Source organism: Amia ocellicauda, chromosome 5 (assembly GCF_036373705.1).
Source record: "Amia ocellicauda isolate fAmiCal2 chromosome 5, fAmiCal2.hap1, whole genome shotgun sequence".
NCBI classification, from domain to species: domain Eukaryota; kingdom Metazoa; phylum Chordata; class Actinopteri; order Amiiformes; family Amiidae; genus Amia; species Amia ocellicauda.
In genome coordinates, this window is record NC_089854.1 from 49,669,866 (window position 1) to 50,246,581 (window position 576,716).

General features: G+C 39.3%; 3 protein-coding genes and 1 long non-coding RNA gene across 22 annotated transcripts; 2 read left to right on the forward strand and 2 right to left on the reverse strand.

The window, feature by feature from the left end:
• Nucleotides 1-1,542: 1,542 nt before the first annotated feature.
• LOC136750612 (1-phosphatidylinositol 4,5-bisphosphate phosphodiesterase zeta-1-like) lies at nucleotides 1,543-52,245 on the reverse strand. The gene is made up of 11 exons (XM_066705738.1): nucleotides 52,156-52,245; nucleotides 50,653-50,894; nucleotides 46,863-47,064; nucleotides 39,104-39,248; nucleotides 36,552-36,704; nucleotides 21,537-21,693; nucleotides 18,557-18,673; nucleotides 15,428-15,600; nucleotides 9,497-9,623; nucleotides 4,879-5,022; nucleotides 1,543-1,894 (listed from the first exon to the last, which is right to left on the reverse strand). The coding sequence occupies exons 2-11, from the start codon at nucleotides 50,840-50,842 to the stop codon at nucleotides 1,812-1,814; spliced, it is 1,491 nt and encodes a 496-aa protein (XP_066561835.1). The 5' UTR covers nucleotides 50,843-50,894; nucleotides 52,156-52,245; the 3' UTR covers nucleotides 1,543-1,811.
• An 84,818-nt stretch (nucleotides 52,246-137,063) lies between these two features.
• On the reverse strand, nucleotides 137,064-141,606 carry LOC136750613 (uncharacterized). Its single transcript, XR_010816916.1, has 3 exons — nucleotides 141,312-141,606; nucleotides 141,099-141,191; nucleotides 137,064-138,171 (listed from the first exon to the last, which is right to left on the reverse strand). It is a non-coding gene; the product is annotated as an uncharacterized LOC136750613 (long non-coding RNA).
• Nucleotides 141,607-225,871: 84,265 nt separating this feature from the next.
• plekha5 (pleckstrin homology domain containing, family A member 5) lies at nucleotides 225,872-464,598 on the forward strand. Of its 9 annotated transcripts, XM_066705577.1 has the most exons (30): nucleotides 225,873-226,003; nucleotides 226,139-226,215; nucleotides 227,453-227,510; nucleotides 382,032-382,115; nucleotides 389,750-389,788; nucleotides 395,954-396,074; nucleotides 397,088-397,192; nucleotides 398,251-398,323; nucleotides 406,899-406,999; nucleotides 408,443-408,558; nucleotides 410,511-411,083; nucleotides 419,805-420,291; nucleotides 420,926-421,009; nucleotides 424,755-424,874; nucleotides 426,168-426,221; nucleotides 436,545-436,607; nucleotides 439,946-440,026; nucleotides 440,237-440,386; nucleotides 441,859-441,960; nucleotides 449,634-449,745; nucleotides 450,087-450,130; nucleotides 451,223-451,414; nucleotides 452,002-452,122; nucleotides 453,177-453,292; nucleotides 453,411-453,620; nucleotides 454,848-455,003; nucleotides 455,990-456,123; nucleotides 456,672-456,814; nucleotides 461,983-462,085; nucleotides 463,424-464,598. In XM_066705577.1, exons 1-29 carry the CDS (start codon nucleotides 225,912-225,914, stop codon nucleotides 462,072-462,074), a joined length of 3,900 nt encoding a protein of 1,299 aa, XP_066561674.1. In that variant the 5' UTR covers nucleotides 225,873-225,911; the 3' UTR covers nucleotides 462,075-462,085; nucleotides 463,424-464,598. The 9 variants fall into 9 exon arrangements, with proteins under 9 accessions (XP_066561676.1, XP_066561674.1, XP_066561675.1 ...); XM_066705579.1 differs by lacking the exon at nucleotides 461,983-462,085 and having other exon boundaries at nucleotides 225,872-226,003; XM_066705578.1 differs by lacking the exon at nucleotides 389,750-389,788 and having other exon boundaries at nucleotides 225,874-226,003.
• Nucleotides 464,599-477,693: 13,095 nt separating this feature from the next.
• Nucleotides 477,694-545,134, forward strand: aebp2 (AE binding protein 2). Of its 11 annotated transcripts, none has more exons than XM_066705590.1 (9): nucleotides 477,694-478,490; nucleotides 501,367-501,574; nucleotides 504,124-504,231; nucleotides 504,534-504,720; nucleotides 506,472-506,596; nucleotides 529,570-529,637; nucleotides 535,205-535,318; nucleotides 536,879-537,082; nucleotides 544,274-545,134. In XM_066705590.1, exons 1-8 carry the CDS (start codon nucleotides 477,874-477,876, stop codon nucleotides 537,060-537,062), a joined length of 1,611 nt encoding a protein of 536 aa, XP_066561687.1. In that variant the 5' UTR covers nucleotides 477,694-477,873; the 3' UTR covers nucleotides 537,063-537,082; nucleotides 544,274-545,134. The 11 variants fall into 11 exon arrangements, with proteins under 11 accessions (XP_066561687.1, XP_066561685.1, XP_066561686.1 ...); XM_066705588.1 differs by lacking the exon at nucleotides 544,274-545,134 and adding an exon at nucleotides 539,067-539,709; XM_066705589.1 differs by lacking the exon at nucleotides 544,274-545,134 and adding an exon at nucleotides 539,109-539,709.
• Nucleotides 545,135-576,716: the final 31,582 nt, after the last annotated feature.

The window sequence follows — 576,716 nt, forward strand, 5'->3', positions numbered from 1 at the left end:
CACCGGTCTACAGAGATGTGGAAAAAGTGATATGGTCAGATGAGTTATCCTTCACCATATTCTTGACAAATGGGCAAGTGCATATGTGGCGTAAACTAAGAGAATAGTACATGCCTGACTGCTTTACCCTTACAGTGAAGGGGTCTGGAGGCTCTGTTATGATGTAAAGGGCATTTTCCTGGAATGGCTTGGGTCCACTAGTCCCCTTAGAGGGAAGGGTCACTGCAAATCTTTACAAAGTCATTCTGTGATTACCTTTATCCTATGGTGAAACATTTCTATCCTGATGGGATTGGTCTCTTCCAGGATGACAATGCCCCATCCACAGGGCATGAGGTGTCACCGAATGGTGTGATGAGTATGAAAATGATGTGATTCATATGCTATGGCCTTCGCAGTCACCAGATCTCAACCCAGCTGAACACCTATGGGAGATTTTGTACTGACATGTTAGACAGCACTCTCCACCACCATCATCAAAACGCCAAATGAGGGAGTATCTTTTGGAAGAATGGTATTCCATCCCACCAGTACAGTGCCAGAGACTTGTAGAATCTGTGCCAAGGCGGACTGAAGACTTACCTCACTGTACCCTTAATGTTGATTTTTTTTTCTTCCTTTCCTTTAATTTGTCACCCATCTGTATTTATATTTGTAGAGAGGAAGAGTTCTTAGCTTATTGATTATTGCATTGACTTTGTGTTTATCCAAAGGCTTAAAGCACTTAAATGTTTAAATATAGAGGTCATATGATGCATTATATTTTACAATTGACCAATTCATATATATCCTATACATTTAATTTCTGTATGGGCCACAGGAGTAGAGCTTGGAAGCGGTGTGCCTGACATGACAGTGCAATGTCCTGTGTGTTGTCTGTAACCATCAGAACCACACGTCTCCAAATGCCAAACAAGAAAATAAGCCCACTTATCTCTTTTATTGATTAAAAACTTAAAAAATAGATATGCTAACCCCATTTTCCTGGAATTGTCTGATTCACTGTACTTTTCACTGCATTAATAACCCTGTTCAAAACACATGTATTAAGCCCTAATGCTATTCTTTATCACCTCCGCATACTCCTGTTCTGTGTTCCTTCCATTTATACCTGGTTTAAGCCACTTGTTTTCTTACTATATAAGGAATTTGGGATTTCTATCTGGGTGGTACAGTGGTGCGGTGGTTAGCGCTGCTGCCTCACAGCTCTGGGGTCCTGGGTTTGAGTACTGGCTTGTGGAGGCCTGTCTGTGTGGAGTTGCACAGTCTCCCTGTGTCTGTGTGGGTTTTCTCTGCGTGCTCTGATCTCCTCCCACCGTCCAAAGATATGTGGGTTAGGTTGATTGGTGAGTCTAAATTGCCCTGTGTGTTGCCCAGTGATGGACTGGGTCCTGTCCTGGGTGTATTCCTGCCTTGTGCCCTATGCCTGCTGGGATTGGCTCTGGCTTCCCCATGACCCTCTCCAGGGTGAGTGGTTTAGAGGATGGATGGTTGGGATTTACATGTGTATAAAGACTGTCATCCATCCTGGGTCCTAGGGAGGTTCCCAAATCAAGCACAACAAATACTTTTAAGCAAAACAGATGGGCAGAAATAGCTGTAATAAAAAAATAAAAAAACCTCACAGAAAGATATGGTTTCTTAAAAGGAGTGGACGTGCATGGCTTATTAAATTTTGTTTTATTTAATTGCCGCTGGGCATAAAGGGAGATGTTTAATTCCCTTCAGTTGTAAAAAGAAAAAAAGAAAAACACAATAGTTCTGGGTGAATCCCAGTGGCCAGGAGCTGAATGAGCTTGTGTTCAGATATACTAGCAGTACCAGATGTAAATAAAAAGGGATGCAGGGTCCAGGCTAAAGCCTTCCTTTGACAGCAGGGGAACCCAGCGGTATCCTGAGGGCACAAACACAATACAAAATAAAATTAATAAATAAATAAGCAAATAAAGCAATTTTAGAGAAGTGTGTACACAACAACTTAGCTTTTGAGTTGAGAGGAAATGCAAGCACAGCATTCCCAGGTTGTAGTTTGATTGTATCTTGGTTTTGACAAATATGAAAATGTTGTAGAAACACATTATCCTGACCACACAGTGTTGTTAACATTCTGTGAGAAATGCAGAGCAACACTGTATGCATATTTCATAGATCCATCTCTGGAATTGCAATACATTTCAAACCCAGTACAGTATTTCTTATGTTAATTTTTTTTATTCATTTGACTTCATTTGACTCTGCATTTGCTTATTTGTGGAAATAAAAATCACTGGAACATATTTATATAAATATAAAATGTATATAGGCAGCACTGTGGAGTAGTGGGTACCCTTGAGCAAGGTACTTCACTTAGATTGCTCCAGTAAAATGCCCAGCTGTACAAATGTAAGTCGCCCTAGATAAGAGTGTCTGCTAAATGACATGTAATGTAATATATGTTTTCTGCATCGTCTGGAATCGGCACATTTATTGTCTCACTTATTTGGTCAGCTGGGAAACATTCCAAAAGTAGATTTATAACAATTCCTACCTTCCCCCTTCATCCTTAATTAAACCTGACCATAACCAAAAACTATTTTCAAATGTGATATTTTCCAGGATCATATTTTCCAAAGACAAACATGATTTCTGTACACTTGGCAAGTCCTAGTGAGGAAAACCGGTTGTGTCTGTATACCCTCAGCAGAATAAAAATGCATTTGTGTTTCTGTCATCACTATATTTGGTAGGCTGTTCCTGTAGTGCACTGAAGTTCAGCATTAAATAATGCCTTGCTGTGCCTAGATCAAGGTGGATTGTATGAAGAGGACCCTTCTTTACTTTGCAGGTAAAAAAATGTATATACAGTACTGTTCAAAAGTTTTAGGCAGGTGTGAAAAAATGCTGTAAAGTAAGAATGCTTTCAAAAATAGACATGATAATAGATTTATCAATTAACAAAATGCAAAGTGAGTGAACAGAAGAAAAATCTCCATCAAATCAATATTTGGTGTGACCACCCTTTGCCTTCAGAACAGCATCAATTCTTCTAGGTACACTTGCACAAAGTCAGGGATTTTGTAGGCATATAGTCAGGTGTATGATTAAACAATTATACCAAACAGGTGCTAATGATCATCAATTCAATATGTAGGTTGAAACACAATCATTAACATCTTCACGTTTAAATATGGAGCTTTTTACGCTGCTTGCAACACGACAACATGACACTGAAGCGACGTGATTTAATAGAAAGTGTTTCCAAGTCTGTGATTTTGTTGTGCGACATTTAAGGAAGTGGCCAATTAAAAGCTTTGTGCTTCTCACAACAATAAAGTAAACAACGAAGAATAAAAGTAAAACAAGTGGCATGTCTACAGCACTTCACATGTTTCTTCCACTCTGTGGCAGACTGTAGAGATACCAACACAGTAGCTTAAGCAATAGAGGTGTAGGAGTCTCGAGACCGAAATCTGAAAGGTAACATTATTATTATTATTATTACACTGTTATGTTAATTTAAACTTGCATTAACAAATAATATTGTAGCTTTTCTGCGTGCTCTAGAACCAGCGGTAACATTGTACTTCGCTGCACTACTCTACAATATTAAATTGTTCTAGTAACCATCATGCATTAATGTAATGACCTGGGAACTCTATACACTGTAGGAATGTCCTATTAAGTGTTTACCTTATAAATGCTTTTTTATTTCTTTGATATGTTTATTAAAATGTTTTGCAATAAAAAAAAACATTTGCATACGTTTATATATCATATATTTCTGTATATACCCATATAGGATATTATACACTGCCTATCATGTAATTCAGAATATCATATAGCCAACATTAACTTAATTATCTTCGTGCAACAAATCACGTCATGTCCGCTGTGAATAGACCTTTAGAGCATGAAACGTAAACGCTTACATACAGTTGTTCATGATAATGACTTGTTGCAAATTTGACTGTTCATCATATTCAGAAGTGCTATATACAGTGATTGGAAAACAATTGGTAACACACTACACCGTGAAGGACTGAAATCCTGCAGCGCCCGCAAGGTCATCCTGCTCAAGAAAGCACATTTACAGGCCCGTCTGAAGTTTGCCAATTAACTTTTGAATGATTCAGAGGAGAACTGGGTGAAAGTGTTGTGGTCAGACCAAAATCGAGCTCTTTGGCATCAACTCAACTAGCCGTGTTTTGAGGAGGAGGTATGCTGCCTATGACCCCAAGAACACCATCCCCACCGTCAAACATGGAGGTGGAGACATTATGCTTTGGGGGTGTTTTTCTGCTAAGGGGACAGGACAGCTGCACCGCATCAAAGGGACGATGGACGGGGCCATGTACCGTCAAATATTGGGTGAGAACCTCCTTCCCTCAGCCAGGGCATTGAAAATGGGTCGTGGATGGGTATTCCAGCATGACAATGACCCAAATCACACAGCCAAGGCAACAAAGGAGTGGCTCAAGAAGAAGCACATTAAGGTCCTGGAGTGGCCTAGCCAGTCCCCAGACCTTAATCCCATAGAAAATCTGTGGAGGGAGCTGAAGGTTCGAGTTGCCATACGTCAGCCTCGAAACCTTAATGACTTGGAGAGGATCTGCAAAGAGGAGTGGGACAAAATCCCTCCTGAGATGTGTGCAAACCTGGTGGCCAACTACAAGAAACGTCTGACCTCTGTGATTGCCACCAAGTACTAAGTCGAAGGGGTCAAATACTTATTTCCCTCATTAACATGCAAATCAATGTATAACTTTTTTGAAATGCGTTTTTCTGGATTTTTTTGTTGTTATTCTGTCTCTCACTGTTAAAATTCAAGTAAGGTAAATACTAAAGCCCAGAGGGTCATGAAAATGCAGATTGTGTGACATGACGGTATGTTTATAGTACCTTTCTTCAAGCTGGTGAAAGGCAGTGTGTACTGACCGACGAAATCAGACCGGATGTGGTGGTCCTTGATCGTGAAACGAACCAAAGCCAGGTCTGGTACTTGAATTGTGAAGCTCAGGCTTTCATCCCAGCGAGGGTTTGCGTCTGAATGTAAACAAAACAAAAAAGGAGACAGAGCAGGACCTGAATAAGTGTTATTATTTTCGGCTAACTTGGGGCTAGACCAAATGAAAACTTTGACCTCACCATTAATCGCAAATTAAGAATTGGTACCCTATTGTATTTTGATTTATAAATAGTATAAAGTGGCTTTTAACCATAAATGGTCTTGCCCTTGGTCAAGTAGCATAAAAGACATCTGAAGAAACATACACCACCACCTCATTATATCACCCTTTGCTATACTGCTGATTCAGATGTATATAAAAACATGTGAATGTAAATTTAGATATATTTCAGGAACAAGCTGACAGATGCTTATATGCATACAGTATAGGTCAGTGATTACTGAAATATTTTCATAGACATTCATATATTTTAAAATCAATGTCTTTCTATTTCCAAAATGTATTTCAACATGTTGTCCATTTTGCATATTGAAATGTATTAATGCCAATAAATATATACATAGGTTATGTTTATTTACACATTTGTTTTGTAGTGGATTTCTACTATGAAACTCAGAATTGAGGTTGATTATTAGCTTCAGATATTTTATTCAATGCAGGCAAGGGAAAATCCACCGATCACTCATGAAGTAATAAAGCAACACTTAACGAGCAGTAGTACAGTGAAATATATTACAAGTAGTTTTTATATTAAACCGTGCACAGCTGTGGCTTGTGCCTATTGTGTCTAGTTGTTTAATACTTTGTTTTACTGATCTTAGCCGAATATTTTTTCACGTCACTGATGGAGCTTGCAAGCCGTGAATATAAGTGTTTTATAAACGATGCACAGTACTGAACAGTGCACAACAGAGGAGAAAAAAAAGAAAAAACATCTTTCTGCACTACCATTCACCTGAAATACACCATTGATAACCATGAAATGTCCATCAGCAACTTACTTTACCTTGAAACCCACAATACATTGACCAGTTATCTTGCACTTTAAATTGTGGTCATTTAAGGATGTATACAATGATCTCCTTAGCATTTGCATGTGAAATATGGATTTTTCATGTGGAAATGGGTGTGTTTTTTTCCTGTTTTTACATAATTTACTCAAGTACTTTGGATTGACCTTGTCCTTCTCTGTGGCTGTTTTTTTTTTTTTTGGCCACAAACCTGTTTCTCCCGAGTTTTCAGGACTAACATTCACACACATCATCACTTCATGAGTTTAAAACACTGCATGTAAATCTTCAGTGTATTACATCTCAGAGTATAAAGAGTCAATTATAAACAACACATCTGTTTAATATTCAGTTTGGGACTACAGTCATGATTTGATTATTTAAATTTACATACAATCAAACATGTTAGAAAAAACTTTGCCATTTTATCTGAGAAAGCAGTGATTGTACAAAATTTTAAAGTTATTGTTCCAGGATGAATCAATTGATTTACATACATGGAAGCCATTCATATTGAAATTACTCTAACAATTGCAAAGCATGACTGAGCAGATTAAGAAGGACACCTGATTTAGTGCTTTGTACCGATGGATAACTAAGGCTCTGTTCCATGAACTTTAGTAGCAGACAGTGTCTGTGTTTGGTCTGCAGATTCAGCTATACAAAACAAGGAAGTGAACTGATTGAAAGTTTGCATTTCCCAGTAAAGATCGCTGCTTCAAAATGGTGTAATGGAATGATTAATAGGAGTGAAGGACAGGGGTCAGGGGTGTTTCTGTTACCAGTGTGTCAATTATGACTGGTGTATAAGCAAAACCTATAAGATGCTTGTGTGTTTTCCTACATTTTATTTATTTCAAATCGATCTATTTCTGTTAAGCCACAAAGCACTTTTTTTTCTCAGAACTAGTTTACTATTTTTCAGATGTTCCCTGAATAGTGCAGATGCATTCATTTTCAAAGGGATGTTACTTGCTTGTTTTTTTTTTTTTAAAGACCTTGTACCCGATTTCAGGTTAGCCCCCAAGTTCTTGGCATGGTTTAGCTAGGGACTAGCATTGATTGGAATTGGCTGCTTTGGGATTGCTCATTCTTCTTGATACCACACTAAGCCTACAAACCTCCTACAAACCTCTGCCATCATTTAACCACGGCTTATGAATGACTGAAGGCTTAGGGGTGCCCACTAATATAACTGCATCTGCTAGTGTGACATGTGGTTTAGACTGACAGTCACTCCCACTTATGAACAGTCATGCAGGGCCTACACATTACATCATAATTAAACTTAATTAGCATCTCTACATCAGAGGGATGTCAAGGCTGGGCAGGTCACAAAGAATCGGCCCAGCTGTGGGATTTACATTCCCTATGTGTGCAGCCTTAGTTTTAATATGAAAACCGCTTTGGTTTTAATATATTCATTCCTATATGTGTGTATAGTATCATTGCTATTTTTAGTTTCTTCCCCAAGGCTATTTGTTCTGTTATTGAAGGGCAGATTTTAAGGAGACACCTTGCTCTAAGCGGAAAAAATTATATGAAACAAATTATGCATGGTTGCTTGACTGGGTTTTCCTTTTCTTCTTTAGAACTTGCAAGAGACTGCAACTCGGCAAGAAACAAAAAGAGCTTGGAATGATAATCACCTCCCAAAACATTTGGCTTAAAAGCATGTTTTTTGTGGAGGTTAGCAGGTCTGCATTTCTTTGAATGTTGGAGAATGATAGAATCCAATTTTTTTTGAAGAGCACCGTTATACCTTTCAGTTTTGAGGACTTCATGTACTGTACCTCACATGACTCATGCAAAATTATGACAGCAATGAAATTCTCCATTAGATTAATCCAAGGTTACATGGAAAATCTCCTGGCAGTCCTTTGTACAAATATAGATAAGATAGATAAATAAATCAGTGAAAACACAGAAAGAGCTAAATTAATCTGGATTTAAGTCGCATGCTGTGACAAAAGCTTTTGTTGGTACTCAAAAAACTACCCTTGTTAATATGACAAGGATTTATGTCTGCATAGTAGACACTATCATCCTGAGCAAAAAATGTCTAAGAACTGATACAGCTTTATGTTTCTATCATAAAACTTTCTTCTTGGCAGGTTATACTAAATCTTTGGGTTTTGAGAGCTGCAGTGTGCAATAAAAGGTCAAATTGAAAGATTTGATGTCATCATATCAACAATAACAAAAAGAAAACACTGGTACCCAGTACCTCTACAGACCCAGTATAATAAAGCTGAAGTAGCAGTCACAGATTACGCTTCAGACTCTTGGCTGATTTGTGATGGTTTGTTTGTTTTCTTTAGTTTTTCCCATGAACACTGCTGCATGGACAATTTGCACTGACATATTTGTAGATTGCCTTCACAAGTACCTCATCATCATTTGCTGAAGCAAGAATAGTAAGAATTATGTCAAGAGATATTTCCAGAATAATGCTCTATAATTAATATAATTGAAACTTTTCTGATACAAAATACTGCATTCCTGATCTTTTTGCTGTGCTTTTAGCCTGTACTGCTGTGTAAAGTCTGTGTCACTGTTTTCCTATCCGTTTGTACTTCAGACTCTACACACCACCATTCATTAATTAGATGAAACCCAAAGGACCATAAATTATGTTTACAGTGACTTTATAACTCATTCCATAAATATGTTGCTGGGGTCTAAAAGTAGCATTAAACCTTTATACCAGCTGTTCATTTAAACTTTTTTATATATATATAAGTATCTGCTTTACTGGATTGCTAGACTCTCTCCCTCTCGTTCACTCACATGTTGTGTGTCTCTGAGGTTCTCATTTTATCCTTGGATAGGACGGGTATATATCATCTACAACTTCTGCTTCTAAAAAAGCCAATGTTCTGACCCACAAGCTTTAGCGACTTTCTCCAGCTCCAGAAGCTCATTTACAGCATGAGACAATGTGAGACAGAGGGTATTCGCTAAGATATTTATTCTCTTCATCTAATAATAAAATAATAATTACTACCATGTCATTTACTACTTCTCTTCATACAAAGTGACAAAGATAGCACAAGCAGATTTGTGGTCTAGTGCAAATCAATTTCAAGTTCAATTCCAGACCTGGACGATCGTGGACTGTTGTGTTTTTGTTTCCTTTCTTTCTTTTTCTCAAAGCAAGTCTTCAGCCACCTCTCAATCAATTAAAAGCCTAACTAAACCATCAGGGACTGTGTTACCAGCTGATTGGCTTATTAATCATACTGACATGGTACTTTAGTCCCCAATAATCCCTGTGCTTATCCAATTAAGGTTAATATAATAATCTTAGACTGTCAATTATGGCTAACTGTAATTACTTATTCCGAGGTACACATAGCAGTTAATCTTTGAGGCCCCTTACTGTCTTTTTCGACGATGTCATCTTTGTGGATTAATTCCATAGATCTGTTATACAGTATAGTTCTGTTCTCTCTCTCTCTCTCTCTCTCTCTCTCTCTCTCTCTCTCTCTCTAATGCATTCTAATGTAAATACCCAAAATAGTATAAATTGCTACTCGCCAGTGCATTTCACAGTGTTCGTCTGCTTCCTGCAGCTGTCCGATGGAACTCCATGGATCTCCACTCGAACGTAGGGGTCAATGGTCTTTCTGGTCTTGGGCACAGGAATATTATCGCCACTTATAACCTGCACATTGACGAAAGGAATGATTTCACAAGGTGAAAACAACTTGTCTCCAATCACGATTATCAATTAAATTAAATTCAGTATTGTAGTGTTCTTGGAAGGAGGTACCCAGAGATTCTGTAAGTGTGCTTGAATAAATGGTTTATTATGACACCAGTAGCAATCAAAGCCAAAATTCAAGAATGTTGACCGTAATAACACAACTGAATACAGTCAAAGGACTTATTTATTAACTGCCCTTTTAACCTGCCCCTGTCTGCAAACCACAAGCATGCACTCCCCTGGCTTCAAAAGATGGTACAAATCTCTCTGCTATGGGAGCCAGAGTTCTGTTGTTGTTTGTACTGTTCAGTGCAGATGACCTGAGATCAAATCAAGTGGCTAAATGTATGTACTTCCCTGTATGTGTTAGATTACAATGAAACTCATTATGTAACCCAAAAAGGTGTGTTTAAAAGCAACCACTCTGCAACAGTAAAATCTGTGCATTCTGTCAATAGTGCAAACTAAGGTCTAGACTGGTAAACACATTAATGTCTTGTAGCTGATTCAGTTCTTTGTAATGTTCTTTCATTATATTCTCCAGTTTTTCATCCTAGCTAGTTTAATTTTTAATTTTGCAAAGCTAAAGTCCTTAATATTTTCATTCTTGTTTCAGGTAAACAGCTATATTGTGCTGAAATGCCATCTTCAGCAGCTGGCTATCCATGCATCTCATTGGGATACCCGATAAAGGTCAAGAACACTGTTAACAAAAAGTTATTTATATTGCCTTGTCATTCCCGTTGTTTGCTTTCACATTTGGTCTTGCTTGTGCATTCAACCCATGAAATGTAGACACACATATATATAATGTGTGTGTGTCTACATTTCATGTGTGTGTGTGTGTGTGTATGTATATATATATATATATATATATATATATATATATATATATATATATATATATATATATATATATATATATATACATACACACACACACACACACACACAATCAATCATGCCCTCCTCCAGTTTTCACTCTCTGACTTTTTTCTGTTTGCTGTGAACACATGAATAGGCTATTATAAGTGTAGGCTACACACCACATATGTACTGTGTATTAATGATGAGTATTATTAATACACACCACTTGATAGAATATTTTTATACTTCATCCGGACTTGTTGCCAGGTGTGCTTTCTACTGGGGTTGCAGCTGAAATGGTTAGAATGAAGTTATTCTTAACACAATAGCATTAAATTCATACAGGTAGCCCTACATCCTAGGTGCTTTAGTGAGTAGATCTTAATTAATTAACAGTGAGTAATGGGTCAATTTCAGAGATGTAGCCCATGTGTAGGCTATAATATAATCCTAATTGTTTTCAAATATTTAGACTATTTTACGTGTCCTTATATCTCAATCATATTACAAATTAAAGAAGAATCCTTAATACAAAATAAAGGACATATGACAAGAGCACTGTTCTTACGAATTTACTCTTTCGGCAATGCACTGCCAACAAGTCTCCTGGCTTTGTTGGCCGCCACGGTGTTACATTTAGCTGAACTTTTAGTTGCACTCTGCACTGTCTCTGTTGCCGGGAGATTTAGTCTCCAAGCGGATCCGCCCCCTGTCGCCGGGAGTCGCGGCTCTCATTGGAAAGGAATGGCGCTAGCGAGCGGCCAATGTGACCGCACCTTTACGTGAACACGCACAAACTCCAGTTAACACCAAGTCAACTAACCAACATCTTAACCACCGTCGTACTACCGTTTAACACCAGTTTAGGAAATCAGAGTTTGTCAATGCTGACTTTCCTTGATTAACCCCTTGATTAACTTGATTAAAGTTAAATCTGAGTAGGTTAAACTCCCTTTGTAGTACACCCCTCACGACATTGACCAGATTATTGTTGTTTTTGTTGTCTGTAAAAGCCATAATAAGTGGAAACAAATATATAAATATCTTATTTTTACCACTGGCTTGCTGTGAGCAGAGTACCACAGATGAGCCCTCGCTTATCTGCAACAGAACCACCAGAGTGACCCTCCTCAAAGACAAACCTGTATGGCATCACATGGTTGTTAGGCTAACAGAAAAAGCTTGAAAAACAAATAAAGAAATAACGAAATTGTGAATGAAACAGGCATCACAGAAGGGGTTAAAAGTATGCATTCTACTAGCTTGCAAACCAATATAAAACTGCATCTGTTCACCATGAGCCTATGAGTGTGAGAGTCTCAGGACTGGAGCCCAGGTTTGAATGGTTAATCAGCCCTTTTCAGAATGACTGTTTATGGGGAATTGAACTGCATTAGTGACTCCTGGGATTCATGACGTGGTGGGATTGCATTCACTTGGAAATATCCACAACTCAGCTGTTGAAAGGATGGGAAGCCCAGAGAGGAAAGCAACAGTACCTGGTAGTCAACCAGCAATTATCTGTGATTAATGCATAATAATAATAATAACAATCCACAATTCATTAACTGCATTTTGTAGCATATCATTATCTCTGGTGTTAGTGGTGGGTTCTGTAGACAGATGGTTGCCCTGAGTGATGGACAATACAAGGCAAGGACTTGGGTCAAAGGTGAGCCAGGAAGGAACACTCACCCAATCAGTTCAAAAGATTCAGTTTTTTAGGTAACAAAATCTTGATTTTACAGCCCAACTGGAAAAGTCTTCAGACATTTATTTTAATTTTTATGTTTTGTTCGTTTTTTACTTAAAACAATAAACTGAGAGAGAACCTTTTAACTGCTTGGGAGCACCAGCGTTTTGATCAGCATGCTGATTGACCCATCAAAGGCAATGGAAACAACCTTGTTAGTGAGATGTTAAGACTCCTAGCTCATATTTAGAGGTGAAAGCACTGGATTTAGTATTCAGTGTGTAAGGCTGCCTTCCAGACACCAAAAAAGGAATTTAAAAAGAAGCCAAAAGGAGGTTTACATCATATTTTAATGCCATAGCTTTTTATGCGTGCTATTGGAGGTTGTGATCTACTAAGTTTTGAACTATTTCACACAAAGCTTTTTACGAGTTTAAAGAGGCAGAGCTATCTAGAAATTACAAATAATCTGCCAAAATGAAATGTTCTAAGGAACTTTAAAAAAATAAAGAAAACCTGTACTATACTATTTATCTACAGCAATTGCTCAGTGTTGCCATTTATTCAGGACCGCTAGGTAGCAGTGTTTTACTCTGAAAGGGGGAGTGGTGGCACTATAGGTTTTGCCAACTCTTTAGCCAATACAGCAGCAGCCAAAGCAAGAGCAGGTGTAAATGAATGCAAACAATTTAACCCAATTACTGGACATACTTCTGATGGATTATGAGATATCTTGCTATTGGAACATACACATACAGACACACACACACTGACCTATGGGACCCACAGCTTCAAATTCAGCAACTCTCCTGTGCAAGTAAGAAACCCGGACTAATAATGAACTATAGTAAGTCAACAGAAGAAGTCAGTTACATCTACCTTGGCCAATACGTCAGTGCAGATAGAGATATTATGGAAGAAATCAAATTAGAAAAGTGGGATGTACATTTGGGAGAATGAGCAATGCATACTTGGTAAGACCTTCATCCAGAAGCATTAGATTTACAACTACTGACGATGATTGATATTTATATATAGTTACGTCCATAAATATTTGGACAGTGACACAACTATCATTTTGGCTCTGTATGCCACCTCAATGGATTTGAAAGGAAACAATCAAGATGTGCTTTAAGTATAGACTTTCATCTTTAATTTGAGGGTAGAGAGCCAAAATGATGACAATTATGTCGCTGTCCAAATATTTATGGACCTAATATATATATAAAGCTTCTACTTACCATAGTACCATTTGTTTCTTCAATTTGTAATGAGTATTGTCATTATTGTTATCTCTTTGTCTATCTTTAAACACATCATTCAGCTGTGAGAAATGCAAAACCTCGTGTAAGCCTCAGACACCTTGTGATTTCATTTAATACCATGCAACTTAAAGGTGAAGGTGAACATCTGATTCATACAACAGGTAATTACAGGAATACCTTGAGAATTAAAAAAAAAAAATGAACCATTCCATGTTTATTTGCTTTTTCTAAAGCCATTCAACTTTAGAGACTGATCTTGTTAGCTCTTAGAAACTAAATCAAAGCTATTAATGCTTCTAAAATGTCTAAAGCAGAATATTGATTCTGTAGCAGAAGGTTGTTTTGTTGAAAGAGAGCTTTAAATAAAGAGATTACCTACCTGGTGTTCTTTCTGGTGTTGCACACACATGCACACACACTGACTTACACACACACCGCTGTGTGGCTCTGAGAGCTAAGCAATCAGTCTGAAGGCACTGATATTACAGAATAGAATGTAAAAAGCTGGACTTTTCGTGTCTTGATTAAAATAAAAAAATATATAAGTTGAACAAGGTTGTGTTATGTAACCTCTGCTAACCTTAATATACATACACTCACCTAAAGGATTATTAGGAACACCATACTAATACTGTGTTTGACCCACTTTCGCCTTCAGAACTGCCTTAATTCTACGTGGCATTGATTCAACAAGGTGCTGAAAGCATTCTTTAGAAATGTTGGCCCATATTGATAGGATAGCATCTTGCAGTTGATGGAGATGTGTGAGATGTACATCCAGGGCACGAAGCTCCCGTTCCACCACATCCCAAAGATGCTCTATTGGGTTGAGATCTGGTGACTGTGGGGGCCAGTTTAGTACAGTGAACTCATTGTCATGTTCAAGAAACCAATTTGAAATGATTCGACCTTTGTGACATGGTGCATTATCCTGCTGGAAGTAGCCATCAGAGGATGGGTACATGGTGGTCATAAAGGGATGGACATGGTCAGAAACAATGCTCAGGGGCCTAAAGTGTGCCAAGAAAACATCCCCCACACCATTACATCACCACCACCAGCCTGCACAGTGGTAACAAGGCATGATGGATCCATGTTCTCATTCTGTTTACGCCAAATTCTGACTCTACCATCTGAATGTCTCAACAGAAATTGAGACTCATCAGACCAGGCAACATTTTTCCAGTCTTCAACTGTCCAATTTTGTTGAGCTTGTGCAAATTGTAGCCTCTTTTTCCTATTTATAGTGGAGATGAGTGGTACCCGGTGGGGTCTTCTGCTGTTGTAGCCCATCTGCCTCAAGGTTGTACGTGTTGTGGCTTCACAAATGCTTTGCTGCATACCTCGGTTGTAACGAGTGCTTATTTCAGTCAAAGTTGCTCTTCTATCAGCTTGAATCAGTCGGCCCATTCTCCTCTGACCTCTAGCATCAACAAGGCATTTTCGCCCACAGGACTGCCGCATACTGGATGTTTTTCCCTTTTCACACCATTCTTTGTAAACCCTAGAAATGGTTGTGTGTGAAAATCCCAGTAACTGAGCAGATTGTGAAATACTCAGACCGGCCCGTCTGGCACCAACAACCATGCCACGCTCAAAATTGCTTAAATCACCTTTCTTTCCCATTCAGACATTCAGTTTAGAGTTCAGGAGATTGTCTTGACCAGGACCACACCCCTAAATGCATTGAAGCAACTGCCATGTGATTGGTTGGTTAGATAATTGCATTAATGAGAAATTGAACAGGTGTTCCTAATAATCCTTTAGGTGAGTGTACATATTACAATATAATAATCAAACTCCAATAAAGTGTTTGCTTGAATGGATTATAATGGATAATGGAGTGAGAAATGCTTGCCTGCAGCAGGCAAGTGATGTGTCTGTAAGAGTGTGCACCTATGAAAAGACAAAAAACAACATTGTTTAAATGCAATTACCTTAACAAGGAGATGAACAGGCTTGAAATCATGCTGAAAAGAATTTGGATCAAAGCTCTTCTGATTAATCCTCATAAAGCTCGGCTTCAGAACATATCCACAACCTCCATTGTCCCGGAACTTTCCAGTATTCAAATCCATGGGCAGGCCCGTAGACTGGAAGTTCAATGCCACTGTAAAGAAGAAAAAAAAAAGAAAAAACATGGAGCTAAGTGCCTGTGAAGCATCTTAAAATTCAAGTTTTAAGGTAGTTGTTTTGGCAAACTCAAGTGGTCATTTATATCTTCAAGTGCACTAGCAGATTCAAATTTCAAAACAAGCATGGCACTTTTCCCTTGGGTTAAATAAATAAATACATATCACTTCTGTTCTGCATAAAAACGAGGGGATGGATTAACATACAGTTAATACTGTATACATGTATTTCAGACAGTAATGCTATTTACTTCATACTATCTTGGTTCAAGGTAAAATGTGCACACTAAAGCAAGTCTTCTTACAAATGTATTACCAAGTTTAGCTTGGCAGTTTTAATTGAAGTGACTGTGTACACAATTCCCCTTTATATCTGTCAGCACAAGCCATACACTGTCTATAGTTTACACTTTAAATTGGAAGGTAGTTCTGACATTTAATCCATTGCTGTGTGTCTGTATTTATTTAATGCCTGAAACAACAGTCACATTTGACGTGCCATGGACTGATTGTTTTTACTGTTTCTGAAAAGAGGTGCTCATCCTGTTAACATACACATGAGACATGAGAGATGTATGAGAAGTTGACATGTCCAGGGAATGCCCCTTGGCTAAAGAGAAATAAGCTCTGTTGTCTGTTTCTGCTCTTAGAAAGTTACTGTGTGATTACAAAACAAGTTTCATGATAATATACTTACTGATGCTCATAGAATTGAGTTCTGCAAGTAATGACGCATACAGTTAAGTGGCAGTTTCACATTTAGTTTTTGCCCTACTGATACACTTGAAGACATTTTCACTGCTTTTATGGAGAAGAAAACTGCAATGTCTCCCTCGCCCAGACAGTGACATTGTGTCCATCCCTGTTAGAAAATGCCAGCTGTATAATCTGCTGCAGACTGTTTTGCAACATTTCAGGTGGTATTTTAATCCTAACATGAAGGCCTGCCTTCAGTTAAATGAAGGGAAGAAAAATAATACCATCAACTTAAGATTGCCATTAGCGTCTCATTTAAGCAAATGTCTCTGAATGAAGACTGAAAAGCTGCTGTAGATTGGGAGTAAGGAACATGTCTCTATCCTGACTTAATTAGTTAATTAGTTGCAATTCTGTCTGATTTGAGGAATTCTCATGCCAGGCATTCTCAGTGCACTAGGCAAATCAGCCATTCCGACAAATGGGTTACAAACATCCTGCCATATAATGCCAAGCTAAGGCTATCTGTCTATTTCAGTCTTAAACTCAGATGCAGTCGACTTTTACCCTTTCCCAAGCAGACCATGTCCAAAGAATTCTTGCTCTCCATGGCTCCACCATAGTCTGCTGATCTGCCATAGTCAGCTGACGCAGAGACTGAGTGGTCAACACAGAGACCAACTGAATCACAGGCCATGGCAATTCAATGAGAAGCATCGCAGCTTCTTTGGCCCTCACTCAAGGCACACCTTTGTCTGAAGTTTGTGTGAAAGTAAGCTGGGCTACACTGCACACGTGCATGTGCTTTTACAGACTGAATACATTGATCTCTATTCTTTCTATTGGAGTCTTGGATTCCGCTGATTCATCGGATCCACTCTGAGGTGGCAAGGTTGCTCTACAGGCTGTGGACAATAGAGGAAGTGCAGCCCATATCCCATACCCACTTTTGGCAACTATTTAATTTCAGATAACCTAGGCATTTGTAAACCTGATGTTGATCTGTCTTAAAATCAGTTCAATAAGATTTGCAGGTGCCCCGCACTTTTCACTGCCTGGTCATGTCTGTTTTGTGAGAGGCAATTCTAATAAAGATTCATTTGACAAGTTATATGGCTTTATTTCGAAAACCGCCTTTAAAAAGGTTTCTTGACTCTGAGGCCAAATCCTTTTGGTCTGTTGCATTCCATGACATACTGTTCATTGGTATTAATCATTTATACCTAATTGATTTCACTCCTTTTACTTGCAGTGTAGCTAAGCCCCGTCCCTATATGTCAGATTTGCAATGAAGCATGAAAATGTATTCCGCACTTGTCTTCACCAGGGAAAAAGGCGAAGTGGACAGATAGTTGGATTGATGGACAGATAGAGATCCCATTACCCTGCTATACATGACTGTTTTAGTATAATTGATTTCGGTGATGGTAACAAAAAGCACAACACTATCCAAGACTCCCATTTATTTATGTCAGTCAGTAACACATCAGACCAAGTTTGGTGAAGCTAAGACCGAAACATTTTAGAAGTCCAATAATAGCATATGGCGTCCTTTTAGAGCACATGTACAATCACCTGCTGGCATTCATACCTGAACTTAATTTAGACAGTTCTCTTAAGCCGAATGACTGTGTTTGTGGTTGTTTTTTTTATTTTGACCTCAGATTCTTAGAACAAATCAGATCCATTGTGAAATCCTAAGGCAGCTTGCTTTGAATCTGAAGAACAATTAACCCTGTGGCCTAGAGCACAGTGCTGGCGGACTTCAGTGCAGGCCTTAAGCTGGACATCACCACCTAAAGCCCCAGAGTGAAAGGCATGACATGAATCCAAGAGCTTCAAAATAGAAAGAAAAGAAAAAGCAAGAAAAAGGGAAACTAACTGCTCCCAGGCTTTGATCGTCTCCAACAGATTAATAATAGATCACAAAGAAAAGATGGATCAGCTGGGCAATTATCCTGTACCCTTTGATGTTTAAGGCTGTTGTGACAAAATTAGTTCAAATATGCCAAGTGTGAGCCATGGCACTTGAGCAACTACAATTTGTGTTTTGAAATGCTTCCTTATAGGTGAAGAATCTCATTGATATTTCTTGGATCGTGATCTTTGTCTCTTTTGCTGGCATGACTTTTAATGATGCTGAAGAATGATTACAATGTACTACCAAACAAACAAATAAACAAACAAAAAAGCAAATGAGAGCAAATCAATAAATACACCATGCACTGAACAACCTACCCAGTTGAGAGCCAACGTTCCAGAACTCTTGGGGGTTGTAGTTGGAGGAGAATGCTCGAGTGCCAGCTGGGTAGATCCTGCTTATGAATCTCATGTTGTGAAGAACAAACTCTGTGCCTGCAGAGTACACAGCAGGAGGAGAGTCATTACCCTTAATTAATTCAATAGAATGAAGGACAGCTGGCACAAACCTCTGGAAAAGATTAATCAAATGATGAAACTGGAGAAGGATGAAACTCTGAGAACTGATAGCATACAGGTGACATGTGTTCTAGCTGTAGGATGTGAAAGATGTGAACCTAAAGCACCTACAGTTAAGTAATGATGCAATTATAAATGTGCTAATTATTAAGGTACACTGATCCTAAAGTGTATTTCAAAGATATAAAATGTGCAGCTTATTGTTAGTGAAATAATAATGATAAGAGTAAAGGATTTCCCCTTATACTTTATTTCGGAGATTTGTTGTTTCTGTTTTTCAGGTCACCCATCTGAATTGCATTGGGAATATATTTGGTGATCTTAGAATGGCATGAGGTACACTGAAGATGCAAGCATGAGAATCCACAACAAATGCTAAATTGTACATCCTGGGTTTTAAAGGACTGAAATATCATATCCCTCAATGGTTATCACACACTGTACAAGTTTAAACTTAGATGTCTTGGGGGACAGCTAAGCTCAGGTGTACTAGAGAGTGCAAATCATGTTTTTTTTCCTATAGTAGCATTGCCACTATGTGGAGTGCCTCTGTGCTCTCTTGAATCAGTATATATTTATTTATTTTTAACTGATAACAAATTGGACTGCTGGGCAGAACCCAATCAGGTAACCTTCTCTCTCTTAATTGTTTTCCCCCTCCCACAGCACAGACTGTAATGGATCTGTTGTTCAAAGGGACCAAATCACTGTAATCCTACAAAGTCAGAGGGTGTATAACAACCGCAGTGCAGTAAGCCAAGGGAAAGTACAGCGATTATCTCAAGATGCTGCTGTCAATGGGATGTTGCAGGTCAACGAATGTACTATAATGGTTGGGTGTTTCAGAAAACAGAAAGGTACTGATTCTCTAGCTTGTGGTTCTCAAACCTGTCCTGGAGTACCACCTACCCTGCTGGTTTTTGTTCCAACAGAGCACTCAATTATTTAATTGAACCCTTCATTGAAGTAATAATTTCCTAAATCAGAGCCATTTGTAACAGTAAGGGTTTTAAGTTGAGTATAAAATTGTATAAGGAAATTATGATCTTATTAAGGAACCAACGTTTCAGTTACATAATTAAAAAAGTCAAATGTAATCAAATTACTTAAACTAAGGGTTCAATTAAGTAATTGAGAGCTCGGTTGGAACAAAAACCAGCAGGGTAGGTGATACACCAGGACAGGTTTGAGAACCACTGCTCTAGCTGGTGAGGAAGGGCACTGGAATAGCCATACTTTTTCTCACTGGCTAGGCACAGACATATGCCAGGAACTCAACTGCACTTCAGGAGGGATCAGGAGCATACAATAGCAGAAGGAAGACAAACTGATAATCAATCCTGCATGAAGCTACACCAATAAGATGATAGTTGTATTCCAGGCTTGAGAGGAATAAGGGTAGAAAGTGAAAAACCCTACAATTGGGTCAATTATGTTATTGTCCCTATATACCCTCATATGATGTCAAGCAATAGTTGTGTGATACTATTAAATTAAATTTGGATGTAGAACACTATCAGAGCAAGAGGGACTGAACAGGATGTATCAGATTCAGAGATAGGATTCTAGAACTCTTTAACATTTTTACATCATAGTTTTGTTCATCATTATTTTTCTTCATTCCCCCTATTGTCTAACCCTAGTAGCAACAGAGTTATAATTATTTTAAGTTCAGGCCCCTCTTCAGTTCTGTAATAGATATCCAGCAAACATGAAGGCTATATTTGGGAGATATATTCAGGTATGTTTAAGATCAACATGATCGAAAGCATAAGGACAATGTGTTAACTACTGATTATATAATTGTGGGGCATGCATAAAGAGTTGCATCTCATTGATTAAGATGTCACACAAGCTTTCTTGTTTTACGATGACACCGAGCTATAATAACATCCACAATATATCATTAGATGGGATTAAAAAAACATAAAAGGTGACAGTGACGGTAAGGATTTTTGTTTTTCATTTGTATAGCAATTCTATAGCTGAAAATAAAATCTGAGTAGAATCTGAGTAAAATGAATGCATAGCTATTTCTAAACATTTAAACCATTAAATGATCTTATTTGCTGTATAGGCAAATTCCAACAGTTAACTTATTCATACCTTTAAAATGTCACAAGCTTTGAAAACAAATTAAATTAGATATTATTCATATTCCACATGAAGCGCAACACTTTCAGGTGGCAGTGTCTTAGATCCAAGATGTGGTGGAAACCTCTATCTCTTTTGGGCTCTAGGCACCTCACGGCCATTTTTACTGTCATCTATATGCCAAATTGATAATTACTATTACTTGCCCAGTGATGGACTGGCGTCTCGTCCTGGGTGTATTCCTGCCTTGCGCCCTATGCCTGCCGGGATCGGTTCCGGCTTCCCCTGTGACCCTCACCAGGATAAGCGGTTTTGAAAATGGATCGATGGATAGATAATTACTATTACTACATTTTTTCTCTCTCATTGTGAACTGCAATACAGGTGACCTACACCTACACTATTCAACACTTTCTGCCTAAACATTAGACAAACCATTACATAATTTGTCATTTAGCAGATGCTCAGACCCATTTATACAGCTGAGCATTTTACTGGAGCAATCTAAGTGAAGTACCTTGCTCAAGGGTACAACAGCACTGCCCACCTGGGATTTGAACCCTTACCACTACTACATAGTGCTGCCTTAGGAGGAGGCTAGCTTATTCGGCAACCCAACACAATGTTTGCAGAGGGTTGTGCCGACTGTCTCACTCATGCTTATACAAATAGTATCCATGTCTACCTGCATTCCTGACCAGTTTCCGTGCCTTGTTCTCCCCAATTGAGGTGTTCTCATAGCACTTCTGGTGTTCACTGGAGTGGCTGAAACTGATGAATTTCACTGACTTTGTGTAGATGACCAGATCAGACAGCTCCATGGCTACCACAATTTTTTTTTTCTGCTTGGGTAAAGGAGACAAAACAATGAAAAGAGAAACCAATGAAAAACACATGTGCATGTGCTGTTTCAACTGAATGGTAGGGACTGAGTTTAAAGTTAAGACATTGCCGTTAATTGATTTGGAAAGTCTCCAAAAATCTACTGTTACACTTTGCGGAATGCTTAAACAAGCTGACAAACAGGCTTTGCACAAACTGTTTAGTTTTTTTTTTTTTTTTTAGTGTATTGTTTTGTTAAACCAGATAGAACGTGCAAATTTAAATGTGAAAATTTGAGAAGAAAAAAATCCCAGCTACTGCTTGTACTAGGGAGGAAGGGAGGTGGAGGGAGGTACATTAATCATAATATTAAGCATGACAAATTAAAAAACAAAATCAAGCTGTAGTTGGAGGTGGAATTGTGGCTTTTGAGGAGAACAGCTATTGCATTTGAATGCTTTGCCTGTTGCACCCTGTCTGTCAGCTCTGTTCCAGACATAAATGTGTTGGTGTTGAAATTCTCCTCCTCAATAAAGCAGCCGCAGAAAGCCAGCTGGGGTGTCAATGCTGACATTTCCTTGTGGATTTTGCTGCCTGCATAGTCACTCTGATGTTTACTCTGTAAGGCGAATCAACTACACTTTTGCCTTTCTATATTCTGCTTTCCTTTAACTTTAACAGCCTGGATATAAAAAAAAACTATACACAATTAAAAGTACCATTCTCATTATTGTTACTACATCAATGCCACCTGGAGTTAAAACACATTCTTCTAATTTACAATACAGTACAGTATTGCACTGGGTGGTGTCAGAATAATGTAAAATTCACCAAGTGCATATGAGGCAAAGGTGAGAAATCCCACCTGAGTCAAACCTTGATGATATCAGACTGCATTTATTTTTTATAAATGTATATATATGTTTAATATATATATATGGGAGTTTGGCATGTGTGTCACCTCATATTTATACCCCAGTGAAACGAGAAGTAAGAGATGACCACTTCTGAGTAATTACCAATAATTGTGACACACATGTTTTTGTGAAGAATATTTATTATTGTATTAAGATTTTTTTTTTTAACACTTGTACCTCAATTAAAAGCTAGATTTATCTCATATTGTGAAAGATCAAGCTGAATAACAACAATGACATTTTGAGGGCACTGTATATATGTGTAACCCTGTTGTTACTTTCTGGCTTTAATTGTTAGGTTTGTAAACCGTTTTAACTGATGGAAATGTATAATGTATCTGATAATTGAATGTGAATGTGGTGATTTAAATTCTAAATTGAATTCAGTTGTTTTAAGGTTGGTTACTAACTGATTAATTGATTTATATAAAATGGAGGGTAAACGGTTATATGGGTTTGTTTGATTTTTTTAGTAATGTTTCCTAAATCACTACAGCATGAAATACCCTTATACTTGAGCAACTAACCAAGCTGTTTTTGCTATAGGAGTTCATTTGTAATGATTATGATTTATATGTATATTTTTTAGTTTTTCTTATTGTTTTGGATGAACTTGTTTGTTCCTTTTTTTTAACCTTTTTTTTTGGAATTCAAACCTTGTGAAATAAAAGCCTGATTGGAATTGTTTTTCTTTATTGATTGCATTTTTCTGGATTGTGGACTGCTGAGGAGCAATACTGTTTATTTCCTTTACCTGTCATCTCTTGGAAACTTAAAATGAAGACCAAGACATGGGTAGTTACATATATATGTCACAATCACCATCAGACTATATTGATCCCCTGCTGAATGAAGACCTCCTCAAGATGTCTCCACTTGCATTCTATCTATTCTACAGAATCTTTTTTCCATGTCACACCTACAAAGTGTATGATTTCATCTTCCCATCATCTATGTGATAATTTTCCAGGTCATTTTTCATCTCTTGGTATCCATTGAATAACTTATTTTGAACATCTTTGATGTTCTTCTCGCAATGTGTCCAGCCGATTGCCATTTTAACATTTTCACTCTTTCAATTTTATCACATTTTGGTTAGTTCTCAGATCCATTCATTCATTTTTTCATCTCTTGTTGTTCCAAGCAAATATCTACACATACCTACACAACTTGTAGACAACTGCAAAACAACAGTACTTCTAGGCATTTTGAGACTTTCATTTAAAAGAAAAAACATTGATATTATTACTAACAGTTAATTTGCCTCCTCTTGTTACACTCCAGTGTATTTCTTAAGAGGCCACATAATTAGATAGTCCTGATCCCTTGGTACTGCGCTTCCACTACAGTCACATTTGCTCTCACTTGCAAATGTAGCTGTTTCTCTAGGCAGAACCCTCAGAAGCCTTTGTCATACATCTGGTGCAGAATTTAAATAAACAAGGTGGTAAATGTGAGCACACAGCTGAAGTTTCGTCTTGTACTTTTTAAAATTTCTTTCCCTCGCTTCATTGTGGGTTAATTCCACCAAAAATCACATTTATTTAAATCATAACATGTCATACCAGTTCAGGACTCTGATAAAGCATGTCTTGAAATAAAACCTCCTTGTACTGCCCTCAGAAGGCTCCTGGACAAATCTCTAGACTCTAATGGATGGTGACTGCTGACACACGCATTGAATAGTGTAGGGAAGGTGCCTGGCATGGAGGCTATTGCTTTAGCTAGGCTCCTTATTCGTCAGATATGTTAGTAAACAAATGTATTGCTTTTTGTTTTGTTTTTGTTGTTGGAAATAGAGCTCCTAGTTGGAATCCAGATGGAGATCATTTAGTATTGAACTGGAGGTTGTTTTACAGGCCTGTGGGAGGGAGAGTATATAGGCTTAGGTGATGGTAAGAGGGCTGGGAGAAGAATAACTGCATGCATTTTGTTTCAACAGATAGCTACTCCGATTTACTGCTCAATCTGGCATCTGTATCTCAGCTCAGCTCTTGTACATGATTAACCAGTTCTGAAGGCACTTTCTACTGATGAAGCCGGTCTTCTCCAGCCAGGATCTGAACATATAGTTCTCTGGTTTACCATCCAGCTGAGCTGTGAGTACATTAATTGAACCCCTGGAGTAACACCACTTATTCGCTTAATTAAACCTTTTAATGTTTTTTCCAATCGTAAAAGGTGTATTTTCAAAGAGAAAAAAAGTTGCCAGCTGTTGAGACAAAAACATGTTTAAAAAGTCAAATTAAACAAATGCATTTGTGGTTCAATTAAGCATTTGAGGTCCCAATGAGAGTGAACACCAGAAACCCCTGGAGTACATTATCATGATGCACTGGTTCCAGAAAAAGAAGCACATCTGTTTGTGGAAGAATTTCTGCTCTTGCTTATGTGAGAGGCACAGTCAGTTGATGTCCTCTCTTAAAATTTTAATCCTCTGTTTTACCAGCACCCTCCAGGAATATCAGATGTTATTCTTGTACTGCACATTTAAAGTAAATATACAATAGTTGACTGCATCTTTGTGGGGCTCTGAATAAGAGGAATAGAGGGAGCAAAAAAAAAAACTAACCTTTTTTTTTGTTTGTTTGTTTGTTTTTTTGGGCCCACGTTGGCTTTAGAACAAAGCAGGGAAAACAAGCAAATTGTACATAATCATTCATTACAAACTGGACAGCCATTTAAAGTGGCTGGGCTGTTATGTTACAAACAAAACAAAATAAAACAAAAGCCATCTAGCACTGTAGAAAGAACAAAATATAAAAAATAAAATTATAATTTGGAAAAGTCCTAGAATGAGATGGAAACTAACCAAATGCACAACTGTCCAGTCATTCATTTGCACAGGAGATCTGCTTCTCTTGCAAATTAGTTCAAAATTGTGGAGGCAATTGTGCGTCCAGGTTTGTTGAAAGAAGCATTCTTCTGCGTTACATAACATCGGATAGGCATGCATGCCTTACAGGTTCAGGTACAATCAGTGCCAAATGAATCAGCTCAGTTCTGCAACACAAATGTCAGGCGCTGCATGCAGGATGGAAAAATGGAAACTTCCCAGGAATAATGCTAAAACGTGGTGGGCATTTTTGAAGTGTAAGTACTGAGTAATAACATGTACAATGTACCAATTTAGATAATGCGTAAATACCTATATGGTAAAGTTATTACACATCTGCGTGTATACTTACAAAACAGCATGCCTAATTACATATTGCCTATATTGTTTCTGTGAGTAACCACATAGCAAACACCCTGTAAGTACATAAGTAATTACTTACACCCAAAAAGTGCCTAATTAATGTAAACTGTTACTGCAATAAATCAAGATATTATGCTGTCAAGATACTATGCAAGTATTCATGTGAAATCTAGCCTAACTGTGAGTAAGATGCTTTCACAGAAGTATCTGAAAGAAGATTCTGAATTACATGTAATACATTTTGAAAACCTTATACATTCATATTATTCAACCAAGGTGTGTTTTTTAAATAATAATAATAATATGTTTGTATGAAATGTCTGATTTACAAGTCTTAATCATTTTCATGCCATAGAATAGGACAAAACTATACAATCTCTTGTCTCTGTCCCTCTGTTGCTCGCAGCTTGACTTACTTTCTTTTCTGCTCGCCTGCCTGATTTAGGGGAATGCTTTTTTTTCTTAGGCATTTCCTCCTCTGAGTCCTCATCCTCACTGTCCTCACACTCTATCACCTGTCCTTGCCTGCCTGTCCCTGTGCTTAGTAAAGTGTCCTGAAGCTGACCAGTTTTCTTGTTCTTTATCAGTATCTTATATTTCAGCTCCTGCAGACCAAATAAGAGAATTAATCAAGCAATCTAAGCCTTAGGCAACTCTTTGAATGCCACAGTTAATAAAATCTAGATTTTTTGTTTTGTTTTGGAAATAAATATTGTCCATGGTAAGGTAAAGTTTTGTGCATCTATACATAAAAAAAGTAAAATTAAACTGTTTTTGTATTGTAAACTAAGATTTTCTTTCTGTGGTAGAGATTTCATATAATCACTTATCAACAGATGATTGCATTGTTCCAAATAGATGCACTCAATGGCTTCCTCCAAGTTCACAGAGATATCCTGCACCTTCTCCTTTGAAACTGAATTGCACTGTGATATAAAACATATGCCTGGCAGTGGTCACCATTTTTCACAGCCAACAATTGTGCAGCTTGCTTGTTTGCTCTTTAATTGTTAGGCATCTGTTCGTGGTGATGGGGGTTCAAACAAGGCATAATGGCTGACAATTTCAATGGATACACCTCCAAAGAATCTCACTAGCTCACACACTGCCAATGGGTTGTGGCCGAAAGTTGGGAATTGAATCATGTATTTGACACTACGAGCAATTTCATTACAGGTGGGATTGCACAGTTCTGCCATTTACTGGCGCTGCGTAATAATAAAATTGAAAGAGAATGAATTCACTTACTGGAAACAAGAATGTGGAAAGATGGAAAATGGAAAGATGAGAAAAGCATGTGCTAATAAAAGGCAAGACTGTGTTCCTGCTTTTGCCACACAGCCCACACTCGGTTACTATGTCACATAAATTTAATACAGCTTATTATTTTTAAATAATAAAAGTGTATTTATTTATGCTTAACTATTTTATAAATACCCCCCACTCTCTCCCCCTCCACACATACACACACAACATGCACATCACCACCACAACATTCATTGAAACCTTCCCCGTTTACTGTTTACGGCTTGGTAGGGCTCTGAAGAGTTGTGTTGTGGGTGGAATAAATATGCTGAGTAAATAACAGGGTTTTCCTGCCAACTCACTTTCTAGTCTTGAGTGGGTTTTGCCCAGTATCTCAGCTAAGTACATTTGGCAGACTGCACTGAACACAGAATGCATATTAATGCAGTCATGTCCTACAGCCACACACAGTTTTAGACTAAAGCGAAGCTTATTTATTTATTTATTTATTTATGTCTTTCTTGAAATACTACACAATCCATATATCCATCTGCAAATAGTCTAAACATCATGGGCATACAAGCCAGGAGAGTGACAGATTCTGAGAAGCCGCAGATGTTTGCAAGGGAAGTTATCATTGTTATATCCTGTAGTGCTACAATCTCCTGCAAGTGGAATTCCTTTAGAAGAGACACTATTTCCTGTTAATCCCTTTACTTTAATCGAGTTCAGAAATTATAGTTGTCAGAATGGAATGAGAGACATTAGCGACGAGATGGCTTTCAATCAAATGTGCTCCCTGTTACTGAGAATACTGGCTTTGAAGGGCCATATTAATAACACTTTATACTGCAATGTCATGAGTATGTTTAATTCATTAGACACAATATATGAACAAAGCATTACGTTTAGTAAAACAGAGTATCATTTATACATATTGTGCTGGCAAAACCTTCTGTATTAAACTCTCATGTAAACTTTTTACCCATGTTACAAGATTAATTATCTTTTTAATGTAATTTTTTGCTACGTTTTATTATTGATACACACTGCTTTATTAATAGACTTCATGTAATTTATTAAACATCCATTAAATGTTTATGCATTAATAAATGACAAATATTTAAAAATATATATATTTTCACACAGCAGGCCTGCAAATTACTGGTTGAATGTTAATGACAAAAGCTTGATTACTATCATGGATAAACCCCTTGAAAGTGATTAATTGTATATAAGTAGTACATGTACATACATCAATGTAATAATAGTAGTGATTTGCCATAATATTTCTAATATATTCAAATTAAAACAAGGAGTGTTATGGATTGAAGATATTGTAGGTAGCTGACATTCTGTAATACCAACTGCCAGATAATATGTGGCAGGCACCTGTACCCCCATCCAATCCCCGCCCCCCCCCCAACCACATGACAAAACACAATTTTATTTTGAAATCTCACAAGAATTCACCTGCATTATTAATGTGTAGATAGGAGTTAACTCACATCAAGAAAAACAGCAAGTATTTTTTGAAAAGACAACACTTCACACTATGTCACTTTCGAGTCTGAAAAGGATGAAAGTCCTTGCAACACTCCTAATAGTGAGCAGCAATGCATTAAATGTAAGAGCAAGTTCTATTTTCTCTGTTTTAAGAGATCAACAGTTTAATCGTTCCCCACAGAGATGATTTACTTCCAAAGCTGAGATAAACTGGTTGGAGTAAAAAAAAATTATATCCTTTCAGATCTACCTCAGCCCCAGATGAATACAGTTTCTCAAAACCATTCAGATAGCTCTCACCATGAAAATAATAACCTTTCAAAACAGCAGTACAATTCTTCTTTTTTCTTCCTGTGATATGAAACCAAGTTATTAAAAGGCAAGATGACATTCCGCCTGTTGTACACTCACAGTTGTTATGCTCAGGATACTCAGGCAGCACCACACAACTACAAATATGTTTTAATGCCTTATTGGTGGGTATGGGTGGACACTGCAATCATTCTTTGGCTCAGATGAAGTCAAGAGATGAGAGCATGGTTATGAGGATGTGTGAATCATTATCCATTCTTTTACATGCTAAAAACCACATCAGAGACAGATCAGTGCATGGCCATCTTCAATGTGATCATTATCGGTTTTGCTTCTGTGGCCGTTCTGTGAAAAGCCACAGACTCCTTCAGCTCACTCGTATTTGCACCGGGCTCCGGCATTGTCAGTATGAACATTAAGGTTTGCTAAATACACTCACACACCAAGAGCATGGTTTGTAATGTTATTTATGTTGAAATGCACAGGATAGCACAGACAAGTGAACTGACAGATGTTTACTGATAGGCCTTGCTTGCCTGTCAGCTCCTTTGTCAGCACTTCAGTATTATCGCAGTGACTGTCACACAAATGGAGTACCGTTCCAAGTAACAGCATAGAAGTTTTTCTTCGCTTAGGTGCAGTACTTTGCATGTCAATACTGTACATCCTGCTTGCATTCAGTGAGGCTGTCATTTTGCATTCCTGATTATACCCCTCATGGCATCACTTTGAGCTTCCTCTTCCTGGGATGGATGGCATGAAATAGATTTAATGATGTGCACGATGACACAAAAAATATCTTCAAACAAGGATGAAAAACAAACAAAATAACCAAAGTAAAACTATTTTGCCCTCTGCACAGTTCATGCACACACTGAGTTTTCGGAGTGATTATGCACGGATTATGGATTCAATTAACTATGTAAACTGTGAAATTGTGGCTGGGATGTCATAGTAATGATTTTTCATCTGGTGTTGCTGCTCTAGCTTCTCTTTTTTTCTTTCAGAATGAGATAGATAGAGAGCTTGGAAGCACCTTACAGCAACTGGAAGAGCTGTAGAGAAAGAACCTGCATCTCCTCTGTAGCTGTGAATATCACAAGAGTCTTGCTATTAAGCCGTTGCCTTTTATTCACTGCTACTAAGCCGTTGCCTCCACGCTGTGTGAAGGGATCTTTGCTCAGCACTGCTCCCCTTCATAGCCATAGCTGTCTCCACTCACTTCCATGTTGGTGCTCATTGCTTGGCTGATGTTCGGTGTTCATTGGTATCTGGCACTTGCTGTCAGTGCTTTGGTGTGGATGTTCATCTGGCCACTACAATTCCTGAGGAGAATTTTTTCTTTTTCTTCCAACTTGAAGCAAAAGAGGGTAAGATTGGCATCCACCAGCATGAAAAACACTCCAGCCCAGATTCTCTTTTGGCCACTGGCTTCCCCCAGTGGATGCACATGAGCACTGTGTTCCATGTCTGGGTAGAGCTGCAAGACCACTCTTCTTGCCCAATCTGTGCTAAATTCCAGAAGAGAAACACTGCATGCATAGGGCCATGGGAATTACTTCACCAACCTCCAAGGGATCATGCAAAGGGTCCATTCCCTGCTTGGACAGAGTGCTGGCTTCATCCTTGGGCATTTTTAAGTTGTCTCTTCCAGCATTCAGCATGTAAACGGACCCATTCACCATCAGCTGACGCTGACCTCTCCCCTCTCGGAAAGATCTCACAGACATCAAAGCGAGATGTCCAAGACAGAGACCATGAATATGTTCATGAAGATCCTGATGGGACACCAAGCCATGATCACAACAGTCCTCCAGGCTCTGGTCCAATCAAGCCCCTCCTCAGTTCTGGATTGGTTGTCGGTGGACCATTCTCTCTAGGCTTCTCCATCCTGCATGCCCCCGGCCCCACTGTCCATGGCCTCAGCAGACTCCGGCCCAGGCAGGAACAGATGGCAGGATGATGCCATCATACTGGTGGCATGTGACAGGGAGGGTGGTCAGTGGGATGCAGGAGCCCCAGTAGCCAGCTCAACACCAGATGCAGGGGCAGACATCTAAACATCCCAGAGGGCCACACATGTCCATGTTGCCCTGTTGCAGCGAGTGACACTTCACCTGGGCATGGAGGGGCCTGTGCAAGAGGAGCCCTAGAGCTCCCTTTCTGAGTTCTATACCCTCTACCAATGAGCCGATGAAATTGCCCATCTTCCCTGACCAGGATCTGAGAATGTCTTGTCACGCCCTAGCTTCAGAGCCTAGTACCATCCATGGCACAGAGCAGTGTGCTGCTCTCAAAGGAGCATAGGAGGCAGGTATTGAGTGCTTCCTGCACATAGACTCAGCCATTGCGTCTTTAGGACAAGCTTGTCCCCTGTCGGCCCTGCTGTACGTCCTCTGTCTGGAGCCGTTCATGCAGGCGATCCGCCGGGACGTCCGGGACGACGTGGACGTGGTCTGCACGGACGCGCCGTCCATGGCCAGGGTTGAGGAACTGCTTGACGGCTTCTGCAGGGCGACGGGGGCCGCTGTCAATAGTGCCAAGAGCGAGGTCTACCTCCCCAGAGCATGGCCTGTCGGCCGGGGCCTGCCGACCGTGTTCCCTGTGAAGCCGTCCATCAAGGTTCTGGGGATCACGATCAACGGGACCAACACGGGCACCCGGAGCTGGGAGGAGGCCTTATCCAAGGTCCAAAGAAAGATCCACGGCTAGAGCACAAGGACCTTGACGATGGCCGGTAAGGTGCTGGTCGTAAAGGCCATCCTCTTCCCGATACTCCTCTACGTAGGAATGATCTTCCCCCCAGACAAGGTCGTCGCAAAACTAGTGACCAGAATTATATTTCAGTTTGTCTGGGGGAGCAAAATGGAGAGGCTGAAGAGAGTGCAAATGGTGAAGGGTACCCTGGATGGAGGCAGGGGGGTCCCGGACGTTGTGCGGCTGATAAAGGCGCAGGGGCTGGCCTACGTGGTCAAGAACATCCAGGCTGCTTTATGAACCGCTTTTATTTTGCCTGCAGCCTGAGACCATTCGGCCTCTACGCCATAGATAACACCAGGCCGTACTCATGGGATCCCCTGCCGTTCTACAGGGCGCTCCGAGCCTTTGCGCTCGAAGTAGGCCTCCATAAAGTCGTGCTGGCCTCCTGGGATTATAAGACCATCTGTAGCCAGATGAGATCTACCCAGGAGACCAGCCGGATAGAAGATTTCCCTCCCAAAACCTGCCGGTTTATCTGGGCTAACGCTACGCACGTTTGCCTCACAAATACGCAGAAAGATGTCTCCTGGATGGCTGTGAGTCGGTGTCTCGCCACCCGAGTGTTCATGCACAGAAGGGGCCTAGCCCCTTATGACATCTGCCCCTACAAGGGTTGCCTGGGGAAGGAGACGGAGGCTCATATCTTTAGGGATTGCCCCTCCGCCTACAGGGTCTGGCTCCTGTTTTCTCCGTTCCTCCACAGGTTTGCCGTTGCTGTGCGGGCGACCGCCCAGCAGATCTTATACGGTCCTGCCAGGGGACTAACATCTTCCACCCTGAGGTGCTGGTGGCGTGTCGTCTGCGCAGTGAAACAGGCCTTGTGGGAGGGACGGGACATCTGTCTATTCAATAAGCAGGAGCTGGACCCAATTGTCATCGTGCGGAGGGGCATGGTACTTATAAGGGACTATGTCAATCTGGAGGTCCATCAGAGGGGCAAGGAGGAAGCCTTTAAGAACTGGCAGATACAAGATCTGGCGGAGCTCAGGATCCCATGATGGGACCCACCTCCGGGGATGGTCATCTCCCCCTGCTGGAGCCCGAGTCCAAGATCTTTTAATCTTTTTATGAATGATTGCCTTTTAAAATGATTTTTAAAAATGAATTTTAACTGTTTTTAAAGATTTAGTTGTTTTTAAAGCACTAGTTGTTTGGTTTTTTTGGTTAGTTTTGTTCTATTTTTTGTCAAATACATTGACCGTTTGGATTTAATTTTAAATGCATTGGACCATTTTGGTTTGTTTTTTATTTTTACCTTTTTAATTGTTTTTTTATTTTGTCCGGTGCATTTTCAGTTATTTTCAATGTATTTGACTTTTTTTGTTGGTAGCAGTTTGCTTTAATCACGTTTGTTTTGTTGTTTTGTGCACTTGTTTATTTGAAGTTCATATATATTGTTTATGTTAAATCACAAAGATTTTAAAAATTTTAAGTGATTTTAAGAATTGATTTTAAAATTTTTAATCACGAGTATTAAAATTTGTTTGAATGTTTTTTATTTGAAATGTAAAATACTTCACCAAATAATTCAGATGCATCTGAAGAAGGTACACTCTGACAACCTGGTGTAGACCTTTGCCTCCTGTCCAGGTTGTGCCACAATCTCTGTGTCTTTCTCTGTCTCTTCTGTTCATCCCCTATGAAGGCAGCTCTCCCTCTCCTGCCCACAGCAACAACAACAGCAGCTGTACCACCAAGAAGCCTCCACCCAGAGGCACCATCAGCCTCAAAACAGCAAAGAGTCCTTCATCCATGCTTGCGGGGACCACCCCCTGGAATCCTCATGGCCTACAGACCCTGCTCCACAATAAACAATGCAATTGCAACTACCATGTAAAAAATACACCAGTTTCGAAGTGTGTGTTTTCCTGAGACTGTAAACTGCATAATGTGATTGGCATGCATGGGGTTACAGACGGTCCCTCGATGTCTGCATGCTCTACAGGTGGCCATACTTCCTTCCTTGTGACAGCTTAAATGAGAATATTTTGCAATGCAAAATGAAGCAAAAGAGGAAGTTATTCCTGGAGAGATCAGAGAAGAAGCAGGGAGAGGGGCGGGTCTTCTCAGACTCCTCAAATGAAAGCCTGTCAACAGCTTTGACATACAGTGCATCTCAGGTAACCTCTCAGGTAAGTGTGACACACAATCCTAATAATGATGATAGGGCTGCACAACAATGTTTTAGCATTGAGATGTTAAAAGACATAGCTCAGATGTTTTATGTATATATATTTTTATGAAATCTACTCTGATAGAAACTGAATCAAATTTATTGAAACTGAATCTGCAGTCACTTTTTGTTGTTCTGGAACAGAGAGCAGAGCACTGAAGATTTAATTGGATACTTAAAACTATAAAAAAATAAGTTCTGATGAAAAAATTGATGCTCTTAACTAATTACCATGTACTTATATGACACGCGTATGCAGGAAAACCCTGGAATCAAACCACATTCATAGGCACACCACAAAGTGCCTGATCCACAAAGATTGTAACACACTAAAAAACACGTCACTGCACTGCACTACACTACACTGTACACTTTACTGCACTATACACCACAAAAAAGACTGTTCCCCTGACACAGGGGGATTGTACAGATTATAGGATAGTGACATCACCTTTACTGGCTTATGCACACAATGAGCCCTGCTGCAGCTTGTGTCAAATCTGATCTACTTTGATCTTCATTTTAATTGGTGCCCCCTGACCTGGCATCCTTTAATGAAATTGCCTACCCCACTCTGCCGAGAGGAAGACTAGGAGCAGAAGGCCTTCCTTGACAATAAGAGTCAGCAGACAGAGACTGATGAGGGTCCTTGATCACATTAAGCAGCTCTTTTATGGACATTGATTTATCAGCAACATTCAAGAACCATCTTGAAAATAGCCACCATTAACACACAATAGGCAGACCTGCCCTCTCTCTCTTGCATCTTTCATGATAGTATTCTTTATTAAAGTTTCACAAAAGACAATTTATTGAGTACCATTACAGATTATTATTACTATAATCATTATTATTGTAGAATTTAGTCAAGGCATCTGACCTGCAGCACAGCTTGCACTGCAGTTCATTAGGCATACACTGTTTAGTGAAAGCTTTCACAAAGTTAGCTACTCTTTAGTGAAAGCTTTCTCAAAGTTAGCTACTGCCAAGCTGTGCTGCTGAATCTACAGACTTGAAAAGTGCTCTCTGAACAACAACAAAACAAGAAAATCAAAATTAAATGACTATCAGAGGAGGAATAAACAAAAGGTACTTAAGCACATAAGAGACTAGAAAAAAAGAGTCTTGAAACATTAGCAGTCTCATAATAAAATACTAAGATAACAACACAGTTAAGTGTTGGCATAGAACAGGCAAAAAACAAACAAAGCCAAAACAAAAGGGAAATCAGCAAATATCGCTTGAATATTGAAACCTTTTGGCTGGCCTTGTCAGAGTCTATAAGCAAGGGATCACTTGTGTTTACTCTTCCAAATGCAGTAATTTCAGATCTGAAATAAATACAGCATTTACTTCCTGGCCTTTCCTCAGATCAGTTGACCCTGTGGGGCTCTAAAGGAACAGTAAGTGAACAATAGTGCCTGCCGTTATTACTCCTCATTCCCAGGAACACTAGATTCAGGCCAGTTCAGTTCAGGCTCGCTCTCCTCCAGGAAAAATATAATTATCTGATGTTAAGTATGGAGAGCTATCACAATGGCTTTTAAAGACAACAATGGTTTTGTTTAAGAGAAGAAAATGATGATGATGATTATTATTATTATTATTATTATTATTATTATTATTATTATTAGTAGTAGTAGTAGTAGTAGTAGTAGTAGTAGTAGTAGTAGTATTAAATGTATCTTTTATGCGCAGAGATCTCTACCAAGTTTGACTTTCACAACACTCCCTGAAAGGATGGTATATGATGTGCCAGTGTCAGTGTTTTGACTGTGTGCACTTTTGACCAGCATGGGCAGCAGCAGAGGTTGATATCTCACAGCTAGCACAATAAGAACTGAGACAAAATGCCAGCAAAGGAAAAAGAGTTGCTCAGCCAGGAAGGGGGAAAGGAAGGGCTTGTGGGCGACATCACTGATGACTCATAGTCTTACTAAATTGTTTAATGCCTTTCTTGCACTCTCCCCCCATCCCCCTCTCATTTCAGTGGGTGCCATTGTGACCTTGTATTGCAATGACCAACTGCCATTGGCTGCTTTGGAGTAGTGGCAGGGGGAAGTGTGGTCACTCCAGAAGGTGGGGTTGGAAAGAGGAAGAACACATAAAAGACTATTGTATTCATTTTGTCTTTCTGTACCCAGTGTAATTGATACTGTGCGCTGTATTATTGAACTAAAATCAAATTTAACTGGAATTGACTAATTGTCTTAGAACCTTTACAGTAGTCACTTTACAGGTTAACATCTTATTAAAACTAAAAATCAATTATTATAAAAGTCAAAATGCGAAGAATACAGTATGCATTCACAAGAAAGTAAAGCCTGTGTTTTTATTGTATGTTTATTATTTCAATGTCTATACAATTTGTTCAATACTTTCAATTATATTCTTTTGTGCCTGTGTACATAGATTACATTAACAATGTAAATGTGATACATCTCCTGTCCAATTTGGAAGACAAATCTGAAGAAATTAAAGTAATAGTTTTCTAGATTTGTTTTTTTATTTCTAATGTTCTATTAATTTCTAGAATAACTGAATGGAATGTTGATATAATACAAATATGTGTGATATGTTTGCTGTCCAATAAAAAATAAGAATAATTAAATAGAGCAACATGCTGGAAAGGTGAAGTTAAAGGATATGAAAAACAAGATGTAGAAGGAGAAGAAGGTGAAGAAATAGATGGAGGAGCTACAGCCAGTGTAGCCAGTGAAGTGATGAAGAAGAAAAATGAAAATAAGCAGTTCTCCAGTGGCTTACCTGTGGGGAGGGCAGCTCTTTGGGGCAAGTGTTGTTGATGGTTGTGGACAGCAGCTTGTCTCCCAGAATGCTTCTGAGGTGTTGAGCCATGACTTCCTGCTGTGAATGGCTGCAGTGGTTCTCCAGTGAGAGGATAACAGGATAGGGAGAGACCTGCAGATTACACTGCCAATGAAACTGGGTAGCATTGGTATGAAGGCTCAAAACCCAAGGTGTAATTACATTGTATTTGCCATTAGCTTTTTATTACATATTAATAATATAATTTACATAGGACACAGACAATTTACAATACAATTTCCATATGGTGTGCATGTGCATTTCAGTTAGTTAGGATTCTCAATGTCATTCCATGAAGGATACCAGTAGTTTAGGTTCAATCAAGCCAGTGTGAAAGAAATCAAAGACTCTCATTTAGCCAGTCAGCTGTCATTATACCAGCTGGATTAGTGGAGATTGTGGATTGAATAAAATAACCAGCATCAAATCGTTCATTAATAGCTTGAGACAGTGGCTGAAAATGCACAATATAAAGGTGTTATTGATTTAGCTGGGATTCATATTTTAAAATGTTGGGTGAACATGTGACCTAAAAACTTATTTTCAATGCTTCAATTTACATACTGATGTCCAAGTTAACACATACTAATCAAAATGAATACATTAAAAAATAAAGTCTTCCCACTTCAGAGAAAACTCCTTAAAAATACATAATATGCTTTTACATATTAATAACTAAATTCATAACATATATTTGTAGTCCATTCAATTAAAAAAAAAAAATTAAGTAAATATCTAAGGGTTCTTAAGTTACACAACTTGTTACAGCTTGGAAATATCTACAAACTGCACCATTCTCAGGAACGCTTATTTTTCAGTCAAGTAAATCCATATTCTCTAATATGAATCTTCTGTTCCGGAGTGGCAGCTAGTAAAAGGATACATCTCCTAATTCCTGAAATCTAGCTTAGCTATTTCATACCAGCCTAAATGCAATCACGCCGCTGTGTCATTAAGGGGATACTGACAGATGACCACTCCACTGGAAAAATACCACAGGTTTCCACCGGTACCATCCCGGCACATGAATGTATATGAAAAGCAGGGTATACTGAATCAGGAAACCGAAGGCCTTCATTTATTTTATATAGTTTATAGTTGAACTGATTCAGCATAGAAATAAATACTCTACAGATTCCAGTTAATTGAATTAGCTTCTACACTAGGGGGTGTGTAAACCTCCGACAGCATTCCAAATAAATCTGCTGATTTGTGAGTCTAATGAGAAGCAGTGTGATCACATTATGAGAAGACTCTACTCCAATGTAATAACACCCCTTGTGCTGTACATTTAAAGCATTGTAAAGTGATTCTTATAAACAAATCTATGATATTTTAGGGATTATAAACTTTAAATAACCCTGTTATGTAACATGACAGTAGGGAAGACGAATCTGTTAAATATGTTCTCATATGATGACCATCGATGCAATGTTTATTTACATTAGCATAAGATCAAGTGATTAGTATCATCAGTACATTTTTTTAAGTAAATAAAACTATTACATTAATTTCCTTTTAATTATTAAGAATACAGTGCTTTGTATGATAATTGGGGAGTAATTACACATAAAAATAATGTAATAATTACTTGATTATTTATGCTCTGTATTTGTGTAGTGCTACTGAAGAAATGCTCCGAATGAAACACTTGAATCAATGGGATTATCTCAAAAAGCTCTTTGATTTCCAGCCATGGTGACATGTGGGCAATGTGCTTGATTTTCCCAGCTAGGCTCTAAATTACATTATTTTGCTTTTCTTTTATCCACTAGACATTTGAAACTTGCTTGTCTTGATCTCCCCATTTAACCTTTTTGTTTCCAGTGAGTAGAGTAGATGATTTGGAGATACGTATAAAACCTTTAATACTGAAGCCCTTGAGAGACAATCTATGACACTGTACTTCTGCTTTTCGATCGACAGATTCAGACCATGGCCTTTGGAAAAGGATGCTTTCTCATTGGTACTACTGTCTCAAAAGGGCCAAAGAGCCAAGAGAGCAGAAGGCATTGCAGTTTCTTGAGTAAAGCACATACTCTTTTTACATTTTTTCTAAAAAATTTACAAATGCATTCTTGAAAAATGCCATGCTACATTCTACATTTAGCATCTATCCTACTCCTCCTCCACACTGACACCCACACTGCTCTCATTTCCTTTTAAACCAATCCTACATTTGGCTTGATAGAAGACATGCAAAGAGAATGAGTCCCTTTACATTCTGTGCAAACATTATAGTGGTTTTCAGTGTACATCAGAAGAAACTTTATGAAAGAATACAAAATAAATCACATGCACTATCACTACCATCTACTATCAAAACACACAGAATACATTGAAATATTACACAAAAGAAATACAAGTAATACAAATCATCATTGCCCTTGCGGGGGATCTATTGGCGAACACCCAAGTGCATGTCAGACACCTGCTGTTAAATCGCTGTGATTCTCTTTCTGTTTACACTACAACACCAATCTGTCTCCTACCATGAAAGCATGATGCTCCACTGTTTCAATAACATCCTTGAAGAAGATCTTGCTGGTCAAAGTGTGGCCGTGGTAGACAATGGGCTCATGGTCTGGCCCATCCCAGCAATCAATCTCCAAACAACGACATCCCCTCCTCAAGGCACTAGACACAGAAACAATAGCATTTATTTAGGTTAACCAGGCTGCCAGTTATCTATAAATCACTGCACCTGAGCTGTGATTTCCTGCTATCTTAATGAGGGATGAAAAAAGGGTGGATTTCTGTTGGGTCTGTCATAATCATTCCTTATATTTGAAGTTTAACTGAATCTTTTGCCATTGTGCACCATAGATATGTTTTGTACATGTAGAAGAGAGTGGATCTGCCATCAGTTTGGGGTGCAATTCCTTAATATGAAATTTTACTTTGGATACACAAACTGGAGAATACCTGTAGTGCAGTGATTCCCAACCCTGTTCCTGGAGAACCCTCTACACTTCTGTTTTTTGTTCCAACCGAGCTCTCAATTACTTAATTGAACCCTTAATTGAACTAATAATGTCCTAAATCAGAGTCTTTTAATTATTTCAAACAGTAGGGGTTTTAAGTTAAGTATAGATTGTTACTTAAATCAAGGTTACACCAGGGGCTAAATATAAAAGACTTTAATGCATTGGTGAGCACCATATGTCTTTCCCTCCAGCGATGGAATTTGGCAAGGCACTGAACAGTGATGTGGCAGTAAACGACAGACAGATAATCCTGGAGGTTTCCTGGGGTCCAGTAAAAAGTAAATAAATAAAGGATTCTGATGAATTGGCTCTTTCTTGTTTAAGGGGCTTTCAAAATCCATTTTGGTCCTACCCAAAGGGTCACAGGTCAAAAAGCTCACAGGAATTATGATACAGCCTAATCTCCCTCCAGATGCATGACTCAAGCTAACCTCCAGATACCTTTAACCACCCACCTGCTCATTTAACCTTCTACATACCCCTGGTTTTAAAGTAAGCTTTTTTCCTGACTAAAGGGAAGTAAGCGATTAAACAGCCTCTTTGTGACACATTCCACACAGCTGGGGAGAACATTAGTGTAAAGCCAAAATCAAGTACATGACTATACAAATACAAATAAAAGACAGAAAAAAATAGACGAGTTACCAACTTATCTAGAAGCATGCAACCTGGTAGGATATTTCAAGTTGTAAGTAGAGTACATAATGACAGTGGCATCTGAAACACTACAGTGCATTTTTAAAAGATATAGTTTGACCTACTACAATCCAGGAAATAAATAGATCAGAAACAATAGCTTACTCATATATTGAAACTCATGAAAGGTTTGCCAACAAAGAGTAAGGGAAGAAATTAGAACCTGTATTTGAAGCTAAACACCCACTTTCTGCAGTGCTGATAGATAGCCTAATGCAGAGGTAATAAGCAAAAGATGGAAGAACATCAAAATACAAGATGTACTAATTCTAATAACTATTTAAAAGCATTTAAAAATAATGTGCTGTCCAAGAAAGCAGATAGTCCAAGTAATGAATGTTATTAAGTGTCTGATTACCCTCCCATTTTCAGACTTTAAGATGATTGCTTTGAACAGGGAATTAGATCACAGGAGGTGTATTGAAGTGTAAATTATGGTGGTTAATGCACTTGTGTTTGTGAAGTGCATTTTGCAGTCTGTGGAGAGTGAGGACAGTGGAAAACTCAACCGATCCTGCTCCCACTCTCTGTAGAGTCCAACTGGGGCACCCAAGTCTTTCTCTGCCTGGTAGGTTATCAATGCTTTCCATGACAATGATTGCCCATAGTTAAAACGGCTTTGGTACCTGGCCAAGACAATGTCAGCTTTCCCTCAGGAAGATCAGGGCAGAGGAGGGAGCCAAGCAAGCAGGCTGGGACTGTTCTTGACATTACCTGCCTATGCCTTTCATGACTCAGTTATATTTGTAATGAGGCCTATATGGAGAAGAACTTGATTTAGAGGTGCCCCTGTGAAAAGCAACCATGATACAACTGCTCAGTACATTAGTTCTTCACCTTGATACCTTTCTCTGTCTTTCCTCCTGTCTTGCTGTGTTTATTTATACTTTGGAGAACTTCTGTTTGGATTGAAAAATGCTGTATTGTGCAATATGTTTACCTGACCTGGATGGATGCAAATAAGCTGTACTCAATGGCCACCTAGCTAAAAGAGCCCCAGTTCCTCTAGTGGAGCAGATTAAATCTCCTAATATTTGTTCACATGAGGAGCAGCTCTCTGGGAATTTCTTAATCCTATTTTATAAGTAGTTTCACCCTTCTCTGTGTTACAGTATTGCCAAATGCTCACTACTCAAAGCCAGCCCTTCCTTCTGGGTTGTGAAACTTCGAAGCCAAGTGAAGGTTGTGATGAATGTCCCGGAGCTCTCGCTAATGCATATTTATGAATTGAAACTTTTCCCTTTCATTTTCCAGGTAATGTGACATTGATTTTCGCTGACTTTTACCTGATTGTGCTATCTCAATAAATAGTTGTTAGTTAGTCGACAAATCACTCCTTTTTATCATTGTTGAGCCTAAAAATTCAATTTTGCAAAACATTTCATAAAAATACAGAGCTGCCAAGGGACATCTATGGCTCTTCTAGATCCTACCCTCATTTGCATTTCAGTTGCAGTTGCCTTATTTAATCTTTAACAGCTAATGTCTGGTTATGCTTTTGTTATTGTAACAATTGGTGCCCTGAGAGAAATGTAAGTTTCTAACACCAAAAACAAGCATGTATGCAGTGCGAACACTAATCATAAGTCCATAATTTCCTATTTCTGTTACTTGCACAGAAAGCCCAATTAATACAGTACTTTGCAAAAGTAGTCATCCCCTTTGGCGTTTTTCCTATTTTGTTGCATTACAACCTGTAATTTAAATAGACTTTTATTTGGATTTCATTTAATGGACAATATAGTCCAAACTGGTGAAGTGAAATGAAAAAAATAACTTGTTTTAAAAAATTCTAAAAAATACAAAACGGAAAAGTGGTGCGTGCATATGTATTCACCCCCTTTGCTATGAAGCCCCTAAATAAGATCTGGTGCAACCAATTACCTTCAGAAGTCACATAATTAGTTAAATAAAGTCCACCTGTGTGCAATCTAAGTGTCACATGATCTCAGAATATATACACCTGTTCTGAAAGGCCCCAGAGTCTGCAACACCACTGAGCAAGGGGCACCACCAAGCAAGTGGCACCACGAAGACCAAGGAGCTCTCCAAACAGGTCAGGGACAAAGTTGTGGAGAAGTACAGATCAGGGTTGGATTATAAAAAATTATCCAAAACTTTGAACATCCCATGGAGCATCATTAAATCCATTATTAAAAAATGGAAAGAATATGGCACCACAACAAACCTACCAAGAGAGGGCCGCCACCAAAACTCACGGACCAGGCAAGGAGGTCATTCATCAGAGAGGCAACAAAGAGATCAAGGATAACCCAGAAGGAGCTGCAAAGCTCCACAGCAGAGATTGGAGTATCTGTCCATAGGACCACTTTAAGCCGTACACTCCACAGAGCTGGGCTTTAGGGAAGAGTGGCCAGAAAAAAGCCATTGCTTAAAGAAAAAAACAAGCAAACCCATTTACTGTTTGCCAAAAGGCATGTGGGAGACTCCCCAAACATATGGGAGAAGGTACTCTGGTCAGATGAGCCTAAAATTGAGCTTTTTGACCATCAAGGAAAACGCTATGTCTGGCACAAACCCAACACCTCTCATCACCCCGAGAACACCATCCCCACAGTGAAGCATGGTGGTGGCAGCATCATGCTGTGGGGATGTTCTTCATCGGCAGGGACTGGGAAACTGGTCAGAATTGATGGAATGATGGATGGTGCTCAATACAGGGAAATTCTTGAGGGAAACCTGTTTCAGGTTCACCTTCCAGTAGGACAATGACCCTAAGCATACTGCTAAAGCAACACTCGAGTGGTTTAAGGGGAAACATTTAAATGTCTTGGAATGGCCTAGTCAAAGCCCAGACCTCAATCCAATTGAGAATCTGTGGTTTGACTTAAAGATTGCTGTACATCAGCGGAACCCATCCAACTTGAAGGAGCTGGAGCAGTTTTGCCTTGAAGAATGGGCAAAAATCCCAGTGGATAGATGTGCCAAGCTTATAGAGATGTACCCCAAGAGACTTGCAGCTGTAATTGCTGTAAAAGTTGGCTCTACAAAGTATTCACTTTAGGGGGGTGTATAGTTATGCACGCTCAAGTTTTCTGTTTTTTTGTTGTTGTTGTATTATTTCTTGTTTGTTTCACAATAAAAAATATTTTGCATCTTCAAAGTGGTAGGCATGTTGTGTAAATCAAATGATTCAAACCCCCACAGAAATCCATTTTAATTCCAGGTTGTAAGGCAACAAAATAGGAAACATGCCAAGGGGGGTGAATACTTTTGCAAGGCACTGTATATTTATCATAAATAGGCTGCAGAGACAATTTAATGGCTATTGATTATCGATTAGAGATTACAGGGTGGAAGTGAGATGGAATATAAATACTGAAAGGTCCAACTGTTCTCCAGTTACAGTTGTTATTTCAAAGTGTTAAAGGAATTGTAGGTGTGGGATTTCAAATCTACTGTGATTTAATGAGTTGCTCAACTGATTTTTCTTTTATCAATCTATTTGGCTCTATCTTGTTTGTAGATTTTAATTGTGGAAATATTCTCAAACACTTTTTTGTTTTTTTGTTTTTGATTTTGTTTAAGTAAGACATAATTATCCTCAGTACTGCAATGTACTGCAATGGTGAATGCTATATTATACATTCAATTTAAGTTAATTAAGCAGTTTATTAGTTTAAGCAGAAAACTGAATTGGTGCTCTATAATGAGGGAAGACTGTACTTCTACATCTTTACAACTCCAACAAGCTGTTAAGATATCATTTAGCTTACCTACAAGTCATGTCTACTGTTTGCTAGACATATAATTATTGCATGGTTATCTTAGCACTGTTGGCATGAATGAATATCCCATAAAACACTGGCCTCCACACTCCATTTGCATAATTGTTTTCATAATTAGAGGAAAGAAAGACCGCACAACATTAGGTTGTAAAGTATCAGGATGTTCTAGGTGTTTCATCTTAACTTCAAAACATTGGATTTAGACTTAATTTGGTCCACTGCTTACTGCTGTTATTCTAAAAAATGTATTACGCCGTTATTGGTGCATGTAGCCAGAAAATGACATCACGTTGCACAGCCATTTGTGAAAGACCGGTGCAGAGCTGAGCATTCAGATTACTAAACAGTTAATGGAGCACTCATTTAACTAAGTAAACTGCTTTCGCCACCAGTATCAAGAGAGTTGTATATCATGAGTTAGGGTCCAAGGGCAATAAAACTCATTTTCTGCTACAATCAGCCTTTTCAGATTGTTCTTTTCAATTACGAAGCTCATTTTCAATCTGATTTGTTAACTTATGGCCGTAAAGATGTGATGGTGAGAGGGGAGGGGAGGGGGGATAAAAACCCTGAAGTACATTGCATTTATATTATATTAAAAAAATAGAATGATAATGCTTGCTCATAATTCACAGCTAATGCCATTAAACATGTTAAGACCCAACAACTTTATACTATTTATTATGGATTATTATAATAATATATATATATAATAATATAATATATATATATATATATATATATATATATATATATATATATATATAATAATTCTATCTTCATTGGGAAAGGCATATTTTCTATTCAATGTATTAATAGAGAACTCTTCTGGCAAAATTATTGCTTTTTTAATCTCTTAGCAGATTAATGCAAATGTTAACTGATCCTCAGATCAGTTAAACTAATAATAACTGTTCAGGTGAAACAAACCTTTTTAGTCACTAAACACAAAAATGTTACAGAAACAAATACAATGAAAATAAGTTGTTGGGTCTTATGCACTGTGACGGTGATGCTCTTTATAGGAGAGGTACTATTATTGTTGGCATGGTGTTGGCACTAGGCTGTATCTGTCAAGAGCACAGATTTTGTCTGCGTTGTAATATTCAGTGCGGTGATGGCACTTGATGGCACTTGCTGTATGTGGCATGCGCTGTTTTTGTCAGCACTGTAATAGTCGACACAGTTATGGCACTTTACTGTAAATGGCATTCGCTATTATTGTTTGTGCTATACTAGGATATGCAGTGATTTCTTCACAATAATTGTTTTGTTGTAATGTCGTGTAACCACATGTTCCACAAGACTGCATTATACCTATAAATAGTAAAACCAGAGCAACTGATAATTTTTTCCACAGCTGTATTGCTCAGCATGGTAGAACTACCCTGCCATTAATTACTTTATTGGCTGATGTCCTGTCTCCTTGATTGACTGATATGTTGGCATGATAATGCAGTGGAGTCCCAATTGTCATTGCTTGGGCAACCAGACAATCAAAGACGTCAAGTAGGGACTTCCAGCTATATAAAGCTGAGCATATTCTTCAAGTGCTGTCTTGAACTTGGCAGAGACTGTTCAATTGTAAGCCCAAGCTTTTCTTGGCTTTCTTTTTCCTTGTTCTAGAAATCTCCTTCATAGAGCTCCTTGATAGAAACTGATTTCCATTATGGCTACAATATGAAGTGTCTTGGCAGCTTCTTGTGAATTTGCCTTTATCTTTGTATGTATGGCAACTGGCTGCAATGGGCCAAGACAAACGTTTGTGACCCACCTGCCTGTTTCTATTGAAAAAGTTGTAATTCATGTAAATGTTGATGGTATTATCACTGAGGAATCATGGGTATTTGATGTGTGCAATGCAAAGGCAATCTCTTCTTGTCACCTGCAGTTGGTCAACTAAGTTAGGATGTAATGCATAAAATAAAACAATGTCAGAAAGAATGAAGGGAAATATGAATGTAAAAAAAAGTTGTCATTTGCAAAATGTATAAACAAATGATGTGTTATAAACTCTTCTCAACCTTTCTCCAATTCATTTGATGTGTTTACAAACTATGATACCTTAACAGTGAAAATACAGTACAGCTCAAAATTGAGATATATTGGTTGCCTTTTTTTCCACTGTATAACTCCAAACTGTTAGAGTGATGACTGATGACTTTCCCAATCTGTAATCCCAGTAGGTTATTCCTGAAGTGAAACAATCCTGTGGTTTTATGTTTCTTTAAATCCCCCAAACCTGCTAACAACCTGGAAACAATGTTTAATTCCTGCCATTTAACAAATGAATGATTCCATGAAGTCATTGAAAGCTTCCATTACTCTACCTGTATATTCTGGAGTTGTTCTGCTATTCTGTAGTAACTTTTTTCAAGCAGTTTCATCCTTAATATCACTCAATCTGCTAATACTTGCCATTTATCTTGGGTTTTGTCAAAAGTGGAAAAAGCATGACAGATTGGCAGAAAACGTCAGGCTACCTGCTCTTCAAAAATCCAAGCACATGACATTATGGCAATTTTATGCTTGACAGGGGCTTAAAAAAATGGAAAGCTCCCATCCAGCATCATACTTTAAATGTGTGAATTGGCAGATGGGATGAAGTTGTGATTTAATCTTGGTTTTGTTTGTTGGTACATAAAAATTATTTCACCTGCACTCTGGAGTATTTCTATAGAAACATTTCTTCTTATCAATTAATCATTTGATAAATAATTCCAGGTTTCACCTGGTTCCTTGGTTTAATACACACATATATATATATATATATATATATATATATATATATATATATATATATATATGCACAGACATACCTTACATAGGCAAACAGTTGGCTTTTGCCTATCAGCTGGTCTCCCATGAGGTAGGTGTTGTGTGAAGATGATATGAAGTAGTGGTTAAGAGGTTGCCCCATGTCCTGGTACACAGCCAAGTGGTCTCTGTTAAAGACACAGCAATCCTTGGACTCCATGTACCTGAGGAATCCTTCAAACGTCATGGATCTCTTCACTCGGGCTGCAGATTACATATTTAATAAGTGGGGCCATTAAAGTGATTAATTTATTTTAGAAAAGGAGATACATTATTTAAAATGCTTATAAAAATAATTAATTGTGGAAGATAACATTAAGCAGAAACAATATATTTAACCAATTAGACAGAGAGAAAAAAATAGTTTTTTTGTTTTTTTTTCACAAGATGGTTAATTTCCATGGGCATTTTGGCAGTTTTACCATGGTCTTCCTGTACAAATGACACTGATTTGCTATGCCGTCACCACATTCCCCCTCTCATTTTGCAAATCTACAGTACATTTTTAATAATATCACGATTAGCCATAGTGTTAATAAGGGCTTGTGCAATACTACAATTATAAAGGTTTAACTTGCATAAGCAGTAAAAGCTCCACAGTAATGAGCCGTGGAATTCAGTCTGTGCTTAATTGAAGACCCCAGTCTGTTATGTCAATGGAATTGACAAAGTAATTATAGCACTGCAAGTTTAATATATGATAAGAATGTTTGCCAAGTTGGTTGATGAGATATCTGCAACATTGTACTTCTATTAATGGTTTGTTTGTGTATTGGTTTGTTGTTGGAATGCTTTTGTGATCTGCACAACCTTTAACATTACTGACTTCACTTCCCCACATGCCCCCTCCTACCCTACGAAACTCAAGGATATTTTAACTGTGTTGCATTTCCCTGTAGATGAACATTTTCTTGTCCAAGAATCTCCAAGTCATTTGAGCTCTTTTCCCATTTTATAGCCATCGGAGTGACTGCACTGGAGCTCCTTTTACAAATGCAATCAGTTCTCGACTATTAAATAGGAAATTTGAAATCAGACTAAATGTGTACATCAGCCTGGTTTGTGTAACATCGCTCCCCTGAGATTCAAGAGTGTGCAAAACCTGCCAAAGCTCTGGGTCTTGTCTTTCTTGTTTGGTTTTGTGCTGTTACATTTGAGATATGTTGCCCATTTGTGCTGTGGGCATTGGCAGTCATAGCTATGCCGGTGAAGGATGACCAACATGGTTGTCACATATGGTTGTAAGTGCTGCTCAGTTTGCATCATACTTAACTCTCTGGCTGTATGTGTCCTGAATTGGACTTTTGCATTGCTCATGGTACACTAGTTAATTTTGGAAAGCACAGGGGGGTAAACATAGCATGTTGTTAGGAATATGGTCACAGGAGTCTGAATTTGAATTCTCATTTCTCATACTACAGAGGGATATTCAAATTATTCTGAGCTCCTTACGTTTAGAAGCTGTACGAATCTGCTGTTCCTTCTTTAACCCCTTGTTTGTTATCTCAAACCCTGTTGCAACCAGACCTACATAAAGAACTGGCTGTTTCTGCTCACACTCTGTTAGGAGATATTAATATTGATTACCTGACAGCGGACAAGCAATCAACTATCTCTTCATCCTTTAGTGCTGTTAAAAGCTCTAGCATAAAAGCTAATAGATTATTTTGCACAGAAAACTGAAAGGAACAGATACTAGGGGGAAAACATAATACAGTAGCTTCCTTTAACAATAATGTGTCACCTCAAGTTTACCTTTGTTCCCTGTAGCTTTACATTCTTATGGATCCAAAAAAGTGCAAGGTTAAAAATGGCTAAAAAAGTAGTGGGTAGTTGCCTGCTAGTAGTTCCAAAATCCTGCAAGGTAATAGATTGGGAGTGTCTAGTACAGGGATGTCAAACCTTTTTTGGCTGGAGTGCCCAAAGTCTGGTTTGTCATTTAAGTGCCAAGGGAGCCAATGATAAACTTGGGATGTAAAGGTTTATACAGGGGCTAAACAGCAAATGTTTAAACCAATATTTATATTTATTTTTGGTTGTAATTAACCCCCCACCACCCACATCCACTGCTAACCCCCATCTTGACCTCCATCACTCTATCGTCTGGAGAGTGTGTGAGACCCAGTCTGCTAATGGAACTTATGTTGCTCAATAAACAACATAAGTATAAAGTGATGCACCAAGACAATTCTGACCAAAAAAGAGTATACATATTAAAGTTATTTTTGTCCCTCATTCCAATTTTTTCTGACAGATATTTTACTCTAAATTTGCATATATATATATTATTACAATAGTAATAACACTTCACCAGCTCCATCATTTTTGGAATATGTCCCTTTTTATTTTGGACAATGAGAATATTTAATCATCATTCAAATAAGATCAATCAATTATGTCACTACATAAATTATAATAAGTGCATAATACAATTAATACATAATTTGAATGTTGCAGTATTGCTTATAGTGCAGTAAAATGCATGCATCACATTTCCTCACGTATTAAATTTGAAGATTATAATGCTAAAGTACAAAAATAGACAATCACAATCCCTCATACTGCAGTAGCGGGATCCACTGGTGACGTCACACACGTACACTCCTAATTTGCTTTCTATCACACAGCAAATGCAGTGGCCTGATTTGAGTCTGTTTGAGTCCAACACAATATCCCACAGATTGCCCCATTGCCCTGCCGTTGCAATTCAATAAGTATAATGTTGTTAATTAGGCTGCATCACTCATCCTTGAATTGTTTTGTTTGTGCTTGCACTCGCAATGTGTACCAGTGTACCTTTTTCTCAGTATATAATTAGCCTACTTACGAATATCTACTGCTTTTAGATTTTGTAGAATAACTAACACTGGTAGCAGATATACTTTGATGCTGTGGTACCATTAAATGCACACAAAAATCAAAGGCATACTTTATTTATTGACTGATAATTTACAGCTTGCTTTTTCCCACTTTATGAAGTAATTTTTTTTTGTGTTAAAGTGTTAAATATGAATGATTGTGGCCAATCTTACATTTGACACAGGAGACAACAGTAAGCAAAATGTTTTGTCCCCACGTGTTCAACAAATATGTCACAATAAATCACAGCAGGACATATTTACAGTTTTTTAATCTTCCTCCTGGTCCCAGAGTGCAGCACAGTAGCATAAAATGGCCATCAACATTAAGGTCCGTTCATGTGGCACAGATTTCTGCAGTTCTGTTCTGCTCCACAAATGGGATTGGTGGGATTCTGCACAACTGCAGAACTGCAAAAATCAGCGCAAAATGAACGCGACCTAAAATATACATTTTCAGAAAATAACGGAAAATAATGGAATTGACAAAATAAAAATGTCAATTCCATTGACATAACAGTCCGGGGTCTTCAATTAGGGGCGGTACCATCCTTGACAAACAAACTGTCTGTTTTCGACCCAATCAGTTCAGGCAACTGAGGTGCGACTGGCAAAAAAAACTAAAAAACAACGCAGCCGCTAACTTGGCTCGCACGCACGTGTGCCATTGATTCGCCATCACTGGTCTATTATTTCACTGTGTTTGGGTTGAAGTTTGAAGTTACTCTCAATCTGAATCTCTGCTTTGAAGGGGAATACCACTCACTTCCTCTGTACCACTTTCCTAATAAAGTAATATATGAATACCACAGGAGTAGCACATGGATATCTCATGCAATTCTGACTCATGAGTACGATAGTAAGGTCAAGGTTGAGGATCAGAGTTAAAGGCTTGGTTTTGGGGTTAAGGCTTATACATATACTCCAAGCTCACCTGTCTCATCAATCTCATACTTGTCAATCATTGCCACTACTGTCCCCTCAGTGACATGGGTTTCCATTTGCTCCTTATGAAGGAACTCCAGCAGGCTCTTCATTGTCATCCTCATACCTACAGGAGCGTAGCAGCAGTAGATGTGCAGGATCTCTGCACGCCTGGACGTGGGGGGCATACTGGGTAGCATGTTTCCCCCTCTCCCTTCTGCTATTTCTGTCACGTTCAGCCTTCGAATGATTCTAAGATCAACGATAGACACAATAGAATGTGTGTGTGTGTGCGTGTGTGTGTTTTTACTTTAAGACCTTCTCATAGTAAAGCTGTGGAGAGACAAATCTAATTTCAGACCCAATGAGTTGCCAGTGTCTTCTTAACCATCAGTAAACACAAACTGGCTGCATCAGCTAAGTCTGGCATGAGCTGCTTTTCATTCAGTGGGTGCTATCTTCAAGATCAGGTGTTTCATCTTGGGAAGTTTTCAAATCAATGCACTAAGAGGTCCTTGAGAACAAAAGTAAATTAAATATGACGTTGTATCTATACCTTGTAAAATACTTTATTTTTTAAAAGCCTGGCAGAAGAAATCCAATTTTGGATCTCAGCACTTGATCAATGTTGAACAATGTTTTTACCTGCCTACCAATTGCAAATGTACAAGACCAGTACTGACTGGGAAGAAGTATGAAAGTATGAAACCTCAGGAAAAGTATTATTATTATTATTATTATTATTATTATTATTATTATTATTATTATTATTATTATTATTATTATTATTGGCAGACATCCTTATCCAGAAATACAGAATCACCCAGTTATGTAATCTGCTACTGGTGGGCAAATAGGTAAAAGCTTTCATTTAATATGTGCTAAGGTCTGAATGGCCATAGAAATGTTGAACATACAGCTTTTAGTGAATGGCTGCTAATTGAAACCGTTTCCCATTTGCCACTGGGACCTGATGTGCTTGTCTATTAGTTATCAGAGACTAGAACGTTTCTTTTTGTTTTTGAATACGTTTTTTTTCCCTCTCCCTTTATTTATTTATTTATTTATTTATTTATGATTTGCCTGGCTTAGTCACAGGAGAAGAAAGTGGCATTGGAATGTTTGATTTTAGGAACACGCTTCTATTTTTTTCCTACTCTTCTACTGTTTGTTTCTGTCAGCCCCAATGAAAAGACAGCACTGATACATTTAGAGAAAGGGTAAAAACCTGCTGATGAGTTTGTTACTTTACTTTTTCAGGTCTGTCATTTCAACTTTGAGTTCAGAGGCTTGAGAAGTTCATGTGCTTGTACAGAACTTCACTAAATAAATGTGCCATAGCCTAAGTTGCAATTATTAAAAAATGATGCATTAGCAATTTTGTGGATTGTAAACAATATTTCTGAAAGTCTGTTTTTATTGTCAGGAAACCTTTACAGTTCCTTGTTTAACTTGAGTGGTTTTAGATAAATATTGAAAATAATAATATCATCTTACAACTTTGATAACATACCTGCAATCTGTAGAAAATGTGAAGCACTCACACACTTATGGGCAAATTTCACAAAATATCCAATGTCTTTTAATGAAAGAACACCCAGCAGCATTCAACCCATATGAATAATGGAGTAATCTGTGCACAGAAATGTTTATTTACACATAGAATGTCAGTTACACATAGAATGTCAAGATGATGTCACTGCCATTGTGATGTAAGCAGTACTGATGGAGCACAGTGGAGTAGTGAATGATGCTCCTATCACAAGTAGCCACAAACCTGATATATATATATATATATATACATACACACTCACCTAAAGGATTATTAGGAACACCATACTAATACTGTGTTTGACCCCCTTTCGCCTTCAGAACTGCCTTAATTCTACGTGGCATTGATTCAACAAGGTGCTGAAAGCATTCTTTAGAAATGTTGGCCCATATTGATAGGATAGCATCTTGCAGTTGATGGAGATTTGTGGGATGCACATCCAGGGCACGAAGCTCTCGTTCCACCACATCCCAAAGATGCTCTATTGGGTTGAGATCTGGTGACTGTGGGGGCCAGTTTAGTACAGTGAACTCATTGTCATGTTCAAGAAACCAATTTGAAACGATTCGACCTTTGTGACATGTTGCATTATCCTGCTGGAAGTAGCCATCAGAGGATGGGTACATGGTGGTCATAAAGGGATGGACATGGTCAGAAACAATGCTCAGGTAGGCCGTGGCATTTAAACGATGCCCAATTGGCACTAAGGGGCCTAAAGTGTGCCAAGAAAACATCCCCCACACCATTACACCACCACCACCAGCCTGCACAGTGGTAACAAGGCATGATGGATCCATGTTCTCATTCTGTTTACGCCAAATTCTGACTCTACCATCTGAATGTCTCAACAGAAATCGAGACTCATCAGACCAGGCAACATTTTTCCAGTCTTCAACTGTCCAATTTTGGTGAGCTTGTGCAAATTGTAGCCTCTTTTTCCTATTTGTAGTGGAGATGAGTGGTACCCGGTGGGGTCTTCTGCTGTTGTAGCCCATCCGACAAGGTTGTACGTGTTGTGGCTTCACAAATGCTTTGCTGCATACCTCGGTTGTAACGAGTGGTTATTTCAGTCAAAGTTGCTCTTCTATCAGCTTGAATCAGTCGGCCCATTCTCCTCTGACCTCTAGCATCAACAAGGCATTTTCGCCCACAGGACTGCCGCATACTGGATGTTTTTCCCTTTTCACACCATTCTTTGTAAACCCTAGAAATGGTTGTGCGTGAAAATCCCAATAACTGAGCAGATTGTGAAATACTCAGACCGCCCCCCCCGGCACCAACAACCATGCCACGCTCAAAATTGCTTAAATCACCTTTCTTTCCCATTCAGACATTCAGTTTGGAGTTCAGGAGATTGTCTTGACCAGGACCACACCCCTAAATGCATTGAAGCAACTGCCATGTGATTGGTTGATTAGATAATTGCATTAATGAGAAATTGAACAGGTGTTCCTAATAATCCTTTAGGTGAGTGTATATATATATATATATATATATATATATAAATTCTTAAACAAAAAACTAAAATATTTTGTGCACTGCAATGCTTGTTTGTTCACAAAGGGGCTGACCAATATAAGGCAATGTCTATTGAAAAAGGTAATGGTGTCTCCCAACCCACTTCAACACAGCTGGAAAGGTCCAACAGCATCTTATCCTTTAAAGAGATTGTGGAGAGACGTGGCCGCACACTTTGCATTTGTTGCCAATAATCCACACTACTTCAAAGTTACAAAAATTATAAATATGTATTTTTTTATGGAACAAACTTCACAACGTGTTTCAACACATTGTTTCCATCAGGTGGTGTGTGTTGTCAATTAGGGAACATCCTGTTTATACTTATGTTTATTGCATTACATTTTTCAAATTCAAATATATATATATATATATATATATATATATATATATATATATATATATATATATATATATATATATATATATATATATATTAGTTTAATGATGCAAGGAGAACCTGATATTTTTAATGCTGAGAATAAGCAAGGAAGCCCGCCAGAGTTCCTAATTTTTCCATACACTTAATGGTTCTATTACAGCTATCAAAATGAAACATAAATAGATCAGTTTATTCTTTATTAAAAATGCATTGGACAGAATGCATAAAACCTTTAACATAGTGCTGGTCTAGATTTGTTTTTAAAGAACAAGAAAGTAAGCTGCTATTTTTTATGCATCCAGTCTTAACCCTTGCAAATCCCATGTGCAACCGCTACTAAATTACAAAATAAATGCTAAACTACTACAAAATGTACAAATCAATTAATACATAAATACAATTATTTGAATATATGATTTTTCCAATTTCAAGTTGTCCATACCTGCAAAGGGGGAGAGAGAGAGAGAAAGAGAGATATTTAATAACTATTCCTGTGAATCAGAATTTGCTCTTGGTTGTGTTGTTATTAAAAATGTATCTTTTGCTGAGTATGAACAGCACGGTCAGATCATTCGAATGGAGCCTCAGTCAGCTGAGAGCCCTCTGTCCTGTCCGTACTCCCGGCTGCTGCAGTTTTCTTAATGCCTGGCTGCTCCCACCCATGCAGTCACAAACCCTGACTGTGTTGATGCTGAGGGTAAGGGAGCATTTTAAGAAACATCACTATTGGTGTCACATCTGGGAACAAGATGACAGCCTCATCCTCCAATTTTGTCTGAGCTGTTTTAGTAGACATGCCAATTTGTGTTTCCTTATTTCTTTAATGGTAGGGACACTGGCATACGATACTGAATCAAAATACACAGCCACTTCCCAATAACCTGTACACATCTGCTACACAATGATTCAGCATCATCATTCTGAAGAATGCCTTCTCACACTCACACAGTTATTTTTCTAAAAATGGCACACAAATAAAGCTAAAAGTGTTATGTATAATTCACTGAGAAATTGATTGTTTGTGTTTATGGTTGACATTTACAGTGTGGAGATCAAACACTACCCATTTTCTACTGGAGGTCATGAACCATTTATGTTGGGCCAATTATACAAAGCTTATCATCCAAGGTTTTACTTAATTATTGGCTTATTTTGGTATTTTCTTTAATCCATCTTTTTGTGTGTTTTGGTGCCTGTATTTAGGTTTTGAATTACATACTGGGGACATGTAAGTTATAGTGTATGGAAATTTCACAACTACAGTACTTCCTGACATGAGATATACAGTATCCCAAAGATGATCTAAGATTTATGGAGTGCAGCACTGTAGATGCATTGGTTTTGCAAAAGGTGTGAAAATATTTTGATTAGCACGTTCAGAAAGAAGAATGTTACCAATACAGGAAACTGTAGGTGTTTAACTGAAGGTGTTAAACATGCATGAAATGTATGATCATCATTATAAACATAAAGAAACTAGTTCTAAAATAAAGCATGATGCTCAACTGGAAGTAATGCATATTAGCAGATGAGCAGTGCACAGATTCCGGTGTATACATACACACACATCACAGGAATCTTGCCGGGAGACACTTTGTCTTTTTAGTTTGACATCTTGCTTATGTTTAAATATTGTATGTTATCACTCAGCCAGGCACAAACCCTAATTACACAGTGGTATACAATAATCTCTCACGAGTAACTTTCCTGTTTGCTGCTCACTGCATTATAAAGGCTACCAAACAGACACACACACACACACACACACACACACACATCCAGGGTGATTGAAAAGTCCCTGTGCACCTGCAATAATTAACAATACAGTTTATTTATCTCATTCTGCTTACAGAAAATGTTAGAAATGGTGTCCACAGTCCACAAACTTGCAGACATGTGCCACATGTACACAGCAAATTTAATTATTGCAGGTGCACAGGGACTTTTCAATCACCCTGTATTATATATATATATATATATATATATATATATATATATATTCAATAGGCATACAAGTAAACAACTTGAGAGTGAAGAGTCCTCATCTTAATGTGAACATGGGTGTACATAGCCACTTACTGCACTGAAAGAGTTTTATTTTACAATAGTTTAAAAGCTTCCATTAATCAGAGTGGTGGTGGTGTAGGGCATTGGTTCCCCTCACAAGTACTGAAATATTTCTATAAAAATATATAGCACTACTTGTAAATGTCAATGTTAAAGTAATTGCCTGTATTTTGTGTCATAGAAATCATAGAAATTCTGTAATTTGTTTAATCTCACAACTCACAATCATTTTCAAGATGTCAGCTTGCATATTATTATTATTATTATTTGTATTTCTTGGCAGACGCCCTTATTCAGGGTGACTTACAACATAAGTGACTTACAGCATAAGTTGCATAGGTTGCACTGTACAGGTCCCAGTTGATTCATCAACATTGGTCTGCCACTACATGGAAAAAAATGTTGGGTTTCTGAAAGCAGAAAACAGTTCCCAAAAAGATTATAGGACATCATCTTTCCACTTTTGAAAGCCTTAAAGCAAAGCTGTGGATAGGCCCCTGTGTGCTGTGACTTGCTTGGCCAGCCCCCTGCCACAGCCCAAGTTCACTGCACACAGACTATAGTATACGTCCCAGTCTAATAGGACTGCAGAGCAACCTCACAAAGTTGGGAACTGTTTTATTGTTTCAGATTACCAAGGGTGCACCCAACATTATCTTTCAATTCAAAAACATTTCCCAAAGGGATTATGGGATACTGTGTATTCACACTGTAATGAGGGACTACTATTATGAGAAGTGGATCGTTAATCAAAATATCATTTATCAATGGCATCATAAATCGAGGGACCACTGTATAAATAAATGGATAAATCACTTTTTACCACCGTACCCTGCACCTGTTTACTTAAACACCTGGTTGAGCCCTGGTAGGACATCATGTACATCCCCATGTGATGCCACACTTACAGTTATCGTTGGGCTGAATCAGTGCTAAAAATGAGAACTGAAAACATATTACTAAGATTGTTTAATGAACAATATTTACTAAATTAATCACAAAATAGCATTGAATACATTTGACTACAACTTTGTAATGTGCTTTGAAATAAACCAAATAAGCCAAATAAACTACAGTTTTTGTGTTCCCAAAACTTTACTTCCTGGGAAGTGAAAATATGTTGGGCTGGTTTGGCTTGTGTTTTTTCCAGATGTTTTTATTTTTGTTGGTTTTTGTTTTGTCTAGATTTAAACATTTACATTTGCTTTTAGGCCACAGTGGGCCAATTTTGCTCCAAAGGAAAAAGAGCTTTGAAAAATTCCCCTTTAGAATATCATCAGTCATATACGCTTCAGAATTATGATGAATACGATTATCTTTCTGCACTCACCACTGTCTGTACTGAGACATTTCTCTGCAGCAGTCATGAGGGTAGAGGGAATGCTTGGGGACATGTCCACAAAGTTTAGAATTTAGGTCAGAAAAGGTCAGTTCTAAAGACACGAGGGAAGTTTGTACTGCACTGATTGAACATATGCACTTTAACTAGGAAATTAAATATTCAGTATAACCTTCTTTAACTTATTCTTGCTTATTGTATTCAAAAATATGCCCCCAGTTTACAGTAGGTTATATTTGGACTAACTGTGGAGTGATTGACATTAATCAAAACCAGACAAACACTTTTGTTCTTTTTTTCTAACCTCCACAGCCAATTGTATGCACCCTATCAGTTGTCAATCAAGGCATCTTAGAATCTAGGCCACTGTCTTAGCTGACTGAGACCAGGGTTTCTCTTTGCGATAGTTTAATTGTTTTTACAGTTTTCATACTGATTTGCTGCACAGGACTACGGGATCATGCTATTATGTTTTACAATATACTCTGACAAATGTTTCAAAGAATTTTTTTAAACGGGACACCAAAGTGCAGTGTAATAAAGTATTTTGTAAGTCATCCTGGCCAATGGAATCTGTGGAGAAATAAAGCATACTAAAAGCATGTTTTGAAAGCGGAGGTGGGTGGGGGGGGGGGGGAAAGTACACCTTTGCCACAATAAAACCATGTAAAAATTAACAAATCCTAAGAAACTTGCATGAGTGAGTCTATAGTAATAAAAGTTTTAACTTAAATTTTTACCTGCCTTAGTTTGGTTGCTTTATGCTACAGTCTGGCATATTAAACACACATCCTCATTTGTTTTAAATTCTAGAACTTCCAAGAGCTCTCAGGAAATGCTATTTTAAAAGGAAACCCAGAAAACTTGTCAAATTGCAGACAATTCACTTTCTTGTGCAAAAAACTGCAATTTTTTTTTTTTTTTTTTTTTTTAAATCTGTGATCACTTGTATGCCAGAGCAAGTACAGGGTTTCTAATGAAATCAAGTTTAAAATATATATATATATATATATATATATATATATATATATATATATATATATATATATATATATATAAAACACACATTTTCAAATAAGCAGCCAATGCAAACTTCTGCCTCTACAGATCACCACTATGTTGTATTTATAATTGAGTTAGATACAGCATTTTTCAAAAACAGTTGCTGCTTATGAAGCAATTCAGTTTTCTACACAGTTGTAGTGAAATGAGACCACATTCACATGAAAAATTAATTCCAACTTGTATTCTGCCACAGATGAAGGGACACATGCAAAACCACCTGTGATTAGATCCTATTGTCACAGTTTTTAAACTAAATGTGACCATGACAAAGAGGGGAACAATTGCCACCATCACAACTATGCCACCCCTATTTTATTCAAGTGAGCAGGGGGTCTCACTATTCCTCTCCCCCTCCCCTCTCAGGACTTAGCAAGATCCCAATGTACACCACAGTCAATACTTGGAGTTGCAAAAGAGTTTATTACCAGTGGCTACCAGGCAGTGCATAAAGTCTGCCGGGCTGGAGGCCCTATTGCTAACAATAGAACCCCAACTAAAACTGCCTTTAATACCAGGTGAACACTAGCGGAGTCTAGGAGTCTAATCCACCAATGTCCATTTGAGGTTGTAGCAAGTGGAGATCTCCAAGGCTTGGCAGCACGGGATCCCCCTTACACTGTCGGCCTCTGGACCAGACTCTGCAGTGCCACCAATCCTGGGAAGGGAGAGAGAAGAGAAAATTCAGGAGGGACACATCGTTTGAGTCCAGGTATGTGAAAATCACACACTACAGACGTTATTCTCATACACGTCCCTCTGCTATCTTTTTCCCCAGTGTGTCTCCACAGGTGCAGCGGGAGACAATCTCTACCAGCCCTGGAAGACAAGTATAATTAGTAGGAAAATCAGTCCAGTGTCTATACTTAGACAATTTATTTTCCTCCAGATACTATATTCATATTAAGAGACAGCCAGCAAGTGTGCAGCAAACATCAAATAAAACGCCACGCCACGCCCTGCCCTGTGCACTGCTCTTTTAAAGCTCTTTTCATCATTATGGGTGAGGAGAAGATAAGTAAAACAGGTGTGCTAGCTGAAGGGGCGGGGGACACTGCCCAATCAGACGGGTGTGTCCTTAATTATTGCCTGGAGCTCATGAAAGGTGTTGCCTTCATGTGAGAATGTGATTAAAGTAAAGAAAAAACAAACAAATAGTGAAAATTAAAAGAAGTAGTAAAACTAATCAGTGTAAATATAAACCCACAACAAAACACTCCATAATAACATAACATAATAATAATAATAATAATAATAATAATAATAATAATAATAATAATAATAAATACACCAATTACTAAGCAACACAATCAACCCTCCTAGAACCTCTTGTAACACTTTTACATTTAATTTGCATCTGGAGAGGAGGTTAGAAACCAGCACTGAACAGTCCTCTTCTCTGTGAAGCCAGTGGTCTGAGAGTAGTAAGCAACATCAGTGTTACATCAGCTCTACACACTTCACCAGTTCACCTACAGAGGTCACCATCACCAGAATTCTAACCCTGTCTCTCTCTTTCCCCAGCACAACTATCAATCACCCAATTAACATTCCTCAGCACCATGTGTACATTCACCATCAACACTCAGCTCCCATTGGATCAGCACCACACATCCCTGTTCCCTGCCTTCCCCTGTTCTGTATTTAAACCCTCAGTTAGTTTCATTCTATGCTAAGTCTTATCAGTTATTCTTTATTTCTAAGTGACCCTCTAGTTTACAGATTGTATGTTTACGCCCCATGTATGACTTCTGGATTGCCCTCTTACTGTTTGTAAGCCTGATCGATTGATCGACCTACTGCCTGTGACCTCTACCACTGCTTTTGCCTTGCCCCTATTGCCTTGTTTGCCAGCTTTTTGACCTGGACTGTTATACACTTGCTTCTTCCCACACTTGAGTCCATCTCTGCTTTGGCAGTGTGCAGACTGTCATGACTATCAGCCATCATTGCAGATGCCAGATGTGTAAATGCTTTGTGAGAAGAATAAACAAAATCTTCTGCCAATAATCTCTCATCTTCCAAACAGCATACTCCACATTATTTACATATTTGTATCAATAGATACAGAATATGCCAGAGATATATCTGTAACCAAAGCCTGGATTAAATCAAAACTTTGACCCATCTGCTAATAGAAAACCACAGAACTGTACTTAGTTGTGGCTTCATTTTCAGTAAGATGACACTTTGTTCTAATCAGAAATGTAACTGCTATGATGTACAGGTTTGTAGTTTGCTATTAGTGGGTGGGTCAAAGTTTTGATTTAATGTGGCCCCAAGTTTCATGTTACATTATAAATTCCCCTCCATCACTAAGAGAAGATGGACATAGTTGTTTAAGCATCTGGTGCCCTTCATCTCAAATGTCTTTACTGTTATTTTTTGTTTGCTTGTTTATGTTTTGACCTGTTTGACATCTACCAATTCCCCTTAACCATCTCATCCTGGCTGTATAGCTCTCAATTCTCATAGCAGACTCCCATACTGTATATTTTCCCATAATTCTTCAGTATTTCAGACAATTTAAATGCAGGAAAATGTCATAACCCCATCCCAATGCCATAGAGTGTTGGATTTCAGAAACTGGGGGTGATGTAACATTCAGGGAGAAGCCAGGAGTCAAGGTTCAAGTAATGCATTAATGTAATGAGCACAGATTTGTTGGGTTTGCTAACTTACTTAATACTCAGGACACAACCCCCCCCTCCTCCCCTCTTTAAAAGTGTCTCAAATTTTGATCTCTCTTTGTTTACCGGTATGCCTTTCAGTTGCAGATTCACTCCAGGGAATGAAAGGCCTGCTGGGACTTCCTGGCAACAGGTATGCAGGTGATAATGCATGACCTTCAGGGGGGCAAAAAGAGGGAGCCTGAAACCCATCACCACCACACAGATCAGCTGACATATTCATCGTGTGAGGCAGCATCATGGTGCACAGTGTGCATCCTAATGTAAACCCAAACTGCAGAGCAAAGTTGTTTGCAGGTAGGAATGTATTAGTCATGTATGCAAATAAGTCTGTGTTTATGATATGCACGAATTCACTCGCTTATTACTTTAACCAGCCATTGTGTGTTTATTAAGTCTTCATCAAGGCAGTAAACAATAAATAAATAAATAAATAAATGTCCTTGCATGATTGAGCACTAACCAGTGTAATCCACAGAAAAAAAGAACAGAGAAAGCTTAAGGGAGTGAGGCTGGGCATGACAAAACAGCTTCTTTTTGGTCACTGAGCAGAATTACTCTCGTCTGCACTGAGACTTGCAATCCCAGCGGCAGCTGTTACGTCAGTGTAAAAATGCCGCAGCAGACCTTGAAGTTCATGTTTGTTTTCCCTTATGTTTCAGGGCCTACCTATCACACGTTCCTGTGAGTGCTGTATGCTCTTCTCTGCCTCACTCCAAGTACTACTGGCTAAGTATTGCAGCATAAGTAATTTCTCAAAGAAGGTACAAACTCAAAGGACTTTGCTGGGAATCAATTCACAAATTCAAATCATAATAAGAAGAAGCATACTTAAGAGACATAATTATATTTCTTCACATTACATAATCTCCACTTTAATAGGAACCCGCACAGTCCCTAAAATGATTGCTTTATATGTACTCATGTGTTAGTGTTCCATTCTATAATTTCATTAACGTTTAAATTGTAAAAGTATAACCATCACAATCATGGTTACTGTAAATACCTCAATAGAATATTCCAGGATGTGACATTTGACATTACACTTACCGGATAGCAGAAAAGTATAGGATTTGTCTTCCTCGCTGCAGCTCGGGTTATATCTACATTCAGTGGAAATGTGACACTTTGAGAGGGGATGGGATTTTAAAGTAACCTTTTAAAGGAAATACATTCATATTTTAATCAGGCATTATTACAGAGTCCTGTTGCACTGCAATAAATACGTTGAGTAAGACTCATAAAACATTGTTATTTGTCTTCTTTATTTGTTTGCCATTATTAATTCGATAATGTCACTGTTAATCTTAATTAATACATTATAATTATATATTTAATGTTGATAATTATGCCTGATCTACCCACTGCATGCATAATGAATATAATTCTGCTGTGTATTTTGTACTTGATTGATGTTAATGGTTACACTTAGGTCTCTTCCAAATTACAGTGTATTAACATAGTAGGTGTTAACTACATGTTAGTTAATCATAAGAACAGTGTCACTAGGCATATGGTAATATGTACTTATTGTGCAAAATGTGGGCCATGCCCAGCAGGGGCATAGGTTTCATTTCAGAACTGGAGCGGACACCGCCAATATTGGGGGGACGCTGTCAATATTTGGGGGATGTGTCCCCTATGCTTATGGAGGCAGGCATACAATGTTGGGGCGGACAATGTAAGGTTTTCTCAACACTGGGGGAGACATGTCCACCCTGACCCCCCCGAACCTACTCCTATGATGCTCGGTATAGCTCCAAAGGCATTCTTACTAGACAAATGTGTACTTACATATACCGTTCAATAATTTTTACACATTAAGTACATGTTAACAAATGCTTAATTACACTGTTCTTATGAGTAACTAACATATAGTTAATGAGTACCTACTATGTTAATAAACTATAATTTTGGAGGCCTATTGTAAAGTGTTACCATGTTTACTATATTGTATGTTGTCATACATTTTATTTTGTATTTGTATTGTACTTTTAAAAGCAATCATCAGATTACCCACACAATATAAACGAGTTCAACTGATTTAATCAAATAAAAAAATGTTTTTCATTGTCAACAGGTGCTTTTTATTTTTTATATGACAACCAAAATAGATGTCCATTTAGGAAAATAAATACATGAAAGTGTAAGGGTGACAAAATACATTTACAAAATACAGTAAAGTAAAATGAATGCAAAATACAATGTATAGCAATATACAGTATAGTTAATATGAGTTAAAAACAAGTACAAATTACAGTTCAGTGTTCTAACCATTGTGCATGCAGTGGGTAGATCAGGCATAATTATAAATATTATATTTACTGTTTATAATTATAATTGATTAATAATTAACAAAACCACAACATTATCATATTAATAATGGCAAACAAATTAAGAAGACAAATACAAATGTTTTATGAGTCACTGCATTTATCCAACGATGCAAATTATGCCCGTCACAACTGTCAGTGCAAACAGCCAGAGAAGTGGAGGACTCAAGTGTGGGAAGAAGCTGGTGTGTAACAGTCCAAGTCAAAGTGCCGGGAAACAAGGCAATAGAGGCAAGACAAAAGCAGTAGTTGGGGTTACAGGCAGTAGGTCGATTGATCAGGCATACAAACAGTCAGAGGACAATCCAGGAGTCAAAACACATGGACTAAACAAAGGTCAGGAACACATGAGGTCAGTAATCAGGAGGAACACTTGGAAATGCAGGTAAACTAACAAGACTTAGCATTGACTATAACTAACAGGGGGTTTAAATACAGATCAGAGGGAACAGGGGACATATGTAGTGCTGGTCCAATGGGAGTAGAGGGTTGATGGTGCATGTGCACATGGTGCTGAGGAATGTTAATTGGATAATAGCTCATTGTGCTGGGGAATGTGAGAGACAGGGTTAGAATTCACGTGATGATGACCTCTGTAGGCGAACTGGGGAAGTGTGGAGAGCAGATGTAACAGCCTGGTTAAAATGTTAATGTATTTTTTCAGTAGACATGTTTCTGAAGGCTATATTTTTCAGTTTCAAAAGATAAAATGGAACACAAAAATCACAGATACTCCTACTAACACATGGGTCCATATAAATCAATCATTTTAGGGACTGTGCTAGTTCCTCTTTAAATATAACAAATTATAACAGACCAAGTGTTGCTTTGGTTGATTTCTGTTTCCATCATTACAGAACAAATGTAACAATTCCCATTATCACAGTACAAATCCCAGTGTTCTTTAATTGGAAAGGCACTTATTGCATAAGTGGGCCTGTTACAATGACATCACATCTCTGAATTCTCAAGAGTGTTTTGATCCCCCTTGGTCAAGGAGCTTGCTTTGTGTAGCAGTTCAAATCCAGGGATCTGTACCAGTAAGCTGAGGCACGTTTATTTATTTATTTTTTAAGGGTTGACATTGACAGTGTCTTTGAAACCAGAACCTAAGGAATGTGAATAGCTTTCAAGAAGCAATTAATTCCAAACCACAAATGGCACCTAACCTTGTTGTAATGTCTAATTAGATGACTCAAGGCCAGCAGCAGCCACCGTACATTTCAAATGCTCAACATCACAAGCCAGACTGAGAAGCTCTCGAGTCGGAATGTGACAGAATGGCGCTTTTTCACATTTAATTATTATTATTTTTTCATAAGCAGTGCATGAGATAAATTGTTCTTTTGCCAGTGTCGTTCCTCCAAAAGCAATCCCTTTTGTTGTCTGCAGCTGTCAAAGAATCAGACTGTGTAGCTTCACTGCCTAAATTAACCAACAATGCTTGGAGCTCATTTCAACCCCAGTTACATAATGCAATGTCAGGACACAGCAGTAGCAGCTACTGAGCAGGACAGCAGGGAATGCTGGTACTGAGAGGATCCCCACCTCTCTCTGCAGCTGCAGCTTGGGTCTGGCTTACACAGACTCACACAGAGAAACGAATTGAGAAACCAACTGTTGACTGACAGCTTGGTTCACTAATTCACTGAACTATGCGAGTATCCTTGGGATAGAAGAAGTCCACAAAGAACAGAAACAAAAACAACACCACAAGGAAAAAAGTTTATAAATTTTACTTTGCTTTTGAAATTGAAACCAGACTACTGTGTCATATAATGGGCACACAGTTAGAAAGTTTACTTTTCAAAGGTTTGGCTCCAGAGCAACATTTGCTCCTGTATTTTCTTTAAAAAATATATCTATAAAACCTCTGTCTAAAATCTAAAGATGCTATGTAGCAAAATATATTTGGGGAAATTATCTTAATAGTCTAATTCCTTACTGAAGCTCTCAGGAGCATTGTAGAAGTGGCTCTGCTGAGTGACAAAGATGCTTAGGGTTTTTGTGAGAAAAGAAAAGTCACTGCTTCACCTTTACTGGGTATACTAAGTGTATACTAAAACCAAGTGTCCTGACATGTTTCTGACATGTATTTTGAGCCAAGCTGCCCACCTTAATCTACAGTAGCAGAGATGTATATTACAAATAACAACTAATGGAGCTGAAGCTAGAATTAACCAGACTCTTTATTTAAACCTAAAAACATTGTGGAGATTATCTTGTGTTGAGCAGACATAAATCTAAAAATACAATGCACAAACAAAATAAATTTAGAAAATCGAGGGGACTGTCAGAATGCAGGCAATTGCACAAAAGTGACTTGTTTGACAACATGCAGTTACCTTGTTATCATCTGAATTGGATGCCTGTTATTTTCTTCTGTGCATTATCATCCATAAAAAAGGCCCATTCATGCTAGGAAGGGAAACAGCTGAATCTTCCTGCTTATAATTGCATTTCTCTTGCAATTAAATTAGCATATTGGCTCAAAATCCATGAAAAGGCAGATAGATAATCAAAAAACAAAACCACGAAAGGTACTTGGTATGAATCAAACCTCATCACAACTAGGTGCTCCATGGGGACCATATAAAAATGGTAATTACATCACAGTTAATGTCCTATTACACTCAATATCTGGGCTAAAAGCAGGTGATTGCATCATAATTGCCTTTGACTGGTAATTAAAAATCTCTTTAGGGCTAGGTGTGTCTGTGTGCACAGCGGATCCCTCTCTGTGTTTAAAGCGCGCTACTGTGATACCTTATTAGCCATTCCCACTGCTTCTGTGGTTAACAACCTGAGACGGTCTCCTACTGCTGTGTAATATGTTTTATGGCAGATGTGAGAAAAGAGTCACTCTGTAATGCCTCTTATTCTCTCTCAGACACACACTGTAGAATAACCATAGCACCTACAGCCTGGGGCACCAGGAAAGTGTCCACCGTCCATTCGGTTTGCATGTCAGTACAGTATTATGTACTAAGGCTGGTTCATATTGGGCACACAGATGCTAAAATCAATAGTTAATTAGGATTGCAGTGCTCATCCACTATTGGTCAATCGAAATAGGTGTGTGGGGTGTAGTGCAGCGGCATCCAGTGGAATGGCGGATCTCTGGGCGCGCCGTAGCAGACCCAGAAGTCACGGCCGAATTGCACCCGCTGTCGGTGCCCAGACAGACGGGGCATAAGACTTCCCCACTCCAGGTGGGCAATGTGCACCGGCCGCAAGTGGCACAGTGGCAGGGGCGAGAGTAGCTCATCGCCGAGCTCACACTCGCGTGCACAGGGAAACGTGCAGCAGAGGCGCCGGTCAGTGTTTGCACCGGAGCACACAACAACTGAAACGCCTCTGCAACAAGTGGAGTGCCTAGAGGGCCCGCCGCTGTAAGTGCGCCTCCAGCCGGCAACGTTTATATACATGGGGGCGCTGCGACACCAACCACATGCAACCTTGCTGTTGCCGGACTGAACACTGTGTATACCAAGCACCAGGTGCTGGATACAAGCGCCACGTAGGCCAGTAGGCTCAACCACACCGTGTTTGCCGGGGTTTCCGGGGACACCGGGTGATGCGGAGTCCGGGGTCCGCGGGGGCCGAGGGTAGTAGACCACCGGCCATAGAGGGATCTAAAACTGAGGCCTGCATGCACGGACCGGGAGGGCTAGCAGTGCTCGTTCTCAGAGAACTGAGAGAGAGAGATCTACAACTGCAGCTATAGTGCGGGTGCAAGCCGGCGGAGGAGCACCTCACGTGGGTGAGATCTCTTACGACACATCGGATTTTAATGCCGTTGCTAGCACTCCTGCTGTGGAGGAAAAGGTCCTGTGGACAAAAAACCAACAAAGCAAACAGTCAGAATATATATAGCATTATATAAACACGACTATTATTTTTAAAAGGCTCTGAAAGCACAGCCGGACCTCTGGTGGGCGGACAGGACAGAATCAGGATTAGCTATCAATAATAACTAAACACACACAAGACAGAGACGATGTGTAGCGAAAACGGTGGTGAACAACATTATGAAGTGAACCAGCCTGTCGAAATATGCAGTTTGAATATTTATTACAAACACAGACACAGAGAGCTTACATTCCCGAGTCCAGCGAAATGGCAAAAGAGGATGAACCTGCGCTGACGTCACGTTTTATAGAACAGGAAGTGGAAGGGACCTGTTCTGGGTGATGTGCGCAGGGGCCAATGACAGCTTTGAAAGAGTGACGTTTCGATTGGGTTCCTACGGAAGTGCGCAGAAACCCCTCCCCCTTGGGAAGTGCTTCTGACTTGAAAGATAACTCTCTCACACACACACACATTGCAGCTATTTCACTATTTGTAGTGAGATAATAGTCCACACTAATAGCACATGACAAGTATTATAAGATTTCAGAACCAAATTTCAGGGCAACAGAGAATATGGAAGTGTGTTTATCTTTCCACATCAGTTCACAAAGGTTTTCTGAGTACCATGTGTCCTAGGTATATTTTATTTTATTCCTGTTCTTTTCTTAATGATTAATGTTTGTTGTTGATTTCTTCTTTTGTTTTTCTGGACAGCACAGAATGTACAAAACCATGTAATTTATAAAGATATGTGCTTCATATAAATAAAATGCTACAATCTCTTGTGATTTGACTTTCAAAAACCCAATATGGCTTAACGAAATTTAATCAAGTCACCATTTGTTTTAATTTCTCAGCCTTCTACCTAAATTGCTTATTTTGGACTTTCAGAAGATAAAAAATAGCAAATTCTGAACCACCCATGCATGCTATTACCAGCTCTGCATCCACACATGATTGGCTCAGTACAAACGCAGCACATTGTGGAATAATTATTACACATCAGCTGAACATTTCTCTCAGGACAAGGACAAGGACAGGCAACTACTGATTTTACATCACTGAAGGTGACAGCAGCTCCATTTTGTTTAATAGGGGGATAGATGGTCCAGTTATCAAGGAAAATCTGCTTACTACTTTAAAGCTGATGTTGTGTGCCTGCTACTAATTCACAATGTTTTATCCCTCAACAGATGACTGGCTCTTTGTCCTTTGAATGAGGTGTAAAACTATGAAAGCTGTAGTAATTGCAGAAGTAGTAGTTCGTTTTTCAGCCCCTAGTCTCTGTAAGTTTCTTTGGATAGATGCATTAACTACATGGTTTATTAGTAGTAGACAGGGTTTTTTCCCCCACTCCTAAAAATACTCCTTGAAGTGACCACAAACTGCAACTCAATTGTTTTCAATGTATTTTTTATTTATTACCTGCTATTTTCATTTTGAAATTTAGCAGGGAGTCCAGGAATGGAATAGAATGGTCATATGTAGAATACTGCTGGAATACAGATTCTGGATACTCAGCATTCAGAACACAACAACAGCAAGGCAGCTCTTGTATCATTTATCTAACTGTGCTCAATGAACGAGAGACATTTCATTCCATCAGCTGAAGCAGAAAGCTGTGAGCCAGAGGCCACCTGCATAAAACAAATAAAGTACAGGATTCCATTACTCTTAAGCAGTGAACAGTGCAGATTTTCCCTTCACTAATATATTGATTTCAAAGTGCTTAGGTCATTTATACAACATCCTTAAACACAGGGTACTTTATGCAACTACGATGATGAAGATGAGCAAGCAATTTAAAAATCATCCCAACACAGACTCCTGTTACCTGCCCCTATTGTAATTTGGCTTCCTTAGCAGAGACAGTTGTAATAGAGTTTTAATGGGCACCCCATTGATTTAGGATCAAGCTCCCAAAATTTAGAAATTTGCCTATTCAGCATTTCCTCTCTCCAAAGATCCCAAACTGAGTGATCTAAAGATACACAAAGTGTATAGTCAGAAAGTTCATAAGAGCAGGTTTTGTAGGCATCCTTATATAAAATCAATGCAACATGTTTTTCCTTGGTAACTATTTCCTACTGCTACAACTGCAAGTGTATTTTGATAATAATGTCATTAGTCATATTATGTTAAACTGAGTTTTTTCTTTCTTTATTCAAAGTGTTATATTTGACAGGTTTTCTTTTTTGAAAACAATCTACGAAATGTGTCCAGATATCTGAATAATACCAGTAGACTAAGCTGAAAATTTTATAATTACTCCTAGCAGTGTCAAAACCCACAGAATAATGAGTGTGAGTTCTAAGTTATAATTACATTTTAAATCTTGAAAGTACCAACACTGAAAGATTTCAATTTTTACATACTGCCTCGAGAGTCAGACATTTATTTATTTATTTATGCCCTCAAACATTTAAAAAAGGGGTCACAATAACATCTCCTAAATTCTATTAGTTTTTTGTTTTTTGTTGTGTTTTCATGTTACCACAGGTGCACTTTAACACACAATCGTTTTAGGAAAGTAATCAACATTATTTTTAACTGTGTTTAACATGATTAAAAAATATTACATTTCATAAATTAACAATTGTAAGGAAATTATAGAAAACTTGTCACATCTACAACACAGGGCAATAAGGACCCAAGTGCGGGACAAAGACAAAACCAGGGGAAAGGCAAGGGTGGAAATCCAGCAAACAAAGTCATAAGGAGAATCCAGGAATCGTGGTAGAAAAAGCAGGCAAGAGGTCAAGGGATCAGGCAAACAACACAGAGCAGGTAATCCAAAATTCAGTAAACATAGAAACTGGCAAGGGTCAAGAGCACAGGAAGTCAAAACAGAGCGTAAACTAGACTGCAGCACAATGGAGTAAAACTAAGGCTTCGCACTGAAAGTGGGGAAAAGAGGGGTATATAAACAGGAGGTTGATGAGCTTGGGATGAGTGTAGATACAGTAGGACAGAGGGCATTATAGTACCCCCCAATGGATGGCTCCAGCAGACACAGACTGACGACGGCGAGGACATCCACGAGACCGGGGAGCTGGATCGTCAGGGTGGTCTCAATGGAATTCAATGGATGTCCGAGGCAGGTATCCATGAACGTTCTTCCGGACCATACCCCTCCCAATCCACCAAGTACTAGATGCGTCCTCTGCAGCACCAGGAGCAGAGCAATGTCCGAACCGCATATGCGGGACCATCTTTCAACTCTAGGGGAGGAGGAGGATGTGAAGCAGATTCAATGGGAGGACAGTCGGAGTGTGTGGGATCTGGGATCATTGGTTTTAGCAGGGAGACATGAAATGTAGGGGAAATCCTGTAACCAGGGGGAAAATGCAAACGGTATGAGACAGGGTTGATTTGATCTTAAAAGGTCCTAATTACCGTGGACTTAATTTCTTGGACGGCAGTTTCAGTTTAATGTCCGGAGTTGAAAGCCAGACCTCCTATCCTGGAAGATATCAAAACTGGACTGGGCATAGGATGTCCAGGCAGAGACAAAATTGGTGACATCCTTGGACACGGTTGGCCACCAGAACTTTTTGCGAACCAGGGCAAGAGTTCGTTGAACTCCTGGGTGACCAGAAGTGGGATTTGAGTGGATCCATTGAAGAAGCCAGGGGTGTATGGAGGTTGGGACATAGGTGAGCGCAGCCAGACAGTTGGGTGGAGTGAAGTGTTGAATTAAATCCATGATATCCCATCTAATGGGAGCAACAATACAGGTGGGAGGTAAAACTGATTCTGTGGAGCGTGGTGCTAAGGAGGTGTCATACAGGCAAGACAAGAAGTCAGCTTTGGTATTCTTGGAACCGGGGCGGTAGGTTATGGTGAACCAGATGAAGAATAAAGCCCAGCGCACTTGTCTTGGGTTGAGCCTTTTTGTAGAGCTTATGTCTCCACTCTTCAAAGGCCAGTTTGATGGACAATAGTTCCCGATTCCCAATGTCATACTTCTGTTCAGCAGGCAAGAGTTTTTTGGAAAAGAAGGCACATGGGTGGAGTTTAGGTGGTTGACCATGACGTTGTGAAAGAACAGCCCTTACCCCAGATTTGGAGGCGTCAACATCCATAACAAATGGTAGAGAGGGATTGGGGTGCTTTAGGATGGGGGCAGTGGTAAACCGTGTCTTGAGTTGAGCAAAGGCATAGGTGGCAAAATCAGTCCAATGTAGTGTGTGGGCAGAACACTTGAGGGAAGTCAGTGGAGTGGCTATGGTGCTGAAATTTCTGATGAAGCGTCAATATAAAAAATTTGCAAAACCTAGAAATCTTTTTAATTCCTTGACAGTTTTGGGTTGAGGCCAATCAGTGACAGCTCGAACTTTGTCCTGGTTCATATGGGCTCCATTGGCATCAATGAAGTACACGAGGAAGTTAATGCATGTGCAGTGGAAGTGACATTTCTCTGTCTTCACGTAGATCCCATTCTTCAGCAGACAGCAGAGGACCTGTCAGATGTGGGAGACATGTATAGAGAGGGTAGGTAAGTAGATCAGGATGTCATCAATGTATATGATGATGAAACGATGTAGGAAATCTCACAGGACCTAATTGACAAAAGCTTGAAAAACCAAAGGGCATCACGAGGTATTCATAGTGACCGCTGTTGGTGACAAAAAAGAAGCTCCCTGCAGCGGGGATGTAGAAGGATGGATCAAGCCCAGTGCCAAAGCCTCCTGTATGTAATCTTCCATTGCCTTGGTTTCAGAAAGCGAGAGAGGATATATGCGACCACTTGGGGGAGAAGTTCCAGGAAGCAGGTCAATGGCACAGTCCCAGGGGCGATGTGGAGGAAGTCATGAGGCTTGTGTCTTGCTGAAGACTGCTGCCAAGTCCTTGTACTCAGAGGGGAACTCAGAGGGTGTAGAGAGGAGGGGACTCTCAATGTGAGTGGTGCGGCAAGGGAGTGGGAATGGGAAAAGCAGTGGGACCCCCAGGAAAGTATTTCACAAGCCGTCCAGGAGATGATAGGTTCATGGTGAGCTAGCCAGGAAAGACCCAGAACGATGTCAGTGCAATTGGAGTCAATCACGAGCAGTGAGAGTTGTTCTGAGTGCAATAGACCAGTATCGTCTGAGACTGGATCAGAGCCCATGGGCTGATTATTTATTGCTCAGACGCAAAGTGGTGGCACACAGAGAAACAGAGGAATGCCAAGTTGATTCACAGCAGCATGATGGATAAGAACATAAGAACATAAGAAAGTTTACAAACGAGAGGAGGCCATTCAACCCATCGTGCTCGTTTGGTGTCCATTAATAACTGAGTGATCCAAGGATCCTATCCAGCCTATTTTTAAATGTTCCCAAATTTTCAGCATCTACCATATTGTTGGGGAGTTTGTTCCAGATTGTGACTACTCTCTGTATAAAGAAGTGTCTCCTGTTTTCTGTTTTGAATGCCTTGAAACCTAATTTCCATTTGTGCCCCCGGGTGCGTGTGTCCCTGCTGATCTGGAAAAGCTCTTCTGGTTTGATGTGGTCGATGCCTTTCATGATTTTGAAGACTTGGATCAAGTCCCCACGTAGTCTCCTCTGTTCCAGGGTGAAAAGGTTCAGTTCCCTCAGTCTCTCCGAGTAGGACATTCCCTTCAGACCTGGAATAAGTTGCTCTCCTCTGAACTGCCTCTAGAGCAGCAATACCCTTCTTGAAGTGTGGTGCCCAGAAGTGTACACAGTATTCCAGATGAGGTCTAACTAGCGCATAAAGTTGCCTGCAGAACCTGAATCAACTAAAGCAGAAACAAACAGCTCGTGAGCCCCACAAGATTCTTGCTTTTATATGACATCGTGACTGGGTGAGGATGGGACATCATCCGGTAATTACGTGGACTTCTGAGGGACTCAATGGGTTACCGGGATAAACTGGGCAGGAGTTACAGAAGTGTCTGAAGTGATGGTAATAGAGACAGAGGCACTGCTGTATCCTCCTCTGTCTCTCTTCAGTGGTTAGATGGGTATGGCCAAGCTGCAGCGACTCTGGTCCTGAGGTTGTGCTGAGCTCTTGACTGGGTCTGATGGACTGGCGTGATGAATTGGAGATGGGATGATTCCTTCTGGTTTTCAGGAGTTGATCAAGGTGGACAGCCAATTGAATGAGCTGTTCAAGACTAAGAGCCTCATCATGACAGGCGAGTTCTGACTGGAGTTCTGAAGTTAAACCCTGTCTGAAAACTGTACGGAGAGCACATTCTTCCCAGCTGCTGCGGGCTGCCAGTGTGCGAAATTGGAGAGAAAAGTCAGTTCCGGATGAGGTGCCCTGCCTGAGAACCAGTAGCTGCTTGCCAGCATCCCTCCCCTCCGCAGGGTGATTAAACACATGCTTGAAGTTGGTGAGGAAAGTAGTTAGTGACTGTGTAATCTCACCCCGTTGTGACCAAACTGCTGATGGCCACTGTAGAGCCTTCCCAGCCAGGAGGGTTATGATAAACGCTATCCTGGCAGAGTCACTGGGAAAGGAGGCAGGCTGGTATGCAAAAAAGAGTGAGCATTGAAGTAAAAACGTTCGGGAGAGTCGTTATAATTATCTGGGACATCGAGATGGACTGATTGTGCTTCTGCTGCAGGTGCAGTTATAGATGTGGCCGAGGGTGAACACAGTTTAAGCTGCAACAGGAGTTTATCAATGGTGTCCCCTATCTGTTTTAACATGGTTTCATGTTTCCCCAAGGAGAGCACCCTGGTTTGAAATGGCTGTGTGAAGACTGGAAAGCTCCGCTGGGTCCATCATGAAGGTTATGGTGAAGCCTTCTGTCACGTCTACAACACAGGGGAATAAGGACCCAAGTGCGGGACGAAGACAAAACCAGGGAATGGGCAAGGGTGGAAATCCAGCAAACAGAGTAATAAGGAGAATCCAGGAATCGTGGTAGAAAAAGCAGGCAAGAGGTCAAACAACAGAGCAGGTAATCCAAAATTCAGTAAACAAAAAAAACTGGCAAGGCTCAAGAGCACAGGCAGTCAAAACAGACTGCAGCACAATGAAGCAAATTAAGGCTTCATACTGAAAGCAGGGAAAAGATGGGTATATAAATAGGAGGCTGATGAGATTGGGATGAGGAGCAGGTGTGATGATTACTAACTGAGGTGGAGATGATAATTCAATGATTAAGTGAGTGGAGACTGAGAGTTGAGGAAAAAGTCAGATAAAACTGTGGCTGGGGTGACCTCTGGTGGTGAATGTGGATATAGTAGGACAGGGGGCATTACAATATGATAACAATGGTAGCCAGGTAGCCAAGTACTGTACTGAGGGCTAGACCAAATCAAAGTAATTGTGTTGAAAAAGTTGATGCAAAAGCTTTCTCAGTACCAAATCAAAAGAAAAAAAGACCATTGTCAAAACATGGAAGGTGTATAGGGTTTCAGTTTGTGAACTCATGTGGTGGAGACAGCAAATATGTACTACAGTTTTGACAAAGCTGTGTGCCAAGGAGTATAATTGCTCCTTGCAATACACAGGAGTTTGTTAATTAATTAATCTGTGACGTCGAAACATCTGGTGGAAATATAATTTCTTGCAAACAATCTTCACAGCTGTTATAAAAGCAAAATAATATTCTAAACCACGGGTGGGCAATTAATTTTCCCAAGGGGCCACATGAGAAACCGGGACTGTTGTGGAGGGCCAGACCAATAGGCTGAAAACTCAATTCTGCTCAATATTATTTTATCTCTTTATAAAAAGCAGTAAATTGTATGGTTTTGATAAGCTGCGACTGGTAAGAGTAAATGTTATGAAATGGGGGATGAAAAAGTGAAGCAGATTAGTAAAAACACCAACATTATATCATTATTTAATCAACATTTAAAAACAATTGTGAACAAAACGTGCATGTTTTGCCATTTGCCAGATTTTATACAAAGTGCTATTAGTATTTGGTTTGTAGTCTAACTACCTCATTTGCTGTTTTCAGTTATTTTTGTCTTGTTCAGTGGGAGAAATTTAGTCTGTGTTGGTCTTGAGTGCACTGAAGTCAGGTTGAATGTCTGAGGTGGATATGCAAAGGACAGCTGACAGGTGATCATCAGTGAGAGAGGATCTGGTTCTGGATCCATAACTGAGAATGTTTGTTCACATATGTACAGTGAGGGAAAAAAGTATTTGATCCCCTGCTGATTTTGTACGTTTGCCCACTGACAAAGAAATGATCAGTCTATAATTTTAATGGTAGGTGTATTTTAACTGTGAGAGACAGAATAACAACAAAACAATCCAGAAAAACGCATTTCTAAAAAGTTATAAATTGATTTGTATGTTAATGAGTGAAATAAGTATTTGACCCCTTCGACTTATTACTTGGTGGCAAAACCCTCGTTGGAAATCACAGAGGTCAGACGTTTCTTGTAGTTGGCCACCAGGTTTGCACACATCTCAGGAGGGATTTTGTCCCACTCTTCTTTGCAGATCCTCTCCAAGTCATTAAGGTTTTGAGGCTGACGTTTGGCAACTTGAACCTTCAGCTCCCTCCACAGATTTTCTATGGGATTAAGGTCTGGAGACTGGCTAGGCCACTCCAGGACCTTAATGTGCTTCTTCTTGAGCCACTCCTTTGTTGCCTTGGCTGTGTGTTTTGGGTCATTGTCATGCTGGAATACCCATCCACGACCCATTTTCAATGCCCTGGCTGAGGGAAGGAGGTTCTCACCCAAGATTTGACGGTACATGGCCCCGTCCATCATCCCTTTGATGCGGTGCAGTTGTCCTGTCCCCTTAGCAGAAAAACACCCCCAAAGCATAATATTTACACCTCCATGTTTGACGGTGGGGATGGTGTTCTTGGGGTCATTCCTCTTCCTCCAAACACTGAGGGTTGAGTTGATGCCAAAGAGCTCGATTTTGATCTCATCTGACCACAACACTTTCACTCAGTTCTCCTCTGAATCATTCAGATGTTCATTGGCAAACTTCAGACGGGCCTGTACATGTGCTTTCTTGAGCAGGGGGACCTTGCGGGTGCTGCAGGATTTCAGTCCTTCACGGCGTAGTGTTACCAATTGTTTTCTTGGTGACTATGGTCCCAGCTGCCTTGAGATCATTAACAAGATCCTCCCGTGTAGTTCTGGGCTGATTCCTCACCGTTCTCATGATCATTGGAACTCCACGATGTGAGATCTTGCATGGAGCCCCAGACCGAGGGAGACTGACAGTTATTTTGTATTTCTTCCATTTGCGAATAATCGCACCAACTGTTGTCACCTTCTCACCAAGCTGCTTGGCGATGGTCTTGTAGCCCATTCCAGCCTTGTGTAGGTCTACAACTTGTCCCTGACATCCTTGGACAGCTCTTTGGTCTTGGCCATGGTGGAGAGTTTGGAATCTGATTGATTGATTGCTTCTGTGGACAGGTGTCTTTTATACAAGTAACGAGCTGAGATTAGGAGCACTCCCTAAGAGAGTGCTCCTAATCTCAGCTCGTTACCTGTATAAAAGACACCTGGGAGCCAGAAATCTTGCTGATTGATAGGGGATCAAATACTTATTTCACTCATTAACATGCAAATCAATTTATAACTTTTTTGAAATGCGTTTGTCTGGATTTTTTTGTTGTTATTCTGTCTCTCACTGTTAAAATACACCTACCATTAAAATTATAGACTGATCATTTCTTTGTCAGTGGGTAAGCGTACAAAATCAGCAGGGGATCAAATACTTTTTTCCCTCACTGTAGGTAGATCCAAAGAGAACGAACATCTTCTGAGCATGCCTCCTCATGTGTGGAAAGTTCTCCTCTTTGAGAGAATAGAAATCAAGCAGTGATACTGACTTAAAGTGCTCTGCCAGTACTGTATCAAATTGCAGGTCAATGAGTTCGAGCTGAATATCACTAGGTGCATTATCCACACTGCAAGTGAAGGGAGAAGAAATCATGTGCATTTCACCCTAAACTGTTTTGAAGTCTTGAAATCGCCTTGATCATGCAGTGCCCCTAACATGGATGAGTACCTGCGGAGGTGATCGGCTGATGGTGTGGCTTTTTTCAGGGTTTGCATGTGGGTGAGAATGTTACTCTCCAGTTGGCTTGAAAAAAACTGCAACTTTCTCATGAAAGCTTTCACCAGGCTGTACATTTCATGTGCAAATAGGCCCTTGCCTTGCAGTTTGGTATTTAGTTCATTTATTAGTGCAGTCACATCAACAGCAAATGCAAGATCTGCCATCCAGTCTCAATCTGAGAGCTCTGGGATGTCCTTGCCTTTCTTCTCACAAAACTCTTGAATCTCTGCTCTCAGGTCCCATACTCGTTTAAGCACTTTGCCCAGACTGAGCCATCTGACAGCTGTGTGGTAGCCTATGTCACCATGTTCAGTCTCATGCTCCTCCAAGAGTGAGACGAACTGTCGCCTGGAGAGGGGCACATTCTCGAATGCTTATTTTTTCTCAGGACATATTAGTGCAGCAGAGTCCACCAAACACTCTTTGACAAACTCCCCATCAAAGAATGGCTTACTGTTTTTTGCAATTTTGTGGGATATCACAAAGCTGGTCTTGGCTGCTGCATCCCTGGGTGTGCAAAGCTTGGTAAAAAGGCTTTGTTGCTTTTGCAGTTTAGCTAGCAAAGCTTCAGATGTTTGTGCCCGCTCTGCATTGGTCAAGTTTTTGTAATTCTTTGCGTGTTTAGTCTCGTAATGGCGGTTCAAATTATAATCCTTTAACACGGCGATCTGTTCTCCGCAAACAAAGCACACGGCTTTACCTTTGACTTCAGTAAATAAATATTCAGAAGTCCATGTTTTGTTAAAAACTCTGCACTCTGTATCAATCTTTCTTTTTTTAACATGAGCTGACATTTTTGAGGGCTAACAGCTAACACATCTCTCGTAAGCTCAGTTCACCAACACATTGCAGTGAAGCTGCATACACTTGCACACATTCATGGATTCATGGATATTCATGGATATTAACAAGGGAGTCGTCGTTACCGATGGTCGTCACTAATGGAGGATCTGTTATTTGATTTATTGAAATTCATCAACGAAAATGTCTGTTCACTTACATAGGTTGAACCAAACAGTTCAAGCATCTTTTGCAATGTTGGGAGGTGTGTGAAGGTCTTGCCTTCAATTTGCCGGGAAAAAAGTAGCAACTTTGCCATGAAGGGTTTGACAGGGGAGTACACAGTTCAGTTTAATCAGGAGACCCATGACATCAACGGCAAATGCAAAATGAGTACACCAATCCGCTCACGCAGTTGAGGGAAGTCTGCGCCTTTTCCATTCACTTGCAAAAACACATCGATCTCTGATTTCAGGTCCCGCGCTCTTCAGCACCTTCCCCACACTGAGCCATCGGACATTGTCCGGACAGTTGTGTTTCTCATTGACTGCACTGATGCAAGTTATTCAGTCAATGTAAAATCTGTAGCAATGCCTCGTATGAAAATCAACTGCTGGTCTTTAATGTCACAGCTCTCGTCAAGGGCCAGAGAAAAATAAGAAAAATTGTTTACCCTACCTTTCAACTGTTGTTCCAAGTTCTCAGAGATTTCTCCAACACATCGCGTCATAGTATACCTTGACAAGAAAAGCTTTTCAAGAAGTGCTTTCTTGTCAGGGCACAATATTGCAGCAGATTCAACAAACATTGCTTGATGAATTCTTGCTCTGAGAATGGCTTGCTGTTTCTTGCGATTTTGTGGTAATTCCATCTTGAGCTGAATAAAGTCTCGGGAAAAAGCTTAGTTCCTTTTGCATTCGTGAAACCATCCTGTGCGATTGTCTACCTTTCTCTTCTGAAGACATGTTCTCATATTTGGCTGCATGTTTCGTCTCAAAGTAACATTTCAAGTTGTACTCTTTGAATACTGCTACAATTTCATTACAGACTAAGCACACAGCTTTTCCTACGACATCAGAAAAAAAGTATTTTGATTATTTTTAAACACTCTGTGTTACGCGTCTATGTTTCTCTTTTTAGATAAACTCATTTTGCAATGAGTAAATGTACTGGTGAATGTGACGTCACTCCCCGCACTGAGCTGAACTATAGCCACACATCACAGCAACCAATCAGAGGTCTGTGTCAACTAAGCACATTAAAAGTCCCCTGAACTATGTGTGTTCACAATCAAAGTACATGCTAATGAATACTTAGAGGACTTTTACATTATTTTACTAAAGTTTTCACAGCTACGCAAGTGTATATTATTCAAAATGATGATTTAGTCTCGAGGTCATGAGTGAGGCAAGGAACGGGCCGGATCCAGCCCGTGGGCCGTATTTTGCCCAGGTCTGTTCTAAACCTTCTGTATAATTGTTTATTTTAATGGACTAGCTGTGTAAAATTATTTCAAAAGAAGTAACATTTGCTCAACTACTGCTAATGCTTTTTTTTTTTTCGGAATATGAATAATTTTGTTTATTCTTTTACTCTGCTGTTGCAGCAAACTTAATACATCTGAATTAATTTTCAATGTAATTTCCATTTTATCTTTCATTATAAGGAAGAAGGTATCATACAATATTCAATGTATCATATTGTTTTCTGTTTGTTTTGAGACACATACCTGAGCAAAGTATGAATGCCTCATAATGTAATCAAAATACCATCATTATTTTTAGTTGTGTGAAGCAAATTATAGTTTTCAAAGTAATTTCATGTATCTGCATAGTGTCTGTCATCAGGCCATACAAATGGCACACATACAGACGGGTGACAAATGAAAGGAAAAATCAACATAAAGTGTCTCAGTAAGGTGTTGGGCCACCATGAGCCACCAGAACAGCTTCAATATGCCTTGGCATATATGCTATGAGTCTCTGTAACTCTATTGGAGGGATGGAACACCATTCTTCCAAAAGATATTCCCTCATTTGGTGTTTTGATGATGATGGTGGAGAGCGCTGTCCAACACGTCAGTCCAAAATCTCCCATAGGTGTTCAACTGGGTTGAGATCTGGTGACTGCGAAGGCCATAGCATATGAGTCACATTATTTTCATACTCATCAAACCATTCAGTGACCCCTCGTGCCCTGTGGATGGGGGCATTGTCATCCTGGAAGAGAAGACTCCCATCAGGATAGAAATGTTTCACCATAAGATATAGGTGATCACTCAGAATTACTTTGTAATGATTTGCAGTGACCCTTCCAAGGGGACAAGTGGACCCAAACCATGCCAGGAAAATGCCCCCCACAGCATAACAGAGCCTCCGGACCCCCTCACTGTAGGGGTCAAGCAGTCAGGCCTGTACCGTTCTCTTGGTGTCGCCACACATGCACTCGTCCATTTATCGAGAATATGGTGAAGGATGTGACCAAGGATCTGACCATATCACTTTTTTCCACATCTTTGTAGACCAGTGCCTATGGTTTTTGCACCAATGAACTCTCAAATGTGCATTTGTCTTTGTAATGAGGGGTTTATGCACTGTAACCCTACTATAATATCCCTCTCTGTGTAGTTCTCGATGGACTGTTCTTGCTGACACAGTCTGATCACGTCCTGCATTGACATTCTCAGTCACCTGGGAAAGAGTTGCTCTTCTGTTTTTACTTACAAATTGCAGTAATGCACGAGCATCACGGTCATTGAATGTGCGCTTTCAACCACAATTTCCAACTCTATTTACTGATGTCTTTCCCATAGATCTCAATGCAGATGTAACTTTAGTTACTGTTCCTATTGAAACACTAGCCAGTTGCGCAGTCTTTGTGACTCTTTTGTGCCATTCGTGCCCCAATAATGAACCCTCTTTCAAAGTCACTCAAAAGTTAATCTGTATTTTTCTTCTGACTAATATCAGATATGTCTGTTTTGACATAAACTCACGTCACGAGAAAGATATGTCTCCATATCTTATTTACAAATGAATTTACATTTCTTTCATGCAATGCAATGTTTCTACTGCATGGATTATTTAAGTCATAGTATCTACCTTTGTTGCATATTATTGACTTGTATGAAAAAGTAAACATCAATTAACAGTGTTGTACTTCTGTGGTCAAACATCAGTCTTGCAGATCATACAAGTATTTCCACAAGGATATATTTAATCACCATAAAGATTAATTAAATCTGTAAATGATTAATGGAGTTTCAAAATAATGATTGCCGTACCAAATATCAAATGATAATCATGCTGGGAGTTTCATGGGCAAGAGCTATTATGGAAATCAACCCAGATTGTAATCAAGTACCTTGACTTTATTTTCATTCATGTAGTTCTGTACTTTCCTGTGTAATAGAAGTGTCTGTTTGCATTAACATTCATAAATAATTCTTACACCATCACAATTTTTGAATTGCATTGTTTTGACCAGTCCTTTAAAATATTTTATCCTTTGTCTTTGGCTTCTTTCTCTTGTTCTGTGGCCTCAATCCCTTCATTATGTGTTTTCCTTTGTTTTGTGAATAATGTTGAATTACAATCTGTCAGCACTGTTCTAGATTTTGCAGGCAGTGTGGATCATTTTATTTATGGACCCAAAACTGTTCCAGTTCCCCATTTCTAGTTGAACTACATTTGACAGCCTTAAAAATCAAACAATAATCACATATCCCCAAAACGTAGCAAAAAATTTGGAGACCACTGCATAATTATCAGTTTCTCTGGTTTTACTATTTATAGGTATGTGTTTGGGTAAAATGAACATTCTTGTTTTATTCTATAAACTACTGACAACATTTCTCCCAAATTCCAAAAATATGAATGGAATGGAATGGCTGCCATATATGTAGAGATGTTGATTTAAGAAAAAATTGCAGTGGTCTCTTAATTTTTTCCAGAGCTGTATTTTAGTGGGCATAAGTGCTTGAGGGTTAACCACTGTATTAAGGTGAGAGTGAAAAAACAAACTTGACCTGAACCTTCTGCCCCCTACCAGTTCAGCTTTATGTAGTGATATCACCATTTGTGCCACTGTACATTGCTTAAACAAAACAGGCACAGGTATTGTGGTTTCTGTAACAATTAAGAAATTGTATTTTTTGATGGACAGGGCACAGCAGTATAGATTATAATATTTGTTTTTGCAGCCTGTTTGGATTTAATTCTTAAGCCAAGGTGTAGATTTCACTTTACATTCACACCCTGCTCTGCTCACAAACTGAAAACCACAGTCTATTGGTTCAGTTAAATAAATTAAGTGGTTCAATTATGTAATGGAGAGTGTAGGTGGAATAAAAACTAGAAAACACTGCGGCCCCACCAGGATCACAGCTGCATCCCACCTACCTAAGGGGAATCCACTGAACAGCTTTGGGAAATACTGCTTTATGCCGTGTCCTATGCCACACCAGCTCTGCTGCTCTGAGCCTCACTGAAGTCTACGTTTGATAAGCATGATTGGGTTTCTATTTTCAAAGCCCTTCCTTTGGGAAACTCAACATAAATAAATACATACATATGTTGAATAATTAATGCCCAATGGCAACAAATCCATCAGGTGCATCGAAACAGTATGGGGCACCAAATGTAAAACAGTGCACACTTTTTTTTGAGTGTTTTTTTTCACACATTTAATGTAAATCTTGTGTTTTTTCCACATTTATAACTACTTAAATAAATGCTAAATCTTCGTTTTTTTAAAATAAATATTTATTGTTTGATTAAATATTTAGCTAAATCCTAAATATAGGCCTTGCAAACGAAACTGTGACAGGCCGCTGTCTGTCACGGCACGGCTGCTGCTGCCGCCGCTGATGAGGTGCTCATGTGCGCAGCTGTGTTGTCGCTCCCTCGCTAACAGGCTGCGGACTCACGGCTGCGGGCAATGATCACCGAGGCGACTGTGACGTCAGCGGCAGCTGTGCCTCGTCTATTTAATCCCTCTCCCTCGCCGACAGAGGAGAGCGCTAACCCTGGAGAAAGAGGACTCACGGCCTCATCTCCTGATTGCCCGGAGCTCCCCGTTTGTTGTGGACGTTGTGCTGTGTTGTATGCTCGTTTTGCCTTTTCCCCCTTTTTGTGTTTTTTTTGTCAAGCATGAACTATAATAAAGCCCGGACACTACCGAAACTCGTGACTCTCTCTCCACATGGTTTGTGTCCAGCTTTCACAGAAACATTTAACTTTGTAATAAATATTTAACACATTTAAATGAAAAATATGAATGTAAATCTTAAATATAAATGTAAAAGTTAAATCTAAATGTTAAAAATAAATGTTAAATATAAATGTTAAATGTGGAGTTTGCATAATAAATATATTGCTAACATGTAAGTATAGTCCCGCCCCTCTGGTGCCAGTCAGCCTCTCACAGCAGTGGGGGCAGGGCATGATCCCTTAAATGGCGGTGGCTGAAGTGTAGTGACAATATGTAATTTGTTCTGTTATTACGAAAAGAGAGATCCTGTTCGCCCACTATATTGAAAAGGAAACAAAGACAGAGAAAAATGCAGCAAACGTTTCAGCTTTCATCAGTGCTCAGGAAGCGAAGCATTCTAAATTAAACTTTGTCTGAATCTCACAATCTTTCCTATATTGAGTGTTTTATACAAGACTATCCCACAATGCATCTGATTACAGGCATGACCCGTCCACTATCACAGTGCACTGCAGAGTGGACCACTGATGATCAGGACTATGTGTTATTTATTATAAATCCACTATCCTGGTGTGATTGTGGGCCAGTGTCTCATAGGGGAAAATGATTCTCTGCAAGTTTATACTTCAAACCCTGGCTACTTGCCCCACTGGCCCCTCACTGTATATAAAGAACATAAGAATTTTAAGAAATGTGTAAATGAGAGGAGGTCAATCAATCCATTGTGCTCGTTTGGTGTTCATTAATATCTAAGTGATCCAAGTATCCTATCCAGTCTATTTTAAAATGTTCCCAAACTTTCAGCTTCAACCACATCACTGGGGAGTTTGTTCCAGATTGTGACAACTCTTGTGTAAAGAAGTGTCTCCTGTTTTCTGTTTTGAATGCCCTGAAGCCCAGTTTCCATTTGTGTCCCCAGGTGTGTGTGTCCCTGCTGCTCTGGAAAAGCTCCTCTGGTTTGATGTGGTCGATGCCCTTCATGATTTTGAAGACTTTAATCAAGTCCCCACATAGTCTCCTCTGTTTCAGGGTGAAAAGGTTCAGTTCCCTCAGTCTCTCCGAGTAGGACTTTCCCTTCAGACCTGGAATAAGTCTGGTTGCTCTCCTCTGAACTGCCTCTAGAGCAGCAATATCCTTCTTGAAGTGTGGAGCCCAGAATTGTCCACAGTATCCAGATGAGCTCTAACTAGTACATTGTACAGTCTTAACATTACTTCCCTTGTTTTAAATTCTACACTTTTTACAATATACCCTAACATTGTTTGCCTTTTTTATTGCTTCCCCACGTTGCTTGGATGGAGAAAGTGAGGAGTCCACATAGACTCCTAGGTCTTTCTCATGCGTTACTTCATCTAGTTCTATTCCTCCCATAGTGTAATTATAGTGGACATTTTTGTTACCTGCATGTAATACCTTGCACTTGTCCACATGGAATTTCATCTGCCAGGTGTCGGCCCACAACTGAATATTATCTAAGTCCCTTTGAATAGCCTGTGCTGCTGAAATTGTATCTGCTGAGCCACCTATTTTAGTATCATCTGCAAATTTGACACGTTTGCTAACTATCCCAGAGTTCAGATTATTAATATAGATTAGAGATAGCAAAGGCCCTAGTACTGATCTATGTGGAACTCCACTAACAACCTCACTCCAGTTAGAAGTGACTCCTCTAATCGATACCCTCTGTTTCCTATACATCAACCAGTTCATAATCCATCTACTTACATTACCCTGAATGCCTACAGCTTCCAATTTGAGGATCAGTCTTTGGTGTGGAACCTTATCAAAAGCTTTTTGAAAATCTAAGTATACCATATCATATGCTTTCATGTGTCTATAGCTGCAGTTGCATGTTAAAAAAACTCCAATAAATTTGTAAGACATGATCTGCCTCGTCTAAACCCATGTTGACTATCTCCAAGAATATGGTTTTCATTAAGATGCTCCTCGATTTTCTGTCTAATCATTTTTTTAAACATTTTACAGGTGATGCAGGTAAGACTGATTGGTCTGTAATTTCCTGGCTCAGTTTTGTCCCCTTTCTTGTGGATTGGTATGACATTTGCTGTGTTCTTTCCCTCATTTCTTTAAGTACTGTTGGAAATATACCATCTGGCCAAGGTGCATCTCTGCCGCATCTGTAGTTCGGTTAGTTTTTTATTGGGAGCCAGGACTCGGGTTCCTCTTCATTGCGGAGAAATCCTTGTCCAGCAGGGGGCAACAAACTGTTTTTCTATTTTGATAGTCTTTCTTCTGTTTGCAGGGAGCTGATCCACCAGGTCAGACCAGACCAGACGGGGGGATCATGATCAACGGGACCAACACGGGCATCCAGAAGTGGGAGGAAGCTTTATCAAAATTTCAAAGTAAGATCCACGGCTGGAGCACGAGGACCTTGACGATGACTGGTGAGGTGCTGGTTGTAAAGGCCATCCTCTTCCCCGATACTTCTCTTCGTGGACATGAAATGGGAGCAAAATGGAGAGGCTGAAAAGAGTGCGAATGGTGAAGGGCGCCCTGGATGGAGGTAGGGGGATCCCGGACGTTGTGCGGCTCATTAAGGCACAGGGGCTGGCGTATGTGGTTAAGAACATCAAGGCTGCTGGCAAGAAAGTGAGTTTTATGAACCCTCTTTCATGCTGCTTCAAACCCTTTTAAGAACATAATAAAGTTTACAAACGAGAGGGGGCCATTCGACCCATCGTGCTCGTTTGGTGTTCATTAATATCGAAGTGATCCAAGGATCCTATCCAGACTATTTTTAAATGTTCCCAAACTTTCAGCTTCAACTACATCGCTGGGTAGTTTATTCCAGATTGTGACTACTCTCTGTGTAAAGAAGTGTCTCCTGTTTTCCGTTTTGAATGCCTTGAAGACAATTTTTTTATTTAAAAGCTATGTATTTATTTTGTGACTCAGAGATTTAGGATTTAGTGAAATATTTAATCAAACAATAAATATTTATGTTTCAAAAATGGAGATTAAGCATTTATTTAAGTATTTATTTAAAAAAACTAAATCTTTATAAATGTGGAAAAAACGGCTGAAGTATTTACTAAAAGTGTGCGCTGTTTTACATTTGGTGCTCCATAAAACAGAGCCAGGGAATTTTAAGGATTGTCTACCAAGTGGGTGTGACATATTTGTATGTGGAGGAACTTACTTGCAACCCCCAGCAATCTGTTTTCAGGTTGATGCATTAAAAGCAGCCTCTGGATCACTTTAGACTTTAATAATTATGTCTTGCTCTTATAAATCAGTTCTTAATATTCTGCATATAATGGCACCCTCAAAACATTTTAACTATCTAATCAGGATAGAAGGAAGAAAAACAACAACAATAATTTCTGCTCTCATTTCAGAAATTCAGATGTTTTATGCTACAGGAACACAAGTAGTTCATGCATTTTCAAAAGTTATAATGACTTTTTTTAATATCTTATACTTGTAAATGTATCAAATGATGCCAAAATGATTAAACAATAGTAATTATGAATTACACAAAACTACATTAAACAAACAAGCATCCAGACGTCAAAATCAACAACATGTCAGAAATGGAAAGTAGGAGAAGGCTGGCTAGTAATAATTCATCCTTGGAGATGGAATCTCTGCATGTTTTATTTTATTTAATAGAAGAAAAACTTAAAAATAGAAATTCACTGTACTGCTACATAGTTGATGGAGAGCATCTGATATATTGAGAAACATGTCCTCTCACAGCTTTTATGTGCACATTAAGTGATGATTTCAGTGCACTGTCACACCCCTAACTCTCTCTCGGTGACTCCCTCCCAACCCCCCCTAATGGTGATGGGGACGGGGGGGTTGGGAGGGAGTCACCGAGAGAGAGAAATACATGCAGGGTTGTCATAAATGCCACTCAACACTGCTTGTGTCTTGAAAAAGTCCTCAATATATTTAGAACATAAGAAAGTTTACAAATGAGAGGAGGCCATTCAACCCATCGTGCTTGTTTGGTGTGATCCAAGGATCCTATCCAGTCTGTTTGTAAGTGTCACAGATGGTGACAGCTGGGTTTTTCACTATTCTATTACTTTTGTATTTATTTTACATTATTCACTTTTATATACATTATATACATATTTTGTTTCATTATGTATTTAACCAATTATTCACTTTACACTTGGTTTGCTTTGTTTAATTACTTTTCCGTGTGTTTTTGTTTATTACATCATTACCCAGCCAATCACCTGCCCTCCTTTGGACATACTGCACACGGTCTCTGGAATTCTTCAACTGCACCCTGACCCCCAGGTGGATAAAGGCTGGTTGGAGTCACAGACCCCGGGGTTGCATTGCCTTTGCTCTCTGGGCCTGCAGACCCCCATCTGAGAGAGCGTCGCCTCCAGTGGGCTGTAAAGTTGCCCCATGGAGTGGACTGGATCCAGGGCGAAGACAGCAGAGCACAGTGCATGGGACTGGGATGAGACGGGAGGTGACGGTGTGTGGCGGCGGTGGCAAAGACTTTCCCTGGCATAGTGGATGGCACACCCATGACCAGAAGATGGCAATTCCTGGTGCGGGTGGAGAATGGCTTGCGAGGACAGTGAACCCATGGTCAGAAGACGCCAATCCCTGACGCGTGGTGGAAGAAGCCATTGGGTTGGAGTATAAGGGGAGAGCCGCCACCGCCTGTGCCTCCCGTAGTTTCTCCCTGCTGCCTCCCCTTATGATTGCGTGTTTTGCACAAGAAAATAAACGGAATGTTTTGTTCCTGGCCATTAGATTGAACTGCCTCTAGAGCAGCGATATTCCAGATGAGGTCTAACGAGTGCATTATACAGTCTTAACATTACTTCCCTTGTTCTAAATTCTACACTTTTGACAATATACCCTAGCGTTATAGCATATACATTGTTTGGATGGAGAAAGTGAGGAGTGCATGTAGACTCCTAGGTCTTTCTCATCCGTTACTTCCTCTAGTTTTATTACTCCCATACTGTAAGTATAGTGGATATTTTTGTTACCTGCATGTAATACCTTGCACTTGTCCACATTGAATTTCATCTGCCAGGTGTCGGCCCACAACTGAATATTATCTAAGTCCCTTTGAATAGCCTGTGCTGCTGAAATTGTATCTGCTGAGCCACCTATTTTAGTATCATCTGCAAATTTGACAAGTTTGCTAACTGCTCCCCTGGTCCCTAGTTTAAAAGATTCTAAATTACTCTGCACATACGCTCTCCCAATGCATTAGCCCCCCTTCTGTTTAGATGTAGACCGTTCGGTTTGTACAGGTCCCCTCTATCCCAGAAGAAAGACCATAAACCTAAAACCCTCTTCTCTCCCTTACGAAAATAAAATATATTTAAAATATATTATTCTGAAATATATGTAATATATTTTAAGATATATTTTATTAATGTACTTAATTTATTTTATAATATATGTTCAAAATATACTTTTATATATCAATTATTGCCGCTTTAGTATATTTCATTTTATACTGAAATACATGGTAAAATATACTATATTATATAAGAAAAATATATTTAAACTTATATTATATATTTTGACATATATTGTCTAATATATCTTAAATATAATATTAAGTATATTATAGTATATTCAGAAATATATGTAAACTTATATTTTAATATATCTTTAATATACTATAATATATTTACACATATGTATTTTATTCTACTACATATATTAAAAATATATGCATAAATATATGTCCACTTATAATATGAATATATATTAATTATACTGCTCAATATATAACAGTATATTTCATAGTTTATGCATAGTATACTGTGAATATATTTAATTAGACTGCAAGAATATATCATGTTATATTCTAAATATACTGGTAAAATATATTTGGATAAACTTACAAACACATGTATACTTTCAATGGAAGTGTAACTTGAAACACTGGGATGCTTCAGCTTCAACACATTAATAGATTTCACTTAGATGAACTAAATAAAATGCAATGTACAAACCATGTTTTTTCTTAATTCATGTTTGACTTTAATGATCTAAAACAAACATCACTTTAAGCACAATACTGCTTATCATTTCAAAGTTACACTAAGAACCAACCAGTGCACAGAAACAACTCTGAAATGCGTGTAATAAAAGTCTTCTACACACTTTAAGGAGATTTGTATGCTGATCACTTATTGTTCTTTTAACAGTTCTATACAAAAAATAAGTCCACAACTATAATACCTATATTTCTTGTATTACAGATACAAATATTCATTCAAAAGGGTCTCATTTTAAATTTGAGGAAACACTATTTGCGAGTTACATTTGAGGGGTGTCATTTTACAAATAGCTGGGTTGCTCTGTGACACTTGTATCATTGTATTCATTTCTCATTCAGTGTTCTTCCAATTTCTGACCTTTTAGTTCCAGGGAGCAATGTCTGGGTAGCAACACTAAACCTCAACTTTGTGCTTATCCAAAGTCTCTGTCTTTTCAGCTCCCTTGTGTACCTTGTTTTCTCAAAGCACGACAGATTCAGGAAAAACATGTGCAGGATCTCTGAGACTTGCTAGTTGCCCATGCATTTTTGAAAACATAGATTTTGTTTCCTGTAACAATCTCGATCTGAAAAATACAATAACAAAAGATTTATCTTCAATTGTACTTGAAAGGAAAAAGTTTGTATATCTAAATTATGGAGACAAAGCTCTACATGGCTAAGGTAGGAATCTTAAATATACTTTTTTTTCACTTACTATTTATTTCTGAGCAGACACCCTTAACGAGGAGAATTTACAGTAATCACAAAATACACCTAACAGAATAAGAGCACACACAAAAAACAATAAGAATAGTAATTATACAATCAAGTTTTAACTTAATAATATTAATAATGTTATTCCCTGTGAATGCACCCTGTTTTGGTCAAATCTGTACTGAAGGAAAATAACAAATTTACAGAAACACTTTAAAATACTTACCATATCCATAGAATCAGAACTTAATGTCTGGAAATTAAAGGCATGTCCAGATTTAACATTCACATCAGATGTCTGATCCGTTGTGAATTATTGACTCTGCTGATTTCATTGCGGCTGCATTTTTTTTGCTTTATTCATCACTTTCTGTAATTATAGAAATATATATAATTAGCTGATATACTTGTAAAAGGTAAACTTGTAAAATGTGTATTAATGCTCCTATATCATTATATTCTATCACTCTACATATACTCTTTAGTTTAAGGGAATGTTAAGTTTATACATATATTAACTAAAACATATCACTCTTATTGTTTTAGTTAAGATTATATACAATACACTGTGTAAAAGTTACAATACACCAACTGAATATCTTGTCATAACTTGTACATTTGTTTCCTTCTTTGATTCTTTGATTCTTTGATTCATTTCTGGATCCTCGGAGATGTTTTCTTTGTGATTCTGTTCATATTGATGCCAGTTTCAGTTGCACGTGAGCATCAGAACTGGACAACGGAGCAATGGAAGAAGGTGGCCTGATGAATCATGAGTTCAAGGTGTTGACTTTGCCTCCAAATTCCCCAGATCTCAATCCAATCGAGCATCTGTGGGATGTGCTGGACAAACAAGTCCGATTCAATGGAGGCCCCACATCGCAAATTACAGGACTTAAAGGATCTGCTGCTAACGTCTTGGTGCCAGATACCACAGCACACCTTCAGAGGTCTAGTGGAGTCCATGCCTCGATGGGTCAGGGCTGTTTTGGCGGCAAAAGGGGGACCTACACAATATTAGGCAGGTGGTCATAATGTTATGGCTGATCGGTGTAAGTCTACAGAAAAAGTTTAAAAATACAATTTTCCATCACTAGCCAAAGATGATCTCACAAACAACCATGCCCTCGTTAAACCGTTATCGGTTTTTAATTACTTAAGCAGAAATGTGTCGTTATTGTTTGTGGTGTTGCCAGCAAATTCTCATATTGACGAATATATATTATAGCAACCTGCAGCCTCATTGAAGCCTCATTGGTGATGCGGTTGTTGCACCATGGCACCAGAGACTGCGGCTCCAATCTCACCCAGAGTCCAGATTATTAATATAAATTAGAAAAAGCAAAGGTCCCTAGTTTAAAAGATTCTAAATTACTCTGCCCATACGCTCTCCCAATGCATTAGCCCCCCTTCTGTTTAGATGTAGACTGTTCGGTTTGTACAGGTCCCATCTATCCCAGAAGAAACACCAATGCTCCATAAACCTAAAACCCTCTTCCCTACACCAAGATTTAAACCACGTGTTAAACTTTCTAATCTCTGCCTGTCTCCCTGGCCTGGCACGTGGTACCGGAAGCATTTCAGAGAAAACTACCGTGGAGGTTCTGCTCTTTAGTTTATTTCCTAACTTTAAATTTGTCTTGCAGAACTTCTGCCCTACCTTTTCCTATGTCATTGGTTCCAATGTGGACCATGACCAGTGGATTCCCCCCGGCTTTGGCCAGTAGCCGTCTACTAGTTTAGGGAGATCTGAAACCTGAGCACCAGGCAGGCAAGATACCATGCGGGTCTCCTTATCACTAGAGCACACTGTGTGATCTAGGCCTCTAAGAATTGAGTCTCCTACTATAACTACCTCCCTCTTCTGGGGGGGAGTGGGCACCATGGTGCTCTGGTGCTCAACTGCCCCCCCATCACCCTCTGAGCTATCATTGTCCAACTCGGTGTCGAGCAGTTGGAACCTGGGCATTTCTAGCTCTTGAGATGTCTCTAAGGGTGTCTCTAAGGGTTGTGTGCGACCTTTTTTGCAGTTACATCCTGCAGTTCTCTACGCTGTCCTGCTCTAAGGTCTCAATTCTCCTAGGTTTTGGCGTGCACACCATCTCTCTCATGGGCTGATTGACCAATTCTTCTATATCACTAATACAGCGCAGATCAACAAGCTGAGCCTCAAGATCATGGATCTTGATCTCTAGGACTTCAATATGCCAACAACTTTCATAAATGAAATCTTCTTGGATGAGTTCATCCAGGAAGGCAATCATTCTGCAAACCTGACACTGTAGTAGTGTAACACCACCCTTTCTCTGCCAATATTTATAAGTAAATCTATAATATGACACTAGGTGTGTTACTCTATTTCTCACTTTGTAACTAAATCCTATTATTTTGATTATTAGTTTCTTAATAATATTCCAAATGAAATAACAAACATTTATTTTGTTGGTGTGTGTTTGGGTCAGAGCAGATAGTCACAGGTTTACACTTTGTTTCATTCAGCGACAAATTAACACCATAACACCCCACTAACCTACTCAGTGCACTGATATCCCCAGTAGCTTAACATTGGAGGAGCAATTGAATTGAGACTTATTCGTTTATACTGTTTATAATTTGAAACTGCCCCATGTATTAGTTCTGGATTTAACTAAAGCTTCCCTCAAGCTGACATTCAATTACACCAGAAACTTAAACCAACACAGGCACTTCATTAACAGACAGTAGTTTAGAAAACACGGATGTATGTAAATACTAACATAACATAAATTAATCAGTTCAGTCTCTGTATTTCACTCCGTCCAGAATCGGCTTCCTCAGAGGTGGAGCGCATTCACAGTCACGGTCACTGAGCTCACTGAAACTTCAGTTAAGGCCTTTTAGAAAACAGCAAACGTCGTTTCCACTCAGATTATTACCGTTACCCGACTCCATAAGCGGTGACTCCTGGATCTCCCTGCCAGCTAGCACTGTCTCCAAACCTTTCCTCGCATCAGTCTGGGTGCATAATAATAATTATCTTTACCCGAGTTTAGCTGAGTTCGTCTGGCCTCTCTAACTGTCTTCCTACACTGCGCTGCGCTCTCTACCCTGCTCTGCTCCTCGACTCCCCAGCTCCGTTCAAGGCCAAGCGCCTAAAATCCCCAAACACCGTCTATTTCCTGAAAACAACCGATTCACCCTTGAACTCCCGAGGCAGAGCTAGGAGAATCCTAAGGCGCAGTCTCTTGTCTAAAACGTACCGTTACAGTAGCTTTTGTCTACCTGCCTCCACTTCACACCTAACTGGCTCTACCTGGCTCCACCTGGACCAGAATTCCTGCAAGTCCTTGACTAAATCATCTTTCTACAACCTATTTCCTTTCACCAACTCAGCAGCTGAACTGAATTGACTTCAATTAAGGCAAACTACAGATAAGATTAACTTCAATGAAGGCAAAGTTAAAACTAAATGAGGAATGCTAAGACTGGTCTGAAACTAGGAAAATAACAAGATGTCTGCCTTTGCCTCTGTGGCAAATTGTAAATACTTCTGTTTGTATGTAACATATTACATATTTGAAATTAAAGTATATAGCATTGCATCTCTCTCCCTATCCTGCACCCCCCCTCTCTCTCTCTCTCTCTCTCTCTCTCTCTCTCTCTCTCTATCTATCTATATCTATATCTATATCTATATCTATATATATATATATATATATATATATATATATATACAGACATACATACATAGAGCTCAGCACACACACAAATACATGTTCTGTTGTTTATTTTTGTAGTGACTAAATTTATACTGAAATGTCTGAAAGATTTGTACTTTTTTAAAGAGAAGCTCAGCTGCAGAAATCACCTCCCCCAAGATATCAATCTGTCAGCATTATTAAATGCATTTTGTTGCAGAGTTTGTGGTGTTCCCACCCTTTCCACAACCAACTAACTTATATAATACTGCAGAATGTGATTAATACTTTATTTTTGCATAAATTGTGATACACATTGTGATATCTGAAAGTAGATACACTTAACACAGTGGTAGTTAGTAAATACATAAACTCAGCAACTCATTAATCTAAAATATGAGCCATGGAAATACTTTCTACATCAGGGACTATTTGGCATAAAGCAACACTTGGTTTGGTTCATTAAAAGGTATGACATAACTAATGAATAAAATCAATCCTATTACAAAAGCTGTTCTCTTAACTTCTGGTTTTGAAAATTGATGATAAAAATGTTTGACATTAGTTTGTTGCAAAAAGTTGCAAATAGACTCTCCTTGAGAGGAAGTTATTGTAATGTGTTGTGGGGATGTGAAAGACTCGTATCTATATCGATTCCAATTGGACAGTGGGTCCAAAACAAGACAATTTAAAGAAAAACAGGGTTAAACTAATATTTTGAATGCAGTTCAAGAAAAAGCCATTCGCTTAATATGACACAAACCAATAGCTGAAATGAAGGAGTAGAATGTCACACATTATAAAACGAAACACGGCCCAACACATTCTGAATACACAGGCTTTGTTTGGTTATTTCACGTTTGTTCAGGGAGCTGGACATAATTATGACCCTCCTGCTGGAGTCTAACCAGGTAATTGGCCCTCCAAGCATTGAAGTTTGTGCCCTGCTCTGCATTATCATCGTCTACACTTAAGTCCATTCCTACCTTGACTTGCATAATTAATTAATCTTTAGCCATAACCAGGCTAAACCAGGCATAAAGGGTCTAAACCAGGCTCATCATTTTAGCTGTGCACTGCCACTGCAACCTGAAATGAGTTACAATTGATCTTCTGACATTTCCTAATCTACCCATTAGTTGTTTATGTTTGTTTAAAAATATAATCCTTATGCTTTTTTGAATATGATACATATCAAAATATATCTTACTACTGACACCCCTGCACACACCACACCACACAGAACAAGTAGTACCTCACAATGAAGATTAAACATCTCTTTGCAGATGAGAAGGCATTATATTTATCTTAGAGATCAGCCTGTAAATCTAAAAGCAGAAAAAGTACACACACACTATAAATCAATCAACCAATCAAATACAAGCCATTCTTCCTGGGTATTTAAAATTCATGACATTAACCATTTAACAATCAGCACTATAAACTTTAGATAGAAGAATGTTATTTAATTTAGTCTGTGATTCACACAACACAGGGAGAAAGTGTATGCTACTATTCACAAGATAACTCAAAATCAAAGAATTTGGCAATTTATGAACATTGTTTGCAAAAGCAGCCTTCAGCTGTGTTCACACACTTTCTCCTACACTGTGTTGTCCCGTCAGGATACAGACAAACCAACATTATACTACAGGAAGGAGTGCTGCAGTGTCCCACTAAAATGCATGTTTGTCCTGTTTGGTGCAAAAGTGCCTCAGATGTTTTTAAAGCTTTAAGGCTTTGTCCCAGAATTTGCCTGCTGTATAATCTTCATGTTAGGACTTCCGCCAAGCCCAGGACTGGCAATTAAATTTGGGCAGGAATTGTAAAGGGGAATGGTAGAGACAGCTATACACGGGTTCAAGAGGGAAAAGTTTTAATTAACAAGAATTCATCAAAACAAAACTAGAACACTGAAATTAGACCATCCTCCTCATGCACTGTATATAGGTCATGCCAACTCAGGACACAGTGCCCATCTTCCCACCACAGGCTTGGTGGCTATCAGCGTCAGGGACACCTGCACAGCCACTAACATATGCCCAGAGTACAGTCAATATGCAGAGGAATACTGTGTTGATCATGCCTCCAGACATAGTGCAGCCAGTGACTTTCAGGGCAAGGTCAGCACTCTCCACTGATAGATGAGGCTGACCTTCACACATCAGGGCTCGGGTGGCTTAGCACTCGGGTTGTTAACATGGCTCCTTAGATCCTTGGAAATTAACACTGAGGACGTTTTTTTTTTTTATTCTCAGGCTTATGACTCTAGTGGCAAAACGTTATACAAAAGCACAATGCTTGATTTGTGTGTTTTTAATGTTTTGTATGTTGATTTTTTGGATTTAAATTTTCATTCATGGTTTGCCTCAAAAGGCATGGCATACATAGGGAAGAAAGTGATATTATAGGCAGCTTCCACATGGACAGTAAGTGGCAGTCTTCTGTCTCATGCACATACACACTTCCTGCCTAATGAGCTTGTACTCATTTTGCCATTGGTATGCCATTTATCCTTTAATTTCTTCCTATTAACTAAAATTACATAATATCAGAAAACAAATACATCAATCAAAGTTGTTTTGCTTTCTTGCATGCATGCTTGTTTTGTTTTTGCCTTTCTAATCATGCGATTACTGAAAAAGATTCTTGGTTCTTCTTTCAGCTGCTACATGCTTCCCTCCTGTGGATGTGAATGCTAATGATACCACCTGAGGCTCCAGACGCCAGCTCACTAAACCTACAAATGGCAAACTCGCCAGACTGAGAAAAGACACACCTGTTTCACTATCACCATAACACCAGTATTAAGCAATGCAAAGTACATGTCTGAAACAGAGTTGTTGCATCCGTTCAAAATCATATTTTGCAAAGAGTGTAAACATTCCTTGAAAGAATTCTCATCTACTTCATGGCTGGGAGGTAGTTATCAGCAATGCCCTTGAATGCTTAACTGGTAAATAACGCCTAATTATTACAGAGCGGCTGAAAGCAAATGTTTTTTTGTTTTTTTTTAAAGGCCTGCTTTTTCCAGAATCCTGTCATCGTGATTTACAACAGATCATAAGTGTTTGTGTGTGAAGCAGTCAGACAGCAGTGTATCACAAGGAGTACATGAATGACAAACAATTTTTGCTCTTAGACTGTCATAAACCACATCTGCCCCTTCACCAGCACCAAGAACACCCGACTGAAGGCTTTCACAATAGAGCTGCACATGGGTGGTTGATTCTGCATGCAGTCTTCTGGGATGTATAGGTGTAATTTTAAATGGCTGACTCTTCAACAACTGGCAAACAGAGTAGTTTGACTTGTCAATTATGAACAACACAAATCAGCTGAGTTTTATTATTTATTTATTTATTTATTTATTTATTTCAGTTTTTTTGCTGAGCACAGCACTTGCCAGGAGTAGATGTCTCCCAAGCCTTGATTAATAGTTGGTCTGTAATGGAGTAAAGGAAGGTAAAGTAGAGAGCATCAGCTTGATTCGTACAGTTATGTAATACTTTTTAAGCACAGAAAAAAAAAAAAATGTAAAATGTAATTGTAATGTAAAAATACTGAATACCTAAAAACAATGTGATTGTTTCAGATATGCTTTTGTTCTGTAATGCGATTTTACTGTTAAAACTCAGCATTGTCAATGAGTTATTTGCCTCTCTATTGATTTCTGGAAGGCAGTGATAAGTGCGAAATCAATGGTCTTCGATTAGCGTGAAAGCATGACTGTCAACTTCAATTGCATCCGAAAGCTAGAGCCAGTTAAACAGGTCGGGCCTCTGTTGTCTTTTCAGCCCACAGCCTCAGTGTTCTGTATTAGTTCACATTAGCACACAGTCCACACATCGCTCCTCAAAAACATCAGTGGTAATAATACCACAGAGATCTACAGTTCTAAAGTTAAACAATCTTCAGAAGTACTTGAGACCCATGATTCACTCCTGGAGGATTTGTAGGTCTCCTTCAATCATCCCAAGTTCACACCTCAGTAGTCTTCTGGACCTCTTTTTTTTACTGGGTCCATAGAAGACATTTTTGACAACAACTCCACAGATCAGTTCTTCCTTTTAAGACTTCCTGCTTCTAAGGGCTTCTGAATTCCATGCCAAATTCCACAAATCCATCCAGACTGCTTAATTAATGCTAATGAACCATAGCCTTTACTGTTCTTCTTTTCATTTTTTTTAATAGTTAATGGCATTTAAAATGTATGTTCAAGGACACTCATCTGTAGATTCAGGATAGGAAGCCCTTGGATAACCCATTTTTCATCTTTATTTCTTAATTCAACTCACAACAGTTTTAACCTGCACACAGTCCATTTGTCAGCTATATTCCATCAATCTCTAAATAAATTAAAATAAGAAGTGCATGTTATTGGAAGAGAGGTTTGTAAAAAATATATAATTGACTCAACATTATACTGTTTCTCTCTGGCTTAATCAAATTGTGTCAATTTCACACATTTTGCATTTTATTGAACTGATGCAATCCTCTGTGTATTGACATATGATTCTGGTTGACATTTATTACTGTGTTAAATAAACAAGACAAATGACTCAACTCTGAGGGTGTGATAGATGAGGGCCATCCTCACCTGAGAGCGCTTTTGACTAAGTGTGTGTCAGTGAAGAGTAAATCAAAATGAATACTTTTACCAAAGTGGCCTCCACATTTCCACCCTCATTTTACAGTTACTCGTTTTACATTTGTCACAGTTAACCTTATTATTATTTTTAAATGACCCATTTAAAAAATGATGTGGTCCCAAAAGTAGCCTAACACTTGCCAGTTCCTCATAACTATTTGGTTTATACACAATTTTGAACTTGGTGCCGCATTGTTTAGACAAGTGACTTGGCATCAGTACCCCGACTATAAACTTCAAGTTATGTAACCTGTTCAGACTGAACTCTTCACACCCTATTTCACTATGCAAATAATTACAGCAGGGAAATGTCTCATTGACATCTAAGCAGCGGCAAATTAACAGAATGATTCACTTAGTATGAAACATCTCTGAAACTGTGAGAAGGAACAAAGCCAGCAACTAGAGAACTGGTCCTTCTGGCACTATAATCTTCCCTTTCCCTGCATAATCATAAAGCAATTAAAAATAAGCAAACATGTTATGTTTAAGAAACAAACAGGGCTTCAGTTCAAGAAGTCCAGAGATCCACTTAATCACTGTGATGAAACACTCCATTTAAAAAAAAAAAAAACAACAACTGCTTGACCCGTTTTTACCCCTGACATCCCTGGCGCTCAACTCCTCTGGGAGAGTAATAACACCAGCAAAGAGCAGAGTCCCGAGAAATGGTCAACTCCGAGAAATGGGGGCTAGTGCACTGCATGCTTGATTGAAGTGAATATGCTTGATTACGCTGCATTTAATTAGAAATGAACAGAACCACTTCTGCAAAAGTGTGTCTGAATGAAAATCAGACCGAAATGCCTGACTGCACATGGATGGGACTGTTTATCAAAGATGTGGAATAAAGGGTGATTAGAAATCTATATGCTATGCTGTAGACTTATTTTAAAACACCACCACATGGTGACCTTACTAAATTAATGTCACGGGTGGTGGCGGCACTACAAATAAAACCGGTCGACCTCGTGGACCTCGACCACCCCATATTCCCCGCACAGGCAGACACGTAACATTGCGCACTCGGCTCAGGAGGACAGCAGATACAATACACTTTATTTATGCAATAAATTAAAAGTATAACTCAACACTGATCCAAAAACCAAGTTCTAGGACGCCATTGCAGGTTGTCCGTTATAGTTCGGAATGGAAAGATGAATCCCGTTATGTCCCTCTGTAAGATCGCTGTCCACTCGTCACCACACACCTTGCTCTCATCTCTATTCCCTTCAAGGGCGAAATAGCACTCGGTGCTCAGTTGGGAACGGGATCCAGTCAAGGAAAGCAGCACTATAGGGCAAAATAATTAAATATAGCGGACTATAATTCCTACGAACAGCTGTGGATATTCTTTCTTTGTTTGAATTTAACAGAATTCTAATTACTGTAGCGAGTCACAGGGAGAGTTGAAATAGACGTCAGTACAATGAAGCTTTCTATCATGCTCTCTCTGCAGTAGTTACTCTCATCACATTGTCTTTGCCATTACAAGGCAATGCCAAGCAATACACTTTCATATGGCATGCGCGTGCCTCCTTGTCTTGTAGTTTCCTTTGATCAGCATCTCTCTCATGGCTGGCTGGCTGGTTACAATAAACAGTGGATATAAAGTGAAAACAAGGAAAATACATCAAAACAAAAGAAACCATAATAACAACCAATAAATCAATATAACAAATAATTAGTGATAATCAATTAAACAGTGATAAATTACATCCGTCCTCAGTCTGGAGGGGGCTGGGGCGAATAGAGAGGTGAAAAAAATAATCTGTGTCTGAGGGCACAGGCTACATAAATTCCTCCATTACAGTGAGGGAAAAAAGTATTTGATCCCCTGCTGATTTTGTACATTTTCCCACTGACAAAGAAATGATCAGTCTATAATTTTAATGGTAGGTGTATTTTAACAGTGAGATACAGAATAACAACAAAAAAATCCAGAAAAACGCATTTCAAAAAAGTTATACATTGATTTACATGTTAATGAGTGAAATAAGTATTTGATCCCCTATCAATCAGCAAGATTTCTGGATCCCAGGTGTCTTTTATACAGGTAATGAGCTGAGATTAGGAGCACTCTCTTAAAGGGAGTGCTCCTAATCTCAGCTCGTTACCTGTATAAAAGACACCTGTCCACAGAAGCAATCAATCAATCAGATTCCAAACTCTCCACCATGGCCAAGACCAAAGAGCTGTCCAAGGATGTCAGGGACAAGATTGTAGACCTACACAAGGCTGGAATGGGCTACAAGACCATCGCCAAGCAGCTTGGCTTGGTGACAACAGTTGGTGTGATTATTCGCAAATGGATGAAACACAAAATAACTGTCAGTCTCCCTCGGTCTGGGGCTCCATGCAAGATCTCACCTCGTGGAGTTCCAATGATCATGAGAACGGTGAGGAATCAGCCCAGAACTACACGGGAGGATCTTGTTAATGATCCCAAGGCAGCTGGGACCATAGTCACCAAGAAAAAAATTGGTAACACACTACGCCGTGAAGGACTGAAATCCTGCAGCACCCGCAAGGTCCCCCTGCTCAAGAAAGCACATGTACAGGCCCGTCTGAAGTTTGCCAATGAACATCTGAATGATTCAGAGGAGAACTGGGTGAAAGTGTTGTGGTCAGATGAGACCAAAATCGAGCTCTTTGGCATCAACTCAACTCGCCGTGTTTGGAGGAGGAGGAATGACCCCAAGAACACCATCCTCACCGTCAAACATGGAGGTGGAAACATTATGCTTTGGGGGTGTTTTTCTGCTAAGGGGACAGGACAACTGCACCGCATCAAAGGGATGATGGACGGGGCCATGTACCGTCAAATCTTGGGTGAGAACCTCCTTCCCTCAGGCAGGGCATTGAAAATGGGTTGTGGATGGGTATTCCAGCATGACAATGACCCAAAACACACAGCCAAGGCAACAAAGGAGTGGCTCAAGAAGAAGCACATTAAGGTCCTGGAGTGGCCTAGCCAGTCTCCAGACCTTAATCCCATAGAAAATCTGTGGAGGGAGCTGAAGGTTCGAGTTGCCAAATGTCAGCCTCGAAACCTTAATGACTTGGAGAGGATCTGCAAAGAGGAGTGGGACAAAATCCCTCCTGAGATGTCTGCAAACCTGGTGGCCAACTACAAGAAACATCTGACCTCTGTGATTGCCAACAAGGGTTTTGCCACCAAGTACTAAGTTGAAGGGGTCAAATACTTATTTCCCTCATTAACATGCAAATCAATGTATAACTTTTTAGAAATGTGTTTTTCTGGATTGTTTTGTTGTTATTCTGTCTCTCACTGTTAAAATACACCTACCATTAAAATTATAGACTGATCATTTCTTTGTCAGTGGGCAAACGTACAAAATCAGCAGGGGATCAAATACTTTTTTCCCTCACTGTATGTTAAGGGTCTGGTTGGGTTTTGTAGACTAGAACACTCCCAGAGACTTCTGCTGTTTATGGATGTCTTTCACACAATCAGCTGCACGCTTTTGTCTCGTGTGGCAATGGGATCCTAACTGCCTCAGACTTCTTTGATGCCCATTGTATTGAACTACATAATTATTATTATGATTTGGCTAAAGGAGCTGTATCAACGGTACCTGAAATACAATGAAGAGAAGAGTACATATTGGCATAAGGTGAAATGGGCATTCTGCTCTCATCGGCTTTCAAAAGTACCCATATAAAGAGTAAGCTTTACTTCCAACTAAAAAGTGTTTGTTGTTTGTGTTTTTGTTTTGGACAGCTCTGTATTAGCTGTACAAACGTCACTGTGTGGAGTACAAAGTGGAATTTGGAGATTGTGCTGCACGGGTGATACAGCCGTGCCCAGAGGAAAGAGCCACCAGTGAGAGCTGTTATTAGTCTTTGAGGATCTTTAGCGGACCTCCCTTTGAGGCTCCAATGCTCAGGGGCAGAATTGCTTCCATGATTAAAAATAGCAGCCCGCTGACAATGAGCAGCCTTCCTGCTCTGGTAAAACAAGCAAGTCTCTGCTCTGTGTTTGTCCCGTACTGTGGGTTGCATGACATGAATTTCAAATATAAATAAATAGCTTTGCCAATGTGTATTCCCCGGTCCCTGAAACTGCATTACATGTTTTGTGGCACCCATTTCAATGTAGAGAACCTTGCCAAATTCGTTTCATTTGTTGGGATCTTTGCCTAAGAAAAAACGCTACTTATAATGAAGGATTTTGCACTTTCAAGCAATTTTTTCAAAAGACAGTGGTCAGCACTGTCTTGGAGTATGAGCAGGTTTTAAATATATCTGGGGTAGTTTAGACTATTCAAAGCAATTTTATGTATTCAAATAATGTCACATGCTTGAAATTGCTTGTTGTATTCACATTATCTAAAAGCTACAATACAGTCCCATCTCCCTTAATTATATTTATGCTACACAATAAAAGCCTAGGGACCTACAGAACAAAATGTATCTCTATGTTTCCATAATAACAACCAATTAATCAATATAAAGAATAATTAGTAATAATCAATTAAACAGTGATAAATTACATAATTTAGCCTGTCATGTATGTGACACTGACAAATTCAATGTTCTTCTTCTACTACTTTTACTTCCATTTTTCTTTTCCTCTTGTTCTTTCTGAGTCCAAATACTGCAGCTGTAAACTTGAAAAACTTTGGTTTAAACATGCTAGAAGTAGGAACAAAGTAAGTGAACAGATAGAAAGAAAATAGAAAAAAACATACTTAAGCCTGTCGCTGTCAGATAAACTCTTAACTGAGATTCATTGGTACACCAGTCTAAAAGGTTGCAGTCCAGGGATTTGGTTAATAATTTGTAAATGATAGGTTGCGAATACAACCCTGGTTATCTGAAAAAGGAAGCACTGCCCAAGGGGGAGGGGTTTCTGCACACTTCCGTAGGAACTCGATCGAAAACGTACTCTATCAAAGCCATTGGCCCCTGCGCACGTCACTCAGAACAGGTCCCTTCCCACTTCCTGTTCTATAAAACGTGATGTCAGCGCAGGTTCGTCCTCTTTTGACGGGAGTTAGGACTCCCGCGTGACCTTGCAACCCTTGGGCAGTGCTTCCTTTTTCAGATAACTGGGACTGCATTCGCAACCTATCGCTATCTTTCAAGACGGAAGCACTGCCCAAGGGGGAGGGGTTACTTTATAACAAAACCATCGCAAGGGAGAAGGCAGCAAGCTGATAAGGGAGCCTGCCCTGAGGTGTACCGCTAGGGGGCCTCGGCAACACAACTCCAGACAGTAACCTCAGGGGGCCCCGTAGGGCTGCACCTGAGCCGCCCAAAGCATGGACCGCAGTCACGCTCTACTGGGAACTGTCTAGAATCAACATATACAAAGCGGGTCTACAGAGGTTAACTCTCACGCCCTCCGCTTACAATAGCAAGGCCGGCTGTTCTACTAGTGCAGCTAGGAGTGAGGCCATATCTACTTCAATATCTGGTGTGGGCAATCAAGCAACTTGTGCGGCCTCCGTGCATATCATGGCAGTGGACCCCTGATCCCTTAGGAACAGGGCCAAAGACCCAGTGAAAAACAACAGAATACATAGCCGCCTAGGCACAGAGTAGCCAAGCTGAACAACAATATACAATATGTACATATCGCGTGACAGCCTTCATGCTGTCTGCGCACAGCACAGGAGCATCCAACTCAACTGAATAGTACAGAGTGGAAGAGCTCCATTGTGCTGACAATTTAGATTTCATACAAATTAACTATATACACCACGGGGCACAGGAGCCAGCTCATGCACCACAATTGGGACATCAGAGCGGTGGCTGCTTGCTCCACTAGCATAGCTAAGAGCGAGGCCGAACCAGTTCCATAATGTCATCACAAACTAAACTATATAACTTGCAGGTTGCAGGAAACTTTTCATGCGCTTCACGCACAACCACAGAAGCGGTGACCGCCAGAGTCTTCTTGCATAGCTAGGAGCAAGGTCACACCAGCTCGACTGTGTCATGACAAACGAACTATATACATTGAGGGGCGCAGGAACCAGCTCATGCACCACACACGGAACACAGGAGCAGTTGACACCTGCCCAATAGCACAGCTAACGCAGGGCAACTACAGCTACAACTACATAAATTAACCATGTACACAGCGGGGCACTGGAGAGCTCAAGTTCCCTCCGCTGGGGGACAACAGCAACGGTCCCCTGCTCCATGGCGTAACACAGCCAGAGCGGGCCACAGACCTGCTGACCAAGGAACAACAGCTGGGAACAGTGGCAGTGAGCTCCATTCTAACCTTTCCCGAATGGAGCTACAGTCCTGCTGTTTAACACAAATTATATATACAGAGCGTGGTACAGGCCAGACACATGCACCACCGCAACACAATACATAATGAACAAACTATATACAGGGCAGCCTCGAAGGCAACGTACCTGGAGGCCGCATGACAGACCCTGGGAAAACATCGACATGGGATGTCAGTAAATCTGGGAGCAGCTTGCGTGGGTGCTCGACTGGAAGGCATAGTCCGGTGGAAGGGAAAAACACGGTTCAAATAGCTCCAATAGGATGCGCTAATAGGGGCAGACTGGGAGAGGAAAGGCAGGAGCCTGAGCCCATAGGCTACTTGGACTCTACTGCAGCCTACATGGAAGGGACCGGTCCCATCACGTCCAACCTGTAGAACCGGGCAAATGTAAGCGGTGAAGCCCAAGCTGTAGCCGCACAAATGTCTACCAAGGGGGCACCTTGAAAAAAGGCCCATGATGTGGCAACGCCTCAAGTCGAGTGGGCCACCAGGTATTCAGGCACCGGGGTCCCAGTGGACTCGTAGGCCATGGTAATGGTGTCCACAATCCAATGCGAGAGGCGCTGTTTTGAAAGCGCCTGGCCCTGTGTCCGCACTCCAAAAGACACAAACAATTGGTCTGAGCGCCGAATGTCCTTAGTGTGTTCCAAATAGCACCTGAGGGCCCGCACAGGGCAGAGCAGGTGAAGCCCACTCTCTTGCTCTGAAGTGAAGGGAGGAGGATGAAAAGCCATCAACTCAATAGGCCTGTTGACATGGAATGGAGACAGCACTTTCGGGAGGAACACAGGGTTAGGCCGTAACGTGACCCTGGAGCCATCTCCCGCAAAACGGACACACGATAGATGTACGGACAGGGCGTGTAACTCACTCACGTGTTTTGCAGAGGTGATTGCCAGCAAAAACGCAGTCTTAAGTGACACCAGCTTCAGCTCAGCTGAGTTCAGTGGCTCAAATAGGGCTTGGGAAAGTGAGTCCAACACTACATCAAGGCACCATGCGGCAGTGAAGGGGTGCAAGGAGGCCGCAACCATCAAGCTCCCTTTAGAAACTGCACAGCCATGAAATGAGACCCATGGGGTTCGCCATCAATCCGGACATGAAATGCGCCAGATACACTTTGAGCGTGGACGTGGACTTGCACTGATCCAACAGCTCCTGTAGAAATTGTAATATGACCCAGATGGGGCAATTAATTAGTTTAGTAACACTAAGAATAACACACACAATTAACAGCAAAATGGTCACTCAAAAGTTGTTTAAAACGTGATATAAACATAATTTTCTATATCTCAGAATGAGCCCTTGGTACCTCTTGTACCAGCCAATCCTGTGAGTGCAATTCATAGGTGCTTATTCTCCATCCAAATTTTAATAAGATAATTAGGTAGTTTCTGCAGGACAGCTTTATAAACAATCAATAACCAATGTCTGGCCCTTCTAGAAGATAAAGAATCCCAACCAACAGAAGTGTGTACAATGGTGTGTACAAAAGCTTGCACCAGTAATAAAACGTAATGCTGCGTGATAGACGGAGTCTAAACTTTTTAAAACAGATTCAAAAGCATGCATATAAAGTATATCACCATAGTTCGGTATAGACATAAAGGTAGCCTGCACAATTTCCCTTCTATGTCTAGATGACAGACATGCTTGGTTTCTTTAAAAAAAACAATTCTGAACTTCAATTATTTCAACAACTCAGTAATGTGGGGTTTAAAAGAGTTTGTCATCTAACCAAATGCCAAGATATTTATATGATTTATTTATATGAAGGGACACATTCTAAAACTGAATTATCCAGGGTTGTGATTTTAAAATTTTCCAAACTAATGCTTCTAGACCTTGAGAAAACCATATACTTTGTTTTGTTTCCATTAAAAACCAATCTAAGATCAATTAAAGAATTTTGTAAAATTTGGAAATCAGACTGCAAGTGCAAAAATGCTTGAGCAAAAGATGACGCTGCCGTATATAAAACTGTGTCATCAGCATAAAAATGGAATTTACAGTTTCTCACAGAATTACAAATATAATTTATATACAAGGTAAACAGTAAAGGCCACAAGATCGATACCTGGGGAACTCCTTTATGAACAGCAATAAACTTAAATTCACACCCATCCATTACTACAGCTTGAGTTCTTTCACTGAGGTAGTTTTTAAACCACACACATGTACTAATATCCATGCCCAATGAATTTTGTTTCATCAAAACAAAGTGATCAACAGTATCAAAGGCTTTAGATAGGTCAATGAATAGCACAACACAACTTAATTTCTCATCCAAGGCCTTTGCGATGTCGTCTATAACCAGCATGGTTGCTGTGATTGTACTATGTCCTGGTCTGAAACCAGATTGAAATTCATTCAATATACTATTTTCAGTTAAAAAAGAACACAGCTGTATATTTACTAATGACTCCAGTATTTTAGCAAGACAAGAAAGTTTAGAGATCGGTCGATAGTTATCAAGCACACTAGTATCCCCACCCTTATGTAGTGGTAACACATGTGCAGTTTTCCAAATCTTAGGAATGACCCCAGTAGTTAATGTTAGATTAAAAATATACAACAGTAAACCAGAGATAATTGGAGCTGCCTTCACCAGCAGGCATGGGTCCAGCTTGTCAGGCCCTATAGCTTTAACATTTACAGATATTAAAGCATCTAACAAATATTTTTCTGAGAAAGGTGGCATGTTTTTCAAAGAGATTGCCTGCTTTAATAAAATGGCTATTAAAGGCATCAGCAATCATAATAATTGCCAGTAGTAGGAACAGACTCCAAAACTAGTTGTTTTGGTAGAGTATTAACTATTCTTCAAAGTTTTTACTGTTTTCCAAAATTTTGCTGGATTCCCACTATAATCTACCAAAGTAGTTACATAGTAGTCAGCTTTAGCTTTTCTAATACGCTTTGTACATGTTTCTCAATTTTCTAAAAGTTAACCAATCAGAATTCAAAGCTGTTTTTCTAGCCTTAGCCCATGCCACATCTCTATTATAAATAATGTCTGATACATCAGACGTAAACCAGGGACTTGATCTATTCCGCACATGCACCTTTTTAAGTGGTGCATGCCTATCAGCAATAGAATTAAAAATAATAATAAAGTACTCTAGAGCCAGCTCCACTTCGGTAAAAGTATAAATACAATCAAAGTTGCTATTAGAAGATCTTGTAAAAAAGCTTGCTCATTAAAATGTCTATAATCTCTTTTAATAATGATAACATTAATAATACATGCTATAGGACAATGATCACTAACATCTAGTGGGAAAACACCACTAGCCATATACTTGTCTGGTACATTTGTTAATATGTAATCAATTAATGTAGACTTAGAGGGGACCTTAAGATTAGGCCTGGTAGGCTTTGTGATTAACTGTGTAAGATTTAGCTCAGTACAGAACTCTTTTATAATTTCTGAGTCATGTGACTCAATCACCAAGAATAACCACCACAGATTAAATAAAAGTGGCTAAAAGATCAGTTAACTGGTTAAGCATATTTTTCTTTGAGGCGGTGGACGATATACACCAATAATTGAAATATTACAATTACTTCCTAGAGAAAGTTGGAGAGCTAACAGCTCAAATTGCTTTGTAATGGAAATAGATTTTAACAAAAAAACTGATAGATGTGTCACACCCTAGTGGGTGTTTAGGGGCGACTACGCTCCATGACCACGCCACCTCCTTTTTTAAATGAGAGAGGACATCATTACCCAGGATTCTCTCCACAGGCAGGCTCGACAGAACCCCAAGACATTCCCAAACGGACAGGTAAAGAAAAATAACAATGTTTATTAAATGAAATTCTAGTCAGGGCATGAAGACTGTCCTGGATGTCACAAGTTGTACAGGATATATCAATTAAAATGTATAAAATGTATAAAACTAGCTAAACCGCCTTTAATCCCTGGGCGTATAAAACACTAATAACCCTACCCAAAAATATAACAAAGAAAAAGGAAACTAGTATTGTGAGGGCTACACCACTAATGCCTTCCAGCACGCCGGAGTGACTGTGATTCGGCATGCTTGATTGCAGCGAGGGTGCATCCTGAGAGACCTGAACCACCACTGCAGCAGCCTCAATTTTTAGGAGGCCAAATTTTTGGGGGTTCGACAGGGTTGTCCCGTCGGCCCTGCTGTACATCCTCTGTTTGGAGCCATTCTTGCAGACGATGCTCCGGGACGCCCAAGTGACAGGTTTCCATCTCCCGAGTGCAAATGGTTAAGGGGGCGTCCTGGATGGAGGTAGTGGGGTCCCGGATGTTGTGCAGCTCATTAAGGCACAGGGGCTGGTGTATGTGGTTAAGAACATCAAGGCAGCAGCCTGAGACCACTCGGCCTCTGCGCCATGGACAACACCAGGCCACACTCGTGGGATCCCCCGCTGTTCTACAGGGTGGTCTGAGCCTTTGCACTCAAAGTAGGCCTCCACAAAGCTGCAGAATAGAAGATTTTCCTCCCGAAACCTGCTGGAATATCTGGGCTAACGCTAAGCATGTTTGCCTCACAAATATGCAGAAAGATGTCTCCTGGATGGCCGTGAGTCGGTGTCTCCCCAACTGAGTGTTCATGTACAGAAGGGGCCTGACACCTGCCCCTACAAGGGCTGCCTGGGAAGTGAGACAGAGTCTCATATTTTTAGGGACTGCCCCTCCGCTTGCAGGGTCTGGCTCCTGTTTTCTCCATTTCAGGTTCACCGTTCCTGCGCTGAAGACCACCCAGCAGATCCTGTATGGACCCATGAACATCATCTACCCTGAGGTGCTGGTGGCGTGTTGTCTGCGTGGGAGGGACGGAATATCTGTCTTTTCAACAAGCAGGAGCTGGACCCGAAAGTCATCACGCAGAGGGGTATGGTCCTAGTGAGAGACCATATCAATCTGGAGATCCACCAGAGGGGCAAGGATGAAGCCTTCAAGAACTGGCACATTCAAGATCTGGGGGAGGTCAGGATCTTGTGATGGGACTCCACCTCCGTGGGACGGATACTCCCCCTGCTGGAGCCCGAGTCCAAGAACTTTTATTCTCTTATTGATAAATGATTGTTTTTTAAAAATGATTGTAATTGTTTTTAATGGAATTCATTGTTTTTAAAGACACTTGTTTTCTTGTTTTGATAGTTTGGTGGTTTTGTTATGTTCATTTGTTTATCACATTGACCATTCTTATTTTCTTTAAATGCACCAGATTGTCTTGATTTTGTTTCTTTTTGTTTTTTTATCTGATGCATTTCCCATTAATTTCAATGTATTAGACTGTTTTTCATAATTTTTTATTTTCTTTTGACAGTCTGCCATTTTAGCACACCTTGATTGCTTTAATGCATTTTGTTTTGATTCACTTTTGTATTTTAGTTAAAATCTAAGTTTTAAATGTTTTCAGTGTCCACTCAGTGGGTCAGTGCCCACAAGCTCCACTGACCGCATCACGAAAACACAATCAGACAATTTGATGCCCCGAAGATGCACCGAAACGCAGCTCCCATTACACGGGTTACTGAAGCCCCGCCCACTGCTGTGAGAGGCTGAACTGACCAGAGGGGCGGGACTGTATTTGCATGTTAGCTATATATTTATTTTGCAAACTCCACATTTAACATTTATATTTATATTTAACTTTTACATTTAACATTTATATTTATATTTATATTCAACATTTATATTTATAGTTAGCAGTTACATTTATATTAAACATTTATATCTAGACTAAATATTTATTTTAAAACTATACAGCTCTGGGAAAAATTAAGAGACCACTCCAAGTTCAGAAATCAATGTTAAGTTGTCTCTTAATTTTTTCCAGAGCTGTATATTTTGTGACTCAGAGATTTAGGATTTAGTTAAATATTTAATCAAACGATAAATATTTATTTTTTAAAAACTAAGCATTTATTTAAGTATTTATTTAAAAAAAAATGAAATCTTTATAAATGTGAAAAAAATGGCTTAAGTATTTACTAAATGTGGAAAAAAACAAGGTTTAAGATAAATGTGTGAAAAAAGACACGTTGTTTTACATTTGGCACCCAATATAATTGCAGTTATTAATATTTACATGAATAGGTAAAGCATGGAGACGTCTGGATGATATTTATGGAATATGTACAGGCATATTATATGGTTGCATAACTTGCAAGCCAGTACATCCAGTGTATGAGGGTTGTGCACTGCACATTGGGTGGATTAAATAAATAAATATATACATAAATAATCCATTAGGCAAGGCAAACTTGCACAATGTAGTGGATACATTTAGGCAGTGGCAGCTGGTGGGAATTTTTTTAGGTAGGGCTGTACCACATACAATTTCTGTTTTAAAAAGCAAGCACGGAAAGCAAAATAATGCATTAGCATAACCACACCCACATAGCCAGGCCTTTTTGGTGTATCAACTATGAGAGGAGCCTTGCGTGTACGGCTTCCCTTTTTCGCTAGCCTGTTGTCTGATTGTGAGGTCAAGTTGATCTGGGCCCAGCTCTTTCACCTTTAGTTTTTCTGCCAAAGTTCTCCTCTCAAACTGACCCCCCCAGGTATAACAGGTATTCAGTTTTGAAGAATTAACATATTCTTTCCCCTCTGAGACCTGTATATGTCAGAATGCTTCCCGTAAATGGAGGCTGGGCTTTAGCAATTGTTCTATCGTTGGCATCCTAGGTCACATGAATTGTACCAAACAAGTTATCGCCCTAACGAAAACATATTGCACTCCCAGAGGGAAACCTCCTATTCATCTGTCCCTGCCACTAATGGCACTTATTGGATTTGAAAAAAATAGAAAACATTGTGTTTAAGCTTAATCAGGAAGATAGTGAGGATTTCATAAGATAGGGAGTTGTCTCCTCCTTATTGGTTCAAACTCACCCTGTCCAGGATATCACAGTATGTATATAACACCCTGTAAGCTCTATGATTTTAGGGAAGTAAGGACAGAGACCTGCGTGTCTGTGTGTATTACTTTTCTCCAATCTGTTTGATTCAATTTACTCTACAGTCTGATTTGTGTTACAAGTAATTCTTCAGTTGGTGTCATGAACAGGATATCACTGGAAAACTGGGAATTCCCCACTGACCATCTCCAAATCAGTAGTGGGTTAATTTACCACCTATATAGATTAAGAGAGATGTAGTTGGGGAAGCCCTGAGATTCCGTACAGATGCAATATCAAAACAAAAACAAAACAACAGGCTGTTGGAGTGATTGTTTTATATAGAACTGGTTGTGATCTCAAGATATTGTGTTTTGTGTTTTGTGCGTTCGGTTTGGGCATTCCCCCGAGTGGGTCTGCGCAGCCTGATATTTGTGTTTTGCGTCCAGCCTGAGTGTCTGGTGCAGATATTTGTGTTTTGTGGTCCCTGGTCGAATTCTTACACTTGAAAGCGGAGTGAGTCTCTGCAGAAAGCGCTGGCTTAGCGCAGTGCATACTGGCTTAGACATTCGAAAGGACATAGTAGTGTTGGCTGTTCGGATTCATACATTCGGTTTCCCCAGGTGAGTATTTGCAGTAGATACTGACTTAGACATTCAAAGTGTGCGATTTCAAATCATGTTTGACGAAAGTGTGATTGAATTTCTGAGGGGAAAACATAAGAAGGTAGAGAAACAGATGTTAGACCATGGATGGACTAGAGACTGGTCTCCGCAGGACCATAGAGACTGGTGGAATCAAGGAAACACAAGACAAGTAATTAGAAGGGGATTCTTCAAGTTTGTTTTCCTGATTTCTGTAAATAAACAGCTAAACTGCGGATCGTTTGTCATTGCTTGTGTTCACCTAGAAACTACTATATCAGTGGCGGAAACAGATGATTTTCAGTGAAGACGCATATTTTATTATTATTATTTTTATTTTTTGGCAGACACCCTTATCCAGGGCGACTTACAATATAAGTGCAAGTTCTAGCAGGTGCACAAATCGAGAGTGCATCCTCACCCGTTCAATTTTAGAAACCCACTGATGTGTGATTGACAAGCACCATGCACAATGTTGGTTGATGTGTGATTTTTCACTGGTGATATGTGGATGTGAAGCAAAGATATGTTTGAGTCCAAGATTTTGAGCTATGGCTGAATCACACATTTCAGGTCTCCAATTGTCAAAATCTTATGGGGGAGGACACCCAGACCCCCCCACCCTCAATTACTCATTCACCGTGCCCTCATTTGTCAACATTAATTTTGTGCTGAGATAGACTTGAATCTAATAACACACAAAATGCTTGAAAAGTTTATATTATGTTTATCTATATGCATACAAAAATCTTTAACAAAATTATACAATACAATATATATACAATAATTAAAAGTCATCTGGAAACGTTTTAATACTAATATTTACATTTATATAAATGTTTTATTTTTGTACTTTGTCAAATTAATGTACTAAATATAAGCAACTAGGTATATTACTGATTCACAGAATTGTGTGTGTGATGGAAAGGGTCATTTGAAGGTGTGATTCCCCCCCTCTGATGTCTGGACCTTGAATATACCTTGACCAAGAAATTTGGACCCTGATACAAAATAATTGACTACCCCTGCTTTATCCTGTCCTGGTTCTACACCTTTTGTGTCAGCCTGTGGAAAGTGCATGGCATTGTGCCGTGAGTACTGACAGGAATGTAAAATGTGTAATAATGGTAAATTCGCTTCGCTCACAATATTTCTCTTCATGGGCTGAAACTTTGATAAGTTCAACAAGGTTATGATTATTAGATTTACAATGTTTTTTTTTTCTTTTACTCTGCTCTTTTCATATCTTAAAAAAATCTTCCTAAGTTTTAGACAACCCATAAAATCTGTAAAACGTTAAAAAATAAAAGTTTATGTTTGCCAGGGAAACTAATTCCAGAAGGGTGCCGAAACTGCTATAATTATTTTTAGAACGATGTTAATAGCTTCCTAATAACATCTGTCAAGTGTCATTATCTATTACCGTTTATCTTTTTTTGTCACAGTATAATGCATTTAAGGGGGTCTGCATCAGTATCTAAATACTGTGTAATCCTCTGTTTAAAGTCACTTTCAATTTGGCGAGGGATGGTTCTGTGCTGTGTGTGTGGCAATGCTGCAAGGAAGCTATTCTCCTGACACACTCACTGGAGCCTCCAGGAAACAGGCATACATTCAGGGCTTTTCATCAGCAGAAACCAGCCACTCTGAAAGGCTTAAATAAATAAAATGGCCAGATACTGCCAGCAATGGGCAAATAAATTGGCAGCACTTGAATGTTGTTGTTGAGTCACAGTGTGAAGTCTAAATGTTGGTGTTATGCAGGCCACATTCAGCAGCATTCAGATACCAGAGTGTTACTGGTCCTTTCAGTCCTGCACCAATGATCTTTATTGTCGGTATTAGTGTAAATTTTTTGAATTATTCTAATGTAGCGGGGTGAGACCACACCCTGCTAATTATTGCTTAATTAATTAAATATGTTTAAACAATGAGGGGTGTGTGTATGTAATCAGTCCTTGCAGCAGCCATTGACACAATGAACTGCTGTTTTTTTTGTTGGTCTCTTTGCGGCTATGGGAAAGGAGTATTGTGTCCTCCCCTGTGTGTGTGTGTGTGTGTGTGTGTGTGTGTGTGTGTGTGTGTGTGTGTGTGTGTGTGTGTTGATCTCCCCCTTTTTGCTTTTCTAAAGGTTTGTTTATTCTTTTTGTTACTGGTATTTGTAGGGTGAACGGATTGGAGTGACGGCTGATTTATTTTGTTGTGGTTCACCCAAGGTAATGTATGTTTTATTTTGTTGTATGGTTTTGGTATTGTTTGAATTATGTTGGTGGTCACGCTTGTTTTACTTTCTTTTATAACGCGTTGGCCACTGTTTTGTTTCCACTTTAGTTTTGAGCTTTATTCTTTTGTGCTGCTTGTTTTAATTGATAGATATCGCTTTGTGAATTGGAATAAGATCTACACTTGTGTATAACGTTTTGCATTTTTGCGATACGAATGTAATGTAACCTATAGCCCAAGTGTTAAGAATATATTCTCTGGTGTCACTGCCCCGTTCTTGGTGTGGTATTTTTGAAATATATTATCAAGTTAAGGATTATTACACTTCATATTTATTAAGTTAAAGTGTTTTTATACTTCATGTATTTTCTATGAAACACTTTAAATGTATTTGCATTTTGGTTTCTTTTAAGCACGTTTTATTTAGGAGCAGTGACGTTTATCTCTCTGGGTGCTATCGGGGAGTTTATTTCCATAGCGATTGGCAGATGTTAATTTTATGTTTTTAAGTAACCAGTAAATGTTTATTTGTTTTTATCTGTGTTTTATAATAAAGACCCATGCCTGTGATAGGGCAGAATATTCTCTATGCACATTCGTGTTTGAGTTATTCTCCCATTTAGTTGGGAAGGGATCTGAGTGGGGATTGTAAAGCAGTTGGATTCGGAGTTCCCTTTGCTCCTGGTATAATCAAAGGGTGGCATAGATCACTTCATTATATATAAACCCTGGAGGGTGGGCGCCACACTAATAAATTAAACAGTACATTATAAATATCTTTAAAGATGTTGGCTTTTTCTAATTCCAAATTATCCCCAGTACATTTTCCCAGAACATTGGAATTTTGCTTTGTATCTTTTACATAGCAAACAACATTTCTCTCCTGGCTTCTGAGTGTTTTACAGATAGTGTCTATTGAACTGGAGTTATTACAGTGTGACAGTCATTATATAGAGTAGTTATCAAAGCACAATAGCTCTTGATTCAGCCCAGGCCTGAAAGGCTATTCACACTACAGCATTGTTTTTTCTTGGTACTTTTGTTTTATTTTTCAATCAAACCAGTGGAACTTAATATAAGCTTTCCAACTGAGGCAAAATACTGCCAAAAACACAGACAGAAAATTGACAGTGAGAGGAAATAAATAGATGACCATGCTGCAATCCACGCCCTGTAATACATGTGTGTGAAACATTGAAAAACCAGCAGGCTGAAGTCTGGAAACACTGCTAGAATAGTTTTCTCCCTGAAGAAGAAAGGTAGAAGCAAAGAACAGACACTACTGGGTTGTAGTGATTGTAATCCGGAAGAGGAACTATTTTTCCCATAGCAGGCATAGTGCTGGGACTGATCATGATCAAGCTGACTGCTTGGCAGGTCCAGGAGTGGCACCTGTTTGTTAGATCCTGATTGAGCAATTGATCGGCAAGAGATTTTCAGGAATGTGTGTTCCAGTGCAGCTGTTCAATCAGCCTGTGACTCATCATGGCTGACTCCCTCTCCCCATCAAAAACTGTCTCAGTCCTCTTTCTGGAGGGGGCTGAGGCGAATAGAGAGAGAAAAAGAGAATCTGAGGCACATGCTACATAAGTTCCTCCATTATATTAAGGGTCTGGTTGGGTTTTGTAGACTAGAACACTCCCTGAGACTTCTGCTGTTGCAGGATGTCTTTCACACAATCGGCTGCAAGCTTTTGTCTCGTATGACAATGGGATCCTAAATGCCTCAGACTTCTTTGAAGCCCATTGTATTGAACTATATTATTATTATTATGATTTGGCTAAAGCAGTTGCATCAACGGTACCTGAAATACAATGAAGAGAAGAGTACATATTGGCATAAGATGGAATGGGCATTCTGCTCTCATCGGCTTTCAAAAGTACCCATATAAAGAGTAGGCTTTATTTCCAACTAAAAAGTGTTTGTTGTTTGTGTTTTTGTTTTGGACAGCTCTGTATTAGCTGTACAAACGTCACTGTGTGAAGTACAAAGTGGAATTTGGAGATTGTGCTGCACGGGTGATACAGCCGTGCCCAGAGGAAAGAGCCACCAGTGAGAGCTGTTATGAGTCTTTGAGGATCTTTAGCGGACCTCCCTTTGAGGCTCCAATGCTCAGGGGCAGAATTGCTTCCACGACTAATAATAGCAGCCCGCTGACAATGAGCAGCCTTCCTGCTCTGGTAAAACAAGCAAGTTTCTGCTCTGTGTTTGTCCCGTACTGTGGGTTGCATGACATGTTATTCTGCAAGCCTCTTCTGAAGTTTGTACTGCCTGTGATAGCATTTCCCTTTGGTCTCCTATGACTTGTCTGCCTCAGAGGAAGATATGTACATTTAATTGAATTTCAAATATAAATGAACAGCTTTGCCAATGTGTATTCCCCGGTCCCTGAAACTGCATTATATGTTTTGTGGCACCCATTTGTTTGGATCTTTGCCTAAGAAAAATGCTGCTTATAATGAAGGATTGTGCACTTTCAAGTAATTCTTTCAAAAGACAGTGGGCAGCACTTTCCTGGAGTATGAGCAGGTTTTAAATATATCTGGCGTACTTTAGACTATTCAGAGCAATTTTATGTATTCAAATAATGTCACATGCTTGAAATTGTGCTTGTTGTATTCCCATTATCTAAAAGCCACAATACAGTCCAATTTCCCTTAATTATATTTATGCTACACAGTAAAAGCCTAGGGACCTACAGAACAAAATGTCTTTCTATGTTTCCAGGGGCTGTTCAGCTTCTGCTGATATAGAATAGCTTGGAGGAGACACCTTTGAGGAGATAACAGATATTATTTTTTAAAGTCTTTTCGAAGCGCATTTATTCTCTACATGTTCAAGACAGCATGTTAAAGTTGGGGACATATCGAGAGAGCCAAGTCAGGGGATATTAATGTTTTAAATCACTGATATCATCTTCTGGCTACAGCTTCACATGAAAAGACTTTTCAAAGGTTAGTTTATAGTTAATATATCTGGAAGTAATGTTATTTGCTGAATAGCCCTCATATGGGTTGTTTGATTCAAGCTTCATAATGGAAGGGCGGGACCATGACATATACTCATGCATACAAGCTGGGCTTAAACCTTTGCCCTCAACTTTAACTGTCCTTTCTAGTGTTTGTTTAGAGTTTTACTGAAAACTGCAGTGTCTTTATTGCTGTACCAGCATTAACTTTTATGAAGCTGATGGTGAGTCTGAATAGGATCGAAACCTGTTCTGCCGTGAATGGCATCAGATGACTGTTCCATGTTTATCTACCACAGCTCTCATTGAAAGTCCACATGATTACTAAACCCATACTCAATTATACAGTGAGGGAAAAAAGTATTTGATCCCCTGCTGATTTTGTATGTTTGCCCACTGACAAAGAAATGATCAGTCTATAATTTTAATGGTAGGTGTATTTTAACTGTGAGAGACAGAATAACAACAAACAAATCCAGAAAAACGCATTTCAAAAAAGTTATAAATTGATTTGCATGTTAATGAGGGAAATAAGTATTTGACCCCTTCGACTTAGTACTTGGTGGCAAAACCCTTGTTGGCAATCACAGAGGTCAGACGTTTCTTGTAGTTGGCCACCAGGTTTGCACTCATCTCAGGAGGGATTTTGTCCCACTCCTCTTTGCAGATCCTCTCCAAGTCATTAAGGTTTCGAGGCTGACGTTTGGCAACTCGAACCTTCAGCTCCCTCCACAGATTTTCTATGGGATTAAGGTCTGGAGACTGGCTAGGCCACTCCAGGACCTTAATGTGCTTCTTCTTGAGCCACTCCTTTGTTGCCTTGGCTGTGTGTTTTGGGTCATTGTCATGCTGGAATACCCATCCACGACCCATTTTCAATGCCCTGCCTGAGGGAAGGAGGTTCTCACCCAAGATTTGACGGTACATGGCCCCGTCCATCATCCCTTTGATGCGGTGCAGTTGTCCTGTCCCCTTAGCAGAAAAACACCCCCAAAGCATAATGTTTCCACCTCCATGTTTGACGGTGGGGATGGTGTTCTTGGGGTCATTCCTCCTCCTCCAAACACGGCGAGTTGAGTTGATGCCAAAGAGCTCAATTTTGGTCTCATCTGACCACAACACTTTCACCCAGTTCTCCTCTGAATCATTCAGATGTTTATTGGCAAACTTCAGATGGGCCTGTACATGTGCTTTCTTGAGCAGGGGGACCTTGCGGGCGCTGCAGGATTTCAGTCCTTCACGGCGTAGTGTGTTACCAATTGTTTTCTTGGTTACTATGGTCCCAGCTGCCTTGAGATCATTAACAAGATCCTCCCATGTAGTTCTGGGCTGATTCCTCACCGTTCTCATGATCATTGAAACTCCACGAGGTGAGATCTTGCATGGAGCCCCAGACCGAGGGAGACTGACAGTTATTTTGTATTTCTTCCATTTGCGAATAATCACACCAACTGTTGTCACCTTCTCACCAAGCTGCTTGGCGATGGTCTTGTAGCCCATTCCAGCCTTGTGTAGGTCTACAATCTTGTCCCTGACATCCTTGGACAGCTCTTTGGTCTTGGCCATGGTGGAGAGTTTGGAATCTGATTGATTGATTGCTTCTGTGGACAGGTGTCATTTATACAGGTAACGAGCTGAGATCTCAGCTCGTTACCTGTATAAAAGACACCTGGGAGCAAGAAATCTTGCTGATTGATAGGGGATCAAATACTTATTTCCCTCATTAACATGTAAATCAATGTATAATGTTTTTGAAATTCGTTTTTCTGGATTTTTTTGTTGTTATTCTGTCTCTCACTGTTAAAATACACCTACCATTAAAATTATAGACTGATCATTTCTTTGTCAGAGGGCAAACGTACAAAATCAGCAGTGGATCAAATACTTTTTTCCCTCACTGTACAAGATGTACAGATGTAACTAAAATATGTGTAATTGTTCTTATAATTATGCTAATCAAAACACTGGACCAGCCTTCTCACATAAACATTTTGTTTAGCATGAATAATACATTATCTTGAATCTTGAGTCTTGATTGTTATTATTAAATAGGAAGGTGAAACCTATATCACTCTTCCCAGGATATTTCTGGATGGTTTAACATTATCAGTGGCTTATTTAGTGCTTATGTCTTTATTCCAAGAGTGCACTGGCATACCACACTGGTGCATGACAGAGAGTACATTAAATAGAAGAAAAAGACAGAAAGCTAGCTAACTTCCCTCAAACAAAGAAAAGCTGTACAGTGTATGTCACCCCATGTTAGATTGGAATTTTAAACTCTGGAAAGTCAGTGCCTAAAACCATTGAAGAGAAATTACTGGAACTGGCTCCCTTAGCGCTTATGGGAGAAACTGGAGTGACATGCTTAATAAACCAAAGTCCACAGCACCCTCCACATAGTGCCCGTGGCTGCATTGTTCCAGCTTTAAAAAGGGTCTGCTCTCCATAAAATGTAATCTGGATTACTGCCAGTCAGTGAGTTGTGTTTTATTCAGAACCATTCCATGAATAAACAAGGAGGAAAAACAGAAAATTAATTTAAAAACAAATGGAAAAAACAGTGCTGTCACTGTATAAACTGGCTAGGCATTTTGACCTTATTCAGAATCTGTTCAGAATATTTCCTGCAGTGAATCAGCCTGCCTGTGTTTTCCAGGTCTGCCCCAGTACTGTATATGCTGCAGTAGCCCTGAAGCCATTCTTGTCCACAGCCTTAATCTGATCCCCACTTCAAGCAGGCAACTGTAATCCATCTCCATCTTCGACACCTGCATGATTGCACAATCTCACCTTTCAGCCCCACAGCCAAGCCCAACATCCCTCTTCCCAGATTGACTAAGAAAAAATATGTTTAAAATGTCATAGTTAAAATATCATGCCATTCTAGCTTTCCCCATCAATCCAGGTCATCAGTCAGTGGTGTAGTAACATAGCTACTGAGAGTCAGATATGAGTGGTATTGTGGTTCTGTCAGACCCACGTGTATAGTTTAAGTTTAAAGTCATCCTATACTCATGGCAGAGTCAGCCAACCTGAATATAGATCACAAACTAGATCACTCTCAGTAGAGGCACCGTGGCTGAAATGTATTGAATGTTAGGGGAAGCTTCGTATCAAATGAGCAATACTTGGAATAGGCAAGTTAATGTACAACTCTTTTAATCCCAGAGTACAAAATAGCACTTTTCTGAATGAGGCACTCGTGGCAGGTCATATATGATGTGTTTTCAGTTTTGAGATTGATGTTGTGCCACGTGTATTATGTCTATGTCAGTGATGCTAATATTACTGTTAATTATCACCATGGGTTGTTATTTTGTATTATATATAATAATATATATGTGTGAGTGTATGTATAGCTTGAGGATGATTGGTTTTCAATGAGTTTAATGACTGTAGGATTTTTTATTTTATTTTATTTTTTATTGCTGGCATCCTGCATGACCCTTAAGGTTTAAAAAAGTTAATCTGCAAAATAATAATCAGGGCAGCATCCAGACCTGTAGGCTGATTGGTTCACTAACATCTGGCAGGTACATAAACTGTCCCTTGGGGGACTAGACAAAGCAACAGCAAACTGTTTTGCTCTATGTATATAATAGTTTAATGTAATACTTTAAATCCAATTAATGTAAATATTTTCACTGTCAATGGATTATACACTCACCTAAAAGATTATTAGGAACACAATACTAATACTGTGTTTGACCCCCTTTCGCCTTCAGAACTGCCTTAATTCTACGTGGCATTGATTCAACAAGGTGCTGAAAGCATTCTTTAGAAATGTTGGCCCATATTGATAGGATAGCATCTTGCAGTTGATGGAGATTTGTGGGATGCACATCCAGGGCACGAAGCTCCCGTTCCACCACATCCCAAAGATGCTCTATTGGGTTGAGATCTGGTGACTGTGGGGGCCAGTTTAGTACAGTGAACTCATTGTCATGTTCAAGAAACCAATTTGAAATGATTCCACCTTTGTGACATGGTGCATTATCCTGCTGGAAGTAGCCATCAGAGGATGGGTACATGGTGGTCATAAAGGGATGGACATGGTCAGAAACAATGCTCAGGTAGGCCGTGGCATTTAAACGATGCCCAATTGGCACTAAGGGGCCTAAAGTGTGCCAAGAAAACATCCCCCACACCATTACACCACCACCACCAGCCTGCACAGTGGTAACAAGGCATGATGGATCCATGTTCTCATTCTGTTTACGCCAAATTCTGACTCTACCATCTGAATGTCTCAACAGAAATCGAGACTCATCAGACCAGGCAACATTTTTCCAGTCTTCAACTGTCCATTTTTGGTGAGCTTGTGCAAATTGTAGCCTCTTTTTCCTATTTGTAGTGGAGATGAGTGGTACCCGGTGGGGTCTTCTGCTGTTGTAGCCCATCCGCCTCAAGGTTGTACGTGTTGTGGCTTCACAAATGCTTTGCTGCATACCTCGGTTGTAACGAGTGGTTATTTCAGTCAAAGTTGCTCTTCTATCAGCTTGAATCAGTCGGCCCATTCTCCTCTGACCTCTAGCATCAACAAGGCATTTTCGCCCACAGGACTGCCGCATACTGGATGTTTTTCCCTTTTCACACCATTCTTTGTAAACCCTAGAAATGGTTGTGCGTGAAAATCCCAGTAACTGAGCAGATTGTGAAATACTCAGACCGGCCCGTCTGGCACCAACAACCATGCCACGCTCAAAATTGCTTAAATCACCTTTCTCTCCCATTCAGACATTCAGTTTGGAGTTCAGGAGATTGTCTTGACCAGGACCACACCCCTAAATGCATTGAAGCAACTGCCATGTGATTGGTTGGTTAGATAATTGCATTAATGAGAAATTGAACAGGTGTTCCTAATAATCCTTTAGGTGAGTGTATAGTGGCGCATTAAACATCTGCTAGACAGGGACATTTCTTCTCTGTTTCGATTCTTCTTACCGGTACAGCACGTGTTAATACAAAACAGTTATAATAATAATAATAATAATAATAATAATAATAAAAACTGTTGTACCACTTCACCATCTAATGAAACTTTCTGCATCTGTTTGCATTGCTTTCCAATGTATTAAAATGTGAACAAACTTTATTATTCTTTAATGTTATACAAAATATTAGAGGGGGTGCCCTTGACGCCACCTCTCCTCAGAACTACCGCCCCGCCTCCCTACTCCCCTTCCTCTCAAAGACTCTCGAGCTGGCGGTCCACCGTCAGCTCTCTGACTTTCTATCCCAACACTCACTCCTTGATCCTCTGCAATCCGGCTTCCGCACAGCTCACTCCACTGAGACGGCTCTCCTGGCAGTCACTGACTCCCTCAGCTGTGCTCGGGCGGCCTCGCTCTCCTCAGTCCTCATCCTCCTTGACCTCTCCGCAGCATTTGACACCATTGATGATTACGCCATCCTCCTCTCCTGCCTCGCTGACCTTGGAATCTCTGGGACTGCTCTCACCTGGTTCTCCTCCTACCTCAGTGACCGGTCCTACCAAGTGACATGGCGAGGTTCCTCATCCACCCCCCAACCTCTCCTCACAGGCGTTCCCCAAGGCTTTGTCCTGGGCCTGCTCCTGTTCTCTCTCTACACTCGTTCCCTGGGCCCCCTCATCGCATCCCATGGTTTCTCCTACCACTTCTATGCTGATGATGCCCAGATCTTCCTGTCTTTTCCCTCTTCTGACCCTCTCATCCCCTCTCACATCTTTTCCTGCTTGTCTGCTATCTCCGCCCGGATGCACTCACACCACCTCAAGCTCAACCTCTCCAAATCGGATCTCCTGTTTTTCCCCCCACTCTTCCTCATCTTCTGCTGATCTCCCCATCTCGATCCCCTTGGAATCCACCACACTCTCTACTACTTCTTCTGCTAAAAATCTTGGAGTCACCCTCGATCCTGCGCTCTCCTACACCCAGCACAACACCACACTGACACGCACCTGTAGATTCTTCCTGAGCAACACATACGCCGAATCCGTCCCTTCCTCACCAACTACTCTACTCAGCTGCTTGTCCAGTCACTGGTCCTCTCCTACCTGGACTACTGCAACTCCCTCCTGGCCAGCCTGCCTGCAACTATTACCCGCCGCTCCAGCTCATCCAGAACTCTGCGGCTCATCTGGTATTCTCTCTGCCCTGATTCGCACACGCTACTCCACTGCTCCGCTCCCTGCACTGGCTCCCGATACCGGCATGCATTCAGATCAAGACACTGACCCTCACCTACTGCTGTCTCGACCACACTGCATCTCTCCATACATTCCCTACAGACCACTGCGCTCTTCCAGTGCCAGACGACTAACTCTACCTCCTCTCTGCTCCCCTTCCTCCAGAGCCCACTCCTTCTCATCCCTGGCCCCTAAATGGTGGAACGACCTTCCCACCAAAGTCAAAACAGCACAGTCCTTGACCTCATTCCGGCGCTTACTCAAGACACATCTTTACAGACAGTACTTATAATATTAGTCTTTTTAACCCCTGTTAGATAGCACTTCACAGATTGTTATTATGCTTCTTGCGTTTTTGTTTCCTCCTTGCTCCCTTTCCCGTAGCCCTTGACTGTGACCCTACATCTTGACAGCACTTAGCTTTTACCATCCAGGATGTAGGACCTCACTTACTGTATTTGCCTGTGTAAATTGTAAATTGTAAGTTGTAAAATGTATTATATTTTGAATTGCTATGTTTTTGTAAATTGAATTTGTAATGATTGATGCCTTTATTGAACTGTATTTTTGCACTTTTGTTTTGCGCTTATGTTGTAAGTTGCCCTGGATAAGGGCATCTGCCAACAAATAAAAATAATTATAATTATAATAATAATAACTTTCATAACACAAATGAAAAATGTATAATGTATGTATTTAAATATACCCTGGTTATCTGAAAAAGGAAGCACTGCCCAAGGGTTGCAAGGTTGTACGGGAGTCCTAGCTCCTAGCAAAAGCGGAAGATCCTGTGCTGACGTCACCTTTTATACAAACAGGAAGTGGGAATTGATGGGTGAATTTGACTGTTTGAGTGACGGGCACAGGGGCCAATGGCAGCTTTGATAGAATGACGTTTCAATCAGGTTCCTACGGAAGTGCACAGAACCCCCTCCCACTTGGCCAGTGCTTCCGACTTGAAAGATAACTTAACAATTACTTGGAGTTTAGGTTACGTTTGTGGTAAAGAAGTTTATCATTAAATAAATGTGTGCAATACATGACAAAAATATTCAAAATAATAAGCCTCAGTTTATCTTTTGCTGAGTATTGTGTGTTTCATACATGCAGGAGAGCTTGACTGCCTACTGTTTTATTTGTGTAAGAAAGCTTTTGCTATTTGATCTAAAAAAAAGCATAAAAGCTGGATGTGACTGGTCTCTTTACTTTGACTAATTTTCCAGCTGCCTCTCCTACTCCTTTATACTACAGTGAACACAATGCTTCAGGTCTATTGGTGTATTCTAGGACCCTTTTTGACAAATTGAAAAGGCCTGAGAAGCCTAGCTGTCAATTCAAACAACCCTTTAGGTGGTCTGTAATAGAACGGCTTGCCAAGCCAATGAGAGCACATAGCAATACAGGCAGGTCAGGAATGGAATGCAGCAATAAATCTATGCTAGTGCAGCACCCAATAGCTGAGTACACATCTGGAGTTCTGCATTCGCGTCATGTGCACATCCATTTAAAATGTCATTGGATAAGAAAAACTGTGTTTATGCACATAACAGCTGAATTAGGGTGGAACCTACTTTGCACTGAACCCCAGCCCATATCTGCTCATACTGTGCTGGACACGACAGTTCCCCCTTAGTGCAGGAACTGTTGTGCTGACACTTCCATGATAGAGAGGCCATGGCCCTATCATGTAGTGTGACAAGATGCTCTGCCTGGTTAGGTCTGTATTAACCACAGTTGACTTGTCACACCACCTACTGATCTGAGAAGACAGTAGTAAAATAACAGAGAAGAAGATCAAACAGAATAGAAACCTCTGCTAAGAATGCAGGCTGATACATATAGTCCAGACACTGCATGTCCAATCAGGACTGTGTCATAGCTAACTGAGACTGGGATTTCTGCACGGGCAATGTGAGACCACTGCCAGGAATAGTTGAATTGAGTTTCCTTAGCCATGCAACAGTGATTCTGGTAGCATTCTGGGCACTTACAGTGCTATCAATGATAATAAATCTTATGATGAAGTACAGCATAATACATCCCATGAGCTCTTCTGCAATGTTACCATTTAAATCAGCCTCAGGAGTTGGCTTGGTCCATATTTTTATTTGTTCCCACAGTACCCAACCACCCCTGGATGATCTGGATGTAAAAAACACTGAAGTTAATTTATAGATTAAACTGTTTGCTTGTTTCCAACCAAAGGAAATTCAATCCCAGTAAGAGATCTGACATTTGACATATGCATTTCCATGTGTGTGTATTGAACTATTGAACTCTTTGTTCAATATAAGAGAGGATGTCCTGTGCTCAAAGAGAAAACAGGCAAGAAACAGGCCCTGTGCTGGAGTCTGGGTCTGTCATGGTACGTAATACTAGATCCCTGACATGACAAGTAGCAGGGGCGGTTCTGAAGGGGGGCCGGAGCGGGGGGGCAGTGCCCCCATGACAGCATGCTTGGCCCTCCTTGTGTCCCCTCTAACTATCACTGCGAACAAAACATTGTCAACATCCCAAAAGCACCAATCAGGGGTAGGATATAAGAACATATCCAAAGCATTGAATATCCCCAGGAGCACAGTAAAGTCCTCAAAAACTGAGTATCCGGGTGAGAAGGGCACTAGTCAGGGAAGCCACCAAGAGTCCTATGGCAACTCTAAAGGAGTTACAGTCTTCCATGGCTGAGCTTGGAGATACTGTGCATACTGCAACAAAAGCCTGGGTGCTTCACAGAAGTGACCTTTATTGGATAAAGGCAAACAAAAGCCATTGTTGAAAGAAACTCACATCAAATCTCAGCTACAGTTTGCCAGAAGTCATGTGGGAGACTCTTGAGACTCTGAGAGAAGTGGAAGAACATGCTATGGTCTGATGAGTCCAAAATAGGGCTTTATGGCCTCAACCCTAAGCGCTATGTCTGGCACAAGCCTAACATCACACATCATCCTGAGAACACTATCCCTATTGTGAAGCATGGTGGTGGCAGCATCATGCTATGGGGATGCTTATCGGTGTCAGTGTCTGTGTCTGTGGCCTGGAAACCTTGTAAAGGTAGAGGGTAAATTGGATGCAGCAAAGTGCAGAGAAATCCTGAAAGAAAACCTGCTGAAGTCTGCAAGAGACCTGGGACTAGGGAGAAGATTAATCTTCCAGCAGGACAATGACCCCAAACATAAAGCCATGGGGTCATTGTCCTTCTGGAAGATTAATCTTCTCCCAAGTCCCAGGTCTCTTGCAGTGGCTAAAACTCCTGATTTTGATTTCATGTTGGTGTAACAGGTAAGCAGTTACTTAAAGTATCTGTAGCCGAACTAGGCCACCTTGGGTTTTAAAGAGGACAAGGACCACCAAAGATGGTTCCCCGCACAGTTCTTTTTTCGAAAGAAACCAAGGCACCATACACCATATTGTTAATTATGTATTATATCTAATTAAAACCCATAAACAATGCCACTGGTCTCAAGAAAAACAACTGGTTAAACAAGGTTTAACTTATACTAGTTATACTAATACTACACAAGTTTATAATGAAAAGCAAATATAGTTAAAACAAAAGACCACAGATCAGTTCCATAAAACAGTACCACTCATTATCAAGATATTACATCAATAAAGCCATTAAATTAACATTAGCTATAGCGGTACATAGCACAAAAATAACCCCAACTTCTTTTAGTTGGTTAATGTTACCAATTATAAGGTCAGAGAATAGAACCCCCACACATTGATTTAAAAAAATAATAAAACAGCTGCGTGCACATGCTATAAAACCCATAGGAGGTTCCCTGTTGCAGATGGATATCGGCCATCTTGGATGTCAGCCATCTTGGATATCAGCCATTTATAAGGTCAGCCATCTTGGATGTCAGCCATTTGTAAGGTCACAGGTCATCTGGTAAGATGGTAGCCATTTTGTTAGGATGACATCCATCATGGTGAGGGTCCAAGGGTGAGGGTCCAGGGGTCCAAGGGTCCCTCACCCTGCTGGTGTGGAGGTGTAATGTTTAATAGCATAAACTGTGTTTTTAAGGTTATGTTTTATGATACTGTGTTAATAAAATAAAAAATAAAAAATAAGAAAAATAAGTTTTAAATAGGTTATATTGTTTTATGATACTGTTTTAATAAATAAAAAAAGAAATTTTATATATATATATATATATATATATATATATATATATATATATATATTATTTTAAGTTATAATGTTTTGATACTGTTTTAGTAAATAAAAAGAGAATAACAAAATAAAGTTTTAACTAAATATAAAAAAATCATCCAGGGTGGGATTTGAACCCACGCGGACATACATCCATGTGTTTTATGATTAGGCTTAGGATGTTACTGTGGTAGCAAAATTAAAAAATAAGAAAAAATGTATTAAGAAATGTATAGACTTACTTATAATATATTACATCTCATTACATATATCAAATATATTTTTAAACAAACACACATAAACACATGTATAGATCTCATTGTTATATTTATCAATAGACACTACAGACACAAATGCACCACTTTTCTTGAGAGATAGTGACATATATAATTCTATACATGTATGTTTTGACCAGCTCTGTACTAATTATTTTTGTTAAATTTGTAAATGCTCAAATGTAGACTTAACATGGGTCATATTTTAGAATATATCACATTCCATTATATATGCAAGAAAACACAGATAAACACACATACATACCTGTATCTCTTTAGTTTATATTTATCAATACACACTAAAGACAAATACATCACTTTTCTTAGAGAACAACATTGAAATGTGTAGCGTAAGGTACACTTATAAATTTCAGTTAAAGGAGTGAATTTAAGTATCACCTTATCAAGAATCCTAGAATTTCTGCAATAATTGGACGCAGACACCAATTCCAAAGATATACATTCTCAAATGTATTAAAACAAAGATAAAATGTAGCACACTACACTAGTTATACAAAAAGGGAAAAACTAATTAAAATTCACTCAAGATCAACAAATCAAAGAAAAATAATTTCCGTGACCAAATCAAAGACCATGGAATCGCATATGATGACACACAAAACGTTACACAAAATTACAAACACATTGACTAAAATACCGGTTAGTAAGACGAACGTGAGTCTCTCATTAGTATTGTTGGTCGAACCGGCTCCATAGTTGTTGTACAACAAGCGGGTGGAGGCGCCATTCCGAGACTGGGGGGCCTCCCCGAGAGAGGAGGTCCGCCGCCGTGTTGGACAGGCCTGGGAGGTGAACTGCTCTGATGGAGCGGAACCGTGGTTGCGCCCACAGAAGCAGACAGCGTGCTAGACAGTACAGTCTGCGCGACTGGAGACCTCCTTGCCTGTTGATATAGGCAACCACCGCTGTGTTGTCTGTCCGGACCAGCACGTGTCTGTCCCGCAGGACTGGCAGGAAATGAGACAGTCCAAGGAGTACTGCTTGTAATTCCAGGATGTTGATATGGAGGGCCCGTGCTGGCTCCGTCCACCTGCCTTGGACTCCACGTCCGTCGCAGACTGCTCCCCAACCCTGCTTGGAGGCGTCTGTCGTCATGACTGCTCGGTGGTAAACTAGGCCCAGGGGCACACCGAGGGTCAAATTGTGAGGGCTCCGCCACCAACGGAGCGCCTTCCAGCATGCCGGAGTGACTGTGACTCGGCGTGCTCGATCGCGGCAAGGGTGCATCCCGAGAGACCTGAACCACCACTGCAACGGCCTCAACTGGAGGAGGCCGAGGGGGAGGGTCTGTGATGCAGCCGCTAGGAGGCCCAGCAGCCTCTGACAAAGGGACACCCTGACACGAGCTCTCAGTCGGAAGAGGGAGAGACACGTGTGTATTGAGGCAACTCTCTCTGGCGCCAGCGTGGCGATCATGGCAACGGAATCAAGGCGCAGTCCGAGGAACTGTGCCTGCTGAGTTGGCGTCAGGCGGCTCTTCTCTCTATTGACTCTATTTAATATAATGTATCTAACAGAAAGAGGAACAGTGAATATTGTGTATAAATATATCAGGTAAGACAAAACATAAGCAATGTGATAAGTGATACAGATAATAAAGACAGACACAAAAATAAAATTGTGTAAGGTATCATGACAAATGCACAGCCAGTTCAATCAGTTGAATCCAGACTGGATCCATGCATCAGATCAGGATCAAATGTCAGCAGCCCCAGGTGTCTTTGCATGCGCAGTAGTGCGTAAGTTCAAATGTAATTATATGTATCTATTAAATTTGTCCTTTACAACACAGATCTATATCTCATTATCATCAAATTATTCTAACAAGCAAAACCAACACCATGCATATTTTTTCTCTAGCCAACGCTTTTTAAATAAAAATAAAATTATTATATATTTTTTCCTAACATAATAAGGTAAGTTTTCTCTTATCTGCTCCACTGATGTGAAGGCTGTTTGTCTGTAGCTTGCCTTTAAAACAATCACTGGAACTTGAGCTGGTTGAGGCATCTCTGACACAGGTCTGAGGCCTGTGAGGGAACTGAAGCCAGTGGTTCTCAAACCTGTCCTGGAGTACCACCTACCCTGGTGTTTTTTGTTCCAACCAAGCTCTCAATTACTTAAAAGCCATGGTCTCAGTGTATTTGCACTGTCTCCTGTATGGAAAGAGCACTGCGAGTATGTGTTGTGTGTGTTCAGAAAAATGGCATAGAGATGTACACTCACCTAAAGGATTATTAGGAACACCATACTAATACTGTGTTTGACCACCTTTCGCCTTCAGAACTGCCTTAATTCTACGTGGCATTGATTCAACAAGGTGCTGAAAGCATTCTTTAGAAATGTTGGCCCATATTGATAGGATAGCATCTTGCAGTTGATGGAGATTTGTGGGATGCACATCCAGGGCACGAAGCTCCCGTTCCACCACATCCCAAAGATGCTCTGTTGGGTTGAGATCTGGTGACTGTGGGGGCCAGTTTAGTACAGTGAACTCATTGTCATGTTCAAGAAACCAATTTGAAATGATTCGACCTGCGTGACATGGTGCATTATCCTGCTGGAAGTAGCCATCAGAGGATGGGTACATGGTGGTCATAAAGGGATGGACATGGTCAGAAACAATTCTCAGGTAGGCCGTGGCATTTAAACGATGCCCAATTGGCACTAAGGGGCCTAAAGTGTGCCAAGAAAACATCCCCCACACCATTACACCACCACCACCAGCCTGCACAGTGGTAACAAGGCATGATGGATCCATGTTCTCATTCTGTTTACGCCAAATTCTGACTCTACCATCTGAATGTCTCAACAGAAATCGAGACTCATCAGACCAGGCAACATTTTTCCAGTCTTCAACTGTCCAATTTTGGTGAGCTTGTGCAAATTGTAGCCTCTTTTTCCTATTTGTAGTGGAGATGAGTGGTACCCGGTGGGGTCTTCTGCTGTTGTAGCTCATCCGCCTCAAGGTTGTACGTGTTGTGGCTTCACAAATGCTTTGCTGCATACCTCGGTTGTAACGAGTGGTTATTTCAGTCAAAGTTGCTCTTCTATCAGCTTGAATCAGTCGGCCCATTCTCCTCTGACCTCTAGCATCAACAAGGCATTTTCGCCCACAGGACTGCCGCATACTGGATGTTTTTCCTTTTTCACACCATTCTTTGTAAACCCTAGAAATGGTTGTGCGTGAAAATCCCAGTAACTGAGCAGATTGTGAAATACTCAGACCGGCCCCCCCGGCACCAACAACCATGCCACGCTCAAAATTGCTTAAATCACCTTTCTCTCCCATTCAGACATTCAGTTTGGAGTTCAGGAGATTGTCTTGACCAGGACCACACCCCTAAATGCATTGAAGCAACTGCCATGTGATTGGTTGGTTAGATAATTGCATTAATGAGAAATTGAACAGGTGTTCCTAATAATCCTTTAGGTGAGTGTATATTACCTGTGATTCCTCTTATGTCTGATGCAAGCAATTTTCTAAAATAAACTAAAAACATATCCTGATCTTGGGCAGGAAATATATGCATTACAGTTGAAATGACGAAAGACATGCATGTAATATCCATAGGGTATTTACACAGTATGTGCCAAAATGAATTTTTTGACTTGCTGTGATTTTGATGCCTCTGTATATGCTTCAAGTGCCTTCCAGCCCAAGGATAATCCCATTTTTTGTTCCTTTCTTGTGGTCCCCAACATTAAATAAATAATGCTACAACATATGCATTGCTATATCTACATATTCATTTAACTGTTAGATACATACAGATTTTTATTTGGGCTTTGACTCCCAGAGGAAGACTCACTGGGTCCAACAGCAGGGAAATCCACACTCAAACAGAATATCACACCATGGACCCAAGGGGGGGGGGTGTCTTCCTAACCTGTGGAGGCTTGGCAAGGCGGCGATGTACAGCAAAAGACAAAGCCTTGCAGGGACAGAGGAGGATTAGCACTGAGACTGGCATGCTGTCATCCAGCAAATCATCTGTTAGCACTCAAAAAAGCCTTTCACATTGACTGCGAGGGTGGAGCCTGTGATTCTGCTCTGACCCAATTTATAGAAAACCTCTTGATATTGGAGGGCTTTGCATAATATATGTATTAAAAGCAACACGCTTCTGCTCAAGGAACTTTTAAGGGAAATAATTAAGAGAATCTAAACTTATTCAGCCAGTTGTATTAAAACAACTTAATTTCAGTTATGCCTTCGTAGCGTAAGGTACACTTATAAATTTCAATTAAAGAAGTGAATTTATAGTATCACCTTATCACGAATCCTGGAATCTTGTAGAACTCAATTTCTGTAATAATTGGACACAGACACAAATTCCAAAGATATAAATTGTCAAATTTATTCAAAAACAAAGACTAAATGTAGCACTACACTAATTATACAAAAGGGAAAAACTAATTAAAATTCAACTCTAGATCAACAAATCAAAGACAAATCACTTCCGTGACCAAATCAAAGACCATGGGATCGCATATGATAACACACAAATCTTTAAACAAAAAAGGTTATAAACACTTTGACTACAATACCGGTTAGTAAGACGAAGGTGAGTCTCTCGTTAGTATTGTTAGTCAGACATTAAATAACTACGCAGGTTAGTAGTTATGTCAGGTAACTTCTCGTTATATACACTCACCTAAAGGATTATTAGGAACACCATACTAATACTGTGTTTGACCACCTTTCGCCTTCAGAACTGCCTTAATTCTACGTGGCATTGATTCAACAAGGTGCTGAAAGCATTCTTTAGAAATGTTGGCCCATATTGATAGGATAGCATCTTGCAGTTGATGGAGATTTGTGGGATGCACATCCAGGGCATGAAGCTCCCGTTCCACCACATCCCAAAGATGCTCTACTGGGTTGAGATCTGGTGACTGTGGGGGCCAGTTTAGTACAGTGAACTCATTGTCATGTTCAAGAAACCAATGATTTGACCTTTGTGACATGGTGCATTATCCTGCTGGAAGTAGCCATCAGAGGATGGGTACATGGTGGTCATAAAGGGATGGACATGGTCAGAAACAATGCTCAGGTAGGCCGTGGCATTTAAACGATGCCCAATTGGCACTAAGGGGCCTAAAGTGTGCCAAGAAAACATCCCCCACACCATTACACCACCACCAGCAGCCTGCACAGTGGTAACAAGGCATGATGGATCCATGTTTTCATTCTGTTTACGCCAAATTCTGGCTCTGAAATCGAGACTCATCAGACCAGGCAACATTTTTCCAGTCTTCAACTGTCCAATTTTGGTGAGCTTGTGCAAATTGTAGCCTCTTTTTCCTATTTGTAGTGGACATGAGTGGTACCCAGTGGTTATTTCAGTCAAAGTTGCTCTTCTATCAGCTTGAATCAGTCGGCCCATTCTCCTCTGACCTCTAGCATCAACAAGGCATTTTCGCCCACAGGACTGCCACATACTGGATGTTTTTCCCTTTTCACACCATTCTTTGTAAACCCTAGAAATGGTTGTGCGTGAAAATCCCAGTAACTGAGCAGATTGTGAAATACTCAGACCGGCCCCCCCGGCACCAACAACCATGCCACGCTCAAAATTGCTTAAATCACCTTTCTCTCCCATTCAGACATTCAGTTTGGAGTTCAGGAGATTGTCTTGACCAGGACCACACCCCTAAATGCATTGAAGCAACTGCCATATGATTGGTTGGTTAGATAATTGCATTAATGAGAAATTGAACAGGTGTTCCTAATAATCCTTTAGGTGAGTGTATGTGTTCATAAATAACATGAATATCAGCATGTAAATGTAAATAAATAAGAATTTCTCAAACTGAACTTTATAAATTGCATTCTTCTCTCTTCTGTGCACCTTGCTACCCCCAGCCAAGATTGCACCCCCTGGTCTGTTTCCTGGTTCCTTTTATAGGGGAAGTGGTGGGCGGGGGCCCTGCTGGCTTCTGGGGTTCGGAGTCTTGGAGAAGAGGTTTTGTAGTCTCCTCCACTGAAAGACCTGCCCTAACGCCAGCCTTGCCTCTCACACTGCCACACTATTGAAACACTAGCCAGTTGAGCAGTCTTTGTGACTGAATCTCCTGCCATTCGTGCCCCAATAATGACCTTTCTTTCAAAGTCACTTAGATCCTTTCCTTTTGCCACTTTGATGCAAAATCGAGGTCACCTGTTTGGAGGCATGTCCCTCCACTCATTTATTCAGGTTTTTTCTTTAATTTGTCACCCATCTGTATATACACAACTTGTCCCTAATTAATAATACCCAAGGATGGGTTTATCACAGGAAAAACTAAATAAGAATACGCTGCTTTATGTTATACCCTTGAAGTATCCTATCATTTTGAAGAAGTTGTATTTCCAGAGAATGTTGCTCCGGAGATCAAGATTCTGTGGAGTCAGTCATTGCCTCTTCAGATGATAACTGTATTTCTGAGGATCTAAAAAAAGGAAAGAAATTAATAGAATACCAATAGCCATAATTAGTTTGCTACTGGAAACAATTCCTGTGGGGTCCCAGCAGAATCCTGTGCACAGCAATACATCATCACAGCAGCACTGCCTTCTCCAGCACTAGTGTCTCCAGTGCCAGCTGACACTGTCAATACAGGGTCTAAGTATTGCATTACTTCCAGATTAGCCCCAAACAAGCATTATATCTAAATATGTATGTATTATTCCTTATGGCTCTTCAGGCACCTGGCATTCAACGTGCAGATCCCTTGGTCTTTGTCTAAACATATTTGCTTTGAAGGGAGAACTTGGTTTATATTTAAGTTGATTGATTAATCATTAATCAGTTGATTTACAGTGATGTGCAATGCATTAGTTATTTTTACATGAATTCAAACAACTGCTAACAGGGAACAGAACAATTTCTGTCATCCCCCCACCCCCCTGCAAAAACAAACAAACCAAAAAAACAAGCAATAGATGCCTATTCAAATGATAAGAGGTTATTATAGGGATTCTGTGAAATTTACAGTGGGGGAAAAAAGTATTTGATCCCCTGCTGATTTTGTATGTTTGCCCACTGACAAAGAAATGATCAGTCTATAATTTTAATGGTAGGTGAATTTTAACAGTGAGAGACAGAATAACAACAAACAAATCCAGAAAAACGCATTTCAAAAAAGTTATAAATTGATTTGCATGTTAATGAGGGAAATAAGTATTTGACCCCTTCGACTTAGTACTTGGTGGCAAAACCCTTGTTGGCAATCACAGAGGTCAGACGTTTCTTGTAGTTGGCCACCAGGTTTGCACACATCTCAGGAGGGATTTTGTCCCACTCCTCTTTGCAGATCCTCTCCAAGTCATTAAGGTTTTGAGGCTGACGTTTGGCAACTCGAACCTTCAGCTCCCTCCACAGATTTTCTATGGGATTAAGGTCTGGAGACTGGCTAAGCCACTCCAGGACCTTAATGTGCTTCTTCTTGAGCCACTCCTTTGTTGCCTTGGCTGTGTGTTTTGGGTTATTGTCATGCTGGAATACTCATCCACGACCCATTTTCAATGCCCTGGCTGAGGGAAGGAGGTTCTCACCCAAGATTTGACGGTACATGGCCCCGTCCATCGTCCCTTTGATGCGGTGCAGTTGTCCTGTCCCCTTAGCAGAAAAACACCCCCAAAGCATAATGTTTCCACCTCCATGTTTGACGGTGGGGATGGTGTTCTTGGGGTCATTCCTCCTCCTCCAAACACGGCGAGTTGAGTTAATGCCAAAGAGCTTGATTTTGGTCTCATCTGACCACAACACTTTCACCTAGTTCTCCTCTGAATCATTCAGATGTTGGCAAACTTCAGATGGGCCTGTACATGTGCTTTCTTGAGCAGGGGGACCTTGCGGGCGCTGCAGGATTTCAGTGCTTCACGGCATAGTGTGTAACCAATTGTTTTCTTGGTGACTATGGTCCCAGCTGCCTTGAGATCATTAACAAGATCCTCCCGTGTAGTTCTGGGCTGATTCCTCACCGTTCTCATGATCATTGAAACTCCACGAGGTGAGATCTTGCATGGAAACCCAGACCGAGGGAGACTGACAGTTATTTTGTGTTTCTTCCATTTGCAAATAATTGCACCAACTGTTGTCACCTTCTCACCAAGCTGCTTGGCGGTGGTCTTGTAGCCCATTCCAGCCTTGTGTAGGTCTACAATCTTGTCCCTGACATCCTTTGACAGCTCTTTGGTCTTGGCCATGGTGGAGAGTTTGGAATCTGATTGTTTGATTCCTTCTGTGGACAGGTGTCTCTTATACAGGTAACGAGCTGAGATTAGGAGCACTCCCTTTAAGAGAGTGCTCCTAATCTCAGCTCGTTACCTGTATAAAAGACACCTGGGAGCCAGAAATCTTGCTGATTGATAGGGGATCAAATACTTATTTCCCTCATTAACATGCAAATCAATGTATAACTTTTTTGAAATGCGTTTTTCTGGATTTTTTTGTTGTTATTCTGTCTCTCACTGTTAAAATACACCTACCATTAAAATTATAGACTGATCATTTCTTTGTCAGTGGGCAAACGGACAAAATCAGCAGGGGATCAAATACTTTTTTCCCTCACTGTATATATCAGGGATAGCGAAACTGTGGCACGCAGAGCCGTATAGGTTGGCACACCACACTCAAAAAAATATTTAGGCCTAATAAATAAGATTTATGTAATTTGATTGCATATACATTTTCCATCCATTTGGATTACGTATTTTTAACATAAACAAAGTAATAAACTTTATGTGATACATATGTGTAAGTCATATACAAATGAAACGAGTAAGCATGAGATTTATGTAAAAGTATCAATAAATCCAATTTGTTTTAAATGAATAAGAAACAGGATTATGTATTATTATGTAATAAACCCAATTTACTTAAAAACTTCATGTTTAAGTAATTTTTATTAATAACCCCAATGTGTTTTAGTCATATTTATACATTTGTATTTATTTATTCCTCCCCAATTTCCCCTCCCCAATCACAATATACAACTCACAAAAGAATGGTCAGACCACCTTGTTTCACATTTTATAAAAAACAAAATTAATGTTTCAAGGCTTAATACTTTCAATTTTTTTGTTGTTGTTGTTGCCACAATCAACCTCATTGCACAAATATATGCAAAAGACAGAACAGCTTAAAACAGCAAAACTTGAGGTAGACAGATAGATCAGCTCACATTTGATTCAATGATAACATGTTTACATTACACAAACATTTTCACAAATCTGTGACGTGCACTAATTTGGAACGATAGGGTGGTGGACACCAAAAAATGCAATAAGGCTCAGTGGTTTTGCACCACCACACTTAAAGCACGTTTACATGTTAGGAGTACAGGAGTACAAAAGGTTTTACAGCAAAACAATAAGATACATTTCCTCAAGAACTGTGCTTAAAAACTGCAAAACTTGAGGTAGACAGAAAAATCAGGTCACATCTAATTCAATGATAACACTAGTTTACAGTACTTAAACATTTTCACATATCTGTGACATGCAATAATTTGGAACACCAAAAAATGCCATAAGGCTCAGTGGTAGAGTGGTTTTGCACCACCACACTTTTCATGCATGTTTACATGTTAGGAGTACAGGAGTATAAAAGGTTCTACAGCAAAAAATATCTATAACAAACAATTATCTTAATTTTCAATTTTTACAAGTTTTGTTAAAGTTTAAAAGTTCATTCAAACGAGTAGAAAAAGTGCAACAAGTCAACCCACTTGCACTGAAGAGGAAAACTTCAGCGTATCTGTCAATTAATCACTGAAGCATCTTAATCTTCAGTGCTTGGACTTTTGGTGAAAGCTTGTTTGCATCCAGTTCCATCAGGATTTTCTGAAATGCTTCAAATGTACACTTGAGGTCCTTAGGGTAGTTGAGATTAAGGGCATACAAAGCATCACGCAGCCAATTGTGACACTTGGCAGGTTTTGCAGATCTTCAAGACCTTCCAGTACAACACCAACATCTAAAGGTTCTTCTCCAGGACCAGCACCCTCCGCCCGAATGACATAGATGCCCATTGTTGTCTGTGCTATCCCAGATTCAGCCTCTTCACTTTCACAGTCCTGGAAGATAAATAAAGAGTGAGTTGTGTCCCAAAGCCAGTCACAGTGTTATATTCAAAAATATTAAAGGCACATTGTTTTGCAAACTCTGACATTACAGATATGTACAGTGAGGGAAAAAAGTATTTGATCCCCTGCTGATTTTGTACGTTTGCCCACTGACAAAGAAATGATCAGTCTATACTTTTAATGGTAGGTGTATTTTAACAGTGAGAGACAGAATAACAGCAAAAAAATCCAGAAAAACGAATTTCAAAAAAGTTATAAATTGATTTGCATGTTAATGAGTGAAATAAGTATTTGATCCCATGTCAATCAGCAAGATTTCTGGCTCCCAGGTGTCTTTTATACAGGTAACGAGCTGAGATTAGGAGCACTCTCTTAAAGGGAGAGCTCCTAATCTCAGCTCGTTACCTGTATAAAAGACACCTGTCCACAGAAGCAATCAATCAATCAGATTCCAAACTCTCCACCATTGCCAAGACCAAAGAGCTGTCCAAGGATGTCAGGGACAAGATTGTAGACCTACACAAGGCTGGAATGGGCTACAAGACCATCGCCAAGCAGCTTGGTGAGAAGGTGACAACAGTTGGTGCAATTATTCGCAAATGGAAGAAACACAAAATAACTGTCAGTCTCCCTCGGTCTGGGGCTCCATGCAAGATCTCACCTCGTGGAGGTTCAATGATCATGAGAACGGTGAGGAATCAGCCCAGAACTACACGGGAGGATCTTGTTAATGATCTCAAGGCAGCTGGGACCATAGTCACCAAGAAAACAATTGGTAACACACTACGCCGTGAAGGACTGAAATCCTGCAGCGCCCGCAAGGTCCCCCTGCTCAAGAAAGCACATGTACAGGCCCGTCTGAAGTTTGCCAATGAACATCTGAATGATTCAGAGGAGAACTGGGTGAAAGTGTTGTGGTCAGATGAGACCAAAATCGAGCTCTTTGGCATCAACTCAACTCGCCGTGTTTGGAGGAGGAGAAATGCTGCCTATGACCCCAAGAACACCATCCCCACCATCAAACATGGAGGTGGAAACATTATGCTTTGGGGGTGTTTTTCTGCTAAGGGCACAGGACAACTGCACCGCATCAAAGGGACGATGGACGGGGCCATGTACCATCAAATCTTGGGTGAGAACCTCCTTCCCTCAGCCAGGGCATTGAAAATGGGTCGTGGATGGGTATTCCAGCATGACAATGACCCAAAACACACAGCCAAGGCAACAAAGGAGTGGCTCAAGAAGAAGCACATTAAGGTCCTGGAGTGGCCTAGCCAGTCTCCAGACCTTAATCCCATAGAAAATCTGTGGAGGGAGCTGAAGGTTCGAGTTGCCAAATGTCAGCCTCGAAACCTTAATGACTTGGAGAGGATCTGCAAAGAGGAGTGGGACAAAATCCCTCCTGAGATGTGTGCAAACCTGGTGGCCAACTACAAGAAACGTCTGACCTCTGTGATTGCCAACAAGGGTTTTGCCACCAAGTACTAAGTCGAAGGGGTAAAATACTTATTTCCTCATTAACATGCAAATCAATTTATAACTTTTTTGAAATGCGTTTTTCTGGATTTGTTTGTTGTTATTCTGTCTCTCACTGTTAAAATACACCTACCATTAAAATTATAAACTGATCATTTCTTTGTCCGTGGGCAAACGTACAAAATCAGCAGGGGATCAAATACTTTTTTCCCTCACTGTAGACTCAATCAAATGTATACATGTAAATTAAATGGAACACTTTTCAAAACTCACAAAAAAACAGAAAGACCAGAACACCGATCACCCATTTGTCTAACCATCCAGTTTGCAAAATTACTCATCACTTCAGAAAAAATATCCAGACGGCCAGCCCGCATGCCTAGTTGCACGGGTTTCATAAAATCAACTCACCATGAATGCCCTTAAGTTTGCCACCAAAATACTAGGCTACTTTTGTAAACCTGCAAGCCAACAAACCAAACCAAACTAAATGCATCACAGTCCTTAAAGTTACAAATTCTCCCCCACAGTCAGCTGTTAATTACTTTTAACAGACTATAATATTAAAAATAAAGCCAGTGCAATTTTAGGTTTTTGGACTGATTATGAACTCTACTACCCTAAGGAGAAGAAAATCCTGATGCAACTGGACACAACCAAGCTTAAAAATGCAAGCACTGGAAATTATGTTCCAGTGATTGTGAACAAGTGGCTTGATATCTGTCTTGATTTGCTAAAAAACAAAGTGGTTCAATTACTGCAAATTTCAATATGAGTTAAAGGGATAGTTCACCCAAAAATGAAAAAGGTCATCATTTACTCACCCTCATGTTGTTCCAAACCTGTATGAGTGTCTTTCTTCTGTTGAACACGAAGATAATTTGAAGAATGTTGGTAACCAAACAGTTGACGGTAGCCATTGACTTCCATAGTACTTTTTTTCCATACCGGTTTGGAACAACATGAGGGTGAAAATGATGACAACATTTTCACTTTTGGGTGAACTATCATGTTAAGCTTTTTTCAAAATTCTTCACATTTTATTTTGCAGCAGACGGTTTCTTTCCTATTGATTCAGTCATGTAATTGAAGTGATAATTGTACTGTGTTACTGTTTTGCCATGAATTACATATTAATTTCCCTATCTACACCAAATCTGAGATCAGCATAATTTTGTATAATGATTCTGATTTCATAATTTCCTTACTTTGTAATACCAACTGGATAATTTTTCCAGGTCATTTACAGTTGAAAAGCTTCTCATTTGTCTGGTATTGATCAATCATGCTCTGCACTGATTGTTGCATAGTTTAATCATTCACTGCACACTACACAATGGGCATAAGCTAGATATTGAAGCCAATGAGAAAATTAACATAACTATCAATGTAAATATATCCATAAGACATTAATAACAAAGAGAGTAGGTTGACACACTTACCACATATTATTTGAGGAGTGTCTCAATGTCTTCATTGAGGTAGACACTTAGGCACCTCACGATACAATCCCGCTTGATGTTTATGTCTTCATTCTCAAATAAGCATAAGATCCCAAAAAACATGACATTAGTCATTAACTTACAGTTTAAGTAAGGCTGAATTTTAAAAGGTTAGTTCACCCAAAGATGAAAATTCTGTCATCATTTACTCACCCTCATGTCGTTCCAAACCCCTAAGACTTTCATTCATCTTCGGAACACAAATGGAGATATTTTTAATGAAATCAAAGAGATTTCTGTTCCTCCATTGACAGTCCACACAACTACTTTTTGATGCTTCAAAAAGTTCATAAAGAGATCGTAAAACTAATCCATATGAATTGAGCAGTTTAGTCCAGATTTTCTAAAGAGACACGATCGCTTTATATGATGAACAGATTGAATGTAGGCTTTTATTCACATATAAACATTGATCAGCGAACATAAACAGAAGCTTAACCATACTTGCTTGACGCGCGAGAACAATCCTCATTGGTTCTTGCGGAAGCTCAAATGTGCTGCGTAACACGAGAATGAACCTCATTGGTTCTCACACTTCAAGTGAACATGCTCAAGCTTCTGTTTACCACAACTGATGTGTGAGTGGATGAATGATTAAATGTGATTAAAATCTTCAGAAAATTTGGCTTGATTCATATGTATTAGTTTTACGATCTCTTTTGAAGCGTCAAAGTGGTAGTTGCATAGCTTTCAATGGAGGGACAGCAATTTCTCAGATTAAATATCTTCATTTGTGTTTCGAAGATAAATGAAAGTCATGAGTCATTCAGGTTTGGAACGACATGAGGGTGAGTAAATTATGACAATTTTCATTTTAGGGTGAACTAACACTAAGTATAGACACACAATTATCTTAATTATTTAGCACCTTATTTTAACACCCGTTATATGAATAATGCTTTAACAATATTGTATTTAAACAATAATGCCAATAAAGTTTTTTTATTTGAATAGAGAGAAACAGAGAGAGAAAGATTGTGTGATGGACAAGTATGTATTTGTGTGAGAGAGATTATAAGTTCACTAATAAGTCAATAAACTATTTTTTTCTGTGTGAGAAAGATTCTGTCCCTGCATGTCAGAGAGAAAGTGTGTGTGTGTGTGTGTGTTTGAGCAAGCGAGCAAGAGAGCCAGAGAGAGAGAGGTTTCTGAAGTCCTGTCAAGACAAGAGTAACCAGTGGAATATATGATGCAATACATAAAAACACACTTACTTTAGCTGTCAGTGCCATTATGGTGCGGATTTTCTGTCCTGCACATCCTCCTTTGTGACAGAAAACCTTCATCAGGTGTATTTGTCCAGTTGACCAATGAATGTTGATATCAGTGGTATAGTTGTTATACGCATGAACTCCAAGTTGACCTGAAAAAATATGAAAAAGGACACAACAGAATATACTTCACTTTAAACAAGATGTGTTACTGTATGAATTTGCATTTCCATTTCAAACAAATGGAACAAACTACACTTACTTCTCCAATTTAAAACAGTGCTGGCCATCTGTTTCGGACCTCTGTAATCACTGGCTCCTGAAGAATTTCTTGTCGTCGGTATGAGAAGGTACGATGCATCTTTTCCTTGATCAAGATCTCGTTATATATTTTTTTACCTCGGTCAATAGAGCAACCCTTTCCACCTCCAGGCTGTCAGTGGTTTCACCTCTCGGATGGTTTGGACAGAAATTAACCTCTGCCCTCCGGGGCTTTTTTATGTTTGCAGCTGGTTTACTCTGGCCTTTCTGTTTGTTATTAAGTGAGTTGACAGTGAATTCTGGGTGTCCAGCTCGGCCACGCTTGGTGCGGAAGTTCATCATCTTGATCTTAATGTAGTGCTTCCATCCACAACATCCAGTCCGAGTTCCTTTCTCACGCAAACATGTATGGGTTTGTATCAAGGCCTTATCAACTTTTTCAAACTGATCATCCTTTGAATATGCTGTGTACTTAATAATTTCTTCTGCAAGGCCTTCAAGAATATCAGATCTGAGTTTCGGGATAAGAGATAGGAGAGTTACATTCACATTGAATTCATAATTTCCCTTCTGGAGCTGCATCTCGGCGCAATATGAAAAGCGTGGCACTAAAAAGGCTTTAGTCCAAGTGCAAGACCGGGAGTCAGGAGATGACAATGGTCACATGGTAAGTATACCACTTTCAAAGTACTGCGATCTTGAATGTCTGACAAGAGGTTCATAAATTCATTCCAAACTCTACATCTGTGTATTGAAGCCTAAACTGCTCTGCTACTCCAAAGAAGGTCTTAATTTCAAGAGCCAATTAATCCACAGAGGTCGGTATTCCGGATGTAATGGTTAGTTTTCTAGCATCATCTTCACCTCCAAAAAGGACTCTGAAGCTAACTGGTCCTGTCATCCTGCTTTGTTAATCTAGAATGCAGATCCAGACAGTATAGGAATCGACTTATCAATAAATAATATACTTTTAAAAGGCACTGGAAGTTATATAAATCACACCTTTGATGACGATGTGTCTCTTTAGGGTTACCATACGTTTGGAACCAACTGTATATGCCACAAGTGGATAGCAGTCTGTCAGTTCCTCAAACTGAACCAGGGCAACCTCTTTACCTGGCGAAGAAGTCAACTCAAAGGCTCTGAAGTGGTCTCGATACTAAGCACACAATAAACGAACAATGAAACTCAGCTCATCTCCCCTTATGCACATTTGTAGAATTTCTGCGAATTCAGGCATTCCAGCAGTTGAACCACATGCAACTAACATACCATTTTTGTAGTTAATTCCTCTAGTGGTGACACTTTTTGCGAGATGAATTTGACTGATATCTGGATACTTCTGCCTGAGACTCAACACAACTTCCTTGTCCAGAACATCAACCTGCACTGTGGAGACATTTGAAACTTCCAAATTAGATGTATTGAGTCTGGATAAATATATGTGGTAACTGATGAATTTCTGGTGTTTGGCTGCCAGTGTGAGTGCAATATTCCTGAAATTGTTTGTGTGTCGAGCAACTTGTTTAAAACAGCTATGTTTAGCTTCAAATCGCATCGTCCACACACCTACAAGAGGCCCAAAGCACCTAATCAGGTGCGGGTAATGCTCAAGATAGTGGTGTTTAGGTAAAAGCTTTACATCTGGGTTAAGCTCAAGTAGTTTCTGTCTGTGTTCAGACACTTTGACATCAAGATTGTCTCATCAGTGTGAACTGGTGCCACAGCTAATTCTACAAATTCCTTCAGGTCTAATATCACTTGCCAAGCAAGATCATCCTCTGGTATCAAGTCTCCTACTAGAAATGGAAACAATTGTATTAAATTCCAATTCTCATGGGCGTTACCACCTATTGTCTTCTTACATGAATAGCTGTTTGGTATGACTTGAGATCGATTTTTTTCGTCACTCCACTTATAAGGAAATTAGAGGATTTGTGTGTTAAGACATTCAAGACTGAAATACTTCTTAGAGATGAAACTGAAACATAGTGCTAGTTCATAAGGGACAATCCCCTCAAATAAATCATGCACTATATCTGGGGGATACCCTGTGTTAACGTGAAAATGGTGAAGATTTTCTGTTAAAACACACGCTCTCTTCACACCAAAGCAATTTGTGTCAGTTTCCTGTGCAGACTTCACATGTGCTTCATGTATTTCTTTTGTTCGAAGCAAAAAAGCAACTGACTGAACATCCTTTGATTGAATATTTACTTTCTGAGCAGTACAAAATCGACAAATATAGTGCACACAGAAGCTCTCAACAAAACCAGCCAATCCGTGGGCTCCCAAATTGTCAGCTACAACACTGTGGACGGTTCCTTTGACAAACTTCCCAAGTTTTGAAATGAACACACCATGCTCTTCGAAAGTACAAAGGTCTTGTAACAGTGGCTCTAATATTTTTCCATAGCCATATACCTTTACATCGTCACTCTTGCACAAAACCGTTAAATAAATTGAAGAGAGTGCTGAATGATATACTGGTGGCAAGTTATTCAGAATCCAGTACACACTACACAATTTGTGTTTTTTTTGCGATGTACCCAGGGGATTACATAGTTCAAAATCATCAATGTATAAAGTTAAACAAATTCGCAACTCATCAACTGACAGGAAAGTGTTGTCCTTAAAGTACACACCGTCTCTTACAGAGTGATACTGCTGGTTTTCCAAAACCAAGTTGAATAGTAGTTGATTACTTGTTGATCCACGTCGCAACTAGATTTCAACCACGGAACAACGTTGAAATTACGTCGAGTGCCTGCTGGGATCTGCGTTTTTTTTTCTTTAGTTTTTTTTCTCAATTGTCTTAACTGATTGGCACTTTAGAAGAGTGGTTCCCAAACTTTTGCGCCCCCCAGCTCGCGCAAACTTGTTTGCATTTCAATTTTCACAATTGTATTTGGCCATTTACATTAGAATCTCTCTATGCATGGACCTATTTCTTACTCCATCTAGTACGGATGAGCCTGAATCAACATAGTTACAGAAGATACAGTAATGCTCTCTTTACATTTTATAAAATTTTACTAGTTATTCAATATATATATATATATATATATATATATATATATATATATATATATATACACACTCACCTAAAGGATTATTAGGAACACCTGTTCAATTTCTCATTAATGCAATTATCTAACCAACCAATCACATGGCAGTTGCTTCAATGCATTTAGGGGTGTGGTCCTGGTCAAGACAATCTCCTGAACTCCAAACTGAATGTCTGAATGGGAAAGAAAGGTGATTTAAGCAATTTTGAGCGTGGCATGGTTGTTGGTGCCGGGGGGGCCGGTCTGAGTATTTCACAATCTGCTCAGTTACTGGGATTTTCACGCACAACCATTTCTAGGGTTTACAAAGAATGGTGTGAAAAGGGAAAAACATCCAGTATGCGGCAGTCCTGTGGGCGAAAATGCCTTGTTGATGCTAGAGGTCAGAGGAGAATGGGCCGACTGATTCAAGCTGATAGAAGAGCAACTTTGACTGAAATAACCACTCGTTACAACCGAGGTATGCAGCAAAGCATTTGTGAAGCCACAACACATACAACCTTGAGGCGGATGGGCTACAACAGCAGAAGACCCCACCGGGTACCACTCATCTCCACTACAAATAGGAAAAAGAGGCTACAATTTGCACAAGCTCACCAAAATTGGACAGTTGAAGACTGGAAAAATGTTGCCTGGTCTGATGAGTCTCGATTTCTGTTGAGACATTCAGATGGTAGAGTCAGAATTTGGCGTAAACAGAATGAGAACATGGATCCATCATGCCTTGTTACCACTGTGCAGGCTGGTGGTGGTGGTGTAATGGTGTGGGGGATGTTTTCTTGGCACACTTTAGGCCCCTTAGTGCCAATTGGGCATCGTTTAAATGCCACGGCCTACCTGAGCATTGTTTCTGACCATGTACATCCCTTTATGACCACCATGTACATATCCTCTGATGGCTACTTCCAGCAGGATAATGCACCATGTCACAAAGGTCGAATCATTTCAAATTGGTTTCTTGAACATGACAATGAGTTCACTGTACTAAACTGGCCCCCACAGTCACCAGATCTCAACCCAATAGAGCATCTTTGGGATGTGGTGTAACGGGAGCTTCGTGCCCTGGATGTGCATCCCACAAATCTCCATCAACTGCAAGATGCTATCCTATCAATATGGGCCAACATTTCTAAAGAATGCTTTCAGCACCTTGTTGAATCAATGCCACGTAGAATTAAGGCAGTTCTGAAGGCGAAAGGGGGTCAAACACAGTATTAGTATGGTGTTCCTAATAATCCTTTAGGTGAGTGTATATATATATATAAAAGATGAGACCGAATAGTCGAAAATTCAACTATTCGTTAAAGATGGCCACTAACAAAGTGAATCTAACATTCGATAGTTAAAATAATAATAATAATAATAATAATAATAATAATAATAATAATAATAATAATAATAATAATAATAATAATAATAATAATAATGCTTTAATTTTAAAGCCTGTACGGTTGATTGGCTCTCTATGTAGCTGTAATGAAGATTGACGTGATGGTGGGATTTGTTATTTCTTGTCTGTGATTGGCTGACAATGACAGTTCTGCGCGACTCCGCCAATGGGATCGGTGGAATTCTGCAGATCTGCGCAGATCTGCGGCGCTTCAAACGCGACCAATGGCTTCCTCTCAGAGAATTTCTGTGTGGAAATACTTTGACAAAGTAAATTAAAACACTGTTAAGTGTATAATATGTGCAGTGCAATTAATATTCCACTCGATTACATTTTTATTTTACCGTAATTATCACCTCATATAAACTGCTGTGTATGTTGATGTGAAACTACCAATCAGCGGCTCACAGACACTGCTGATTCTGATTGGCCAGGACTGGATATGGAAGAATCCAATAGCCGAGACCCGATTTCCATTCTTGTGAGTCGCGACAGTACAGTTTGTTTTTAATGTGTAAGTGTTGAAAAAGTCGTTTAACAGAGAGAGGTCGATGCAAAAGAGATCAGTTTATCCAATGCGATTTCAGCGGGGCGGCAATCAACAGTTGTCAGATGTCCTCGGGGATTTCTTGTGTCTCGTCTTGACTTTTTACCTGTTCAGCTCTTTCCCCGCGGCCCCCCTGCGGGGCGAGCCCCACAGTTTGGGAACCTCTGCTTTAGAAAACCAGTCAGTATCTCTGGCAGTGACGGCGCCGCCACAAGTAATTGAGCAGCGCTCACGTTATTTTCTGAATATTCATATTCTAGGTCGGGTTCTTGTGCGCAGATTATCGCTGTTATGCGCAGAACTGCAGAATCCTCCTCTCCCATTTGTGGAGCTGCGCAGATCCGCACATAACTGCGTAAATCTGCACTTCACAAACGAAATGTTAATGTTATGATGACTGGTTATGCTCCGGTGCGGCACTCTGGCAGCGGGAGGAAAATGACAAAAATTGTAAATCTATCCTGTTGTGATTAATTGTTGTCAGCAATGGATGTGTTTGTTGTACAAGCGGGGCAAAAGCATTTTGTTCACCGTTTTCTCCTGTATCAAATGGAAATGGCCACAATCATTAATATTTAACACTCCGACAATTTAAAAACTTCACATAGTTGGCAAACGAAAGCTGTAAATTCTCAAAAATAAATTATGCCTTTGATTGTAGAGTACATTTGTGCACACCCAAAATGAAGGTAGATTGATACCACTGCATTGTTTTTTTTCTTAAACCATAAGTGCCACACAATGTATATTAATATACCAGTTTTAATTATTTTATAAAATGTAAAAGCATTAGATATTAAATAAATATACGTTGAAAAAGGTGCATTGATAATGATTGAGTGCAAATGCAAACAAAACACAAAACAATATGGAAGGGTTACTAATGCAGCCAAATTAACAAACTTCTACTTCTTCTACCTCAACGGCATGGCAATGGAAGAATCTGTGGGACTTTGTTTTGGGGGTAGATTGTGATTTGAATGGGGTTTTTATATATACTTTAGCATTATAATCCTCAAACTTAATGCGTGATGAAATGTGATTCATGCATTTTACTGCACTGTAGCAATACTGCAACATTTAAATTATGTATTCGTGGTATGATGCACTTGGGTGGGATTGTTCTATCTGTCCATAGTTTTCAGATTTTTCAGTTTTGTGGTTTATTTTGTTGGCATGTTTGCTTAATAACTTAATAACAACAACAAAAAAATACATATAAATTTTGGTTAACAAAATGCCATTTAGCCCCTGTATAAACTTTTATATCCCTAATTTATGATTGGCAGCCTTTGGCACTTAGCAAAGTATACAAACCAGACTTTGGGCACTCCAGCCAAAAAAGGTTTGCCATCCCTGGTATATATATTTTAGCTGCGTCATTCAGCAGTTGGGTGCCCCCCCTCCCATTCCCAGTCTGTTTGGGAAATAGAAGTCCCCCATTATAACAGCCACATCCTTGCTACATGCAGTCCTCATTACATTGTATAATCACATTACTTTGCGATTGTTAATATGAGATTGCTTTATTTCACAATTTATGAATTAATACAAGATATTATTGCAAAATAACACTGATTGTAACTACTGTAACCCAGCAGTTCTCTACACTTTCCTTCTCTAAGGTCTCAATTCTAGGTTGTGGCGTGCACACCATCTCTCTTGTGGCCAATTCTTCCATATCACTGATACAGTGCAGATCAGCAAGTTCAGCCTCAAGATCATGGACCTTGATCTCTAGGACTTCAACATGCTGACAATGTTCATAAATAAGCTGTTCTTGGATGTTGATCCCCTAATTCAGCTGCCTCACTGCTGTTTCTCAGCAGCAGCTTAAATACCTTTGTGATAAGCTTCTTGCCACCGATTGACACCTCACTGACTCACTTACTCCACCTCCAATTTCCTAAACTAGGTCACCTTTCTTCAATCTGATTACTCTAACCAACAGCAGCTGGACTGAATAAATAACACTTAAGGCAAACTAGGAATAAGATTCACTTCAATTAAGGCAAAACTAAAGCAAGATTAGTAATGCTAAGACTGTATCAAAGTAGAAACACAACAAAATAGCTTTCTCTCTCACCTGTCCTGGGTCTGACTTGGGCAACTCCTAAACACTAAGAAGGAAATGGTCTTCAAATTATCACAGGTTCAAAATACTTGTCTTTGTGTCTTAACTAGCAGGAAACATACTAAGAAGTCAATTTATGAAGTAGTGATGTGATCTTTACCTAAGTTCATATGCAGTGCTTTCAGGGTGTTAAAGATAGTGTGTATGTGTGGGTTTTTGCATTGGCAGCATGTACCTTACCAATACTTTTCTGCTTCATTCTGCAATGTATACATTTAATATACTGGACATTATTTGATCTCATTAATTACTGGGGATCAGCAGAGTCATTCTGAAGCACTAACGGGGGTAGGCCTGTCTGTACATTTAAACCCATTGCATCAGCTTTGACTATTTGAGACCCAGTGTTGTAATCCCCACATAGTGCTTCTGGTACCAATGTTTTGCTTGAGTTCAGTGAAGAGAGAAGGTAATCTGAAATTAAAATATGGGTATCTTAAGTGTTCAAGTGCTGCAAAAGATGTCTCACTCCATTATCCTATGGTTCTGCATGGCATAAAAAAGAAACCCAGACATGCATTCCTCTTCTCTCATCTTCTTGTTCTTCTTTAGTTTTTTTTTAACAGACATGGATAAAGAACACAAAAAATTCTGCTGGCAATCCTGATAGATATACTCTATAATCTGGGTTCAGATGTACAGTACTGTGCAAACGTTTTAGGCAGGTGTGAAAAAATGATGCAAAGTAAGAATGATTTCAAAAATAGACATGTTAATAGATTATATTTATCAATTAACAAAATGCAAAGTGAGTGAACAGAAGAAAAGTCTAAATCATATCCATATTTAGTGTGACCACCCTTTGCCTTAAAACAGCATCAATTCTTCTAGGTACACTTGCACAAAGTCAGGGATTTTGTAGGCATATAGTCAGGTGTATGATTAAACAATTATACCAAACAGGTGCTAATGATCATCAATTCAATATGTAGGTTGAAACACAATCATTAACTGAAACATAAACAGCTGTGTAGGAGGAATAAAACTGGATAAGGAACAGCCAAATGCAGCTAACAAGGTGAGGTTGCGAAGACAGTTTACGGTCAAAACAAGACACAAGGTAGTTGTACTGCATTAGCAAGGTCTCTCCCAGGCACAAATTTCAAGGCAGACAGGGGTTTCCAGATGTGCTGTCTAAGCTCTTTTGAAGAAGCACAAAGAAACGGGCAATGTTGAGGACTGTAGATACAGTGGTCAGCCAAGGAAACTTTCTGCAGCAGATGAAAGACACATAATTCTTACTTTCCTTCGCAATCAGAAGATCTCCAGCAGTGCCATCAGCTCAGAATTGGCAGAAAACAGTGGGACCCTGGTACACCCATCTGTCTGGGATTACATGAAGAGAGAGAAGCAACTGAGGCTGCCTAAATCCACAGAAGAACTGTGGTTAGTTCTCAAAGATGTTTGCACCAACCTACCTTCCGAGTTCCTTCAAAAACTGTGTGCAAGTGTACCTAGAAGAATTGATGCTGTTTTGAAGGCAAAGGGTGGTCACACCAAATATTGATTTGATGTAGATTTTTCTTCTGTTCACTCACTTTGCATTTAGGTAATTGATAAATATAATATTAAAATGTCTATTTTAGAAAGCATTCTTAATTTACAGCATTTTCTCACACCTGCCTAAAACCTTTGCACAGTACTGTAGGTTTTCACCATGTGGATTTCTTGCCTAGTAATTGGCTCTTTTCCATGGATGTAAAGATGTAGAAAAATCCTGCAGTTCAAACCCATTGAGCAAATCCCATGTTTTATTCAGGGTGGAACAAACCACAGTTCTGGCAGAGTGGCCATCAGTGTATGCAATATGTTTTAAGTCCTTCGCATGGATTATTGGCTTGTAGAAATTGTGGATGGCTTATGGAGAGAAGAAAGAGTTGCAGGATAGTTGTTGATATGGGATGTATTTACCCAACTATCAGCTGCTGATCTTGAGACCTAAAAAATACATCTGAAAAGAAGTCATCATGTCAGACATTATTTTCTACATCGCTGGGGTTCAGTTATACATTACTTGGTTATCTGTCTCTTGTAGTTCTTCAGTATTGCTGGTGCCAGTATTAACTGTGATGGAAGGGGGAGGGGGATATGTGGCCACAGCTAAGTCATCACTCTTGAGTTTCTAGACAAAAATAAACATTGGACGTGACAGACACAACATTGCAGCCAAAGAACCCCTTAACACAATGTATTATTTCCAAAGCAATATTTGTTAGTAACATTTTAATTAACAGGCACAGAACTGGAAGGCTGTGTTTGGCTGTTTGTCACCATCAGCCTTTCCCTAAAGCTGTATAATGTGCCAAGAGCTCTGCCTTCTGTACTCTGCACCTCTTCATCAGTAATCAGTAGCTGTTTAGCCAGCCCTGCACTGAGGGGGGAGCAATCTATGTAACAACAACACATCTGCATTCATCTATAGTGACCCCTCACTAGTCCTTGTGGTATCGTTCATTATACAGTACCACTGCGATTGTGCATGGCCTTTGGGACTGTGTGGATCAGGTGCTTGGAGGTTTGCCTGAGACGGGGTTTCAAATCCAAATCTGACTGCACATGCTACAAGGCTTTTGCCATGGGATGCACTTATTTGTAAATATTAACTTCTTAATAGTCCTTTGATCACCTTTGTATTCTTTCTACAGTTTGCATCAATGAGCGGCATTGAAAGGGTTAATTTTATTTATGGTATATTTTGTCATATAAAACAACATTTTAATCAAGCAATACATAAATGACTAAATAAGAAATTGACCCCACTGATTTTGTGAACTTATGATTGTACCCCAGAAGCAATTGCACACATACAGCTCTGGAAAAAATTAAGAGACCACTGCAAAATTATCAGTTTCTCTGGTTTTACTATTAATAGGTATGTGTTTGGGTAAAATGAACATTTTTATTTTATTCTATAAACTACTGACAACATTTCTCCCAAATTCCAAATAAAAATATTGTCATTTTGAGCATTTATTTGCAGAAAATGACAACTGGTCAAAATTACAAAAAGGATACAGTGTTGTCAGACCTCGAATAATGCAAAGAAAATAAGTTAATATTCATTTTTAAACAACACAATACTAATGTTTTAACTTGTGAAGAGTTCAGAAATCAATATTAGGTGGAATAACCCTGATTTTCAATCACAGCTTTCATGCGTCTTGGCATGCTCTCCACCAGTCTTTCACATTGATATTTGGTGACTTTATGCGACTCCTGGCGCAATAATTCAAGCAGCTCGGCTTTGTTTAATGGCTTGTGACCATCCATCTTCCTCTTGATCACATTCCAAGGTTTTCAATGGGGTTCAGGTCTGGAGATTGGGCTGGCCATGACAGGATCTGGTGGTCCTCCATCCACACCTTGATTGACCTGGCTGTGTGGCATGGAGCATTGTCCTGCTGGAGAAAACAATCCTCAGAGTTGGGGAACATTGTCAGAGCAAAAGGAAGCAAGCTTTCTTCCAGGATAACCTTGTACATGGCTTGATTCATGCATCCTTCACAAAGACAAATCTGCCAGATTCCAGCCTTGCTGAAGCACCCCCAGATCATCACCGATCCTCCACCAAATTTCACAGTGGGTGCGAAACACTGTGGCTTGTAGGCCTCTCCAGGTCTCTGGCTAACCATCAGATGACCAGGTGTTGAGCAAAGCTGAAAATTGGACTCAGAGAAGATGACCTTACTCCAGTCCTCTATGGCCCAATGCTTATGGTCATTTGCAAACCTCCGCCTGGCTCTTCTTTGCTTCTCATTGATGAAGGGCTTTTTTCTAGCTTTGCACGACTTCAGTCCTGCCCCTAGGAGCCTGTTTTGAACGGTTCTCACCGTGCACTTCACCCCAACTGCCATTTGCCATTCTTTTTGTAGGTCACTTGATGTCATCCTACAGTTGTTGGGTGACATTCAAATGAGTTGCTGGTCATCCCGGTCAGTGGAGAGGCATTTTTGCCCTCTGCCAGTCTGTGGTTTTGTTGTCCCCAATGTCTGCTGCTTGACCTTGTACTTATGAACCGCCATCTTTTAAATTTTAAGGATGGAAGCAACCCAATGCTCACTGTATCCCTCTGCCAGTAAAGCCAGAATTGAACCCTTCATTTTCTCACTCAGAACTTTATTTTTCAACTCTTTTGGCATGGTCAATAGTTATTTTTTGATTCCAATTAATTTTTGGGTACTACTAGCACTGTTTTTGCCATCCAGCTGGTCCTATTGCAAAAGGATAGTGATGACCACAGCAGTGGTTTTTATACTTTTCCTCCACAAATAAGATTTGGTTCAGGTGATCACCTAATCAGTACATCATTCAGTAGAATTAGGCGAGCCTGTGTTGGAATTCAACAGACACTGGCTGAGATGCTGATTTAAGAAAAATCTGCAGTGGTCTTTTTTCCAGAGCTGTACATTTTACTGACAGCTACATAGCACAGATAAGAGTTTATAATTGTAGTGGATTAAAGACCAATTAGCCACAAGTAAATACTATTAATATTCAATTAGTATCAGTGTGGTGTATTTAATACAGAGCTCCTTATCTTTTTCATTAAACATGTAATTGCAACATCTCAGGATTGTATTGTTTCCTTATTTTAAATGCTTTTCATTTGATATGTAGCCTAAGAAAACAGAAAGATGCATAGTAAATCATGATCATTTCCTTCCCAAGTTCAACTAGCAACAATGGGGGTATTTACATGCAAGTTTAAATCACGCTATGAGCATGCATTCATGCCATGTCATGCACAAATGACACATGATTGTGCTTCTTCAAAAAGTGTGACTGAAGTGCCTTTATATATTGGTGAAAGACAAAAAAAGTGAGCGCTAATCGGCTTCATTTATGGAAGCTTATTAGTGCCACAGAGAAATAAAAAATTGTTGCATTAATACAAGATAACACATTTGCGAAGTAACACAATATAATATTATGTGAAAGCCGGACACAAATAACGGGGAGTGAGAGACAGTCTCCGGTTCCGGTTGTGTCCGGACTTTATTAAGTTCAGGTTTTGGGGGAACACAAAAACAAAAAAACAAAAGCAAAGCAAAACAAACACACACGCGTCCACCATCGGGGTACTCCGGGCAGACAGGGGTTATGGACTCGGTCCTCTTAAAAAGATAAAGCACGCTGACGTCACAGTCACCGTGAGTCCGCAGCCTGTTAGCGCTGGAGCGACAACACAGCTGCGCACATGAGCACCTCATCAGCGGCGTCAGGAGCGGCCTGTCACATATTAATATGAGATATTTCATTATTTGCAATATTTGTTTATTTAATACAACATAATATTACGATATTTTGCAATAATTATTGCTTTAATACGAGATATGTTGTCCTTTTTTGTGCAATCCCCCATACAGCACAGTGCCAGTATTTACATTAACTCACAAATGATGGTGTCCTTTTTTTAGAAATAACAAATTTCTTCTAAGAATGTAATTTAATAAAACCTTAATCTAGAATCTATTATGATAAGCCTTTTACACTTTTTATTGTGTCCCAGTAAACACAATTTTTCTTTGCTTTAAATACTGATTTGGACATGTTATGTTAACACACAGCCTAATTCTGAGTTCTAAGTTTTATCAAGTACCTTCCCTCCATGCTCCATTAACTGTCCATGCTTATATAGCATTTAATGGGAATTGCTACGCTGTTGGCTTTTAAAGACATACTGCTTCTACCGTTATTATAACAACTTATCATAACAATAATTGTAATAACATAATTAATGGTATTATTATGTTTTATTATTACTATCTTCTTCATGGCAGAATTAACAGTTTTACAACAGAATTAACAAGCTCTCTGCATCCTAGATGGGGGTAGCCTACTCATTCATCATCATTGTCCAGCTTAACACCCCATGTTAGCCCCTCTTCATTATTTTAACAATATCCTTTATATCACAACATTTCTTTTCAGCATCTTCCATAATACTTAAATAAGCTGACCCTTTATTTTATTATTAATGAGGTAATTTGCATTTGGAAGATTAAATCATTTCTAAAAAAAAACTCACATAGAAACTGGGATGCAGAACTAGCATGATCAAAAATGTGTAAATTATGCTTTGTCATCCTTTTTTATTTTTGCATACAATTTGCCCCAATATATGCATGCTCAATGTATTTATTTATGTATGTATTTTATGTAAGGGTGACAATAGTAAGTAAGGATTAGGAATCAATGGTATTTCATTCCCAGGCTAAAATGTTAAGAAGGCAATGTGGTCAATGCCTTTCATGATTTTGAAGACTTGAATCAAGTCCACACATAGTCTTCTCTGTTCCAGGATGAAAAGGTTCAGTTCCATCAGTCTGTTCCTGCAGCGCCCACAAGGTCCCCCTGCTCAAGAAAGCACATGTACAGGCCCATCTGAAGTTTGCCAATGAACATCTGAATGATTCAGAGGAGAACTGGGTGAAAGTGTTGTGGTCAGATGAGACCAAAATCGAGCTCGTTGGCATCAACTCAACTCGCCGTGTTTGGAGGAGGAGGAATGCTGCCTATGACCCCAAGAACACCATCCCCACCGTCAAACATGGAGGTGGAAACATTATGCTTTGGGGGTGTTTTTCTGCTAAGGGGACAGGACAACTGCACCGCATCAAAGGGACGATGGACGGGGCCATGTACCATCAAATCTTGGGTGAGAACCTCCTTCCCTCAGCCGGGGCATTGAAAATGGGTCGTGGATGGGTATTCCAGCATGACAATGACACAAAACACACAGCCAAGGCAACAAAGGAGTGGCTCAAGAAGAAGCACATTAAGGTCCTGGAGTGGCCTAGCCAGTCTCCAGACCTTAATCCCATAGAAAATCTGTGGAGGGAGCTGAAGGTTCGAGTTGCCAAACATCAGCCTCCAAACCTTAATGACTTGGAGAGGATCTGCAAAGAGGAGTGGGACAAAATCCCTCCTGAGATGTGCAAACCTGGTGGCCAACTACAAGAAACGTCTGACCTCTACGATTGCCAACAAGGGTTTTGCCACCAAGTACTAAGTCGAAGGGGTCAAATACTTATTTCCCTCATTAACATGCAAATCAATTTATAACTTTTTTGAAATGCGTTTTTCTGGATTTTTTTGTTGTTATTCTGTCTCTCACAGTTAAAATACACCTACCATTAAAATTATAGACTGATCATTTCTTTGTCAGTGGGCAAACGCTCAGATACTTTTTTCCCTCACTGTAATACCTTGCACTTTCATCTTCCAGGTGTCAACCCACAACTGAATAGTATCCAAGTCCCTTTGAATAACCTGTGCTTCCAATATTGTATCTCAGCCACCTATTTTAGTATCATCTGCAAATTTGACAAGTTTGCTAACTATCCCAGAGTCCAGATCATTAATATAGATTAGAAAAAGCAAAGCCCCTAGTAATGATCCCTGTGGAACTCCACTAACAACCTCAATCCAGTTAGAAGCAACTCCTCTAATCAACACCTTCGGTTTCCTATACATCAACCAGTTCATAATCCATCTACTTATATTACCCTGAATACTTACAGCTTCTAATTTTAGGATCAGTCTTTGGTGCAGAACCTCTGAAAATCTAAGTATATCATATCATATATGCTTTCACGTGATCTACAGCTTGCAGTTGCATGTTAAAAAAACTTGAATAAATTAGTAAGACATGGTCTGCCTGTCAGGGTTCCCTAGCCATTACCCTCTATCCCCACTAGTCGCTAATGTTATGTAATGCCTTTTCTTTCTCCCTTCACTGCTTTCATCTGTTACTCTTCCAATTAACATTCCTCCACACCCTTGTGCACTCTGCTCCCATTGGCCCTAAACCAATGTTGACTATCTCCAAGAATATGGTTTTCATTAAGATGCTCCTCCATTTACAACATTTTTACAAGTAATGCAGGTGAGACTGATTGGTCTGTAATTTCCTGGCTCAGTTTTGTCCCCTTTCTTGTGGATTGGTATGACATTTGCAGTTTTCCAATCAGTTGGCACATCCCCTGTTCTAAGTATCATATTTTAGTTAGTGGCCTATAAATAATTTCCCTCATTTCTATATGTACTGTTGGAAATATACAGACGTGCTAAAATTTGTTGATACCCCTCCACAAAAAATGAAGAATGCACAATTTCCCCTGAAATACCTTGAAACTGACAAAAGTAATTGACATCCACCATTGTTTATTCCATATTTAATAGAAATCAGACTTTGCTTTTGATTTTGTTTTTCAACATAATATTGTAAATAATAAAACAAATGAAAATGACATGGACAAAGATGATGGGACCCTGAACCTAATATTTTGTTGCACAACCTTTAGAGGCAATCACTGCAATGAAACATTTTCTGAAGCTCTCAATGATACTGCTGCACCTGTTAACAGGTAGTTTGGCCCACTCTTCCTGAGCAAACTGCTCCAGCTGTCTCAGGTTTGATGGGTGCCTTCTCCAGACCGCAAGTTTCAGCTCTTTCCATAGATGTTCGATAGGATTCAGATCAGGACTCATAGATGGCCACTTCAGAACAGTCCAATGTTTTTTTCTTATCCATTCTTGGGTGCTTATAGCTGTGTGTTTTGGGTCATTATCCTGTTGGAGGACCCATGACCTGCGACTGAGACAGAGCTTTCTGACACTGGGCAGTACGTTTAGCTCCAGAATGCCTTGATAGTCTTGAGATTTCATTGTGCCCTTCACAGATTCAAGGCACCCTGTGCCAGGCGCAGCAAAGCAGCCGCAAAACATAACCGAGCCTCCTCCATGTTTCACTGTAGGTATGGTGTTCTTTTCTTTGAAAGCTTCATTTTTTCGTCTGCGAACAAAGAGCAGATGTGACTTGCCAAAAAGCTCCAGTTTTGACTCATCTGTCCAAAGGACATTCTCCCAGAATGATTGTGGCTTGTCAATATGCATTTTAGCAAATTCCAGTCTGTCTTTATGTTTTTCTTTCAAAAGTGGAGTCCTCCTGGGTCTTCTTCCATGGATGCCACTTTTGCTTAAAAAGCAACAGAAGGTGTGATCAGAAACTGACATACCTTCACCTTGGAGTTCAGCTTGTGTCTCTTTTGCAGTTATCCTTGGTTCTTTTTCTGCCATTCACACTATCCTTCTGTTCAATCTGGGGTCGATTTTCCTCTTGCGGAGGACCCCAGGGAGGTTGGCTACAGTTTTATGGACCTTGACCTTCTTAATAATATTTGCAACTGTTGTAACAGGAACATCAAGCTGCTTGGAGATGGTCTTATAGCCTTTACCTTTACCATGCTTGTCTATTATTTTCTTTCTGATCTCCTCAGACAACTCTCTCCTTTGCTTTCTCTGGTCCATGTTCAGTGTGGTGCACACAATGATACCAAACGGCACAGTGCCTACTGTCCTCCATTTAAATAGGATGAATGACTGATTACAAGATTGGAGACGTGTGTGATACTAATTAAAGAAACTAATTAGTTTGGAATATCGCTATAATCCAATTATTTATTATCTTTTCTAAGCTGTAAGGGTACCAACAAAGTTGAGCACGTCTGTACCATCTGACCCAAGTGATTTGTTTGTTTTTAATACTGCTAATCTCTTTAGTACCTCCTCCTCATTTATCCTGATCTCTCTTAGGGTTTGACTGGACTGATTGTTAACCTATGGCAAGTTATGTTTTTTCTTTTGCAAAAACCTCTGTAAAATACTTGTCATGGACGGTGCGTGACAGGCAATTTATCACTTAATTGGTTAATTATTGTATTATTTCTTCACTTAATTATATTGTTGGGTGTGTTTATTCTTTGATCAGGTTGTTCTTTTCACTTATGAAGTATGTTTTTTTGCTTCTCTACTTTGTTGTATGCTTTTATTACTTGTATAATTGGTTCATTGGTTTTTTATTGCTTTATTGTTTGTCTTGCCAAGTGCATGCTACCAACCCACATTCTCACCTGGACTTACCTGCACGCTCTCTCCTAATCACTCTCACCTGCACCCCGGTTCTCTGTCTCAGTATTTAAGTTGGGAGAGATCATTCATTAGCAGAGAAAACAGAATGAGATACATCATGATGTGACCAGTAGCAGAACTGAGGAAGGAGAAGAAAAGCCAGCACTGGAGAGGGGAGCTGTGGAAACCATTGCGGCAACAGATGAACTTTTTAGTGGATTATAAACGGTGCATCCCGAACCCTGAGACAACGACAATACACCCCCAGGACTTGGCAGCAGAGCATTGACGGCATGAGCTTCAAGCAGCTAGGTCGATGGGTTTTTGATTGACTGTGTATGCAGGAGGGTTGTAGAAAAGTGAGAGTGCACTGAGCAGAATTGAAGAGACTTTGAATACAGAAATCAAGAGCCACAGGTAATTGCACTTTATGGAACTGACTTAATTTCGAACTTGGTCTGCGTTACAGCAAGGAGGCATAGATCTCTTGGTTATCTCCTCCCTCGGATATTCTCCGAATTGAACTGTATTTGGAGAAAGAAAGTATTAATGTGGACTATCTTTAGAGTTGCGGCGAGGAATTAACATTGAATGTTGACTGCTCTCATCTTACCTGAGGTTTCACTGCCTTTGGCGAATCGGAGAGTCTTTCAGGACATTTCAGGACCTTCCTACTAGCAGTTTCCCTTTTTTTTTTTTTTTTCTTTAGTAGAACATCTCCCATTGTCAGAGCTCCCTGGTCCCCTAGTTTAATTCTCAATTACTCTGCACATACACTCTCCCAATGCATTAGCCCCCCTTCTGTTTAGATGTAGGCCGTCCTGTTTGTACAGGTCCCATCTATCCCAGAAGAAAGACCAATGCACCAACATTTGCGCCATCAATCTGAAGCCTTCATCTCTACACCAGGATTTCAACAACTTGTTGAACTTTCTAATCTCTGCCTGTCTCCCTGGCCTGGCATGTGGTACCTGTAATATTTTGGAGAAAAATACCGTGGAGGTTTTGCTCTTTAACCCTTTGAGCAGTATGGATGTACTTGTACATTCTAAGTGAGGTGTGCCCCAGGGAATGGAAAGGTAATGCAGCACATATGAAACTATATAAAACTAGCTACAGCTAATTTTATAATTTGACAATCAAACGTTACTGTAATTAATTTAATTTGGTCTCTGTCTCGTTATTTTGAACCAGTGTTTTATACTAACTAAACTTTAAAAGTCAAGTCAGATAAAAACCTGCATACTGCATACAAGCTTCGTACATATAAGACACACACCCTGGTCTGATTTGTAATTTGTGATTTGCAGTCAAAGTGTTATTTAGTTTATTATAAAGTAAACTATTTGTCAGTGAGTGTCAATTTAAAAAAATCTGACTATTTACTACAGTAATACTGTATTCAGTGCAGTGAGTTCATACACACTGTGACAGGCTAGTTTTTGAAAGGAAAACAAAACCAGGAGTACAGATCAAAAGGTGCCTTCTGGCATTTTATTTTGGCTTTTCAGCAACACACAATAACAGAGAAATAAAACCAATATCCTCTTCACAGATATGCTCAAAAAATACACCTAAAACTAAAAGACTGAGTCACGGCACTTCCTGGTTGCAATAGAGTGTACCCATTACATGACCTAGTTTCAGGCCACTGCCATCTTGGTAGATAAGTACATCGAATCGATCGCACAGGTTCTGCCCTAACTGCAGAAAGTTAGAGCGCTTCAAAAGAAAAAGTGCTTCTACATCTGTGACCAATGCTAAGAAAAAAAAATAATCAGTGATAATAGTAAGTGATAATCAGACATGAAATCTACCGTGAAATTAATGTAATGGTGAATTTTTTTATCGAACTGAATAATAATATTAAAAAGTCATAGTTATATTAGGTTTACACTTAGCCATTTATTTCAAATAAATATAAAATATATTTTTTATTAAAGATTGCTTAAAGAATACCAGTTGTGAAAATGAAAATGTCTATCACGTAATAGTTACTGTTGCTTTCATTTTTATTATGTAAATAACAGTGACTAATCATTTTTATTTTATATTAGCTTGTCTGCAACTTGCCTTGAATTTGGATAGTTTGGATCAACACAGGTCAATATGATCAGAGTCATGTTCAATATGATAAAGTTTTCATTACTGAATAAACAAATTTGTTAACCATATTTTGTATTTATTTATATGAACTTCCTTTGATTGGAATTTTGATAATTTCAATGGTAATTTGGCAAGTTGATCAGGATCATGGCAGTACAGATGCATAAACTATCAAAGATTAGAGAACAGTGCACATCCTGATCAGAATGCATACATGTGCAGGCTGATTTGGATTTACACTGAATGCTTCACAAAATGTAAGCAATATTGATAATAATTATTAAAATTAGTTTAATAAATACTTTTTTATCGAATCAAGATTGGAACCTGACAGAATAGCACAATTCATGTTTTAAACTTATATGCATAATAAATACTGATGAGACATATATGATTTTTTTTTAACCAAAGAAACTTTAATTTGTAGATATGACCAGTTGATTGCAATAACTGACATGGTAAATTGCCACAAGCTTTTTCACAGAAATAAATATGAGTTTGAACACGTTTCAACTTTTACTTTCATATTTACATATAGAACTGTCTAGGACATGCACTGATTACATTGTTGAGCTGGTCGAAAGGCACAATAGAATCACACAAGTGCACAGCATACTAAGACCACTGACCTGTGAATCGCTTCGCTTGTCTACCAAGATGGTGGCAACAGGTTCTCGTGACGTCACGCGTCTTCGCTCTATATGCAGGAATTCCATTTCGTATTGCAAGATAAATATCTAAATAAGGAAATAATGTTCATCTATTTAATTTACATCCTATATAGATCTATAACATGGGGAAAAAAACACAAACAAAACACCAGCTAAAATGCATATTGTTAACTGATAATTTCCCATAGAAAAAAATCTGTACTCACTCTCACTGTCTCTGTCTCTCTCTCACACACACATTCAAACTTTGAAGTGCTTTATTTGAATGAAAAACAATGTGTTTCCAGTGCTATTATATAAATATTGATATAATTAAAAGTTAACTTTCTTGTCTTCATGGGTGAAACACTAAATTTACTGGTAATGATTAGAAATGTAAATAATAGTTATTTAACTGTAATAAACATTATTTTTTCCCTCAGTGTTCAATATTATATATTATTTAATATACGATGTTGATACTGTTTAACATGCAAAATAACTAACTGACTCGATTCAAATATTAAAAGTTATATACATCTATTTTCCCTTGTTTCCCTCTGTGATGAACAGAGATGCTTGTAAACACATTTGCGCTCCACTATGGCAGAAGAAAGACTTTATGTGCTAGCGTACCTGTACATAAATAAGGACTTCTAACAAATTAATGGAGATGTTATTGATTGAATTCAGGCGTCACAACAGGAGACTTGCAAACACCTACAAACTCCTTACAGAACTGCTTCAACTTTGACTAGGCCATTCTAAAATGCAGAATTTCTTCATTTGCAGCCATTCTTTTGTAGATCTGCTTGTATGTTTTGCATCATTGTATTGTTGCATGACCCCCTTTCATTTTAACTTCAGCTCATGGATGGATGACGTGACTTTCTCATCTAGAGTCGTCCAATGCAGAATTCAAGGTTGTGTCAATGATAGCAAGCCATCCAGGTTCTGAGGCAGCAAAGCAGCCCCAAACCTGCAAACCCCCACCACCATGCTTGACGGTTATGTTAGGTTCTTCTGTTTGAACACAGTGTGTGGTTTTCACCAAACATAATGTTGCTCAGTGAGGCCAAAAAGTTCTACCTTTTAGTAGTCTGTCTGGAACATTGTTCCAGAATTCCTGAGGATCATCTGTGTGAACTTCAGATGGGAAGCAAGTTATTTTTTTAGAGAACTTTGGTTTCCTCCTGGCTATCCTTCTATGAGCACCATTCTTGTCTTTTTCTGATAGTTGAGTCATGAACATTCACATTAGCAAGAAGTGAGAGTGACAGATCCTGTATGTCACTCTGGGTTTGTTTGTGACTTCCTGGATGATTTGCCAAGTTTGTTGTTTGGAGAGATTTTGGTAGGATGTCCTCTCCTGGGTAGAGTGACTGTGGTCTTGAACTTTCTCCATTTGTAGACTGTTTTTCTGAGGTCCTCAAAGACCTGTATTGTGAAAACTAAACTTACACAATTCTGATATTTCTGTAGGGTGGGGCCTCCCAAAGTCACCCCTAGAGAGCTCTCTCATTTTTAATTAAACACCTGATTCTAATGATCCCCTTTAATTGAGCTGATAAAACCATGGTTCACATACTTTTTCACATACCCAGACTTAATTACTAATTGTTTGTCTAATTCATTTGTTGATAAAGACAAGGAATTGGTTAATATAAACTCTATTGGATATATAATAAAGGACTTATTTTTTGATAGTTTTGATTCAAGAAGGCTATCATGGTAAAACTATGGACTTTCTGTAATTATGATTGGGGTTCACAATCTTTTTCTCACACCTATATGTACCTGTGTGTGATTCTTGCTGAGCAAAGCCTTGCCCTGAGGTCTCAAGGTCTTGTCTGGCAGACTTTTTATCAGTGGAGACAAAGCTATTTAGGCTATGGTAAGAAGGGAAGTATCCCTGCCTATAATGAACATTTCCTGAGTGTGTGTGTTGTACATGGAGTTGTCACTTCCTTGATTCATGCTGTTCCTTAATGTAAGGTCATGAGTTATGATGGTTGTGATGGAGGAGATAGGGTAGCAGGGATCCAGAAGATGCAACCAGGAATAATTCAAATGTTGCAGCTGTTAACTGGTCTGATGACACAAGAAATCCTATAAAGAGTGAAAATGTTAACTTTTACAAACCTGTATTGTCCTGTAATACTCATAAATAGGTTCTTTGCAACACGTTAGCTACTTCAAAAAATATATAAATCTTCCTTTGTGTGGTTGAAGTTTGCAGGCAGAAAGCGGATAAAATTATTAATTTAAGAAACAATTACCGAAGACACAGTATGAATTATGCGATTTGCTATGGATTTATCATCGTCAATAATGTCTGCTACAACTTGCTGAAAACTGATGGTTGTAGAACACTTCACTTAAAGCACAAGTTAAGGAATCTGTCTATTTTTTTACTTGTGTATAGTTTGGATAATGCTAGTAGGTACACTTCCTCTGTCTTTTAAAAATCAGTATCGATTTCTGATCTGTCTAGTACAAGGCAACTGGGCTCCAGATCAGAGCCCAGATCCTGGGTGAAATCTATTTAGTAAAAGAGACTAACTGCATGGGAGCAGGTACCAGTGGCTACCATAAGAAAAAAAAAATCTTTTAGCTTGTTCCTTTATTTATTTGGAAGTTAAAAGATCCATTGTATCCTGTATCCATTGTATATTGTATCCATGTAGACTTAATGCCCTACACTGATGTACCTTGATATACTGCAAAGAGAGAAATAAAGCAATATAGAAAATAGTACTTACCTTGTACCTTTAGTGTGTCCTATATCAATCCTATAGCTTGTGAGGGAAAACAGGAGGTTATGGAAAGTTGTGGTTCCTCCTTTCTGATGACATGGCAGAGTGTGGCTACAACAAAACTGAATAATTAGCACAAGTTTTCTTTAAAATGTTATAATGGGGTGGGCAGGGAAAGGTGGTTTCATGTACCACACCAAATTGTATGTTAAGCAAGTGTGTTTTATGGTTAAAAATAATCCTCTATAGCACATGAATGTCTGTATTTTGTCTGATTGAGATCATATCCCCTCTAATATAAGCCTGCATTAAATATTTTACAACATTGGACATGATATGTCCATCTGGGCTGTGGACTGCTCGAATCAGCTCCTCAAGTGATGTTATCTCGAGATTATCACACTGAAAATTTAATTCTACACGACTTTATCTGCAGTCATTGTCTGAGCATGCCGGAACTGACACAGTATTTCTGTAATTAATCTCCTGCTTCATTACTTAAAAAGAGCTGCCCAAGCTTTTGAAGTTAATGATGCCAGACTCAGGCCCTGTTTTAAGGGGCATAGCAATGATTGATACACATTAAGACCCACAACACATGGACAACCCAACAGTGGCACGCTTATTTTTTTGTTTTGTTTGTGTGTTTGCTTGCTTGTTTTCCTTTTTACTCTGGACGGGGCACAGGGGACTCCTCAACAGATACTAGTCTGGCCACAAGCAGATGCTCTCAGGTAATTGTCCTTTGGTGCAATAAGATTGTTTTTACTCCCAGAAGCCCGCAGGTAACACACTGTAACAAGCATTTGATTTAACTGTAAACAAAGTGCAGTATGTACTTACATAGGCATTTCTCCAACCTCTGACAGCCATTGGCATTTTTTTACCTCAGCATATGAAAATAACTCAGGTGTGTCAGTTCATCAACAGAGGGGATTATAAACTGAATCTTCTCTACGGTTTATTTTGAAATAAAACTCACTTGCATTGCATTGACCATGAAACAATATTGTTTACATTTTTAGGATGAATTAAGAATTAGGGATTAGGACACAATTCTGTCAAAGTTTTTCCTTCTAATACTACAGGAAATGTGTTTCATTCCAATGCAAATGTTATTCTTACAGTAAATTCTCAAAAGTGACATTAGAAAAATGGAAAATACAAGCACGTTTGTTTTATGATTTTTTATGGGTAGTGGCAGGGTTGTAACAGGGACAGACCCCAAATTCTTACCTGTGGGTTTCCAGACTTTAAAATGTGTAAAATACATCTGAATACTCCTAATTGTGCTTTGAAATTAAGTAAAGTTGGCAGTTCCTGCTGACCCCAACCTCTGCTGAATCGTTTAATTAATTATGGGCACCCATACCCTGAGGGACGGCCCCAGCACAGTGAAATTAATTAATAAAGACACTTGCCATGTCTACTGTGTCATTGAAGATTAAATCATTACTCCAGATATTCAGTCATATTTTAGCAATGTATGCAGATCCTAAGATTTTGTTAAAAAAAATTCTCTCTCTCAGCAACAGACACTTGGTATCCCCAAGAGGAGTTATAAATCACTACTTACAGCAGTATTTTAGTGGATTTTGGTAAAAAAAAAAAAAGTTTGTCTTCTCCATGTTTTAAGTTTTTTTTTTTTCAAGTAAAACGCCTGACATTGTTTTTTGCCAATAGTTAAGGGTAGTTCAAAAGACACAATTCACAAAATATTAGAAATGTTTTTTTTTTTATAGAAACTTCTGGAGAGAAGTAAGAACTTGCACAGTCCTTATGCTTTCCAACTTATCTCTGAAGTATTGTCAAAACACACATATTTATGCTTTTAATATATATATATACCAGCAGGTACTATATTGTGCCAATAAAAAAAAAAACTCCTTCCTAGGTGATTGTAACAGTTTGGTCAGGTCTTAATTTTACTTTTTCCTTAGGTGGACTGTCCAAGGCGTATGCTTCACGTCAAACAGGTTAATTCACTGTGTCTTGTTTACCAATGCATTTCTCACATATAAACCTTTCAATACATAATCTATCGCCATACAATAGTAAATATACAGATAGGTGACAAATTAAAGGAAAAGCCTGAATAAATTAGTGGAGGAACATAATAAATGCAGATGCCTCCAAACAGGTTTACTGCATGATACAATTAAGCAATTAACATCATATCATGCTCTGTGGCACGTATACAAATGCTGAGCAGGCCCAGATGACCTTGATTTTGGATCAATATGTCAAGAGGAAAGGATCTAAGTGACTTTGAAAGAGGGGTCATTATTGGGGCACGAATAGCAGGACTGCACAACTGACAGTGTTTCAATAGGAACATTGACTAAAGTTACATCTGCATTTAGACCAATGGGAAAGACATCAGTAAACAGGGTTGGAAATTGTGGTTGAAAGTGGACATTCAATGACCATGATGCTCAAGCATTACTGCAATTATGTAAGGAAAAACAGAAGAGCAACTCTTTCCCAGGTGACTGAGAATGTCGTCGAGAACTGCACAGAGAGGGATATTATAGTAGGGTTACAGTGCATAAACCTCTCATTACAAAGACAAATGCACATTTGAGACTTTAGTGGTGCAAATGAGTCATCCTTCACCATATTCTCAACAAGTGGGCGAGTGCATGAGTGGGACACCAAGAGAACGGTACAGGCCTGACTGCTTGACCCCTACAGTGAGGGGGTCCGGAGGCTCTGTTATGCTGTGGGGGGCATTTTCCTGGCATGGTTTGGGTCCACTTGTCCCCTTAGAGGGAAGGGTCACTGCAAATCATTATAAAGTTATTCCGAGTGATCACATATATCCTATGGTGAAACATTTCTATCTCGATGGGAGTGGTCTCTTCCAGGATTTCAATGCCCCCATCCACAGGGCACGAGGGGTCACTGAATGGTTTGATGAGTATGAAAATGATGTGAATCATATGCTATGGCCTTTGCAGTCACCAGATCTCAACCCAGTTGAACACCTATGGGAGATTTTGGTCCGACATGTTAGACAGCGCGCTCCACCATCATCATCAAAACACCAAATGAGGGAATATCTTTTGGAAGAATGGTGTTCCATCCCTCCAGTAGAGTTACAGAGACTTGTAGAATCTATGCCATGGTGCATTGAAGCTGTTCTGGCAGCTTGTGGTGGCCCAACACCTTACTGAGACACTTCATGTTGGTTTTTCCTTTAATTGAATTTCACTCACATTTGTTTTACAGTCATCTCTCATGTACTCATCAATCAGTCCTACTATTAAACATAAATGCCAAATCTCCAACCCTAACAAACAACCAAATTTGAAGCTAGACCCTATCCACAACTGCATATGTCTAAGTTGAATAGAAACACAGCTCTAACCTTAGTGGAAGCTAAAGTATATTGGGAATTCAAAATTTAAGCCTAGCCCAGCCCTTATACTCACTGTAATTTGGGCCTGACATTTTATTTTAAAGCCATAGTTTGCATTGTTTCTTTTTTACATCTATATTACTTCAGCAATGCTCTGTATGTACAAATGCATGAATTTTCATTTTTATAAAATAATAAATGTTAATAAATAAATAAAATGTTCCAATATGTTTGTCTTTATTGTATTGTGTAGAGCACAGTGCTTTTTAATAAAGACCAGCATCTTCATTTCTTTTCGGTGTTAAATAAAATGGAAAATCTTGGTCTGGTTACTGTCTTATTTTCATGAAGGAAAAATAAATACATTCAATGTTGTTAAAAAGAAGCTAAAATGACATTGTTATATACTTGTTACATACATACAAGTTGAGTATTTTCTCTGTGAGAATATTACAATAAGTTATATCATGTGACTGGAGTGACGCTGGGGGGAAGGTGAAGCAAAATTCGCCCTTCTAATTAGTGGTCTTAAGGTGTCTTTATGCTTTGCAGTATCTGGCTAAGAGTTTTCACTTTTATTTGAGGCCTGCACTGTTCAGTGAAGTCTAATTAATGTGGACAAGTGTGAGCAAACTCAGAGGTCTCTGTATTAAATTCATTTAAATGATGCCTTTTGAGAGCAAAGTCTTTGTTAATATGTATTAGAAAGTACTAGCAATTAAGTTACAGATATTAATAATGAAGAAACCAGTGGCATAGGTTTGGTTTCAGAATTGGGGGTACATGTCTCCTACGCCTATGGAGCCAGGCATACATTATTGGGGGGGACAATATAACATTATCTCAACACTGGGGGGACACATACACCCCGTCCCCCCTAAACCTACGCCTATGGAAGAAACACACAGCATGTGCACATTCCTAATTTCTAAATGGATTCTAGACCAGTCAGGAACTATAAGTTTTAATAAGCCTCCGTAGAAAATAAAAACATTATGTTCTGATTTTGCAGTACAAAATAGATATTAGCAGTAATTGTTGTGTAATGTGAAACATATCTAAGAATTAGAACGTTGGCTGCCAGGAATTGGCCCTTTTCCGAAAACTTAAATTTATTATGAAACTTTCTACTGTACAGCAGACTTGATTTTGTATTCACTTATATGCTGAAATACTGTAACCAATTAAAAATCATTAAAGAATTTAAACATACATCATCAAAACTCCAATTCAAACAATATATTGCTGTTTGCCACCCCCCCGAGTATTTTGAGAAAGAGCAATGTGGTTATTTTAATTGCCTGAAAGGGAATCTAAGGCATTCTTCTCAATTATCTTTCCTCAGACAGACCTAATAATTGGAGACCTTTTTTGCACCCAATTAGCTTCATTTTAATTGGGGGGTGTGGGGCAATTATATAGTCACCCTGGCTCTGCAAAGTCTAGGGAATGGAATACAAACCAGTGTACCCCAGAATAATACACAATTTATAATAGATCTTTAAGCCCAGATAGGATCCTGGGCTGTAATTTAAACCTAGGCTGCATGTCTCTTCTCACAATGAAGATTCTGTCATGTGTATTATCAGAACATCTTAGAATTGGAAAATGTTGTTTCCTGTGTGTCTGTGTAAACAAGGTCACTGTCTTACGGCCTTACTGTGCTCCGGTACTGTGCCATATTGCAACCCTGATACCCAGAGGAACAGAGTCTGATAAGAACCAGTTTTCTCCAGCAATTTGGGCTTGATACATCATACAAATCCCCTTATATTACACATTACGTATGCTATAATTCTCCCTGGTTTGACTATATATGGGTCTTCCTGAGCAGTTGTCAGGCAGAAACCAAACTTACGCTCATCACGGGACAGACATGTGGGCCTGTTATCTTTCTCTCCTGTCTGGTCTGCATAAAAGTGCCTGTAGTTTGTAACTTCTCCAAGACTGTTCTTGAGATCGCTCTTCCTTGCAGCTGCTTGTAATAAAAACCTTTGATTGGAAATATATCTCTCTCTCTGGACTGCTACAACTCTTCAGTTGGTAAGCAAGAACTATACACTCACCTAAAGGATTATTAGGAACACCATACTAATACTGTGTTTGACCCCCTTTCGCCTTCAGAACTGCCTTCATTCTACGTGGCATTGATTCAACAAGGTGCTGAAAGCATTCTTTAGAAATGTTGGCCCATATTGATAGGATAGCATCTTGCAGTTGATGGAGATTTGTGGGATGCACATCCAGGGCACGAAGCTCCCGTTCCACCACATCCCAAAGATGCTCTATTGGGTTGAGATCTGGTGACTGTGGGGGCCATTTTAGTACAGTGAACTCATTGTCATGTTCAAGAAACCAATTTGAAATGATTCGACCTTTGTGACATGGTGCATTATCCTGCTGGAAGTAGCCATCAGAGGATGGGTACATGGTGGTCATAAAGGGATGGACATGGTCAGAAACAATGCTCAGGTAGGCCGTGGCATTTAAACGATGCCCAATTGGCACTAAGGGGCCTAAAGTGTGCCAAGAAAACATCCCCCACACCATTACACCACCACCACCAGCCTGCACAGTGGTAACAAGGCATGATGGATCCATGTTCTCATTCTGTTTACGCCAAATTCTGACTCTACCATCTGAATGTCTCAACAGAAATCGAGACTCATCAGACCAGGCAACATTTTTCCAGTCTTCAACTGTCCAATTTTGGTGAGCTTGTGCAAATTGTAGCCTCTTTTTCCTATTTGTAGTGGAGATGAGTGGTACCCGGTGGGGTCTTCTGCTGTTGTAGCCCATCCGCCTCAAGGTTGTATGTGTTGTGACTTCACAAATGCTTTGCTGCATACCTCGGTTGTAACGAGTGGTTATTTCAGTCAAAGTTGCTCTTTTATCAGCTTGAATCAGTCGGCCCATTCTCCTCTGACCTCTAGCATCAACAAGGCATTTTCGCCCACAGGACTGCCGCATACTGGATGTTTTTCCCTTTTCACACCATTCTTTGTAAACCCTAGAAATGGTTGTGCGTGAAAATCCCAGTAACTGAGCAGATTGTGAAATACTCAGACCGGCCCGTCTGGCACCAACAACCATGCCACGCTCAAAATTGCTTAAATCACCTTTCTCTCCCATTCAGACATTCAGTTTGGAGTTCAGGAGATTGTCTTGACCAGGACCACACCCCTAAATGCATTGAAGCAACTGCCATGTGATTGGTTGGTTAGATAATTGCATTAATGAGAAATTGAACAGGTGTTCCTAATAATCCTTTAGGTGAGTGTATATATACACCAATCAGCCATAACATTATAACCACTGACAGGTAAAGGGAATAACACTGATAATCTTGTTATCACCTGTCAGTGGGTGGGATATATTAGGCAGCAAGTGAACATTTTGTCCTCAAAGTTGATGTGTTAGAAGCAGGAAAAATGGGCAAGCGTAAGGATCTGAGCGACTTTGACAAGGGCCAAATTGTGATGGCTAGACAACTGGGTCAGAGCATCTCCAAAACTGCAGCTCTTGTGGGGTGTTCCCGGTCTGCAGTGAAAAAATGAATGCTGTTTCTGATAGAAAGGTGTCAGAACACACAGTGCATCGCAGTTTGTTGCGTATGGGGCTGCGTAGCCGCAGACCAGTCAGGGTGCCCATGCTGACCCCTGATGGCATTGGCCTCTTTCAACAGGATAATGCCCCCTGCCACAAAGCAACAATGGTTCAGGAATGGTTTGAGGAACACATCAACGAGTTCAATGTGTTGACTTGGCTGGACCATGAAGCAATGGAAGAAGGTGGCCTGGTCTGATGAATCACAAGTTCATGGTGTTGACTTGGCCTCCAAATTCCCCAGATCTCAATCCAATCGAGCATCTGTGGGATGTGCTGGACAAGCAAGTCCAATCCATGGAGGCCCCACCTCGCAACTTACAGGACTTAAAGGATCTGCTGCTAACACCTTCAGAGGTCTAGTGGAGTCCATGCCTCAAAGGGTCAGGGCTGTTTTGGCAGCAAAAGGGGGACCTACACAATATTAGGCAGGTGGTCATAATTGTCAGCGTTCCCTAGCCCTGACCCTTTATCCCCACTAGAGGCCGCCACTGTTCCTCTGCCTTTTCTTTCTCTTCTCACTGCTTTCATCTGTCACTCTTCCCATTAACATTCTTCCACACCCATGTGCACGCTTGTTCCTTACCTCTTCTCCCATTGGCCCTGCAGTTTCTGCTACCCTTCTTAAACCCCTCACTGCCTTTACTCGGGGCGAAGTGTCGTCAGTTAATCCTGCTTCACCAAGCCTTCTACCGTGCTCCTTGTGCTCCTTGTGCTCCTTGTGCTCCTTGTGCTCCTCTCTCGCGCTCCCAGTCCTGTCTCTCTCTCGCTCTCTCGCTCCCAGTCCTGTGTCTCATTCAGCCTTCTTGATCTTGACCATTGCCAGTGACCTCGACCACGTCCTTGCCTAGCCCTTTTGTCCTGTCAGCCGCCTCTACGAGCGCTGCACCTGGTTCCTTAACTCCCGTGCCCTGCGGTCCTCCCTGAGAGACCATGACAATAATGTTATGGCTGATCGGTGTATATAGGCTATGTAATGATTTAATAGCACATATTTTGGACCGTTTCAGAGAAATAGAACACTTCAGAAAGTTATTTTTAAAATACCAATAATTATATGAATGCATAATTAAAACATTAAAATCAGCCAACAATTACATTTGTCAATAACTGTAACAAAGTAGTGCTCCACCACTGTTAGATTAACCCTTTACACCGTAGTAGAGGTTCTCTCTCTCAGTGTCTCGATGTAACGATACATGTCTATATATCTATATGACTATGTATGAATCTATTTCACCTCACCCAATTATATTATGTATGTATTAATGTAATGTTATTGATACAGGCTAGCAATATTGGAATAGCTGCAGGTGTCTGCATCTCTCGCTCTCCTTCAAAACATCACGTTTAAAATGTTTAAGATCAATTCGACTCTCCATGGGATCAAATGAAGCGACAAATGCAGCGCTGTATATTTAACTGAGAAAATAAGGCTAAAGCAAGTGAATATCGGCTTCTGGAAGCACAGAGCCAGTGGGCTAAAGCATGCCATTTGTGCACCTGGAAGCTGCGAGATGTAAGGCTGGCTGTAAACGGGGGGAGGGGTGCTGGGGGGAAGGGTGCTGAAGGTATTTCGTTCACACTGTGGGGGGGGGGGGCTTGGCGGTATTTCGTTTTCGCTAGCCAGGGGCCGCAGACGGCATTCATTGGGGTGGCCTGGGGGGGGGGGCGTGGCCGGGAACTCCGGGAGCTAAAGGGGCGCCCCCCCCCTCGCCTCGATTGCATAAAACAATTATTCTGCTGGGCGCTTCGATGCATGTAGAATCTCGAGGATCTGCTTTCAATACCATTATAGGAAGTCGCTGCCTTTTACAGTGAGGGAAAAAAGTATTTGATCCCCTGCTGATTTTGTACTTTTGCCCACTGACAAAGAAATGATCAGTCTATAATTTTAATGGTAGGTGTATTTTAACAGTGAGAGTTAGAATAACAACAAAAAAATCCAGAAAAAACGCATTTCAAAAAAGTTATAAATTGATTTGCATGTTAATGAGGGAAATACGTATTTGACCCCTTTGACTTAGTACTTGGTGGCAAAGCCCTTGTTGGCAATCACAGAGGTCAGACGTTTCTTGTAGTTGGCCACCAGGTTTGCACACATCTCAGGAGGGATTTTGTCCCACTCCTCTTTGCAGATCCTCTCCAAGTCATTAAGGTTTCGAGGCTGACATTTGGCAACTCGAACCTTCAGCTCCCTCCACAGATTTTTTATGGGATTAAGGTCTGGAGACTGGCTAGGCCACTCCAGGACCTTAATGTGCTTCTTCTTGAGCCACTCCTTTGTTGCCTTGGCTGTGTGTTTTGGGTCAATGTCATGCTGGAATACCCATCCATGACCCATTTTCAATGAGGGAAGGCAGTTCTCACCCAAGATTTGACGGTACATGGCCCCGTCCATCGTCCCTTTGATGTGGTGCAGTTGTCCTGTCCCCTTCTTGGGGTCATTCCTCCTCCTCCAAACATGGCGAGTTGAGTTGATGCCAAAGAGCTCGATTTTGGTCTCATCTGACCACAACACTTTCACCCAGGTCTCCTCTGAATCATTCAGATGTTCATTGGCAAACTTCAGACGGGCCTGTACATGTGCTTTCTTGAGCAGGGGGACCTTGCGGGCACTGCAGGATTTCAGTCCTTCACGGCGTAGTGTGTTACCAATTGTTTTCTTGGTGACTATGGTCCCAGCTGCCTTGAGATCATTAACAAGATCCTCCCGTGTAGTTCTGGGCTGATTCCTCACCGTTCTCATGATCAATGAAACTCCACGAGGTGAGATCTTGCATGGAGCCCCAGACCGAGGGAGACTGACAGTTATTTTGTGTTTCTTCCATTTGTGAATAATCGCACCAGCTGTTGTCACCTTCTCACCAAGCTGCTTGGCGATGGTCTTGTAGCCCATTCCAGCCTTGTGTAGGTCTACAATCTTGTCCCTGACATCCTTAGACAGCTCTTTGGTCTTGGCCATGGTGGAGAGTTTGGATTCTGATTGATTGATTGCTTCTGTGGACAGGTGTCTTTTATACAGGTAACGAGCTGAGATTAGGAGCACTCCCTTTAAGAGAGTGCTCCTAATCTCAGCTCGTTACCTGTATAAAAGACACCTGGGAGCCAGAAATCTTGCTGATTGATAGGGGATCAAATACTTATTTCCCTCATTAACATGCAAATCAATTTATAACTTTTTTGAAATGCATTTTTCTGGATTTTTGTGTTGTTATTCTGTCTCTCACTGTTAAAATACACCTACCATTAAAATTATAGACTGATCATTTCTTTGTCAGTGGGCAAACGTACAAAATCAGCAGGGGATCAAATACTTTTTTCCCTCACTGTACCTACCTTCACATCAGTCAGGAGTTTCTGTACACATCTCATAATACTTTCATACTGCCTCGTACAAGACAAGACCAAAACTTGTCTACCTGAACAAAAGTTTTTTACAGCAAAGAGTAAGCTCTATAAAGAGGAAGTGCATTTAAGACAGGGAATAGGAGGCACTTCTTTACAGAACAGTTTTGAGATGTCTGGAACAAGCTACCAAGCCACAGTGTTGATTCTCTGATATCCCTTTGAGAAACAGCTAGTTGATGCTATGATCTGTAACGTACCTTTCTTATGTTCCTAAGTTCTTACCCATAAGATGTACTGCAAAGGTCTGCTTTGAGCACTTCAACCATGAAAGATTTAGTCTGGTCATAGTATTTTTTTTTAATTATTTTTTATTTATTTATTGTATCCAAGCATCTGTATGTCTGGCTGCTGTGTGTTGTCTTATATATTTGTGAAATCACTTAGAGACAGGTGTTTTATCAACTGGAAATGAGGAGGAATATCTCTCAGTGTCCTCTGAGGAAGATGTGAACACATGGACTGCATGTACTGCAGCAGATGAAAGAGAAATTTGGCGTGAATTTAAGGTGAATTAAAAACAAACAACCAAATAACCTTTATTCTAAAAAAAAAATAAGTTTACTGGGGGGAAGTGATATGTTATGAGCAGGGCCGGCCCTGGATGTTCTGCCGCCCTAGGCAAAAAAAGAAAAAGCTGTCTCCCCCCCGCCCCCCTGACTGGTGCTGACGGAGTTTTGTCCGCGGTTCCAACGGTGGTGGGGGAGGGGGGGGGTGCTGATCCCCCCCCAGGATTAGGGGACCCCCCCATCAGCTAAACCAATTTGAACACTGCTTACACTCAAATAACAGAGCCAGCATTTATTTGTTCTCCATAAGCCCATTTGGGTCTACAAGAAAATGGTTAATACTGTGCTGAACAGAACAGTGTCAACGGAACTGGTTTAATTAAGCCTTGTTGGCAACACTGTGGACTACACTTGATTGGTAGTTCCAGATTGCCACATCAGCATGGGAACATTAAATCAAAACCACAACCCAACCCAGTCTGTCATCTGTAAGCCTGAATAATCACTTATCGTATTTTCACAATGAGGGCATTGAGTCAAATTGTGTCTGATTTAATTATTTGGGTGAGGTCTACAGTTAGTAATACTTTGGATTCATCATCAATCACAATAAGCATACGCCAAGGACAGGGACATGTTTGCCCCCCTACAAAAGAAAGAACTAGTCAGTATGCCTGTACAAAATATCTACCGTACACTGAAAAGTGTTGTTGGGATTAGACAGCTCCTCTGCAACCTGTGCCAAACAAACTGATCCTTTGTAGGACACTTTGATCCTGGCAGAGTGAGACTGGGTAACTGATTAACGATGTTCAGATTATTGCACCTTATTTTTCTTTATTTCATGTAAACCCTCACAACATGTCCTAATTGGTCTCTACACTCACCTAAAGGATTATTAGGAACACCTGTTCAATTTCTCATTAATGCAATTATCTAACCAACCAATCACATGGCAGTTGCTTCAATGCATTTAGGGGTGTGGTCCTGGTCAAGACAATCTCCTGAACTCCAAACTCCAAAGAAAGGTGATTTAAGCAATTTTGAGCGTGGCATGGTTGTTGGTGCCAGACGGGCCGGTCTGAGTATTTCACAATCTGCTCAGTTACTGGGATTTTCACGCACAACCATTTCTAGGGTTTACAAAGAATGGTGTGAAAAGGGAAAAACATCCAGTATGCGGCAGTCCTGTGGGCGAAAATGCCTTGTTGATGCTAGAGGTCAGAGGAGAATGGGCCGACTGATTCAAGCTGATAGAAGAGCAACTTTGACTGAAATAACCACTCGTTACAACCGAGGTATGCAGCAAAGCATTTGTGAAGCCACAACACGTACAACCTTGAGGCGGATGGGCTACAACAGCAGAAGACCCCACCGGGTACCACTCATCTCCACTACAAATAGGAAAAAGAGGCTACACTTTGCACAAGCTCACCAAAATTGGACAGTTGAAGACTGGAAAAATGTTGCCTGGTCTGATGAGTCTCGATTTCTGTTGAGACATTCAGATGGTAGAGTCAGAATTTGGCGTAAACAGAATGAGAACATGGATCCATCATGCCTTGTTACCACTGTGCAGGCTGGTGGTGGTGGTGTAATGGTGTGGGGGATGTTTTCTTGGCACACTTTATGCCCCTTAGTGCCAATTGGGCATCGTTTAAATGCCACGGCCTACCTGAGCATTGTTTCTGACCATGTCCATCCCTTTACGACCACCATGTACCCATCCTCTGATGGCTACTTCCAGCAGGATAATGCACCATGTCACAAAGGTCGAATCATTTCAAATTGGTTTCTTGAACATGACAATGAGTTCACTGTACTATACTGGCCCCCACAGTCACCAGATCTCAACCCAATAGAGCATCTTTGGGATGTGGTGGAACGGGAGCTTCGTGCTCTGGATGTGCATCCCACAAATCTCCATCAACTGCAAGATGCTATCCTATCAATATGGGCCAACATTTCTAAAGAATGCTTTCAGCACCTTGTTGAATCAATGCCACGTAGAATTAAGGCAGTTCTGAAGGCGAAAGGGGGTCAAACACAGTATTAGTATGGTGTTCCTAATAATCCTTTAGGTGAGTGTATATAGGTTATGTAGTGATTTAAATGGTAGTACATATTTCGGACCGTTTCAGAAAAATAGAACACCTCAGAAAGACAATAATTACATTTGTCAATAACTTTAACAAAGAAGTGCTCCCACACTGTTAGATCAACCCTTACATCGTAGTAGAAGTTCTCTCTCTCTCTCTCTAAATGTCTATATATCTATATGACTATGTATGTATCTATTTCACCTCACCCAATTATTTTATGTATGTATTAATGTAATGTTATTGATATAAGCTAGCAATATTGGAATAGCTGCAGGTATAAATAAATAGGATGTGACGTCATATATCTCTGACAGATACAGCCCAATCAAAGCACGAGGCTGTTCTGTGGTTCCGACCCAAAAACCAGGCCGCTGTCCTCGTGCGCATGGACGACGCAACTTGCTGTTGTCATGGAAACAGTGCCTGATGCTCAATCGGTGCAGAATAATCGACTTGCATAATTATAGCATTATTGATACACTTCTGTGAAAGACACGATAGGTGGTACAATTTGGATGGAAAACATGGACGTGCAGAGGGGAGGGCAGGGCCTGTTACTAGCCACTGTATTCGCCCGACAATTCATTCACAGCCTCGAACTATAGTCTACCCCCTCACCCTCGTTTGAGTCTCTGCACTGCCTTGTTATTGCGTGGTCCATTTTTGCCCTTGATAAAATCACATAAAATGCGAGAAATGGAGGCTGTAAGAGACTAAACTGAGACCAGTAAAGCTAAAGCAGTATGGGCTTCTGGAGGCACCAAGCTGGAGGGTTAAAACATGCAGTGTGCGGCACCTGAGAGCTGAGAGAAATAAGGCTGAAGCAGGTGTATTGAGTCTTCTCGAGGTGGTACCTAGTTTTCATAGAGTGCATGAACCTGTCCTCATTCTATTACCATGTCTTAAATACACTACATATACATACAGAAATAAATACACAAATGTATAAATCAGGCTAAAGCACGTGAATAGCGGCTTCTGGAAGTGTGGAGCCTGTGGGCTAAAGCTGAAGGCTGAAGCAAGTGAATGCCAGCTTCTCGGGGGCCGGGAAAGCATAGGTTAAAGTAGTGTTTTCATGCTTCTAGTGGGGATTTGCGATAGTTGTTCCATAGACTACAACGGGGGGCTAAATCGTGGAGGCTCAATGCATGTGCCTTTGTCTCTGGGAGCTACAGGGGCGGCCCCCTGAAAAAAATATTCTACTAGGCGCTTCGATGCAGGTAGAATCTCGAGAATCGGGTGCTATTGTTCTGTAATCACAGGGAAATTAAAAGTGATAAAAAAAGATAGCCCAAATGCTAGTCTGTCCAAATCTTGGAGAACCGAACCCACATGAATTTGAAAAGCTTTTTAATAATTGTTATTGTTTAGGAGTCTGACCATTTTCAAGACCAAAATGAATACGTATCAGGATGGTAAAATTACTATAGAATAGAATATATATAGAATATCATGAATCCACGATGTGGGGAAATACTGGCTCAAGGACTGGAGACCTGAGAGATTTGGGAGATACAGGATATTTGTTTTCTATGTGTTACAGCTGGCATCTGGAATGTATTGAAAGGACTTTCTATCACTTTCCATTTAAGCTGGATACTTTCAGAAGCCTAAATTAAATATCAAGATTCTCTCATATGGTGTACATTTGATTTTCTGACTCTCCTTCCTTGAAAAGCTTACTTCTATGCTTCAACAGTGGTTTAATTGAGCCAGAGTAGCTTCCTAATTTGGGAGACTTTGGGGAAACTTGCCATGACTAAACATTTAATACCTTTTAGAAACAAACAAACTTGACTACTTTTTCTAAAACACTATATACAATAATAATGATAAATTAACCTTTCTATTCTTGTGTGAGCTGTTTCTGGTATGTACACCATTAAAATAATATACTATTACTATTAAATTGGTGTTCTGGAGTGAAAATCATCTTTTAAATGATTTGAGTGTTTATAGATGCAACAGTGTGTGGGGATATTAAATGTTTCTGTAAAACCCAACACAATAAGCAATAATGAATGCAATAAGAAGTCTGTTTTCCTATATACCTCTACAGATGGTGGTTATTTTAACATCAGTCTCCATGAAGGACCATTTAAATGACAGAGAATTAAATCAACAGATGCATGTTGCAGTGAAAAGGGTAGTGCATTTATCATTGTAGTATTTCTAACAACGGGAATTAACACCGAACAGGTTAAATAAAAAATAAATACTCCATAGAAAGTGTCATGAGTTCTGATGTTAATGACATGTATAACAGGGTTAGGGTTGTTTTAAGGGTTCACGTAGTTCATGTGCTCATCATGCATGAGGTAATGATGTTTTAATTCTGTGGTATTCATATATTTATTCAAGAGGAATCAAACCACCTGATTTTATAGTGTTACCCTGGCAGCAAGGTAGGCAAGTGGTATTTCCTTTTACTGGAAATATGCAATATTCTTTTTCACCGGTCACCCTAGTATGGTACCTGCTTCAGTAACGTTTCCATACAGTTCTCAAGCTGCAATAAATAAATAAATACATACATACATAAATTAATTAACAAACAAACAAATAAATCCAGGCAGCTTACTGATTAACTGATTTGGTATTCTTGATAAGTAATTCTGTTAAGTGTAACTGCCTCGAAGCAGTTTCTTTGCGTGTTTATTAAAACCTGTACTCTGCTTTCTTCTTTAAAAAAATAATTAATGTTGCTTTAATAAAGTCCTTAAAGAGGTATAAACCTTTTCTTTCTGTTTCTGTGGTATTCCTATATTAATGAGGAATCACACCACCTGTGACCCATATGGGTAAACTCAAATTTCCCCTGCTATTGCCCCTTCCTAAATTGTTTTTCACATGCATTGATGTGCTGAGTGGTGGATGTGTGTATTTTGTGTCTGTTTGCTTAACCAGGGGGAGCTCTTGCATGTTGTGCCAGGCCAGATTCTGTCAAAGTGCTTTGTACCTTTAATATCCTGGCACTACTGCACAAGTTTGCCAGCATAATATGCTGTCTGTGTTTTGGAAATTGAGATCAAATGCTTGGAACAATCAGGGTGTGAACGGTCTATCCTCCCGTCTTAAAAAACAAACACACGACTGCTCCCAGGGGGACCGCAGCCTGGAGAGACCCAGCCTGTCTCTCTGCAACTCCCACTTCAAAGGTGTCCTGAAATGCTCCATTTGTACAGAATAAATTTTCGAATTGCGCTGCTGACATTATAACAGCACTACTGGATTGAAATTAAGTTTGAAAAACCAAAACTTGTTAGTCCACTTCCTCAAACAAGTTTTATATTTTTCCTAGGCACTACTTACTTTGTGAGGTGTAACTATTTTCCTTTCTTTTCTTTTTGGGATATATCCCCAGTATCTTAATTTGTTACGGCAATGAAACAATATTGCATAGAATAATAAAAATAATTTAAAAATGAGCAATTTGTGCCAGTGCCAACACTATTTGTCAAAATAGCAAACACGATGGCTGAACCTTCCCAAAAGATAATAGTACTGGCTATGGCTACAAAATATCTTTGGGCCTGGGCAGAATTGTCTCTGCCCCAAACCTGAACCCCAACCCTGTAACAATCATTTAATCAATAATTTCAATACACTTCTTCTTAATACACCCTGTCTGCTATAATTAATCCAACCTAAGTTATTTTCCTGAATAGAATGTCCTCAGAATGGGTTCCTGCACTGGGGGAGCTGGAATTGGCCTGGACCATATTTGTCCTCTCACAGGGTACCAAACAGCTTTGGCAGGAAAGCAACATTTTAATTATACATGCAGCACTGTCAGGGTGAATGTTGTTTTAGGGAGGAGGAAGGAAAGGGAAGAGTTGTGTCTGTTGTTTTGTTTTTCTCACTGGTCCCAAACTTGGGCCAAGCTCACAGTTGGCACGACGCAAGGAATTATACACCTGACAGAACATGCACAGACCCATTCACCGGGAGCATATTACAGGGCATCAGATGACAAACAGCTTAACCGGGAGAGGCACTCCAGCTGAGCAGGATGCAAAAAGGAAGGATTTTCTACTCTAATTAAATTATTGTTCTGTTTGGCAGGACAGCTCAGATTAATTTCCAGCTTCCTGGTGTTTTTTTTGTTTGTTTGTGCTGAGGTTGTTTGATTTTTTTTTTGTTTACCTGTTTTTCTTTCTTTCAGCCCTGCCTGTCGAGAGTGTGTTCTGGTCTGCTCTAAATGCATGTGGGTCTCGCTCTGTAAGTGCTGCGACGGAACAACAGAACATTGTGTCGGAGTCAGCAGCATACAAACTGAGAGCGCCTGGCAACATCACAGGCAGACAGAGCGATTAAATTAACAATGCTCACCTGCTGACAGCATCACCCGCCACTCCATTTACCCAATTTACTCTGAGCTCTTCCTCAAGCACAGCGACTCATGTCCAAACACACGTTGATCCAGGCGGATGGACCATGAACTTCAGACTAACACTGCAGTCACTATCCTGTCTCAAGGAAACCTGAAGCTGAAATGTTTGCTGAAGGGAATTTGAGCTTCATATTAAGTGCTTCATATTTTGTCCACTAGGAAATAAAGAGAGCTGACACATTTTACATCCTAATGAAGAAACTGGACAGAAGAAGAAGAAAGGAAACCATAAGAATGAATGTACAATTGACTACATTACCTGCCAAATTACATACTTCTACTACTACTACAACTACTACTACCATTACTACTAATAATATGAATGTACACATTAATGAAAAATATGGCTGACCAATGTATAGATGCAAAAATAAATAAAATGAAGATAGTTTACTTTCTTTAAAGGTCAAAAGGATCCCCTTGTGTGACAGGTTTATTGTTTCAGACCTTCCTGCTGACAAACTGCAGCATATAATTGAAGCAGAGAGCTGGGGGAAATAGCTGATGTTTTAATTACAGAGAAATGTAAAGATGTTGTTTAAGGCAGCAGTCTGGAGATCCCATAACAGTGCTTTGAGTTCCTCTGTGAAATTACAAACCTGTCAATTCAGTGTAAGCAGCAATCCCCTAGGTGAAAAATAACCCTGACAAGTGATTAAATGTCAAAATACTGTTATCACACAGGATTCGATTGTTTGTGTGTTTCTTTATTTCATGCTTTCCTTCTCTCTTCCTCAAAGCCTTGGCCCCATCAGAAATGTTCAGAGAAGAGAAAAGAACAGCAACCTGAATGTGAAGAATGCTTTTCACAACAGAAAAAACAAAACAACAACACAAAAAAAATTGAAACCATTTCAATACAGTAGATATCATATAACCCAGGTGAATCTTCTGTTTGCTTATTCTCTCTAGTGTTCCTCTCCAATTAAGTTAAGGAACCTACATACATTTCTCCCTGCCTCAACATCAGTTGGTCATAGCTTGATGAAATCACTCTAGTCACCCCTTGCTTTCCTTTGAGACCATAAAGAAACGTTAGAAATGAGAGGGTGTCATTCACTCCAATGGTAAGGCTTTAGATCAGGGACTGCAAATTGTATTTATATATGTTATTACATGACACATCAATAAAGCATTAATAGAGTGTTAATAAACCAGTGTTTATGATTATAATTATTATTAATCACATATATATATATATATATATATATATATATATATATATATATATATATATATTGTTCCCATATGGGAACTAAATTGTTACCAGCCCATTTACCTTGTTTTGCATTCATAGCTGCTAATCAAAGACAGAATTTCATTAAAGCTTCTCTTGAAGGAACCCAGAGATTCAGTCAACGTCCAATACAGCTTGTAGACCATCAACAGAGCCTCACAACTCTGTGCAAAGAAGTAAATTCAGTCCTGAATGCACACTAATCTTAATCTGATTCTGGTTTCAGTTTTGGTTCTGCAAGAGCCCTTGGAGTTTCCTTTATCCATGAAATTTAGGATTTTGATCATATCTCCACTGTCTGCAAACTTGAGACTAGGGATCTCAAAACTTTGAGACTAGGGATTACTCTAGCCGTTCCATTTTTAACACCAAAGGCCTACACCAAATCAAAACTGTATCTACCTGTAAATCAAAATGTACAAACGGTCTTCTGACACATTAAAGTTTGATGGGGTATGGGTTTCTACTTTCTACAGTTAGGTCCATAAATATTTGGACAGTGACACAATTGTCATCATTTTGGCTCTGTACACCACCACAATGGATTTGAAAAGAAACAATCAAGATGTGCTTTAAGTGTAGACTTTCATCTTTAATTCACATTCAAATTGGGTGAACGGTGTAGGAATTACACCCATTTTTATATGTGGTTCCCCCAATTTTAGGGGCTCAAAAGTATTTGGATAAACTAACATAATCATGAATTAAATTGTGAGTTTCAATACTTGGTTGCAAATCCTTTGCAGTCAACGATTGCCTGAAGTCTGGAACCCATAGACATCACCAGATGCTGGGTTTCTTCCCTGGTGATGCTCTGCCAGGCCTGTACTGCGGCTGTCTTTAGTTCCTGCTTGTTCTTGAGGCGTTTTGCCTTCAGCAAGTGAAATGCTGCTCAATTGGATTCAGGTCAGGTGATTGACTTGGCCATTGCAGAACGTTCCACTTCTTCGCCTTAAAGTCTTGGGTTGCTTTCACAGTATGCTTTGTGTCAGTGTCCATCTGTACCGTGAAGCGCCGTCCAATGAATTTTGAAGCATTTGGCTGAATCTGAGGAACCTTCCCTTGGCAGCAATACATGCCCATGCCATAACACTACCTCCACCATGCTTCACAGATGAGGTGGTATGCTCTGGATCATGAGCAGTTCCTTCCCTTCTCCATACTCTTCTCTTCCTATCATTCTGGTACAACTCTAATCTGGTCTTCCTGTTGTGAAGGGATTTTTCTTCACCAGGAAAATAATTTTTCTGTAATCCACCACAGTTGCTTTCCATGGTCTTCCGGGCCTTTTGGTGTTCCTGAGCTCACCAGTGCATTCTTTCTTTTAATAATGTACCAAATAGTTGATTTGGTCACACCTAATGTTTTTGCCATCTCTCCGATTGGTTTGTTTTGATTTCTTCAGGCAAAACTGAAGGCAAAACGCCCCAAGAACAAGCAGGAACTAAAGACAGCTGCAGTACAGGCCTGGCAAAGCATCATCATCATCAGAGGGTTCCAGACTTCAGGCAGTCATTGACTGCAAAGGATTTGCAACTAAGTATTGAAACTCACAATTTAATTAATGATTATATTAGTTTGTCCAATTACCTTTGTCCAATAATGACAATTGTGTCACTGTCCATATCAGGGGTGGCTAACCCTGGTCCAGGAGAGCCACAGGGTCTGCAGGTTTTTGTTTTATCCAGATCGTTAACTGCTTAATTGAACCAGCTATGGGTCTTAATTAGGCAAAATGTCCCTGTGTTCAAGATATCCATTGATTGGTAATTAAGAGAGACCTGGAAATCCTGCAGGATTGTGGCTCTCCAGGACCAGGGTTAGCCACCCCATGTCCATATATTTATGAACCTAACTGTACATGTGTGTGTTTTATATACAGTTTGCCTTCTGTGTAGCATTATTGAAACAACATGTTAATTAACTGTAATGCACCTTTATTTATTGTGTAACAATGCTATGATGTGTTCAAAGGGCAAGAACACAAAGAAGTAGAGGACATCGTTCAGTCCCCAGACATGATTTGCTTCTATATTCATCAATCAGCATCCAGTGATTTCTACACATGCTCTAATCAATCCCCCAGAGTGGCTTGGGACCCAGGATTGTACCACCTCTTTGCTTCAGAGATTCCTGTATCCTAACTGGTTAAAAATTAGTTTGTCATTAAATCTTTATTTCACATTCAAATTGGGTGAACGGTATAGGAATTACACCCATTTGTATATGTGGTCCCTCCAATTTTAGGGGATGAAAAGTAACTGTGGAACTCCACAAACAACCTCACTCCAGTTAGAAGCAACTCCTCTTATCGACACCCTCTGTTTCCTATACATCAACCAGTTCATAATCCATCTACTTATATTACACTGAAACCTACAGCTTCCAATTTGAGGATCAGTATTTGGTGTAGAACATTTTACAAGTAATGCAGGTGAGACTGATTGGTCTGTAATTTCCTGGCTCAGTTTTGTCCCCTTTCTTGTGGATTGGTATGACATTTGCCGTCTTCCAGTCAGTTGGCACATCCCCAAGTGTCACTTGGAATATTTTAGTTAGCAGCCTATAAATAATTTTCCTCATTTCCTTAAATACTGTTGGAAATTTACCATCTGGCTCAGGTGATTTTTTTGTTATTAATTCTGCTAGTCCCTTTAGTACCTCCTCCTCATTTATCCTGATCTCTCAAGCCAGTAGGTTGCACATATAAAATAAAATAAAATGCTGCAGAATATTTCAGAGGAGCTTTGATGCCTTCACACTGCTGTAGGCCCATGTAGAGGCCTGTTTCCTAATATTGTACATGAAGGAATATGTTATCGTGTTTTTTTGTGTTGAGACAAGTTGATTATTGTGGAGGTTCAAAATTGGGAGGACATAAATGAAAAATGTAAGTGGTTATACCAAGTAACAATAATAAAATAAATAATGTACTGAAACATTAACTTACACATATGTGATCACTCCAAAATGTTCAAAACATTCAGTGTGTATTCTTGACAATATTCTCCTGTGAAAGACAGCTCAGTTTGTTACTCTGAACATATTTTCTTTTATATGTAACATTGCTCAGCAGTATCAGGTTATTGGCAAACATTTATTCCTGTACCAATACCATGAAACACATACTCAACCAGGTTTGCAAAAATAAATGATGCAGAGAAATTAGTTGGTTAATTCTGTTTTTTGTATTGTTTTGTTTTTCTAGCAATGAGTATGACAGCTGATAGAGTTTAGAGAAGAACCGGAGGTGACGGCAAAGCTGCTTCTATTGAAATAGGATTTAAAATCTAAACCTAAGACACTCACAGCTAATGAGATCATTTTTCATCTGAGGCCTGTGAGCTTTTTATTTTGACATCTGCAAGTCATATTCTGCACATATATTTCCAGGGGAAAAAAAAGGGGAGAGACAAACTGATCCAATTGCTTTGTATGCATGAATCTAGAGATTTTAGCCTGGCTTCACTACAGTGTCTTTGGACATATGACTCATGATACTGATTATCTGAGAGTTTGCTTACAGAGTATTCCAGTAGTAACTGATTGAGCTTGACAACAATAACATTTATTATTATTATTATTATTATTATTATTAAATGCAAATCCACTTGAATATTTTTGAACTCTGGAAGCTTCAATAATCAAAAGTAATAGCATACAATGCAACCCCATAGAGAAAAGGATATCATAATATAGACCATTCTATTACCATAAAAACAATGCTTTTTATCTATCATCATTCATTGAACTGTCAAATGCACAACAATAATATATTTTTATTTATTTATTCACTGATCCATTCATTGGTTTGATAGATTTTTGCTTGTTTGTACTCATATGGAGCACCATGGCACATGAAAACAGTAAGAGTCTAAACAAGAGATTGAAGAAGCGAGATGTATTTTATCTACTGTATACAAGGGGTTGGGAGATAAAGAGAGCAGAAATCAATGAAAGGCCGATTCATTTGCAAAGCTAACAACAAGAACATGCAAAATGTTCTGGTTCTTCAGGGCAGGGAGGTTAAAAACACAAAAGAATGCAGTGTATCCATCAAACAAGACTATGGGATACATTGACAGCAGTGTTCTCTCCAAAGTATCATTACCTCCAATCAGAGAGAAATATAAATTCCCCAGGGAAGTCAATCACCTAAAAAGAAGAGAGAGAGATAACATAAACAACTCAGTATGTGCTTTTATGCATTTGTAAATGTGGTAGAGATAGAGAAATAATAATGATTAATGCAATTAAAACATAAATGTTTCTGGTCAGTCTCCCATTAGAAAATAAATGGAGATGTTTAGCTCAGAAAATTGTCTGAGCTATTAATATGAAAATTGCAAGAGGAAATGCCATCTGTGGTGGTATGAATAGGGGTGTTGGACCCCCTGTTGGACAGATGTCACTGTACAGGTGCATTTTATTAAATCTTTGTTACATATGTACAGTACTGTAATGGTTCCTAAGCCCGTACCCTCTATCACCACTAGAGGCCACTGTTTCCCTGCCTTTTCTCACTTCTCCATGCTTTCATCCTTCCAATCATCCCATTAACATTTTTCAACACCATGTGCACTCTTGTTCTCTCCCTCTGCTCCCATTCGGCCTGCACCTCACAACCTGGTTTCTTGTTACCTTCATAAACCCCTCACTGCCCTCATTCAGCGTGAATTGTTGTCAGCCCTGCCTGCAACTCCAAGCCCTTGGTCCCCTTTGTCCCCTTGGTCCCCTACTGTTACCTCAACAACATCTTTGCCTAGCCCTTTTCTGCCCTGTTCTGCCAGCACCTATCCACGCCTGTCCAACCATCACTACCTCTACTAGCGCTGCACCTGGGTCCCTAGTTCCCGTGCCCTGTGGACCAAACAGGTGCTAATGATCATCAATTCAATTGAAACAAAAGCATTAACTGAAACAGAAACAGCTGTGTAGGTGGAATACAACTGGGTGAGGAACAGCCAAATTCAGCTAACAAGGTGAGGTTGCTGATGACAGTCAAAAGTCATACACCATGGCAAGACTGAGCACAGCAATAAGACACAAGGTAGTTATACTGCATCAACAAGGTCTCTACCAGGCACAAATTTCAAGGCAGACAGGGGTTTCCAGATGTGCTGTCCAAGCTCTTTTGAAGAAGCACAAAGAAATGGGCAACGTTGAGGAACACAGATGCAGTGGTCGGCCAAGGAAACTTACTGCAGCAGATGAAAGGAACATCATGCTTACTTCCCTTCGCAATCAGAAGATGTTCAGCAGTGCCATTAGCTCAGAATTGGCAGAAAAACAGTGGGACCCTGGTACACCCATCTACTGTCCGATGAAGTCTGGTCAGAAGTGGCCTTCATGGTAGACTTGTGGCCAAAAAGCCATACCTCCGACATGGCAACAAGACCAAGCAACTCAACTATGCATGAAAACACAGGAACTGGGGTGCAGAAAAATGGCAGCAGGTGCTCTAGACTGATGAGTCAAAATTTGAAATATTTGATTGTAGCAGAAGGCAGTTTGTTTGCAGAAGGGCTGTAGAGCGGTACACGAATGAGTGTCTGCAGGCAACAGTGAAGCATGGTGGAGGTTCCTTGCAAGTTTGGGGCTGCATTTCTGCAAATGGAGTTGGGGATTTGGTCAGAATGAATGGTCTCGTTAATGTTGAGAAGTACAGGCAGATACTTCATCATGCAATACCATCATGGAGGCATCTGATTGGCCTCAAATCTATTCTGCAGCATGACAATGACCCCAAACATACAGCAAAAGTCATTAAGAACTATCTTCAGCGTAAAGAAAAACAAGGAGTCCTGGAAGTGATGGTATGGCCCCCACAGATCCCTGATCTCAACATCATCGAGTCTGTCTGGGATTACATGGTGTCGAAGAACAATCAGTCTTCTATCAGGTTGGAACGTTCGTTGCAATGCCTTTATTACACACAGCGTGGAGAGGAACAGTGAATCAAGACGATTCCAAAGTTACTCTGCTTTCATACAAAAAATCTAATATCTGGTTATAATTAGAAAGTCATGTTATTTTAAAGGCTAACTAAGCAGAACATATATCATTATAGAGTTCATAGGTCAACACATGGTTTTAGGGAACAGGCACTTAAGTCATACCATTTGACAGGTTCTCACCATAAATAACAAACAGAAATCAAACTACCTTCTGGCCTGACCTTATCTTTCTTAAGCATACAAGATAGAAAAACAGGTGTGAGAAAAGAATTTCTAACTTTCCTTCCACAATGGAGAGAGAAGCAACTGAATCCACAGAAGAACTGTGGTTAGTTCTCTAAGATGTTTGGGCCAGCCTACCTGCCAAGTTCCTTCAAAAACTATGTGCAAGTGTACCTAGAAGAACTGATGCTGTTTTGAAGGCAAAGGGTGGTCACACCAAATATTGATTTGATGTAGATTTGTCTTCTGTTCACTCACTTTGCATTTAGTTAATTGATAAATATAATCTATTAACATGTCTATTTTTGAAAGCATTCTTACGTTACAGCATTTTTTCAGACCTGCCTAAAACTTTTGCACGCTCTCATATACACTTTGCATTCCAGCACCTTTGGATTTACACATTACCCTTACAAAAAAGTACCATGGGATTACCACGGTTGTACAATGATACAGCGCATGGTACAGTACAGTACTCTGATGGTACATGCATGGTACAGTACAGTACTATGTAGTACATGCATGGTACATTATATTACATGGACAGTACATGCATGGTACAATACATTACATGGATGGTACATGCATGGTACAGTATAGTACTGTGTAGTACATGCATGGTACAGTATATTACATGGATGGTACATGCATGGTACAGTATATTACATGGATGGTACATGCATAGTACAGTATAGTACAGTGTAGTACATGGATGGTACCATGTATACATTATAGTACATGGTACATGCAAGGTACAGTGTACTACATGAATGGTAAATTAATAAAACATGGGTGGTACATTATAGAGTGTAGTACATGGATGGTACATGGATGGTAAATCATGTTCCCATGTTATTCATGTTACTTATAAGGATAACTAAGGGTTTTTAATTATATATATTTTTTATACATGTTCCATTGGATTGTTACAGATGTATGAGTTTAGACACACTTTAAGTTCTTCAGTATTTAGACGTTGCGTGCGTCACTGACCTCCGAGTGGTATGTTAAACATAATTACATTTTACATGTAGGTAAAGTTTCCCATTAATCTAATCGCAATCTTTTTTTTAAATAAAATCTTTCATTTTTCTTTCTAGGCAATGGTGTCGAAGTACGCGCTGTTTGACTTCTAATGACAAGCCCCACCCCACTGTGGGAACAGGCCTGTCTGAGTGGATAAAAAATCCAGGTTTCCAAATGTTTTTGATTTAACCAAAGAAGTTATTGTGTCATGGCCAGTAGGAGGACTTTCGCACAAAACAAAATGCAAAAGGACAGAATTATTAGATTTTCAGGTAGGCCTAATCTCTATTTTAGTTTTTCTTTCTATATACAGGTATATATTTAAAATATATTGTACATTAGGATTATTTATTAATTACAGATTGTATTACTATTATCATTATTATTAATGTGTATTTGACAGACGTATCTACATTTGTGCTTAGTTTTGTATATTTATAATATTTTTATTTGTGTTTAGAAATCAAAGCTGACCTTGAAGACCTACTTACCTACTTACTAAGAAAAAGAAGAGAAAACATCAAAAGAAAATATAAAAGAAAGGAAAAGAAAAGAAAAGCTATACCCCAATGGGGCAGACTCACATTCTGACACTGAGGTAATACAGTTGTATCTACAGCATAGGCGCCGAGTTTTTACATTCCCGGGGGGGCGAGTTATACTTACTAAGCCCTGGGTGCTGACGGGGTTTTCTCCGTAAAAGGGTGGGGGAGTGGTTTCTCCGGTAAGAGATGGTGGGGGGGGGGTTCTCCGATACGTAACTCAAAATTCCAGGGGGGGCTGAAGCCCCCGCGAAGTCGGCGCCTATGATCTACGGTATTATTGTGCAGATTTTGTTCAGAAATTGAATGATCCAGTTAATTTTATAGTTCAAGACTCTATTAACTGAGTTTAGAAATTAAGTACAATATTAATCTCATAGAAAAAAAAAATATCTGTACTGGTTAAAGATGAATAAGTGACATCTTTCACATATGTTATGGGTAATTCCTATTGTAAAACCTATACATTTTATTCCCCCACACTATTAATGATATTTGTTTTCCATATAATTTTCCAGAATGCAAGACTGCCACTAAAAAATTATAAAACAACGTGTGGCTGAGGAGAGAGTAAATCAGCTGCAGCAAATAATTTGGTCTCAAAATGTGGCATGCAGTTCATCCAGTGAAGATCTGGAAGAGGTAAGATTGTTGCTCTGTCAAACTGTAATTATACTGTTTTATTTTAAAAATGTGAAATTAGAAATAACACGTTAACAAAAAACAATGATCAAGATCAATATGTATTTCAAGTCGAATGGCAAGAGCTGGATAATCCCTGTATCTACCACTTCATAGAAACTTTAATTTGCATTATATTTCCTATACTTAGCCCCAAAACCTGTGAGTTTCAGTTCAAAAAAGAAAGCAATACTAAGTACAGGTTTATCATTTGTGTTTAGTAGGTATGTAAATGTTTTGATATAAATGTAACTCTTAAATCTATAAATTGTGTAATATATTTAGTTGGAAAACCTTATTAAATGGAGTATTATGTAATAATAACCTGAATTAATTACCCTTGTTACAGAGTGATTGTGATTTTCCTGGTCGAGTACGGAAAAAACAGTTACACAATAAAATTGACATCCTGAAACTTCAAAACTAAAAAAGGAAAACCGTGAAATACAAATCAAAGTAGCAAGTCTGACAAACTCAATTGCTCTAATGGAAAGTAAGTGCACAAATTCTTTAAACTTTGGTTTTAGATAAAAACAGTTAGTGTTCCTAACCTAATTGTACATTATTGTTGAAATATTTATGTATTACTATGTGTTTGTGTGTGTGTGGGGGGGGAGGGGGGGGGGGGCAGTTGTTATATCTAGTGATATAATACCATGATTGTCAAATTATAGCTATTCCAAAACTAAGTGAGAAAGAAGAAAGTGAAAACCTGTCAAATCTGAATTTTCTATGAAAATACCTATGTTGGTTTATTTATCTTTATGAATAGGTATTCCTCATCTGTTGCGTGAAATTAAACAATTACGAGAAAAAACTGTGGGAACAAGTCGTGTGCAGAAAACCCTTCAAAAGCCACCAACACTTGAACCACCCTGTTTAAGTTCTGCTTCGAGGGAGAGCAGGCAGCCTCAAGAAATGGTAAGCATGCATCATAAATAATAATACCCCACTGTACCATTCAAGAGTGTTTCTATTCTGCTTGATTTTTCTTTTAATTGTGTTTTCTACTTAAATTATATCACAATGTGTTCTCTAGTTAATGTTCCCTGGATAAGGACATCTGCCAATAAATATATAATAATAATGTTTATCCTTTGGTTACATGTTTATATTATGTTACCCAAATAATAGAAATGCATTTCAGTGTGAAGAACATAATATTGTTACATACTGTATGCACTTCAAAATTTTATAAGAACAATTAATAACAGCAACAATAGTATATTAAATATCTGGATGTTGCCAATATTTTATAATACATTATTTCTCATATTTCTGCAAATTTATATATTGTTTCAGGAAATGACACAACTTTCACCTGGCATTACTATACAAACCTCAAAATTACAAAGATGCTGCCACAAAACAATCAATAAGCTTGTGGCAGACCTGCTCACATCTCTGGTTCACCGGGAGGTTCTGGCAAGCTGTTCACTAACAGGAGCATCCAGCCATGCCGCCAAAGACAACAAACCCCAAAAAGAAAAACTCAGTGAAGAGGTCGTTGATGCCATTATTTGTGAGTTTCAGATCATATTTCTAATAAGTATCTATTTTGTTTATTCCCTTACCCCCACCCCCAATACATACACCTTGTTGTCAAATACACTAAACAATTAGCATACTTATTGCATAAATCACATGTTAAACTTTCATTAACTTCATCATATTCATCACCCTGTCATTAATGGAAAAACTTCCAAGAGGTCTTCGTATGGACTCATGCAGGAGGATGATGGAATATGTAGTTCTGAAAAAATACATTTGAGCCCATACGAAAACATATTGGAAACAGAACAAGAGGACACTGCAATATAGAAGTTTTAAAATAAATGTTTGAAATTAAAACCGACAAGTTTAAAGAAACAATTGGTGCAAGCTTCACCCAACCAATTTTACAACTGTGCTTATTTGCTTGATGCAGACCAAGTTTGTCCCAATTGCTTCTTCTAAGTGATTGGTTATGTATGTATATATAATTTCTAAGTAAAATCAGAAAGAGAGAGTATTGTCTTACTTTTACCACTGTTCTCTATTTTAAACATTCAATATATTTTTTAGCATATGTCACAAAGAAGATGAGTTGCCCAGAAGCCGAGGTGAAGAGGGCTAATAGGCAGGAATTAAGCAATGAGGAGAAGCTGATGCATCATTGTGAATCAAAAAACAAATAAAGATGCATAATTTAGATTTATAATACTGTTATGTACATTGACTGGATATAAGGGTTTAATTTAATTATTGTGAAAATATGTGAGAGGGGTTGTGGTATGTATATTATATATTATATATGTATATTTGACTATTATTTTGTATCCATTTATAATCTGTCTAGGTGTCTATCTATGTATCTATCTATAGTATGTATATAATCTATTGATTTCACCTAGTTTTCAATAATTTTAAAGAAGGTTATGAATTAACATGTTTAGAATGGTATAGATGTATTGACTGGATGTGTACAAAAAAATACAAAATAAAATGGTGTGTGTTAAATATTGTTCTTGATTGGTGTTGTTTTTGAGCCACATTGCTGAATAAAGATTATCAAGGTCCAACACTGTATTTATTTATATTGTACATTATGTTGTCTATATGGTCTAATATAACATGCCATCAAATGTTGAATCATGGTTGTTTTATAGTAATTTCATGGTACTATGTACCATGCTAGTCTCATTGTACACTGTACATTGTACTAATTGTATACCATGGAAATCCCAAATGTGTTTTGTACCATGGAGCTACCAATTGTACCATGGTATTTCACCAATTTACATTAGAAGTACCATGGTACTTCTAATGTAAATTGGACAGCTGAAATACCATAGTACTTCAACTGTACTTTGTACCATGGTACTTCAGCTGTCCAATTTACATTAGAAGTACCAAACATTTTTCATGGTTATCTCATGGTACTTTTTTGTAAGGGTAAGCACTGATTTTCTTCAAAAATTTCAGTCATTTTTTCAATTAATTTGTTGTTTCAGTAAGACTGTAGAAATGCGTTCTCATAAAATATTGAAGGAGCTAATTGTATAACATTATATTCATTATTAACAGAATGCTGAATTAAATTGAATTATCATGTAAACCTGATCTCCATTATTTCTAAGGAGTTTCCATTATACATTGTTCCCTTTTAACGCTGTAAATAATAAGCACAATTTACAGCATTATAAAGCTTCCAGAATGTATAATTATAAATACCTGAAGGTTCATGCAGCTTTTTCTATCCCTAACCCTAGCCAGCAGAAAAAAACAAAAAACAAACACACAAAATGGAATACAGCAAAACTATTATATGAAATCCAATGTCAAGTTTCCATTTTAATTAAGAAGTTCTCTCTAAAATGTGCAATTTACAAAAATATACCTGTGTGTGTGTGCGCGTCTGTCTCTGTGTCTATGTGTTTTCTAATCTCTAATTGAGCAAATGTTTCATTTGCCAATTTAAATGAGATAAAAAAAAACCATAATGAGCATAAATTCACCTGCCATTCTTAGAACACAAGAAATGGTAGCCATGGTGTTGCAGTACGGATTTAAACCAGGGTTCACAGAAATGTAGGTATGGGCTGTGTCTTCATTCATCTTATGAGTGAAGCTAAAAATCAGTCAAGAGTATATTATGATATTAGCCCAGATCAGATCCCAAACAAAATAAACATCATAAAAACAATGTTATAATGAACTAACAACCCATATTCCCACAGCACAGCATGGTGTGTACAGAAGATTGGCTCTAGTAGTATTTAATGCATTAAATACAATGCAATTTTTCTTCTTTTCTTTTTTCCTTTTTTTACTCCTCCATGAAATTATTTTGCTAACAAAAATGATGATATAAGAGTTTAATGGCATCCATTTCCAATGAGTAAACTTAAACACTGCCTCTGGGAATGTGTTGTCATTTTGACATGCATGCCAGAAATACACACCACTGCAATTTCACAATGTCCAGTGTTAGATTACAGAGGAACAGAAATGTGGTTTTCTGCATTACAAAATGCAACAATTTATTTTATGTTTAAAAACCATCAGGTATGAATTATAAGATTAAAGGTGAAGCTTTTACTAAACAACTATAACTTTGTTGTCTCACCTGTAAGATTTCCCTTTGCCCTTTCTTTTCATGTTATTTGTCCATTTCCTTATGTATCTTTACCTTTAGAATTGTGCACTTTTCATGTGGTTTTACCATAGTTTTTTAGTGATTTCTTTGGGTTCAACATTCAGGTTTCAATGGGTTTTACTACTGGTCAGTAGTGTGGTATAAAAGGGTAATTGTATCAAAAAGTATTGATATATTGTAACAATTGTGAGTCGCTGTCACAGTCTCACCTGCTATTCCTTCAGCTCACCACCAGAGGTCTCTCTCTCCCGAGTATTAATCCCTGTGCTTCTTTCTCTCAGTTCCTGGATCAATCAATCACATTACATTCCTTCTATTCACGTGCACTTGTTCTGTCTTTCCCCTCTCCTCATTGGTCTTTCACCCTTTACCCAGTCGTCCCATTCTCCCTAACACAGTATATAAACCCCTTTGTTCCATAGTATAATCGCTAAGTCTTGTATTCTCTCCTGAAACATTTCTGAGTGCTATTCCTTGTTTACCTACTGTGTTTAGACTCCTGTTTTCCTGTCCTTGACCACCTCTTTTGGATCTCCCAGTTTAACCTGTTTGCCTGATTGATCGACCCTGAACTGTTCTTGTTTGCCCTTCTGGATTTCCCCTCTTGGATTTCTGCTTTGCTACTAAAGAGCCTGCACTTGGATCTATACACCTTGCCTTTGAGAACGTTACAGAAGACTTAGCCATTACAATGGATCCAGCAGCTCTAACAGACGTAGCTGCAGCCCTGTCAGCACAAGGAACCTTGTTGGGTCAACACGATCAAATGCTGAAACAAATAGAAGCAACCTTGGATCAAGTCCTTAAGAAACTAAGTAAGCGATCTTCCGATCTCTCCACAGATGTTACCACAGAAGCCGTTCCATTTCCATCCGCTCCCGCTGTTTCAGATGGTTCTATTCAGATGGCAACACCGGATAAATACGATGGCTCTCCCGACCTGGCCGCCGTTTTCAGCAAAACCCGAGCCTCCTCCTTACCACCACATCGCCAATGGGACTGCGCCATTGATCTCCTTCAAGGCACTTCTCCTCCTAGGGGACGCATTTATCCTCTTTCTCTTCCAGAGTCGCAGGCCATGGAGGACTACATTCAAGAAGCCTTGGCTTAGGGCATAATCCGTCCTTCTACATCACCTGCCGTGGCTAGTTTATTTTTTGTCGCAAAGAAGGACGGGGTCTACGACCTTGTATAGATTACAGGGGGCTCAATGCCATAACTGATAAATATCGTTATCGTTTGCCTTTAGTACCGGCGACCCTGGAACAAGTCAGAGGAGCCCGTTATTTCACAAAACTGGATTTACGCAGTGCTTATAATTTAATCCGGATAAGAAAGGGGGACGAGTGGAAGACAGCATTCATTACTCATACTTGACATTACGAGTATTTAGTAATGCCTTTCGGCCTGGTTAATGCACCCTCGGTCTTCCAAGCTTTCGTCAATGAGGTATTACGACCTTATCTCCACCATTTTGTGATTGCGTATATTGATGATGTAGCGTAAGGTACACTTATAAATTTCAATTAAAGAAGTGAATTTATACTATCTTGTAGAACTCAATTTCTGTAATAATTGGACACAGACACCAATTCCAAAGATATAAATTGTCAAATTTATTCAAAAACAAAGACTAAATGTAGCACTACACTAATTATACAAAAGGGAAAAACTAATAAAATTCAACTCTAGATCAACAAATCAAAGACAAATCACTTCCGTGACCAAATCAAAGACCATGGGATCGCATATGATAACACACAAATCGTTAAACAAAATAAGGTTATAAACACATTGTCTACAATACCAGTTAGTAAAACGAAGGTGAGTCTCTCATTAGTATTGTTAGTCAGAAATTAAATAACTACACAGGTTAGTATTTATGTCAGGTAACTTCTCGTTATATATACACTCACCTAAAGGATTATTAGGAACACCATACTAATACTGTGTTTGACCCCCTTTCGCCTTCAGAACTGCCTTAATTCTACGTGGCATTGATTCAACAAGGTGCTGAAAGCATTCTTTAGAAATGTTGACCCATATTGATAGGATAGCATCTTGCAGTTGATGGAGATTTGTGGGATGCACATCCAGGGCACGAAGCTCCCGTTCCACCACATCACAAAGATGCTCTATTGGGTTGAGATCTGGTGACTGTGGGGGCCAGTTTAGTACAGTGAACTCATTGTCATGTTCAAGAAACCAATTTGAAATGATTCGACCTGCGTGACATGGTGCATTATCCTGCTGGAAGTAGCCATCAGAGGATGGGTACATGGTGGTCATAAAGGGATGGACATGGTCAGAAACAATGCTCAGGTAGGCCGTGAAATTTAAACGATGCCCAATTGGCACTAAGGAGCCTAAAGTGTGCCAAGAAAACATCCCCCACACCATTACACCACCACCACCAGCCTGCACAGTGGTAACAAGGCATGATGGATCCATGTTCTCATTCTGTTTACGCCAAATTCTGACTCTACCATCTGAATGTCTCAACAGAAATCGAGACTCATCAGACCAGGCAACATTTTTCCAGTCTTCAACTGTCCAATTTTGGTGAGCTTGTGCAAATTGTAGCCTCTTTTTCCTATTTGTAGTGGAGATGAGTGGTACCCGGTGGGGTCTTCTGCTGTTGTAGCCCATCCGCCTCAAGGTTGTATGTGTTGTGGCTTCACAAATGCTTTGCTGCATACCTCGGTTGTAACGAGTGGTTATTTCAGTCAAAGTTGCTCTTCTATCAGCTTGAATCAGTCGGCCCATTCTCCTCTGACCTCTAGCATCAACAAGGCATTTTCGCCCACAGGACTGCCGCATACTGGATGTTTTTCCCTTTTCACACCATTCTTTGTAAACCCTAGAAATGGTTTTGCGTGAAAATCCCAGTAACTGAGCAGATTGTGAAATACTCAGACCGGCCCGTCTGGCACCAACAACCATGCCACGCTCAAAATTGCTTAAATCACCTTTCTTTCCCATTCAGACATTCAGTTTGGAGTTCAGGAGATTGTCTTGACCAGGACCACACCCCTAAATGCATTGAAGCAACTGCCATGTGATTGGTTGGTTAGATAATTGCATTAATGAGAAATTGAACAGGTGTTCCTAATAATCCTTCAGGTGGGTGTATATCAGTCTCATTTACGTTTAGGTGCCGAGAAAGATCCTATCATTACTTGTTACCACAATTTCCTTTAACTGATTATTATTCAATGATTAAGGATAGGCAGGGCCACCTATAATCTGGTGTCTATTAACTTGTGTCAATTTCAGACTAAACAGTTAAACAGGAATGAGAAAATATTTCTCGGCGTTGACAGATTTTATTTCTAAAATTATCAACAAAACAGTTTAATGCAAAACATTTATTTTTAAGAAAACTAAATGATATTACACATTCTAGAGTTATGAATCACAGATTAACATTTCTAATTGATTTCTCAAATGTCATGAATGATGGACTCCAAACTTTTAAACTTATCTGAACTTCGTCTCAGAGAGGCCTCTCTGGCTTCAGGCTCAGATAACAGCACACGGCACGAGGTCCGTGTGGTTTGGAACAAAGGCAGTCCGGTTCGGCTTTGTCCAAGAACTTCCACTCAGTCGATGCACCTGGAAGTTGGGGTTTCGCGAATGTAGAGTCTTTTCCAAACAGATTTTCCACTGGTTTGAAGGCTCCAAGGTTGTGCACAAAATCTTCTTTGTAAGCAGGGTTCCACCATAGTTACTTGAAGACAAAGTCTTTGAGGAAAGCAGGGCCCTGTTTGTTCCAAGGGTCAAGTTTCTTAAGACTCAAATAGCTATTTAAATAACTGAACACTTTCGTATACAGTCGACTTAGTCAATTTTCCAGCTGTAAAACTCCACTGATCAGGTGGGCACAGGCGGGCATGTGGAGTCTGTAAAGTTCTTTATTTAATAAAGTCCTTTAAAAGAATTCTTTGTACGGCTCAATCTCCTTCTCCCAGTTTAACTCTTCTGTTGCCGGCAAAGACTTGGTTGGTTTCTGGTTCCGGTTCAGGCAACAGAGCTACAGGTTGAGCTGTGGCAGCGAGTTTCAGGTTCAGGTGAGAGAAAGAGAGAGAGAGAGAGAGAGAGAGAGAGAGAGAGACCGTGCGCTGTTCTTTATAGTCTGTCAGATCAATAGGTGATTGGTTCTTGAGTTTTTGAGATTGGATTTCGGTTTCAGCCCCCAGTGTCCTATTGGAGGGGGGCTTGATTTATGACTGATGTTAATCCATGCCATCTTTTGGAAATACCGGTTGGCCCGGGTTCGTAGCTCTATGTCGGGATTTCAGCTCTCGTCCACTTCAATGAGTTTTTTATTACCTACAGCCCCCTTTCTCCAGACATCTCATAGCAGGATTCCAAACTATTTGGCCTATTCTCGGTGCCATCCTCCCCAAAACTGTCACTTTGATGTAAACCAGTTCCAAGCTGATGAGTTAAGGAAATCTGATAACTTTGGGGGGGAGAGGTCTTCTTTAGATCAGTGCTTCAGCTCAGAGCTAAAATGCTCTTATCAAAATACACCCAACATAATGCTACAATGATATCCTGGTCTATTCCTCTTCTCTCTCCGAACATATCTCGCAGGTACGACTGGTGCTGCAATGTTTGTTGAGAAATGGACTTTATGTTAAAGCGGAGAAATGTGAATTTCATTGTCAATGAATGGCTTTCCTTGGGTACATCATTGATGCGAATGGAGTTCATATGGATCCAAAAAAGGTGAGAGGAGATACAGAATGGCCTCAAACTCGAACTGTAAAAGAGTTGCAACGTTTCTTGGGTTTCGCTAACTTCTACCGCTGTTTCATCCGTAACTTTAGTTCGGTTGTCTCTCCGTTAACCTCTTTATTGAAAGGATCTGCTCGAAGTTTATCTTGGTCAAAAGCCGCAGGAACTGCATTCAAGAAACTCATCTCAAGCGGAGAGGAACTACGACATTGGAAACCGAGAACTCTTGGCTGTGAAGTTGGCATTTGAGGCATGGAGTTGGAGTTGCATTGGTTGGAGGGTTCTAAAAGCCCCTTTTTGGTACTAACTGATCATCAAAATTTGGAATACATCCAGGCAGCCAAAAGACTCAATCCTCGTCAAGCATGCTGGGCTCTTTTTTACCCGTTTCCAATTCACCTTAACTTATTGTCCAGGATCAAAAAACAAAAAAGGCAGTTTGACTCTACACACGAATCCTCATCTTCGGATCCCATCTTGCCATCTTCCTGCATCGTTGCCCCAATACGATGGAATATCCTGGACCAAATTCAGAGGGAGCCCACTTCGGACCCTGCCCCCATCAATTTTCCATCTACCAAAATCTATGTACCGTCTTCCGTACGTCCTTCCCTCCTACAATGGCTTCACTCCACCCCTGCTTCAGGACATCCTGGAATCCATCGTACCATTACCTTGGTCCGGAAGAAGTTTTGGTGGCCCTGCTTGGTTCAAGACATCACCCAGTTTGTTAAGTCCTGCTCCACTTGTGCCCAATCCAAATCTTCCCGGCACCTCCCAACAGGTTTCCTGGAACCCCTGCCTATACCTCAGCGCCCCTGGTCTCACATCTCCATCGACTTTGTAACTGATCTTCCCAGTTCCCAAGGCTTTACCACTGTCTTAGTGGTTTTCCAAATCACGCCGGCTGATACCTCTGAAAGGCCATCCTACTGCAATCGAGACTGCTGAGGTTCTATTTCAATATGTTTTTCGCATCTATGGTTTACCCGAAGACATCGTTTCAGATCGGGGTCCTCAATTCACCTTGCGTGTATGGTCTGCATTCTTTTCAGCATTAAATGTAAATGTCAATTTAACCTCTGGTTATCACCCTCAGTCTAATGGACAAACTGAAAGTTTGAATCAAGAAATTACTCACTTCCTTAGATCATATTGCAGTACCAACCAAACTAAATGGAGCCGATTCTTACCTTGGGCAGAATATGCACAAAATTCCCTAACCAGTTCTTCCTCAGGCCTTACTCCCTTTCAGTGTGTCCTAGGATATCAGCCACCCGTTTCCATGGGACGAGGAATCCACCAACGTTCCAGCCGTCGACAATTGGTTCCGCCGCAGTACTACTGTCTGGAATGCAGCCCATGTCTGTCTCCACAGAGTGGTTCGTCAACAAAAGATCTTGGCTGACCGTCACAGACACGCCACTCCGCAATATCATCCTGGACAGATGGTTTGGTTATCAACACGGGATATCAAGCTGAAACTCCCATCTAGAAAGTTAAGTCCATGTTTCATTGGACCCTTTCCCATATTCCGCCAGATTAATCCTGTTACTTATCGCCTCCAGTTACCCCCTCATTACAGAATTGCCTCTTCTTTCCATGTCTCTCTCTTGAAACCCGTACATCCAGCTCCTGCCTCTGATTCTGCTCCATCCAGGGCCGATGCTCCTTCTCTTCCTCCTCCTCCTTTGGATCTCCATGATGGTCCTGCGTATGCAGTCCGGTCTCTGATAAGTTCCCATCGCCATAGGGGACGCTTACAGTATTTGGTTGATTGGGAAGGTTATGGTCCGGAAGAACAAAACAAAATCACGATCACGATTTTGACTATTCTAGGTAAATGTTTATAACTTATTTATTTTAGCGTTATAGCTACATAAACACACTCTTGGGTTGCTGCTCCTGACATCTTGGATCCATCCTTGATTGACGACTTCTACAGAACTAATTCTTCTGCTCCTGCTCCTCGGCCCCGTGGCCGTCCCCGCCGCCGTCTTCGTCACTCTGGTCTGGCCTGGGCCGATTCTAGGGAGAGGGGGTACTGTCACGGTCTCACCTGCTATTCCTTCAGCTCACCACCAGAGGTCTCTCTCTCCCAAGTATTAATCCCTGTGCTTCTTTCTCTCAGTTCCTGGATCAATCAGTCACATTACATTCCTTCTATTCACGTGCACTTGTTCTGTCTTTCCCCTCTCCCCATTGGTCTTTCACCCTTTACCCAGTCGTCCCATTCTCCCTAACACAGTATATAAACCCCTTTGTTCCATAGTATAATCACTAAGTCTTGTCTTCTTTCCTGAAACATATTCCTTGTTTCCTGTCCTTGACCACCTCTTTTGGATCTCCCAGTTTAACCTGTTTGCCTGATCGATTGACCCTGAACTGTTCTTGTTTGCCCTTCTGGATTTCCCCTCTTGGATTGTTTGCCTCTCTGCTTTGCTACTAAAGAGCCTGCACTTGGATCTATACACCTTGCCTTTGAGAACGTTACAGTCGCCCTGATTTGTCACTATTGATTGGTATTTAATGATTTACCATACCTGTATCTCCCCATGCTTTACTGTGATTTCTCTTTCCTACACTTTCCTGTGTTTTTTCTGTAGTAATACTCCAGCAAACCTCTATAAGCAAGGGTTGGGAGCTAATCTTGTGTTTTTATCAAGAGTACTATTGATACAATTGATACAAGCAGTGATATTGATACTATTACAAGCATCAAGATAAGACTGATTGCACTCCCCCAGACATTCATGTAATATCTGTGGAGAATTCAAGATATTAAATTACATGGTCAAAATTAAATTGTAAAGTTACAAGATAGCAGATCAGATGACAGATGGCTGCTGTTGTTTGGAGTCGGTATTGCACAGAGAATGTGTTTAGTATGAGTGTCATCATATGTAGCCTACAATATAAGGGAGAACAAGCACCACATGTTTCAAGGTATGGTGTTTTGTCACGTAAAAGTTTATTTGATGCTATTCTAAGTATCTCACCAATCAGTGGCTTTTTCACAGCGGTCCCAGAATTTTCTTTCTCATGATGATGATGGTGATGGTATTTTATTGCATTGCATGGTGTAACAGCAATCTGAGCAGAAAAGCAATTACCAGATCTGAACAACACGTTAATGAACAACAACCAAAATCAAATTCAGGTGATCTAAGCTGGTCCATTCATCACTTTTTTCAGTTTTTTATCCTGTCCTTCTCCTATAGTTGCCTCAAACTGAACTCAAAAGAGCCCAAACCAGAGCCACCTTAACCAGGATGTGAATGAGCACATTAGTGCTGGAGAGAGAACAAAGAGCTAAAACAGCTGTTTGATAATGTGCATCCATTAATTATATGTTTATGCCTCAAGTCCAGCCGGATGACATGATAAAAATGGCTTTGTGATCCCAGCCCTGTTACATAACTCCACTGTTCCTTGCCCACTGTTAACTGCTGCACTGACAACTTTGCAGAGTTCACTCACTTTATCTCTAAGACCAGGAGACATCTGTTTTCCTTTTAGTGCTCTTGATAGGGTTTATCTGTGTGCGATGCCCTATTTTTGGAGAGAGAGAGAGAGTGAGAGGGACATTTCATTGCTTTTTAAAAAGCACATATCAAAACACCACCTTTTCTGAATGCCCTGCAGATGACTGGGATAAGGGCTGACTAGGGAATTTCTATGGTGTCCGTGACTGAGCTGATCCATCCTGACTATTGATGCTGAAGAAAAATAAAACAGATGGTTATTTTTTGCTCTGTGAGCTATGCCATAATAATTCAGTGGCTTCTGTAAAAGCAGATCTGCTGTTCTGCGACCTCCACCCGATTCAGAATCCTTCTTATTTTTTATTTTCAATTAAATTGTCTGCCTGGAACTGTATGCTGCAAGCTGCTTTTTTTCCATTCAATAATTTGATCTGGCTTTGACAAAGTACATTTTGTACTCAATGACTGCAATCCAGTAATCTGAAGTGTAGGGCAGCTGTGTTGTAATTACAGTTAACCTCTGAAATTATCTTTGCATGGTGCAGTCCCTTCAGAATATGCCTTTTCTCTACATTTTACCCTATTATTACCTTGCTTTCCTAGTTTTTCAGCGTGCATTCACTGTGCAGTACCTCACTAAACCATGATATTGTCCTACATTAGCTAATGATTATAAGAGCTGTGTGATAGTACCCTTTCGCTAGTGATGGATTGTTGGTTGGTAGCTATTATACTGGTTTTTGATGTATAATGGTAGGGATTTTTTTTCATTGTTGTTGAGTCAGTGGGCTTCGGATTAAAAAGCTAGCAGCAATTATATTACGTAGTTTATTGACAAACGGTGTTTTGGTTTTGTAAGGGCTGATACAAATGCAGTTTTATCAAAATTAAGTCAAATTAAATAAATGGTTGCCAGGTCCTTTTTGTTAACAGTTAGTATGTCTGCCCGCCTCTGTGGTGGATTAAAACAGAGGGATTGGATCTAACAGACCTATTCAGTCATCTGGTTTTGTTTTTGTTTTTCTGTTTTGTTGCTTTGTTTTCTCTTTGTGTTTAGTTTTGTTATCTGTCTTTGCCCCGGGGAGGAGAGACAGTGACAGCCTGTTTGGAAGTTGAAGTTACCATTACTGGCTGTACTGTGAATACTGGCCTATGGAAACACTTCTTTTATTTTATATTTTTTATTTTATTTTCATGGGGTATTCATTCATTTGTTTATTAGAGGACATATTTAGATGAGAACAAATCCTTCACTTTGTGTATATTTTGAACTATATTTAACACATTCAATTGCAATTGTTACAAAGAAGACATTCCTGGTTAAACAGATCTTAAAATATCCTTGTGAAAATGTTATAACAAACACAAATACTCTAAAACTATACTCTTTACATTGTCCAATCCTGCAGCGCCCTGTACCACCAGCTAGACTTAGCTCCCCGAATGCACTGCTGTTCTAGCACCAGCTGTTGAGTTTTGTTTTTATATATGTATGTATAAGTTTGAATGCAGATTAATATGACTTATTGTGATACTTAAAATACATTATTATAATAAATAATATTAAATAAGCAGAGCAGTGGTTCAGAGCTGACTGAGCATGATTTATCATCTAGGCAGAGAAAGGTTTAAGCAAATTTAGGAGACTCCCCCTGCTGTTAAGCTTTTGTGAAGAAAATCTGTTGATATAGGTTTCTCCTATGAATAAGGGTCAGTTCCGCAGCACACATATAATTTACTTATACAGGCCAGAAATCACAGTATATCAACCTTTGGAAGTGTAGCATCAGAAGAGAGAAAGTAGAGTTTCAAAAGAAATCCTTAAAGTTATGGTCTCTGACCAGAAACCTTTAATTTGTGTAGATGTGAAGACTAATCACAAGAGAAATCATTATATTTCCCTGTAAACTAAGGTATATTTTTTCTTCAGTACTTCATCAGTAGAGTTAGTTAGTTAATTCTCTCTGAATGATAAAACCTGGTTAAATCCTTTCTCCAAAAGTAAAGGCTTTCTTATTCTTTCCAAAAGAACAACTGAAGCGGATATTGAGCAGAGACTGGAATGTATGTAATAATTTTCAACTGTCTTGGTAAGATAGCTAAAATGGAGAATTGCTAACTTTAGCCTTTTCACACACACATAAATAAATAGATGATACTAAGTTGGAGAGAATGTTTTCACAGTTAACTGGAACAAATAAGTGTTCCCAAGAAATAAATGAGGAAAGGAAATATACATCTCTGTTCATTCTCTAAACATCCCTTTCTCCCTGAGCTATTTCCCATTCAGAACTAAAATACAAAGCTAAAAAGAAGAATCCCATGAGCAAAATAGTAATGTTTAGTGCTGTGGTACACCTTCACTTTAAGTTATATTTAAAACAAAGCATCTTTCATTGAACTGGAAGAACACATTCCTGCATGCCAATGCATCAATACTCATTTGCTGGTTCTAAGTTGAATGAGGCTTTTCATTTCTTCAGAATTCTGACCTATCAGGACCAACCTCAGCTCAGTTTGGTAATATACAGAACTGAAATAATTAACCCCCCCTTGTTGAAAAACTGCTCATCAAACACTTAGTTTATGATTCAGCTCATTGGTAGCATAACAGGATTAATAAAACATTGAGCAACCTTGTAAACCTTACAAAATAATATATGTCAGAATGGCTTAGTGTGTTCTTAAAGTTATAGTATGCTTTAACTTTAATGAAGGGAAACTGCTACATATGTATCTTTCAAAATGACCATGCTTGTATAGATTTTTGAATGTTTAAATATTATGAGGTTTACTGACCCTTCTTCATTAGAAATCTACATTTTCAATGTAAGGTGTATCATTGAGCTCATGAATGCATAAATACATTTTTTTAATTATTATTTATGTTGTAATCACTTGCAAAAATATTAAGGATTGTAATATAATATAAAGCCATCGGGTTAGATTTTCCCAAATTGAAAAAATTATATTCTCATGAGCAGCAGTTATTTGTTATTATTTGCAGTTTTGTCAGATGGGTGCTTATTTTCCAAACATTTTGAGGGAGGAAATAAGCTGTATGTTACAGTAACTCTAATAAACACACATATCACCCTCACTCATCAGTAAAGTCTTTGGAAAATCAGGCACTGAATCACAAAACAATAACTTTTTTATTTGGTTATAGTCTTTAAAATGACACTGTATGAAATACATCTTGTTCTGTCTTCCTAGAGGCTTCCCCTTCAGGATTAAGACCTTTGAATGTTACAATTGATGGCTGCTTTCTGTCTGGTTGAAATAGGTGATGGGGGCCCGGGGAGTGTGTTCACTGTATCCAAATCAAGCCACTTCAAAAACAAGCTAATTTGTCAAGAAAACAAATGGTTTGTGAATTCAGCTTGAGTCATGCCATTGTGCACAGTAGCAAAGCTAACATAATTAAAGAGGGAGAGGTGCCTCCATGGGAAAAAAAAAAGCAGTCATTTACCCTCCACTATCACACATTCCACAGCTGTGGCCATTTTCAGATTTAGCAAGCAATTTATTTAATTTGCAATTACTAGCCTAACATTCCAGCAGTAGCAACATAATTTGAAATAAGTGTCTGAAATTGCTTTTTCGTGCTTTTGTACATTATGGTCTTGCTTACTTCTTGGATAACAATCTGCAGCTGTACCTGGAGTTCAGTTTGTTGTGGACAGTATTCTATTCAGGGAACTTGATGATAGAATGTGATTTGAATTTTTAATTATCATACTGTATATAACCTGAAACCAAACTGTGTTTATTTTCAGTTTTATTTGAAACTGCATTTCCTGTTGAGTTACTAGAGTTATAATGTGGTTTGGAATTAATAATGGAGTTTTCCCCTTGTTATTTTTCTAAACAATTTCTCCTATCAGAACATCATATCAAGTTCTCTGAACAAAGGATCTTTCAGGTATGTGTGACGGGTGTCACGGGACACACCCAGCAAACTATTTGTAGCCAAATACGCCACCTAGTGGTTAGGGGCACTAGGACCCAAGACAACCATCTACAACCTACTAATGTTTCCACACACACAAGTTCTTTAATTATGACAGTGGGATGTAAGACCAGCGACCAGCATGAGCCAGGGACACACAGCACCAAAATGAAGGAAACAATTGTTGAGGCCATGTTGGCTGCTGCAGGACCAGGATTGCCTTTCAAGGCTGCCAGGGGAGGGTTCACATTAACGAGCTCTGCGGCTTAATGGTCTGGTCCTGCGCCTCCAGTAACCATATAAAGAAACAGAAAAGTGCTAAATCCTATATATTATCAACCTTGCCTCATGCTTCCTCGTCCTTATTTCCCCAACTATAAAATGCTACTCTTTAGAATAAAAGCCAGATATTAAAAGGTTAAAATAGATAAGTTGATAGTTTAAAACTTTAAAACTTGGAAAGCAGTGACTTAAATCAATGTTTTTGCGGGTAAAAACAGGATAAAAGAACCTGTGTTACTTCCAGTGTGGATTTCCAGTTCACTTCCGTCTTCACCCCTAGATGTTGCTGATGTTTTATTTTTGCCCCTTATTTCTCTTACATTCCATGTCCCTTTCTGCTACCCTCTTTCCGTCCTCTGTTCAATGATCCACGATCGTCTCCCCTCTGCTCACACTCGCCTCCTTGTCTTCTCTGGCTCCTCTGCCATAAGCTCTCCTGTTTGCACTGCCTGTTCGCTCTGCTAAGCTCTCCTCTGAGCCTCCTCATTCACCCTTTCGTGTGCTCTCTTCTCTCCTAAAAAGGCAGAGATCCCCCACTCTTTTCCCCAAGTTATCCAACCACAGGGGCGATCTTTCAAGTCGGAAGCACTGCCCAAGGGGGAGGAGTTTCTGCACAATTCCGTAGGAACCCATTCGAAACGTCACTCTATCAAAGCTGCCATTGGCCCCTGCGCTTGTCACTAAGAACAGGTCCCTTCCCACTTCAGGTTCTATAAAACTTGATGTCAGCGCGGGTTCGTCCTCTTTTGCCATTTCGCAAATTCGAGAACATGAGCTCTCTGTGTCTTGTCTGTGAATTAGACCACTCATTGTTATTTAACAATTATTATTTGGTTGGTTGGCTTCATGGCTGTGTTGTTCACCACCATTTATTGTCTGTGTCTCTATTTGTATTTGTGTTAGTTATTTTTTGATAGCAAATCCGTTTCTGTTCTGTCCGTGCACCGTGTTACAAATAGAACACTTTTAAAAATAATAGTCGTGTCTATATACATTACATTATCGTCACTTAGCAGACACCCCTTATCCAGAGTGACTTACATTTGTACCGCTGGGTATTTTACTGAAGCAATCTAAGTGAAGTACCTTGCTCAAGGGTACAACAGTACTGACCTAAACCCGGAATTTGATCCCACAATCTTCCGGTTACGAGTCCAGAGCCTTAACCACTACTTCACAGTGCTGCCTATATAGTGCCTTACATATTCCCACTGCTTGCTGTGTTGGTTTTTTGTCCACAGGGCTTTTTCCCTCACAGCAGGAGCATCAGCAACAGTAGTAAAATCATAAAAGTAAAGTCGTAAGAGATCTCGCCCTCATGAGGGGCCCCTCCGCCAGCTTGCGCACACACTAAAGCCCGCAGCTGCGACTGTAGGAGATCTTGCTCTCTCAGTTCGCTGAGAATAAGCACTGCTAGCCCTCCTCGTCTGTGTGTGCAGGCCTCGGTTTTAGATCCTGCTACAGCTGGTGGTCTACATCCCTTGGCCCTCTCGGCCCCTGGACTCCGCGTCACTCGGTGTCCCCAGAAACCCCGGCATACACGGTGTGGTTACGCCTGTAGGCCTAAGTGGCGCTTGTATCCAGCACCTGGTGCTCGGCATAAACAGTGTTTTGTCCGGCAACAGCAAGGTTGCATTTGGTTGGTGTTGCAGTGCCCCCGTGTACATAAACGTTGCCAGGTAGAGGCCGTTAGGGGGCCCCCGATGTTATTTATAACATAGTCTAATGGTGATGAATGCTGGTTGGAGGGGCCCCCTGGGAATTCTTGCCTAGGGCCCCAACAGACTCTAAAATCGCTGCCTACCGCTGACGGACGTTTAGTACCTGGTGCCAAGACGGCGGTCAAGACCTGATTAATTGCCCCATTGGGGTCATATTACAATTTCTACAGTAGCTGTTGGACCAGGGCAAGTCCCTGTCCACGCTCAAAGTGTATCTGGCAGCCATCTCCGCATGTCATGTCCGGATTGATTGAACATGTCTTCCCTTCCCTTCAACCAGCCCTGTTGATGCCAGCAAGTCTGGGAGCAGCTCAAGTGGGTGCTTGACTGGAAGGCATAGTCTGGTGGAAGTGAAGGGAAGACATGGTTCAATCAATCCGGACATGACATGCAGAGATGGCTGCCTGTACCCCGCTCTGTATATATATATATATATATATATATATATATATATATATATATCTATATACTGTGAGGGAAAAAAGTATTTGATCCCCTGTTGATTTTGTACGTTTGCCCACTGACAAAGAAATGATCAGTCTATAATTTTAATGGTAGGTTTATTTTAACAGTGAGAGACAGAATAACAACAAAAAAATAAAAAATAAACTCATTTAAAAAAAGTTATAAATTGATTTGCATGTTAATGAGGGAAATAAGTATTTGACCCCATTGACTTAGAACTTGGTGGCAAAACCCTTGTTGGCAATCACAGAGGTCAGATGTTTCTTGTAGTTGGCCACCAGGTTTGCAAACATCTCAAGAGGGATTTTGTCCCACTCCTCTTTGCAGATCCTCTCCAAGTCATTAAGGTTTCGAGCTGACGTTTGGCAACTTGAACCTTCAACTCCCTCCACAGATTTTCTATGGGATTAAGGTCTGGAGACTGGCTAGGCCACTCCAGGACCTTAATGTGCTTCTTCTTGAGCCACTCCTTTGTTGCCTTGGTTGTGTGTTTTGGGTCATTGTCATGCTGGAATACCCATCCACGACCCATTTTCAATGTCCTGGCTGAGGGAAGGAGGTTCTAACCCAAGATTTGACGGTACATGGCCCCGTCCATCGTCCCTTTGATGCGGTGCAGTTGTCCAGTCCCCTTAGCAGAAAAACACCCCCAAAGCATAATGTTTCCACCTCCATGTAAGAAGGTGGGGATGGTGTTCTTGGGGTCATTCCTCCTCCTCCAAACACGGCAAGTTGAGTTGATGCCAAAGAGCTCGATTTTTGTCTGACCACAACACTTTCACCCAGTTCTCCTCTGAAGCATTCAGATGTTCATTGGCAAACTTCAGACGGGCCTGTACATGTGCTTTCTTGAGCAGGGGGACCTTGCGGGTGCTGCAGGATTTCAGTCCTTCACAGTGTAGTGTGTTACCAATTGTTTTCTTGGTGACTATGGTCCCAGCTACCTTGAGATCATTAACAAGATCCTCCCATGTAGTTCTGGGCTGATTCCTCACCGTTCTCATGATCATTGAAACTCCACGAGGTGAGATCTTGCATGGAGCCCCAGACCGAGGGAGACTGACAGTTATTTTGCGTTTCTTCCATTTGCGAATAATCACACCAACTGTTGTCACCTTCTCACCAAGCTGCTGGCGATGGTCTTGTAGCCCATTCCAGCCTCGTGTAGGTCTACAATCTTGTCCCTGACATCCTTGGACAGCTCTTTGGTCTTGGCCATGGTGGAGAGTTTGGAATCTGATTGATTGATTGCTTCTGTGGACAGGTGTCTTTTATACAGGTAACGAGCTGAGGTTAGAAGCTCTCCCTTTAAGAGAGTGCTCCTAATCTCAGCTCGTTACCTGTATAAAAGACACCTGGGAGCCAGAAATCTTGCTGATTGATAGGGGATCAAATACTTATTTCCCTCATTAACATGCAAATCAATTTGTAACTTTTTTGAAATGCGTTTTTCTGGATTTTTTTGCTGTTGTTCTGTCTCTCACTGTTAAAATACACCTACCATTAAAATTATACACTTATACTTTTTTTTTTCAGTGGGCAAACATACAAAATCAGCAGGGGATCAAATACTTTTTTCCCCTCACTGTATATATATATATATATATATATATATATATATATATATATATATATATATAACTCTTGTAACATTTTACAATTATGAACACTTTACAGTTACATTTAAAAAAGAGTTCATACAGCACTGACAGTTTATTGTATTTAATTTAAAGTTGACCATAAAAAATACTCACCCATCGATGACCATCAGGATCCCCAAGTCTTGGATATTCTTACAGGATGTCTATTACAGTTGGCTGATCCTCACCATGGATCCACTTCAAACGAACGTGTTGTGTATCAAGCATGTACTGTGTGACTGTTTGGAGTGGAGCCATGTTGTACCTCAGCCATGCCTTCTTTTCCTGGATAGCGGTGCTCTCCTCAGTCCCTTTTGGTAAATCTAGAATAATTATATACAAAACATAAGATATGTCCCTTATGTATTAGAAAGAGTACAGATTAAAAAAAAAAGAATATCCCTTTTATAAATATATTATGACCTTGAAAACAATAATACCTATAAACAGTACTTGCATCTTTCCTATGAATATAAAGTCTTTATTAGGAAGGAAACAGATGTTTTAGAGGGGCAATTATATCAATGAGGTTCTAAAACTAAATTATACTTGATAAAACATAATACAAAGATTACTAAGAACACTATAATAACAAAAATCCCCCCATCTTCGAGAAGTAATTTTAAAATAGAATGTGTAAAATACTGTTTATAATACACATTTTTATATATACATATATATTTACATACCTGGAACAAACAAGGTACAGGGTCGCCTTCCTGGTGCTTTAGGAGGAGCATTGGGTTGTGGACTTTGTAGTTCTCTTTGATTTGCTGATCATCCTCTGGATGTTCAGAATCTTTTCCTGGATGTATCCAGTTGCAGATACCTTTCGTTCTGCTGGTGTATAGAATTTGGCCTAAAATATAATACAGGCATCAGCATTTTATTTAGTGCATGAGTAATACATTAATTTTGAATTCAGCAAAGAAACATAATATTAGAAGTATATTACATGGATATTTTGAAAGTTTCAGTTTCAGTTTCAGTTAGCTGGAGGTTAACTGAGTAAATATGAAATGTAACCTACATGTGCATATTTTATACATATGGTAACATAATTTGACCTGGGAAATGCAGTCACAGTTCACTTTTTTGCTAAGCCTTTACCTAATTAATAATTGGTGGTATTATTACACAATTAGAACCACTACTATTTCTCATATGAACAAATTCACCCTGCAATTCTTCAGATGATTCATGAACTTCAGCTGAGGTCCAGTCTTAGGGATCCACTGTTCTAACTGCCTCTCAGTCAATAAGCAAAATGCCTCCTCATCTACTTCTTCAAAAATAAATGAACAAGGAATTTAGAAGTCTAGAAATTCTAAAAAGTAGATTTGTATATAGAATGTATGTATGCACATATATACAGACATACATCAGTTCCCCCCATATAACATATTTCAAACATACACTCACCTAAAGGATTATTAGGAACACCTGTTCAATTTCTCATTGATGCAATTATCTAACCAACCAATCACATGGCAGTTGCTTCAATGCATTTAGGGGTGTGGTCCTGGTCAAGACAATCTCCTGAACTCCAAACTGAATGTCTGAATGGGAAAGAAAGGTGATTTAAGCAATTTTGAGCGTGGCATGGTTGTTGGTGCCAGACGGGCCGGTCTGAGTATTTCACAATCTGCTGTTACTGGGATTTTCAAGCACAACCATTTCTAGGGTTTACAAAGAATGGTGTGAAAAGGGAAAAACATCCAGTATGCGGCAGTCCTGTGGGCGAAAATGCCTTGTTGATGCTAGAGGTCAGAGGAGAATGGGCCGACTGATTCAAGCTGATAGAAGAGCAACTTTGACTGAAATAACCACTCGTTACAACCGAGGTATGCAGCAAAGCATTTGTGAAGCCACAACACGTACAACCTTGAGGCGGATGGGCTACAACAGCAGAAGACCCCACCGGGTACCACTCATCTCCACTACAAATAGGAAAAAGAGGCTACAACTTGCACAAGCTCACCAAAATTGGACAGTTGAAGACTGGAAAAATGTTGCCTAGTCTGATGAGTCTCGATTTCTGTTGAGACATTCAGATGGTAGAGTCAGAATTTGGCGTAAACAGAATGAGAACATGGATCCATCATGCCTTGTTACCACTGTGCAGGCTGGTGGTGGTGGTGTAATGGTGTGGGGGATGTTTTCTTGGCACACTTTAGGCCCCTTAGTGCCAATTGGGCATCGTTTAAATGCCACGGCCTACCTGAGCATTGTTTCTGACCATGTCCATCCCTTTATGACCACCATGTACCCATCCTCTGATGGCTACTTCCAGCAGGATAATGCACCATGTCACAAAGGTCGAATCATTTCAAATTGGTTTCTTGAACATGACAATGAGTTCACTGTACTAAACTGGCCCCCACAGTCACCAGATCTCAACCCAATAGAGCATCTTTGGGATGTGGTGGAACGGGAGCTTCGTGCCCTGGATGTGCATCCCACAAATCTCCATCAACTGCAAGATGCTATCCTATCAATATGGGCCAACATTTCTAAAGAATGCTTTCAGCACCTTGTTGAATCAATGCCACGTAGAATTAAGGCAGTTCTGAAGGCGAAAGGGGGTCAAACACAGTATTAGTATGGTGTTCCTAATAATCCTTTAGGTGAGTGTATATAATATACACATCTACATACACACATTATATATGTATCATTCTGATAACAGGTACTAAAATATAATTTAGTAATATAATCATGGTAGACAACAAAATTATTACAGTGGTTTAATTACTGTAAGGTTTGTATTTAGTTTATTATTATTGGAATTAAATCCATGTAAAACCAAATAAAATTAAAACTATTGTAAAAATAAATGTAATTATTCTTTTCATTTTGTTGGAATTACACTGAAGCATATGGTTTACGATATCTGTTGTTAAACAGTTTTATATATATACAGCTCTGGAAACCACTTAACATTGATTTCTGAACTTGGAGTGGTCTCAATATTTTCTATATATATATAATGCATATATTTTAAAGTAGGCCTACTTACATTGCTATCATAAAACAATAACATATGCATATGCCCTGTTGCTTGGTTTGTTATGTTGGGTTTATTTTAAATATACAGTAGTCTCACAAAATGGCGGCTGCCTTACGTGCCGATACATTCGTTAGCGCTCACTGTCCTGAAAGCTGTTTTTCATTATAAAGATGCCAATTAAAGGAATCGCTGAAATCAAACCACTCACACCATCTTAAGTATATCCAATTACATATTATTTAATATAGCGCTATTCACAAGTGTAAAGATAATTGGAATACAAAAAGATAAGCTAATTGCAATCATATATAATTGTCCATGCAGAAACAAACACTGTTCATTGTGCACTGGCTCATGAGATGTATAGCACAATTGTGTTAAAACCTTCAGTGAAGTAAATGTGAAACGAATAACTAGAACCCAGATCAATACAGGAAGGAAAAAAATAACATACTATTTTCATTATTATTTGTAATACCATTATCAGCATGTAGCCTTGAATCGTGCACTGTGGTTGATTTAAGTCATACATAATTGTTATTGTTTCTGAATTTGGTTTTACATATGCATATCTATATTAATGTTGTCACGTTAACACCTATAGAAATCGTGGTACTGCTACGTCAATTTCACATCTTTAATTTAAAGCAATGACACATGTGGTGTAGTGATCTCAATAAAATAATAATAGGTTTATCCCCTATCCAGTTTATACACGCACTGGATACTGAATCATTGTAGATAAGGCAGATTTACATGTAAGGGACGTTTTTCAAAATTTTGCTAGTAACTAGATTTTTGCATCGAACTTTCTGGAAGATGCACCGTTTTACTCAAAATGGCGGATGAGGCCGTGGTTACTCATACTTAGTACAAGGAAATTACCACATAATAAGCATAAATAATAATCGTTCTTACGTTCAAATATGTCCTGAAGTCTTTCAAACCCCCATGCCACAAGTGTTTATTTCACAAATGTGTCCATTGATGTTGTTGTTTAAATATTAAAGTATTAAAATGTGACTGCACTCAAATCGCCTACTACACCCTCCTTCTCCGTCTCCTCCCTCAGATAACAAACAGGCGCGAAAGCGTATCGGGGTGAAATTCAACCAATCACAGGCCGCGTATGTAAAACAGGCTGTTTAGATGTATTTATCATTTACTGTTTGTCTGCACTTCTCTGCGTTGACTGTGGTGGATCATAATCCAGAGGCTCTCACAGGGCGATTATTAAAACAACATGAATTAAGTAGTTTTTTTATTTTATTTTTGAAATGTTATTTTGTTAATGTTATTATGTTGAAATGTTTATGAAGCATAAGCATGGCAGGGGGGGGGGGACGTGTCCGTCCCCTCACCCCTCCATGTTTGTCCGGCTCCATAGGCATAGTGGATGCGCCCCCCCCCATGCTTATGCATGATAAACATTTCAACATAAAATAAAAAACGCCACTGTTATCCAGTCATACATTCATGTACATTCATGATATGTTCGTTTGTAAAATGTGATTTGTAATGGTTGCCGATCTACTTTTTTTTTGGAGGAGGGGGAGAGGAGGGTGAATAAAAATACATTGGGAAGCCCTGCCCTAATCTATTAATGGGTATATTTTATTTTGTTATTGTAAATTAATGGAAATATTATTTGTGTTATTTTCTTATCATAATAGATTGTACATTGGCCTCTTTTAACTACCCTGAAACACTGGGCTAATTGTAAGACTGAGGATCAATGTGACAGAAGGTCTACCAATACGAATTGGTAACCTCAACCAATTACTATTGGTTGCTTTGGGGTTCAATCAAACAAGAAATTGGTTAATATGACCAATTTGCCTCTGACCAATCGCATTGGTTGTTTTTTTTAACCAATTCGTTTTTGTAGTGTATGGATAGTATCGTATTAAGGGGCACAAAATGTGCCAAATCACAATGTATTGACAACTTTTGAAACTGAACTACTCATCACTCGATTCATAACCACTAATCGTTTTGTTTTACATTTCAAATAGTTACGTTTTTGTTTTTGAAATAGACAAAATGTAATGTATTAATGCTCTGGTGTACACTACAGCTAACAAAAAACATAATTAAAATAGGAATCAGTGTATGAATTGTCAGTTTCAAGTTTATATTAAATACGATTAAATAAATTCCCAACTGGAATTGCAATGCAATGAGTTATAATACAATTGCGGTGTATGTAGCCTATAGCCAACTTCATATATTAGTATATGCCAATATAGTATATTAGTACACCGTGCCCGGGCAGGGCTGAGTCAACGCTGAGAGCTGCAGCTTGGACACCAGCTCTGTTCAGCGGGTCGCTGTTGGGCTGCAGTGTTGGAGGCACCGGCTCTGAACCTTTGCCTGTGCATTACACCCATTATTTTCAATAAAATACACTGCTCAAATTAAGGGAACACAAAATCATCACGATATAACACCAAGTCAATTAAACTTCAGGGATATCAATCTGATTCACAATCGCTTAGACTTCCTAACTGGACAATGTCACCTGATTTGGTGCAAATGAAAGTGACAACAGGTGCACTGGAGAGGCAACAGCAAGACAACCCCCAAAAAGGGAATGGTTTTGCAGGTGTCACACTGAGCACATGTGACAGACGTGAAAGAGTCTGGAGACGCCGTGGTGAACGTTATGCTGCCTGCAACATCATCCAGCATGACTGGTTTGGCATTGGGTCAGTGATGGTCTGGGGAGGCATATCCTTGGAGGGTCGCACAGACCTCCACGTGCTAGCCAACGGTACCCTGATTGTTGTTAGGTACCAGGATGAAATCCTCAGACCCATCATCAGACCTTATGCTGGTGCAGTGTGCCCTGCGTTCCTCCTGGTGCAGGACAATGCCCGGCCTCATGTGGCCAGAGTGTGTAGGCAGTTCCTGGATGACGAAGGCATTGATGCCATTGACTGGCCCTCATGTTCCCCAGACCTGAATCCAATTGAGAACCTTTGGGACATTGTTGGGAGTGCATACAGGCACATAGAGGCCATACACATTACTGAGTCACATTATAAGTTGCCGTGATGAAATTCACGCAAGTTGAAACAGCCTGTGATTTCAATTGTTTACTTTGATTTTCGGTGTTAGTTTAAATCCAGCCCTCAATCAGTTGGTGATTTTGGTTTCCATTGACCGTTGTTATGTCATTTTGTTCTCAACAAATTACACAATTAAGCTTTAGTTATATATTTTTTATACGTCTTGAGTTAAAATTATTAAATATACATTATATATATAAAACATCACACAGAAAACAATTCTGCAGAAATTGTATTATCGTTTATGCTACTAAAATAAATGTATCATTATATTATGTTGTTATATGGCATTCACCTTTTAACACGATTAGCATTGCCAACGCGCATCAGCTCTTTGCTCTCACCTGGTTCTCCTCCTACCTCAGCGACCGGACCTACCAAGTGACAAGGCGAGGTTCCTCATCCACCCCCCAATCTCTCCTCACAGGCGTACCCCAAGGCTTCGTCCTGTGCCCCCTCCTGTTCTCTCTCTACATTCGTTCCCTGGGCCTCCTCATTGCATCCCATGGTTTCTCTTACCATTTTTATGCAGATGATGCCCCGATCTTCCTGTCTTTTCCCTCATCCGACACCCTCATCCCCTCTCACATCTATTCCTGCTTGTCTGCTATTTCTGCCTGGATGCACTCACACCACCTCAAGTTCAACCTCTCCAAATCTGATCTCCTCTTTTTCCCCCCTCTTCCTCACCTTCTGCCGACCTCTCCATCTCAATCCCCTTGGAATCTATGACACACTCTCCCTCTTCTTCCGGTAACCTAGGAGTCACCCTTGATCCTGCACTCTCCTACACTCAGCACATCACCACGCTGACACGCACATGCAGACTCTTCCTGAGCAACATACACTGAATCCAACCCTTCCTCATCAACAATTCGACTCAGTCCAGTCACTGGTCCTCTCCCGCCTGGACTACTGCAACTCCCTCCTGGCCGGCCTGCCTGCAACTACTACACGCCGCTCCAGCTCATCCAGAACTCTGAGGCTCGTCTGGTATTCTCTCTGCCCCGATTCGCACACGCTACTCCACTGCTCCGCTCCCTCCACTGGCTCCCGATACTGGCACGCATTCAGTTCAAGACATTGACCCTTACCTACCACTGTCTCAAACAGACTGCACCGAGATACCTGCAGGCCCTCGTCTCCCCATACATCCCCTCCAGACTGTTGCGGTCTTCTGGTTCCAGAAGACTAACTCTGCCTCCTCTCCACTCCCCTTCCTAAGGAACCGCTCCTTCTCATCCCTGGCCCCTAAGTGGTGGAAAGACCATCCCACTGAAGTCAAAACAGCAGAGTCCCTGACCTCCTTCTGGTGATTACTCAAGACGCATCTTTTCAGACTCTACTTGTAATTTAATAATTCATTCTCCTGTAAGATTGCACTGATACAACATTTTGTCATACACTTGTATTGTTTATTTTGTTATCCCCTATGCTCCCTTCCCCTTAGCTCTTAACTTTGACTTATCAGCTTTTTCATTCTAGGAAGTAATACCTTATATATTGTTTACTGTATATCTCATATACACTTGTGTAAACTATGAATTTGTAAAATGTATTATGCCTTGAATTGCACTTTGTATTGTACTTTGTATTGCGCTTATATTTTGTAAGTCACCCTGGACAAGGGTGTCTGCTAAGAAATAACTAATACTAATAATAATAATAATAATAATAATAATAATAATAATAATAATAATAATAATAACAACAACAACCTTAATCCTTAGTATGGTACTAAAGCTGGGGATCAGCTAGTCTCCAGCTTTGCTCCACCTCTTTTTTCGTTGCAATGGGTCCTAACTTTAGTATGCACCTGAGAATGATCCCGCGATAGTACCATACTATCTAGTATGCAAGTTAGTACAGAGCTCCATACTAACGCTGCAAGTTCATTGCAGTTGACCCCCTGTGACACATATGTATTCATTTTGTTTCTCATTTTCTGCTTAATACCTATAGCTAGGTTGCAGAAAACAGCAGTTCAGATTCTTCTGAAGTGCTTCTTCAGAGTGTGTTGGTCAAAGTACCTCATCAGCATATTGAAGTCAACATGCTACATAAGGGAAAAGTTGCTTGATATTTGTACAAGCTGGACACAAAGAGGGAGAGAGTCTCGGGTTCCGTTGGTGTCCGGGGTTTATTGGGTTCACAGACGACAAACACAAGGGGTAAAATAAACAAAGCAAAACAAAACATCCACACAAAATAGGGGGCTCCGGGCAGTTAGGGTTGTAGGTCTCACTCCTTATTCTAGGCGGTTAGCTGCCCCTGTTGGGGAGGGAGAGGGATTAAATAGACAGGGCACAGCTGCCGCTGAAGTCACAGTCGCCTCGGTGCTCATTGCCCGTAGCCGTTTAGCGAGGGATTGGACAACACAGCTGCGGCACATGAGCACCTCATCAGCGGACATCAGCAGCAGCCATGCCGTGACAGACAGCGGGCTGTCACAATATTATTATTATTATTATTATTATTATTATTATTATTATTATTATTAAGAAGTTTTATGCACCTGTGGAAATCCCTGCACTCATTGGCAGAGTTCCTGTTCATCCCTAGTCTTGAAAACTAGACAAACCTAGTGGACAGCTGCCATGAGGACTCATGTGAATGGCTCTAAACGAAGCTATAAAATCTCTGTTGTCTCACCACACACCAGCAAAACCCAGTGTCTTCTCTCTCTCTCTTAACAGGTGCATTTATTCTCAACTTTCAACCAGCCGAGCATGACATCTCACAGTGAGAGCTGGCACAGAAACCACAACAAATTTGATTGTTTAAAAGTATGTGATCAAGCACAGGACTTCATTAAAAATCATTAGGTGCACAACACTGCAGTGTTTAAAAAACAGATTTCAACATTCCAAAGGAGGTTAAATGGAAACGCCAGACAGCCTTGATCACTCTTTTGAGAACGCTTTGGTTCTGAGTTTTCTCCAGCAATTAGCTTTGCAGCCTGAATGTGTGTGAGTTTCAAACAACATGAATAAATAACGAAGGGGGGAAACAAATCTCACACACACACATATATACTGCACGTATATAATGCATTTCTACATAAATGGAAAAAATAGACAAATGTTGAATTTCGTATATTTTATATTGTAACTAGTATTAATGACTAGCTGGACATTAGCTAGCTAGGCAGGGCAGACAGCTAGGCAGTTATCTGTCAGTTATGGTACAGAAGTTAGTGGGCGATCTCATTGTCGGTTGAACAGGCAGGGGTTGTTTTCCCAGGGTCAGAGGTCTCGTATAGGCAGGTGGTCAGTTTAATCACAAGGCCCAGAGCCAAAGCAAGGTCATTAGATTGTGTTGTTTGAGGTAATGCTGCAATTAGAAGTCACTTCCCTTCTCTTTCTTTTCTTTACTCTTCACCTTTCTTATCATTTATCGTAGTACAGTACTAAGACCCTTGTGCCCCGTTTCCACTGGCGGACGCGTCCTCCTTTTCGACCATTGCTCTCGGATTATCCTTTACTGACTTGTTTGCATGATCGCCTGACTACTTGCCTGCCTCCTTGACCATTCTCCTTGCTTTGTTCTGTGGATTCCGTTTGCTGGCCCTTGACCCACGCCCATATGACTACTCTGTACATCTCTGCACCTGCGTTCAACCCTTCTGCCCCACGCCAGGTGGCCTGACCTCGGGCCATGTTACAATATATGTATAAAAAGGCCCTTCAGTTAAAAAGAGGTTAAAAGTGTTCTGTAATAAAAAGATTCATATATGTTATGTAATAGATAACCGAAGGATCTCAGCTGTATGTGGATTCTATAGAATGACTTGATAAAGAATTCTAAGCTTTCACAATTCAGATTTTTTTTATCAGTTCCAAATCAACCATTGCCAAGTTTCGATTTATGACACATTTTTGATCTTCTGTAAATTGCTGTTTTGAGCACACTCAGGGTTATTTACTGTATAACCTTCATGATCAGCTGAAAATATGACAAATTTGCCATCCATAGCACTTTCAGCAAATGCAACAAAGGACACTTTTGCTTACTAGGTTAACAGAATAACCTGTTTTTACAAATTTTCTCAGTCATGTTTTTTGGCAAAAGGACAAGGCATTTACATCAACATATTAGTGACTGGTGTTTTGTATTTTGTTTTCCTTTTTCCAAGATTGTTAAAAATGTCATAGTTCAAGATCCTTTTTATATGACTGTGACACAGCTGATATGTCAGCTTTCATGGATGCCCTCTGTGCCACAAAACCACTGCTTCTGTTTACTGGAAGAATGAAGATTCAAGGGAACAGAGTGATTTCAGCATATGCCTGACTCAGCATGGATGATGCATTGGGAGGGGTGTGTGAGTGTGGTCTTAGTGACTGCTGGGTCTCTGTCAAACTGTGCGAGGGAGGTGGGGGTGGGGGAGAGAGAGAGAGAGACAGAGAGAGAGAGAGAGAGAAGGAGAGGGAGGGAGGGAGGGAGAGGGAGACGATTGCAGCAGTCCCAATTGCAGGGGATTCACTTGTCTCATCTTTCCTTAAAGTGCTGCAATCCTGTAATGATGCAACAGTCCCAGACTTGGGGCCAAAGTGGCTGAAAGGGATAATCCAGGATTTAGTTATTATGGAGGAGACAAACCAGTACTTTCCAATAGCCAAGATCCCCTTGAACATTAAATACCTGTCACACCTGCCAGACTGTCTATCTCTTATCCTGGGCTATGTGTCACCTCTGAAGGTAACACAAGACCTAGGTGTTTCCAGAGAAGGGACTCCATATCTAGGCTGTATCACTATGGGCTGAGCTGCTGTCTATTCCTGAACCTCATCTCCACATGAAGACAGGGCTTTTCTTTTTTTGTATCGCAGAATTTGGCGTAAACAGAATGAGAACATGGATCCATCATGCCTTGTTACCACTGTGCAGGCTGGTGGTGGTGGTGTAATGGTGTGGGGGATGTTTTCTTGGCACACTTTAGGCCCCTTAGTGCCAATTGGGCATCGTTTAAATGCCACGGCCTACCTGAGCATTGTTTCTGACCATGTCCATCCCTTTATGACCACCATGTACCCATCCTCTGATGGCTACTTCCAGCAGGATAATGCACCATGTCACAAAGGTCGAATCATTTCAAATTGGTTTCTTGAACATGACAATGAGTTCACTGTACTAAACTGGCCCCCACAGTCACCAGATCTCAACCCAATAGAGCATCTTTGGGATGTGGTGGAACGGGAGCTTCGTGCCCTGGATGTGCATCCCACAAATCTCCATCAACTGCAAGATGCTATCCTATCAATATGGGCCAACATTTCTAAAGAATGCTTTCAGCACCTTGTTGAATCAATGCCACGTAGAATTAAGGCAGTTCTGAAGGCGAAAGGGGGTCAAACACAGTATTAGTATGGTGTTCCTAATAATCCTTTAGGTGAGTGTATCTTGCCGTTAATTTCCATATTCTTTGAATTTGAATATAGAAATATATTTGTACAGCACCCACTTAGCTTTTAAGCAAATACACTTGCAATTACATACCAGTACTGCTGACAATTGACATCTATACTGGTGATTATGATTACTTTGCAGGGAAGGCTTCAGACAATGTCATTCACCCCAAAACTCTTGCTTCTCCCTGTCTTACCTAATAGTTCATCCTGTCCTGAACCACAAGGCATACAAAAGTATGAATATTTTCAAATGTATTAATAATTAAATGCACATGTTATTCTTTTAATCTGTGGTCAAGTGGTTTTAATAATGAACAGCAAGACCCAACACCCACACAGTATCAGTTTAGATCGCAGTTTAGATGAACAAAATCAGAATGTCAACATTTGATCATGTCCATGGACCATTTAGGTGACAGCAAATGCCCTGCAATCTTACTCATATAATGGCATGCTAATGCTAAGTGAAAGGAATGACATAACTTATTTCTGCTTAGAATTACTCAGCTATCACAGTGGCACACAACTGTGGTTTGATTCGATCACTTCATGCACCCGGCTCTGATGTACAAAATTACACACATCATGTAAGTGGGCCAGAAAAACTCAACTACATTGGCAACACAGCTGATGTTTTTTATTATTATTATTTAAAGAAAGGAAAATGTTTACTTGCTGTTTTTAGCCTTCTGCACACTAGAACCCACTAATTTTCTTTGAAGATAGATCCTGGATTCCATGTCAAACATGCTGAATAATAACTCCAGTGTCTGCCCAGTACAGTGCAGAATTGCTTTCTTGTAGTGTGATTGACACAGCACAGCGGTGTGGTCACAGCACTGTGGGCTGGCTGTCTATTGAAGTTGTTTGAGGGGGTCAGTGGGGAACAGTGAAAGGGTTTGTGAAATCACTACTGGCTCCAAATACTGAGTGTGACTCCATTGACTGAATACAATCCATTTTCCTGCAAGTGTGATAAATAGAGTTTTTATAATTATGAAAAAAGAGCAATCCAGTAAACAAGCAACTCCAGAAGGAATATTTGTAATATACTGTATCTCCAAGCACTGCCTTTAATTTTTTGTATTATTATTTTTTAAGAGAAACAAACTATAAGTGGTTTTGAACTTGGGCTCAGTACAGCAGAAGTCTGCATCCTATATCCTAGGTCACCCTGAATTGATACATGAATAAAGCCTTAGAAATGTTGAAATCCTGATAATGTAAGCATTTGGAAGAAGCACCTGCATACTATACAGTTCAGGAGACAGGACGTGTTTAATTGATCATTAACTACCATGTGTTCCTGGCTTATTGAAATGAGTGATTCAGGGTGATTCAGCTGGAATGGGACTGGATCACTTGGATGCAACAGAGGTATTCAACAACCTCTGAAAGCTACGAGAAGCATTCATTTTTATTTCGCATATATGGCAGCGCAGGGTTAATGGTTAAGTCACGTGCCACACTTAAAATCCCCGTGTGTATTACTCGCTGTCCCTTTCAAGCACGCACTGTGCTGTACCTGTGTAATGAATGAGTGACGGGCACACCTCTAGTCTGTCTGCCCCTCGCTTGTCTTTTGCGGGATTGAGGGGGTCTCTCGCTCGGCGTTTGGCACGCACGCGCGCACGCTCGCTCCCGAGAGGATTTTCTCCGCGCCGCGCGCTCCCACGGCCGCGTTGCCAGGGTTTCCCGTGCCTGCGCGGCGCGCCGCGTCGTGGACGCGCACTTCAATCTCAGTGCATTGCCAGACATGGCGGCGGATCTGAACCCTGAGTGGCTCTCCTGTCTCCCGTCTTCTTGGAGTTACGGGGTAACCCGGGACGGACGCGTCTTCTTCATCAAGTAAATATCACGCTGGATACAAGCTCTCTCTGATATGTGTGGCGTCTTTGCTGTTCGCTCGACTGCACCACTCACCCTGTTTTATACGTTTGCCCCCCTTCTCCTCCTACTCCTCCTTCTGTTTCTTACCAACAGTGAACAGGCTAAGAGTACAACCTGGTTGCATCCAGTCACGGGAGAGGCCGTCATTACTGGACATAGGAAAACTGCAGGTAAAAGATCCGTCTTTCCCAGCGGAGGGTTGTGGGATCCCCTCGCGCTGCTGCTCGAGAGTCGGGGCTGCTTTAAGCGGACGCTGGTCTCGAGCGCAGGTCCACCGCTGGGTTACCGTGCTGTTTACCGGCGTTTCAAACATATAATCAAACGGTCTGCTATTCATAAGTGTTGTACAGAATGCGCCAATATACTGTTAGTACTACGAGGCTTTATAACCAAGAACAGCGGGAGGTTAACTCCCACAAGGGGGAAACCTGACAGCCAATTCAAAAAGTAGTTTGATCTCCAGAGGTGGCATTGTTATCCGTGCTTATTCTATTACTAAACCATTTACGTTTGTCCCCTTTCTTTTTTTAATATTAATACACACACACCCAAAAAACATACAAACTGCCACAGACATCGCAGTATATGAGAGAGTGCGTGCAGTGTTAAACACAATATTAATATGTATGCATGTTTGTGTGCATGTTTGTGTATTATAATGCAATATACCTATGTTACAGTTTTTTAACGCGCTTGCCCAGGATCAAGCCACTGCACGCTCACAAATCTGCCGTTGATAAGACACGCGTAACGCGTGGGGTGTCTGTGGGGACAGTGTTACGGGGTGGGGGGTTAGCCATCAGGTAGATGGCTACAGCAGTGCGACCTCGATTGCACACGACTTTTCGGGTGAACTCGATCAAACGCCGGCGACGGTGCAATGCACAGAGAGATGGCAGGTTCTTGCTTACAGATCATTGAGTCAGTAAAACGCTGCAAGACAACACGGCAGAGGGCTGTGTGTGTGTGTTTGGGGCGGGGGGCTTAATAATCCAGAAATAACAATGCAGAGCGTGCGTGTGCTGTGTTTCCGTGCATTGGATCCCAAGAGGAGGTGGTTTTTGAGCGCTATAGCAGGCTTGCGAAACGACGTTGTAAATGTCCAGCAGGAGCACGACACGTGAATTGACACACGATAGTACTGTAAAGGGTGCAGTGGTCTGCAGTGTAGCAAACGTAATGAAAAATGATCAACCTCACTGCCTCATCAATGTTTTTACAAGTAGTACTACTACTGCAGTACAGCGGGAGCGCTGAAACACAGCACACAAGTGGCCAGCACTGCAGAGCTCCCTTTCTGCAGTTGTGCACGGTTTTACTCCTCCTGAATTAATTACCATATTTCACACAGTGCTGTATTTCTTTTCTGTTTGTGTTTATTTATGTATGTATCTGTCTTTCATATAGATCTACCCACTGGCTGGGAAGAAGGATACACATTTGAAGGAGCTCGGTGCTTCATAAAGTGAGTGAATTCTAAAAGCAAGTGAATGCAAAAGCTTTCAGTTGTTATGTATACATTTATTTATTTGCACACCTGGTGATTTCAGACCAAAACCCCCCATCTTGTTCCCTCCCTCCCTCCCTCCCTTATATAATGTTTCTAAAATCCCACATTGCTGCTGCTTCTGTTTACTTAGAGGTACAACAAATATGGTTCTCTTCCCAGAGCGCACTATTACTGTCAAAATAAATTGTGGAGTTTGAGAAACCAGTTGTGACTCAACTGTGCCTTGGTTGAACAGGATTTACTTGTATGACAGCACACCTCTCTCGGGATATGAAATTAGGCTTTGGTGTTGTTGGAGCTCTAGTTCCTACATGTTACGGTTTCAGTGGATTGGTATATAAGTTTTTTTTCTGTCACAATAGTGCTGAATTGATTTTCACTTTTGTAGAGATTTAAAAGCATGTGCTTGCCGTAATATTTCCCCAAATGTTTTCTGCAGAAAAGCAAGGAAAGAGAACAAAACTTGCTAGCTTGACTTAACATTCATTGGTGCTATGGATTTTTGTGCAGCTATATTTGTCTAATTTCAGCTTTGCTTTTTCAAAATGGGAGAGCAAATGTATTTTGGTTTGGTAGGATACATCCTTTTTCATTTTATCTTATCATGTGAGTGAATAAATATAGCCTACATCATATTGGCGTGACCTTACTGAATTCTTGTTTATTCTTACTTCCCCTGAGTATAGTAGGGTTTGCAAATTGTCAAACTCCAAGGAACTGATTGCTCATTCTTTGGATAAAAGGGTCTTTACTTCTTTACTGAATACATTTGGGGTCAAGTTACTTAATTTTTAATTAATTCGTTTTTTTTTTTTTGTTTACTAATGCTACAGAAGTTGCATTTTAACGTATATGTTGTTTAGTATGTTGGGTTTATGTATGCATGCATGGATTTCTTTATTTTGGTAAAGTTTTATAAATGAAAACTTTTTTTGTATTTTTAAATATGAAATCTGCCGTGTGTTTCTGCATCTGATGTTCAGGTCTCATGAAAAATGAAAAAAATCAAAGTTTCCTTGTTCACACAAATGCTGTGCTTTCATGCAAGTCTTCAGGAAAACTGCTGATTTAGGATGCATTGTTTTCATTCTAGCTGCATAAACTGTTGTATCTTTTAAGAGTGGAACTTTGGATAAGTTGTATGCATGTTATTAACTAAGATGGTCATCAGTGTGAATCTGCCATGGTCTTGGATATAAATTAAGTTGTAGTCTGGAAAGGTTGACATTTCAAAGACCGAACATGTGGAATGCTGGACTTTTCCTGAAATCAGTTATTCACCAAAAAGTGTTTCATGAACCTCACTCTACACTGAGGAAATTGTATTTTTGCATTAATTATAATATATTTCTTCCTACTTTTATTACACATCTTAGATGAAATACATATTGAAATTTATTTTCTAGATCTGACAGGTATGTGCATTTAAATTCACATTTTGTGTATCTGATTGCCTGAGTCCATAACATAAATAATTAATTCAGTTAGTGCTCCAAATATATAGGGATAGAAGGTTTGCTTTCTTGCCTTTGCCAGTATCAGGATTTGGATGGTCTCCTGCATGAAATACGTTTTTGCCTTTTTGTTTCACGCCAATGTCCAGTGAGACTTACTTAGTTCAAATAAATAGCTTAATCATCACTTAAAGAGGCTAGTCTGTCTGAGTTGCACTACTCGGTAATATAGTAAATAAGGGTTTCCCAACATTATTCAGCAAAGGGTCACCTTATCTCTCTGAGGTCTAGTCAAACAATTTGGGGAGTGATGGTGACCTGCATTTTCTGTTCTCATTTTTTAAATGCCTTTTTATGTGCTTACAGCAGTGCTTTTTGAAGCTACTTTATTTGACACCATAACATACTACTGCCTGTAAAAATAAACTCCTCTAAAAGTTGACTGACTTTTTAATCCTGATCTGAAAGCTCTCTGCTTACCCTGCCTCTCTCCACAGAGGAAACCTTGAAACTGTGTTCTACTTTCCCCTTTGATTAGACCTAGTTTAAGTGTAGCCTCTCACATTGTGCAATCTGCAGATTACCTCAGTGTATGATCATGCAGCCACTATTTTGTGGTTGTCTTGATATAAGGCAGTGAACACTGCACTGTTTGTGCTGCAGTGGTGTTTTGAAATCAACTTCTGAACTTCCGGGTAAATTGCACAATTGTGAAAATTTTTCTGTTTCTGGATCTCTTTGTAGTTTCCGTTCCTGGATGCTTTAGATTGTATCTACAGAAGGTGACAGCCTGCCAGAGATTCTAAAAGTGATAGAATGGTCAGTTGTTCTTGCACAGGGTCCTTTCAGTAGGAGTTAGAATATATGCTGTATGTGTCTAACAAGTACTGTATCTTAAATCATATTTCTTAATACATTTTTAGTTGTTTTGTACCTGTTTGACATATTATTATTATTATTAATTATTATTATTATTATTGTCATTTAGCTGACGCTCTTATCCAGGGTGACTGGATACCTTGCTCAAGGGTACAACAGCACTGCCCCACCCAGGATTTGAACCCACAACCTTCCAGTTACTCCACAGTGCTGCCTTTTGATGCAGAGAGGCTGCATGTGATTTTTTTTTTTCTTCTCCTCCAACAGGAGATATTTCCCAAAGAATCTGTATGTAACCTGTTCCAAGATCTGCATACATAAGTTAATTAAAATGATGCCACTGAAAAATTATAACTGCACCAGGCAATGAATAATCACAAAAATACATAAATAAATGCTGTATTAACCTGCAAAGCGAGCTGCCTGGTTAAGATTTCAAGAGCTCTTTGATTACTCTTCATAAGCACAGCATGTTTTCACAGAAGGGGAAAAAGAAGGAAAACTGCTGCAGGAAGTAGTTTTTGAGGACAAGAACTGTTTCTTGCGTGGAGTGAGGGTGTAAACAATTTAACCTGGCTGGGTCTCCTTATAGGGCAGTGCGATATGTCCAAAATACAATATCACGGTATTTTTCAAATTTTTGACGGTATGACGGTATTTTTTTTAATGGCCATTTCATACTGTTGGTAAAGAAAAAGTAATAGGACACAACTGACATAGAATTACATTAACCTGTTCTGTGTCAGTTGTCTTAAAACCAAATAATTGTCACACTATCAACGATTCACCTTTCTTCGGCACAAATTCACTTGGGTCACTTTGTTGTGAAGTTTCACCCACACTACTCTCCTCCATCTCGTATTCATTCATTCATTGTGTGTTGATCAGGTTTGTTGATGTCAACATGCAATACACATGGGATTTATTTTCGATGTTTGGCTGATATTTGGTCGCGTTCGAGAAGCGCAATTCTGCACAGAGATTCAGAGATGCGTGTTAAGGCTGCGTCTCAAATCGCACACGTTCTCCGACACCCTTCGACAAGTGTACACTTTGCGTGACGTTGTGCTGACGTCACAGAGTGTGCACTTGAGTGAGGAGGGTGTAGGTGAAGCTAAAATCGCACAATAGGACACACTTCAGCGTCAGCATTCAGCGCCTTTGCATTTGACCGAAAAAGTACCTACGCAGTCTTGTCACCTGTCTCTGTATTTAATTATAGTAATAATAATTTTGAAATACACTGTTCGTTAATATCACCTCCTAGTTTAATAGGATACTACTTCAGTAATTAATTAAATTATAGTTGCTGAAACATTTTTTGGCTGAACTATCTAATCGTATATTTAAATCATGATTACATAATTTTTTTTATTTATCTATGTATTATTTCCTTGACACATAATTTAACACTTTATACAACTGTCTAGCTAACGTTACATGTATATGCACCCGCCGCTGCTATATTTTCCCAGTTGACTTGACTCCGCCTTTAATGGAAAGAGTTCTGGGACTTCGGCGCTAAACTCTTCCGCTCCATAAGTGCGCTCTTTGTTCACTCCGCTGAAGGGAGCACTGAAGGGCGCAAACGGCTCGATTAGGCTGCTTCACTCGCTCCCTGGTATTGGGACAGCGCTTTGGAGTGTTTCTGCGTGACGCCACTAAGCCACCCACAGAAATCTGCGCAGAATCGCGCAGTCAGCACAGCTCTGCGAAGCTGGTGGGGGAGGCGAGCTGCGGCTGTGAGACAAAAGATTATGCAGAAATCAAGTGCGACATGAAATGAAGCTGTATGAAAACTAATACTGCGCCCTGTCAACTTTCATTACACAATGAAGCTGTGAACAGCATTGTCCTAACCATAGATATAGAATTCTAGATCGACACTTTGTCAATGCTTTATTAAATTACATACATTATTTAAAAATATAATGTAAATCTATGATGCACAATAATTAAAATAATATACAAATAATTACAAATTAATCACCCAATTACATCACTTTCTGCTTTTTTTTTTTTAAAGATTTGCAGCATCCAACCGATCCCATTGGTGGAACCGTGCAGATCCCCGGAAATGTGCATTACACGAGCGCTGTCGGCTTTCTGTGATCACATGCGTCTCGTGTCAGACTGCGCAGTCTCAAGCAGCCGGTGGTTTTCGCGAACGCTATGACCGAATGACACGGTCATTAGTAAATTATTCAGTTTAGCATAGAAAATACCGATATGAAGGTATAGTAAGAGTCCAAACCAAACGGTCCATAAATGAATACCGGTATATAGTTTTATACGGTGTACCGCCAAGCCATATCTCCTTAGTAGAGAGCTGTGCAGTGCGTTTGATGTGCTCTCGCTTTCCGGGATTAGCACTGTTATAGTGGCTTTGGGAATGCCACAATATAAACTGTTTATTAAGCATCATCCTGCCCTACCTTCAGTCTTCTCTTTCCACTGCCTAATAAATTGCAGTTTCACAGTGTTGAGACCAATAAGATTGATTTTATTTTCTTATCCTCCTCAAAGCTATGAATAGTCTTTGAGGGTACGAAATTGAATCTTGCCTACTAATAAATGCATTAGCTAGGACTTGGGAGAAGTGTCATCGTGAACCATCTTCATGAGCTGCATAGCAATTATGCTTTTTTTTTTAATTGTTATACTGAAGATTATAAAAAATCTCTGTATATATTCATAGGAATGTTAGTTAGAATTATCTCCAGTATGGCATTAAAAGCAGTATCTGGAATGTTTACATTTTTTTTGTTTTTTAATCAATGTTTAAAAATGAATTGGGTAATCTGTTCAATCTTATTCATTTTGTCAGTGCTCTTTGAATTGTAAAAACACATTTAACCATGAAGAACGAATAGAGGGCTACTTTAATAGAAAACCTTCCTGCTGTATAGAGGAAACAAATGTATCTCAGAGTCTTGCAAATGTTTTCACCATCCACCAAAGCTTTCAATTTTTTATTAATGAAGGATTATATAAACCAATTTTTGTATGAACTTTATTTATGAAAAACTATAATGTTAAAATGTAACACTTATGTTAAGAAGGTTGAAGGACACCAAAACCTACAAGGAAAATGATGTACATTGAAATGTACTAATTGCGTAAGTATTCAGTACCTTAAATAAGTACTTGGTTGAAGAACCAGGCTTTTTGTATAGGTTTCTACCAGCCTTGCTCAGTGTTATTTTTCCCCGTTCTTCCTTGCACTGGTTCTGAAAAGTTAATTTGGGATGGTTTATGGACTGTAATCCCATAGGAAATACTTATGGAACTAACTATGAAAATCTAACCTATATTCATATCCCTTTTTTGTTTTATTTTTTGTGCTTGATCAGTTTTGACTGGAATGGTTACATATAATGGATTTAATGAGTAAAGTATACATTGCCTTTTTGAGAACTCAGATGGCAAAAGAAATGTGGAAACTTTGCAGGGGGGGGGATACTGTGCGTGTCCGTGTCTGTCTCGGATGTTTAGTCACGAGTCCAAATTGCTCAGTCTCGACCTGTGTGTCATGGTAGTGATCTCAGTACGTAAATCACTATCTTATTTAATGTACCAGTTTTTGCCAAAATGTAGTTTTTCCTATGGAACTGTTTTATGACAATATACAAATTAAACACACCTCCAAGTATTTTGAATAACATTGAAACAAGATGCAAATGAAAATCTAAAGCTGAATTCATTATCTAATTCCTGGATTAGTGGTATTGCGGGAGTCTTACTGAACCCACTCCAACACCATTACAAGCCAGCAATGATAGGGATACTCCTTTAAATGTGCTCTGTACCGTAATTCCACTGTTTTATTTATATATTTCTCTTGGTGTAGACTAACAATTTATGTATTATTTCTCTATACCATTAGTAAGTTGTTTTGATAAAACAATAAAGCATTCACTACAGAGCCATGTTTAGAGAATGTAGGATGCAATTCACATTTGTTTTTTCATTGCTTAATTAATGTAAATCAGCCACAAAGGAACATTTGTCTTATTGATTTTTAATATTTAAAGGAAAATATTGGTCAATAGCCAGTATTTAAGGTATAGTTATCACTTGGCGGGTGGTCCCTTATGTCAGATCATGTTCAGAGAGTCAACATTGTGCCAGAGATTTGAGGAAGGTATATGAAATATGTATTTTATGAAGTTATCTAACAGTGTTCATTTCAGGTCATTATGATGGGATCCTTCATTACCCCATACCCAGATCCAGCACCAGGGACCCAAGCATGCTTAAACGTGGCCCTTGCAAGACACTTACACTTTGAATAATGTTCTTATACTACACTTTACCTGCTGCCAAGTTCATTTAATGGATTGTTACTACATGTATTGGAAAGATAAAACCTCAATCATTTCCTGTTAATTTGGCTACAAAGGTGAAGAAACCAATTATATCAGACATTAATTAGTACAACATAATACTACAGTATTATATAAAAAAAGAACAAAGGCAAATTATGACAACCAATAGAGCTAACCATTCCGGTTAAGTCCATGTTACATTCCATTAAGTATTCAGATGTAAATTGGACATGTGTAAACATTGATATGCACAGGTGGGGGGTGGGGGTCTCTGTCAGCAGTTTGTCGGCACTTCTCCCGCACATAAACACATCAGTTTCAGTAGCAAAACTTTACTGGATAATTGCCCAAATGTTTTTCTTATATTATGTGTAAGTAGTATAAGTATTATTGCTCGGTTGTTTGTCGCGTAATGCACTCATATTTGTGTGAACTCCTTTGGAATTTAGAGTTTTCTTATGATTTATGTGTGAAATGGTAAGTGTTCATTGATATTTAATATATTGCTCCATTTGACCTATTTTGGTGGTGTATTATGTAGTGTAATTTGAAATGTCAGCTCTTCTAATGTTAAGCCCACCCCTGAATAAGTTTTAGACATCTGATTATGGTTCTAAATGAAAATACATCCAAAAAACTACTAACTAAAAACTGAATTCTGGCAAAAAAATAAAGGAAAGAAAAATATGAAGATGTATTTTTGTATTCAAATACATGGGAAAAACAGGTAATTTGTTCAGGAAGAAATTCACAAATTAATACTTATAGTTGTTCCATCACTTAGTAGCTGTGTAATTGAACCAGCTGTTAATTGAAAAGCATAATCAAAAGCAATATAATGATTTATTTTATGCCAGGTTATAAATAGGTAAATAACAGAAAATATCGGTATCAGCCAATAGTGTTATATAAATATCGGTATTGGCCCAGTATTTTAATATTGGTTCATCTCTATGTAGAGGTGTAGGCCGTGTAGGTCTATATAAATACAAACATTGAAGCAGTAGACCTAAGAGTTGAGAGCAACCTTTTTCCCCTCGTTTCAGTCTGCTGCTAAAAAAGCTTTGAAAATTGCACTGTGAATGAGGTGAATTAAAAAAATGACTGGAAGGATGCTTTGAGAAAGATAGACTGGTACTGTCATTGTTGTTAGATTATAGCTGCCAAGCGATTCACACAGTGTGGGGATAATATTTCGGCAGTTTATTTTTCTGGGAGAACTAAGCAAAATTAAACAAAAACAGAATACAAAGATGATAAAAACATTTCTGTAAATATAATCACTCCCAGAGACTGGCAAAGAGATGGAAGGGGGTGTTCATAGCTTCTGTGCACCAGATCAAAATTTACTCCATGTTGTTTGATACAATTGTAAACGTTTTTTCCTTTTAGTACTTCTAGTTTTTATTTCCTTTTTGAACTTTTCAATCTGTGGACATCTTGTCATCACAGAAGGCTGTTCTTCTTATGAATATTAGTTGTATAAGAGATTTCAAAATTCTTTTTGCAAATTGTTATGAAAGACATGTATGTATGTATGTATGTATGTATATTTCAATTCTGTGACTAGTACAGAATAGGTCCACTTCTAGTCCCTCAGGGTTGGAAATGTATTCTGTGAGCTCTCCTCAGAACTAGGAACTGATTGTGCTGTTTGTATACCTGTTTGTGTGAAGAAGGATTTGTGTAGCAATACACTACTTGAGCTGCACCGTTAATTGGACACCTGTCAAGGTGAGCTAGGGGAGGAATAATTAAGAGTCCATTTAACAAGTCGCCCAATTTATTCTTGTATCTTTGGATAACAACCTTTCAGCGCACTGCCCCCCCCCTCTTAAAGACTGCAGGCACATTTGTGTCCTGTAAAGGTGTGTATGGCGAGTGATGTGCGGTATTGTTTGTATAGCAGGGATTGAGTTCAACACAACTAGCTACATCTTGCTCCAATTCTTACATTATATGTCATATGGCTACCTCATGGAGAAAAAAAAAATAGCTTTAACTAGTGGTAGGTGAGGGTCAATGTCTTGAACTGAATGCGTGCCGGTATTGGGAGCCAGTGGAGGGAGCGAAGCAGTGGGGTAGTGTGTGCGAATCGGAGCAGAGAGAATACCAGACGAGCCTCAGAGTTCTGGATGAGCTGGAGCGGGCGGTAGTAGTTGCAGGCAGGCCGGCCAGGAGGGAGTTGCAGTAGTTCAGGCGGGAGAGGACCAGGGACTGGACGAACAGGAAGAGTGAGGAAGGGTTGGAGTTGGCGTATGTTGCTTAGGAAGAATCTGCAGGTGCGTGTCAGCGTGGTAATGTGCTGAGTGTAGGAGAGCGCAGGATCGATGGTGACTCCTATGCTCTTAGCGGAAGAAGAAAGAGAGAGAGTGTCGTAGATTCCAGTATCTGCTCTGTGGCTCTTTTCCACCCAATGTGCATTTTCTCTGCCTGTGTCAAACAGGTAAACGTGTAGGTCACTCAACTCTCAACTTTTTCTCTGAGCTAATTCACAATAATACCCCATTACTGAATGGCCCTTCTTGTATTGCCCAGGAAATAGATGTGTTGTCACCAAAAGCCCAGTGATTATGGTACTTGTATTTATTTTCCCAATATTATTACATAAATGCTATTAAAAGATCTAGATTGTAATTCCAGGCTATGCATGTGTAATGTAAAGCATATTGCTAAACCATTTAGATTTTTATAATTCGCAGTTGTTGGGCAGGACGGGGAGGAAGAAAAAAGACTGTCCAGACCATAAAACTGCTGTGTTAGGACACAAGTGCAGCATTCTCTTTCTGTCTTCTGTAGAAATCAGGAGGTCCCAGTGGTGGCAGCAGCCGAGGCACAATTCTGGCAAATGCCAGAAGGGCTGGTCCATTTTCTAGTTCTGTGGGCTGGTCGATTTCCCACGTGGGCCGGTTACCCCATGTAGGCACCTGGACCGCACATCGCCAACAAACCCCCCCGGAACGCACTTTACACTTTATTTGGACCCAGACTTCACCAACAGTTGCCCCTCTGGGTAAAAATCAAGGGCTTTTTTTTTTGGTCCCAGTCTGACCCTGGCCTGAGGTGTCCTGGCATGGGATAGTCTGCAGTATCCTGAACACAATGTGCTTCTTTTCCTGCAGTCAGCAACAAGCCTTTCGCTAGCAGTTCAGACTGACCCTACATTCACACTGCCTGCTCGCTCAACTCGCAAATCGCTCAGTCGCTGGCGCGCTGTCGCTGACCCTGCAATGTGTCACACTGCTCGTTTCGAGGGGGTGGGTCTTATTTTTAAACTAGCCAGTAGAAAAGAGAAGGCACTTCAATATGCAGAGCACATCTGCCTCCCATTGGTTGTTGCCGAACTCCGTCACTGCGCGCTCGCTGCTAATTTGCATAAAGTTGCACTTTGCTCAACTCTGCACTGTCTCTGTTGCCGGGAGATTTAGTCTCCAAGCGGATCCGCCCCCTGTCGCCGGGAGTCGCGGCTCTCATTGGAAAGGAATGGCGCTAGCGAGCGGCCAATGTGACCGCACCTTGAGGCTACATAATCTAAAGCAGTGTTCTGCTTGCAGCAAGGTTTTGCAAATTGATATCTATCCTGTTAGGTTTTTGTGACTTCATGCAACACATTTCTTCCCCACTGAGAAGCATATCATTTTTCTATTACTCCTTCACATTTGAATTGTTTTAATTACAGCATTGTGATTTTGATGATGATTCTGAATTATTATTATTAGTGATAGTTTTAACAACATTAGAAGCTAATGATAAAGTATAGACTAAGACAGGGATTCGTGTGTAGGTATAATTACAACACTACAATGGCAAACCTGTGTAATTAGGCAATGGAAGAACAATGTATCTTGTTGAATTAACTTTCAAAGCTATCTTTTTGTAATCCAGTCATGCTACAGTAGTTCCTTATTTTCCTGATTTTCTTTCTCCAATTGGAAAACCCGAGAGGAATTTAATCCCTGCCTTGGATGCATGTATACTTAATGTTCATGTGTTTGAGTCTATATAATTTAATTAATTTTGTTACCAATATGATTACCAAAAGATAGCAAGATTTATAGCATTGATTATAGGATTGATGTAGATGACGGGTATTTGTCAGTATTGATTTTCTTAGGGAAAGAAATGGATTGTCTTGCGTTAAGGCTGCTGTGTAAGTCACAGGATCAGGCATTTTCCTGATGTTTCTTCCGAGTTCACAAAATCCAAAGTGATTTGAAAAAACATTCCTTGCCTGAGTCTAGAGGAATGAGACAGATATCAAATGACTTCCTATATGTAGCCATCCCAGAATTCTCTTCCATGCTACTTCAATTAAGACCAATTAAATTACACGCATGTTGTCTTGGGCTAACTGTTGTTGTTAAGACCTGGTGACTTTGGTCTGTGAGATGTATAATTAAATGCTTTCAGTCTTAGGACCTGAGGTAGAGGGATAAATAGTGAAAGTTGAAAACTGCTGCTTGCCCAGAGTTGGAGAAAAGCCACTGGACAGGTTTGGTTTGTGCCTATTGAGAAGTTAACATTTGCGCATGATAGAAGGAAAATTGTGGCTTAGTTTGTCCATGAGTTTAAGGGAGTTTCACAAAAGCAGTCAGGAATGTTAATAAGCTAGTATAGGGAAAAATGCAAAATGTAATACTCTTCAGTACTAAAGGTGTTTGATTCAATAGGCCACTTGACATCAGTACCATGACAAAGTGGCTGAGTTATAATACGACAAGGGGATTGTTTACGGGTTTGTTGTAGGGGAAGCTCATTTCACTGTAATATGCATTGTATTATTTTTAATTCCCACTGCTCGGATAAGACTGCCTGCCTAAGTATTAGTACATATAGTGACATTTTTAAAATGTTGTAAAACGGACTTTAGATTTGTCGTGTATGTGTATGTGTATATATATATATATATATATATATATATGTATGTATGTATGTATGTATGTGTGTATATATATATATATATATATATATAATCTCTCTCTCTCTCTCTCTCTCTCTCTCTCTCTCTATATATATATATATATATATACATATATATATATATATACACATATATATATATATACATATATATATATATATATATGTGTGTGTGTATATATATATGTGTGTGTGTATATATATACATATATATACATATATATATATACATATATCCTACTGCCAATAAGTGCATGCTGCATTATTTTACAACCACATAGGTTTTACTGCAGAAACATTAGCAGCACATATAATGGCAAAACAGAACTATTCATCCCTACATTTTTTTTTTTTTTTTGTGAGTTGATTTTAATTTGTTTGCATTCCATATTTAACAGTGTGGGTTTTACACAGTTGTCTGTTACATCAGTTTACGTGGCATATACAGAATTAATGAGCTACTCCAGCTTTTGAAAATATTTTTCAACGCTGTTTGAGGATCCAGATGTGGTGGGCGAATTAAGTTGAACAAAGATAGCAAAATGAAAAATGTGTACTGGTCCAAGCTAATGTTCCGTATGAATTAGATGAAAAGCAACACAGTTTTGCATGTGATTGCTAAAATATTAAATGTATGCTCCTTGTGAACGTACTTAGCCTACATCATGTTTGTTTTGGAGTGGTTTGGTTAGTTAGCAGAGCCAACCGAGTGCCACACAAGCCATATTATAGGGTATGTGACGCGTATTTGAAAACATGCATGTGATGTAAACTATTTGTTCTAGATAAATCTAGCATTTTGTTTTTCTTTGTCCATTACTTTTATTCAGTCTTGTTCCTAGAAAATATGAACAATAACAGTAAACTTAATTTAGTTTTTTTAATCATTAATAATTTTTGCATTACAAAATCCTATAAGGATTCAGAATTTATTAGATTTAAGACACCACATATACCTTTGTCACTATTTGAGAATGTTATCCTCCCATGAAAAGAGATTGTATGTATTTTTTTATCTCCAGTTTCCCCAAAACAAAATGTGCATCTTTAAACAAAAAAGTGAAATAATGAAAGTTGATAGATGGCAGTTATTCCTCCATACATGTAATTAGATTTTCTTTAAATAACTTTTATTAGTTTTACTTTTTTCTGTTGAAGATCATTGCCTTTAGGCTGTAGTTCGACAGTTAATCAGTTGTAAGTAATTCATAACTTTGCTATAACACAGCTGTTGTCTGAAAGCACTATGAATTCCTCAACTCTATCACTCGGCTGTTCCTGGTACAGCTCCAATTGTCTTGAGTTTCTACAGTGCAATTGCAACATAATGGAACACAAGGAAGCTAAGAATCGAAGTGTCCCACTAGATTTGTAAATGGAGTTATTGATTGAATTGTTAGAATAAAAGTGGGGGGCTTTTTGATGTATTCATCCCTTTGTTTTTTAACACACAACTGTGTATATTGCATTAAAAGACGAGCAAATACAGAACAGCTTATTTGTATTTTCCCAGTTCCACTTGCAGAGGCCATCAAACTTCCAAGAGCATGGCAGTGCTGGGCAGTAACCGTGGGGAGTTAGAAAGAGAAAATGATTGTAGAGTGTAGATCGTGAAAGTATTTCTCCCAGAAGATGCGTTGTTTTCTTTGTACTATACAGTGCTTTCAAGAATATACAAGCTTTGTCTCTTGGCTGGAAATGGAAATTGTGGATTAAATCCTTCCTATGGTGGTCAATGAGTCATTAGGTTAAGTTTGAACTCTTGCTCTCCAGTTGTTGCATTAAACAGCACTTGGCATAGTAAATTAGTTGTAAAATGAAAAAACATCACAATAGAGTGTATTGTTATTAATTTAGAGAGTCAACAGCTTCATTTTCAGGTGTTCCATTTTAATAAATTGGGGGTTTAACAGCAGCCTAGTGTTGGTGTTATTGATTGATCAGTGTGTGATAGACATAGCACCCTACCACATTCTATTACTTTCTCTGATGCATCTATCGGGAGAAAAGACAAAGGGAGGCATAATCCATTGAACGTGATCTCTCTGTGTATTAGTTCTCAAGTGTGTTTACTCCAATCCTTGAATATAGACAGGTGAGAATGAATGCTGTATTTGAATTCCTTTTTATTGTGATTAACCTAGTTATGTGAAGAATTATTCTTCTCTGCAGGTGAATCAGTGCAAACTAACTAAACTAACTCTTGCACTCTTGTTGCAAAAATTGCAAGTGTCAGTCATCTCAGTTAGTGTCATTCTGTAACCCATCCCAGAAGACACTACCCAAGTTGATGTAATTGTGCAGTGCTAGACAGAAAGTTTTGTAGGAATTAGCAGTTTAATATTGGGGTGCACACAAACCGCTTTAGAATATATTTTGTTGCATTTTTTTCATGGATCGATTCCTAATCTGTTTTCTAGAAAGCATGCATTTTACAATTTATTGTACATTGTCAATATGTTATGTACATTTATTAATGAATTATTAACATAAACAGATTTGCTTCAGAAAAGACTGATAAGGTAAGACTATGATCTGGGCTCTGACAGGATTTGCAGACTGCTTAGTTAGATGTACTGTAGCTGTCCAGGGGAGAACATGAATTATATCTGAAGGTTTTATTGTTCCTGTTGTAATGGAAGAAACTAATGGGGTAATCCAGATTTCAATGAATCAGCCCATATTTCCTCAAGCTTATCTACCAGCATTATATTTATGCTCTTGCCTGAGTCGGACCATAACCAAATCGAACGTTCTGGTAGTGTTAGAAATGATTAAGGGCTCAGACCCTGAAAAGCCCTACAATCTGGGTGATTTAGGGTTGCATGTTGAAATCCATGTCTACAAAATGTGTCCCTTTTATGTAAAATAAATACAAATATTAGTGCAATGTGTGATACATAGAAGTTGGTACATCCTATGCATGCTTTTCTTTCTGAAAGAATTATATATTAGAGTACTTTTTGAGAGAGTTCAAGTGTGGAAATTAAATTTCCCACCCACAATATAGATGGCCCCTCCAGACTTGTTCATTAGAAATAGTGTGTAAAAGGTGGCAGAATGATGACTTGTGTATTCACTCCTGACCATATGCAAGACGCCTGTCAAATTAAAATGAGCAGCCTCGGCACTGCAGTACAAAAGTGACCAAACTAGCGGCACGAAAAGCAGCAGACGCAAACATGTCTGAATCTGTAGGAGCTTAGCCTGCTGTGTCACGATCTTGCAGATACCTCTTCTGTGTAGAAACTGGACAGTTTCATAGGAACATAAATCTTATCCAGTCTTGTTTGTATTTCCCCTTGGTAGCACATTGGTCCCCAGAATTTTGTCCAGCTGTTTCCTGAAGGGTGCCACGAAGTCAGCTTCAACTACATGGCTACAGGGGTAGTTTCTTCTAGAACTTTGCGACTTTGCTGTAGAACTAGAACCTTTTGTAAGCTGTGTTTATTTTTATGAATTTAAGATTGGTGCAGAGTAGGGCTGTGCGATATGACGATACAGTGAGGGGGGAAAAAAGTATTTGATCCCCTGCTGATTTTGTACGTTTGCTCACTGACAAAGAAATGATCAGTCTATAATTTTAATGGTAGGTGTATTTTAACAGTGAGAGACAGAATAACAACAAAAAAATCCAGAAAAACGCATTTCAAAAAAGTTATAAATTGATTTGCATGCTAATGAGGGAAATAAGTATTTGATCCCCTAACAATAAGCAAGATTTCCGGCTCCCAGGAGTCTTTTATACAGGTAACGAGCTGAGATTAGGAGCACTGTCTGGGAGGTCCGCCGTTCCACCGTTTTTTGTTGTTATTCTGTCTCTCACTGTTAAAATACACCTACCATTAAAATTATAGACTGATCATTTCTGGACTGGGCAAAAAACGTACAAAATCAGCAGGGGATCAAATACTTTTTTTCCTCACTGTATATATCGTATGACGATAGAAAAACGTCTATCGTTTCATATTATGCTATATCGTTTATATCGTGGTGTCGCAAATCCCACTCTTTACGGCAATATTTTTCGTCATTAGGACGCTTTGCGTTCTTCCCGATTCTTCCACACGTCCCGGATGCGGCAAGAAATGTGCATCAGAAACACAAACAGACATGGAGGAGAGTGAACTGACTCAGAATAACCAAAATAGACAAAAGAAACTTTAATGCTCAAGTGCACACGTTCCGCCCCGCAATACGTGATTGCTCCCCCCACCCCTGCTAATTTAGACGGATATAATTTGTATAAAAATTAAAGAATAATAAGTTTGTTTGCATTTTGATAAATTGCAAAGCAATGCAAACAAAGTTGCATTAGATTGTGAAGTGGTACAACAGCTTATTATTATTATTATTATTATTATTATTATTATTATTATTATTATTATTATTATTAACTGTTTTGTATTAACACGTGCTGTACCGGTAACTAGAATCGAGACGTGACAGTCAAAGAAGAAATGTCCCTGTCTAGATGTTAAATGCGCCACTATAAACCCGGATGTGGTAAATCTGCCTGAATCTATAGCATTTTACAGCGCATGTCTTGCAGGATTACTATTACTTGTGTTGTTATGTGACAGTAAATCATTTGTATGTGTGTCCCATAACATAACACACACAATAGTAATCACACACCACTTGCGCTGTAATGTGTTGCATTCTGCATATATTTACTAAGACAGCCTGCATGTAGTATTTGTTAGTTTTGCATATTTAATGTTTAAAGAAATACTTGTAGTTTGAATGTCTTTGGTCTTATTTTGTAGCTTGATTGGAAAAAACCAAGAAATATCGAGATGTATATCGGGTTTCGCTCAAACTTCTTTAAATATCGAGATATTACTTTTAATTCGTATCTCCCAGCCCTAGTGCAGAGTTGTATTTTGTAACCTCTTTCTTTTCAGGTAGCGTATGACTGAAGTGTGCGCTGTAAAACTAATAGTTTAGAATGACCTCCTCCCAGAGTTTTTTTTCTGGTGCAACAAAACATTCTGTCATGTGGTTTTACTTTTAGGAACATATCGTGACATCCAATCTGACAGTTTTTGTTTTATTTTTTTCTCTCTCCCCCATTAATCTCCCGGACAAATAATCCTGTGGTTAATCTGTAATTTGTTGGAAGCTAAAAGGGGAAAAAACGATAGCACCTACACACAACTGCTTTTATGCATTTTGACAATAGTTCATACAGAATTACTGCTAGGTTCTCTTCCTGATATGAAGCAGACGTGCTGGTATATGGAATTTAGTTTAGTTTTATTTTATTTAAGAGCATTGCCAGCATTGCTTTGCTTTTCTAAGGCTGATGTTGTGGCAGAGCTGTAAGGAACTTTATATAAATGGACCATTAAACAAAAACAAACTAACAGATAACAGCTTAATTGCATTGTAGAGGAGTTTTAAAATGTATATCCTCAATGGGGTGTTTCAGATTCCCTCACCTGTGTTTTACTTAATTTTAAAAAGCATAATTAAAAAATAAGACATAAGACATCCTTAAATGAAAAGTGTAATGCAAAAATCATCAAGTTTAACAAGAATTTGGAATCACTTTTTAATAAATCATTATAAATGTTAAGCATGACAGTGGAAAATTCAGTTATGTTTTGATGGGTCTGAATGTTAGTGATTTGCATTTAAAGGTCTTGATGGGTTTACTTAAATGATGGTCCTAATCAAGTTCTGAATTAATATATTGCAAAATGTAAAAGTAATGAGTGAATGATTTACAGTGGGTGGGGGGGCAGTGGGTAGGTGTCAGGTACTGCCTTTGCCTGGAAGCCTGTTTTTTGGAAAATGTAATTATAATGTGACTGGGAAATGAATTAGTGATATTTATGGAGGAGGAAACAAAGAATGCTATTTTTTTTATTCCCCCCCTTCTGCTATTTTCGTTTCTGTAATTTGTTATTTATGCACTTCAGAGCTTTGTAACAATGTCCTTTCTCATGTTTCTTTTTCCACGTATGGTCTTCCCTTCTGCTTTACAGTGGAATTGCTTATCTCACACTGAATTGTAATGTTTTTACTAACAGTTTGGTTCCACCACACTTGGCACCCTTGTCAAATAAATAAATACAATTTAAGACGTCTCTGAATGACTTTTAAAATGAAAAGGCACCAAGATAAAAATATGGCTCTTTGTTAGAAGCATTTTTTAATGGGTTTTGTACAGCACTTGCAATGGAAAATTAGTTCCTTTACTTGCCTACCGCACATTAGAATAACTGGGTGAAATCTAATGGAGTGCCTGAACTGTAAACTAATGGCACATGCCTGGAGCATCAGGTATGTGTAATGTTTTTTGTAATTTGTGTATGTGTGTCCACATATGTTGGTTATAATTGAAGTGCAGTACTGTAATTCAATTTTACTTTAAATTGCTTATATATTTTAATTGGTGGGAAAAATGGCTTGCAAAAAAAAAAAGTGGCTGGTAAAATTGCACATCCACCAGCCATTGTGGATGTGTTAATTTAAAAAGTAAATTTCCCAGCCCTGTACCTCCACATCTACCTCATCTGTTGATGATTCAGTGGGTTTTTCCCAAAATACTGACATTTTTACTTTTAACCGTAAAATACAGTTCTGTAATTGTATTGTTTTGTGCAAAACTCTGTTTACACCACTTTTATTAGGCTGCCTAAAAGCTTTCCTATTGGAATCCCTGACTAACAAACAGCTTAACTGGAACATTTATTATTCAGAAATCATGTTGCATAATGCATTAAATTATTTTTTGTTCTCATCAAATGCTTTGTAGAAGTATAAAATCACTAACCCAACAGGATACTTCCACATAGCAATAGGAAATGATTTTCTGAAGTCCCTAAATTTTTTGTTGTTGTTTTTTAAACACATTGAAAGCTGTCCTCTTTCACTAGTTCTTCTCAGACGAGACAACAATTGTGGAGCAGACAGACGGTAGTTATTATTATTTTTTTTTTTCCCTAATCGGGTTTCCTTTGTGTTACAGAGCAAAATAAAATGATTAAGTACAAGAAATTAAGAATTTGATTTTCACAATGTGCAGTTGGGTTTGGTTTGTAGACTATATGATTTGCAATTAATACGTGAAGCCATTTAGTGTGATGACTTGTCCCGCAAACGGCTGGGCTGGGGCTGATTCACTCTGTTCAAGTTGATTCTTGTAAAATGTCAGTTGACTGTAAGTAGAAAAGTACAAGCTTGGTAATTTATTAATGTAGACAAAATCTGTCATTCCTCTTCTTTTGATCTTTTGCAGAAGTGCTCTGCAGTTCTCTCAAAGTAATGAGTCATTTGATGCAAGTAATAAAAAATAAAATAAAACAGTGCATTTAATGAATGAATTTGTCCTGCAAGTCTAGTAGAGAATTCTGCAGAGGAAAGAACAATATAAAGAAAGGCAACATATCAGCTTTTGTATCTTGTATTTAAATCCCAGTGATGAGACCACACACAGTGTCTTGAGAATCCTTTTTTTTGCCCCCCCTCCCAAAAAAAAGTGTATTTATATACACTCACCTAAAAGATTATTAGGAACACCATACTAATACTGTGTTTGACCCCCTTTCGCCTTCAGAACTGCCTTAATTCTACGTGGCATTGATTCAACAAGGTGCTGAAAGCATTCTTCAGAAATGTTGGCCCATATTGATAGGATAGCATCTTGCAGTTGATGGAGATTTGTGGGATGCACATCCAGGGCACGAAGCTCCCGTTCCACCACATCCCAAAGATGCTCTATTGGGTTGAGATCTGGTGACTGTGGGGGCCAGTTTAGTACAGTGAACTCATTGTCATGTTCAAGAAACCAATTTGAAATGATTCGACCTTTGTGACATGGTGCATTATCCTGCTGGAAGTAGCCATCAGAGGATGGGTACATGGTGGTCATAAAGGGATGGACATGGTCAGAAACAATGCTCAGGTAGGCCGTGGCATTTAAACGATGCCCAATTGGCACTAAGGGGCCTAAAGTGTGCCAAGAAAACATCCCCCACACCATTACACCACCACCACCAGCCTGCACAGTGGTAACAAGGCATGATGGATCCATGTTCTCATTCTGTTTACGCCAAATTCTGACTCTACCATCTGAATGTCTCAACAGAAATCGAGACTCATCAGACCAGGCAACATTTTTCCAGTCTTCAACTGTCCAATTTTGGTGAGCTTGTGCAAATTGTAGCCTCTTTTTCCTATTTGTAGTGGAGATGAGTGGTACCCGGTGGGGTCTTCTGCTGTTGTAGCCCATCCGCCTCAAGGTTGTACGTGTTGTGGCTTCACAAATGCTTTGCTGCATACCTCGGTTGTAACGAGTGGTTATTTCAGTCAAAGTTGCTCTTCTATCAGCTTGAATCAGTCGGCCCATTCTCCTCTGACCTCTAGCATCAACAAGGCATTTTCGCCCACAGGACTGCCGCATACTGGATGTTTTTCCTTTTTCACACCATTCTTTGTAAACCCTAGAAATGGTTGTGCGTGAAAACCCCAGTAACTGAGCAGATTGTGAAATACTCAGACCGGCCCGTCTGGCACCAACAACCATGCCACGCTCAAAATTGCTTAAATCACCTTTCTTTCCCATTCAGACATTCAGTTTGGAGTTCAGGAGATTGTCTTGACCAGGACCACACCCCTAAATGCATTGAAGCAACTGCCATGTGATTGGTTGGTTAGATAATTGCATTAATGAGAAATTGAACAGGTGTTCCTAATAATCCTTTAGGTGAGTGTATATATATATATATATATATATATATATATATATATATAAAGCCATGTGCTATAAAATGTATAAAAGGACAAAGACAATGTGTGTGTGTGTAATATATATATATATATATATATATATATATATATATATATATATATATATATATATATATATATATATATATATATATATATATATTTTTTTTTTTTTTGCTCTCCCCTATCTTCAGTTCATGCCATGTGACTTGCCTTACTTTGCCCAAACACTCCAGGGTGGTTTAGTCACAAATGCCATCTGGAAAGCAGTGATTGTGGAAATCTTTTTTCGCATCAATCTTTTTGTCAGAATATCTATAAAAAGTAGAGACAGGATTCTGGGGGAAAAATAGAGAGAGAGGGTTAACCAAGAATGAGGCTGAAACACAGTGTTACTACAAATCTAAACAGACAAAAGAAAAACCTTGCTTACCTGCACATTTGTGCATTTTTGGGACTCTCCTCAGGGTCACCAGAATCCTAGAGATCACTTTCTAAATGTCATTTAATAAATAAACCCTGATTTAAACTGCCGATGGTAGTGGTTCTTTACTTGTATACATTGGAAAATCTAAATATGTTCTCAACCAGAGTTAGTAGATGACTCAACAGCCAAGTGTATGAATGACATGGGGAAAGAGATACTCCTAAATATATAGATATACATCAGAAATCAAACAATACATTGAGCAGAACTAAATTTGGTTGCAAATGTGTGTGAGGTTAATTTCAACCCTTAAATTAATGAATTAGACTTCATATAAAAAAATCTGCATGTTTGAACTACCATCTCTCTCAAGTTTTAGATCTTCCATTATAACTACTTGGTTGGGAACTTACATTTCTGGGAGCTTTTTGATAAAAATATGCCCCAGGCCAAGGGCTGTGCGATACGACGATATACACTCACCTAAAGGATTATTAGGAACACCTGTTCAATTTCTCATGAATGCAATTATCTAACCAACCAATCACATGGCAGTTGCTTCAATGCATTTAGGGGTGTGGTCCTGGTCAAGACAATCTCCTGAACTCCAAACTGAATGTCTGAATGGGAAAGAAAGGTGATTTAAGCAATTTTGAGCGTGGCATGGTTGTTGGTGCCAGACGGGCCGGTCTGAGTATTTCACAATCTGCTCAGTTACTGGGATTTTCACGCACAACCATTTCTAGGGTTTACAAAGAATGGTGTGAAAAGGGAAAAACATCCAGTATGCGGCAGTCCTGTGGGCGAAAATGCCTTGTTGATGCTAGAGGTCAGAGGAGAATGGGCCGACTGATTCAAGCTGATAGAAGAGCAACTTTGACTGAAATAACCACTCGTTACAACCGAGGTATGCAGCAAAGCATTTGTGAAGCCACAACACGTACAACCTTGAGGCGGATGGGCTACAACAGCAGAAGACCCCACCGGGTACCACTCATCTCCACTACAAATAGGAAAAAGAGGCTACAATTTGCACAAGCTCACCAAAATTGGACAGTTGAAGACTGGAAAAATGTTGCCTGGTCTGATGAGTCTCGATTTCTGTTGAGACATTTAGATGGTAGAGTCAGAATTTGGCGTAAACAGAATGAGAACATGGATCCATCATGCCTTGTTACCACTGTGCAGGCTGGTGGTGGTGGTGTAATGGTGTGGGGGATGTTTTCTTGGCACACTTTAGGCCCCTTAGTGCCAATTGGGCATCGTTTAAATGCCACGGCCTACCTGAGAATTGTTTCTGACCATGTCCATCCCTTTATGACCACCATGTACCCATCCTCTGATGGCTACTTCCAGCAGGATAATGCGCCATGTCACAAAGGTCGAATCATTTCAAATTGGTTTCTTGAACATGACAATGAGTTCACTGTACTAAACTGGCCCCCACAGTCACCAGATCTCAACCCAATAGAGCATCTTTGGGATGTGGTGGAACGGGAGCTTCGTGCCCTGGATGTGCATCCCACAAATCTCCATCAACTGCAAGATGCTATCCTATCAATATGGGCCAACATTTCTAAAGAATGCTTTCAGCACCTTGTTGAATCAATGCCACGTAGAATTAAGGCAGTTCTGAAGGCGAAAGGGGGTCAAACACAGTATTAGTATGGTGTTCCTAATAATGCTTTAGGTGAGTGTATATCGTATGACGATGGAAAAACGTCTATCGTTTCATATTATGCTCTATCGTTTATATCGTGGTGTCGCAAATCCCACTCTTTACAGCAATATTTTTCGTCATTAGGAAGCTTTGCGTTCTTCCCGGTTCTTCCACACATCCCGGATGCGGCAAGAAATGTGCATCAGAAACACAAACAGACATGGAGGAGAGTGAACTGACTCAGAATAACCAAAATAGACAAAATAAGCTTTAATGCGCAAGCACACACGTTCCGCCCCGCTCTTGTTGCCGGGCTAAACTCGATCTGCAAGCACCCCAAAAAGTATTTGTTAGTTTTGCATATTTAATGTTTAAAGAAATACTTGTAGTTTGAATGTCTTTGGTCTTATTTTGTAGCTTGATTGGAAAAAACCAAGAAATATCGAGATGTATATTGGGTTTCGCCCAAACTTCTATAAATATCGAGATATTACTTTTAAGTCATATCGCCCAGCCCTACCCAGGCCTAAGACGTATGCATATTCTTCCTCTTGTTAGTTTTTTTTTTTTTTTCCTTCTCAGTTTCTTTAAGAGACGTGGCGATTATGGGTTATGATTGGAACTAAGGGTGTCTTTTTCTTCTCTGTTCATACTGACATGCCATTTCTCTGCCTCATTTCACAACTCTCGCTCTACTTTACCCTTAAAAGGTGCTGGATTCTTGCACAGGCAGAATAGAGGCAACTTTATTTTCAGGGTTTTACAGTGAACCTTATTTTGAAGAAAACTAAAAGTTTGCTATTTTAGTTCACACTTCTGCTGGGAGGGTCAGGGCCTCCTGATCTGAGATGTAGTCCTACATTGCACAAACTTAAGATGCCTTACATGGTACACCTTATCCCTGAATTTAAAGAGACTAATTACTCTAGCAGTAATGACTTCTACTGACTGAGAACAGATTTATTTTGAATGACTGTCTAACCAGCATTTGTACAGGTTTATGGAAAGAGGCCATGCATCTACCAAATAATATAAATACAATAAAAATAGGTTCCATGCAAGTGCGGGGTGTGGGGGCCGGGGTGTACCGTTAACATTAATAAAAACAAAAAAAACAAAAACAAAGAAAAACCTTGTGCGATCACCATTGTCAGTGGGGTAGTGGTTGTATTAATTGTACATTTTTCAGTAGTGATTTATTTCTGCAGTCAGTAAATTTAACAAATGCCTGCCTAACAAGTCTCTGGGCACTCAACTCTGATGCATGCGTACTCACTGCCTTTTGTTTATGATGTTATCCAGAAAAAGGGTCTGTAACTTAATTGGTAAAATGTGAACAGTTGTCTGCTGACCTTTATCTGTTGTTTCATTGTCTTTGGTTGTTTGGTATATTCTGCTTTTAGGTAAAGTCATTAATTTCAGTGAAGAACATTTTGACATTAAGGCTTAGATCATTTTCTCGTGCAAACACTATTGTGTGTGTGTGTGTGTGTGTGTTACACAATACATATTTGCCTATAGGTTAGCACATTGTGGATAAGCAAATTCAAGAGCAGCAATGTTTGAGCAAGTTTTACCCCAACTATAGTTTACTGTGCTTAGAAAGGCTTCTTGTATTTCTAGGCCTTTTCTGAAACCAATACAAGCTGATGTAGTTAAGCACTTACTGCCCATTAAGTCCAAGCCACTTTGCAAAATCCTCCTATTAGATTTCAACCCTTTCCCCTCTGGAGTTGTTTTTTCCCCAAAGGTAAAAGATGGTTAAAATGAATGGGGGAAAAAAAGTAGAAATGGACGCTATCCTGATGTTTTTCCCTTTTAAACCTGACTGGGGCTTTGCTTATGCTCGTGATAAACTGCAAATTTAATTGAGAACTGGTTAAGCACAGATTTGTTGGTAGTTTCTGTAGAATAAAGAATCATTCTGAAAGACCAGCTCCTTTTGTAACCTGCTTATGCACTTAGAGGGTTAATGGATTACATGCCAAGTCTTAGTATGTATGTTTCGTATACGTGTGTGTGTATGTTAGGGGTGTAACGGTACGAGATTTTCATGGTATGATAACTGTCACAAAAAATATCACGGTATTACTGTATCAGGGTATTATGGTGTATTGCTAATATTAGCAAATTTATTTTTTCATGTATTAAATATGTTTGATAAACAGAGATGTACATTATATTTTTTACTTTGTTTCAGAATTCACTTTTAAAATACTGCTGGTAGGTCAAAACAACTATCAGTGTAGTTTTTGTGTGTAGGTTTTAACACTAAGTGTATAGAAAATACGTCTGAAGTGACCCCTCTGTGAAAAGTCCAGCTCGCTCAAAGCTGCGGCTAATTTATGCTTGATGTCACACCCCAGGTATTGCTCGCCGTCTCTCAGGCTGTTTTGCTGTGTTAACTCTAACAAAAACCTGTTATCAAACATAATAATGCACTCAGGGGACAGATATCATGTTAAATAGGTGTATAATATATGGTTGCATCCTGGAACGTAACAACAGCATCTCTACATTATTTAAAGCCTTAAATAACTTGAAGAAACGCGTTACGAGCTATTTTTTGCAGATTCCTGAGCTGGGAGACGCACCTCTCTGTGATGCGCTGCTCTGGGCTGCTATCTGGACCTGCAATCCCGGGACATTGAGACAGGATGGGGTTCAAAATTAGCTGCTAAATGTAAATAAATGAATGTGTTAATTAACCCTACACTTTTGCTAAAATTAATCGGGTTGCTAAATGACTAACTGTGCAACAAACAAGTCATTGTGATGATCAACTGTTGTGACATTTAATCCATAATTGCTGATACCAAGAATACAATTGCTGATATCAGCAATTCGTGGTACGCCGTTGTGACATTTAATCCTTAATCGGATGTTAATGAGTATGCATTTTTGATATCGGGAATACAATTGCTGATATCAAGAATTAACTGCCAATTGTTGATATCAACAATTGTATTTTGGATATCAGAAATTGAATTCTTTATCAAAAATGCATACTAATTAGCATCAGGTTGTATTTTTGATATCGGAAAAGTCCTGAGTAGATGTGAATAGCTCCGCTCTCAGACTGGCATCCTGTCATTGTTAATGTCTGACATTCACTGTCAACCTCAGTGGTATTGCCATTCTCTACTGGCATTTTGCCTGTTTATTTGTGCATTTCTCCTTGATAGTTTGTAGAAAAAACATTACGCACTCACATCTGAATACCTTAGGAGGTGCTGGGTATCAAAAAAGATCATATAAAATAAAAAGAAAAGAATACCTGAACACTTATAGCTCCAAAAAATCATAAAGTATTTATTTAGCCCATGCTTCTCAGGTTTTTAACAATGTGTGTGGGTATTTTCTTTTCCTTGATAGTTTGTACCATATGCATTTACAGCGCATCCGGAAAGGATTCACAGTGCTTCACTTTTTCCACATTTTGTTATGTTACAGCCTTATTCCAAAATGCTCAATACTTTGTTGAAGCACCTTTGGCACCAATTACAGCCTCAAGTCTTTTTGAGAATTATGCTACAAGCTTGGCACACCTATTTTTGGGCAGTTTCTCCTATTCTTCTTTGCAGGACCTCTCAAGCCCCATCAGATTGGATGGGGAGCGTCGGTGCACAGCCATTTTCAGATGTCTCCAGAGATGTTCAAATCGGGTTCAAGTCTGGGCTCTGGCTGGGCCACTCAAGGACAATAACAGAGTTGTCCTGTAGCCACTCCTTTGTTATCTTGGCTGTGTGCTTAGGGTCGTTGTCCTGTTGGAAGATGAACCGTCGCCCCAGTCTGAGGTCCAGAGCGCTCTTGAGCAAGTTTTCATCAAGGATGTCTCTGTACATTGCTGCATTCATGAATACGTTCCGGATGCACTGTATCGTATATCAAATGAAAGAACAAGTTGTGATCTTAAGGGCTAATCTGCTGACAGAGTACAAACAAAAACTTGAGGAGATGCAGATTAGTCCTGTACACTATGAGAAATGGCCGATTTCGCAAACCTGTAGCTCAGGCTAGGAAGACCCGACATACGTGAGTTAGATATCGTTAGAAAGTTCCTGGTCTCTAGTTTCTAGATTTTATTTTATTTTTTATATTTTTTCATGAACGTATCTGATACATGTATTTATAATCTGAAAATAATGAGGTGGAGTGTAAAGGGTTAAGTTACACGTCAATGGATGTTAATTAATATGCATTTTTGATATCAAAAATAAAACCGGAAGCTAATTAGTATGCATTTCTGATATCCAGAATACAATTTCTGATATCCAGAATACAATTGTTGATATCAAGAATACCAGATCATTCTTGATATCAGCAATTGTATTCTGGATATCAGCAATTATGGACTAAATGTCACAACGGCTTACCATAGAACAGCCGAGCAAAGGTACTGATTGGCAGAGTAATTGCACGTTATGGCAATTTGTCATACAGTTTACGTATTAGTGTCTGCATATGACCAAATTAAATGTTATTATGATTAATAATAATGAAATCCATAAAAAGTATATAAATGTGTATATATATTATTATACCATTATTTGCTATGCATGATAATTAAGCACTATTATTAATTTGAGCGACGGTGTAGGAGCTAATTGTCAGGTTAATTTCACTCAGTTAATGAGTCTGTCTCAAAAGTGCACCGGAATTCGCCCCACCGCATTTTAATCAAATAAAATAAAATTAACTGTCATCCTGCTCTCCTCTATCTGATGTCGGGGACTGTGGGGGTGAATTGTCATCCACAACAACACTTTCACACGATGCGTCTGATCCAGTAACATCGCTTTCCCTGTCATCTGCCATTGAGCACCTGTGGTTTAAATCTGTGAAATACCTGGTGTGACGTCACGTACTCTCGTTCTTCCAGGTACTTTTTTTTTTTTTTTTTTTTTTTTCCCCCATCATCATGAAACCGTTATATCCCATGTGCGTGCGTGTATGCATGCTTGTGCATGTATGTGTGCATGTATGTATACATGTGTGTATGTGTATGTATTATGACGCTGCTCTTGGCTGCTTTGTACCACACAATGAAATGTGGAAAAGTCCAAGGGGGGTGAATACTTTTGAGAGCCACTGTACTACACTTTGTAATGCTTAGAAATTGTTCCTTGTGAAAATTATAAGTTGTCCTGAGTATGGGCTTCTGCTAAGAAATGCATACAGTACTGTGCAAACGTTTTAGGCAGGTGTGAAAAAATGCAGTAAAGTAAGAATGCTTTCAAAAATAGACATGATAATGGATTTATCAATTAACAAAATGCAACGTGAAATCAATATTTGGTGTGACCACCCTTTGCCTCAGCATCAATTGTATTAGGTACACTTGCACACATTTTTTGAAGGAACTTGGGAGGTAGGTTGGCCCAGGGCTTTTGTCAGTCGAATCGGATTTGGCTGTTCAATACAGAGATTAAACTATTCGTTCTTTTTTTCTTTTTTGTTCATAATAAATTATCTGGCAATCATATGATGCAAAATTTGAATTGGGAACCTAAACATTAAAAACAACGTGTAAATGAGTAAACAAATGACAGTTTAAAATAAATTCACGACATTACCTGGACTGACATCTCTTCTTACAATCGAATAGGCTTACTTCTTTATTTATCTTTAAACAACTAATAAATAAATCGAAATGCCGCCATACTTTAGACTTCTTCTGAGACATAGCCAACAATTCCACCACCTCAGGTTTCAGCTTCTCTCGTTAATTGACCACCAAAGCGTTTTTTCCTGAGGCCAGCATATTTTTTCAATTGTTTGCAATGGGAGCACCACGTATTTAAAAAGCCAGCAGTGTGACGAGGCGCTGAGCGCCTATTCCACGCTGAGCGCTGGGCGTTTTTTTACTGGTCGCTGAGAGTTGAAAAATTTTAAACTTTGGGTAAATCGCAGCGATAATCACTGTCACTTTTTACCCAGCCGTCCAATCACAGTGGAGGAGGGGCGGGACAAATACCACGCCAACCATCTGTCCTCTCTCTCTACGTGCTTCAGCCTTCCCTTCATCCAGAGCAAGGGCCAGAGCAATTACTCTACCTTGTGCCGATATTTTACATTCAGTATTTGTTAGCAACACAAACTACCTGCGACATTATGTACTTCAACACATTACTTCCACGTATATTCCGATTCATAGCAACCAAAGCGCATCAGCTGAAACGGCGCTGTGCCTCCAAAGTGCTCTGGTGCTCCCAGCTGGGCACTTTCAGAAGAGCGCTGGGCATTGTCAGCTGCAGAAAATGCTAACCACCAGGCAGTGCATGTTGTCATGCAGATTCTTTTATGGTGCAAGCGAGCCAGCTTGCCCTGCTATGAGTATAAAATATAGGCCTACATCTACAATTATTGTAATACTCCCAATAACTTTTGATTTGACTGGCAAAAAAAAGACTGCTCGACTTGAAGAATCTGTCGATTGAGGGGTCTCAGACTGATGATTCGACTTGTCGATTTTCAGGGGGCAGCCCTATACCTTAGTTCCACTGGCTTAAGCGTCCGTGCCGTGCCGTGCCATGCCATGCTGTGCCGGATGCGTCCCAGAGTTTTTTTTTGTAAAACTAGGCCGTTGTGAAGTTCGTCCCTCTTATGGGAGGAGCAGAGCGATTGTGGGTTTGGTTTGTGTTTTGTTTTAAAAACAAAGACGGAGAACAACACTACGAGCGATACAGCCTGACTTGGAGAGGACTTTTGTGTCTATTTTATTCTTTCTGCTTTACAGGATTGTAAACAGCGTAATAAATACACATTTCTGTTATGAGATATTAGGAAGAGCTGAATGTGTATAGACAACATTATATTCAGACAAGCACGTCCCCATAAGAATACATTTCCATTTGCAATATTAATATGAAAAATAATAATACTAAATAGCAAATATGTATTGTTATTATTATCGTAATCATATTGCAAACAATACTTTTTTCTGTATTATAATTTGTTTCACAATTAATCATCCAACTACAATATAGCAGGTTATAATTTAACTAAAGCGTGCACGTCTCAGTCGTTTATGGATGCATTTATTAAACCAGTCCTTAATGTTTTAGAGGGAAACCCAGATCTGTATTTATTTATTCATTAATTAACTTGTAAATGGACACGTTAACTAAATTGTGGTCGCCTTCATACTGACTGTCTATGTGGATTGTCCTGCACACCATTCACAAAACACAGCCTGAAACACCGTTCAGTTGTTCATAAAATGTTAATAACATTGGCTGCTACCGATCCGATTTATTATCCTTAAGTTTATTTTTAACTAGTCACGGCACTGCACTGCAGTCCTGTGTTAATACACTCGGATATTATCTGTAAGCAGTCATTGTTTCTGTATGTGGATTTCACTCCATGCTAATAAAACTGCAATTTCTTCGTGATCCCACAAGACACTTGAGATTATATCTTCCGACATAATGTAGCTGATCTCTTCCCTGTCTGTCTACAAGTCAAGCACACACCTCTGCTTCTGAAAGCGAATAATTTCCTTAATGGGTGTGACAGATGCTTACGGATACGTCTAGCACCGTCCACAAAACACGTCCGCCAGTGGAAACAAGGCACTAGTTGGCCCAAACATCTTGGAGAACTCGGCAGCCTCAGTTGCTTCTCTCTCTTCATGTAATCCCAGACAGACTCGATGATGTTGGGATCAGGGCTCTGTGGGGGCCATACCATCACTTCCAGGACTCCTTGTTCTTTACACTGAAGATAGTTCTTAATGACTCTCTCTGTATCTTTGGGGTCATTTGTCATGCCGCAGAATAAATTTGGGGCCAATCAGATGCCTTCCTGATGGTACTGCATGATGGATAAGTATCTGCCTGTATTTCTCAGCATTGAGGAGACCATTAATTCTGACCAAATCCCCAACTCCATTTGCAGAAATGCAGCCCCAAACTTGCAAGGAACCTCCACCATGCTTCACTGTTGCCTGCTGACACTCATTCATGTACCGCTCTCCAGCCCTTTGGCAAACAGACTGCCTTCTGCTACAGCCAGATATTTCAAATTTTGACTCATCAGTCCAGAGCACCTGCTGCCATTTTTCTGCACCCCAGTTCCTGCGTTTTTGTGCATAGTTGAGTCACTTGCCACGTCAGAGGTATGGCTTTTTGGCCACAAGTCTTCCTTCTGACCAGACTTCTCCAGACAGTAGTTGGGTGTACCAGGGTCCCACTGTTTTCTGCCAATTCTGAGCTGATGGCACTGCTGGAGATCTTCTGATTGCGAAGGAAAGTAAGAATTATGTGTCTTTCATCTGCTGCAGTAAGTTTCCTTGGCCAACCACTGCGTCTACTAGGGTTGTAAATTTGAAGACTTTTACTTAATTGATCGTCGATATTGTTAAAGATCAATCAGTAGTTGCAGTAGTCCAGGTGGGAGAGGACCAGGGACTGGACGAGCAGCTGAGTCGAGTAGTCGGTGAGGAAGGGACGGATCCGGCGTATGTTGCTCAGGAAGAATCTACAGGTGACAGAAAAATCTCCAATGTATGTTTTTTTCCTAAATAAAATCTTTATTTTAACAAGATGTGGACATACTTGACACCATGTAGATAACCACATATCAGAAAATGAGCGCAACGCTCTTACCTCATTTTTGGATTAACCTATATTTTTTACATATATTTAAAAAACAAAATAACAATCGGACTTACCATCTTTGGATAAGTATTACATTTAAATGAGAGGTATGGGCTCAAATTAGCACTATAAGTAACGCATTCAAAATTAAAAATTGTAAACAAAACAAAAAAGTTGAGAATTGATGTTGAGATCAAAAATAAAACTATTGAAAGCAAAATTATATATATAGATATAAAACAAAATATCTATATATATCTATCTATCTATATATCTATCTATCTATATATCTATATCTATATACTATATCTATATATATATATATATATATATATATATATATATATATATATAAAATTGTATCCAGAGCATAAAAAAAAACTTGAAAGCAATAATGTTAAATTGAGAGCAAAACTCTGAGGCTGCGATGCTGCGATCTTTGCTTTCGCCGCCAGTTCCATTGCTTTCTAATTTTTTTTTTTCATTTACATGTTTTGGCACCGTTTGGTCGTGAGGGCGGGATTTACAGGGAGATGTGGATCATGGGTCTCCATTGGTCCACTAGGTTTGAGTGACGGTTCTTCCTAACCCAATCAGTGATCAGGGTGGGCTGGTCTGACAGTGACCACTCGGCAACACATCTTTGACTTCAGCACAGACTGGACCCATAGACTGAGTGGGTGCAACTACATGGCTTCGGAATTTAATTATAAACAAAGCATGTTTTTAATAAAAGTTGTGGACAGTCGCTTTCTACATATTACATGTATTTATTTTCACAGCCTTTATTCGCATCTTTATCAATGGCGCCAGTAATTTTGTAGGCGACTGCATATGTGTGTTTGTGTGTGCGTGTGTTTATCTATACACTCACCTAAAGGATTATTAGGAACACCATACTAATACTGTGTTTGACCCCCTTTTGCATTCAGAACTGCCTTAATTCTACGTGGCATTGATTCAACAAGGTGCTGAAAGCATTCTTTAGGAATGTTGGCCCATATTGATAGGATAGCATCTTGCAGTTGATGGAGATTTGTGGGATGCACATCCAGGGCACGAAGCTCCCGTTCCACCACATCCCAAAGATGCTCTATTGGGTTGAGATCTGGTGACTGTGGGGGCCAGTTTAGTACAGTGAACTCATTGTCATGTTCAAGAAACCAATTTGAAATGATTCGACCTTTGTGACATGGTGCATTATCCTGCTGGAAGTAGCCATCAGAGGATGGGTACATGGTGGTCATAAAGGGATGGACATGGTCAGAAACAATGCTCAGGTAGGCCGTGGCATTTAAACGATGCCCAATTGGCACTAAGGGGCCTAAAGTGTGCCAAGAAAACATCCCCCACACCATTACACCACCACCACCAGCCTGCACAGTGGTAACAAGGCATGATGGATCCATGTTCTCATTCTGTTTACGCCAAATTCTGACTCTACCATCTGAATGTCTCAACAGAAATCGAGACTCATCAGACCAGGCAACATTTTTCCAGTCTTCAACTGTCCAATTTTGGTGAGCTTGTGCAAATTGTAGCCTCTTTTTCCTATTAGTAGTGGAGATGAGTGGTACCCGGTGGGGTCTTCTGCTGTTGTAGCCCATCCGCCTCAAGGTTGTACGTGTTGTGGCTTCACAAATGCTTTGCTGCATACCTCGGTTGTAACGAGTGGTTATTTCAGTCAAAGTTGCTCTTCTATCAGCTTGAATCAGTCGGCCCATTCTCCTCTGACCTCTAGCATCAACAAGGCATTTTCGCCCACAGGACTGCTGCATACTGGATGTTTTTCCCTTTTCACACCATTCTTTGTAAACCCTAGAAATGGTTGTGCGTGAAAATCCCAGTAACTGAGCAGATTGTGAAATACTCAGACCGGCCCGTCTGGCACCAACAACCATGCCACGCTCAAAATTGCTTAAATCACCTTTCTTTCCCATTCAGACATTCAGTTTGGAGTTCAGGAGATTGTCTTGACCAGGACCACACCCCTAAATGCATTGAAGCAACTGCCATGTGATTGGTTGGTTAGATAATTCCATTAATGAGAAATTGAACAGGTGTTCCTAATAATCCTTTAGGTGAGTGTATATATATATATATATATATGTGTGTGTATACAGTGAGGGGGAAAAAAAGTATTTGATCCCCTGCTGATTTCGTACGTTTGCCCACTGACAAAGAAATGATCAGTCTATAATTTTAATGGTAGTTGTATTTTAACAGTGAGAGACAGAATAACAACAAAAACATCCAGAAAAACGCATTTCAAAAAAGTTATAAATTGATTTGCATGTTAATGAGGGAAATAAGTATTTGATCCCCTATCAATCAGCAAGATTTCTGGCTCCCAGGTGTCTTTTATACAGGTAATGAGCTGAGATTAGGAGCACTCTCTTAAAGGGAGTGCTCCTAATCTCAGCTCATTACCTGTATAAGACACCTGTCCACAGAAGCAATCAATCAGATTCCAAACTCTCCACCATGGCCAAGAACAAAGAGCTGTCCAAGGATGTCAGGGACAAGATTGTAGACCTATACAAGGCTGGAATGGGTTACAAGACCATCGCCAAGCAGCTTGGTGAGAAGGTGACAACAATTGGTGCGAGTATTCGCAAATGAAAGAAACGCAAAATAACTGTCAGTCTCCCTCGGTCTGGGGCTCCATGCAAGATCTCACCTCGTGGAGTATCAATGATCATGAGAACGGTGAGGAATCAGCCCAGAACTTCACGGGAGGATCTTGTTAATAATCTCAAGGCAGCTGGGACCATAGTCACCAAGAAAACAATTGGTAACACTACGCTGTGAAGGACTGAAATCCTGCAGCACCCGCAAGGTCCCCCTGCTCAGGAAAGCACATGTACAGGCCCGTCTGAAGTTTGCCAATGAACATCTGAATGATTCAGAGGAGAACTGGGTGAAAGTGTTGTGGTCAGATGAGACCAAAATCGAGCTCTTTGGCATCAACTCAACTTGCCGTGTTTGGAGGAGGAGGAATGACCCCAAGAACACCATCCCCACCGTCAAACATGGAGGTGGAAACATTATGCTTTGGGGGTGTTTTTCTGCTAAGGGGACAGGACAACTGCAGCGCATCAAAGGGACGATGGACGGGGCCATGTACCGTCAAATCTTGGGTGAGAACCTCCTTCCCTCAGCCAAGGCATTGAAAATGGGTCGTGGATGGGTATTCCAGCATGACAATGACCCAAAACACACAGCCAAGGCAACAAAGGAGTGGCTCAAGAAGAAGCACATTATGGTCCTGGAGTGGTCTAGCCAGTCTCCAGACCATAATCCCATAGAAAATCTGTGGAGGGAGCTGAAAGTTCGAGTTGCCAAACGTCAGCCTCGAAACCTTAATGACTTGGAGAGGATCTGCAAAGAGGAGTGGGACAAAATCCCTCCTGAGATGTGTGCAAGCCTGGTGGCCAACTCCAAGAAACGTCTGACCTGTATGATTGCCAACAAGGGTTTTGCCACCAAGTACTAAGTCGAAGGGGTCAAATACTTATTTCCCTCATTAACATGCAAATTCAGCCAACTTTGCGTTTGCATCCATTCTTTTTTCTTGCAAAAGAAAACTCAGGTGCGTGTGATGAGGGTCCAGCATGGAAGCAATTATCGGTGGGAATGATGCCCACTCGTGCAAGTGAACCTTTGTAAACAAATAAAAAAATCAAGTCAATGACTGTAAATGAATATAGCAATCTTAATTAGGCTATATTTAAAATATAATAAAGGCCTATTAAAATGTTTGGCTCAGTCAACATTGGCATTTTTTTAGGCTATTAGTAGGCTAGGCAGGCAGTTAAATGTCAGGAATAGACTCTAATAAATCGCCTACCTTCAATGGATCGATGAGGGAGGAGCGCACTTTGTTCTTAAATTCGATGACTCAGGGGCCGTCTCCTTCTTTTCGGTACTGGAGATGGAGACCTGAGTCTTGGCAGACATCACGGTGGTGGCACACTTTAGTGCAGGCAACACAGGCACTGTATCCTCCATAAGCTTCCAGTGCTTGTTCTTAAGCTCCAGAACCCTGGTATCTGCATGTTTTGTAACCGTAAGATCAAACGGAACAGTGGTGATGGCCCATCATTGCTCCACCAGCTTGACAAACATGTCACAATCAGAGTTCCACCTTGTCTTGCAAGACTGAATGAGCCTGTGGTTTTTGAGGCCCATGTGCTGCTGCCTAGCGTGTAGTGCTTTGGTGGCAACGGTGCTGTGATTGAAAAGGCTCACCAGCTTTCCCGCTGCAGTGATGACTGTATTAAGAAACACAGTGAATCCATCATTGATGGCAAGCTGGAGGATATGCATGAAACACGAAATGGAAAACCAGGCAACTCTTGATGGGTTGTTGGCTGCCACTATGTTGGCAGCGTTGTCATGCAAGCAACCAATGACTCTGGCAGTAAGTCCCCATATATCCCCTGCCTCGTTTAGTTTTTCTGCAAGGTGGTCCGTGGTGTGTCGGACTGGCAGACTTTCGGTTAGCAGGACTGCGGACTTCACCTTCCTATCATCGCTGATGTAGTAGCAGGTGATGGAAGTCTCCGCAGTCATGGCAGTCCAGCAGTCGGTAGTTAGGGCCACCTTCTCTATTGTAGCCAATTGTGCTTTAAGATCTAACTTTTTTTTCTCTGTAGGGCCTCTCTATGCGCCCGGTAACTGTACCTCGTGATGGAATGCTATATCCCGGTTCCACCAAATTCATTAAGCCCCGAAAACCTTCGCCGTCAACAATATTTATTGGCATCATATTTCTCTTAACTGGCAAATCTCTTGTGTTATCCTCTCTTCTCGATGTTCATTACAGCTATTTCTAGCTAACATCGATGTAATGGTCGGTTGAGAGGAGGTCGAACGTTAGGATGTTTGTTTGTCAGGTGATACATCATTGGCGTAGTCATGATGTTGCGTTTTAACACAGAATCACAGTATTTGTAGTGAACATTATCATTTTTTTAATCAGTGATCCCAAACCACGCTTGTTTTTGCTCGCTTCATCCTTCTTTGGTTGTTCCTTTTTTGTGTAGTTTTCCCTCCAACAACATTTGACCTTTTGCAAAAGCCCCGCCCACTTAGTTACTGTTGCTATGCCCGTCAAGCCACGCTTCTCTGTCAGCGGTATCTACTGTAACACCGAGTATGGGGGGGAAGAGCAGCACATCACCCTCAGTGTAAGCGATTCTTTCTGGAGTAATACCTCCGTGATATCCTCCAGATTGAGGCAAAAGGGATTGAAATATTCAGAATGTTGGTGCTGACGGTGTTTCATTCTCGCTGGCGGGACCCATGCACTGTCACTCAGTGCTTAATTTGTAAATCCGAAGGTGCCGGAACTCAAAGTGTATGTGAGAGCGGAGGTTTGACGAGTCAGGCGCTGGTCCCGGAACAGTGCAGGATGTGAGAGAGGGTGGTGTCGATCAAAACCCGTAAAAGCGGGGGGTGGTGGGGGGTGGGGCGGCGACGGTAAAAACAAAAACGGGAGGGGGCGACGGTAAAAAGAAACCTGAGAGTGGGGGAGCAACGGGACCGGAACACAGACCCTCAAAACCCGAGATCCGGCCGGATCTTAATTCGGAGGTGCCAGATCCGGATCCGGCTTGTTCCGGCACCAATTAAGCCCTGCTGTCACGCAATTTAAAGTAGAGGGTGTTGGTGCTAGATAAACGGTTCAGTAGAAATACAAAAAAAAAAATCACATGAATTCCCTTTACCTCATGTTTACCTCAAGGTAAATCAATCGGCACCAAGCAAACACTTATATGATAGATTCGTGTGTTTGTCTATATTACATGTTGATAGTTGTTTTTGGCCATAACTCAGAGATATTTTTGCTATAAGCGTGAAAATAAGAGCTGCGCTCATCCATTTTGAGTCTTTTTGCTGAGTTCTCAGTCAGTTTGTTCATAGTGACTCCAACGAGCCGGGACTCGCAGCGCAGAGCTGAGCAGCCGCTCAATTCGTGGGATTTATGTCTTTTTTTTTTAGTTCGTTTTAAACCCAGTTACAAACGTTTTACGATTTAAATTGGAGATGGTTCAAATTTAAGTTATTTTGCATAAATCTAAACTCACTAAATGCAAATTTGTAAAATTAATGTTATTGTATTTTTTAAACCAATTGCGGTCCCTACGTGATACTAAATTGAAATGGCCTACGTTGATCAAATTTCTATCAACAATTAATCGATCTTCGATTAATCATTACCATCCCTAGCAACGGTTCTCAACGTTACCCGTTTCTTTGTGCTTCTTCAATAGAGCTTGAACAGCACATCTTGAAACCCCTGCCTGCCTTGAAATTTGTGCCTGGGAGAGACCTTGCTGATGCAGTAGAACTACCTTGTCTTGTTGCTGCGCTAAGTCTTGCCATGGTGTATGACTTTTGACAATAAACTGTCTTCAGCAACCTCACCTTGTTAGCAGAGTTTGGCTGTTCCTTATCCAGTTTTATTCCTCCTACACAGCTGTTTCTGTTTCAGTTAATGATTGTGTTTCAACCTACATATTGAATTGATGATCATTAGCACCTGTTTGGTGTAATTGTTTAATCATACACCTGACTAAATGCCTACAAAATCCCTGACTTCGTGCAAGTGTACTTGGAAGAATTGATGCTGTTTTGAAGGCAAAGGGTGGTCACACCAAATATGGATTTGATTTTAGATTTTTCTTCTTTTCACTCACTTTGCATTTAGTTAATTGAATATCTTCTATTAACGTCTATTTTTGAAAGCATTCTTACTTCAGGCATTTTTTCACACCTGCCTAAAACTGGTACTGTATATTCTAACAAGCCTAAAACAATGTGTAGTTTTAGTAATTTGCAGTTTGCCAGTAGTAAGTATTCCAAAAGTCGTCTTTGGCAGGTGCTTCTCGGTGGCAGTGTGACCTTTCCCCAGGGAGTGGAGAATATTCTGTCTAAGTGACTTTTACAACTTCCCTTGGCTCCAGTCCTGGGAGGTATCGTGCAGCAGGGGAAAAGGCAGGAAATGAATTCAATTCAGATGCTAAAACAATTGCTGGGTCCTTAAATAAAAAAAAAAAAAAAAAAACGCACAGTGACTTTTCTTCATAACATACAGCTCTGTGGAAAAATTTAGACTACTCCAAGTTCAGAAATCAATGTTAAGTGGTCTCTTAATTTTTATATAAAAATTTGATATGTTTTTTTATTTGTATTATTATTTTGGGGGAAGTGAGGGGTTCATACTTTGTACATTAACCCTACTTTTGATTTTGTTTGTTTACTATTAATAAATTGAACAGTATACAATTTGAGGCCTATATGACATTTTGGAGTAGAGAGAACGAGTATCCAACCCTTATTGCATCTATTTGAAATGTATGTGCTCTAATTGAAATGAACCCTTTAGAGCAGGGGTTCCCAAAGTGCAGCCTGGGGGCCAAATGCGGCCCTCGAGGATGTTTGTTTCGTGTGGTCCCCAAAAGCCAACCTTCAACCACCCCCTGTTTTTACACTTTGTGAAAATGTTCTGTTACAAATTGCACATGTAATTTGTGGGAAAATAATAAAACAAGTTCATAAATGTTCCCTAACAGAAATGTATCTGAAATAAAAAGGTATGATTTGGAACATATTTGTTTCATCGGTGGTTCATTTTGTACTGCGGCCCCCCCATCCCATGCAACCTCCGGAAATTGTCCCTCCATCACCATCACATTGGGAACCCCTGCTTTAGAGCTTAATTAAACTTGTGGCTTTGTTTTCATCCTTGATACAAGACGGGTACATTGAACAGTTACTAAAGCAGGAAGGCACGTTGTCATTTGTCAACTGCCAACTGCTTTCTTTGAGTATGTATTTGGTCTTGCTTTTGCCCCTCATGGCAAGGAATGTTTACCCTTTAGGCATCTCTCATATTTTAATGTTTTAAGCATCTGCTCATTGTTAGAATACAGTAATCGATGAGGGTGGGAATAAATAGAAATACATGAGGTTTTTTTTACTTCTCAGTTTGTATTTTTTGTTTATTTTGTGAAAATGGAATGGAAAATGGTAACTTTTATTGCTTAAAATTGCTTAAAATTGTTTAAAAGTGACAGCTAAAAGCCCTTAACTTTAAGGCTGAATGAAAATCTTTAAAATGCCATCAATAAAAACATTAAAAAAAGAAAAAGGCCCATTAAGTGTCAGGAGAGAGCCAATTGATTAAAAAAAAAAAAAAAAAAAAAGTCATGAGCAATTATGAGGTCTCTTAAATGAGGAGCATAGAGTGAGTAGTCAGCTCTGCAAAGTCGTGATACGGAACAGTAGTAACAATTCTAATTAATGAGGGACAGTCTTGCCTTAATATCCCTATATAAAAGTGTGCAATTAGCGGATTAATAGTTGCCAAGTTTTTTCTGTTTATCAGTAGAGGAAAGGGAGTGGGCTATGTTCCTTGTCTGTTCTTTATTTGTTCCCATACCTTTGTTTCTTTAATTTCTGGTTCTCTCTTTCTAAGTTTGACTCTCATTTAACTATGCATTTCATTGTGCATTGTTCCCAGGTTCTTATACAGTGAGATGTATATACACCATATATTTCTTTGTTTCTTACATGTTTCTTTTTTTTTTTTAATGAATTGTAGAGTAAAAGTGCACCTTACTACTAATAGGCTATATTTTATTTGTAGATTTTTGGGTGGGAGGTGTTTTTGCAGCACCAATAGATATAAAAATTGTCAGAAGTGTAGTGCAAATGAACAGTCTCCATTAGGCCTGCATTTCTCTCATTACCCTACCCTGCCCCCCCACCAGTGACATCCACACACACACCCACACACTGACACACATTCTAACACATGTTGTTATGAACTTCTGTGTGCTATGAGAATCTGGAGGACTGCCCTACATTTATAGTACAACTATTTAACAAGGTCAAAGAGTTATACTGAAGTCATAAATAGATGTGGGGGGGTGGGTTGGGGGCACTGAAAGCTCGCTGTTGCCGTCTGTCCTCCAGTGGTTCTGAATTATAATGTCACACCCCCTTTATATTGACACATCAGAGTGGAATTATTATACAGCTCAAAGGTCTCTCATCCATAAGCTTTTGTTTTCTTTCCCACCAAGGCGGTGTCATTGTTGTCTGCACTGTTCAAACAAAAATCCTGCAGCCTTCAGCGATTAATTTCACTTGAACTGTAACTTGCAGAGAGGGACAGGGGCCCTTTGCAGTTGTTTTGAGAAAGAGAGGCAAGGGTTGTCTTTTTCCATGCTGTTTGTCTGTGATTTTGGCAGGAGTGTAGTAGTAGTAATTGCCGGAAAAGCAATTCCAGTGCATGTATATGGAGATTGCTTCAGTCTCACTACCAGACTTTGTCAGCCTGAGACTGCAACAAAAAGTTTTTCTTTTTGTTTAATGTTTAGTTTGTTCTTTAAATATACTTGCTTGTTTATATTAAAGGTTTGTCAATACTTTTCTCTGTTATGGTTCATGTTTTGTTTATAGGAAAAATAAATCTAATTTACTCATGTATTCCCCAGACACTAAGTCTTCCTGACAGGACATGACGTATACAAAACTAAAGGGCAAGCAGAAAAATAACTGATTTATGCAGCATGACAGTTTAGTTTGCATCTATTAGACACTAATAAGTTAAAGTATGAAAAAGTGAAAGTTTACTTTGTTAATACTGAATTAAATTGCTGTATCGTGCAATTAGGCTACTCTCCCATTTGGTAACATTGCTCAGAGGCAGGATTTTGAACAAATCATCAGAAGGATGACCTTATGTTTTGTTTGTTTTGACCTACTAACAGTACTTTAAAACTGAAAAACCTTTAAAATGAGCAGGGACAGAAATGGTGGATACTGTTCAACTTTTCTCACAGGTAGTTCCACACCTGCTATACACTCACCTAAAGGATTATTAGGAACACCATACTAATACTGTGTTTGACCCCCTTTCGCCTTCAGAACTGCCTTAATTCTACGTGGCATTGATTCAACAAGGTGCTGAAAGCATTCTTTAGAAATGTTGGCCCATATTGATAGGATAGCATCTTGCAGTTGATGGAGATTTGTGGGATGCACATCCAGGGCACGAAGCTCCCGTTCCACCACATCCCAAATATGCTCTATTGGGTTGAGATCTGGTGACTGTGGGGGCCAGTTTAGTACAGTGAACTCATTGTCATGTTCAAGAAACCAATTTGAAATGATTCGACCTGCGTGACATGGTGCATTATCCTGCTGGAAGTAGCCATCAGAGGATGGGTACATGGTGGTCATAAAGGGATGGACATGGTCAGAAACAATGCTCAGGTAGGCCGTGGCATTTAAACGATGCCCAATTGGCACTAAGGGGCCTAAAGTGTGCCAAGAAAACATCCCCCACACCATTACACCACCACCACCAGCCTGCACAGTGGTAACAAGGCATGATGGATCCATGTTCTCATTCTGTTTACGCCAAATTCTGACTGTCTCAACAGAAATCGAGACTCATCAGACCAGGCAACATTTTTCCAGTCTTCAACTGTCCAATTTTGGTGAGCTTGTGCAAATTGTAGCCTCTTTTTCCTATTTGTAGTGGAGATGAGTGGTACCCGGTGGGGTCTTCAGCTGTTGTAGCCCATCCGCCTCAAGGTTGTACGTGTTGTGGCTTCACAAATGCTTTGCTGCATACCTCGGTTGTAATGAGTGGTTATTTCAGTCAAAGTTGCTCTTCTATCAGCTTGAATCAGTCGGCCCATTCTCCTCTGACCTCTAGCATCAACAAGGCATTTTCGCCCACAGGACTGCCGCATACTGGATGTTTTTCCCTTTTCACACCATTCTTTGTAAACCCTAGAAATGGTTGTGCGTGAAAATCCCAGTAACTGAGCAGATTGTGAAATACTCAGACCGGCCCCCCCGGCACCAACAACCATGCCACGCTCAAAATTGCTTAAATCACCTTTCTTTCCCATTCAGACATTCAGTTTGGAGTTCAGGAGATTGTCTTGACCAGGACCATACCCCTAAATGCATTGAAGCAACTGCCATGTGATTGGTTGGTTAGATAATTGCATCAATGAGAAATTGAACAGGTGTTCCTAATAATCCTTTAGGTGAGTGTATAGGCTACATGTAAGCCCTCAGCCTTAGCTCCTGCATGATGTTCGAAGCCTGGTTACCAGATACTGATTGGGTTTGTACTTCTGGGATTTTGTTTGTCTTGTGGTGGAGGTTGTGGGAAATCTAATGTCAAATTAGATTGTTCCCACATTTCAGTTTGATATTGTTTCCTAACCTGACTACTTTGTGACTGTGTGTAGGCCTATATGCCCAAATGTGCAAATGATTGTTTGAGGGGTTTATTAATCACTTGCGTTCAGACTGACACAGTACATCCAGATCAGGACTGTCTATCGGATACCCTTTGTTTCTCCTGTTTAAGGCTGCAGTGCATTTTTTCAGGTCTTTGTACCCATCTGTAGAAGACTTACCTTTCAGTCCTCGTATTTGTTTTTCCGGTTTTCTTTGCTGGCCCCTCTCTGATTCAGCAGATGTTATGTTATTAATTCCTTTGGCCTTGGTTCTCATTTTGGTTGTGTATTTACTTTTTTGTCTTGGAGATTTACTATAACCTATTTTAAGTGAGGTGACTATCCTGTGGTTCTAATCATTGCTAAGAAGTTAACTTAATGTTTTAATTATTTACATCACATTCTGTATTTTATTCACCTGAGCTTTTGCACAAACAAGCAGATTTGTATTTATTTAATTTTTTGTTATATTGTTTTGGGTTCGTATTTTTGCAATTTCAATCTTTGTTTATAAATTACTTCTTAAAGCCAGTATAATTTGTTTCTTTTTAAGCAAAGTTTGAACAAATCTTCCCAGGATATTATTCTCATACCTCTTTCTACTTTTAACGATTTCTTGTTTTGAATATTCAGTTGAATTCAGTCATATATTAACTCGCTCACTGATGAAAGATGCTGTAACAGATTGTTAAATCTTTTAAATAATATTTATAATTTTTTCAATTAAACATTTAAAAACAGACATGCATACCATTTACCCTTTTTCAGAATGGTGCTGGGTGCTGAACACGGATAAAGTTCAGGGAGTGCGATTATAAATCACAGAGAAGTCCTCAGTGGTATAAAAGGATAGGTTTTCCCTGTTTTAGTGTGGATGAAACACTCAGCTCGTGTCCATATGTGTGTTGGTCACAAATGTAAAGTCAGTAATAGAGTAGAGGCAGAGGTTATGGTATTGGCTTTGGTGGCTTGAACAGTTCATGCAGTGGGCAGAATATATTTTAGGTATGGTCTTTTTTTTTTTTTTTTAAACTTAGTTTTCTAACTGGTTTTCTATATTTCAGACCTCCAGTCCCAAGATGTGAACAAAGCATCCTCTTAAAGCCACTTATTGAGCAACCATTAACAATCATCCCATTGCTGTACCTTAATCATCTCAATTAGTCATTTTATTTCTACATATTATGCAGATTAGCACATAGATTAACAGAGCAATGTACATGGCTACTTATTTAATCACTTTTTTTTTTCGATAGTATTCCAGATCATTCAATTAAAACATATTAGTCAACAGAAGAGTTTTGCTTTATAATTTCTAAGAATATGAAAATGACTGAAATCAGAAAATCAATGTAGTAACATTTATACAGTTTATACTATCTAAAGCAAAAAGTACCATGTAAGTATCACTGAGAGAAGAAAAAGTCCAGAGAAGTATATTTTGCTATTGAATTTAATAATCCTCGGTTGGTTAACTTGGACTTTTTAATGTATTGATGTGCCCATGAGAAGAATTACTTCTTTCATCACCCAAGGAATTGGTAACATTTCACTGCCGTTTGCTATGCATTTTTCCTTTTATGAATTTCAGTCAACATCAAACCCTGCAAAATAATCTACTGGGAGGGTTATCAAATGCAAGCTACATAGCCTAATTGTTTTGTATTGAATATCCTTACTGCCTTCAGAAGGTGCACAAAACACAGGGCACCAATTATGATCAATGCATTTCCTAGATACCATATTATACACAACACATTGGGGTTGTGGGCTAGGGAATAGTGTACAATGTAGAAAATTGAAGTGAATGTGCATTGCTGGGATCTGTGCATATTAAATACAAAAAATAGTGGAGTTCAGTAATGAGGTGGTTTGTTTCAATGGAATTGCAGATACTGCTGACTGGAAAAGATTGCAGATATAGATATATAATATAGAAAACCTTTTACATTGAATATTGAGCTTTTCTAAACATGTTTGACAGGAAAATCCACTTTCCAAATCTCCTGGAGTGAACAGTGTTATTATTATTATTATTACTTGGGCCACTTATCCTTCCTTTTCACTATCAGTCGTGACTTGAGAGCTTAACGTTGTAAAGGTATTTCATACAGAGCACAAATCAAACCTGCTGCAGCTCCTCCACATCCATCATAGCAAGTTTTCATGCTGTGTAAAAGTCTCCTCCAAACCTACTGTAAGCAACATTATCACATTCCATAAACTGATTCTCCTGCTGAATCACACACTTATGTAATTTAAACTTCCTGCTTATTTGCTTTTTTTTTTTTTATTTTTTTTAAATCATCTCTGGATCTATTACTGGCTGCACCTCTGGGTAACTACTTTGTTTTACATGTCTTTGTTTACTTCCTGAATTGTTCACTTCCTCTGAAAACACACCCTAACAGTTACCAATAACGCTCTGTGATGTGAAAAGTTCAAGACATTAACCACTACCACTGTCAAATTAATAATTTTAAATTATTTTAATTATTTTAATAAAAAAAAAATATATATAGAAAATAACAAATTGGATGCTTTTAATACATTAGTGGCCAGACCTATGTGTATTAGAAAACTTGGAGACCCCATCAGTCCGTTTTCCTACAAATCCAGGTGTTAAAGGGATGACGGTGTCACTGACATCTGTGTTGGGAGAGAGAGGTTTGTAAAAGTATTTTTCAGTTTGTCACAATTGCGGACAGTGTAAATAATACATGACACAATCACAGTGTTTTGAGGTTCAAGGAAGTGTAAAATGGCTCGGTCCCACTAGCTTAAGCGTCCGTGCCGTGCCGTGCCATGCCATGCCGTGCTGGACGCGTCCCAGAGCTTTTTTTGTAAAACCAGGCCATTGTGAAGTCCGTCCCTCTTATGGGAGGAGCAGCGACTGTGGGTTTGGCTTGATTTGTTTTAAAACAAAGACAGAGAACAACACTACGAGCGATAGAGCCTGACGTGGAAAGGACTTTTGTGTCTATTTTATTCTTTCTGCTTTACATGAATAATATTACGATGTAATAAATACATGTTTCTGTTAAGAGATATTAGGAAGAGCTAAACGTGTATAGACAACATTATATTCAGACAAGCACGTTCCTATGGGAATGTTTCCATGTGCAACAATAATACTAAATAGCAAATATGTATTGTTATTATTATCGTCATCATTTGTGCTAGTATATATGTATTTTAATTTAATTTAATTTAATTTATTACTCTTACTACAGATTTGTAACTGCAAACAGTACATTTTGCCGTATTATTTATAATTTACTTAGCAGACGTCCTTAACCAGGATAAGTTACAGTTGAAACAAAATACACAAGTTTCATGATTAATCATCCAGCTACAACATAGCAGGTTAAATTTTAACTAAAGTGTGCACATTTCAGTCATGGCGTTTATGGACGCATTAAACCAGTCCTTAATGTTTTAGAGGGAAACCCAGATATGCTGTATTTATTAATTAATTAATTTAACTTGTAAATGGGCACACGTGAACTAAATCGTGTTCGCCTTCATACTGACTGTCCCTGTGGATTGTCCTGCACACCATTCACAAAACTAAAACACCATCCAGTTGTTCATAAAATATTAATAACATTGCTGCTACCGATCCGATTATTATCCTTTAGTTTATTTTTTAACTAGTCATTGCACTGCACCGCAGTCCTGTGTTAACACACTCAGATATTATCTGTAAGCAGTCATTGTTTCTGTATGTGGATTTCACTCCATGCTGCTAATAAAACTGTAATTTCTTCATGATCCCACACGACACTTGCGATTATATCTTCCGACATAATGTAGCTGATCTGTCTGTCTGCAATCAAGCACACATCTTCGCTTTCAGAAGCAGAGATATTTCCTTAGCGGGCATGATTGACACTTACGGACACGTCTAGCACCAGATAGTTAACCATCCACAAAACACGGGCGCGTCCAGATGCTTAGCCAGTGGAAACACCCGTTTAAGCACCCGGACGTGTCCACCAGTTCAAACTGGGCAAAAGATACCCCTGAACACATGCTTTCTGACAGGAATGGTACATCCACATTCTTCAGTTACACAAGCCTTTTGTAGCCTTTGTGTAGGGGTTGTGTCATTCCAGTTATTGTAAAGTCTGTCAGATTTTATGTGGTGTCTCAACTTCAGAATCTCTTGTCTAATTAGCTAGAAGACATTATATTATATTCGTGTTGTGGAAGGTCAAAAGGAGAATTCATGTCTACATTTCTATCACACTTCTGTGACACTGATTTCACACTTGTTCGCAGTTGTTTACCCAACTCAGAGATGGCTATGATTTTTAAATTAGAATTTTAATCAATTTGTGTTGCCTATGGAAGGATCCTTAATTCTTTTGGATCATATTTTAGTAATAGTCTCCTTCTCTGTGTGCTAATGAGTAACTTTTACATCAACAAGAAATCTTCTGAAAAGTAGTGATGGGCACAAACACCCAAGTACCCAAGTACTATGAGGGCAATCTCGTATCACAACCTTCGTTAGCAGTAGTGCCAGACGCTGTAGTAGTGGCAGTAGTGGTCCCACCAGAGCAGAGCAGATTACACAGCTCATAGCTAAAATGATTACTCAAGATCTGCTCCCTCTAAGCTTTGTTGAGGGAGAGGGCTTCTGGGAACTGATGGGCTTTGTTGAGCGAGGGCATGGAGTATAATCACAGAGAACAATAACCACAAGAGTGGAGAAGAGTTATGAGTAGAGGGCTGTGAAGTTAATGTGTGGCCTACAGAGTGTCAACAGTGTAGTTGGGTAGTACCCATCAGTCCCTGCAATCTTGGTTCTAGTGGAGGGGGTCTTTTCCATAGTGGAAAATATTTACTGTAAATCGGCTCTGTGCTTGCGTCTGTAGACGTGAACTTAAAACACCTTTTGCTCAGATTCAGTTGAAATTACTTAACTTTTGACAGTTTCATCACAAATTGCTTAGTTGTGTAATAGGCTAAATGTATCCTGGTTACTTAGGAGGACATAAAGTAATTCTCTGTTCTCATGTTTAATGAATTGTTTTCAAATTGCACTTGTGTTTATTGTAACGGCCAAGGTTTGCCATTTCATACAATGGACAATCTGTTTTGGTTAAAAAGACTTACCATGGCTAACTAAATGTGCATGTATTAAATATTCTATTGAGTACTCCATTATCATGCAAGTACTCAAAGAGTGAAATCATTCCAAATGCCCATCCCTACTGAAAAGTCAAAGTTAAATGCTGGGAAGTAACCCAGTTTTGCACAGATAGTAATGGTATCTTGTGAAATACTGATGTTCTACTGGCTTAACCGATAGATAATATCCCTGAAATATTTTGAATATTCACTTTTCTTATATTGTAGGCAGTATAATGCCTGTGTCACAACTTGGATAGAAATCAAATGTAGTCCAGTACTTTGGCATCTTTGATTTAAACTTTCAAATATCTTAGATGGTCTCTTAGCTTGTATTACAACTTTGCATTACAGGTGGTTTCTTCACTAAACACGTAGATCAAGGAGAGAGAGAAAAAAAACATACATAAAATGACAATTATTGTATTATAATGCTTGCCAAACGTAGTCATAGAAAACCATTCCAGCTGGTTTTATAAACCATATACAGTTAGGTCCATGAATATTTGTACAGTGACACAATTGTCATCATTTTGGCTGTGTATGCCACCACAATGGATTTGAAAGGAAATAATCAAGATGTGCTTTAAGTGTAGTTACATTAAAATTCGGTGAACGGTGTAGGAATTGCACCCATTTTTATATGTGGTACCCCCAATTTTAGGGGTTTAAAAGTAACTAACTAACATAATCATGAATTGAATTGTGAGTTTCAATACTTGGTGGCAAATCCTTTGCAGTTAATGACTGCCTGAAGTCTGGAACTCATAGACATCACCAGTTGCTGGGTTTCTTCCCTGGTGATGCTCTACCAGGCCTGTACTGCAGCTGTCTTTAGTTCCTGCTTGTTTTTGGGGCATTTTGCCTTCAGTTTTGCCTTAGAATTCAAAACAAACCAATCAGAGAGATGGCAAAAACATTAGGTATGGCCAAATCAACTATTTGGTACATTATTAAAAGAAAGAATGTACTGGTGAGCTCAGGAACACCAAAAGGCCCGGAAGACCATGGAAAACAACTGTGGTGGATTACAGAATAATTATTTTCCTGGTGAAGAAAACCCACTTCACAACAGTTGGCCAGATAAAGAACACCCTCCAGGAGGTAGGCGTATCTGTGTCAAAATCAACAATCAAGAGAAGACTTCACCAGAGTAAATGCAGAAGGTTTATCACAAGATGTAAACCATTGGTAAACCCCCAAAACAGGAAGACCAGATTAGAGTTGTACAAGAATGATAGGAAGAGAAGAGTATGGAGAAGGAAAGGAACTGTTCATGATCCAAAGCATATCACCTCATTTGTGAAGCATGGTGGAGGTAGTGTTATGGGATGGGCATGTATGGCTGCCAAGGGAACTGGTTCCCTTGTATTTATTGATGATGTGACTGCTGACAAAAGTGTTTAGGGCTATATTATCTGCTCAGATTCAGCCAAATGCTTCAAAACTCATTGGACAGCGATTCACAGAGCAGATCGACACTGACCCAAAGCATACTGTGAAAGCAACCCAAGACTTTAAGGTGAAGAAGTGGAATGTTCTGCAATGGCCAAGTCAATCACCTGACCTGAATCCAATTGAGCAGCATTTCACTTGCTGAAGGCAAAATGCCTCAAGAACAAGCAGGAACTAAAGACAGCTGCAGTACAGGCCTGGTAGAGCATCACCAGGGAAGAAACCCAGCATCTGGTGATGTCTATGGGTTCCAGACTTCAGGCAATCGTTGACTGCAAAGGATTTGCTTCCTTTCAAATCGGTTGTGGTGGTGTACTAGAAATTCCTTTCTCACAATTATTTTACTTCGTGTATACTTAGGAAAGATTAATGTCAAGCCAACAGAAGGTAGTTTGACCTGTGCTTGTTATTTTCAATGAGTATCTTGGAGACAATGACAAATGGTATGATTTGATTTGTCTGCTCCCTAATCCTAGTATTGACCCATGAACTCTGTCCTCTAATGATATATAATCTGCTTAGCTAACTTTTAAGATAACATACTAATGACTTGTTAATTATAACCAGATCTTTGATTTCTGTTTATAAAAAGCTCTGACGTTTAGCATGGAGTCAGAGCAACTTTCGAATCTCATTGATTCACTGTTGTTCTCCACACTGCGTGTAATAAAGACATTGCAACAAACGTTCCAACCTGATTGAAGACTGAGTTTCTTCCACAGTACAGAGCCAAAATGATGACACATGTGTTCTTGTCCAAATATTTATGGACCTAAATATAAGTCATCAATTTCTACACACCTACAAACACACTATTTTGTCTGGTTCACCAGGTAAATTGTTCAGTTGGGAAATCCCGAACACCCTACTACACGCAAGGGCCAAAGTGGACCCCTGTTGATGGTGAACTTCAACTTGCTTGAGTTGACTGATGGTTTAGTGGTGATCTTTAAAGCCCTGTTGTATTCATCTAGACCAGGGTTGGTACTCTCTGCTCTCTAATATTGAATCTTGGTGTTGACTGTGCTGCTGGATCAGATTAGGGAGAGGTATGCTTGTACATTTACAGCTCTCTAACTCAGAGATGGATTAGTCTGAACATATTACAAGTGATGCATTTAATCTTATCATAAAAAAATGTTCCTGAGGCAGTAGTGGTGCAGAGCATCAAAGGCTAAAGGGATGAATGCTAGTCACAGTTAATGCAAACTACAAATAAATACATGAAAATGGGTAAAACAAAACCAGGGCCCCCTTTTGAATGCTTGATGCTAGCACTTCTTCTGCAGGGAAAGTTTAATTCCTTAAAGATGCATGCTGGTCATGTTCAAATGGAAAGATGGTGGAGTAGGTTGGGCGGTGGGGGTAAAACTCTTGCATGAAATATGGTGCCTTAATAAGGTTTTATGTAAATTTCCATGCGAGAGTGTTGAGCAGAGAGTGGGAAACAATCCAAATGGATATGCAACCTAGAATACTGGCAGTTCATTGATTTCTTAGCACCTTTGTATCAGTAATTATTTTTTTACTTTTGGAATGTTTTTTTTTTTTTTTTTTTTTCCTTTAACACCCAAATCTTTAGTTAATACAGATATGGCAATTAATTAGTATTTTATATGTTTATATGAATCTTTATTATTAAACTGGATGGTTTGACCAGACACTCAAAACAATTGTATTGCATTAATAGGTTACCTACCCCATTTTAGGTCCCAACAACAGCCGGGACCCAACCTCTAGCCAACACCCTTTCAACCCTGAATGTAAAGCCTAATTTATCAAAAAAAATATAAATCCTGTCTATTTCATGATTTAAAATTATTGTAATTAAGTAATAATGAACTTAATAATATGAAACTGGGAATCAGTTCCTCAGCTAGCTGCTTCTCTTCTGATGGCAATATCCTCTGCACTGTCAGATTCTTGAAATAACATATTTGCTAATTGTTTAGCAAAAAATTTTGCTAATTGAGCTGCTCCAGATTTATTATGTATATTTGTAGGAGATAATTTATTTTTTCCAAAGCAATCCAAGTTCTGTAATCTGCAGATTGTCCTCTTACACAGATTGATATTCACAAGGTTATAGGTTCTGCTATGCCCCATCGATCATGCAAGACAAGTCGATTTACAATGTTCCTAAACCGAAATAGTCTAACTTCGAAAAATAATAGGGTTAAGGGAACCGGAGTGTAATACCTTACTTGAAAATCAGATTCGAGATGACCACAGGATGTAGTCTACAGTCCAGTTCTAAATAAGATCGTATCATGTGGTCAGGTTAATCAGAAGTGTTGATGGCACAATCTTTGGTATTTAGTATTGCAGTTGGTCTGTGTCCTCCACAATGCCAATATTCTCAGTTATGTATGGGGGCTGCAAATACTGTACAACAGGGAAGCAAGCAAGGCATAAACCCCACTTGCACTGAAACAATTGCCGGCAAGGTCTGTGTGAATGGGTCATTGTTGACAAATCGCTGCCGGCAATTTTCTGGGAAGGGTCCTAGTCAAATTGCTGCAATTTGCCGGCAACGTGTCTGTGTGAATGTAGCCGGAATATGATTGCCTGCAAATTCAGCGTCAAGTCCTTGCAGGTCGACACAGTGTGTCAGCTAACTGCCGTAAACAATCGGAATAGGGGCACATTTTTGAGACCACAACACAACAAGGTCAATCCACCTTTGAACAAGAACTTGTGACTGTAAAGAGAAACAGACCGGGTTGTTAGAAATGGCAGAGGTTGAAAATAATATAGTCGCAGCAGTTCTGAGTGTTATTGATGAACCAACAGGTTGGCGTATGTAATGCTAACGTCACACATGTCAGAAGTAATGTACCAATAAATCATACAAAATATATTATCTCTATACAGGCAAACGTGTTACCCCCTCACACTGGGTTCGTTTCAAATTAAATCGGTTCAGCTCGTTTACTTCGAAACAATGTATCAGTCAATGCTGCTGTTCACTTGTCTTGTGTACAAACGCGCTCAGTTCGTAACTCAGGATAGTTCTCGGGATTCATTTCTGTGTTTTCTCAGGACTCAGATCATATTGCAATAATCAAGTGAGCTTGGTTCCTTTTCTATTAATAAAACACCGGATATTTACATTTTACATGATTAGTGCATATAAGAAATGGCAGCATAATGCGTGCAATAACAAATACATATGACTACATTGTATTGTTTACTGTATTTCCTATACACGTGTGTAAATTTGAATTTGTAAATTGCATTATGCTTTGAATTGTACTGTAGTTTTGCATTTTGTATTGATCTTATTTGTAAGTCGCCCTGGATAAGGGCATCTGCCAATAAATACATAATAATAAAGACGGCACTACTACATGTAGTCTTGACTACTTCCGATACAACCAAATAATACACGGGTGCATTCACGCTGTGCAGGATGTGCGCAGATCTGACCAGCAAAGCAATTAAGTTTCATAATGTACGACAACAGTCTGAATAGTGACGTATCCAACTGTCTATTAAACACACTGTATGCAGTTATACAGAACACAACAATAGGCTGCTTTATTTGTGAATATTATAATCAGTGTTGCGCTGCCGAATGGTGATTGTTTTGCCTATATAAAAATATACAATAACACAGTAGTGTGACGTCTTCTAAATATCCATCTCAGAGTATTGATTGCTACTGCCATATCTTTAAACGGGGAGATGATTGCACTTGTACAGACATGTCCAGAGTGTCGGTCCGTGTTTCTCCGGATCCACGGCCTTCTGTATCATCCCGGCCCCATGGCCACAGCGCTCTTGACGGCAGTTTTCCGGCATTCAAACCCAGTGTGAATGGGGGGCAACGGGAATATTTTCCTGCAATTTTCCGGCATTTCAGTGTGAATGGGGCTATACATAACAAAAATAACAATAGTAGTAGCAATCTAATTGTATTATGATTGATAGATGAGTTATGTGGTCTGATGCTGAAATGAATGCACTTATTCATATCTGGAGAGTTGAAACTTTACAAGTTCAAAACCCAATTCACACACTTATGAGAATTCAACCACATATGCTGCTGTTGTCTTCTCCATTGCTGCTTTCTTGCAGTTTGGAAGACAATATATGGGTAACATGGTTACGGTCATGGTTAGGGTCACGGTCACTGAGACAGCCCTCACTTGGACCTGCTGTGCCAGTGCCAGTTACACAGGAATAAGATAAGCAATGCACGCCGGGTAATCTGGGATCTGAGGCCTTGTTTGCGATTTTATTAGTGTCTACTTAACAAGATGGACAACATTGCTTTGTCTGGAGAGGAGCTCCTAGTAAACAAGGATTAAGCGGGCCGACTGCCAATCATGCTCCTGCCTTGTTCTGTTGTTTTACCTGTACATGTCGGAGGAGTAGACGATGAGAGCCTTACTTCTGTCTTTGGTTAAAGCCATGGGGTATGGGACTCAATGTTCACATGTTGCTCACAGCCAGTTAGTGCCCTGACCTAAACAGAAAATAGCTTTCAATATTTTTTAAGCCTAAGGCCCAGGAAATGGAGAGAGAACAGTAAACAGATTTAAAAAAATACAAATAAATCAACAAAACAATTTGTATGCATGGCTGTCTATTTATACACATTATTTTTGTATATTTCTTTCCTGCTTTATTCTCCTGTCCTGTATTCTGCAATTCTAATAAAATTTTGTAATGCATTTAATAAAAAAAAAATAAAAAAAACATGTAGCCTATTAATTTATTTTTGGCCATGGAAGACCAGCAGTCTTGCTTGTATAGCCATCTGGTTTCCCTTCTTGCAAACAAATATGTATTAGTCACACTTCTGAATTTGTATTTCTACATTAAGCTATATCATTAGCGGGCTATGCAACTTGTCATTGTGTCAGCCTATTAATGCTGTACAAGCCCTGATTTCCTTTTGTCTTTGAATACACAATTGAGCATCATAAAACGGCACTCATCACATACTCAGTGGCTGGCTTCTGGGTTTGAAATGCACATCTCCTACTCTGGGAATCTGGAGTTGTTCAGTATGTCAGGATGAAGTTGTTACCGTTTGAAACATTGCATCATTTTTGTAATTCCATTTTTTTTTTTTTTTTTTTTGGTCCATTTCACCAAGTTGGGAGGAGAAACAAACATTTTTGCATTTTTCAAAACATTGAAGGCTGACAATTGAGTTTAGTAGCATTTCGGGTAAATGCCAGTTGTAGACATATTACTTAATCATATCACTCTACCTGCAAAGCTATTCTGTTTACCAAAATAAATGTCAACAGGCAACATCATTTAAACATTGTTTAAAAAAAAAAAAAAAACACTTCCTATTGGCTGCACATAACTGTTTTCATTATATTGAACACATACTACAACATGCAGCATTTTCCATAAATTACATAGCCCTATTGCCAAATAATTAATTAGCTTTCAGAGGTCCATTACATAGACTTGGATGTTTGAGCTATGCCTTATTTTCTCGATGGGCAATCTGCAGAGAATGTCACAAATAACTAACAGAAATGAACAGAGTATCTAATTTCAGAATGCTGTAAAGTGCATTCCAGTCTTTAAACATTGTAACATGCCAGGGGTCTGTGAGGGTATCTGCTTAATAATCTGTAAGTGTTATTACTTTTGTGGAGCCAAATATGTCCATATCAGTTTATATGAGGTCTCCCGATCTGAAACATGCATGCAGTGTTAACTGATGCTGCTTGCTCCTGATTGGTTGGTGTGGGGACAGCGGTGGGATAGCCTAGCTAAGGGCTTAAATACAGGGTTGCCCAGCCCGCAAAGGGGTTTTCTGTGAGATGCTGCAAAGTAGAGTATGATGCTATTGATGTTTGTAAGTTGCTCTGTTCAATAAACCAGTCATTCGAGAAATGCATCACTGCCACTTGGACCTGCAAATGTTAAAATATTAATATATGATGCATACCCATGTTTGTGTGTAGTTTTTCTGATTTGGTCTCATTGGTGCAGGGGGAGGGGGCGGGGTTGAGTGTCTCTTATGGCTAAATCTAGGTCATGGTCACTCAAAAAGTACCCCCCCTACATTTTTTAAATAAATATAAGCTTCCTGTACTCAATGATCTGTGCCAGAGTTTGAAACCTGTACCAATGGAATTATGGGTGTTTAACATTTGCCAGTGCTTTACAGACTGCTGGCCTATTGCAGTGTGGAGTTGAACAGCTTTATTATATTATACACTCACCTAAAGGATTATTAGGAACACCATACTAATACTGTGTTTGACCCCCTTTCGCCTTCAGAACTGCCTTAATTCTACGTGGCATTGATTCAACAAGGTGCTGAAAGCATTCTTTAGAAATGTTGGCCCATATTGATAGGATAGCATCTTGCAGTTGACGGAGATTTGTGGGATGCACATCCAGGGCACGAAGCTCCCGTTCCACCACATCCCAAAGATGCTCTATTGGGTTGAGATCTGGTGACTGTGGGGGCCAGTTTAGTACAGTGAACTCATTGTCATGTTCAAGAAACCAATTTGAAATGATTCGACCTTTGTGACATGGTGCATTATCCTGCTGGAAGTAGCCATCAGAGGATGGGTACATGGTGGTCATAAAGGGATGGACATGGTGAGAAACAATGCTCAGGTAGGCCGTGGCATTTAAACGATGCCCAATTGGCACTAAGGGGCCTAAAGTGTGCCAAGAAAACATCCCCCACACCATTACACCACCACCAGCAGCCTGCACAGTGGTAACAAGGCATGATGGATCCATGTTCTCATTCTGTTTACACCAGATTCTGACTCTACCATCTGAATGTCTCAACAGAAATCGAGACTCATCAGACCAGGCAACATTTTTCCAGTCTTCAACTGTCCAATTTTGGTGAGCTTGTGCAAATTGTAGCCTCTTTTTCCTATTTGTAGTGGAGATGAGTGGTACCCGGTGGGGTCTTCTGCTGTTGTAGCCCATCTGCCTCAAGGTTGTACGTGTTGTGGCTTCACAAATGCTTTGCTGCATTCCTCGGTTGTAACGAGTGGTTATTTCAGTCAACGTTGCTCTTCTATCAGCTTGAATCAGTCGGCCCATTCTCCTCTGACCTCTAGCATCAACAAGGCATTTTCGCCCACAGGACTGCCGCATACTGGATGTTTTTCCCTTTTCACACCATTCTTTGTAAACCCTAGAAATGGTTGTGCGTGAAAATCCCAGTAGCTGAGCAGATTGTGAAATACTCAGACCGGCCCGTCTGGCACCAACAACCATGCCACGCTCAAAATTGCTTAAATCACCTTTCTTTCCCATTCAGACATTCAGTTTGGAGTTCAGGAGATTGTCTTGACCAGGACCACACCCCTAAATGCATTGAAGCAACTGCCATGTGATTGGTTGGTTAGATAATTGCATTAATGAGAAATTGAACAGGTGTTCCTAATAATCCTTTAGGTGAGTGTACATAACAGGGATCTGTTAGTCTGAGATGCATCTCTTCTGATCCCAGCTACTGTGATTCGTATTACAGCACCTTTGCAGCACTGGTTCTTGGCAGCATTAATTGTGGCCTTATGCCTGAACTATTGCTCAGAATAAGGTTTTCTGCTCCATGAAGATGGCAGTCTATTTTAAACTTCTCAAATCAGCCTAACGGATACAAAAAAAGTTAACAAACAGGGAAATAAATGTGCCACTGAAAGCAAATTCATTGAGATTAAAACCTAGAGCAATGATTCCCAAAATAAAATAAACAAATGATTAAGACAACTTGGACCTCTTATTAAAATACAAGGCAGTTTTAACGGATGTAGACAGTTTTCTAGAATTTAATATAGGCTACAGCATGTGAAGCTAGAGAGGAACATTTTTTGTGTTCTGGTCTGCCATTCAGACTGTGCTGGTGGGATCTAGTCCCTTGGTAGCCAGGCATTTACACATTCAGATTTGGAATTCTGACATTTTCAATTCATCAGTGCACAATTTACAGCTATTTTACCTTTTCTTTTCCCAGGGACATTCAAAATAAATTGTACATATTTTTCTTATTTAATTCAATGGGTTTCTATTTCCCCCCCCCCCTCTTAAATTGCTCACTCTACTTGGGAAAAGAATTTAACAGGAATATGAGACTCCTCAGTTTAAATATAGAAGTGCCTACAGTAAGTTAAATAAAGAGAGCCCCAACTGCATGTTAAGGACTGGACATACTTAACCCTGACTCTTATGTGTGTTGTAACAAAAAACCTGCAAAGCTGCAAGAAAGCACTGACTGGGAGATTTCCATAGTTTTCTTTCTGCAAAGGGGTATTCTGCCTGTTATCTAAATGTAATTTTCAGTGTTGCATTGAAGTAGTAAATTATTTCATTCAGGAAGGCTCTGGAGGTTATTCTGAAGAGCAGATGGTTTTGAAAGTCATACCTTAGTCATTGTTATACAAATATCTGCTTCTGAAAGTTCAGGGAATGTTTAATTATAAGTTGATACGGATTGAATTTTATATGCACTACCATTCAAAAGTTTGGGGTCATTTAGAAATGTCCTTGTTTTCCATGAAAACATACATGAAATTAGTTTGAATAGGAAATATAGCAAAATGAATAGGAAATATAGTCATTGACAAGGTTAGAAAGGAATTATTTTTAATTGAAATAATTGTGTCCTTCAATCTTTGCTTTTGTCAAAGAATCCTCCATTTGCAGCAATTACAGCCTTGCAGACCTTTGGCATTCTAGTTGTCAGTTTGCTGAGGTAATCTGAAGAGATTTCACCCCATGCTTCCTGAAGCACCTCCCACAAGTTGGATTGGCTTGATGGGCACTTCTTACGTAATATATGGTCAAGCTAATCCCACAACAGCTCAATAGGGTTGAGATCCGACTGTGCTGGCCACTCCATTATAGGCAGAATGCCAGCTGACTGCTTCTTCCCTAAATAGTTCTTGCATAGTTTGGAGCTGTGCTTTGGGCCATTGTCCTGTTGTAGGAGGAAATTGGCTCCAATCAAGCACCATCCACAGGGTATGGCATGGCTTTGCAAAATGGAGTGATAGCCTTCCTTCTTCAAGATCCCTTTTACCCTGTACAAATCGCCCACTTTACCACCACCAAAGCACCCCCAGACCATCACATTGCTTCCACCATGCTTGACAGATGGTTTCAAGCACTCCTCCAGCATCTTTTCATTTGGTCTGCATCTCACAAATGTTCTTTTGTGATCCGAACACCTCAAACGTAGATTAGTCTGTCCATGACAATTTTTTCCAGTCTTCCTCTGCCCAGTATCTGTGTTCTTTTTCCCATCTTAATCTTTTATTTTTATTGGCCAGTCTGAGTGTCTAGCAACTCTGCCTAGAAGGCCAGCATCCTGGAGTCACCTCTTCACTGTTGACATTGAGACTGGTGTTTTGCCGGTACTATTTAATTAAGTGGCCAGTTGTGACCTGTGAGGCATCTGTTTCTCAAACTAGACACTCTAATGCAGGGGTTCGCAAATTTTTTGACCCAGGGACCCCTTTGCTGCCCAGATTTTGGCTGAGGACCCCCATGTACCAAAGGATGGTGGTGGAGGGAGGAGGACCTTTGGTGGTTTGCTAACGTTAAAATCGTGCGAGAGTGGGGGCGTGCTAACGGTGAAAACATTTGAGAGCGGGTAGGCTGACTCTGTAAAAATGTGCGACAGCAGTGGGGGGGGTGCTGACTGTAACGGGGGAGTGCTGAGGGTAAAAATTGAATTGATTCTTTAATCAGCACAACAGTTCAGCTGTGCTAACATAATTGCAAAAGGGTTTTCTAATGATCAATTAGCCTTTTAAAATGATAAACTTGGATTAGCAAACACAACGTGCCATTGGAACACAGGACTGATAGTTGCTGATAATGGGCGTCTGTACGCCTATGTAGATATTCCATTACAAATCAGCCATTTCCAGCTACAATAGTCATTTACAACATTAACAATGTCTACACTGTATTTCTGATCAATTTGATGTTATTTTAATGGACAAAAAATGTGCTTTTCTTTCAAAAACAATGACATTTCTAAGTGACCTCGAACTTTTGAATGGTAGTGTATGGTTTAGCCATTCTTAATTTTATTTTTTGTTTAAATAAATCCATTAACTGGAAGTATAAAACCTTTTCTGACACTTTGCTACACAACCAAAGCACTTGAGACTCCTGCAACTGTATTGGGTTCAATATTTAAAATGTGGACGTGGCTCAGTAATTTATCACCATCATGTATCATCAGGCTACAATCTGTATTTTTTTTTTTTTTTTTTTTAATAATCCTTTTTGTTTACTCTGGTTATTTATCTGTCTGCCAAGTTATTTATATTCATCCAGGAACGGAGTCTATATAATGTGTTATATGTGTGTACATATAAACGTGTGTATAGCGTGTATGGACCTCCCTGCTCAGATTTAAACTATCTAGCTATCTATCAGACCTCTGAGACACTTCACCAAAACAGGCTAGTTTTAAACACTACAACACTTGAATTGTATATATCCCATGAAAGATTTTCCGATGCTGTATTGACTCCTGTAAAGATAGCAACAGATAGATCCCGAATAAGAAAAAACTAAAGATGAGTCACAAAGCTAATTTGAGTTCTTATTTGCAAATGTCTTTTTTTGCTTACATTAGTGTTACATCAGTTTTTTTGTTTGAAAAACTTATGAATAGCATATCATCGGCAGCAATATCATAAGCTTTCTTTTTTTCCAAGAGTTGTCTGAAAATGAAACGTTTGAATTCGGAGAGAATGGTGCTCTAGGCTTGTCTTGCGTAGCGTAGCCTGTGCATTCTTGTTCTCTCAAAGCTCCCCCTGCTGGTTGCAATCAACTCGTCTCTTTCACTGGGTTCTCGTCTATCAAGTCTTTTTAAGTGCTTGATGCAACTCTCTCATCACAGATTGAATGCCAGTATCGTTTCACACCTTTTTAATTCCTTTGCTGTTATTTGTGTTAATAAGTAGCATGATGTATACTTTTGGATTGCAGCCTACTATTACTATTTTTTTTTTTTTTTTTTTTTTTACACTAGGCAACAGTCTGCTCTTGTAATCTTCGTTGTTGAGGCTAAAAAATAAACACATTTTATTTGCATATGTTTCTCTCATGCACTCACACACACACACACACACACACACACACACACACACACACACACACACTAGGCTGCTCAAGGAAAACCCCTAATTACTTGAATAGGTTTAGTAAAATTTGTCCAAGTTATTATACAGGGCTTTTTTTCTCCCTGGACTCCTCCAGGCAGATTTATAAAAAACAAAACCACTTGCTGGTATCTGGGAAAAGGCACAGCAGTTTACAGCTGTAGTGAAAATTGAGAGATTAACAAACACTACAGTATTGGGGGCCTTCCTTCCACGGCCAGGAAGGTGTCCGCAAGTCTCTGAGAGAACAGCAATACAGGACTTTGTCTTTGTGTCTTCAGTGTTTTGCAACATTTAAGACTAACATTTAACTTTATAGTGTTTATTTATGAAGGTGAAGCAGAAGTACAATCCGTAACAGGCCAAACCGTATTCCCTCAGATGTTCCCAAGTGTGCTGACGCAGCTCAGCAGGCACCACAAATATAGAAAAACTGGCAGAACTGACACTTTTATATCCTAGCCTCTCTTTCTTTGCTGTTTTAGACTCCACGATGCACATGTTGTGTCAAAGCTGTAGTTTTATAGTGTTATGTTAGCAGTATGCTGTTTGTCAGTGCAACAGAACAAAGATTTATTTTTGTTTTGTTTACCTCAAGGTATATTTTGTCTCTTATGCAGCATGCAAGTGCAGATCTTTTTTTTTTTTGTGAAGTACATCTTTTTTTAAATAAATGTAACTGTTCAAATTAAAACAACAAAACCCCCTGCAAAATTCACATTTGTGCAATTGTCTTGACCATGTTCATAGAACTTGCCACTGAAACACTGCATGTGAAATAGTATTTCTAAACAGTATTTACTGAGCTCCAAGTCCATATAAAGGTAATGAGAATGCACAGGTTACACAGTTTTGTAGGCTTTGTCTATATAAAATATGCATTTTCCTCACATTGTTCAGCATAGGCAACAGCTGTTAGTTTTTTATGTTATGTTTTTTTATGAATCTTAATATTCATAAAATATTTGTTCCATAACATATGTATTTCCATAGCTTTACTATGAGAACTCTTTTGACTCCAAGAGCGTTTTAAGCCACATTCATCTTAAAACCGTCTGTCTTTGTCTCCTGAGATGGTAGGCACAGCTGTTGGGAATGTTTTTCTTTGAAATGGAAGTGAATGTAAAAGCTAATGCTAGCTTTTAGCTCTTGTGCACAGTGATGTCTGTGATGGTACAGTACTATCAACATCCTGAAATAAACAGACGCATCCAGAGTTACAGTTCTGTTCTTTGGTTTCTTGTTTTGGTTCTCTGAAACACTTAAGAAATTATTCATTTTCCTTTTAAGTTTTAGTTTAGTAGGTCTTGTTTGTTTTTGTTGAAACATAAGAAATACAGACCTGGGAGGTCAGTTTAGAAAGCATTTTATTACATGGAAGGGCTACAATGTAGAGCAGTATAGTTGAGTTTGTGAATGGGATAGGGTGGTAACGATCCTGTCAATACACACATTTAACACAGATCATCCACTTGTCATTAAATATGGAATATTATGGTGGCTCAGTGAGACCAACGGATGCGATCACAAATTAATTTATTTTAGAATAAGTCTCATAAATGTAATGGAAGGGTAATAATGTGATCCCAAGATACAAGTTTTCATAATGATCACAAAATAATTGTATTTATTTATTGTACTTAGGGCTGGGCGATATGACTTAAAAATAATATCTCTATTTTTAGAAGTTTGGGCAATAGATGATATATCTCTTTCTTGTTTTTATCCAGTCAAGCTACAAAATAAGACCAAAGACATTCAAACTACAAGTATTTCGTTAATCATTAAATATGCAAAACTAATAAATACCACATGCAGGCTGTCATGGTAAAATGCAGAATGCAACACATTACAGCACAAGTGTTGTGTGATTACTATTATGTGTGTTATATATGGGATATATATACACTGATCAGCCATAACCTTATGACCACTGACAGGTGAAGTGAATAACACTGATAATATCTTTTATCATGGCGCACCTGTCAGTGGGTGGGATATATTAGGCAGACCAGTCAGGGTGCCCATGCTGACCCCTGTCCACTGCCGAAAGCGCCTACAATGGGCACGTGAGCATCAGAACTGAATCACGGAGCAATGGAAGAAGGTGGCCTGCTCTGATGATTCACGAGTTCAAGGTGTTGACTTGGCCTCCAAATTCCCCAGATCTCAATCCAATCGAGCATCTGTGGGATGTGCTGAACAAACAAGTCCGATTCTTGGAGGCCCCACCTCGCAACTTACAGGACTTAAAGGATCTTCTGCTGACGTGTTGGTGCCAGATACCACAGCACACCTTCAGAGGTCTAGTGGAATCAATGTCTCGACAGGTCAGGGCTGTTTTGGCGGCAAAAGGGGGACCTACACAATATTAGGCAAGTGGTCATAATGTTATGGCTGATTGGTGTGTATGTGTATATCGTATATGGAGATGTACACTCACCTAAAGGATTATTAGGAACACCTGTTCAATTTCTCATTAATGCAATTATCTAACCAACCAATCACATGGCAGTTGCTTCAATGCATTTAGGGGTGTGGTCCTGGTCAAGACAATCTCCTGAACTCCAAACTGAATGTCTGAATGGGAAAGAAAGGTGATTTAAGCAATTTTGAGCGTGGCATGGTTGTTGGTGCCAGACGGGCCGGTCTGAGTATTTCACAATCTGCTGTTACTGGGATTTTCACACACAACCATTTCTAGGGTTTACAAAGAATGGTGTGAAAAGGGAAAAACATCCAGTATGCGGCAGTCCTGTGGGCGAAAATGCCTTGTTGATGCTAGAGGTCAGAGGAGAATGGGCCGACTGATTCAAGCTGATAGAAGAGCAACTTTGACTGAAATAACCACTCGTTACAACCGAGGTATGCAGCAAAGCATTTGTGAAGCCACAACACGTACAACCTTGAGGCGGATGGGCTACAACAGCAGAAGACCCCACCGGGTACCACTCATCTCCACTACAAATAAGAAAAAGAGGCTACAATTTGCACAAGCTCACCAAAATTGGACAGTTGAAGACTGGAAAAATGTTGCCTGGTCTGATGAGTCTCGATTTCTGTTGAGACATTCAGATGGTAGAGTCAGAATTTGGCATAAACAGAATGAGAACATGGATCCATCATGCCTTGTTACCACTGTGCAGGCTGGTGGTGGTGGTGTAATGGTGTGGGGGATGTTTTCTTGGCACACTTTAGGCCCCTTAGTGCCAATTGGGCATCGTTTAAATGCCACGGCCTACCTGAGCATTGTTTCTGACCATGTCCATCCCTTTATGACCACCATGTACCCATCCTCTGATGGCTACTTCCAGCAGGATAATGCACCATGTCACAAAGGTCGAATCATTTCAAATTGGTTTCTTGAACATGACAATGAGTTCACTGTACTAAACTGGCCCCCACAGTCACCAGATCTCAACCCAATAGAGCATCTTTGGGATGTGGTGGAACGGGAGCTTCGTGCCCTGGATGTGCATCCCACAAATCTCCATCAACTGCAAGATGCTATCCTATCAATATGGGCCAACATTTCTAAAGAATGCTTTCAGCACCTTGTTGAATCAATGCCACGTAGAATTAAGGCAGTTCTGAAGGCGAAAGGGGGTCAAACACAGTATTAGTATGGTGTTCCTAATAATCCTTTAGGTGAGTGTATACACAGTATGATTTACTGTCACATAACAGTAACACAAGTAATAGTAATCACACAACACGTGCTGTAAAATGGTATAGATTGAGGTAGATTTACCACATCCAGGTTTATAACTGTTGTACCACTTCACCATCTTAATAAAGTAAATGAAACTTTCTGCATCTGTTTGCATTGCTTTCCAATTTATTAAAATGCTTACAAACTTTATTATTCTTTAATTTTATACAAATTATATACGTCTAAGTTAGCGGGGGTTAGGGATGCTTGCAGATCGAGTTTAGCCCGGTGACGAGAGTGGGGTGGAACGTGTGCGCTTGTGCATTAAAGTATCTTTTGGTTATTTTGGTTATTCTGTGTAATGTTCACTCTCCTCCATGTTTATTTTTGTTGTTTTAATGTGCATTTCTTACCTGCATCCGGCACGTGTGGAAGAACCGGGAAGAATACAATGCGTCATCCAAATGATGAAAAATATTGCCATAAACAGTGGGATTTGTGATGCAACATAAACGATAGAGCATAATATGGAACAATAGGTATTTTTCTATTGTCACACGATGTATATCGTCATATTGCACAGCCCTAATTGTGCTTTACAGGCCATTACAGATTACACAGTCACAGAGCTACAAAATGCGAACTGTGAGGTTTACGTGAACCTGTGCGTTCTGATGTCCTCATCCCGAATGCAGTTTTCTCCCCAGGTTCTTCAATCTAAACTGTTTAAGAGTTGGACAATTGAACCTAACCCTTTTTTAAAGTTTTTGAATTCATGATGATGATAGTGATAAATACCTTATCTGTTGTGTTTTTTATACTTTATAATCTTAAATGGGCATTCATAGTGTGAGTGGCTGTGCTACCAAAGACTTTTGTGATTCATGGTTTGATGTTTTGAACTGGACTTCGAAGCTATTTCTCTACAGAGTCAGGCTTCCCTCTAAGTGACTAGGTTGCCTTTGGGCATCGGGGTGGTGATCTTATATTATGTTGCCTCTTGTCAGGAGTAAGGTACCCAAGGCATTTTACTGCCGTGCTTCTGTAAATGCAGTGGTCATTTACTTAGCAGCAGCCAGCTACTAGAAGATGTACTGGGGGCTTGCAACCAGTATTCATTTAGAATTCATTCATTCATTCAATTTTAGTCAGTCTCATTTGAATGACATTATGAATATATTGTGGGCTGCTAGATGTGTCTACATGTTGTATCTGAGGGGGGTCACACTTTTTCTTGCATTCTCCTTACTGACATTTAGTAGTGGATTTCCAGTTTTGCAAGAACCTCATTCTTTAACTGTTACTTCTATCTCTGCTCCTTTTCACTGCCTGTGGTATTCGGGGGTAATAGGGTGAGTGTTTTTGAATGCACTGGAGCAGCAATGTCTGAATAAATTGCCCTCCTCTTGTGAATAACAGCGGAGGACAGAGGTTTTACACATATCACCATTGGAATTCCATTGCATCCCTCCTCCTTGCCTGAGTATTGTGTAAAGTAATGAGTCTGACTTACTTTCTGCATTCCCATTAGATGTGCACATTTCTACCTGCTACCTGTCCCTCTCTCTCGCTCTCCCTCTCCATGCTTGACTGACCCTTAAGCTTATTTTCCTCAGTTGCCATGAATGTGAATGGCAACGAGCTTTCACCATAATAGCTTGGCTGCTGCAGACTGTGTATGGTGGTTGCGTTTGAACGTTTTATTTTTTTCATCTGCTTTGTAGGGTACTTGTAAGGAGATAAGACTTTTGTATTGTTAGATATAGTAGTCTGGGAACTTTGAGCTAGCCTAATTGGCAAAATTAAATTTTAACTTAACTTTTAGCTGTTGAAATTTGTCAACATTTTAATTACATGTTAGACTTATCCATTTATTTGAGATTCTTCATATCCAGTGAGGGAAAAAAGTATTTGATCCCCTGTGGAATTTGTACATTTGCCCACTGACAAAGAAATGATCAGTCTATAATTTTAATGGTAGGTGTATTTTAACAGTGAGAGACAGAATAACAACAAAAAAATCCAGAAAAACGCATTTCAAAAAAGTTATAAATTGATTTGCATGTTAATGAGGGAAATAAGTATTTGACCCCTTCGACTTAGTACTTGGTGGCAAAACCCTTGTTGGCAAACACAGAGGTCAGACGTTTCTTGTAGTTGGCCACCAGGTTTGCACTCATCTCAGGAGAGATTTTGTCCCACTCCTCTTTGCAGATCCTCTCCAAGTCATTAAGGTTTCGAGGCTGACGTTTGGCAACTCGAACCTTCAGCTCCCTCCACAGATTTTCTATGGGATTATGGTCTGTAGACTGGCTAGGCCACTCCAGGACCTTAATGTGCTTCTTCTTGAGCCACTCCTTTGTTGCCTTGGCTGTGTGTTTTGGGTCATTGTCATGCTGGAATACCCATTCACGACCCATTTTCAATGCCCTGGCTGAGGGAAGGAGGTTCTCACCCAAGATTTGACGGTACATGGCCCCGTCCATCGTCCCTTTGATGCGGTGCAGTTGTCCTTTCCCCTTAGCAGAAAAACACCCCCAAAGCATAATGTTTCCACCTCCATGTTTGACGGTGGGGATGGTGTTCTTGGGGTCATTCCTCCTCCTCCAAACACGGCAAGTTGAGTTGATGCCAAAGAGCTCGATTTTTGTCTCATCTGACCACAACACTTTCACCCAGTTCTCCTCTGAATCATTCAGATGTTCATTGGCAAACTTCAGACGGGCCTGTACATGTGCTTTCTTGAGCAGGGGGGCCTTGCGGGCGCTGCAGGATTTCAGTCCTTCACAGTGTAGTGTGTTACCAATTGTTTTTTTGGTGACTATGGTCCCAGCTGCCTTGAGATCATTAACAAGATCCTCCCGTGTAGTTCTGGGCTGATTCCTCACCGTTCTCATGATCATTGAAACTCCACGAGGTGAGATCTTGCATGGAGCCCCAGACCGAGGGAGACTGACAGTTATTTTGTGTTTCTTCCATTTGCGAATAATCGCACCAACTGTTGTCACCTTCTCACCAAGCTGCTTGGCGATGGTCTTGTAGCCCAATCCAGCCTTGTGTAGGTCTACAATCTTGTCCCTGACATCCTTGGACAGCTCTTTGGTCTTGGCCATGGTGGAGAGTTTGGAATCTGATTGATTGATTGCTTCTGTGGACAGGTGTCTTTTATACAGGTAACAAGCTGAGATTAGAAGCTCTCCCTTTAAGAGAGTGCTCCTAAACTCAGCTCGTTACCTGTATAAAAGACACCTGGGATCCAGAAATCTTGCTGATTGATAGGATCAAATACTTATTTCCCTCCTTAACATGCAAATCAATTTATAACTTTTTTGAAATGCGTTTTTCTGAATTTTTTTGTTATTCTGTCTCACTGTTAAAATACACCTACCATTAAAATTATAGACTGATCATTTCTTTGTCAGTGGGCAAATGTACAAAATCAGCAGGGGATCAAATACTTTTTTCCTTCACTGTACATTGATGTTTGATTTGACTTTGGATAGAATTTTTATTTGAAAATACAATCCTGCAAATGGACACTTATGAATATAAAATATATGCATACAAAACTCTTCTGAAATGGTTTTAAAAATTAATTTCTCATTAGAGTGCAATTACTAAAACTGCCTCTGGTTCCATAAACTTAATCTAACAGCTCTTCTATTATCTGAACACTGCAACAGTCACAAGCAAAGTGGGATTCAAAGTAGCCTAGAATGTTTCTTCAAGGCAATTAAATGCATTTCACTCCTCCTAATTGTAAAAATAATTTAGTTTAAAAAAAAAAAAACTGATTTTGCTTTTACCCTTTATGACATCGTAAAATACCTTTTATCTCAACCAAGAAATGTTTGCCTAGAAATAAGTAAATTACCAGTCTACAGGAAAACACTTCTATGTTGTGGCCTGAAGGAGGGTGCATAGGAGTTGCAAATAACTCTGTTCTCATTGAACTGTATGCTGGTTTGAGAGTTAATACTCTGTGTGTTCTGACTAAAGTGCAGTATGTTATGCAAATGATAAGCATACTGAAGAGCAGGCTCCCATTTAATTACCTCATTGCTGTGCTGCACTTGTGCCACATGAGCAACGCCTAATGCTAAGAGTCAGTTGGGGACAATGTAAATATCTCGGCTGCTGTGTTGCTTCGATTAGTTTAATTGAAAGTCAAGAATAGGCACTTGGTGGTTATTAAACATTTAGCCTATAAATAAATTAATTTAGTGTAAAATACATTCAGTGTACACTGCTGCTTCTATGGCTGAAATGTATGGAGCGCTGTTTGTGGCAAAAGTGTTTGTCCGTCAATTTGGTAGTTCATTGGGAAATTCATTTGGAAATTTGGCAATTCAGCCGGCAGTTTGGCCATTAAGTAGTAAATTCATCCAGGAATCTGTTATACTGATGAACTTCCAGACAAACGGAGTAATGCAGGGGCCACACTACACGATTTTAAGCCCGATTTGAGCCCAATTTGGCTCTCACGACAGATCGGCACTGATCATCACGACAAGCAGCCTGGTTGTGGCACGTCTCTGCTGCCGATGGTTGTGTAGTGTGGGATGGGCTGCCATGCGATGCTGGCCCTCCGATCCGATCGTAAGCTTGTCGGAGCCGCTATGATTTTATTAAACGTTTAATATTTATGACTAGATCGGCACTTAATCAGTATTTAAAAATACTCTAATACAGGGGAAATAATATTTTCAAATACCAATTAGTATCTGTAATTGACCCAGGTCTGTGCTAAATTTCGATCCCTACAATGCGATGATCATACTGTGGGATGGATATAGCCTGTGACTGTTGCTCAGCTGCAGCTCTCACGGCCATGTCTTCATACATATCCTCTTTTCTCTCTGCTTTTTGTGTTTGTAAATATTTGATAGGCTTTGAAATATTAAAATACAGAAAAAGTTTTAAACTTGTAGGTGTTGTTCCATGTGTATTTATTGTTATAATTATTTTACTGGTTACTGCGACCCGTGTCTTCTCTGAATACATACTTCCCTTTCAAACCAAAAGACAGCCATTACCTAATGGGAAGAGCCTTCTTACCTGCCAATCATTGAAAACATGTACCAAAGCTGCCCAATAGGGGCCCTACTGTCAGGAGAGACCCAACCCCGGCCATTTCTTCTTTCACCTTGCCAGTGAATGTGCTGACAGTTTCGCTCACTCTATCCTGGGATCTCGACCTCTGTTGGCGGATTTTAAACCGCTCGACACGCCGAAAACAGCTCTCGACACACCGAGCTCGTCGATCCCTTGACTTTGTCGACATCGACCAATCCCACCGATCTCTCGCCCCTGCTGCTCGACATCGATCAAGATTCTCTCGACCTCTGTCGGCGGATTTTAAACCGCTCGATACGAATCCCTTGACCCTTTTGTTGATATTGACCGTAGAATTCCTCCCTGTGTCCATCCCGTGTCGACCTCGACCGACCTCGTTGACCTTCGTGTCCCATCGACCTCTCGATAGCACGATCTGCTCTCGACCTCTGGACACCCGCGTCGAGCTCTCGGACCTCGACGTCGACAACATCGAGGGGGGCAGTATCAGAGCTGAGGAGTTTGGCGAAGCCCATCTGCCAGAAGAGCTGTCGACCTACTTAGTCTGAACAAAGGAGACACAGACACGGATCTGTTAACCGGGATGAAGCCAAAGGGGGCTTTCCACCGTTGTTCCGGTCGCACAGACTGTCGCACAGGCTGGACTCCCAGCAACAGATGCTGCACTTTGTCGGCGCGACTTCCGGCGGAAGAGGATGTTCCCTGTCTCCCTCAGCTGCCACCCTCACCGGAAGAAGCGCTGTCCCACGTGGTGTCACTCGCGGGCATAACGGAACCTCCATCCTTTACAGAGGAGACCGAGGTGGCGAGTTCCGTGTCGGAACATTTTTAAGGGCCGAGTTTGGAATTTAAAGCCCTGATGAGACATGCGGCTATGGCAGTGGACATTCCCTGGTGCCCCCAGGAAGAGGTTTCGAAAAAAGGGTTTATGAGGGAGAAGACCGCTAAGCCTGAGGAGATCCTTCCCATCCTTGATGATTACGTGGATATTGTACAATCCATGTGGAACCAGCCGGCATCTGCTCCTACGACTTCTAGGCAGGCGGATGCCATGTACGCAACGGCGGGGGCGGAGGCGAAAGAACTGGAATCTTTTCCTCCGATAGGAGACTCGGTGTCCAGGCTGGTTCAGGCGAAGGCTATATTGGTCAAAGAACCACTTTGCCCTAATAAACAATGCAGAACAACGGACACTATGCTGAAGAAGGCGTATTCTGTGGAAACTTCGGCGGTCTGGGCCAATAACGCACAGGCTATCTTGATCCTGTACATGGGTTACCTGATGGGACGCCTGAGGTAGTGCCGGTCTATGACGGATGTAGAGGAGATGGAGCTAGTCAGCGCCTACATGACTGACTTGCTGCGAGAAGGGACGAAGGCCATGGGGAGATCTCTCACAACTATGGTTGCAGCCAGACACCATCTATGGTTGACGCAGGTGAAGCTCCAGGACAAGGAGAAGTCTGTCCTCCTCGATTCTCCCATCACCCCGGGTAAGACGTTCGGAGAGACGGTGGACCTCTCTAGCGAATGGTTGGCGAAGGCAAAGGAGACAGCGTCCAAGGACAGTCTCTGCAGGGGAGGTCCAGAAATGGAGACTGAATCCTCAGGTGGTGGATCAGATCTGGAAGAGGCTGGGACGAGCTCGGGTCGACCTCTTTGCTACACAGGCAACGACTGACTGTCCTCTGTGGTTCTCCCTGGAGACAGGAGGCGGTCCGCTGGGCGTGGACGCTGTTGCTCACCCGTGGATGCAGGAACTGCTGTATGCCTTCCCCCCACTGCCACTTCTTCCACTGACACTGGAGAGGATTCGCCAGGACAGAGCAGAGCTTGAGTTCTCCTGATTGCCCCCCGGTGGCCGAGACAATTGTGGTTCGTGACGCTGGCACAGATGATCAGCGTGGACCCGTGGCAGCTTCCGCTTCGACTGGATTTACTGACTTGAGCAGAGGGACTGTTGTGGCACCTCAACCCATCCACGTTGAAAGTTTATCTGGCTGCTATCTTGGCATGTCACGATAAAATTGACTGTCTCCCCAGGAGCGCATTTCCTGGCGATCCAGTCTCTGAAGGGTGCGAGATGCTGGAGACCACTGATTCCACAATTCCAGCCTGGGACTTGGAATTAGTGCTGAAAGGATTGAGTGGTGCTCCCTTTGAGCCCATCTCCACAACGGAGCTCCGCTTCTTCTCGCTCAAGGTAGCTTTTCTTGTAGCGATAATGTCGGCAAGGAGAATTGGTGAAATAATCTGTGGATAAAGCCCATCTGATCTTCTTGGGAAGCAACGACAGAGTCACTCTCAGGACAAACCCAGCCTTCCTGCCCAAGGTCATGTCGCTGTTTCATATAAATCAACCTATTGTCCTGGGGTCTTTCCATCCCCCTCCACATACATCGGGTGAGGACCACAGACTACACACATTCTGCCCTGTCCGGGCTTTGATGTGCTATATGCAGAGGACTGCGCAGAGCCGCAAATCTGACCAGCTGTTTGTCTGCTACGGTTCCACCACCAGAGGGAGGGCGGTTTCAAAACAGCGACTGGCACACTGGGTGGCGGATGCGATCCAGCTCACCTATGAGACTGCTAATGTCCCCATCTCAGTGCACTCAACGAGGGGATGCTGCGACCTGGTCCGGTCAACAGACCTTCACAAGGTTCTACCGCCTCAATGTAGTGGACTAGCTGCGCCCAGGCTTGGTCACTCAAGTACTGCAAACTGCTAGCCCTCAGGTGCTGTGAGGCTCTGCTATCCTTGCCATTGTTGGTTTAGGCTTAGTCAGGTGTCCGGACTCGCGACAGCTCTGGTATAGTCTTCCCATTGGGTAATGGCTGTCTTTCGATTTGAAAGGGAACGATAGGTTATTATCATAACCCCGCTTACCTGAAAATGAAAGACAGCCATTACCCTTCAGGGGTCGCTCGGCCAGAAGACCTTCCTGAAGAAATGGCAGGGAGCTGCATCAGGAGGAGACTTTTCACAGACGCCGTGGGCGGGGTCTCTCCTGACAGCAGGGCCCCTATTGGGCAGCTTTGGTACATGCTTTCAATGATTGGCAGGTAAGAAGGCTCTTCCCATTAGGTAATGGCTGTCTTTATTTTTCTGGGAACCGGGGTTATGATAATAACCTATCGATACACAACTTTGTTTATATGAGCTACAGATTATAATTCCGTGAACAGCTTCAACTTCATAGGCGAGGATTGAGCAGTGGCGGCTTGGTGGGTGGGGGGGCTTGTGGGGGCTACAGCTCCCCCAAAATGCGTCACCCCCCAGCACAAAGGTAAAACTTTGTATTATTATGGACTGTGCACAATGTGGTGTTGATCCAAACATCTGTATATTTGAATGATAACGGCGAGTCGACAACACTCACTGACCGCTGAATACTTACTGCTTGTAATACAATAATAAAAACCTTTTAGGGTTCCCGGGGTTGATACTGTGGAGGAACTGTTAAAGGTTCTTATTAGAAACTTTTACCAAGGTTCCTTGCAAACAAGGATCCTTAAAGAACCTTAAATGTATCTTAAATCAAGCGCGATCATGATGAAAAAGGGTTCTTAAATGATCCTTTGTGTTCGGATGACGGACCTTTCAGTTCTTAAACCAAAGGTTCTAAATATAACCGCTGAAGAGCCTTCAATTTTTAGAGTGTAGTGCAGACAGATAAATAAATAAATACATATGTGTGCCAGCAAGATGTAAAGAAAAGCCCCCAATATAATGTCAAGCCCACCTCAGCCCCCCACTGAGAAGAGGCTGGTGTAGCAGAGACGACACTGCAGCTGCTACAGGACCCTTCACTACACTGCTTCACACACCACGTGGACATCGATTTGTTGATGAAATCTGGCTTTATTTTTGCCTGTTTTAGCAGAAAATAAAATGAAAACTGGCACATGCAGACGGTCTCGCGTGTTCTCTCCCTATATAAAATAATAATAATTTGTCACTGAAACGTTACTTATTTCCACTACACACAAGCAATACCATTACACACTCAATAGTACTTTACAAGTTAGTGCGAAAGTACACTTCATTTTACTCATTTCAACATGGTCAAATGAGAGATTAATTTGCAATATGTATTCGTGATTTATTGATAAGAGAGTCACAACTGTTTTTATCTTGTAGAATTGCATTTTAAATAAAAATAGAAAATAATAGAGAGAGTGTGTGAAGCGTGATTTAGCCTCTGTATTAACAAAAGACAACTGAGGGATTACTGGGTAATTTCTACATGTGCTCCGTCTTAAAGTCACAGTTCGAATTAATGACCTCCGATCGCAATTAAAAGAACAACATCCCCTTTGGGTCAAACATAACCACTTCACCAGAAACTTTGGTGAAATTCAAAAAATAATATAAAACAAAAACTAAATACACTTGTTACACTGGCACAGCCCCTGCTTTTAAGAATCCAATCTATTTTGAAATAAATATAATCCATTGATGCTTGTCCTTCTATCTCACGGAGTAAAGACAGCCTGATGGATTTCTGATGAGTGATTTGGATTCATGGCGCAGATGTTCTATTGAGGGGGAAAAATGCGGATCAAGGTGAGAGACAGAGGCTGCGTCCCAAATCGCACATTTGCTCCCTACACACTTCGACAAGTGAATACTTCGCATTACGTTGTGCTCACGTCACAGTGTGTGCACTTGATTGAGCGAGGGTGTAGGGTCTGTGGTGAAGCTAAAAGCATGTCTCTGTATTTAATTATAATATATAATAATAATTTTGAAATACATTGCTTGTTAATATCACCTCCTATTTTTATAAGATACTACTTCAGTAATTAATTAATTTAACTTTTTAAATAATAAATTAGGATTATGTAATAATTTTACATTATCTATGTATTATAATTTCCTTGGTACATAATTTAACAATTTCTACAACTGTCTAACTAGCATTACATTACATTTATATACACCAGCCGCTGCCATATTTTCCAAATTTACTTGTTTCCACATTTAACGAACAGAGTTCTGGGACTTCAGCGCTAAACACTTCCGCGTAATGGTGCATTCCATTTACCTTGGAAGTTGGATGTCGGAGCTGGGAATGACGTCACACCCGAGTTGACCCCGTTCCAGTACACAAGTTGGAAAACCAAAATGGACGCGTCCAGGCTAACCTTTGTTGTACACAATACCAGTCGATAAAAACACATAAAACAGCGGTATTTTGCACAGATAATGCCAAAGTATCATGTCCACAGATAGAGGTTGGATAGTACTGTGTGCACCACTGAGTTTGTTGAGACACAGACAAACAGAAGTGCTAATAAACAGCCATTTTGGATTCTGAAACTCCTCCGAGTTTCTGAGTTGGAACTCCGACTTGAGGGGGCATTCCAGTTAAAAGTTCCTACTGGGAACTTTGTACACTCTTTTGTTCAATCCGACGAAGGGAGCACTGAAGTGCACAAAAAGCTCCCTTTACTCGTTCCCTAAGGGATTGGGACACCCCTTAAGATGGCCACCGTAGTACTCCCGCCCCACAAGGGAAGGGAACGAGGGAGCGAGTGTGCGATTTGGGATGCAGCCTTGCTCCCTCGTTCCCTTCCCTTGCGGGGTGGAAGTACTACGGTGTACTACTATAAGTAGTATCCTATAAACGAACATTATTATTATTATTATTATTATTATTATAATTAAATAGAGACAGATGACAAGAAAAGACTACGTAGGTACTTTTCTGTAAAAGGCTGCAAGGCACTGAATGCTGACGCTGAAGTATGTCCCATTGAACGCTTTTAGCTTCACCCTACACCTTACACCCTCGCTCACTCAAGTACAAACTCTGTGACGTCGGCACAACGTCACGCGAAGTGTACACTAGTCGAAGGGCGTAGGGAGCAAGTGTGTGATTTGGGACGCGGACCAAGTGTGCGATTTGGGAAGCAGCCAGAGAAACGCACTTTCTAATAAACTCAACATTATTGTCTGAAGCCATTTTATGTAAGCCTGAAGTTTTATTGGTTAAAATAGGCGTGTCTGCTCCTATTGGCTAGGAAGACTGACGTGGGTTTGGCACAGTGCATGATTGACAGTTGGTCTGTTCATCTGGAAGTTCGTTGGTTTGTCTAAGTTTGTAAGGAAGTTAGTCTGTTTTTCTGGAAGTTCATCGGTTTGTTAGGAAGTTTGTCTGTTTCTATGACTGAATAGCCACATTAATGACATAGTTGATCAATGTAATTACGGATTAATTGACATACGAATCAGACAAATGAATAAATTAGTTGACAGATTACTGGATGAATTTACTACTTTATGGCCAAACTGCCAGCTGAATTGCCAAATTGATGAATTTCCGAATGAATTTCCCAGTGAACTACCACACTGACGGAAGAGCACTTTTGGCTCCATAGAAATTGTGTGATCAGAAAGACTGAAGGACTGGCTACCTTACTTGGTTTGAAATTCTTACACACCTTTTGGAAGGGTTATTTTATAAAAATAAGTATTTTGTTTTTAAGTTTGTCTTGCTTGTTTGTTGTTTTGGTTCTCAAACCTGTCCTGGAGTACCACCTACCCTGCTGGTTTTTGTTCCAGCCGAACTCTCAATTACTTAATTCAACCCTTAAACTAATTTCTTAAATCAGAGCCTTTTAATTATTTTTAACTGTAGGGGTTTTAAGTATTACATTGTATAAGGAGATTATCTTTTTAAGGTTATCTTAAGTTACAAAATTTAAAGGCAAATGTAATCGGACTACCTCAATTAAGGGGTTCAATTAAGTAATTGAAAGCTTGGTTGGAGCAAACACCAGCAGGGTTGGTGGTACTCCAGGACAGGTTTCATAACCATTGTTTTTTTTTTTTTTTTTTTAAATGATCCTTGTTGGCTTAGTAAAATTGCCTTGAAAACATTTTTTTCTACAGCATTTGGTACTCTGTAATGTATTTGCTTCTTAGAATATTTGTATTGTATTCTTGTCCTTATGGTATTTTACTCTTATTTATGTATTTATTATATAACCCCAGTTCCAAAAAAGTTGGGACAGTATGGAAAATGCAAAAAGACAGTCATTTGAAAATTGACCCTGTCCTATATTGAAAACACATTAGTAACACATTATTTGATGTTATACTTTGTGAATTTAATTTATTTTTGAAAATATACACTCATTTCAAATCTGATGACTGCAACACACTCCAAAAAAAGTTGGGACAATTGACTGTTTACCACTGTGTAACATCACCTTTTCTTTTAATAACACTTATTAAGCGTTTGGGCACTGAAGACACCAGTTGGTTAAGTTTAGCAAGTGGAATTTTCCCCCATTCATCCATTATGCATTTCTTCAGCTGCGCAATTGTACGCAGCCTTTGTTGCCTTATTTTGCGCTTCATAATGCGCCACACATTCTCAATGGGAGACGGGTCAGGACTGCTGGCAGGCCATGCTAGCACCCGCACTCTCTGCTTACACAACCATGCGCTTGTAATCCGGGCAGAATGTGGTTTGGCATTGTCCTGCTGGAAAATGCAGGGATGTCCCTGGAAAAGACGACATCTGGGTGGCAGCATATGTTGCTCCAAAATGTGTATATATCTTTCTGCATTAATGGTGCCCACACAGATGTGCAAGTTACCCAAGCCATGTGCACTGACACACCCCCATACCATGACAGATGCTGGCTTTTGGACCTGACGCTGATAACAACTTGGATGGTCTTTTTCCTCTTTGGCCTGGAGAACACGACGGATGTTTTGTCCAAAAACTATTTGAAATGTTGACTTGTCGGACCACAAAACACGATTCCACTGTGCTGCTGTCCATCTTAGATGAGAGCGAGCCCAGAGAAGTCGGTGGCTCTTCTGGACAGTGTTGATGTATGGCTTCTGCTTTGCATAGTAAAGCCTTAACTTGCATCTGTGGATGCAGCTGCGAATAGTGTTGACTGACAAAGGTTTACCAAAGTATTCCCGAGCCTATGTCAGGATATCCATTACAGACTCCTGACCGTATTTAAGACTGACGTCTGAGGGATCGGAGATCACGCGCATTCAGAAGTGGTTTTCGGCCTTGTCCTTTACGCACCGAGAATTGACCGGATTCCTTGAATCTTTTGATTATATTGTGCACTGTAGAAGGTGAAATGCCCAAAATCCTACAGATTTGTCTTTGGGGAATGTTGTTCTCAAAGTGTTGGATTATTCGCTGATGCATCTGTTGGCAGATTGGTGCGCCTCGACCCATCCTTGCTCTTGAAAGACTAGACCTTTTTTGGAGGCTCCTTATATATAATGATTACACGATTGCCTCACCTGTTTCACATCACCTTCTTATTTCAACTTGCCACATCGCTATTAGTCCTAAATTGCCCCTGTCCCAACATTTTTGGAACGTGTTGCATGCATCAATTTCACAATACATGTTTACCTTCAAAATACTATTCAGTTGATTAGGTAAAACATCAAATACCTTGTCTTTATATGTTTTCTGTTTAAATACAAGTCAAAGTACATTTACAAATCACTCCTCTTTGTTTTTATTAGCATTTTCCATACTTACCCACCTCTTATGGAATTTGGTTTGTAGTAGAAGCTTTGTTTCAAAAGAGCTGCTGTTGACTGGGTGGGGGACTTGATTTCTGATTTTGGCTTACCGCTTCTTAATAATTCCTTATTTCTGTGAAGGGTGTGACGACTCAATTTGCTCCTTTTGTAGGCACTGGACAAACAACCATAAGCGAGTTAATGCTATGTAAACTGAGCCCTGCCATGTTAAAAAGGAGCAGCCCTGGCATACAGATCAAAACTGTGTACCTAAAAGCCAAGATACAAAATTAAGGCATACAAACTCAAGTCTCATACCTTTTGTGCATTATGTGGGGTCTGCTGTAGACAGTCAGGGTGACCATTTAAATGATAATTATAGTAATTAGTAATAGCATCCTTCATTATCCAAAATGATCTGTCTGATGCCACCGCTTCATCAGACTGGAGTCCACTGGAGGAGCTAGCCTCTAACAGGGGTGCAAAAACAGTTTGTGAAAATAATCCAATTATTTCAAAGAGCACTTGTTTTAAAATGATGAGGTTCTGTATTCACATCAATAGTTTATTCGTTTTGTTACCATTTTCTTATGAAATAAGGGGAATAGTTTTTAAGGTTTCAAATTCAGTGGGTCTCTACAGCCACACAGTAGGGGTGCGCAGCACTTGACTCAAATCAATTGTGATTTGACTAAATTCTTGAGCACTTTTTTTTTTTTTAAAGCATCCTAATTTGTGTGGACAAATTTGCTGTGTCTTGAAGGAAACTTTCAGTGGATGGGGGGAAAAAATAAAAATGCAACAAAGAAAAGTCACAAAGCAGCAAGTGGTCCCAGTTTATCACAACAGCTGCTGAGCTTTAAACTGTCAGATAATTACTTCCCTGGATGGGTGGGGGGATTACAGGAAGTGGTACATTAATTATGTGTACAGAAAAAAATATAATTATTTGACAGTTATGTGTATAGTGCTCATTGTGATGTCTGAACATTAGACTTAAACCTCTGGAAAATCACTACAAATGCTTCATATTAACTAAAGAGCACCAATTGCTCTCTTCTCGTCCTTGGCTAATGATAATGAATCCCAGTCCTGTCACATAACATAAGTAGCATGATATTACACAATTACTTTGAAACTGGCTTGTGTTTTAATGTTTTGATTTTCTTAGAAGTTAGTAGCCATATCAGACATTAACAGCGATTCACTTATAGATTAAAGTACTCTTTATACACAAAAGCACACAGGAGATAACCTACAACATTAAATGGGATAACAGTTTAACAAAACTCAACTCTGTAGTAGTAGTCCCTTATAGTTTAATGTGGTGGTTTAAATACATAGGCCTAAATGAAAAGACTAAATAGCCACATTTCTAAAACATTAAAATAGTCACCTAGCGGCAAACAATTAACATTCTTGGATCATGGAATACTTATAGGCATAATACCCTGTCCTGAAGGCATGTTTTAAAGATGTTGCATACATGAGTAGTTGGAAATGACCATTTACCATGGCTCATTATTGTTTCTTTAGGATCCTGTTTTTTTTTTTTGGTGGTGCTCATTTCCTTCATCCCCGAGAGTCTGTGTGGGAGTGCAGACTGCGGAGAGTCACGGCTGTCCTCTGTTTGGTTTCGTCAGACAACACGCTTCCCGACAGAGAAGGTGACTGACTAATGCCGCGTTTCCACTGGTGGACGGTTCAGCCGCGGACGCTTAAACGGCTGTTTCTACTGGCGGAGCGTCCGGACGCGCCGTGTTTTGTGCCGGTTAACTTGCTGGTGCTGGACGTGTCCGTAACGTCCGTCCCCACTGAGGACATGATTCACTTTCAGCAGCGGAGGTGTGTGTTTGACTTGAGACACAGGGAGGAGATCAGATACATTGTATCGGAAGATATAATCTCAAGTGCCGTGTGCGATCACTAAGAAATTACAAGTTTATTAGCAGCATGGAGTGAAATCCACGTACACAAACAATGACTGATACAGTTAATATCCGAGTGCATTAAACACTGTGATTTCACAGGACCGGTGCAGTGACTGACTAGTTAAAATAAATTGAAGGATAATAATCGCATCGTAGCGGCCGATTTTATTAATATTGTATGAACAGCTGGCCGGTGTTTCAGGCTGTGTTGTGTGAATGGTGTGCAGGACAATCTGCAGAGACTATCAGTATGAAGGTGAACACGATTCATTTTTTAAAACGAAACACAAACCAAACCCACAGTCGCTGCTCCTCCATCAGAGGGACGGATTCACAGCGGCCTGGTTTTACAAAAAAAGCTCTGGGACGCGTCCGGCATGGCATGGCACGACACAACGCTTAAGCCAGTGGAACCGAGGCATAAGAGGGAGGGTGGGAGTGAGCGTTTGTGATGTAATGCTAAATTATGCAGATTAGAAGGGAATGCTTTTCCATCCCAGAGTTCCCAGGGTCGGCCCACTCCACCATATACAGCTCTGGAAAAAAATGAGACCACTGCAAAATTATCAGTTTCTCTGGTTTTACTATTAATAGGTATGTGTTTGGGTAAAATTAACACTTTTGTTTTATTCTATAAACTACTGACAATATTTCTCTCAACTTCCAAATAAAAATATGAATGGAATGGAATGGCTGATCTACATGTAGAGATGCTGATTTAAGAAAAAATTGCAGTGGTCTCTTAATTTTTTCCAGAGCTATATATAATAACTATTTTATACAGGTGTCTCCACATGTTTAAAATTAGGGCTGCAACATATAATCAATTATGAAAATTGTTTGTCAACAAATGTCATTATCGATTAGTTGGTCTGCTCACATCATGGGGAGCTTTTACTGAGACGTCACTTTTATGAAGACAGTCACACGCGAAATGGCAGAGAGTACAGATCAACCGGCGGCAGGAAAAAAGTGTGCGCCGCAAGTCATCTAAGGCATGAGAGCATTTTACATTAAATGCAGCAAAGAAGATGGTAACCTGCAAGTTATGCAAAGCTGAGCTTGTGTGGCACGGAAGTACCACAGTGATGCACAAGCACAAAGAAAACACGTTGGTGTCACAGATGAAGGTGAAACATCAGCACGGTAAGCAAAAACTGTATACTCATTATATGAAGATGTGACAATGGTATAGTCTAGTTTAATTCAATGCTATTGTGTAAACCGCTTTGTTTACTAACTTCGGGACAGTCACACGATCTATTTTGTCTCGAGCATCAGGTTGTGCAATCAGCTCGCTCACAACATAGTGATGGATTAAAATAGCGCTACCACAGAAATAGCTTAAATTAAGATGGTGTGAACAGAGAAGCTCTAAATCTAAAGGCAGTTAATAACAGCAGCAGTAAAATATTGTTTTTTTAGTCACTATAGTGGTGCACTAATGCATAATTTTTCCTGTCCTTTTAATCAAGCCTGTTAGCTTGTTTCTCTGTACTGTTCTCTTTTTATAGCATTTGTCTACTACAATTAACTTTTATCTGTTTTTCAAATGCGATCTACTGTGGCTCTACTACGTTCACGCTTGTTTTCAGTCTTCCTATATTTAATTTATCTATATAGCCTTTAATTATTAGTCAAAATTAAATTAATTATATATTTTAGATGTTTTTGGTTTATATCTTCACATCTGAACAACATGTCTGTGTAAAAAAAAAATTGGTAAAACATTGTTGTATTAATTGTATATATTTTTTTTATTAATAATGGTTGTCAACTTGCCATCAGCAATTCTTAAAAACAATGCAAATATTGATTTACACATAAACTGCTTCTCCTTGCATACACAAATGCTGTTTTTTTATTTCAGAAAGAAACCGCTCACCATGAGTGAATTTGTTCAGAGGAGAAATCCCCCATGCACTCCTCAACAAGCAGCCATTGTAAAAGATGCCATCCTGAATATGTTGGTAACTGACATGCGGCCAATGTCAATGGTGGAAGCATACTCAACCCAGGATACATTCTTCCCTCAAGGACCCACTTCACAAAATTGATGGAGAGGAAGTACCAGGAGGCATTCAAAAAAATAAGTGCTATAAACACCACCAACATCAGAATGACTTTAACTACTGATATATGGACAAGTGTTGCCACTGAAGCTTACCTTGGCATTACATGCCATTACATTGGGAATGACTGGAAGATGACATCTGTCTGTCTTACCACCATGCCACTCGAAGACGGACATACCTCAACCAACATTGCAGAGTGGTTGGAAGAAGTAGCAGTCAAGTTTGAAATCCCTTCTGAGAAAATTAGTGCCATCGTACATGGCAATGGTGCTAACATTGTGGTTGCTGCAAAATTACTGGAGGAGAAACATGGGTGGACCAGTATACGCTGCACTGGCCACACCTTGCAGTTGGTGATTAATGCTGCATTAAAGAACGCAGACATTGAAAGAGCTGTTGGAGCTGCAAGATGTTTTGTGGAGCATTTTAAAAAAGTGAGCAATCCTGCAGCAAGCTGAAAGACAAACAGAAACAAATGGGCACACCTGAGCACAAGCTTGTTCAGTATGTAAGAACAAGATGGAACAGTACATTCTATATGATTAACAGACTGATTGAACAGAGGTGGCCTGTAACTGCAACACTATCTGACCCATCCATCACTCACAAAGCCAAATGCTATCTTGACTTGAAACCAGACCAGTGGAGTCTGCTTGAAGAGCTTTCCACTGCTCTTAAGCCTTTTGAATGTGCCACTGTTTTTATGAGCGGGCAGGAATATATAAGTCTCTTCATTGCCTCCACTTGTGAAAGGGCTGTTGAAGTCCTCTGCTCTGGACCCAAGGTTCAGAAGACTGAAATTTCTGTCACCTGAGCGAATTATAACCGTGCAAGCTAAAGTGAAAACTGAATCACTTGCAGCAAGAAGGGAGATGGTGCAGCAGCAGCAAATGACCACCTCAGCCATAAGAACGGCAGTTGAACCTTCAACATCTTTGCTTGACTCACTCCTTGAGTCTGGAGGCAGCAGTGAGGAAGAGAGCAGAAGGGGAGAAAGCTGACGAGGACCTCAACACTCAAATAAGAAAAGAAGTCCTGACTTAATTTGGTAAGAGGCCCCTAGCCGAAGAAGAAAATCCTTTGGATTGGTGGAGAGATGATAAAGATAAATATCCCACCTTGGCAAAATTAGCTAAATCCTACTTGTGTATCCCAAGCACCTCAACATCATCTGATAGCACTTTTCCACCGACACGGAGCCGGTGATAGTTCAGAGTCGGTGCTTAATTTGGAACCGTTCCTTGCTTTTCCACCGCAAAAGCCGGCACGGAGCCACTTTTTCTGGCACCAAAAACTTGCTGGTCTGGAACCAAAGAACCAGTGACGTCAGGGGCCGGGGGCGGATTATAGTCGTCTCCACCAAAAGTTTAAAATGCCAGCAGAGATATGAGCAGTCAGGAGAGTTTTGATTAGAAATGAGCGAAATCAGTAGCAAACAGTGTGATCTGTCAGAGAGAGACTTCAGTAACAATATGGTCTCACCAGGTCAATAACTAGTTAGGAGTTGCCAAATGGCAGCAATGGAAGTTGACTGAGCGCACCTTCCGTGAAAGGAAAGACGTGTTATAACAATATTATGATGATGGAGAATTAATGTGATGATATAGATTGGACAGAAATGTTTGTTAATGAACTGGTCATTAACTGGTCCGGTGTTACGCCGAATCCATGTGTCGAATCTACGAGTCATGTGTCCCGGGGTGGTTTGCGCATGATTCATAATTTATGAATAAATTCATTTTCTTAGCACAGGGCGAATTACACAAACCATACATATTTTACAGTAAAAGAAGATCAAATACACAATAAGATCTGTTACAGTGATGCACTTTGCGAGTGATCACATGCCAGCAGTGCTGAAAATATATTATTATTATTATTATTATTATTATTATTATTATTATTATTATTATTATTGTGTATTTGTTAGCAGACGCTCTTATCCAGGGCGACTTTCAACACACAAGCATTGCTGCGTGTCTGGCAACAGGGACAATGCAACAGTGATTTGGGACCATCATCACAGACTTCATCAATAAGCACAATTTCCCATCAAACCATTAACATCACCTGAGATCGTCCGACAGTTTATTGATCTGCCCACGACTGCGCCGCAAATACCCCCAAAACAGCCGCATCCATAATCAATAGGCTAGCCTATAGTCATTGTGTTTAAACATGAATAAAAGTAAAAATACGCCACAAAATGAATGAAAATGTGAACTGTGTGCGCGGTGATGAATGCATGTTAACTCTAACTTGTATTTTATTCAATACAGTAAAAGTGTCTGAAATATCGAATCGGTGTAAATCCCATAATGCATCAATACAAATAAATACAATGCTGATTTATTATTGCTGTGTTTCTCCACTTCTACTTCGTGCTTGGGAACGCCCACATCCAGTGACGTCAGTGTTCGGTTCTCAAACTGGTGGAAAAGCGGTCTGGTTCGCAAAAAGATCAGCTGCTTCCCAAGCCGAGCACCGGCTCCGGCTCCGGCTCCACCACCGGCACCATGTCGGTGGAAAAGCGCTATGAGCGTCTTCTCTGCTGCAGGTAATATAGCTTGCAAAAAGAGAGCCAGCCTCAGCCTGGAGCATGTGGACATGCTGACATTTTTGCATTGCAATTCGAAGTTTTGGAAGAATGAATAAGAAATGTGTTCGTATGAACAGCACTGAACAGTGACAGTTTTTCTGCATTCTATCTCTGTATCAAACAGTAACATTTGTTGTTTGTTTATTATTTATGATTTTGATATTTCAAAATTCTGTTGCTTAATATCTTATTACAAACATGTTTGTGTCCTAATTTCATGTGAAGTTTATACAAGTACAACTCAATATTTTGTTTTGTTTTGCTTATTTATATTTTTGATATTGAAAGACATTTTACTGTTTAAAAACTGTACAAACTTTTGTGTTTTATTTATTTTTTATAACTAAATTTGTGGCTTTGATTTTGATTTTATATTTTTGATATTTAAAGTTTTGTTGCCTAAAACTGTAGACAAACATTTGTGTTTTATTTAAGGTTTAAAATGTAAAAATTAAAGATTATATTAGTAAAACTCAATATGTAGCTTTTGCACTTTTTAAAGTACACTTACACATAAATACCCTGATTTAAAAATTTGTTTTGAAAAATTGATTTGAAAATGTTTAGATTTGTATTTGATTTAATCAATTCATCGAAAAATAATCGTTAGTTGCAGCCCTATTTTAAATAGATGCAAATCCCACTTCAGGTGGTCAGTGTAGGGCCAACACTTAAAATACTAACATTGCTAGTGTAAGTGGACATTAATGGGGAATATCAATCGACAGGGGCTCTCAATACAAGATGCATCACAAATTCAGTAGAAGATGCACAAGAATGAATGTGGGTAAGCCCATTTTCTTTGAGAATTTCACCTATTTCATTTTTAGTTGTATACTATTTGTCCTTTATAACTCACTTTGGAATTGTAGGCTATATCATGTGTTGCTTCAGAAAGAAAAACTCCTTAGACGTTGACAGACATTAGAGCCGTTAAACAATTTTAAAAGCTGGTTTTATCATGGAAGTTCGTTCTGCTAGCTTTCCTGTCAGGTGTATGACAGCCCAGAGGCAGTGTAGGCTTGAAGTGACCCCTAAGGGGAGGAGTGGTTTCACACCAGCAGACACCCCAGATGGCCATCTCCAAGCGAAGCAGATCCTTAATTACAGAGTTGTGTTGAAGCGGGCCAGCCACTACACGCTTTTGTGTAAGGAATGCTCACCACAGACAGCACAGCCCTGGTGAAGCAACGCCCCTAGAACACCACATTCTAGAGCCATGATGCTGAAGACCAGCCCCGACAGCCATTAACTTAACAGGCTATATATACCATAGCCTTTCAATGTGTTGATAAGACTGTTGCTACACAGAACATTCCCACAGTCTGCTTTGCATTTCTGAGATGGATTATGCAAAGCTTTTGTTACGCCCCGGTTTACATCATTTTAGATGAACTAGAGAGATTTTAAAATGTTACAAACTTAACAAAGCATTTTTACAGTTTTTATTTGTATTGTTATACATTTTTGGATCAAAAGGCCTGGCTGGGCTTGAATCCTTTAATTCAGTTTGAAATGTTTCCATTGCAGGAGTGTGAAGTGGCCATCAGGCTTTATAATCATCCCATTTTAAACAACAGATGAATCAATCTGATGTCTGCTTTACAACAAATGACATTGTGGCGTTCAATCAAATAATAATTTTGCCTCCCACTTACTTGGTATTTTACAAGCACCTAATGTATTCATGTATTGATTTGCTTCTCATTGAAATGGACAATCTTGTTAAGGAACCTAGCAGGCATTGCATTAATTTTGACACAAGTTAATAACCTAGACATACAGAGGGAATTCTGTACTTCAGCAGAATTTGAAATTTCTTAATCTTTTATGTATAGTGCTATGCTTTGATTTGTAGTACATTTTAGCTTGAAGTGATTTGTTATTTTCTTCTTTTCTATTTAGTCTTTGGAAGTATTCCAGAAAAACAGGGTCATGTTATGAGACTGTTTTCTGGAGCAAACTTCATAATGGGAAAACCAAAATGTTTTTAAAACATGTTCAGAATGTATATTAATGGATTTGGATGATTTCTTAAACCTACTAAAATACCAAATTCAGCTTTCTTAAAACCTTATGTACAGTTAGGTTCATAAATATTTGGACAGTAACACAATTGCCATCATTTTGGCTCTGTACGCCATAGGGCTGTCTCCGAAGGTTTGTTCGGTCTCCAGACCTACAGGTTTGTCAGGTGACAATCACATTGATCTTTTTCTCTTGCTGATAGAAATTGTCAATGTTTGAATATTGTAGCGCCACCGCACCCAATAAAAGCAGAGTGCGAATTATACAATGACAAACGGGGGGTCAGCCAAAAATTTGAAGGTGGGGGCGGGGGGTTGTGATGGTCAATAACTGTGGGGGGGTGACGGTCAAAAACTGAGAGCGGGGATGGGGGGAGAGGTGACGGTCGAAAGCCGTGAGAGAAGGGGGAACGCTTTTTACGTTTCGATATATTCATGTTTCGACCCCCCCCCCCCTTCTATTTTGGCCTCTTTTGGGGAGGGGAAGTCTCGTAATTCAAACCCTGGGCGTGAGAACGAGTCAGTGTGTTGTTGCACACGCCATGGTGAGTTGGGTGTACTCCTTGGAAACCCCTGCAAGCATTACAATACTAAACCACCCTTCAGATGTCCCGCTATCTAAATTAAACTACATGATTTGTATACTGCCCATTACTTAAATAAAAGTTCCTGGATATAACGAAGTTCGTAATAAAAAGTCCCTCAATTGCCACTGTCGTGTCAGCGGGCATTGGCCAAGATTAAATGTAGACAATGTATTTTGAAAATATATGATTAAAAGTGTCTTCTGAAAGAGAACTATCCCCCATTTACCAGCATCCCAGCTAACAGACAACTAAATTACGTTGATACATTGTGGCAACATTGTGTGTTTACAAGGATACCTGTGGACCACTGCGTTATTATTAGGGCCCGACAGATATATCAGAGTACTGATATTAACGGTCGATATTGGCCTTTTTCAGAAATATCTGTATCGGCACATATTCCACCAATAATGCCCCAATATATTTTCTCAAATTATTGGCTAAATATTTTTTTCAAATGGGGGTGCGGTGGAGTTTTCTCCCGTGAAAGCAGGGGGGGGGGGCGGGCAGCAGAGTTTTTTTCCATGACAGCGGGGGGGGGGGTTCCCATTTGGGCAATTGCCTAGGATGCCTACCCCCTTGCAACGCCCCTGACTGGAGATGATCCATCAGGGCTCTACAGTGCGAGTAATTGTGAGTAAAAATAATGTGCGAATGTGAAATACAATTTGGGCGCACAGTGCGAATACAATTTTTGAACTCTATAAGGAAATACTACATTGAAATCATTATCATAATAACGATATTTTTTACAAATCGTTATTACTGTAGCAAATGTGGGAAATGTAGTTCGGTTGTGGATTGTCGCAATTAACCGAAGGCAACGAAGGCAAGTCCCGTTCACAGTGCACAGTGCACAGTATTGCAGCGGTTCATTACGCTCAATATCCAAAGACCTACTAGCTGGCGTTAGCCGTCTCGTAATAAAAACACACTTACAGATACAATAGTACTCAGCGACAATAGGGCTGCAACAACTAATCGATAACGTAGATTAAAATCTACTAAAATCTTAATGTAATTCATCGTTGATTATTTGGTTCTACCTGTGGCGCAGCTACAAAAAATTAAAAATAAAAAGATGGCGGAGGCTGCAGCTACAACCGTGGAAAGTGTAGGAGCACTTTACATTGAATTTACGTTGAAGACAGTTTGCTGCAACATGTGCTGAACTCACATGGCACGAGCACGACAATGATGGCTGAGCACCTTAAGAGAGACGCACTGGAGCCATAATGACAGGGGATGAAGATTTGTAGTCCGTCATCCGAAAAGTTGTCCGTCTTGGAAACCGCACAATGTCCTCCGCTTTTCAGTTTCTTTAACTGGTGTGTGTCTTGCAAGCTACGCTTGTTTCTTCACCTCCTCAACTACAGTATTATACATTGTATTTAAAATGTGCTTTTATTATACACACATCGCACACAGCGATCCAGCAGTACAGTACATGAAAATAAGCAGCTAGGTTAGCCAATAAAGTGGAGCAAACAATAAAAAGGCTGAAATATTATTTTAAAACTTGTAACTTAGAGATCCTTAACTTTTTCAAAAAGTTGATTTTTAAGAAATTTCTTTAAGCTATCGTGTCTAGGGGCGCTTCTCAGAGCCTCTGGAAGTGCTTTGCACAGCTGTGGTGCATTATTACAGAAGGCTTGGACTATATGATCAAACTATTGGCATAAATATTGAATTCAAAATATAAACATATCATGAACAGAAAACATTTGAGTTTCGTTTTGAGTTTGCAACGGTGCAGCCGTGTGTGCATATATTTACACCGGGACGTGCGGAGGGTAGGGGTGGCATGAGCCACTGCCCATTTTCTTTACCCAAAGTGCCCTAATATGCCCGACCACCCCCCCAGACCTCACTTGGCCGGCACCCCCTCCCCTGGAACCCGACTTCGCCGGTCTTCTGACAAACTGAGCTTCTCTATCAGGATGAGCTGCCCACTAGTCTGGAAAAAAAAAAAATGTGCTACCGCTTGGAATGAGCTGCCCCAGTTGAAAATATTAGGAAGCTCATCCTGTCAGACAGAAAAGACCTGTCCAAATGGGCTACCAGCTGCTTTTCAACACTTGTACTGTATTTTAACCCTTCAAAACCAAGGTAGCTCATCCTGTCATCTATGTGTAAATAGCAAAATCATTTTAAATACACATAATTATTACCAGCAGATTATATCTGTGTGTTCACTGCGCATGCGTACTTTCACTAGGTAGCTCATTCTGACAAGTAGCTGAGTTTGTCAGAACACCTGACACTCACCCAGGGTTAAGGGCGTCTGCCAAGAAATAAATAATAATAACACCAGCACTCACCACCCCCCTGCACTTCGCTAGCTGCCCCCCTGAACGAATTGCCCCTCCACGAGGCTGTATTTACATGTCTTGAACATTGTTGCATTTGTTTTTCATTTCAACATTAACCATTTATCATGTGCCACAATTTTTTTCTTGATTTATGCTCCTACATTTTGGACTGTGCCCCTAAATTGAAAAATTTAGGGGCACAGTGCTCCTAAGGAAAAAAGTAAGCGTAGAGCCCTGTCCATACAACTCCACAAGTTTGTTGCAATTGACTTGTTGTTGTTGTTGTTGTTGTTGTTGTTGTTATAGCCGTATAATATATAATAATAATAACTTTAGAAGGGAGTTAACCCAGAGTTAAGGTTACTTTGTTTCGGTGTATCTAGTATTTACTACTTTCAGTACAATACTGATATTCATCAACGGGTTTACACCGATTCGCTATTTCATGTAAGTAAAATCAATATAAACAGTATGCTTGTTAAAAAATGAATAAAAACATGGATCACTGTTCGAGAACTAATTTTATTTTGTTTATGGATTACCTATAAAAAAAAAAAGGAGGCTGTTCACTCAAATCGATTTAAATCATCAATTGAATTATGCAAATTAGCATCAACGAAGCTTCGAACCTTCTTTAGGTAATGTGTTCTGAATGTTCAAAGGTTATGCCATCACAAAGTGAACGGTGTAGGAAATACACCCATTTTTATATTCAGGTTAATCACCTGACCAGAATCCAATTGAGCAGCATTTCACTTGCTGAAGGCAAAACGCATCAAGAACAAGCAGGAACTAAAGACAGCTGCAGTACAGGCCTGGCAGAGCATCACCAGGGAAGAAACCCAGCATCTGGTGATGTCTATGAGTTCCAAGACTTCAGGCAGTCATTGACTGCAAAGGATTTGCAACCAAGTATTGAAACTCACAATTCAATTAATGATTATGTTAGTTTGTCCAAATACGTTTGAGCCCCTAAAATTGGGGGAACCACATACACCCATTTTTATAATTCCTACACCATTCACCCACTTTGGATGTAATTACCCTCAAATTAAAGATGAAAAGTCTACACTTTAAGCACATCTTGATTGTTTCCTTTCAAATCCATTATGGTGGTGTAAAGAGCCAAAATGATGACAATTGTGTCACTGTCCAAATATTTATGGACCTAACTATATTTCGCTTTCCTTTGTGTCTTGAAATTTAATTCAATGTTTGTGAAAGCAGAGATCATTGCCTTTCTATCGGTTGAATTTTTAAGTATTTAAATTATTCAAAACATTCCAGAAGATACTTTGTAATTGTTTTGAATGTCCTTTCAGAGGGTAGCAGAAAAGGCTTTTATTTTGCATGAAATGCATTATTGTTCAACACCAGTTTGCCAGACCTAGAGAATCATTGTAGAATACAGTATTGTAGGAAAAACACTATTGAATAAGTCTTACAGAGTGTATTACAGTATGATACTGAATATCATGGCAATAAAACCTGTTTTGCTGATAAATGATCAATTCATATTATTCGGATACAATACCAATATACATATTAAAAAAAAAAAAAAGTCGCTCACTTTGTGTGCCAACCTATACGGCTATGCGTGCCACAGGTTCGCCATCCCTGACCTAGAAACTCCTACATCAGTAGTGGAAACGGCTATTTCCAATAAAGACACACTGGCTGAGTGGCTGAGGCAGCATTCATTCCAAAGCAAGGGTCGCGTTCGAGAAGCGCACTTGTGCAGAGACTGAGATGCGTGTTCTTGGAGTGTTTCAGATGTTGCTTTGCAGAGAGAAGGGGTGATGTGATTGTTACAGATAGGGCTGTGATGCTGTCGGAGCGCACCAGACCAGTGCGCCGCTCCAACAGGCGTTATGACCAATTCATTGACTACTAGGATAATTGCGATCTGGTGGATGTGCGCATGCGACAACAGAAATACCCGCAATCTGCCTACGGGGGCGCGTGATCACTCGCTCGCGGCGCAAAGCGCGTCACTGTCAATAGCGCATGCGCGCTGTTGTCTGTGCAATTGTACGCGCCGAATGGATTGTTTCAAAACAACAGCAACTATACAAACTGTTTATTGAAATGTGTATACATTAGTTACTTACTATAGGATGTAAGTATATGCACTCTTACTGTAGGTTATGAAACTTTATATACACAGTTAAAGTTGCACTTAGTACTGAAGTTAATCTGTATGTGATCTTCTCTTACTATATACACTCACCTAAAGGATTATTAGGAACACCTGTTCAATTTCTCATTAATGCAATTATCTAACCAACCAATCACATGGCAGTTGCTTCAATGCATTTAGGGGTGTGGTCCTGGTCAAGACAATCTCCTGAACTCCAAACTGAATGTCTGAATGGGAGAGAAAGGTGATTTAAGCAATTTTGAGCGTGGCATGGTTGTTGGTGCCAGACGGGCCGGTCTGAGTATTTCACAATCTGCTCAGTTACTGGGATTTTCACGCACAACCATTTCTAGGGTTTACAAAGAATGGTGTGAAAAGGGAAAAACATCCAGTATGCGGCAGTCCTGTGGGCGAAAATGCCTTGTTGATGCTAGAGGTCAGAGGAGAATGGGCCGACTGATTCAAGCTGATAGAAGAGCAACTTTGACTGAAATAACCACTCGTTACAACCGAGGTATGCAGCAAAGCATTTGTGAAGCCACAACTCGTACAACCTTGAGGCGGATGGGCTACAACAGCAGAAGACCCCACCGGGTACCACTCATCTCCACTACAAATAGGAAAAAGAGGCTACAATTTGCACAAGCTCACCAAAATTGGACAGTTGAAGACTGGAAAAATGTTGCCTGGTCTGATGAGTCTCGATTTCTGTTGAGACATTCAGATGGTAGAGTCAAAATTTGGCGTAAACAGAATGAGAACATGGATCCATCATGCCTTGTTACCACTGTGCAGGCTGGTGGTGGTGGTGTAATGGTGTGGGGGATGTTTTCTTGGCACACTTTAGGCCCCTTAGTGCCAATTGGGCATCGTTTAAATGCCACGGCCTACCTGAGCATTGTTTCTGACCATGTCCATCCCTTTATGACCACCATGTACCCATCCTCTGATGGCTACTTCCAGCAGGATAATGCACCATGTCACAAAGGTCGAATCATTTCAAATTGGTTTCTTGAACATGACAATGAGTTCACTGTACTAAACTGGCCCCCACAGTCACCAGATCTCAACCCAATAGAGCATCTTTGGGATGTGGTGGAACGGGAGCTTCGTGCCCTGGATGTGCATCCCACAAATCTCCATCAACTGAAAGATGGTATCCTATCAATATGGGCCAACATTTCTAAAGAATGCTTTCAGCACCTTGTTGAATCAATGCCATGTAGAATTAAGGCAGTTCTGAAGGCGAAAGGGGGTCAAACAGTATTAGTATGGTGTTCCTAATAATCCTTTAGGTGAGTGTAGATGTGTGTGTCGCCCCGGGTAAGGGTATTTGCTAATTAAAAAGAGAACCTAACGCAACGGATTCATGTAGGTAATTAATTGTATTTATTGTACGATGTACGTGTATTTTTCACATACCACAACGAACGCATTGAGACACTTTCGTTTATATTCATTTATTATTACTACACAAGTAATACTACTTGTAAACGCAGACATCATACTTCAGCGACATAAATGCAATACGATCTTCTAAATGTTTATTTACTTATTTATTGTAAGTAATTTAATTCCTGACCGCTTTTCACAACTATCACAAACACAGGTGAAGCAATAACAGAAACTTTGAACTTTCAAGGAGATTTGGTGACCCCCCTGTAAATCAAGCAGTTCTCCAAAAATGCCCAAACTTTTACTGCTAGTCTTATACATTTTGTATTTCACTGTTAAGACCAGAGACCATTGCCACAAGGATGCCAATGTTAAGGCATTTTCGTTGCAGCTCACATTGCTAAACTATTATTGAAAGAAAAAACAAATAATAACAAGATTTTGGTCCGCCAGTTACAGTTGAAAATTTAATTCTAATTTAATTTAGAGTCACGTAAGATGCGTGAGAGTTGACAGGTCTGCTTATTGCTGCTGTTAGTGTGCCATTTCGGTACGTAGAAAAGTATTTTTACATAGCCTAATATTTATTTAACAAAGTTGTTGTGTTAGATTGGCATTTTAAAATAAAGTTAAAAAAAAATTGCAATTGCAAAAATGGTCACATTGCATTATTTCACATTTATGTCGCATTTTGAATAGGGGTGTGGGGTAAGTATTCGAATAGTCTAGGACAACAGCTATGGAATTATCGATCAAAATTATTTGTCATGCACATCCCTGCTGGTTTCACTGGCACATACAAAAGAGAGGGGTTTGGTTTGAGTCTTGTGGCGGGGCTGATGTCACTCGTGTAATAAAAAATCATCAGTAACTTTGAAAGCATAATGGCTGAAACACTTGATTTAATCGGCAAAAACCAGCACAAATGTAGCACAAATGAAAGATGTTTGGTTTGATTCTGTTGGGGGGGATGATGAATAAATGTTAATATCTTCAAAACCAAAGGAGCACAAACGTTTATTTCAACGGCACAAATCAGCACAAATGATTATGCTGAAATCAAGAGGGACGTGTTAAGCTGTATGAAAACTACACCTGCCCCCTTGTTAGCGGAGGTGAGTGTCAACTTTCATTGCACAATGAAGCTGTTAACAGTTATTGTCAAAACCATTGATATAGAATTGTAGAATGACACTTTAGCATTGCCAATCCTTTATTAAATAATTACATACTTTATTTTTAAAAATATAATGTAAATCTATGATGCACAATAATGAAGTTCCTACTTAAATGATTTACTTCTATTTTTTTATATAAAAACATTTGGAGGTGTGATCTAGAGTCTGGACCTCGACTATACCTTGACCAAGAAATTTGGACCCTGGCAAAAAAATAATTGGCTACCCTTGCCCTAAATTTATATCCTGCCTGTTTTGAATACATACTCTCTATTCACCAAGTCCATAGATTTCAAACCAACAACAAAAGGATAGCTTATATTTAAGAACTGTTTTGCTTGCAATAGCCTACTTAATGCAGATTTAATGTACTTTTTTTTTTTTTTTCTTTCTCCATAATTATTACAGGAGTAATAGGTCAAATGCTGCAATATTTTATAGTTTTTATAACCATAAGTTGTAGCCTGATCCCCATAGTTACTGCCATAGCTCCATGCTTACTAATAAATTGCTTATTTCACATTTGGTGTAGATTGGATCAGACTTCCTTTCATTTTCCTTTCAGACTGCTTTGATATTTTCATGGCCTCCTTATTCAAGCAGCCCCATCTGCGATCAGCAGTCATGGTTCGACATAAGGGTCCAAACGACTGCTTTCAAGTTCTTCAGGGCGGGCTTCTTTGGTAGATTACATGCCCGATGGGGCAAGTGACAATCTGACATCACCCCACCACCCCCTGGTACTGCTCCGGTACCTTTTTATTTTTTGTTGTTGTCTGTATTTAGTACTGCAAGTTTTTTTTTTTTTTTCAGGTCAGAACATATTCTTAGTGTTTCACTAAACCTGTCAAAAGATTAGGCCTACATTATACCATCTGAAAGCCTCACCTGCAGTAGGCGAGTGTAGATATGAGTCAGGGACTCTACTCTTATTGAATTCTTTCTTAAACTTATTTCTGGAATGTGCCCATTCAAGTTTTGATGTTTTTGTTCACAAGATCAGCTGTACTCAAGTGGAAAAGACAGGAAGTGTGAAAGAACCCATCTGTCCTGCTCGGCTGTGACTCTAGATCGGGAGGCTCCAGATAAGGACTCTCTTGGACGACTTGGCCTGCTAAATCTGCTTTCTGGACTGACACCACCGTTAGAAATGCTCAGTTGTGTGTATTCTGGAGGGGTGTGTGGGAACATTTTCTCATGCTTCCTGTAACCCCCCCAGCCCCCTCATCAGACATCTGAATAGTTTGTGCTTCCTTGTGAAGGCCAAAGGCACTGTACAATCCAATCAAATGCTGTACAATTTATCTCTTGCAGAAACAAGCTTATTGTACCAACTACAATATGTTTGTATTTTTTTTGGTGATTTTTCAAGCTTTTATGGTTGCATGTGGGGTTTTCCTCAATCAAAACGTATTACAGTTTTTCACTATCGTAAAAACAATATTTTGTACCTTAAACTGGATTTGCATAAACTTAGAACACATTTTTTATATATATATATATATATATATATATATACACTCACCTAAAGGATTATTAGGAACACCTGTTCAATTTCTCATTAATGCAATTATCTAACCAACCAATCACATGGCAGTTGCTTCAATGCATTTAGGGGTGTGGTCCTGGTCAAGACAATCTCCTGAACTCCAAACTGAATGTCTGAATGGGAAAGAAAGGTGATTTTGAGCGTGGCATGGTTGTTGGTGCCAGACGGGCCGGTCTGAGTATTTCACAATCTGCTCAGTTACTGGGATTTTCACGCACAACCATTTCTAGGGTTTACAAAGAATGGTGTGAAAAGGGAAAAACATCCAGTATGCGGCAGTCCTGTGGGCGAAAATGCCTTGTTGATGCTAGAGGTCAGAGGAGAATGGGCCGACTGATTCAAGCTGATATAAGAGCAACTTTGACTGAAATAACCACTCGTTACAACCGAGGTATGCAGCAAAGCATTTGTGAAGCCACAACTCGTACAACCTTGAGGCGGATGGGCTACAACAGCAGAAGACCCCACCGGGTACCACTCATCTCCACTACAAATAGGAAAAAGAGGCTACAATTTGCACAAGCTCACCAAAAGTGGACAGTTGAAGACTGGAAAAATGTTGCCTGGTCTGATGAGTCTCCATTTCTGTTGAGACATTCAGATGGTAGAGTCAGAATTTGGCGTAAACAGAATGAGAACATGGATCCATCATGCCTTGTTACCACTGTGCAGGCTGGTGGTGGTGGTGTAATGGTGTGGGGGATGTTTTCTTGGCACACTTCAGGCCCCTTAGTGCCAATTGGGCATCGTTTAAATGCCACGGCCTACCTGAGCATTGTTTCTGACCATGTCCATCCCTTTATGACCACCATGTACCCATCCTCTGATGGCTACTTCCAGCAGGATAATGCACCATGTCACAAAGGTCGAATCATTTCAAATTGGTTTCTTGAACATGACAATGAGTTCACTGTACTAAAATGGCCCCCACAGTCACCAGATCTCAACCCAATAGAGCATCTTTGGGATGTGGTGGAACGGGAGCTTCGTGCCCTGGATGTGCATCCCACAAATCTCCATCAACTGCAAGATGCTATCCTATCAATATGGGCCAACATTTCTAAAGAATGCTTTCAGCACCTTGTTGAATCAATGCCACGTAGAATTAAGGCAGTTCTGAAGGCGAAAGGGGGTCAAACACAGTATTAGTATGGTGTTCCTAATAATCCTTTAGGTGAGTGTATATATATATATATAATTGTGTGTGTGCAGATGCCCTTTTTTTCTGTCCGCCCTCAAAAACAAAATCTAATGCTCATGCTTAAATCAGGTCTGGTACTTGCTCCAATTCCTCAGTCACTGCACAGATTGAGTCTGCCATTTATGGAAGTATCTAAGCATTAAGTAAATACAGCAGAGCTAAAGTTTACATTGCGTTTTCCACAGGAGTCTACATCTGCTGGTGCTTTGCACAGTCAGCAAATTTAGCATTTTTTAGCTGAGCTTTATAAAGTGACTGGAATTATTTTTTTAATGAATATACATACAGATGCTACCCCTTTATCTGTGTCAATGTATGTTATTATATTAAGGTAAATTCATGTGCAAAGATGCTGCAGCATCCAGGAGAATACCCTGCCTTCTGGTGCTGTATGGGTGTTGTTTGGCTTTTCACACTGTTACACTGTTACAATCTTTTCTTCCTTCTTCTTTATCTGTTTTGCTCTTCAGAGTGCACATTTGAGTCCCGGCGTTATCTTATAATCCATGTTGTGATAGCAAAGTATAATGCTTTTTGATCGTCCATAGAAGAAATCGAGTGTTTGCCTGAAAAATGAAAGTTTATTGATCACTGTGTAGAAACCTCTTCCAACCCCAGTCTTTCCAAGCTTACCTTTAGCTGTTGAACATCTTATTTGCATTTTACGCCAAGCCATTATTGCCTAATGAATCTAATCTCATTGCTCTCCTCATCTTCCACTCTTATTACCACTGCAGCATTTTCACCGCTACATCTCGCAGGGCAATGGAGATGGGATTGCCTAGGTTTATTGAAAAAGACCTTTATGCAAATTGCTTTTGTACATATTGATTGTATTAGGCACTGTTGAAGAAGGTCTTTAATTGAAACCAAAGGGATGTTGCTGCTTCATGTTTTAATCTTCAGTACCTTCACTAGATCAGAAATCTTCTGATCGCTATATATGTATAGTTTAATCTGTGTGTATGCGTAGACAGTTCAAATCCATGATGGATTGTAATGACATTAGGAAATATTAAAACTGATTATTTTTTATATCAAATTTATTAGTATTCTGCATTTTAAACCATGTCCTTAAAATGAGATCCATTATAACCCAGCTGCCTCTGCAGTGACTAGGAAAATTCATATTAACTCTGCAGGCAATAAAAAAATTTAAAATAATAAAAGTACAGTGAGTGAGATAGGAGTTGGATTGGATGGTTCCCTGCAGAGCAGAGTTAATTTCCTAGCAGGGCACCAATGCTGTAATGAGGCAATCTTGGCAGTAGGAGGCATCAGCAGCCTGCTTGATCTCTGCAGTGGAAACGGTCCCTTAGGACACACTTTCAGTAAGGCTTTCATCTGAATCATGGTCTACTCCTTTTTATTTTTTATCTTGCTCATCAGCAGCTCATGTATTATTAGGAGCTAAAGATCATTATAGGTTGTTGTGATATTTAATTTTTTTTTTTTTTGGTTGTAAATCTCTCGCATGTTAACATGTGACATTTACTTTACATAATACACAAAAACAAAACCACATGCTGCATTTAGAATTTTATTCATGTAAGCCAATTGCCCAGTATTGCTACCTAAAATGGTTTTGTCCGATACACTTCACTGTTTATCTTGCTCCACAGTATTACAGCTGCATCTGACAAGGACTTAATCTTTGTAGTCTCTTCTGTAGCAGCTTTAAGTTAAATTTATTGTAATACCTCTCACTTAGTCTGCATTTGTCTCCACCAACAGCTGACTCAATGTTCCTCTCTGCAGCCTAGTTTACTTTGGGGATCTATGCTTGAACAATACACAAAAAGCCTTAAATGGGGATTTTTTTCTTCTCGTGAATTAAAATCATACCAAGGAAAAAGAGATTGATTGATGGATCAAGAAACCAAAGGGAAATGTGGAAGCTGGTTTGTTTACATAAATGCATCTGTTTAGGGTGAATCAAGGAATAATGCTTATTAAGGCATCTAAAAATGTGTTTCCATGTAGATCAAAACAATAACAAATGTCTTCACATGTTGGGTACTTTATTTTATTACAATTTGCTATTGGATATAACAATCTGCACACTCAATTTGATGTAGTGGAAGAAATGGTGAAATAGTCCATACAAATGACCTGCTCAAGAAGGATCACTCTCAGTATCTAAAAAGGAAAACAATAGGTCTTTAAATACTTTATCACCAAAAATATTGTGACAACAGACATTTAATACTGAGGCCAGCTATTCAAGACGAGCAGAATATTTTTAAAAAGCTCTCAACTTAGATTTGCAATTGATGAAAATGATGAGGCGATTAGTGGGAGGCTTGTCAGGTGGATTTGTGAAATGCAGATTGACAGCTAATATCAGGACTTCAGGGCTGTTCTCTGTTCGGTTTCAGCAGCATTAACAAGCCACGTCGCTATGGAAAATGACCCCCTGCCTTGTTCAGCAGAACTCCCATGGCATGGTATAAAAATAACCGTGGCCTCTTCTTTTGTCTGGGATTTTGCTCTGTGGTGTTAGTTTTTATAATTTTTTTGCCTCTGACTATAATTCCACGTCTTTCAGTATTCCTTTTGTGTTTTGAAGTGCAGACAGAAGTATCTGAGTCTATAATTTCCTAACAATGCTGACCTGCAATTTAGTGCATCTATGGAGGCAGAAGTGCTACACAGCTTCTCAAGCTCCATTGTTTAGTTGTTCATCCAAGTTTAAAATGGAGTATATCAGGATTATGATGAAGATTATTATTTGTAGTATTCCTTGTCAAAACAACTGCTCAAAATGTGCCAACAAAATCCAGACCATCTTCTGAGCATGTCTGCATGAGCATGTCGGAAGAATGCGCGTCATTCTCACAAGATTGCGATGTGTACAGGAAATTAACTACCATGTGTGGCCAGTGGAGGGCATCCTTAAACAGGGTATTCCTACTGATCAGATGTAAATTCACATTTACAGCCTGTAGATGTTTCCAAACCTACTTGGGTTTGAATTGTAGTTGTTTAATGAAAATTATAATAAATAAGTAAAATAAAAACTTATGAATTTATAATGGTGAATAGCAGCGGGACAGCTAAGCATTGTACAAAATATATAATGTACTGTCTAGTGCTTCTTTGCAAGTGTGTACTACTCTTGAGTTGGCATTGCAGCTGCAGGCTATAACATGCATGTGTTTTGAAAATGTTCAAAAATATTTGTATGTGTGTTATATGGATATAGGCTGTAACATTAAGCTGGCGATTGATAATATTTAATGGGGGGTGCAGAGGGAATTGATGATGGGGTTTTTTTTGGACTGCGTATATTTTTTTTACTCACAGCTGGAAATTAATCCAGTGTAGAAGATTTTAAATACAGGTTAGGCTTGTACACTTTATGCATGTGTGCAGCTGTCTTGTGTGGATTTATAGATACTTTTAATGTACGTAATATTTGAAGGATCCTGTGGAACTATTTTAATTTTATGAATGCTCATATTTACAGAATGACAATGCTCTAGGGACCCAATTCACTCAATTTTAAATTGAAATGTTGCTTTTACTTAGATGCATATAAAAGATTAAATATATCAATATGAATTATTGCTCATACTGTTTATTAATGCATCCTTTGGTAGTTTGTCCCCACTTTTCTACTTCCTTTAGAAATATAAGGCATACTTAATTTGCTACCCTTGGATTTATTAAGACTTGCTCATTGAACTAACCCATAACAATGTATAAAACATTGTAGTGAAAGAGAAACTGTAATTACTGAACACTGAAAGTTAACATCAAAGTCTGCTTCCGCTGGTGATAACTGTAAAACTTTGTCATCGGGACATTGCTGCAAACTCACTGTGGGTCAACCTGGAGCAAAGTGTATGTATCAATCTACTAATATGTACTAACATTCAGGGCTATACATATAGGGGTGTGTGTTTTCAAAATCACAATATAGTCTAAATATTAGTGTGTACTGTACTGAATGTTTACAGTGCACTCATCTGGCAGTCTGTGCTTTTGGTCATAGAGCCATTGTATATTCCCACTACCTTAGAGTTTGGCCTTTTTCGACCTTCACAGCTTCTCTACTGCTTTTAATACCATGAATGTTTTGGCAGCAGCATTGATATGCAATGCCTTGTAAACACTCATGTTTCAGAGGTGCTGAATGTCAGTCAAAGGTAATGAACAGCCCGTTTTATGTTTTATTTATTTATTTATTTATTTATTTATTTATTTATTCAGGGCTTTCAATGCATTTACTATCTGATTCACTCATAGTGCCTAACATAATTGCTGCCATTAGATCCAATCTGATCTTTATAATGGCCTTTCAGAGTAATCCCTCAGATGTGTAATGACATTGCGTGTTGCACTTCAATACATTGCATTCCAACTTAAGTGAACAATTTGAATTTTCGCGTTGCTTCAGTAGCAATTTGCATAAAAACACCCCGGAGATGTAATAAATATTATGATCCTGAAAGGTTTCTTATTATAAAAACATTTCTTTAATATAAAATACTTAATGATATTGTTATTGGATGTTTTTTTTTTTTTCACCCTCTCCTTTTATCAGGCAGGTTCAGTCTTGCCAAGAAGATGTGATGTTTCAAGTTTCTGGTTACAACGCTGAGGACACAAAAGCCCCATTAGAAACCTTTGCTGCCTGCAACATGTTATGGACCCTGTGCATTTCTGAAATGGCTAGTGATAACTCAATATAACTTCTCTGGCTTTCCGTCAGATTGTCTGCTTGACCTGAGCTTGCATGTTTTATTTATTTATTTGAATTCTTCTTTAAGTGGTAAACAACTGTGTAAAAGGATGTGCAGCTATGCAGACACAATCCTTCATAACTGGTTAATGGCATGCTGAGGACAACTAATGTGTGCATATTTCCCAAAATCGGTAGCTCAATGTCCTTTGTACATTTATAGAGGTATAAAGGAAGAGTATCCATTCTCAAAAACCTGCTGTTGTACTCTCTTGGCTGGTTTCACAGAACTTTGATGAGCACTAGTAGGACTACTCAACCTAAAATTTCATTGAGCAGTCCATGATTAATGCTAATTTGGATCTGTGAAACCAGCCCTATATATGTTGGCATCTGCTTCAAGACTTAACATCGCCAACAGGAAAGGGTTGATTTCAGCCTACCAAGTTTCTAGGTACTGCCCCAAGCTTCATATACAAACAAACAAACAATACATTGATCATTACATGTTTTTCTGTGGGTTGAGAACTACAAGCCTTTATTAATATTCAGATTTAGTTTTTCACTGCCAGTTTTTATTTATACATTATATCATTATACATATTTTTGTCATTATAATCCAGAAATGGGAAACAAAACCACAGTGCCAGTAATCTCCCTATTTCAGTGTCTCTCTGCATGTGGAACAAGGTGGACAGGAATTATTGGTGTGATTGTGTGAAATTGCAATGCTTTAAAAAAAAAAAAAAAAAAAAAAATCACACTCTATCCTTTGACAACTTCTTTGTACTTCTAATTCGTAATGCAGAAATTACACAACGGTTTTGCTTTCATTGCCTGTTATTTATTATTTTGTTAATTATTTATTTGAAACGGGTAATTATGAACTTGCATACAGAATTTGAGGTCAAATACATACAGTACATCAATCTTTATTGTTCAGCACTATTGCTCCCCTACCCACTATCCACGCCTATATTTACCATGTATCAGTGATCCCTCATTGTTGACTTTAAGTAAACTCACTAGGACTAGAACAGTGATATCTGGAAATTCAATGGAAAATTTTAAAGGCCTTCCAGTCTATTCCAACTAAGACTGTTTTTTAAACAACTGTTAGTTGTTAACCCTTTACATTTCGCTCACAGCATTGAGTGATAGCTCAACATTAAGTGCAATTTGGCCCCTGCTACAGATTGCAATTGTGATTATGATAAAATACAAGTATCCTCTTTTTTTGGTAATAATTAAGTTCAGAGTAATTCCAATGTGATGTTTGTTTAGGGCAGTGTTGTTAAATTACCAAGAAAGACTTTAATTTAAACCCTGTGACTCCCATCCCTTCCGTACATTCACGTTGGCTTAATTTTTGTATCATTAGTATGCAGCTTAGCACAGTCTCCTGCAACTTTCTTACACTTAACCTTTTTATGACTGATTCCTAAGGCATTAAGCCCCTGCTTTATCCAAGTCTTAAACTCGCAGTTCTGTTATGATAGTCAAAAGTATTTATTCTTTTGGTTTAAAGATTGGGCGATTGCATAATCTTAGTTTTATTGCGGATGGCTATACATCAATTTCCAATTTAGTAATCCCTCCCTGCACTTGTGCAAAATCGAAGAGCAGGGGAATGGGGTTGGTAAAGTGCCCATAACATGAATGCACATGAATATGAGTTAAAAATAAGCTGTAGTGTTGGGTACAACATATGTGATGGTTCAAGGGGTATTTTATGTAAAGGAATTGTAAATGAATTCTGGAGGTAGTAGTGCAAGAAAAGGCATGTAACATTGTTTTATTTTTTGCATAATTAGCTTCTGTTTTTAATTACACCTGAGTATAAAATAAAGTATTCAAGAAAATAGTCCAGTATTAGTTGGTTAAAACTACACATTCTGCTTTTTCATTTAAAGACTGGGTGGCAGTATAATCCTTAGCACCTCTGTAAAACATGAAATTTAGTGGCTCTTAAACAGCTGTTTGCTTTAAACGGTGCACATTTAATACACATTTAATTTTCTTGTGTATCTTCATTTTCAGTTTTCAGAGGATTGGTAGATATTTTAATTAAACTTGACTTCCCACTATTCCACATGCTTTTATTCTTGCAAACATTTTTTGCAGACCTAATTTCAAGCAGGGACTGCACAGAAATGTAAAGCGAGGAGAGGGCACAGGCAGAGCATGACTAAATGTCATCTTGCCCCCACCCCCCTGCCCCACCCCCTGAATCTTTTTCCTTGCATTTCACAGAGCAGCAAGCTGCCAGTCATCTGTGCTGTCTTAATGAGGGTATGACTGGAACTAAGTTGGGGAGTTATTTATGACTGCAGCAGATTGACTGCAGCTCAGTTTGGGGCAAAATACTGGGTGTCCCTTTGTTCTGCTGTCTGTGTATCTGCTTGAATCTCAGTGTGCAGTTGTAGAAATGCAATTTAATTGAATTACATGATATTTCTTTATCTTTATCCATGTAACAAAATAAGGCCCTTGAGATTACATGGGCTGTGGGGAAGGGCCTGATTTATCTAGTTATCACTTCTGTTTTGCTGTTCAGATCTGATTGCTTGGGTGGAGGGGTGTTCACTCCAACAAATCATAGCACATGTTGACACAAACATTGCAGGTGGTTATTGAGAAACTGGTTAGTCCATCCCTCCTTTTATCTTGCCCCCCCCCCCCCCATATTGGTGAGAAAGTTATTTCACCATATTGTACACCATAGTACTCATGTATAGTAGTATTAGAAGTTTTAACTAGTCACTATGGCAACAATCAGATGTGAAATAAATGGAGGCTGAGGTAGTGGAGCTCTGAGGCCGACCCACACATCAACCCTGACTTTCTTGGGATGTGCTGTCAGGATGATGAAACCAAATGCTGGATGAGTCCCAAGCATTCTGGGAGTTGGGCAGCTCTGTTAAATAACAGAAAGATGATGTGGGCTGAAGGGGGTGGGTGGCCATGGAGATTTAAGACCCTGCTATTTCACTATGTAATAACTGATCCCTTCAGTGTACAGCTGTTGCTCAGGGTTAGTCACTTCAGCTCAAGTGTACTAATCTCACTTTTTTATATACCTAATATTGTGTAGGTCCCCCTTTTGCCGCCAAAACAGCCCTGACCCACCGAGGCATGGACTCCACTAGACCTCTGAAGGTGTGCTGTGGTACCTGGCACCAAGATGTTAGCAGCAGATCCTTCAAATGCATGATTGGATTGAGATCTGGGGGGGGCAAGTCAACTCGTGATTCTTCAGACCAGGCCAAGTTCTTCCATTGCTCCATGGTCCAGTTCTGATGCTCACATACCCATTGTAGGCTCTTTCGGCAGTGGACAGGGGTCAGCATGGCCACCCTGACTGGTCTGCGGCTACGCAGCCCAATACGCAACAAGCTGCGATGCACTGTGTGTTCTGACACCTTTCTATCAGAACCAGCATTCACTTTTTCAGCAATTTGAGCTACAGTAGCTCGTCTGTTGGATCGGACCACACGGTCCAGCCTTCGCTCCCCACGTGCATCAATGAGCCTTGGCCGCCCATGACCCTGTCGCTGGTTCACCGCTTTTCCTTCCTTGAACCACTTTTGATAGGTACTGACCACTGCAGACCGGGAACACCCCACAAGAGCTGCAGTTTTGGAGATGCTCTGACCCAATACTCTAGCCATCACAATTTGGCCCTTGTCAAAGTTGCTCAGATCCTTACGCTTGCCCACTTCACCTGTCAGTGGTCATAATGTTACGGCTGATCGGCTTTTTCTTTAACCATAGTATATGGTATTGAAATATATGTAATTGGGGTGACATTCCAATGTTATTGGGTTAAAATGATACTGTATATTGTATTTCAGTGTATTTAGTAATTGGTTTAAGGGGGCCTTTTAATTTGCAAAAATGTCCAGCATCTCAATACTTTAATTAGATAGACCTCTTTAATTAAGTTTTTTAATTAATCTAACTATTTGTATGCATTTATGTGGAGGAGAAAAATATACTACTATTATTAGTAGTAGTATTATTAGTAGTAGTAGTATTGCATTTCTTATACAGATGCCCTTATCCAGAGGGACTTACAATTGTTACAATAGAGCACATCATTTATTTTATATACAATTACCCATTTATGCAGCTTGGATTTTCTGGAGCAATGTATACCTTGCTCAAGGGTAAAAGAGCAGTGTCCCCCACCTATGATCGAACCCATGCCCTCCGCCCAGAGCCTTAACCACTACTCCACACTGCATACAGTTTTGCATATGTTTACATATTAGTACTGACATGGTATAACAAAGCTTACAAATGAGGAGGCCATTGGACACCTCATACTCCTTTGGGAGATTAGTGCAAATGGGAACACAACACTAAGCACAAAATGGAGCATTCACAAGCACAGCAGCGATTGGAAGCCTGGCCTTGTGTAGCATGCAATTATCTGATGCAGGTGCTCATTATAACAGGTTTGAAGGGCATGCTCGTATTAATTTGTCAGATCTCTGTGTATATTAACCTGAGCCTTGGACTGATTTTTATGCTTTATTTCTATGTATGCATTAACATTTTTGTTAGATGGGCAAAGCTGGGTATTGTCAGTGTGAGTATGCTTATGCTGTGGAGCACTTTTCTCAGCCTTGCATCACACAAAACCAGTGCCTGTTAATCCAGTACAGTGTCCTCTGAGTTGTCCCAGTATTTGTAAATTACAATACTTTAAAAATGATTTTCACATCGTTTGTCTCGGGTGTAAAAAAGCGTTTTTTCCCCACTATCATGCATTGTGAGGATTGGCAATGAAGTAAAAGTGACCTTTGAACTTCAAAGCTATTATAGCAAGGAGATGGATCCACCTGTTTTGTAATTTAAACCAATACATAAAGATTAAAAGTAAATGTAGGCATTAGGAAAGGGAAAAAGATGCTCATAACCCCCCCACGCACATATATCATAGTATAGGAACTAGATTTTCATAATTTGTGTCTCTGAGTTTGTCTAGGTTTGTTGTTTTCTCAAAGCTTTGACCCACTTTGTCGCCCCCTCCCCTGCCCCATTCCACTGCATAGATTACTGTAGTTACTTTATCCTGTGGTTCAGCTACACAGCAAATGCTTATGATAAAAACCCTGTGACTACCGCCTAGGGAGGCTATTAAATAGAACAGTATAAATAATTATGTGCAGCATTAGCCAAGCAGATGTATCCAGATGCCCTCATAAAAGCCACGGCTGAGGGATCAATATCCATCACCAGGGTCTGGATTTGTTTATTGCTCGAGTTAATGATTTCAGATTGCATTTTTTGCACCCCTATCAGATTGCAAGAACTAGGCCATTGCAAGCAAAGATGAAGCTGTCGTTTTTTTTTTTTTTTTTTAATCGGTGACTGAGCATGCTCACACTGGAGCACCTACAATTCTGTGCGATTGCAGCAGCATCCTCCACTCCTTTCCTGCTTTGCTCTCCTCTCCTCTCCTGCTCTCTCTGCTTCTCTGCTCGTGAGGCTGTCATTGAGCCAAGGAGAAGCAGAGACATTCTTCCCCTTTTGTCATCATTAAACGGAAAGAGAGGCTTGTGATTTATCAGGGGAGCTGGGAGGCTTTGGGGAACAACAACGATAAAACATACTCAGTTCTTCAGCTCCATCAGAGTGACTGCTTTATTGACAATCACGGTAAGGGTGGTGGTTGTACTGTATATGTGTGTGCGTGCGTGCGTGTGTATGTGTGTGTTGTAGGGGGTGTTATTTCTCTGTTGTTTACTAAGCTGTGGCGCTTCATTCTGTTCAGTGTGCTCACTTCAGTCACTTAAAGTTTCCGGCTAGGTGGTTGCTATGCTGTTTCATTGTGTCTTAATGGTTACCCTGGCTGTTGATAAGGTAAGTTGCCTGTGCTGAAGCCAGGCTGCAGGAACAGGTAGTGGAGAGCTTGTTTCATGGTCCCTAACGGACTCAAGCACTGCTACTGTGGATGGGGATGGCTATACATATATGGGTATAAGTCAAGCCCCAGTAGTGTATTTGCAGGTTAGAAATGGGTTCAAATAAAATGAATGTTACATATGCCAATATGTGTGCTGTCTGTGCACTACATTTATTAAGGGAACAATTCTTAATAAGAATTGTTAAAAGTACCTCTGTATACTTCCTCTGTCATTCTCCTGTGATTTGTGTGCTTTTTGTGATAGAAAAATATGTAAGAATTGAATTAGTTATTTTTTTTTCTTCCAGGTTTTTATAGGTCACACACAAAGATAAGTAATTGTATGCTGTTTGTATTTTTATGAGTTTATCTAGGCCTATATATTATATATAATTTGATAATGAAAATGCTTCCTCTGCTATATATTACATAAACTTTTAACATGCGGTTCCAACATTTCTACATTGTAATTGTTTGACATTGATTTCTTATTAAGGCTTGAGCTTATAATAATTTTAAAGTCATTCATCCCAAACTGCAATTTGCATTAAGGTTTGGAGGATGAGAATTTTATTTTTCGGTTTTGTGAGTTATCTGTGCGTTTTATACATGTGAAACTCATCCGAATGCCATTATTTGTTTTCTCAGGTATAGAGAATTTGATTTGTAGATTTATTTATTTATTTTGGATCAATTTGAGAAGTGGGTGCGTTACTGTGACTTTAGTCCTTGTGTAATAAACATTTTTGCTATCACGTTTGACACAAATTAAATGACAGAAGGTTTCTGGACCACACAGGGGGAGCAGAAAACATTTTGCATTATTTTTGCTTACATAAAGGATTTTAATATTGTTATTCACTTGCTTCAGTGTTTTGGGTCATCTTTTAATAGGTCTGCAATATTCTCCATAGAGAGTTGATGGGTATAATTAAAAAGTACCTCTGCTCTGGTTATCGGTTTAATGTGAAAATAATTTCAGGAAATTAGTGCCTGGAAAAGTAATGGGATTCTTTCTGATTGACCTAAGTGTCCCTAATCATATTTTAGGCAAAGGTGCATATGTTTTAGATGATTAAGGGTAATTTATATATGTATTTATTTAAAATGTAGGTTATCCAATTACATCTCATTTTTCACCACAGATTTGGAATTGCTAATTAAATTCCCCTTATTGCGATGACCTTCATTGTTCTTCAGCAGGAACGAGACAAAGTACACGTCTTCTAACCTGCATGCCATTGAAGCAATCCTATTTTTTGCACTGCAAGCCCAGAATGCTAGCTGCCCCTCTATAACAACAATCAGATTATTTCATGCAGATAGAATAGCCAATACCCCAAACCTGCAAGCACATCAAATGAGAATTATCCCAAGTCAACATTCACCCTTGCTCCCAGGGCATCTGGCCAAAGCTAACAATAGCACAGGCAATTATGATATTTATCTGTAAAAAACTAAAAATAAAAATACAAATCAATCAGTCAACCAACACTGCTGGGACTGCTAAATTTAATTTGAGAATTAACAAATTCTGACTTTAATTAAAAAACTAAATCAAAGCACTTGACTTACTTAGGCTCTTAAAATGTAATTGTTTTATTCATCAGTGAGTTTGCTATTGTTAGGATAGGATGTCAGAAGAGCCTGATTTCTCATTTTGGGAAGGGAGAGAGAAGGTCATTTCAAATTTCATAACACAATAGTTCTACTGTCTTTGAAGACCAAAAAGAGGAGTATATTGTAATGGCTAATGCAGCAGTCTGGGTGTCTGTAAAACTTGATATGAGCAATCTGGACATGAGGCAAAATTATTTAGGCTAGAGTTGCACAAATAGTTTACATTTAATAGTATTACCATCCTCTGTTGTATTATAATATCAATTATATATGGAAAATGTGAAAAAAAAAGAAAAACACTAGTTAAAAACACATTGATAGGCAAATGATTGAGATGTGCCCATGATTGAAAGTGCAGCTATTTCTGTGAGTGTGTTAGTGTGCAACAGAGTCTGAGCAAATGTCTTCTAATGGCTTCGCCTCAAGGTTTGGTCACCTGGTGTCTCTTCACACTGGAGCACTAAACTGGAATGTCATCTTCATCTTTGAATGCATGGTAATGTCTCGGAGCTTGGGAAGCGAAGGGATGCCTGCCTCCTGTGCTCTATCACATCCACTCATATCCTTGGATAGAAATAGTTTGAATAGAAAGGTTTTAGTTTTTTCTCTTGTCTTCTTGTAGTCAGCCTTTATTGCTGTGCTTTTTAAAACTTTTTCTTTTGCCTTGTGTATGTATCAGTTCAGCTGTGTTCCATTGATATTTGTATGGGAAAGGAAGGGTGCGGGAAGTAATAAAATACTTTCAGTAAACACAAAAAAAAGCTTTTGTGTGCAGTAACACAAGACCCCTTCAGTCTTTGACTTCTAACCCTGCTTCTGCACTGGAACACGCATGGTTTGTAGTAAATGGATGCCATTGATTCTCGATCCGTCCTTTTAATCAAGAGAGTATGTCTTTCCTTGCTGAAGCAGATGCTGTGGGCAGGATTTTCCAGATGGCACAATCTCCCCATGCAGAGCTTACAGTGCAGTAAATGCTCAGCACTGCAAGTGACCTTAATAAATTTGCTTCCACCAGTGGTCTGTCAATCTCATTCTGTATGGGTAATTCTTTGCTGTGTCCAGCTGCTGCAGAAAAAATAAAATATCTGGTTTACACTGCTTATAAGAAAAGAGATTACATGGTGATTATGCTTTTGTAGATGTCAGTTTGATAAATAAAATAATAATGAAAATATGGTTTGATAGACAAATCTTTAAATGATATTTCTACTAATTGGTGCATTATTGTTCACTATCTGTATTACAGTAGTCCTTATGGTTGTTCAGTCAAAAACCTCAAGATCGCTTTAGAAAGATAAAGTTCTTCCACGATGGTTTGGTTAATAACTTTTGAAAGTCATCTGTATGTTGCCTTTTGTTGAATGGTGTAGATGATAAATGCACATAAAAAGGATTATTCAAGTTTTTCTTTGTGATTTTGTTTGGTGTTCTCCACTGGGATCTTTCTTAAATCTTTTTATTTTTTTTCTTTGGCATACAATGCAGTTGTTGCACTAGCTTTGTCAGCTTAGATTGCCTCAAAAGGGCTTTACATCTGTCAAGTTTATTTAAAAGCACAATTTGAACACTTAGGTTTAGTGATGTGGATTCAAAATAAAATAAATCCTAACAGCAATGAGTGATTGGCATTCCATGGCATTCTGGGACAACAGTGTATCTATCTAGCCATGGACCATCATTCCCCAGGGTAGTAGAAATGGATTTATGTAAGGACATCTGAGGTGCTTCACATTCTGCTTCAAGAGTCTCTGAGTTTGAGCTATAGTCCCACTTTAGGGCAAGGTGTGGTGAATTTAAACATTTATAATAAACAGGGAAATGGTACTGTAGTAGGAACTGATATCTTATCAGCTTTTTCACTTACTGATTCAATATATTTGCTGTCTTTTGTTTACTTTTGTAGTAGTCACACAAATAAATAATGAAGAGTCAATATAGAAGTAATACTAGTAAGTCTGTAGCTCAATTGGCTGCTGCATCCTGGTAGTTTTGGTATCAGTTATTCAATGCATGTCTTGGAAAACTGACCTCTCAGCAGGGAACTGGATCACCACAACTCACCGGCAATGTTGGGGAGACTTGGGTGACTAGACTTATTTTTTTTTGGGGGGTGGGCATAGTGTCTTCTGGGACAATGGATATGACATTAAACATTCACATCTGTATTTGTGCTCTAGATTTCAGTCCCTGTAACAGAGAAGGTGTAAGAAGCCCAGGCTGGAGCTACTGTATCTCACTGCTGTGGTTCACTGCTGCAATTGCAGTGGCAGAGCCTCTGGGCTTTCAAGCTTGAACACACATTGACATTTTTCCATGTGTGCTTCTCAGTCTTTTTTATTGAATTGCTTGAATTAGCTTTTACCAAGCCTTGCAGTATTAGTCTTATTTCTCATGTTCTTCACCCCCCACTCCCTCCCTAAACATGGAAGCTCAGTGGCTGCAATTGTAAGGACGTTGTAGATGTATGTCAGATGGGATGTGTGGGGGATTTTTATAACATCCAGAGCCTTTTTCTTCCCTCCCTGCTCTAATGCTGGATTTTTTTTTATAAATGATGTGAATGAAGATCTTAATTCCCTTTTTAATTGCCTTACTAGAGCTGTAATTTATGCATAACAAACTAGTTCCATATTCATGAGACGGTACAGGAGATTGCACAGTTGTAGCTGTCAGAGCTGTACTAATTCAAAATTGACACTGACAGGTATGGCTTAGGGAGGGCCTACAGATTGTGAATTAGGTTTATTATAACATGACAATCTCTGCCTTATCACATACATATAAACACACGCGCACACACACACACACACACTGGCTAGGTGCAAATGCAAAGGATAAAGGAGAGTGGGACAGAGAGAGCAAGAGAAAGTGTTGGGGTTAATGATAAAGCTGTAGCTTTCTGCCCTTTTTTGAAATGTGAAGAGGGTTTTTTCTTGGCCTGTCAGTGGTGGTATTAGGAGTTTTACATAATCACATTCTCCTGGCTGACAGCAAGGTAAAGTATGCAGCGGCGGCACATTGCCCTGGATCACGAGACAACACGTTTAAGGAGGTTGTCACAATTCATGAATCCTCCAGCATCACAGCCATCCATACACTCACTGTCAGTTATTGTTGTTTGATTACTATTTTATATTAATAACCTTGAACTGTGCTTTGCTCTGTCTCTGTAGTGTTATGTGACAACATGAAGTTGCATTTTAAGGTTTTCTTATATAAGTGCTGGTTGGGATTTGTCTTGAATTCTTGTGAAGAGACTCCAGATTTGACTTCATGTATTGCCCCTTATAATGAGAACCTTATTGCCTATTCTATAGGCTTTCCCTCTCACTCTTGCAAAAGTAGGCAATTTTTTTTTTCTCTCTCTGTCTTTTGCTGATGCAGTATGCCATGCCGTCAATTAATCTGTGTACTCTAGCATAAAACTAATCTGAGGCCCAGACTATTGATTTTCAATGTGTAATTATTTGTATGTTCTCAAATTAAAAGGCAGCCAGCCACTGCATAAAATCATGATCCTCGGTTGCAATCGAGCAATTTTTATTTCTTATTTTTTAAATCTACTCTCTGATAGCAAGAGATGTCATTTCTCATTGATTTCAGTCCCAGGGGGTTACAGATATCAGATGCATCTAGGAGAAGATGAATGAACCTGACCTGCTATTTATTTACCCTGCTCAATGTTGCCCCTCCCCCTCCCCGCTGCATTACTTTTGAGATTTAAATGTTCAGAATCCTTTCCCAAACACTGCGTCTGTGGCACATGCTGTGTTTATACAGGCAATATACAGTTGACCTGTACAGATGATAGCTTCAGCCATAACACCCATCAGCCATAACATTATGACCTCTGAAAGGTGAACACATCTCGTTATCATGGCACCTGTCAGTGGGTGGGATATATTAGGCAGCAAGTGAACATTTTGTCCTCAAACTTTATGTGTTAGAAGCAGGAAAAATGGGAAAGCGTAAGGATCTGAGCGACTTTGACAAGGGCCAAATTGTGATGGCTAGACGACTGGGTCAGAGCATCTCCAAAACTGCAGCTCTTGTGAGGTGTTCCTGGTCTGCAGTGGTCAGTACCTATCAAAAGTGGCCCAAGGAAGGAAAAGCGGTGAACCGGCAACAGGGTCATGGGCAGCCAAGGCTCATTGATGCACGTGGGGAGCGAAGGCTGGCCCATGTGGTCCGATCCAACAGACGAGCTATTGTAGCTCAAATTGCTGAAAAAGTTAATGTTGTGTATACATATATATACACATATATACACACACACATATATACACATACAGTGCATCGGGAAAGTATTCACAGCGCTTCACTTTTTCCACATTTTGTTATGTTACAGCCTTATTCCAAAATGGATTAATTTCATTATTTTCCTCAAAATTCTACAAACAATACCCCATAATGACAACATGAAAGAAGTTTGTTTGAAATCCTGCAAAGAAGAATGGGAGAAACTGCCAAAAATTGGTGTGCGAAGCTTGTAGCATCATACTCAAAAAGACTTGAGGCTATAATTGGTGCCAAAGGTGCTTCAACAAAGCATTGAGTAAAGGCTGTGAATACTTATGTACATGTGCTTTTCTTGTTTTTTATTTTTCATAAATTTGCAAAGATTTCCAACAAACTTCTTTCACGTTGTCATTATGGGGTATTGTTTGTAGAATTTTGAGGAAAATAATGAATTTAATCAATTTTGGAATAAGGCTGTAAAACAATGTGGAAAAAGTGAAGCGCTGTGAATACTTTCCGGATGCACTGCATATATACACTCACCTAAAGGATTATTAGGAACACCATACTAATACTGTGTTTGACCCCCTTTCACCTTCAGAACTGCCTTAATTCTACGTGGCATTGATTCAACAAGGTGCTGAACGCATTCTTTAGAAATGTTGGCCCATATTGATAGGATAGCATCTTGCAGTTGATGGAGATTTGTGGGATGCACATCCAGGGCACGAAGCTCCCGTTCCACCACATCCCAAAGATGCTCTATTGGGTTGATATCTGGTGACTGTGGGGGCCAGTTTAGTACAGTGAACTCATTGTCATGTTCAAGAAACCAATTTGAAATGATTCGACCTTTGTGACATGGTGCATTATCCTGCTGGAAGTAGCCATCAGAGGATGGGTACATGGTGGTCATAAAGGGATGATCATGGTCATAAACAATGCTCAGGTAGGCCGTGGCATTTAAACGATGCCCAATTGGCACTAAGGGGCCTAAAGTGTGCCAAGAAAACATCCCCCACACCATTACACCACCACCACCAGCCTGCACAGTGGTAACAAGGCATGATGGATCCATGTTCTCATTCTGTTTACGCCAAATTCTGACTCTACCATCTGAATGTCTCAACAGAAATCGAGACTCATCAGACCAGGCAACCTTTTTCCCGTCTTCAACTGTCCAATTTTGGTGAGCTTGTGCAAATTGTAGCCTCTTTTTCCTATTTGTAGTGGAGATGAGTGGTACCCGGTGGGGTCTTCTGCTGTTGTAGCCCATCCGCCTCAAGGTTGTACGTGTTGTGGCTTCACAAATGCTTTGCTGCATACCTCGGTTGTAACGAGTGGTTATTTCAGTCAAAGTTGCTCTTCTATCAGCTTGAATCAGTCGGCCCATTCTCCTCTGACCTCTAGCATCAACAAGGCATTTTCGCCCACAGGACTGCCGCATACTGGATGTTTTTCCCTTTTCACACCATTCTTTGTAAACCCTAGAAATGGTTGTGCGTGAAAATCCCAGTAACTGAGCAGATTGTGAAATACTCAGACCGGCCCGTCTGGCACCAACAACCATGCCACGCTCAAAATTGCTTAAATCACCTTTCTTTCCCATTCAGACATTCAGTTTGGAGTTCAGGAGATTGTCTTGACCAGGACCACACCCCTAAATGCATTGAAGCAACTGCCATGTGATTGGTTGGTTAGATAATTGCATTAATGAGAAATTGAACAGGTGTTCCTAATAATCCTTTAGGTGAGTGTATAATGACAATAAAAAAAGCACAGGGTTCGAAAACAATGTTCTGTGCTGATGTGATTTTAGACTGCTTTTACCTATCTTTTAGCTATGTAAGTGCGTTGTAAGTTTTAAATTTAAATTCTAAGAAGTTCCTTTTGCTGTTGTCTATCCTCATAAGAAGACTGATTTATTGCAGGAGATCAGTTTAAAGACCATGTACTCAAGAAATGAAAAACAGATCACTATACTGTCTCTGGGGTAAACCTGACAAAATGCAAGATAAATGATTTTATATTGCAAGAATCAATTAAATATATAATTCCTTCTTACCATTTTTTAATTTGCTTTAATAGCTCAGTGTTTAGTGAGTGAATCAAAATGTATGATTAAACAAATATTTAAACACACTGTTAGTATCTATTAGAGTAACTTAATTTAGAAATGAATCTCTGACATGGCTTACTCTCCTGTCAATATCACATCTGCCTCCTCTGTTTAACAACTCCTGTTTATACTGGTAAAACTGCTGTTCTTGTTATGCACCTACATCTTTATTTAATAATTTAGTTTTTAATCATAGAAATCATGTTCCATGTATCTGCTGTCTTTTGGATTTTGTCTTGTGATTCGTTGTGGTTTTCCACCATTCGTTTTCCATTGCAGCTGCTTCAGCCTGTGTTTTTCAGCCTGCTTGAGAGTTCCAGGATGTTCATGGGTGTGGGATAAAGATCACTCTGTACTGTACTGAACTTTAGCTCATTATCTGTTTGGTTCATAGTATTTACATTTGTTCTGATATTTTCCGGTGCTTTACTTGACAAGTAGTTTCATAGCAACCTCACAAGAGGATGGTGTGGGTGCTGCATTGAACATTGATGAAATGTCTATATCCCCTTTATTATTATTATTATTATTATTATTATTATTAGGGCCTAAGTCTACTACACACTTTGCAAAACCCAAGTCAAAACATGGTTTGAAATAAAACTGAAACCAGGATTGAGCAGTTTAGTTTGAATTTAGTCTCTTCTCTCTCATTTTATTTGTATTTCCTTCCCTCGCATTTTTAATTTTCTCATTTCCTTGGCAAATAAAGGAACTATCAGATGTATCTGAAATGTAATTACAGCAGCCCTAATGTTTTCACTTTGGAGTATATTAGAGCCTCCCCTTCACATGCTTCTATCACCACCTTAATTATAATGCAACATTTTTCTTCCCCATACTCCATACTGCTCTTGCATATATTAATGCATTTAAGATTTATTAAAACTATTATAACGCCAGCTATTTTTAAACTTATGTGTATATATATAATATATATAGATATAGATATACACACACACTAATATCTATATCTATATAGATATATAGATATAGATAGATAGATATATAATCTATCTATATATATATATATATATATATATATATATATATAGATAGATATATATATAATCTATCCCATAACAACATAACACATGTAATAGTAATCACATAACACTTGGCCTGTAATGTTGCATTCTGCTTATATTTACCATGACAGCCTGCATGTAGTATTTGTTAGTTTTGCTTATTGAAGGATTAACTAAATATTTGTAGTTTGAATGTCTTTGGTCTTATTTTGTGGCTTGATTGGATAAAAACAAGAAATATCGAGAGAGATATTGTGTAACGCCCAAACTTCTAAAAAATACTGAGATTATTTTTAAGTCATATCTCCCAGCCCTAATATATCATAAACACACCATAAATAAAATAGTGGCACAATCTTTCTACCGAGTCAATGTAATTTGTCTTTCGACTCTGAGTAAAATGTGAAAAAAATTGGGTAGGCAGCTTCATAAATGTATGATAATAGGAGTTAAAAAAAATGCTTGTGCACTTGAAAGATGAACTACAAAATTTGCTCTGACTAATACCTGCGTAGGCTCAGAATAGGAAAAATGAATCACTAACTCCATGAAATGGTTACTACTAGATTCCCACTGTTCTGTCTCCAAGGTGATATGATTGTGGAAGGTCACTTAGACAAAGCTCTGGGATGATTTGAGTGTGTCAATGAGTTTGAGTATGCACACTGCAGAAAATTCGTGTTTTTTTTTGTATTATAGTTAGTTGCATTAGTTCACGCCTCATTGTAGAATATAAAATGACAGCTTTTTGTAACACTCTCATTGTTATTATTCCTCCAAAACCTCAAAGCATAAGAGCATAGTCAACTTTTAGACTTTGACAAATTGCATATCACAAAGTTAAATCGGTTAAAATGACAATTCAATCTCACACACATCCCCAACCAACTCCCTCCCTTGTGAAATGCTGTCTGTATTTCTTCTCTTCTCCCTCTCAGTTCTCTCTTCACTTGAAGGAAGCTTCTATTATCTTTCTATAGCTTGAGATGTAGAAATTGATTGCCTGTTGATCTGGCGTGTGCAGTGCTTTCTGTCAGATCTAAAGTGTCAGTGGATTCCTTCTGCATACTCCAGCAAGTGTTAACTCTTAAGAGGAATCACCGTCTCAATGAAGGGCATTATTGACCTCATAGGTTTGGCAGTCTAAGAATGTGATGCCTTGTTCATTGCTTGCTAAAGAAAGTAAAAAAATCTAAATCAAACATAAATAAAAATGGTTGAGCACTAGATATTTTCACAAAGATGTCCATTGTATTTACCCTCTCCGAGACAAGGGTATTGACTTTTCTGTTCGCTGGCAGGCATAAAGAGACATTTTCTTACTCACAGAATTTTAAATTTCTCATTCCATATTTAGGACAATTTAGTTAACTATCTCTCAATGCAATCCTTCTCTTAACAGAAGTCTGTTTACAGGGGACTGTAGCCATACCCCTGCTTTGATCGCCAAATTTAACAAATGTACTCAAGATAATATCCCACATAACTCTAATAACATTTTTACTTTCACTAACATCCCTTAAAAAAAATAAAAATAAAGTACCATTGCCATGCAGTTTTGGAGCAAAGAAAAATTCAATAGATTTAGAATTAAATATATTCAGCATCAATAATCCATGAATATTTAAAGAGTGCTCAGTGTACTTTTACTGGTTTTGCAAGTCTTTTTCGAGAGTTATAACCACATGCTTGGAGTGTACCCAGGATGGTCTGTAAGCATGAATGTACAGGTCTTGATATTCCGTGGTATGTGGTTTTTAATGGATGTTTCTTTTTTCTCCTCGTCAGCTATAAAGTGGATTAATGGTTCATCTCCAAATAGAAAATGCTTTTTAAAACCCACGTCCTTGATTTCTGCCTGAAAAAAAAAAAAAAATCCTGTATAGGCTATAAATAAATTAATTAGTGGTCTTCTCTAGTACTATATTTTTATTCGTGATTCTCAAAGATGAATAAAGTAGCATCTAAACGCATGAGAACAATTATTGTATAATTACGATGGATCAAGAGTCTTTTAGAAGAACATGCAACTTTGTGCCACTTTTTCACTCACTTATCTTTTAAGAGAGAAGTATTCAACCTTCATATATATTTTGGTAAGGGGGTGGGTGCAGAAACATTAGTTTCTTTCCATTTGCTACATCTCATAAATCTGTAGGACATTTCAGACTTTCAAAAAGGATAAGGAGTAGCTGACGCTGATGCCCTTATACCATTTTAAACCATGTTCTTGCATGTATCAGGAACAATTGTACTTGATGCATCTGTCTGTGAATTATGAAAAGACAAACTATGTCAGCACATGTTTTGATTTACACGCTTTTACCAAAAGTACCAGGACAGTGGAGCAATGCCAAAAGACATCAGTCTTGCATCTCCCTAATTCACTGCTCTAGTTCTCCACAGAGGTATTCTAGTTGGCTGAGATAGGGATTTCTGTCCAACTGGAGATATCCGTATCATATAGTCTCTCAATATGAAATACTAACATCTTCAATTATGTATTATATATTTTTATCCAATGTGAAACTAACATTTCAGATTGGCCTTGGTTTAGTGCACTAAGAAAACCCTTCCATTCCCTTGCATTTTATTGAAGTGTTGTTTTTACTAGGGTTCTTAGCACTCTGGCATAATTGGTGTGGTAGAAGAAGTAGTAGTATTATTATTAGTAGTATTATAAGGAGGATGAGTATTTGGTTATAAGGCAAAAAAATAAGAAAAAGGGGGGTCAATGAGGAGAGTTACATTAAGAGAGGTGACACTTTGAAAAACACCTAATGCAACATAGCTTTACTCCTAAGTCTCAGTAATGATTGTGAGGGGAAATCGCTACTTTGAAGGTATTGATGTTTCCAGAGGAATGACCTTGGTTGATAGGAACTGGTATAATGGCATGTCTTCACTTTGCTGTCACCCAAGTCCGTGATGGTAAGTTTCTTAAAAAGCGGTTTCATATCTATGTATACACATGGAGCCCAGACTTGCGGTGACACTGGCTCTCAGTCTTCTATCATAGTGACCTAGCTAGTTGCTTAATTACTAGGTGGCCTAACAGTTTTTAAAACCCACCCCAGTACTCCAAATGTCAAGAAACTTGACTACGATGTACATATGCTGTGCACTGTAATACAGTAGACTAATGAAACTTCACTTAGTAGTAAAAATAAAATAAAAAATCTCTTGTTGTATATTCAAACCTGTTCTAATATTTATTTCTTAGCAGATGCCCTTATCCAGAGCATTACAAAAGTGCAATAATACGGTATAAAATTACACATCAAAATATAATACAATTACAAGTTCGAAATTACACAAGTGCATAAGAAAAATATACAGTTAATAGAAGTCCTACATCCTAGATTGTAATAACTAGGTCTAATAAGTGCAGACAAGATGTGAAGTCATAGTTAAGAGCTAAGGTTAAGGGGACATAAGGGAAATCAAAATAACACTAGCAGTGTACTTGCAAGTAGTAGGATGAAACATTCTATAAAGTGCAATTTTACAGGAGAGCTGAGCCACACAGGGGAATACACTACTAAATTACAGGTACAGTCTGAAAAGATTGAAGCAGATGGGCCACGTGGCTTGGTGGCCATGTTGGATTATAAGTTTTTACACATTAACGTGTTGCATTTACTTTTCCAAAACTGAAAGGCCCACTGTGGTCAAACTTTACTTATATGGTAGTAGTAATGGTATCAACCTTGAAATTAACACTCTAAAAGTTGATATGTCTTATGTCTTATACAAAACGTTTTAAGGGCTGTTCATGATATAGGCCTATCGATTGGTCACAAGGTACGGACATCCAGTGACTTCTTCTCAAGAAATATAAGGCCCACTGTGTTGAAATGTTGCATGCATGCAACTGGTATGGTGAACTGGTATGAAACTCCACATTTCTGCATGGTAAATTGCTGCAATAAATGTTTTTTTTGATGCAGCCAATCGCCTTTTACAGATCTGATAGATAGCCTTACTGCTACCAAGATTCCCCCTCTCCTCTTTCATAAAGAAGTTATAATAGAGATGGCTTTTTAGCTAAATTTGTTGTAGCTTCATCTACCAAGCATTCTATTATTTTCTTTATAGAACAATATACTGGTATGTGTAATGAATTTCCTTACTAAAGGTAAGCACTCTGTATTGGTAAGTGTTTAACCTGCTTTTCGTAAACCTACTTTCGTTGTGTCCTAGAACTGCAGGCCTAGTTGAGCAATAATTGAAAACTTGATTTTTATGTCTGTGTTTTTAATAAAGGTAATGATGTCTGACCTGAAAGCGAGTTAGCAAGCTTTACTGCAGCACCTCTGTTGCCTCTGAGTGAAAAGGAGTGAGAGGAGGAGAAGAAGAAGAAAAAGTAATTGCTTCAGAGGTTCGCACTAGGATTTATAAACTGCACTTTTAACCAAACTGACAGAGCCACTTTACAATCAAGTGTAGGAAAGCATGTTTTTCAAGGCACTTCGACATGTTAAAAAAATGTCCATGAAGCATAACAGATCTTGCCCTGTAAAGGTTAAGGGCTTTAAAATAAGTAAATAATATAGATGCTTTTTAACAGCTCAGTGCGTGCTAATGTAATCAACTCTCCCAGCAAAATGTATTGTGCTTTGAATTGTAGTTTGATCTTTGACATCTGTTGTTTGCTTTTCACAGGTTGACAGTCTTTTGTATAAGTCATTGAATGTTTTCTAGCTTCATCCATCCATCCATTCATTCATGGCTTCAGGATGGAAACATGATTTTCTATCTATCTATGTGTGTGAGAAGCAAACAAGTTTTTTCAAATCAGCACATTAATTATTGAGGAAGCCCTGGGAAGAAATGAATACTTTAAAAGTCCAGGACCATGTTTAAATTACAGTTGAGCTGGATTAGGACATGGTGTTATGTAATCTTGGTTTAATTAATTCAGCATTCAGATGGTCTTTGTTTATCCAGTTCACTGGTAGTCAGACTCTGTTCCTCAGCGTTGGTTTAAGTATGGTGTGGAGCAACATGTGACTGAGAACATGAATTCACCAGGGTACACTACATGCAGCTGTCTAGTCAATCAGATAAACTGTGAGGCCTACAACCCAAGACAAAAATATGATGGTTAATGTATACATTGTACTAGTGTTTTTGTCCTATAAAGATTGTTGTAAAGAATTTAGAACTTGACCTGTTATTAGAACTGCACTGAAGGAAAGCTAGCAGCTTGAGTAACTGCATTGGAGATGCTGAAAATGCATGTGCATGTGTGTGTGCATTTTAAAATGTTGCCATTGAAGTCAATGAGGACACCTATTGTACTGTGAATAAATAAATCAGTAAGCATATGTTAAGCCCTGGTCCATTGTTCACACACTCCCATACACACTTACACTCTTAAGAGTTAACTAAACGCCAAGATGCCTTACCCGGGGGGCAGCAGCAAACACTTAACTGGCAAGTTCAGACATACAGAAAGCATGAATTGTACTATATAGTTTCCTCATTTTTCATTTTGGAATTTGTTTAGGGATCGATAGGAAAGAGAGTACTGTGATATTACTTGATGGCTTTATTCATGGTGCCAGTTTTTGGTAAAACGTTTTGTTAAATTCCAATTGTATATAATCCCGAAGGAGAAAAAATTTACTCTGAATCGGTTTCCTGTTGTTGATGCTTTCATCATTTTTACAAAGTTACAGCTATTATAATTTATTTCAGCAACCATGCCAGTTTTTTATTTGTTTTGTTATCCAAGTGAACTTTCATTGTTGGAGATGGACAGTTGTTTATTTTTCCTCTTCTCCTCTATGGTAAGTGAAACTATATTATCATTATAATATACACTCACCTAAAGGATTATTAGGAACACCATACTAATACTGTGTTTGACCCCCTTTCGCCTTCAGAACTGCCTTAATTCTACGTGGCATTGATTCAACAAGGTGCTGAAAGCATTCTTTAGAAATGTTGGCCCATATTGATAGGATAGCATCTTGCAGTTGATGGAGATTTGTGGGATGCACATCCAGGGCACGAAGCTCCCGTTCCACCGCATCCCAAAGATGCTCTATTGGGTTGAGATCTGGTGACTGTGGGGGCCAGTTTAGTACAGTGAACTCATTGTCATGTTCAAGAAACCAATTTGAAATGATTCGACCTTTGTGACATGGTGCATTATCCTGCTGGAAGTAGCCATCAGAGGATGGGTACATGGTGGTCATAAAGGGATGGACATGGTCAGAAACAATGCTCAGGTAGGCCGTGGCATTTAAACGATGCCCAATTGGCACTAAGGGGCCTAAAGTGTGCCAAGAAAACATCTCCCACACCATTACACCACCACCACCAGCCTGCACAGTGGTAACAAGGCATGATGGATCCATGTTCTCATTCTGTTTACGCCAAATTCTGGCTCTGAAATCGAGACTCATCAGACCAGGCAACATTTTTCCAGTCTTCAACTGTCCAATTTTGGTGAGCTTGTGCAAATTGTAGCCTCTTTTTCCTATTTGTAGTGGACATGAGTGGTACCCGGTGGGGTTTTCTGCTGTTGTAGCCCATCTGCCTCAAGGTTGTACGTGTTGTGGCTTCACAAATGCTTTGCTGCATACCTCGGTTGTAACGAGTGGTTATTTCAGTCAAAGTTGCTCTTCTATCAGCTTGAATCAGTCGGCCCATTCTCCTCTGACCTCTAGCATCAACAAGGCATTTTCGCCCACAGGACTGCCGCATACTGGATGTTTTTCCCTTTTCACACCATTCTTTGTAAACCCTAGAAATGGTTGTGCGTGAAAATCCCAGTAACTGAGCAGATTGTGAAATACTCAGACCGGCCCGTCTGGCACCAACAACCATGCCACGCTCAAAATTGCTTAAATCACCTTTCATTCTCATTCAGACATTCAGTTTGGAGTTCAGGAGATTGTCTTGACCAGGACCACACCCCTAAATGCATTGAAGCAACTGCCATGTGATTGGTTGGTTAGATAATTGCATTAATGAGAAATGGAACAGGTGTTCCTAATAATCCTTTAGGTGAGTGTATCATTGCAGTGTCATTGCCTAAAATATTAATTCTAGAGAAGTCTTTTCAGCACCATTGAAATTCCTTGAACCTTTTATTTTCCCTTCTGCTCCCTATTGTTGGCTTCAGCAGCTTCATCTTACTGGTTGGTTGGTTGGTTTGTTTGCTAAAATCAGGTTCTTCATTTCTAGTATGATTTTCTTAGGAACTGACTTGGCTCCATAATTAAGCTGTGTGTTAAGGTGCAGTAGGTTTTCTTAATGGTTCCATTTTTAGTTAGTTATGTAGACTACACAGGTTGTCTGCACTTATTGTTGCATTTATCAGCAGAAAGATCCCTCCATACTAGTGCCAGGAAAGCTACTGTATATGGTACTACTGCTACTGTGAGGAAAAAGGAGAGATCCTGTCAGTTTTGTCGCTGTGGTAGCCTCCAAACTGCAATGCACTGTCTTCACATTTGAGCTCTGATTTCCTTTTGAATGGCCACTAACTACTGCCGTCTGAATGCTACGAGGCTGATGCTGAGTGGGTTGACCTGTTGCCCTGGCAACTTGGAAACAGCATGTGGTGCGGATCTCATGATGATCTGCTCACGTGGGCGACTGAGGTGTTCTTGGCCTTCCCTTCTGCTGCCCCACAGCTACACTGTTCAGTACAGTATTTTCTTAAAAAAAATAGTTCAGTTGCATCACCATAACACATCTCTATAAATCAGAATATCCTGGACAATGCACCCCTTCAGCCTTCCACACCTTTGAAAGAAAAATAAGAAAAAACTATAATAGATGGATAGAGATAAATGTTTATATGTAGATGAACAGATCCAGATATGTTGTGAGGCTCTGTCATCTGTCAAATCTCACAACAGGAAAATAATCTGTCATGAAAAGCATGCACAAAAAACAAAAGCATTCTTGACAGAAATAGTTTGTAATATTTTCAGTGACCAAGGCTTGCTCCTGTGACCTCTTCCTCTTTTGTTACACAATGCTACTGCTAAACTATGATAAGAATGACACCAATCTCCCCTAGCCTTAGACATAGTCCCTAACTTCGGTAAAAAGTGTGATAACATCACGTTGCTAAAGGGAAATATATATTTATGTGTCCATTCATTCATTTTGATTTTATTTTAAGCAGGTTAATAAAAAAAGAGAATAATACTGATTAGGCTGCTTGTGGGATGGCACATTTTGAATTTGTCAAATAGGAAACCTACATTTCTGTTCTAAATATTAAACACAGCTCATCTATATTAGGTTGCCACATTATATTAAAGATTGATTTCCCTTTAGGCTTCAGACTAGGACTGTGCACACCTGTGTCCTTTCCACATGTTCTGGAAAACTACAGATTAATGCGGTGATGGAAAGGGCAGTGATGGGTGAATATGGAGACTCATGTTTGTGTATTTATTTACATATTTTAATTATTTTGAAAGGGAGTTCAGTGCACTATATGCCTGAGCTCGCCTCCTGCTGAAATGCACAATGAACTGTTGTGTGGTTTAAAATAAATTTGGACCCACCGGTCAAGTTACAAAGCTTGGCAGCTTTATTTTTACAGCTTTGTATTTTAAGCTATTCGTAGGCACATGGGTAGCCCGGATTCTTCAAAATGGGGGAAAAGGTGTTTGTTTTCCTAATAAACACCATTTTAAGAAATCTCAGATGTTTCCACTTAGTTATTTTTATCTCCTCATCTTTAATGTGGTGGTCTATTTTTTTTTCATCTATTGGGATCCATTCTATAACGTCTATTGACCAGCTTTGGTCTGTTATTCTTTGATTATGTCCGAAACATTGCCATTTTAACATTTTAAATATTTCAATGATATCACATACTTTAATTTGTTCTTGGATCCATTTATTATTTTGTAAAAAAGTCTTAGTTTTAATAAAGTTGTTCAAGAATTCTTGAATATAAAGCTGCAGGTCTTCACGTGTTGTTTGCAAAGATTACAACATCAGCAAATCACAGGTTAAAGGAATCATGTAATCTCTTTGTCTTGATCTTCCCCAATCCAAAGTGCACTTTTAAAAGTGCAAGTGTTACCATGAAGAGTTCATTAGAGATTCAGTTTCTTTTGGAGTTGGATAGCTGATATTGCATTGTTGTAGATATATTTAAGCTCCATTCACACTGAAATGCCAGCAAAATGCATGCATATTTTGCCTGCTTTTTTCTTGTTGCACCCCCATTCACAATGGCTTTGAATGCCGGCAAATTGCAGGATGTACCTTTTGAAAGCCGCTGTATACCAAATGTCTAGGTGTGCAGATCTGCAATTCATTGTCAAAACGATTTATTTATTTATTTTTTAATTTCCGTAAAAGTGATGGCATTTAGAGTAGGTCTCGAGGTGGAAAATTGCTGGTGTCGAAATGCAGGCATAAACCCATTCACACAGACCTTGCCGGCAATAAAATGCCACCAAAAAGCCAGCATTTGAGTGAATGGGGCATTAATAAGTTTTGTGTACACGTTCCTCATTGTTTTGATTTCTTAGAGCACTGATGGCTGAGTTTGTATATTTAATCAATTGTTTTATTAGCCCAGGCACAATGGAAGCTCATAATATCTCCATCTTTCTAATACTTTTCGGGTGACTTGTATATGATCCATCGTGTTATATCCACTTCTGAATCCTGCTTGTTCTCTTGGTTGGGCAAAGTCCAAGGTATCTTGAAGGTGATGTTAGTACTTTTGTAAGTACTTATATGATGAGAAATAAACTGGGTAAGACCACCTTCTAATAAATAAATAATGTAGTTCAATACAATGGGCATCAAACATTCTTAATATCAATTGAAGTACATGATTTTCAGCCTCTGTGAGTTATTCAGGTCCCTCAGACATGCCACTGAACAAAGCTGGGCCTCTCCAAGAAGTGGCACCTGGCATGCCAGGGGGTCTTGCTATATATTCTGCTATATACACTCACCTAAAGGATTATTAGGAACACCTGTTCAATTTCTCATTAATGCAATTATCTAACCAACCAATCACATGGCAGTTGCTTCAATGCATTTAGGGGTGTGGTCCTGGTCAAGACAATCTCCTGAACTCCAAACTGAATGTCTGAATGGGAAAGAAAGGTGATTTAAGCAATTTTGAGCGTGGCATGGTTGTTGGTGCCAGACGGGCCGGTCTGAGTATTTCACAATCTGCTCAGTTACTGGGATTTTCACGCACAACCATTTCTAGGGTTTACAAAGAATGGTGTGAAAAGGGAAAAACATCCAGTATGCGGCAGTCCTGTGGGCGAAAATGCCTTGTTGATGCTAGAGGTCAGAGGAGAATGGGCCGACTGATTCAAGCTGATAAAAGAGCAACTTTGACTGAAATAACCACTCGTTACAACCGAGGTATGCAGCAAAGCATTTGTGAAGCCACAACACGTACAACCTTGAGGCGGATGGGCTACAACAGCAGAAGACCCCACCGGGTACCACTCATCTCCACTACAAATAGGAAAAAGAGGCTACAATTTGCACAAGCTCACCAAAATTGGACAGTTGAAGACTGGAAAAATGTTGCCTGGTCTGATGAGTCTCGATTTCTGTTGAGACATTCAGATGGTAGAGTCAGAATTTGGTGTAAACAGAATGAGAACATGGATCCATCATGCCTTGTTACCACTGTGCAGGCTGGTGGTGGTGGTGTAATGGTGTGGGGGATGTTTTCTTGGCACACTTTAGGTCCCTTAGTGCCAATTGGGCATCCTTTAAATGCCACGGCCTACCTGAGCATTGTTTCTGACCATGTCCATCCCTTTATGACCACCATGTACCCATCCTCTGATGGCTACTTCCAGCAGGATAATGCACCATGTCACGCAGGTCGAATCATTTCAAATTGGTTTCTTGAACATGACAATGAGTTCACTGTACTAAACTGGCCCCCACAGTCACCAGATCTCAACCCAATAGAGCATCTTTGGGATGTGGTGTAACGGGAGCTTCGTGCCCTGGATGTGCATCCCACAAATCTCCATCAACTGCAAGATGCTATCCTATCAATATGGGCCAACATTTCTAAAGAATGCTTTCAGCACCTTGTTGAATCAATGCCACGTAGAATTAAGGCAGTTCTGAAGGCGAAAGGGGGTCAAACACAGTATTAGTATGGTGTTCCTAATAATCCTTTAGGTGAGTGTATATCTATATATATATATATATCTATCTCTCTCTCTCTCTCATATATATATATATATATATATATATATATATATATATATATATATATATATATATATATATATATATATATATTGTTTCTTTTACTTTATTGCACATTTTCCACTTATAATATATACTGTATCATAAATACATAATACAGGTATAGCTGAAGCTGTTCTGAATCCATAGATACCACATATATAGCAGTAGCATCTGTAATAGCTGAGATATGAGCTGAATTGTACAAGCCTCTCTCTCTCTCTCTCTCTCTCTCTCTCTGGCGTTGCTCGGTCTGTAACCCGACACTAATCAGCTGATCTATTCCACTAACTGAGTCAGGGTTTTTTGGATTGGCTAGTTTAAAAAAATCAGATCTCCATGCCACATGGTACACAGTGACATCCTCTCCATGGTCAATTCCAGACCCATGTGCTGCTTTGCGTATTGAATTTCTAAAACCAGGAAGTGCGCGATGTAAACAAACCGCACATGGCTCATAGTTTTATTTTATTTTATTTTTATCAATTTCAGCCAAATTATGGAAAATTCTGCAATATTCAACGTTTTACAGTTTTTATTACCAAATTCCGCTTCCGTCCGCGTTTTCCGCATCGAGGCAATCATAATGTTCTTCAGATATATGTGGCTGACGGCAACTCTGTTGGGTGTTATCTTTATGTACTGGCTTTATCATATTGTAGCATTTCTGAAGGCGCGCTGGCAGCGCTTTTCCACCGGCATGGTGCCGGTTCTGGTTCGGAGCCGCTGCCTAATCTGGAACCGTTCCGCGCTTTTCCACCGCCAGAAAACTGGCTCCATTCCGGCACGGAGCCGCTTTTTCTGGCACCAAAGACCTGCTGGTCTGGAACCAAGGAACCAGTGACGTCAGGGCCGGGGGTGGAGTAAAGTTGTCTCCACAAAGAGTTATTTGCTGGAGTGCAGCCGCCATGTTTAAAATGCCAGCAGAGACGCGAGCATTCAGGAGAGTTTTGATTAAAAATGAGCGAAATCTGCTGCGAACAGCGGTCTGTCAGAGAGAGACACTACAGTAACAATATGGGCTCACCAGGTCAATAACTAGTTAGTTGTTGTCAAATGGCAGCGATGAGAGACGACCGAGCGCAGCTTCCGTGAAAGGAAAGCCGTGTTACAGCGATATTATGATGATGCGAGTTAATGCGACGATACAGATTGAACAGAAATGTTGTTTGTTAATGAACTGGTCCTTAACTGCGCAGTTTCTTCCGCCACTGTCAGAAATTAGATGTTACGCCGCATTATTGTGATTATCAATGTGAACTTAATCTAGCATTTCAAAACGCGTATTTTGTGACAGTTTATAAACAACTAAAAGGCTGAGTTATCTTTGCATATTCGTATAGCTGTATTTTCGTTTATGCTTGTCTACATGTGATCTGGCGTTTTTTGTTTTGTTTTTACAATGTATCTGCTGTGTGTAGAAGTTGAATGACTTTAATTTTGATGGTTAAATAGGGTTTCAACGACGTAATGCACCGTGGTGCTGATTATTATTGCTGTGTTTCTCTTCTACTCCACGCTTGGGAACGCCCACACCAGTGACGTCAGCGTTCGGTTCCCAAACCGGTGGAAAAGCGGGCCGGTTCCCAACAAGAACAGCTGGATCCCAGGCCGAGCCGACATAAAGATATCTGATGTACACCTTGAGTCCCCCTTTTTCAGGATCAGGGAAATTAGTGTAGTAGGTGATGTGGAACTGCATAGCATAAAATAAAATAAAACACTGAAAAGATGAAGGCCTTTCTGACCTGTTTGGTCTTCCTTCATGGCCTCTTTTCTCTTAATCTTTGCCCCAGGTTCCCCTTGCTGCTACGCAATCTGTGCTCCAGTGCCCTGCAGAAAAAATAAAGAAATGGTTCTGATGAATCTAGTTCTCTTTAATACTCTGAGGAATCAATTTTTAAAAAGGCACTGGGTGGCTTGAGAGTGTGAAGTTAGGACTGTCATTTGCAGATCAGGAATTGTTTAACACTGAACCTGAACTCCCTGCCTATCACTCTCACTCTCTCAGATGCATACAACCACACCACCACCACAACCAGGCATCTACAGAGGCTCTCAAAAGTATTCACCCCCTTGGACTTTTCCACACATCATTGTTACAACATGAAATCAGAATGGATTTAATCAGGAGTTTTTGCCACTGATCAACACAGAAAATGTTCATGTTGTAACACAATCATATGTGGACAATCCCAGGGGGTTTTATACTTTAGAGAGCCACTGTAAAAATAAAAATACAAATAATTTTGTTAAAATAAATTAACTGAAGCTTAAGTGACATGCATACTTGACGTATTTCCATGCATGTGGAAATTGTAGGAGTAAGGAAATGAGCGGTTTTGGATTTAGATTTTAAAATCTTGCTCTTAGGTGCTCCTGCAAAATCCCAGTTAGATTGAGGTGTGAGGGTTTGGGCTTGCAGGACTTTGAAGGGAGTCATTACATTACATTATTTGTCATTTAGCAGACACTCTTATCCAGGGCGACTTACATTTGTACCCATTTATACAGCTGGGAGTCAGGTGTTCACATCACAGAAAATCACAGCCATTGCCTATCATTTTACTGGAGGTTAATACTGTGAAGCAATTTCACGTTACTTATGTTGGATACAATTTATTGGTGGCCCAAAAGAAAAGGTCTTGCAGAAACTGTTTTCTCTTCTGCATATCTAATTCTAGAAGGAAGCACTTGTTTCTACTGCCCCCCTCCCCCTCCCCCACAAAGTTTAGGCATGCTGCTCAAGAAATTATTCCATTGCAGATGTTGCAGATGCTCCAGTTGTTGTTTAGGCAACATCTAATTCATGTTTATTCTGTTGACTTGATCTTTCCATCTCAACAGAGCCCACTCAGTTCTTTCCCATTTGTTCTGGATTCCTTTTGCAAATTCTCAGGAGGTTAGTCATTATGTATCATGTTTTTTCTCTGTTTATGAGTTATTAAACCTTAATCAAGTTTTCCATCATAAATACAGAAGGTGTCAGTATATTCTATTGTTACACATTTTTGTATAACTTGTATTTCTAAGGAAAACTTTTCTTAATGATTCCATAATTGGGTGGAGAGGGAATTGGTTTGTGGACAGAAGTCATGGAAGTGTTGAATTCAATTCTCTGAAATTGTCAAGTTCTTAATTGAATTATGAATTTTGCAAGCTAATATTTTATATGTATACCTAATCCTCTGAAGTGGTGAAAAGGGAAAGCATATTTTACATATTTATTTGTGTTTGGTGTTTCTGAAGCTATTTACAGCAAAAATAAAACATGTTTTGCTGTAGAAATATAAAAGTAAAAACTGTGGTGAAAATATTAAGTACAAAATAAATCAAATAAATGCATTAATGTTTAAAAGGTTCTGCTGATCCATAGAACCAGTAACCAGTTACATTTTTAATTTTAACCCCTTTAGAAATTACCAGTGTTTTGAATATAGCTTCTACTCATGGTAAATACTTGTTTTTAGTTTTAGGTTGATATTAAATCCCAAGTCCTGTGCTACGAAAGGCAGCATTATTAAAAATAATGTATTCTATGTAAAGATGCAACTTTGCAAGAATATGTTTTGAGAGATTTAGGGAACCCCATCTGCAGTCTTTGATCAAACCCAGTGGATGCAGACCAGCTTTGGGCATGCGGAGCGGTTATAAAGAGCATGGCTGGAGGGCATTTTGGTTTAAATTCACACCCACCTCCAGTTATTCGAAGTCCGTTTGCATTTTCATTTCCACAAGTCAAAGAGAAGCATTGAGTTCTGCCCACCACCAGCGTGGGTTAGTTTTAAAAAGTGAATACTAATGTTCAAGATAAGCTTCGCGTTAAGTGTGGTTTATGGGTTTCATTGCTTAGTTATATAGGTTTTATTAATTTATTTTGCATTTGAACCACATCTCCTCTAATTAGCTGATACAAGACACACACACGCCATGATATTCGTGTCATCGAGAGCTGTAGAACCAAAAAATCAACACATTTAAAGTTTAAGCTTTATTAAATAAGCCATATTTAATTTGCCTCGATGGCAGGAGAGAGAAAAAAAACACGTACTGATTTTTATTTTGTGTTAATAGTTTACATTTCGGATGCTTTTCCTGTCTTGTAGTGTAGTGTAGTGTGGGGTGTTGACCGCTGTGTGGCGCAGCTCGGTTGAGGTGCGGGCTGGAGCGGCCTGTCCTCCCGGAGTGCGGGCTTTGCATACCGCGCTCTTCTCTGCCAATGACTGTGTGCAAGTGACTCCGCCGGCCCTTTTCTTTTCATCTCTTGATCTTTTTTTTTAATTTTTATGAACCACAATAGCAAATAGAGAGCAGAGCAGTATACTCCGCCGGAGGGTGACATCACCCCTGGTTTCAGGTTTCCTCCCCGCCGCGCTGCGATGCGACTTTATTGCCTCTTGTTGTGGGGATCGGAGCTCACTACAGACGGCAGCTTCAGAGCATCGTGTTCCTGTCTGTGCTACCTCCGCATCATGCATTGCATCTGGATAAAGACTTAAAGTCCCCACTTCTTGATAGACATGTTTTAGTTTCATTTCTCCAAGTTTATCTCTACTCTGTTTGTGGCTCTCCGACCGTAAGTAAACATGCAATGCATTTGATTTGGCTCTTTTGAGATATATATATATATATATAATAGTACTTTTGGACTGTGTATGTGTATTACTTCTCCTGTCTAGGAGAACTTTAACCCATAATTCATACATTAACTTCGATTAACCTGTCTTTTGTGCTTTAGTTTTATTTCAAACAGAACCTGCATGCATTGCGTTCATATTTCATTCTGTACAGGGATGCACATGAACTCTGCTATAAATAGCACCAATTCTTCCATAGTGCTTACATAGACGCCTTTTTACGATAGGAATTTTCTTTCTCTTGTTATATTTTAATTTACATATTTACACGATTACTTCCTAATCGTCTATGGGGATGCAGGAATACGTTCAATTATTTTTATTATTGCTTAATGTGCAGCGATTAGCAATGTGCTATGCAAACTCAAAATTGATTTTTCAAAATATTTGTTTTGGTCTAATTTTCATAGGTGTCATGGAATATTATAATTGTAACTTATACATTACAACAGCCGGCAGGGTAATTTCAGCCCAACTCCACAGTCCCTGGGTTGCTGTTTTTCTAATTTCGTGAAGTGTGTTCACTGGTTTTGTGCAATTAACCTGCTTTGACCTACTTGGTTAAAACAATACAAATACCAGCTTTGTATTCTATAGGCAAAATGTTATCATAGATTGGTGTATATATATATGTGTGTGTGTGTGTATATATATATATATATATATATATAGTCTTTGCTCTACATTAGATGTCAGGAAGCTCTTTTTTGTCCTACACTGTGCTAAATGAAAATCTATTTTGTCAATACTCTTGAGCTGGGCTGCTGATGGTGGTGTCAAACTGCATCTGATACAGAACAAGGGGGCATGCTCTGGAAAATGCATCTCCAGCTAGCTTATTAAAGTGGAGATTCAGCCCCTGTTGATTCATATCATACACTGTGGGTAATGAAAGAGTTTTTTGCAAATGTGTCTCTGTATTTATTTTATTCATTATTAGCCCATTTTGTGTCAGGCAAACATGCAATTGCTTCTGGAAAGAAAATGTGCAGTCTTGTGAGAGATGCTCAGCTCTCTGCCTGCATACCCATTAAATGAAGAAAAAAAGAAACTAGAACACAAGGTGCTAGTATGTTTCAAGGAAAGATCTTTTAGATTGTTTTTTGTAATGTTTTCATTTGTTATCTTGAATCCATGCAAGATGGGCTTAAACAGTTTTGATTTTAAACTTTACTGTTGGCATTTTCACAGTGTTTTCTACAGTCTGTATGCATTTTCTTAGGTATACACTGTATCAATAAAAGGTAATGGTACCCATCCAGAGAGTCTGTCAAGAAAGAGTTGTTGTTTTTTTTTGCTTGTTTTTAAGTTTAAATTTTAAGGGAACCATGGACAGTCCTGATTTTATTTTCACACAGTGTGGAGCCTGTACATCTATGAATACTTTAACACATTCTTCATATCTTAAAATTGAAGTGTTGCAGTATATTAAGAACAAGGAGGGTGGAAGCATTTCTTAGCCTTTTAATGGAGGAGTGCTGATCTGAATCTTACAGAGTATCTGTGGGAAATGCACTGCAGATTTTTGTTGTAAAGACTCCAGCATTTAACACCAAGGATGGCCAAATAAAGCATATAATGAAATGCAATGTGAGCAGATGTCTTTTGGTTGTTGTCCGTTGTTCCAGCACCTTTGGTAATAGTTTCTAATAAGTTTACTACTTAAGCTAATTTATTTGGCATTCAGTTTACCTAAAAATGTTGTATCACTTTTTTTGCAAGGCTTTTTTATCTTTCAGCCTCAATACCAAAACGAATGAATATATTTAATGTAATTCAATCAAAACCAGCTGACATATATTAGTCATTGACAGTGCCTTGTCTTTAACCTCAGTACATTTGAGTGCCTGGCATACTCTGTTACGGTAAACCAACTGAGTGCGTGGGCTGCAGCTTTTAAAGCACTCACACAGGCACACTGCTTTTATGACTTTATAGTGCTGGAGGAAACACAAGACTACAACAGAAGAAGCCTAAAACTTATTTTGTGATTGAATTTATAGGGAGCCCTTCAGTTGTTTTTAATATGCCAAGTGTTAGTTCATCTTTAATGTAGTCATTCATGAAGCAAACAGGTTGCCTCATCTAGAGCAGAATTTAATTGTGTTAAAGCTTTCTCTAATATTCTTCAGATGTTCACTTACCATTATTAAACAGAAAAAGTAAATGAGGGTGTAATGTAATTGGTTTCACATTGAAATTATGCTTTAGATACTTTAAAGTCACTGCCTGTTGCAATTAGTGATTTCATATACATATATACATTTTTTCGAGTTCAGTAACTTAAAGAAATAAGTGTTTATTGAATGAGAGTGAGCCCCACCCCCACATTCTTCTTTTGAGATCCGGTACTAATCATTATAATAAGAAAATACTCTGTCTCGATGATTATCTGTCAAGTCCACTTATGTGCTATTGGTTTACCTGATAAAAGCTTGGGTCTGTGTGGTGGCCTTGGTGAGAGACCTACATTGACACAATGTTCTACTGTAGAAAACAGCTGCAATGGATGGTGCTTTAGCAACTGTTATTTGATAATGTATTAATTTGTTTCATAAAGGGTCCAGTTTAATATTTTTTTAGTTAACTGTTTAGGTACCATTTTTGATCAGTATTGTATCAAATGAAGATTATAACCACTTCTGTCTACAGTCCACAGTTTCCTCTATTTTGGTAGTTAGGTAGTAAGATGTTAGGTCATATAGCATACAGTGAGGGAAAAAAGTATTTGATCCCCTGCTGATTTTGTACGTTTGCCCACTGACAAAGAAATGATCAGTCTATAATTTTAATGGTAGGTGTATTTTAACAGTGAGAGACAGAATAATAACAAACAAATCCAGAAAAACGCATTTCAAAAAAAGTTATAAATTGATTTGCATGTTAATGAGGGGAAATAAGTATTTGATCCCCTATCAATCAGCAAGATTTCTGGCTCCCAGGTGTCTTTTATACAGGTAACGAGCTGAGATTAGGAGCACTCTCTTAAAGGGAGAGCTCCTAATCTCAGCTCGTTACCTGTATAGAAGACACCTGTCCACAGAAGCAATCAATCAATCAGATTCCAAACTCTCCACCATGGCCAAGACCAAAGAGCTGTCCAAGGATGTCAGGGACAAGATTGTAGAACTACACAAGGCTGGAATGGGCTACAAGTCTATCGACAAGCAGCTTGGTGAGAAGGTGACAACAGTCGGTGCGATTATTCGCAAATGGAAGAAACACAAAATAACTGTCGGTCTCCCTCAGTCTGGGGCTTCATGCAAGATCTCACCTCGTGGAGTTTCAATGATCATGAGAACGGTGAGGAATCAGCCCAGAACTACACGGGAGGATCTTGTTAATGATCTCAAGGCAGCTGGGACCATAGTCACGAAGAAAACAATTGGTAACATACTACGCCATGAAGGACTGAAATCCTGCAGCGCCCGCAAGGCCCCCCTGCTCAAGAAAGCACATGTACAGGTCCGTCTGAAGTTTGCCAATGAACATCTGAATGATTCAGAGGAGAACTGGGTGAAAGTGTTGTGGTCAGATGAGACCAAAATCGAGCTCTTTGGCATCAACTCAACTCGCCGTGTTTGGAGGAGAAGGAATGCTGCCTATGACCCCAAGAATACCATCCCCACCGTCAAACATGGAGATGGAAACATTATGCTTTGGGAGTGTTTTTCTGCTAAGGGGACAGGACAACTGCACCGCATCAAAGGGACGATGGACGGGGCCATGTACCGTCAAATCTTGGGTGAGAACCTCCTTCCCTCAGCCAGGGCATTGATAATGGGTCGTGGATGGGTATTCCAGCATGACAATGACCCAAAACACACAGCCAAGGCAACAAAGGAGTGGCTCAAGAAGAAGCACATTAAGGTCCTGGAGTGGCCTAGCCAGTCTCCAGACCTTAATCCCATAGAAAATCTGTGGAGGGAGCTGAAGGTTCGAGTTGCCAAACGTCAGCCTCGAAACCTTAATGACTTGGAGAGGATCTGCAAAGAGGAGTGGGACAAAATCCCTCCTGAGATGTGTGCAAACCTGGTGGCCAATTACAAGAAACGTCTGACCTCTGTGATTGCCAACAAGGGTTTTGCCACCAAGTACTAAGTCGAAGGGGTCAAATACTTTTTTCCCCTCATTGTAAATCTCCCATGTACATGCTTCTTACTCTCTATAGTTTACAGTGAATTTTCCACATTGACTGGGCTTGTTGTGATTTTTAGGAACCAGCACTGGCTGAGACTTCTGTGTTTATTGCCACTTTGTGCTAGGAAAGGTTAGTCATGCAGTCACTTATTATCCAGTGATTTTAAAATATATTCTTCTAGCAGACACCAGTTAGGCATGTGAGTGAATGGGACATCTGATGGGGGAAGGAAGGGGGGTGGGGTCCTCAATTCCCTGCTCAATTAGGTTGGGTTTTACATAGTTGTTGTATACCACTTAGTACAGGAACTTTGCACTTGTTGAGGTAGTTATTGCTTTGCTTTCTAATTCATTTATAAATCTTCAAGACATCTGTGATTTTTATCAATTGACTGTCCCCGCTACTGCTGCTGCAATACTGGGAGATGTCGGCTTTAGCAAAGTCCAATGTGATCAAAGGTAGCAGGAAATGTCTCTGCTGACCATAGGCCATTCATCTTTGCCTCAGATAGGCAATTACTCTTTAATGATGAATGACTCATATGTGCTGCTCTGCAATAGTTTTAAAGCAAAGCTTTTGTGCCGATTGGAAGGGGAAAAAAAAAATACACACTGGACTGCTTAGGAACAATTATTTTCTGTCATCTGTTTTTTTTTCATATTTTACTGGAGTTATAATATACCATTGTAGCCCAGAAGCTACTTTGAATTGTATACACAGCTTTGGAGTGGGCTGTGCAATTAAGGAAATCTGAAACGGGAGTAGTTTTTGCCCTTGTTCTAAATCGGACTAGCTGGTCAAAGCATTGTCTAATAACTATCGTTTAAAATTCTCAATGTGTCTCTAGCGTCAGCATATTTTGTTTTGCTTGATTTTACCTATTAATATGGAATCAATTTCAGAGATGATATGATTAACTTTTGTACAATTTTTAAGCAAAATATAAAATGTAGCGTAATTGTGTTGAATTTGAAGATGTTTTTGATACTTATTGTTGTAGAATTTTGCCATGTGGTCTGCTGTGTTTTTCTTTGTATATTTGCATTTCAAAAGAGTGGGAATTGTTCCTCGTAATTTAATCTGCCTTCTGGTATAGAAATAAATCTTGCTGTCTGGTCCTCTTTTCTATTTTAATAAAATGGCACAGAAAGCTGAACTGTCACGAGCAAGAGAGGGTAAGATGCTTGCAAGTGGTAGTAAGTGCTTTAAAATTACCCCATTCCAGCAGACCACTGAGGGGGTGACAGTCTCCTCATCGAGACTGTACTCATGCAGAAGATCACTTAGTGGTGAAAACCCAAGGCTTTAACAAGCATGCAATTAATGTGTATTTTAAGCATGTGTTGCACACGCCATGAACTATAAAGTATGAGTCATCCTGGCCCATTTTTCAGATTATAATTTTTTCTTCCCTGTCTGCAGGACCCTAATCCACAAAGCTAAGCATGCACAGTTTATAATTTTAGGAGGACACATAAGTAGTGTCTTTTAGAATCTATAGAGCCCTGTTATGCAAAACCAAGAGCCCTCACACTTTGGCACTGTAACATTTTGCTATCTATGCTGGAAATATCAGTCTGCTACAGGAGTGTGTGCAGCAGGTGCTGTGTGTGTTTACCACTGTTTCTCTTTATGTCTGTTTTTGCATATTATCTGTTTTTTAAAGCTGTGTTATAAACTGGAAGTGTACTGTATAGGGCATTAGAACTGTCAGTAGATTTATGTAATTAATTTCAAAATGCTTTTCTTTGAGGGGAAAAAAAGTGCCTTTTTGTGGACTTGGATACAAATGTTTGGCAGGTTAATGCTGAATTTAATTAAAAAGGAAACTAGACTCAATATACAAACAAGACTTGTTGGAAAATGCCAGGTGAAGCCAACACTTTACCAACATGCACCAAAGGTGCAGTTTTAAAATTTTATGGACTACTCTGTAGTTACGTTGTAATTTTAAGTGTAATTAATTTGTAGTTTTGGTAGTATAATATGACGATGGAGCTTAATACTTTGGATATAATTATAGTGTGATCTTTAAGAGTCTGTTTACATGGTTATTATAATCACTGCAACTCACTCAAGTGCTCTTTAAAGGGCAGATTGATTGCATTCTGGAATTTAGGTTTTATTATAGATTTATATGAGTTAATTATATATTTTTTGCTTGTCATTAAATGTACAGAAGAGCTCTGTTTTGTTTTCACTAAAAACAAGGCATTCTGGTTACTCTTCAGTAAAGTCCGTTTAGGTACAGTTAATTGGGCCTCAAATTAGTGAGCTTCTGGGATGGGCCTTACTTTTCTCCTTTTTTCCTTATCCTTAAACCCCCAACTCAAGCAGTGACCCTTGTAGTGTATATCCATTATGCACATGATTTGATGTTGTGATGCTGATGGTTTATTCTTCACTGACTATGCAACGTTAATGGCTTTAAAAGGCCTAACTAAGTTGATGAGTTTCAGCTGTCCATGTATTTTTTTTTATTCCCCATAAGTAAGGTCCTCTAATTGAGCCCTTTGTTACCAGCATGACACTTTCTCAAGAATTCGTTTAATCTTTTCTTAAACCCATTAGTGCACTAAAATAATTGGATCCTTGTTGTAACTGCAAGGTTATTATGAGCTTGCTAAGGAGAGAGCAGCGCATTTCTGACTGAGCATCCAGAGTTGTGAGGGTTTTATTGCAAAAGCACAGTCTGTGACGATTATGAAGCAGTGCTCTCAAAGTTGTAAGATTCTTTCAGTTTTTGTGTGTGTGTGATTTAAAAATGGGCCTTACAGAGTGCTTACAATTCCTAAAACTCCTAAATGTTTTTTTTATATATATTGTTTTATTTATATTTCAGAGTTGGAAGAGTTAGATTACAGTAGAATAGTTGGTACAATTTCTGTCAAGAGCTTTTATTTGCCAAGACATTGACTGATGTAAATTGCTGAAAAGCAATGCACATGGAGCTGTCACCATGGTAATTCTCACAAAACCATTTTTTTTTTTTTTTTTTTTTTTTTAAAGAGAATCCTGTGCTGACATAACTGTTCATTCTGTGTTTGGTTTATACTGCTTCTAATAATGATAAATAAATGTTGCCCAAATGTATGTATGTATTTTATGAATTGCATAACCTCTCTTAAGGAACCAGCTTCGCAGTAATCCAGTAACCTTTCAATAACATATTAAAGTAACATATGTTATTTGCTTTTGTTGGGTACCATTGGACACCATTGGTTACGTACAGCCTTGAACTGGTAGTGTGACTTACTGCAAAAGTAGTTTTTATTTGTTTTACTTTATTTTCTGTCACATTCTCTTTCAAGTTGCATCTCTGGAACAATAAATATGCTAAATAATGATGACATGTTTTAAATGAAATCAGAAAACGAAAAAGATTTCTGTATAGATTGTGGTTAAGCTTCGGACAGTCATTGCTGTTCTGCCATCCTGCAGAGGACCCACATCTGCCATATGGGTCCTCTCCACACCCATAGAGGAAAGTCAGTACAAATTTGATACTGCAATCATATGTTACCATATGTTTTTTTTTTTTTTAACCCCACGATGACAGTGATGTAGAGGAGCATTGCTGTCCTGTTTTCCCTGACATTCTCTCATTCTGCTACTTCGGAAGCTTGAAGCTTGAAGCATGAAGCTTTTATAAGCTTTCTATGTTTTAAAATGTCCCTTCTACTGCAGTTTTTTGGAATTGTGTGTAGGCTGCCACTGTCAAAACTATCCTGCTGCTAATTTATGCCTGTTATTTTTATCTGTTGGTTGGCCAGAAAGCAATAGAAGGAGAGGTTCTTGACATTAATGGCTAGAGAAAGTGGACACATGATGCATTATTCTAAATTATTTTAAAAGGAGATCATTAAGTGCCCCCAAATGAGGATTTAGAAATTACCTTCCAGACAACTTCTTATATTGCCCCTTTTGGGGAAAATAATAATTCTTTAAGTGTCTAAACCCACAGTGTTCCATAATTTACGCACATACAAAAGCAAGCCAAACTCGCCTGGTAAATATCATAATATTTGTGTGTGTATGATTCCATACTGAGTTTACTGAACTTCTAAAATTCTGCCGCTGGATTTACTAAAATTTAAACATGGTGTGTGTGTGTGTGTGTGTGTGTGTTTTTGTTGTTGTTGTTTTCTGTACCTCTGTAGCTCACAACTCCAATAGTGATTAGTGTGCATACATTTAACATCTCCTATATTTGAAGGTGTTACAATTCACTGGCTGTCAGCTGGAATAAGAGAATGAGGAAATACTTGTTGTAGGCTGCAGTTTGCTTTCCTTTTTAATGCATCCTCACCCGGGACACCTGTGTTACAGAGCAGCACCCTCATCTTATTATTTAGGAGGGAAGCAAAAAATAGGTTTTTGAATTCATGTAAATGTATGAGACTAAATAAATGAACTGGAATAAATGGATTAACAGATATCAGAAAAAAAAAATCTATTGAGTAAATGAGTATTTAATTATGGTGACCACTTGTGTGAGCCTAGTTATAAATCAATTATCCTGGAGGACATGAGTCATAAGTCAAATGCCATTTAAGTAAACTGCTTTTATGTGGCATCACATCCTTACTATAAACAGTATCTGTAGTTTAAATTCAACCAAGTTAAGCAAATAAGCTGCCTCTGTATTTTCATATCTGACCTGTTAAAACAAACGGCTTACATCACCTCCCTCTGGCTTCTAATTTGAATTATGGTTTCTTTCTTGTTTTGAAGATGCAGCTCGCCGTGCTTCTGTTTGTCTTTTATTTCATCAACAGCCCCTGACATCACATTCTTCTGGTTCAGCACTGGGGTCGTTCAAAATTAATGCTCAAAGCAGAGCTTGCTGTATACTGAGGAGACATTGTTTAGCTATTAGGGTAGTCAATGAGCAGCAGCTTCTAAAAGACTGGAGGGGGTGTCAACCAAGAAAAACAAACAACCAACCAAATAAAAACATTTTATTATGCATTTAATACCTGAACAAAACGAATAGGATGCAGGTACACAGTTGAACTTTGTCAGGTTTCATGGCTGAAAGGAAACAAAGAATAGAAATGTGGCTTTGGATGTTTTTTATTAATTGTTTTGAATTGAATAGCTTTTGAAGGCAGCTGCAGATCACTACTTTTTTCAATACCACACTGGTGGCATTATTGTTATTTTTGGAAAGAGATTCACCAAAATGTTCTCAGTGTGACTTGTTCCCTAGACGTTATTGGATGCAGAACACTTTTTAAAGTGTGTGTGTGTGTATGTGTCAGTCAACTGAGTATTTTAATAAATTATTTCAATAGATTTTGAATGTAATGTTTTGTGAGTTTGCCTAACCAGCTGACAATTTCTAAACTGAGGAAACGTCTTTCATACTGCCTTTGCATTGGAGTAATGACACTATCATGCATTCACCCTGTGTTCGAATTGGGTTAGACTTTATGGGGGTCCCTTAATCCTTGGGGGGGGTGTTGCCAAAAAAAGAAAAAGTTTGATCTTCTTTGTAATGACATTATCCTTCAAGAAAATACTATGGGCATAAATACGTTAATAAATATCTTATCTCTTTTTAAAATAACAACCATTACAATGATAACCATACATAAATAAAACAGCCCATGTTTTTGTTTTTAATGTTCCTAGATCTCACCATGATAAAATAAGGAAGATATGGTTTATAGGCGACAAAAACATAAAAAAAGTTGGAAAAACATTTATTTGCGGAGCGCAAACAGATGACATGCAAACGGCTGACATTAAATTAAAGATTAGTGTCTAACTAAGCATTATTTTGCTCCATGTAACCGCATTTTTCAGAGTAAAGTTAGCATAGCAATCTACAATTTTCTGATAGATAAGATTTAAAAAAATCAGCTAGCACCTACAACCTAGCTGCTGTTCAGCATGAAGGTGAAATATTGGATAGTTATAGTAACTAAAGTGTAAACAATCCTGAATCAGAGAAGAATTTGATGTGTGCACTTAGTTTGCTGGTGAAAACTCAAGAAGGTCCGAAGTCCGGACCACAGGGTCCGCCGAACAGTAGTCCGGACCTTGGAAGCTGTATGCATATGAACGCTTTAATACTTTTTTTTTTTTATTGTACGGAATTAATAACAGTAAACACATTATTATTGTAGCGACCTAACCTCTTAATGGTCGCTGTTGAAATAAAAGCAAAAGAAGCGGAAGTCTTCCAAAACAATACTGGTGTTCATTGATCTTTTCAAAGAGGTACATCCACTTCCCTTTGGCTGTAAGATTCACATAAACTTCACACATATCCGTCTTTCCCATTGACTCCAACTAGTTTCCGGGCGACACCACGCCCTTATATATACCCCTATCTGGTGACTCCCTCCCGCCCAATCATCGCTCTCCGGCTGTACCACCCGGAGACGGGGGGAGCCACAATGACACAAACACCCACATGTAACACACAGACAGACAAGGTCCGCAAACTGACCCACCCACCCTGCATACACAGTTTTTCATGCTCCCCCCACCTTTGGACCAAAGGGGGGAAGTTCTCTAGGTAATGTATTTGATTTTTGCTTTAAATTTGAAAGTTGCTGGAAAGGCATTCAAATCATTAAAACAAAAACAAAAAATTAAGGGAATTTCTTGTAGTTGGCCACCAGGTTTGCACATCTCAGGAGGGATTTTGTCCCACTCCTCTTTGCAGATCCTCTCCAAGTCATTAAGGTTTCGAGGCTGATGTTTGGCAACTCGAACCTTCAGCTCCCTCCACAGATTTTCTATGGGATTAAGGTCTGGAGACTGGCTAGGCCACTCCAGGACCTTAATGTGCTTCTTCTTGAGCCACTCCTTTGTTGCCTTGGTTGTGTGTTTTGGGTCATTGTCATGCTGGAATACCAATCCATGACCCATTTTCAATGCCCTGGCTGAGGGAAGGAGGTTCTCACCCAAGATTAAACGGTACATGGCCCCGTCCATCGTCCCTTCGATGCGGTGCAGTTGTCCTGTCCCCTTAGCAGAAAAACACCCCCAAAGCATAATGTTTCCATCTCCATGTTTGACGGTGGGGATGGTGTTCTTGGGGTCAATCCTCCTCCTCCAAACACGGCGAGTTGAGTTGATGCCAAAGAGCTCGATTTTAGTCTCATCTGACCACAAGACTTTCACCCAGTTCTCCTCTGAATCATTCAGATGTTCATTGGCAAACTTCAGACGGGCCTGTACATGTGCTTTCTTGAGCAGGTGGCCTTTCGGGTGCTGCAGGATTTCAGTCCTTCACGGCGTAGTGTGTTACCAATTGTTTTCTTGGTGACTATGGTCCCAGCTGCCTTGGGATCATTAACAAGATCCTCCCGTGTAGTTCTGGGCTGATTCCTCACCGTTCTCATGATCATTGAAACTCAACGAGGTGAGATCTTGCATGGAGCCCCAGACCGAGGGAGACTGACAGTTATTTTGTGTTTCTTCCATTTGCGAATAATCGCACCAACTGTTGTCACCTTCTCACCAAGCTGCTTGTCGATGGTCTTGTAGCCCATTCCAGCCTTGTGTAGGTCTACAATCTTGTCCCTGACATCCTTGGACAGCTCTTTGGTCTTGGCAATGGTGGAGAGTTTGGAATCTGATTGATTGATTGCTTCTGTGGACAGGTGTCTTTTATACAGGTAACGAGCTGAGATTAGGAGCACTCCCTTTAAGAGAGTGCTCCTAATCTCAGCTCGTTACCTGTATAAAAGACACCTGGGAGCCAGAAATCTTGCTGATTGATAGGGGATCAAATACTTATTTCCCCTCATTAACATGCAAATCAATTTATAACTTTTTTGAAATGCGTTTTTCTGGATTTTTGTTGTTGTTGTTCTGTCTCTCACTGTTAAAATACACCTACCATTAAAATTATAGACTGATCATTTCTTTGTCAGTGGGCAAACGTACAAAATCAGCAGGGGATCAAATACTTTTTTCCCTCACTGTAGGTGAGCAGATGTGGCTGGTGCAATGAAGGGGAAAACTGCATGCTTAGATTATTTTCCAGAAGAGCAGCGACTGTAAAACATCTCTGCTTACAGCTGTGTTTAGCTACACAGTACTTACCATCACCTTGAAAAAAATATAAATAATTAAGCAATTCAATTAACATTGTACCAAAATATTACTATTGCCATCATATAGGACAAAACATTCTACTGCATATTTGATCGCTTCTGAAAAAGAATAGGAAGAGTAGTAATGTAAAGCTAGTCTTCTGTATGGTTTAGGCTCTGTGCCGGCCCAATACGGAGGGGACCAGAGAGCAGAGTGGTGCAGCTTCAGACACTGTTGGTAGTATTCTCCCAAGTGGTCTTACTCCTGGTGAAAAAGATGTCTGTCAGCAGACTCACACACCAGCTTGAGGTTTTCAGCCCTGTGATGCTTGTGATATAACATCATCTCTGCGCCGTGTCTGTAGAAGAGCCCATTGTATACAGCTGGGCCAACACAGCGTTGTTAGACCATTGCTCTACCAGGCATGGAAATTAATCTCTCATTGCATAGCCCTTTGAGCCTCTTTAAAGAGTTAATGGAATATTGCTTTTACCTGCTCTCCTGTCTTGTCTTAACTTCATCATTAAGGATTGCAAATGGCATGTTAAAAGTCTGATGTAAATCAAAATGCTGCACAGTGCCAATTGTAGTTACATCCCATGCTACTATTCAGGTGAAATATGCTACATATTCCACCTATAACCAATAACCTTAAAGAACATACTGTTTTTAATATATATATATATATATATATATATATATATATATATACACTCACCTAAAGGATTATTAGGAACACCTGTTCAATTTCTCATTAATGCAATTATCTAACCAACCAATCACATGGCAGTTGCTTCAATGCATTTAGGGGTGTGGTCCTGGTCAAGACAATCTCCTGAACTCCAAACTGAATGTCTGAATGGGAAAGAAAGGTGATTTAAGCAATTTTGAGCGTGGCATGGTTGTTGGTGCCAGACGGGCCGGTCTGAGTATTTCACAATCTGCAGGGTTACTGGGATTTTCACGCACAACCATTTCTAGGGTTTACAAAGAATGGTGTGAAAAGGGAAAAACATCCAGTATGCGGCAGTCCTGTGGGCGAAAATGCCTTGTTGATGCTAGAGGTCAGAGGAGAATGGGCCGACTGATTCAAGCTGATAGAAGAGCAACTTTGACTGAAATAACCACTCGTTACAACCGAGGTATGCAGCAAAGCATTTGTGAAGCCACAACACGTACAACCTTGAGGCGGATGGGCTACAACAGCAGAAGACCCCACCGGGTACCACTCATCTCCACTACAAATAGGAAAAAGAGGCTACAATTTGCACAAGCTCACCAAAATTGGACAGTTGGTCTGATGAGTCTCGATTTCTGTTGAGACATTCAGATGGTAGAGTCAGAATTTGGCGTAAACAGAATGAGAACATGGATCCATCATGCCTTGTTACCACTGTGCAGGCTGCTGGTGGTGGTGTAATGGTGTGGGGGATGTTTTCTTGGCACACTTTAGGCCCCTTAGTGCCAATTGGGCATCGTTTAAATGCCACGGCCTACCTGAGCATTGTTTCTGACCATGTCCATCCCTTTATGACCACCATGTACCCATCCTCTGATGGCTACTTCCAGCAGGATAATGCACCATGTCACAAAGGTCGAATCATTTCAAATTGGTTTCTTGAACATGACAATGAGTTCACTGTACTAAACTGGCCCCCACAGTCACCAGATCTCAACCCAATAGAGCATCTTTGGGATGTGGTGGAACGGGAGCTTCGTGCCCTGGATGTGCATCCCACAAATCTCCATCAACTGCAAGATGCTATCCTATCAATATGGGCCACCATTTCTAAAGAATGCTTTCAGCACCTTGTTGAATCAATGCCACGTAGAATTAAGGCAGTTCTGAAGGCGAAAGGGGGTCAAACACAGTATTAGTATGGTGTTCCTAATAATCCTTTAGGTGAGTGTATATATATATATATATATATATATATATATATATGTCCATGCACTCTTGATCAAAAAGTGTACATATTTTTTTTCGTTCTTTGAAATAAGCTATGATTTCGTGTTTTAAGCACAAATTGTTACCTGTAAATTGACCACTGCTCAAAAAACCATCAGAATAAAGACCTTATGCAACACTACAGCCCTATTTAAGATTGAATGTAACCTTTCCCCTCCCTGCAGTTATATACTGTGTTGACTATTTAATGAGCTATTCCCTGCATGATATAGTGCACAATTCTGAAAGCAGTAGTGGATTTTTTGACCGGCATATCCATTTGAATTGACAGCTTTGAAAAGCAAGCATTGTATTGCAAACCAATTATTTAGCACACTGCAATTCTGAAAAATTGCATAATCTTAGTGTGATGGCATGAAGCGGTGTTCGGAAAAATTGCTTGTGTGAGAGCAGTGGTTAGAATAGAGGTCACAACTTTTGCCCGGTTCTCTTCAATGTTCTGTTCAGAGACTGGGGGGAGTAATCTATATCTATGCAGCAAGAGACGATTTTGTGAATTCCAAAATGGGAAAACGATTACATTCACATTCAATGTTTCTTGAGCTGCAACAACTAATCGGTTAAATGTTTTAAATCAATTAAAAATCTCTGGCAATGAATTTCATTGTCGATTAGTTGGGTCTACCAGCTACTAAAAAAACTGGTTAAAGACGGCGCCGGCTGAAGCTACACCCGTGGAAAGACGTGAAAGTCTTCTAAAGTATGGGAGCACTTTGCACTGAACACTGCAAAGACAGTTTGCGCAACATGTGCAACGCTCAACTGACCTGGCGCGGGAGCGGGAAAATGACGCATGAGCACTGAAGAGAAAACGCACGGAGCCGCGATGACGGGGAGGAAGAGCTCAGCTGCTACAGGAAGGGGCGCTGGATCCGACACGTCATTTAGTCTGACATCCGAAAAGTTGTCCGTGAAGTACATGACACTTTTTATTATGATGATTATGATTATTTTATGTTATTTATTATTATTAATAATAATAATCATAAGAATAATATTTCACTTTGGATTCGTTAAGTCTTTTCCGTTTCTTGAACTGGTGTGTGTGTCACAAGCTACGGCTGTTTCTTTACCTCCTCAACTACATTATTATTATTAATAATAAAAATAATAGTATTATACATTTTATTTATAACGCAATCTTATTATACCTACGCGCTACACTCAAGTCAATCCTGACACAGTAAAAAGACAGTAAGCAAGAAAATAAGCAGGATAGCCAATAAAGGGGAGCAAGCAATACAAAAAGCCTAAGAGGATTTTAAAACTAACAGAGATCCTTAAAAAAATATTTGAAAAGGTGATTTTTAAGAATTTTCTTTAAGCTATGTGTATAGGTGCTTCTCACAGCCTCTGGAAGTGCGTTGAACAGCCGTGGCGCAGTGCTGCAGAAGGCTCAATGATCAAATTAGTGTCATAAATATTGATTTCAAAATATAAATATATATCGTAAACCAAAAAAACAAATGGAAAACGTTTGAGTTTAGTTTAGAGTTTGCAACCGGGCTGCTGAAGAAGTAAGGAGCTTTTACATAATGTTTACAAAGATGTTAAATATATATATATATATATATATATATATATATATATATATATATATATATATATAATATATCTCGCACATAAAGTACACCTCACCATAAACACAAAAGCAAAGTGCATGTTTCAACGTTAAACTCTTTGTTAATAATTTAAGTCACGTTGTTGTTTATCTGTGCTTAACCACTTTGTAGAATTCTAGCTACATCAGGCAGTCGGTACCATTCGTGCCCAGCTTGACACGCAGATGATGAGCTTTTCCACCAGTCCACGTCTTCCTCTCGTATTTCATTGTCCGATGTCATTTTAACGCACATTTTAAGAGCCGCTGCTTCTCATCTCTGGCCCCTAAGTGGTGCAACGACCTGCCCACCGAAGTCAAAACAGCAGAGTCCTTGACCTCCTTCCGGCGCTTACTCAAGACGCATCTCTTCCGACAGCACTTATTATTAGTCCATTTTATCCCCTGCACTTCACAGTTTTATTTGCTTCTTGTGTTCTTGATTGTTGTCCTCCTTGCTCCCTTTCCCGTAACCCCTGACTGTGACCCTACATCTTGACAGCACTGAGCTTTCACCGTCCAGGATGTAGGACCTCACTTACTGTACTTGTGTAAATTGTAAATTGGAATTTGTTAAATTGGTTTATTTTGAATTGCTATGTTTTAGTTTAATTGAATTTGTAATGATCGATGCCTTGTACTTACTGTATTTTTGCACTTATGTTGTAAGTCGCCCTGGATAAGGGCGTCTGCCAAGAAGTAATATTATTATTATTATTATTATTATTATTATTATTATTATTATTATTATTAACATCAATCAGATCGAATCGAACTGCTTTCACAGTTAGTGTGCGAGGTGGGAAAGGGAATATGAACACAATCGTGTTTCTCTCTCTTCACGCACGTTGTGCTACTATGCATACTCGTATTGTCTCTCATTAAAAAAATAAATAAATCTACCTCCACAGTCCAGTATTAGACTGCCGCGGAAGCTATTTGATGTAGAAAAGCCTGTAAACACTGAATGTAATGTTTATTTTTATCTAATATCTTATTTTTTATCAAAATAGTTTAGCACCTTTCAAACTGAAGAGTAAAACAGCTTTGTGTTTTGAGATCAATGTAAAAACACCTGTTAATATATACACTATATTACCCTTTATTTTTGCACATATGTTCTCTATTGGTTTTATAACTGCTGTCTCAAGTTCTTTTAAACAGAGCATTACGCAAGATAAAGAAAAATTCAAAACTTCAGATTTTTTAAAAATAAAACACTTGTGTTTAATGCTGGAATTATTTTATCTGATTAATTGAAGTAGTAATCATCAGATTAATCGATTATCAAAATAGTCATTTGTTGCAGCTATTCTTGAGTTTGTTTTGGCATATTTTGTAGTTTTTACAGTTTTTGTTGCTTTTTCTTCTGTTTTATTTGATCGTGTAACGTTTCTTCCTAGGCTCAGACTGTCCTTAATAGTACTGCTGCAAACGTAGACAACAGAAGATTGCTTTTGTTGCCCTTCTCGAAAAGGTCAGCGCTGAGACAACAGGGCTTAAACTTAATATTTTATTTAACAGGATATCTGTTGGGAATAGGTGGCCTATTGTTTATTTTCTGTCAGCCTTTTCAGTAACTCTTTTTAAGCCTGTTTGTCCCCCACAAGGCACAAAAAAGAGTGAGATTTAACTAATTAATTGGTGCAGAATTCATACTTGAGTTTTTTTTGTTTTTTTTGACTCGTACTTGATTAAAGAATAAATTCAGACATCTCTCTGGAAGTTTGTCATCATTCCTGCATCATAGCTGTGTGTGGTTTTTTTAATAGATAATTTGCTCATTGTGGTAAACCACAGATAATTGATCCCTCCAAGTGTGCTACTGCTTTCCAAAGCTAATGTGTCACAAAAAGGTGAAGTGCTGATGGTTTGTAGATGTCTGTGTGTATTCAATAATAAACACAATGCACAGCCCATTTCAAATATTTAATGTAAGTATTGACCCACCTGTTCACTGTAAATCCTTATGTTGCTTGTATTATTTGTATGTGAAAAGTAGGTGGGCTTGCAAACTTGTAGCAGTAGTGACTTAAAACATTGATTTCTTCTTGTAATGTGGACAGTTTGTCAAAGTTCTTGCAGCTCATAATTTTTACTGAAAGCTCTTCTTCATACAATGGTCACTTCAGGTTCTGTTGCGTTGGCTGAATTACTACATCTTTATTGGTAGCTGAAACAAGTTGAGAAAGGACTCATTTGGAATGATGCCCCCTCCCTCCCAGCTTTGTATTTGACTAATTCAGACATATTCTTTCTGCAGGGGCATTCATTGCAGGGAACACCAAGAGCTACCTCAGCACTGCTACTTCGTACACTGTCCCGTCTCATTTCTCATCAGCCCACTTCTCTCCGTAGTCTGATTGCCACTCTCTCTCCCTCTTGATGCCCTCCAGTGATGTCTTGATAAATTGTGTTTACAGCTGATTTGTAATCTCCTTTTGTTTGCCGTCAGTATGCCTTCGACTTGAAATGGAACAACACAATTAATGCAAAAATCTTCACTTATGTTGTATGTTCATTTAGTTTGTCTTAGTTTGTCTTGTTTGTTTGTTGGTTTTTATTAACTCATTGGGCAGATTTATTTAGTGTAGCATTTTAATGGTGTAAGCATATCTATTGAAAATAACAAATTTATACAAATATCATTTAAGATATTTTAATTACCTCCTACCAAACTAAATGCATTTGACAGACTTCTGTGTCTTAACCCAACACTGCGTGCGTGTGTATAAATGTATTTTTTCTAGACATATTTTTGGTTTACAGTTTTATAGTCTTCAAAAGACTATCCCCTTTTTTCTTAAAAAAAATAAAAATAAAAATAAATTATGTACAGCTTTTATAGGGGAAAATGCTTGCATATGCTCCTCACTGCTCCATGTGGGTTTAGTAAGGCAATACAATTTTTATATAGCCACAGACCAAATCCTGAGAAGTGTGCATTGTGACATTTTAGAATAACACTGGGAAGTTGAAGTTGGGAATAATGCCATGATCCTGTTTTCTCTCTCTCTCTCTCTCCTGAGATTGTTTCCTTTTGCATTAAATAAACCAAAAGAGACCTTTTATTTTATTTACATATCAGGCTGTAAAAAGATAGTGTTGAAATGCTGTGCCTTAAAATGAATACATTCGTTAAACCCGTGATCTCCATTTATATCCTAGAAACCTCCTTTGGTTTGTGCGCCACATATGTATAATTCTGGGTCTTGGTGGTTTGTGCTTCTTGCCTCCATAGCAGTTGCCCCATGGAGTATTTTAGGGACATCAGCATTAGGATAGTGATTTATTCTTAAAGAACAGTTCAGGGACGACTGTAGTTTTAGTAGTAGCAGGCTGCACTATCACCTGATCACCTACCTTATAATATAGGCTATGGTTTGTTTGTGTGTGTTTTTCATGTCACTTGCATTTATTTGTTTTATCTCAAAGAATGCTTGTTCTTTTACTTCATGAAGCCATGATTCCCCATTGAATAGATTCTTTCCTTAGATTTTTTTTTTTTTTTTCCTTCCCAGCTCTGTTCTGGTACAATTCAGAGCACTTCTGAACATGATGCTCCTCAGTACATACATTTCTTCCAAGAAAGCTTGTCACATAAGATTCAATTTTTTTGCGTTTTTTGGCTATATTTATCTTTGATTCCGAACAGTTTGTGACAGGCATAGAGAGCATTCAATAATGCAATGTCTCCCTGGCTTAGTCATGCTGCCTTGCTAACAGATGGGAGCGAAAACATTTTTAACATGTCGTGAAGGGAAGTGGCCTGTCGTATACTCAAGGCAACTAGAGGCTTGGACTTTAGCAGAGGAGTTAAACGCTGTTAAATGATTTCATTTAGTCCTACTTCTTACAGAAATAAAACTGCAAAATTATGCTGTGTAATGTTATATTTCTCAGTTGTTGTTTAGTTTGTTTTTCTGAAGTGTGATTAAGGACTCGCATAACCAAGAGAGGTTTAACTTCCCCCTCCAGCAATCATAAACTGCATGCTAATGACTTGTGAACAAAGAAATGCTGTTTGAATCTAACTACATTTATCCCCCAATACACCTTCTGTTATATTATTCCTTCTAAAGAAAAATGCTAAAAACACAGCTGTTTCTCTGCTACGTGCTTCTTATTTCATTGATGTAAATGTTGCCTGCTTTTTATTTTATATTAAGTAGATGACTTCTAATGTTGTTTTTTTCCCTAAATCAGTAAGCTTTGGCATAGGATACTGTCCAAATGTCAAGTATAGTTACCCATTCTTTGTATACTGTAATTTTTAGCAATGCTATTTCCTCCTCTCTCACACACACCTGTCAAGTAGCTTTTTCACTAGTATGCACATAAATCAGTTTAATAAGTATTTTGCTCTGATTCCTCATTTGTATGCTAAGGGCTTTGAATAGTTTTTGATGGGCATTGCTTATGCTAAATGTAAAATGGTCCTGTTCAATACAGGTACTGTGTGGTGAGTGTTTACTGATGTTTTTCAGTGATGTAGGTGGTTCTTCCCTTTAATTATTACCTTATTTTGTTTTCTGTTTTGATGTTTTGGTCTCTCATAATTTGTCTAGTATTCTTTTTTTTCCCCTCTCTGTTGTGAGTCATTTTATACCTTTATATTCAATCTGCTTTTTGTATATTATTAAACTCTTAAAGAGAAGCATAGCAATTGATATTGATTTATTGCAGAGAAAAGCCAGCATAGTTGATGGATTGGGTTAGGTCAGGGGCTTAATATAAGCATTAGCAGCTGGTTTATTTCAGTTAGGGGATAATATACTGTTGTCAAAGCAATCCTGGCCCAAAATCATGTCAGGCGTGCTTACCACATTAGTTATAACGCTCATTCTTGTCACAGATCCCTGGCAGCTTTTGACCAAGCTCCATTTTATGTCAGGAAGGCTGTTTATTAGAGCCAGTCCGATCATTGAGATTATTCATCAGTTTGCAATGCTGGTACCAGGATGTGCATGAGGTAAGGCTTTGGGTTTTAAGCAGAACATTATTATTCCTGGCTACAGTATGCAATTTGTTTTAATTTTTTATTTTAGCAACACAGCCTAACTACTGCACTTCTTCAGTCTGTATTTTTTTTGTTATTCCCCTTGCAAGCTGTGGAGGAATTTTAATTGATTAGTCAAAGCTACTACACAACAACCATGGGACTAATATTCAGCTTCCTTTTTAGGTGTGCTTAGACTGTGGTTTGATAAGATAGATTTAGTACTAGCAGCGAAAAGTAAAACCTAGTGTGTCCCTTTGTTTTGAAAGAAGAAAATGAAGCCTGAATTACAAGTTAACAATATAAGGAAATATGTGTTTGTATTTGTGTGTTATAGTATATGAGGAAATAGTGACATAGGTCTTACTTACAACCACATTCATGATCCTGCCAATAAGCTTAGGTTAATTACAGAGACATTTGAAGCAGTTTGTTCTCCAAGTTGTCCTGAAATACTGCACTTATTTCTTAGTATTTATTGTTTTTGTATGTGTATACCGTACTGTACTGTTCGGTACACACATTAAGTGAATGGTGATTGCAGTATGATTCCCTATAGTAGGATTGTGTGTGTGTGCTGTATAATTTTTTCCAATCTTTTTACATAAAACTTATAATGTTCTAAAGTTTACTTGGGCAGTGGTTTTATTGATTTATGTATTTATTTATTTGTGTATTGGTCAGAATCTATTCTTTTGAATAATAATTGCAGAGTTCACAGTGTAGTACTGTGCTGTGCACAAATGAAGCTCTGGCTCTGTGATCTTTTGAATTCAACCAGCCAGCACTAGGTCTGCAGGAAATGTAAAAAAGAAGTGTCTGTTTGCGTGTTGTCATAGTGATTAAAAAGAAAGAAACATCTCTGTAAAGACAACAGTGCTTGTTTCACTGTATGTGGTTGTTGCTGCTGGTACAGTAACTGTATTTATAGAAACATCTTCCCATGAAAGAAGCCTTAATTAGTGTAGAAGGAAGGGTGGGTGTCTTAGTATTCTTGTGATCAAGGCATGACTACAGAGTGAAGAGTAGCTGGAGCTTTTGAGATTACCTGGATTACCCTTCTAAACTTAAACGAAAGGATACCTACAGACAAGGATAACCATGTTAAAGTTCAGTACAACCAACTACACAAGGTGTGTTTTGAAAATAAACTTTGTATTTATGTATTTATTTTTCTTTTACCCTAGACAAGAAATGCTTTGAATTGAGTTTTCAAATGAGAATCCAGTAGCAAATAGTATGTTTTCTCACATTGTCACTTTGCTCTGATGAAGAGAGAATTTCTCATGTCAGTACTGCGTAGCTGTTGTAAATGTTTTCTTCTGTCTGTGCTGATGTTTTACTTATGCTTGTTCATATTTTACATTTATTTTAATATGTGTTTCGAGTTGAAAAGTTAACAGAAGGAACAGATTACAGCAAAAGTCTTCTCTGTCCTGTTTTAGTGATTTGTGGTTTAGCTTCCACAGCATTTGTACAGACGTTTGGGTTTTGGAATCCTTAACAAAGCCACAAATGGTATCAGAAATCATACTTTATTATAAGGAGTCATTTTATATATCATTAGTCACAGCCTAGAGTGCAAACTTTTTTTTTTTTTTTTGGCTGGGAGGGGTGGTGGTAAAATCATGTGTAGATTGTCTGTCTTTCAATATGGACGAATATATATTTTATGTACAGCACTGAAATATAAACTATTGCTGATTTTGTAATGCTTCTGAATGATGCAAGGGCTTTGGGAATTATGGTTTCACCATACTGTTAAATTCCCTGTGCAGCTGCTTAGAACATGGAGGAATTTAAATCCCTTCATAGTGTAAATAGCACTTCAATTATGAATCCTGTAGCCATTGATTCCCCTCCCTCAGAACTTGCCAGCTCTCAAATCCTACTTGAAAATGACATGTATACTCCTAATATGTATGTATTCATATTAAATATTTATTAACATTGTTTTTATTTCTCTCTCTCACAGTCACAATGAACGGAAAGTAACTTGCAAGCATCCCGTCTCAGGTCTCCCGTCCCAGGACAACTGTATCTTTGTAGTCAGTGAACAGTAAGTTGGTTCAGTTTGCCTTTTGCCAGTAAAATGAAATACTTTGTAAGCCTTCGTGTTGGGTCACCCTAAACTTGGTTGAGGTCTTGGCTAAAGTAACAGTGTGTTTGGACAGGAAGATCAATCACAACATCAAACCCAAATCTTGAATTAAATATTGACAAACTTGTGAATATTGTTGTGTGGAGGAACTGTATATGTTCAAAGCTCGTAGTTTTTTTTCGAAATCTCAAAGATGTAACTTTTGATGCCTGCAATATATAGGATGCATAGAAGTGATGAAACATTTCAGAATCTGCAGCCAGATTGTATCAATACTTGAAGTTTGGGTTTGTGATCGACAGTTAATGTTTTCATATAAGTATATTATATACAGTATGTGACAATTATATATGAACATATATATATCATATAAAATATTATTTCATAGCACAATAGTTAATCTGTAGAATTAAAAGCTTGTTTTTCATGTTCCCTTTAACTTGATATTCTGATCATTTTCTGCACAATCTGTATGAAGCTCAAGGTTCTTCACAAGGCTGTTTGTTACCCCATGACTGATTTGTCTGGTTCTCTCTGAAATATCCACCTCCTTGGATGACGACATTAAGTTGTGTGTGTGTGTGTGTGTGTGTGTGTGTGTATATAATGTGTGTGTGTGTGTGTGTATTGATTTTAGAGCATGATTACATGTAAAGGCAAATGTAGCTCTGTCACTAGGAAGAGAAATGCATGGCAGGGATATATATTTTAATTTATGAAAGATTATCTTTACACAAGGAATTGGAGGGGGGGGAAACACACACTCACACTCTTAAGGACTGAGTAATTTCACATATGATTTACATGATCTACTGAAAGATATCACCTATAAATTTAAATCCCTTCTAGTCTGTGATATATATGATGTATAAACATCCTGTACGTGGAAGGCTGTGGGATGGAAGAACACTATCATATAAATTACATTAGATTGGTGTGTGTTCACTGGCCGCTAATTAACTTTTGCTCAGTGTATAATTTTTTTGGGATGGTGCATAATTTGATTAGCAAGGCCTCAGATTCCTCTAAATTCACCTTCACTGCTACAGTGATGTTGCCTGCCTAATAACTGCACTTCGCAATGTTAATCTTGGGATGTCGAAGGAAAAGCTTTCTACGTTCACCAAACAGTCCTACCTTCACATTATTTAACTCCTTGGGAGCCCAGCATCCTAGTGCTTCAGTTTAAAAGAGAGCTTGATGAATACCTTATTTTCATCAAATTAAATTAATTTGATCATATTTATTAACATGTAGGTTAAATGTGTCATCATGTTCAGTCCTGCATGCAATTTAAACCCATTTTCACAGCCACAAGCTCCTTGGCTGCCTGGAACCTTGAGTAAAGAATTCTGCCATTAAATTCCTACCTGAAGACTTAATTTAAATTGTAGTGAAAATTTTAATAGGGTGTGTAAAACTACAGTTTAGAATTAAATACCTGTGTACAGTCCAAGCTTTTCTAACTGAAAGTTCCATTAATAGAAAAAGCAAAGCATTTTAAATGATATAGCCAGCACGACTAAAAGTCCATGGATGCTTGTTCGATGTCTTCTGAAAGGTCATGATATTGTAACCCAGTTTTGTCTCTCTCTCTTGGTGTGTGTTTTAAAAATAAGCTTATTAATTAAACTGACTCCCAGAATTAAATTACAAAATCAAAGTGAAGCACAAGATAATAGCCCATTTAAAAATAATAATAATAATAATCTTACAAAAAACTGTCAAATATGCCCTGTGCTGGTGCCATGCTTTCACAGAGTAGCAGATGTACTCACCTTGTGTTCTCACTTAATTATCTCTTCCCTCACAAAACTAATTCTAGAATGTTAAATCCTGTGCCCCTGAGAGGTATAAAAAAGTACTAATAATCACAAGATAGTTTCCATGTTTTAATAGAATTTAGTGGAACTTGTACAATTGTCCGTGCATTCTTTAGAAGCACTCAATTTGTATACATTTAAAAAAACTGCTTAAGTAAACTGTGACATTCTTATTTATAAACTTAACAAGGATGTAAGAGTTAGACTCCTATAAATGAAGTGGTGAAAGGAAAAAGCACAAGCCCAGGCAGTTCAACACCTGAGGGAAGGTATAATTAATCGACATTCACATATCAGCTCTGTACAGCCCCTGCATCCCTTTCACCTTTTGGTTTGATCTGTATCCCGAACACAGGTTCTGCTAATGTGGCACTAGGAACTCCTATTGCGCAGGCTGTGAAAATTTGACTTCTGTACAGAATAAGCAGCAGTGCATCTTAACTGTCTATACAGATCTATGCAACAACGAATATCAAGTTTGCATAAGAGCGAAGAGTAAACGTGTGTGTGTGTGCAGGGCTCTGCAGTGTGAGTAAAAATAGTGTGCGAATGTGAAATACAATTTGGGCGCACAGTGCAAATACAATGTTTGAACTCTATAAGGAAAGACTACATTGACATGATTATGATAATAATGATATTTTTCACTAAGCATTATTACAGTAACAAATGTGGAAAATAGTAGTTCGGTTGTGGATTGTCGCAATTAACCGAGAAGTTAAACGAAAACTACAAGTCCCGTGAGTTACATTTATGACCCAGTCACTGTTGCCAGATCGGGGGATTTTCCCCTAAATCTGGGGGATTTTTAAGAGCCCAGGGAGAAATTTGGGGGCAACTTTTGTATTGGGGAAATGTTGGGGGATAGTATTTTGAACTTGGGGGAATTTAGGGGTTTTTCACAATTGATTTCTACCCCCCCCCGGACCTCAGTTCACCAGCAATCATATTTGGGGGGGGGAATACCTGATTTGGGGGATTTTTACGACCAAATTGGGGGGAATTTATGGAGAGGACCTGGCAACACCGAAAAGTTGTCCGTCAGGGATATTGCCCATTGGATCCGTTTAAACCGCACAAAGTACTCAGCCTTTCCCGGTACTTGAACTTGTGTGCGTCTCGCAAGCTCACCAGTTTCATTACTTCCTCAACTACATTATTATTATTATTATTATTATTATTATTATACACTGTATTTATAACACACTCTTATTATACCCACGCGCAAGAGTCAAAACAGACAGTAAAAATATGCAAAACAGCAGGACACTACAGACACAAAATAAGCAAGAAAACAAGCGGCTAGGTTAGCCAATAAAGCAGAGCAAGCAATAAAAAGGCTGAAAAGATTATTTTAAAACTAACCAAGATCCTTATTTTTTCCAAAAAGTGATTTTTAAGACATTTTCTTGAAATGTGGAAATGTGTAGGCCGCTCCTCAGAGCCTCTGGAAGTACGTTGTACAGGCGTGGCGCATTATACTATATGATCAAACTAGTGCCATACATATTGAATTCAAAATATAATTATATAATAAACAAAAAAACAAATGGAAAACGGTGCTGCTGTTCCACCAAACTGCCCTATATGATCCAACAAACACCCGTGGACCGCACTTCACTAGCTGCACCCCCATCTCCCCCCACCCGAAGGAATTGACCCTTTTTTGGTTTGAGTCACTGCTCCCCACAAGGCTCTACTGTACATCATTGTATTTAAATGTCTTGAACATTGTTGCATTTCTTTTTCATTTTAGCATTAAATATGAACCTTTTTTTTGTGCCCCTAAATTTTGGACTGTGCCCCTACATTTTTCAATATAAGGGCACAGTGCTCCTAACGAAAAAGGTAATCGTAGAGCCCTGAGTGTGTGTGTGAAAGATTTGTTTTCCTGTGTTAGTACTGTAGTGATTGCAAAAAAAAAACTTAAAACATTACATTTAATGTACCCTTATGGCAGCCAGTTAAAATGTTTTATCACTAAGTCTCAAGTATCTTTACAAATACTATATTTTAGGCTTTCTATTATCCATATTTTATTATTCAAAAGCATTTTAATGCAAAACTATACATATCTGACTTGAATGTAAGTAGCTCTTAAATGCAATTCAAAATACGTTTTTGATTTTATATTAAAAAACTAAATACTGGAAAAAATGGGCTTCTGAAAGAGATGATAAAGCAAGGAATATAAAATATACAGGGACACAAAGAATGCAGTGAATTTCTCGTTGATGCAAGTCAATCATGTAGTTATGGCATTCAAATATTAAAAAAAGAAAAGAAAAAGAAAATGCATTGCTGAATTGACCACAGGTTTCTGCCCTCTAGCTAATCATACTAGCACAAAAACCTGTTTCGGCTAAATACGTGCACACGTCTCTTTATATCACCACCTGCATTAGACAGTTAGTTCAGTAAACTCTGTCCTGTTGTAGCACACTTTTATGCAAGGTGGTATAAATATTTAAGAGATTTTGTTGCTCCCCCCTCCGCTTTTTGTGCCTGTTTATCTTTTTCTATGGTATAATTTTATTCCCCCCCACACATCTCTCCTTGATGTTTGAAATGAGTGTACTTCACTGTGCAGCAGCAGCCCCTCATCTGAAATTCATGTGAGCTTTATATTGTTTGTTGATGCTGCAATTATACACTTTTTGTTTTTCTTTTCTTTTTATGAATAATTAGCTTTTAAAGTTCAGCATCAGGGCTCCTTTCTGGCATTCAAGGTGCATTTCAACTAAGAAATTAGAGGGAACACATTACAATTATCTGAAAACAAAACTGCAGTACAATTAATTCCACCTTGAGAAACCTGCAGAAGGGTAATGCGGTTTAATGTTTCAGCAGAACTGAGGCAAACCTTCTTCTGATAACAAGCTTACTGGGCTGCAACTTCAAACTAATTTTCTTCCTCAGTCTCACAATGGGATTATTGCTGCATTTTTCCTATTGTACCTATCCCCATTTATTAGAATTATACTGACAAAGCCTTATTTAATCCTCTCAGTCCTGAACGAGAGATATTGGAGCTTCACTAGATTCCAGAAACGTCATTTAAAAATAAAAATAAACATTATTCCAAAATATTTTTCGCTAATGCCGGCATTCTCTGTTTTCTGTGTGAAATGGTTCCTCACATCATTTTGCTGGCTTTCAAAGCCAGTGTGAATGGGGGTGCAACAGGAGAAAAAAGCAGGCAAATTTTGCTGGCATTTCAGTGTGAAAGGGGTTAAAGTATCAGACAGTCTTCTTATCTGACTAGCTATCCGTGTGACTATCAGTCTATCTATTTATCTTGCTATCTGTTTGACAATCTAACTGCCTGACTTTCTACCGGTCTTGATTCTCTACCTACCTACATAAAACCGTACCACCTTGTGACCTAACTGACGTGTTTATTTACTGGAGCAGGACAAATAAACTCTTACACCCAACTTGAACAGTCTTTCACCAGCTTCCCTGACAAGTAAGAAACCAAATGGTCCAAATCTAGTGGCGTTCCCCACATACAGTGCCTTGCGAAAGTATTCACCCCCTTGGCATTTTTCCTATTTTGTTGCCTTACAACCTGGAATTAAAATAGATTTTTGGGGGGTTTGTATCATTTGATTTACACAACATGCCTACCACTTTGAAGATGCAAATTATTTTTTATTGTGAAACAAACAAGAAAAAAGACAAAAAAAAACAAAACTTGAGCATGCATAACTATTCACCCCCCCCCCATCCATCCATCATTCCTTCAATTCTAACCAGTTTCCCAGTCCCTGCTGATGAAAAACATGGATGGTGTTCTCTGGGTGATGAGAGGTGTTGGGTTTGTGACAGACATAGCGTTTTCCTTGAAGGCCAAAAAGCTCTCTTTTAGTCTCATCTGAATGGAGTACCTTCATCCATATGTTTGGGGAGTCTCCCACATGCCTTTTGGCAAACAGCAAACGTGTTTGCTTATTTTTTTCTTCAAGCAATAGCTTTTTTCCGGCTACTCTTCCGTAAAGTTCAGCTCTGTGGAGTGTATGGCTTTAAGTGGTCCTATGGACAGATACTCCAATCTCCGCTGTGGAGCTCTGCAGCTCCTTCTTGGTTATCTTTGGTTTCTTTGTTGCCTCTTTGATTAATGCCCTCCTTGCCTGGTCCGTGAGTTTTGGTGGGCGGCCCTCTTTTGGGAGATTTGTTGTGGTGCCATATTCTTACCATTTTTTAATAATGGATTAAATGGTCCTCCGCGGGATGTTCAAAGTTTTGGATATTTTTTTTATAACCCAACCCTGATCTGTACTTCTCCACAACTTTGTCCCTGACCTGTTTGGAGAACTCTTTGGTCTTCATGGTGTCGCTTGCTTGGTGGTGCCCCTTGCTCAGTGGTGTTGCAGACTCGGTGGCCGTTCAGAACAGGTGTATATTTAAGCAATATCACACGAGCAAGAGTGTGTTATGGCCCTATATCAGCACTGCTGTGATTTGGCCGCAGGCATGAGGCCGTAGGCTGAGTGCTGTGATTACCTACGGCAGTGCTGATGTAGGGTCATATCGCACTTTTGCTTGTGTGATATTGCATATATACAACAGTTCAACAAACAAGAAAATAAAAGTGAGAAAAAAACTTAGGACTGTCATGAAAAAACTACTTTCTTACGCCACAGAGCAGTATGTGCTGTTGCAGTTCAAACGATGCGCTTACCTCCAGCGTTCTTGTGTGAGTGAGATAGAGAAGAAAGCAAGAGCATGTGTGGTGCTGTGACTCATATACAATTCAAAAACAAATAAGCTAATATTGATCAAAATCGCTGAGGAAAACTTTGATGTATCCAGTGTCGCGAGCCCCTTGTTTTCAAAGGTTAAAGTGGTGGAGTGATGCACACAGTGAAGCGTCCGAGTGCTGATGGTGTCAGACTATCTTTGCTCATGGAACGTCTCTCGTCCAATCAGATTCGAGGACCAGAACTAACTATTGTATATATACTGAGATCATGTGACAGATCATGTGACTCTTAGATTGCACACAGGTGGACTTTAACTAATTGTGACTTATGAAGCTAATTGGTTGCACCAGGTCTTTATTTAGGGGCTTCATAGTAAAACAAGTTATTTTTTTCATTTCACTTCACCAATTTGGACTATTTTGTGTATGTCCATTACATAAAATCCAAATAAAAATCCATTTAAATTACAGGTTGTAATGCAACCAAATAGGAAAAATGTCAAGGGGAGTGAATACTTTCACAAGGCACTGTATAATTCAATAACAGCGCATAAACCACATGTAAGTTGTATTGCATTAATTTGTCTTGAGCAGATTGTGTAGCTACTGGCATATGCTTTCCTTTTTTTCTTTTTTCTTCCAAAACCTGTATGTCCCCTAGCTGAGATGAAATATAGCCCCCAGCAAGCATAACTTGTGCTAGCAATACAAAGTGGGAAGCTTGGTTTCTGTAGGAGTCCCTTCGTCCATTTACACAGTGTTTGGTAAGCAGATTTGGGAACTAGCTTCTCAGTGCAAATCTCCCACCAAGAAGCTGGTAAAGAATCCATTAATGACATGCATGCAGGAAGAATATACAATGCAAGACCAATGAATTTGCAGTGGGAATTACATGTAAATGTGTATGTTTTGCTTCCCCGCCTCCCCTCACAACTATGGTACATTTTTGACATTTCTTGACATTTTAATTCATTATTTTTATTTACACATCACCTTTTAAAATCTGCATTATCTTTTTCCCCCAAATGCTCATTGAGTTTTAATTTGTTTCTTTCTGTTTTTAGCTTGAATTCTGGAAAACTCATTCATTCTGTATTAAGCAGGTAATGAATCATTAAACTAGATTTGATTTAAACCAAAATGGTTTGATGGTGTCTTGCCAAGGGCCATGTGTTTTCCAAGGCCTAGTATCTATCCTTTGTCTTTTGTTTTGCTTTTGAGTCTTGTCTGTTCAGTTTTGTTGTATTTCTAACCTTTAAAACAAATTGGGCTTAACCAGCCAAAAGCTGGTGCAAAGAAATGAATGTTCTTTGTCATCTAACTTGGACATTCTGTACAGGAAGTATATTTGCCACAACCATTCAGTGTTTTTGTGTTGTCAAATGTAATTCAGACAGCACAAAAGGACTAGATTTCGATATATATATTTGTGATTGGTTGTTATTAACACTAATTCCTACTAAGTGGTATGACAGAAATATAGGTCTTTACAGTACTTGCTTTGGAGAATTAACTAGCTTGCCTCTGTTCACAGCTGCACTACAACAATGATTGTTGTAGTCATGTTGCTGCAGTCATGAGCTTCTCGCTTCTCAATAGTTCAGCTTATCTGCTCCTCTGTGCAATGACCCAATAACAAAACAGTATAGGGGAACGGTGTAAGTATAAATTAATATGGTGAAAGGCAGCGGGGTTGAAGTGCATCATGCTGCCAGCTTTCAGATCTCACTGGCCCTGTCAGCCAGCCGTTGGTCTTTACACAGGAGGAGTGAACCTCTTGGAAGCGGGGGATCACTCCTTAACCCTGCTGTCTTAACACTGAGGAAGTTCAGCGGACCCCAGGGCTTTTTAATCCTTGCGACCACTTCAGGAATGTATGAAGTGTAACAGTGCTGATGTGAGGCACATTGGAATATTATTAGTGGTGCTGATGGGATTTGAAAAGGGTCTGTCTGAAAAAGTGTCCCTGGTGCTCTTTGAAAAAATGCTCTGCCGAATTTAATTAGTTAACATATCCCAGGAATTGGAAGATTAGCATTATCTTTTTTTTGTGTTCATACACAATAGTACATCCAGAAAATATTTATAAAGGCGTTTGTTTGTTTGTTGTTTTTCCACATATGTAGCAGCAATGGCGTATATTTGTAGTGTGTTGATTTTAGTCTGGACGTTTTGCTTTTGGCTTGCCTGCTTGTTTGTCAGGGGCTAGTTCCCGTGGTGTGGAGTGGGGGAGGTTTGCTTTGCATGAGAAATGCACACGTCTGTTTGGAGTTCATTCATAATTTACAAGAAGCCAATAACCCCATAATAAACCAAGCCACATGCTGTAAGAGCCTGTTTTGTTTTTTCTGTACATCATCATATCTCCCTCTTCTGTGCTTTTGTGGCTTGGGTGTATCTACACAGTGCTGCATTGTACGTGTTTTAGTAACCCTTGCTTTCCTATACCTCTGCAGATACACTGTATTTTCTCTTGAATACTTGCTACCATTCCTTCATGTTGGTCTTTTAGTTGCTCAGGGTTGCAGCACCAAGTTTATCCAGGCTGTGGAGAGAAACCCCCTCAGTGGCTAAATCCTCCAACAATGTTCACTAAACCCTACACCTACCCTGGCCTTAACACTGTTAGCTGTAGCAGTTTTATAGGAGAAATTAATTCCTGTTTTCCTACAGCTTATCAAATTCCTGTTGAGAGATAAATTAATGAAAAAATAAATACCAAGATTTGCCACCAAAATTCTCACAATTCAAGTCTAAAGGGGTCAACCTCACACATCCTAAAAAAGACTTTGAAGAACCAGAGAATCTTTCCTAATTTTAAGACCTTTCCTGAGCTTTGCAGGTGCTATATTAGTGCTGCCCATTCATACAAGTGACCAAGTTTGGTATTTCATTTGAAAATGTTACTCGAGAGACCCATTTCAGCAACGTGACACAAAGAGGAATTCTGACTTTAGAAAACAAATGAAAATTAAAGATTAACCATGGAGATGGGGGGTGGCTTGCAGTCTTGGATGTGCTTTTTGACTAATGCACACTGATACACGTGTGAACTTGTATATACGTGTGGTCTGAGAATTTCCTCTCACGTTCATGTGTCTTAGTGCATAAAAACCATAACCCCATAATTAAAATACTAAAAAAATCTGGATAATTAGTTAATTAACGTTGTTGTTGGGGGTTTTTTGGGTGGTGGGGGATCATCACAGAACGGGGTTAGTGAGTATTGGTCTTATTGCTGAATTTACCACAGGGAATCTCAGCATATACTACCGTTCAAAAGTTTGGTGTCACTTAGAAATTTCCTTGTTTTTCATGAAAACATACATGAAATTAGTTTGAAAAGGAAATATAGTGAAATGAATAGGAAATATAGTCATTCACAAGGTTAGAACTAATAATTTTTAATTGAAATAATTGTGTCTTTCAATCTTTGCTTTTGTCAAAGAATCCTCCATTTGCAGCAATTACAGCCTTGCAGACCTTTGGCATTCTAGTCCTCAGTTTGCTGAGGTAATCTGAACAGATTTCACCCCATGCTTCCTGAAGCACCTCCCACAAGTTGGATTGGCTTGATGGGCACTTCTTACGTACTATACGGTCAAGCTACTCCCACAACAGCTCAATAGGGTTGAGATCCGGTGACTGTGCTGGCCACTCCATTATAGGCAGAATACCAGCTGACTGCTTCTTCCCTAAATAGTTCTTGCATAGTTTGGAGCTGTGCTTTGGGCCATCCTCCTGTTGTAGGAGGAAATTGGCTCCAATCAAGCGCCATCCACAGGGTATGGCATGGCTTTGCAAAATGGAGTGATAGCCTTCCTTCTTCAAGATCCCTTTTACCCTGTACAAATCGCCCACTTTACCACCACCAATGCACCCCCAGACCATCATATTGCCTCCACCATGCTCCTCCAGCATCTTTTCATTTGGTCTGCATCTCATGAATGTTCTTCTTTTGTGATCCGAACACCTCAAACTTAGATTTGTCTGTACATAACACTTTTTTCCAGTCTTCCTCTGTGCAGTGTCTGTATTCCTTTGCCCATCTTAATCTTTTCTTTTTATTGGCCAGTCTGAGATATGGCTTTTTCTTTGCAACTCTGCCTAGAAGGCCAGCATCCTGGAGTCGCCTCTTCACTGTTGACGCTGAGACTGGTGTTTTGCGGGTACTATTTAATGAAGCTGCCAGTTGAGACCTGTGAGGCATCTGTTTCTCAAAGTAGACACTCTACTCTTTCTCAAAGTAGATTTGTCCTCTTGCTCAGTTGTGCACCGGGGCCTCCCACTCCTCTTTCTATTCTGGTTAGAGCCAGTTTGTGCTGTTCTGTGAAGGGAGTAGTATACAGCGTTGTATGAGATCTTCATTTTCTTGGCAATTTCTTGCATGGAATAGCCTTCATTTCTCAGAACAAGAATAGACTGACGAGTTTCAGAAGAAAGTTCTTTGTTTCTGGCCATTTCGAGCCTGTAATCGAACCCACAATTGCTGATACTCCAGATACTCTAGTCTAAAGGATGCCAGTTTCATTGCTTCTTTAATCAAAAAAGGATTTTTTGCAAAAGGGTTTTCTAATGATCAATTAGCCTTTTAAAATGATAAACTTGGATTAGCAAACACAACATGCCATTGGAACACAGGACTGATAGTTGCTGATAATGGGCGTCTGTACGCCTATGTAGATATTCCATTACAAATCAGCCATTTCCAGCTACAATAGTCATTTACAACATTAACAATGTCTACACTGTATTTCTGATCAATTTGATGTTATTTTAATGGTCAGAAATGGGCTTTTCTTTCGAAAACAAGGACATTTCTAAGTGACCCCAAACTTTTGAACGGTAGTGTATAAATGGGAACAAAGCTTTTGTTTGTGCATTGGCCTACACTGTGAACCAGCAACCTCTAAGGATAACAGAAGGACCTCCAGCAAGCAGCTAGAAGAATTTAAAGCCCTCTTACCAGAGCCTCAAAGAAGGAAAGTCCCATATCGGAGTATACAACTGCTGGCTTCCTTGGAGTTGATCCTTATTAATGTTACTTTATTTTAAATTACTGTATTCATTCTTCAGACTTACCAAGGGAGGTTGTTTCAAAGCACATTGCACTGTGCCCTGCTTTTAAATATATAATTTTCATAGTATCATTATCATAATATTATGAAGTTGGTAAGTACTGGAGTAGGGCAGAGAAGAGAGACTAAGGAAAAGGTCTGTGCAAACCCATGTGCCTGCAGTACCTGAAGGTCTGCCTGTTGTCACAGTCTTGTTTTTATTAGGTCACAGGCAATTGACATGTTCACACTTCTATTTTAGACCCAGCAGGGTGTTAATTAGGCTGAGATTAATTAATTACCAGCAGTGCCTGAGGACAGAGATGGAAACAAACCCCTTGGCAAATTCATGTGAAATACATATATTTTTTGTCTCAATCAATGGAATGAGTGTTGCTCTCTTTTTGTGTAGAATTGCAAATGGTTAGATGGTTAGATTGATTACATTTCGGTTCAAAAGTGCAGCATGGAAAACCACAGCCGGACAAGGTCATGCTGCATTGCATTTCAAATTCCTGTTGAGATGATGCATATTATTCACTGAATGTTGCATTTAAAAATCTAAAAGAAAATCCTTCAGGTAATCCAGCTACAGTCATCCCATTTATTTTGTTAACTTCTTACACAAGACATGTGCACCTTGCTGTGTACTTGATCTGCATAAAAAACATTAAATTTACTGTGGAATTTGCCTTATGTATGGGATACAGCTTCAATCTGATCTTTCACAGACCCTAATGGAAGTTTTATAGTAATCTGCTTCCCCCCATTTTTATATCTTTGTTTTTTATTGCTGCACAACTAATAATACTTTTTTTATGTAATCAATATAATAAAATAATGATCTTTATTTGTCTGTATGACTCTTAAGTAAACTCATTCTACCAGGCATTACATTCACTCCAGAGGGTGAGAGAGTGGAGTGGAAAATTATTATAAAAGAAAATGTTTGCTTCAGTTTTTTTTGTTTGTTCACCCCCAATTCAAACCTGTTATGTAACTTGCTACTTGTGTACTTGTCCTGCATGAGAATGAGTGTGGTGGCACAATCCACTTTTTTTCAACTGCTTTTTTCAATGCTTGGTCATGATCCTGTGGTCTGCCCCCTTTGAAAAGTGTGCTGTTTGTAAATAATGCTTGCCACTCCGAGTCCTGTGTTACCTACCTGTTGTGTTAACGTGACCCTTTGTTAAATGATCTTTGGTGTAAGTGACGCATACATTTCCAATCTAATTAGATACACAGGTCCTCAGGGGACACCATGCTGGCCTTGCAGATTGCATAGGTTTGCAGGAGCTAACAACAAAAATGTCACAAGACTGGAGTGAAGAGGTTTTGAGAAGGATGGCTGGTCTGCTAAATGACCTAAAACCAACCTATTGCTAAGCTGAAGGATATTTTTGTACACTGTTATTCTTGTCACATTTGTTCCAGATACTGTTGTTCCCACCAGAGCATAAGCATGCAAATTATAACTTTAGAATGTAGGGCAGTCAGGGGACACAATGTTTTATATTTTCTTCTATTATTCTTTTTCTTAGTTGTCTTCTCCTTCACCTATTTATTTATTTATTTATTTATTTATTTATTTATTTATGCATTTATGTATTTATTTGAATAGCCACCTTATTCAAGAAATAATGTTACATACTTTTAACTCAAGGGGAACTTGAAGTCTCATGCTTAAAGCTTACATTATAAAAAGTAAAACAAATATATATATATATATATATATATATATATATATATATATATATATATATATATATATATATATATATATATATTGTTTTACTTTTTATAATGTAAGATTTTTTTTATGTGTCCTTCCTCAGGATTGGTGCAGGATTGATAAATCAAGGAAATAACAGGAGGCTTTTGTCTTAGTGATTCATGTCTTTAATAATACACAAACGGATGACTGCTGTGATTTGCAGGTCTGTTTTGTTTTGTTCTGTTCAACACAATGAATGGTTCTTAGCTGAAACATAAATTAGACAAGACACAAGATAAAATGCCACCACGTTTACAGTTTCCAGACAGTTTCCTATGCACAGGAATGGGCCATCTTGAGTTAGTTAATGTTTGCATTTTTGGAAAGTCGAGCCCAGTATGATAAATACAATTCATCCATCCATCCATCCATCTATATTTTCAAGTATTGTATTAATCCATTAAGCTTTTTTCCCCTCCTCTTCTTTTCCCCTTCAGACCGGTTTCAAAAATGGCCTCCCATGAAAAAAAAGACAGGCCAGTGAGCACAATGAGCGAAGCTTCAAACTACACTATGACGTCGGAATACGCCACACACCCTGGAAGCCCTATAGGCAGAGTGAGTCCCTAGGTTTAAATCTTGGTGTTGCTACCTGTTACCTATTTTAATTAACCATGTCTTGATCAGCACTGCAGTATAGAGTTATGTTTTAAGATTAAATGGCACAGCGTTTTATTAATGATTACCAAGCTTTTGGGGCCTGTGGCTGGTTACTTCAGTTGAGCCTTAAATAATAGTGCAGTTTGCCTCATTGGATTCCACCCCAAGGAATATTTTTTTTTCCTGTGGCCCAGGACTCGTCATGCCATCGCATTGCGCTTCCTGTGAAACAGGGACTGACAGCACATATCCAGTCTGTGTGATTAACTGGGGCCGGCTGCATGGAAGTGGATTAGAACTGTCTAAGTAACTGATGCACAGCCATCCAGATATGCCAGGATAGGGTAGTATAATACAGCACTGGGCAGCTGCCTTCGAAGTAAAAACCATGCAAAATCTAAAATCCAAGCAAACATGCATACTTGGAGACTGATGTGACCTCAAACACTTAAGACAAATACAACAGGTTTTACAAATGTATTAACTTTCAGAAGCGAAACTGTTAAAAGTATGATTTTTTTTTTTCATTTTAATTAGTGCACTTGAGTAAGAACTTATATAAAGAAAGTCAAGGAAATTGGTTTATCTATTTGCAACAGAAGAGCTCAGTAAACAGTTTTAGTGCACTTGTTATTTACTAAGAATAAATCTAAATAACAAACTTCCAGCTTGACTTGTTTGGATAAATAATTTACAGCTGAAATTTGCAACAAGGGAACATTCGAAGCACAGAGGACAAGATTTCTTGTAAGACAGTGATTAAATATTCTAATATTTTAAGAAGCTTCCTCAACAACGGAGAAAAAAACCAATAAACACCAATAGTTTTTTGCAAAAAAGGTGGCAAAGTAGTTGGGTGCATGCATAAGTGGTTGTTGGGAATTTGAAACAATGATCTGAATTTCACAGCGTAAATATGAAATATTACTTATTCAATTTCCTTATTTTTTTCTCTCTCATTCCTTTTGCAGCCTTCAAGGTCTTCAAAAAAAGTTCATAACTTTGGAAAGAGGTCCAACTCCATAAAGAGAAATCCCAATGCACCTGTAATCAAGAGCAACTGGCTTTATAAACAGGTATTTTAGTGGTGTATGCAGTGCAGTAATCCAGATTGAGAGAGATAATTATGTGCCTTATACTGTTTCCAGCATTATTCAAGTTTTTCTTAGATGTAGGTCTGATCTGATTTAAGAAATTTTCTTAGATTTTGTTTTGCATTGCTTCCTCATTAGTTAAAATAAATAAATACTAATCTCATTATTTTTTTGCCCAAAACAACAATGGCCTGTTTCCAGAAAGTGTGGGATATCTTGTGTGTGTGCTGTCAGTCCTTTTTTCTTTCTTTGGTAGCCGATTGTTGAAGACTCTTTTGTAGTGTTCCTTTAGCCGCCTACTCTGTGCTGTGACAGAGGCTCTATACAGAATGTGCACCGCAGGCATCCTTATGTTGATTCATTAAAAAAGGAGAACTTAATGGACACTGTAATCTGTTCTTCACGTTTGACAGCTGTTGCAACTGACAGCTGAGAGCATCAGCAGCCTCCCTCTCACTTGTTAATGCATCAGCTGAAAATCCCATTGAAGGAGGTATTGATTTACACTGGAGAAAGTGTTCAGAGCATAAGTTGCTTAAAAGCCAAAACTGTTATTTTATTTTTTATTTTTTGGAAAGGTTAGACCTTTTGAGTTTCAGTAGTCTCCTTCACTGCATTTCTTAATGGCTTATAGCTTGTGTGCTTTAAATATGGTGTTTGTTTTTCTGCTTTGTATGGTAAAAAATATCAAAACTTTAAATCCTGAAAAACAGTGATTTGTAGATAATTATGTTTTTATTATACATTTTTTTCTTTTTTTCCCCAGAAGTGTGTTGCATGTCTGTGACTAAAGTGGATGAATTAAAAGATTACCTACCGGTAATAATCCCCATCAGGAGTGGAAAAAATAACGCTTTATTTAAGTCATTAGAAGATTTTTTTTTTTTGGTTTCAAATGTTTTGTTTTTATGTATTTTTCTTTAATTTCAGACTCTGAAAGTGGAGAGATTGCATGGTCCTCTTTTGTCCTACCTTGTTTCTGTTAAAGATTGCATATCAGCATTCCAGTATTGCACTAATTCTTCTGCTTCTCTTTTCAGGACAGCACTGGGATGAAGCTTTGGAAGAAGAGGTGGTTCGTGCTATCGGATATGTGTCTGTTCTATTACAGAGGTATGGCTCCTCACAAGATGAATGACTTTCTCCAAAGTTAAATCAACACTGGGATTCGAAAGTAGTCTTTGTTTGGGATTTTATCTCCGGTCAGTAGGGGAATGATGCATGGTTGTCATTTATCCAGTGCAAACAAACTGTTGGATTAAACTGTCAAGTGAGAAAGAACCACCTGATAAACAGGATATATAAACTAAGGAACTTTGGGTAATATATTGAATAATAATTTATGCTTAAAAAATATATAAACAAATAGGAATATCACTAATGATTGAATGATGAAGTTGTCTAACCATATGCTACAATTCCAAGGTTAATAATGCTTCAGAGTAAGTTAATGTAGGAAAAAATAAATACAAAATAATGGTGATTTTCTTAATTATATTGTCTCTAATCACAAAATTCATGATTGCATGATCCCATTCTGCATCCGTATGTATCCATTAACATTATTATATCTCTGATTTCAGATAAACAGCACAATGTCTTCTGTCTATATCTCTTGCTAGTTAATTTGATAGATGCTTCTCAAAATGAAGCGTGCGTGTCTCATTAGCACAAAATAATTGACAATACATTTAGAGGGAAGGAAAACAAAAGCTATTCATTGATTTCGGTTTACATTTCTTATATACGATTTGACATGCACAGATCAAATCGACACATCTGTAGAGCAGGAATCTTAACCTGGTGGTAATTGGCTTTGATTTTTTTGCACAATGTTTGAATTTAAGTTTGTTTTGTATTTGTATTCATCAATTCAACATTGCCCGATTTAACGTATTTTATCGTATTTTCTATCTGCATTTCGAAGTTTTTTTTTAATGAAATCCAACTTTTCTAAAATTGTAGTCTTTTTGGTTGAAAGTATGATTAACCCTGTCCGGTGACTTTAATAGTTGTTTTCCGATGCTGTGCACCTGTCCTGTTTTGTATCAGCAGATTCAGCGGACTTTTCTAGATACTAAAATAAACAGGGCTGGAGTGGTATTTGATGCCTTTATTTCCTGTGCTGATGAAGTGAATGTTGAAGTCTTTCCAATGGAGCATGCAGTTTCCATCTGAATTCCACTTTACAGAAGCTGAAATTCTGAAGAACATATTTATTTGTGTATTTGTTTGTATTTCTGAAGTTCACCTATTAAGGCTTACAGAGCAATCATGCAGCTGATTCCTGTTGGTCATCTGTAGGGAATTTTCTGTTTGTTGGCAGACTGAGCCTGGAAAACTGTGTAAGCATTCTTCAGGGAGCTGCAACACCTGGTGTATAGTTTGTGGTGATTTAAGTGTCTTTTGCCATTTGCCATTCTCTGTGCAGCTTAGCAGTGCAACCACTGGTAATGTGAAAAATGTATAATGCTGTTTAAAGTCCTAGCATTTTTAGAACAGGCTGCTAAAAATAAATCAGTGCAAATGATCCTGGTAAAAAAAAAAAAAAAAAAAAGAAGCCTGGCTGTTTTATTTGGTGGTGTATTGGTAGTGGTGGTGGTGGGGGGGTGCAAAAAAGAAAAGATCACCCAGGGAGGTCAAGGGCAGTAGATGATGGAGACGTGTAGCAACAGAGGTGTCTTGTTGATGTGGTACTGATGTGATAATCCAAAATGTTTTTTTTGTTTGTTTTCTCCAACCCCTGGTGTCTGCTTTTATTTCTGTATGGTTTCTCTGTAAGTCTTTGTAAAGTACCCTTGTCAGTCAAGTAAATAAGGAATCTTGAATAACACAGATTTAAAAAAAAAAAGTTGAAAAGGAGCCAATTTAATGGAGATGAACACCACAGCATCTTTCAGTGTTCACTGTTAAATTACATTAGTTTAGTTTCCCTATATAGACCACCTAAACAAACAGATACCTGATTACATACATAATCCTGTGGCAGGAAAGATTTCAGGCCTTACAGAATTATAGATAATCCATTTTGATGCATTTTCTAGTGGATTAGATCGTATCTGGTAATCACGAAGGTTTAAAGGGTCAGTCTGCATTACGCAAGACAATCTGACCTTTCCAGAGAAAACTTGCAGGCTAGTTCAGAGGAGGATTGAGGTGGGCTTTTTTTTGTTTTTGTTTTTTTTTGTTTTTTTTCTTCTCTTCAGTGGCTCCAATAAATACCCATACAGCAGTGGTGCTTACCGGAACCACTGCAAAGAAGGATTTACTGAATGAGATATTTTTCCTGCAAACGTTTACTACAGTAAATATAGTGGTTTGACAGTTATAACTGTCCCACTTCATCTGCTTTCCTCACACCTCAACAAGGTCACAGTCAGAGCACTCCAGCTCTTTCACTTTAACTAGCTTATAAATAGAGATATCCCAAACAATCAGGTCTCAAATTCAAAGCAAATGTGGATTTTGTTATTTTTTTTTTAATTTAATATGAGAGATATACCCCTGGTGTTATAATAATGAGTTGTTTCTTATGGCTGGGAAAACAGTTAGTTTTACAGCACTTTTTCTTTTGTTTCTTTCTTTATCCACCTCTTAATTTGTATAATTTTCAGCTGAGGCAGTAATTCAGGAAATTTATTTTTTGCTGGAGAAGCTACTCTGTGACTGGCTTTCCAGTAGTTTCAAAGTCTAATTAAATAGTCTCTTCACTTTACATTCTCTTTATAGGCTGGTACAGATATATTCTATCTGTTCGGGGAGATTGAAAATATTTGCATATGATTCTCTGAGTAAGAATGAGCCATCACACTCATCACAGCAGGAGAAGTGATTCATTTTGAAAAGCATGATGTTTATGAAGTATTTTCTGATCCAGCAACTGACTTGTGAGACATGAAGTGTTATATTTAGTATATGTTGTACACAATTGTTACACTGTGAATACCATCTTGTTTATCATTTGAGTCCCACTACCTTCCTCCTGAATACCCACATTTGAATCTTTATATCAGACATATGTATGCGCTTCATGTTTTGTTTTAAAGTGCATGTCCTGTGCTGTTCGTGATCTTGTTCCCTCAGAGAAAGGTGCTTAATTGGATTACCAGAGAAAATGAAGAATTACCCAATTAAGATGTAGGATCTAATCAGTGATGTCTTGCTGCTCTGATGTCTTAATTTAAAAATTGAGTGGGTCAGTGGGGTTGTAGTGAACTGTGGAGAAGCATTATTGGAACTGTGTACAAAAATATTTAGTTGAGTACTGGCTGTGAAGTCTGCAAAATGAGTGAACAGAATAAAACTCTACATCAAATCAATATTTGGTGTGACCACCCTAGGTCAATTCTTCTAGGTAAACTTGCACACAGTTTTTGAAGGAACTCGGCAGGTAGGTTGGCCCAAACATCTTGGAGAACTAACCACAGTTCTTCTGTGGATTTATGCAGCCTCAGTTGCTTCTCTCTCTTCATGTAATCCCAGACAGACTCGATGATGTTGAGATCAGGGCTCTGTGGGGGCCATACCATCACTTACAGGACTCCTTGTTCTTTATACTGAAGATAGTTCTTAATGACTCTCTCTGTATGTTTGGGGTCGTTGTCATGCTGGAGAATACATTTGAGGCCAAACAGATGCCTCCCTGATGGTACTGTTTTCTGCTAATTCTGAGCTGATGGCACTGCTATAGATCTTCCGATTGCGAATGGAGGTAAGCATGATGTGTCTTTCATCTGCTGCAGTAAGTTTCCTTGGCGACCGCTGCGTCTACAGTCCTCAGCGTTGCCCGTTTCTTTGTGCTTCTTCATAAGAGCTTGGACAGCACATCTGGAAACACCTGTCTGCCTTGAAATTTCTGCCTGGGAGAGACCTTGCTGATGCAGTAGAACTACCTTGTGTCTTGTTGCTGTGCTCAGTCTTACCTTGTTAGCTGAGTTTGGCTGTTCCTTATCCAGTTTTATTCCTCCTACACAGCTGTTTCTGTTTCAGTTAATGATTGTGTTTCTACCTATATAGGGAATTGATGATCATTAGCACCTGTATGGTATGATTGTTTAATCATACACCTAACTACATACCTATAAAATCCCTCACTTTGTGCAAATGTACCTAGAAGAATTTATGCTGTTTTGGTCAAAGGGGGTGGTCACACCAAATATGGATTTGATGTAGATTTTTCTTCTGTTCACTCACTTTGCATTTAGTTAATTGATAAATATAATCTATGAACATGTCTATTTTTTAAAGCATTCTTACTTTACAACATTTTTTCATACCTGTCTAAAACCTTTGCACAGTACTGTATATATACACCAATCAGCTATAACATTATGACCACCTGCCTAATATTGTGTGGGTCCCCCTTTTGCTGCCAAAACAGCCCTGCCCCGTCGAGGCATGGACTCCACTCTGAAGGTGTGCTGTGGTATCTGGCAGCAAGACGTTAGCAGCAGATCCTTTAAGTCCTGTAAGTTGCGAGGTGGGGCCTCCATGGATCGGACTTGTTTGTCCAGCACATCCCACAGATGCTCGATTGGATTGAGATCTGGGGAATTTGGAGGCCACGTCATCACTTGAACTCGTGTGTTCCTCAAACCATTCCTGAACCATTTTTGCTTTGTGGCAGGGTGCATTATCCTGCTGAAAGAGGCCAATGCCATCAGGGAATACCATTTCCATGAAAGGGTGTACATGGTCTGCAACAATGCTTAGGTTGGTGTTACGTGTCAAAGTAACATCCACATGAATGGCAGGACCCAAGTTTTCCCAGCAGAACATTGCCCAAAGCATCACACTGCCTCCACTGGCTTGCCTTTTTCCCATAGTGCATCCTGGTGCCATGTGTTCTCCAGGTAAGCGACGCACACGCACCCGGCCATCCACGTGATGTAAAAGAAAATGTGATTCATCAGACCAGGCCACCTTCTTCCATTGCTCCGTGGTCCAGTTCTGATGCTCACGTGCCCATTGTAGGCGCTTTCGGCAGTGGACAGGGGTCAGCATGGGCACCCGTACTGGTCTGCGGCTACGCAGCCCCATACGCAACAAACTGCGATGCACTGTGTGTTCTGACACCTTTCTTTCAGAACCAGCATTCACTTTTTCAGCAATTTGAGCTACAGTAGCTCGTCTGTTGGATCGGACCACACGGGCCAGCCTTCGCTCCCCATGTGCATCAATGAGCCTTGGCCACCCATGACCCTGTTGCCGGTTCACCACTTTTCCTTCCTTGGACCACTTTTGATAGGTACTGACCACTGCAGACTGGGAACACCCCACAAAAGCTGCAGTTTTGACCCAGTCGTCTAGCCATCACAATTTGGCTCTTGTCAAAGTCGCTCAGATCCTTACGCTTGCCCCTTTTTCCTGCTTCTAACACATCAACTTTGAGGACAAAATGTTCACTTGCTGCCTAATATATCCCACCCAGTGACAGGTGCCATGATAACGAGATTATCAGTGTTATTCACTTCACCTGTTAGTGGTCATGATGTTATGGCTGATCAGTGTGTGTGTGTGTATGTGTGTGTGTGTGTGTGTGTGTGTGATATATATATATACACTCACCTAAAGGATTATTAGGAACACCACACTAATACTGTGTTTGACCCCCTTTCGCCTTCAGAACTGCCTTAATTCTACGTGGCATTGATTCAACAAGGTGCTGAAAGCATTCTTTAGAAATGTTGGCCCATATTGATAGGATAGCATCTTGCAGTTGATGGAGATTTGTGGGATGCACATCCAGGGCACGAAGCTCCCGTTCCACCACATCCCAAAAATGCTCTATTGGGTTGAGATCTGGTGACTGTGGGGGCCAGTTTAGTACAGTGAACTCATTGTCATGTTCAAGAAACCAATTTGAAATGATTTGACCTTTGTGACATGGTGCATTATCCTGCTGGAAGTAGCCATCAGAGGATGGGTACATGGTGGTCATAAAGGGATGGACATGGTCAGAAACAATGCTCAGGTAGGCCATGGCTTTTAAACGATGCCCAATTGGCACTAAGGGGCCTAAAGTGTGCCAAGAAACATCCCCCACACCATTACACCACCACCACCAGCCTGCACAGTGGTAACAAGGCATGATGGATCCATGTTCTCATTCTGTTTACGCCAAATTCTGACTCTACCATCTGAATGTCTCAACAGAAATCGAGACTCATCAGACCAGGCAACATTTTTCCAGTCTTCAACTGTCCAATTTTTTCCTATTTGTAGTGGAGATGAGTGGTACCCGGTGGGGTCTTCTGCTGTTGTAGCCCATCCGCCTCAAGGTTGTACGTGTTGTGGCTTCACAAATGCTTTGCTGCATACCTCGGTTGTAACGAGTGGTTATTTCAGTCAAAGTTGCTCTTCTATCAGCTTGAATCAGTCGGCCCATTCTCCTCTGACCTCTAGCATCAACAAGGCATTTTCGCCCACAGGACTGCCGCATACTGGATGTTTTTCCCTTTTCACACCATTCTTTGTAAACCCCAGAAATGGTTGAGCATGAAAATCCCAGTAACTGAGCAGATTGTGAAAAACTCAGACCGGCCCGTCTGGCACCAACAACCATGCCACGCTCAAAATTGCTTAAATCACCTTTCTTTCCCATTCAGACATTCAGTTTGGAGTTCAGGAGATTGTCTTGACCAGGACCACACCCCTAAATGCATTGAAGCAACTGCCATGTGATTGGTTGGTTAGATAATTGCATTAATGAGAAATTGAACAGGCGTTCTTAATAATCCTTTAGGTGAGTGTGTGTGTATATATATATATATATATATATATATATATATATATATATATATATAATATATATACACACACACACATATACACACACAGCTCTGGAACGAAACTGAGACCACTGCAAAATTATCAGTTTCTCTGGTTTTACTATTTATAGGTATGTGTTTGGGTAAAATGAACATTTTTGTTTTATCTACTGACAACATTTCATCCAAATTCCAAATATTTTTTTTCTGCAAATAAATGCTCTAAATGACAACTGGTCAAAATTACTGAAAAGATGCAGTGTTGTCAGACCTCGAATAATGCAAAGAAAATAAGTTAATATTCATTTTTAAACAACACAGTACTAATGTTTTAACTTAGGAATAGTTCAGAAATCAGTATTTGGTGGAATAACCCTGATTTTCAATCACAGCTTTCATGCGTCTTGGCATGCTCTCCACCAGTCTTTCACATTGATATTGGGTGACTTTATGCCACTCCTGGTGCAACAATTTAAGCAGCTCGGCTTTTTTTGATGACTTGTGACCATCCATCTTCTTCTTGATCACATTCCAGAGGTTTTCATTGGGGTCAGGTCTGGAGATTGGGCTGGCCATGACAGGGTCTTGATCTGGTGGTCCTCCATTCACACCTTGATTGACCTGGCTGTGTGGCATGGAGCATTGTCCTGCTGGAAAAAACAATCCTCAGAGTTGGGGAACATTGTCAGAGCAGATGGAAGCAAGCTTTCTTCCAGGACAACTGTGTACATGGCTTGATTCATGCGTACTTCACAAAGAGAAATCTGCCAGATTCCAGCCTTGCTGAAGCACCCCCAGATCATCACCGATCCTCCACCAAATTTCACAGTAGGTTTGAGACACTGTGGCTTGTAGGCCTCTCCAGGTCTCCGTCTAACCATTAGATGACCAGGTTTTGGGCAAAGCTGAAAATTGAACTCATCAGAGAAGATGACCTTACTCCAGTCCTCTACTGTCCAATCCTTATGGTCTTTTGCAAATATCAACTTGGCTCGTCTTTGCTTCTCGTTGATGAAAATCTTTTTCCTAGCTTTGCACGACTTCAGTCCTGCCCCTAGGAGCATGTTTTGAAATGTCCTCGCCGTTCACTTCACCCCAACTGCCATTTGCCATTCTTTTTGGAGGTCACTTGATGTCATCTTACGGTTGTTGAGTGATATTTGAATGAGTTACTGGTCATCCCGGTCAGTGGAGCGTCGTTTTCGTCCTCTGCCAGTCTGTAGCTTTGTTGACCCCAATGTCTGCTGCTTCACCTTTTTCTTATGAACCACTGCCTTTGAAATTTTAAGGATGGAAGCAACCCGACGCTTACTGTATCCCTCTGCCAGTAAAGCCAGAACTGAACCCTTCTTTTCTCACTCAAAACTTTATTTTTCAATTCTTTTGGCATGGTCAATAGTTATTTTTTGATTCCATTTACTTTTGAGGTACTACTAGCACTGTTTTTGCCATCCAGCTGGTCCTATTGCAAGAGGATAGTGATGACCACAGCAATGGTTGTTATACTTTTCCTCATTAAATAAGATTTGGTTGAGGTGATCACCTGATCAGTACCTCATTCAGTAGAATGTAGAATGAGGTGTGCCTGTGTTGGAATTCAACAGACACTGGAATGGAATGGCTGCCATACATGTAGATTTCTTTCCAGAGCTGTATATATATATAAACATTTTTTTCTTTGATTTGCTGTTTTTGCTTTCTTTGTTTTGCTAGTTTGGCTTTTAGAAAGATAAAGCATAACTCCAATGATCACACACTAAGGATGTCTAAATACATTGTACATTTCTCGAAAGCTTCCAAAGTCTTTGAAGCACTTGAGGTATACAGTGTGCTGGGGAAAGCTGATGGGTAAATTAATACAAAACTTTAATAAATGTGTGATCAAGTTTATTAAAATATGTTTTCCTTTGTTCTTTCAGATGAAAAAGAAGAAGGAATTCTAGGAAGTATTCTGCTGCCTAGCTTTCATATATCTATGCTTTCTGTAGATGATCATATAAACAGGAAATATGCATTCAAGGTCAGTTCATACATGATTGTGTTGCGCCTTGATGATTCAGAATATCATTATATAATACGTTTTTCCTTATATATTTAACAATGAGATGTATATAATGTGAAAAGAATGTTATCTATACTTAGAAATAATGAAAAGACAAAAACAGCACTCAATCTTGTCTGCTATCTTATGACCCTGTGATAACATGGAGTCACAGCTGTTTCACACCAACTTGCTTGTGTTTGATGAAGCTTTTTGCTGAAGAGGGGATGGTATATTTCCACGTATTTTAGCACTTTTGAGTCTCATGATTACCCAAGCTCTTTTTCCTTGTGCAAGTCTTTAAAAAATGAAAACACGAAAGCATAGTTTTACCAGGGTTATGTTGATTTGTGGAAGAGCAGACTGACTGGAGTCTGGTGAAGGTCACTCAACCACAGCCTCTCCTCAGCTTTCCCCCTCTTAAGGAAGAGGAAAATTAAAATACAGATCCGCCTGGTTTAGAGACCTTGTTGGTCCACATGAAAAGGAAATTGCACTGAATTAATGTTTTGAGGGGACAGGCAGACAGTCTACTACTTATTATAATGCAATACAAATGCTATGCTGATAGTGGCTGTAAACAGGAAAAACTAGACATTGTATAAATAAATTAGGTTTTATCCCTCACAGTGTCTTGTTTTATCTTTCATACTGCTGAGGGATTGTAAACAAGTTAGCTGGGCTGAATGCCATAACAGAATGGTAAGTCCGACCACATTTTATTTATTTATTTATTTATTTATTTATTTATTTATTTATTTATTTGCTGCTACTAAACATCATGATGATAATGATGTTTTATTACTGGGGGGTGGGTGGACATACCTTTGTCTTATGTCTTAAATCTGTTATCTGTAAACTGTTAAAAGAACATTGAATTAGTCTTTCTTCACAAGATGTGCCTTTATTTTTGAGGTTAATGAAGTCATGAGTTTCAAATAAGAAGAGCTTGAGTGTCTATTCAAGGAGAAACAAAACACATATGAAAAACACATGGCCATGCCATTCAGTAAGCCCGGTTTACCGTGTCCTGTCAAGAAATTGCTTGCATCTACTGACTGCAAAACATGCACGATTTGCCAAATGAGATGATTCTCCAAAAGTATGTTTAATCTCAGTAGGATTCCATGGATGTCTGATTACATGGTAGTTCTGTGTCAGAGTTCTGAGATGTAAATAAGAGTACATTTAGACAGGGACAACATCCACTTTTTGGTAATGATTATAGAATTAAACTACAGAATGGTAACCGTAATATATCTAAATTATGAGAATTGTGATTTATGGAAATGAACACCTTTTCAGTGAAAGAAATGACTCATGATATTCTCCACCCTTCCTCCTTTTATTTTCCTCTCTCTCCCCCTCTCACATTTCAGGAAATCAACGTGATCAAGTATTGATCCTGTTATTTTCAACCAGGCAACCCATCCAAACATGAGGACATATTACTTCTGCACAGATACAGCCAAAGAGATGGAGTCTTGGATGAAGGTGATGACGGACGCAGCTCTTGTGCACACGGAGCCTGTAAAGAGGTATGGTGACAGAAGCAGCTGATAGAGTATATGAGGAGGTATAGTGACCCATTCAGGTGCCTGCCCTGACTGCAGACCTCTGAAATTTCTCTCATTATGGGTGTATACCATATAAATTTGCATTATCACATAAATAGTCTTCTATGTACTGTAAGGCATGAAAAAGAAAATTACTGCAAATCCAAGGTTAAATAAATAAATAAATATTTATTTATTTTACCTTGGATTTGCAGTAATTTTCTTTTTCATGCCTTACAGTACCTCCCTATACTTTTTATCATGGTATAGTACAATAAACTTCTGTAAAGGATGCAAGGAAGTCTATCTCATCCACAGAAGTGGTGTTCAGACATAGGACCCCTTGATTTTGTTTGACTCTAGTTGCGACTCTGTCACTGAGATTGTATATTTTAATGTTTTAAAATGAATACAGAACCCACAATTGCTTCTGTATGCGTTCATCTGAGAACTCATTAAAAAAAAAAAAATGTTTATGCTTTGTTAGGATTTTAGCTTTTTTTTTTTGGTCATATGTCCTTCAAACGAATATGAACAACTGTAATGGGAGTCTGGAATTTTAAATTGTAAAGTTTATTTTTAGCACTCTGTATTTGTCAAACTCAAGCGAAAGCCTGTAATTCAGTTTTATAATTAGTAATTATATACTTCTGCCTGCATGAATCTCTTGGCAAGCATGACTTCTGTATATTTTTCTTGGAGGGCTCTAAAACATCGCTTTTCTGAATTATGTAACGTAAATCTCATTGTAGAGATAATGTTTAAATAATAATGCCTGTACAAAATTGTACTGGTCTGCTGCCGAAACACCAATTGGTATCAGACACACTTGTGCAGAAGCTCTGGAATTTGCCTTTGTTTCACTTAATTTTCTCCATAGTCTATTTGCAGAACCAAGAACAGAGAACTGAAATATAAAATGGTTTTCAATTATATACCACAATTCTGTACATTATCCACAATGACCACATTACTTAGCTGTTAAAGGTCAGCGTAAGTTGCCAGTACATTTTTTATTTTTCCTCTCCTAAATGGCTGACCTAAACTACTATTACTACCACTTTCCAGAAATGCTAAAATCATTTAAATGACTTATTTATATAACCAATATATATGCATGTATGTGCAGGTATATATGCAAGTATGAGGCAATTCAGATCAGCCTATATTGCAGTACATGTATTTTATTGTCTTGGAAGAGAAACATGATATAAAGTAGTGGTTTGCTTAACCACTCTTCATCTCATTTTTGGAAATAGCAAAGACTTTAATTTCACTCTACCACAGCCCTGCAGTTACTGGAGCCTCATGCTCTGAAGTATTCATTTAAACAGGGAGGCGGGATGGCAGCCACCTAATAATGTCCACTAAAGCCTGCCAAGCAACAGAGAGAAGAACAAGTTGCTTTCCTCTGGAAATCTGAGACCTGTAATCATCTTTTCGTGGAACTTGAGTGGTTACACAGAAAGCAAGGGAGAGCTTCATAGGAATAGCCAAATCTACCCAAATTCTGCAACCTGTGGATTAGCTTGATTAATGAATATCAGTATTCTGATTATTTTATTATCATTATTTTATTTTGTCCCAGTAAGGCTTTGAAAAAATAGATAAGATCTGTTTCAAAGGCAAGTGAGGTATTATTCATGGGTAACCGTTTATATGATTTAAAAACATTTTACATTTCTAGCTTGGCGCATATCCTGTTGAGCTGTTACCCAATTGGTTGAAAGCACACACTACCCCGATTACTGTTCAAGTCTCTTTCTAGCCCCTCTCGCACTTTTATGCTGTTTTTGGGTCCAAGCTACTGTGTATAGGCAAACAAACAGTTGAGATAATATGGACTATATGTGACACAACACCAAGCACAAATCAGAGCAGAGTACATGAAAACATTATATTTTAACACACTTTTGGCTTCTGCTCCTTTGCAGGCTGGAAAAGCTGAAGGTGGAGCACCGCATCTGCCAAGAGGCCAACAACATGTTGAACCACCGAGTGCTGACAAGGCCAGAACTGCAGAACAACGAGAGGAACCGGGAAGTGGGGCACTTCGAAACTGAAAAGAAACAGAAAGACGCGGAGAAGTATGGCTTCCAGAAGGACGGGACAGAGAGGCCGCCCCTGACCAAGATCAATAGCATCAAAAATCAATCCGGGATGGGGATGGGGGTGGGAGCGACAGGGGCAGCTTTAGCGATACGAGACATCGACAACTCAACAGTAACACTGGTGGCGCCCCCCCCACACCTGCAGGCAGGACAGTACAAACCCGTGCAGGTCAATGGTTCTGGGTCCACAGGGGCGACGGAGAGCCGGCCAGGGAACATGAGTCCTGGGGACATGGGCACCATGCACAGTCAGAAAGGCCAGCCACCCCACCAGCATCATCACCAGCACCTCCACCAGGAACCTGAGAGGACTCTGCAGAGGACCAGCTCCATGCAGCAGCTCGAACAGTGGGTGCGGACACAGAGGGTACGAGGCCAAGAGGACGAGAACAGAAGGTGAGCTGGAGAGATCGGGGGGAAAACTTTGCTTTGTCCATTTTTGGTCTTTTTATTTTTTGATCATGCAGCATGAAATTAAGTTTTTCTGACGATTGTAAACAATACTGGAGTCATGTGCTACTTATATTGCATCCGTTAGTTCTGGGAGACCATAAGCAAATGGCATCAGCTAAAGCGTTATTTTCTTGTACAGTCTGTGATTTAATGAGTGTGTGTTGCTGCTGTTTTTCTGCAGCATGAAGCCATTTAAGATCTGAAAATGCTGTACTCAAGCAAAACATCTTCCCTTATTAAAAATACACGATCAATGTGAACCATGGTGGTGTGCTACATCACTTTAATTTTCCAGTCCTTTGCAGTTTCTGAAATGAATGGTTTAAAATGTTTCAGGTCTTGGTAGGAGTTTGTAAGTAAAATATCTGATTTTTATTTTCAATTATATAATATTTGCAGCTTTTAACACTTAAAAGTGTAACCTTTTCCAAAACACTGGGCTATCGAAAGTCAAAAGGAGTGCTGCTTCAGATTTTTGGGATGTTATCTCTGGCTGTAATGAAGGGCAAATTTACACCTTTGAAGGTTTAGAAGCATAAATTAACCATACCTGCAAATTTGCATAATTTACCTGTGATGTCATAGTCATGTAATATATATATATTAAAATCTACTTTGCACAGGCAATCATAAGTTCAATTAATTATCAATGATAAATTAAAAAAAGTGTATTTTACCAGATTTTATTAATTTAATTAAACAATCTGTTTATATGCATATATTTGATACATCATCTTGTAAAGACATAAATGTAAACTCAGATCAAAGGCGCCTGGTCCAAACACTCAAGTTATTACCATAATAAATAAAAACAACAACATTAATTAATAAACAAAAACAGTCAACACAACACTCCTAAGACTTATTAAGGCTTATTAATTAACTGAAAGCAGTGTACTTACTGGGGATGATCCCGTGGTTAGTACACAGCTCCATACTAAACTAATACGCAAGTAAATTACCAATTGCAACAAACTTGGCGGCTGAAGTTAGTCCCCAGGTGTGGCCGTCTAAAGCAATGGTCTCCAACCCTGGTCCTGGAGAGCCCCTATCCAGCAGGTTGTGGAAGTCACCCATCTATCACCAATTTTTAAACACGTGAAAGTATTTAATTCAAAACAATTAAGCCTGTGGTTTGGTAAATGCAGTCATTAAAACATCATTGGAGCAATCCTCTGAACACCTTCAGCCTCTTGAGTCAAGAAATCCCTTGGTTGAGTTGCTTAATTTATTAATTACTCCCATGTGTTCCCAGTATTTAGAAATTGGTGACTTAAGGTGACCTATACAATGGATTTGGCAATCTCCAGGACCAGGCTTGGAGACCACTGCTCTAGAGGATACTAAGTACAGGACTAACTTAGTCCTACTCCTGCTATGGACTAACTATGGATAGTACCGTACTAAGTGGAACAAAATGTGAAAAATAGCTAAATGTATTGACAATTTTTGTAATTGAATTGTTCATCAACACTGACATGCATATAAAATGTATTTACATTTTTGTTTTTACATTCACATATTTGTAATGAGTTACTAACAGTGGCACATGCTCTGGTGGACCAAATTAGCCAAAGCGATCAAAAGCTGTAGATCAAAGTGGAAACATCTTTCCAGCAGTGGATCGATATAGGCTGACAGTGATGATACATAGGCCTATACACAGTGCCTTGCAAAAGTATTCAGACCCCTGTCCAATTCTCTCATATTACTGAATTACAAATGGCACATTGAAATTTTGTTCTGTTTGATATTTTAGTTTAAAACTCTGAAACTCAAAATCTATTATTTTAAGGTGACATTGTTCTTATGTTGAAATATAGGAAATATGTGTGTTGATATATGTATGTACAGTGAGGGAAAAAAGTATTTGATCCCCTGCTGATTTTGTACGTTTGCCCACTGACAAAGAAATGATCAGTCTATAATTTTAATGGTAGGTGTATTTTAACAGTGAGAGACAGAATAACAACAACAAAATCCAGAAAAACGCATTTAAAAAAAGTTATAAATTGATTTGCATGATAATGAGGGAAATAAGTATTTGACCCCTTCGACTTAGTACTTGGTGGCAAAACCCTTGTTGGCAATCACAGAGGTCAGACGTTTCTTTTAGTTGGCCACCAGGCTTGCACACATCTCAGGAGGGATTTTGTCCCACTGCTCTTTGCAGATCCTCTCCAAGTCATTAAGGTTTCGAGGCTGACGTTTGGCAACTCGAACCTTCTGTGGAGGGAGCTGATTTTCTATGGGATTAAGGTCTGGAGACTGGCTAGGCCACTCCAGGACCTTAATGTGCTTCTTCTTGAGCCACTCCTTTGTTGCCTTGGCTGTGTGTTTTGGGTCATTGTCATGCTGGAATACCCATCCACGACCCATTTTCAAATCCCTGGCTGAGGGAAGGAGGTTCTCACCCAAGATTTGACGGTACATGGCCCCGTCCATTGTCCCTTTGATGCGGTGTTTCCAAACGTACAAAATCAGCAGGGGATCAAATACTTTTTTCCCTCACTGTATGTGTGTGTGTGTATCTACAGTGAGGGAATAAAAATGTTGATCCCCTGATGATTTTGTACATTTGCCTACTGACAAAGAAATGATCAGTCTATAATGTTAACGGTAGGTGTATTTTAACAGTGAGACAGAATAACAACAAAAAAATCCAGAAAAATGCATTTCAGAAAGTTATAAATTGATTTGCATGTTAATGAGTGAAATAAGTATTTGATCCCCTATCAATCAGCAAGATTTCTGGATCCCAGGTGTATTTTATACAGGTAACGAGCTGAGATTAGGAGCACTTTCTTAAAGGGAGTGCTCCTAATCTCAGCTCATTACCTGTATAGAAGACACCTGTCCACAGGAGCAATCAATCAATCAGATTCCAAACTCTCCACCATGGCCAAGACCAAAGAGCTGTCCAAGGATGTCAGGGACAAGATTGTAGACCTACACAAGGCTGGAATGGGCTACAAGACCCATCGCCAAGCAGCTTGGTGAGAAGGTGACAACAGTTGGTGCGATTATTCGCAAATGGAAGAAACGCAAAATAACTGTCAGTCTCCCTCGGTCTGGGGCTCCATGCAAGATCTCACCTTGTGGAGTTTCAATGATAATGAGAACGGTGAGGAATCAGCCCAGAACTACACGGGAGGATCTTGTTAATGATCTCAAGGCAGCTGGGACCATAATCACCAAGAAAACAATTGGTAACACACTACGCCGTGAAGGACTGAAATCCTGCAGCGCCCGCAAGGTCCCCCTGCTCAAGAAAGCACATGTACAGGCCTGTCTGAAGTTTGCCAATGAACATCTGAATGATTCAGAAGAGAGCTGGGTGAAAGTGTTGTGGTCAGATGAGACCAAAATCGAGCTTTTTGGCATCAACTCAACTCGCCGTGTTTGGAGGAGGAGGAGGAGTGGCCTAGCCAGTCTCCAGACCTTAATCCCATAGAAAATCTGTGGAGGGAGCTGAAGGTTCGAGTTGCCAAACGTCAGCCTCGAAACCTTAATGACTTGGAGAGGATCTGCAAAGAGCAGTGGGACAAAATCCCTCCTGAGATGTGTGCAAAGTTGGTGGCCAACTACAAGAAACATCTGACCTCTGTAATTGCCAACAAGGGTTTTGTCAACAAGTACTAAGTTGAAGGGGTCACATACTTATTTCCCTCATTAACATTGCAAATCAATTTATAACTTTTTTTAAATGCGTTTTTCTGGATTTTTTTTTGTTATTCTGTCTCTCACTGTTAAAATAAACCTACCATTAAAATTATAGACTGATCATTTCTTTGTCAGTGGGCAAACGTACAAAATCAGCAGGGGATCAAATACTTTTTTCCCTCACTATATATATATATATATATATATGTGTATATATATATATATAGTATTGTTCAAAAGTTTTAGGCAGGTGTGAATAAATGCTGTAAAGTAAGAATGCTTTCAAAAAGACTATGTTAATAGATTATATTTATCAATTAACAAAAGGTTAACAAAGAAAAATCTATATCAAATCCATATTTGGTGTGACCACCCTTTTCCTTCAAAACAGCATCAATTCTTCTAGGTACACTTGCACACAGTTTTTGAAGGAACTGGGCAGGTAGGTTGGCCCAAACATCTTGGAGAACTAACCACAGTTCTTCTGTGGATATAGGCAGCCTCAGTTGCTTCTCTCTCTTCATGTAATCCCAGACAGACTCGATGATGTTGGGATCAGGGCTCTGTGGGGGCCATATCATCACTTCCAGGACTCCTTGTTCTTTACACTGAAGATAGTTCTTAATGACTCTCTCTGTATCTTTGGGGTCATTTGTCATGCCGCAGAATAAATTTGGGGCCAATCAGATGCCTTCCTGATGGTACTGCATGATGGATAAGTATCTGCCTGTATTTCTCAGCATTGAGGAGACCATTAATTCTGACCAAATCCCCAACTCCATTTGCAGAAATGCAGCCCCAAACTTGCAAGGAACCTCCACCATGCTTCACTGTTGCCTGCAGACACTCATTCGTGTACCACTCTCCAGCCCTTTGGCAAACAGACTGCCAAATATTTCAAAATTTGACTCATCAGTCCAGAGCACCTGCTGCCATTTTTCTGCACCCCAGTTCCTGCGTTTTTGTGCATAGTTAATTCGCTTGGCCTTGTTGCCATGTCGGAGGTATGGCTTTTTGGCCGCAAGTCTTCCATGAAGGCCACTTCTGACCAGACTTCTCCGGACAGTAGATGGGTATACCAGGGTCCCACTGTTTTCTGCCAATTCTGAGCTGATGGCACTGCTGGAGATCTTCCGATTGCGAAGGGAAGTAAGCATGATGTGTCTTTCATCTGCTGCAGTAAGTTTCCTTGACAGACCACTGTGTCTACGGTCCTCAACTTTTCCCGTTTCTTTGTGCTTGGACAGACCGTCTGGAAACCCCTGTCTGCTTTGACATTTCTGCCTGGGAGAGACCTTGCTGATGCAGTAGAACTACCTTGTTTCTTGTTGCTGTGCTCAGTCTTGCCATGGTGTATGACTTTTGACAGTAAACTGTCTTCAGCATCCTCACCTTGTTACCTGAGTTTGGCTGTTCCTCACCCAGTTTTATTCCTCCTACACAGCTGTTTCTGTTTCAGTTAATGATTGTGTTTCAACCTACATATTGAATTGATGATCATTAGCACCTGTTTGGTATAATTGTTTAATCATACACCTGACTATATGCCTAAAAATCCCTGACTTTGTGCAAGTGTACCTAGAAGAATTGATGCTGTTTTGAAGGCAAAGGGTGGTCACACCAAATATGGATTTGATTTAGATTTTTCTTCTGTTCACTCACTTTGCATTTAGTTAATTGATAAATATAATCTATTAACATGTCTATTTTTGAAACCATTCTTACTTTAAAGTATGTTTTAATTATTACCTGCCTAAAACTTTTGCACAGTACTGTGTGTGTGTGTGTGTATATATATATATATATATATATATATACACTCACCTAAAGGATTATTAGGAACACCATACTAATACTGTGTTTGACCCCCTTTCGCCTTCAGAACTGCCTTGATTCTACGTGGCATTGATTCAACAAGGTGCTGAAAGCATTCTTTAGAAATGTTGGCCCATATTGATAGGATAGCATCTTGCAGTTGATGGAGATTTGTGGGATGCACATCCAGGGCACGAAGCTCCCGTTCCACCACATCCCAGAGATGCTCTATTGGGTTGAGATCTGGTGACTGTGGGGGCCAGTTTAGTACAGTGAACTCATTGTCATGTTCAAGAAACCAATTTGAAATGATTGGACCTTTGTGACATGGTGCATTATCCTGCTGGAAGTAGCCATCAGAGGATGGGTACATGGTGGTCATAAAGGGATGGACATGGTCAGAAACAATGCTCAGGTAGGCCGTGGCATTTAAACGATGCCCAGTTGGCACTGAGGGGCCTAAAGTGTGCCAAGAAAACATCCCCCACACCATTACACCACCACCACCAGCCTGCACAGTGGTAACAAGGCATGATGGATCCATGTTCTCATTCTTTTTATGCCAAATTCTGACTCTACCATCTGAATGTCTCAACAGAAATCGAGACTCATCAGACCAGGCAACATTTTTCCAGTCTTCAACTGTCCAATTTTGGTGAGCTTGTGCAAATTGTAGCCTCTTTTTCCTATTTGTAGTGGAGATGAGTGGTACCCGGTGGGGTCTTCTGCTGTTGTAGCCCATCCGCCTCAAGGTTGTACGTGTTGTGGCTTCACAAATGCTTTGCTGCATACCTCAGTTGTAACGAGTGGTTATTTCAGTCAAAGTTGCTCTTCTATCAGCTTGAATCTGTCGGCCCATTCTCCTCTGACCTCTAGCATCAACAAGGCATTTTCGCCCACAGGACTGCCGCATACTGGATGTTTTTCCCTTTTCACACCATTCTTTGTAAACCCTAGAAATGGTTGTGCGTGAAAATCCCAGTAACTGAGCAGATTGTGAAATACTCAGACCGGCCCGTCTGGCACCAACAAACATGCCACGCTCAAAATTGCTTAAATCACCTTTCTTTCCCATTCAGACATTCAGTTTGGAGTTCAGGAGATTGTCTTGACCAGGACCACACCCCTAAATGCATTGAAGCAACTGCCATGTGATTGGTTGGTTAGATAATTGCATTAATGTGAAATTGAACAGGTGTTCCTAATAATCCTTTAGGTGAGTGTATATATATATATATGAAATCCATTAATATCAGTTGCGCTTACAGAAAGTGTATTAATTAAGCAGTGATAATACAATAAGGTAAGAAGGTAAATGCACAGGATCACCTCTGAAATATTCCCACTGTATTTCAAAATGCTCTTGCTTTACTTGGAAAGATTTTTGCGCCGCCGCCCCCCCCCCCGTCTCTTGGAAGAGATTGTGTCATTGGCTTGGCTCCAAACAGGGCAAAACACACACGCTGCAATGTCATTACCGAAAGCACGGTTCTGTAACCCATTTATATTTGTGCACAGTAATTAAGCTGTCTTCCTGACCCAAATTGTCTTTTTTTATTTGTATGGATTATATCTATTAAAGTCAGCTTTGTTATAATCAATAAAACTGTCAAAGCATTCTATTTTTTGTTTTGTTTTTTGCTGCAAAGAATTTGCTCCAATCTAATTCGAACAAGCCCTGTGTCATTACTGTGTATGAACATCATAACTACGATCTCCTCCACTCACTGAGTGCACTTCAGCAGAGTAACTGTTGACTGAAAACTGCAAGAAGAGAGAGAATTGTTCTCTCATGTAGGAGGGAAATTAAATGTATTTTTAGGGGCTGTGGTCTACACAAAGCAAAAGCCAATGTCACATCTCATCTGCTGAAGCAAAGTCAAAATGTTATTGTAGATGGTACCTTAAACAAAAGATCTGCAGCATGATTGATGTTATTTTCATTTTTGTTAATACAGTGCATTAAAATAAACCACTAGATGATGAGTCCAGCCCACATGGCAGCTCTGGCCTGATTTTGCCTTAGGAAGGAGTGGGCTTCAGGACACGAGTCCATTTAATAGTTACATGCTGCATATGCTGTGTAAGATGTGACTTGATGAGCATCTGCACTTGATTGCATCTTTTTGCCATTACTAGACTTTCTTAACCTCCTGTGTTGATTTTCCTCTCACTTTGTTGCCCAAGAAGAATGTGCCCTATATTTGTAATTGAACCTAATGGGTTTTCTGCTATTGGAAATCTTTAACGTTTAACAAAAAAAAAGCCAGGATGGGTCGCTTCTAAATTAGGCCAAGAAGCAAATGAACTTGGAGGAATATATGCAAAGTATTCTTCTACATGTATTCCTCTTTCTTAATGCTTCCTCGATAGATTTGCTATTCTGAACAACTTCCAGATTCCCATATCACCCACATCCTCACACTAACGCCTAGCAATCATGCATCTCACAGAGAGTGTGCTGAACCAAGCCTAACAGTTGTAGCTTTCAGGGACTTAATTGCTAGCTGCTTTATTTAGCCTATATTCTGTATTTCATGCAGGGCTCAGTCTGAAACACTCAACCTCTGTATGTATGTAGTGTTCTCTCGGTTGTTTTCTCTTATAGACCCCCTTGGAAACCTGTTTCTAAGTGGATTTATGCAATAATAACTCCGATCAGCTCATGGAGCTGTTGAAAGCGGCCAAATTGTTCAATTTAATGCAATCTTATAATTGTAGCCAGAGAGCTTGATGCAGGATTCTCTAAAAATGTTACTGTTTGATACATCATCTGTTAGTAATTTAATGTTACTAAAGTGCTGTGAAAATAAGTTTATTCCTTGTTGGACAGTAAATTAATAACTAATAATAGTAAAATAAATAGCTCTGTAAATCTACAAATACAGAAGGCAAGAATTATTAAGACCAACAACTAGTGTTCCTGACATTTACAGACAGGCTTGTATTACCATCTGTACTGCGTGCAGCTTTGTGTACTTGAAACTTGGTGTTTTGACTTTAACACTGTATCACAATGAAGTCCATATTTTAGCCTGACATGCCTGTGGTCTGCTTTGAGGTCCAAATGCTGACTGTCATTTTGGAACCCCTGGAATAAATGCCCTCCTGTGTATGTATGTATTTATTTATTTAAGCGTATTTTTATTAAAACATTTTCCCTTCGTTTCCATGTTTGTGTTTCAGTATCACCTCGTACCAAACTCTGCCCAGAAACATGCCGAGTTACCGGGCACAGGTGGTCCCTCACTACCCAGAGGGCTACCGGACGCTGCCACGGAACAGCGTGACAAGGCCAGACAGCATCTGCAGCATCTCACCCTCGGTGTATGACCGCTCCCTGGGAGCCCTGGCGCCCGACGACAAGCGGCGCTCGATGCGGGACGACACGATGTGGCAGCTGTACGAGTGGCAGCAGCGACAGGTCTACACCAAGCAGGGCCCCATCGGCAGTGGTGGCTACGGCACACTGCCCAGTCCCAAGACCATGATCAACATCTCCGATCATGTCCCCCACTCCATCCCTCCCTCGCCCTCCCATGGCTCGCTGGCGCTCTACCAGGGCTACTCCCCGCTCCGCACCTACAATGTGGGATCCCGGTCTGAAGTGTCTTCGCCCGTGTTCAGGGGAGACATCACCATTGACCGCCGCCACCGCACGCAGCTTACCAAGGTAGCCCCCAACACGTAGGCACACTCATTTATTAATGAGTGGTTAATACATGCAGATCTCTGGTTTACTACATTTACTATAGCCAGACCATGATTTCTGATTTTTCCCAATCAGGATTTTGTAGTCGTATTGAAAATAAGGAAGTAATGGCTACTGCGGTCAGTTCAGGTCAAGGGTACAAATGTGATGTTTTGTATTTCGCACTCGGAACGAAAATGCGTCAGCCTAGGGGCTCGTTTAGAAGCTGAGAATGTCACACTTCTTGTCATGAATTAGAGAGATGCCCTAAGGTTAATAAAGTTACTGGTTTCATTTCAATTAGACCCACACCTTCTTCAGTTCAGTTTACTGCCTTGTTTCTTCCAGGATAGTTTGGTGGGAGATTCACCCCTGCCACCCCTCCAGTCTTCACACTTTGACATGATTTACGTTTCCCTTTTTCCAAGGAACAGCACTCTGCAGTTTATATTTAATTGTACATATTTCAAAGCATTTGACAAAGCCTGTTAAGAAAAGAAAAATATTAGACTAATGTCTGTTTATAATTAATTGACATTCTGCGTGAAGTGAGGGCCACCATGTCGTCCAGTGTAACAGTGAGAGTGTGGCCTGACATATCGCTGTACTCTTGCAGTATGCCTATCAGCCTGACAGAAGGTCAATGCCAACAGGGATCCCTGTGCAGACAATTACTCCACAGGCCCTGCAAGGAAAAACGGTATGTGGCAGATTTTCATTCATTTTCAGTTCTGTCTTTGTTGTGTACTTTAATGCACGGTTTGGTAAATAGGCTGTCTCTCCTTTTCGTCATGCAGAGAATTACACTGTGCAAGAACAAAGTGTTTGTGTGTTTATGTATACAATATGTGTATATCATTTCAGTAGCAATGCCTACCAAAGATGAACAACTTAATTATTTGCCTCCCTTTAAACTAATTAATGATACATGTGGTTGTAAATAATTAGAAACACTCTGAGGAAAATGTAAGCAGACACTGCCATTATAGCTCCTTGGGAAATGAATTGCAGATGGCTTAATCATCTCCTGATGTTTTAATTATTACTGTTGACAATAGTGGCTTGGCTGCTCCCTTCCAGACCCTCAGAAGTCTGATCCTAGGTGTCTACTGATCAGTGCAGCTTTGATGGAGATATATACAGCATCCTTGATTGATCCTTGAAATTATTTAGTGTCTCAAAAGTGAGGATAAGATTGGAGTTCCACGTCGTAACATTACATGGCAGATAATTGCCAAATTTAATCAGACTGGTTCTAGACTTTATTACTGCTCATGGCCAATTTCAACACTTATTTGAATGTTAAAACTTTTCATAATTTTGTACAGTGCTTTGCAAAAGTATTCATCCCCCTTGTCATTTTTCCTATTTTGTTGCATTACAACCTGTAATTTAAATGGATTTTGATTTTGATTTAATGTATTGGACATACACAAAATAGTCCAAATTGAAAAAAAATTGAAAAAAATAAAAAATAATAAACGGAAAAGTGGTGCGTGCTGCTCCACTATATGTATTCACCCCCTTTACTATGATGCAATCAATTACCTTCAGAAGTCACATAATTAGTTAAATAAAGTCCACCTGTGTGCAATCTAAGTGTCACATGATCTCAGTATATATACACCTGCTCTGAAAGGCCACCGAGTCTGCAACACCACCGAGCAAGGGGCACCACCAAGCAAGCGACAGCATGAAGGCCAAGGAGTTCTCCAGACAGGTCAAGGACAAAGTTGTGGAGAAGTACAGATCAGGGGTGGGTTATAAAAAAATATCCGAAACTTTGAACATCCCACGGAGCACCATTAAATCCATTATTAAAAAATGGTAAGAATATGGCACCACAACAAACCTGCCAAGAAAGTGCCGCCCACCAAAACTCACGGACCAGGCAAGGAGGGCATTAATCAAAGAGGCAACAAAGAGACCAAAGATAACCCTGAAGTTGCTGCAAATCTCCACAGTGGAGATTGGAGTATCTGTCCATAGGACCACTTTAAGCCATACACTCCACGGAGCTGGGCTTTACGGAAGAGTGACTGGAAAAAAGCCATTGCTTAAAGAAAAAATAAGCAAACACGTTTGCTGTTTTCCAAAAGGCATTTGGGAGACTCCCCAAACATATGGGATTATTTATGGAAAACGCTATGTCCGTCACAAACCCAACTCCTCTCATCAACCCGAGAACAACATGATGTTTTTCATCAGCAGGGACTGGGAAACTGGTCAGAATTGAAGGAATGATGGATACAGGGAAATTTTTTAGGGAAACCTGTTTCAGTCTTCTAGAGATTTCCAGCAGGACAATGACCCTAAGCATACTGCTAAAGCAACACTCAAGTGGTTTAATGGGAAATGTCTTGAAATGGCCTAGTCAAAGCCCAGACCTCAATCCAATTGAGAATCTGTGGTTTGACTTAAAGATTGCTGTACACCAGTGGAACCCATCCAACTTGAAGGAGCTGGAGCAGTTTTGCCTTGAAGAATGGGCAAAAATCCCAGTGGCTTGATGTGCCAAGATTATAGAGATGTACCCCAAGAGACTTGCAGCTGTAATTGCTGTAAAAGGTGGCTCTACACAGTATTGACTTTGGGGGGGTGAATATGCACGCTCAAGTTTTCATTTTTTTGTCTTATTTCTTGTTTGTTTCACAATAACAAATATTTTGCATCTTCAAACTGGTAGGCATGTTGTCTAAATTAAATGATCCAAACCCCCAAACAATCAATTTTAATTCCAGGGTGTAAGGCAAGAAAATAGGAAAAATGCCAAGGGGGTGAATACTTTAAGTATGTAAGTAAGTATGTTCTAGGTGCACAGGGCCTTAGAGATACCTAATGTATATATTATATATGGAATGTCTTTATCCACTCTTTGTCCAAGGAGAAGTACCATAAAAATTTTGACAAAAAGGAAAACAAGAAAAACAAGCAACCACTTTGTTGACAAATTAAAAAAAATAATAATTACAACAAAATCTAAGATGCATTTGTATAATGTAACTGTTGTAGAGCACACCCCTTAGTCACATGAAGACAACAGATACAAAATTGTAGTGCCAGTGGTATTAAAATCTGCCAAAGGGCATTTGGAGATAACATCTACATTCTGCTGGTCTATTCAGTTTCTCAATACTAAAATTCTTCACTCTTCTTGAAAAGCTGAACTGTGCATTTTTGTACTTCCCCCCTCTTTTTTTTATTTCGGCCTGTATATCTCTCCTTACAAAGCTGGAGTATACCATTATTGAATGCAGACTTCCGGGTTGTATTTGGAATGCACCACAAATCACCCCTTGCTATCTTAGTGTAAACCATCCTACCTAGAGATGGTGAATAGTCAACGCTTATTGCCAAGTGTTAAAATACAGCTGCTGCTTCAGCGATGTCATACTCCTCAAATTAAGTGGTACTTAAATCAATATAAGTAATGTTATTTACCCTTAGGAAAATAGTTTTTTACAAAAAAAAAAAAAAAATGCGAGCAGAGAATCATTTCCCCATATATTGCAATTATCCTTTTTTTTGGTGATGGCAATTCATATTTGTCATTCTTTTATCTGTCTACTTTCAAAGATAATTGTTGACCTTTTTTAATGCTTATTTTGAACAGGGGAATTATTTGTTTGAATGCCCATGACTTATTGATTTACTTATTTTTTAGTCCAGGCTTGTTTACAATATATAAATACATATTTAATTTACTGAGTCAGATCCAGTGCAAATAGAGGATCCGACTCGTTTATTCATAGAAAATTTAGCTGGCATCCACCAATCTCTGTTTATGGTGTATTAATTCATTATTGTAGGAGTTGTAGCTCCTGCAGTAGAGCTTCACTAACTTAGTCCTGTACACATTTGACTTTCACTGTGAGCGATGAGAACATGAGCCCAGCTGTCAGGAGTCCTTGCTCAGTTGGTGTGTCAGGTAGCATTGCCTGGTTCACAAATCAAAATGCAAGGGATCTTGGTATCTCTTGATAATTGCTTCATTGCTTCTCATAATTGTGAATGTGCCACAAGCCCACGATTGACAAGGACAAGGTCGCTGGGCAATTAACATCCTCATTTGCCCATTTGAAGTGAGGTGATGCTACAATATTATTTGACTTTGAAAGGAAGCCGAAGTGGGGATGCTTTAAATGTATGAGAGTCTACACATATATGTTGTAAACCCTAAACTTTCAACAGCATTTGACCCCTTTCTCCTTTTTTTTTAAATAACCCCCCCCCGCCTCCCCAGTTTTAATTAAAGCCGAAAAATCCTGTTTGTGATTGTGGTTTGTGACGGCTGTCAAACTTGCTGTTCAGAGCGAAGGGGACGAATCCCACTAGGAGTTTCAGGGCTTCAGAGCTGTGGGGTCAGTGTGGTGGGAGGCTGCAACCCTGTCCGCCCCTGTCAGCCTAATCTCTTGTCCTCTCCGGCTGTCATGTGCGCCCTGCAGCCTGAGGAGCTTACCCTGTTGCTCATCAAACTCCGACGGCAGCAGGCGGAGCTGAATAGCATCCGGGAGCACACTTTAGCACAGCTTATGCAACTAAATCTTGATGCCACCAACCCAAAGGTCAGCCAATAGTTGGTGTGTGTTGTGTGCAGTGTCCATTATCTCTCAGTCATTCATTAAATGGGATTTTTGCACCAGAGCCACACGGAGAGATGAGTTTGCAGTGATGAGCTTAACCCGCCACTCCATTTCCACTGTTGGATGAACAAATCCCGTTTTATTTTCTGTTCCATTTTTTTTTTCCCCACTCTTCCCCTCTTCCTCTTTTGACGGGTGGAGCAAATCCTTGCATTTTGTTGTTGGTTTGTTTTATAATTAACTAATTACTGTTAACCCTTGTAGAGAAATTTGAATTGCATTAAAAAAAAAAAAAAAAGATTATAGGTAATTTAAAAAAAAGATTTACCTTGTTATTATAATTACACCAAAAGAGCTCGGTAAACTAGAGCAAAACAAAAAATATTAATCTATTTTTTTTCCCCTTACCCCCCCACCCACACTATTTAGAATCTAAAGATTAAAATATATAATGTTCTGATCATTTTCAAAGATTTCGTTCAAGAATCACATCAGCTGCCGCCTTTTTATAATACAATAAATTCAGTATGTTGTAGGAGCTTTTTTTATGCTTGCGCTTAACAAAGGAGCTGCTAAAGAGTTTAGAAGCTTAAAAAATCTGAATCATTTGTTAACACAAGATTCTGTCTTTAATCTACTTAAAGTATTCCAACTGCTGTGCATGTCCTTTCCCAACACTGCTTAAATTTGCAAATTCAATTTATTTGTTTTTTTTTTTCTCCACCTTCAGAACACAGTTCTTTTGCTGTTCAGTGTGTCCAAATTTAGGAAGGTGTTGTGAAAGCCTTTCAAAATGCACTTATTATAACAATTCAACATAAGGGTTAACCGTAATAATGCATGTGGTTGTTTTCACTAATGGATGTACAGGATTGCACTGTGCATGGAAGAAACTGTAGTTGAAATTTTATTTTTCGTTTTTTGTATTTTTTTCTTTTTCAAACATTTCACCATGTTTTTTTCCACTCTGATAACAAAAAATTAAAAAAACAGTTGTCCTTTTTAAGTAATTGTTTAAAATTAGACTCAGGATTGATGCCCAGTGAATTGCATGGTAGCGTTTCATGTTTGGCATTAACTCTGACAACTAGGCTAGATGTAGCAATTTGGAGCTCAGTAGTTTGTAATTAGCCAACAGATTTTCCTGCATAGTATCTAGACTGCCTCTCTGTCTCTCTCTCTCTCTCTCCCTTTTTATTTCCTTCTTACTCTTCCTTCTACCCTGGCTCATCTGTATTGCTTCTCTTTTAATGCTCCTGTTGCTGGTGATGCTAGAATGAGATTCTCTCACACCACCTCCAAAGGACTCTCATGTACTTGGATAACCAGGTGGGGGAAACTCAAAGTCTTTTGCTCTGCTTGTCGTGATTATTGTTGTTCAGTATGGTTGTCTCTGTGCTCAGTGCAGAAATGCATTGTGAGCCACAGAGCATATTAAGGTTTTCTAATTCTGTGGTTCTCAACCAGTGGGTCTGGGGACCCTGTTTCACCACAGGAAAAAGTATCCAGGTTGTTTTCATTCACTGTTTTGTCACAATAATAGTTTATTCAAACAGTAGAACTTCTCGGGGGGGGCAAAAAATAATAAAATAAAGCTTATCTTTTGACATGCAATTGTGACCTTAGTTTTCATAATTATAGCATGCTTTTTTAAATAATTATATATTTCAGGTTACTTTGATTAAATTGAGGTCATCCTTAATGACTGGGGCAGCATGAAAAGGGGTCCCCAAGGTCAAGAACCCCTACTAATTAATTAATGAGGCGCATGTGTAATGCTAACTAACCCCCTGATAATAGTTTGCAAAAAGCAAAACCTAAGTTTTATGTTTTCTTCTATGACTGCTGTCACACTAATATAAACCTTTAACATAATTAATTCACTTTTTTTATATACATTGAATTATAATTCAAGTCTTATTTCATTTTAAATTAAATCTATACAATTCATGTTTTCTGTTCTATTGCTGTATAATCCTTTCATTCCCTATTTTTATTTTTGTGTATTTATTTTATTGGAATTATATTGCTGTTTTCTGAAACGCCATATTGTACACAATCCTACATCAATATTCCTTGAGTTTGGTCCTCTGCTTCAAAAATAACTTGTGTCTAAAGTTCTTGGTAAATGAGGAAAATACATTACAAGAATCAATGCAGCGTTTGGTTCGGATATAAATATTTAACAAAGAAAAGTTGTGTAAAAAAAAAATAAAAAAAAAAATCTTAGGCTAGACATTGCATCATTTCTGGATTGAATTCATTTTACAGCTTTCCTTTTGCAAAATAATTAAAACCATAGGAGCATAGAATCTTTGCCAGTCGATTCTCTGTAGATAAGGTGCATTGCATGGCAAGTCTTAGCGATTTATAACACGTCTTAGACTTTAAACAGATGACTGAAAGACTGTGATCTCCACAGAATATGTCCTTATGACTCTTATCATTGTTTCATAGACAATAAGTTGGGGAGTATTATCTTACACTTCAAATGTGGAAATCGGATGGTTACTTAAAATGAGTTTTGTTGCAGAGCAGCCTGTGGTTGCTTCAGGAATAGTGAATCAGTGTAGGATTTGAATAAATAAAAATAAATAAAGACATTGATATTTTCTCCAATTAATGAATGTATGATTTTATATAGATATATATAGTGAGGGGAATAAAGTATTTGATCCCCTGCTGATTTTGTACGGTTGCCCACTGACAAAGAAATGATCAGTCTATAATTTTAATGGTAGGTATATTTTAACAGTGAGAGACAGAATAACAGCAAAAAAATCCAGAAAAAACGCATTTAAAAAAAGTTATAGATTGATTTGCATGTTAATGAGGGAAATAAGTATTTGATCCCCTATCAATCAGCAAGATTTCTGGCTCCCAGGTGTCTTTTATACAGGTAATGAGTTGAGATTAGGGGCACTCTCTTAAAGGGAGTGCTCCTAATTCCTAATCTCAGCTCGTTACCTGTATAGAAGACACCTGTCCACAGAAGCAATCAATCAATCAGATTCCAAATTCTCCACCATGGCCAAGACCAAAGAGCTGAAAGGACTGAAATCCTGCAGCGCCCGTAAGGCCCCCCTGCTCAAGAAAGCACATGTACAGGCCCGTCTGAAGTTTTCCAACATCTGAATGATTCAGAGGAGAACTGGGTGAAAGTGTTGTGGTTAGATGAGACCAAAATCAAGCTCTTTGGCATCAACTCAACTCGCCGTGTTTGGAGGAGGAGGAATGACCCCAAGAACACCATCCCCACCATCAAACATGGAGGTGGAAACATTATGCTTTGGGGGTGTTTTTCTGCTAAGGGGACAGGACAACTGCACCACATCAAAGGGACGATGGACGGGGCCATGTACCGTCAAATCTTGGGTGAGAACCTCCTTCCCTCAGCCAGGGCATTGAAAATGGGTCGTGGATAGGTATTCCAGCATGACAATGACCCAAAACACACAGCCAAGGCAACAAAGGAGTGGCTCAAGAAGAAGCACATTAAGGTCCTGGAGTGGCCTAGCCAGTCTCCAGACCTTAATCCCATAGAAAATCTGTGGAGGGAGCTGAAGGTTCGAGTTGCCAAACGTCAGCCTCGAAACCTTAATGACTTGGAGAGGATCTGCAAAGAGGAGTGGGACAAAATCCCTCCTGAGATGTGTGCAAACCTGGTGGCCAACTACAAGAAATGTCTGACCTCTGTGATTGCCAACAAGGGTTTTGCTACCAAGTACTAAGTCGAAGGGGTCAAATACTTATTTCCCTCATTTAACATGCAAATCAATTTATAACTTTTTTGAAATGCGTTTTTCTGGATTTTTTTGTTGTTATTCTGTCTCTCACTGTTAAAATACACCTACCATTAAAATTATTATAGACTGATCATTTCTTTGTCAGTGGGCAAACGTACAAAATCAGCAGGGGATCAAATACTTTTTCCCCCCACTGTGTGTGTGTGTGTATATATATATATATATATATATATATATATATATATATATACACTCACCTAAAGGATTATTAGGAACACCTGTTCAATTTCTCATTAATGCAATTATCTAACCAACCAATCACATGACAGTTGCTTCAATGCATTTAGGGGTGTGGTCCTGGTCAAGACAATCTCCTGAACTCCAAACTGAATGTCTGAATGGGAAAGAAAGGTGATTTAAGCAATTTTGAGCGTGGCATGGTTGTTGGTGCCAGACGGGCCGGTCTGAGTATTTCACAATCTGCTCAGTTACTGGGATTTTCACGCACAACCATTTCTAGGGTTTACAAAGAATGGTGTGAAAAGGGAAAAACATCCAGTATGCGGCAGTCCTGTGGGCGAAAATGCCTTGTTGATGCTAGAGGTCAGAGGAGAATGGGCCGACTGATTCAAGCTGATAGAAGAGCAACTTTGACTGAAATAACCACTCGTTACAACCGAGCTATGCAGCAAAGCATTTGTGAAGCCACAACAGGTACAACGTTGAGGCGGATGGGCTACAACAGCAGAAGACCCCACCGGGTACCACTCATCTCCACTACAAATAGGAAAAAGAGGCTACAATTTGCACAAGCTCACCAAAATTGGACAGTTGAAGACTGGAAAAATGTTGCCTGGTCTGATGAGTCTCAATTTCTGTTGAGACATTCAGATGGTAGAGTCAGAATTTGGCGTAAACAGAATGAGAACATGGATCCATCATGCCTTGTTACCACTGTGCAGGCTGGTGGTGGTGGTGTAATGGTGTGGGGGATGTTTTCTTGGCACACTTTAGGCCCCTTAGTGCCAATTGGGCATCGTTTAAATGCCACGGCCTACCTGAGCATTGTTTCTGACCATGTCCATCCCTTTATGACCACCATGTACCCATCCTCTGATGGCTACTTCCAGCAGGATAATGCACCATGTCACAAAGGTCGAATCATTTCAAATTGGTTTCTTGAACATGACAATGAGTTCACTGTACTAAACTGCCCCCCACAGTCACCAGATCTCAACCCAATAGAGCATTTTTGGGATGCGGTGGAACGGGAGCTTCGTGCCCTGGATGTGCATCCCACAAATCTCCATCAACTGCAAGATGCTATCCTATCAATATGGGCCAACATTTCTAAAGAATGCTTTCAGCACCTTGTTGAATCAATGCCACGTAGAATTAAGGCAGTTCTGAAGGCGAAAGGGGGTCAAACACAGTATTAGTATGGTGTTCCTAATAATCCTTTAGGTGAGTGTATATATATAGTAGGGTTTTCCCTGTTAAACACTAATAAACACAATCTGGGTCGGGGGCTGGGGCTGGGGAGTTCCCTGAACTCTTGTGTGTAGGATTTTCATTGGGTGTTTTCTTCATGTTTAAGGAGTTTAATGGCCACTCCATTGTGATGATAAACTGGTTTAAACAGCCATTTTATTTTATGTATTTTATTAACAGTTAGTTTCATTGTTCTGGCATGCAGTCCTTATCCAGAATAAGTAAACGGGAATGCTTAAATCATTCACGATGCAGGGAAATCAGTGTGTGACATTTTAACGTAAATTAACAGAAATGAAATTACTCATTTAATTAATATTAGAAAGTGACTATACTTTCTGTGAGAAGTACTGAGGAGACTGTTTAATTATTTTCTTATTAGGTAGCTGAAAAAGTACATTGTTGCCCTTAGGCTGTTCACATATACTCAGGAGGGGGAAAAATAGAATTGAAAGTGTTCAAATTCAGGTTGTTCTCCTGCAGATTCTTTTATACCAGATTCAGAGAACATGCGTTTGCAGTGTTGTCTTTACAATCTAACTTGTGCTGTAAACTGACAATTACTGTGTGCTCCTCCTGATTTACAATAGATGAAAGAGAATGAACCTTTAATCATCATGGTTCACACTATGATTGAGAACTCCGCGCCCAGGCCTCAACTGTACCAGCAAGTAAGGTCTTGGAAAAATGAATGGCTTTGCAATTTTTTTTTTATTTTCCTTTCCTTTTGAAATCATCAATCCAAAAGTCCTTTTTTTTTAATTATGTTTTGACAACGTTTTCCTCCTACTGTCCTCATGACATTTGATCTTCCCTTGTTTGTACCAAAGCACATCTCATTCATTGCTTTCAATAGAAAGTGGACCAGATGTGGCATGGCTTATAATGTTTGCTTCTTTGTGGAGCTAACCTCCCTCCCTTTCACAGTGAACCGTAGTTGATGGGTTTTGTACATCCTTTACTGTGTGCTGGGTTTCTTTCTTATTTCATGACTAATTCAAAAAGCAATTCTGGTGAAGGAAGTTGAAGAGGGTATTAGATCCAGTTTATGGAAGCTGAAGTCTTGGATTCTCTTTTTTTTGTTTTCCTTTTTCTCCTTATGTCTAATGTTGTAGACGGTTATAACACTACCTCTCTTAAATGCCCAGGCCAAAGACATTGCTGTACTTCCCAATTCCCCAATAACTTTTTAGAACTAAAAAGCACATCCATACATCACACATGCAGTTTCGTCCTATTGCATTACATAATGAAACTATAGAAAGAGAGAGTACACTTTTTGTTTTGGTTTTGATATTTTCTTCTACTTAAATTCTTTCCAGACCCTAAATCAATTATGCGTTCCCAAGAGAAGCTTCTGGTGTAAAGATAGCTCATTATTAGCAATCTTGCACAAATAAGCCTATCATGGAAATGAGAGCGGGTTTCTGACTGAGGAAGCTAACTGGCAGCATAAACATTAAAAAGCATTGGTTTTAAATCTTAGCAGGAGTGTTCTTTTCTAAGTGTTCTACAAAGTGAAATACTCATGTCAGCTGAGCGTAATCCCTTTGCTGTGTTTTTTTTTTTTTTTTTTTTTTAAGACAAGGTGTGCAAGAATGCAAAACGCCAATATGGAAAAAATAATTTGTTTTGGTCAATTAAAAAGTGGAAAAAGAATACCTAGACAATTTCTATGTTCTAGGCACTACTGCAGCTCCCCTTTACCTTGATTCAAAAGATTCACTTTCAGTTGTATGGGAATCTGCAGCTCCGATTTTGTTTGTTTTGGGGCAGTGAAGGGCCTGCTGTTCCTTGTTTGCCATCTCTATCTCACTTCATAGAAGCACAATTGAACTGAAGTGGGTCATGTTTATAATACTAATAAACAAAATAAAGTGCTGCACAAAAACAATCATGCCAAGCATAAACAATAAAAGCACTCAAAATGCACAGATGTGAAAAATGATCTGACAGCAAGTGTTTTTTCTGTCAACACATAATCAGCATTGAGACTTTTCCCTGTGAAAAGGTTCAATTCGTGTAAAAGTGAAAACCAGATTCCTGAAGAAAGTGACAGACTCCTCCAGACTTTTGGACAATCATGATTGAGGGAAGTCAGGACCTAGACTTCTAGTTAGTCTTCTGCCATTGATTACTTTCCCTCCTTCATTTGATGAATAACCTGCTTTTTGAAACTTGCATTACAGTGCAGTTGAAGCAATAGAAGTCTCTTTTGGGATTATATTTTAACGTGCATAACCTGCACATGACATTTACATCGGTATGATTTATAGAAATGTTCTGAAAGTACAGTGAAGCGGTTCAGCTATATCTTTATTTTTTAAGGCGAGTACGTTGTCCATACAGCTTAATTGGGAGTAAAACTGCGATCATACTGATAAATAGCACCAGCTGCAGCAGCATTTTGCATTTTAACACTATAAAAACATTAAAAAACTAAAAAGTACATTTTCAAGGGCAGCTTTTGTAAGGATACCTGTGCACCAGTCTTTTAAAGACAACTACACCAATGCAAGAATTGATTGTGTTAAAAGATATTTGGGGTCAAACTGAGTATTCTCCAGCCAGCAATTTATATATTTCAAGAGGTTAACATCTCCTATGGACTGTCCAACAAGGGGAGTTTTTCTTTTTTTTTTTTGGGGGGGGGGGGGGGTTGGTTTTTTATTTTTTCTTCTCATGTGGCATAATGTTGTATTAAGAATCTGCCCTGATTCTTGTTACAGATCTGTCACTTATATGCCAGGCAAAAATCCAACATTTTATTTTTTGTTTTTAATCCAAAAAAGCCAGTTCCCCCAGTCAAACATTAAACACAGTTGGCAACTCAGTATAAACTTTATACATCACCTGTTTCTTCATTGTACAAGCAGATTAAAAGTTCAGATGCACAAAACACAGAATGCATCAACGTAGTGAGGTGCAGAGGTAAGTAAAGATCCACATGGCTCACAGTGCCGTGTGTGCATTATGTTGTGTTTATGGCAGACAAAAGGTCCCAGCTGTATGTCACTTCTTTGCCACTTTTGTATACCTTGGATGTAAAAGTGCTGCTGCTTGTTCATACATCAGCACAGCGCCACATTCCATTTACACATGTTTAAACCAGAGACATGTCTAAAATTTTCATGTTTATTTTTATAACACCAACCCTGCAACTGAAATCCTCACCAGTGTGTTTTGCATGCTCTTTGTGGAATGTCTCAAATATGATGCTTGTCAAACAGATTTAAATATATATTTATAAATATACTTCATATATATATGTATATATGTTTTGGACATTTTGTTTTTTTTATGTACCTTTTACTTTGGGAAAGGACTATGTTGACCATTTTTAGTATGAAATATGACCTCTCAGTCAGTGTGCAAATGCTATCCTTTTGGTCTGAATAATGTTTTTTGGAACATGTAAAAGGTGGAACTGTCTTGAGAATTCGATTTTTGCTCAACAGATTCTGTGGCTCGTCTTCACAAAGTAGAACCTGATATTCTGCACCTTCAATCCAAAATGCTTTTACACAAAGAGCTTGAATGATATTCTAAAAGGGATATTATATACAGTGAGGGGAAAAAGTATTTGATCCCCTGCTGATTTGGTACGTTTGCCCACTGACAAAGAAATGATCAGTCTATAATTTTAATGGTAGGTGTATTTTAACAGTGAGAGACAGAATAACAACAAAAAAATCCAGAAAAACTCATTTCAAAAAAGTTATAAATTGATTTGCATGTTAATGAGGGAAATAAGTATTTGACCCCTTCGACTTAGTACTTGGTGGCAAAACCCTTGTTGGCAATCACAGAGGTCAGACGTTTCTTGTAGTTGGCCACCAGGTTTGCACACATCTCAGGAGGGATTTTGTCCCACTCCTCTTTGCAGATCCTCTCCAAGTCATTAAGGTTTCGAGGCTGACGTTTGGCAACTCGAACCTTCAGCTCCCTCCACAGATTTTCTATGGGATTATGGTCTGGAGACTGGCTAGGCCACTCCAGGACCTTAATGTGCTTCTTCTTGAGCCACTCCTTTGTTGCCTTGGATGTGTGTTTTGGGTCATTGACATGCTGGAATACCCATCCACGACCCATTTTCAATGCCCTGGCTGAGGGAAGGAGGTTCTCACCCAACATTTGACGGTACATGGCCCCGTCCATCGTCCCTTTGATGTGGTGCAGTTGTCCTGTCCCCTTAGCAGAAAACACCCCCAAAGCATAATGTTTCCACCTCCATGTTTGATGGTGGGGATGGTGTTCTTGGAGTCATTCCTCCTCCTCCAAACATGGCGAGTTGAGTTGATGCCAAAGAGCATGATTTTGGTCTCATCTGACCACAACACTTTCACCCAGTTCTCCTCTGAATCATTCAGATGTTGGCAAACTTCAGACGGGCCTGTACATGTGCTTTCTTGAGCAGGGGGGCCTTACGGGCGCTGCAGGATTTCAGTCCTTTCAGCTCTTTGGTCTTGGCCATGGTGGAGAGTTTGGAATCTGATTGATTGATTGCTTCTGTGGACAGGTGTCTTCTATACAGGTAACGAGCTGAGATTAGGAATTAGGAGCACTCTCTTAAAGGGAGTGCTCCTAATTCCTAATCTCAGCTCATTACCTGTATAAAAGACACCTGGGAGCCAGAAATCTTGCTGATTGATAGGGGATCAAATACTTATTTCCCTCATTAACATGCAAATCAATTTATAACTTTTTTGAAATGCGTTTTTTTCTGGATTTTTTTTTTTGTTATTCTGTCTCTCACTGTTAAAATACACCTACCATTAAAATTATAGACTGATCATTTCTTTGTCAGTGGGAAACCGTACAAAATCAGCAGGGGATCAAATACTTTTTTCCCTCACTGTGTGTGTGTATATATATATATATATATATATATATAATTGTTTTTTTTTGTTTGTTTTTTATACACGTTAATTGTCATCATTTCAAATTTAATGTGTAGCTGTATTTGAAGATTAAACAAATAACTTTCTTTATGAGCATGCATTAACCTTTAATGCTGTTTTTAGTCTTTAAGAGATAATTAGTTTGAAGGAGTTTCTTGCTTTGTTTTAGGGTTATTACAACACCACTAAGTACAGAATTACTGTCACAGGAGATTGTCATGCTTGGGTTTTTCTCAACAGATCATCATATGTAGGCTTCCCTACAGGCAAAATGCTAATGCACAATGTTCACACTCTGAACATAATTACCAGCTACATCTGTTAAGCCTACATTGTGCAAAACAAGTTTGTACGTTTTGTTCTTCTTGTAGATTTAGTTTTTGTGTGTTTGTTTGTTATATGATCCCCAAATAAAAGCACTTGGATAACACATTTGAGGAAACATTATAGCTCCAAAGTTGTAATTTAGCTCTGTATAGCAAAAGTGTTTTTTGTGGTGACTAGGGCTTCATGACATGGTGGCACTTATGGTGCTGTAGCACATGACAGTAGCTGAACTGGTGCAGATAAAATCCAATATGTCTGAAGGGCTGCCAGCTGTGCTCTTCAACAGAGCAAAACAAAGGAGGGGTTGGCATTTTCTTGTCCTCACAGATGTCATGATGAAGGGTCGTGGCTCTGTGGATCTCTGCAATTGTAATATAGAAACGGCAATGTGAGCAATACAAATAATAAAAATGCATGGTGGACGATGAATGTTAAAGCTTTAGAAACGGTTGTAATATATATATATATATATATATATATATTACAACCGTTTCTAAAGCTTTAACATTCATCAATATATATATATATATATATATATATATATATATATATATATATATATATATATAGATGAATATATATATATAGATGAATAATCAATAATTGTTCTTGATAATGATGGTATGCTGCATTGCTGATACAGGATATCTTTTTCTTCTATTTTTAAATATTTTTCTTCTAAAAGCTGTACTTTTTGTAGTTGGAGAGAGGGTGGTTATGTGGGGGAGAGAATGCTTTATCTCATACAGGGATAAAACTAGGACAGGAAGTAGTGAAGGTGGATTATTGTCTTCAGGTTCCCCATTGTGAATAAGACGGAGCAAATCTTAAGATCTTTACAATCTTTTCCGAGTTTTGAGGCAACAGTCACAGGGAATATTGCCCTAATCTGTTGTCTTGGGGGAAAAAATATTACATGGAAAAAAACATATAAACATTTAAAACTGAATAAGGGTTTAGCTGTGGACCTCAAGACCAGATTTCTATTGCAAAATATTTAGACCGTCTTTGAATATGTGACCCAGGGTGCTCAGTGTTTGAAAAATATATTTTTTTGTACTGGTAAGATACCACTGAAGATTATATTTCATTGTGTGGTGGAGTTGTGGTCTTACATTTTGAAGTGAGTGTGCAGGTTATAGGACTTGTGTGATGCTTTTTCAAACGGTTGTTGCTCATTTTTATAGATGTCCCAAGATGAGTATCGGGATACAGCCTATATCTACAGGCCAGAGGAACTTGACATTGATGTAAGTAAATTCGGATCCTTTAAAGCTGGGTGGAAAAAATTCTGCAACTCCACTGGTATAACATATTAGTAGATCTCAATGGCAAAAGCTGTCCATGTGTATAGGCTATGTTTTCAAGTCAAGTCAACCTTTATTTATAGAGCACATTTAAAAACAACAACAGTTGAGCAAAAAGTGATTTACAGATCAAACAAACAAAATAAGATTAATATACACTCACCTAAAGGATTATTAGGAACACCTGTTCAATTTCTCATTAATGCAATTATCTAACCAACCAATCACATGGCAGTTGCTTCAATGCATTTAGGGGTGTGGTCCTGGTCAAGACAATCTCCTGAACTCCAAACTGAATGTCTGAATGGGAAAGAAAGGTGATTTAAGCAATTTTGAGCGTGGCATGGTTGTTGGTGCCAGACGGGCCGGTCTGAGTATTTCACAATCTGCTCAGTTACTGGGATTTTCACGCACAACCATTTCTAGGGTTTACAAAGAATGGTGTGAAAAGGGAAAAACATCCAGTATGCGGCAGTCCTGTGGGCGAAAATGCCTTGTTGATGCTAGAGGTCAGAGGACAATGGGCCGACTGATTCAAGCTGATAGAAGAGGAACTTTGACTGAAATAACCACTCGTTACAACCGAGGTATGCAGCAAAGCATTTGTGAAGCCACAACACGTACAACCTTGAGGCGGATGGGCTACAACAGCAGAAGACCCCACCGTGTACCACTCATCTCCACTACAAATAGGAAAAAGAGGCTACAATTTGCACAAGCTCACCAAAATTGGACAGTTGAAGACTGGAAAAATGTTTCCTGGTCTGATGAGTCTCGATTTCTGTTGAGACATTCAGATGGTAGAGTCAGAATTTGGCGTAAACAGAATGAGAACATGGATCCATCATGCCTTGTTACCACTGTGCAGGCTGGTGGTGGTGGTGTAATGGTGTGGGGGATGTTTTCTTGGCACACTTTAGGCCCCTTAGTGCCAATTGGGCATCGTTTAAATGCCACGGCCTACCTGAGCATTGTTTCTGACCATGTCCATCCCTTTAGGACCACCATGTACCCATCCTCTGATGGCTACTTCCAGCAGGATAATGCACCATGTCACAAAGGTCCAATCATTTCAAATTGGTTTCTTGAACATGACAATGAGTTCACTGTACTAAACTGGCCCCCACAGTCACCAAATCTCAACCCAATAGAGCATCTTTGGGATGTGGTGGAACGGGAGCTTCGTGCCCTGGATGTGCATCCCACAAATCTCCATCAACTGCAAGATGCTATCCTATCAATATGGGCCAACATTTCTAAAGAATGCTTTCAGCACCTTGTTGAATCAATGCCACGTAGAATTAAGGCAGTTCTGAAGGCGAAAGGGGGTCAAACACAGTATTAGTATGGTGTTCCTAATAATCCTTTAGGTGAGTGTAGAAACAAAATAATTTAAAATTAAATGCAAAACATTTGGAATACAGCATCATAAAATGTATCCCTTTCGAAATATTCAATAATCTATTCAAAAGCTACAGAGTAAAAATACGTTTTTAAAGAAGATTTAAAAATGGCTAATGATGAAGCTGACCTCACATGGAAAGGGAGACTGTTCCAGAGATTAGGACTAATCACAGAAAAGGCACGGTCGCCCTTAGATCTATAGCGACAATGAAAGACCCTTAGTAAAAGTTGATCAGAAGTCCTAAGCACTCTGACAGGGGAATAAGGGTGTAGAAGATCACTGATGTATTGGGGTGCAAGACCAGATAATGCCTTGTAGACATAAATAAAAATTTTAAAATCAACCCTAAATTTCACCGGAAGCCAGTGTAGAGATGCTAAAACAGGGGAAATGTGATCCCTCTTTCTTGACACTATTAAAAGCCTACCTGTTGCATTTTGAACTAGCTGTAGGCAGGATAACGCAGTTTGGGGCAGACCAATTGAATTGCAATAGTCTAACCTTGATGTAATAAGTGAGTGGATCACAATTTCCAAGTCTTTATAAGAAAGAAAATGTTACATTTTTGCAATAGATCTCAAGTGAAAAAAACTACCTTTAACAACAGCGCTGATCTGTTATAGAAAAGTAGCGAGGAGTCTAAAATCACTCCAAGACTCCTCACATGATCTTGTACATTTGACTGAGCTACCAGACCAGGTAAGGAGGACATGGAGGAACCTAAAATCAGAACTTCAGTTTTGTGTTTCAAGATAAATAATATCAATGTTAATACTTCTGCCAAGTGAGAATAGGAGATTTTTAGGATTTTATATCAGTTTTATAGACTGATTTTGTTTTTGCTATTCTGCAGCAATTCAACAACAATTTCAGTAATAATGTGGCTGTTTTTTGGCTGTTTTTCGTCTCTCCTGAAGTTATTTATTTCTCCCCACTGATCAACCAAACACTAATTAATTTCTAAAGTATTACTATTACTTTTTCCTCCATTTCCATTCTGATGCTTTGAATCTGTGTAAAGGGGAAGGCACTATGCTTGGGAATTCAATGCATTCTTAAAGCTGAGCGATATTTTTTCCCCCCCATTTGGCATATTGACAGTAATCATTGAACCCAGTGGATTTAGTATCTGCAAAAATAAATTGGTTCGCTAAACACAGTAACAAACAGAGATAACTCTCATTCAAGTACGCAGTGTGCTGTATTTAAGTTGTGCAAGTAACTGCTTAAAACACAAATGGTTAATAATTTAGCATTCCTGCAAACAAAGTGTACAGTTAAAATTTGTTTGATCTTGACAATTATACCTACAAGAGGAGAAAGAGTAGACACATTTTTTATTTTATTTTATTTTCATGTCTGAAGGAAGATGTAATACCTTCTGCAAACAGCAAATCCTTGCTAATAAGCATAAAACTAGCAATTTTCCGCTATCCTGCTTAAATTGAAACTTCATTATACATTACCAAAATGTGCTGAATTAATAGGTATCCAAACACATTCTGCATTTAACATTAAGCTTTGTCTACTTTTTAGACTGCTATACAAACGGGTACATTTCATGTTTCATAAGTATTGCAGGGAATTAATTGTAATCTATATCAGTCGTGGTAATGAATTCTATAACCCATTAATTACCAAAAGTAAATGTTGACCTTTAATTCATCTTGATACTTTAAAATCAGTCATGCAGGTCATGTATGGTTAATTCCATTTGCAATGAAAATCAGTGTTATACAGTTGTTCTGTGGAGGTGTGAAAAAATTAAAAAAACTACTGGGAGTCATTAATGTTTGGGGCCAATATTCAGAATGAAAACCCTTTTATAACCACAGCATCCGTGAGTAATACATGTATATGTTTTTATTATTCCCAGACTAAACTTAGCAGACTATGTGAACAAGACAAAGTGGTGCGTACCCAGGAAGAAAAGCTGCAGCAACTTCACAGAGAAAAGGTATGAGTGTAACTCACATTATTTATTCCTTTGGCCAAGGCAGTAATCCATTTACAAGAATGCATTTTATTTTTTCTTGATTGCACAAGTGCAGTTATTTGTTTTTCATATTTTTGGGGAAGCAAATGGGTGGTAAACTGCACAATAAATTAAAATGTTTAATGTATCTGTCCCCCCAAAAAATCTCTTTGTTGTCCACCTGTGCTACAGCACACACTGGAGCAGGCGCTGCTGGCTGTCAGTCAGGAAATTGAGATGAGCGCAGACGATCCTGCTGCCATCCAGAGTGTGGTGCAGCAGAGAGACGTGCTGCAGAATGGCCTGTTGAGCACCTGTCGAGAACTGTCTCGCGCTAACGCAGTGAGTTAAGCCCTGGGAGGGATAACCGCACGTGTTCTAGCACTAACCATCGTCATATTTTGTTCTTGCTCTCAGTTCATTTTAATCTTTATTTGTTCTAAAGATGTATATTATATTTTATTGATATTTACTTTCTAGGTTTCTAGGTGCTAAAATAATAAATAAATGAAAACTATGTAAGTGCAGTGGAGGGCCACAGCTGTGGTCCTGGGGTTGTGGCATAACATTCTGAATCTGGTCTCCGCTCAGCTTTTACTTACTTAATTGTTCTGTGTTTTTGCAAGTCGTATTTGCAAATTTGCTAATTAAACCAGTTTGGTATTATTTCCAAGTTGTGTGCCAGTGAGGTTGCAAAGAGACCATGGGCCCCATATTCAAATTTCAGCGCAAAATGTGTACAAAAATATACGACTTGATGGAGAGAGATATATACACACACACACACACACATGCATACATTATATATGTATATGTGTATATATATATATATATATATATATATATATATATATATAATATGTGTGTGTGTGTGTGTGTATATATATATATATATTTGGGGATTTGAATATGGCAAGTAATGCACATTTTTGCGTGATTTGTGTCACGCAAACCATACGAATATCTAGCCCCATGACTCTACAGGAACAGGACTGGCTACTAATGTTGTACTGCCTTGTATTATCCTTGTTACATGATAAATGTTATATATGAAGCCATTTTTACCCTTGTTAACCAATGGACTTAGAAAACAAATGGACAGTATGAGCTCACAATGACTCAAAATAGTTTGTTATACACATTTTTAATTTTTAATTTGTGCATGACAGGGTTAAGATACTATCTTTAAACCCTTCTTTTTGCCTTTTTATTTTGTAAGATCTGAATTCAAGTTCTGAATTTCATCTGTTTTCTCCAATTCTTATGCAGTCATAAGAATACTGCCTTTTTTATACTACTGTTAAATCACCCGAAGTCTAATATAATAAACAAAACATAATTAGTTCAATTTGAGAGAATAGTCCATTAGCCATTACTTAGTATGCAGCATATAATAAGCTGCAGCATATAATAGCACCCACAGCAGGCTTAATACGCCAATGGCTGAAGATAAATACTGCCAGCATTATAATTTTTTGTATTATTATTTTTCCAAATCAGAATGCAGCCTATGTGGCATGTATATCAGTTATATATTTTTTCTTAATGTTAAATTTAGAACTAAGGATTCACAGCTGAAGTACCCATTATTCAAATTGATTTAAACACATAAAAATTCATCACTCCTTTTAGCACTTCTTGCAGGGAACAAATGTTACTGTCAGTTTGTGTTATTCTCTTTTTTGTGTTTTGTTTCTACTGCATGACATCAAATTCAAAAGGAATTTTTAACATGTCTTAGATCCTCTGGTTAAACAGACACTCTTCTTGGTAATGGCCTCATCGGAAATTCAGACTCTTGTGTATCTCCACAGGAGCTGGACAGGTCGTGGAGGGAATACGATAGGTTAGAGTCTGAAGTCACTTTGGCGAAAAACAATCTACATGAGCAGCTGGAAGCTCTTGGGAACTCACAGGTGTGTACTGTTCATTTGGAGGCAGTGGTGCAAAGTCCCTTGCTTGCCTTATTTTAATTTTCTATTTATTACTTATTCCTTATTCCGTTATCCTATTTAATTGTTCTTCCCTAGTGTTAGTCACATGTTGGTTATAATAATATTGTATACACTAGTAAGTGTCTGCCTAAACTAAAAAGTTTACAATTGTACATTGCATGAATGCCTTAACACAATTTGAATTAATTAAAAAAAAGTAGGAATGGGTATTAGATGATTGACTGGGGGGTTGGACCTTTTTTTCCCAACCTGTCTAAGATTTATTATACCCTTGGCAAAGTCCCTACTACTGGAGCAATTTGAAACCTTCCCAAAAATAATATCTGTTTTCCAGGTACCTAATGAGGGCTGGGTAATTATCTTTAGTGCTGAGGCAATTTCCTTCATTTAACAAATAAATGTGTGATATGTTATTAAATATATATATATATACACCGATCAGCCATAACATTATGACCACTGACAAGTGAAGTGAATAACACTGATAATCTCGTTATCATGGCACCTGTCAGTGGGTGGGATATATTAGAAGCTGGAAAAATGGGCAAGCGTAAGGATCTGTGCGACATATATATATACAGTGAGGGGAAAAAGTATTTGATCCCCTGCTGATTTTGTACGTTTGCCCACTGACAAAGAAATGATCAGTCTATAATTGTAATGGTAGGTGTATTTTAACAGTGAGAGACAGAATAACAACAAAAAAATCCAGAAAAATGCATTTCAAAAAAGTTATAAAATTGATTTGCATGTTAATGAGGGAAATAAGTATTTGATCCCCTATCAATCAGCAAGATTTCTGGCTCCCAGGTGTCTTTTATACAGGTAATGAGCTGAGATTAGGAATTAGGAGCACTCCCTTTAAGAGAGTGCTCCTAATTCCTAATCTCAGCTCGTTACCTGTATAGAAGACACCTGTCCACAGAAGCAATCAATCAATCAGATTCCAAACTCTCCACCATGGCCAAGACCAAAGAGCTGTCCAAGGATGTCAGGGACAAGAGTTTCAATGATCATGAGAACGGTGAGGAATCAGCCCAGAACTACACGGGAGGATCTTGTTAATGATCCCAAGGCAGCTGGGACCATAGTCACCAAGAAAACAATTGGTAACACACTATGCCATGAAGGACTGAAATCCTGCAGCACCCGCAAGGCCCCCCTGCTCAAGAAAGCACATGTACAGGCCCGTCTGAAGTTTGCCAATGAACATCTGAATGATTCAGAGGAGAACTGGGTGAAAGTGTTGTGGTCAGATGAGACCAAAATCGAGCTCTTTGGCATCAACTCAACTCGCCGTGTTTGGAGGAGGAGGAATGACCCCAAGAACACCATCCCAACCGTCAAACATGGAGGTGGAAACATTATGCTTTGGGGGTGTTTTTCTGCTAAGGGGACAGGACAACTGCACCGCATCAAAGGGACGATGGACGGGGCCATGTACCGTCAGATCTTGGGTGAGAACCTCCTTCCCTCAGCCAGGGCATTGAAAATGGGTCGTGGATGGGTATTCCAGCATGACAATGACCCAAAACACACAGCCAAGGCAACAAAGGAGTGGCTCAAGAAGAAGCACATTAAGGTCCTGGAGTGGCCTAGCCAGTCTCCAGACCTTAATCCCATAGAAAATCTGTGGAGGGAGCTGAAGGTTCGAGTTGCCAAACGTCAGCCTCGAAACCTTAATGACCTCTGCAAAGAGGAGTGGGACAAAATCCCTCCTGAGATGTGTGCAAACCTGGTGGCCAACTCCAAGAAACGTCTGACCTCTGTGATTGCCAACAAGGGTTTTGCCACCAAGTACTAAGTCGAAGGGGTCAAATACTTATTTCCCTCATTAACATGCAAATCAATTTATAACTTTTTTGAAATGCATTTTTCTGGATTTTTTTGTTGTTGTTCTGTCTCTCACTGTTAAAATACACCTACCATTAAAATTATAGACTGATCATTTCTTTGTCAGTGGGCAAACGTACAAAATCAGGAGGGGATCAAATACTTTTTTCCCCCACTGTATATACACCGATCAGCCATAACATTATGACCACCTGCCTAGTATTGTGTAGGTCCCTCTTTTGCCGCCAAAACAGCCCTGACCCGTCGAGGCATGGACTCCACTAGACCTCTGAAGGTGTGCTGTGGTATCTGGCACCAAGACGTTAGCAGCAGATCCTTTAAGTCCTGTAAGTTGCGAGGTGGGGCCTCCATGGATCGGATTTGTTTGTCCAGTACATCCCACAGATGCTCGATTGGATTGAGATCTGGGAAATTTGGACACCTTGAACTCATGATTCATCAGACCAGGCCACCTTCTTCCATTGCTCCGTCGTCCAGTTCTGATGCTCACGTGCCCATTGTAGGCGCTTTCGGCAGTGGACAGGGGTCAGCATGGGCACCCTGACTGGTCTGCGGCTATGCAGCCCCATATGCAACAAACTGCGATGCACTGTGTGTTCTGACACCTTTCTATCAGAACCAGCATTAACTTTTTCAGCAGTTTGAGCTGCAGTAGCTCGTCTGTTGGATCAGACCACACAGGCCAGCCTTCGCTCCCCACGTGCATCAATGAGCTTTGGCCACCCATAAACCCTGTCACCGGTTCACCGCTTTTCCTTCCTTGGACCACTTTTGATAGGTACTGACCAGTGCAGACCGGGAACACCCCACAAGACCTGCAGTTTTGGAGATGCTCTGACCCAGTTGTCTAGCCCAGTGGTTCTCAACCTTTTTTAGGGAAGGCACACCCAGGCACTTGGAATTATCCTTTGGCACACCACATTATATAATCTTAAAACTGGAGTTTAATCACAGATTGTATTGTTTTTATATTGCTAATTGTATATAGCCAATCAGTGCACCATGCATTCCGAACAGGCAAGTTTACTGACGAAAATACAAAATAGGTCTACCATTATAAACTTATCAGTGCAATTGCAATGGCCAGCCTGAAACAAATTGAGGTTCAGACTGGACAGATAAAAAGTTTTGACAACAATGTAACAAGTGATAATCTTAAACATTGTTGTGCACTCCTTTTCAAATCGAGAAAAAATACTATAAAACAACTGAGCTAATATAGCATTGTATTCATTTTAAATTATTAATCAAAGTATTAATTCAGACATCGATAATGCGTGTCAAAGGAAGTGTAATTTGCACCGTCATTTTAATGCAGGCATTAGTTTGTTCTCTAATAATCACAATGATATCGTGAAACGAATTTTCTTAAACTTAAACCGGTATCTTCTCCGTAAATTGTAAGTACGTTAAATGCTTATAAAGACTACAGATTATTTTGTTATATCTGTGAAAATACACGGATCAAGCAATTTATACTTAAGGGGATTTAAATGCCATGTATTGTTCTAGCCATGAGAAATGCTGTCACTGGTTTCAATTCACCGGCACCGAAACCGCACAATGAAATCAATGTTATTTTTAAGTATCAACACCTGATACTATGCATATTGTTTCTGCAATGAACACATTATTGCCGTCTTAACTTCTTTTAAGTGATACCTATCGGTTTGTAAAAGTTTAAACTTTAAACTTGACATGTGAGCATCCCGTTAATAGTTATACTGTGTTTGACATGTTAAAGAGCCATGCCACTGGTTAGGACGAGACTATTAAGTTTGTGTGATTTGTTTTGTTTTAGGCTATAAACATGTTGCATGTTATTTTGGTATTAAATTAAGTATTTCATTACACAGGAATTGTTTGTAATTTACGTGGATTTCTCTTAAATTTAGATAGGATTGCTTTTATTACTGCACTTACAATTTTTTGGTTATACTATGCCTGTGCTGCCGTTTTGCTTATTATTATGCTTTCATAAAAATATGTAATTCAATTGTATTTATTATCATTTTTATTAAAATGCGTATTTTCTACTGTATTACGGCTGCACACATTTAAAAAATAAAATCTGACCTCCAGATGTTTTATTTTTAGATAAAGTCCTTTAAAGCAGACAGTACATTGTCCCGTGGTGGACACATCTTGCACTTGAATATTTGTTCAGTTTTGTCTATGAAAGTGAACTGCCTGCACTTCCACGAGTCAATCCCTGTCACACACGCCTCGCACACACGTCGCACACACGTCACACACGCGTCGCACAGCGCTGCACAACTGCATGCTGCTGGGAGGCTCATGGCGTCCATTCTGCCGCTCGTTGGCGCTGAATCAGACGCTCTTTGGCGAGAGACGTGTACATGAAACAATGTTACACAGATACTATCGTGGGTCCCTTCAGATTTGTGCAATTTCCTTACACTTGTACACTTTCATGTAAATGATCTAGAAGTAATCCGTAATCTCTTACTCCTTTTAAAAAGTATCGGTAATCAGAGTACTCATCTGACAGGAGTAACTGTAACTGGAATACAAGTATCAAAATATCTGAATATGGCACTACTTGTATTCAGTTACTGCCCTGTGTGTGTGTGTGTGTGTGTATATGTATGTATGTATGTATGTATGTATATATATATATATATATATATATATATATATATATATATATATACACTCACCTAAAGGATTATTAGGAACACCATACTAATACTGTGTTTGACCCCCTTTCGCCTTCAGAACTGCCTTAATTCTACGTGGCATTGATTCAACAAGGTGCTGAAAGCATTCTTTAGAAATGTTGGCCCATATTGATAGGATAGCATCTTGCAGTTGATGGAGATTTGTGGGATGCACATCCAGGGCACGAAGCTCCCGTTCCACCGCATCCCAAAAATGCTCTATTGGGTTGAGATCTGGTGACTGTGGGGGCCAGTTTAGTACAGTGAACTCATTGTCATGTTCAAGAAACCAATTTGAAATGATTCGACCTTTGTGACATGGTGCATTATCCTGCTGGAAGTAGCCATCAGAGGATGGGTACATGGTGGTCATAAAGGGATTGGACATGGTCAGAAACAATGCTCAGGTAGGCCGTGGCTTTTAAACGATGCCCAATTGGCACTAAGGGGCCTAAAGTGTGCCAAGAAACATCCCCCACACCATTACACCACCACCACCAGCCTGCACAGTGGTAACAAGGCATGATGGATCCATGTTCTCATTCTGTTTACGCCAAATTCTGACTCTACCATCTGAATGTCTCAACAGAAATCGAGACTCATCAGACCAGGCAACATTTTTCCAGTCTTCAACTGTCCAATTTTGGTGAGCTTGTGCAAATTGTAGCCTCTTTTTCCTATTTGTAGTGGAGATGAGTGGTACCCGGTGCGGTCTTCTGCTGTTGTAGCCCATCCGCCTCAAGGTTGTACGTGTTGTGGCTTCACAAATGCTTTGCTGCATACCTCGGTTGTAACGAGTGGTTATTTCAGTCAAAGTTGCTCTTCTATCAGCTTGAATCAGTCGGCCCATTCTCCTCTGACCTCTAGCATCAACAAGGCATTTTCGCCCACAGGACTGCCGCATACTGGATGTTTTTCCCTTTTCACACCATTCTTTGTAAACCCCAGAAATGGTTGAGCATGAAAATCCCAGTAACTGAGCAGATTGTGAAAAACTCAGACCGGCCCGTCTGGCACCAACAACCATGCCACACTCAAAATTGCTTAAATCACCTTTCTTTCCCATTCAGACATTCAGTTTGGAGTTCAGGAGATTGTCTTGACCAGGACCACACCCCTAAATGCATTGAAGCAACTGCCATGTGATTGGTTGGTTAGATAATTGCATTAATGAGAAATTGAACAGGTGTTCCTAATAATCCTTTAGGTGAGTGTGTGTGTGTGTGTGTGTGTATATATATATATATATATATATACACACACACACACACACACACAAGTTAAAATAACTTATTTAAATGGAAAACCGTTTATTAACAACGTACTGTACATGTATGTGATTGAATAGTAATTGAAGATAGAAGTGAAATACATTTAAAACAATTGGTTGACAAATACTGTATGTACTGCTATTCATAGTCTGTTGTGAAAAGTAAAAAAAAAAATAGAAATAATCAGTGCGATAGCTGTGCCTGTGTTGTGGCACAGAGTTGTCACTCTGGGGGGCTGGCAGTGACTGAGCTCTAGTTGCTCAGATTGCAGCTCTGTGTTTGTTCTGATGTGCTGAGCGCTTATTTGCTCACCTGTAACAGGTCGGTTGTTTTCAAAAGTGTTCACCTGCATGCAGCTCCTTTCTAGAGGCTGACATCGTCCTTTCAGACCTTATATACGAAAGAAATGCCAACCTAAAGTATGAAGGGGGATTCAAAGGATTTTAAATTCCATACATATTGGGTATAGTTTCACTTTTATCCAACATTGTCTGAGAGGCCCGTTTTCTTACTTTATCGTTTTCTTTTTCTTTGTCACTGTGATCTCCTGTCAGCTGCTGATGCGTAGTCATCGTCATCAGCAAACATTTACCAGAAGTTCTTTCATTTGTGAATTTTGAAAAGCGATTTAATTGTCTTTTTAGTAAAAATGCGCTTCTATGCCACGGTCTACGGTAATCTGCATAACGAGAATAAACACTAGCCGAAGCACACTGAAATGCAGGGTCACTTTAAAACATATTTTCTATAGGTTTAGAGGGTTTTAAAAAACATATTTTATTGGTTTATAAGCCCTATGTTTGTCAATTTTACGAGTTATGAGCAACATTGTATTAGTTTAATTTAAATGTAACGTTAGCTGTTATATATATATATATATATAATTTTTTTTATTATTATTTTTTACATGGAACACCACTCTTCCGCCGAACACCGGTTGAGAAACACTGGTCTAGCCATCACAATTTGGCCCTTGTCAAAGTCGCTCAGATCCTTACGCTTTCCCATTTTTCCTGCTTCTAACACATCAAGTTTGAGGACAAAATGTTCACTTGCTGCCTAATATATCCCACCCACTGACAGGTGCCATGATAATGAGATTATCAGTGTTATTCACTTCACCTGTCAGTGGACATAATGTCATGGCTGATCAGTGTATGTGTGTGTATATATGCATATATTCAAAAGGCTTGAGGGCATTCATACATGTCTCAGAGAGGTTACTTTGACAGCTAAAACTTCACAACTGATTCAGTCAGTTAAGCAGAGCAATTAAGCAGAGTCACTCATTAAAACAGGAACAGTCACCAATTAATTATTTTGCTTCCTTGCAGCAACTTGTTCAAATATTACTTTGCTATACCTTCTCAACCTGTCCATTCCATTTTTAATTTTTAATTTAATTTTCACTTCTCTTTTGAAATATGGGCTCCACAGTCAAATTCTGGTGATGGCCATTTTTTGTTATTGATTTATTTGTATTTGTATCTGATCAGCATGCAAGTGCTGGTTTGTAGATCACAAAACACATAGCTGGTAAATTTCCACATTTAAATCTGTGCCTTCAGGCCTTCAAGACTGAACCATCTCACTCTCTGGCTCCTCCCGCCTGGTACTGTCTACGTTTGCAGTACAGTACAGAGGCAAACCCTGGGGTCCCCACCCCTGAGGGGACTGCGTTCTAAAAAGACACACAGCTGCCATTGCTAGCTTCCACCAGCACAGGTGTGTCTATGTCAAGCCTGTACAGGTGTTGATGGATCACACACCACAGTCACTCTAGCAAGCAATTATTGACATCCTTGTTTTATCTTGTTTGTCTGTGCAGTCAGAGGCTTGCAGTCAGAAGCATGCACAGATCCAAAAAGAGCTGTGGAGAATACAAGACGTTATGGAGGCTCTGAGCAAAAACAAGCCACAGAGAAGCACCACAGACACAGGTTAGTTTGATCACAGCTAAAGCTTCCCCTCTGAAAAGTAAGGATATGTGCAATACTTAATTATGGTGTCTTAAGCGTGAGCTAACCTTGCATGCATTTTACATTATTGTTTTGTTTGTATTTTTTGTAATTTAAAAGAACATTGTCTTAATCCTTCATTTTAGATTATAATAAAGGGAAAGGACTAATTTACTATATTCACAAATGCATATTTAAAAATGTAAATGACTCTCAACTGTACTGTTGTTTCCCGTCTCCTTCTAATAATAGATGTTGTTGAAGAGATCATGGAGTTATTACTAAGCCAAATATAAATAAAATTACTATTTATTCCTCTTTAGGTTTCTTGGGCTCCAAACCGATTTCAAGTAAATATAAAAATGAGGTGAGTCTCCTGTGAAGTGTGATTTGATACAGGTTTGATTCTGAGTTTGATAACAATGTCTGTCTCTGTACTGATTATGATGTGGTTTATAGGCCATTTTACCAGTACAAATAATTTTGTTTCAATCACATATTCTACCTCTAACATATCTTAATGCAGTGTTTTACTTTTCCTTTAATGTTAAAGGGATAGGGATGCACAGTAAGCATGTGCAAGCTGTCCTGAGTGGTAGGATGGAGGTTGGGGCAGGTAGCTGGTTAAAATAACTGTGTGATGTTTGGATACCTCTCCCCACTGTACCCAAGATTGTGGGTCTAAATAGTTCTATTGCATTAGAAATGTATGGGGGAAATCTATCGCATTGTGTAGTGCAGAATACCTAGCTCACATTCAGATTAATGTGGATTTGCAATTGAAGATTGTAAAATGGAAATTGTAAAATTTATTATATTTTTAATTGCTCTGTTTAATGTAAATTTGAATTTGTAATGTTTGATGCCTTGTACTTGTACTGTATTCTTGCACTTTGTATTGCACTTATGTTGTAAGTCGCCCTGGATAACGGTGTCTGCCAAGAAATAAAAATAATAATAATAAAAGATGAAAGCTAGCTTTTAGGGATTTTATCAACATGCCTTTTTTCCACTTGTTTCAATATGCGTTAACCCTAGCATATTAGATCATTTCTAATCTGATTTGGAATTAATACTAAATTATATAAACCATGTTTTTCAGTGTTTTTTATATGATGTACAATGGGTTTGTCTTCCCTGTTTGTCTGTTTTTTTTCCCCCACATAATAAACAGTTAAATGCTTTTATTTTTATACAGCAAGAATGTCACCAGCTGGCATTCACATGTTCAATAATCAATTGGTTTATTTTCCTGATCTGAAATAACTTACATTTTCACTATAACAATATAACAGTTTTTATGAAATGAAAGTCTAGCTGCCATCAGCCAAAAGCATTTGACCCATTCCTTTATGAATGCCCCCTCTCTTTTACCCCTCCCACTGTGTGTGTGCTATTGCAATGCCTGATCAGCTGCTTGAGGCTGAAGGTGTCATGTTGACCTCTCTGTGATCTGTAGGAAGAGGACTCTGTGCCTCCGCGGCCTCCCCTCCCCCAGTCCTATGATATCACTGAACGGCCTCCCATAGTCCCCCCTTTGCCCATAAACAGCAGCCTGCAAATGCCCTCTGCAGGCAGGGCTGTGGTTCACCGAACTGAGGACAGAAAGACATACCACGCCCAAGGCTGTCAGAGAAACGGGACTCACAGCGTAAGTGGCAGAGTGAAATCGCCACTGTGGACATTGAGCATCCCGCCTCCAACCCATTTAACGTTGATTTGGTATATGTATTTGTCCATTTTGCAACGTTTTCATTTTCACATTAATTTTCATTTCCATGCTGGGTGATTTTGAGTTTGCTGGACTTGCGCGTTCCCTTTTTTAATTTTAATTTTATTCTTACTTATATTATTTTGTTTTGCTTAACTTGTGCCTTTTATTGTACGTGGTTGTGATTTAATTCAGTGTGAATTAAACCCAGTGTGAATGCAATTATGCAAACAATCACTTAATTGTTTGGCTTATTGTGCTGTATCCCACTGTATGACCGTGTATGTAGAAATCACTTGATACACATCTCTCTCAGGATCCTCAATTGAGCTCAGCTTTTAAATATTCAAGATAACATTGTTTACATTAATTCATACACCATTGGTGTGTTTAAGCTAAGGCATTAAAAAAGCTTCAAAACTAGTAATCAGCACAGTAGGTTTGTATCAATTGATTTCTGAAGTTGTTAAACCTCATTTAACAATTCTTTATTTAAGACTCTTTAATAACATTGTGTATTGCTTCAGGGCCCAGACTACAGGCTTTACAAGAGTGAACCTGAGCTGACAACTGTGGCAGAGGTGGACGAGTCCAATGGAGAGGAGAAGTCGGAGCAAGCTGCTGATAAAGAGCCTTGCAGTGCCAAAGGTGAGAGCAGTTTCCGACTGCAGCATAGCTCTTCCACAGACTTTAGGGTTTTTTCATGAAGACTGGATTTACTTTTGGTTTAACAGACTCTTTAGAGACCAGCAGGTGAATAAGTGCTTCTGCAGAGTCACTCACAGCAATCGAGATCATTGATGCACACAGTCAGTGACAGAACCTTTCCCTTAACCATTTGACCATTAAGCTTTCGAAGAAGGAGAAGAAATATTCGCATAGATCCAGAGCAAAACCACAGAATGTATTATGACTCACAGAGTAAAGTCCTCATTTGGTCATACCAGTGAACCCAGAAGCTCTACCTTAGACTTTGTGAAGCTTGTGCTGCTAGAGAGCAAATACCAGACCATTAAGTGCCTTGTTATTGTGTCTGCAACAGAAAACCGGTTCATGCTCACAGTATTTAAAATAAACAAATATCCTCTTATGTGCTCCAATCCATACTTGTAACAGTTTGCAGATATGGCACTGTTTTAAATTAACATCTGTCTATATTCTAATGCGGGTCTTTACCACAGTGACATGATCAAAGTCTTAATTGGTTGGTACTCCCTTCACCCCTCCTACATTTTCCAATGTGACATCAGAAAATGGCACCTTATCGTTACAGGACTAACCACCTTTGACAAAGGCATGATTGAAGTTTATAGCCATTCAATATTTAATTAATAGTGGCAACCTTTATTAGGCACCTGCACTGCTGATACCCAAAGAAAATAAAAAAATATATTAATTTGATAATTTAATTAATTTCCTAATCCAAAAAAAAAATTAAAAAAAAAATCCAGAAGGAAATTGAAAATTACAAAACTCTTTATTAACATATAAATCAATCTGAATGTGCTTAGGGATACTCAAGCCCATTAGTGTGCGAATGTAATTAAGAATGGTATGTCATAAGCCACAGGCAGCACAGAGCTCTCTACCTTATTATTGCACCGTGATGTATTATTTTCTTAGGAAGCTATAAACAGTTTTTATTTATATTTTCAATATCATTTTTGTTGTTGCTTCCTGCTTCTTCCACAATTCTCTCCAGGTATTACTTACCCTGTCGGGATAGTGCCTCCAAGAACTAAATCGCCTATGCCAGAATCATCGACGATAGCCTCCTATGTCACCTTGAGAAAAGGCAAGAAGTTGGATCCCAGAATGGTAAGGGTTTCTGATTCTGTGTACATATGACTAGCTTTTTGCTATTTGCTAACTGATCTCATTGCCCCGGGGATTACCGATCCTGCTGCTTATTTTTGTTGTCGATTGTGGATTGCAGGATCGTCCTTGGAGCGCAGTGGAGCAGCTCTGCCTAGTGGAGACGTCCCGGCCACGCATGAGCGTGGAGGAGCAGCTGGAGAGGATCAAACGACACCAGCAGGCGACGCTGCGTGAAAGGAAGAAGGGTCTGAGCGTCATCAGCAGCCAGGAGAACTCCCCCAGCCGAAGCCCCTCCTTCTCCAAAGACAACCCCTTCAGGTCACTGCAGGTAAAAGTGTTGTCCTCTGAGGGGCTGAGAGGGCAGGGGGGTAAGGGATGGGGGTTGGTGGGTTAGTGGGATTGGTGGATGGGGCATGGGTGGAGGTGGAGTTTGCACAGTAACAGACCATGCTAAGGTCACTTTATAGTATTTCTACTATTATTATTTCTTATCAGACTTACAATACTTATCAGAGTTACAATATATCTTTTTTTATATACAATAACCCACTTATACGTCTCCCCTCTTTCCCTGATTTCTGTTGGTAGTATGTGATATTTTTAATGAAAGATGTTAGTGGCCTTGAATATCTCCGTAAACAATGAATCAATAAAATGAATTAGCATTTAATTGAGTAATAATAATAAAGGATTTTTTATTTATTGTTTTTTGAATATATATAATTGATAAAAAAAAGTTCCTTATTAAACTTTCAGGAAACTGGTCAAGGATTCCTTGTGATGCAAATGTCTTGTTTGTTATGCAGGTTTCTGTAACTGATTTGTACAGAACAGCAGGGTTTTGGCAATAGTCTTAATGCTGTGGGCAGAAGAGGTTTGCAGATTTAAGACACTGTCTAGTCGTGTTGCATTAGTGATGCAGGAACATCAAACAGGATCTACCATTATCTTACCCTTTGGGACAGATACATGGAACAGCATTCCTAATAGAACAATGATGTGTATCATGTGAAAGAACGATTTCATTATTTATAGCCCATTATTTAACCTTAACATTTAATATCTTACCTGGGTCTAATCATGCTTTGGGGGAGAGATTAATACCTGCTGAGTTTTCCTGCCATTTCATTTCCTCCTTGTTTATTTTTTTGTTGTTGTTGTGGTTTTTATTGCACATCAATCAGTTTCCCTTGACAGGGTATATTCTCAATGTCAGTGTGGCCTCCTAGAAGCTTGTTAATGTTAGGGGCAGTGCACAGAAACAACCACGTAATGATCCTGAATGTCTGAGGTGAGAATCCAAGGTTTTTAGAGATCATGAGTTGTAGTTTAGAGAATACAGGGCTCTAATTTGAATTTTGTTCCAGTAATTATATTAAGCATATGTTTGTTTATTTGTTTATGTTTATATAAGCTCTTATTTATAAAAATATAATGAAAATATTTAAATGTGGACATGAAACCAGCATGTTCAAAATAAATAAATTATTTTCAGTTTTCTTCTGTTGGTTTGGGTATCTCTTGCCTATTAGACTATATTTTATTTTTATTTAAGGGGCGTAAAAGAGATGATGTTGTCTCGTGTGACATTAAAGAAATAGAGGATTCCCTCAGAGACCAGGAGCTGGACAATGAGCAGGAAACCCCTGCAGAAGAAATTGCGCGGCTTAAGGAGGCCGGGGAGTCCGAGCAGTTCAACGTGGACAAGGAGGTAGAAACACTTGCATCCATGCTGCCCACACGCATGTTGCCAGTGAAAGAAGTAGTTCCACATGTTGAGTTGCATCCAGTTGTTTCTGAAAGTAACATAAATAATAAATAAATGAAACTTTTAGAGATGCAGTAATTGAAGCATCTGTGTGTGGACTGGTGGCAGTGACCCAGTAATGCAAGAGTACGCTGCCAAACTTACAATAGGATTTATGCAAATTTGACATGTATTTTGTGTGGTTGTACCATAGAAAATATAAATACATACTTTCCTATGCTTTTATCATGAGGAAACGTTGTAAACCTGTCCAAGGGATCTTGAAACCCTAGGTAAACTTGCATTAAAGAGGTAGTATATAAGTATTTAAACAATTTCGCCATTGACCCCCAGTTTAGTCTGGTAAACTGTTGTTGGTGCTGCTGATCAGGCAACAAACACTTTATTACCTGCTTGTTCTCCATGGCACTGCAAGCAACAAACCATTTTTATCTGGTAATTAAACCCTCCTGAAATTTATCTCAGAAGGCTGCTATTCCTATCAAACCACACACCCATCCATTCCCACTAATAGCCTTATTTACTAAGCAGGGGGAAGTATGCCGTGCATATTCATCACCAGTTCACCTGCTGAGCTGGCTCACAGGCAAACATTTCATTAAGCAGATTAAGAAGAACCTAATAAATATACCAATATGTCTATATACTGCAGAGGATCACAGGGATGCCAAAAGGAGAGCATTTCAAACCGAGACCAAAGTACAGAATAGACCTTGAACTCCCTAGTACTGCTCTAAACGCATTAAATTAAGGATTATAAGAATCCAGCACTTTACCTCACAGCCTGGGGGGAAATGTGGCATGTTGCACAGCTAAACACAGCTAAAGGAAAAATGTTTAGCTCCACCTCCCCCAATTTATGTATATATGCCTTCTTTTTTTTTTTGGGGGGGGGGGGTAATGTATTTATTTATTCATTTGAATTGCAGTTATCTAAGCCAGAAAAGGTTCTGATCCCAGAGAGGTATGTTGAGTCGGACACCGAGGAGTCCCTGAGTCCCGAGCAGGAGGCAGACAAGCAGAAAAAGGTGGACCGGATCAAAGCAATTATTGCCAAAAACAGGTAGAGAAATGCATTGTGGGGGAAAATATGACCTGTGGTGTAACATTTTCAAAGATCTAGAACATCCTGATAACCTAAAGCTCTGAGGTGGGGGTGTAGCTGTGTTCCAACAGTTAGGATTTGTTTGTTTAAATGATATTAAAATTGAAAAACAATTTAATTTGTCTCTTCACATACCTTCAGGTCAACTAACACCACACACTCCCTTCCTCAGACACTGCTATTAGTGCCTCAACTGTGTTGGACTTTTATACAGTTCATGATAAAGCTCCACACGTTTGGAATGCAGGGTGGCTCTCAAGACATTTGTACTGAAGTCTTTGATTTGTTTTTACTTTTTTTTAAATATACATTTAATTTTTTTATGGCAGTGGTCTGTCAATGCTTCTGACACAGGAAGAAGTATCTCAGCATGCCTTTGCTAAAAAAGACACACATAAGTAAACAGACATCATGACAATATCTTGTTATTGCAGAGGTATGTCAGTTGTCAATTCTCACTGCGCTCTGTTTCTCACAGTCAGTCTTTCTCTTTATCTCATCCCCAGCATGCAGAACGTGGTGCCTGTGGTTACCCTGAGGCCTGAAGACAACGCAGAGGAGGAATCAAGTGTCCAGGAGCAGGAGAAGATGATCAACATTTCATACGAGCTGGCAGCCGAGGCTTCCAAACGAAGCAAACTTGTAGCAGGTGAGTCATGCCTTTTGGACAGCCGCTACAGCTGAAATGAAAAGGATTTAAGATCTTTCAAAGTGGGGTGCACAGCTCTGGTTCTGAATGTTTGCAAGTTTAATAGATGTCTCTTGATCTTACCAGTGAGAACTGGGGAAAAAAGTAGTTCAATCTTAAAGTGGTCTATTACAGGCAATAATGAATTGAGATGTGTTGTTAAGAGCTTAGCTGGAATGAAGACATGAATAAAAGCATTCTCCAAGACTGCAGCTGTGCACCTCTGCTTTAATCAGATTTACTTTTGCAGCTTGAAGAATTAGTGTAGAATGGGGACTTTGCTTATGTTGTCTTCCTTACAGTTTAGGAAATATGTAATTATATTATTGAATTATTACATATTTAATCATAAAAAATTATATGTACTCAAAATAAGGAATGATTGCTGATTCATTCAGACTACAAAGATGTCTAAAGCAACATTTTGTAACTTATTCTGATAGTCTACATAATTAATTTGATCTCTTTCTGGCTCTCTGTCTCTGTTTCTCTCTCTGTCTATACATTTCTGAATTTTGAAACATCCTTTTGCTAACTCAAGAAAGATTCAATATTGGGGATAAAATTTAATTTCTTTTTTTTTCTTATTATTCCTTTACTCCTGTCATCTCTGAGAGCCTGGGCAATCCCCTTTAAAAATCCAAAATAATCCACTTCACTCTTCTTTATCAGGATTTCGCCTCCTATTTTCTATGAACTAAAACCTGACTTTAAACGTCAAGATTGGGCTGGGTGATATGGCCTAAAAGTAATATCTAGATTTTTTTTCAGGGGTTTGGATGATTCACGATGTATATCTCGATTTTTCTTGTTTTTCTCTAAACAAATTAAAAAAGGCCAAGAATTAAGAATTCAATTAAGAATTTTCTTTATTAAAATATATAGAAGGCCTCAATATGAACTAGGTGTATTTGTGCAAAACAAATGAACAACACTGCTTGCCAGGCTGTCATCATTGTACGCAAATCAAACAAAAAATTAAGAATGAAAAAATAAATATTTGCACAATAATAAATCAGATTATAAAACTCTGTCAAACAAAATATCTTCCTTTACATTGTTCGTCACAAGTTTCTGGAGAGGAACACAAGCCTGTGACATGTCGCAATGTTCCCACCTGTGCTAAAGACCATCTCCGAAGGGGAACTTGTAGCAGGAATGCACAGGTACTTTTTAGACACAGGTTCACTTTCTTCTTCTTGGCACACAGTTGTGCCAGGGTGATGTGTGCTTTCCTCAGCTAGCAGAGACTTCAGCTCCAAAACAGCTCTATGTTTGATGCTCTCAATCTTGTCATCTGCTATATATGTTGTCCTGAACTGGGGATCCACCAGTGTGGCCATATCAATGAGTTCAACTGTGGCAGGATCTTCGTACTTTTCTTTGAGATACTGTAGTGTGGCACTCTTGATTTTCTTTGTGAGCTCATTCTCATCTTCCTCTGGCTGCAGGAGGCTCCTGTTGAACAGGTTCAGCACAGGCTTGAGGTAGGATACGCTAACGTAGTTCTCCCCAGACAGCGCGTCAGTGAATTTCTGTAGTGAGCCTATGGCTTTGTTCACTGACTCCAACAAGTCGATATCCTGCCAGCTGTGCACCAGGTGCCTGGTTTTCTTCTCTGAGCCCAGGACCCGGGCTCTGGCCTTTTCTTGTTCCAGGATTTGTTCAATCATCTTCTGTCTTGACCCCCACTTGGTTGGGGACTGTGTGATGAGCTGGTGAGTTTGGTAGAGTGAGCTCAGCCTGTACTACAAAAAAACTTGATATATCACCCAGCCCTACGTCAAGAGAGCGCATTTATCCGTCTGTGTTCATCTCCTTTATTCCACTAATATGTTAAGACGCCAACGCATCACTGCAGCTTTTCTTTCAGTAATGTCGGCCAGGAGACGCAAGAAAGAAGGTCTCTGAGAAAATGGCAGAACTTGTTTTGAACGTTTCAGGGAACAGCAAGAGCTAGTGCAGAATCAATCTGGTGTCTTGTGATGCAATGTTACTATCTGAGCTGTGGGAACAGAAAGAACTGGACTGCTGGTATGATTCCTAAGCCCAGCCATCTGGTCTCAGATCCATCCACCTTCTGTTGTGTGAACCACATCACAACTAATCAAACATAACCGCTGATCCCATCATTGTGTGCATGACTTTTCCATGTTCAGAGCCACCACAGGGTAACAAGAACTGGTGGGGACATTCGGCAGATGATACACTACTCCTATTTCCTAGGGGGAGTTTGTGGAATAAATAAGCACTCTGGCTGTCTCGCATCAAAATAAAATTCCACCGTGCATGTAAGCTGTATAAAACTGAAAGTGCAGGTTTTATTCATACACAGTTGCTCGCCTCTGTGTTCTTTATGGACCCAAAGTATGGAATCAGATTAAAGCTCTGACTGTATGCACTTAAAGAAATTCCCCCCCTGTATCTTCTACATTATAATCTTCCCATTAACTATGCTCCTGTAACTCACCAGGGAGTTTAAACAAAATAATACAAATACATTTATAAAAGCCTGCAATTTCAGCTATTAATGATGTCATCATTACCAATCTGTTTCTAATATGGTCCCGAATCCAAATCCAACAGTCCTGCAGTCTGCTTTTTTCCCAGAATTCACAAACACCACCATTGTAACAATCCCAATCTTTTTGCAGTGCAATGTAAAAACCTGTTCAATGCCATTACCTTGATGAATGGATCATAAAGAAAGCACCAACACTTTTTTCATACACTTCCTCTGTTCTTACTTTTTGATTTAATGGAAATCTTTACACTCATCAACATGGGCACTTCTTGTTGATGAGTGTAAAGATTTCCATGCATGTACCAAGTACTTGAGGTACATTGACATTTTTTAGAATCTTGACTACCTCTTGTGAAGACCTAAAGCATTTCACCCATCCATCTTCAAAACCACTTATCCTGGTGATAAGCTGGAGCTGATCCCGGCAGGCATAAGGCAGGAATACAGTCAGGACATGATGCCACTGGGCAACACACATACAGCAATTTAGAGTGACCAATCAACCTAACCTGTATGTCTTTGGGAGGAAACTGGAGTGACCAGAGAAAAGTCACGTGGACACAGAGAAACATGCAAACTCCACACAGACAAGCCCCCAAGCCGGGATTTGAAGCCAGGACCCCAGAGCTGTGAAGCACCAGCGCTAACCACCGTGCCACTGTGCTGCCACACTTCAGTCATTCATTAGTGAATTTCCATACAGCTTTGGAGTACACATAGCAGATATCAGAAGTGGGCACCAGTATATCATTCTTTGCCATTTCCATCACAATTCCACAATTCACACCTTTATCTACAACAATCCAACTGACTTCCTAATGATCCTAAAATATGACTCCTCAAATTCAAAGGCATGCCAAGGCTCATCCTCTCCCCAATTCCCAGCTTTTCAGACTGACATATATGCAGTGCATGATCAAGGAAAGAAATTAATGTATTTAAAAAAAAAAAAAAAAGTTTTCCACAGGACATCATCTATACAGTGAAATCCAGAGTTTCAATTATACAGACGAGCAAGATGGAAGTCCACAGTTCCTCTAGTTCTAAATGAACACCAGAATACTAAAGCATTATTTAAATAAAGGAGAAATCAACAGCAAGACACATTGACAGACAACATTTTATAAACCACACCCTTAATATCTTTATTATTAGGCAATATCAGGTAATTTCTTTTAATAGGTCAAGATACCTGCACTTATTAATCTCTGCGACGAGTTCAGACCCCAAATCATTTATTTCCATCCACCAAGTTTTCACGTGCACATTTAAAGCAATGATTTACTGCATTACCTGCAATAAATGCAACCAGTTATACTGCATACTATAACTATATATACTATATATATAAGTATATATACTGTTATACTATTAGAGAAACTAGAAATGTGTAGCTGACTGTTTCATAGAACAATTATGAAACATTCAGATTAACACCACAACCTTACCAGTTGCTTCTCACTTCTCAATAGCAATCACCATCCTCCTTAAGACATTTGCCATCTGTGGAAAAAGTCACTACTACGGAACTAATGCTGCCTGCAAACAAGTAGAACACAAATTCATTTTCAAACTCTTTTGCATTTACATTATTTTCCAATATCACAATCTTTTGAAAATAACACATTTACTGCACTGCTTTTTTATCACCGTTCATGAAGTGCTTTTGCCAAAAATGTACTGTATCAAGTGATTTAAGCATTTAAACCTAATGTACATCACAAATACCCATTCTGTGCGTGCGTGTGCGTGTGTAAACTACAAACTTTTTTTTTTTTTTAATAGGCACATACAGCAGGTTGACTAGGTATAAAATCGATGCTATGGATGTGACTTTTTACCATCGTTTTAAAATAATAATATTAAATACCAAGTAACATATTACTATTTCAAAATGTAAATTGCTTTGGCCAGTGGGCTGTTCTGGTGCTCTATACATCACATTACATTACAGGATCCATCATGATTTTTGTGCAGTAGTGTGAGGAAAATGTTTGTACGTGAATGAATTCAGTTGCAAGGTTCTTTTGTTCATGGTTTTAATTTGTGGGCCATATTCAGAAGAAAAGCAGTTAGCCTTAGCTTAAAATATAGCTGTTTTTTTTTTATAATCTGACCATATATATCTGCACCAGCTGCTATTGTGAATGGAAAACCTCTGACAAAGGCCCAGGTGGGAACAGTTTACAAACCCTCTAACTCTCTCTTCACTTGTGAAGGGAGTGATAAGGGCTCTTCCTCCGTCTCCATATAGCACTACGTTGGTTGTGTCAGATGCCTCTCGTACCTATTTTTTCATTTCTTCTTCCCCCCCCCCCCCACCTAGGAGAAAGTCCTCTGCATGAGGCAGTGCAATAAATATAGATTAGCTGTATTCCTTCTCTTCCCCCTCTCCCATCCTTGTATGTACTGTTCAGATCTGGACTGCCATCAAGCCTTCTTTTCCTTCTGTTTTGTATTGGTTGCCGCGATTTTTGGCCTGGCTATTTATTTATGTATTTATTTATTTTATTTGTTTATTTATTGATCGATCTATTTTTCCATCTATCTATGTATCTTTATTTGTTTGTTCCCTGTTTTGCTGTGTGGCTCTGTGCGTTTACAGTGAAAAGCCTGTCTTCTCCACCTCAATCCCCAACTTCATCCTCACCGCCACACCCCCAGCTCGCTGAAGGATCCCACTTCATGTGTGTGTAGTGGGTGCAACAGTAAGAGTCTTTCTTAACCTTTGTTCAGTGACTGTTCATTTATTGTATTTATTCTGGTCATATCAGGGGTCCTTTGTCAATGTCCTTCTTCTAAGGGGTGATTTTTGTGTTTTGTTTTCGATTGCAAAAGCTGCTTTTTCAGAGTGGCCAAATACATACATACACATATAATTTGAATGTGTGTACTGGCTTGGCTAGAATACAAGCCCATCACAGACTATTGAATCAGAAACTTAAAATTGGAAAATGAAAAGTGTAACCAATTTTGATTTGAACATTGTAAACAACCCTTTTAAGAATCAATATTCAGGCTTGATGCACACTGAGCATTTTCTATACTGATCTATCTTATACAAGGTTGTAATGCCTAGTTTTTTCTGTGTTGTTAATTAAAACACACCAGTTACTTACATTTAGTTGCTATTTATATGTGTTAGTCTGACATATAAAGCATGTGCACCTCCCTGGGAGCCACTAGGAGAAGAGAAATGTTTTGTAATTATCCTCGCAGCATGCTCTCATTGCCAAGTTAGGGATTTTAGTCACCATAAAATGACCCAGTTAACTATCAGTTAGTTTTAAAGTTTTATGATGTTTGCAGTTATTTCAAAGAGTGACACTGTTTAGTAATTTGATGTCGCTTGTGTAAAACAAATCATAAAAAATGTATATTTTTCTCTACATAAATGCAGGCCTGATCTTACAGTTCTGAGAAAATTGCATAGTGATGAGTTCTCATTATTATTATTATTATTATTATTATTATTATTATTATTATTATTATTATTATTATTATCACTCTTGTATTTAAACATTTATGTTATTGTTCTTTATTATCATGGCTTTTTATGTTTTTTATGCCAACTTAAATTAAAAAATAATTCCTTCATCAGCATACCAGTACATAAAAACTGTAGTATACAACAACGATGCATTAATACAGTAAGGCAAAATCCAGTATTATGAGGTGTAGTGTTACAACAGTACTACCTAAAGTCATTATGACATATAATCTGCTTCTCCATGTCTTTAGCTCAGTTTTACACAATCTGTCTCTGATTTGAACGGTTTGTGTCATGCAGTTTGTCCGTTTCTCCATGATTTTAACCCTGTGTGTCTCGTAAGTCTGTGTCTCTTGATGAGTTTAACTGTGTGTATTGTGATTTGAATTGTGTGTGTGTGTGTGTGTGTGTGTGTGTGTGTGTCACGCAGTCTTGTCTTTCTCCAAGATGTGAATTTAGTTAGTCTCTTCTGTCCATGTGTCCATTTATCTCTCTCAGCATGTCTCGCAGTCTCCTCTTAGATTTTAAAAAGCTTTTTTGTCTCGATTGTCTGCAGCTCAGGCCCTGGCCTCTGTGAAGTCATACATGTGAGCACACATGGATCGGACCAGTGACACTCGGTGCTGTGCTGTGCTGTGCTGTGCTGTGCTGTGCTATGCCAACCCAGCCTGAACATACCTGAGCCCTCACCCTCCACAGCCACCACCAGGTAGAGGCTGCTCAGCTACACAACAGCAACAACAGCAACAACAATAACATCTGGGCCTTAACTTCCCCTTCTCCACGCCTCAAACTGTGATGTCATCCTCATGTTGCAGAGAACTTAATAATTATTATTATTATTATTGCTGTTCATTAATTTGTCGGCCTCTGTTGTGTATATACGTCAGACAGTCGGCAGCCCGTGACTAAAACCTCAGTTGAGAATTAAGACTTTACAGGTTAACCCAGGCACCAAGCCAAGCTCTTCCAGCACTGAATGCTACTGACTGAGACAACGATTTTTCTCCTCTGCAAAAAACAATGACAATTTTTTAATTATTATTATGATTTTTATTCCATTCTGCATTTATTATTGATATAATTATTACTAATATTGACATTTTAGTTCATTCAGCATTTACAATCCTTTAATGCTGTTTTTGATTTGCATAGCTCATCAACACTTCCTATAGTTATTCAATGTACAAACCATCTTTATGTATGTGTGTGTATATATATATATATATATATATATATATATATATATATATATATATATATATATGTGTGTGTGTGTGTGTTTATATTTCAATAAGGTGCCACTTTACTGCTGCAGATTGACAAATTTGTAATATTGTTTGTTGTAATTATTTATACGTCGGGTTGTCTGCAGTTACTGCCGCACTGTTTCCGACACACACATGAATGTTCTGGCTTAATCTGCTTCCCTTTTTTTTGTATTTGAAAAAGAAGTAAAAAAAAAAAAAAAAAAAAAAAAAAGTTTGGTTCTAATAGGCTGGTTGGAGTACTGGGCTTTCAGAAAAGAATAGCACATGTAAAAAGCAATAAACAGGCTTTATAATCCAGTACTTTGGTTTGTGTACAAAATGTAATTAAGTTCATTGTGTATATAAGATACAATGAGCAGAGGTTATGTAACTATAAGATGCTACTTATTAGAGTTAATATGCAAATGTTCATATCTCATCTGTTTTATATCATGTTAAATAAATGTTGTTCTTATTCTTATTGTTTTTTTTGTTTTGTTTTTTTTGTTTGTTTTTTTCAAATACGTTCCTTTTGCACTGCAGGGTTCTTCAATAACATATCAGTCTTCCTCCCTCTGCTGCAGGTTAGTGTAGAAACTGTCACACATCTTTGTAGTGTAGGAGTCAATCCTTACCATGTGATTGTTACTTATTTAATTTTAACAGGTGACAGAATTTGTCACTGTTAAGGCAAGACTGTCTCATTTTGAATAGCAAAAACAATCCAAAGTGTTCCAATATATATATTTTGTTCTATTTATTTTTATTTTATTCCAGAAAAACATCCAAAAATGTAGATCTTCTTTTGGATTGCCTTGGCACCAGTGATCAGTTGCATAACATGGCAAAGTTAAGATTCCCTTTAGTCTTCTCCTTAAGTATTCATTGATTCCCTGAACAAAGCACATCAGCATAATGTCAATTAACTAGTTAAGGGAAAAGCTGCTTTACTTAATACTTATTAGTTTTTTAAGAGATGATATGCTGCTGATCATGGCTGGTTTTAGCTAACAGATTAATACAGCATTGTTTGTGCACAAGTTTTACTGAAACATGGGTTAGATTCCTGCTGTTTTAATACACTACAGTGTTTATTGGCGTATGTGTTTACATGTTTACCACAGGGGCAAATTTGTCCTCCAAACCACTCTCCTCTTACATAGCCTTTTATGTGTTTGGAAATAAATAAATAAATAAAAGCTGAGAATATCATTTGTGGGTTGTGACTTAAAATTAAATAAAAATAAGTAGAGCACTACTCCAGTTTTGATGTGCTCGGTTTAGTCTTTGGGTATAATATCTTTATTCTCTGAGCTCTTGATTACATACTTCATTGTCCAGATTTGGTTTAGTGCAGAAAAACCTCAAATGCTTCTCTCCTGTCCAGAACTGATTTAATAGGTGCTTTACCTTGGGCATCAAGTGCTGCTTTTCAATCATCCTACCTTGAAGTGCATCATTTTACAATCATCCAAAAAAATACATGGACAAAATCTTTAACAAAGGTATTTGAAATGATCAGTCGTAATTAGATAGTCAAAGAGAGCCTCAATGGGAACCCAATCCAGAGGAGCCCAGGTCTGAAGATGGCACACTTCATGTCACTGCCCAAGCTCCCCTTGTGCAGAAGCCAGTATAGTGACTCAGAGTCCTGCAGTCCTAAGGATTAGAAACTGGCGCTCTTCCCGTTCCATTACATTAACAATCATGTAAAGAGGCTATCTGAAAATACTGATTAGAATGCAGTTTTAATGGATGTGAATAGCTACAGAATCCTGATGATATTCTCATGCTACTACTGGACTACAAAAACAATAGATATATATATCTTAAAAGAAAAGAAGTACCCTTGTGCAACACCAGCAACTCTAATAATGTATTTAAAGAGGCATACAAAGTCCAGTGCAGCTTTCACAACTCAAAAGTGTAATGTAATTGGAGCATGCTCTTTGAAATCACGAAGCCTCTGTTGTCGTTCTACATCCATTTCTGTCTTTCAGAAGGTGGTGGCATTGGCTATGAAGTGCTTGTGGGCTGATGTTACAAGTTGCACTTTGGAAACAGCTGTAACATTTGCCAAAACGCTGTGTCCAATTTCACAGCTTATTTACTATAATGGAGAGTCAGCCCAGCCCCTGTTTCTGAACTTTTTACAAATCAAATCACTTTCAGAAGTTCTTATTCTGCTGTAGGAAGTCTCTGATGGGTTTTGGCATAGCATTATGATTCCTTTTTTAAAGCAACAACCAAAAACTTTAGTTTTGTTGTATATGTATTAATTTCTGTCCATATAGTTAAACATTTGCAATAGCTAAATGTATGACATTTTATTGGACCAAGTTCAACTATTTTGATGTGGAAAAATAAAACCGCAATAATCACTAGGACAATGACTTTAAATAGGTGGTAACTTACAAAAAACATATTATTGACAGGTTAAGCCATTCATTGAATCAATTAACTTACTAAGAGTCTGGGTGTAAACAAAAAACAGAAGCGTCTGCAACAGTCCAGGACCAGGGTTACCTACCCAGGACTACGCTATCTCACAGTATATCAATATTAAAACATATAAGCTTAACCGTTTTGTTTTGCATGTGACAGGCTTAGCTGGTCATATATAAATGACTCGGTCTGTAACATGTTAGCGAATGAAAGAGACAGGACAGTGCCACCCCACGAGTAGGGCTGAGCATTAAAGAAAGTAGAGTGTATGGCACCCAGAAGGCGCCGTAGCCGTGACCTTCCTTCAGAGATGATGGAAAGTGTCAGCGGGCTCTGAAAACATGGGAGATCACAGCTGTGTGTCCTGATGTGAGCAGTGGTGTGCCACAGGGTCCTATTCCAGGTGAGCTCTTCATTTTATAATTGAAGGATTTATTTAACTGGTTAGAATGAACTCCTTTCTCATATATTGGGGGTTTAAAGAGACCGATACACAGCCTTGCAAGATTCTAGTCCTTCACAACTTCTCAAGAAAGCAAAATAAAAACACATTTTTTTCTTGGTCTTTAACTGACTGCTCTCTTCTCTTTTCCTTCCCATTTTTCCCAGGAGATTATCTTATCCTTTTATTTTGGAATCCCTCCCATTTTCTTAATCCTCTATTCCAATCACACAGTATTTAGAGCAGAGCTGGAACCAGTCTTATCCTGCCAGACTAGACCTGTTCAACCCCAGACCTGAAGGTCCACTCATTCATAGCTTCGTTGCCTATTTGAATGAGATTTAACCACCCCCCCACAGGTCTTAAACACTTGACTGCTTAAGGAACAGCTTGTCCACTGAAAATCGTTGCCTCAGATCTTAAGACCTAATGGGAAGTTGCAACTGTCACAGAAGGCTTTATTATGAGGAATACCTGCTATCACTACCCTACAGCAATCTCCTGAACTTGGTTATCTTTCTTTCAAGAACTTAAAGAACCTCTCTCTCTCCCTATTTATACATGTATAGATGGGTATATACACTCACCTAAAGGATTATTAGGAACACCTGTTCAATTTCTCATTAATGCAATTATCTAACCAACCAATCACATGGCAGTTGCTTCAATGCATTTAGGGGTGTGGTCCTGGTCAAGACAATCTCCTGAACTCCAAACTGAATGTCTGAATGGGAAAGAAAGGTGATTTAAGCAATTTTGAGCGTGGCATGGTTGTTGGTGCCAGACGGGCTGGTCTGAGTATTTCACAATCTGCTCAGTTACTGGGATTTTCACGCACAACCATTTCTAAGGTTTACAAAGAATGGTGTGAAAAGGGAAAAACATCCAGTATGCGGCAGTCCTGTGGGCGAAAATGCCTTGTTGATGCTAGAGGTCAGAGGAGAATGGGCCGACTGATTCAAGCTGATAGAAGAGCAACTTTGACTGAAATAACCACTCGTTACAACCGAGGTATGCAGCAAAGCATTTGTGAAGCCACAACGCGTACAACCTTGAGGCGGATGGGCTACAACAGCAGAAGACCCCTCCGGGTACCACTCATCTCCACTACAAATAGGAAAAAGAGGCTACAATTTGCACAAGCTCACCAAAATTGGACAGTTGAAGACTGGAAAAATGTTGCCTGGTCTGATGAGTCTCGATTTCTGTTGAGACATTCAGATGGTAGAGTCAGAATTTGGCGTAAACAGAATGAGAACATGGATCCATCATGCCTTGTTACCACTGTGCAGGCTGGTGGTGGTGGTGTAATGGTGTGGGGGATGTTTTCTTGGCACACTTTAGGCCCCTTAGTGCCAATTGGGCATCGTTTAAAAGCCACGGCCTACCTGAGCATTGTTTCTGACCATATCCATCCCTTTATGACCACCATGTACCCATCCTCTGATGGCTACTTCCAGCAGGATAATGCACCATGTCACAAAGGTCGAATCATTTCAAATTGGTTTCTTGAACATGACAATGAGTTCACTGTACTAAACTGGCCCCCACAGTCACCAGATCTCAACCCAATAGAGCATCTTTGGGATGTGGTGGAATGGGAGCTTCGTGCCCTGGATGTGCATCCCACAAATCTCCATCAACTGCAAGATGCTATCCTATCAATATGGGCCAACATTTCTAAAGAATGCTTTCAGCACCTTGTTGAATCAATGCCACGTAGAATTAAGGCAGTTCTGAAGGCGAAAGGGGGTCAAACACAGTATTAGTATGGTGTTCCTAATAATCCTTTAGGTGAGTGTAGATGGAAAGAGAGGTTCTTAGATATATATAGATATAGTTATAGAGACAAGAAAATGAGAGAGAGAGAGACAGAATGCCAGGAGCGTGTCACTTTCGGTCTCTGGCTACAGAACACTCCCCTGAGACAATCAAGGTCAAGGTTTTTATGAGACCCATATAGTCTACTCCATAGCAGTTTACATGTAATCTGTAGAAATTCCCCTAATGTTGTGAGTATGCCTTTGTGGCTCATTCTTTCAAAGAGGAGAAAGATACAATAAAAATGAGGCAAATGAGCCTAAAAACTTTTGGGAATTGATTGGGTTGAATTGATTTGTTTATTGATCTACAACTGCAAACAAAAACACCTGTGTATGCTATGCTGTATACTACACTGTATTTACTGTATAAAACATGCCCAAAAAAGGACAGAGGGATTAGCTATTGAAAGTGAAAACCTCCTCTACAACCCTTGAGATAAGTGTGTGGGATTCATCTTCTTCGGCTGTGAGAGTGACAGTAGCTGTGTTCTCTGCATTCTCTCCCCCTCTTGCCCACACAGACAGTGTTGTGTAGAAGCTGACAGACAGTCTAGCTTAGTGGGATGCGACGAGTATTGTTCCCCCCACACTGGCACTCCCCATGCACATTACACAAGGCAGGCTGAAACTCTGCACTCACCTGAGCACCACCAGCACTGTAATGGCCTTTTATTTTAGTTTTTATAGCCAACAACGAGCAGGAACACCATGCATCTACCAAGTACTAGAGAATAATTGTAAAACCCCTGGCTTTAATTGCTATTCTGATAACCTCATAACTGGGAAGTCATTGGTTGCTTATGAAGCCTTGAAGATTCCTGTTTCTTTTCACAATAGTAAAGATAGTGGTATTGAGACTACACTGAACCAGCTACAAAATGAAGAGAATCTTGCTCTAAAGCATTGTGAGAATCTGCTGCCTTGAACAAGCCCACACAATTGGTAAAAAGCTTCAGTGACACATTATACAACAAACATATTTTCCCACATTGTAGCAGGTGATCTGCTGATGTACGCTTTTTTTTCCTCACACACATGCGATACATGCACAGTAATATACTTTGATTTAACAACAACAAACACTAGTTTTGAAAAGAAACGCTAACAACTGCTTGCTATCAGAGCATTACTTTACTTTTGTCATATGAGAATGCAAAACATTAAATAAACACAACAGCACATTGAAAGAACAGAAGCAAACCACACTGAGTAAGGTGTTGTTGCACCCTCGGTCATGTAGAGATAGACACTTTGATTCAATCATCTAGCATAAATCATTGCTCCCTGACCCTGGGGTAGAGCTGTGTCTGCTGTATTACACTCCACACAACATGAGCTCCCACTTATGTGCATGTTCCATTTAGTAAAACAACAGACTTAATTAGGGCTATTTGAACTGGTTTTAAATTGTCAGATTACTGGTGCTTTGAAAGTTACTTGTCCAAACATTGTGATAACATTAATCGTAGCCTCTCATAAGCTGAGAACAGCTCAGACCTGAATTAAGCAATTCCTACCCCACAACTTCCAATTTTGTAGAAAATGTATTAAAAATAAAAACTGAAAGTGTCCACCCCCTTGTAATAGCAATCCTAAATTAGCTCAGGTTTAAGCAATCGCATACAAAATCACACACCAAGTTAAGTGGCTTCCACCTGCATTAAATTGTAGAAATTCACATGATTTCCGGATAAATTCAGCAGTTCTTGTCGGTTCCCTCTGCTGAGCAGTGCATTTCAAAACAAAGACTCAACCATGAGCACCAAGGAGCTTTCAAAAGACAACACAACACAACACAAAGGTGTTGAAATGCACAGATCAAGGGATCAGTATAAAAAAATATCAAAGGCCTTGAATGTCCATTGTCAAGATGATTATTAAGAAAGGAAAGGTGTATGGCACTACCAAGACCCTTCCTAGAACAGGCCATCCCTCCAGACTGGATGATCAAGCAAGAAGGAAACTGATCACAGAGTCTACCAAGAGGCCAATGCCTACTTTGCAAGAGCTACTGGCTTTTATGCCAAAGACTGGTCAAAGTGTGCATGTGACAACAATATCTCAAGCACTCTACAAATATGCCCAGTATGGTACGATGGCAAGAAGGAAGCCATTACTCAAGAAAGCTCACCTTGATTCTCATTTGAAGTATGATACACACTTGGCAAATTCTATAGCCATGTGGCAAACAAATTGTGGTCTGACTAAACCAAATTGAAATTTTTGGCCTGAATGCAAACCAAACACAGCACTTCACCCAAATAACACCATCCCTACTTTAAAGCAGGGTGGTGGCAGCATCACGTTATGTGGATGTTTCATATCTGCAGGGACTGGGATACTTGTCAGAATAGAAGGGAAGATGAATAGAGCAAAGTTCAGAAAAGTCATGCTGCCCTCTGCAAGAAAGCTGAAACCGAGTTGGAAGTTCACCTTTCAGCAATGACCTGAAACACACAGCCAAAACTACACTGGAGTGGCTAAGGAACAAAAAAGTCCTTGAGTGGCCCAGTCAGAGCCCCAAATCTGCTCCAAAATATTGCCAAATGTATGTGTGCAAAATTGGTAGAGACCTATCCCAACAGACTCACTGATGTAGTTGTTGCCAAAAGTGCTTCCACCAAGTATTAACTCCATTTATATTTCAATTTTGTATTTATATACAGTGAGGGAAAAAAGTATTTGATCCCCTGCTGATTTGGTACGTTTTCCCACTGACAAAGAAATGATCAGTCTATAATTTTAATGATAGATGTATTTTAACAGTGAGAGACAGCATAACAACAAAAAAATCCAGAAAAACGCATTTCAAAAAAGTTATGAATTGATTTGCATGTTAATGAGGGAAATAAGTATTTGACTTATAAGTACTTGGTGGCAAAACCCTTGTTGGCAATCACAGAGGTCAGACATTTCTTGTAGTTGGCCACCAGGTTTGCACAGGAGGGATTTTGTCTCACTCCTCTTTGCAGATCCTCTCAAGTCATTAAGGTTTTGAGGCTGACGTTTGGCAACTCGAACCTTCAGCTCCCTCCACAGATTTTCTATGGGATTATGGTCTGGAGACTGGCTAGGCCACTCCAGGACCTTAATGTGCTTCTTCTTGAGCCACTCCTTTGTTGCCTTGGATGTGTGTTTTGGGTCATTGTCATGCTGGAATACCCATCCACGACCCATTATCAATGCCCTGGCTGAGGGAAGGAGGTTCTCACCCAAGATTTGACGGTACATGGCCCCGTCCATCGTCCCTTTGATGCGCTGCAGTTGTCCTGTCCCCTTAGCAGAAAAACACCCCCAAAGCATAATGTTTCCACCTCCATGTTTGACGGTGGGGATGGTGTTCTTGGGGTCATTTCTCCTCCTCCAAACACGGCGAGTTGAGTTGATGCCAAAGAGCTCGATTTTGGTCTCATCTGACCACAACTCTTTCACCCAGTTCTCCTCTGAATCATTCAGATGTTCATTGGCAAACTTCAGACGGGCCTGTACATGTGCTTTCTTGAGCAGGGGGGCCTTGCGGGCGCTGCAGGATTGCAGTCCTTCACGGCGTAGTGTGTTACCAATTGTTTTCTTGGTGACTATGGTCCCAGCTGCCTTGAGATCATTAACAAGATCCTCCCATGTAGTTCTGGGCTGATTCCTCACCGTTCTCATGATCATTGAAACTCCACGATGTGAGATCTTGCATGGAGCCCCAGACCGAGGGAGACTGACAGTTATTTTGTGTTTCTTCCATTTGCGAATAATCGCACCGACTGTTGTCACCTTCTCACCAAGCTGCTTGGCGATGGTCTTGTAGCCCATTCCAGCCTTGTGTAGGTCTACAATCTTGTCCCTGACATCCTTGGACAGCTCTTTGGTCTTGGCCATGGTGGAGAGTTTGGAATCTGATTGATTGATTGCTTCTGTGGACAGGTGTCTTTTATACAGGTAATGAGCTGAGATTAGGAGCACTCCCTTTAAGAGAGGGGATACTTATATATAATACTATATATATATAATAATATAATAATATAATAATAATATATATAATAATATAATAATATATAATACTTATTTCCCTCATTAACATGCAAATCAATTTATAACTTTTTTGAAATGTATTTTTCTGTATTTTTTTGTTGTTATTCTGTCTCTTACTGTTAAAATACACCTACCATTAAAATTATAGACTGATCATTTCTTTGTCAGTGGGCAAACGTACGAAATCAGCAGGGGATCAAATACTTTTTTCCCTCACTGTGTATATATACACTCACCTAAAGGATTATTAGGAACACCATACTAATACTGTGTTTGACCCCCTTTCGCCTTCAGAACTGCCTTAATTCTACGTGGCATTGATTCAACAAGGTGCTGAAAGCATTCTTTAGAAATGTTGGCCCATATTGATAGGATAGCATCTTGCAGTTGATGGAGATTTGTGGGATGCACATCCAGGGCACGAAGCTCCCATTCCACCACATCCCAAAGATGCTCTATTGGGTTGAGATCTGGTGACTGTGGGGGCCAGTTTAGTACAGTGAACTCATTGTCATGTTCAAGAAACCAATTTGAAATGATTCGACCTTTGTGACATGGTGCATTATCCTGCTGGAAGTAGCCATCAGAGGATGGGTACATGGTGGTCATAAAGGGATGGATATGGTCAGAAACAATGCTCAGGTAGGCCGTGGCATTTAAACGATGCCCAATTGGCACTAAGGGGCCTAAAGTGTGCCAAGAAAACATCCCCCGAGTGGTTATTTCAGTCAAAGTTGCTCTTCTATCAGCTTGAATCAGTCGGCCCATTCTCCTCTGACCTCTAGCATCAACAAGGCATTTTCGCCCACAGGACTGCCGCATACTGGATGTTTTTCCCTTTTCACACCATTCTTTGTAAACCCTAGAAATGGTTGTGCGTGAAAATCCCAGTAACTGAGCAGATTGTGAAATACTCAGACCGGCCCCCCCGGCACCAACAACCATGCCACGCTCAAAATTGCTTAAATCACCTTTCTTTCCCATTCAGACATTCAGTTTGGAGTTCAGGAGATTGTCTTGACAAGGACCACACCCCTAAATGCATTGAAGCAACTGCCATGTGATTGGTTGGTTAGATAATTGCATCAATGAGAAATTGAACAGGTGTTCCTAATAATCCTTTAGGTGAGTGTATATATATATATATATATATATATATATATATATATATATATATATATATATATATATATATATACACTCAGCAAAAAATAGAAATGTCCTCTCACTTTCAACTGCTTTTATTTTCAGCAAACTTAACATGTAAATATTTGTATGAACATAAAAAGATTCAACAACTAAGACATAAACTGAACAAATTTCACAGACATGTGACTAACAGAAATAGAATAATGTGTCCCTGAATAAAGGGGGAGTCAAAATCAAAAGTAACAGTCAGTATCTGGTGTGGCCACCAGCTGCATTAAGTACTGCAGTGCATCTCCTCCTCATGGACTGCACCAGATTTGCCAGTTCTTGCTGTGAGATGTTACCCCACTCTTCCACCAAGGCACTTGCAAGTTCCCGGACATTTCTGGGAGGAATGGCCCTAGATCTCACCCTCCGATCCAACAGGTCCCAGGTCTCAGACGTGCTCAATGGGATTGAGATCCGGGCTCTTCGCTGGCCATGGCAGAACACTGACACTCCTGTCTTGCAGGAAATCCAGGGAAGGTGGGTTTGTGCCCATAGGCGACATTGTTGCTGGTGATGTCTGGTAAGGGCCTGCCTTACAACAGGCTTACAAGCCCTCAGTCCAGCCTCTGTCAGCCTATTGCAGACAGTCTGAGCACTGATGGAGGGATTGTGCGTTCCTGGTGTAACTCGGGCAGTTGTTGTTGCCATCCTGTACCTGTCCCGTAGGTGTGATATTCAGATGTACCGATCCTGTGCAGGTGTTGTTACACATGGTCTGCCACTGTGAGGACGATCAGCTGTCCTTCCTGTCTCCCTGTAGCGCTGTCTTAGGCGTCTCACAGTACGGACATTGCAATCTATTGCCCTGGCCACATCTGCAGTCCTCATGCCTCCTTGCAGCATGCCTAAGGCACGTTCACGCAGATGAGCAGGGACCCTGGGCATCTTTCTTTTTGGGGGTGTTTTTCAGAGTCAGTAGAAAGGTCTCTTTAGTGTCATAAGTTTTTATAACTTCATTGCCTACCTTCTGTAAGCTGTTAGTCTTAACGACTGTTCCACAGATGCATGTTCATTCATTGTTTATGGCTCTTTGAACAAGCATGGACAACATTGTTTAAACCTTTTACAATAAAGATCTGTAGAGTTATTTGGATCTTGTCCTGAAAAATTGACATTTATATATATATATACAGCTCTGGAAAAAATTAAGAGACCACTGCAAAATTATCAGTTTCTCTGGTTTTACTATTAATAGGTATGTGTTTGGGTAAAATTTACATTTTTGTTTTATTCTATAAACTACTGACAACATTTCTTCCAAATTCCAAATAAAAATATGAATGGAACGGAATGACTGCCGTAAATGTGGAGATTGCAGTGGTCTCTTAATTTTTTCTAGAGCTGTATATATTTTCACAAGAACTTCCCTCCTTAACATTGTGGAGTATGGTGTGTAGAGAAGTGTATGTGTCGGGGGGGATCGTCATTTAAATGCAAGAAACTCTGAGGCACTGACCCAACAAAATGTGAAAAGGGCATGCAGACTTTCTATAGGTACTGTGTGTATGTTACATATATATTTCAAGTTTACTATAGGCTATGTTTGTGGAAGTCTGAAATTTGCGACTATTTAAGAGAGAGAAATTTAAATGGTCTAATTAAGGGCTTGCAATACATAATGGAGAACTTGGCTAAAATTAAAAACAGAACACAGTGGGGTCACACCTGCCCAGCCCTGCTGTTAGCTGTAGAATTTCAGAGCCCCAAAATGCCTTAAAATCCTGAATTCTAGTCCTGAGAGGCTGAGCAGGTTTTGTAGCTTGATGAACTGTGGGGAGTGAGTTACACCATCAATAATGAGCTGGATCAGGTAGTTAAGAGCCCTGGGTGGAATGAAAACCTGAAGACAGTGTGGACCTTCAGGACTAGATATGGGGACCCTTGCTTAAATTTACTTTTTTCCTGTTCTGGTTTGCGAGAGCCACTGTCTCTTGTGGTTTTTGTTCCAGTCAAACTTTTAATTTCTAAAATTTATTGAGCCTTTATTTTAAATATTTAGCTTTTTAAAATTAGTATTTATTAATGTATTGTATGTATATTTATGGAGAACGTATATATTTCAGACACCTGGTCAGTGAAACGGCTCATCTAAATAAATATTCTAAATCACAGCTTTTGGTATAATACAGGGCTAATGACATTTTCTGATGGCTAATTATTTTATGGTATGGATGCTATTTACATTTTCTTTTTATATTAGTTTTACAAATCTAGTGTTTCCAGTCTTGAACAAATCATTGTATAGGGTGAGGTATAAACATTCCTGGACTGGGGCTGTCTAGGACACCTGCTTCCTGGATATGCATCTTGCCACCGCAGTCTTCAGTATTGCTGAAGAGAAAACATGGAAACACACACATACACACATCTTCATTATTAGATTTATTTAGATGTATTATTAGTATGTGCATTTACACTGCCATTTCTGATCCGGATCAAATGCATCGTTAGCATTTGATCCTAGTAGTGTAATCGCTCGTCCGGCTCTAGTTCCGGCATGCACTGCGGCGGCGTGTTTTAGAGACGGGAGCAGACTGGAGAACACGTCCCTACTGCCGTATTATAAATACAATGGTGTTTAAAATCCAGCTAATGTGGCAACATTGTGTGTTAGTTGGGTTATTTTATAGCAAAAATAATTATATTTTTATTGTCAGTGCTTTGGTTGTGAAAAAATATACAAGTGCGTTGGGTTTACTTGTTATAATAATTAATAACGAGATACATACAATTTTCGATACAGACGTGTTGTAAATTACTAATTTAATATATACATATCATTAAGCGTGGTCTGGCGTGCTAATGCGGCGGTGTTTTAAAGGCAGGCGGCAGACCTGCATCAGTGGAGCAGACAGAGACGCTTCCCTACTTCCCTTATTACAAATAAAATATTGAAGTTTGGACTTGCGTGCTAGTGCGCATGCGAGGATGCCTGTGGCGGCTGAAAGTTGGTGCTGATCAAATGGCAGTGCAAGCGATACACCACTGGTCGTGATCAAATGATCCGGATCGGAAATTGCAGTGTAAATGCGTGTTACAGACAGGTATTTGACTGAGGCCTTACCCATGGTGCCTTGCACTAGAACAAAGCTGCATTATAAGCTTTTCTGAAACTGTAAAAGCTCACAGGTTACATTGTGTCGTATTGACTTGGCGGTGTTCTGGATGTAACGTTTCATTTTAATTGTATTGTCTTCATCTTACAGCATAACCTTTTACGGTACACTTGTATGTGACCTGTCTGACTGAACTTTGTACGAATTTGTAACATTTGGCTCTACGCAAACGATGTCCCCAATTTCTGTAATTTTTGTCTGAAGGCTATACAACTTCCACGCAACTAAAAGACCGATTAATGAATTCTAATTAATTCTCGTTGAATCCTTGGATGTGGGAACCACTGTGTCAGTATAAATAATATCACATAGTCCCTACCTGCGCATACATTTGCTGTGCAATTGTATAATGAATAAACATACTGTCTGATGATATGGTTCTTGTTCAGTCGTTTGAACAACACTATTTAAAATAACGTTAAAGAAAATTGTGTACAAGAAGAGCAACTGGTCGGGACGTCGTGCTGCTGCCTCTAATACAACACACTGCTTTCCAGGCACGTGTTGCGTTACAGCGAGCGTGGAAACGACGTCACTGTCTCCGCCTCCTCCACGAGCGTCCCGATCACCCTGTGCTGCTCTGCGGAGGACGAGAGGGAGACTGTGTGTCAGAGAGAAGTCGCCAAGACGGACAGGCGAGGAGTAGGGCCAGGGAGAGAGAGCGGGAGGAACGAAGGTAGAAAGGAAAAAATACATATAATTTGCAAAAGATGGCTGCCTCCGCCGATAGCGCCGAGCAAGAGACCCCATCTCCTAGCAACGAGAGCGGGGCGCCGCAGACAGGAGAGGCCGAGGACCCGAGAAGCGGCCTACAGTCTCCGGAACAGCAGCCTGGCGATGGCAGCGCGTTCAAAGTAGAGGCTATGGACGGGGGAGAAGCCCGAGAGGGAGAGAAGGAAGAAGAAGAAGAAGGAGAAGGAGGGGGGGAGAAGTCCACCACTGAAGGGAGGACCAACGTGCCGGCAGTGGCTGTAGCAACAGGAGAAGAGGAAGGCGAGGAGGAAGACGAGGAGATGGGCAGCGAGAGCGCCGGGGGCGAGGAGAGCCCGGGGCAGAGGAGCCCCGCCAGCTGCAGCGACCCGGGAGACGGGGCCGAGAAGGAGATGAAGCAGGAACAAAGAGAAGAGATGGACTCCGTGTCCAGCGAGTGCAATAAGGGCAGCAAGGGGGAGGACGGCACGGAGAAGAGCGGCAGTGGCGGCGGCAGCGGCGGGGTGATGGTGGTGGTGGAGGTGGACCGGGAGCACGCCGGCAAGAAGCGGCGAGCCAGCGTGGAGATGTCATCCTCGGACGGGGAGCCGCTGAGCCGCATGGACTCCGAGGACAGGTCAGTAGAAACTTTAAAGCGAGAGATAGACACAATGTACAGACACCCCGGGGAGCTAAATCACATCAACGTACCTAAAATTGCGAGAACTATCGCCCCCAACGTTTAAAAAGAAAGTTGGAAATCGATTCAATCAATGTATTAAATAAAGGGATTGGTTTGTAAAGGGTGTTTTAATTGGATGCATCTACACACTAACCCCCCTCTGCATGTGGATTATGGCTTCAAGGTGGGGTTCAGAGTGCGATATTAAGTATCTGGGAGTGACAGGTCGGGTTTTGTAGTCTTAGAACCACGTGTTTTGAATAATGTAGTGCTCACTAACCTAAATGGTTAATCCTCGTAATCATTTTACATCCACTGCAGTTTCGAAAATGGTGCCAATGAAGGTTCTAATGGTTGACTTTCGCAATGCTGTGTAAACAGGTGGTTAATGTCAAGTTGTATTAAGTTCAACATCGCGTCCCTATATGAACCACAAGTACACACAAGGTCAACCAAAAGTGTATTTGTCTTGTCCTGTCGTAGTAACCTTAGAATACCTTACTAAAACCTGTTTTAACTATTGGAAATGCAACCCCCCCCCCCCCTCATGCATTTATAAAACTCCTGTTAAAATGCATTGAAGCTGGCAAGGGAAATTATGTATGTATTGTTTTCTCCATTACTCCATCTTCAGATCTCTTACACAGTAACTCTTAGTTTGACATGCTACAAGTGCAGTCCTTATTGAAGTTTCCTTGGTAGAAACACTCTTTAAATTATTTTACAAACAGATGGGTTAACTTCAGGTTTTTTTGGCCTAGTGTGTCTTGCTATTTTCTTTTTATATTCTAGATATATAATTTACATTATTCTGAGAATTGTATCCCTTTAATTGCAAAAAAGTGGAATCAGATTTAATACAAATACAGTTTGACTTGGCACCTTTTTGTTTTAAAACACCTTTTTAAATGCAATACATTGGCCAGAATCAGTAGGCACTTCAGACCAGGTTGAGAGAAGGGGGGGGGAGTCCCAACTGTTTCCTTTACAGTAAGGCACCTCCAGTTGTTACCAACAGGTTTGCATCGTGATTGAGAACAGTACCGATCGACTGTGCAGCAGCATTATCAAAATGTTCTCTGCAGCTGGACAGGAAAGAAACATAAGCATTCAAATCACATACACTATATAGTTTTACCTGTTTCCATAGTGCATGTATGGTATAATAAGTGGCCCTTTTGTAAATCGGTTGGTTTGTGAATGGAGCAGGGGGGAGCATATAAACAAAACAAAAAAATTAACTCAAAGGGGTTGAGTAAGGGTTTGATTGAGTTTAACTGTGTCCCTATAAACCTGTATGTGTATGTATATGTGCTGTATGTGTTTGATGCTAGTTAATCATTTCCAGAGGCAGTTATGAAGTGCAGATATCAAACCTTCACCATCTCTTTATCTTGCAAACACACCCATACCTTGTTTTGGAAGGTTCAGGTTATGTAATCCAGATTCTAGAAGCATTAGTGGGATAGTGAGGGAGCAGTTCACGGCTTTGTTTTTGTCACATTCTTTTCTACAGGAGTTGCATGCACAGACGCATCTCTGATGCCTGGGGTTCCCTGTTAATGTATGCTCAAGGATGTGTTTGTACTAATTTCCATGGAAATAACTGCTTACTTTTCTCCATGAAAATAAGTTTAGGCAGTTCTGTGATGCAGGGCTCAGTTTCAGATGCACATGCTTGGTAAAGTAGTAGGTGGTTGTCCAACTTCCACAAAATAGTTTAACTCAATGTTGACACTTTTGAGCCAAATTAACTTCCAAAATTGAATGGTTTGAATGAGTGTAGACTCTTTCTCCTTTAGTCCAGGAAATCCAGTTTTTTTTTTTTTGTTTGTTTTTTTTAGCAGAGTAAGCATCCATCTAGAATTAATGGAGCTTCAGGCACTGACAGCTAGGGAATAAATGGACCAGGCTGAGAGGGTTAAGACTTCGCGACCCTCTGCTGTGTAATAATTTTATGAATGAGAAGTGAAGCCAGAAGGACTTGAACTTGTAACCAGTTCCCTTCAACTAAGCAAGAGTGAAATTAATTAGCAAGCATACAGAGGAGGCAACCTTGTAGGTTTCACTGCACTTCCATCAATGCTGGTTCCCATTGCTGAAGTATTTCTAGAGGATGTTGATTACTGGTGCTTTTATTGTTGATGATAAAGAGAAAAATACCACACTCCTCCCCTACACAAATGCAAACAGAAATGCACTTCCCTGTTTTTATTAATTTATTCATCAATTTTATAATCTATAATTAGACATTAATTTCACTAATAATTTGTGTGAATTTAGTCACAATGTAAATTGAGTCTGCTGAGGTTTTAATACAAATACAACAAACATTTAACATATCAGATTTTCTTGATTAGATCACACAAGAAGCAGAAATGGAGATATACATACATAAGTGGATAATATAGGTTTCATGATTTTTCTGCATGAATTTTCTCAATTTCTCTTGTTTGTGTATGATTTGAGTTGGAAAATTGCTGAAGAAAAATCACTTTCCTAATTTTGAAACCCAATGAAGTCTATTTCACAAAGTTAGTCAAGAAAAGGAACTGTGAAGGCTAGTATGTAAATGCAATTCCATTACATGAAAAGGAAACTGCCTGAAATATGATTGTCCAGTTACGCATTAGTGCATTCTGATTATTGCAAAGGTTTCTATAATGAGCAGAGAAGCTTGGGGTATATTTATTTCAGCATGTTGGAGCATGTATTATTTGTGAGTTTCTGACAAAAGGTAGGCTAAATCTTTTACAATTAATTTTGCATTACAACTGTGAATGTTTAGGACACCTTCATAATTAAATAGCTTTTTATTTATTTTAACTTGTTTGTTGTCTTTGAAGTTTTATTTTTTTGCGTAAAAGTCTCTGCAGGATATGAAGCTGAATGAACTGCATTGACATGTCTATTCTATCTAAAAAGTAACTTTTGTTAGCTAGCTTGTAATGCAAGCATATTGCCCGTGCTCTACCAGCCTGCCTGCCACAGAAATCCTGTCACGAACAAATAACTCCGGTTTAAGTTTGCTTAATTTCCCGTGGCTAATCCCTCCTTGCTTTCATACATCTGTGCAGCCCATCAAGGATGCCCATAACCCAGTGAGTAGCTGCAGTGTTGAGAGCTGTAGGGTCACATACAGTGATCAGCCATAACATTATGTCCACTTACAGGTGAAGTGAATAACACTGATAATCTCGTTATCATGGCACCTGTCAGTGGGTGGGATATATTAGGCAGCAAGTGATCACTTTGTCCTCATCATGTGTTAGAAGCAGGAAAAAGGGGCAGCGTAAGGATCTGAGTGACTTTGACAAGAGCCAAATTGTGATGGCTAGATGACTGGGTCAGAGCATCTCCAAAACTGCAGCTCTTGTGGGGTGTTCCCGGTCTGCAGTGGTCAGTACCTATCAAAAGTGGTCCAAGGAAGGAAAAGCGGTGAACCGTCGACAGGGTCATGGGCGGCCAAGGCTCATTGATGCACGTAGGGAGCGAAGGCTGGCCCGTGTGGTCTGATCCAACAGACGAGCTACTGCAGCTCAAATTGCTGAAAAAGTGAATGCTGGTTCTAAGACACAGTGCATCGCAGTTTGTTGCGTATGGGGCTGCATAGCCGCAGACCAGTCAGGGTGCCCATGCTGACCCCTGTCCACTGCCGAAAGTGCCTACAATGGGCACGTGAGCATCAGAACTGGACCACAGAGCAATGGAAGAAGGTGGCCTGGTCTGATGAATCACGAGTTCAAGGTGTTGACTTGGCCTCCAAATTCCCCAGGTCTCAATCCAATCGAGCATCTGTGGGATGTGCTGGACAAACAAGTCCGATCCAGGGAGTCCCCACCTTGCAACTTACATGACTTAAAGGATCTGCTGCTAACGTCTTGGTGCCAGATACCACAGCACACCTTCAGAGGTCTAGTGGAGTCCATGCCTCGACGGGTCAGGGCTGTTTTGGCGGCAAAAGGGGACCTACACAATATTAGGCAGGTGGTCATAATGTTATGGCTGATCGGTGTATAACTTGTGATTTCCGTGCCAGATTTCAACCCAGGCAGCTTGAGTGAATCAGCTTTTGAAGTCAACCAGATAGCAAATTACCAAGCAGCCAAAAGGAATCTAAATGTCTCATGTAAAAGAAAACCCACCCAAATCAAAACAAGAAAACTTAATTCTTTATTGTCTGTTGTATTTGTTAATAGTTCCTGAGAAGGGTATCACTTATTGTATAAGAGAGATCATCTCATTCAGTTTGGGCAAAAGGACAGCGAAACATAGAGTTGCACAAAAAATACAATAAGAGACATCTTTCACATGACCTGTTAACTGAAATCACATGCGTGAGGATTAGACACACAAATATCTTCATACTGACAAAAAAGAAAAAGTTAAATTCGCTTCTCTCAGTCTAAAAACATTTTGGTCCAGGATCCACTGTAATTGACTTACAGTAACTGATCGGTGCTGTTTTTGTGTTGGTTAAATGTAATGAACCTATTAATCACTAATGTACATTCTGTGAAACTTTCACCACTAGCATTTAGTGTCCTGAAACGTCGTTAGTAGCCGAAGAATTTTAAATCCTGATAATTCTGTGCACGGGATGACATTTATACACAAGATAAAAAGGTATTGAAAGTTGTGGAAATGCTGCTCTGTGATTGGTTGGTTTCTCATTGTTTTATTACATTTTGATTTTTGTTTCTGATGTTTTAGTGCTTTTAGGTGCCTTTTCAAAGAAGTTCCTGCTGTTTTTCTTGTGTGTCTGTGTGTTTGTGTATCAGTACCATGAGCCTGTTGCAAAACAAGTGGGCAAGATTTCTTGCCAAGTGCTATTTAATTTTCAGCAGTCTCTCATTGCAACACGTTTGAAGAAACTGGCTAAGACCTAGCATTGGAAATCAAAACTGCTCTGAGTGCCGTGCAAGTTCATCACAATATCTTTGCAAGTTTGCACATGTCTGTATTCAATGTTTCAAAAGCAGCAAGGTACACTTCTTTATCTCTTAGTTTTGTTGTTGTTTATAATCTATTCCTGTCATACAGTTGCCACAATATGTTTGATGCTTTGTTATTTGGCAGAGTTGGATGTTTTTAATTGATCCTTTTCAGGATTGTTTTTCATATGAAGGAGCTTCTCAAAACAGCTGTAAAGTTCAGGGGCAAAAGTCCAGTGAATGGAAAGCCAAGCTAGAGGGGCTTGATTTCGCAACCAGCAAACTTTTATCTGTCTGTCTGTTAATGTAAATAATTGTGTGTGTTCGTGATTTTCTCCATGGTTAACTGCAGTTGTAGCTGCAGTTTTACAATCTGATATTTATTTCCTTAAGAAATAAGAAAGTAGAAAGGAAGGAAAAAAAAGCCCCATTTGTGGTAACAGAATTGTAGAGGTTGGGAGGAGAGAAGGAGTGTGTGATTCAGTAGTGAATGACAAGTACCATCTGCTCCTTTTTTTTTTTTTTTCACCCAGTTCTGTGGCCTACATCCCAGGAAGTTCATGACTTGAATTATCCACCAAGTCAAACAAATAAATGGGTAGCGAGGCAGAGTGGGGTGGCTTGCCCTCACCACCCCCTTAGCTACAGTTCATCTGCTAAATAATATTTCAGGAATAGACCATTCAGATTGCTCACTTCTGTCCAAAAAATAATAAATGCCTTGATCATATCACAATCCCCTAACATCCCATGTCCACTTGTGTTTTTATTGATTTTGTTTAGTTTTGTCATTCAAGGGGGATGGCTTGAGCTTACTGTAGAAAATATATATAGTGGATGCCCAGTACATTTACAAGGCAACTGGACAGTGAGTTCAACAGATTAGATCCAAGATTTGTGTTGAATGGTGCTGTTTTGCAGGTGGCAGACAATGAGTCAAATCCTAACATCTGGAGTCCTGGATTTTTCCACATGCTGGAGTTGAGAGTGAAGCTAGTCGAACGGTCCCCATCTGGCACAGCGTTAACATCCACGGGTCAGCTTTTGAAAACATGTTTGATGTTCATGTGAGCAGTTCACTACAGGGAGAAACCTGGTCTTGGTCTGGCTGTTTGAGTTTTGATCATTTATGGTGATCAAGGCTATTACACAGAAAGGTTTTTCTTTGCAGGGGAAAAAAAGTGTTTGCTTCTGCTGTAATCTGGAAGCAAAGAAAAGCTGGGATCAGTGGATCTTAGATGAAGAAATAAAGCATCGCAGAATAGTTATAAGTTTAACACTAGAAGCGCCGACATTTCAAACTACCTACAAGCGCCATTGCTGGTCATTGTAGCCGATAGGTCTTTAACAACTGTGATATGATAATCAAAGGCAAACCATCGTATAAAACTCATACGTTTTATTAATGAACTTGAAATCCAACATTTACATAGCACAAATGTAGTAAATGTAAATATTGGAATAATGCTCAAAAGCAATATTTTATAGTTCAAAAATAACTATTGCATTTATCAAAACATAATTGTACACTAAAGTAAACATTTTCAACACCGTGTAAACTTTGTTTTCAACATACACGGCTTGTATTCACTGTAGCATTGTATTTCAATAAACTATTTACTATATATTTAGCCTGCATACCTGACAGCTCGTACAGTCCACACAGGACATGTTGCTGCACTTTCCCTGCATGAGCTTGTTCCTCACACTGCATTTTGACAGCCCTCTCCAGGTGAACACTTTTTTTCTCCATGAAAATACAGCATCGCAATAAATGCTGCTCCGCTGATAATGTCTGTGAATCATTATTTTAGTGGATGATCTGCGCTATTGCACTCTGTACTGCAGTAGCGATCGTGTATTGATCAGTAGAGTAAAAGCACTCTGTGTCATTTGGACCTGGCGTTTCACTCACAATGTTTTCACACCACTGGCACAAACCCATGAATGATCTGTCATTCCCAGTATCACTGATGCCTCTTAATCAGTCATGCTCATATACACGGCATGTCCAAAATGAGCTCTCTTCAGTCTCCGTTTCCAATCCCTGTTTATTTGTGGGTAATCACTGTATCAGCTCAATGTGACTACAGCTGTAAGAAAACACCTGTAATGCTGTACAATGCATGTGTTTTTCAAGCACATGAAAAACTGTAGACATGTAGAGATCGCCACTTGAGCGCCAGACTGACTGTATTGTAATGGGAAGACAGGATTATGCGTTATATTCAATTTATTATGTATATAAAAGACTGGGCAAACTAACCCGATTTTTTTGTGTATTTTATTTTAACGCTGTAGGTATGTTTAATATATATATATTTAGGAAAAGTAATGAACGGGTATGTGCAGTGTATTTAGGAACACAGAGTAATTCAAATTTTAATAACCAAATCGGTCAAATTGACCGGCTCGGCGCTTCTAGTGTTAAAAGGTTTCTTCTATGCTGTGTTCATTAATGCAAAGCTTGAGTTTGTTTTAGGAGTCAAATATAATTGATATTCAGATGTGTCTTTGACTGAACCTTGGGGTGCTATGATGCTACAATGCTTCTGTTTATTGTAAAGGGACAGAAAATCCATCTAGCTGTACTGTACCAAACATATGGAGTCTCCCTATAGTATAGTGTTGCATTGCACTAGGACATTTTATTAATTCTGAGAATATTGAGGTCATTGCAATTGGTATGGGACAGTATCACCTATCAGAATTTGGACTGTAGTGAAATCAAAAGAACTCTTTTAAGTGTGTATCCTGAAGTAGAATGTGATTATAATTTACTAAATTGCAGCTCCTCAGCTACTGACCTGCATGCTTCTATTTATTAATGTTGTTGCCTTATTGAAAGTGAGCTGAAAGTATACATAGGGTGCTGAATCACTGAAGAACACCCCAGTGTGTACAAATGATCGGTTAGGTAAGATGTAGTATAAACGTGATGCATCGGAACCATTCAAATCGTCTGTAATCACAGCCTCTCCAATGGAACTCTGCATTGCCTCTACTGGAACATGAACTGTTTCAGAGGTGATTAACAGATTCAGGCTTTACTGCTGTAAATGGGGAAAAATACCAGGTTCCTCTTTATGATCCAGTCTAGTCCAAGACTTAATTTCCACTCGGCCTGGTTGGAAAGGACATTTTCGTTGTCTTTTATCCAAAGGAAAGGTATGGTCTTAATTCCTTACCACTTACTGACAGTTAATTCTTTGCTTGAATGTTTACCTAAAACTCAAAATTGGCCATAATGCTCACTGGAACTCAGACTGGTGTCCACACTGCTACTTCCTACAGCAACATAAAATATAGAATTTACTAACAAAGTACAGAGTATAACACAGTGCAGCACCTTGCTGCCTTTAGAGAGCTGTTCTTTCTTTCTACACCCCTGGCTTTACTTTTTGTCTTAAGATTTTTAGTCTGTCTATGTAGACAACTTATGCCCCGGACTCTTAAACGGGTGTTTCCACTGGCTTAAGCGTCTGTGCCGTGCCGTGCCGTGCCATGCCAGACGCGTCTGTCCTTGGTCCTGGTTTTACAGGGGACGGTCCGAGGACGGAAGCGTCCGGCACAGCATGGCATGGCATGGACGCTTAAGCCAGTGGAACCGAGGCATATACACAGTGAGGGGAAAAAAGTATTTGATCCCCTGCTGATTTTGTATGTTTTCCCACTGACAAAGAAATGATCAGTCTATAATTTTAATGGTAGGTGTATTTTAACAGTGAGAGACAGAATAACAACAAAAAAATCCAGAAAAACGCATTTCAAAAAAGTTATACATTGATTTGCATGTTAATGAGGGAAATAAGTATTTGACCCCTTCGACTTAGTACTTGGTGGCAAAACCCTTGTTGGCAATCACAGAGGTCAAACATTTTTTGTAGTTGGCCACCAGGTTTGCACACATCTCAGGAGGGATTTTGTCCCACTCCTCTTTGCAGATCCTCTTCAAGTCATTAAGGTTTGGAGGCTGATGTTTGGCAACTCGAACCTTCAGCTCCCTCCACAGATTTTCCATGGGATTAAGGTCTGGAGACTGGCTAGGCCACTCCAGGACCTTAATGTGCTTCTTCTTGAGCCACTCCGTTGTTGCCTTGGCTGTGTGTTTTGGGTCATTGTCATGCTGGAATACCCATCCACGACCCATTTTCAATGCCCTGGCTGAGGGAAGGAGGTTCTCACCCAAGATTTGACGCTACATGGCCCCGTCCATCGTCCCTTTAATGCGGTGCAGTTGTCCTGTCCCCTTAGCAGAAAAACACCCCCAAAGCATAATGTTTCCACCTCCATGTTTGACGGTGGGGATGGTGTTCTTGGGGTCATTCCTCCTCCTCCAAACACGGCGAGTTGAGTTGATGCTAAAGAGCTCGATTTTGGTCTCATCTGACCACAACACTTTCACCCAGTTCTCCTCTGAATCATTCAGATGTTCATTGGCAAACTTCAGACGGGCCTGTACATGTGCTTTCTTGAGCAGGGGGACCTTGCGGGCGCTGCAGGATTTCAGTCCTTCACGGCGTAGTGTGTTACCAATTGTTTTCTTGGTGACTATGGTCCCAGCTGCCTTGAGATCATTAACAAGATCCTCCCGTGTAGTTCTGGGCTGATTCCTCACCGTTCTCATGATCATTGAAACTCCACGAGGTGAGATCTTGCATGGAGCCCCAGACCGAGGGAGACTGACAGTTATTTTGTATTTCTTCCATTTGCGAATAATCGCACCAACTGTTGTCACCTTCTCACCAAGCTGCTTGGCGATGGTCTCGTAGCCCATTCCAGCCTTGTGTAGGTCTACAATCTTGTCCCTGACATCCTTAGACAGCTCTTTGGTCTTGGCCATGGTGGAGAGTTTGGAATCTGATTGATTGATTGCTTCTGTGGACAGGTGTCTTTTATACAGGTAACGAGCTGAGATTAGCAGCACTCCCTTTAAGAGAGTGCTCCTAATCTCAGCTCGTTACCTGTATAAAATACACCTGGGAGCCAGAAATCTTGCTGATTGATAGGGGATCAAATACTTATTTCACTCATTAACATGCAAATCAATTTATAACTGTGTTTTTCTGTATTTTTTTGTTGTTATTCTGTCTCTCACTGTTAAAATACACCTACCATTAAAATTATAGACTGATCATTTCTTTGTCAGTGGGCAAACGTACAAAATTAGCAGGGGATCAAATACTTTTTTCCCCTCACTGTATATATATATATATATATATATATATATATATATAATCTCTATTTCTATCCCCTTTGTATTAAATTAATTTAATCCCAACTTTAATTCAAAGATGATCCACTGCTGTTTTCATTTGAATATGGTAGTCTTTTTTTTTTATAATGAGTGTTTCCAGACTGGAAACTAGTTGAGGGCTTAAACTGTTTACTAGTGGGTCGATTTGTTGTTAAATTGAATAAAGATGCCGTGACAATCAACAGGTTTGGGGTCAGTTCCTGTTTTTCCATTCCAATTCTGGTTGTAATTATTTTTTTAATTCCAGTAGAGTGTATGTGGTTACTGGGGAAAACAGTTTGAATTGGAATTTGGAATGGGTCTAAAAAGTGGAATTGGCCCCAACTCTGTCACCCTCTGTAACAATTTTAAGTTTGGTTTAGCTGTTGTCCGCATAGTTATTTTAATAGAACAAATTTACTCAATTAGCTGTTTAGTTAATCATTACGTTTTTGTATTTATTTCTTAATGGAAGAGGGTGTCCTGAAGATTTGAAATTTTGTGTAACTATTCTCTGTAATAATATAATAATATATAATATATATATATAGTTAATAAATTGTGTGATAATTTTATTAGTTATGCCACTGCAAAATGTAAAAAGTTGTGTATATACCACCTAAAAAGGATCTTGCTTTATAAATTAAATTATAAGAGAATATATTGATACTTTGCAAGTGTGAAAACTTTAAGCGCATTAACTTATTATGCAGGGACAGCAGCCTCCACCTTTCTTTAGAGTCATCAATTTATTTAATAGTCACAAATCATTTTTTGGATAAAAAATGTGTGTAATTGTTTGAGTTTGTTTTTAGAAGTGCTAATGTTCTGTTTAATGTATACATGAAAGAAAAATAATTTCCCAGTTTGAGCAAAACTATGGTAAACCTTTTTATTAAAATGCCACTTTTTGAAGCAGAAAATCAGTGGCTTTTTAAATCTTTTTATTTAATAATTGATGCCCTTACCCAGAGCTCCAATCAATACAATACATCCTACAAAGAACCTTTTTTTTTTTTTTTTTTTTTTTATATTTCCAGAGGTTTCAGATGAGGTCTGCCGAGTTTTTAATTTTAAACAGAATCTGCTTATTTCGACACTCAAAACATCTTTTCTGTGTCAGCTGGGTTCTACAGACTATGCAATGAATCATGGTTTAACTGAAACAAAAGGCTGGGTTCTGAAGTTTAACCACCTACAGCCACCAGTGTGGCACAGAGCAGACTAAGTGTAGGGGGAAATAATAGTAATTGGGCTGAGAATTATCAGTATAAAAGAGCCAGGACAGATTTGATCAGTCTAGTGGATTGTGTCATTCGACTCCATTTTTGTTTGTAGAAACATTAGAAACATGTAGAAACAAGGTCAGAGCGCAAATTTATTTTGTTGTTTTTCCCATTTTGTTTTTCTTGGGAGTGTGGGTATCCGGTGTATGTGATGTTATTACTACGGTTCCTCATTCTTATAACAAGCCTAGCACTCTGTATAGAGGCACAGCACCAAGGGCTTTCCAGACTGTATTTTCAACCAGCTTGGGAGCATTAGGAGCAGAGCTTGGTTTGTGGCAGTCTAAGCCTCCTTCAGCCGATGAAAAGAAAAAAGATGTCCCGATTTATACATGACTGTTGAACTCGCACTGCAGCTAAACACTGCCAGTAATCTGTTCACTCTGGAACATCATACAACACTGATCTCTAGCGGACCTTTTATGTCACAATGTGCAGTGAAATTCATGTGATTTTAAAGCAGAGTGCTACTCCAAAGCTGCAAAAAATTGTATTACATTTTAACATCTTGTATACCTTAACCTGAAGCATCTCTCTTTCTCTTTTTTCTGTCTTCCATGGCAAAGTACATGTAATAGAATTTGTAATATGGAGCAAAAGTAAAAGTAACCATTCTGGTAAGGGAGGGGGAGGCAGGTAATAGAGCAGTGATTTAATGTATCTGCTTCAGCAGCTGTGATAGTGTGCATGACCTAATTGAAATGAAGGTCCTTTTTTCTGTCTGAATACAGTAATTTGTCAGATGTACGCAATTACACATGAATTATTATAAATGTCAAGTGAGAGGATTGCTTAAATGGAAGTGTCATTCAGTTGCCCTTTTGACTGTAATTCTGTCTGACTTCTACTTCAGAGGATCTAGTGAAAAGGACACAGAACTTAAGTAATGGACTGAGATTTCTGTGATAAGAGTATCACTTGCCATTTCTGTGTCAGTGAATCAGAATATAATTACCCAAACCTAAAATATAATCCTTTTAAATGTTACAACACTTAACATCAAAATAAAATTATCGTAAAAATATTAATTACAAAATATCTACAGGAGTGTTGCAGTGGTTTCAATTTCAGCGACATGAATAGGCAATTTGAATTTCACCTCTGTCACACTGGTTATAAAGTCAATGAATGAGTGTTTGCAATCAAATTAAGTTACAGCTTTGAGCTTTAGCTGAATGTACAATACATTTGACACTTTCATTGGGAATGTTCGTGTTCTTTGACTCTAGGTTGCATTTGCCAAAATTGCCAAAAAGGCATTAACGTAGGGGTAAAGAAAGTGGGCTTCTCATTTGAGACTTCGTAATGTTGAAACGGAAGTAGTTTTTTGCTGTTATTGTTTTTGTGGAAACATTTGTATTCTATAGCCAGTGTACAGAATCAGGTAAATAGGCAGTCAGTCATAGATCAGTCATTAAACTGTAGATCAGTCACCCATGAAGGATTTGGTGGGGTGGGGAGATCTGCAGAGTTTTTCCACTTTGACTTAAGAAAACATATCAAAGGTAGAGAAAGACATGTACATAATTTCCCCCTTAATACTACTGCCATCTGTTCATTGACATGGCATCAATGACTCATAAAGAACAACAAAGGAGGAAGATCTACTCTGTTCATTTGGCTAGGTAAATGAGTGAAATTTGTTTTTATGATTATACTTATGTATGTGAACTAGAATGGGAAGTTATTAAAACCCTAAATTCAGTTAGATTAACAGTATAACAGTTAGCTACAGGTCTTGTGAGTGACTTGTGAAATTAAGGTGAATTCCTTGAAAAGTAATATCCTTGGTGGTGTTCATGGGTCACCACACACCATCAACATCAGTGAGACCGTGTCAGTTATTTGAGTTCATTTATTTGTATTCCTCAGTCAAAACAAAAAACGGTCCCCTAATGTTGTTTCTGTACTCAAATGTGTTTCAAATGTGTAATGTTCAAAGCAGATAATTAAAACACTTTGTCCTTGTTTATAATCTTTAAGAGATTTTAAAATGATAAAATAAAAATGTACATAGTGCTGGGAGTGTTGCTTTTAAAACCTATTTTGTCAAAGTATACTGATGACTTTTTACAATGTAGGCTATAACAATACTCGACATCGCTTACCGAATCACATTACTTTTGGGGTACTTTATTAAAAAGAAAAGAAATACAAAAACAATGTCAACAGAAGTTTCAAAATATCTTCTATATTTAATGTACAATCAATTTTAATATACGAGATCTGTTAAGTTTGTTCATCTATTTAAAATCTATTCTGCTGAGTTTATTATGCTACTTGGGGGGGCAGAGTCTTGCATTAAACAGAGTAACCTGATTGGTACACATTGTTGTGCAAGCTTTTCAAGCTTTGAATTCAGGAAGAGAGAGAATTGTGAGACTCTCTGGTATTTCGGATATAGTGCACGCTCACAGCACCTGTGCTGTTTTTCTTATTCTATATTTCAATATTATTTTCAAATAAATTAATTCCCCACATCTTGGTTGTCATCTATTTTAGAAACATTCTCCAGGTTTTCTTACTTTTATGTACTACTTCTTATTTTTTAATTGTTTTACCTGCTCTGCTAGTTTGCAACATCTGCATGAAGAACAGTTTGTGCATTCTTCAATTTTACACTAGCTGTTTTGCTTATGCACTTTTGCATCTTTCAGCTCCAGCACTAGTGGAGAAAGTTTAGCATTAGCAATGCTACAAGGCTGAACTTCTCTGCTTTTTGTCAATCGACGGTTTGGTACTCTTGCTAGCCAAGCTTCCAATACCTGAAACATAAATCGGGCAGTAAGCTTCAGTAAGATTGCTGAACTGAATTAAAACAAAACGGATTAACAAACCACTGCCAAAGTTAAATGTGAGCTATATGTTCAGCACACATTTTAAATTAGATTTTTCACTGCAATTAGATGTATTGAATACAGAGAAACAGGAGTTTTCCTTGTTTCCTGTATGATCTGATGACTGCCTAAGCTTTTGTACTATTGCCTACCACAGTTGATGTAAATGGCAAGTTTAACAAGGAGAGTCTCAAAACTTGCCACAGTGGCAGTGCTGGTTCCTTGATTTGCTACATAGCCTTTTATGGATTATTATTATTTCTCTCATTGCAGAGAAGTAGTCTGACAGTGGACAACATGAGCACAGCCCACTACTACTGCTTTGAATACACGAAAAGCAAAGCACCCACATGTGAAACAAGTTAAGATGGCAGTGATCAATAAGGAAGGTAGTAGTGCTCTGCTTTGATAATCAGTTACGTTCATAAATATTTGGACAGTGACACAATTGTCATCATTTTGGCTCTGTACGCCACCACAATGGATTTGAAAGGAAACAATCAAGATGTGCTTTAAGTGTAGACTTTCATCTTTAATTTGAGGGTAGTTACATCCAAGGTGGGTGAACAGTGTAGGAATTGCACCCATTTTTATATGTTGTTCCCCCAATTTTAGGGGCTCAAAAGTATTTGGACAAACTAACATAATCATGCATTAAATTGTGAGTTTCAATACTTGGTTGCAAATCCTTTGCAGTCAATGACTGCCTGAAGTCTTGGAACCCATAGACATCACTAGATGCTGGGTTTCTTCCCTGGTGATGCTCTGCCAGGCCTGTACTGCAGCTGTCTTTAGTTCCTGCTTGTTCTTGGGGTGTTTTGTCTGTTTGGGACAGTTTTCACTGTCAAAATTATTATGGACCTAACTGTATAAGTTGTTTAAGAAATTATTCAAATTGGAGACACTGCATTGTATAGCATAGCATGGTTTCTCCATTTGCTGTTTTTGCTCTTGTTTGCATGAGAGCTCCTGCATTCACATTATAATTTGTGGTGTACAGCACATTTTAATAATAGGCACCTTTACTAGATACAATTCTGTAATATTAAGTCTACAGTATTCATTTGGTTGTCTTACTCTGTTCATGTTCTCTATGCAAATAAGTATTAACTTGTATAAAAAAAGACATCTATTTACTTTTGAATTATCTATATTAGATTATAATGGAATATAGTCCCAGTACATATCTAGCAGTTTGTTGCACTTCTTGTTTTTACAAGATGCAGGCACTAACTCCATGCATCTAAAATAAAGTAACAAAATATGAAAACCTTAAAAAATGTAAACTTGACAAAGGTAGTTGTGTAAAATAATACAATTCTTGTCGAACATCTTCTATAGACATGTATATGTAAAATGAAATGCTAAAGGTATATTTATTATTACAAGAACACTAATCCTATCTGGAAGTTGTCCAGGAGCAAGGCCCCCTGAGGGACCTTTTACTATTTCCTGGGTGTATCTTTCACTACAGTGATACAAAATAAACAGTGAACAATGCAAATGTATAAATATCACCTGCAATTATCAAAAGTACTCTACTTATAATTAACTGACTGTTAGGTGCTCGTTTCATAAGGAGGGCGGTTGGAGGGATTACTGGATATAGTCACAGAAAGAATGAAAGAAACAAACAAATTGACATTATCTATAGTAGCTGCTTGGAACAGTAGGTGCAAATTGGGGGCTGCCACACTGTTTGTTCCTGACTTTTTTTTTTTCACTGCTTTATAAGCAACTCATGCAATCAATACAGGATTATTCTCCTGGCTTTGTCTGTTCTGTATAAAAGAAAACATCACAAAATAAGAAATTAAGGCCTGCTGTTTGTGAAATGGGACAAATTGAATGTTACTTTTATTCCTCTTCCTAGCAACACATTGAGCAGGAACAGGGGAGTTGAAAGCCAGCTGCTAGTTAGGTGAGACTTGGCAGAGGCAGGGACATACTGCTGCTTGTGCTCCCATTCTAATGAGTGTCTCCTGTTAGTAGACAGAAAAACTGACACAAAAAATATTTTAAAAGCCCATTCACCCTGATGGCTTCTTCTTTTGTCTAATTGCTTCTATATTATTTTTTGGTTCCTGTACACAATGATGTCACTAGGACAACTGAAGGTGCAAGTCATCAAGTCACATGAATTCCAGTCAAATCAGGATTTGTAATGTGCTAAATGTGCATTGTGTTGCATGTACTGCACTCTGCATGTCAGTAATGAGTAAAGCAGTATACATTCAGTTTGCAACTACCCATTCAGGATACAAAAGTACTGCTCCCTCTGCAACTGCACAGTCAGTGAAGCGAGAGTGGGTGAAAGTGTTCAGCACTCAGCAGAGGAAAAATGTTTGGGTGCCTCCCTTTCTGCTTTCCAGAATAAATATCACCATTCGGTTCAGCATTATTACTTCAATCAGTGACACAATGCCTAGATTTAATGTTTTTCAAAAGCACCCCTTATAGTTGGTTCGTCAGAGATGGAGGGCATGCTGTAGATCTATAAACCCCAGAATTGCCTATTACCTCTCAGAAATAGTTTTACCCTAGTGTTTTATAGTTTTTTCAGCTTTATTTGCAATTTTCAAAAGGCAGTGGTTGTCTAAAATGCAATACAATGCACATTCTACAACAAGAAATTGCCAACACAAGTGCATTTGAACTAAGTGCCTATATAATACTGTAGTGCCCCCAGTGTCTCTTAGCCAGACAGAGTGGGGAATTGTGGGTGGCATTAAACAGGCCAGATAGCTGTAAACTTCCTAGACCTGTATATGACCTTTTGACTTGCAGGTGTGAAGGATTTCAACTTTGCTGTGTCAGCCATTGACTGGATGCCTTAATTTTTAGTTAATCAGTATCTATAAAACTCATTTAAGAAATAATGTTCCTGCCAATTTCTGGCAGCTAGCATTCTTAAAAAATTTAAAGGCATTCTTCATCTCCCCCTTCTTAAACAGCTTTCAGTTTCCTAATTGAGCCCAAAAATTGTAATGAGTCAAGAGTTGTAATGTTAGGAAGAACAAATGCCCAGCCAAGCAAGGACGGTGTTTACATCCTGTTGTTTATTGTCAGCAGAGAGAAGCATTTTAACGCAGCGCTGGGGAAGTCATTGACAGGGTAGTGTCAGCAGCACAGTGCGTTTCATGAAGGACCCTACAAGGTGTACTGTAAAAGCTTTTTGCTTTTCACTTTTCACTGGATTCATCACAGTCTCTTTCCTTCCCCCATGTATAAATATTTACACTTGGATGAACTGTAGTTAGGGATAATGTATTTCAAATCGGACATCACTGTAGGGTAAAGGTGACACCCCCCTCCCCTCATTATTTATTGATTGATTTATTTACTACCATCTATAAGCAGGTAATTGTTTTCAGCCTACACTTGAGCGAGATTTATCATGTTACCCAGTTAGTAATAATGTCTGTGTGTGTATGTATGTATGCATCCACATCCACACAGTGCCGTCATGAAAAACATAACATTTTGAACTGCCTCATAGATGCAAATCTCTAGACTGCACTGCTATTTTCCAAGCCTGGACACTAAGACTCCACCAGCTGTACTTGAAATGCAGCCTGACGTGGCATGACTTGGCTTCGGTTCTGTACAGAAATTCACAGTGTGGCTGTGTTCCATTTGATCGCTATGGATTCTTTAATAATTGTGTTGAGTTTAATTATTCTTGCAGTGCTTATCCCTTCTATAATAACTATGTCAAAGGAGAAGAGACCAGAATTCCACTTTAGTTCTAAAACTGGAAGGAAAACATTCAGTAGACTTCGGTACACAGGACATTTTATGTTTCCTATGATTTGCATAGGTTATTTATGCCAAATTATGGTCACTAATGCATTAATATTGCTTATATTAAATCTGCGGTAATCACTGGTTATTTGAGTCTTTTTAAAGGTGTTCTATGGCTGTTCCTACATATTAGTGTGACCAGATACGAAAGCCACGAGTTTCTAAATTCTCACTATTTTCACAATTTTTTACCTATTAGTTTGATCGATCATGACCACACTGTATATAGCTCTGTAAAAAATTTAGACCACTGCAAAATTATTAGTTTCTCTGATTTTACTATTTATAGGTATGTGTTTGGGTAAAATTTACATTTTTGTTTTATTCTATAAACTACTGACAACATTTCTCACAAATTCCAAATAAAAATATGAATGGAATGGAAGGGCTGCCATACATGTAGAGATGCTGATTTAAGAAAAATTTGCAGTGGTCTCTTAATTTTTTCCAGAGCTGTTTATACAGTAGAAGTATTCAATTGTGAAATTACAAAATGATGCGCATACACATTTTTAAAATCCTCAAACTGAAGACTTCTAAGGGTAGGATAAGTTACTGTAAATGTCAGCAAGAACTAAAAAGAGAAACTGAAATCTGTTGATGGGCAGAAGTATTCAAACCCGTCAACTCAATATTTGGAAGCACCTTTGGTAGCAATTACAGCTGCAAGTCTTTACCAAGTAATCACACAGTCTTGGTGCAGTTTTTGCCCATTACTCTTAGCAGATTTGTTTAAGCTCTCCCAAGTTGCTTGGTGATCATTCATGGACAGTAGTTTACATCTTTCTCCATAGGATTCAAGTCAGGACTTTGACTGGACCACTTCAAAATATTCACTTTCTTATTCTTAAGTTACTCCAGTGTAGCTTTGGCCTTGTGCTTTGAAATCATTGTCCTGCTGAAAGGGACATTTTTGCCCCAATTTTAGAACATAAGAACATAATAAAGTTTACAAACGAGAGGGGGCCATTCGACCCATCGTGCTCGTTTGGTGTCCATTAATATCTAAGTGATCTAAGGATCCTATCCAGACTATTTTTAAATGTTCCCAAACTTTCAGCTTCAACCACATCGCTCGGTAGTTTATTCCAGATTGTGACTACTCTCTGTTTAAAGAAGTGTTTCCTGTTTTCCATTTTGAATGCCTTGAAGCCCAATTTCCATTTGTGTCCCCGGGTGCGTGTGTCCCTGCTGATCTGGAAAAGCTCCTCTGGTTTGATGTGGTCGATGCCTTTCATGATTTTGAAGACTTGAATCAAGTCCCCACGTAGTCTCCTCTGTTCCAGGGTGAAAAGGTTCAGTTCCTCAGTCTCTCAGTAGGACATTCCCTTCAGACCTGGAATAAGTCTGGTTGCTCTCCTCTGAACTGCCTCTAGAGCAGCGATATCCTTCTTGAAGTGTGGAGCCCAGAACTGCACACAGTATCCAGATGAGGTCTTACCAGCGCATTGTACAGTCTTAACATTATTTCCCTTGTTTTAAATTCTACACTTTTGACAATATACCCTAGCATTCTGTTTGCCTTTAGCAGACTCAAACAGGTTTTCCTCTAGTATTTGCCTGTATTTTGCTCCATCCATTTTTCAGCCTGATCTAAACAGTGTCTGGGTGATGCAATGCACCATCTATTTCTTGATGACAAAGTAGACTGTGCTCACAGCAAAGTTCAGAGACTTACCCTTCTCCTGACCTGTGCTACTCAATTATTTTATCCCCAACCAAGGAATCTCATAGAGATGGGTGTTTTTATTCTGAAATTACGAGGACCACTATTACACAGGCCATTCAAATAATTGTGTGGCTCATTAAGGTCATATTATGCACCTGAATTCATGTAGGTTTGCACATAGTAAACGGTTTGATTACTTATGCAATTGTGACTTTTTTTTCTCTATATTATCGATTTACTTTGTTTGAATTTGGTTTTGTATGTAACATTAATTTCTTCTTCAAAGTGTCATGACTGCAATCTTTTAAGCTCCAAATGTGAAAACTAAGAGTGTGAAAACTTTTGCAAGGCACCATATTGATTGATTACCAGACACACAAGGCCTAACAGGAGGATTGATAATGCTTTTCTATGTTTTTAGTAATGTATATAACAAAACAAAAAACAGGTGTGGACTTTACTGTGCATGTCCTGAAATCTGAGATTAACACAACACTTCTCAATCGAAACACAAAACACAGCCAGCCTACTTTGTTGCTCTTGGGGCTCAAAGGTGTTCCCATTCTTATAGTTTTTCAATATGGCTTCAACAGCTGTTTCCATTTTGTTGTCACAGTGAAGGGCAGTAGCTCGGACAGTTTGACTGGCTGTGTTGCTAGGTCAGATGTTTCAGGAAAATCTATAGAGAAGGAAAGGGCATCCTTTTTTTTTTCCTTCTTTCCCCCAGAGGTCTCATTTGGGGTGATTTCTGTCAGGTTTTGGACTTGTAACTGAAATGTTTGTTATATTAGGCATGCTTCAGCTATTTGACTATTCCCACCCCGTTCTCTGCTGGCCCAATAGTTCCCCCATCACATACATTACACATCTAGATATTAATTGTATTAAAGCTAGCCTAGAGTTGTTGGTTTTTTTCGTTTGTTTGTTTTTTTGTCTCCTCCCCTCCCATGTTACTGGTCTGCCCCTAGTCTTGGATACAGTGATAGACTGTGGGAGCATGTGAAAGTTGTGACTAGTAAAAAGCAGTTCACATTTCTGCTTTTTAACCAACGTTAACTACTGAAATCTGCATGCAAAAAAAAATCTTCTAAAGTGAAAATGATTATTGGGCATGTTGACTGGGCATGACCTGGATTGTTAAAATATTTGTAACGGGTCAGTTATAATGAAAGGGAGGTTCTTTTACGAACAAGAGCTGTGCTGGAAATAAGACATTTATTTAAGCCTTTCATAATCTCTTAGTTTATTATTTTTTTTACCCCCCCCCCCTTTTTCACACAGTTACAATAAACATCCACATTGATTGATGAGGCAACCTGCTCATTTCTACAGTTCCTTGTGGTTTTGCTTTGCATGAGCTTGGTTGTAAAACCTCCTAACTCATGCATAACTAACTGTCTACTCTGCACTTTCTTGTATGGCAGTCCAATCTAATGAGGACATCTGAAGTACAGGGTGGACAGGGTGATCAAAGGAGCTGCTTAGACTGCAGAGAACCAAAACACAGTGCAGACTGATCTACTCCCCACCCCGGAGAAACAGCAGTGAAATTTGCTCAAACTGAAAAGTGTCCTTGATACGCCAGTCACTGTCTATTAGTAAGTCAGGATCCTTCATAAGTTGAAACACCAATTTCCAATTTCTCCTCCTCCGATGTTCTTATTGACTTATTGAACTGCATTTTACTTTTCCTACAATTCCCAATGCTGCTTTCATTTACCATGCTAATTGTAAACACAATTCTGTTTTAATCAGCATTTCTTTAAAAAAACAAATACATACATGTCTAAGAATGTTCAGAGTATGGCAGCTGAGACCTGGTTCTGAAGAGGCATGACAGACTTTAAAGACCAAATCTTTAGAGCCTCTTCCGGTTGACTGTTCAATGCAGATTTGGAAAGAAATAAAAACAAAACAATTAATTAAAAGGAATTACTGGAATTTGAATCCGTTATCACAGCAGTTATATCAATACAGGTCCACTTGCAGAACATGGCATTAATAGTAGAAACTCAATAAAAGTATACTTGGAATAGTGCTTTGCAGTTCAAATAGTGATTTAGATTGCAGGATGTGAATGATCTGCGGGGTGTGGAAACATCAAGAAAAAATATTGGTAGAACACACTGGCCATTTTAAATTCCCCATCTCCTCTGATCTCATTCAACCCAGTACCAACTGTTTACTAGCCTGACACCTGTAGAACAATAGTCTTCTGTTCTGTGTGTGATCTGAGGTGCAGGAACAATCCCAGCTGGCACTTCTCCCCTTCTTCTCTTGTGCAGTTTGGTGTGCATGTGATTTTACTTTGGCAATGTTTAAGTTATTAAAATATGATTCCCCCCCCCCACCCCTATTTTCATGACTAACTATTGTGATGTTAAATTAACATAGTAGGCCCATCTTTTTTGAAGTGTAGTATTTCAAATGGAAGTTGGTTTAAAATAAATAAATAAAAGGCTGATAGCAACTGTAAAAAATTGGGGGTGAAGCATTTTATTTTGCCTCCTGGTGTGTGTAAATCCCTGATGTATACACCTGTTCCTCTTGGCAGTTATTAAAGATAAGTGTTTTCTTTCCTCGGAATATGTCAAGTAATGGCCCCTTGTTGAAAACTGACAATCTTACACTGAGTGAACTGGATAGTGTTGCAGGAAGTGGTGTGTCTGCAATCTCTGAAGGACCTCAATGTAATTAATTACTCCCCTGTAGCTCTCCAAGTATTGTGAGGGCTTTAATCCTGCATAATAGGGACTGGCGTGGAGACAGTTTGGAAATCCAAAAAATGTTCTGTGTTCCTTTGTATGTCAGTCAAAGCTGTAAAGGAAATATATAGTGGGATTACCCACCAGTATAATGGAACTGTTTGAGTATCAGAGGCTAATTTGCACAGGACAGAGCTGGATCCCCCCCCTCCAATAGTATTGCATATTATGTAAACTGTTCGTGACAATGCAGAAGTGAGGTGTAGCTGAATACATTTGATGTATTGTGTAAGCTATAATTTGTGCACACCAGTCAGATCTTTGAAATCTCCCTGTTTTTCTCCCCCTCTCCCCTCACAGTATCAGCAGCACCCTGATGGACATGGAGAGCACTGTGTCCAGCGGGCGTTCCACGCCAGCCATGATGAATGGCCAGGGCAGCGTCACGCCCTCTGCCAAGAGCATTGCCTACACCTGCTGTTGGGACCAGTGTCACAGCTGCTTCAATTCCAGCCCCGACCTGGCCGAGCACATCCGCTCCCTCCATGTGGACGGACAGAGAGGCGGGGTCAGTGGCCTGGCTGCTCCAGTCTCACTTTTCCTGTCTGTCTTTGTCTCATGATACTATAAACACTTGGCAAACTACAAAGTTGTAGTTTTATTCATATTTGTATCTTTTGATGTTTATTTGTTTTGACCAGGTGGCTCAATGCTGGTGACCTATACATGGCATTACAGTGATATTTTGTTAATAAAATACATTGCATCATTTGTAATTGACCTACAGAAATTAAAAAAATGTTTGTTCTGTGGAATTCTGCCCCAGAAAAGCTCTTACCCGTTCACATTTACGGTTTGGATAAAAAAATTAAATTATGCAAATATCGAAAATATCACTTTTTCTTTTTGGCATTTACAATGATATTTCCTGGTGAACAACAGATTTAATCATATATGATGAGAGTGGTCATTTATACCAGTTAGCTGCTTGTTTCTTAAATGTGTAAGGTTCAAGCTGGAAGTTCAATAGAAGAAGTCTTAAACAGTGCTGTTGTATTAGCAGTGCAGTTTGGAGACCCTGGTAACCTTGAAGCCTTTTAATATAATACAGTATGCATGTTTTCTCTTCTAAGTGGTTGAGCACAAATTACAATTCATATTTTTGGGAGCAGTATCTATCTCTCTCAAATTGTTACGTAAGATTGTAGTTAATTGTGTCAACCAGAAGCATGTTTAACTTATGAACGTGGACATTTTCTAGCATTTATTTGCTTTAAACTCTCAACTTTACCCTGAAAATGTATTTTCACTTTCCCTTCTGGCTGGTACATCCACAAACCTGTAAATTGCCAAATCTGTGCAAGATTTAGAAAATGGCAGAAACATACATATTTCTTAAAGCTGTAATCTTTCCATCAACATATAACCAGAAAGAACCTTAGGTGTGCAAACGTCAATTTGCAGAATCGGAAACGATTTGCAGATCGATTGCGAATGACAGTGTTTCTGATCTTTATACCAGACAGATTTAGATTTCCGTTGTGTGAACTTGATTAATGCAGAAAAGGCAAGAGAAGCATTTGAGTGAATTAATTTGTACTGTACACCTGAAGCTTTAAATCTCTCACTGGCAGAATCTTTGCTGCTGTTTGCCTCACAGTTTTGCACCTTCACAGTAAAGTCTCCTGTGCATTCTATATTATATTAAAAATATAATTACTGGCTTCATCCAAACATTGCTGCTAGGCATAGGTATGGTATTATTAACCTTCTGCCAATCAGCAGTTTACATATATGCTGTTGCAGTTGGTAGCAGGTGTCTCAGGGAAGTGAAAATAAATGGCCTTAAACATTAGCGTACCAGGGCTTGTTTTATCATGTATAATGAGAAGAGCATATATATCCCCTTTGTGGCCAGGTGCCAAGCATTTGCCTAAGTGGGTGTGGTGTGTTTTAAGATTGATCTCAGTTGAGGATTAAAGTCTAGACCCTGAATCCTCTTGGAGACCATTCAGTTATGTGCCCATTGTGTATTGTGAAGCCTTCCTAAAGGCTAATCAGATAATAAACAGTAGCGCACTAGCAGTCTCCAGTTTATATGAACACAGACTAAATATCTTGTAGTTAACTTGTTCAATTTCCCCATATTTAATTTTGTTAAATTATACTACAATAATAATAATCCTGGTAGCTATCCGCTCTTACACATTTTAGCTCTGTAATTTTCTAACATGCCTTAGATAAGACAAGAAATTAATTCTGAAGGATCACACCTCCAATAATTGTTCAATTCTAATCAGCCCTTTTTCCATTACTCTTAGCCATACTGTGGTTTATCCTTCTGCACTGTATTCGGTCTAGGAGGTGTAGAATTTTAAATTCAGAGCAGCTGGCTGAAATCTAAATGCTATAATGGACTCATAGAAGATTAAAAACAGCTTGAATGGTTATTGATTGTTTTTTTTTTTCCACTTTTTTTTTCATTCAAAGTTTCTATAAAGTAAGCTGAGGTTGTGAAGGACGAAGTAGTTTTTTGGAATAACTGCACAATTTGAAATATTCAATTATTACGCTTAGTTTATATCCAAAAGCAGAATCATGTTTCACTTCGGGGTGCTTTGTGTGCTTTTATTCCTAGGGCTATGTTTCTTGATTGTTCACTGCAGTGTAAACTGTGCTAAGGATTAGGATTATATAAATCTTCAAGAATGCTTCAATTAGTACTCCCATTTGCAGCAGTTATTAATCTCATGTAATTGTGGAATAGGAAATGTGAATTTAATCTTCAGTCATTATAGGATACTAATAAATAGATGTATTAAAAACCTGTTGCAACATTTATTGATTTAATCTTATTAGCTTCATGATATAGGATGGAAATTACCAGTGCTGCAGTAGTATACTTCTAAATTACAAGACCTTAACAACACTTTCTTTACTTACTTTTCCTTAATTTGTGTATTTTTCAGCTGAACCTGAATATAGGTTTATTATTTATTATTTATTGTAGGTGAATTCAGTTTTTACAGAATAATAATATGAACATATATATGAAAAAATCTACTTAAACCAGATAAGACTGAGCAACGCATTCACTTTTAATTTTTTTATATCCAGGTTTTTGTATGTTTGTGGAAAGGCTGTAAAGTGTACAACACACCCTCCACCAGCCAGAGCTGGCTTCAGAGACACATGCTGACACACAGCGGAGACAAGCCTTTCAAGGTAGGAGGCCAAGCTTTGCTTAATGTTCTCAAAAAATGTACACAAAGTCTGCAAAGTTGTTATTGTGGATGTTTTATATTATTTATTGGTTAAGGGAACATAAGTTTGTAAATTTGCATTAAGATGAAGGTAAAAATTATGGAACATGGTACCCGTTTAGTCATCTTCTGTTTGGAAGGATCAAAGCTGTTGTAAGCAGCATTTTAATTTCTTTTTTTTGGGAGGGGGGGGATTAAAAAAAAAAGTGGTTTTGTATTTATGTATCTATTTATATTGTTTTGTGTTTTGCCTGTGTGCTGCAGTGTGTGGTTGGGGGCTGCAATGCCAGCTTTGCATCTCAGGGTGGTCTGGCTCGGCACGTCCCCACACATTTCAGCCAGCAGAACTCCTCCAAGGTGTCCAGCCAGCCCAAGGTGAAGGAAGAGTCCCCCTCAAAAGCCGGCATGAACAAGAGGAGGAAGTTAAAAAACAAACGCCGTAGATCACTACGTATGTAGTTCCTTCTCCCTTCTTTATTTGTCACTTTTCAACATCTCCCCAACTACCCCCTTGCATCTTGATCACAAGATCGCCCGCCCAATGCCAACCCTACTTTTCAATATCCAAGATCTATATTTGCCATCTTGATAATGGTGTCCGTATTTACATTTCCATCAGCAAACCTATAGGCTCACACTCATTTCCAAGGGTCTAAATTACAAGGTGTATGTTGTACCCCCTTCACATTGCTGTTTTTTCAAATTTGAATTCCTTCTGTTCAGCATCATAATTTACTAATTTTACACTACAGGATTGTAATTCCTCATGCTGTGGTGATTTGTTAAGAATTTAGACTGTGAACAGCAATAGAGAAAGAACAAGATAACTAAAATGCAGCGAGACAGCCATGCCCCCTCCCCCCTCACAAAGAAAAAAGGGAATTTTGTCTAAATACAGTCTCTAACCCTGACCCTTTCAACTACTGAAGTAATCCTGTCCAGACATTCAGGATTTATGTGTGCTCTCTTGGTAAATCTGTTGTATTGTTATTCAAAGATGTTCATTTAAGTTTCAAAACAAGCATTTTTACACAGCAGTGAAATGAAACTTGGAAAACTAGCATTTCTTCAGCAGTTTGGGTTTGCTATCACCACCTTCTTGCAGCCTATCAGTCATACCTATAGAAATAGGAAAGCTTTTGATCAATGTCATTCTCAGGGTACACTGGGAGGAAAAGCTAAACTGGGACAGCAATGCGGCGCAAGAAGTCATCATGTTGTTTTCAGCAAATACATAGGATGCAGCAATCCAGGGCTGGGGAGAAAAGAAAAAAAAAAAAGTCCCCTTATAATCTTCTAGCACAACAGGGGACAGAATGACTTCAGGGTATATTATTTTAGGCTCAGCATGAAAACAGAATAGAAAATGTTGTTTTCGCAGCATTTTAAATGATGGCAAACTTTTAATTTTTTTCTGAAACAATTTTAAACTGTTGGCCTGTATTTTAGATTTGTCTCCAGTCAGGAAACATTTTTTCTCTCCTGTCAGCAATACCGCAAATGCAATTCTAGCAAGAATTTAATATCAGTCTTTTTGTTTTTATTTTATTCATATATATATTTTTTTTAATTGAAGGGAATTGTTTTTCCAAAGATCAATATATACCCCTCTAATGTGAAGTCCTGCTGCTTCCTTGGCCATAATCTTGTCTTCAAAAAACAGCCTTGTTTATTCACAAAAGTATCAGTGTCTGTAGGGGTGCAGCTGATTCACAGTTCATGGAAGGGAGGCAGTGTTTTATGTTTGATGTACATGCCTCCAGTTAAGCACTGCCAGGGTTACAGACTAGCATGTTCAGGAGACTTGGAAAGTGTATATTTCAAGGTTACCTAAGGTCCAGACAGGTGTATAGAGATCACACTTCCAAGAGCAACTGATAAATTAGATTTAAGATGTTCGAGGCTTGCAATGTCATTTTTTAAAACCTAATTATTTAGAGTTGTTTTGTTTGTCCTCATTCTTTCTCTTTATGCTTTACTGGTTTGCTTGTTCCCCTGGAGATAATAGATTTAGGTGGTCAACTCTTTCCTCTCTTTTCTACAACTATATACATTTTTTGTTTAATCTGTACACTGCAAAACATATGTAATTTACTGATCAGTATATAGATAATTTTAAAAATACTAAGAGCCTATGTTTTCACAAAGCTAGCATTGCCTTTGTTGCATGATGGCTGAATGTTTTCTTCCTTTGTTTTCCAGCGAGGCCTCATGATTTCTTTGACGCACAAACTATGGATGCCATTCAGGGCAAGGCGGCATGGCTGAACTTAGAGACACGCATAGAGAGCATGGGGAATGGGCACAGTGTCGTTTTTGATAGCACAGTAAGTATGAGTTTTTAATTTTGCTTTTTGTTTTATTAATGGTATTCTTTGTGTGGCATTTTTTTATGGTTTTATATGGCTGCACAAAATGTAATCTGGTGTGCATGAATCAGCAGTTCTCTCTGTAAGCACCAGGTGGCAGCATCAGCTTTCCCTCTGTGCACTCATGCCTATAGTGTTTGTCAGATTTGCTGCTAAGCACCAACTCCGAAAATTTGTTGGATTATGATTGGAGTCGAATACTGTGAGCATCTGATAGGACATTACTATAGGAAATCTATTTAATAGACATGGATGTGTTAACAGTGAGTTACATCGCTTCACCCAGCATCAATTTTTAATGTAATGAATGTCTATGGACCCAGATACACCAGCGCATCGCTTCAATTTGTGGGTCGTCCTGTCAAGATTTCTCCAAGAGCAATTTGTGAAGCACCGTCTTGACCAGTGGCAGTCCAATCCTGAGTAACGTCACAACTATCATGTTGTACATTATGGGAGAGATCTAAGTAGTTTGTAATGACAATCGCCTGTTTTTCTTAGTTGCCAATGGGTTTTGTATCCAATGTCTCCTTCATATTAGGAAAGGAAGTTGATCCCATTCTAGTCTATATATTAATATATCTCCCGTTTCCAGGACCCATCTACTGGCTACAGGTCAGAACCAATCTCCCCACCTGTGGGACCTTATATAGCCAATACGTAAACTGTATAATCCCAGATCGGCCACAAGATTTGTTTTGACTGGGAGACAAAAAAAAAAAAAAAAAAAAATATATATATATATATATATATATATATATATATATATATATATATATATATATATATATATATATACACAAAAATAGACACTTGTAAGCTTGTGCACACAAACTAAACATACTTACCTATATTTAAACACACAGTACAAATGTATGCCAGTATATTCAGCATTTAATTAAACAATGCCTCGTCTTGCTGTGCTAATCTGCCATTGCACAGATCCTACAGTGTTGAGGTTTTTGTATCCTTCATGAACTGCATATGCTGCACCCTTGCATTTCCTCCCTGTTTAGGTAAGGGATTCCCTTAACAGAATTTCTTCTTCCTCCCCCTTCTCCTGTTCTGTTGATGAGTCAGTGGAGTTTTCTCAAAACACAATTATTTTAATTTTTAACCATAAAATTAAATTTTGCTAAATGGCATCCCTGCATTTTTTTCTCATCAAAGGGAATTGATGCTTGGGTATAGATGCATCAGTGTGGCATTGTCTACGGATTGTCAAATTTAAAGCAATGGACAGAACACCAGGACAGACATTTTCACTATTATTTTTCCCATAGTCCTGTAAACATAGTGGGTGACCATGTATTCGGGTCAATAAACTGTAACGCTGTCCTGGAATGAAGCAGAATACATCTAATCGTTGTGTTGAATAAACTGTGATATGAACAGAGGGAGCACACAGATACTCTCTGGTTGTGGATGCATCTGCACCTTGGAAGATGGATAAGGCAGAACACAATCCTACACAGACAATGTCCTTTTTTCTCAAATGCAGAAAAAATAATAGTATTTCATCCATTATAGTTTCTGTATTAGAAGTTGTTAGTGAATTTGATTGTCATTGTTTTTCTAAAGTTCACTGTTTGAAAAGGAGGTACAAAATAAACCTTTCTACCTAACCCTCTCCTTTACTGTAAAAAGGTGTGATCAAATGTTCCTACTCTTGCCATTTCCTGTAGTGCGCACTAGGGGACAGTATTGGTTGGTGTAGTGCTCTCTTGTGCCTGTTTGACAGCTACCAACTTTAAATTCCCTCTCTTTGTAAAGCGGTGCAAAGACAATTTCCTTTTCTTCCTTTATATTCTGGAAAATCTTTTAATTTATTAAATTACATTGATTAAAAATAATGCCCCCCAAATATTATTTTTATAAGCATTGTACCTTACCTTTCTTTTACATACAATTACCCATTGATATAGCTTCTTGATGACCCTAATTACGGACTGTATTGCCACCCTAGAATTCACCATCGGGTTCTCCAGTGTAATGTGCAATCAATTGTCTGCGTATGTCAGTGCTGCCCAGTGGCAAAACGAAATACTTTGTCTCATTAATCCTTTTGTTTTGTAAATATTTCCATCCATTGTGGTGTGTATAACAATTGCCAGTTGCTGATTGGGTCTCAGGAATACTGCAAAGCTTCAGTGACACAGTTGGGATAGGTTTACAGTGAGATCAGCTTGTCTCATGCCATGTTTTTTTTTTCTAACAGGAAACTTGCCTGGTTTTTCTTGATTTACTTTAAGTGTTTGAGACCGTATTGTGCTGTACTGCTGTTCAGCTGGGGAAAGAAGTACAGCTCTTCACCTGGTACTTGTTGTACTTGCCCTATCCCTGGTTTATAAAGTAAGGAAAAGGTCAAGGGTCCATGTGGTGGTTTTGTTTTTTCACTTAATCTATCCCTGTCAATACACAAAAAGAAAAGACAAATATGTTCATTTGCAACCACATGATCATAAAGTAGTACAGAAGTGACTACACAGATGAGTCATTTGAAACTAAGAACATGCAACAATGGATCCAATCAGTCTACTTCAAAATGCTGCACTAGTCACTTCGCACTACCAAATCGTGATCAAAGAAAGCCCCCTATCCTTCAGGGTTAGTGGCCATCGCCAGTGGCCAAAAAGCGCTTTACTAATTTACTCAATCATTAGTTCAACCAAGTCATTGTGAGTTGTGTTATTATGCAATTCAGAGGGCTATGTGGTTGTCTGAGGCCTTGCTTTAGAGATCCCAGCGCCACATTGGCAAAGCATTGCCCTTGTCCTCTGTGTTTATTCATGTAGCATGTTTTGAAAATGGAAATAATAACAATAATGTTTTCTCAAAACATGTGGAATAGCTCTGGGAGATTTATTTCAAAGCTTTTAAGTTAAAGTGCCAACATTACTCAGGAGTGAAGAATGTATCTGCAAGAGTGATATGGCTGCTAGTGGACTTGCTGTCTGATGACTGAGTTACTCTTAGTGGATGTTTTGTTCTTGTCTCTCCATCTTGCTGTCAGTTTTTGGAAGATGCCAGCACCCTGTGTAGTAGTTAAATATGTAGGACCCCATTAAATCAGTTGTTGTTGTTGTTGTTGTTATTATAGTTTTTCCAGATTGACTTTTTTGTATTTTTGTATTTTTTGTATTTCCTTTTGCATTGCAGATAATTGGCATTTACTTTGAATCAGTACATTATTCTGTACTATATCCCAGGTTGATTTATTGAGTTGTTGCTTGCTTTCCTGCAATAAAATATTTTCCTACTGATTTTTCTGTTACCATAAGCAAAATAGCCTACAGTTACTGATTTACAATTTTAGGCTTTTGTTCCAACTAATAGCTGAAGCCCACTGCACTGTACTGGTGGTGAATCTGATTAAGAGTCATATAAACATGTACATGTGTGCATAGACTATATTGTCTTTATTATATTTTAATAACTTGTTCTGAATAAATGTATTATTCATATAATTTTTTATTTCTTAGCAGACACTCTTGTCCAGGGTGACTTACAAAATATAACTGCAATACAAAGTGCAATAATACAGTGCAATTCAAGGCATAATACATTTTACAATTTCACAATTTACACAAGTATATACAAAATATACAGTAAACAATATATAAGGTCTTACATCCTAGAACAGGGATGGCGAACCTGTGGCACGCGTGCCCAGAGTGGCATGCAGAGCCATATAGGTGGGCATGCAAAGTGAGCAACTATCTGTTTGTTTTTTTTGTTTGTTTTTTTGGTTTTTGCCAGCCCACCCCTCAATTGTCTAAACTGATTGGCACTTCAGAAAACCAGTCGGTATATTTGGCAGTGATGGCACCGCCCCAAAGTCCTTGAGCAGTGCTCACGTTGTTTTCTGAATATTCATGTTTTAGGTCGGCTTCTCGTGCGCATATTTTCGCAGTTATGCGCAGAATTGCAGAATCCTCCGCTCCCATTGGTGGAGCTGCGCATATCCGCGCAGAACTGTGAAAAGCTGCACTTCACAAATGAGATGTTAGTGTTTAGGAAAGACTGTTTTATGCAGCAGACTTAACGGAGTGTCTATCGTTAGTAGGACTTATCATACTAAGACAAAGACTTTAGTCTGTTTATGCAACCGGACCCAGGAATGGGAGCGATAGTCTGGATAGTCTTAGTCTGCCTGGTGACGATGTGCAGCATCTCCTTGCAGTCTTCTCCTCACTGGAATCACACAGCTGGAGTCCCTGCCCTTTGTAAGCGTGGCACTGAGGCTGCTAACGCTGACTGCTGGCACGGAGGACCTGGGGGACTGTTAAATAGCCAACCTATAACTAATTAGGAAAGAGCACACCTGAATTTCGTTGGATTATACTGCTTTGTCCAAGTAATGCCCTAGTACAGCGTCGGCCAAACTAAGTGCTTGGAATGTCTGCAATGCTAAACTCGACGTAACTGTTCTGATTGCAGAAAAGGCAAAGCTAAGTGCACAACACTGTACAATCTCTCTCAACAATAGTATATGCAATGCAGCCATTTCTGGTTACAGAATCTGCATCAATATATAGTTCAAACTGCGAGACAGTAAGACAGTAACTAACAAACAGTAGCTGCCCTTACGAATATAGGTGCAGTAAAAATACAATTAAATAAAGTAAACAAAGTAAACAACCATTACTTGGCAGAACTTTACGTCCATGGGTCCGTGTCCGCCTGCTGGGGAGAACGAGAACACAACTACAACTCCGGTTAAGTGCATAACATTATGATGGTCCAAAGCCTATGCAATTATCCGGAGTCCACTGTATGTAAAAATGAAACGGGGATGTCTGATAGGTCATGTCAGTGAAGGTAAAAGAGGGTTGGTATTTTGGGATTGTAGAACCAGTTTCTAATTCACAAGACATTTCTCACTAATTACATTAAAATACTTTTTATTTGTGGAGTGGAAATGTATTCTAACAAATTAGTGTAGCCTTTGTTATACAGTGTTATACAGAAAATAGAAGAGCTAAAAATGGAAAATACACAAGACCAAGAGAAGCAGCAGAAATTAACCTATTCATCCCTGTACTCTTTCTTGCTGTCAATACAATTTAATAGGTTTGCATGTACATTAAGTGTGAATTTTTAATGACCACTAGAGGTCAACAAAGGCAGTGGAATGCAGGTAATTCCAGAAGGTAACTTCTGTGTATTTGTTTCCAAACATGGACATTTCACAACCCCTGTTCTGTAAAATTATTGTCATAGAAATAGTTATTGGCCCTGAGAATAGGGAAGTGGGAGTGTGTAGCCAGCAACATGAAGCTTAGTGGAAGATGGCCTACGTACACCGTCATCCTACAATTTTAATGTAATGAATAGCAAATCAGATCCTCAAATAGGGTTAATGTTATATTTATAGTCTGACTATTCTAATTGATTGGTTGTCCTGATATTAACGAGGTGACTAAAAGGATTGGGTTTTGATTGCTCTTAACCACTTCACATCCAGATGAAAAAATGAAAACCCTTCCTAGGTACCACATTTTTATGGTAATGTTTTTAACAGCTGAAATTGCTTTAAAATGTAAATATATGAACATATCCACATTCAGTAAAGAGATTTTTTTTTTTTTTAAACACTTTTTTTTTTAGTTTACATTATACTTCATAATAAATAATGAAATTTTGTAATAAAAACAAACTAAAACACACACCTGTCTATATAAGGTCCCACAGTTAACAGTGCCTGTCAGAGCACAAACCAAGCCATGAAGTCCAAGGAATTGTCTGTAGACCTCCGAGACAGGATTGTATCGAGGTACAGATCTGGGGAAGGGTACAGAAAAATGTCTGCAGCATTGAAGGTCCCAATGAGCACAGTCGCCTCCATCATCCGTAAATGGAAGAAGTTTGGAACCACCAGGACTCTTCCTAGAGCTGTCCACCCGACCAAACTGAGCGATCGGGGGAGAAGGGCCTTAGTCAGGGAGGTGACCAAGAACCCGATGGTCACTCTGACAGAGCTCCAGCGTGTCTCTGTGGAGAGAGGAGAACCTTCCAGAAGAACAACCATCTCTGCAGCACTCCACCAATCAGGCCTGTATGGTAGAGTGGCCAGATGGAAGCCACTCCTCCGTAAAAAGGCACATGACAGCCTGCCTGGAGTTTGCCAAAAGGCACCTGAAGGACTCTCGGACCATGAGAAACAAAGATTGAACTCTTTGGCCTGAATGGCAAGCATCATGTCTGGAGGAAACCAGGCACCGCTCATCACCTGGCCAATACCATCCCTACAGTGAAGCATGGTGGTGGCAGCATCATGCTGTGGGGATGTTTTTCAACAACAGGAACTGGGAGACTAGTCAGGATCGAGGGAAAGATGAGTGCAGCAATGTACAGAGACATACTTGATGAAAACCTGCTCCAGAGCGCTCTGAACCTCAGACTGGGGCGAAGGTTCATCTTCCAACAGGACAACAACCCTAAGCACACAGCCAAGATAACAAAGGAGTGGCTACAGGACAACTCTGTGAATGTCCTTTAGTGGCCCAGCCAGAGCCCAGACTTGAACCCGATTGAACATCTCTGGAGAGATCTGAAAATGGCTGTGCACCGATGCTCCCCATCCAACCTAATGGAGCTTGAGAGGTCCTGCAAAGAAGAATGGGAGAAACTGCCCAAAAATAGGTGTGCCAAGCTTGTAGCATCATACTCAAAAAGACTTGAGGCTGTAATTGGTGCCAAAGGTGCTTCAACAAAGTATTGAGCAAAGGCTGTGAATACTTATGTACATGTGCTTTTTTTGTTTTTTATTTTTAATAAATTTGCGAAGATTTCAAACTAACTTCTTTCACGTTGTCATTATGGGGTATTGTTTGTAGAATTTTGAGGAAAATAATGAATTTAATCAATTTTGGAATAAGGCTGTAACATAACAAAATGTGGAAAAAGTGAAGCGCTGTGAATACTTTCCGGATGCACTGTAAGTGTAGATTTCATTGTTGTGTCATTCAAGATGCAGAATGCAATTTACAGGTTTGGCCAGGCGATGGAGATAGATGTCTACGTAAGGAATGTCATGATGTGGCTGACATGTGAAGCTGTCATTTTCATTGGTGTACAGCAGCCTTGTTTTGTGTCCTATCAACTTGGCTTCATCAATTTTTACTGTTTGTAGGCTTGAGGGTTCTGTAGATATTCACTGCAGGATGTGATATGGCCTTAAGCATTGTGGCCACTGCGCCATGTCACTGTTGGTGACAAAACTCACCACAATCAAGCATAACTTTGTCAATTATTATTGTCCCATTATTGAGTTTTAGAATTTATCTTCAGTTTTTTAGGGGGGTCAGATATCATGCATTTATATACACGTTCACAGTCATTTGTTTGTGGCTGCCATGTATTTGCATGCAGTCACTTTCCTCTTGCAGATTTGATAGATTTCAGTATCTATGTAATACATGCACAGTTTCAGGGCACTGGGCTTTATAGTTCCAGAGCAGTAGCCATTTTCATATTCAGACGCGGCACATGTTAAATCCATCATTGCGGCTTAACCGTGTACCTCACAAACTTAGTACTCTGGTTTTAAGTTCAAGGCATAGGCATAATCATATATGCAGAGTTTCATGTGTGTACTGTATTCCAGTGTGCAGAAAATGTGGAAATGTGAAAAGTGGTGCACACATTTTTTTTCATTGGCTCACAGCACCCATGTTTTTCACTGGGGCAACAGCCTTTAACACCCTTGGTAGGACTCTGTACTAGTGTTATGCGTGCCAATTTGTGTCACAGTGGGTATAAGTGGCTTGGAGTAGAAGGCACCAAAGCTTGAATCAGAGAATGCTACATGGCGGACAAAGCGTGCCCCCAAGGAACTTCTGATGAACAAGCGTAGCAGTGGGGCATAAGGTATGCATGTGTAAGTTGGTTTTGGAGGAGATGATTTCTGTAGCATTTCACAATTTTGCCACCTATCGCAAAATGCCGGCAGCACCATGACACCAGCAAGTGTAGTTTTCACTGCATTTGTAGGTATAAGTGGTGTCTACAACACTTGTGATTTGCATGAAATCTCTTGCATGTATGAGCGTTTTAGGGGCATTTTAATTTTCTGGCAAAAGAAAAAAATAAGAAGAACTAGAAGTTGCATGCAACTTTTAAGGCTTCCATGCTGTATCAGTAGGTTTCAGATTTCAGCAGGCATTTGTAGTTTAAATGCATGTGTTATTAAATGTGTTATTTTCAATTTCAATCCAATGTAGCATACACTTGTGGTTTACATTTTTTGTCATTTGAAGTATATATTCAAAGTCAGTGGACTTCAATATCAATTCCTTAATTGTTTGCTTCAGTGATGTAAGGTTCAATTGTATTTTTCACTTAATTCTAGCATATAAGTGTAGATTTCATTATTGTGTCATTTAAGATGCAGAGTGCAATTTACAGGTTTGGCCACATGCTGGAGGTAGAGGTCTACATAAGGAATTTCAGTATCAGGCTGAAATGAAATGCTCTCATTTTCATTGGTGTACAGCAGCCATGTTTTGTGACCTATCAACTTGGCTTCATCAACTTTGACAGATGTTTTTTCTTAGTGTTAATCACTGAAAATGTAAATGCCGTAGGCTTGACAGTTCTGTAGATATTCACTGCTTGTTGGTTTCTTCTGGGGTCAAATTTCATGCTTTTATACATACGTGTATTTTTCATACATGCACAGTCATTTTCTTTTGGCTGCCATGTTGTTGCACACAGTCACTTGTCTCTTGCAGATGTGATAGATCGCAGTGTCTATGTAAGATGTGCAACGTTTCAGGGTTTAGGGTTCCGGAGCAGTAGCCATTTTCATATTCGTACACTGACACGTTAAATCCAACATTACGGCTTAACTGTGTACCCCACAAACTTCATTATCTGGTTTTATGTTCAAGGCATAGGCATAATTTGCACAGTTTCATGCGTGTACTGTAGTCCAGTGTGCAGGAAATGTGTGCACCACTTCAGACACATTACACATTTTTTTTTTCATTGGCTCACAACACCCATGTTTTTCACTGGGGCAACTAGCCTTTAACAACCTTGGTATCACCCTGTACTAGTGTCATGCATGCCAATTTGCATCACAGTGGGTATAAGTGGCATGGATTAGAGGGCACCAAAGCTTGAATCAGAGAATGCTACATGGCAGACAAAGCTCGCCCCCGAGGAACTTCTGATGAACAACCGTAATAGTGGGGCATAAGGTATGCATGTGTATGAAGTGGCATATGCATGTGCCATTTGGTTTTGGAGAAGAAGATTTTTGAAGCATTTTACAATTTTGCCACTAATTGCAATATGGTGGCAGCACCATGTGACCAGCATGTGTAGTTTTCACTGCATTTGTAGGTATAAGAGGTGTCTACAACACTTGCGAGTTTCGTGAGTTTTAATGTGTGTATGAGCATTTTAGGGGCATTAGAAGTTTTGGCGGAAGGGAAAAATAAAATAAAAAATAATAATAATAATATTGTCATTTTCTTGTGGCTGCCATGTTGTTGAATACAGTCACTTAAAATATGCACTTTTTACAGTTTATAGAAGAAACGTAAAATTAATTTTCATCATAAATAACAACCACAAATGAAACATTGTAAAAATAAATTAGAATAAGGGAGAATAAAGGAAAAGCATATTTTTAAACATGTTCTATACATTAGAACAAAGACCAAGGTATACGAGCAATTTCACACACAAATGGAAAAATCTGCATGTTCTATTCATTAGAGCAAATAATAAATAAGATAGTGTTAAGTGTTGGTCTAGCTTATATTAGCATTTTACACGCATCAGGTTCACAAGTCCTCCTCAGTCCTCAAAACTGCCCATCCAACAGGGGCAGGTTATAGTGCCGGAAACACAGCACAGCTGCATTTCTTTTTAAAACTGTATTTAAAAATGCCCTCAAAAGTGTAACTTATTTAATACACGTTAAATGTATTGCAATATGAATCACAGCCAAAACACGATGTAGGATTTGAAATAGTTTTATACATATAATGTATAGTTTCAGTTTTATCCAACATTGTCTGAGAGATGCGTTTTTCACTACTTTTCTTTAGATGTTCTCATTTGGAGATGTCATTAGGAGACTTTTTGTTTTCTGATATCCAGTCAACATCTTCAGCGATCAAATACAGCACAGCTTTCAAAAATACTTTGTTGGTTATGAGGGTTTTAGTAAAATATGTTTATTGGTTTATAAGTGTTTATGATTTATTGTTTTTCTCAGTGGTGAGTGTTTGTTTCACCACGACACACAGTAGTGTGTCTGCGGCTCAGTGTGGAGTCCAGCGAAAACTTAAGCACTGTTAAATAACTTAAATAACTGTTAAAAACCAATGGTAAATATTTATAAAAAATGTATTTGGCTGAAGTCTGACGAAGGATTTTATGGTAATTTGAAAAAAAAAAAAGGAGCCAATAGTTTGAGAAAATATATCTGTGCATTATCAATGGAATATGTGCCAATACAGCTATTTATGTAAAAGGCAATATCGGCCAATAATATCGGTCCTCCGATATATCTGTCTGGCCCTAATTGTGATGGATCTGGTTTCCGCAGATGCCTGCTTCATTGCCTTGTATTCAGCACTGTTTTCTGAATGTATTTTGTCACAGCACTGTATAGCTTTTGCTGAACCCAAACAACTAAACAAGTACAACTAACAATAAAACAATAAAAATCTATTTATATACTTGTTAAAGGTGAATGGATTGCCGCAATAGACATAAGACTTTGTACTGCACTGGTACCTTGGAAGCTCTAAACGACATGCAATTGTATAAAATCGTCACATGATCTCCCTCCACGACTTTCAATGCACATTCTACAGTACCAGCACTGCCTTTGGGGTGAAACCTGAAACGCTAGACTGAGAAGCTGTTAACAAAATAGAATAAGAATCTTGACATACGCAGGTACAGCATAGTATTGTGTGAGGGTCTTCATTTGACTTACGTGCATACGTCATGGTGTTGAAGTGGTTAAACATCTTGTTTGCTAACATACATGGGGATGATTGGGAGTGTAGTGTTGTCACGATACCAGAACTTTGACTGATACCGATACCAGGTTTAGTATCACAATACTCGATACCGAAACAATACTCAATACCAAAATGATACCACTACAAAACAAAACAAAAAGCCAAAGGCACAGAAAAAACACTGGGCTTTTTTCTCTCTGCCAAACACTGAACAATATACTAGTATCTTTTTAGTGACTTGATTCATTTGATTCAATTCAGTTTGGTGAATCAATTCATTTCATTCATTGATTCAGTTACTTGAACCAGTGCAGACAGAATCAGGACAGGTAAGATAGACTTGAACCGGAAAGAACGAGTCGTTCACTGCACACCACAACACCTAGGAAAAGTCTATATTTGACTGGGTTAAATTAAATACAGTTGTGACAAATATATTTAAAATCCCGGAGATAACAGTTTGAAGCATTAACATTATTTAGCCAACATGATTAATCTAATTAAATTTAATATATTGTTTGGACAAGGACGTCTGCCAAGAAATAATAAGAATAAGAATATCGTTACATAAATGTCCTACGCATAGGTGTATCTTCATTATTATTAATATTAATAATTATTATAGGTCATTTTCTGACTTGCAAGTATTAATAATAATTTGTGCAAAATATTTTGTCTATAAAACATTACAAAAAAAGACCATTGCAATTTATTATATATTTTTGTTTTATTTGGCAGACGTACCCAATGAATACGGACTGTAATACACACACACATTATGTACAGTGTATAATATTGCATAAACGTCTAATCTCATTTTCTGACAGTAGTCTATACTCGGTCTGGATGATTTAACTGACGCCATTTTGGCTCATACATCTTTTTTTTTTTTTATGCACTAAGCAGGAGGGAATTTGGAACCAGCATGGCACATACGGTCTTCAGTTTCATAGCACTCAAGGACTCATCAGGACGAACGAATCCGCCAGACTGAGAGTCAATGAGTCATTGAACGAGAGTCGATAGGCGGGTCTCCGGCTCCAGAGAGCCGCTGCTGCTCACGGTGAATCAAAAGAGCCGATTCAATGCGGATACTGATCCGATTCCCATCGTTCACCAAAATGATTTGTTCAAAAAGAACAAATCGTTTGTGAACTGCACATCACTACAATATACTGGTAAGAAAACAACACTATTAAATAACAGAATAATATATTTATTTCACAAGCATGTCATTTATTACAGAACAGAAGCATAGTTTTTTCAAGGAATTACATTTTATAATAATTGAATATGAAACGCAACAGTCAGCATGTTTTGATTGCCCAAATATTGAGCAACAAAAAAACACTTTTTTAAATTCCTTGCTAAGAAATTCCACATGCTGAAGCATTACTGTAAACTGTCACTCCTTCCTCCCCCTGTCCAATCCAAATTACATTTTGTTAATACTTTTATAGTGGACGGATTTATTTTTGTTGAGGTTAAACGAAGACCTAATTTCAGAAGTTTATTCTATCTTTTTTAGTAATCAATAAATGTTTATTTTGTACATTTTGTTTACAGTAATCATTTAAATACTATCTTGGTTACACTTATTTTATTACAAATGTCTTTAATATCAATAATACGCAAGTTATGCACCTTAAAATAACTCACTCACTGATTCAGAGAAATTTCTAGACCTTTATTCTCTCAGTCAAACGTAACAAAATCTAGTATCGTACTTTTTTATTTTTGTATTGCATTGAAAAAGTAGGCCGATCTAATTTTTCAGTATATAGTGAGTTCTTTCTTTCTACAAAAGTGGAGTTTTATAAATCCTAAGAAATCTGGTATGGATTGATTGTTTTGAAGCCTGGTGGTTCACAATGTACAGTAACAGACTTCTTTGTACTGGGCTATATTTAGTTTTAATGAAATGTTTTTGTTTTTCCAGCACACTACGTCATTGCCTAGATTCCTTTAGTCCTGTTGTGCGGTAGTTACATGCAGCTAATGGGAGTTGTCTGTGCACATCTGTTTGTGCTGCAGATGTGTGCCCCAATATTAGCATCTAGCTTGGTCTCCCCCTATTAATTCCCTTTCTCAAAAGCCTCTTAATCTGTGCAGTTTTGCATTGATTCTGTTTTGCTGCAGACTACTCTCCTGTGCATTTGAACTACAGCCTGCCAGTTGTCTCATGTCCTAATGGTCCCCTCTGCATATTAGCACCAGTCTCCCACTAAGCTATAAGGCTAAAACCTTTCAAATACACCTTTTTCCTTCCTTTAAATAATTCAAATTATCTATACAAATATATTGACTTTTTCAAGATGGCCCCTTGAATGATAATTATAGTGCTGTTCCTGAAAGACCTTGTATGTGGAATAACTCCCATGCTTATTTAATTAAAAGCCTAATAAAGCAGCTGCCAGCTCGAAGGGTCTCAGTTGCTCAGTGCTGACGTACATTGGGACAGAGCACAGTGAAAGTTGTTGTCTTTGGAACAGTGTAAAACAGCCTGCCTTTCCTCCCTTCTATACATAATTGGGAGGTTTTTTTTTAGGCCAGTTGAATATTGAAAGAAGTTGGTGAACAAATACAGCTACATTATGAAAACTTCCCAAACCTGAGGGAGGAGGTGGTGTGCAGGGGAGTGGAGTGGAGTGGAGTGGGGTGGGGTGGGGTGATTTGCCTGAATTCACATTAAAGAAGAAGGGGGAAAGAACAAGGTATTGATTTCAGAATAGTTTTTTGTGTGTAGATTGTCAGTATTGGTGTTGTAAACATCTTTTTCAAAGAGGTTTTTATTATTTTTAATTTTTTTTGTGCATTCAAGTAGCAAACAGCAGTGCATGCTGATTTTAACTCCTAATGGACGTAATGTGCTAGATAACCACTGACTGTGGTGTATCCATGCTCTGTTCTTTATTGCAATAACTGGAAATTCTGAGATTTTATTTTTATGCAGCATACATAAAGAGTCTGTTTGGAAATCAGTACTAAAATTCACCATATAAAAATTAAACTATTTTGAGTATAGGCCTACACTTGGAATGAGAATGTAGTTACAGCATACATTAACATCACCATGCTATCCTGTTCCCCTTGCACAGAAGACTGCCTTAAAGGGAAAACAAAATGACAGAAAAAAAGTTAAAGTCTATCGATTTTCTTGGTAATTAATGGCTGTTAAAAATGTATCTCTCTCAATCTTAAAAAAAATAAAAATTAACAAATAATGTGTTTAATCAAGACAATTAAATTAATAAAAGAAAATAACTCTGGAAGTTCCAACATGATTTACACTACTTCAGTAAATCGTCCCATTTTTAACAGGACAGTCACTGACAAATACTTTACTTTATTATACACTAAATAACACCACTGATCACAAAGTATAAATCAGACCAGGGTGCGTGTTTTATCAGTACAAAGCTTGTCGGCATGCAAGTTTTGATTTGACACATCTTTTTGTTTTGTGCCTGCTACACAACCTGAATTTGTTGGACCTTTTATCAGACTGAACGTGATGAAGAAATGTGTTTATCTGTCTGACGCCAGTCAGTGGGCTGTCAACATGACAAGTTGGCAATCTTTTTGGAAGGGGAATAATTGTACTTCCTCATCTTCTTCCTAATCACTTTGACTTTTTGATGGCGTACACTGTGTTGTGTGCAGCCAAAAGCCACACAGTGTGGCATGTTTGTAACGCAGATGGTGAGTGCCGCTGACCCTGCAGCTGTCAGTGTCAAACAGACACCCAGCCTCACCGCATGCCGCCTATGCATTCATAAATCACGGTTTTCCTAAATATATATTCACTCTAACAAAACTCACAAAATTGTGATGCATGTAAATCGGAGGGAACAAATCTAACTTTTGTTTTTATTGACTAAATGCTGCTCACCCCGGTGGGCTAGTAATTCATATTTGTCACTCGCCCTTTGTTCAAATTACTCGCCAGGGGCGAGCAAGCAACCTTAATTTCCAGCCCTGACCGAAAAACCGTGAAACCCAGAAAGGAGTTTTGTTTTTAATGACTAATGTCTGCCCAGAGATGAGTTTCTAAAGGTAGGCTCGTGTGGCTTATGTGCGCTTCTCTGAGAAGTGTCTAGAAGGGGGTTCTGTTTTTCATTCTTAAAACAAAAAGCAAAGTTTGGGTAGCTACTGAAGATAAACATCCCTTGTTTCCAAGGGCCAGCCGGCCAGCCAGACAGCCACAGCTCTTGGTTCATAGTTGAATTGAAGGAAACTTACTGGTGGTGTTTTTAGTCTCGGCAGAGATTACTTTTATTGCCCTAGAACCAGTTTTAATGAATGCATGGTCAATTCTCCACAGTCAAATGTATTCTTTTTATAGTCTGTGTGCGTTAGAAAAATGCTTAATTATTTGTTTTATTTACAAGTGTTGTCTCATTGAGGGCCTTATTAATAGATTTGATTAGATTGCTAAGGTTGCTTCACCTTCAAGGATAAGTGTATTACATCCATTTGTATCCTATGTTTTTTTTTTTTTTTTCCTTTTTGGCAAGTAAAGGCATAATTGTATGTTTATCAACAAAATATTTTCAGAAATAGAGAAAATACTAATGCTTTGGTCCACAAAATATTTCCTCTCAGCTGAAGAATGTTGAACTTTGATTTATGAGAACATATTCATAGCATTCATCCTGCTGTAATATAATTTGAGACGCCTGAAGCCATTTCCTTTAAACCTCACTGGTATAAAGAGCTTCAAGACTCAAGTCAGTTGAAGCTGAAATAAGTTTACTTAAACTTAGACTACATTTAAGAAAATATAGCAGTGTTGATCCAGATGCTGTGTAGGCTCTACTGATGATGGGTTATATCAAAGGAGACATGCACAAAATTGAGACCTTGCGAGTGGGTTTGAACGATTATCAAAAAAGCTAAAAATGCTTACAAGAAATATGGCATGTTACAATACATGATGTTACATTGGAGTTGGAATGTCCTGTACATTCAAAGAATGTGTTCTTAGCTGGCAGTTTATTTATATTTGTATTAAATTACTTAAACAATAAATCTAAGGCAGTCAACAAGGCAATCAGTGGAAAATGTGATTTTGTAGAAAATTATACTTCAACACATGGATTAAGCATACTAAGGAACACTACAAGTTTTTAAGGGTTAAAAATAAAATATTGATGCTTTTGGAATTTAAAAGGTCAAACATTTGCTTCCAACAACAGCAACAGATTTTTTTAGATAGGGATGTCTGCCTGGAATGCTGTGAACAGACATTATCCTGCCATTAAGGAGCAGCAAATAACATTCTTATAATCGGCGATGCATGGAAGTTGAGGATGAGGTGGGCAGGAACGATTTACTGTAAAGTGTGGAGAATTAAAAAAAAGGTGATTCAAGGACAGATCCTTTTTTTATTGCATGTCGTTTCTGGTCCAAGCCGAGTTATGGATGGAAATCAGCAGAGAAATTGACATGGCACAAGGAGGCAGAGCTAGTAAACTTCTTATCGATCCGGATTCCTGATTGCGTTCCAAAGTCAGTCATCACATAAAACATTGAAACCATATGATAGTTTTTTTTTTTTTTGTTCATATAAAATTTGCTTTGTCATTTTAGTACAGTGCAGGCAAGTTTGAAACGACTGTGTGTGTACACAGACAGGTGCCAAATGAAAGGAAAATCCAACATAAAGTAAGGTGTTGGGCCACCACGAGCCGCCAGTACAGCTTCAGTGCGCATTGGCATAGATTCTACGAGCCCCTGGAACTCTACTGGAGGGATGGAACACAAAAATCCCTATAAGTATTCAATTGGATTGAGATCTGGTGACTGCGAAGGCCATATCATATGACTCGCATCATTTTCAGACCATTCAGTGACCCCTCGTGCCCTGTGGATGGGGGCATTGTTATCCTGGAAGAGACCACCTTTATCCTATGGTGATGAAACATACCTATCCTGATGGGAGAGATCACTTAGATAAACTTTGTAATGATTTGCAGCGACCCTTAACTCTAAGGGTGGACAGTGGACCCAAACCCGGCCAGGAAAATGCCCCCCACAGCATAACAGAGCCTCCAGACCCCCTCGCTGTAGGGGTCAAGCAGTCAGGCCTGTACCATTCTCTTGGTGTACACCACACTATGCACTCGCCCACTTGTTGAGAACACTAGCCATTTGAGCAGTCTGTGACTGAAACTCCTGCCATTCATGCCCCAATAAAAACCCCTCTTTCAAAGTCACTTAGATCCTTTCCTCTTGCCATCTTGATCCAAAATCTAGGTCAACTGTATTTGTATACATGCCACAGAGCATGATAGGATGTTAATTGCTTAATTGTATCATGCAGTACACCTCTTTGGAGGCATCTGCATTCATTATGTTCCTCCACTCATTTATTCAGGTTTTTCCTGTAATTTGTCACCCATCTGTATATAGCCTATATATGTACACCGATCAGCCATAACATTATGACCACCTGCCTAATATTGTGTAGGTCCCCCTTTTGCCGCCAAAACAGCCCTGACCCGTTGAGACATGGACTCCACTAGACCTCTGAAGGTGTGCTGCGTTATCTGGCACCAAGACGTCAGCAGCAGATCCTTTAAGTCCTGTAAGTTGCGAGGTGGGACCTCCATGGATTGGACTCCAGCCCATCCCACAGGTGTTCGATTGGATTGAGATCTGTGGAATTTGGAGGCCAAGTCAACACCTTGAACTTGTTGTGTTCCTCAAACCATTCCTGAACCATTTTTGCTTTGTGGCAGGGTGCATTATCCTGCTGAAAGAGGCCAATGCCATCGGGGAGTACCGTTTCCATGAAAGGGTGTACATGGTCTGCAACAATGCTTAGGTAGGTGGTACGTGTCAAAGTAACATCCACATGAATGGCAGGACCCAAGGTTTCCCAGCAGAACATTGCCCAAAGCATCACACTGCCTCTGCCGGCTTGCCTTCTTCCCATAGTGCATCCTGGTGCCATGTGTTCTCCAGGTAAGCGACGCACACGCACCTGGCCATCCAAGTGATGTAAAAGAAAACGTGATTCATCAGACCAGGCCACTTTCTTCCATTGCTCCGTGGTCCAGTTCTGATGCTCACGTGCACATTGTAGGCGCTTTCAACAGTGGACAGGGGTCAGCATGGGCACCCGTACTGGTCTGCGGCTACGCAGCCCCATACGCAACAAACTGCGATGCACTGTGTGTTCTGACACCTTTCTATCAGAACCAGCATTAACTTTTTCAGCAATTTGAGCTACAGTAGCTCGTCTGTTGGATCGGACCAACATGGGCCAGCCTTCACTCCCCACGTGCATCAGTGAGCCTTGGCTGCCCATGACCCTGTTGCCGGTTCACCGTTTTTCCTTCCTTGGGCCACTTTTGATAGGTACTGACCACTGCAGACCAGGAACACCTCACAAGAGCTGCAGTTTTGGAGATGCTCTGACCCAGTCGTCTAGCCATCACAATTTGGCCCTTGTCAAAGTCGCTCAGATCCTTACGCTTTCCCATTTTTCCTGCTTCTAACACATCAACTTTGAGGACAAAATGTTCACTTGCTGCCTAATATATCCCACCCACTGACAGGTGCCATGATAACAAGATTATCAGTGTTATTCACTTCACCTGTTAGTGGTCATAATGTTATGGCTGATCAGTGTACAGGCAGATACTTATCCATCATGTGTTCTGCCCTCACTAAGTGTTCCCCTACAATGTTAGACAGAGCGGAAAACTCCTTCCAGAAACCACACAGGCGAGAGGGTGAAATTTGATTCAAGGGGTTTATTTGCACACCACCACACTCTTGTGCAGCAATTGAAATGAAGTAAAACTGAAATAAACTAATACAAACATATGCTGTAATACATTGTCTGAAAATGCTTAAAGTTACACAGGATAACGGCATGTAATACTAAATTACCCTGTAAATAGTTATCTTAAATGTAAACTATTTTGTATAAATGAATACTATGTAGACTAGCACAAACACTATTAACACGCGTTTCTCAAATACAATCGATTACGGAGTGATGGTAAACTCAGAGCGATAGAAATGTAATTAGCATGTACGTGAAAAAGCGGCTATAGTAGCCTAGTAGAAAACTGTGGTAGAAGTTGTAAACCACAACAGAAACACTAAGATAATAACTATTTTAACATGAATACTTACAGACAATGCCTTCTAACAGCAAATACAAAGGTTAAATGGGATTTTATCAGGAATGATTGTATAGCTTTCCTTTACCACAGTGGAAATGAAAACAAACAATATGGCTTCCACTAACTGTCAAAAGGAATGGTTACTATAGAAACCAATACTAATACATTGGCAGAATGCAGGAAGGGAAAAACACCACTATGTGGCTCCAATTCAATTAACTGGAGCCAGAACATCATGCAATACCATCAGGGAGGCATCTGATTGGCCCCAAATTTATTCTGCAGCATGACAACAACCCTAGACATACAGTGAAAGTCATTAAGAACTATCTTTAGTGTAAAGAACAAGGAGTCCTGGAAGTGATGGTATGGCCCCAGCACAGCCCTGATCTCAACATCGAGTCTGTCTGGGATTACATGAAGAAAGAGAAGCAACTCAGGCTGCCTAAATCCACAGAACTGTGGTTAGTTCTCCAAGATGTTTGGGCCAACCTACCTGCCGAGTTCCTTCAAAAACTGTGTGCAAGTGTACCTAGAAGAATTGATGTTGTTTTGAAGGCAAAGGGTGGTCACACCAAATATTGATTTGATGTAGATTTTTCTTCTGTTCACTCACTTTGCATTTTGTTTATTGATAAATATAATCTTTTAACATGTCTATTTTTGAAAGCATTCTTACTTAAGAGCATTCACACCTGCCTAAAATGTTTGCACAGTACTGTATGTGTGTGTGTGTATATATAAGTTCAAGTAAAATTCAGGTATGTAAATATAATCTAAATTTAACAGTGTATATATGATACAGATTTATTTTTCCTTATGTACAATGTTGGCACAAGAGATGCCCTCTTTCCCATCTGTCATTCTGAATGTGCCACGTTTTTCAAGATGCATTGTAGCAGCAGCCTTTTGGGTGTCTGGTCTCTGTTCTTTCTTATCTGTCATGCTATAGGAGTAGTTATTCATCTTCCTCTGCAATTTTGGTGTAGAATTAGCCTCAGTACTGGGGCAATAGGTCTATCTTGTACTCCCCACTGAGATGCATTGTAGCACTGATCCTGGGTAATCCAAGTCACTTCTCGTTTGTATTCATGAATTACTTTTCACAGTAATACAATGGAGGTTAATGACTAAGGCATCTTCTCAATCATTGGGGATTGCAGTCAGTTTGGGGGTTTGCACGAGGAGTGTGCGGTTTCGTCTTGAGGTGGAGCTCAAAATGCCTGCAGTTGGCTGTGGGTCAAGTTGGGCCTAGACTCTAGCTTGGAACAGCTGGAAATCAAGATGAGTGGTATTACAATGCGGGCATGTCTCTACACAAAACCTGTTTGAATTGAAGAGGATAGTGCATAAGCTCAGACTGAAGGATCCTTATATCCTGATCTTGTCAGACCTCAGAGGTTAAATAAGCAAGGCTGGAAATGCTCAGGTCTTGGAGAGGGAGAGCCTCTGAAAGCAGGGCTCTCAAAGGAGGATGAAGGACAGTGTTATCTTTTGGCATTTTGCTCTTGATTTAGAGAGAGGGTTACACACATAACGGTTAAATTAAATCAAACAAATGGAAAGAAAACAAAAATAATAATTGTGAATGTGTGTGTCTTTGTTCCCCTCTATGTGTTGTGGGGGTTGATTGTTTTTCAGAAAAATGCCTGGACAACTTATAGTTCTAGTTCAGTAGTATTGTGATATTTGGACAAATGTAGTGGTATGAAACTACTGGCTGTTTGAAATATTGATGTTTTTGGTGCCAAGTGAACTGGCAGTAGCAAGCTAATGGCATGATTGAGTGTCAAATATTCCAGGACTTGTGTCTACTTGTGTTAGTGCTGGTGAGTGTTCAGCAGGTGTTTGCAGGTGTCACCTGATGCTACTGCTGGCCAGTATAATTGTAGAGAAAAGGCTCTTGTTTGCACCCCAGCCTGCAACACTCAGGGGAAGGCCTGCATTTCTGTCTGCCTCATTTTCACCTTGCTGGAGCCCAGAGGTATACAGTGTGTGTAACTTATGTACAGTCACCTCCAAACTTATTGGCACCCTTGACAAAGATGAGGAAAAGAGCCTGTACAAAATAAGTACTGGTTAGGAACTATATGCTAAATGTCCAACTTGTGGCATATATAGTACTTTCAGTGATTCAAGGGAATCAACTAAAATAACACAATGGCACTGAGCCTTTTTCCATCTTTTTGGAGATTGGAGAACACATTAGGCGCGTTTACACAGGCATTTCTGATCCGGATCAAATGTATCGGAACATTTGATCACGATCAGTGGTGTTGCGTTTAGACTGCCATTTGATCAGGATCAACTTTGAGCCGCCACAGGGGTCCTCGCATGTGCACTAGCACACAAGTACAAACTTCATTATATGCATTTATTAAATTAGTCCTTTATAATACGGCTATATCAAAAATTGTTGTTTTACCTCGTTGCGAATTATTCTAACAAGTAAAACCAACGCTCTTGTGTATTTTATCTAAACCAAAGCATTTTAAATATACAAATATGTTTTGCTAACATAATACAAATCAGTTTTAACAGCCAAAGCATTTTACATTAAAATACAATTTAAGCTAACATAAAGTAACAAGCCATTTAGTGTTAATTATAACAATATTTTATTTATAATACGGGAAGTAGATCTCTTATCTGCGCCACTGGTGCAGGTCTGCCTCTCTTTAAACAACCGCAGACGCACTAGCTTGTAAGTACAAAATGAATGATGCGTATATATTAATTTAGTCTTTTAGAATACAGGGCTGTATCGAAAATTGTATTTATCTCGTTACAAATTATAACAAGTAAACCCAACGCACTTGCATATTTTTTCACAACCAAAGCATTGAAAATAAAAATATAATTATTTTTGCTAACATAAAATAACAACCCAGCTAACACACAATGTTGCCACAACGTTGTAGCAACTTAGTTTCCGTTGTGGCAGTGCTGTGTGTTAGCTGGGTTGTTATTTTATGTTCATTTTAAACACCATTGTATTTATAATACGGGCAGTAGGGACGTGTTCTCCTATCTGCTCCACTGATGTGAAGGCTGTCTGTCTCCCCTGTCTGCTCCCCTGTCTCTAAAACACGCTGCCGCAGTGCATACCAGAACTTGAGCCAGTCAAGCGTTAACACTGCCAGGATGAAATGCTACCGATGCATTCGATCTGGATCTGTACCATCTCCCCGACAGGTACATTTGATCCGAGCATTTTATCTGGATCAGAAATGGCAGTGTAAATGCGCCTATTGGAAGGGATCTTAGGCCATTTCTCTGTACATGATTTTTCCAGATCCTTGATATCCTTCAATCTGCGCTTATGGACTATGCTCTTCAATTCAGGTTTTCAGTGGGATTCGAGTCCAAAGACTGAGATGGCCATTGCAATATGTTGATTTTGTGGTCAATTAACAGTTTCTTTGTGGATTTTGATGTGTGCTTGGGGTCATTGTCTTGGTGCAAGGTCCACTTGTGGCCAAGTTTCAGCCTCCTGGCAGAGGTAACCTGGTTTTTGGCTAAAATATCCTGGTACTTGGTAGAGCTCATTATGCCATTGACCTTAATAAGGGCACGAGGACCAGTGTAAGCAAAACAGCCCCATAACATATTATGATTTTAAAGTGAGCCAGAAAACATCCTGTACTTCAGCCCTCCTGTCCCTGGATTTGGAACCAGGATTTCACACCTACACATCCACACAAGCAGACAGCAGCCTGACCCCTTCTCCTGCAGTCTTCCCATAATGCAATGCATCCTTGTGTAGCTTTGAAAATGACAACTATGTGCTTCCTCCTAGGTCATAGCAAGACGGAAGGAAGTCTCTGGCAAGGTTAAGGTTCTTCTTCACTGGACACCCGAGAACATGTGAGTATCGATGATGTCCTCCCATCTAGACTGACGGCAGAAAAACTGACCTTATCACATTCCAAATGTCACTGGCGTTTACTACTGATTAGCAGCAGGGCCTCCTCTGTCTCTAGGGTGTTTTGTAAGTGGGGTTGCTGAGTTGGAAATTATTTTCACAGGCATTTTGTTAAAGACTATGTGACTGGCATTAATATATTTTATTAACTGGGTTGACCTGCACTGCCTTAGTCTGAGACTTGCTCCAATTGCCTTTTTTGTTTCTGCTGAGGAGAATCTTAAAGGGAAGCTATGATGGCTAGTCTGCTAAATGCAAATTTGTATAGTACAGTTTAAGCTTAAATTTCCCCCATAGGTTCTCCCCTTAAATGACCCTTATGCTATTAAATTGTTGCATAACACTACTTCAACATATTGGAAGTCAATAGGGCCAGTTAAGTGAAAACCTGCTACATTGAATTGTTAGGTTTTTCAGGTGTCTACTGGCCAGATATATTCTATAGCCCTGAACAGTTTCCTATTGTTTCCACAATGAGGATATCCTGTTACTAATTCCTTCCTTCCATCCACCACTAAGCAAATAGGTTTACTTTCTTACTTCCTTTCTAGGTATGCTAATGTTTGAAATAGACTGAAACTTCTCGATTTAATTTCCATTGCCCATTCCCCAGGCCAGCTGGACGATGGATTTTACTTCTCTTCTCCAGGAGCAAATCCCGGACTGAGTGGATTAATCTACAGTCTCTTCTGTAACAACATTAAATCCATCTTTAATGTTATTTCAGAAGAGAGTCTGGTCCTAGTTTAACTCTTGCTGGACATAAGACAGCATTGCAAAAATCATTGTCTTCTTTCTTGGCCATATTCCAGAAGAGTAAAAACACAGCAACAATGTCAACATATGAACCCTGTAATGTAATTCCAATGTATAATTTAGGTTATCTAGTATAAATATTGCTCCATAACAGGTAGACAATTCCACAACTCCTGGTCTAGGTTTCTGCAGGTTTTCTATGTATCTTTCTAATCTTTCAATTAGAAACTGATTAAGACCTGGTATAAACTGGTGATTTGACTTCTTTGCCTGATAGTGACTCCAATAATTTAAGTCTAATATAATTTAAATCTAATTTAATTTAAGATGGAAAGGAAAACAGAAACCTCTGTGGCCTTCGAGGACTGAAATTGTCTACCCCTTTCTGTAAAATCTACCTAAATATAACGGCAAGACCCTTATTTCCTTCATCTTCATCTCCTATTACATCTCACCATAACCCGAGTCCTGTCCTCCGCCAAGGTTAAAGATCAATTGGTACAAGTTTCAGTTTAATATCGTCAACTTAGTTGGCATGATGTACAGGATATGCCAGAAAAGTTTTTCCATGTAACTTGAGGACCAAATGCTTCAGGGGGAAACATATATGACCATAATGCAAATTAAAGGAATTAATAACTAGAGAAAAATACTGGAATTGCTCTGCAACTAATATGAACCATATTGTTCTCTCCTGATTTACCTGAATGGGACTGGTGGTGAGAGGAGACCACCCAGATTAGGGGCTACAGTAGCAAATTCAACATCAATTCTTTGCCATGTTTCTCAGGAAACATTGTGTTGAGTTACAGGGTGGTTATATAATGCAAGTTTCACTTCAGACAGGGGGAAAAGCTTTGAAGCAGATCACATAATCTGACCTAACTCACTGTGCTTCTGTCCATATATAATTTAATATTGTTATATTGGTGTGATAAAAAGGTTGAGCTTTAGTGTTAGGAATCCTGCTGTAAAACTGTTCCACTGCTCACTGTTACCCATAGTAGATACAGCAGCAGAGATTTTAGTCTGGCCTTTTTATTTTATTAGGTTGATTTTTATTTTATTGCATCATTTAGTACCTAGACAATGCCACTAACAATTGTTTAATAATTTTAGCAAGAGTATTTCACTTATTATATCATGAACTGTAGATACAGCTCATTTTAAATGAAATAACTTGTTTACAAAAAAAGTCAAACAGAAGGTGCCAAATGCAAGTTTTTGTGCCTTTTAACCCACAGATGACAACTCTGGTGCCTTATTGGATTTATGTACAAGGCAGTCTGTGAGCTGTGTGGCTTTAAACTCCTACTTATCTCATAGTTTGGTTCACATACTACAGAAAGGCATTATACCACTGCTCATTCTGTATGATTAGAAACAAATAATCAAAGGTGTGCAGGAATGTGCTGTTATTAATGTGAATTGTGACCTTGCACTTTTGTATGTCTAAACTGGTGTTGTGCTGAGTACTCAATCGGAGTTAAGCCCAACTTTGTTTCAACCTGGTTTCCTATAATTAGAATAGACTGTTTCTAATAAACCAGTTTGCTTTACTCACGAAAACCTTTTAGTTGTTTATGTATGAGAGCCGATTGCAGTATCAGGCTATTAATATTCATTATGGTTCTCTGGGGAGCTTTTATTGTGGAGCCAGCCATCAGTCCTGCCTTTGAAGGAATGTGTCAGGTTGGTAATAATCTGGAAAAGTTGTTTTCTCTTGATGTTTTATTTGGGATATAAATTTCTGGTTCAGGAAAAACGAAAGCCAAACAATTCTCCGTTTTTCTTTTAGTTTTTTTTCAAGGGGGGTGGAAAGCAAAGGAAAATTTTCAATGTCTAGAAGGATGTCCTGAGTCTGTTTCACAAAAGTAATGGAGTGCAGTAAAGGTATTTGTCCGGTTTGAAGTAGAAAATTACTTTTTTGATTGAATTCTTAAAAAAAAATCTGTAAAGTTTAGGCCTGCATTTATTGCATATTTAAAGTGTGTGAATGTAACGTACACACATTTGCATATATTATCTAGGTCTTTAATGTTTAATTTAATCATTTAATACTACTTTTATGTATAAAATGGAAATCCTCTATGAACCACAGTAGATCTGCTTTATTTCAAGCAAATTTTTCTTATTTAAAGCTTTATTTAAATACAGCAATGCATGTCAATCTTTTTCCGTCCTGTGGGATATTGCTCAACACAAATGAACACACTGCCATCCTGTGAGAGAAATGTGACTGCTTCTTGCCCTCGAGAGCACTTCTGTGTTGACCAGACCGCTGTACAGTGAGGCTCTGTCCCTCTCGTCATAGCAAAACACGCCAATGTGTGTTATAGAGTGAACCAGTCCCTGTTGAGGTTTTGGATTGTTGTGAAACTACTCAAACTGCCCATGTAAATAACTCTTGACGAAAGTCAAATGCTTAAGTCCGGAAGTTGCATTTAATAGTTGGACAGTGAGACGTGTACAGTTGCATTTTTTTTTCCTTCCCCACATAACCGTGCTTATACAGAGTCTGGTAGCATTGGCTCCATCCTGAGGTCAGGAGGCAGGGACAGGATTTGGGTCTGGGGAGGGTGTTCGAATCCCAATGTCTAGGTCCTGGAGTATTGCAGGGCTGTTATTGAGCGGGCAGAGTGCCGCTCTCCTGATAAAATAGGCTTTCTGTGTAATTGGGAGAGGGGGCTGCTCTGGCCCCAGACGCATCTTGCTCTTTTATGGGATTTTCATATTTCTCCCCGCTCTGTGAGCTGCCTCCAGACCAGCCCCAACCAAGCCCTGCTTCAGATCCACAGTCAAACACCAAGTTGATGACTAACGTTGTTTGATAATTGAGCTTTTCTCTCTCTCCCTCTCTTTTGTGTTTATTTTTCCATTCATTCCCTCTGCATTACTCTGTCTACTTAATTACCTTCACCTAAAATGCCCTTGCTGGGAAATTGAGAAAAAGTGTGTATATATAATATTAAAAAGCTATTAATGATGAATGTATATAGAATCAATTATTAATATTGTACCCCTTTGCTGAGCATGCCGACAACTGGTTGTGACTTTGGAAGGCATGTGACGATGAATTGCAGATTAATGGTGCTGCTGTTACTTTTGTCCTGTACAATTAAGGTGGAAGAAATTGTGAGTTAAAAAGGAGTATGCAGACTGCTTCTTTATAAGTCAATTGCAAGAGAAATGAGATTCGTAATAGAGGTGGGCAATTGTGTATGTATTCATAAAAATAGAAATTAATGCTGATCTTATATTAAATCTGGGAACCTTTCCTTATTATTCAAGCTCCACCATATTGTAAGGGACAGGTTCTGTAGTGGATGAACTGCATTGGTGCAGTATGCCATTTGACCTGATTGCTTACTTGTCATTCCAACAGTCATAAACATTAGACAGAAATTAAAAACTGTAATCCTGATTCTCGTTTAATGTAGAAACTTGTGGAGTGCAGATGTTAATCTGTATTCATCCCCCCTTGCAAATGGCCAGTTTTCCCTCTTGAATGTTTTTTCTCCAGCGTATAAGTCTCCCTCTCTCTCCCCCTCTCTCTCCAAAGCACCAGCCCTGCTCACGGCCAATTTCAGTACCTATCCCACATAGCTGGTTAGAGAGGGAGGACCATACTTAGCTCTTTTCCTTCTGTGTGATTGTGGTTTGTTTTAATGTCTGGTTATGCTCTGTATCAGAAGTCTGGTCGTTTCCAAACATCATAATCTTGTAAAGAAAAACAACCAATTTGAATGTTTGTTTGAGTTGGAACTTCCGTCTTCCTAAGTTTTTCCAGCCTCTGGGTACAATCAGAATTGCCTTCTATGCTGTTTTGTAATATTCAGCAAGTTCTCTGTAACAAACTGCATTTACTTGCTCTGGTTTTAGGACACTGTTGCAGACCACCTGTAGGTTAAATATATAATGAAATGCACATACTTCATTATTCTGTGCAGGAGAATCAATGATTTGTTTGTTTTTAATCATTTATATAAAAAATAGTTTTAGATTGTGTTTTCCAAAGTAATCCTGCAATGCTCAACAGTACATGTTCTCACATTTTAAGTGCTTTATACCTTAGGCCTGTTTTCCATTCTTAATTTAACTTCTAAATTATAAATATATTGTTTTGGAAATGGTGTTCACTTTTCAAAATGTACAGCACGAGCAGAATACACTGTACAGCATCACACTGTTATTTCTCTTATGAGATTCCAGCAGAATATGCAAAATCCTGAGAAAGCTGATATTAGGAGAAATCAGAGTACAGAATACTTTCTAGGCGTCGGCCGTTTATTTTTCAGAATTCCTTCAGGATAAGACACCCAGTTCTATTCTGGTTGTAAGGTTTTAGCTAATATGCTTTGCAAGGGGAAGGGTGAATGCATTTCATCCTTCATTTAAAACTCGAGAAACGTCTGCCCTCTGGCCACAAGTCATATTGTAAAACATAAGGTGCAGTGGCTAGGCTCAATCGATAAACTGAAACCTGCTCTTTTCAACTAGGCTAGATCTGTCAGTCTTCGATGTTACAGCTTTGACACTACATGAAAGAATCACGTGACCGATTATGCTGTTGCATGAATTCAGTTTTGCAATTTTCTGCTTGCAAGGCATGACAAAACATTGAGCTGGTACACCAACCTGCTTATGGATTGTGGATTGTTCTACTTTACTTTCCCCAAAATGTTAGTCACATTAGGATGAATTGGGAGCTTCTGACTTTAATGGTTCTTTTTTGTTTTCTCTTCTTCTGTAGACTGCCAGATGTCTGGGTAAATGAGAATGACCGGCCCCAGCTGAAGACGAAAATTGTACACTTATCAAAGTTACCACGAGATACTGCAGTTTTATTAGACCCAAATATATACAGGTAAGGCTGAGGCTTTTGATCTGCAACAGTGGAGTGCCTGATTTTAAGGGAGAGAAAAATTATTCAAACTGTTTGCAAATCTGGCTTTTCTGCTTCCGGGCAGTTGGTGGTGGGTGATGGTGGTCTATCATAAGAACATGAGAGAGGAACTAGCAGGCCACTGTGTTGCCCAAAACAAGGTACTAACTCTTAGATTCTCTGCATTAGAATAGGAATCTTAAGAAGCTTTCAATTCTCACTGCATCCACCTTACTGATCAATGCATAGCCAGAGGGGTTCTGCTCCCACTGGATTTGAAATTGTATAAAAAAAAAAATCTAAATAAAATGGAAGTATAAATAAATCTAATCACCATCCTTCTCTTGTAATACAAAGCAGACCATGCTAGCTTTAGAAATCAAATTAAGTAACTGGAAACGATGAGAGAGTTCCTGGCTGGCCATCATTTTTATTGCTCTGGGATCATCACTACTGGTAAAGCCCCCACCTCTTAAGGCTGATTTATACTTCTGTGTAGGTACGCGTATGCGTCTCTGAATAGCGATGCAGAGCAGGGGTTTCTGGGTAACCTGTTGCACGCAGAGGCTCGCAGAGGAGCCGACGTGCACTCCTCCGAAATATCAACAGCGCGTCTCTGTGATCCTATGCGTCAAGCAAGTGCTGATTGGTTGAGCAGGACATTGAGAGCCTCAGCTAATTGTTCAGTGCTGGGGTGACCGGTGTATGATGTTTGTCTGTGTAGGCGCTGCAGCAGGTCAGAAAAACAATGTGGTGACATACAAAAGTATTTAAAATGCATCATCCATGGAACACATTTGTCCACATGAGTATTTTGTCCCTTGAACTGCACGTTTCGTTAATATAATTCATATTTTGTGAACATAATTCACATTTTATCCCAGGAAATGCCCACGTATTTCATGCTTGGCAATTTTGGACAAAAGGTAAAATGTACTTTGCTTTCTGTGGACGAAATGGACAATTAGCATTCATGATCAGACAGGTGACTGATCAAGGCATTGATCCAGAGACCTGTGTTTGCAATGTAATCAGGATTGAAGCCGATCAGACAAGCACTATATCAAGAGCAAATCTAATACAATTAATAATAATGATAATGAATATGTGATATGTAGAAAATAGCATGTTTCACCAATCAACGTGATTGTAACTTTCACAATTTGATTACAAAGCCCATATTGTCTGCTATATTTATTATATTCACACAAACTGCGGGTCTGGCGGTTGGAGAAGAACTTATTTATAGCTCATTAATTTTGAGTTCAACAGTTGAATCGCCATATATGCATTTAATTCAAATATTTAGTAACTTATAAGAATGGATATGCAGGAGAAATTCAAATACGCAGAGGTGTGTATGTATGTTCTAGTGTTAAGTCTCTAGCCAGCTATAGCAAGACAATATAGATCTGCACATACAGGATGCAATTTGTATTTGTGTGTGCGTGTAGTTTCTGTAACATGTCCTTAACAGTATGTGTTAATTTACATCCATACAATCGTAGGTGCACCATAGAAAATGGGTTTCATATTCTGCAGATTGCAAAGTGTTAATTTGACACTGACACTGCCCCCTATGGATGCGTCAACCTTACGTGCAAGTATGCTGGCAGACACCTATGAGGACGTCTGCGTACGACGCCCGCGCATGTACGCAGAGATGCAGACGCAGAAGTATAAATCAGCCTTCAGTGTACATCACTTCACCAGTATTTTGCAATAAGCTGTGTTGCAGTACATTGGGTGAGTATAGTGAAAGTGAAAAATTATTTTAAAAAGTTATGAAGTTATGAAATGTTAGACATAAGAATCAAATTGCCAACCACTTCAAAGTTCAAGCATGTATACTTTTGCAGAAAGCTAATGATTTCTTAATGAGGTTAGCATACAGAGAGAGAGAGAGAGAGAGAGAATGTATATTTAAAATTGCTTGCCTCATTTACTTTTAACCACTGTGTAACCACATCCTTACAGTTTAGATCTGAGCAGGAGTGAGAGGTAATTGGGGTTTTTGTAAGAGAAAAAGTGTTATTGACTGACCAACAAAGCTGAAAGGTCCATTGGTCCCAAGGACCATAGAGAGAGCAGATGAGAGAGATACAGCAATGACCCTTATGAATGGGATCTTGTATGGTATTTATGCAGTTTGTAGCATGCATATACTGTACTATGCCTTAGTTTTCCATGCTCTGTATCAGGGTCAACTACACCTATACTACTACTCCATTGGTTTCCATGGTACCACGGTATGCTACAGTAAACATTGACAAGGGCAGTGGTGTATTGAGGTACTGGAAGGAGAAAATGTACATTAGCATGTTTTAATATGAAAGGTAGGTAGTGCAGACAAGCCAGGAGATGAGTATTGTCTTGGTGCTCCAGTTGCCCAAGCTGGACCGCAGTGCTTAAGTGTCAAGGGGGCAGTTGTTTCTGGGGGTTAGGGGGGGATTTTGCATCAGGTGAGATGTGACTGTCAGAGGTAGCAACCCCAGGGTGCAAATGGAATGATAGCAGATACGTGCTCTTCAATAGTAAGGAAGATGACCATTTTCACAGCTGAGAGCAAAGGGTTTGTGTTGGTGAAATGAGTCTCCCCATCTAAGTGTTCAAGATTACAGACGTATACTTAACGAAAAGTCAGACTTTTTTTCCTGCTTGTGTATCTTTGAAGTGTGCAGATTCTAACTGGTGGCAGCAGGGTATGGCATAGTTTTTCACAAATGTATGTATCTGGCTTCTCAAAATGTAGGAGTTGTACAGGATGGTACATGTTTAAAGCACAGGAAAGGGTAAGCCTATATAGAGGGACAGAAACTCCAGAACAGAAAGTTACCCAGTCAGCGCAGTATTTGTGAAGTTAAATATTACGTGTAAATGCGTTTTTTCAGAGAATTGTCACTTAAAAGCATTTTTCTTTTCAGTGTTGCTCCCATAATAATAATAATAATTTATATAATTAGTATTTTTGCACAGAATGGTGTGTGTACAGTTGTAGATGAATATATGCAAGCCCAATGAAAAAGTTATGTATAAGAAAAATTGCCACCATGCATAATTCTGATTACCAGAATATATCAATGAAAAGGTTGAGTGAAAGGAAACGGCTAGCCTTTATTGAAAGAAAAAAGAAAAGGAAAATTAAAAATTTAAATGTGTGCTTTCATTGACAAAGCTCTTGACAATAATTCCAATTTCTTAGATAATGGAGTGTGTAGACCTTTGTCACATGTGTAATGTTTTTTCTGTTTTTGTATGATTTCCCCTGCACCTCTCTCCAGGCTTCTTCTAGTTAAGATTCTGAGGTCTCCAAGGTTAGCATAGTTAACCATTCCATACATCTGTCTAGTTTGTGTGATGCGGTTTCTTTCCCATATTCCACTAGGTGGCACCAGTTCTTGCTGTCTTGCAGTTAAACTCAGAGGAATAGCATCTATTGTGTTTATAAAATGCATGCAATATCCACAACAATAAATCCTAATAAAAAGGAGTACTATAAAACATTTAATTGGAATACAACAATTATAATTATTATTAACCAAAAAAGGATTGCAGAGAATCGAAAGAGAGCAGTAGCTTTGGGGAGGATGTCTGTAAATCATACATCTGCAGATCGATCGCAGGCTGTGCTGTATTGTGCTGCGCTGCACTAGGACCTGGCACTCCTTGTCACATTGCAGTGCATTCAGGTTGCTGATATTGACCCCGAACCCATCTCTTACCGCTGCAGTTCTTCCTACTGACTGATTGCCATGAGTTGGGTGTTTTCCAGGGGCAGAGCCAGTTGGTCACTGAGAGTCAGCACTCTAGCTCTGCCTTGATGTCAAAACAGGGGAAGCATTTAGCATGGATAAGCAAACAGAATTGAACCTTTTATCACCTGGACTCTTCTCTCGCAGGGAAGGGGGGTGGGGGGCACCCACAAAATCTACCCCACCACTCCTCCAGTCACCTGATGTCTTCTTTGCACTGTAATACATGTTTGCATCCCTCTGTTTAAATACAAACAATAATAAATGTTGCTGTTTGCTGCCTTGACATTTTAATGTGCTTACAAGAGCTGCACTTAACTAGTGTGTGCAATTCAGATTTTTTTAAATGTGATTTTTAAATGTTGCACGCATTTTATGTATGTTATTTAAATCAAATGTTTTTTTTTATTATTATTATTATTATTTTCTGTTGTCTGTGTGTAATTTCATTCCACTCTTGAGCTCTAGAGCTAAGGAAAATATTATACCATGTGCAAGTTGCTCAACATCAAATTCCAGAGAAGTAGCAAAATTTAGTTTATACTGGTTTGCTTTCATTGAACATTTTGATTGTCCTGTATATTTGATTACTGTGTACTTAAATAAAACTATATAAAAATATATGTATGTATGTATGTATAAGTACATGTATATTAAAATGGGGGGCCAAACTTGCTAAGCTTTTCTTTCACACCATGTGATTTGCAGCAACAACAAAACAGGTCAGAGGCTAAAATGAATGTTTTAAAGTGTTTCAGTAGTTTGCTTGTTTTTTTCCCCCCTCCACTTTGTGGTTGTAGGAGAGCAGTGGGTTTGGCGGGGGGGCGGGGGGGGTCTTGGGGGAGGTCTTGGGGGGCAGGTAGCAGTAGATAAATGCACTTGGGGGGCATGCTTGTACTCAATTTCATTATTATGATGTACCTCAAACTAGGAAAGCAAGGGGATGTTTTAGGTTTTCACAGAGCTGAATTCTCCTGCTTCCAGCACTGTTTGTACCTCCTGTTTTATTTGTTGTACCGTGCATTAGCCAATGAATTAAAGATGGGTACAGAAGTCCTACACTACAAGGGTCTGATTTGCGGTTGGTCCTAGTCCTAGTGTGACCCTTCCACAGGTCTAAATCGATGTTTCAACCTCTTGCTCTTCACTTTGCTGAACCTTTCTTGCTTTTTCTTTATTATTTTTTATAATATGTATTAGATTTTATTTTCCTACGAGTGGCCGCTGTTCAGATTTTAAAGGTGGCTTTCAAAACTGTTCTGCAAACGTAGTTATTTGTGAGGTCTGTGGAGTACCAGATCAAATGGTACCCCTGCTGAATCAAGTCCACAAACTACAACTGCATGACGAAAACGCACTTTGCTGAGTGTCATTCCTCCAGTGTGTTTTGCAGATTCAATTGTGTTCCCTCCATTTATTCTGGACATTAGTGCATGCTTGGTTTTTTGGTAAGGGTACCAGCACAAGAGGAAAAACTGCACTCTGGTCTCAATTTAAACAAACAAAAAAAAAAGTGCAAGAATCTTATATGCTGTGTACATAGACAGTAGCGATAATAAAGAACACAAAATAGGCAACCATTCTCATATTGTAATTCTAATATCGATATGATTGCATTTGACCCAAAGCAGACCCATTCTTGTAAAATGTCATCCTCATAACACAAGCTATTGTGCAAATCCCTGTCCAATGTGTATGAAGATGGGTCCTGGTGACTCATTACTGTACAATAAAGATCTGCTTGATTGTGCCTGGGTTGTAGTCCTGTATTTCAGTGTTTCTAGACCCTGGTCCCGGAGTGCCCGTCTCTTCTGTTTTTAGTTTCAGCATAGCTGATTTAACGAAACCCTTTACCGAATGAAGTCATTTAGAGATCAGCTGGAACACGTATCTGCAGCGGTATTACTTATGACCGGAATTGATGGCAATATTCTGTATCTGTTATGAAATCTGAATTGGTGTTGGTCCTCCCTCATTCTCCATAACACCATTTATATTGATGCAGTTTTCAGTTTTCACTCCCCCACCCAGTACTGAACACTCAGACAGATGTAAACAGTCTTTCTGTTCTCCGCTTTGGTAGTATCGGTGAAAATAAAGATTAACTTGGTAGGACTGCAATAATAAATTATTGTATAAATACAGTGTATATACATCTATGTGGATAGGTAGGTATAAATGCAGCCATAGCATGTAAAAACATTTCACAATGCAGGAAGTTCAGAACAAATGCAATCATCCCCAGATCTCTAAAACACATTTTTGGGTTCCATTCAGCTGAATTATGAAATGAATCCTGCTGATTTGACAGATTACTCTTCCTTGACTGATGATGTGTGGTGTTGGGCCTGAACCTGCTACTCTTGTGTGCTCTGCACGTCTCTGCAGTGTATTTCTCGACAGTTGTATTAATTAATCATAAGGTTCCAAAGTCTTTCCCCCTCCCCTCATATTTGCTCAGCATAGGCCATCCCGGAGAGCTGTTCCAATGAAGAACTCTGGTGGAATATTTCCCATGTGAGATAGTTTGCCTGTTTTTTTTGTTTTTTTTTAAATAAATCATGAACCTGCTTAGTGAAAATCTCTGAAGGAAAAAAAAAATACACCCTCATAAGAAACTACCCTCAAGAGCATTGTTTTACATCAACTATATCACTAAAATAAATACATTAAATGTTCCTACTATTGTTTTAGTTATTTTCATGATTTGGCAGAGACTTTTATCTATGGTGTCTTGCATTCCCCTGCACCCTTGCATTTAAACTCTCTGGCATCCGTGAAGAAAAACCATTACATAATTTGAAGTGGTTTAACAAAAGTGTGAACCCGACCAGCTTTAACAGCCTTATAACTTGAGAAGGGTCGAACCAGACAGGAGATGCTCATGTAAAAGGGCATAGGAGAAATGGGAAGGTGGAGCTGTTTGCTGTAACGCACAGACACGTGGTTTGATTAGTTTTGTCATGGGTTGTGAAGGATCAGATTGGTTCCCGCTCTGTCTCTAATTAAATAACCCCACCCCCTTGCAGTCACCCTATGTAGAGGTATGTCAGTCATTTTGATCGTTGTCAAACTATTAATTACTGTCTGCAGAGCATTCTTAGTAGACTTAATCTGAAAGAACATCTAAGGAAGTGTGTGTGTACGTGCAGAGAAAATATAGTTTTAATCCCCTGAAAAAGAGCAGAGGGTCCACCTCCGTTTTAGTCTCTTCTGCATTATTGTGAATCTCCTGTCCTGTCACAAATCAGAAATTTCTAAATTGATAGCATTTAAGGGCACATACAAACATAAGCCATGCTATGAGTGCAAACAAAAGGCAGTAATGTAACACACACATGCCCCTTCTTCAACATGCGCCCACAATAGATGATTTCCTTGAGTATAATGCCCTGCTGCAGTTTACCGGCCAAAATGTGTGTTCTGTTGGGACTCACTAAACCCCCAGCTGTGAGTGTGCTGTGCTGTGGAGTGGGGTGCAATGTTGTGATAGACTACCTTTACCCTGATCCTAATTATATATAGAACTCTACAATATTTTTCACTGTATTTTTCAACTGCAGCAAGAAATTCATGTTATTATTCCAAGCCCCAATAGTTGCTTTACATTTTTTTATAGTCTTTTAATAAAAAATCATATACTCTTTAAAGAAGAAATTAGGAGTATTGAGAACTTATGGATAGAGTAAGTTCCAGTAACACACACCACCCACCATTAGTCCTTCCACACACGCCATCCTCCTCATTCCTCAACTCAGTCTTTGACTGGTACACAGTCGCAGGTCATTTTTCCATAATCCTAACATGGTCCTTCTACAGACGGTGTTTGTTGTGTCTCCGCAGAACAATGCCACAGAAGAGACCGAAGCGGAGGTAAGCGAGGGGGAGCGATCTCCATATTAGGACCCAGATACAGACACAGACACACTGTGTAGCATACTTTGTTGCTGCTGCTGCTGCTGCAGTTGTCGTTGTGTTCGATGTGTTTGTTGCTATCGTGTACACTTATTTATTCCATCCTTTTCTGTCCTGTTTTGAAATCAGATGCACAGAAACGTGGCATTCATATGTATGACTGAGATTACACATGTAATGTAGTGCTGTCTGAAAATTTTCCGTTCAACATGTGGCTATTATATAGCTTTGAGATTCTGTTATCATTATTATTGTTATTTATTTATAGGTATTTCATAATTTGAACTCAAAATAGCATGAATAAAAAGAGAGTCCCTGTACAAAAGATTGTTAGAACAATTTCTTGGTGTTTTTGCATGTATTATTGACTGGAATGTAGTTTACTTTCAACATATTATTTCTAAAATTAGATGGCTTTATTAAGGACAAAATAAAAGGGGTATTTTTTTCTGTGAATGATTACGAACAGATCAGAGTGGATGATAATCCTGTCATTTTACTAATATATTTGTCTTTTTATAATTATAAATTACAAGTTTAATCTGTGTATTGCATTATTGACTTAAAAATCTGAGTTTAACATGGCATATTAAAGAGTAATTACTTTACTTTTGCAAAAGAAAGATTGTCTTAAATTAGGTTTAAGAATGTAATATTAATTGTGAAACCACATTTAAATCTATTTTTATATGGAGAATTTTAAATATTTTTTTGTGAGATTTATAATTAACTGTATCAACACTGTATAACTGTGACTAGTAGTTTACCACACCCACCCGCCCATTTGGAAATTTTAATTAAAAAAAAAAAAAAAAGTAATTTTTAAAATGTAAATAAAATTAACTTTCAATGTATTTAAACTGTACACGTGTTCTTAGGATTATTATATTTCTCTGAGATGAGATTTGGAGCAGTTTATTCATTTTACAGAAGTGGAGCACACAGTCTGGTTCAAAATGGGTTTATATGTTGTAGTACTTTTTTATTATTGTCACATTAATTACACAGAAGAAATCTAAATCACAGAAAGCAACCACTGTTTTCTATGTTGGGGGAATTGTTTTGTGAAAGGAAACACACCTTTTAATAAAAAAACATCAGTATGGTGTGAAAGAAGGCAGCTGAAACCCTGCAGTTCTCCCCTGTGAAAAAAAAAACGAAAAGTGAAAACAAACCTTTTTTATGTATATTTTTCTTTCTTTCTTTTTAATACAAAGGAATGCACAAATCAATAAGGAACTAAATTGAAAACCAAACTCTCTGCTTTTAGGATGTGTTTCTAGAGCAAGATGAAGATCCATTGCCATTCCCTGCTACAGTTCCTGGCGACAAACGTAACAAATTGGAATGTACAAGACATGAGAGACTAATCCAATGTGTGTATTTCACCAAAGTATGCAGCATTTTTTTTTTTTATTTAAATTGATCTTAAAAACTTTGCATCAAGTACTGGACTGGAGAACATATGTTGTTGTTGTTTTGTTGTTTGCTCCCTCTCTCCTTCTAGGTGGAAATACAGTACTCCTTAGGTGAAATGCATTGGTCTGGTAGGAGGCAATGAAACATTATAGAGAAATAGTGCTTGTAAATAATTCTGCAGAGTTGTAATATATTTTTATACCATTAAATGTACTGTAGATTTGTTTTTCTTCTGCTTTTTTTAGAAGCATGAACAAATGTATATAATATGGTAGGAATAATTTTGAAGGTTAATGTAATTCATTAGTTCTGCCAGAATATCTTTTGAAATAAAAAAGAGAAACAGAAGCACCTTTCTTTTCTAACAGTACAATTTGTAATTAATAAATCTTTTATGGTTTGTGTGCTACTGCTGCTACTATGACATTTGTATTATGGGCTTGAAATCCTTAATTGCTGTGCTGAATATAGGCAAGGACTTATATTAATTTAAAATCTGCCTATGAGACATTCTGCTAGTCTGTGAGGTTCCATGGCAATGTTTAGAGAGAATAATAATAACATTAAATAATAAATAAATAAATATGTACTGAAATGGGCACTTCTTCATTCTGTGTAATTTTCCATTGTATCGGGGGAGAGTGTGGAGGGACATTCTTGCTTTAACCTGGGTCTCAGCTGTGTTTTTGTAATAAAAATCTGAAAAGTGAAACCCTTGCCTTGATCCTTTAGTGTCCAGTGTTCCTGTGTGTGTTTCTGATCAGAGTGCTCACTGGTTGTGGTACACTGTATCGGAAATAATAGGGAGCCTTTTTGCAAATTTAAAAACAAAAGCTACCTAGCTTACATGCAAATAAATTTGTCTTGGAGGACTACAAAAACCATATCAAAGCCATATCAAATCCTTACTTGCCTGTGCTGTGTAGAGTTAATCTCAATTCAACTTGCTTACAGTACAGCTGGCAAAGTCAACATTTGTTTATGTAGTGCAAATAAATAGATGCATCAGGACTTGGACTGCAATTTAAATGCATTCAGTTATGATTGTGTTTCCTAAAGAAATTGGGTTGTGAGGAAATTCTATGTGAGTTGAACCCTTGTTTCAAGAAAATTTGGTAAAAATACGTGAAAATGGTCTGCCAGGTTTCTAAATTTACTACTAAATTTTTTAACGTTGTTGCATCAATAAAACAAGTTGAATAACAACTAAATGAACATCAACGCATTTTCTACAGAGCAGACCGATATCCTAATTCAAGCTTCTAATACTTTCTGAGGGCGAGCTAGCTTGCCCAAGATTCAGTTATTCAAAAGGTTTTTGGTAGGGCATTTGAGTGTCCATGACAATCCATCCCGCAACAATTTGTCCCTGTCAATTCGCCCAGGCAACAATTCGTCCCTGCGACAATTCTTCCTTGCGATGATTGGTCCCTCCGACAGTTTGTCCCTGTGTCAATTTGCCCCCTTGTCAATTCGCCCCCATCATTATACGTTATAGAATATAACTCACACACTTATATAAACTATCATATATATATATATAGTTCACACACACAACTATTTTGTATTATTTATTAAAATATATGTTTTTGATTGATTTAATTATATTTATCAGAAGGACTCACCCTCCATATGTAAGCACTGTATTTTCAAAAGCCTTCTAATTGTTCATTCTATTCTGATACCGTTTAATTCCAGGAAATTATATATTTAAAAAATAATAATAATGTACACATAAGATAATAATAAGCACTGATCAGGAATCAAACCCAGGTCACCAGGTTCACAGTGCTGTTCCCTAACCACTGTACCGCAACCTTAACATGAAACCTATTTAAAATAGCCTGCAGCCATTGCTGCCAGCTATCATGACTAATTGTGTAAAATTGTATTATTGGGGATTTAGTCTCAAATTAATTTATCAATTAAAAACATACATTATAATAATACAAAATAGTTGTGTGTATTTGTGTATTTATATAGCCAGCCTACTTTATATGTCACAGTGGCACTCTTAAGTTTGTAGCTCTGACTACACCTCTGGGGATTTGTACCCCAGAAATATATTTCCCTTCACCAAATGCTGCCCAGGTTCGAGATAACGTTGAATGGGAGCCACACCACCGACCAAATAAAACCACAGGATAGGTAGCACAAGTATCAATTAACAGTATTTTATTCTCACATAAGAACTTAGAACTCTTAGTGTTTGATAAACAAAGTAAAATTTCACAAAGATACAAATATAAAATAAATAGCAGCAAGAGTCCAGTGCATCTCTGGAAGTGGCAGTTCAGCAAATCAAAAAAATTATTTATATTGCACATAAAACACCACAAACGAAACAAGGGGATCACTTAACTTAACTTAACTCCTGCTGTAGATTATCACCTCCCCTCGTGTGTTGCAGTCACCGCGTCGTCGGCTGCACTCTGCTCCGGTCTCTCTCATCCCCAGTCAGCTTCGCTTCTCACTCGTCACACACCCGTCTGTCCAGTCGATCGCCTTAAGCCAATCCACACCTGGCCCTGCAATGTCTGCTCCGTGCTGCGATGCACCTCTGTTCCTCGTTACGGTTCCCGGTTTCTGATTTCCAGTTCCCCTCAGGTTCCCCTGATGCTCTGACCCCTCTGGTCCGCCTCGTCTTGTCTCATCTTGTCCCCTCCTGTAATTCCGTCCTTCCTCCCATTCTTTCCTGCTTGTCCGTTCCTGCCTTCCCTCTGATGCCCCCCTCCCCTCTCAACTCAGAGGGCAATTATAGTCCAGGGGGCGGGACAACCCCCCATTCAATCCAATCACTGCTTGACAGGAACTGAACTAGTATGTCCCAATGGTTCATATTGGATCTGGGGAGAGCACATCCATTACGAGTCTCCAGGTGCGGCGTGTAGTGCATTCAAGAAAATTAATTATGCACCAACGTCACCCTGTGACATATATACACATATGTGTGTTCTTTGGCTCTACAATAAGTGAATGCACTCATGGTTACAAATGCTCAAGTGGAGAACGTAATGATGGGGGTGAATTTTTATAGGGGCGAATTGACACGAGGACAAATTTTCACGGGGACCAGCTGTCTTGCGGGGACGAATTGTCTCTGGGGCGAATTGTTGGGGACGAATTGACGTGCTCCCACATTTGATCTCCTTAACAAATCTTGTAATATTCCATTAAGTATCTACTGTCGTCATAGCAGAATGCAAGTCTGATTGTTTCAAATGGTTCTGTAATCATTTCAAGGCAATGATTTATGTTCATGTTTGTTGTTGTGTTTTTCTTTTTTGTTTTTTGTTTTTTCAGCTCTACCTTGTGTTCCTTGGACAAGTATCACTGCAGATCAGGTCCTCCTGTGGGCTGCAGTTAGACAAACGCTCTGAGCCTAATACCTCCCTATGATTTTGTCAATGTCAGAGTGCTGTGGTGTCTCCAAGGATGGAGCCCTGTGACTTCCACATGGAGCTGGAAGACAAAGTGCTGAAAAAGATGTACCTCAGAGGAATAGATTACTTTATACTGATTCTGAAAATCTTTGGGACTCTGGCTTTGCTATACTGTGTGTGCTGTGTTTGTGTGAGGAAAATACTTGGTATACTGGCGTTGCAACCCTATACAACTTCACAATCAGGGCGATGAGTATCCTTGCTGACAGTCACCCATGTTTATTCCTTGCCTGCCTACAAGCAATGAGTCAACACACTTGCTCTGAATCGGGCCAAATGCCTCATGAAATACATTTTGCAAAACACATTGGAACCCCTTTAAGGCCTTTCAAATAATGCAGTTTGTCGACAAATATATTTTTCCCCAGCTGCAAATCTGAAAAGATTCAGTGAACAAACCTCTCTTACCTAATGTCTTTTTCTTTTTCTAAACGTTGCTGTGAATTGACAGTAGAGACAGAGGTTTTAATAGAGAGGATCATATTTGTGTGAAATAATTTAAGTAATTAATAATAATAATAAGTGCAAAAATAAATATAGTTTTGTAGTGTTTAATAAGGGAAAATTCTAGAAATTAGTATTTAGATTAATTGCATTGTTTTGAGATAATATAAAGATTTTTCCTATTCAGAAATAGTAATAGAAGCCTGAAGCATCCATGGAACAATACAATATAAGTCCTGGAATATATGTCTTAAATAAAGTAAACTAAAATCAAGTACAAAATACAGTGCAAGATTATTAAGGTGTTGTTCAAATAGTGGCAGTGGAAATGTGGTGATAATTACATTACTCTGCAGTGGCTTCAGAGCAGGCATAACTACCAGAATGCAGATCTTATTTACAAGTTTGAAGCATTTCTTGGTCCCTGGAGTGAGACACTTGCACATGCTAGATGAGCCAAGAGGCTTCATTACACTTGTAAAATTCCTTATGTTCTCAAGTCCATATGGCCACAGTGAGTGGAGCCAGCTTTGGCCTCATTTGTAAACCAAACAGAATCATATCAATGATTCACAGTTTTTCTGCTGTACGAGTAACATGTTTGGTACTCAGAGGTCCCAGGTGACACTTTTTATTGTTTTTTTATTAATTTGGTGTCACCTTTATCCCAGGCAACTCAAAGAACAGAAAGTACACAATTACATGCAGATGTCATATAGAGGTATATAATAAAGAGTATAATAGAAAAATAAATCAGCAATACGAGGAATCAATGCACTACAAGCTATAGTAGAATAGTACTGCATTCAAATGTGCTGAGCTGTTTCAGACTTCAGTTCATCAGTGGCGTGGCCAGGGGGGGTTACGACCACCCCCTTGTGACTCACATATGCATAATATGCTTCTGTCTGATATTTTACATTAGGTACTATTCATTTAAATTAATAATGTATATTTTTCATACTAGTTCATGTGAAAGAAAATAACAAATGCATAGCCAGCCAGCCGCTTAGCTAGCTAGTTTATGCCTTAAGGTTACTCTGCAGCATAGAGAGTGTTATCTGAGTTATCGTAGCTTTCTAGAACAATTTTCAAACCACTTGATGAACTCAGAACTGCCAGAGCATCTAGCTAGCTGACGTTATGTGCTGGTATAGCGTTAGCTTACTAGCTACAGTTAGTCACTGTAGCTATGTCAATTTGCAGACAATGAAGAGGAAGTCCACGGAAGAAAAGTAGTACGGGGGTCAACAGCCGAATAAAGCTGTATTGAAAATAATTGGAGGTCTCTGTATGGTGTTTGAGTAGGCTTGTTCCCAGTAAATGTTTTGTTCCTTACAATCAATGTACTCCTTCAAATTAAAGCTGTATATTTGTCTTTTTAAGGAAAAGCACAACTAGCCTATTTGAAGAGCAATGAATCGCCTAACACATGTATATACAGATACATAACACATTAAAACAGGATTGTTGTGGAACTCAAAATATTAACTGTACAGGTGTTGGTCTATGCACATCAGATAATTAGTAACATTAACTGTAAATTAAGAAACCAAAGCATTCAATTCCTTAACTCTCATATTGACATAGTTTTCAACTAGCCTATATACTACAACAGCACCAGTTGAGATATGGTGACTGTGCTGGCCACTCCATTATAGGCAGAATACCAGCTGACTGCTTCTTCCCTAAATAGTTCTTGCATAGTTTGGAGCTCTGCTTTGGGCTATTGTCCTGTTGCAGGAGGAAATTGGCTCCAATCAAGCGCCATCCACAGGGTATGGCATGGCGTTGATAGCCTTCCTTCTTCAAGATCCCTTTTACCCTGTACAAATCTCCCACTTTACCACCACCAAAGCACCCCCAGAGCATCATATTGCCTCCACCATGCTTGACAGATGGTGTCAAGCACTCCTTCAGCATCTTTTCATTTTGTCTGCGTCTCACAAATGTTCTTTTGTGATCCGAACACCTCAAACTTAGATTCGTCTGTCCATAACACTTTTTTCCAATCTTCCTCTGTGCAGTGTCTGTATTCCTTTGCCCATCTTAATCTTTTCTTTTTATTGGCCAGTCTGAGATATGGCTTTTTAAAAAAAAAACTCTGCCTAGAAGGCCAGCATCCTGGAGTCGCCTCTTCACTGTTTCTCAAACTAGACACTTTAATGTATTTGTCCTCTTCCTCAGGGGCCTCCCACTCCTCTTTCTATTCTGGTTAGAGCCAGTTTGCGCTGTTCTGTGAAGGGAGTAGTACACAGCGTTGTACGAGATCTTCAGTTTCTTGGCAATTTATATATATAAATATATATATAATGTGTTCTGTTTGGAACATTTTCCAGCTGGAAGGTTGTGTTTAAAATATAATTTTCATTGAGTACTCTGTTTATGTGACTTCCATAGCTGGGTGCATGTGGGAGCCATTTGCTGAACAGATTTGTGAACATGTCATGAAAGAGCTAATAACAAATGCATGTGAGAGAAAGAGCACGGGCTTCAAGTCAGCTGTTTTCAAATAAAAAGATTGACAGATGAGGGTTTAATAATTTCACTGTGCTGTCAAAAAAAAAAAAACCTCTTAATGTAAAACCTAAGAAATATTTACATTTAAACATTTTTAATAAAACTAAAAAATGCTTGTTGGACATGAAGCTGCGATAGCTATATATATAGCTATGTATATATGTATTTATTTACTATTGTGTATATATGTATTTTTCTGTATACCCTCTTATACATGTTTAGAATGCTTGGTGAGGCACTAAGAATGCTGGAGTGTGTTGTGCAGGAAGCCAGTTCCGTGCAGATGTGATGGGAGGCAGGTGTGGATTGAGGTCCGGGCTTTGACTGGCCCACTCCAGGACATTGACCTTTCTGTTTTTAAACCACTCCAGGGTATGTTTGAGGTCATTGTCCTGCAGGAAGATGAATCTTCACCCAAGTCCCAGGTCTCTTGCAGACTTCAGCAGATTTTCTTCCAGGATTTCCTTGTACTTTGCTTCATCCATTTTGCCCTCTATCTTTATAAGGTTTCTAGGCCCTGATGCAGAGAAGCATCCCCATAGCATGATGCTGCCATCACCATGCTTCACAGTAGGGATGGTGTTCTCAGGATGATGTGCGGTATTAGGCTTGACCACTTGGTCTCAGAATCTACCACATGCCTTCTGGCTGAGACTTCATGTGAGTTCTTTTCAACAATGGCTTTCGTTTTGCCACAAAGGCCATGTGAAGCACCTGGGCTATTGTTGCTGTATTCACAGTGTCTCCCAGCTCAGCCGTGGAAGACTGTATGTAACACAATGAAATGTGGAAAAGTCCAAGGGAAGTGAATACTTTTTAGAGCCACTGTGATATATATATTTACATACAGTACTGTGCAAAAGTTTTAGGCAGGTGTGAAAAAATGCTATAAAGTAAGAATGCTTTCAAAAATAGACATGTTAATATATTTATCAATTAACAAAATGCAAAGTGAGTGAACAGAAGAAAAATCTACATCAAATCAATATTTGGTGTGACCACCCTTTTCCTTCAAAACAGCATCAATTCTTCTAGGTACACTTGCACACAGTTTTTGAAGGAACTGGGCAGGTAGGTTGGCCCAAACATCTTGGAGAACTAACCACAGTTCTTCTGTGGATTTAGGCAACCTCAGTTGCTTCTCTCTCTTCATGTAATCCCAGACAGACTCGATGATGTTGAGATCAGGGCTCTGTGGGGGCCATACCATCACTTCCAGGACTCCTTGTTCTTTATGCTGAAGATAGTTCTTAATGACTTTCACTGTATGTCTAGGGTTGTTGTCATGCTGGAGAATAAATCTGGGGCCAATCAGATGCCTCCCTGATGGTATTGCATGATGGATAAGTATCTGCCTGTACTTCTCCGCATTGAGGAGACCATTAATTCTGACCAAATCCCCAACTCCATTTGCAGAAATGCAGCCCCAAACTTGCAAGGAACCTCCACCATGCTTCACTGTTGCCTGCAGACACTCATTCATGTACCGCTCTCCAGCCCTTTGGCAAACAGACTGCCTTCTGCTACAGCCAGATATTTCAAATTTTGACTCTGCCATTTTTGCCATTTTTCTGCACCCCAGTTCCTGTGTTCCTGCATAGTTGAGTCGCTTGGTCTTGTTGCCATGTCGGAGGTATGGCTTTTTGTCCACAAGTCTACCATGAAGGCCACTTCTGACCAGACTTCATCGGACAGTAGATGGGTGTACCAGGGTCCCACTGTTTTCTGCCAATTCTGAGCTGATGGCACTGCTGAACATCTTCCAATTGCGAAAGGAAGTAAGCATGATGGTGTCTTTCATCTGCTGCAGTAAGTTTCCTTGTCCGACCACTGTGTCTACGGTCCTCAACATTGCCTGTTTCTTTGTGCTTCTTCAAAAGAGCTTGGACAGCACATCTGGAAACCCCTGTCTGCCTGGGAGAGACCTTGCTGATGCAGTAGAACTACCCTGTGTCTTGTTGCTGCGCTCAGTCTTGCCATGGTGTATGACTTTTGACAGTAAACTGTCTTTAGCAACCTCACCTTGTTCCCTGAGTTTGGCTGTTCCTCACCCAGTTTTATTCTTCCTACACAGCTATTTCTGTTTCAGTAAATGATTGTGTTTCACCTCCCAGGCCTGGCCATCACGGCGGCAGACCTCCTCTCTCGGGGAGGCCCCCCAGTCTCAGAATGGCGCCTCCACCATTTGTGATACAGCAACTGTGGAGCCGGTTCGGCAGGGCGGACGTGGATGTCTTTGCCTCGGCAGAGTCCACACACTGCTCACTATGGTTCTCCATCCAAGACCGCTCAGGAACCCTAGGGAAAACTAATACAAAGACTTTATGGACAAGTCAGCTTTTATGAGTTGAACCCCTGTCCAACTCCACCTTCCAGGGTGACCACCCCACCCACCAGAGTATCCAATGGCAGCTGCGTATTAGCATACCAAGTGACAATGGAGCCCTCACCCCGCTCTCCCACATTCCAGGGTAACAGCTCACCCGTTTCCCTCACCCATACCTTTCTCAGCAACTCATCCCTCCCAACAGAGACAGACTGTCTCCTTACTCGTCCTTATCAATAGCTTTTGATATGCTATTGATACAGGACTGGTAAGCAAACTGTGTCCTTATCAACCTTCTGTTCCTATTGATACCAGGGACCCCACCTTTACTCAGCCATCTGCGTTTACCTTCTTTGAATTAGGACAATACCCAAGAATGTTTGGTGAGTCGACTTTAAACTGTGGAATTTATCATGGTGGAATTTGCCCAGCTTCAGCAATTGCATTTTTCCTTACAACATGCAAATACATTTATTACTTTTTTGAAATGCGTTTTTCTGGATTGTTTTGTTGTTATTCTGTCTCTCACTGTTAAAATACACCTACCATTAATCATTTCTTTGTCAGTGGGCAAACATACAAAATCAGCAGGGGATCAAATACTTTTTTTCCTCACTGTATGTGCTTAAAGTGTAGACTTTCATCATTAATTTGAGGGAAGTTACATCCAAATTGGGTGACCGGTGTAGGAATTACACCCATTTTTATATGTGGTTCCCCCAATTTTACAGCCTCAAAAGTAATTGGACAAACTAACATAATCATGAATTAAATTGTGTGTTTCAATACTTGGTTGCAAATCCTTTGCAGTCAATGACTGCCTGAAGTCTGGAACTCATAGACATCACCAGATGCTGGGTTTCTTCCCTGGTGATGCTCTACTAGGCCTGTACTGCAGCTGTCTTTAGTTCCTGCTCCTCACAATTGAATTCATGATTATGTTAGTTCGTCCAATTGGGGAGAGCACATATAAAAATGGATGTAATTCCTACCAAATTAAGAAATAGAGGAATATAAATTTAGGGGGGTCTGATCAAATATTGGGTATCGATGTTGGGATATCCACCCATAAGTAAACCTGAACTGTTATTCTTGCCCCAGACCTTTTTATGTTTCCTATGCAACCGTCAGTCAAATATATACAGACACCAGCTGAATCATCATACTCAGTTACTGCAAAAATAAACTATCTAATTAGGCATCACTTTCAGGTAATTGCAAGCCACTGGCAACACATACTATATTTCACTGGAAACCGCGGATCCAGATCACAGGGGTTAAGATAATATATTCAGAAACTGAAAACAAAATCACTTTTTACCTGAATTGAAGATGCTTTGGAGTATTTGATTACAAACAAATTGGATATATATATGTGTGGTAGATGAAGAGTATTTTATTTGTATTATTATTTAATCATTCGTAATATACCATTCTTTTTAGCAATGGAGTTTTGTCTGGTTCTGGTATATTAAGTATTACTATTTAGCATACCTAGGCATAGAATATCAACTTTAATTCAACTATAATTCAGCCCTCGTCTATTTCTTTGGTTAGACATTAAGGGATTGAAAAAACAGAAAAGTATTGATCTTGATATTCATGTTTGTGGATCCTGGGTTTGCTTGCAGGCCTAGAGAAAAACACAAACAATGGCAATGCAAATATATTTTTGTAATAATAATAAAAAATAAAAAAATAAAACGAAATAAAGACTGTAGTGGTGCGATTTTCTTTCTGGTCAGGTTCAGTAGTAGTAGTAGTAAAAGTCTCCACAATTATTCATACCATTTAAGAAATGTAAGAAAAAGACAATTTGACAAATCATGGATTGTTTGTCAGAAAACACAATGCTCGTATTTCTTCACATCCCTACAGAGGTTTCTGAGGCTCAAATGAAGCACGCCCAGGAGCGCCAATAGGTGAGGTTGGACCTGTGACATGTGCACAAATGTGTGTGACCTAGCCCAGCTCGATGCAGCACAAACCTCTGTGAAAAAGGGCCCAAAACATATCCATGCCTCTAGTTGAATTGCCACCAGCCACTCAGGTATTGTCAGGGCTGTAGACTGGCAATGGAATTCACTATCCGTTCACATGGCAATTGTGTTCACCAATGGGACAAGTCTTGTTTAGACTTAGGTAGTGGTTTAGAGATCTCAGATCCAAGACTGACGTTTTTCTTTGGCACAAGGTATTATTTGGAGTAGAATCATTCTTGCATCATGGAGGGAGGCACCTCATGGATGGTACACTTGGTGAACAGGGCCAGGATTTCCACATGGAGGGCATGAACATCCACATCATGCTGCGGAAGGCAGGGCACCGGTAATAAGTTGATTCTTTTAATTTGGAGTACCCAGCTCTGTTTGCTGGTTTTGAAGGAGGCAGTAGAGGGGCCTGTTGGGCACATTGTGGAACACAAGGAGCACACAAAAGGAGGTTTACTCTTCCTTATGCGATTTCTCACTGCAGCTGCAGACAATGTAGTGGCCAGGCATTCCCTATTGGCGATGCTCTGTAGGAAGGTTGTGTGCAGTGAGAGGTTGTCTGCTCCTTGGTATGGACCAGTGGCATCGTAACCCCCAGTTGCTCAAGAGAGGAATGCTGCAAAAAATGGGGTTACAGCAAGAACACACAAAACAAATATAATACAATGAAAATATTATATTTTAATCAAGAAATGGTAAGCAAAAAATAAATCCAAACTTAACAAGAAATCTATAGAGGCTGAGCCCTGCCCTGTAGCACAGAATTATGTTAATAAAATGAAACAGGGCCAGTGTTTTTAATGAGAGTTTTCAAAGGAGATATATAGCAATGTAAAGCAAAGCAGTAGTCGCATACAAGTCTCTTACCTGAGGGTGGATGGCAAAAGAGGAAGACCAGTCTGTTTGTGGTCTAGGGTAAGGGTCACCTGTCCTTTAGACCCTTTGGGAGCTGTTTTTGACTTAGATAACAACCACAAAGCAATACAGATCCACCTCCATATTTCAGAAGGGAGGTTCTTCTCAACAAGAGCTTCACCTTTTGCAGAGCCACATATTATAGTGATGAGCATGTCCGTAAGGCTCACTTTATGTTTCATCTGACCAGAAAACACAGTTCCAAGTGTCATTGAGATGAAACCTCAACCTTGAGATGCAAATTCCTTTTTTGGGTTGAATTTTCAGGAGAGGCTTCTTTGCAAATTCTGTCATGATTCACAACTGATGTAGAATGGCACTTTTTGAGATATTGAATCCTGATGATACTGGACTCTTGAAGATCTAAGACCATTTCCCATTGGTTTGAGTTTGCCTCCTGAAACACTTTTCTTCTTGATGGACGATGCTATAGTGGAAACTGGTAGGTTAAACTTTATATGGTTTTTTTTGGAGGTCAGTGACCCTTTGCCTGCAATTTTCAGTCAGCTCTCTGACTTTGACCATTACGATGAATGCAGCTAATGGAGTGCTTCTGTGTGCAACCTCCTTTTGTACCCCATGAAAACGGGTGACCTTTGAAAGCTTCTATAAATGTTCCAGAAGCTTCTCATGAACTTCCATGCAACAGAAAGGATTGCAGGATTTTACTTTCAGGTACTTAAAGGTGCATGTGAATACATGTGAGCACACACCGTTATTTGTAAAGCATATGTTGTCCTCTGTAGAACCTGTTCACAGTCCATATCAGCTTTGAGAACCATCAGTGAAGTCTTACCAATTGCATGCACTTGCATATCTGTCTTTGCCGTTTGTAAGAACAGAAAAATTATGTAGCATTTCCATTTTGTTAATGTCTGACCCTCAGGTCCCTTCTGTGACATTTTAATGGCTAGGTTGCTTGCATAGTCTCCCTCATCTCCCAGTTGCCAGTGCTCTGTTCTGCAGGCCAGTAGAACTCATCTCCCACATCATTTCTTTACTTAGACCTTTGCTGTTTTACATACATTCTTATTTATTTATTTGTGTAAGTATATATTAAGCAAAGGGATGGATGGCTTCTGGAAATATTATAATTAAGGCCGTCTGATGGGATTAATGTCAATTTCTCTTTTTTACACGACCTCCTTCTTGAGGGGGTCTGCTGCGATGCTGAATGGGCAGGTGTGCAAAATAAGCTTTCTGGAATGCCCTTGCCATTCCCCTAGTGCGCAGTGTGGTGGTGATACTGTCACAGAAACTCATTGGGGAGGCATATATACTGATAAAGCAGCAGAGATACAGATACACATAATACATAGTACTGCATCTGCAATTTGACTTTGCACTGTTGTTCTCCTGTTGCTGAAAAAATCATTAAAATATGACCCTGTCACAATGGCCTCCTCCTAGGCTGCAACCTTCATATATAATACTTTATAATCTGAAACACCATAATAAAGTATGTATAGCTTGTTAGTAACTTGTTAATAACACACACTAAACATTAATGGCATGTTGTTAACAAATTCTGCACTTTATAAATACATGTTTGCCAATTCACTCACGTGTTTCAATTAGATTGTCTTCCTCAGAGCTTGCGTGTCTATGCTCTTCATATTCAAAGTTGAGTATCTTTCACATATACATCGCACCTTCCGCAAGATGAACCTAATGAAATATGCTTTGCTTTGACTCCTTGCTTCGATTCCAGTTCATTGCTTAAACACTGTACAAGGCATTGCAGAGGGAAACCTGCCGAAACCCTTTCTTCAAGGAGCTCACTGGAAACTTATCCCAATAATAAATGCTTTTTGTGAAAAACAATGTAAATACTATCCCTTCTGCTTGCATCTGAAGTGTAATAAATCTATGCCACATTCTTTCAGCAGTGTCAAAGGTAAATATACTCAAGTTTCTACATTCCCCAAACAAATAAATACAAAATATTTGATTGTTTCTGCATTGCCTGTTGTGGTGTGGAAATGCCCAGTTACTTTCCTTGTTGATTTTCCATTTCTCATTGTCTATCAGGGCTTTATTTGCTGTCTAATGCATGTATGGTGTCTCCCCAGAGAGGAAAAGCCCTTTGAGAAGAATCCTCTAACCTTTGGCCTTACAGTCAGAGACATATTGGTCATGCTACATCCCCTGGTATTGTTTCTGGAGAAGTCAGTTGTGCAGAATTCCTAATCTCCCCTTCCCTGGGGAAGGGAAGAGAAAACTTTAAAAACAAAACTGTCTTCTGTTAGGATATTTATTTATATTCTCTATAAGGATGGATTTATTTGTAATTCAGCTGTTCCTTAAAGAAAATATAAAAAACCAAATACAAACAATTTCCTGTAAATACCTCTTGGGGTTAAATCAAGAACTACTACATTCACATAAGTTGTTCCCAACTTCTACACCAAAATAAATACACAAGCATATAAATAAACAGACTTGTTTCTCCCTCAGACTTGTTTGAATGTGGTTCAAATTTATCACATGGTAATTATTTGAGAAATACAAGCCCTTATAGGAAATGAGTCTGAATTGGGACAGCACCATATTGAAAATATGTTTTAAAGTTGTATGACGTTATATGATTTGTCTAGTATATAATTAATTTATTATTTAATTAATTTGCTCATTGTGATATATTATTCATTGATAGTCTCCAACTCTTAAGATGAGTAACAGATAGAAGTGTTGTGTGCCAAAGGACTGCTCTGGCATTTTGGGTTGGAGAGGGAAACAAATATATATTGGGATCATTTTAGAAATAGAGGCACCATTTTAAATGGCCTCAGCAATTATAGCTGTCACCCCTTGATCAGAAAAAGATAACAAGGAACAAGATACAGGATGCTCAAGAGCAAATAGAAGTAGGGATTTTGACATCATCCACAGTGACCACAATGCTTATTTTCCCAGAACTCCCATAGGCTGTGGAACACTGGACTGTGAGAATTTCCTCCATGGATTCTGTTCATCCAGCAGAATGTGCATACATGTGCGTCATACTGAAGCTCTCTTAGAAGCTATAGATAACTAAAAATGCTCACTCACAAGCAACCGAAAAAGGAAAACAAAAACAAAAACAAAACCTAAAAAGGTTACACAAAATCCCCCAAGCATCTAGAAAGTATCATTATCAATTATATATATATATAGAGAGAGTGCAAATGTTAAAATGGCAATGGGCTGGAGACATTGCAAGAACAGATCAACGGACAAAGGAAGCTATCAAATGGATCCCAAGAGATGAATAAGACCTAGAGGAAGATCACATAAGAGATGGGAATAGCTTCAAAAGCTTATTTTGTCTAACTTTTATCTGTTCTTCTTGCAATGTGTCCGGGCCATTTTCACTGTTTCAATTAAGTCACATATTTGTGTTTGTTCTCGGATCAATTAATTTATTTTTATATCTCATCTTTGTAACAGTGTTACGTTTAATGACCAGGTTAAACAGCTATAAGTGACCACTGGTAGTATACATTGACCAAATACTTTCCCCTTCCTCTGTTTCTTCCAAATGTACTCCATCCTCCCATTTTCATTATGATTTCTGGTAGAGCACGCAAGTGCATATTGCAACCCATGATTCAGAAGATGGTTCAGGAGGCAAAGAAGAAACCAAAAATAGACCTCTCTGGCCACACACTTCAGCAATGGGTTTGGCATTGAAAGAAGGATGTGTATGCAGAAAAGATCTTCATAGCTACAGCTAAAATATAGAGGTGGATCTTTTATGTTGTGGGGTGTTTTTTGCTTCCACTGGTCCTGGGGCCCTTATTAAGATCAACATCATCATGAACTCTACTAAGTACCAGGACATTTTAACCAAAAAATTTGAAATGAAACTTGGCCACAACTGCTTCTTCCAGAAAGACAATGACCCCCTGGGCAGGGGGCAGACAGGGGCCCCGTATTTATCCTTCCAAAAATGTATATATAGCCAATTATATAATTTGTTTCATAATATAAAACAGCGGTGCCCCTTTAACTAAACAGGGATGACTAATTACTTTTCACCCAGTTGGTTGTGGGCCTTCCGGTTTTATTTCAACATGGTGTGAATGTATTTGCTAACTCATGTTTCAATCTTATCCAATAATTTATTGGTTGTTGATTGGTTGTCTCTGGTCAGAAGTGAAAACTTCGCAAGATTATGCCATGTTTTACAAATTTTGGCAGTTCATGAGCTACCTATCAGCATTCATGTAGGTTGTGTGTTAACTAAGATTTTAGCTAATATTTCAGAATTTAGAAAATATGAGACTGGGGCACAGAAAAGAAAAGTACAAAAAAAGAAAATAACAATGTGAAAAGGAAACTAACAAGCTAACATGATTTTTCAAGCCAGTAGCTGAAGCTAGTCACCTGAGTGAGCTGACAAGTGCTAGCTGTACAGCCACATTTGCAACAACACCTGCTTTGCCTTCGACTACAACAGAGCTAGCTGCTTGTCTTAGCTCGAAGATTGGGTGATGATTACGATGAAGCTAGGGTGGCATGGTGGTGTGGTGGTTAGTGCTGCTGCCTCACAGGTCCAGGGTACTGGGTTCAAGGGTGTGTGTGTGTGTGTGGCTAGTATCCTGTCCTGGGTGTATTACTGCCTTGTGTCCTATGCCTGCTGAGATTGGCTCTGGCTTCCCTGTGACCCTTGCCAGGATAAGCAGTTTTGAAAATGGACGGATGGATTATGATGAAGCCACTATGTCAATGAATTTGACCACATAATTTGTTGAACCTGCTGCTGGGCCTAGCACCAGCTAATGTTAGGTTGCCTACTTCGCCACCACTGCTGCCTGAAAGAGCTCCCACTACAGATAAGGATTCTTTCAGTGTTGAACCTGCTTGCTGGGGGAAAATGTGCAAAAATGTGTTTACTGGGCTAAGAAGGGGCTGGAGTCCTGCCAACTTAAAAGCATCAGCGTGCCAATACAAACTCTTCTAAAAAGTAATTTCAGGTGTAAACTTGGCAATGGTGAGTATGTGCCAAGAGAATGGCTTTTATATTCCCCCTCTAAAGGAACACAATTTTGTTTCACTTGCCGACACTTTGGGGACAAAAACAGTCAACAATCACATCATATGGAGATAGTTCAGTTCAGAGATTTAACAGCAATGAAGATATGACATCTGCAAGAACAGTTTTACAATTTCTGAGGAGAAGGAATGTGCAGACCATGTTCCTGGATTTGGATTTTGCTTTACGGATATACCTCATGCTACCTGTCACCAATGCAGGTGGGGAGTGCTCTTTCTCAAAGTTGGCTTTGTTAAAAAATAGACTGAGATCTTCTATGGCACGGGAAAGACTGAATCATCTCACCCTGATGTCCATTTAGAGTGACATACTGTGAAAAATGCATTTGTCTAGCCTAATTAAGGACTTTGTTGTAAAGTAATCAAGATGAGTAAAATCAAGGTAACCACATATTTATTCCATTGCCATTTTGTATTTGCTGTTATATACGACCTACTGGCTGGGTGGCAGTAGCCCGTGTTCTGTGATTGCATTCTGGTGCCAGTTGAATTATGTATATTGGGAATAATTTGCACTTTTCATTGTTGTTGTCATATGGTTGATGGACAGTGCAGTGCACATGGTTTCTATGGTCTTGTCATATTTGCAGTGATTTGTATTTTTTTTTGGTGCATAGTAGCCTATAGCAGAGTGGAGACGAATGAATCCGATTCCTTATGGTTTGTTGAGACCAGATATAGGCTATCATCTATCGTGCATACATGCATTTGGAAGTGAATGTGGCAGCGGGGCATTTATTTATTTATTGTAAAATAGGTAGGGACTTACAAATTGGTTTTGCCCAGGGACCTATGGTCACTAAAATCTGTCACTGATTAAATCAACATTTTGCAAAGGCCATCTCAGTCTCTGGAGTTGAATCCCATTGAAAACGTGTGGTTTGAATTGATGAGGGCAAGTGCAGACAAGGATATCAAGGATCTGGAAAGATTCTGTATAACTTGTAGATTCTAAATATATGTTCCAAATTTTGCCATAAAGCATTAACAGTGAATTGTTGTATTTGTTAAGCATAGTTCATATACTAGTAAAAAAATTACCCTTTTTCATTTAAGCTGTAAATGTTCTACCTATTTTTACATCTTCTTCTCACGTGCTACAGTACTGAATATTGTAAGAACCAAAATCCTAAGCATGTTAACACTGTGTGCACTCTCCTCATAAAACATTAATTGCACAAATGGAGCTTAAAGTACTGCACTGCAGTCTGTGTGGTCCCTACATCAGCTTGTGTCTGTATCTGTATCTGTATGCATTATCACGACCATATGCAATGGCTGTATTTGAAAACCAATTACAGTTTGATGAATTGTGCAAAATTAGCTCTGAATCATTCCTTGCCATAGTGCCTGTGGGAAGAGAAACAGCCCTATGAGCCGTAAACCAGCAATGTAGATTCAAGATATGTTCATGTTCAAAAAAATTAAATAAAACGGAAGAGCATAACTCAGCCAGGTGTGTGCCTGAGTACATATCAATCCAGGTGGTCATGCTGAACGAAATAACGGACTTGCCTTTTCAAGGTGAGATGAAAGTAATAGAACAGCATCCGGTGTAATTTGTGCATCTTCCTATAGCCCTCCGCATTGTCTGTTGTACCCAGCCAGATCAGAGATCACTTGAATTTCTCATGGCATCAATGCAGTGGGATTTGTGCATGAGTATTTTGCGCTGATAATTCTTTTTTTGCAGTTAATATGGTGAACTTGTGAAAGCAGCTTGTCTGTTCTCTCCCCTCTGATATGTCAATATTGTTGTCTTGCAGTTGTGTTGGGCAGGTGCTCGTGTAGGGAGAGAGATTTACTTAATCCTTTTGGTTTCTTTCCAGTCCCTGACTTGGAACAAACATGTCAGGCTGACCTCAGTTTGGTAACTCCCCTACCATTAGCAGTCCAGGGGGGCTTAAGGTTTTAACTAATGAAGTTATCCCAAAGTTTCTTATGCAAAGTTGAGGAATTTGGGCAGAAATCGTAGTGAAGAAGTGTCACGGATGGTGTTAATGAGCTCTTTAATCACTATTACATTTATTTTTCACTTTCACTTTATTTAAAATGGTTGTATGTATTTCGTTTTGGTAATTAAATTGCCCTGTATTTTGTTATTATTTATCCTTCACCTTATTGTTTAATTCTTTACTATTATTCTATCACTATTATTATTATGATTGTTTGCATGTGTGCCTTATTATAATTTGTTTCCTTTGAACGAATCACTGCTGCACAACTCACCTGGGTCCACCTGCATCCCATCACCATGAGTCCTCACTTAATCACCCTGCCCTGGGAGAGCATAAAAACAGAACATCAGCTACGAACTTGACAGAGATCTCACCACATTAGAAACGGGACAGCAGGCGAGCTGGCTTGCGGATTATTGGCAGAACAGGGTAGCAGGATCACCATGGCATGGAAGGGCAGAAAGGCAGACGCAGTGCATGGCAGGGAGGGATGGATTCCTCCAGAGGCTGCAGTGAGTGCACTTTTGGTTTCTATATTTCCACAGAGTGTGGAAGTACAGAGAAGCTTAAGATGCCAAGCTGCCGGGTTGATTTCCTGCCATTCTCCCCCTCTCTCCCTTGGGCTTAACCTATTGGGGAAAGACATTGTACAGGAACAGTGTTGTTTACATACGGGTCTTACTATCCTGCAGGTTGTGTTGCTGAGGGGTGTTTCTTTGTGCAGTTTGCAGGGGGCGGCTGGAAACCTGCAAAGAAAGAAACCAGGAAGAAGATTAACATTTGTATTCCCCCTTGTACACTCACCTAAAGGATTATTAGGAACACCTGTTCAATTTCTCATTAATGCAATTATCTAACCAACCAATCACATGGCAGTTGCTTCAATGCATTTAAGGGTGTGGTCCTGGTCAAGACAATCTCCTGAACTCCAAACTGAATGTCTGAATGGGAAAGAAAGGTGATTTAAGCAATTTTGAGCGTGGCATGGTTGTTGGTGCCGGGCGGGCTGGTCTGAGTATTTCACAATCTGCTCAGTTACTGGGATTTTCACGCACAACCATTTCTAGGGTTTACAAAGAATGGTGTGAAAAGGGAAAAACATCCAGTATGCGGCAGTCCTGTGGGCGAAAATGCCTTGTTGATGCTAGAGGTCAGAGGAGAATGGGCCGACTGATTCAAGCTGATAGAAGAGCAACTTTGACTGAAATAACCACTCGTTACAACCGAGGTATGCAGCATAGCATTTGTGAAGCCACAACACGTACAACCTTGAGGTGGATGGGCTACAACAGCAGAAGACCCCACTCATCTCCACTACAAATAGGAAAAAGAGGCTACAATTTGCACAAGCTCACCAAAATTGGACAGTTGAAGACTGGAAAAAAGTTGCCTGGTCTGATGAGTCTCGATTTCTGTTGAGACATTCAGATGGTAGAGTCAGAATTTGGCGTAAACAGAATGAGAACATGGATCCATCATGCCTTGTTACCACTGTGCAGGCTGGTGGTGGTGGTGTAATGGTGTGGGGGATGTTTTCTTGGCACACTTTAGGCCCCTTAGTGCCAATTGGGCATCGTTTAAATGCCACGGCCTACCTGAGCATTGTTTCTGACCATGTCCATCCCTTTATGACCACCATGTACCCATCCTCTGATGGCTACTTCCAGCAGGATAATGCACCATGTCACAAAGGTCGAATCATTTCAAATTGGTTTCTTGAACATGACAATGAGTTCACTGTACTAAACTGGCCCCCACAGTCACCAGATCTCAGTGGGTGGGATATATTAGGCAGCAAGTGAACATTTTGTCCTCAAAGTTGATGTGTTAGAAGCAGGAAAAAGGGGCAAGCGTAAGGATCTGAGCGACTTTGACAAGGGCCAAATTGTAATGGCTAGACGACTGGGTCAGAGCATCTCCCAAACTGCAGCTCTTGTGGGGTGTTCCCGGTCTACAGTGGTCAGTACCTATCAAAAGTGGTCCAAGGAAGGAAAAGCGGTGAACTGGCGACAGGGTCATGGGTGGGCAAGGCTCATTGATGCACATGGGGAGCGAAGGCTGGCCCGTGTGGTCCGATCCAACAGACAAGCTACTGTAGCTCAAATTGCTGAAAAAGGTAATGCTGGTTCTGATAGAAAGGTGTCAGAACACACAGTGCATCACAGTTTGTTGCGTATGGGGCTGCGTAGCCGCAGACCAGTCAGGGTGCCCATGCTGACCCCTGTCCACTGCCGAAAGCACCTACAATGGGCACGTGAGCATCAGAACTGGACCACGGAGCAATGGAAGAAGGTGGCCTAGTCTGATGAATCACGAGTTCAAGGTGTTGACTTGGCCTCCAAATTCCCCAGATCTCAATCCAATCGAGCATCTGTGGGATGTGCTAGACAAACAAGTCCAATTCATGGAGGCCCCACCTCGCAACTTACAGGACTTAAAGGATCTGCTGCTAACGTCTTGGTGCCAGATACCACAGCGCACCTTCAGAGGTCTAGTGGAGTCCATGCCTCAATGGGTCAGGGCTGTTTTGGCGGCAAAAGGGGGACCCACACAATATTAGGCAGGTGGTCATAATATTATGGCTGATCGGTGTATATCTGTGTTTCTTTTGCCTATGGAAAAATATTGAGATTCATATTAGTACTTATTGAGGAACAGTGCGGTGTTTAGCTATTTTTATTGTATATTTTTACTAGCATTTGGCTTTCTTTTTTTTGTATTTAGTTTTCATTAGGTTAGGGTTTTAGATTATTTTATAGCCCCTTTAAATTAGAGGCGATTTTAGTTTTTAGTTTAGGTTTTATTGATTGTTATTTTTCACGCTGTTTTATGATTGCAGACTTCATGCCCTGCTTTCATTTCTGTTTATTGGAATAAATACAATTTACTTACCTGGGTCTATGGTGTTCTGGGTTGCTGGTCTGAACCTGTGCACAGGGTGTGATTGGTGGCACGAGTTCCTTCCCTTGTTAAACAGAGGGTGGTGTGGTCGATACAGTGCTCCAGCTAAATTGGCCACCCTTAGCTGTGACAGAAACCCAATTGCAATTCTCATCTGGAAAGAGATTTTGTCAGTTGTTGTTGCTGCTGTTCCTGATTTTTGTCAAGGGTTAGACAGTCGGGTGGTTCTGTCATTTGTGCCTGACATTCAGTGTAAATAAAATTTGGGAATACAGGCAGTTTTTGTTTAAAAAATCCTAATAACAAATTGTAAGTGTATTAGTATTACATAATCAACAGTATATGTAAAGAAGACTGCACACTCCAGTACTAAAAGGCATATTCTAATCTAAATGATGAGAATGAGAATCGGTAGTCAGATTGTGTATTATTGTTTTCATACTATCATACTATTATTATTATTGATGCATTTCCCTGTTATTCTTGGTTTGCAAGACTCATAATACAATCATTTATATTGACCAGACCCTGCCAGGTGCAATGGGATTGGAGTTCCTTGTACACTGTGCTTCTTAGGCAGCATCCCCTATTTGACTGATAGGTTTATTGGTTAATGGTGACTTGGCCTCATGTTCTCTAATAACCCATCCTCTAATTGCTGTCCAGGCAGGGGGCTTTAAAGTTTCCCTCAGGGATATCCACCTTTATACCTGGATGGGTTTTCAACAACAACCACTAACTAACAAAAGAAGCTGGACAATAAGCACCTACTATGAAAATCCCTTCTTGGTATATTTCTCTAAATGAGGTGTTACAATCCAACTCTGTGTATCATCTATTTATTGTGAAAAAGAGAACAAAACAAAAATCTTCTTCACACTTTGGTGCTTCCAGCTCTGGCCGCATAAGGAAATCAGTAACTCCTTTTCATAGCTAATGATTTTGACCACCCTTCTGCAGTGAAGTTGAGGGAGTGAAATGGCTTGGATGTCAGTGAAATTGTATCACAGCACTGGGTCATTCATGTGCTATTGATTAGGAGACTGATCTCCTTCCCCACACACTCTGGGAACAATTTGCCAGTTAGGAGATAGGTTACAGGGCAGTCAGTTCTCACAGAGGCCTCCTTGGAGTCCCTGACAGTTTTCTGTCTTGTTCCAAGCCTGGACATGGTCACATGGAGCATGTGTGTGGGAACTGCAGATTCAAGGGTGACAGAATGGCAGGAAAATTATGTAATCAACTCTACACCTATCCCTGTTTTCAGGATCCAAGTGTTCACATAGCCCTGTCTCAAACCAAAGCCATTTTCATCTAATATATACTTATACCAATATATACTTACCATTTGGTGCAGTTGTAGTCATACAATGTGTATTAATAGCCATAAAATGTGTATACTTCCATCTGTACTTAAAATCAACTGTTACTCTAACCAATACCAACATTCAATGTTATGTCGCACCTGAAAAACCTCAAATATTCATCAGCTATGGTTATCTGCCTGCTATAGTACAGTAGACTGCCACAGAATGTCTAATTCAAACATTTTAGCACCTGTAAATATTTTCTTCTCTCTCTTCCTTTCCATATTCTCCACTAATGGATTTACAAGGTTTTCCTGCTTTCTAAGCATAGATTGTACTGATTGATTAAGTGTTTCTAGGGCTTCTAAATATAGTTTCTTCAATTGATTGCAAAAACAAAGTGGGGTGTATGATTCTATAAAAAGATATGATTATTTTTTTACTCATATGCTCAGAGATTTCTCCAGAGGTTCTTCTGAGAGCACATAGTGGGGTTTATATGCTAGAGATACTAATGTGTCCTGAAGCCACTACAAAGAGATTGAGAAGAAGGGAATGCAAAAAAGCATATTCAAAATTAAACTGAAAAAACAACAGCCAAATGGGTGAAAATGTTCATTTATTAGTTCCCCGTTGCCTGGCACCAATCTTATATTAAACAGCTTGGGTACTAGGGAAACTACAGAATTGTTTAATATCCTTTGAAGGTGCAAGGTAATAACCTATGTTTCCTGAAGTCCCTGTCTTAAAATACATGGCAAAATACCAAATCTGAAGCATCAAGCATCAAGCACTGAATTAGCATGGCAGGGGATACAATCTTATGTCTTCGCTTATATGAAATGAGTTATTTGTCTGTTTTAGTATATAATATGTTTTCTTTACTTAGATTTGACTTATTTGTTTTAAATTTTTATTTTTTATGCCCTTGGCACAACAGCGTAAGTTTCACATGTGTACAAAAGACTCAGGGGGCAATGTGGGCAAGTGACACTCACACTGTAAGAAAAAAAAAAAAAAGACAAATTAAATTTTCAGTAAGCTTCGTCAGAGAGGAGGAGGGGGGGCATGGAACTGCGTCATTGCACACATATGTTGCTTCAGTTCCTTTTCCTGCTGCATGGCACAGACCCCCCCACCCTCCCCTCTCTGCTGTCTGTGGCCACTGTTTAATTTATTAGATCTGTAAATAAAAAATGAGCCGCCCTTGAGTGGTAACTGCTGATTGTCAGTTTTGGTGATGTGGGAGGACAGACCTCATGTTTGGGCTCCTGATGTCTTTGATGAGGACTGGAAACTCCATCCTCCCCTCCCCCTCTCTCCACACTCAACCTCTGCGTTCAGGAGCCAGAGAAAGGGGGCTGCTTGGGGTGGAGATTGAGCTGCCCCCTCAGTGTGCTGGGAGTCCTCTTTGGACCTGGTCGTAACAAATCCCCAGAGCAGACTGTTGTTGTTTTTGTTTGCAGCCTAAACAAGGGCTGACCGTGAACAATCAGTCCAGGGCTGAGAGCTCTTGTTGAGGCTTCTTTCACTTGTACACATACTTCATCTTTTTCTTTCTTTCTTTTCTTTGGTTTGTTTTCTGCCAGAATGTTCACTTGTTTCCTTGTTACTGGAGAAACCTGTTATGACATTAATAACCCACCTACTTTGGAAAATTGTCTGCATATCCATTTGTCCCTTCTTAATGTTCTGTGCCAAAAGGAAGTGTGGGGGGGAGGGGGGAATCTTCATTCGGTTTCATCAAATTACTGTATGCTCCACTGGGGTCCAGTTTTTATGTTTTATAATCGAAGAGTCAGCAAAATCCCTCCTTTAAACCCCCTGAGCAAGCAGACCCCGAGCAGTGCAGTTTAATTGTGCACTTTCAATAATAGTGTTTGTTACTCATGTCCTTAATGCCAGGATACTAAGAGTGATACGTGATGTATGTATGTTTTATTATTATTTGAACTCCCAAATAAACAGGTAATTTTACAGCCATTCAGTCTTTAGAACCAAACTTTAGAGAAGAACCGGTAACAGTTAACAATAATGAGCACCAATTCTTAATGAATTATTATATGAGTCCCACAGTATTAACCTCTGAATGCCTCATGTACTTCCGCTGAGTTCTGGTGTTGATCAGGTGGTGATTGATGTAAACCCTGACCCCAGTCCTAGTCTGTAAATCTATCCCTAACCCTGACCCAAACTTGTTAATCATGGGATTAACTCAGATGAAGTGTTATATATATATTAATGTTATTCCTGTGATATTCATCACATTCGTTTATAATTGCTGCCGTTTATTGTAAAGTGTGGCTGAAGAACACGAATTGTCTATGAAAATACAATTTCTATGCTTAGCTTCTGCCCAAAAGCTGTACAACATATTTAATATTCTTATAAACTACAAAGCAGAACCCTTATTTTTCTATGCCCTGTGCTTTGGCAGATGGACTCAAGCAGCATGGAAATGATTAATCAACTCCCTTTATTTCTATACTCAAGTGTGCATTGTTTGTGTACATGCAATAAACAAATATAGCAATACAATTACACACATATATATACATATATGTATATATACATGTATATATATATTGTGTGTGCGTGTGTGATTCAGCATCATGTAATACTACAGGAATCAAATCTTGTTCTTTTTGCAAAATTACTTCTTAATTAATATGAAGGTACCCTTGAAAGAATGTCAGCTTTATTTAGAACAGAAAGTGGTACTGTATAGGATAAAGCCATTTACATTTTTTATTTTTTTTGGTCCCAGCCTTTCTCTCTCTTTTTTTTTTTTTTTTTTAATACATTCACATGTGCAGCCATTGACGTACTCAGCTACATCAACACACTTGCAAGCCCTTGAGAGGGGCCAAGCACATGCACAAAGACGTCAGCACTGCTGGCCAACGATCAGCACCAACCCCCTGCACACACCCTCTTTATTAAAGACAGACCAGACTCAGGCACAGTGTCAGATTTACTGAATGACTTCAAACCGTTAACCTGCAGTGTTCAAGTCTTTAAAGATGGGGAAGAAGCTAGAGGGGTCCAGCTGAAACAAAAATAGGACAGCTGGAACAGCCTGTTCCACTGTTTAGATTTCAAACAATAGAGCAAAATTGCAGCACACACAAGTAGTAGTTTCAAAACTGGGGTTTCATAAGACTATGAATAAATATAACAAAGTGCATTACTATCTGCTGCAAAAACTGCAATTGGTTTCAAATGTAGTTTCCAATACTGGCTGCTGGTTACAGAGATTTGTGAAGAAGTAGCTGTTTGTGAATGAGGGATTAAAGACAGGTGCACCATACAAAGCACAGTGTATTACTATGACAATTACTACTTGTCTTTTTATCATGATATTTTGCTTAAACATCTAAATTGTCAGTTTAATACAGGTATAAACCTGAATTAGCCTAATTAGCCTTAAATAGTATCCTTATTCTGATCTGTGATACTGTATTGTAGTGCCTAACTGACAGATACCCATGCAATACCCTCTAGTATATGCCTAGTTGGTCAGGGGTTCATCCTACAGCAAGATAATGACCCAAAACACGAGATGAACTGAACAGAAGGGTGAAAGAAAAAGTGCAACACATTTGTGGGAACTTCTGCAACAGTGTTGGAAAGAACTTTCCAAACAATATTTGATTTCCATTGTAGAAAGAATAAATTGAGACATTAAACTGCATACATTTCTATACAAACTGGAAAAATGGAGGTGTTCTAAAACTAAAATGGTAGTGTATATCTGATATAAAAATACTTTACGTTACCAGGAACTTTAGATGTTAAGAGTCCAAATCAATATTTACATTGCAAAATACAGTACTTTGAACTGCCTAAAGACAGATATCTTAATCATAATTCAAAACTCTGTGTTCCTTAAACAATTATTGAGATTGTTGACATTGTAGTCTGGATGCATAAATGGTCCACCAGTGCTATGTCAGTCCTAGAGAGAGAGAGTGAAAAAGAATGATGGAGTGACCTAGCTTAGTTTAAATCTTGTATTTATACATTTTTCTTTAACATAGTTTAGTAATGTTTGTATACTTGAAGCATGTTTTGTTTTCCTGATTGTTTTTCTGAGTGTAGAAATGTTTTAATTTTCTTTTAGCTTCCTCCCTTTTGATAACTAGATTCAGGATTGAGAGAGAGATTCACATCCTGTCTCTTCTGTAAATCTGTCTGCATATAACCTGTGCATAACAATGAAAATATTTCTCTCTACCTCTATTATCTAAGGTTGGATGTGCTGAGGTTGAACCTGCCTGGGGGAGGAGTATTGGTTGGCCCCACATCCTCAGTAAACAATTGGGGTGATGTAGTCAGTGGTTAAGGTTGATCAATACCACCCATTACATTATTCCATTATTTCAGCAATATGTGTTTAAATTTAATTATTTTGTGCAAGTGACAGATGCAAATATTCAGGTAATATTGTATTAATTCATTTGTAAGCTTGTGATCACTTTGAGCATAGAGAATATGGACATTTATCTGTTAACTTTGCAGTCAAAAATTGAGATGATTGAAAACAGCTACCTTAAGTAATGGGACTCATAGTGTATGAGCTCATTCCAGTGACATCATCCCTCTCTGAATGTAATAGAGTTTACAAATCCCCCCACTCAGGGGACTGGTATTTTGGTGGAGCGGGTTTGTTGCTCTGCTGGTGAAGACAGACAAAATAAATGCACTCTGTAAACAGTACTTTTTGGGGGTTGTTTTTAAAGTTGTAAGACCAGTAGCTTAGGTAATAATAATCAATTGTTTTTGATCCCCAAATTAAATAAAAAATAGTTTGAGGATTGTGTTCAGTGCTCCAAATAATGTTACAGCTGTACAGCTTAAAAAACATTTTTCAGGAAACGGTTGTTGTACTACAGAAGACTATGTTAATTTCCTGTCCATGGCTCGCATTCTTTAAAAAAATTGATGACACAAAGAACAAGAACAAGATTTTGTTCCTATAGGGTATACCCTGGGTCTTAGTAATGCATTACGCTTTAAGTCCTTTTATTTGTTTAGCTGTAATTTTAAGGACTGGTACCTGGCACCCCATTATTGTAACTGTTACAACATAATATTAAGACAAAAAGCATTTGCTGGACTATCAAAAATGTGATAGAGATAACTTGTATTAGACAGACCGCTGGTCTGTGAAAAGAAACTGCAATTATATGAAACACCACTGACTAGAATACCACATGGTGCATATAAGCAGAGAAATATCGGAGATGAGGGAGAGAGAAAAAAGCAGAAATGTCAAGGGTGACTACATATTATATTTGTAATTGGTTGTGGTATTTGTGTCCACCACATTTCCCAGAATCTGTCCCAGTATAAGGACAAACACTAGTGGGGACCACTACTAGATATAGAAACCTTTACTGTTTTTCTGCCTCTCATGTCGGAATTTCAGATCAGGTTTTGCATTCCCTGATATATATATATATATATACATAACACATGTATAAGAGTGAACTCCTGGACTTACTGTTTTCTTTAGTAAAGGTTATGCTGGGCTTGGTTAATTTGTACTGTTTTATAATTGCGGTTGTGTTCTTATGTCAGTGGGAGGGGGAGTCACTATTCCCTTGTCCATTACAGCTACGGCACATGTGAGTGAGCATGCTTGAGTCTGCTATATCATACATTCAGGGATAGAGAGGGAGAGGAAAAGTGAAAGAGAGTGAGCGATAGACAGGAAGTTAGATCAAATAATTAATTCACTATGGGAATAAGGCATTTACAAAGCATTTATTCAAGCTTATTCAGGACATTAGCTTTAATGTGGCTTAGGCAACACCAGTGATAAGACTGATAAACATCAAGGTTGAGAGTTTAGTTCTGTGACCTATAAAGATTGACATTTGCTATTGCAATTATTTTTCCTTCTTTCTTTACTTGTATGGAAGTGCACGCCAAAGATGGCATGGGAACATTTTATTTATTATATTTATATTTTCGGCCCTTTTCAAATAATTTACTATGTTAAAGTAATTTAATAACCAGGGTAATTAAAATAGAAAAAGCAAAGACTGCATTTCTTTCACTCATTTATTCCACTTTACAGTTGTCTAGCCCTGATCTCTGTGCTAAGTTTGAAGTGAAGCGGGGGGGTAGACTTCATCAACTTCATCAAATCCCTTTAGGATTTTGTATGTGTTCAGAACTCCCCAAAGCCTTTTCTTTGTTCTTTGAAGTGTGTGAAGACATCTCTCTGTTCATCCCACTAAGGGCTGCCTGTGTCTTAAAATTCTGTACTTATTAAAAATCTGCCCCAGATATTTAGGGCTGGCTGACATCTCGTAATACCCTGCTGTATGAAGTAAGATGAAGTAACAGAAGCAAGATGAGGACAGCCTTAAAACAGGTTATTTTAGTCACATATAATAATATCAGCACAACCCTATCTTAGATATTTCTAAAAAAAAATTATCTTTAATATATGATAGTTACATTGACATTGTTAGATGTTTTATTTAAAAATAAACTAAGTTACAACATATCAATAATGACTTTTCAACATTGAGCCAGTATACATAATTAATTTGTTTAACAATCCTACATAAGCAGGTGAGTGAACTAAAAAATAGAATTGTGCATTTCCTAATTACTTAAAATAAACCCACAATTTTGATAGCTGCCTTATTGTAATTGCCGGTTTTGCTCTTTATTTTCCTTGTTTAGATCGTTAGAGCCCTTTACACCTTTAAGCATGAATACAGATACAACGGAAAGTATTTAATACATGGATAACTGCTGTAAGATGTTAGTGCTACAGTTAACAATCCTGTAAATAACAAACATAATGTTCTAAAACTCAAGCAATCTGGACAATATGAAAGGAAAAACAATCAGTTTAGCTTTTAATGACTGCATTTACCAATAGGCTCCCTGGTTCATTGATCAGCATTAAATGCTTCCAGGTCTTTATAAGTTGATGATTGAAGGGTGACCTTGTAAAACCGTATGTACTGGGCTGCACTAGATCAAAGGAAAGTAACATCCCAATTGAAAAAGCCACTTTGAGTCCCCATAGATGTCTAATTGGCTTATTGAGCTGCCAGTGCTGATCAATTAGCAATCCAGCCATTCCGCAAATTAAGGGTGGGGCAGCTGTCTGTTCTGACACAGTATGGAGCTGCTGGGACTAGAAACAGATCCCAGGTCATCAGTTTCAGAGAGGAATGCTGTTGTTTGAAGAGCCGATGGTCTCTAGGCCACATGGGAGGTTGGCTGCTCTGTATCTGAGCTGTCTTTAGACACTACATTATTATGCATCTGCTTCTTGAATTCCACACTTTTAAAGGTGCAATTAATATTTTCTGTGATCCCATGTTATTTTAATAGTAATCTCTTGTAAAAAGGTGACCCACTATTCTGCACCAAGATGTATAACTGTATTCCTGATAGATAAGTGTTTTGTGTTGACGTCAGATTGTTTTAAAATTGGATGTGTTTATTTATTTATTCATTGATTTATTATGTATTTTTTCTAAGAAGGTTTCAAGGTTTCACTGTAAGTGTGAAGATGTGTACAGATCAGTTGTGATCTCTGATTTTGGTGCAGGTCTTCACATTTTAGAGTAAGCAAAGTAATAATGTGTATGAAGGATTTTGAGTAGTTGGCTGAGAATTAAAGGTAAAGAGATGTGTATTCTTTTTTTTTTCAAAGGCATACAGGCTTTGATGTTTACTAAACAGTTAGACACATGCAGAATCAAAAAAGGATAGCTTATATATATATATATATATATATATATATATATATATATATATATATATATAATATAGGTTTTATTTTTTATTTTTTCATATTTCCTGTTCAAGTCTATTAACCTCTTTTGGCCTTTCTTATTATATTTTCCTTCTGCTGAGCTAAATGTCAAGAACATGGTAATTAGGCTGTGTTTTATGCTAATCCATCAAACTGTACTTCAGGGTGAAGAGATTCTTAGAAAATACCAATGCATCCACCCAGACACCTTCCTCTGCTATAATATCAAGCGTACACAATGTGGCTCTTTTTTCCTTTTCTTTTTTTCCCTGCTGGTTTAATTTTCTCAGGATGTCTAACAGTTTATGCTTAATCCTTACGTTTATATAACTCCAGGGGGTTTACAACATAGTTAATTGGAAGAAGAAATAAGTCTTAAAGGCCTAATTAGTTGCTCTCTGAAATAAAAGTGCTTTTCATTACTGTTATGTTTGAACATTCATGCCCATTTCACACATGCAGTGATATCAAATCCTCGGTAAAGCAGAAATATTAATATTACACAATCCAGAGAAACACTCCCTATACAGATATCAGTTGTATTATGTTTCATGTTTGTTCTTATATGTCTGGTGTCTGTATGTGTGTACCATGCTATCAAATCCATGTGGAAACAAGTTATGGGTGACATTAATCCAGACAAAAAATGGTTCACCAGTGTTGTGTCAATACTTGCAAAAATATTTGTGATAGACAGATCCACATTTTGAGATTAAATGGAGTTTCATCATCTGTAGTGACCACTTCACAAATAAATACCGTGAATACAATCAAAATTCTGTAAAATTCACATTTACTGTCTATTACTATCTTTTTGTTGGTCTGTCTGTCCCCTTACGAAAATGGCTTATAGGTTTCTATCAATATTATATTCATTCCAAATACTCATGACATTGTCATGTATGTACTAAATATTGTCTGTCTAAAACCAGGATACCACACCAGCTGCCATGCATACAATCCATTCAGGGCCGGCCCTGGATGTTCTGCCGCCCTAGGCAAGACAAAAAAAAATGCTGACCCCCCCCTCCACACACACACACATATTTCTCAGAGTGTCTTGTTTGCACCGCTGTTTGAAAATAATTACATCATAGACATCCTTATGAATCTAAGCATCAAGCATGACACTTTCAAAAGTTACCTTGCCACCCAGACAGAGTCTTCGGAGGTATGTAATTCTTCTCCACACCGGCTGATGGACATTGCTGCACGCTGATAAATTTCAGCAGTGAATTTCTTTGTGCCTCTTTTCTAATTCTTTTTTTTTTTACATTCGCTTTCTTATAGTTTTTATCTCTTAAACATGGTATCAAATTGATTCAAATCTCTATAGCTTACTTTTAGCAAAAATTATACCCACTAGTAGTGGCTAGCTAACGTTAGCAGGCTAGGTTAGGCTACTGCCTTAATCGCTAATCATCTTTATCACACACAAACATAAAAAAACAAAACAATCATTTAATTGGCAGATTCATTTTTATTAATGTTTCACAATTGAATAATCATCACCATAGCTACCAAGGATAGTGGGAGTGAACTACGGGAGAAGCGGGAATGGGGTGCGGGCGGGAACTGCAGGAACACTATGAGTTGGCGGCTGGGGTGCTGCCGATCATGGGCGCCGGAGGGCGGCAGCCAATTGTCACGCTGGAGGGAG

Coding starts and splice junctions, on each gene's coding strand:
- plekha5 (XM_066705577.1), top strand. CDS start 225,912: ATGGCGGCGGATCTGAACCCTGAGTGGCTCTCCTGTCTCCCGTCTTCT. Junction 411,084..419,804: donor CAAGAGGACGAGAACAGAAG/GTGAGCTGGAGA, acceptor TTTGTGTTTCAG/TATCACCTCGTACCAAACTC. Junction 436,608..439,945: donor CAGAGGAACTTGACATTGAT/GTAAGTAAATTC, acceptor TATTATTCCCAG/ACTAAACTTAGCAGACTATG.
- LOC136750612 (XM_066705738.1), bottom strand. CDS start 50,842: ATGCTACCCAGTATGCCCCCCACGTCCAGGCGTGCAGAGATCCTGCAC. Junction 5,023..9,496: donor GAACACTGTGAAATGCACTG/GCGAGTAGCAAT, acceptor GTTTACATTCAG/ACGCAAACCCTCGCTGGGAT. Junction 1,895..4,878: donor TTTCACCAGCTTGAAGAAAG/GTACTATAAACA, acceptor TTGTGCCCTCAG/GATACCGCTGGGTTCCCCTG.
- aebp2 (XM_066705590.1), top strand. CDS start 477,874: ATGGCTGCCTCCGCCGATAGCGCCGAGCAAGAGACCCCATCTCCTAGC. Junction 501,575..504,123: donor TGGACGGACAGAGAGGCGGG/GTCAGTGGCCTG, acceptor TTTTATATCCAG/GTTTTTGTATGTTTGTGGAA. Junction 529,638..535,204: donor CACTGGACACCCGAGAACAT/GTGAGTATCGAT, acceptor CTTCTTCTGTAG/ACTGCCAGATGTCTGGGTAA.